The following is a 548,903-nucleotide window of genomic DNA, read 5'->3' on the forward strand; positions in this document are numbered from 1 at the left end:
TCAAGTGGTAGAGAGATAGCTTTGAGCTGAAGAGCTCAGGGACAGCGCCCAGGCCCAGAGTTCAGGCCTCACAACCGACAAAGACAGACAGACAGACAGACAGACAGCAAGAAAGCAAGAAAGCAAGAAAAAAAAGAAAGAAAGAAAGAAAGACAGAAAGAAAGAAAGAAAGAAAGAAAGAAAGACAGAAAGAAAGACAGAAAGAAAGACAGAAAGAAAGACAGAAAGAAAGACAGAAAGAAAGACAGAAAGAAAGACAGAAAGAAAGACAGAAAGAAAGACAGAAAGAAAGACAGAAAGAAAGAAAGAAAGAAAGAAAGAAAGAAAGAAAGAAAGAAAGAAAGAAAGAAAGAAAGAAAGACTTGGGGGGGGAAGCTATTTGTGTCTGTACAGAACATGGACAGACGTTTTTCTCAGCTATTCTCGAAGAAATGCAGCAAACAACTATTCACGTCTGTTTGTTTGTATTCTGGGTTATAAGTAATGTATAGATAATTGAAGTGGATGTGCACAGGTATGTACAAATATGATGTCATTTTTTAGAGGAGGCACTTGAGCATCTGTAGATTGGCTATGTATGAGGGATCCTGGAACCAATTCCCCATGGATACCAAAGAACATTTGTACTCATTTAATTTATTCTCCCATCCCTACATTTTCACATATTCCCCCAACTATCATCCCAGTAGACAACTCTTTTTTTTCTTTTTTATTTTATTGTGAAAATACCGTACAGAGGGGTTACAATTACATGGGCAAGGTAATGAGTACATTTCTTATCAAGCATTGTTGCCTCCTCCTTTGTTTCCCCTTCCCATTCCTTCCCATCTCCCACCTCCCCCCACCCCCTACCCACCCACCCCCGGCCAAAGTTGTAAAGTTCGACATAACGACTTGTACATCTCATTGTTGCAATGGGTCCACCTGTATCCCTACTTAAACGATTTGTTTTTTCCCTTCCCCTCCACAAATTATACCAACATCAAATACAATGGGGAAGGGACATACAAAGCAACAAAGAAATCATCTTATAAATATGTTAGAAACAATCACAAGAAAGAAAAAACATTTGAATACTTATAGATGTTCAAAACACATGTTTTATGTAGTTGTGTCCCATTAATGGGTAAGTACTGATAAAGTTGATTATTTCCCATTCTCTTGTGTCCTTCTTGACTTCATTTCCTAGGCTGTGAGCATGTAGGGTCCATGTGGGATCAAATTCTACCCTTTTGTAGAAACCTAAAGATTATACATCTGATGTGTTTATAGTGTGATTCAAAATTATTCAATTGGGCCTGCTAATGCTATTTGAGAATGCATTAACCAAGCTCTGTTCAAACAGGCTATTCAGAGCTGATACAGTCTGAGAAAGATTTCACTGGTAGCAGTTGTGTTTCTTATTGTACATGCTGCCACTTGATTTTTATTTTATTTTATTTTATTTTGGTCTGCTTGTGGGGCCTGAACTCTGGGCCTGGGCACTGTCCCTCAGCTCTTCAGCTCAAGGCTAGCGCTCTACCACTTGAGCCACAGCGCCACTTCCGGCTTTTTTCTTTCTGCTTATGTGGTGCTGAGGAATCGTACCCAGGGCCTCATGCTTGCAAGGCAAGCACTCTACTACTGAGCCACCTTCCCAGCCCATGTCACTTGATTTTTGTTGTGGTCATTGATCGAGACCTTGTTCCACATTAAGCTATGATTTCACAGCCACAGTCAAGTCCCATTACCAAATTTTTAGCTTTCTTAAGTTTTCAAAGTGCCAAGGCTTTTAGGGGATTGAGAAGAAGCCAGGGCAGAATTGATTGTAAAAAAAAAAATTGCATGGAACCAAACTGGAATATTCAAGAAAAAGTTATTAGGCCCAGAGATAGCTCTAGAATTTAGCTACATTTTTCAACTCCTATCATCTCAAGGTCACACTGAATGAATGCATGGGGAGGAGAGGAGGTCTGTGGACCTGAGGCTCTGTCAATACACACTGATACTGCCTGGCAGGTGGACCTGAGGCTCTGTCAATACACACTGATACTGCCTGGCAGGTGGCGAAATGCAAGAAAGCTTCCATACTAGTTGATATTCTCCAGCTCCTTCCAGCCTCAAGTTGGTAGCCTCTAGTTCCCTATCTTCTTAAAGGGTCTTCATAGCTTTCAGACCATTGTAGAACACAACTGCAAGGAGGACCTGAAACTGTATGTGATTCGAGACCTGCTCAATAAGCAGTTCTCTCACTTCTGTTCTAGGTCATCACACCTGTACTGAGCAGAGGGTCGGCAGTTATAGACAGATGTGTATGTGGGGGGAGGGGCGACCCTGTCTCCTTCTTTCCCTCTGCTTCATTCCACAAGGGTCCAGTCTCTTCTCTCTCATGCTTGACTTATTACTTTCTTAATTTTATTTTACTGTAAAGATGCTGTACAGAGGGGTTACAGTTACATCAGTAAGGTAATGAGTACATTTCTTGTCAAACATTGTTACCTCCTCCTTTGCTTTTCTCCCACTATCTCCACCTCCCCCTTCCTCCCCCAGCCCTGAGGTTGTAAAGTTCATTTCCAACATAGTGTCTTGTGGGCATCATTGTTGCAATGGGTCATCTTGTGTTCTTATTTCAGCATTTTTTATTCCTCTTTCCCTCTCTAAATTAGATAAATGTATATACCAGTTGCAGGGTACCAAAATCAAATATCAAATATATCATAGGGGGAAGAACATACAGAAGAAACAAAAAAATACATTAAAAACAACAACAACAAAGAAAAACCTCTTGTGTCCATAACTTGGGGTTCATTTCATTTAGCATCATCTTATATGGTCATATGTACATAGCTTTTGGGATGTGGCTCAAAAAGAACTCTACCGCACTGTTGGTGGGAGTGTAAACTTGTTCAACCACTCTAGAAAGCAGCATAGAGGTTGGTTACTCAAAAGACTACACATAGAGCTCTCCTATGACCCAGCAATCCCACTGCTGGGCATTTTCCCAAACAATCACAAACAAGGTCACGCTAAAGCTACCAGCACAACTATGTTCATTACAGAATTATTTATCATGCTTAGATATGGAACCAGCCCAGATGCCCCTCAGTAGATAAATGGATCAAGAAAATGTGTGTGTGTATATATATATATGTCTATATATCTGTGTATATAGACATATATATATATATATATATATATATACAATGGAATTCTATGCTTCCATCAGAAAGAATGACATTGCCCCATGCATAAGGAAATGGAAGGACTTGAAAAAAATCATATTAAGTGAAGTAAACCAGATCCAAAGAAATATAAGTCCCATGGTTTCCCTTATTTTCAATAATTAGTATAGGACATTCTCAGTTTTTAAAACATCCATGAATAAGACCATGATAACATAACTACTCCCGCCACACAATTCATCTATCTTTTCCTTCTTTCTTCCTTTCTCTTTCTTTCTTTCTTTCTTTCTTCCTTTCTTTCTTTCTTTCTTTCTTTCTTTCTTTCTTTCTTCTTTCCTTCCTTCCTTTCTTCCTTCTTTCCTCCCTTCCTTCTTTCTTTCCTTCCTTCCTACCTTCTTTTCTTTTCTTCCTTTCTTCTTCCTACTTAGTTACCGACTTTTGTGGCAGTATAGGGGGTTGAGCTCAGTGCTTTATGCTTTCCAGGCAGGCACTCTACTACTTGAGCCTCAGCCCCAGTTTTGCTCTGTTTATTTTTTAGATCAAGTCTTGGTTTTTGCTCAAGTTGGCTTGTACCATGATCCTGTTTACACTTCCTCCCATAGGAAATTACAGTATGCTTCACCACACCCAATGTTTTCTGTTGAGATTGGGTCTTATGTACCTTTCGGGCCTAGTTCTCCTGGAACCATAATTCTCCCTAATGCACCTACCTGGGTAGCTCAGCTTGTATTTCTGCTAATTTCAAATTCCTCCTGACTGCAACCTCATTAACTCAGTTTAATTTCTATTCAAAACCACATGTTCAGCACCTGGCTACCTTGATCTAGCCATCAATGTGGCAGGGTTGTGGAAGGGTTGATGGTTTGGGTTTCCTTAGAAGGATGAAGCTGTCTTTGATTTGCAAACAAACAAACAAACAAATAAGTTGTAGGAACTTTTTCTAAAGGACCTGGAATATTCTGGAAAGTCTTCTGAATGAGACTTTATAATAGATCAGAAGTTACTCTAAGTAAGTTCCATCACCCACTGCAGGCAACACTGAGCTTAGGGACCTTATGGGTTTCTATATCTTACACTGGAAAGCTGAATCAGATGTCTACTATATGACACTGGTGTAAAACTGAAAGAAATGCTAGGCATGGCTCATTGATAGAGAACTTTCCTAGGAAACACAAAGTTCTGAATTCAAATCTAAGTACTGACAACTGAGGAGTGGGGAAATCACTCAACAACTTGTATCTAATATTCCCTCAAAATTAGAATTGGGGTTGTGGAAAAACCAAGACCACTCACAGAATCTGCAGCTAACTCCTGAATAAGCAGGAGAAAACTCTCAGTTGAAAAAATTTATTCTAGAACAAAAATTGAAGACCTGTGGCCAAAAAGGAATACTACTACACTGTTGGCAAGAATGTAAACTGGCTCAACCACTCTGGAAAGCAGCATAGAGGTTCTCAAGAAACTAAACATAGAACTACCCTATGATCCAGCAATCCAACACCTGGGCATTTTTCCAGTCACAAACAAGGTCACACTAAAGCTACCAGCACAACTATGTTCATTACAGCATTACTTACCATAGCTAAGATATGAAACCTACCCAGATGTCCCTCAGTAGATGAATAGATCAAGAAAATGTAGAATATATATATACAATGGAGGAGTTCCGGGAAGATGGCGGAGGAGAAGCTGGAATCTGAACAAGCTCTCGCATAGAAAGTAGTTTTAGAGTTCCAGTGAACAGTCCTAAGCCAGAGAATCACACCAAGTGTGCCATCACAGGACAGAGAGTTAGACAAGAGAGGGGAAGCCAAGGAAACGCATCAGCTGCCGCTCCGGCGGCGGGGTCGCGGCGGCAACCACCGCCGCGAAGTCATACCTGAGACACAGAGAGTCCGGGACGAAGGAGCCAGACCCAGCGGACGAGCGGATTCTACTCAACACCAACAAGAACCGACAAGGAGCGAACATCTTCATCCTGCTGTTTGCAGACCAGAGACGACCCAGGATCCAAGACTCAGCGTGAGTACAAGCCCGACATCCTCACTCCTCAGGGAGCAGAGGAGGGAAGGCCACCCCTCCCCCCCCAGCACCGGTGATCTCCATCTTGGATACCGACAAAGCTCGGAGTTGCTGCTAGCTCCAGCTCAGGCCTTGGAATTAAATGAGTCATTTAGCAGGTCACAAGAACTTAACGGCGAAGTGACCTGCCAGACTCAGCTCCATCCAGGGAAAAGTCACCCAGCTCAGGTGCCAGCCATCGGAGTGCCTTGCCTCACTGGGTAACCAGAGCCAGAGGCTGCCCCTCCCTCTAGCAGCCACCACAATCAATTGAAAAACAGAAACCCTGAGAATGGCTCCAGGCTGGGCGCTGTGAGCTTTATCACAAAATAGCCCCAGGGAAAAGCTACTGTTTGTTGAAAGGCCTCAACTCTACCCAGAACCTAGCCTCATCACCACATCCCCCTCTTTTGTGACTCTCAAAGCAGACCACCCTCCCAGAAAACTAACCTGGGAGGGGGATCTCAAAATCTTGGGTAAAGCAGAGCATTTTTCTGCCTCTTCCAACCAACCGACTTAAGAAACCAATCAAGCCACAGGACCTCAAGCTGACCAGAGACTCCAACAAGAGACTGGATGCAGACAAAAGGGAGATGCAGGATTCTTCCCACTCCTCCCCCCCCCAAAAAAAAAATCAAAAGACTTTTTTTTCTTTTTTTTTTCTTCTTCTTCTTTTCTTTTTTTTGCTTGTTTTTTGTTTTTTGTTACCTTATATATATATATATATATATATAAATTTTTTTCCCTTCTAAAACTTTTATTAATCTTTAATTTTTGTCTCTTCTGAAAAAATAATTGTTTTCCAGTAACTTTTTTTTCTCATCTTATAATTTTTATTTTAGGAATACGTGAATGAGAGTTTTCCTTTCTTTTCTTGTCTTCTTTCTCTTTTTCTTTCTTTCTTAATTATCTTTTTGTTTTTTATCTAGCTCTACTGAACTTCTGATCTTTTCTTCTCCCTTTCCCATCCTTAAAGATTTTCACATCTCCTCTATGTCCCTCCCCTTCTCTGAACATATTCACATTCCTCTCTAAATAGACGGTCTTTTAACCTCTATAATAACATTAATTTTTATGTCTCTATTCTTTTTCTGGTCTCTCTTTATTCCCCTTTCCGTCTCTTCTTTTTCTCTCTCTCTCTACTTGCATCCTACCCAACCCATTTCCTGCACTGTGATTAGGACATAGTTAACTCTCCCTGTGCCTCCCCACACCAATCTATTCCTATTTTTTACCCACATCTCTCCCTAATCCTAATAATTTCTGGTTTTCCAAATTCTTTTCTGCGGTTCGAAGTCCTTTAACATATAGTCGTTTGATGTTGAATAGATGTATCTGTTGAACTAGATTGTATCTGTAGACTATTGACTGTACAAATGCAAACTTTGGTTGATGGTTGCCTTAAGATAGTGTTCTAGCACAAAACTGGTGCAATCTTTATCTCAAATGGGCCGAGTAAGCCGGAAAAACACAAGAAAAATGGCAAATTCGGGTATCTCAATTCCCAACCTTGATAATCAGGGATTAGAACAGATAAAGAATAATCCAGAGGAGAGTTCCCAAATAGCTCTACAAACACTAATAGCAAACATGATAAATGAGAAGTTTGACAATGTACAAAGGACTCTGTATGAGCGTGATAGGGAGAGAGAGGAGGCATCCCAGAAGTTTATACAGGAATATCATAAGCGTGAGGAAGCTTCTCAAAAACTGATACAGGATTTGCGTGAACAACTTGAGAATACTCAAAGAGAAAGGGAGGAATGGCGTGAGCAGGCTGAGAACACTCAAAGAGAACTGCAGGAATCCCACAGAAGGGAGGAAACTAATCAAAGAGTAATTCACGAATTAAGAGACCAGGTAGAGAATACACAAAGATCACTAAAGACATTCATGGAATCCATTAACAAAGAGCTGAAGGAAGTCAGGGAGACCACAAAGGGAATGCTGAATGGAACCCAACAGAAGGAATGGGAGTCCAAAGAAACCATAACCAATCAACTAAGTGATTTGAGAACAAACACTGAACACCAAATTAAGGAAGTAAAGAAATTCATACAAGACCTAAAACAGAGCTTCAACAAAGAACTTGAAGCCATCAAAGCTGACCAATTAGAAGGAAAAGAGATAAAAAACAAAGTAGAGAGTCTTGACAGCAGGTTAGACCATGCAGAAGATCGAATCTCAGGGATTGAAGACAGCCTAGATATTATAGAGAAAGAACATACAACCATCCAAGACAAGTCCAAGAAATATGATAGGTCTATCCAACACCTGGAAGACACCATCAGAAGGCCCAATCTAAGGATAATGGGTGTAGAGGAGCACCTAGAAACAGAAGTTAATGGTCTAGGAAATTTGTTTAACAGGATCCTAGCAGAGAACTTCCCAAACATACAAAAAGATAGGCTTATTCAGATACAAGAAGCTTTTAGAACCCCAAATAGACCAGACCAGAATAGGACATCCCACCGTCACATTATAATCCACACAGGATCAACCCAGACCAAGGAAATGATCCTTAAAGCTGTCAAGGAGAAAAGGTTAATCACCTATAAAAGGAAACCAATTAGAATTACCTCAGATTTCTCAGCAGAGACAATCAAAGCAAGAAGAGCCTGGAATGACGTATGCCATGCCCTAAAAACAAACAACTATCAACCAAGAATACTGTACCCAGCTAAACTCTCCTTCATAACTGAAGGCCAAATAAAAACCTTCCATAGCAAAGAAAAATTGAAACAATACATCTCCACCAAACCAGCCCTAGAAAAGATTCTTAAAGATGTCCTACACATAGAAAACCAACAAGAACGCAACAAAGGCCAAGAAACTGCACCCAAACTGAGAATCCAAGAACCTTAGGAAGAACCCAGTTTTCACAGCCCCCAAGAAGGTGGATAACATGGCAGGAACTCCCAAATACCTCTCAGTCCTATCTCTTAACGTTAACGGACTGAACTCTCCAATTAAGCGACATAGACTGTCTAGTTGGATTAAAAAACAAGACCCTTCTATCTGCTCCCTGCAGGAGTCACACCTTGCCCGTAAAAACAAACACATTTTCAATGTTAAAGGCTGGAACAAAATCTACCAAGCAAACGGCCCTCATAAACAGGCGGGAGTTGCAATCCTAATATCAGATAAAATAGACTTCAAATTAAAATTCGTGAGAAGAGATAAAGAAGGTCGCTACATACTAATTAAAGGATCTCTCCTTCAGGAGGATATTACAATTCTAAATATCTATTCGCCAAACAATGGAGCACCCAAATTTATCAAAGAAACACTACTTTCCCTCAAATCCCATATAGATCCAAAGACATTAATTGTTGGGGATTTTAACACACCACTCTCCCCACTAGATAGATCAACTCGGCAAAAACTCAACAGAGAAACCGCAGATCTAAACAGCTGCATAGATCAACTAGACTTAACAGACATTTACCGAACATTTCACCCAGCAGCATCAGAATACACGTTCTTCTCAGCAGCACATGGAACGTTTTCTAAAATAGACCACATTTTAGGCCACAAAGCAAACTTGTCTAAAATCAGAAACATTGAAGTTACACCTTGCATTCTCTCTGACCACAAGGGAATAAAATTAGAACTCAACACCAAAAGCCACCAAAGAAAGTCCGGTATCACATGGAGGCTGAACAACACACTGCTGAATCATGAGTGGGTCATGGAAGAGATTAGAAAGGAAATTCAAATGTTCATGCTATTCAACAAAAATGAACACACAAATTACCAGCTCCTCTGGGACACAGCAAAGGCAGTACTCAGAGGCAAGTTTATAGCTCTGAGCTCCTACATCAACAAATTGGAGAGATCGGAAACTAACAATTTAATGACACATCTAAACCTCCTTGAAAAAGAGCAGCAAGATAAACCCCAATCCAGTAGACGGAAAGAAATAATCAAAATTAAATCAGAATTAAATGAATTAGAATCCAAAAAAACTATAGAAAGAATCAACAAAACAAAGAGTTGGTTCTTCGAAAAACTTAACAAAATTGACAGACCCTTAGCAAACCTTATCAGAAAAAGGAGAGAACACACCCAAATTAATAAACTCAGAGATGAGAATGGAAACATCACCACGGAAACAACCAAGATTCAGAACATTATAAGGGAATACTTCTCAAAACTTTATGCTAATAAGTTTGAGAACTTGACAGAAATGGACCTTTTCCTAGCAAATATTGACATGCCAAAACTAAACCAAGATGAGTTAAACCAGCTTAACAGGCCCATATCAAGCATTGAAATAGAAACAGCAATAAGAGACCTCCCAGCTAAGAAAAGTCCAGGACCAGATGGTTTTACAGTGGAATTTTACAAGGCCTTCAAAGCAGAGCTCACACCAATACTCCTCCAACTCTTCAATGAAATTGAAAGAGAAAGCTCACTACCGAACACATTCTATGAAGCCATCATAACCCTCATCCCAAAACCAGGCAGGGACTCATCAAAGAAAGAGAACTATAGACCCATTTCTTTGATGAACATTGATGCAAAACTCCTCAACAAAATTTTGGCCAATCGACTTCAACAATTCATCCAAAAAATCATACACCATGATCAAACAGGATTCATTTCAGGGATGCAAAGCTGGTTCAATATACGCAAATCAATTAATATTATTCATCACATCAACAGGAGCAAGAATAAGAACCGCATGGTTATCTCAATAGATGCAGAAAAAGCATTTGACAAGATCCAACACCCCTTTATGATGAAGGTTCTGGAAAAATTAGGAATCCATGGAACATTCCTCAATACAATAAAGGCTGTATATGACAAACCTACAGCCAGCATTATACTCAATGGTGAAAAACTAAAGCCATTTCCTCTTAACTCAGGAACAAGACAAGGATGCCCACTCTCTCCATTTCTCTTCAATCTAGTATTAGAATGCCTAGCTACAGCAATAAGACAAGATGCAGACATAAAGGGGATCCAAATAGGGAAAGAAGAAATAAAACTCTCCCTCTTTGCAGATGACATGATCTTGTATTTAAAGAATCCCATAGACTCCACCCCCAAATTGCTCAAGCTGATTCAAAACTTTGGCAAAGTAGCAGGTTATAAAATTAACCCCCAAAAATCAATGGCTTTTCTATATGCCAACAATGAGAAAAGTGTGGCTGAAATTAGGAAAGCAACTCCATTTGTAATAGCCCCACAAAAAATAAAATACCTAGGAATTAACTTAACCAAAGAAGTGAAGGACCTCTATGATGAAAACTTTAAAATCTTGAAAAAGGAAATCAACACAGAACTTAAAAAATGGCAAAACCTCCCATGCTCCTGGATTGGCAAGATTAACATAGTGAAAATGGCAATACTTCCCAAGGCTATCTACAAATTCAACACGATACCTATCAAAATTCCACCCTCATTCTTCAAGGAAATAGAGGAGGCAATCCAAAAATTCATATGGAACAATAAAAGACCCCGAATAGCAAAAACGCTCCTCAATGGAAAGAACACTGCTGGAGGAATATCAATACCAAATTTCAAACTCTACTATAAAGCCATAGTAATCAAAACAGCTTGGTATTGGCATAAGAACAGACCTCAGGACCAATGGAATAGACTTGAAAACCCAGAAATGAACCTACAGACCTATAGCCATCTAATCTTCGATAAGGAAGCTAAAACAATAGAATGGAAGAAAGACAGCCTCTTCAGTAAATGGTGCTGGCAAAATTGGTTAACTACATGTAGAAAACTAAAGCTAGATCCTTATATATCACCCTGCACCAGAATCAACTCCAAATGGATCAAAGACCTTGAACTCAAAGCAGACACTCTGAAAACATTACAAAATGGAATAGGAGAAACCCTAGGTCTCCTTGGCTCAGGTCGAAATTTTCTGAATAGAGACCCGGAAGCACAACAAATCAAAGAAAGGTTGGACAAATGGGATTGCATAAGATTGCAGAGCTTCTGCAGGGCAAATGACATAGCTGGCAAGATCAATAGAAAGCCCACCGATTGGGAGAAGATCTTTACTAGCCATACAACGGACAAGGGTCTCATATCTAAAATATACTTGGAACTCAAAAAATTAAACCACCCAACAACAAATCCTCAAAGAAACAACTGCCCAATAAATAAGTGGGCGAAAGACTTAAAGAGAAGCTTCTCTGAAGAAGAAAGAAGGATGGCCAATAGACACATGAAGAAATGTTCAACATCCCTAGCCATAAAAGAAATGCAAATCAAAACAACTTTGAGATATCACCTCACTCCAGTTAGAACAGCAAAAATCAAGAACTCTAACAACAACAGATGCTGGAGGGGATGTGGACAGAAAGGAACCTTACTTCATTGTTGGTGGGAATGTAAACTTGTTCAACCACTTTGGAAAGCAGTATGGAGGTTCCTCAAAAGACTCCAGCAATCCCACTTTTGGGCATTTACCCAAATGTTTACAAACAAGACCACACTAAAGCTACCAGCACAACTATGTTTATTGCAGCATTATTTACCATAGCTAAGATATGGAACCAACCCAGATGGCCCTCAGTAGATGAATGGATCAAGAAAATGTGGTATATATACACAATGGAATTCTATGCCTCCATCAGAAAGAATGACATTTCCCCATTTGTTAGGAAATGGAAAGGTTTGGAAAAAATTATATTAAGTGAAGTAAGCCAGGCCCAAAGAAGCATAGGTCCCATGGTTTCCCTTATTTGCAATATCTAGTATAGGTATGAGTCAAGCGGAAAAGGTCAGATAATGTGATGTTAGGAAAATGAACCCTTAAATATGTATTTTAATGTTTTCCTTTCTTTCATGCATGTGTTTCTAACGCATTTATAAGATTATTTCTTTGTTGCTTTGTATGTCCCTCCCCCACAGTGTAACCCCCGCTTTCACTATATTTGATGTCAGTATAACATGTGGAGGAGATGGGGACAAACAAGTCGTTTAAGGTTTCAGGTGGACCTGTTGCAACAATGAGAAGTACAAAATGTCATGTCAAAACCAGCTTTACAATGTCGGTGTGGGGGGGGGAGGGGGGTATAATTGGGTGGGGGGAGGGGGGTAAAATTGGGTGGGGGGAGGGGGGAGGCGGGGAAGGGAAGTGAAGGGTAAACAAAGGAGGAGGCTGCAATGCTTGGTAAGAAATGTATGCATTATCCTGCCCATGTAATTGTAGCCCCTCTGTACAGTATGTTCTCAAATAAAATAAAATACAATTTAAAAAAATTGAAAAAAAAAAGAGTCTCATAAATCAGCCTCCAGTGGGAAAAAAAAAAAAGAATATATATATACAATGGAATTCTATGCCTCCATCAGAAAGAATGACTGCCCCCTTCATAAGGAAATGGAAAGATTTGGAAAAAATCATATTAAGTGAAGTAAGCAAGACCCAAAGAAACATAGGCTCTATGGTTTCCCTCATTCATAATAATTAATATATGCCTAGGATAGTCCTAGCAGAGGTTCATAAAAGCCTAATAGCTATGTACATATGACCACATAAAATGATGCTAATCCAAACAATCTCCATGATATGGAAAAAAACAGCATTTTTTGTGGTTGTTCTCTTTCTCTTTTTTTCCTCCTTTATTTAGTGTTCTGTTTGCAGTTATTTCTTGTGTCTTTCATTTTTCTCCTCTTGTTTATTCCTCATGGTCACTGTTTCTGATTTGGGGACCCTTTGTATATGTTTATCTAACTTGGGGAAGGAAAGGGAAATAACAGAAGTACTGACAACTTCATCCCACAGAAACAGTGGGACAAAGGGTCAACCAATGCAACAGTGATACTCACTAGACACTGTGTTGGAAATGAATTTACAGTTTATGGAGAGGGGAATTGGATGAGGAGGGAAAACAAGAAAAAAACAGAGAGGAGGTAATATTGCTTGAAAAGAAATGTAGTCATTACCTTATTTATGTAACTGTAACCCCTCTGAACATCTTTACAATAAAAAAAATTGAAGACCTAGGTTCCTGTCTAGTCTTAATATTCATATGAAAAAGCATTTGATTGACTATGCTTTAGTTACCCTGTAGACTAAACATTTGTAAACTAAATATTTGTGTACCCCAAATTTTTGCATTGAAAATGAATTCCTTGTGTTATGGTATTGGGAGATATAGGCCTTTGCTAAATGATCAAGTCTTGAGAGTAGAAACTTAGTGAATGGAATTACCACTCTTAAAAGAGTGGCTCATGCCTGTAATCCTAGCTACCTAGAAGGCTGAGATATGAAGATCACAGTTCAAAGTCAGCCTGGGCAGGAAAGTCAATGTGACGCTTAACTCCAATTAACCACCAGAAAACTGGAAGTGGCACTGTGGCTCAAAGTGGTAGAGCACTGGCCTTGAATAATAAAGCTCAAGGACAGCACCAAGGCTTTGAGTTCAAATCCCATGGCTGATAAAAAAAGAAAAGAGAGAAAAAAGGAAAGAAAATAGCTCTATCATGTGACAAACAAAGATATAGATACATAATGGATAGAAAGATAAGCATATATTCAGTCTTGAAAAGGAAAGAAGAGAGAACATGGGACCATAGTGAAGAAGGTAAGTTTGTTCCAAATATACCAAGTGCATTTATGCAATTATCACAATAAAGCCACTTGTGTTAGTAATGTATCTGAATTAAAAATAAAGTTTTAAAAAATAAATTACCCTTTGATATTAACAAAAGTTATTTATAGCATTCCAAATTAACGCAGATGCTCTCTCCCCTAAACCAATCAGTCATAGCCTAGAAATATTTGCCCTGAGGAGAAGGTTAAAGAACCTCAGTATGGGGCTGGGAAGGTGGCTCGGTGGTACAGTGCTTGCCTTGCATGCATGAGGCCCTGGATTCTATTCCTCAGTACCACATAAGGAGAAAAAACCAGACGTGGCATTGTGGCTCAAGTGGTAGAGAGCTAGCCCTGAGCTGAAGAGCTGAAGGACAGTGCCCAAGCCCAGAGTTCAGGCCCCATGACTGACAAAAATAAAAAAGAACCTCATTATGACTACACTGCAGGTAAACCATAAATGACATGAAACACTTAGCAAACTATCAGAACAAAATGGTCATGCATGTAGTATTACTGTATGACAGTTTGACAAGTATAAAGAACTCATGTTCTTCCATGTCTGCTAGCTTGCTAGCCTTGTTCTGCATTCCATGGGGGAAGAAACTATCTTGGCTTCAGAGAACTTGCGCTATCAATGAGCGCAAGGACAAGACATAATTAAGGACTTGATTTTATGATACAGAGGACAAGAATAATACCAACAAAATGGAACTCCTTAAAAGAGGCAAAGAAGAAAGAAAATTCCAACAGACAAATAGAAATGTCGTAAAAAAATAATTTGGAAAAAATTGATTTTTGAGGCTAGACGGGAAAGTGATTTTCTATTCCATTTCCTGAACAGTCTGAAACCCATAGCAAAAATAGACTTATTTATATCACTGTTGATTGCCTGCTGTATAGAACTAAGAATATAAACTAGAAAGGGAGTACATTCTGTTTTGACAAATGTAGGAATTATGAGGAAAATACACTTATCATCCATCCACTGCCCCTCTGGATCTTTTCTGTTCTCTCTGACTCCCTGCCTTGCCAAATAATTTGGTTTTATCCCCACAAATAAAGCAATTTACATGACTTGAGTTGGGCTTTGTTTGCATATTACTGAGAAATGTCCTATGCTTCTACCATCAATTATCTTGAACAACATTGTCAGGATTTATTTGAAAATAAATTTAAGAACAATGTATCACACAGTGACACCAAATAAGAAGCTAAAGTAAGATTCTCATTAATACCATTCAGGATAGGAACAGCTCTTGATAAAATGGAAAGGCTGCATTCTGGATTTTTTCCAGAGCTCTATCCTTTTATCCTCTTACCTTCAGTTTATGCCCTTTCTTACACAAGTAGTTCAATATTAAGGCATCCTGATTTCCTGCAGCAGGAGACGATTTCATAACTAATAGGCCTGCAGTGCAGCAAGACCAGGGATAGATTGGATGTGACCAAAAGGAAGTGCTTGTTCTATAGAACAAGCTTGGCAACTAGAGGTGTGTGTGTGTGTGTGTGAGAGAGAGAGAGAGAGAGAGAGAGAGAGAGAGAGACAGAGAGAGACAGAGAGAGACAGAGAGAGACAGAGAGAGAGAGAGAACCAAGTTTATTTAAACCTTCTCCTTTAAAGAGCTAGGTGGTTCAAAAAGAATAATTCTGTCCTTAATTTTCTCTAATTGCACCAGAAAAAAAATGAAATTCCATGTTGGTTCTAGGTATTTTGTACCTACTAGTAATCATTAAGCCCTCAAAACAAATTAATTAAAGTATATGAAATTACAATTACTATCTTATAAATGAATAAATTAAAGCATACAGAGATTTGAAAACTGGCTGAGATCAAAGAGCTGGCAAGGTCTGGAGACAAGATTTAAACCAAGTGAATTGAATGCTGAGTTCACACTTTTAATCTTTTCACATTGCCTGCAGACATGTTGATGATTTTACGTACACACCAGACCCTAGAAGATTATTCTAGAAAGACCCATGTGAATTGTAGTCAGAAACAAAACTACTCAGAACCCTGTCTTGAGACAAACTGGCTACACAACTTGTTCTGGAATGTTATCCCTACCCTCTCCTTGGCTCCCTGCCCCATGTTCTGTTTATAAATTTCCCACAGTTTTCTGCAGAAGAGACCTGCCCCAGAGTGTTGTGGCTTCTTTGGGGTGCTATGATTGTTACTGATATGTTATGACTGTATCTTGTGAGGCACATGGAATGTCACAGGCTCTATTCTAAGCCCTTTACATACATTGTATTATTTAAACTAGCCACAATTCCCTAAGAGTTACATTGCTCCATATTCTCAATCACAGTTCTTGTATACAAAGCCTACCACATATTTCACCTAGGATAACATCCACTAGTTTCACCCATGTTATACCTAAGTCAGGAGTTACTTTTCATCTTAAGATTGTACAGTATTCCACGGTGTATATTTTGTGTGTGTATGTGAGTGTGTATATGTGTGTACATTTTCTTTATGCATTGATCCACTGATGAATATTTAAGTTGCTTCTATATCTTGGCTACTGAGAAAATGCTGCAATGAATGTGGAAGTGATACCTCAATAATTATTTTAAAATAAATAAAATAATGTCTATTGCTCATGGCTTCATCCATATTGAGTACCAAAAATACCAGCTGGTGTCACTATTGTATTTATTATTATTGTGTTTTCTGTCATTGCTTTATGTAGCTCATAGGGGAGCAACACAGATTAGAACCTGAACACATGTGCCACCAGAACCTGTGGCTTTATCACTGCCACAAAAATCTATGTCTAGAAACCAGCAACTGAGATAGGGAGAAAACTGAGAGCCAAAACATGGAAAGAGGGATTAACACACAAGGCATGTTCAGCAGAGGGAAGATGAGTGCAGATAAACATCAGGCAAGAAAAGATTGTATTCTGCATATCTTCTTGACATACGAGGGCATATGATAGCATATTTTGTTGAGAGTTCAACAACCTCCTGGTCAATAATGGAATGGTACTTGCTATACAGAAATTTGTGTCTCTGTTCCTGGAAATACTAAAGCAGAATATATACATTTATCTTCCAGAGGCTGTGGAACAGCTGATTTCAGATGAAATGCTGATTCATGAGGAGCCTTGTCCCAGCCCAGTCTCCAAGGTGTAAGCATGTTTCTGTTTACATTGCATTCTGCCATTTTCCACTTTGGAAACCTCACATCTTACCTGATAAAAAGTAAAGCTTTCATGTATCTGCTTTGCTAAATCAGTATGTCACTTCTTTTACTCAGCTTTCTAAATGACCAACAATTTAAAACATGCAAATATTAAAGAAAATTATAAAAATCTAAGAAAAATAAAAATCATCTTTAATCACTATTTATATGTTGATGCATATTTCTCCAGACCTTTTATTTTAATTTTTCAATTTAAAAAGTGAATTCCAAAACACAGACACAAATCCAGCAATAAGCACAGTGACAGGCTGGAAATTCACAAAATATTAAGCAAGTAACCAAACACTGTGTAAATTACTAACTAGCAAGACACAACCGTACAACCTAATAAGCCAATTCCTCTTCTCTTAAGATGAGCTCTGATACAAGATCACACATGAATGGTCTAATAAAAAGATGCAGTCATGAAAACTGCTGTAAAGACAAGCAGAAAAAGCTGGAAGTGGTGCTGTGGGGCTCAAGTGGTAGAGTGCCAACCTTGGCAAAAGAAACTAAGAGATAGCGCTCAGGCCCTGAGTTCAAGGACCAGGAAAAAATGGAAGGGGATTGGCACTCTACCACTGGAAGCATTTTCATTCGAATCGTGATTTCAGAAAGAATCAAAGACATGTCAGAGAAATATTGGGACTTGAGAAACAACCAAATACATATTGAAATTATATTTCTGACTCTGACTAGCCATGTGGTCCTAAGGTGGCCACTTACTCTACTCTACTTTGCTATCCAGTTTAGAAATAATGTGCCTGAAATATCTCAGGTTCTCTCAAGATTATTTCTTATTAACACTCAGAAGAAGTCAGTCTAAGGCCATACATGTAATGCACAGAGCAAAAACTTCTAACCTAAGTTGGAATCTAACCCTCTGCCCCTTACTACAGAGTTACAGTGTGCAGTCAATTATTTATTGTGGACTACAAATATTATTCAAATGGAACAAGCACTGCTTGTATCTGATATATTTGTATAGATAGAGATAGAGACAAAGATAAATGTATTCTACATAGACTACCCTGACTTGGTCAAGACAAAAGTTATTTGGTATTTTTCCAATTGAAATATTATTATACTTTCCATTTTTGCTGGTCCTGAGGCTTGAACTCAGATCCTGGACCATGTCCCAGAGCTTTTATGCTTAAGGCAAGTGTTCTACCACCCGAATCACAGCTCCACTTCTGATTTTCTAGAGGTTAATTGGAAATAAGAGTCTCACAGACTTTCCTGCCTGAGCTGACTTTGAACTGAGATACTCAGATCTCAGGCTCCTGAGTAGCTACGATTACAGGCATAAGCCACCAACATCCAGCTTCTGCTGTTTGCAGTGGAATATTAACTGGGGACCAAGATATTTGTTTTCTTTCCTGAATGTCATTTTACCCTGACACATGAACCCTTTTAGATCTTTCCCTATTTTATGTAATAAGAAGTATATAGCCCATCGATCAAGGATTAGTTCACATGACAAATCATTCCTAAAATTTACCTTTATGAGGTTTTCTCCTCCATCTCCAGGCTATTGGTTTTCATTATCAGAGTAAAATGCTACAGGATCCCCATTCACCATAAACTCCCCAAACTGTGTCTAAATTAAAAAGAGAAGAAAGCAAAAGAAGAGTACATGGGAGAAGGAACGGCACATTGCCCTGGGAAAGGACCCACTTTAGGTTAGTAGTCATGACTATGAAGTGAAACTAAACAGCATGGCCCTGTGTTTTCCCTACAGCAGTGTTTACTGAGCAAGTGTGCAGAGGAAAATGGCAGAGATTTGAATTTGGCCAGAATAGTGCTCTATCTCTGACAGTTCACTTCCTTCCACTTTCCTCTTTCTATGGATAGTAAATGAAGATTACATATAACAATGCACTCCCCTACGCATGAGCAGCAATAGGACTGGCTCCATTGATGTAGTTGATTTATATGATAAATTATAAGCTTTATGCCAGTTATGACCTGTTTGTATTATACAAGGTTAAACCTCCAATGCATAACATAAAGATAGCATGTAATCAGTTTGATGTAGTAGCTGAATAAATGAGTCATCAAAGAATAACTATGGATAGTTATTTCTGGCCATTGTATTAAATTCATTCTTTTCATCATCATTAAGTCCTGCTTGGTACTACCTCTGTCCTTGGTGCTGAAATACGGGCTTTCCTCGCATCTCTTGTTTCACCTCTATCCTCCACTTTCTAAAAATAGATTTACGTGTTTATATAAAATTTCATGTCACTCAGTATTTGCACAAATGAGCTAATAAAATTTTGTTCAGAAAATTGTGGCAGCAAAGTGCCATCTCCCTAGCTTAGTACTAGAGGCCATATGCTTCATTGGTGAGGTAGAAATAATACATGGCAGTAATTATGCTGAAGGAGCTGAGGCAGAAAAGGGAGCACTGGGTGCAGAATGTATAAACACAATAACTGAAGGATTCCTCCAGCCTCCAGTGAGCAAAGGACACTGCGGGCATCCAAGAGATGGACTCAGTTCTGTTACTTGAAGATGTGTTATTGCCAGATATCTTCTGTTTTGGGTTTTTTACTTGTTTTAAGTTACTGTCTTACTGAGTGAAAGAGGGCCTAGGAATGTGGTAGAATGCTTGCCTAGCATGCATGAAGCCCTGAGTTCAATTCCTCATCACGACATAAACAGAAAAGCTGGAAGTAGTGCTGTGGCTCAAATGTAGAGTGCTGGTCTTGAGCAAAAGAAGCTCAGGAAGGGCTGGGAAGGTGGCTCAGTGGTAGAGCACTTGCCTTGCATGCCTGAGGCCCTGGATTCGATTCCTCAGCACCACTATGAGCAAAAAGATAAAAGCCAGATGTGGCGCTGTAGCTCAAGTGGTAGAGCACTAGCCTTGAGCTGAAGAGCTGAGGGACAGTGCCCAGGCCCAGAGTTCAGGCCCCATGACCAGACCAAAAAACAAAAAAAAAGAAGCTCAGGAACAGTGCCCATACCCTGAGTTCAAATGTCAGACTGGCCAAAAAAAATAGGGTGAAAGAAAAAATTTAAGCTATGGTCATACCTAAAATCTCCCTACTAGGATATTTTCTCCACAGGGAATAATAGCCTTGGTTCTATTAACTCTTGGATAACCTAAATGTATAAAAATTCATAAAGCTTAAAAAGTTTATATGAGACAATTTTTTTCAGATCTTTCTTTTTCTCTGGATATTTTTCATCTGATTCATGACCTTACTTGAAACTTACTAACCACTTAAGCAGTGCTGTAAAATTCTGTAGTAATTCAATTAATTCCTTTGATTGTTTAATATGTCCAAAATGCCGTATTGTCTCATTTCACTAGAGATATAATCCTAGGAGGTAGATATTGTTTTGTCTCTATTTTGTATTAAGGATTCAAATTAGTGTGGATTTCAAACTTCAATCCCAGAAGTTCTAATTCTTAAGTTCTATAACTATGATACCACCACACTTACATGGCTATCTTATACTCAAGGTTTCAGGTTCTCAGAATCAATTCCCAAGTTTGCCCTATTCTCTGAGGGTCTGTAGGAAATTATACAACTTCTATGAGAATATTCCCAACATATTAAATTACATCTAGATTGATCTCTGTATGGATGGGTTTTCTAATTCCTTTTTCTTCTATAAAATTTACTTACAATGGTATAGACTTTGTGGAATTCTATAGTCCACTGCTTAACTTTCCCCTTATAGATAAAGGTAATGGAGCCCAAAGAGTGTTTGCTTTGTGACTTACCCTGGGCTACAGAACTAGTGATAACTACTCACAGGCCAGATTTCAAGTATTTTGCCTAAATTCAGGGGTATTTATGCTGCACATTATTTCATCCACAATGAAAACCTTTTTGTTCCACCCTGATAGCAGAAATAAACAAATTCAAAGGCAATAGAAAAAAGTGGTCCTCAAACATCACTACAGATACTTATAAACATATTTAGTTATTAAGTAGTTATACTCACTCTAGTCTTTTAATTCATCCCATGAAGGTTGACCTGAGTGAAATGATACCAGAGAAAAGAGACCCATAAGGAAAACATGGGATTAAAGGTTGCCTTTTTATCAGAAACATCCTAAAATGCTGCATAAAACATTCTCTGTCTAGAATAGCATGAAGAAATTGAATAGTCAATCTCTGAAATTAGACAAATCCTAGCTCTGAGTTAAGTAAGCTCTTGATGGTGAAATTCCTACTAGCCAGTGTTGGCAAGTGGGTTAGATAGGCATGTAAGACTGGGAAAACAATGAAGTCCATGAGTTTAACAACCATGAGTTCTAGTTCATAGTACCATTTGTCACCTGTGTAACTGAGCAAAATACTTCACTTTGCAAACCTCATCATCCTCATCTCCAAAATGTAAGTGATGATGATGATGATGATGATGATAATGATGATGATAATGACAATATCCACATCCAACAACTTGTATGAATATTCTCCCAGTGCATATACATGTAAAGAAATTGATTAGTTGCCTGCAGTAATTTTGATGTTTAATAAATGTTAAATGTAAGTATAATAAATTATACCTTTCAGAATAGCATTGCCTCTGAGTTGCTCTGTATATAACTTTATCAAATATGTATGTATTCCGTGACAACTATATGCCAGGTTTTACACCATATTTTGCACAGCACATTTAAAAGATCATACATAGTACTCAAAAGAAACCCATAGAACTGAGGAAATGGAAGTATTTCAAATATTTGAAGAACTATCAACAGAGAAGATTCAGCTCTCAGAATGAGGACTAAAACCTGAGGGCTGAGTAATGAAAAATTCCTAGACAGAATATTTTTCCACTTTTATAACAGTTACTTGACAACAGGTTAGCTAGTCTTGAAAGGTAATGAGCTTTCTATTATTCCCATTATTGGAAATAATGTAGTTTCATTGTCTTTCATCCCCTGGTAGGTAGAGATGCCACTCCAGCCTCACTGTGACATTTCAAGTTGTAGTGATTCCATGCAAGCTGTTCTCTCTGCCTGGAAACATCACCACCATGCTCACATGGCTATCTACTAGTCAAGGTTTGGGCTCTCAGAATCAGTCCCCAGATGTACCCTATTCTCTGAGGCCCTGTGGGAAATTATACAACTTCTGTGAGAATATTTCCATCATTTTAGATTGTATAACACAGCCATCCTCATCTGACTACTGGTGGGATCAGGACCATCTTTCTCAATGCTGTGCCTATTGTAGAGTGTCATTCTACTTGAAGCTATGATCCTGCGTTGATCAATTCTGAGTGACAACTGGTGAAGTGCTATTTCCTGACAAAATCCAACAATTGCTCTAAATCTTATTAGTTCATTTCTACATCTGGTCTGTGTCCATCAGGAAATACTGGCTCTGTGATGAGAACCAAACAAGCCAAAGTCTTAGCAGTTAACCTCTAAAAGCTGATTGCTGTCCCCATGCTCATAGAGATCCAGAAGTCTGGCCACTCTCCAAGGTGCCTGTTCTCTGTGCTATGATCTGAAGATGAAGACTGCTTTCTGTCATGACACCATCATTCCAAAGCAAGGCCTTCATAGCAGCAAAAGAGAAGTGCAAACATGGAAAGTCCCTGCCCCCCCCACCTCATTCAACAGTGACACCCTTGCACACAAATTTCTACCAGACCCAGTTCTAAGCCCCATTCAACATCAAAGACAGCCAGGAAACTATGGTGCTCCATGAACAGAAGGAAATGAAGAACAAACAGAAACTGATGAATTCATAAGTATCACATTTGCCAGAGTACACAGAGAGTGAGGCTGAAACAGACTTTATAGTTTCAGTACTGTCTGCCATTGTATTACAATTATGTCATTGACCCATTTAGAAAGATGTACTGAATTTTATGTGAACTGCAGCATTCCATATACCTAAATATTATATAGTAACTTCAAATTAATTAGACAAAATGTTTACAAAATATTAATGCATTAATGTTATCACGTATTTAGCACTTCAGTTTTTCTAAAAAGCAGTATGTGCACATATGTGCGTAAACAGACTGGGAAGATAGGCACCAATGTATTGTCGAGTTATTTTTGAAGCTATTACTACATATGTTTTTATTTTCTCTCTTGTGCTTTTAGTATTTTCTATTTTTTCCAAGTAAAAATTATTACTTTTTGTCATCAGAAAAGAGGGAATTGTTCTTAAATTACCAAAATAATGGAATTGCCAAACTAAGAAACTATTAAATCACTCAAGAGTGGAATTATCTTTGAACTCTTTTCATTCTGGATATACCCAAAGGTTCATGAAATCTGCCCAAGGAAGCAAGGCCTCTTGACTTCTCCAACAATGATAGGCCTAAAAATAGCACCTTGCCGATTTCAGATTTCCCATGTGAGAAACACCAACCCCAAACTTCAGCAGCAAAATTGGTGAATGGTGGGAATGTTTCAGGCACAGGCTGGGCCAGGTGTTGGGTGATGGGAGAAGGGACCAGCAGAGACAGTAAAAAAAAAAATGGAGAGGCCATCAACCCCATCCAGGAAGACACAATAAAGGTGGTGCAAACAAAAGGTCAGGAGCTCAGGTGCATTTCAAGGCATGGTGAAAGAAGAAGAGAAGTAAAAAGAAAAAAGAGGGAGAGAAGCAAGGAAAGGGTCAGAAGAATAAATAACAGGATATTAGGGGAGGGTGTGAAAGGGAAGAAACATGGAAGGAGACAATAAGGAGGGGAGAGATCTTAATAGGCATGTTTTATATATATATTTATGACAACATATATATGTCATATGAGGTCATATATGTCAGTGAGGTCACTATGTTGAATTGTACTTAAACAGCTATGTGCTTCTAAACTGAAATACTTCTTCAATGCAACAAATTCAGATTTCTTTTCTTGCCTACTGACATTCCCGTGTAGCTCACCTCTCAGTGCTAGATGAGAAAGCTAACTGGGAGCACTTTGACTTTGAGTGTGTGCTTGTCTTGCACAAGGCTTCCTAGGCTACCGCAAATGTTTACATTACTCAGAAAGTCCTTGATCCTTGAAATACACCCCTTCCCATTGGGCCCTTCAGGAGCTTAGTGAAATTGTGGATTAGCATAGAAAAAGTTATATATTTCATTTTGTTTCTCTTGGGCTTAGTCTTGCCTAGTTTGGGTTGTTTAATTTTTCTTTAGTCATCCTTTGTTACTGTGTATTTTTTTCTCTTCTGAGTTTACAAATACTACTCCACTAAAAACCGTAATTTGACATTCATAAGTATGTTTCCTAGAATTTGTCTTGTTTCTGGTGAAACCATCTTTCATGCATTTCTTTAGTAACACAATGTAAGTGACATTTTACCATCTAATAGTTATGTACACACAAATTATTTTAAGCACTATTAAAGTACTATGCATAATTTACCTAAAGACACATATCTTATGAGCCAGAAAGTATTCTTAGGTCCATGATCACATACCCACTTAGTCAGGAAATTCAATGCTTATCCCACAAACTTAAGAAAAGAGAGGGAAGAGGTAGGGTTGGGAGGGATGGGAGAGAATGATAAAAGGGTTGACATCGATAAAGATCAGCTGCATCCATACACGAATCTGTTGAATGGTAACTCCTTTGAACAAACATAAAATACAAACATAAAAAGTCTAATTTAAAACACAAAACAAAAACAGAGAAAATCTATTTTAAAAAGAGTTTAAAAGATTTAAATGAATTTCCATCTAGGGATGTGCTAGTTGTATACTCCAAGAAGCAATCTTAGGACAAAGCAGGAACTATTTTTACAATAAAAACACATTTAAAAAAATTGGGCTGGGAAGGTGGCTCAGTGGTAGAGCGCTTGCCTTGCATGCCTGAGGCCCTGGGTTCGATTCCTCAGCACCACATAAGCAAAAAGAAAAAAAGCCGGAAGTGGTGCTGTGGCTCAAGTGGTAGAGAGCTAGCCTTGAGCTGAAGAGCTGAGGGACAGCGCTCAGGCCCAGAGTTCAGGCCCCACTACTGGACCCAAAAACAAAAAAACAAAAAAATGGCAGGAGTTTATTGAAAGTAGTACCAAGGAAATATGAAAGCAATAGGATGCATAATTGATCTGGAAGAATCTAAAGCTCATGATGTACATCTAATAGTCAGAGCCTGTCCAATGGGAAGGCTTAGAACAAAAATTGCCCACTACTGGTGTCACATATTAGGCAGGAATTTGCTAGTACTAGTGCCCCTACTCCCCACTGCCCTGATCAGTCATTTGTTTGGACTACTAGAACAATGTAGTGGCTTTGACTCAAGAACTGAGATCTAACCTAATGGTGGAGGCAGCTATTACATTAGAGAATATAGATGTATGTGGGATTGACAAATTCTGTCTGATTCCATGCCTGCAGACGGAACCAGATCCAAAGCAAATATACTCCCCAAAGAAAAGTTAATCCTGAACTATGCATGCTTTTTCTTAAATCCTTATCATTATTCCCTTAGCAATTCAGTATTATAACTAGAACCTGGGGTTTAGCAGGGAGAATCTCTCCTGTGGTTTCTTAAGTGGATACTCTGAGTCAAATCCCTAGATACTACTTTCTATCAAAATAAAGTGTGGGAGCCAGAGAGAGGAAAATAATCTCCCCGTCCATGCCTGGGGAATAAAGGTCCCCCTGCAAAAGGAAGTTTGCGTAGGCATTAGTATCATGATGGCCTCCACCATCATCCTTGAAATGAAGTATGATTCACCAGTCTGGACTTGACGAATAGTCAGATTGACAGAGTAAGAGGAACTGTGCTTTTCCTCCAGGACTACAGAAAAATAAAGCCCTTAGTAAGAGCCACAGAAAAGTGTATTACATTCCAAGATATTTTTCTTTCCTGCTCAAATGCTTAGAGAAAATTAAAAAATAAGACAAATTGCATTTCATTGCTTGTTTTATGTATGAGAACCAAAAAGTTCTGGGAAGATTCAATTTTTAAAGCCCATAAAGTTTCTGGGAGAATTATCATAATCTGAGGCTCCCCAGTATAGAGTCACAGTTTGAGGGGGAAGGGTAGCACAGAAAGTTTGCAGAATTACTAACTAAACAAGTCAGCTCAAGTAGGATCATCAAGTCTAGGGGCTAGAGAAGGTGCATGAGAAACCATTGTGTCATCTTCAGGCTCAAGCATTAAACCAGAAAAAAATCTTTATATGTTCTGTTCCATAAACTTTCAGAAAATAAAAGAATTTTCATAGATATTGTTTGTTAGCATTATAGTCAGGAAATCAATGAGTCAGTATTCATTGAGCATTTATTTAGTACTCAGTTCAATATTAATTCAAGAGAAAACTATTGTTGGCCTCACTTGGACATCAGCTTAAAAGGTTCTTGGAGCTCAGTCCTTGTATCTCTCTATTTTTGTTCATTCCTCACCAGGAAAATAGGGATAGCATATTACCAACTTTATACAATTAAGAAGATGATTACAGAAAGAAAGAAAGATATCATACCATTCAAAAATCCTAGCTACTCTAGAGGCTGAGATCTTGATCCATTCATCTACTGAGGGGCATCTGGGTTGGTTCCATATCTTAGCTGTGGTGAATAATGCTGCAATAAACATAGTTGTGCTGGTAGCTTTAGTATGGCCTTGTTTGTGATCATTTGGGTAAATGCCCAAAAGTGGGATTGCTGGGTCATAGGGGAGCTCTCTGTGTAGTCTGAGGAACCTCCATATTGCTTTCTAGAGTGGTTGAGCAAGTTCACACTCCCACCAACAATGTAGTAGAGTTCCCTTTTGACCACATCCCCTCCAGCATGCCTCCATCGGAAAGAAAGACATTGCCCCATTTGTTAGGAAATGGAAAAGACTTGGAAAAAATGATATTAAGTGAAGTAAGCCAGATCCAAAATTCCATGGTTTCCCTTATTTGCAATAACTAGTATACATCTAGGATAATCTTACCAGACAAGCAGAAAAGGTCAAAAGCTATATGCATATAACCATATAAGATGATGCTAAGCGAAATGAACCCCAAGATATAGACACAAGAGGGTTTTTTATCATTATTGTTTTTAATGTACTAGGTGATTTTTTTTGTTTCTTTTTTATGCTCTTTCCCCATGATACAACCCCTGTTGTCACTCACTGTATTTGAGTCTCGTGTCCTGCACCTTGTATAAACATTTTTCTAATTTGGGGAGGGGAAGGGAAATAACAAAATGCTGAAACAAGGATCCAGGTTGACCCATTGTAACAATGAGATGTACAAGATACTATGTTGAAACGAACTTTACAACTGGGGGGGGGGGAGGAGAGGAGTGGTAGAAGGAGTTGGGGAGGTAGGGAAGGGATGGTAGGGGAAAAGCAAAGGAGGGGGTAACAATGCTCGTTAGGAAATGTACTCATTACCTTACTCATCTAACTGTAGCACCTCTGTACAGTATCTTTACAATAAAAAGGTAAAATAAAAAAAGAAATAGAAAGACTTGGGAATAATTACATTAAATGAAGTAAGCCAGACCCAGAGAAACAAAAGTTTTGTAGTTTTCCTCATTTGTGGTTGCTAGAATGTTCCTATAAACCTACAAGTAAACGTACTAGGTGTTATATGCAAATGAATTATATACAAATGAATTAAATGAAATACAATAGATTTTATGGAGACTTCAAATAGTATAATTTTTTAGAAAGACTAGGTCAAAGCCCAACAAAATAAACAACAGGAAATGGGTACTTGCCAAAGGAAGGGAGTGATGGACCCAAGGGGAGAGGGGGAAACAAAGGAAGGAGGAGGGAGAATGCAGTCAAAAATTCATTATATATACCACAAAATTAAGTAATGGAAGGTGTGGGAAGAGGGGGGTGAGAACGTTGAATGGGGTGACACTGATCAAGATGCATTGTATTTATAAATTGCTTTGCTATGTGACACCTGCTTCGTATAATTATGTGAAGATAATACATTTCTCTCTTTAAAATTTTTGTTATAAAAGTGATGTACCAGAGGGGTTACAGTTACATAAGTCAGGTATTGAAAACACTTCTTCCTTCATTTTCTCCCATTTTCCCTCCACACCCCCTCTCCCACACATTTTCAACATAGCGTCTAGTGTCACTGCTGAATTAGTTCACCATTTGTTCCACCATTTCTGTTCTTCCCTTTACCCTCACCAATGCAGATAAACTTACATTCAAGACCAAAGGTATAGAAAATCAAAAACAGCAACAAAAGGGAAAAACCAGAAAAAAATAATGAACCACAAAAAGTAAAATAAAAAAATCTTAAAGCAAAATAAAAAGGAAACAAAATGGGTTTTGAAGTCATATAGCCTTGACCAGAATTTAGGACTTCACTTTTCCTTTTTGTTTACCATGTGATGTCAAATCTCTTAATACTTCTCAGATCATTTTTTTTCCAATGGAGAAAGATGGAAGACAAAAAAAATTCTATAATAAGCTGTTGCAAAAGTCAGACTGAACTTACACCAGTAATTTACACAATAAATAAGTTATGGTTATTCTGAAATTGTCTCATAAACGGATGTTCTGTATAAGTTGTAGGAATCCCTTCCTCAGTCCACAGCCTCTATTGGAATCCCATGTAGTTGGTGTATTGAACTATGTATTGGTTAAGGTGAGTATAAGCATAAATGGCCTTTACTCTTGTCTCACTACTGATTTTTCCTACATTCTTAGCTGTCCCCTCTAGGGCTGCCTCTCAAAGCCTCTTAAGATGGTGTCACCCTGTGTGGCTGCTCAAGCCTGGTGGGAATTTTATGAAACTCACATGGTTTTGGAGGCCAGGCCACTGAACCACCTACCCACTCTCTGGCTACTCTTTCCTCCTCTTTAGATCTGCCCAGATAGGCTCAGACCTTATCAGTAGGTACAGTTTAAAAACAAACCAAAGCAACATGGTATAAGGCAACATTCATACCATTTTTAATGCCGTCGAAGATGCCAAGAATTCCTTCTTCTCTATTTATAGAGTGGAAAGACAATGGAGATCACAGGAGTAGCTGGGGGAGCATATCCAGTTAACCTACAACTGAAGTCTAAAAAAGCTGTCTGACCCCAACTTCCCTTGGCTCTTTAGTGTGCTCTGTCTTTGTACTTTTATTGTACCACATTTGGATCTTAGCTGACAATCTACTCAGCATCCTATGATACTGATCTCACAATTAATTCTCTCAAGAAATGTTATATATGATATTGCAATGTCAGTAGTCCTATTGATATTCCACTTTATAAATGGGAAAGATGTGGAGTGGAATTCATCTAAGGATTCTTATAATGGCACTCTTATTATAAGGTGAGAATTACAAAGCAGTTTTCTTTGCTTCCAGCCAGATAATACACTCAGGGATAACATGTATTTGGTCCTAAGCCCACTCAGATCTTTGTTATTGTCTATTCTGTCTTTGATTGGGTTTGATATATGCTGAGAGACTAATTTTTACCAGTGAATATGCTACTTGGTTTTTCAAGTATTAGTTCACTTTCTCCTCACCATCACTCTGTGATGTAATCATTATAGTCTCATTCTTATGAACAACAATGCAAAGCCTCTGAGAAATTCCATAGCTAAGAGATCACAAACTTATTGTATGAAACAGAGCTTTTCTGATTCCGTTTGTTAATGCTCTTTTCACTCCCTGATAAACGACTGCCTTACTTATGTGCCTAGATTGTTCCTAGAAGCTGCTTTCTTGAGACAACAAAGCATAGGGCAAACATCTTAGAACTGCCTCTGAGAGTAGGGGAAGTCCTGCAGCAAATATCGTCTGCACCACCCACCAACTTCGCCACAGGAAGCCATTGATCTGTCTGACTCTATTTCTTCAATTTAAAAAGAATCAGGAGGATGTCTTTATTGAACATTGTAAATATTAAATAACATATTGCAGCTGAAAAGTGCTGTGTGACTAGCAAAGCACTGGAAGGAAACTCACGATTGAATATCTTCATCTTCCCCTATGATGTCTCATTGGTTGTTTCTACTTGCTGTTTGCTCCGTGGTGCACCTCTTCTTTGAGCTTAGTTCCCATCCTGCTTGTTAACTACAAGTCATCTTGTTTTCCCAGTAAACTATAATATCCTTGAAAGAAATCCATGATTTCTTTTCCTTCCTGCTCCTGTAAGATCCCTGGTATCATCACAGAGAATAAGCTTGCAACAAAGTATGACAAATGAAGGAATGGATGAGTCCTCATGAACTACTCTGGTGACTATAAATTGTATAATGGAACAAGACAGTTTAACACCACCTGTTGAAATCGAATGCCATATAGCTAATAATAAATAATTCCAATTCTAAGTGTACATGCCACATTATTGTCTACGTGTGTTCAGCAAAAATATACTTTGGGAGCAGATAGGCTATAAACCAAACATGAATCATACACCTACCTAAAATGGAAAGGATGGGGAAACTACAGAATGTTCAGGTAAAGGAAGATACCACAGTGGGGACAAGTGAACTAGGGATATATACAACCATATGAATAAAGCTCACGATTATAAAGAAACCAGGCACAAAGGAACACACCGTGTACAACCATTATTGTGAGCAGTGATGAGAGCATAGTGGTGCTGGCTTGTGCTCTGTTTCTTTGTCAGGGTACCATTTACATGGGTCACTTCAGCTTACAAACATTGACTGTGCTTTTCACTTTCTTACATGAATGCTTTTATTACCCAAAATGGTTAAGCAAGAATAAGTAGATTAATGAAGAAAAACAAAAAATAATGCAAGTAAGTTTTGATAGAGGAGTGTGTAAATACCCAGAACAAGCTGAGTGCTGGTAGCTCACACCTGTAATCCAAGCTACTCAGGAGGCTGAAATATGTGAACCACGTTTCACAGTCAACACAGGCAGGAAAGTCCATAAGACTCTTATCTTCAATTAATCACCAGAAAACTGTAAGTAGCACTGTAGCTCAAACTGGTAGAGTGTTAGCCTTGAGCAAAAGAGCTCAGAGACAACACCTATGCCCTGAGTTCATGGCTAACAAAAAAAAAAAAAGAAAGAAAACAATGTATATTAAGCTTTTTTTTATAATCTGGTCCCTCCCCCTTTTCTAGTCTCATTTTTATACTGCCCCCTTCACATTAATTCTAGATATGCATAATTACTCAGGGTGAGTTGAACAGGATTTTTTCTTTTACATTTTGTAAGTTTACTGCAAATTCCTTGGTTGCCTTGTATTTCCTGGCACTTTAGCACATGGGGGGATGGAGCCATCTACCCACCATAGTCTTGCCAAAGTAATAGGTCCAAAATCTTAGTTTAAACCTCTTTTTATCCTCCCAGGTCATTTGTATTTGCTTCTCTAATGAGTTTAAAAAAAAACACAGAGAAACTCGACTATCTAATACTTTATCTAAAGAAGCTCCATTTTAAACTAAAAAACTACATATATACAACAAAAGTATGAAACATACAGCACAGATATACTCCTACTTGTCATGGCTATTGATACCTTGACTATAATACCATGCTCAGGACATTACAGCCCAAGCTATTATGTCGATCATCTATTCCCTGAAGTGTACTATTGGAAGGCAATACAGAGCCAGGATGTGACAGCAAGATGTATTCACTCGTGTTCCCTGGTGTCATCATCCCTAACTAATGTCTTCATCTACATTTTTTGCAATACTTCTGTAAACAACAATGGTCTCACACAAAGTAATCCCTGGCCATGTGTGCCTCCGTCAGCTCACACGTATGAGCACATTTTCTTTCACTTGCTAGCCAGCAAGAAAAGAGTAATCTATCAGACAGCAAGAATAAAATGCTGTTTTGGCAGCTACCGTCTACAGAGTTGACAGAACTTATTACGAGGATTTGTAAGATTCCAACAGATAATGAATTTGAAGAAAATACCCTGGTATATGTGTTTCTTTGTTTTGCCTTTTTCTAACGATCCCCATTTCAATTTTTTTGAGCTGAGAACTATAGCCAGGTATCTAGATTTAAAGGTCAACTTACTAGGACCTGAAAGAAGATGACAACGATTTCCAGGAAAGTCCTGGCAGCATTTACAGGTTCTCATGAGTGGTATGCCATACAGACATGCTCTTCTGTTAGCCCCACAAGTCCTCATCTCATGTTCTCTAATCAGATCCTCAGCTGTTACTGAAGCTTTTCTCTATTTAAGGAGGTTTTCTCAGGCCACATCAAAGACTTCTAGGGGCTTTAGATTCATTCTGCTTCAGAAACTTAAAGATAACATTTGGAGGAAAGCCTATTTGCTCTGATTTTTAGTTACCCACCCACATGACTGCCTGTCCACATGAGACTCTCCACAGATGGCGAATAGTATCACTGTTATCTGTTTGCACATACATGCTAGAATTTCCCAAACTATCTGGTGAATTATCCTCTTCCTCACACAAAAAAAATTCTCACATTCTCATTAAGGAAAAATCACAATCTTTTGCAAAGTTAAAACATAGTTTGTGTTTCAATTTTTTTATCACTCTACCACAGAAACCAAATAGGCTGGGTTGATGCTATCGATTCTTCACGAAGTCCTGCTGTTTTTCACCACAAACCCTGTGTTCTTATGGCTGCTTAGACATTGATTTCTATAGAGATATTTGGCTGGTTGGTTGGCTTCACAGTATGATACACTGATGAATCCATAACACACCACTCTATCCTTTCTTCCTTTGATGAAAATGAATCTCAAATTGCTCCTTTCGTGCACTTGGCCACCTCCCCCAACCATCATGAATCATTTACAATCACTCATGATTATAATATCTTTGACCTTGAGTAAATTCAACCATAGCAATTAAAAACGCACTCTGTTTGATTAAAATGCAACTAAGATTCCCTCAAGTTTTATTCACATAAGAGTTAATAATGGAATTTTCTTTTTTTTTTCTTTTTTTATTGTGAAAATACCATACAGAGGGGCTACAATTACATGGGCAAGATAATGAGTACATTTCTTATCAAGCATTGTAGCCTCCTCCTTTGTTTCCCCTTCCCATCCCATCCTCCTCCCACCCCCCTACCCAACCCTCCTCCACCCCCACCAAAGTTGTAAAGTTTGTTTTCGACATAACGACTTGTACGTCTCATTATTGCAATGGGTCCACCTGTATCCCTAGTTAAACGATTTGTTTTTTCCTTTCCCCTCCACAAATTATAACAACATCAAATACTGTAAAAGCAGGGGTTATATTGTGGGGGAGGGACATACAAAGCAACAAAGAAATAATCTTATAAATGTGTCAGAAACAATCACATGAAAGAAAAAAACATTTGAATACATATCTTAGGGTTCATTTCCCTAACATCACCTTATCTGACTGTTTCTGCTTGACTCAGACTTATACTTACTAGTTATTGCAAATAAGGGAAACCATGGGACCTATGTTTCTTTGGGCCTCTCTTACTTCACTTAATATAATTTTTAATAATGGAATTTTCTTACATTCATAAAAGAAGATATTGATGAGTTCTCTTCATAATCTGTTTACAAAATTTTCACCTGATTCAAATTCTTGCCCACACCGAATTCTTGGGTGGGGGTTGAAAGTTGGTCAGTCAGTCGGACTTAGGTGTCTACAAACAGACCTCTGGGTACTCAAGCGCCACATCTCCCATTGCTTGCTTTGCTGTTTCGTTAGGTTATAAGTCATGAACCCATCATGGAGATGCCTTTTTGTCCCTATGGGATAATGCCCATCACAGACTTACATCTGCTACCACTTTGTCACTTGAGAGAGAAGCTCATTTCCCTGGTTCTCAGAGTCTGTGTTCTGATTTGGAATACCCTGGGGAAGGAGAGGGGAAGCCCAGAAGTGGTGGAACAAAGGGGTAACTTAATTCAGCGGTGATACTCACTACACTATGTAGGAAATGAACTAGATAGCTTGGGGGGAAGGGAGGGGAATCCAGAGGGAAAACACTGGGAGGAAATAAGGAGGGGTGACACTGTTCAAAAGATGCCCTCAATGCCTGACTTACATACCTGTAACTCCTCATACATCACCTTTACCATAAACAAATTTAATGCTTAAAAAGATAGAAATTCCCAACCCTTCTGCACACTCACTAAAGTAGCCCTGCCTCAGAGACTTTCATGGTGTTTTTCCAAAACAGCTTTTATTCAGTCACTTTCACTAGGATCGGACACGAGTGTCATAACTGGGTTACAAAAAGCTGAAGGGCAGATACGAGGTTCTATTTAGAATGACCCTGCAGTCCTGGCCCAAGCCATTGTCAGACAAAGTTTCTGGTCTACACTCTGTTTTCCCTCCAAATGACATCTCCCCTGCATGGAACTCTCAGCTCATCCCGACAACAGAAAGCGTATGTGCTTATTCAAACAGCCTTTAGATATGCCCAGGCACCACCACACCCTGTGAGGACTGTCATGTAGGGTAATGTGGAGACCCCTTTGCATTAGATAACAGAAAAAGACTACTATGCGATGTCATTCCATCCCAACCTATATTCTACCTTGTCCGTAGATTACACATGACATTTATTCGTTCCTGTTTCTTGTACTTCCATTATCAAGTCAACACAGCTAAATTGAGAAAGACACATCATATTCCAGGTATTGACAGTAATACAGGTGCAGAGAAAATGTGCATGAGAAATCATCTATTTTAGTGTTTTCTAGACTACTAGAAAGACAGAAGTGCTTACCATGCAGATTGATGGTTTTTGTGCTAGAGATTTGTTGTGGCGTGGACCTTAAATGTCCCTCAGAGATTATGTGTTGAAGACTTGGTTACCCAGACTGGAGCTAAAGAGAGGTGTGGACTTGCAGAAGGAAGCTACACCAATAAAGGGGTGCCCCAGGCAGGTATACACTTTTACTTCAGCTGCTTCCTCTCTGTCTTTGCTTTTCAGCTGCCATGAGATGATGTTTTACTCCAGTGCACTTCTGCCATGGTGTCCTACCTGGTCATAAGCCATGGGGCCAAATAACCATGAATCGAAACTTCCCAAAGCAGAAACCAAAATAAGCTTTTGTCCCTTTAGTTAACTTAGTTCAGGTACTTGGCCGCAGTGACAGAAATCTGACCGGCACTGGAACACATAGTAAAGGAATGTTTTCAGTTCTACCATGAAAGAAGATTTGGGAAAGGGACAAGGCTTCAGCTGAGTTTTGAAAGACAGATAGACCCCACTAGATGGGTCAGAATGGAAATGCCAAGGGCAGGGGGAATGTGGCCAAGACAAGATTCTGAGGAATGTAGTCCAAGGTGTTTCTGGGGAGTTTCAGGTCAGCTGGTTTTATCTTACCACTGGAAGGGCTCAGAGAAGAGAAGCACGGGTAAATGAACCAATTGATTGTAATGTGACTTATGACCATCCTTAGATGTATCTTACGTCCCATCTTTAGACCATAAGGTTTGCACTTTTCGTGTAGGATTTTCCCCAAAAAGGCATGACAGTACTACTTACCCCCAAAGTGAATTTCTTTCCATTCATAAAGCACTCGTGACACAGGATAATGAAACATTCAGCAGTGATACTGTCTTCTGTGGACTCTTCAGTGATTGGCAACACACCTCCAAAGCTCTTTACTTACCAGTTCTGTTGATAATTGGTAGGTCAGGATCTGTACCCCAATGTACTGCTAAAAATAAGGAACTCAGAGGCTGGTGGTAAGATGACAAGCAGAGCAATATATATATCTCTGATCAAGGTCATTCCAGAAACTTTCGTGTGTTGAAAGACACTGAATTGAACTTGAAATTTGAATTGAATTGATTGAATTGAAATTGAAAGACTACCACAGCAGTATCTGGCTATTTATTAGTTACATACATGGTATAATCATCCCTTGAAATAATATGAACAAGAGGCAATTGTAATATTGAATATATTAGACTATTAAATATACTGACTCAGCATGATAGCCAAAATCAGCTCAACTCAATGATTCAGTATACCAAGTTCCTCTTCATGCTCCCCACAGAGTCCAATAGGAGAGACAGGGAGACAGGGAGCTCAGTTCCACGCACTCACTCATATACCCAGAATGCATCCATCCTGCAGCACAGCTGCTTTCGCCAACTGGAGTTTATCGTTTCCACAAAAGCAGAAGGGAAGTCAGGGAGAATTCTGTGGAAAGAGAGGCCTTTGGCTCGAGTGATCTGCAGGACTTCTCTACATACTCTAATGTGCAGAACTCAGTCATGTTGCTTCAAAAACTGCAAGGAGAACTTGGAAATGTAAGTGTCTGTATGCTCCAGGAAAAAAAAAGGTGCCATTTAGGCTAAACACATGGCATTATTTCAACCACAATAAGGAAGACAGCCAAACTAGACTTGACCATTTTCTTTCACAATAGTGACCAGCAGCAAAAGAGAAGTTTAGAAAACATGGAGGTATTGTCCCACAATATCTTTGTGTGAACACTAGGTCATTTCCTTATGATAAAGTTAAGAGGGACGTGCCATGCTACTGAGCTCCGCAGAAGACAGTGACAGGCTTTTATACCATTATGCACGGTCACATAAGTGTGTGACAACTGAAGTGTGTGGAAAACTTGTAGCTACTGGAGAGTACCAGAGAACTAAGTATCTAACTAATAGAGGTCTGCAAGTTTTACTAATAAACTGTAGTCTGAGAAAAATCCCTTTAATATATCCCCAGGCTATACTCTTAAGTCTGGAAGCAATGATGAATATAAAAAGATGTCATGTTCGTCCCCCAGACATACATTGGCTATTGTTGCAAAAGGAACCAAATTAACTTTGGGAGGAAAAAAAATGTTTCCATCATACAGGAACAAATATTTGCCTAATAATAGGGCCCGTGTAACATTTACACTCAGATCTAAAGCATTAGCGTGTGAGGAGGAATGAGAGCAAACGGGGAAGGCTACTGCTCACATGAGGTCTGTACAAAGCTTCACAGACTCATGAGCTAATTTCCTTTTGGTTGAGCTTCAAGGCCCCTTTTTCACAATGGCCAGAAACTCACTGTCCAGCCTTGGCTGGCCTTGAACTCACGCACCCCTTGCCTCACTGTTTGGATTGCAAGGGTTACAGGTGTGCTGATTTACATGTTTAGGTTTATCTTCTCAGGTCCTGAGGGCTCTAGTAATTAGAACCCATCAAAGTAATTAAACTCATTAGAATCACATTTTTAATGCCTGTTTCACCGTGTTTGAGACATTCCAAGGGAATGTAAAACAAGTAGCTTGCAGAAAAGGCACGACACCTCCAGAAATACCTTTATAATGCTTGTCTGGAAGCGGTATTAAAACTCATCTCAACAACGGTTGTCCTTTTGTGTAGGAACTTTGAGAGTCCCAAGTGTTGTCACTTTCTCAGTTCCTCTTTCGGAATGATGGGTATTCATAGCTAGTAAGATTTGAATATTTATAATTTATAAACTTGGGTATTCATAGCCATTAACATTTGAATATTTATAAACTCGGATATCCATAGCCATTTTGACATGGAGGATAATCTAAATTATGTTCTACTGTTGGTGTAGCTATCAAACTGTGACCACCATCGAAATGATACAATGTTGCAGCTCTTATTAGCCCAGAGCCCCTCCCCCCTGCTTTTAAACGCCTCCCTCCACGGCTGCCCGTCCCTCTGCTCGGTTATCATGCAGTCCCAGGACTCTGATTGATACAGATTAGCTTAAAGATGAACAGAATGTACTAGCTTTCAAAACAAGAGCTGTGAAAGTAGACTTCAAGGAAAGCCAAACTGAAGTGCTCAAAAAATACTTTGTCTTCCTCCCTCCCTCTCTCTCTCTCTCTCTCTCTCTCTCTCTCTCTCTCTCTCTCTCTCTCTCTCTGTCTGTCTCTGTCTCTCTCTGTCTCTGTCTCTGTCTCTCTGTCTCTCTCTGTCTCTCTCTGTCTCTCTCTGTCTCTGTCTCTGTCTCTCTCTCTGTCTCTCTCTCTGTCTCTCTCTCTCTCTCTCTCTCTCTCTCTCTCTCTCTCTCTCTCTCTCTCTCTCTCTCTCTCTCTCCTCTCCCTCCATACCTACCATTGATCCATTGCTGCTTTTCTCCATTTCTAGACTGCTTCCTCCGTGGAGTGTGGAGGGCTCCTTTTTCCCAGTGGAAAAGGAAGATGATCAAGTCTCAGCTTACATCACCTCATCTTCTAGCTCCTCCAACAAGCAGTCCCTTTCCATCACAGTTACTTCTCTCTGGTTCTCCAGTAAGAACTCCCACTGATCCTTCTGGATGAATCACTGTACCCTAGGGGAAGGTGAACATTTGATTACCCAGCCTTAGTCATAGTCCTATTCACTCCCATGAGTTGGAGATCACAGACTGACTTTCCTAACAGAATTCCATAGACCAACACAGGGACAGCTTTCTAAAGGAAAGAGAGGGCAGGCACCAAGCAGCACGCCTGTACCTCTTCTTGATTGTAGACTGTGAGCCCCTGAGGATAAGCTATTATCACTTTGCCTCTTCGCAGGGAGCATGTTCTCTTTAATATAAGAAATATTGGTGAAATAAAATGATGCCTCATCTCATCATTGACTATAGGTATGTAGTACTCTCAATCAGAAAGAAAATTTCCTAAACGTGATAGTGTTGTTGGTATCATATGTTAGCTATTGAATCTATTGATATTGATATTGCCTGAGAATGATCTCAGAACCTTCCAGTTACTTAAGTTGTATAGAGAATGTTTAGGGAAATAAAATGAGAAGTTTACACTTTGTGTTGATTATCAGTGGAAGAAGAAATCAATGAGAGTAACAAACAGATTCCTCAAAACCTATCAGAGCCAGGAGACTCTGACTTCCAAATCAATAGTTCTGCTAGTGTGCAAATGACACCTCCACGTTAAATCCACTCGAGTTGAGTTCAGTTGAGGTAAGATACAGAAAGAAAATTTAAGAGATCCATTTGTAGACAGAAATGAGCAATTCTCAAAAACAGCTGAGGACAATATGTGTATAACATAACATAGGTTTTAGGGGTAGAATGAGAGTAATAGAGAAACATAGGTATACTACAAGATTGAGGTAGATATAATTAAAAATAAAAAGTAGTTAATGAGAATGAAACCCAGTAAGAGAAGAGAACCATGAGATGTTTCATTCTTACTGTACTAAAGCAGCAATTCTAAATATCTAGGAGGAGGGGGACATCACTTAGTATACAAATGGACAGACAACTACACGTCTCCTTTGTTTCTTGACATGACCTGTAACAAGTCTAGCTATATTAATAACTTTGTAAGGTTCAAGAATAATTTTATAAATAGCCATATGGACTTGGTATGTGATTATACTGCAGTAAAACTGTTGTGTTAAATAAAAAAGGTGCCATGTCCTTTTTATTAGTTCAAATCAACTTAAAAACATCACCCATTTATAAGAAAATTGTCTTTCTGATCCTGGATCAGACAACATGCTTTCCTCATTTATATTTGCTTAGAGGGATTAGTCAATGCCCTATTAATCAGGGTTTGAAATATGAAGAAATCACCAAATATCATAGTTTGTGTGCCTCTTTTGTAAATGCTCATAAATCTGTCGCTATGTTTTGTGTTCCACACTGCCTGGACAGATCATTTTCTACTACTTGAGAATGGATATGTGAACGCATTCTTCATTTCAAAGATAAACTCTTACTATGATGGCATAATGTACTTTCCTTATGCCTCCCAAAATCACGAGCCGTGTCTCTGGTTTCTGCTGTTTCTATTATTATGGTGTGCCCTGGAAAGTTTTTATTATTTGAGAGCTATTTCTACCAGGGATGTGATCACAAGAGAATAAAGTATCCAACTTCCACAAGAGAATAAAGAATCCAAATTCCACAAGAGAATAAAGAATCCAACTTCCACAAGAGAATAAAGAATCCAACTTCCACAAGAGAATAAAGAATCCAACTTCCACAAGAGAATAAAGAATCCAACTTCTAGGCTCTAGGCTTTCTGAGGAAACAGCTTTCCCCTTTACTCTATTGATGCTTCCTCTTACAACCCGTCCACCGTGCTCTGAGGAGGACAGGGCACACCAGGGGCCACGTGTAGGTGTCCAGCTGACAGTCTCAGCTGGACAGAGCTGTTGAGTCACATTTGTGAATGAAGACACCTCCAGATGACTCATCCCTTGGCTGGCTGAGTCACTTGAGTGGAAACCCCAGATGGAATAAAGAAACCATGTTCCATGCCTACGTTTTTAAACACAGGTAGCCAGTGTGCATAATCAAAAGGTTATCTTTTTCCCTCCCCGAGGCCCAGGTGTGTGCTCTCAGGGTGAGAGGAACTGGGACAGTCACGTGAGTGCATGAGCACCCGAGGCGTCAGGGAGGCATGCGGTCGGTCGAGTAAGTCAGTGCAGCGCACACAGTAAGGACAAAGTACAGAAGGTGAGATTCTGATTTCCTGGAAGATCCGCTCCTAGAAGAAAGCTAAGAAGCTGAAAGGGTCCAGGAGTATCCAGGACTTTAGAAATTATCAGAGAATTGACCAAATTATAAGAAGAAGGCCTGAGGTAACTTGTGGCAGATGTATTCAACCTACGTGTAGAAGGACAACAGAAGACACTTTTTTTTGTCAGACTTGTGGCAGATGTATTCAACCTACGTGTAGGAGGACAACAGAAGACACTGTTTTTTGTCAGTACCAGGACTTGAACTCAAGGCCTTGGCACTCCCAGATGGGGCTCTACCACTTGAGCTACACCTCTACTTAGGGCTTTATTGTTTTTTAGGTTAATTGAATAAGAGCTTCATGGACTTGCCTGCCCAGGCTGGCTTTTGAACAGAGATCCTCAGATCTCAGCCTCTTGAATAGCTAAGCTTATAAGCCTAAGCCAAAGATGCCTAGTAGAAAATGTTTTTAATTAGCAATTTTTATATTCTTCTCCAAGAGTAGCGTAGTTTGAACACTTGATTACCTTCCACAGGGTATTCTGTCTCTTCTGGTACCCTCACCTCCCAGCAGTTTGTTGGGAGAAAGTGCACAAGACAACTTGAATTGTCTCTCTTGTTCTCTGTAGAGAAGGAGATAGGAAGACAGTAGAGCTCTTTTGCTAATGGAATCATAACTGGAAAGGAAGTCGTAATATTGTCATTACCAGAGCACATGTTTGTCCTTCCAACACTAACCTCCTTGACACCAGCATGTGATGTATTATGTATTTTCTTATTCTGTTTACTATCTGCTGTCTCTCTCTCCTGTCACTAAAGTACAAGCCACCAGGACTCAGTATTTGATGAGAAAAGGATGGTTCCTAAAATGCGGAAAGATGAACTCACTAAACCTAGAACTCATGAAAGTTCTGCTAGTTCTTGATCGCACAAAGCTAAGCACAACAAGCACTTTAGAAGAAGAAGAAAAGCCACAGAAGGAAAACTAAATGACCTCTGCTCAGGACACAAGGCCCAGTTCCACACTGATTGTTCCATCGGGGCCTCTGGATTCCCTCCACATCCAGCTGCTCTCTTCTGCTGCTCTTGGTACAGTTGCTGACGGGCATCCAGGGGGAAAACACGAACTGTAACAATGATGGAAGATGAGGCACTGCTGGAAAACTAATGGGGCCGCAGGATAGAGGTAGAAACACATGATGGTAAGAAGAGTCACAGGGAAAGGGGGAAGGGAGAAGGTCATGAGGAGGAAAGAGTCATACATGTGGCCCGTGCCTTCATGAAATCAGAAAACCACCATGGAATTGGCAGGTAAGATGGATGGCTCCATGGCTCTCAGATCCTGCTGGAAAGGAACACAGATGTGTTGTGCATCCAGGCAGAGGAGGGGGCGCTCAGGGGTCTGTGAGTGTCAGCAGACATGCCCACTCTTGACTAGGGGAACAAATGGAAGATCTCAGGATTCAGCCTAGGGCTCAGGCCCAGGGCCCCAGCGCGCATGCCTCAATGCAATCACTGAAGGAATAGTGCCATCTAGTAGCCGGAGCTTGCAACTGCCCGACTTAACAGCAGTTTGGGGGAGAGAATTCAAGAACTATTCTCTACTAAGCTATATTGTCATAAAAGAGAATATTGAGGACTCCCATTTATGTATCAAGACACCATCTTGAAGTGAGGGCAAGGGGTGGGGGGGGGGAAATGAAAGGGAAACAACACAAAATCCAGGTCTCAAAGGCTTGCCATTCTGTAGATGGCTGTCACTCAACTGAAAAGGATCAAGAGAAAGCATGCACTGGGCAATCAATTGTGGTAAAGTATACGGGGCTATGTAACAAACCTCTTCCGGGTGGGAGGTGAAGGTTGGGGTCTGTGTGATTGGTTGGTCATATATAAGAAAATGTACAAGCTGTTGGACAACCAGCCACCTAATCCCAGCTCTGCCATTATCTCAGTGTGGTTCCTAAGACAAACTACCCCTTCTATCTGCATTTGTCACTTACACAACTTAAAAGGAGGAAGGATTGAGTTGGGCTCACAGCTTCAAAGGTCTCTGTGCACACTCTGCTGGTTCCATTGTTGCTGGGCCAGGACGACGTAGGCTTCACAGTGGAAGGGTTGTACCAGAGCAACACTGCTCATCTCATGGCACCCAGGAAGCAGAGAGAAGGAAGAAAGGGCTTGGGAACAACATAGACCCTTCAAACATAAGCTCCTGGGGACCCACCTCCTCCAGTCAGGCTTTTCCATCGATTATTCCCTTGTGATCTGATCGCCTTCAAATAACACCACCAGCTGAGGCCAAGCCTTCAGTGCTTGAATCTTTGAGAGCGATTTCTCTCTGACTCTCTGTGTGTCTCTCTGTGTGTCTCTGCCTACCTCTCTCTCTGTCTCTCTCTCTGTCTCTGTTTCTCTCTGTCTCTCTCTCCCACTCTCTGTCTCTGTCTGTCTCTGTCTGTCTCTCTGTCTCTGTCTCTGTCTCTGTCTCTGTCTCTGTCTCTGTCTCTGTCTCTGTCTCTGTCTCTGTCTCTCTCTCTCTCTCTCTCTCTCTCTCTCTCTCTCTCTCCTTAATACTGGAAGAAAGCACTGAGGTTTAGTACCTAGGTTTTGAATTCAGGGCTTCAGGTTTGCTTGTCTGTCTATCCACGGGTTATTTTGAGGATAGGGTCGTAACTTCCTACCTTGGAAAACACCTGGACTTCAATCCTCTTACCTCAGGCTTCCCAGAGTTGCTGGGATGCAGGTGCATGACCATGTGCAGCTTCCCTTCATGGAGATGGGGGCCTCCTGGACTTTTCCAGAAGCATGAGCCTTCCAGTCTTAGCCTTCCATGTTGCTTGGGATGGCAACTGCACCAGTTATGGAATGTAAAGGGGTCTTGCAAACTTTTCTAAACAGGCAGGGTTTGAACCACAATCCCCCGATCTCAGCTTTCTCAGTAGCTAGGATTTCCTGGCTTTGGGGTTGTGTGTGACATCACCAACATCGTACTCTCTGAGCTTTAGCTTCTTCTATGAAAATTGGATGAGGAAAATGATTACACCACAGATCACTTTCTATCTCTTCCCTAAGCAGTCTAACCCAGTTCCTAGAGTCTGCAAATATTCACTAGCTGTGGATTTCTGTTATCATAGACATTTCAGGGAAGGTTCCACCAGAAGCGTGAAGAGCTGAAGATCACGGCTTCTTCTATGAGGGTGTCGTTCAGGATGTGATTGGACCAGAACAGACAGAGGCAGTCTCCTCCCAACCACTCAGGTCATATGGAAGGTTGACAAGGTCAGGGAGTGATGGATGTCACAGGCAGGTCTCCCAGACATCCCAAAGAACAGCCAGGTGACTAGCTGTGGAGGAAGGATGGAGAGAAGTCCCTATTCCCTACCACCGGGTTCTGCAGAGCTGCATTCAGGGACCGGCCATCTTGGTGTAGTCTCGTGAGCTGCGCTTGACAACGGCAGATCTGATAGCTACTTGTGGAAGACAGCAAGAAGGGTCATTGTGGTCATTTGTGAGGCTGCCTTCTGCCCCTGATGGGTTGGGAGGGCTTTATCACTGGGAAAGATGGGGCTTATTCTCTTCTGAAAAAATACTGAAAAAATACTCAGAAATGCCTGTTTGCTTAGCTGGTGAGCAACACATGTTTAAATGTTTTGCAGCTCTAGCACTGGAATTTGCACGTTCTTCTAAGCTCTGATCCACAATCACAGCACCCCTTCATAGAGAGAAAAATAAATACCAATGGTGACAATGAAAAGCCACCTTTCCACAGGGCTAAAGAAGATGCTTCTGCCCATCTTCACACCTTGCCTGCAGCACCATCTTGTGCTGAGAAGCAGGTACTTCACCACACGAGCGATGTCTCTCCTTTAACAGCTGCACAGAATTAATTTCCCTTAAGTGAATCAACAAAAATAGAAAACAGCCCAGTAGCAGACATTGGAATATGTAAAAAGAAGCAGAGAGGCCACATAAAAACCCAAGATAGCTTTAATCCTATGAGAAGGGCAAGGAGAGACATCAGAGCACAGGAGCAAATTTGTGGCACATCAAAGTTAAATGTAATTGAATACAAAAATAACTGAGCAGGGTTTTGGTGGTCCAAGCCTATAATCCTAGCTTCTCAGGAGACTGAGATCCTAAGGATCACAGTTCAAAACCGCTCTGGGCAGAAAAGTCTAATAGACTTTATCTTCAAAATAACCTGCAATAGCCGGGCGCTGGTGGCTCACGCCTGTAATCCTAGCTACTCAGGAGGCTGAGATCTGAGGATCGCCGTTCAAAGCCAGCCCGGGCAGGAGAGACCGTGAGACTCCTATCTCCAATAAACCACCAGAAAACCGGAAGTGGCGCTGTAGCTCAAGTGGTAGAGCGCTCGCCTTGAGCTGAAGAGCCGAGGGACAGCGCTCAGGCCCAGAGTTCAAGCCCCACGACCGACAAAAAAACAAACAAACAAAATAACCTGCAATATAGAGCTAGAGGCAAGGCTCAAGTGGTAGAGTACCAGCCAAGGAAACAAGCTAAGCAAGAGCAAGGATCTGAGTTGAAGCTCCAGTACTGACCAAAAAAAAAAATAATTGAGTACCTACTATAAACCGAGAATTTCAAAAAGCTCCTGGGGCAGTAGTATGGAAGAGGGGATAATTTTCACCTTCAAAGAGCTCACTTTAAAACAAGAAATTAAAATGCAGAGAGGCTAAGTATAGGATCAAATCATAAGGAAGGTACGGCAGCTATGCCCCAAAGGCCTGAGAATGAGGTCAAGGGGCCTGAGGTGAGACGAGTCTTCAAAATGCCATCCAGGCAGAGACAGAAAGAGGAAAAGAAGAATTGTCCCCATGACGGGGCTCGTTGGATATATTCAAGCATGTCAGCCACATCTGGGGTCATCCGGGAGCTTCCTATTCAGTGCTGGGGCAGCGTCCCGGGCAGAATAGCACTCCACGACATTCCAACCTTCCCCCACTCACGCTGAGAACTCACAAGTGAGTCCAGGCCACCTCTGCATGGGAAGGGAGTTGTAAACCCTACCTTGGCGTAAGGCAGCCACCAGGTGCTGTGTAGATACAGACCTGGAATGCTAACGTCCACGGGAGGCAAATGTCACTCCTCGACCTTCACCACCTGCCCACAGCATCTGCCATTGAACCATCCCAATACAACCCTCCTAACCCCAGGAGATGGGCAGCTGTAGAGCAAAGGTGGGGCATTATCGTGGCTGAAGTCTTCACCACACACGGGGCCCAGAGGATGCAAAGCAATCCCCTGAGCTCAGGTTACTCACTGAACTTGGACGCAGACATTATTCAGAGCTAGGGTCAGCTAGGGAGGATGACTTTGGTCTTTGAGATGGCTGCGCTCAAGTCTACGTTAGAGACTTCCTAAGATGGTTTGGAGAAGCAAAATCATGCAGCAGCTTCTGGATTCCCTGGAATCATTGGTGAGCCCAGCCAAAACTTGTTCTCCTTCGTTTCTTTTCTGGCTGTCCTGGGTTTTGAACTCAGAACTTTGCACAGTTGTATCTGAGCTATGCATTCAGCCTTTCTTTTCCTACCTAAGTTCACTCCTCCTACCTCAACATTGTGCTTCTATGATAATGTAACACAGTCATCGTTGTGAACAGCTTGGCTTGGACGCATTAATCATAATCAGTAAACGTTGTTTCTTATGCACAGATAGTTTGTCTCATTTGACAGCAACATTACACACCCAAAGTTCTGTGCTCATATCAATCATTGAAAGATAAGAACATGGCAGGCAGTCCCCACGGATCTGACTTGACTCTTGACAGAGTCAAGTTATTGAACCAGCTCTGCTTCACTGTGTTCCAGGTAACCTATAACTATCAAGTCAAAGCTGCAATGGATAAGAGAGGTTCCACACGACGTGCTGAGTAAACAGCAGTGAAGGCCTTCCCTATCACGTGCCAGACATAAACAACAACAATGCTGAGGCTGCCCCGCCCACAATGTTTCTTGCTACCTATCAGCAGATCATGTCTCAGTGTGTCTGCCCTACTCTGATTGGTTTTCATGTCCAGAGCCTCCAATCGTGTCTCTGTCTCTGGGAGTTAGACTCACATATGCTAGAAATACCAAGTCTTTACCTCCCCCCAAAAATGGAGGCTTTAAAAATTAATGGGAAGGGATTCGTTTCTTAAGTTCCTTGTATCTATTGGATATTAGGCCTTTGTCTGAAATATTGCTGGTAGAGGTCTTTTTCCCAGTTGGTTGACTGCCTCTCTAATTTAGTAGCTGTATGCTTAGCTGTGCAGAAACACGTTCTTTTTGATAGGCAGAAGTTAGATCTAATATACACTGGGATATGACAAATTATACAGGATTCTAGATACTCAAACACAGTAAGACCAAAGGAAGATACTCTTAGGAGAGCAACATAAAGGCACAGTGCCTAAGTGTCTCTCCATATCTATATAAGACAATATACATACTGAAACAAACTCCAAGATGTGGGAACAAAAGACTTTTTTTTAGTTTTTAGTTTTTGATGATTCTGTCTTCTTTGTGTGTGGTGTATTCATGTATATATCATCAGGAGGGATGGGAAGGGCACAGAACTTAAGGGGAAAAGGGTGAAAAGATGTAGCAGTGGAGCTCAATGGATACTGATGAACGTGAGCTATACAACTTGTGGGTGGAAACAGCAGAGAGGGACTGGGAGGGAATAAGAGAGCCAAGACACTGTACTAAAGAAATGTACACATTGCTTGACTCATGTAAATGTACATCACCTGAATAATAATAATAATAAAGTAAATTTTTAAAATGAATGGGAAGAGGGGCTGGGAAGGTGGCTCAGTGGTAGATCACTTGCCTTGCATGCCTGAGGCCCTGGGTTCGATTCCCCAGCACCACATAAGCAAAAAGAAAAAAGCCGGAAGTGGCGCTGTGGCTCAAGTGGTAGAGCACTAGCCTTGAGCTGAAGAGCTGAGGGACAGCGCCCAGGCCCAGAGTTCAGGCCCCACGACCAGACCCCCAAAAAAAAAATGAATGGGAAGAATACAAAGTGGGAAAAAATGAATGGGAAGAAAATCTCAGGAGAATAAATACATATGGCTAACAAAACTATGTGAAGAAATGTTCAGCCTTAGATATAAAGAAAACCCAAATCAAAATTATATTCACATCAGGCCCCAGTGGCTCATGTCTGGTATCCTAGAGACTTAAGAGGCTGAGAACAAGAGCCTTGTAGTCCAAGGCCAGCATGGGCAACAAAGTTATAAGATGCCTTTTCACACCTATAGCTGAGCACAGTGACATGCACCTGTCATTCCAAGACACATGGAAGACTGAGATTGGGAAGATCACTGTGCCAGACCAGCCTGGGCAGGAAACCCCCAAGACTTCATCTCCACAGATGGGAAGTTGGACTTCTGGTATGTTCTCGAAACCCCAGTGGCAGTGGGAAGCCTGTAGTAATTGGATTATGGTTCGGCAACCACCAGAGAGGGAATGGAGATCCTGTCCTAAAAATAACCAGTAAATCAGGACTACCAGAGTGGGCTCAGTGGGACTGAGCCAGCCTAGCAAACTCAAGTCCCTGAGTTCAGACTCCTGCCAAAAAAAAGATCAAAACAAGATGCAAAATACAACACTCCACTTCCATACATCCCGCTCAGAATGACTATCATCAAGAAAACAAACAACAACTGATGATGCAGAGAAAGACACCTTCATACACTGTTGGTCGGAATGTAAACTGGTGCCACTGCTCTGGAAATTAGCATGAAGTTTCCTCAAAAAAACTAAAGCCAAGACCACCTTATGACCCTGCCATGCCACTCTTGGGCATATGTAAAAATAAGAGTAAATCTATATGCAGTAGAGACAGATACTTTCATGGTCCTGTTTATTGCAGCTCTATTCACCACAGCCAAGTGATGGAATCAGTTGAGGCAAACAACGATTGATGAATGAGTAAAGAAAAACAAAAGCAAGTCATTTGATTTGAGGAAAATGGATGAAACATTATATCATCATACTGAGCAAAATAACCCCAAAACTCAGAAAGCCAAATGCCACAATCTAGACCTCACATGATGAAATGATGATGACGGTGGCAAACATGAGTATAAAAAGGGAACTGTTGGGCTGGGAAGGTGGCTCAGTGGTAGAGTGCTTGCCTCACATGCATGAGGCCCTGGGTTCCATTCCTTAGCACCACATAAACAGAAAAGACCGGAGATGGCACTGTGGCTCAAGTGGTAGAGCACTAGCCAGGGACAGCGCCCAAGCCCAGAGTTCAAGCCCCACGACCAACAAAAAAAGTGGGGGGGACTGTCTTGGGGAGAGGGTAAGGAAAAGTTCCTGAGGGGTGAAGAGAAACAATATAGTTTGCATACATTTGTGAAGATAGCATAATGAAACCACTAAGCACTGTTTAGAAAGCAGGGAGACAAAAGGGCAGATGGGAATATAGGCAGGGGTGAAATGTCTGAAGTCCACGAGGCTCATGGATAGAAAGGAAACCCCCTTCCTATAGTCGATGTATGCTAATTCAGAAATGAAACAAAAATGGAAAAAGAACAAGCCTTTCCTCTTCTCAAATTGATTATCTCAGGTATATGTGACAGTACAAAAATAATCAGAGCAAAAAGGGCTAGAACATGGCTCAAGTTGTTGATCACCTACCTAGCCAGCCCAAAGCCTGAGTTCCAACCCTAGTAGCTAGAAAATGAAAAGACAAAGACAAAAACCCCTCTCATTGTTTAAGTGTGAAAGAATCTCAGAAGTCATGTGGTCTGTATCCTCCGTTCAGCCAGGGGAAAATGAAAGCAAAGAGTGTCAGGAGATTTTAGGACCCAGGGCCAAATTCCTGCATTTCATAAGTCACTTTCAGCCACTCATGCCAACACATCTAATCAAAGATGGCATAACTCCTACTGGTAAAGTATCTTCCTCAGCTTTGTATCCTTATATATCCTTTATATCAGCTTATATGCTTGGGGACCAGAAATGCATTAAGCATACAAGACAGCCAACAACATTAGGATCACATAGATAGATAGATAGAGAGAGAGAGAGAGAGAGAGAGAGAGAGAGAGAGAGAGAGAGAGAGAGAGAGAGAGAGAGAGAGAGAGAGAGAGATTCACAGCTATAAAGCCCATTTAAGAGACCTTTGGAAGCCCAGCACCAGTGGCTCACACCTGTAATCCTAGCTACACAGGAGGCTGAGCTCTGAGGATCGTGGTTCAAAACCAGCCTGGGCAGGAAAGTCTATGAGACTCTTCAATAAACTACTCAGAAAAAGCAGAAAGTGGTGCTGTGGTTCAAGTGGTAGAGTGCTAGCCTTGAGCACAAAGAGGCTCAGTGTTAGTGCCCAGGCCCTGAGTTCAATCCCCAGAACATGCCCCCCCCCAAAAAAAAATAAAGCCTTGACATAAACAGGCATTCAAAAAAGACTTTGGTTTGGTTAAGACTCAATTTCAAAAGAAGTTGAAAACTTAAAAGGATCAGCCATACACAGACAAACACTATGACAAAACTTACTAAGAGCCAAATATCCTTAACATATAGAATTAACACATCCCGCTACTAAATCTTGACTTTCAAAAATCCTACAGATAATCTTTGCAACTTGTGAAAAGGAAGGAATTCTGCAACTCTCCACATGAAAGCTGCGAGGCGTTGTGTTTATTTCTGGCTTCAGCGTGGTGAAAGTATTTACCAAGAAAGGAATATAGGAAGTAAGGAGACAGAGTCTGTGCCTTCCCTAGATAATTTGCCCTTGATTTCCCCTGATGATCTCCCTAGATGGTTTGCTTTTCTATTAGGTTTAAGTGCCCTCATCTGGTTTGCTTTGCTCACGTATGACACTTTTGTTGGGTTTGATTCCATACACCCTGTGTGGTTTGGCCCATATTAGCTTTGTGCTAGCTGCATTCAGGGCTGTTGGTCCTGAAGAGTCCATAGCCATCCTCCGGCTCTTCAGTAAAAACTCATAATTTGGCCTTTTAAGTAGTGGCTTCTCTGATTCCCCTGACTCAGTTTCCTCACCAGCATAGGAGCAAGCAAAGGTCGATTGCTACCTACTTAGGCAACAGGACCATGAAAACGTGGTGGGCAGGGAGGCAGAGGAGCATATAACTGCTGCTACTGTTTGCCCGGCATTGATAAGGGCTGGAGACAGAGCTTTGGGGAATTAGTGGGGATTTCTTTGGTTGTGAATCTCCCTTTGTGTGGGCCATATTGGCTGACTGTCTCAGTCTTGAGCCATGGCTCAAATTTGGAACCTGAGGAACACCCTGAGAGCTTTTCATATCAGCATTCTATCAGGCCCACCTGATAGGACTGACTCGCTTCCTCATGCCACCTGGGCTGTGTTGTAAACTTAGCTCACCCGCATTTCCTTGGGCTTTGGTACTGCTTGGGGGTGGGGCGCTCTGCCACATCCATAACAAATGCACTCTTGATAGACTGAAAACAGGTTGTCACTTGGCTGAGAACATTAACCTTGGGTAGGTTGTAATTATGGAGATTGCCTGTGAGGAGTTCCTACCCCTAGGTCCGGCAGACAGGGCTGAGGTGAGCTGGGACAGAGGAGGTGTTATTGACAGACTAGGTTTTCTCTCAGAGATCTTGTGAGCTCATCTTCCATTTTTAACTTCCCTTGGTAAATCCTCATCGCTCATGGCTAACTCCTACCCATGGAACTGCCTGTGATGTTCCTTTCATCTGGTATAATGTTTACTCAATAATAAAACCGATTTCTTTCTCTACTGTCTTTCTCTAGTAACTGGGGGTTTTGGTTTGTTTTTTGTCTTGTTTGTTTTTTGTCAGTCGTGGGGCTTGAACTCTGGGTTTGAGCGCTGTCCCTCAGCTCTTCAGCCCAAGGCAAGCGCTCTACCACTTGAGCCACAGCACCACTTCTGGTTTTTGGGTGGTGTATTGGAGATAAGATTCTCAGGGACTTTCCTGCCTGGGCTGGCTTTAAACTGTGGTCCTCAGATCTCCCTCCTGAGTAGCTAGGATTACAGGCATGAGCCACTGGCACCCAGTGCGAGACTCATTTTTATTCACAATGGATACTCTGATTGTCAGCCCCCCAGGTCTCAAATGATAGCCAGAATCAATTTCTAGTCAAAGGTGTATAGGAGTTAAATCTTTTCTATCCAAATGTTTGCTCAATAGAAGCATAGCCACCATCTTACAAAAAGCTATTTTAGTTAGTCCACATGCTGTTATACCAAATGTTTTACTAGGGGTTGCAGGCACGGTTCAAGTGGTAGAGCCCACTGAGCAAGAAATTATTTTTCTGACAAGTTCCTGCTTTGGCCAGGTGTCCTGATTTAGATTAATTGCTCAAATAAACTTTTAAACCTTATCAAACTAGCCAGTCATACAAGATGGTGAACCTAAGTTCTGACCAATCGAACACAGGGCAATGACACATTAGAGATAAAAACTAGGTGGACTACTCACCAGTACACTACTGGCTTCCTGTCAATAGCACGCCCTTCTGCAGAAGTAGACTATGCCTCGCCTAGTTCCTCAAGCTGGTGTCTTTTGATTTCTACACCTCAGTACGCAAGACATTCCAACAGGAGTGAGTCCTCACACGCTGACCCTTAACTCCAATCTGACCACAACTACAAGAGATACAGCGGGCATAGGTTGTATCTGAACCCAGTCAACCACAGAGCAATGAGAGGGGACAGAAAATTCTTCTAAGCCTCAAAGTATGTGGGTAGTTTGAATACAGCAAGTGATCAGCAACACAAATGACTTTTATTTCTTGCAACTAAGAATTCTGGTGTATATTACCTCTTCTCGCCTTCAAGATGATAAGTGTTCTGGAACACATAGATCCTTTTAATTTTAGAACCACCAATACTACCACTCCTTGCAACTGGTTTATTATTTTTTGGGGGGGGAGGTCCAGTTGTGGGGCCTGAACTCTGGGACTGGGCGCTGTCCCTCAGCTCTTCAGCTCAAGGCTAGCACTCTACCACTTGAGCCATAGTGCCACTTCCAGCTTTTTTTTCTGCTTATGTGGTGCTGAGGAATCGAACCCAGGGCCTCAAGCATGCAAGGCAAGTGCTCTACCACTGAGCCACCTTCCCAGACCTCAACTGGTTTTATTATTATTAATAATATTATTATTTTTCACAGAGCAGTTTCTATTTTCCTGCCTAAATTTCTTTTGGGACAGATTGGGATTTAAATAAAATAGAAACAAAATTGGATGCAATACATGTCTGTTGAACTGAACTGAATGTTTGTATCTAACAATTGCTTTTCAAAATCCTGTGCTTCTGCTTGTTTATACTCTGGCTGTAATTTCCCTAGAAAGCCAATACATGTGATGCTATGTTTACAAAATATCCTGGCTGCTGCATACTTTTCTCTTTTTTTTTTTCTTTTTTCTGGTTGCCTGTGGAGCTTGAACTCTGGGCCTGAGTGCTGTCCCTCAGCTCTTCAGCTCAAGGCTAGTGCTCTACCACTTGAGCTACAGTGTCACTTCTGGTTTTCTGGTGGTTTATTGGAGATAAGTTTCAAGGACTTTCCTTCCCAAGCTGGCTTTGAACCGTAATCCTCAGATCTCAGTCTCCTGAGTAGCTAGGATGACAGGCATGAGCCACCAGCACCTGGCTACATACTTTTCTAAACTCTCTCCTTGGCACAACTGGTATTTTGTTCTCACCATATGGGGTTTCTATGCCTACCTTCCCACATTTTAATGATAGGGAAAAACTCCATTTGTTAACTGGAAGAGTTTCCTTTCCTAAGCATACACACACAGCATTTAGTAAAGATTGAAACAAAATGATTAGCACCCTAGAAATGTCTTCTGTAGGGTTCCATTGTTCATTTCTCAGAAGCACCTGTCTGAGCTCATAACCATGATTGGATTATGTTTCTACAGATGCAAGCTGTCCCTGCTGATTTGACATTCCCATTTCCCTGAAAGATCACTGACTGGGAGATCTGAAAATGAAAGACCAGCATGATGAGGTCCTCAGGCTTGTTCCAACAATGGCAAATGGCATTTAGTTGTAATTTTAACTTGGGAAACTTAAAGCTACTTTCCTGTGTTGATCTGAATCCTTCCTGATAGGATTATACCCCCAACAGAGATGCTCAGGAAGCATCCCCTGACAGTACCAAATTCCTGCCCTCCTCCATATCTGCTTTTAAAAGCCTGCCCTGGCAGGAATCAGCAGCTTAGCTATTTACACAGGCAGGATTGTTATAGAGAAGTGTCAGGGAAAACAAATATCAGGGTATGATCTCAGCCACCACCTCAGGTCTGGCTTATGAAAACCCGACTTATTAGGTGTTCTGGAGTGCTTGGGATAATGAACTCATCACCAGAAGTTAAAAGGCACTGGAGCAATTTGAAAAAGTTGGGTGAAACTGAAATTGGAGAAAACTCACACACAATCATAGCAACCACATCTGAAAACCTTAGCATGAGAACCTTCCAGATGATGGCTGGGAGGCCTTGAATGGAAAGAATGTAGGTAAGCCTTGCAGCAGCACCGTGTGTGACCCCTGGGGAAGTGCTGAGTCAGTGTCACCACTGAGTATCGTCACGTCTAGGAAAACACTGGTATCAAAGGCATTCTGTGCTTGAACTGCACTCTATGCTTGAACTGCAAGATGTAAAAACAACATACAAGGGAAAAGAAGGAGCAAAAGAATGAGGAAGGAAAGGGCGGACAAGGAAGCGCAAGAAAAGGAAAAGCAGGAGACAACAGAAAAGGGAGAGGGAAAGGAAAGGAAAGTAGGATGAGTAGAATGAGGGAAGTTTTCAAATTAAAATTGAATAAAATAACCTTCAGGAATTGAAGTAGGGTGCCTAGGGAGTATAACCCAGAGCCTTCACAAGAACTGAGATGCACCATTGTTAAGGGAACAGACAATTCTATCAGTACTTACACATAGGATGCTTACCTCATGACCACCGTGCTATGAATCCAATATCATCCTTGTCCTCACAGACCTTAGAGAGCAGCGGAGTCAATAGCAATTTAAAGGGGGCTGCTGCTTTACAGGGTACTGCAGGATTATGACAGTGACACTGGGGACGGTTAGCTCAGAAATGAGCCTCTCAGTGGCTTTTGGGTGCCTGGAAGTGCTTCCATCTGCTTTGGTATCAAGAAATCACCTAAGTATCATGAGTCTTAGATGACAGTATCCACAGGTGTGTTGGGAGAAAGCTAACCAACAATCTGTGTCCCATGTCTACCTTATGGGAGAGCTCTGCGTTCTACATCTGCTTTCATTCAGAAGAAGAGGACACCGAGATTGCTGGGTCTTTCCAGTCTTTTCCTAAATGATTACCTAGTCCACATGGATAATGGCAAAGTTCTATTCTGTTCAACAGCATTTGTCTGACACCCACAACTCTGATAAAGTTAACAGAACCGCAGAAGAAACAAAGCTACCTGCAGGCAATTATCGTTTAGTGATACATGATTACAAGTATATGTAATTGCATATGATTATTAGGATGCGAAAGTCAGATTCCTTTTTTAAAAAACAGGCTCTAAAAGCAACTTTATTTTATATACGAGCAAATAAATGCACTGTTGTATGACATCACAGAACACACAACATGGGCCTTAATTCCCCATAGGGTACATAAAAGTTGTGAGAATAAAAGAGAATGTATATGTCAGATGTTTCAAAGTATTCCTGACTTAAATCATGCCATATTTTGATGTTAATTACTTTGCAACCAGTAATACAGTATTTTTTTATCATTTAAGACCCTCATCTGAAATGGACAGTTCTATTTAGATTTTATTATTGTCTTACTACTTGAGCCATGCCTACAGTGTGATTATTTGCTAATTATTTTGGAGATGAAGTCCCATGAACTTCTCTGCTCAGAATCATAATCTTCCAGGTGTCAGACTCCTGAGTAGCTAGGACTACAGGTTATAAAATTTGTGATAGGTACTTTATGAGAAGCCATGTCAGAAAGCTTAACTTGGAATGAATCTCCTTTTTTCTACCCAGTTGTCTAAAAAGAGTGACAAATGATTTGACAGAAATTCCAGTTTTGGTGGTACCCAAGAAAAATTAAACATAGAAACCAATATAAGTTATATATACTACATATAGTTTATATAGAGAGAGGTAATATAAAATATTCTGACTCGCTGAATTTCAACATTGACAAAAATTAGATTTCTACTCAATGAACAAATAGTGTGGCCTCCAAATATAATTCCCATTACATGTATTATACTGCCTGGACATGATGTACAGTTGACTAGGTAAATGCAGTGACCTTGTGTTGGCTTCTTTATAAGAAGAGATTAAAATATTTTCAATTTTATGAGGTATACTTACATTATATAAAGGAAGGTTTCTGTTAATAGGCTGATATTCTCAGTAAAATGTGGGGAATATAAAACTAATAGGTTGATATCAAATGGTATGCATTTGACCTGATTTTTGTCTTTCTAGCATCTAAATCCCCTTCTCTGAGGAATTGTTGGAGTTGAGATATTGAATGTCTCCCAAAACTTAAAAGGTGTGGAGCGATTTTTACAAAGTGGGGCTGGGGGAGGTCCTCAGTCTCTGCCCTTGAAAAAAATCATAGGACCCTTATCTCTTCTTATTTCTCTGTGTTTCTGGTCATGAGGTGGGTTATCTTCTCTACCACGTGTTCCCCACTATTGCCTTGAAATGAAAACTGCCTTTATTTTTTTTTTTTTTTTTTTTGGCGGTTGTGGGGCTTGAACTCTGGGCCTGGGCGCTGTCCCTCAGCTCTTCAGCTCAAGGCGAGCGCTCTACCACTTGAGCTACAGCGCCACTTCCGGTTTTCTGGTGGTTTATTGGAGATAGGAGTCTCACGGTCTCTCCTGCCCGGGCTGGCTTTGAACCGCGATCCTCAGATCTCAGCCTCCTGAGTAGCTAGGATTACAGGCGTGAGCCACCGGCGCCCGGCTTTGCCTTTATTTTTTACTTGTATGTATTTTTTAAGTTTATGAGTTAACTTTCTGTTGAGAATTAAAGCTTCAGTAGGTAGACTGACAGGGAGGAGGAAAAGTCTTAATTTATGAGGAGTGAGGTGAATTACACAAAACTGGTATTTTCTTATTCATACTATTCTATATTCTCCAGCTTCTCCATAATTGGTGTATCTGCCTTTTAATGCTTATCTTTTCCAGGAGACAGACTATCTTTTTCTCCAGCTGGAATCATTCGAGCCCTGAAAGATTGTCAATTAATCCCGTCAAACACAGCTTCTCACTACCCAACATTAGCATGACAGCAGTTGCTGAGTCCTTGATTTATGTGAGACTATTACTAAATTTATTAACCACAGGTCTTAAACATGGATTTGAAGACATGCTTTATTTTAAAGCCAATAGGACTTTGCTAAGAATAATATTTTGGAATAATAACATAGAAAAGCATAGGGGAAACACTTATTAAAAGATTGGCAGTTGAGTTAGAGGATTGTAATAGTGACTTGTTGAATAGCTAAATGCTAGTACTTGCTAGTTATATAAAATTCTACTGCCTTTCCTCCATGGCTCACAAGCAGTCCTATCTGCACAAATCTGGGATGCTTTTCTCTCTCCTTTTCCCACATGGCTCATTCTCCATGCTGGGTTTGTTTATCTGAGTCATCTAATGGTCCCTTATGTTCAAACTTCTGCAACCTACCAAGCTTGGCATTGGAAAGCACAGTAACTTTACTACAGCTTTGCACAATTAGTTCAAAAACAAGTTGAAATAAAAATGGGAGAATTTCATTTGCCAATTTTCATGAATTATTTGGGGCTTCCTCTAGACCCCTAATCCCTTCTTTAGGAGATTAAATTCTGTTTTTTTATTTTGCTGCCAAACCTCTACTCCCAGAGGCTTTTTAAAAAATCTCCTGACCTTGTTTCTTCTCCAGTTATTTGTGAACTACTCTAAGATGTAAAAAAAAAAAATGTACCCTCTGTTCTTACTAGTGATTATTAAACCATCAAATTCAAGTGAGTTGTTGGAGGCTTTTTCCTTATTGGAGGTTTCTGTAAATTAGGAAGATGTCTATCTTCTTTAATAAAATCAAACCCCCAAACCTGTGAGATTGACAGTTGGATGGAAAACCTTCACAGAAAGGGAAGCTGCACCTGGGAGCCCCCCAATTTCATGTTCCTCTGAAATTTTCCTTCCTTTTTTTTTTCAGAGTTCTGTTTGTTTCTCCTTGTCAAAAACCACTGCAAATCTGGCAGGATTGAGGATAGTGAAAGACAGGGAGATATTCACATGTCAGATTTAATAAGTAATTCTTTCCTTATCTTCTCATACTATCTCAGACAGAGCTCTTCATTTCTACTCTTGTAACTGGTTGATTTTCTTGTTGTATCTCCAGCTCACATTCTAGATGGAGAATGGATTGATGTAGGATGTGAGTCCAGTGTGCCTTTCTGGATGGAGGCGTTGGATTGCCTACAGACAGACTTTTGTTCAGTAGATGTCCTTCTCCGAGGTACCAAGTGGTCATTTGGAATAAATCATTTTAACAGGATCCCCCCTCCATAAGATAAACTAACCAATAATCCTAGTAAGGCACATCAGCTTGTGTTTAGTTTTATAGCAATTGATTTAAAAGTGATTTCAAATAAAAATATTATTCAAATACTTATGTATTTATTTCATGTATGAACAAAATTTGCACTTAGCAAATTATATTCTCCCCAGTCTGCAATACACAAATTTTAAGCACAAATAAAAATTTCTGCCATTTATAATTCAAGTACCTCAATTTTTTCTTATATTACTTATTTCATATTTGGTTATTAATTGCAAGCATGTGTTTACCACAGAGCTAGAATGCAGAGATAGAGTCAGAATCAAGCTTCTACGTCAGCACAATCCAGTGGCACTCATATATGTCAAGGCCCAACTCTCTCCTCCTCTCCTCCCCTCTCCATTTCTCAATACTCTGTTTCTCTCCATGATAGAGTATTGCTATGTCACCCAAACTGGCCTCAAAAGCCTGAGATAAATACAGCCTTGTGTCATCTGGGAATTCTTTGAAGTATCTTCCATATAGATTTTATTGTTTATTAAAGGTTAAGTAATAAATAGTAATTATTTATAATTTTTGAGAACTTTGTGCTAACACAGAAATTGATTGGAATTAGACTGAGGAGACTTTTTTCAGAGAGCATTCTATTCTTGACATTGTTTACAGTAGTCAGCACATGGTAATAACAAAGGACATATTTTAATTCTCTATATTGTTAATTCTCTATAAGGAAGATATGTTTTGATAGCCTGCATTGGAGATGGACCAGGCTCACTGCCCTGGTGAATAAATCTATGTATTCGAATTTCTTTTACTATACAATGCTTTCCATGTGCTTCACAGCACTTATAATTCATAATTATTTACTTGCTTGCATACTTGGTTACTATCCTCATAACTCTGCTTAGTTGCAGTCATCATTTTGAAGTGACAGTTGTATTTCAGCACTAAGCAGAATGCCTCCTGTGTAACAAGCACTCAGGATAGTTTTACGCTTTTTAATGAAAACATAAATGAAAATCATGTTTATTTAGCTGTGGTAATGGGGGTGAGATCATGTGATACTAGCTGGTATTTTGTGTAAAAATGGAGCCCAAATGTGCTATGCCTTGGTATGCCCTGACTAGCATATTCACAACAAATAAAAACATTACAGGCAAAAATACAGGATGAGATGTTGAGTTGATAAGCACAATGGTTAGGAAGGTTGAGTCTGCATACGTTGTACTAGAATGTCCTTTCTTTCAGTAAGATAAATGGGAAACCAGAACAGGATAGCTCAGTGAACCCAGAACTTGGATGAAGATAATTAAGTATGGTGCTTTAGATTTTTAACAGATAAATGACTTATTTGGAAATATTTCCTATTGGGATCAGAATGAAAACAAGAACTTACTGGAGTGATGCCTCATTTCATTAAGAAAATACATGAAAACCTCTTTATGCTTGGTGGGGGTGTCAGTGGGCACAGGAGAGTACAACCCATTTGAGCATTCCTCTCCACCTGTTTTTCTCCTTTTCCTTCTTTAGAGACTGAAGAGTCCTTTAACCAAAATAGCTCAGCACATTCTTCTCTAACGGTGACAAGAATAGAGTGCTGGAAGGAGACAGAAAGGAGGAAGCAGCCAGACTTGGAGGATGAAGGAGGAGGACAGACCATGTTCATTTTCTGGGTGCCACCCACTGCTCTGAAGCTTTGCCATCGAAAGGAAGAGCCACACTTCCAGCCAGTCAATGCTTGCAGTGATGAGAACATAGCTGTACATATAAGCAACGGAATGTCCTGAACTCTTCACAAACACCAGGAAACGACACTGTCATCTCCAGGGAATAATGTGTTCCCCAAGTTTAACTGAAGTGCCTCCCCCCAGGAATGTATACTGGATGACTAGTTCTCAAGAGGAAAACAATGTTAAAATTTTGTTTAACAATTTCTTTACAAGTCATCTGATTTCATCGTTCATAACTTGTTCTTCAAAAAAAATGTTAAGTGTTGTTAATACATTTCTAGAGTGGAATTATGATGATTTGTCAAAGAAAAACAGCTTGGTTGTAGTTCTGAGAGAACTGATCACATGTCTTAACAAACAAGTGAATACAAGACATATCTAAACCACACAGACTGTAGAAAGTCTTAGATGAGGACCTAGTGTTGGATACATCAAGAAGCAGTTCCAGGGTAACCTGTAACTAATTTATTTTAATCAATGGTGAAATAAGAGTTGTACTACTGTGCCTTGGAAAGTATTGATCTATAAAGAGTTTAGAAAACATTCTAAAGGAGATTTTCATGGAGCAGATGCTCAGAATTCTCCAGCTGCCTGGTGCACAGTGAAGATACAGTGGAATTGATTCCCTATCTGATTTATCCATTGCTCAAAGGTTTTGTAAACTTCTCTGGTTAGAGAAGATACAAATGAAGAGACTTTCCCAAAGGGAAAAGAAGTCGGCAAAGGATGGTTGATCAGAATGCTAGAGATAGATTGAGTTAGAGGAAAACTTCACTACACAAGAAGGCTGTTCACAGGTCTCACTACCTATTATCTGTCTCTGGAGGTAGATCAGAGTGAACAGTATGGAAATCAGTAGCTTTTTATCATCAGGTATATTCAGCAAGGAGGAAATGGGAGGATTTTTCTATTTGTAAAAATAATGCGATCAATCTATCTGAAATATGGGAAATGGCTCCAGTCCATTTGGGCTGTTATAGCAAAATACCATAGTCTGGGATGATTTATAAAAGAGAAGAATTGACTTCTTACAGTTCTGGAGACTGAAGAGTCCAGGATGAAGGCACCAGCATCCATGTTTGGGGAGAGCCGTCTGCTGCTTCCTCACATGACAAGAAGGGAATAAAGGGCAAAGGGCATGAATATGGTGCCCCCAAAAGTAGCAGAGCCTGTGGCTGAGGAAGTTGAAGTGAAAGAGGCCTGACTTTGTGTGCGTGTGTGTGTGTGTGTGTGTGTGTGTGTGTGTGTGTGTGTGTGTGTGTGTGTGTGTGTGTACAATGCACATGTGCATGCATGCCCATGTATGATCCTCCTGGGGCTTGAACTCAGGGTCTGAGCTCTACCACTTGAGCCACAACTCCACTTCTTTTGGTGGTTAATTGGAGATAAGAGTCTCATGAACTTTTCTGCCCAGGCTGCCTTTTAACCACAATCCTCAGCTCTCAGCCTCCTGAGTAGTTAGGATTACAGGCATGAGCCACCAGCGCCCAGCCACACTTCTTTTATCCTCAAGAAGACAGAAGTTTCATAATTACCTCTTAAAAATCCCTTTCTTAATCTTGTCAGCATAGTGATCATGTTTCATCATTTCAAGGACACATTCAAACCACAACAGAAACAAATAAACAAATTGGATGTACAGAATGTTTGGGTCTTTTTAATCTAGACCTTCTTCCTTGTGATCCCCCTTGGTGAGTCTACATGCCTTAGTCTGATGTTCCACAGGCTGCACCGCCAGCCCTGACTGATCCCCTCACCTGTAATCAGTAGACAAAGGATGTTAATCTCACTGAGTGGTAACAAGGTGTAGAGGAGATATTGTATAGATTAGCCTATCTTGGGAATTTTCAGCCAAGTTCCCAATAATCATAGTAACTATGCTCCATATCTACAGGTATGATGTCCTGAAGTTGGGTTTGTACTTTCCATAGCTAGTAAATTAATAACCACCTTGGTCCTGTAGTCTTGTAATCCCCTTCTCTGAAAGAATATAAAGAAACCACATGATTTATTTTCACCACTGGGCCTTAGTTTTCTGTATTTGATGTTGGTATAATTTGTGCACGGGAAGGGCAAAAACAAATTGTTTAAATAGGGATACAGGTGGACTCATTGCAACAATGAGATATACAAGTCGTTATGTCGACAAATGAACTTTACAACTTTGGGCGGGCGAGGGATGTGATGGGAAGGGATGGGAAGAGGAAACAAAGGAGGAGGCAACAATGCTTGATGAGAAATGTACTCATTACCTTGCCCATGTAATTGTAACCCCTCTGTATGGTATTTTCACAATAAAAACAACAACAACAAAAAACACCACTTGAATATTAGCAAGTGATTTTCTCCTTTAGATTCCTGTCACTGTTATGTGAATGACTCCATGCTGACCTGGTAGGGGATGAGATGCAGGTTATCTCATAGGCCCTTAACTTAAACTAGCCACCCCAAGTTGTAGCCATATTGGTGTGACCAAATTCAGTGAGTTCTGCTCCAGATCGTTAAAGACATCCAGGTGTTTTATAAGCTCACAAGAAACAATAAAGGGTTGTTGTTTTTTCAGAACTTTGTTTTTGTGATCTTTATTGTACAAAGAGTTACCATTGAACTGTTTATGCGTGTAATCCATCTTTATCTATGTCATCCGCTCTTTTCCCCTATTCCTCACAATCCTCTCCTCATGTTTTCTTAATGTCTTAGGATATGACTGCAACCTCTCCCACTTCCTTTCTTCATTCAATTTCCCCCTCACCCTTGACATTCCACCATTCAAATACCATTCAAGTATCAGCTAACTGGTATTCATTTTGTTGGATTGTGAGTTTGTTTTTCTAAGGAATTATATACCCTTTGAATTCTCCCCTGCAAATACATTTATGTACATTGGCATACAACACTGTGTGTGTTTATTTGTATACTTATTAATTAGGTCTAGCTTTTACTTATAAGAGAAGACAAATGTATTTTGTGTCTCTGAGCCTGACTTAATTCATTTAACATTTATTCCAGGTCCATCCATTTTTTTCTTTTGCAAATGATGTAGTATCATTCTTTCTAATGGATGTGTACAATTCCATTTTGTATATAGCCTATATTTTCTTAATCTTTCATCCACTGAGGGACATCTGGGCTGTTTTCCATATCTTAAGTCTCTGAGTCTTAAGGTATTTCTTTTAGTATCATTGTGGCAGAAAATGGATACACCATCTGTTTAGTGGCTACAGTCCATTCAAACATGACAGATGTCTTACTTAGAAGATGTCTATCATGTTCTCTTGGCAATTTAGAGCTATGACTAACAGAGAAATGTTAAACCTAGGATGTTGTTTTAATATAGTAGATCAAAAGATTTGAGAAGTATCATATGACCATCTTGGATGCACAGAAAGAGATGCAATGAGAGGCACTGAAAAACATATTACCCTCAGGGTTCTCCATGAACTCCCATTTTATAATCCCAACCTTTCTGGCTTTCTGAATTCCTATTCATAACCCTTGGGTCCTCAAAAAAGAATTCACTCTTTTTTAAGTGTGAGCTTTAACCAAACTCAAAATGATTTCTGATCAATGTAAATAAAAGATATCTTTAGGTATAGTTTAATTATCAGGTTATCTTATTTTCATAGGTACTTAATAAGCAATAATTCTAAGATCTGCCAATTCCATCAATTAGGTAAGTGTGCTCTCATCACATTTAGTCCAAGAAAACATTAGTCTTTTAATATATATTTCATATATAATATCATACATCATATGAATGAAATTGTAAAATGCCACCAATTAGAAACAAGAAACTCATCAAATGTACCCTTTACTTTAAAAACTAAGCAAAAAGAACATATTTTTCTATGAAATTACAGAGAACTTTCATATAAATAACACCATCTAAGATTTTTAGGACTTTCTTCTCATTTAGCACTTAACTATTCTTCTGAGTCACATGTCTATATGAACATGGTGACGTACTACTTTTCACAAATTTGAACTTGATTTCTATTGTAGCCTTTAACCTAATGGTCAAATTGTGAGACTCATCAAAGTTGACCAGTTTTAACTATATAGCAGCTCAAATTCAGAGCGTCACTGGTTGTTCTGCGTTTTGCTTTCTTGAATTTCTTATCACTGAAAGTAAAATTACTTATCTCAAAATCAGCTGGAAGCATTTGCAGATAGAACTCTGGGGGATGTTTATTGGTCCCTTCATGATTCATTCATGTCAACACTCCTAGCTTTGAAGCTGGTTTATTATCACTGTCTATTGCTTATTATTTAAATAGACCTATAATTTAGAGGAGCTTAGCATTTCTACAGCCTTTAGTTTCATGATATACACACACACACAGTAATTTTTTTTGTTTTATTGATATCCTGTATTATGGTTTTTAGATACTGATTTAAGCAACAAGTAATAATACAAATTTAGATTACAGTTTAACTTCTAGTGGTCCTACAAGGAAAATAACTGTTGGGAAAATTGCTTGGACCTTGGCTTGATTAAGCCTGAAAGTGACAACCACTTGTGTATGGAAACTCAAGCATTTTCTTCCATAGTTGAGAAGTTGGAATGCCAAGTACATCCTTATCCCACAACCATTTATATGAGAAAAGAAAATTGCATCTTAGAATTGAGCAAATGTGATCCTTTCTATGAGACAGTAGTCCTGCTGAGTTTTCTAAATTAGTCTCGAGTTCCTGCGCTCAAGCTGTCCTCCTGCTTCAGCCTCTCTAGTAGTTGGTATTATAGTTGTCTGCCATCATGCCAGCTAATTCTTGGTCTTTGAAGACAAATATTATATTTAGAAATATAAGATACAAGAGAATTATAGACAACTCAAAGTGCTATAAAATCACCCCCTTCTAGCTAATGAAAACAGTGTTATAGAACAATCAGAATTCCCTACCCTCCTTTTAGCCATCTGCTTGTGAGATTTTTCTTCCTTATTTCTGAATAGGTTTATGAGTCTTCTCTCCCATCTTACTAGATACAAATAGGATTTGGTTGTCATTGAGTTTCTTCTTTAAAAGTAAAAAGTGCTCTGGTTTGATTTCTAACTACTCAGTCACATTCATGATTTGACATAAATATGACTAATGGTGATAATATCTAATGACAACTCAACCTTGTATCAGGCAAATTGAATAGGCAACCCTCTATCTTGCTAGCTACATTAAAAACCAAAACCACTTAGTTTATGAGAAAGTACTTCTCATAGAAACAAGCATTACATATCTTACTGGATTGAATGTTTCAAATTCTATTCATATTTGTGTTAATAGTGGGCCCACACACTGTCTTTTAGCATTTTAGCTTAAAGTAGGGAACTGGCTTTTTTTCTTTCTTTCTTTTTTTTTTTTTTGTCAGCTGTGGGGGTTGAACCCAGGGCCTGTGCGCTGTCCCTGACTTTTTTCCCTCAAGGATAGTGCTCTACTACTTTGAGCCACAGTGCCACTTTGGGTTTTCTGGTGGCTATTTGGACATAAGAGTCTCAAGTACTTTTCTGCCAAGCTGGATTCAAACCACAATCCTCAGATCTCAGCCTCCTGAGTAGCTAGTGTTATAGGCATGAACCACCAGCACCTGGCTAACTTATATTTTTCTGAGAAAAGTGAACATAAATTTTAACAAAGTTCATTTCAAAACAATTGAAACTGGATGCAACTTCTTATTTCTATCTTTTTCCCAACTGAGAGGCTAGTAAACAATTATATGGTGATTGAAATTCAGCTTCAAGCCTGTAAAAGAAGAATCAATACAAAGCCTTCTGGGCATTCTTTAAGGAATTAGATACTGATGGAAAAACATGCTTTTCCTCTGGAGGACTTGACAATTCTTTTCTGCAAGACAAACTGGAATAGAGACAAGAATTCTTTGCACAGTCTGAATTTGCATTTCCTGTTGGGCCCATAATTTGCTCTTCAGTTGAATCTGTTTGTGTTTAATGAGTTTTGGGGCAGACAGACCTGAATTCAAATTGCAAAGACATTACTTACTAATGTGACTTTCAGCGATGTATTTAATTTCTTCAACCTTCAGTTTCTTCACATTAAAGCACCAAGGTTATTCATCTCATCAGAGGATTATATCAGAAAATGTGTGCTAAGAAATAGCACAGCAGGTATAGACAATGAAGGGGAGGAAAAGGGGTGAGTACAGTCAATAATTCATTGCACATACCACAAAATTAATAAAAGTAAGGGAAGGTCCTTAAGAATGTTGAAGGGGTAACACTCCTTTGTACAACTACTTAACATAATAAAAAAAAAAAGAAATAGCATAGTACATGTCACATGCAAAGACCTGGGTGGATTTTTACCTCCTGGCATTATTTTTTATACACTAATATTAGTTAGCTGCAGTTTGCAATAACTAATTAATAATGATCAAGGAGTACATAACTAACTACTCCCAAACTCAGGTGACTTAAAATAATCACAATTTCTTTCATGCGTGCTCCTGTGTGTAGGTAGTTTGGGCTGATTTCAGCTGGGTGTCTAGGCTGAGCTTGCTTCCTTGTCTCATTTTTGAATCTTGGGTTTGCTGGTTGGTTAACAGGGGCTGTGGAGGCCTCTGGGAGGTTTGGGATGACTAAGACCTCTCTTCTCCAACAGAGAGAACAACCTTCTTTACCCTTCCTAAATCTCTAACATATTGGTTAAAGCCAACCTACACTCAGCGGTGGTGAAAGATTCTTCCCACGCATTCATCTTTCTAAGCTTCAATTTCCTTGTGAAAGATCAACTACAAGAGTGTGCAAACAGAAAGGGAAGTATAATTCAGACTATTTCCTCAATTGATTATAAAGAGCTTCTTCTAGTTCCTTAATTGGAATCTCTGTGCTTCCTGTCTTTATGACCTTTCTGCTCATTTCTCCTCTCCTTCTCCACTTCATCCCTCCCCCTCTTTCTTGTTTTCCAGTCTTCCTTACATAATCACTAAGCACTTAATATGCTCCATGACAATAAATAAGATGTGATCCACCACATCATAAATGCAAAAGCCCTCACTCCCTTGCGTGTCACTAATGTTAAACAGAACATTTTCTTTCCACTTTCACAGCTCCACTCCACTCTGTGTTCAATGCTAAAGCAAGCTAGCATTTTAGTAAATAGCAATGAGAGATAATTCTTTCCTCTAATTGTTTCAAATGATAGTGTTTCTAAGGAAGGCTTTCCAGCTGTTTTGTCTGATTTAATCAAGAACTCCTAACCTTATTATCTCTGGATTTTGGTTCTTATGCATTTGCAATTTCTTTTATAAAGCGTAGATGACTGAGCCGTTAGGCTCGGGGCTGACCAGGAATTTGTCCCTGGTGCAGTGTCCTAGTTGGCATGGGAAAGGTTGAGTGATTACTCAGCTTATCCTTTTCATTTGTTTACCCAGGTGTCTCCAGCTACTCTGGCTAGCAGATGAGTGAGCAAATTGTTCTGGAATTTCGAGGTCTGTGGTCTCAATACAGAATGTAATCAGTAACAGGAATGGTCTTGTGTGGTATAAAAGACTGAATTAGAACCTCTCCATGCTTCAGTTTTTCTTGAAGGCAGAGGGGTACAGTCTTGGCTGCAAGACAGTAACAGAAACATCTGGCAAGATTTCAACCAGGCTCAGGCCCAGGTCACACTGCAGGCCAATTACAACCTGATAATCTCAGAGTGAGATCTTGGTGTTTGTGAAAGTTTCCTCAGTTCTAAAGTTCAGTCAAGTTTGAGAAGCAGTGCCACGAGAAGGCACACAGAAAGAACAACGCAACACAGAGGATTGGTTCTTCATCTTGAAACTGAGAAAACTTAAGTCCAGAGAGAACAAAGATCATCAAAAGACAAGTTAAAAATATACGGCAGGTTTCAAATCCCAATGTTTTAAGCCTAAACAAAGCTTTCTCTGCTTATGCAAATCGGAAGGGTATGACTCACTATTAAGAAATGGGTAGAGGGCTGGGAAGGTGGCTCAGTGGTAGAGTGCCTACCTTGCATGCATGAGGCCCTGGGTTTGATTCCTTAGCACCACGTAAACAGAAAAAGCCAGAAGTGGTGCTGTGGCCCAAGGGGTAGAGTGCTAGCCTTGAGCTGAAGAGTTGAGGGACAGCGCCGCCCAGGCCCAGAGTTCAGACCCCATGACAGACATCCCCCCTCCCCCCTCCCCCCCCCCCCCCCCCCCCCGCTGTAAAAAGAAAGAAAGAAAGAAAGAAATGGGTAGAGAAAATGGAGAGAAATCCCAAACTAAGAAAGGACAACTATCACTGATGTAGATATTTTGTGGTTAAAAAAGAGAACTGTATGCAATGAGAACATCAAATTGCCACATTATTATCTTTTGAGAACAAGCTTACGGAATATGTGAACAGCCTTACAGTTATTTCCTGTAAACTCTGAATTTGCTTGCAATTGCCTTTGGAAGCATTAAGATGTGTGCTAATTAAAAATGAATCATCTCAGTGAGAACTTGGAGCAAATACTGGTCTAAAGTGGGCACAGGGCTATTTCAAGCTTTCGGGGCTAAAAGCTAATACTCTAGTAAGATGTTGATAATGACCTTTCTAATATTATTTTGATCTTTTAATTATTTCCAGAGAAGGAATAAAACACCAAGGGACAAAGACTGCCTATTTTTAATGGCCTATATTTTGAAAAATGTACTAGTAAACATATAAAAGTATTCTCCTATTTAAGTGCTAATGAATGTTTTCTTCAAACCTGAGTTTCTTCAAACCTTAAGTTTTGAAGGCAGTACATTATTTCCTGAGGAGGGTTCTAGCAGCTCATCTCCAGTATACACACACACACACACACACACACACACACACACACACACACACACACACACACACACACACAAATGTTCACAGGCAGGTGCTCAGTAATGTAGCTTCTGATGGGATGCACAGATGCCAGTTCTCATGAGTCTTAAGAGAGGAGTATTGGTACAGAGCGGATGGGCAGGGAAAGGAGGGCCGAGGGGAGGGTAACTCTGCCTTTAGGTGAGATACTGAAAGATGTGGTGGCAGCAGAATCATCGCTTCCTAGTGGTAAGAAGTGAGGGGACCCACAAGCCAAACTGGAACCTGAGGGGACTCAAGGGGACAGCAGTGCTACCCAAATTCTACAGATATTAACTTGGAAAATGATATGTATTGTGAAACATTACTGTGATATTATTCCTGACTTTGTTCTGTCCTTCCCTTAAAATCTTTGGTTGCTGATTCTATTTTCTGGCAGCAATACAAAACCCAAAGACCAAGGTGATTTTTTTTTTAAAGCCAATCCAAACCAAACCATTCTGGGCCAGACTATTTCAAGGCTATTGGGATCTGCATCTTTTCCGAGTAATGAAAGTGGAGATGCTTGCCCCTGGGAACTGTGCCCGCATGTGGCTTCTGGGGCACTGTGCCCTCTGGGTCCCCTTTCTTTCTGAATGTACCTTTGCCTGGCTCCACCAACTTCCCCCAGAGGGCTCTTTCTGACATCCAGCTTCAGCTCTGTCCCTGTACCAAAGATTCACAAATCTCCCACCTTGAGAGGGCTAGCTTGGACTTGTAGCCCATCTTCAGGCTGATATACCTAGCTTCCTTCAAGTTCTTTTGGATATCTTCCTTGGATGACACCTCAAGCTCAATATGTCCAAAAAAAGCTCACATTCTTTTTTTCATGCCCTTTCCCAACTTAACTTCTGCTCTCCTGGCACAACGGCTTTCCTTGTTCCAACCTTGGAGTTACATAACTAGCAGATGCCTCTCTATTCCTTCCAAGCTAGCAACCAACAAATGCCAAGGATTATTTTTCTGCATCAAGATCCAACTCTTTCCTTTTCCACATCTATCTACTACCGAGACAGTCTGGAACTCTCTCTTCTGCATCAGTGTTGAAGTCTGCTTTAATTGGCTGCTTTATTTTTATGGTTTTTCTACCATGTGGTATACATTAATAATTAATATTACCCTGATCAGGAACAAAAATAATCTGTCAAAGGATGGATTCGAAGATTGAGTGTAAGTTTGTTTTGTAACTATAATTTTACTGTCTTGTTTTTATACCCTTGGAGAAATATAGTCATCACTTGGTATCTGCCAGATACCAAGGTAACAGGATTCCTCATTCAATAACAAAAATCTTTAGATCAAGTTTTAGGGAGAAAAGTGGAAACAGGAAAAATTTGAAGATGATAGCATATATAGTAGGGCATTGAAGCCTAAGGACCAATGAGCCTAGGATGTGTCTTTTTTAGCAAGAGACAATTTCCTATCTCTTGTACACACTCTCCTCTCATCAGCTTCTATGATTCACTCTAAATTCCCTTCCATCTCGCCTCTAATACTAATGAGGAGGCTGAGATCTGAGGAAAATCCACGAGTCTTAACCCCAATTAAACACCAAAAAGCTGGAAGTAGAGATGTGGCTCGAGAGCTAGCCTTGGGAAAAAAAAAATGAAGGGGTAGCTCCCAGGTCTCTTCAAGGCCCAGTGTTGGCACCCTTTCCGCCTTATCCCCAGCCTCTCCAAGGGCTGACCGGTTTTTTTGTTTTTTTTTGTTTTTGTTTTTGTTTTTTTACTAAAGTAAGATAAGAGCCCTTCATCTTCTTTAACCTCTCCCCTCAGAATAGAGAGGAGAAGATTCTGCCGAATCTCATTTCCGTAGGGTATAGGGTCTGAAATGTACACTTATAGATACATCATCCTGGCAAAGAGGGGCAGTAAGTTTAGCTCAGGACCCAGGAGACCCAGGTCATTGTGGCCCCCAAGGATCCCGAACCACTGTGAAATTGTGTCAGATCCCTGGGGCGTGTCTCTGTTTTGCTCCTCTGAGTTGTGCACAGCAAGGTGCTCGGGAGGGTACTCTGGCTCGGGCCTGCTGAGCTCGGTGACAAATAAACCCATCAAATATCCTGATCCGCTGAAGGGATCGGGCCCGCCCTCCCCGGGGATGGCCTCGGGCGGCACAGGATCGCTCTGAGTCACCCAAGGAGCGGGAGGAAAGGGACGTTTTCGGTCCCCGGGGGTGGGGGAGGGGCGCAGCCGCCGCCCGGGGGCCTCCGGGCGTCTCCCGGAGGTCACTCAGGTCACCCGCTCTGCAGGGACCGAAGCTCACAGCACCGCCCCGAGCCAGCACCTTTAATTGACCCTCGCAGCCCCAAGCCCACGTCTCAGTCCAAACGAAAGCCACACAAATGGCTTTTGATAAATTAAAGCAAAAAGCACAAAACACAGCACAACCCCCCCCCAGCGGGTGCGCAGGGGTCAGGCCCCCAGGCGTGGGTCCCGGTGGAACCGGTCATCCGACGGGAGCAGGGGGCGTGGGCGGACGTGGGCGACGCGCTGACGTCAGGGCGTGGCCACGCCCCCGGCGCGCGTTGTCCGGCTCGGAGCGCGGCGGGCTGTGGCGGCCGGCGCCGGCGGGGTTGCGTTGGCGGCGGGGACCTGCGCGGTCCGCTCGCTCGGCTCTTGACCACCCCCCTCCTTCCTTCCCCAGCCTGGGCCGGGTCTCCGCGGGCGGCCGGACGCCGGCGTCATGGTGCGGGCGGCGCGGCCCCGTTGAACCTCGGCGCGGCGGCGGCCAGCCCGGCTCGGGGTCACCATGCCTACCCGTGAGTGCGGCGGCGCCGGGCGGGCGGGCGGGCGGGCGGGCGGGCGGCCTGGCGGACGGGGGCGGCGGGAGGTGGCGGCCGCTCGGCCGGCCCGGGGCCCGGGGCCCCAGCTCACCCCGGCTCCGGGGCCGACGCTCTCGCCGCTCGCAGGCGGGGCCGCGGAGAGCCAGGAAGTGGCGCGGCCGCCCGGCCGGCCCGGGGAACTTTCGTTTCGGCTTCGCCGCTCCGGGGCGGCGGCGCGGGCGCGAGCCCCGCACACACCGGGGAAACCGAGGCCCGGGCGTCCGGCCCGGACCTGCCAGAGTCTGAAAAGTTGAGGTTCTTCCTCCAGCCCGCCGCGCAGCTCCGCGGGACCCGGGGTCCCCCGGTCACGGCCCCCGCAGCCCCGCCGGACCCGGGGTCCCCCGGTCACGGCCCCCGCAGCTCCGCGGGTCACGGGGTCCCCCGGTCACGGCTCCCGCAGCCCCGCCGGACCCGGGGTCCCCCGGTTACGGCCCCCGCAGCCCCGCCGGACCCGGGGTCCCCCGGTCACGGCCCCCGCAGCTCCGCGGGTCACGGGGTTCCCCGGTCACGGCTCCCGCAGCCCCGCCGGTCCCGGGGTTCCCCGGTCACGGCCTCCCGCTGCTCTTGCGCAGATGGGTCGCGCGGATCCCGGGACCTTGCCGCCGTCCTTCCCCTCCACACCGTCCCCCCTCCCATCCCTTCCCCTCCACACCGTCCCCCCTCCCATCCCCACTCCCCCCCCCCCCCGCGGCCGGGGATGGTGAACTTGGGCCTCCTTAGGCACCTTGTTACATCCAGGCGCCTCTCAGTGTGGTTTTGGAATCCGCTGCTTCACACCCATCAGGGGATTCCTGGGTGCTTTAGGGGTTCTCCCCACTCCCCCACCTTGCAAAAGAGATTCTGGAGCTTGTCCCCAGAATCTGCTCCTTCTCATAAGCTATGCATGGTTTGAGGATCTAAAATCCTGCAAATACTGGGTTTTGGTTTTTTTATGGATGTGATACTCCAGTGCCACTCTTGACCCATTTTAAAGTGACCCAAATAATGGCAGTGTGACTTGAAACCCACAAGCATCTGTGCAAACTAGAGTAGATCCTGATCTTGCCCTGGGAGGAAGCATGGCAGTGATTGGTTTGAGATTCTTTTCAAGTAAGTCTCTTTTCAGAAAATGTTCCAGGCTATTAAAATCTTTAAACACTTGGATTTCATAGCATCCATGAATATTTCTAATTGTGCATATTTCTGAACATGTACAGGATACTGAATTACCAGAGCCGTCTCCAGTGTTTTGGCTAATACTGAGTAAAGAGAAATTATGTATACTACTATGGCAGTTTTTCTTTTTTTAATTTTAATGTTACCTGTAAAAGTTACTTTTAGCTCCTCAAGCATGGAATTGATTTTTTTTTTTAGTATAGTACTTTATGGCCTTAACTCATTTGTTTTAGACTTGGTATCCAGGGCTTAGGTCAGTGTTTTACTCATCTAGGCTGGAGGTATATCATTTAGCATGATCTTCATTATCATTGTTGTCAGTTTATTATGTCTAAATCCATGCGCACATCATTCAGTAAATATGAGGTTGGCTTTGTGCTAGTCTTTTGCTTTCTGCAAAAAGCAGAGGGGAAGGAGATAACTGTTCTTGAAAGTTAAAGCTTCAGCTGGAGTTTATTGGTAAAATGTCAGTTGGCATACTATGAAATTAACAAGTTTTTAGTTCTGACTACAAAATTAACAAATCGACATGTTCTAACATGGTGTAGTTTCATCGAGAGGATATAGAAAAACTTGTGTCTTAAAAATGTTTGATTTACTCTGTTAGCAAGTGGTGGAGTTTGCCAAGTTAAAATATAGATTTCACTCCCCAGCGGAAATGCTGGAAGAAATATTTGTTTTACCTATCATTGTTAATATTTGCCACAGTAAACTTCTGTGACTGAATAGAAGTGTGCAAAAGATAGGGGCACCGATAAAAGTGAGTAGTTCTTGCCTTTTCTTTTCCTTGATGATCAGAGCTGTCATACTTGCTGGGATACAGTGAGCAGAATGCTTCTTAGAAATTGTGTGTAGATTAAACGTCCAATATGTGAAGTGTATAAGCAAGCTGAGAGCAAAAGTGTCAGTTTCTCTAGGAATACTTGTTAAGAAGAAAATTCAGTTCCAATAGCAAAGTTTTTTTTTTTTTTTTAATGTTGCTTCATGAAGAGTCTTATTTACCAGTTTGGCTAGTTAATCTTTTAAGAGGTTTAGCTAGATAATGTAAAACTGAAGGTTTGGCAATGTTTTTGGTCTTCTGGACTCTAGGATTCTGAGAGTATTCTTCTGTATTGTAGAATAAAAGCTTCTGTTGATGGTTTATTTTTTAATTGGAATATTGGTGGTCAGTCATTAAACTGGTATTGATTGGTAAAGTGTAGCTGAGTATGGTATACTAGCCAAGGAATAACGTAGGAATGCACAACTCGGAATATAAACTATTGCTTCATTGGAGTTGTTTTGCAGCAGACCGAAGAATTCTTGACAAGAATTCTTTGGTCATTTCATTTTATTTTCATCCAGGAGATTGAAACTAGCAGTAGGCACAGATTTCACGACTTACGTCACTGAATGACCTTTCAAATCTACAAACCTGTAATTTGATGCATTTTTCTAAGGGCCTTTATTCCATTCCCTCCCTATTCAAAGAACTGTTAACATTTTGCTTTCAAACTGAATCATCCTTTGAAGGAAACTTAGATTAATTAATCAACTTATTTGGTTAGTTTTGCAAGTCTGAGCACTGAGATTCTGAATTTTGATGACTTCTTGAGGTCACAAATGGAGTAGAACTGGCACACAGATCTGGCCCTTACACTCAAGTGACTACATTGAACATGCATGTTGAGCCTAGATAACATCTATTTTTCCCTAACACAAAGTCGGTAACTAAACCAAACCTCTTGAGTTACATTGAGAGAAATGTAAGCTTATTCAGAACTACATCAGAATTTCTTTGCATTTACAGGGAAGTTTAACATTTGCCTTGGCTCCCATTTCAATAGCAGGAATTTGTGGGAAGAAGGCTATGGATTTCAATGGGGTGTTAAGTAGTTGCTTGGTTATACAGGCACAGAACAGCTTTTTAGTAAGCTAAGGAGGAGACTCTTTAGTTCATAGATCACATACCTGGAAACAAACGTGTCTTATGTATAAAGAGTTGTTATGCTTTTATTATTTTTTTGCTGGTACTGAATTTGAACTTAAGACCTTATTCTTGCTCTGCTGGAAGCCTGGATCTTTTGCTGGTTATTTTGGAGGAGTCTGGACAGACTTTCTGGTCAGGCTGGCTTCTTGACTGCGAGTAGCTAGGATTGCAGGAGTTAAATTTTTATATTGGTTAAGGGAATCCATACTCTGAACCCTAGTTTTCTGTTAAATTATTATTTAATTATGTATGGGTAGTGTTTTTTTTTTTTTCTTTTACTTTTTTATTTTGTGCCCATCCTAGGGCTTGAACTCAGTTTTTGGGCACTGATCCTGAGCTTTTCTGCTCAAGGCTAGTGCTCTACCACTTGAGCCACAGGTCCACTTATGGTTTTTTTGGTAGTTAATTGGAAATAAGAGTCTCACAGACTTTCCTCTGTGGGCTGGCTTCAAACCATGATCCTCTGATCTCAGCCACTTCACTATCTAGTATTGCAGGCTTCAGACACCATCGGGCAAGTTAATGCCTTCTTTTTTCACTAGATTCTGGCATTGTCATCTGGGTTGATTTGTTAGATGACAGTAATTTGGTCACTGTTTTTTTCTCAGATGAGACTAATATGCTTTCAATCTATTCTTGGTAAGAATGTACAGAGTGAAGGACGGCTGCTATTTGAAGTATTTTCTTTTTAAAATGCATTGTATGCTGTGTTACTTTATATGTCCCTATAACAAAATACATGAGAAAAACAACATTAAGGAAGGACATATTTGTCTTGGGTCATGTTTAAGATAATTGGGTCCATAGTCCTCTCACTTCATTGCTTTTAGGCCTATAGCTAGGAGCAAATCTATTTAATGGCTATCAGGAAACAGAGACAGAGAGGGAGGGTCCCGGGACAAGACACTCCCTTTAAAGTTAAGTCCTCAGTGACTGACTTCAAATAGCCCTCAGTTCCAACCAGTTCACTTAGTTATGAATTCATGAGTGGCTTAATAACAGCCCTTGTAATCCAGTCACATATCAAAAAGAGTCCATTAGGATGCAACCAGACCATTAACATTTTTGCCTTTTAGAGAGATGTTTCATATCTAAACCAGAACACATGCAAATTCACATTTTTTTTTTTTTTTGTCGGTCATGGGGCTTGAACTCTGGGCTTGGGCGCTGTCCTTGTACTCTTCAGCTCAAGGTGAGCGCTCGACTGCTTGGGCCACAGCGCCATTTCTGGTTTTAGAGTGGTTTATTGGAGATGAGTCTCACGGATTTTCCTGCCCGGGCTGGCTTTGAACTGCAATCCTCAGATCTCAGCCTTCTGAGTAGCTAGGATTACAGGCATGAGTCACCGACGCCCAGTAATTCACAGATTCTTTTTTTTTTTTTTTTTTAATATTTTTTATTGTGAAAATACTGTACAGAGGGATTACAATTACATGGGCAAGATAATGAATACATTTCTTATCAAGCATTAGCCTCCTCCTTTGTTTCCACTTCCCATCCCTTCCCATCCTCCCCCGCCCCCCCAATCCTCCCCACGCCCCCCACCAAAGTTGTAAAGTTAGTTTTCGACATAGACTTGTAATTTTCATTGTTGGAATGGGTCTACCTGTATCCCTATTTAAACGACTTGTTTTTCCCCTTCCCCTCCACAAAATATAATTCACAGATTCTTATACTGACTTTTGAGCTTTTTTAAATTAAATTTACTCGTATTCATTCATTTTTTATCTTTTCCTCCTCCTCCCTTCTCTCCTTTCTTTCCATTCTTTCCTCTTCCTGTCTTTCCTCCTTTTCCTTTTTCCACCCAGGACATTTGTATCTTTCCTGAGTTGTAGCCTAAGATTTTTCTCTTTTTTTCCACTGTGACTATTTGAATTGTTGGTACTTTGGTGTGACCTTATCTTTCAGTCTGTTCCACAAATAGGGACACGAGGCTACCTGGAAGGTGTGTAGATAGTGAGATAAGATTGGAAGAGTTGAAGAGGAGATGCTTTAGATGTTATGCAAGAAGCAATTAACTTGACCTGAAAGTGCATTCAAACTGTCACAATCACAGGAGAGTGGCTGCCCTCTGCATACTAGAAGTTTCCAGATTATTACTTTATAAAGATACCCTTTGCTATTAGAGTTAGGTATTAAGTTTTGAATGCTGACTGTATGCTTTGCAGTATATGTTGTTCTTTTTTTATATTTTTATTGTAAAAATACTGTACAGAGGTACAGTAAGGTAACGAGTACATTTCTTATCGAGCGTTGTCACCTCCTCCTTTGTTTTTCCCCTTCCATCCCTTTCTCCCCACCTGTCCTGTATGTCCCATCGTTGCAATGGGTCAGCCTATATCCTTATTTCAGCATTTTGTTATTTCCCTTCCCCTCCCCAAACTAGAAAAATGTATATATAAGAGTCAGGCTGTTGTTTTTAATGACTTATAATGTACCATGTGATTTTCTTTTTTTTTGGTTTTGTATGTTCCTTCCCCATGCTATAACCCTGTTTTCAGTTTATTTGATTCTGGTGCCAGAATCTTGTATATGTTCTTTACAGGAATTACCTTGTTTAACCTTCCTCTTTTGAGTGATGCGTGATTCCACCTGCCCCAGAGATGGAGAGATAGAGGTTCAGGGAAGTTAAGTTGCAGAAGCTGGGATTGGAACTGTCTTGTCTGACTGCTTCAGTTCTTCTCTTGTATCCTCCTGCTCTGAGCCAAGGCAGAGGTGAATCAGATTGTCCCCTCTTCCTTAGACACTCTCATGTTTTGCTTTTTAGCACTGTGCTCGGTTACATAGTAAGGATTTAGTAAATGTTGAGTAAATGAATGATTGAATTCTAAGTGGAGTTAGAGAAATTGTTCTTTAGATACCATGCCAAACCTGAGATTTTTTTTTTTCATAAAACAGTGTTGTAAGTTTTATCAGTTTATGGGTATGCAGACATGCCTGCAACATTATCTGAGTTCTTGAGACAAATGCAGATGGAGGCCTGCATTATAGTCTCAATGAGGGTTTTTAAACTTGGACATCTTGTACCATATTTTTGCTGGGGTGGGAAAAGGTTGGTGTCATGGCATTCTAGCATGTTTGTTTATTCCCCCTTCCTCCCAGCCATCATGACTGCCTCCAAGTTTTGAGAATAAAAAATGTATCTAGATACTAACAGATGTCCCTGGGGTACAAAATTGTACCTGGTTGAGAACTTTGGATCCAATTATTTAAATGTTACAGGTCAAGCTGTGCCCAAGCGTGGCCTACTTTCTCATTTAGGTTCCTTAGCCCTCAGCCACCTCCACTCGGAGGCCCAAGCAGCTTTAGTGGTCACTAGTGATCTTATGGGCAATGCAGGGTCTTTCCTGACTCTGAGATGTGATTACCCTGTTAGGTTCCACTAGTTTCTTCTTCATCTCAGGATTTGCCAAATCATACCATCTTAGTAATTGGGAAGAGGAAGCCAGTTTACTGGGGAACTCAATATGCCTGGCCTCCTACATTGGATAATTTGGAACTGGCATATTTAAACAAAACTGCTGTAGCCTTGCTTCTCTGGTTTTCTGGGACAATGATTTCTAGTAGAAGCACTTTGCCCTTGCCCATCCACAGACCCCATAAAAGCAAAGGAAATTCTTTGTGCTTTGGGAGGCAGAGCCCTTTATGGTGAAATGAAGGTGCTAGTTTTTAGGATACAGCCACATTGTAGCCATTATATAAGTCTTGTTTGCTTTGGAATGAGCCCAGCTGTCATGCATGGTGCACCTGTAGCACCAAGGTGGGCTGCAATGAACAAAGCAGATTCTCCTCTGGCTGTTGTATTTTTCTTTTTCCTATGTACTGCTTTCTCCCTTCAGATGCTAGGTAGCATGATTCAGACTTTGATTAAAGACAGAAGCATTGCTCAGGCATTTTTATCACATCTCTGAATCATACAATGTTTCTTCTTGAACATCAGTTCCAACACAGGCTCCAGTTTTATATGGAGCCCAGTTTTACCTGGACACCCCCCTTTACCCCATGTGGTGGTAGAAAAGCTTCATACCATTGTTGGAAAGCAGTCTCAGACATTTTCTGAAATGGAGAGGACATGGAAAATATAAACCTAATCACTTCAGGGAGTTTAATGCCAATGAGAGAAATTGAACTGTTTGGTTAGGCTAAGGATCTTAAATATTTTTGCTAAGTGAGCCTTGTTGAGAATATGCTGAAAGCCATGATAATTATTCCCCAGAAACATGAAGATTCTCACCCAAAGTTTTACTATATATTTTGAAGGGATTTAAAGGCACATTGAGAATCCTCTGGTGTTATAATTTGAGTATGAAATGTCTCCACAGGCTCATATGTTAGAAACTTGGTCTCCAGCTGATGGTGCTTTGCTTCAGAGTTCTAGAAACTTCAAGAGGCAGTGCCTTAGTAGAGGATATAGGTCACTGGGTGGATGGGTGGGTAGTCCACTGTGTCCCTGGCCCCATTCTAGGTCTTTGCTTCCTGTGCCATCAGGGGAAAAGGTTTCATCATATGCTTCGACTACCTTATTCTGGCAAAGTACATGATGTCAAGCAACTATGGACTGAACCTTCTGAAAGCAGCAGTTAAAATTAACCTTTTCTCCAGTTATTTTCTTAGTATTTTGCTCATGGCTATACAAAAGTAACATATACCTGGAGAAAAAAGCAGAGCACCCTAGTGGGAGTTAAGAATATCACTATTTGCCAGATATATCATGGTATTCAAAGTACTTCTGTTGTCATTTATTTTTCTCCTAATTTTATATACATATTTTTTCTTAACTTTCTTTGTTAGCCTACTGCAATCTTTTATTATGTAGATGATTATTCAGTATGCTTTCCTAAAATTGATACCTATGATTATGTAAGAATTGTAGCATCACCAGAGAAAGGAATTAAGAGGGAAAGCAAAAATAGAATTTTGAAGCTAAAGGGGAAATTTAATCACCAAGGGAAAATGAAACTGAACAGCAAGTGTGCTATTGAGGTGGGTCATGGTGTGGTGCTGGCACCCAGGTTATCTATTACTGGGTGTGCTCATTATTTCATACTTTTTCATGGGTGAGTGACAGGAGTATATTCAAGGGAAGTATGGTAAAAAATCACAGCTAACAGCCTGTAATCCTAGCTATCAGGAGGCTGAGATCTGAGGATCGCGGTTCAAAGCCAGCCCAGGCAGGAAAGTCCCTGAGACTCTTACTTCCAATAAACCACTAGAAAATCGGAAGTGGTGCTGTAGTTCAAGCCCCACGACTGACCCCCTTCCCCTCCCCAAAAATCACAGCTAATGAATGACTTGAAATATTTAAAAATACCCAATAGAAAATTGTTACAGCATTTATACGATCTGAAGACAGAGCATCGCCAATCCTATGATGTTAAGGGTATATACTAGTACTTATTATATATGACAGGATAACAACTGATAAGTGGCTTTGGAAAAAAACTACAGTTTCCTTAATAAAGAATGTTCATTAAAAGCTAAAATCACCTTTCTGTCAGATTATTGATCTGTAACAATACCATGCAAAGGTAGTAAGACTCAGTACATAACACATATGCACATTGATCATTGGTTTTGGGAAGCAGTTTAGTGTATCTTTTCAATGATTACCCACTAACCCCATAACTTCATCTACTGGGATTATTAAGAAATGGTTCAAAACAGAGGGCATCAAGATTTCTGCATCAACATACCTGTTATAGTAATATACTTGCAAAATAGTGTGAACCCAGGAACTTATATTCAGTAATGGACCATTTCTGAAAATGGATTATAGAACATGTTTACAACAAAATATAATGAGCTAGTTAACAATGGACTTCCAAAACCAAGAATGGTTGTACTTAGAATTCTGGCACCTGGGAGCCTTAAATGGGAAGATGGTGAATGAAGGGCGAGACTCAGTCTCAAAGTTACAAAGAGACAAACAAAACGCACAAACAAACTTAATGAAGGTGCTCGGAGCTTTTATTCTCTAGTTGTTCTTTTATTCTCTAATTGTTTTCATATTTTCTGCCATTAACATTCTATAATCATAATTACAGATTTCACAATTTTTTTCAAAAACCTGAAATAAAGCATTAAAATACACTGAAGAATTCAGAACAGCCAGTCACATAGTGTGACGTTCTTTACATTAGCTTCGGAAAAGGGTGCATTATTGACTTAATTGCTATCATGTGCTCATGATTATAAAATTGGGAGAATGACCTGAGAAGTGAGTGTTTGATGGGGAGTATAATTCATCTTAATATTAAAACAATGGTTTTTTTTCTTACCATTTTGTATATTAAAAAAGAGGAGGAAATAATGTTTGCTTTATTAAGTGGTGGTTTCAGTCATGAAAGCCTGAAAGGTTTAGATGAATCATTATGTGGGAGTTCAGTTTTGGGGAGTCTGTAGGTTTTATGTTAACCATTTTTGGAATGATTATGTGTTGTAGAGTGAATACAATGCTAGACAAGTATGATCACAGAATGAGTGTTGGCAATTTCTCCTGTGATTAATATGTCAGACCTGTCAAAATTCTGTCATTATGTGTGCTAGGTTCATTGAGTTCTTAAAAGTGAGGTAGTGCTCATCTGTTCTGAAGCAGAAAAGCTAATTGTTTTTTCTCTTTCCATGCAGGATATATTCTTTCTTCACACAATTGTCCATTGCTCTTTAATTTTAGATGTTATTAGATAGAATAAGTCTAATTTTTACTGAAGAAATAATCACTACTCAGGATTTTTTCATCATACCTCTGAATCAAGTTTGCCTCTTTAAAAATTTGGCATTATAAACCTTTTGGCTCTACATCTTTCAAGTAAAGTTCTATCTGCTGTTACTTTTGGTTTTATTTTTAGTTAGCAAGTGGTTCCGCTGTATCTTTCATTTTATATTTACCCAAACTCCAGGATGTCTGTTGCAGTAGTTTCTTGAATAATGCTAAGTATTCCTCACACCCCTGCTACTTAATTGGCTTTTTTCCCCCTTGAACAGTTGTCTTGGCAATTTGCTACCAGGTTCTCTGTGATTTGGTTGCAGTTAACTTTAAAGGTTCTCACTCCAGCCGAGCAGACAAATGAAATAATAGCTGTCCAAGTTTGTTGTTCTTACTTCCTGGGGTCTCAGTAACTTTGCAGAAAGCACTGCTCTGGCTAACTGACTGGCCTGGAAGCTGAGGGTAGTGGCTCATTTATGGGTATCTGAAATCAATTTATTTTGGGGACTTAGTTAAAAGTATTTCTACTAAGCTGGGCATTGGTGGCTTACGCCTGTAATCCTAGCTATTCAGGAAGCTGTGATCTGAGGATTGAGGTTCAAAGCCAGCCCAGGCAGGAAAGTCCATGAGACTCTTATCTCCAATAAACTACTTAAAAAAGGTCAGAAGGAGTGCTGTGGCACAATGTGGTAGAGCACCAGCCTTGAGCACAAAGAGGTACAGGAACAGTGCCCAGGCCCTGAGTTCAAGCCCCAGGACTGGCAAAAAGAAAAAAAAAGCGTTTCTACTAGCTATTTGACTTATTAAATGGATGAGAACATCTAAAAATATTTAGGTGCAATGGGGATTTATGTAATTTTCAAGGTAGGAAGTGCCTTTGAATGTGTTATTAGCTTCACATCAGCATGTTGATAGGAAAAGACATCACTTCTGGCCTCATCAACCCACCACTTGCAGCTGCTGTTTTCTAGAAGAGCATCTGCAGCAGGAGGGTGTTCTGGGCATATATATATACACAGGAACCAAGTTCTAGGTCTCAGTCTCTGTGGTGGTTTCTTTCTAGCTGGGCTGGATTGTATAGCTTTCAGAGGTCCAACAGTTCTCAATCCAGGTTAGAAACTAATTTACTTGTTTCCTTCTTACCACCTTTTCTCTAGGCTCTTTGCATGGATTTTAAAGGACCAGCTTTGTGAAATCAAATACTTCTGAGACCCAGAACGTGATGTCAGAAAGACAAGTCCTATTTATAGTGTCTTTACAAAAGTTTCTTGTAGATCCTTGTTGGCTCTTGAGGATTCCATGTTGCTCTTAACCCACCTTAACAGATGGCGCCAGGGAAGCTGGTTCTCCTAAGTGATTTTTCAAAGTGCCTTCCATGGATATACATTAAAGACTTGTGAAGAAAGATGGTGAAGAAATTGAGCAGGTGACTCGTGTCTACCCTACCCCGCTTCAGCTGGGGCAGAACTCTGGTTTGAATTTGTTTATTTAGGAGAACATTCAATGTCAGTGGAGAAGTAATTTTGACTGCTTTTAAAAAGTAGCTAGAAACTGAGATGCTTTGGAATGAAGAACTCGGAAAACCTGAGACAAAACTCAAAGCCATTTAGTTGAAGGTGTCTCACCTGCTTAAATCTAATGTTTTCCAGGATTAGGGATTTTATAATCTTTGTTTGTCATAGGCAATTTGAATATGCTAATCTCTTTCAACTTTTTAAATTTCCCTACTGAGTTTCTCTTTAGGGACTCATTCATTTAGTATTTTTATGCATACATTTGCAAGACACTGCTAAGTGGAAGATAAAGAGTTGAATAAAAGAGACTTAGCTTCAAAAGATGTCCTGCTGTGTATGTGTGCTTGTGTGTGCATATGACTGTGAGAAGTTGTCATTTGTTCACATCTTTGTGGTACAATTTACTATGTGTTAATGTTATGTTAGACACTGAGAACACAGTGATTCTTTCACATTGGCCATATGAACATCATCATAGGCATTGTTTTTGCTTATGACGCTTTGGTGGAGAGTGAGAATACCAAGCTGACAGGGAGTTTGGTAAGGATCCGTAGCTATCTATTGGTTTATGCATAGCTTTTGTTAGACTGCCTCATGATACACAGTCAGTGTATATTTGAATAGTGAATCAAGAATACAAGGGAGACCAGGTGAGGTGGCTCATTCCTATAATCCCAGCTACTCCAGAAGCAGAGAATTGAGGAATCCACCCTACTAAGCAAGCTTGGCATGCCTGTAATCCTAGCTCTGCTGGAGGCAGTAGGTAGGAGGATTGATCAATCAGTCTGAGGTCAGGCCTTGGAGAAGAGTGTGGGACTTTAACCTGAAAATACTTAAAGGGGAAAAGTTGGGGAGCATGACCCAAGTAGTAAGGCACCTGTCTAGCAAGTATTAGAGAAGCATGGGTTGTCATGGGAACATGGGAGCAAAATTGGAGGGGGGAGATAAATGGAGGTTATAAAAATATTGTTGATTGAGGGGTGGACTTTGTACTGGAAGGTGGTGGTGGGCTGGGTTGCCCTGGAAAAATCTGAACACTAGAGGAAATAAAACTGAAATGGTTAATTAGAAGACAGGACTCACTTTGGTTTCTAGTTTTATCATCTGGTGAATTTCTTTGCTCTCAGAAAGGGACTTTCTGGAGGAGGGACAGTTGGTGGACTGGAGATGGAAAATGAGTCCATTTTTGGATATGATGAATGTGTGGTTTCTTAAGGATGTTCAGAGTATATTTGTAGGGATAACTGCATAAAATTACTAAAGGGTAGCTTGTAAGAAGAGAGAGTGAGGAGATCAAAGGCAGGTCTTCCTGGAACATTCTTATCTAAGGAAGGAGTGAGGCTGAAGATCCAAAGAAGGAGCCAGTAAGGCGTTTTCAAAGCAAATAAATGGCAGTAGAAGTTTACATGAACAGAGAATGCAGGACTCAAATGACGGCCCATTTTCTTGTAGTAGCATTTGAATATTCCAACATAAAAAGAAAAAGGCAGAAAAAGTGGTCAGTCTCTTACAGTTTAAGTTGATACTCTGAAAAGAAATTTATTAGAGGACTGTATTTAGACTTCAAAGTAGTTGTCATACTTCACAGTTATGGTGCGTGCTATCCTGTACTTATATCTTAGCTGTTTTTTATCACTTCTTGCATGCTGGGAGATGAGATTTTCAGGTTATAATTATTAGGTGCAATTTTCATGGAATGATTAGGACAGCTCTATATATATGTAGTCCAAGATAAGCCATACAAACCCAAACTGTTATTGATTTCTTATTTCATTGTTGTCTTGTTTGAGTCTCATTATGTGAGAAGAACCAAATTGTTTGCTGGAGCAGATATAATGCTGAAGTCAAGTTACTAGGACTTGAATTACAATCAGAGTATCAATCAGATTTTTTTCCATTTACACTGCTAATCTGCCCTTTCCTTATCCTGTTAATTCCTGCTCTTTTCTTCCATTCTCTTTTTTTGGTGGGGGGGGGGGCACTTACTTGGCATAACACAAGAAAGGCCCTATTCTCTTTCAGCCTCACAGAAATACCTGCCGCTCCGACTGTGGAGCCTGCCCAGATAGGGTATTGGCAACATGCTGATTAAAGGTGATTGAGAGAATCTTAGGGAGCATTGCATGTAGTCAGTAAGTATGGTTTAGCTGCAGTTCTTTTCTAAAATGGCAATCAATTCAACCGGTTTTTTGATATTTGAGCCTTTTGGAGTGATGAATTTCAGAAATCTGCATAAAGATGTTTTTGTTGATCCTTTACATTCTCAAACAAGTTAATTTTTATAGGTGCAATAATGAGTGAATACTACAAAAACATACCTTAGTAATTTTATTAAAATCACAGATGTTTAAGATTTTAGTTTATGATCCATTGAAAGGTGAAAGATATTCACTAGCATACCTTCTGATTAACATAAAAACCAATCCTTTTTATATACTATGACCAAAATGTGTTTTAGTCATAAGTTGTTATAAGAATGTTAAAATTTTAAGAAATCTTAGGCTTTAATTTTATATTACCCTAGATCTCATGACTGGGTGAGCATGAACTTTCTAGAGGGTGGAAGATTGTAACTTGTAGCTTATTTTTGTAGAGTTTCTTTTTGTTTTTGTTTTTTGGGTCGGTCGTGGGGCTTGAACTCTGGGCTTGGGTGCTGTCCCTGAGCTCTTCAGCTCAAGGTGACCGCTCTACCACTTGAGCCACAGCGCCACTTCCGGGTTTCTAGTGGTTTATTGGAGATGAGTCTCACGGACTTTCCTGCCTGGGCTGGCTTTGAACCGTGATCCTCAGCTCTCAGCCTCCTGAGTAGCTAGGATTACAGGTGTGAGCCACCTTCACCCGGCTTTTGTAGAGCTTTTATATATCATTGTCAAAGACCTAGGTTTGGTCTCCAGCTTGGCTAAATAAATAAATAAAATGCAGCATTTTAGTTAGAAGTTTAGGGAAATACAGCAAGCACTGAGTCTTGAAGGTTTAAATTAGTATTTTTTTCATTAAACTTTCACTTTGGATAGAGGAATTACTTTCTTTAAATACATAATTAGTATGTTACTTTTCTTTTTAGCGGAAAGTCATCTCACATCCAATGAAGAGCTTTTACCATATGGCATTGATGCTGTGGGTGTATAAGAAGAATGGATGTTGTTGGTATATTAAATGTATTTCTTCTAAAAATAATTTTGGAAGCTACAAACACTCCCACAGACTTAACGCTTTTGTCACTTTATGACTGAGGAAACAAAACATTTGTTAAGATTTAAATAGGTGGGGAATTTTTTTCATTGGCCCAAAATATCTCATAGACTGCTTGTGAAACAGACAATGTTAATTAGCAATAACTCTTCATCCTAGTTATATGAGAATGATGCTAGTCATTGTTGTTAAGGATTCTTTATGTTCATTATGATGTCATCTTTTAATTTATTAAACTGTGATCTTGGTATTACAATAGAATAATAAAGTCACAGTGGGTCACATTCTTGAGATACAGACATGCAATTATTTGAGCAATTAGAAATGTCTAGATTTTCCACTTTTCCTCCTTCTAGATTTTGACTCAGTAGGACTTGTGCGTATGAAATTCAAAAAAATGAAAGATTGTGAAAGTGCTTTTAATTTTTTTTTTGGGGGGGGGGTAGTCGTGGGGCTTGAACTCTGGGCCTGAGTGTTGTCCCTCAGCTCTTCAGCTCAAGGCTAGAGCTCTATCACTTGAGCCACAGTGCCACTTCTGGTTTATTGGAGATAAGAGTTTCAAGGACTTTTCCTGCTCAGACTGGCTTTGAAATGCAATCCTCAGATCTCAGCCTCCTGAGTAGCTAGGATTACAGGCATGAGCCACTGGAGCCCAGCTGCCTTTAATTCTTAATTGCAAAAGAGATAATTTTATTATGGACTTAAAAACATGTAGAATATATATATATATATATATATATATATATATATATATATATATACATATATAAATTTTTTTTTTTTTTTGTCACCGATGGGGCCTGAACTTTGGACCTGGGCACTGTCTCTCAGCTCTTCAGCTCATGGCTAGTGCTCTACTACTTGAACCATAGCACCACTTCTGGCTTTTTCTTCTTATGGGGTGCTGAGGAATTGAACCCAGGGCCTCATGCATGCAAGGCAAGCGCTCTACCACTGAACTACCTTTCCAGCCCCTATGTAGAATATTTTTAAGTTAAAAAAGCAAACCTGAAAGCATCCAGTATTAGGTTACTATATTACAAATATTTTTTTGTATATTGAAGGGAAGAATTAAAAGTAATCTTTGCATCAAGTTGTAACAAATCAGAGGATTCTCACCTTATTGCTACAAAATAAAGGATAGGCTTATTGCCAGATTTTGCTTAGATTCATAAAAATTCTTTCATTATTTTCCATGTTTTGGGAAACGTACTGTGACGTATTGTTGTGCCAAGCTGAAACTTGCTTTGCACTATGAGTACCAGAACTTGACGACATCCTAAGCTCTGGCTGGCAGCAGGCGTTTGATGAGTCTGTCTAGTGATGAAGCTCTGTCCCAGGCTTCCCAGGAGGGGTGTGTGGCAAGGACAGTGACGCACTTCACTTCCACTGTGCTCTCTCTTGTCTCACACTGGGAGCTACCTGGTTCTTCTTGTGGAAGCAGTTTAACAACAAAGGCCTCTCATTTGTATTTTCTTTTTCCATGACAAAATCTCATTGTGTACCTCAGGCTGATGTTGAACTCCGATTCTCCTTCCTCTCCTTCCTGAGTCATTTTTTTGTTGTTCACACATGTTTTTATGTTCATATGGACATTGGAGAACTCTGAGTAACTTAAAGTAGGAAAATAAAATAGTTTCTAGATGTGGTAAGTTTAGTAATGGGACATGTTCTCTGGTAAGTTGTCAGTTTTCCATTCCCTGCCACCTGACCTAGTTTTATACCTCTGGAGAGAGTAATGGTAATAATTATCTAACTTTTGCAGGTGCATATTATTTTCAGGATGGTTCTTTAGTCTCCAACTTGGATTTTTTTTCTTTTTTTTAAAGCCAACTTGTGAAGGCAGATAGAAGAGAGAGAGAGAGAGAGAGAGAGTATTATTGGGGTTTGAACCAGTAAGAACTTTAGTACTTGAGATACCTTGGGTCCTTTTTGCATTGGATTCTTCTTCAGATAAAGTCTAATTTGTTTTGCCTGGACTAGTTTCAAACCACAATCCCCATGCCTATGCCTGTAAACCCAGAGTACCCAGCATGCCCAATTTGTTTATTACAATGGTGTCTCACTAACTTTTTGCCTGGACTGGCCTCACACTGTAATACTTAAGATCTCTGCTTCCTGTGTAGCTGCAATTGTAGGCATGAATCCACCAGATCCTGCTCTAGAACGCGGAACGCGGACTCCTAATGATCCACTGCTTCTCCTGAGCTCTTATTAAAATTTTATAAGTTAGAAAACACTGTCAAGTTTTAACACTTTTGACCTTGCATAAACTACTTTTACTTTTTAAAATCCTTGTTTGGCGAAGTATATGACCATTTGGAGGTTTAAGTGAGATAAAAATCTGTAATCCACTGGACCTGCATTTGTTGAGTGTATTTTGAGAATGAGGCTAGCAGAAGAGGGATAGACAGGAGCAGTATTCTTAGGGTAGATTAGGCCCTGGAGCAATTTAGGACTACAAGTCCTAAATTAGGACTACAAGTCATTTTGCATAGTATCCATGAGACCAGAGTCAGTTACTTGTGGTAAACTTGAAAATGTATTATTTGATGTATTTGTTTTCCAGGGTTACTACGACAAAATACTGCAAGTCTCATGGTTTAAACTGCATGTATTTGTTGGCTAGAGGTATGTGGGGGCTAAAAGTCTAAAGATACGGAAGGTTTGGTTTTGTGAAGACTGAGGGGAAGAACGATTCCAGGCTTCTCCCGGCTTGGGGATAGGCGTATATTTGGAGTTCTCTCTGTATGTATATCTCTTGAGTTTCCAACTTTTATGTTTTTGTCAGTCGTAGGGGCTGAATTCTGGGCCTGGGTGCTTTCCAAACTCAGTTCTTTAGCTCAAGGCTAGTGCTCTACCACTTGAGCCACAGCTCCATTTCTGCTTCTCTGGTGGTTTATTAGAGAAAAGAATCTCGCAGACTCAAAGCCTGCCTAGGTTAACTTTGAATCACAATCCTCAGATCTTAGCCTTTTCTGCTTAAGTGGTGCTGAGGAGTCGAACTCAGGGCCTCATGCATGCAAGGCAAGCACTGTACCATTGAGCCACCTTCCCAGCCCAAGTTTCCAAGTTTTATAAGGATGGATATCATATTTTATAACAATTGGATTAGAGACTTGCATAATGACCTCATCCCAATGCTGTTACATTTGTAAATGCCTTGTCTCCAACTTACAGCACTTTGTATGAGGCACAAAAGTTAGAAGTTCAGCAAGGGAGTTTTGAGAGTGATATAGTCCAACTCATAGCCGGCATAACATTGAAACGTTTTTAAATTTATAGTATTCTCATTTTAATATCATGTTTATTAAACTTTGATGTGAATTGATGGTACAGTCACTTTGCTAAGGTTAAATTTGTCTTACCTAAACTTAAGTATGTCTATCACTTGAAAAAAACATGACTTAATTGTGTAAAAACTCTTTATTTCCTTGTCTTAGTTGCTTTGTGTGCTACTATTGGGATGGGAAAGGAGTTTAAGTTTGAGTATCAAGGAGTGAAGTACTTTCTCTGGAGGCTGACATATAATATCTTTTTTTGGTCCTTGAATTAATTTAAAGAATGGTCTGTGTCTATAAAGTTGAGAAGTCAGTAGAGAATTTATGTATTTGTACATTATATGAAGTCTTATTTGTGTTAATTTCCTAAATACCTTCCATAACAGACACCACACACTACGTGGCCTGAGACACAGAATGATTTTCTCTTACACTTCTGGAGTGGGCAAGATCTTGTCCCATCAGCCGGCTTTGGTACCTTTTGCTGTTACTGGCCCCCACATCTTTGTGGATGCTGTTATTGAACCAAGGCTTACTCTGCTTATTAGGTTGTTTCTCATTAAAACTAAGTAGAGGTTCTTCATTACCAAAGACAGTTTGTTAGCATTTTAAACCGTAAGAAGCATTTCTACATATCACTCATAGTAACTTCATATTCTTAGAAATAGCATTAATAAACATTCATTTGAACAGGTTTAAATTACTTAAATAGAAATTTGAAAAATCTGATTCTAATTTCAATTTTTTTATACTTTTTATATTAGTTGAAACATTTGAAATGCTTTTTGGTATAATTCTTTTTTGTTGTTGTTGTTGTGTGGGGCTTGAACTCTGGGCCTGGGTGCTGTCCCTGAGCTCTTCCTCTCAAAGCTACCGCTCTACCACTGAGTCACAGTGCCACTTCCGGTTTTCGGAATGTTTTATTGGAGATAGGAGTCTCACGGGCTTTCCTGCCCAGGCTGGCTTTGAACTATGATTCTCAGATCTCAGCCTCCTGAGTAGCTAGGATCACAGGTGTGAGCCACTGGCACTCGGCTGGTATAATTGTCTTAAACCAGGTTCTAATCAGGTCTTACTTTGTCCTTGGTTCAGCATTTTTCTTCAAAGCTGCTAATGTTTTAATATCATAATGTTATTTTAATTCTTTGGTATTTATGTTGTAATGACATTATTTCATAATTGTGCCACCTACTTGGAAATTTGTGTTGTTCCCTTTGCCTACAGAGTTAATTTCAAATTTACCCATGAGTATAATAAGTTCTTTGAAAGTTTGAGGAGAGACAAATATATGTTAGGAAATTCGTTTGTATAGTTATGGCATTTTTCCTTTTTTGGTTCATTTTCTTCTAGCTCTGAAGTTAAGTTTATTAGGCTAGTCATAGTGGTATGTCACAACAGTCCTTGTTTTCTTTTTTCTTCAGCCTTTTTGGAATACCCTGTTCTTTCCATTTCTGTTCTTTAAAATCTAGCTAAAAGCTGAGCTCTTTAAAGTGAAAAAAACTTTTCCTAATCAGTTCAGCTCATTAAAAGTACTTTTTCCAGATATGAGAAAATGGTCTGTTCTATTAGTTTTGTACCTCTCTTATTACTTTGCATAGTACTTTGTACATAATTCCTATTTGTTTTTGCTTGTTTGTATTCAGTTTCAGTCTTGACAGCAACTGGTATTGATTCTGTTGGAAGGAGTAAGGAAATTGTCACTAGTTGACTACTTCTATTCTTAATAAAAATAAGTTATATGATACAGCTTGTGGATCAAATTTAGATAATTGAAATGCAAGAAAGAATACAATTAATTTTGGAAAGACGAAGAAAAAAAGAGAAGGTGACCAGTTCGTTAGGATGCTTATCAATTGAATGCTTGTTCACTTGGGGTAAGGCAATTAGGGCCTAGAGTAAAAAGAGAAGATCAGGAAGAAAAATTTCACTGCAATAAAATTTTCTATCAGCTCTTAAACACTGGTGAACCATGTTTTGAGGATCATCATAATATACATATCCCAGTTCAGAATCTCCTGGAGTATGCATGTGGTATGTAAGTAAAGTACTTAATTAAAATTATTTGGACCAGGGCTGGGAAGGTGGCTCAGTGGTAGAGCGCTTGCCTTGCATGCCTGAGGCCCTGGGTTCGATTCCTCAGCACCACATAAGCAAAAAGAAAAAAGCCGGAAGTGGCAGTGTGGCTCAAGTGGTAGAGCGCTAGCCTTGAGCTGAAGAGCTGAGGGAACAGCGCCCAGGCCCAGAGTTCAGGCTCCATAACCGGACCCAAAAAAAAAAAAAAAAAGAACAAACAACAAAAAAAAATTATTTGGACCAGATGTTTCAAGTTTCAGAGTTTTTAGATTTTGAAATGTTTGTATAAACTTTTCCAATTGACATTGCCAGACCTCATCATCTGAAATCAGAAATGCTCAAAATCTGAACATGTTGAACATGATATTGCTACTCAGAAAGCTCCAGACTTCAAATTTTCAGGTTATGGATGCTTAAACTATCATATCTAAGTAATACTGGTTATTTTAGCATTTACTATGTGAAACATTCTACCCTCAGCATTTTCTTAACTAAAAAGCTGAAGAATGTTATGGCAATTATAAAATGTTTGATAGCTTTGGAGTAAACAACAGTTCATCTATAGTTACTTGCATGTGGAAGTTGTTCATTCTTAAAGCAACCCTCAAGTACTACAGAATTGCCGTTGAATTAATCTAAGCTATCAATTTAGGTCTTGCAAGGGGATAATGACTTATTCCTCTCCCCAGTTTCTGGTCAGTATTATAAAGAAGATCTAGAGTCTTTGAAAATAATGATTTCATAGAAATATTTAGATTTTTATCTTCAGAGGACATTAAATCTTAAAGTATAACAATGATATGAATATGCCTGCTTATGGGGAAGTTTTCAAGAACCAGTAATTTGGCCTGTTGATGTAGCTCATTGGTAGAGCAAATGCTCATAGGCCTGTGTTCAATCCTTACCTGCCACTCTCCTTCCAAAAAAAATGAAGGAAAGGATTACTTTGCCTACTATATCAGAAGATAATAAGTAATTTAAAAAAATTCCTCCACTCCTCAAATTTTGCTAAGGTATAAAACTGGACAGCAATTATATGGCACCTACATAGGTACATGAAAATCAATAGCATTACTTGGATATAAGGTTGTTTTGTTTTGTTTTGCTTTATGCTTGTCATGGGGCCTGAACTCTGGGCCTAGGCACTGACCCTCAGTTCTTCAGCTCAAGGCTAGCGCTCTACCACTTGAGCCACAGCACTACTTCTGGCTTTTTCTGCTTATATGGTCCTGAGGAATAGAACCCAGGGCCTCATGCATGCAAAGCATGCACTCTATCACTGAGCCACCTTCCCAGCTCATGGTTATAAGGTTGTTATAAATATACTCATTCAATGTATACAGTAGTGAATACACTTGACTATTTATTCACCATGACTGAGTAATTTTAATTGCTTATGAGTTTTATAATAAATGCAAAAATGTTAATTACACTTTCAATAAAGCCAGTGTCAATTAATAAAACACATAAAATCTAAGAGACACACATAATTATTAGTTTGCTTATATGATTAGGCACTAATTAAGATTGGAAAGGAAAGTGGTAGAATGAACAGTATTAGCTCCATATTTTTTGGAGTTAAGAATCATTCAGGGCTGGGAAGGTGGCTCAGTGGTAGAGCACTTGCCTTGCACGCATGAGGCCCTGGGTTCGATTCCTCAGCACCACAGAAGCAAAAAGAAAAAAGCCTGAAGTGGCGCTGTGGCTCAAGTGGTAGAACATTAGCCTTGAGCTGAAGAGCTGAGGGACAGCGCCCAGGCCCAGAGTTCAGGCCCCACGACCAAACCCCTCCCCCCCCCAAAAAAAGAGTCATTCAGTTACTAAAATAGTACTGATGGATGTTTCAAATGCTTAGTTTATTATTCTTAGAATCAATGCAACATAAAATCGCGTTGCTAAATAACTTTAGTCATGTAATAGTGTTGACTTTGAGGCCATTCCTCTTTATTTCTTTAAATATGTATGATATATAGACAAACATAAATATATATAAGATCAGTGGCTAGCAGATTGCTGTTTTGTGTATCAAAAGTAGCACAGTTTAAGCATAATCACATTAAAATAACATTCCAGAAAGAAAATATGTTATCATTGAAAGCATAATCTTAGGCTTTGTTCTACAGTAATGATGCAAAATGAAGGTGAATGATACATGTCATGCCAAATACTATTTCAGGATATTATCTACTAACTGCCAAATTTTACTTTATAGATTAAATGATGTGACTAAAATTTTATTCTATTAACTTTAAACATGCATTTTTATTTAACTATTTTTATTGTTATGATAAAAGTGAGATACAGAAGGGTTACAGTTTTATAAGTCAGGTAAAGAGTCCATTTCCTTTATTTTTTTTGTTCATAGGTTTTGAACAGACAGGGCCAGGACACTGTCCCTGAGATCTTTCACTTAAGGTTAGTGCTCTACCAGTTTGAGCTACAGCTCCACTTACATTTTTCTGGTAGTTAATTTTTTTTTCCTGCTCTGACTGGCTTTGAACCGCGATCCTCAGATCTCAGCCTCCTGAATAGCTGGGATTACAGGTGTGAGCTATTGGCACCCAGCTAAGAGTACATTTCATTTTGGACAGTGTCACCCCTTCTCTCTTTCTATCCTAGTTTTTCCATCCCATTCCTACCCACAAGTTGTGTAGTTCATTTTCAACATAGTATCTTAGTGAGTACCATTGCTGCATTTGTTTATCCTTTGTCCCTCCATTTCTATGCCCCATTGCCCTTTCAAAGACACATAAATGAACAAATAAGACAAAAAAGAAATGAAAAGAAAAACAACAACAAAGGAAAAAAACCTTTTGTTTCCATTTCCTAAAGTTCAATTTTGGTAAATATCATATGATCAGATGCACATAAGCATTGCACATTAAACTTAATGCATTTTAAGTTTGAGAGTTAAATAGTCCTAGAAGTTTAGTCTCTTTTGACTTTAACAGATAGAAGCTAAAAAAACGACTAAGTCTGATATATCAATGAGGAATCCACATTTCCAGGGTTGCATTCTTTCACATAAAGGAAAAATGTACCGAAGTATAGCTATTTCTAGATCCTTACAAAACCTTTCCTTCTCAAGTCTCTCAAAAATCCATAGTCCTGCCCTTGAGGAATTTATTGAGCTCTGGAAGAAATAGATAAGTATATTATTTAAACAGATGGTGGTGTCTGTGGTGGCAGAGAAGAGCCAAGCTTTGCCCATCTTCAGTTGGTAATCAAGGTCAGCCTGTTTAAGGAATAATGATCCATTGAGGCTGGGTGGTGGTGAAGGAACAGAAGCTCCTCTAGTCTTCATGTGTGTGAGTTTGCCAGTGCCGTTTTTAGTAACGTGATGTTGAGAATATTGCTTGAGTACTCTGTGTCCAAGCTTGGAAGTGTTAAGACGGAAGAACAAAATTCAGAGCTTTGTGGGCAGTAACTAGAAAAGATATCTTTCCTGTCTCCCAAGCTTGAGAACTATTGACAGTATTTTCACAACCTGCCTACATTGAAACACACGTACTGTATGAAAATTAAATACTAATGCTTAGTGATTACTTGATATTAGTATGTATGATGTTAGGTAAAAATGTAAACATGAGCAACAAACTTAGCGTGTTAGTACTTGTTATAAACTGTTACAAATTCTGAGTCAGATGAAAAAGGATTTTTTTGTCAATCCATTCTCTTACAAACAAGACTGCGTTTAATAAGCCATATATGATTGATCATTTATGTCATTATTAATGGCTTACCATTTGCTCATTCCTTACACACAAGGAAAGTAAACCTACTAAAGGATAATATAGCTCTATTCTTATGACGCTGTGGGGGACGAGTTAAAGAACAAATGCAAGCACTGTGTGGTAGTACTCACTTGTAATTTCAGATTTTCAGGGATGTCAACAGGAAATTGGAGTTCATCGCTAGCTTTTTCATTTCTAGCTGGTATTCTACCATTTGAACCACATCTCTAGTCTGACATTTTGCTCGTTAAAGATAGTCTGAGCTCTTTATGTTGAAACTGTCTGAACCTCCATCCTCAGATCTCAGCCTTCTGAGTAGCTACAGTTATAGATAAAAGATAAAAGCTATGGATGAAAAGCTGCAGCCATTATCCTAAAATGAAATTTGGCGACTAGAATTTTTTTTTTTTTGTTGGTCATGGGGCCTGAACTCTGGGCCTGGGCACTGTCCCTCAGCTCTTCAGCTCAAGGCTAGCATTCTACGACTTCAGCCACAGTGCCACTTCCGGTTTTTCTGAATTTTTTGTTGGAGATAAGAGTCTCACAGACTTTCGTGCCGGGGCTGGCTTTGAACCACGATCCTCAGATCTCAGCCTCTTGAGTAGCTAGGATTACAGGCATGAGCCACTGGAGCCTGGTGGCCATTACAAATTTTAAATTTTATCATTCTTCAACATTTAGAACTTTTTTTTTTCTGGTAGTAGGGCTTGAACTCTGCGCCTGGGCACTGTCTCTCAGCTTTTCAGCTCAAGGCTAGTGCTCTACCACTTGAGCCACAGTACTACTTCCCGTTTGGAACTTCTTAGACACATAGTCTTCATTTTTTCTTTTTTTGCCAATCCTGGGGCTTCAACTCTAGGCCTGAGTGTTGTCTCTTGAGCTTTTGTGCTCAAGGCTAGAGCTCTGCCACTTGAGCCACAGCTCCACTTCCTGCTTTTTGTGGTTAATTGGAGGTAAGAGTCTTCTGGACTTTTCTGCCTGGGCTGGCTTTTAACCATGGCACTCAGATCTCAGCCTCCTGAGTGTCACTGGCACCCAGCTAGGACACATAAATCTTAATTCTTGCTTGTAGTATTTCATAAATCTATTTTGAGTTATTGGCTAGTCATGAAATAGTTAAAAATCTTCCTTGAATGTCTATCTTTGAAGAGTTTCCCCCTGTGGAAATTCTGCTACTCTTGTTATTAAAATAAGGCCAGTGCACAGCCTGGGTCTTGTTGGAAGAATTCTCTGCATTTGTCATAGGTTCAGCTTCAAAGCCAAATGAAGGATAAGGTTTCTGCAGACTTTTTAAGATTCCCCCCACCTTTTAGGTATGTATGTAGTAGGATTTTCTTTTTGCTGTTGTTATTCTTTTGTTTACTGATAAATTATCCTTCCACATTGACATAGTTATAAAATATAACTGTAAATTTTGTATTTTAGGTAGAAGACTTATCTTACTAAAAGCTGATTAAAGGAATAATATATTAGTAAGTTCTTATAAGGGCTACACATACTCATCTCTTTTAATAAGAAGCTATAATCCTAAAGACTGTATGATGAGTTTCTTTTTTTTCTACATCAGCTATAGAGGCTGCAGGACAGGGATTTTCCAGTGTAGGTATTTTGAAATTGCTACTGTTGTATTTTTAGCCAAAGTATTTCAACTTGACATTTAAAATTGTACTACTATAAAGCCAAATTGTCATGTTTCTTGAATTTTAAAATGCTCTTGAGTTCTCTTTCTGCTGATTTTTCATTTCTGGCACATTTTTAAGGTTCTATATTTTTTATCTATGTAGACAGTACATGATCTGAAAAAAAAGCCACAACTCTTTCTGTCCTTTTATAATTTGGTTTGTTTCTTCAGCTGTCTTCTTTTACACTTCTCTTCTTCTGATCATCCTAAATGCCCACCCTCCCAGTAGTCTCTAATTCTCTACTACTCTTGTCTCACAGCAACCTGCTTGTTACATCTGTTATTGTAGAAGTACTGCCTCTGCATGTGATTTCTCCCTACCAGATTATGAACTCCTAAAGGAGCCATAAGGCCAAGGAGTGTCCTCAGGGGATTGTAGACTTCACTAAATGCTTGTTAAAAAAGTTAAAGAGATTGTTTATAAGCATTTTAACCAATGATGTATTTACTGAGGCACATGTATTTGTTTAGGTTTCAAGAGTGGCTTTTCTACCCTTGTCCCCTCCTGAGTTTGAGCTATAGAATTATACATATTAAAGTTAGTCATATACAAGCCCTGAATATCAGCTTTCTAACAGAATTGTAAATGTGTACACTGTCAAGCTTTCTACTATGTCCCTTACCCCAGTCCAAACATTTCACACGTGTAAGTAAGGGATGTTCCAGTTAGCACAGTAAACACCCAGAATTTTGCAAGGAAGCACACTGATTTAGACTACCGTGAACTCTATAGTGGTTACTTGCAGAGAAAGGGGTCCAGACTCTATGTTTATTACACAGAAGCAGGAAGAGTGAGTGAGTTCCAGCACATTGTTTCTGGTAATAGATTATCATGATAGCATCTCCAAGGAAATAGGTTCTTAATATCACAGCATTTTTCATTTCCATCCCTCATTGGGTATCCTCTGCAGTGCTTTTTATATAATTCACTTTTTGTAGTATGTAAGATGAGCTTATAGTTGTAGTCTGTGTCATAACTTTTAAAATGGCTCCTCATTTGCATAAATACAATAACTCAAATACCTGAAGGACAACAGTTAGAAAATGTCACATACTGAATGTTCTGTGTGTTTGTGTTTCTCTCTGTCCTTGTCTCTGTCTCTTTCTCTGCTGGCATTTGGGCTTGAATTCACCGCTTGAGGTACTGACCTTTAGCTTTTTTTTATTTTTTGGTCGGTTGTGGGGCTTGAACTCTGGGCCTAAGCGCTGTCCCTCAGCTCTTCACGCTGTCTCTCAGCTCTTCAGCTCAAGGCTAGCGCTCTACCATTTGAGCAACGGCGCCACTTCTGGTTTTCTGGTGGTTTATTGGAGGTAAGAGTTTCATGGACTTTCCTGCCCGGGCTGGCTTTGAACCAGGATCCTCAGATCTCAGCCTTCTGAGTAGCTAGGATTGCAGGCATGAGCCACTAGCGCCCGGCTTGACCCTTAGCTTTTTAACTGAAGGTTGGCACTCTGCCACTTAAGCCACAGCTCTCCTTCCAGTCTTTTGCTGGTTAATTGGAGATAAGCCTCTCAGACATTTCTACCTTGGCTGGCTTCAAGTCATGGTCCTCATATCTCAATCTCTTGAGTAGCACACGTTAAGGTGTGAGCCACTGCCATCTGGATTAGCTGGAGTTTCTAATTTCCTCTAGCTTGTTTTTTTTTTTTTTTCTTTCTTTCTTTTTTTTTTTTTTAAGGTTTCCTCTGCCCTGGCTGAATTGTTGTTTCCCTTATTTTTTTAGCTGTAACTAAAAATTTTACGTTATTAGATGAGTATAGAAACATGCAAGACCTAATCCTGAATTTTGCTTTGTGTAGGATGCCATAGTTGGTGCCCTTGGCTCTCACATCATTATTAGTAACTCTTCAGTCCCTCCCAACAGGCCAGATGTAAATACTTTGGGACTTTGAAGCTTAACACTCAAAAAATTGGTCATTTGTAAGTTTCCTTCATTCTCTTCAGTAGGGGCCCAACTCTACTTGTTGAATTAATGTTAAGGATTTACCATATTTTGAATTTAAAGGGAGCATTTTGTAGACTCTTACTTTTGAGTCTCCTCTAACAAGTTGCACTACTAACGTCTTCATTTTTGATGAGAATATTTGTTTTATATATATTTGTTTTAGTGTCGTAATTTTGGAACCTTTGGTGTTATGCAGAAACTATTGTGCTTTCGCAAATGGTATTCAAATGGGTGAAAATTCCCAAACCATTCGGTCCTGTCCAAGCATCCATATTAAAAAAATAAAAATAAGGGGCTGGGAAGGTGGCTCAGTGGTAGAGCGCCTGCCTTGCATGCATGAGGCCCTGGGTTCGATTCCTCAGCACCACATAAGCAAAAAGAAAAAAGTCAGAAGTGGCGCTGTGGCTCAAGTGGTAGAGTGCTAGCCTTGAGCTGAAGAGCTGAGGGACAGCGCCCAGGCCCAGAGTTCAGGCCCCACGACTGGACCCCCAAAAAATAAATAAATAAAAATAAAAATAAAACTCTTAACAATATTTGCATGTTCCACACAAATTTTCTTAGGGGTTTAATAGCCCCTATAGGAAATAATCCACTTGTTATCAGGCTAACTACAGGGAATGTAGTGAGTTCAATTTCTTTTGTATTGTTTCAAAAGAAAGAAAAAGATTCAGTCTTTGTATTCATACTTTAATTTTTAAAGTGAAAAATTGTTATCTCTTTGGGTTTCTCTTTTTTTTTTTTGCCTACTTACAAGACTTATTCTGATTAATTAAAAGTTAACTTGAATAGAAAGCTCCAAAGGTATTAATTGTTTGAAGTGCACTCCAGAGATGGAAACTGTTTAATGACCTTTTCAACTTACCCTATCTGGACATTAAATTTTCTTTGAAAGGGATTTTTTTGTTTTAATCTATTGCTATTAATATTTTTATGCCAAAATACATTAATGTTTAGTTTCTTAGTTCCATTATAAAAATTGATGTAGCCATCTGCTTTTTCTTTATTTTCCATCCTTTAAATAATAGTTTCTAACCTTTATCTTAGATTATGTACTTACATAATTGCCCCACTCCATCTGAAATAAATTCTGCAAAGTAGACGTCAGTATGATTATTTAGAGAGAAAAATCTTGGCTTACATACTGTATAACTAACACTTGCACATGAAGAAAATACTAATTCTTGTATTACAGCAGTCCTACTGACATTTTCTTAAAGGACATTTGTATTTCATGTAGTAATAAGTGGAATCAATACTATTTTAATTTTCAGTTCGGCCTCATCTAGGCACTTACCTCTGGAGATGAGGACACAGGAGTGCTATGCTCCCCTTGCCATGGCTCATTTGAAGATAGTCTGTGGCATTTCAGGGTCCTGTGACATGGTCCTGGAAATAGGGATGAGATACGTGCTGTGTCCTTCAGCGCAGATGTGGGAATGTTTTTCTTCCCCGAATGTAGCTCTAGTCTCTGTGTCACGCATCAGGCCACTTCTTGTTTGCAGACTAAGCTAGCATCAAATGAAATGAATAGGGATTATATTTTCTGATTTTAGTACTTGCATTAACTTTTTTCTAAATGATGATTCCAGTAGCTTTTCAAATGAGGCTTTTTCCAAATGATACTTTCTGAAAGCCATGATTATTCTTTTTTCGCCTTTGCCATTGGGAAACTCTGCTGAGTATTATTTATTTTTATTTTAGATAGATATGGTAGTATGATATAAATTTGTAACATAATTTAGTCTGTAAGTTCTTTTAAATAGAGTTGTAGCTAATACTTTGTTATTAAAAATCACAGAAGTGGGGAAAATCAGTTGGGGAATATATACCAATCACTAGTTGATTTTAGAGGGAAAATGAAAACTATTTTCTTTTTAGATACAGTAGTATCTCAAAATAATAGTTGGGAAAGTGTGTCAGATATGCTGTTATGCCCGTTGAGCAAAGAATTGCGTTGCAAGAAAAAAGAGAAAAAAATGCATTGTAGACAAAATTGGAGCTTTAATTCACTTTTGCTTTGTTGTCTTTCTCATATTTAATTGTCTAGAATTAAAAAAAGAATAAGTAGTGAAATTGAGAATGGGAAGAAAGATGGTATAGAGTGACAAGTGGAAACAACCACGTAATAAAATACTCCTCTAATGGATTAAAATCTTTTTAAAAGGAATACGTTCCTGAAGATAAGGTTCACTTTCTTTCCTCTTACTTTGACCCTCATATCTAATAGATCTCCGAAATTTTTCCATGCTTCCCTTATGGCCTTCTCCATGTATTTTGAAAGCTCTGGGCCTCTAGAATATTTGGGCTTTTCTCTGGCCATCCTTCTTGGGGTGCTGTCATTGTTCCATTTGGTTGTAGTGTGTAGCACCATCTACCCTTGTAGATGAGAGCCCAAGGCACTGTAATCCCAGTTTCCTGCCCTCAGTGGAACCTCTGCCACTGAGCTGCATGCTTTCTCTCTGCTTGAGCTATTGCAGCTGCTTCTGGGCCTCATTTGATATTAAATATCTCTTGCACTTAAATGCTCAAATGTCTTAAAACTTAATCTTTAAACCTGTGTCTGTTACCTTTTCAAACTTCTGTAGTACAATATTATGTCAAAATACAGGAACAATTTCCATTTGATAGTGTGTTTGTATGGTGTTCTGTTACTTCCAAAAGGTATGTGTAAGGAAGACTTTGACTCTATGATGCAGATACCTTGTTTTGACACTTAATTGAATTCATTTTAACCTTGAAGGGAATGTGAGTAAGGCATCACAGATAGAGCTCTGAAAGGGATGAATTTTTAAAATCTTCTAACAGTCTGTCCCATTTTTTCCTTGACTTTTGAGTGGGCCTTTGCTCGGCCTAAAAATAAAATAGGAATTGTTAAATAATGATTCAGTTGACCTTGTCATCTGTTTGTTGGTGGAATCACACTGTTCTGGTGTTTATGTCATACTTCCTGGTAACTAATGTATTATGATTTGATTCGATTTTATAGGCTATATGGATGAGCAGACATTATATTCATTGATAGGTCAGTGAACTTTCCTTTAGTGAGGAAACATTTTTGTCCATATCTGCTCTATGCCAAGCATTGATGAAAGTTAATCAGAACTTTTGTTCTGGTGATACATACTTCATATAAATAAGGTAAATAAGTTGTTTAGGGACTATTATTGAAGTACTGAGGGACCAAAACTTAGTAATCATAAACATTTTCATTGAAAGTGTGGAATGTAGTGGCAAAGAATTCAATGAGATAGTAAGGTCAGTACTTAGGTGGCATAGATACTGTTTACTTTCTGCTTCTTTAGAGATCATGAAACAACCGTAGTTCAAGTTGTTAGAGCTTCCATAATGTGTTGAAGTAGAGTTCAAAGTATTGCATGTTCGTTTTAGAGGACATCTTTATTCCAAGTACCCAGTAACATGGCTGAAAGTGAAAGATGCTTTTTTTTGGGAAGGTCTTTATAAAGTATCCTACTTTCCAAGCTTCCAGATTTGCAAGGGAAAGCAAGTGTTTCCAGGGATGTAAGTACTTCCTTGTAGCCCATCCCCGCAAAATATTGATAGGTTCTATTTTGCAAAATTCTCCCAGCACCTCTGTGGGCCCTTGTGCTGATTCATCCTTTATTTCAGCCGTGACATTGTCTGTGCAGCTGCTCACATTCTCCTGCGACTGATCAGCTTTTGGATTTTGGAATAGCTGGCAAGTTCATAGGTTCATTCCTGGGTGAGGGCTTGGAAACATTGTCAAATCCACCTGAGAATGATGTTAGAAGACGTTTTTTTGGTTTGACTTTGAGAAGAAATGGTTACTTTAGAAGTGTGTAAAATTCACTGATGAAAGAGTATAAGTTTTTCTAATGTTGACATTCCAGGCACGTTTTCCATTGTTTTAGTTTTGTTAACCATGAGAGGTGGGTTATAAGGTATTCTTATTTACTCACAAGGCTCAGATTTCAGATTGTCCCTGACCCTAACTGCACTCTATATGGTAGTGTTCGGGGCTATAGTTTTCTCTCTCCAGCTTTGAAACAAGTTCCATTTCCTTAAGTGTAGTTGACCTGCTTAAGTTTTCCATCTTTCTAGTTATTCTTCCTGGTGTAACAAGTAGCTAAATTCCACATGCTATTAGAGGGGAATGATAATGCTTACGTTCTCTTATTTTATGTGTGTAAAAATTAAATTGAAAGGAATTCACATCTTAGACTTCCCAGTTCTTAAGGCTTTTTATGATATGCTTAGCTCCATTTTCCTATGATGAAGAAAATTTTGGAAGAAGTTGAAAATGTAATGAGGTTTTAGTACTTGAATGAGTTTACTGGAAAGTGGCAGAAGCTGGGGTAAGAGGTGTAGGGATGGCTTTAAGGGGAAATGTACAAGTAGCTTGTTTTCTTTTTTCAGCTCTGAAAACCTACTTTACTAGCAAGACAAGTACTTTAATAGTCTCTTATTTAAGCTAATTGGCCTTGTTAGCAGAATTTGATAGGGATATTATCAAGTTCTTGATAGCTTTATATTTGATGTCAGCAAGAAGTTAGATAACCTACCTACGTCAGTGCCCTCTGCTAATTAATTAGAAGTAAAATGAACTAGGCAACTCCGGAACAGTAGGTAAAAGGATCCAGAAGCAGGAAGATCTACTCAAAAATAGTGCCACGCAACATGAAGGATTACATGCAAGTACCTGCAGCTGACCTTGAAAAGCCTTATGAATATACCTCACCAAGAGAGTCTACCCCGCTCCTGTGTCTGAGTAGGTCCCAATGCTTCTATATGGTTTTGTGATGCTTATAAGTATGGTACTGTCTTACTTAAAAGTGCCATTTTTTATGATAATTGCCTCAGTCATTTTTATATTGTCTTTGATACAATTTATAGAAATCTGAATAATTGGTAATTTTAACCTAATTTCATGTGTCTTTATAGTGATTAGCTTTTCCTTTACTTTTTATTATAAGTGGTGAAGAATGTTTCCATTCTATTTGGAGTCTTCTTGAGAAATTCACTGTGATCATTTTCGTATATGGCAGTCCATTCTTCATCTATTTGGTGCACATGGCTAAAGTCAGATTTATTGGTCATGATTGGTAGAAAGCTATAGAGTTTACTGGTGCTTGGATTTAGTGTGGCTATTGCTTTACAGCCATCAAATCTGGGTATGAATTGTGGTTCCTTACCAGTTATGTGGTATGGAGCAAATTGGCTTCTTTGAGCCTATTTCTATCTTGGAGACTTGCCTAGAAATGCGGGAGACATGTGTAGTGCCATACATGCATTCTGAAAATGGTGGTTACCCCTCCTAGTGCTATTCTTGGAAGATACTGTGAACCGTAAGTGTAATTTATTTGGGATTTCTTAGCATTTTAATTACCTGAGTTTTGATAATTTATTATGAAGTTATAAATGATTATGAACCCATCCACACTTGAAAATACTATCTAAAGGGCTTTCCATTTGTTTTAATTAATTGTAAAACTGATTTTTTACTTCATTACTAATAGTGGTTGCCCAATTTCTGAATGATTACTCAATGAAAACTTTTTTTTTTTTTGTCGGTCGTGGGGCTTGAACTCTGTGCTTAGGCGCTGTCCTTGTGCTCTTCAGCTTAAGGCGAGTGCTCTACTGCTTGAGCCACAGTGCCACTTCCGGTTTTCTAGTGATTTATTGGAGATAAGAGTCTTACAGACTTTTGTGCCCAGGCTGGCTTTGAACCGTGATTCTCAGATCTCAGCCTACTGAGTTGCTAGGATTACAGGTGTGAGCCACCGGTACCCGGCTTCAATGAAAACTTAATATACAATTTTATCCTTTTTTTTTTTTTTTTCCAGTCCTGAGGCCTGAACTTTGGGCCTGAGCGCTGTCCCTCAGCTTTTCACCTCAAGGCTAACACTCTGCCACTTGAGCCATAGCGCCACTTTCAGCTTTTTCTGCTTATGTGGTGCTGAGGAATTGAACTCAGGGCTTCATGCATACAAGGCAAGCAATCTACCACTGAGCCACCTTCCAGCCCACAAGTTCATCCTTTTCAATAATAAGGCATTATTTGATCGATAAGGAGACTTTGGTGTAGTTAGACAAAGAATGCTGCCAGCCTGGCTGGATGGTATGAAGGCTTGGAGATTTTCCTTCATCGTCTGACTCCTGAGCACATGCTTTATAGGTTTGAAGCCTGTGAGGCACTTTGTCTTTTGCTCATCTGCCTCCTCCACGGGAGGCTTAGGCTTCTTAGAATTGGGAACTGAGGTTATTGCATTCTAAATTTATAGTTACCATTTTGTTGGCATAAGTTATTTGTATAGAGGGGTTTTATTGTGATGTTTCTATTCATTTTTTTTCTATTCAGTTGTTATAATGTATTTTAACCAAATTCATCCCTCCTATTACTGTTTCTTAATCCCTCTTCCTTAGGGTTTTTTGTTTGTTTCTTGTGGTGGTGGTGGTGTGTGTTTATTTGCTATTTTGGTATACATTATATGTGATGTACTTCATATGCACACTATCACACTATTTTCTCCTTCCCTCTCCAATCTTTCTTCTCAGACAGCCCCTCTTTTGCCACCAAGGTTCACATTTACTCTTCAGGATCCCTTAAACTGAAAGTGACACATAATAACAGAAAGTGACAGTGTATGTCAAACTTAATAGCTTACTATTAAGAGTCTTCTCACTGTAAATTGACAGAAAATCTTAAGCATTAGGACTTCACTTTTTAGCCCCATTGCCAGCCTTTTTGCTATGACAGTTTGAATTTTCTATATTTGGCCTTCCACTAGTGCTACCAAGTATTCATCTTAATCTTCCTATCAGATTATAAGCTTGGCATCATTGCAATGCCTCAGCATTTGCATAACTACTCATTACATGTTTGCTTTTAATTTAGTCTAGTAATAGTATCAGACATATTTTTGTCTTAGATATAGTAGACATAGATTTTTTGCTCATTTGTCTTAATTTAGTTGTGATTCCCTACCTTACCAAGTAAAGAAACCTGCACCTATCTATATATTCCTTTTTTTTTTTTTTTGTGGCCATACTAGGGCTTAAACTCAAGGCCTGAGCACTGTCCCTGAGTTTCTTGTGCTTTGCCACTTGAACCACAGCTCCACATCTGGCTTTTTGTTAGTTTATTGAAGATAAGTGTCTAATGGACCATCCTGCCCAGGCTGGCTTCAAACCATGATCCTCAGATCTCACTCAGCCTCCTGAGTAGCTAGGATTACAGGCATGAGCTACTGGCATCCAAGTGTGCCTTGCTTTTGAGTCTAAAATGAATTCAGGAATTTTGGTGTTGATCTGAATACTAATTTGTATTTTTTTCCTATTAGAAACCAGGCAACTTTTTATTACTAGCATATAATTTTTATTACTAGTACATATTCCTGAATTATTCACTATTTTATAACATTTTATAAGTTCCTCAAGCAAAGATACTATTCTTTTATACACTCTTCTATGTATGTTGAGGGCTGGAGATGTGGCTCAGCAATTATCACCTGCCTGTCAAGTTGGAAACTTAGAGTTCAAACCTGCAAAAAATAAAAATACTCCCAGAGATTTTTATTTTAGACACTCATTCTCACCCAGTCATTATTGTTGAGTATGTTGCATGATTGGTTTTGCTGAAATTGTTATTTCTTTAGCATGATAATAAACCTTTGGTTGTTGCAAATGTTAAATAATCTGTCTTCAGTACTTTTCGATCAGGAAAGATGATGTACAGATCTTGATTCTTGACTTGCTTTCATCGCTAGTTTAGTGGTTCCACTCTATTGCTTATCTTCATTCAATCTCATTTTGATCTGTTCCGAGCATTCAGTCAATAGTTGATAAATGAATGCATAAATACATGATGCACACCTCATAAGTAGCATGAGATCTGGATAAAATAGTCTCTTGTATAGTGTTATTTCATAAGACGGCAGAGGTCTTTCTATAACCAAGTTTCTTAACTCCTGTTTCAGGTGATCTTTCATATCATGTTTTGGTGCATACTTGTACATATGCACTCCGATTTAATGAACCATGGGAGCCATTTTGTTATATCTCAAGACTACTATTCCTACTAACTTGCTGTTTTGTGGGACAGAATGGCTGATCCCTCTCATTCTTGTGTGATGTGCCTTGCCCGAGTCAAGTAGCCACACCTTTTTCTGTTTATTCCTGTTTGTTTATTTATTGGTCTTGTTTATACAAAATTTTGGAAGTTAGACACATATACTTTATCAAATACTCATACTTTGTTGCAATTTTTTTAGTCTTCATTTACATTTTAATTTTAGCTTTTAAGATTATTTTTCTCTGTGATATGTTTCACAGGCTATAATACATTGATTTAAAAATTAAGCTGTTTTGGCATATTAGAAGTTTGTGGCATAGAAAGAGTGGCTAGCAACAGAACAGTCACATGTTTACAAGAATAATCTGAGCTAGCAGGTCATTTGTATATAATCAGGTTACTGACGAACTATTGAATATGTTAGAGAAATACTAAAAACCATCCACAGGGTTTGTCTGGGGAACCAGTTAGTGAGCTCTGGGAAGAAGTTAGGGGTAAGTGAACTAGGTTATAAAAACAGAAAGATGTCCACCACTGGTGGCTCATGCCTGTAATCCTAGGTACTCAGAAGGCTGAGATCTAAGGATCACAGTTCGAAGCCAGCTCAGGCAGGAAAGTCTATGAGACTCTTACCTCCAATTAACTACTCAGAAAAAGCCCAGAAGTGGTGCTGTGGCTTAAGCAGCAGAGTGCTAACCTTGAGCACAAAGAGGCTCAGGAACAGTATCCAGGCCCTGAGTTCAAGCCCAAGACTAGCAAAAAAAAAAAAAAGGAAAGAACATCAGTGAAGGCATTGCTGAAGCTGATTGAACACAAATACGTTCATTCATACATGCACACAATAGTTCAACAAATACTTGGGTTCCTAATACAGCACAGGTGCTTCCACAATTGATTAAGATTAACCTGTGAGCTAAGCAGCATCTGTCATCTGAGCTTGTGTCCTTGCGAGGGGAGACCTTAGGTAATCAATAAACACTTCAATATGCAGAATGATAAGCACTGCAGGAAGAACAAATTAGAGAAAGGTAAGGATGGTGAGGCTTCAACCACTCTGGAAGGCAATATGGAGGTTTCTCAAAAGACTAAACTCCCCTTTGACCCAGCAATCCCACTTCTGGGCATCTATCTAAATGTCCTCAAGCTAGGTCACACTAAAGCACCAGCACAACTATGTTCATTACAGTGCATTATTTACGATAGCTAATATATAGAACCAATCCATATACCCCTCAGTAGATGAATGGATCAAGAAAATGTGGTATACATGCACAATAGAATTTTATCCTTCACCTCTTTCATGAGGAAATGGAAAGACTTGGAAAAAATCATATTAATTGAAGTAAGCCATACCCAAAGAAACATAGGCTCTATGGTTTCCCTCATTTATAACAATTAGTATATGCCTAGGATAGTCCTGGCAGAGAATCATAATAGCTTAAGAGCTATGTACATCTGACCATACACAATGATGCTAATTGAAATGAACTCCAAGATATGGAGTTATCAACCTTTTTTTTCCCCCAGTTGTCAACCTTGATGTTACCAATGTACTGTATCTTAGTTCTTTCTTATTTTACTTCATTTTTCTTTTTCATTGGTTTATCATTGGCAATCTCTGTTGTTGATTCTGGTACTTGTATATACATTTATCTGATTCGGAACAGGGAAGGAAAATAACAAAATGATGAAAGAAGAACAAAGGATGACCTGTTGCAACAACGATACAAGACACTAGGGCAGAAATGAACTTTATAACTTGGGGGAGGGAGTGGAGAGAGGGAAGGGGTAGTGTTAGAACAACAATGGAGTAGGTAACAATGTTCAAGAAGAAATGTGCTTTACTCATGTAACTGTAACCCCTCTGTACAGCTTCTTTACAATAAAATATAATTTTAAAAAAATGAAGGAGATGACAGTCTAATACCTGGATTTTTCTAGGCAAGTGAGAGTTGGAAAATACCTGACTTGTTAGCATTATAGGAGACCATATGATTAGGGTGAGGTAGTTTGGGATATGCATATTAGATTGGAGTTTGTTGGGAAAGTTAGGTGAGGACAGAGGAGATAAATATATATGTGTGTTAATGTAAAATCTTAGCTGATGCTGGTTTTGGGGGAGAGATGAAATTTATCCTTTCGTAACCATTTATTGAATTTATGTGCCTTTTCTGTTTATAGTAGTTTGAATATTTTCTCTGAAAATGCCTTCTTAGTATTTCTATGTTGGTTTAGAGTATTAATCTCTATCCCTTCTATTTTTTGTCTTTTGTTTTCTTAAAACAGGAGTATGTTGCTGCTGCTCTGCTTTGCGTCCTCGCTACAAACGCCTGGTGGACAACATATTCCCTGAAGACCCAAAAGTAATTTGATCTACATCTACTGATCCTTCTCTTTGCTGACCCATTCTGCCCCCTGCTGACCTCCCTAAGGTTTCCCTAATTTCATTTCTCTACTTTTATCCCTATGTCTCCTCATGTACACTACTACTTTTATACTTCTGTAATTCTTAAGGGATCCTTGCTTGCTTGTCTAGTTTTCAGATCTTTTATCAGGTTCAGCACAAATCTGGAATGAAAGATTCAGTACTTTGTTCTTCTGTAGGCTAGATAGGACTTAATTTAAGTAACACTAATCAAAAACTTAAGAGTTAGTACTAGACAATTTACACTAAGTGCTCAGGATACAATTGTGAACAAAAATACAGCTTTCTACTCCCACCCTTTGCTATACAATATTGTTGTAATAGATACATGAAGTACAAGATGTTGCTTGATAGATTGAAGCACAATGACTTGTACTTTTAAGAAAGACCTTAAGAAAATGAAGGAGCCAAAGAACAAGTAGGCATTTGCTACACAGTGTTTAGATAATAAAGGAAATGGAGGACTGTTGTAGATGGTGCTTGAAATATTTTTTACTTAAATATTATTTTAATTTTTTTTTTTTTTTTTTTTTTTTTTGGGTCCGGTCGTGGGGCCTGAACTCTGGGCCTGGGCGCTGTCCCTCAGCTCTTCAGCTCAAGGCTAGCACTCTACCACTTGAGCCACAGTGCCACTTCTGGCTTTTTTCTTTTTGCTTATGTGGTGCTGAGGAATCGAACCCAGGGCTTCATGCATGCAAGGCAAGTGCTCTACCACCGAGCCACCTTCCCAGCCCTTATTTTAATTTTTTATAAAGAATATTGAAGTAATACAAGATTACTGGTTTCAAAGTAGCTGGGCTTGTATGTTTTTGCTTGACACTGCCCTAAACTTTCTAAATGCCAGTAGTCTTCCATTAAATGAATATGAACACAAATTGTTACATGTGTTTGACTCCTAGAAATTGCTGTATTTTAAAAAGCATGCAAAACCTTTCAGTAATGTTAACATTAACTTGAAATTGATATCAAATCTTTTTAAACACTTATCTATATATGAGAAGTTATGTATAAATACCATTGGGATTGTCAATATCCTGGATAATTTGTGGCATAAATAAACCCTAAGATATTGTGCCTGCCTTGAGGGAACTGACATAAAACAAAAGCTTATTAAACACTAAGGCACAGAGTGAAATCAATAAGCAACATGCAAAGTGAATCAGGTGGTAAAAATGTTATCTCTAAAGCAAGGCAGTATCTCTGTGGCTTAGTAATCTCTAGGAAACATTCTCAGAGGAATTAAAGGATATGTGCCATCTGGAGAGGTACAGAAGAGTATCCCTTTACTGCAAGGAAGGGAAAGAAAAGGTATGGGAAAGTAAGAGACACATTCAAGGTTAGGAGCAAGCTGATCTATTAAAACTCCAAATGAAGGTTCCTGAAACCTAATGGTAAAGTGTGTTTGGTGGTAATGGTGCTGACCGTGATTTCTTATTTGAAATTTCAAATGTATTAGTTAAAAGACAGAATATTCAAATAATTGTTTTCCTGAGAAGTCCGGGACATAGTTACTAAAGAAGGAGGTAGAGAACAGAATATGGAGGACAAGCAAGGCATTATCTTCAATCACTTTCACTTGTACTCGTGTGTGAGAGCTAATAAAATAGAAGTGGTTACAAAATGATTATCTTGTCAAGGGCTCAGCTAATGTTCATTTCAATAGCTGTCTGAAAAAGAAGCTAAAAGAAAATTGTCAACTGTACATACATGTAGTTATTACTTAGTTGCTATATTTCTTATTTTTAATTAACACATCCACAAATCTGGGAGTGTATTCAAACATGTCAGACAGTAGTGTAGCTGCAGAGTCCCTCCCTTCAAAGAGCCTTCTGATTTCTCATCCAGTGATGGAAGTTATAAATGGGCTGTCCCATGAAGTTTTCATAAGGACCCAGCTGATAACAATTCTTTGCCAACTGTTACTTCTCTGGTGCCTGGCACATAATTGGCATTTGATTAATATTTATTTAATGAAGGAAGAGACAGTATTATAAAATAAAACAGTGAGCTGGGCACTGGTGGCGTACGCCTGTAATCCTAGCTACTCAGAAAACTGAGATCTGAGGCTTGTTCAAAGCCAGCCCCAGGCAGGAAAGTCTGTGAGAATCTTATCTCCAATTAACTGCCAGAAAACTGGAAGTACTAGCCTTGAGCAAAAGAGCTCAGGGACCGTGCTCACACCTTGAGTTCAAGCCCTACAACCAACAACAACAACAACAACAAATAAATATAAAATTTAGCAGTGAAGATAAACACTAAACACCAGCTAAAAGAACATCCTATAAGCAACCTCACCAGAAGGCTTGGAGTGGGTTAATGAAAGTGATTTGGAGGAATCTGAGACTTGGCAGCTTACCAGTAGGAGTTACCTGGGAGAAGCAGGAAAGGATTTTCAAGGCAGATAGGTGGGCTAAGTCAAAGAAGTTATGCACAAAATTGTTGGAGTCTTCTGATTTTATTGTAAAGTAGCAACTTTAAGGAAAATGTCATAGGTCCAGATATCAGAGAGCAACTCCACTTGGGAAACAGAAAACTAACCAGAGAATGCCAACAGGTCAATTGAGGTTGAAAGCATAAGTTCATGAAATTTTAGTTTTGTAACATATTTTTCTAACCCCCTTTCCCACCTACTCTAGTAATCCTAAACAGCATTTAGTAAAGTAGCTCTGCCTGACCAAAGTATTTAGGGTTATGATTATGTAATTATGATTACATGGTTACATGAGGTTGGGGGAAATAATTAGACAAATATTGTATCTTTAGAGGTTGGAGACAGCAAACAGTTTTATAATTCCATATTGGGAACTCCTGTTGATGTAACTTAAAAAAATACAGACTAAACATAGATTAATACAGTTCTGGATACTTTTTATTCATTAGTTATAACAAAACTTTATAGTGATACCAAGTTCTGAATCATTACATAACAGCAGTATGTTGTGTATGTAAAAGGTTTATTGTGGTATAAGTGAAGGATTATAGGTATAGTAAACATTTAAGAATTTTAAATTGAAACAAATTTGTCTGTAATCTTTTCACTAAAATTCATTTCATTACCTATATACTACTGTTAGTTGAGCTATTTCTCTAGAAAGGAAAATGTTAGAATCCATTCATTGTTTATGAAGTACCATTTCAGTGGTTTCCTTACTGAGTTATTTAACTTTTTGAAAATTGCATATAATCTAGAATGGTTATTAGTAGCAGTAAGGAGGTTATACTTAAAATCAAACCAAAAGGAGAAATATGAAGCAAGCAGCACTTAAAACAAAGACCCACCCCCAAACCAAACAGTCCAAAAACCCCAGGAGGCTAAAGCCAGGTGGATGATGAGTTCAAAATGGGCTATATTGCCAGACCCTGTCTAACAAAAACAAACCTAATCCAAAGCAATAGAGACAGCAAAGGATAACCAAATAATTGAAGCATAGAAATATATATGACCTTTTTATTCTGTCATTGTTTATAGGATGGGCTCGTTAAAGCTGATATGGAGAAATTGACCTTTTATGCTGTGTCTGCTCCAGAGAAGCTGGATCGCATAGGTGCCTATCTAGCAGAAAGGCTGAGCAGGGATGTTGTCAGACATCGTTCTGGGTAAGGAAGCTAATTGCTACTCATGTCTATCTTCCTAGTCTTAGTCATCTTATTCTAAATTACCTTGCCATTTAGTCAGGCATAAAACATTGCAATAATAGGATAAAATATTGCAATAATATACAAAGAAATGTGTAAAATAGATTTTACAGCTCATGTTTTTTTAGATTTGAGGTATATACTCAAGTTATCAGTTACCTTTAGCTTTAGCATCCATTAAGTTTTGAACTCCTCTGATGATAATTCATTGAGAATTGACTTTCTTAATGTGTGATACTATAATTTACAAATCAACCTATAAATTGAAGCAGACAGAACTATCCTGTTAACTAAGTGATTCTTGACACAGTTTCAGTTTGACCTCTTGGAGTAAAAAATAACTTTGTTTGGCTTTGCTATCGAGGTCCAGTGGATATGAGCACACTAATTTGGAATTGAATTAAATATACTTTTGCCTTTAAATAGAGACCTAACCAGCCTGATCCATCCTCAGTGCTCTTGAACAAGAGTGACCTTGCCACTCGAATTTTAACTATTGCCTGTGTTGTCATTTAATTACCTAGTTTCTTGGGGTAATCCACTTCCAGGTGATGCATTAGCTTCTGGCTTTTATGCTGTTACCATTTAGAACATGTCGGTAGGTTCTGGCAAAGGTGGTTTTTATAAGTGGTTATTAAAGGAAAATTATCTAAAAACTGAATTTTAATTTAAAGACTGAAGACTTTGTTAAATATTTCCTTGTAATCTAATTTTAAAAATCACTTAGAGAGTTGAGATCTAGAAACGAATTGACATTACTTTTCTCTTGCATTTAGGTATGTTTTAATTGCTATGGAGGCTTTGGACCAACTTCTTATGGCCTGCCACTCTCAAAGCATCAAGCCATTTGTAGAAAGCTTTCTTCATATGGTAGCAAAGCTACTGGAATCAGGGGAACCAAAGCTTCAAGTTCTTGGAACAAATTCTGTGAGCAAAACTGTTCTCTCCTAATTTCAAGTTTAACTCGCGTATGTAGAATTAATTATAATTACTGGCAGGTGTAGCTTGTTAGAAAAGTATATAAGTAAAATCATCATACAAAAACTATATGATTTTGTCCCTTTATTTTAGTGGGAAATACTGGGTATTTCCAGATATAGTAGATGATAAGATAAACTTAATTTCCTGAACGATAGTTCCTTAAGACTTATCTATTTCTTTTACAGTTAGGTCAGGAAAGTTTATGGGAAATAGCTCCATAGCTGGAGAGCATGGGGTAGTGTGTGTTTCCAGAAGTTTCTTCCAGCCAACAGTGCTGTTAGGATTAATTTAATGAGTCATTTGGGCAGAAGACCAAAATCCCCAATTGTCTACTTTCAAGTAAATGTGTCTTGACCAACACAATGTATCTAACTCTGGAAGTCTAATTTTAGTTTCTTTGTAGTGCTGAGTGCATTATATCGTCAAGCATAATGGTTTTTGTTTGTTTTTTTTTTTTTACCAGTCCTGGGGCTTGAACTCAGGGCCTGGGCACTATCCCTGAACTTCATTTGCTCCAAGCTAGCATTCTACCTCTTGAGCTACAGTGTCGCTTCTGGCTTTTTCTGTTTATGTGGTACTGAGGAATCGAACCCAGAGCTTCTAGGCCACATTCCCATCCCCAACATGAATGGTATTTTATATTTATTAAAGGACTTTGTATGCTTAATTTGTTGAAATGGCCACTTTTTGTTGATGCCAACCCAGTATGACTTAATACATGTAATTATTTAGGTTCTCTTGTTTCAGGCATTTGGCTAGGTATTTTTTAATTTTGTGTTTTTGTTTTGTAAACTTTCAAATATAGAAGAGTAGGAGATGACATAGAGTATACTTATGTATATTCTGAATCAAGCAAGAACAATGTTAAGCAACAATACTATTGATAAATAATAACATGTACTACTTGAGTATCCCTAATAGCAAATTATAAATGCTCCACATTTATCTTGTTGGTCGTGGGACTTGAACTCTGGGCCTGGGCACTGCCCCTCAGCTCTTTAGCTCAAGGCTAGCACTCTACCACTTGAGCCATAGCACCACTTCCAGTTTTCTAGTGGTTTATTGGAGATAAGAGTCTCACGGACTTTTCCTGCCCGGGCTGGCTTTGAACTGCGATCCTCAGATCTCAGCCTCCTGAGTACCTAGGATTACAGGCATGAACCACCAGTGCCCAGCTAATGCTCCACATTTTTGAGCACTGTGGATCAGATTTTCAGATTACAGATATTCAGCTAGCAAAGTGAAGAAAATGTTCTATGCAAATAAGTTCTCAATGAAATCTGAAATACTTTTAGTTTTGAGCATTTTAAATAATATTCAACCTGAACTAATTTTTGTTATAAAAATAATCCATTATGGTTATGAATGTTAACTTTATACAACTTTGGCTCAAGGTCTGTAGAGATATAATATAGTATGTGGTAAGCCCTGCATATATTATGTAACTTAATTCTCATGAAACTTTCTATACCCAGAATTCAAATCCACTATCTAACAGCCAGTCTGCAATCTCTTCATACTGTGTCTCCTCAATATGCCTTCTCTTTCCTTACATATGATAAATCTGTAATGATAATACCTTTATTTTACTGATTTATTTTATCATAGACCTTATATAGTTAGAATTTAATGCTAAAAAGCTTCCACGTTAGGGGAGTCAAAATGTACTCATAGACTGGGAAGGAAGATGAGCTCCATCCAGTTCTCTGAGACAGCAGCCACTCAAATTTTATCTGTTTCTTTATGTTCAAGTGCAGTTAGTAGGAGCTGCTTCTATTTTTTTTCTTTTACTTTTATTTATTGTGAAAATACCATACAGAGCGGTTACAATTACATGGGCAAGGTAATGAGTACATTTCTTATCAAGCATTATTGACTCCTCCTTTGTCTCACCTTACCATCCCTTCCTATCTTCCCGCCCCCCCCCCCCACCAAAGTTGTAAAGTTTGTTTTTCAACATAATGTCTTGTACATCTCATTGTTGCAGTGGGTCCACCTATATCCCTATTTAAAACAAGAAGGATGGTCAATAGACACATGAAGAAATGCTCAACCTCCCTAGCCATAAAAGAAATGCAAATCAAAACAACATTGAGATACTACCTCACCCCAGTTAGAATGGCTATAATCAAGGTCTCTAATAACAACAGATGCTGGAGGGGATGTGGACAGAAGGGAACCTTACTGCATTGTTGGTGGGAGTGTAAACTTGTTCAACCACTTTAGAAAGTAGTATGGAGGTTCCTCAAAAGACTCCACATAGAGCTCCCCTATGACCCAGCAATCCCACTTCTGGACATTTACCTGAATAAACACAACAAGACCATACTAAAGCTACCAGCACAACCATGTTTATTGCAACATTATTTACCGTAGCTAAGATATGGAACCAACCCAGATGGCCCTCAGTAGATGAATGGATTAAGAAACTGTGGTATATATACACAATGGAATTCTATGTCTCCATCAGAAAGAATGACATTGTCACATTTGTTAGGAAATGGAAAGACTTGGAAAAAATTATATTAAGTGAAGTAAGCCAGGCCCAAAGAAACATAAGTCTCATGGTTTCCCTTATTTGCAATAACTAGTATATGTCTGAGACAAGCAGAAACGGTCAGGTAAGTTGATGTTAGGTGAAATGAACCCCAAGATAAGGACTCAAATGTTTTTCCTTTCTTACCATTGTTTCTAACATATTTATAAGATATTCATTTGTTGCTTTGTATGTTCCTCCCCCATAGTATAAGCTGTTTTCACTGTATTTGACATAGGAGCTACTTCTATTAATAATTACCAGAGCTTGCTAGTACTGTGATTTTTCAATAAATGACAAGAGAACAAATCTTTCCTTCTAAAAATTCTCTACAACACTGAACTTTTTTGCTTCTAATACCTTTTTCTGTTTTAAAAGTAAGGTTTTATAACAAATTTGGAAAATGCTAAAAATTATAAAAGAGTAAAGTGAATGCAAAGTCAATTCCAAAATTTAGAAGTAATTCTTCAATGGTTATTTTCTTACATTTAGTAGTAATTGCATATACAGATCATATGTGTTTTAGCACTCCCTTTTCCCTTTGTGGAGTTTTCTACTCATGTAGTTTGTATATAATGCAGCACTCTCGAGAATTGTGGTCAAATCCCTGTGCTGTCATGGCAGTTCAATGTTCACTAAGTAGGTCAATTTAAAAAAAATGACTAAACCTCTGACATGCAGTATTTCTAGCTATAGAGTGAATGGAATTCTTTGTAAGTTGTTGGACCACTTAGAGAAGACTCTGGTGATGAAACCAATATATAATACAAAATAGGTAATGGTTCTGTGTTCTGTCTGAACTTAGTACCCTTTTCTAGATAATATAAATCATGTAAAACAGCTTAGCCCTAGTCAGAGTAACTTAATATCTTTTTGTAATCTTATTTTTTCCAAATTTACTCTGTGCTCATTTCAGTTTTGTTTTCAGGCAAAGATTAATAACTCATGATTTTGGTTGAATAATCTTTTTGGATAGAGATTTAAAAATCTGTCAGTCTCTATATACTCCTGGTTGAAGTATATGCATGTATTTCTGTATTTACAGGTAAATCAGGCAATTTAGTATATAGAAGTAGTAAATTACCAGGTGAATGAAAAAGCTAGCAAGAAAAAAATATGTATTAAGGAGTTTTAGGGACTGAATCTGACACATGTAGAGTTTTGAAAATCTAGACATAATGGAATTCTTTTTTTTTCTCAATTGTGGGGCCTGAGCTCTGGACCTGGGAGCTGTCCCTCAGCTATTCAGCTCAAAGCTAGCACTCTACTACTTGAGCCACAGGCCACTTCTGGATTTTTCTGCTTGCTTATGTGGTGCTGAGGAGTTAAACCCAGCGCCTCATGCATGCAAGACAAGCACTCTACCTCTGAGCCACCTTCCCAGCTTGTAATGGATTATTATTATTTTTTTTTTTTTTGTCGGTTGTGGGGCTTGAACTCTGGGCCTAAGCGCTGTCCCTTAGCTCTTCGGCTCAAAGCGAGCACTCTACCACTTGAGCTACAGCGCCACTTCCCTGTAATGGATATTTTTCTCTTTTTTTTTTTTTGTTGGTCGGTCGTGGGGCTTGAACTCTGGGCCTGGGCGCTGTCCCTCAGCTCTTCAGCTCAAGACGAGCGCTCTACCACTTGAGCTACAGCGCCACTTCCTGTAATGGATATTTTTAATGATTACAAAGGAGGTAAAACAAGCCAGGCATGGTGGCTTGTACTATCATCCTAGTACTCAGAGCACTGAAGTAGAAGGATCATGAATTCAAGGCCAGCCTGGATTACATAGTGAGATCCTGTCTAAAAAAATAAAAGGAAGTAGAATAAATTTTTATCCTTTTAAGTATTTTCATTTACTATTGAGTGATCATGTTTCCTACCAGATATTTTGTTCTCCCATCTTGTATAAATTTTGTTCATTTGAATACTTTCACTTGTCATGTAGTAGCTGATAAAAACATTTTCTATTCACAGTTAAGAAACACAATTTGAGCCAGGCATAGTAGTACATGATTTTTGTAAACCTAGCACTGGAGAAAGACAATGAGGCAAGAACATTGTGATTATAAAGATTCAACAGGGTGTGTACAATATGACCCAGTCTCAGCAAACCCAAAAACCCCAAAGATACCATTTTGTAGAGATTATAGCCTAAATATGCCCATTACTGAAAGAAACACTGTCAGAATCTAAGAAATGGAAACAAGCTTTATAGAGTATGAACTTTCCTTCTACATAGTACGCTGCACCCACATTATAGATTGTGCTTAATATTTAGACTATTAGGTCCATGATATTAGAAGAGTTCACTATTAAAAAATTTGTTCTGCCAGATACCAGTGGTGTTGCGAGGCTGAGAATGGGAGGATCACAGTTTGAGGCTAGACTAGGCAGATAAGTTTGCAAAGACCCCTTGACACATGACAAGCTTAAAACTGGCAGATAGCTGTCCCAGTGCTCACGTGGGCTCAGTGAGTTCAGTTAGCAGAAGAGTATCTACAGAGCGAATTGCAATAGGACTGGAGGTGTGTGGCAAGTAGAAGGCTCCAACACCACAAAAGGAAAAAATTCTTTTGTGTATATGCAGTACTTTTTGGCATTTGATGTTTTATATATTTTATTGGCTTCTTGTGCAGATAGTGGAGATAAATGAGTTTGGTAAATATTGTCCATATTGTTGCTTTTGTTTTTCAGTTTGTCAAATTTGCAAATATTGAAGAAGATACACCATCCTATCACAGACGCTATGACTTCTTTGTATCTCGATTCAGTGCCATGTGTCATTCCTGTCACAGTGACCCCGAAATACGAACAGAGTATGTGTTAACTTAAAGATGAATATTGTGTTCATATATTAGATCATGATTTTCAAAGGAATTGAGAATATGAGTGAACCAGCTTGCACTGTTAGGAGCTCGGACAACCACTGTAGCTGCAGAGTGGTTTCCCAAGTTCCTCTCTGAAGTGCAGCCTGGGCTGTAGCCTAGAATGGCCTTTCATGTTCTCTGCCTGTCCTGAACCTCCTGTCATCTGCTCCTGCTCTCTCCAAACCAACTGAACATGTGGGTAGACTTCTCTTGAGGGCCTTTGAGCACCTTGATTTCTCTGCTTATCACAACTCCCAGGCTGTCCTCAAGGCTTGTTACCTCAGTCTGGTCCAGTGTTTCCTCAAATGTCTCTTTACCTAGAGATTTCTCCCTTAGACTTCGTTTATTAAACATCAGTCCTCCTCTCGCACTCCTAGTTCTTTTTGGTCTTCCTGTTTATTATATCTTTGTCTCCTCCTCACTCATCTGTAGTATAAACTCCAGTGAGACAAAGGCTTTGTTTTGAGGACTGCTGTTTCAGTAAGCACTCTGCATTGTGCTTTATTCAGAGTAAACTCACAATTAGTACTTTTTGAATAAATAGATTAATTGAATGAAGAAAAGAATGTATTCTGTTGAATGAGTCATTGTTAGACTATGATTGTCATGAACATTGACTTTGCATCTTCTTCTTGCTTCTGGATATTTCCTAATAAAAATCTGGTGTTTATATGAATACAAAACATAAATTGATATCTATATATAAATGAGAAACATTGACCTTAAAGCCAACAAATAGCTATACTAACTATAGAAAATATTTTAAGCATTACTGTATGCTATTCATCTAAAAAAAAGAAACAACCTGAATTTAGAGTTATTGTGGGAAGTTGGGAATCAAGATTTAACCTTCTTTATAAATTTTAGTTTCTTTTAAAATAAAGTAGTACTTAGAGACTTAACTAGCTTAGAATTTGCAAGCTGTGGTGTTGTTTTAACTAAATGAAGCCTCTCCTGAAAGTTATTGTAATTTGAAAAAAGGGGAAGATGTAATAAGCATTTTTCAGATATGACTTTTCTATTACTATAATTTTTCCTCAGAATAATAATAGGCCTTTTACAGTCCTTTTTTTTTTTTTAATTGATCATACATGGGTTTCACCTCTAGCTCTGGAGCTTGCTAGATATGCCCTAGGCTGTTAATTCTTTGTTATATAATTCGTTCCCTTAGAAGATGGCAAGGAATAGTTTCTTTTCTTTTTTTTTTTCTTTTTTTGTTGGTTGTGGGGCTTGAACTCTGGGCTTGGGTGCTCTCCCTTTGCTCTTCTGCTCAAGGCGAATGCTTTACCTCTTGAGCCACAGCGCCACTTTTGGTTTATTGGAGATAAGAGTCTCACGGATTTTCCTGTCTGTGTTGGCTTTGAACTGTAATCCTCAGATCTCAGCCTCCTGAGTAGCTAGGATGACAGGCCTGAGCCACCGGTGCCTGGTGAATAGTTTCTTGTCTATTCCATTCACCACTAAAATTCTTTTGTTCTTCCTAAAGGTCAGTTTTTAAATGTTTCATAAAACTTTCATGTTTCTAGTCATAGTATTTCTAAAAGGATGCATTTAATAAATATTAAGTAAAATTATAGACATGTTGTATAAGCTTACCTTATTTCTAGGCACTTATCACCCCCTAGTGAAATATCCTGTCTTTTGAACAAATTTCTACCCTTTTAGAGATTACAAAATGAATTTGAAATGTTCTGTATACAAAAAAAGGCTTATATAAAGTTCTTTTTCCTAATCATAGATCTTTCTGATATTTTATATTTGAACTTCCCAAATGCAAAGATTTCATTTGTATCATTGTGAAGCAAATGAGTAAATTAAATGCTTTAGGACAGAGGATTTTTTTTTGCTTGCTTAACTTTAATTAATAGCTCATTTAGTTTCCTCAGCTGCATTTATATTCCCTTTCATATTCTAACTTAGATACATATTTTCATCAGAACCCTGTCTTACAGAAGCCAAGGAGTGACAGTAGGGGTGAGGCTGGTAACTAGTAAGGTTTTCGTAAAACATTTCCATGGTTCTCACTAGTAACCTTCCTATATCACAAGCTTAAGCTCTGAGCTCCCGAAGGCCTTTCTGCTGTAGTGGAGTCATCCTCACCACGGCTGGGGCAGGAGTTGTTTAGGCCCTTTATGTGAATCGACTCACTGAAGTCTTTTTTCTTTTTTTTAATAAAGTTTATGAGTTCTATGAGCTTTGACAATACAGTTAATTTCTTCCACATCAGGTGATGTGTACATTCCTTTCCTTTTGCATAGTGTCAGCTGTCACTGAAGTCTTTAGAGCATTCCTAGGCTATAGACTCTGATGAGGAACTTAACATTCCTTTGGGGGCCATGGCTAGAAGGTAGTTAGCCAGATTTCAATCTGGATTGGATGCTAGCGTGCTAGCTCTTGGAAGGTAGCACTAGCACACCCCACTCCTCAGTAAGGCCCAACATCTGCTGTTCCACTAGTCTTCTGTGCTGGGTTCTCTGCGACCTTGTTCTTGTCACCCATGGGATAGCAGCGGCAGGCTTGTAAATCAGACTACTTGTAGTCATGTTAGGCTTGTCCACCTCCTGATGTGTTTCTGTTTTTGAAAACTGCCTCTGTAGCCAGAGCTTAGGGATAGGCAACATTTGCCCGTGATATCCAGCTTGATTTTTCATCTGTCACCTAGCACTGCTGTTTCCCATTCTCCCTTTCTGCTCTGAAATGCCTGCACTGTTTCTCTATGCTTTGTAAAGCACCGCTGCTTCCTTCTCCATGCTGCTTCCTTCTAATCCATGCTCCATATCTGTTTATAGTATCTGAAAGACAATGTAGATAAGCTAGTACGCCTCTAAATGGTGAATATTTTAGGTAGTAGGAAATAGAAGAAAAATGGAAGCAGTTTGGACAGGAGGAATATATTTTAGGGTCTCCATTTGCCTTGCCCTTTACAGCTTTTAAAAGCTGTGTTTAATCAATTTTCTCCTTGAAGCTTCTGCCCAAACACCTCCACCAGTAAAAGTAAGGAAGTGCAGTATGCCAGTGCCTCACACCTGTAATCTTACCTACTCAGGAGGCTCACATCTGAGGATCATGGTTCAAAGCCACCCGGGCAGAAAAGTCCATGAGGTCTTACCTCCAATAAACTACTCCAAAAAAGCCGGAAGTGGCACTGTGGCTCCAGTGGTAGAGTGCTAGCCTTGAGCACAGAGACTCAGGGATAATGCCCAGGAGCTGAGTTGAAGCACCAGGACTGGCAAAAAAAAAAAAAAAGGCTTGAGGAAGTTGGAGACTGTGAACTGGGGTGGGAAGATGGGACAGCACTAATAAATTATGTATTGATAGATTATAAGTCACTTGTGCAAGTGATGTATGTATGTACTAAATAGAGTCATGCTTTTTTAAGAAGCAGCATCTTTTGACATGTTCAATTGTAACCCCTTTGTACAAGTACTTAAAGATAATAAAAATAGAATAATAATAAAAAAAAGAACATCTCATCCTAAGAGGTGAGGGCCCCTGGGGAGGAACAGTAAGAGAGGTTTGGAGAAGCTGCTCAGAAACCATGAAATCCTCCTCAGTCAGCCTTTAGACTGTAGACAAGAAATGGAGAGCATCTCCTTCACATTAGTTCGAATTATCATCTTAGGAAAACCTGTTGTTTTGGTTTGGTTTAGTTTTGGTTTTGTTTCTTTTTGTTTTGGGGTTTTTTTTTTTTTTGGAGGTGTGAGTCTCCAGCATTGAACAAGAAGACCTGTTTTGTTTTGTTTTGTTTGTTTTTAACCAGCAAATGATATGTCCTGGGTGTTTCTGTATTTAAACTTTCAATGCTGATTTTTCAAAAGGTTGTATTCACAGTCAGTCTTTCTTGGACATATCTTGGTGTCCACCCTAGATTTTTATTTATTTATTTATTTTTATTGTGAAAATACTATACAGAGGGATTATAATTACATGGGCAAGATAATGAGTACATTTCTTATCAAGCATTGTTACCTCCTCCTTTGTTTAGATTTTTATTTCTTAGACTTTTACTTTAGTATATTTAATTGTTAAGGCAATTTTCTTAATATTCACTCTTTAGGTAAGCAAGTACATTCATTAAAATAACTTCTCATGGTTCATTTTTTTTACCTCATCATCACAGAATCCGAATCGCTGGAATAAGAGGAATTCAAGGTGTGGTTCGCAAAACAGTTAACGATGAGCTTCGCGCTACCATTTGGGAACCTCAGCATATGGACAAGATTGTTCCATCCCTCCTGTTTAACATGCAGAAGACTGAGGAAGTTGACAGGTACGGGATAAAGATGATGGAGTTGGGTTGCTCTTGTACTTGCCTGGGATAAAGGCGTTTTGTCTTAAGGATTATATAACAGTTAAGTGGATTTAAAAGTATGTGCCTTTCAGGAAAAAATACTGCAGGAATGACATCAAACATACTAGCCACTAATTTTTATTCATACACTGGAGTCTTATTCTCTTTCAGAATGTTTATACTATTGACATCTAGGTTGCACTTTTAATTAATACTACTTAAAGATGAAACTGAGAAATAAAAATTGTAGCTGAACTCCTATTATTCCTTTGAGACCTAGCATGTTCTTTCTTAGAAAGTTAAAACTAATAATAATATAATAAAAATTAATAATAATAATTGCAATAATAATGAGTTTCCATAGATTTTTTTCAACAAAACGTTAAGGCACTGTTCCTTTTTTTTTCCCCTAAGGTATTTTGGAGTAATATACTGATTTTGGATATATGTTGGCTTTGTTTTCCTCCATAGTGTTCACATATTTATGTCCCCTCTTCAGTGCCAGAAGCACATAGTCTGTTGTTGGAGATACTGTGTGATTCAGCTAAAAAAACAGATTTTCTAATTTGCTTACAATCCTGATCTGAAATTTAAAGAGGAAAATCTGGAGCAGACTTAATTCTATAGTTAATTCTTTAAAAACAATTATCATCATAATGATATATACAGCATCCAGATAAAAGTCGTTTAGAATTGGCTATTCAATAACTGTTCATTTCAGTTTATTCTAACTACAAAAAGGATTTATGCTTATTTCCTTAGATGTGATGATTTCCAACTTTAGAATCCTTTCTTAAAAATGTGAAATTTGATAAATTTTTTCACCTGCTTTTTCTTGTTTTGGTGCTATAGCTAAAGCTGTTTTACTTAAAATATTTACTATGTAAAAATTAGTGAATTGGGAGCCCATTTTTCATACTTCCAGCTCTTCAAGTCCAGTTTTAAAATGTAAGATTCAAGAAACAAACTAGATTGTAAAATCTGAAGAAATTGTGTTTTCTCATGTGTACAGTGCCAGAGATATGCTTGTTGTTATTATTATTGCATGTTTTGTCTAAACCAATGTTTTAAAACATGAACAAAACAAATTCTGTGTATTAAAGACATGTGTATATACAAGTGTGCAACTTACTTTTATCCCGTTGTAGTTAAAATGAGGACGCGGTCTTTGTGGTCCTTTGGACACTTTTCTTACTAAGACTTTGCTGTAATGTAGAGATATATGGAAGTACAAGAGAAGCAAGCTGCTGAATTTTACTTATGAAAAGACATTCTGTTAGAATAGGTTACCAGCTGAGTTTAGTCCTCCCTATTGAAAGATTATGTGATTAGCTTTGGTGTTAGTAAATTCATGAGGTCAGAATAAAGCTTTAAAGTTACTTAGGGATAAAAGAAAATGTCTCTGTAACATTTTTGGGAAATGAAGTCTATTCTGTTTCACTGGTAAAACTAATTTTAGACTTCTTCTTTCAGTCTTTATTTTTCTCTTTTTTTTTTTTTAGTCGCCTAGGCCCTCCTTCTTCTCCTTCCGCAGCTGATAAAGAAGAGAATCCTGCTGTGTTGGCTGAGAACTGCTTTAGAGAACTGCTGGGGCGAGCAACTTTTGGGAACATGAATAATGCTGTTAGACCAGTTTTTGCGTAAGGACTTAGTGTTTTCCTGGTTATCTGTGACTTGGCTATATTATATGTTAATTAAGAAGACAAATACTTTTTTACTTGCATGGCTGAGCTTTTATTGGAAACTGAAACATTGTAGAAGTAATGTAGGATTTAGACTGAATACATACCTATTAAGTCAGATTATAGACACATACATACATTCAATCTGAATGTATGTTTAAGTACTCAAATTCAGCAACTAAACTAGTGTTTCCCTTGTAAATAGAAGCCATACTAACATATTTAACATCATGTACATCAGACAACTTGAATTATCTATTTATAGACCTTGAGATGCATTTTGCAGTGACATATTTAAATACAATATTCAAGTCTGAAAGACCTTGTTATACTAACTCCTATGTATTCAGCTCTTCCTATTCCCTTAGCCTTCTTTTTACCAAGTGTGGCTCCTTTAGGTCTTTCTCACTTCTCAAGTAAGATTCATCTTTCATTCAGAAACTCAGAGCAAAAATGTTAAGTATCTCCTTGGTCCTTACATCCTACACTCCAGGTAAAATACAGTTTTGAGCTTTGAGTTTTTCCACGTAAACATTCTCTCAAGCCTTTTGTTTTCCAACTGACCCATCAAATGAAAATGTTCTATACTACATAATTGTTGAACTGTTCAGTTAATCTTTCTTTTGTTAAAGTTTTCCATGTGCTTTTCTTCATCAAAACATGATAATGGGATTAGCATATAAAGAATATTCTGAATGTAGCATTTGGAATTCTTTAGGATATAGGTTTTTGTCATAGGGTTCAAAACTGACCTTTAAGTTACAAGAATCTATAAACTGTGAAATTATCTTAGAAATCAGATAAACATTTTTGAAAACTTCTGTGATCTTTCATCTGTTAGGTCAACTGTTTAAAGGCTGTGGGCTTATGAAAATGTTACTAAAAATACCAGAATTAAGTTAACAATATTAAAGGAAGGTTTTTTTTTTAATGTCTGTATACTGACTTAATGTTAGAATTCAAGATGGCTAGACTAGAAGCAAGATTATGAAATTAACTTGAGTAGCTTGAATTAGCTACATTCTTTTCTACAAATCCTTAAACTTAAATCCTGATTGTATGTTACTCAAACCAACTGTTAATTAAATAACATGTAGTTATTTGTTAGCTATTTAATTAATTAAATGTGAAAGGCCATGAACAAGTAAGGAACCAGATATTTGGGGAATATATAATGAACATACTTGATGGATGATTAACATACATGATAATGATAAAATATGGACTGAACAAAAGTAAAAAGTGATTTAGCATTTCACTATAAAGAATTCATGCCTACTTTGAGAATTTCAGAGATGGTAAGTTGCTGTGGATATTTTACTGAATGTTTTAGTTTAATACTGAAGTAGGATTTTTTAAAATTTGCATTGCTACTTGTTTCTATGGGGAATATATGAATGATTCAGCAAGAATTTTGAGTAACATGTTTTAACTCAATAGTGAGCACAAGACACTGATACCATTCACTGGAATACTAGATAAGTTAAGTGCTAATGTGAGTTAAGAAAGTATAGGCTACACTGTAGAGACCATAATATTTTATATTTGTACCTGTAATTATTGGGTGATTTTAGCTTAAAATTGTGAGATTGTCAGAACTTTTTCTTTGCAATGTTAAAGAAGCTATGCAGGAAAGATTTTAACCAGGGAATTGTTAAAGCAATTTTTAATTGTTACTTTACAGGCATTTAGATCATCACAAATTATGGGATCCTAATGAATTTGCAGTTCATTGCTTTAAAATCATAATGTATTCTATTCAGGTAAGATTTGGTTAACTATTCTTTATATAAGTAATTTGTATGGATAAACACATCATTGAGCAGCTATTGAAAACTAGCATAAAAAGGGTTTTTAATTTAGCAATTTGTCTCATTTTTCTCATTTGCTAAGATGGAAAATATCTTATAAAAATCCTTTATGGTGGCACTCTTTATTTTTCATGTGCTTAATATATGAATTATGTATTTATATTAACTGATGAACTGGTATTTGAATTCACTTATACCAGCAGTTATTTTAGCTGCTGTAACAACTAACATTCATTTACTGATTACTATTGAGACGTACTTTTATTAACCAGTCTTTGTTGTTGTTGTTGTTGTTGTTGCTCATGGGGCTTGAACTCCTGGCCTGGGTGCTGTTCCTCAGCTCTTCAGCTCAAGGCGAGTGCTCTACCACTTGAGCTACAGCGCCACTTCCGGTTTTCTAGTGGTTCATTGGAGATAGGAGGCTCACAGTCTTTCCTGCCTGGGCTGGCTTTGAACTGCGATCCTCAGATCTCAGCCTCCTGAGTAGCTAGGATGACAGGCGTGAGCTACCGGTACCCAGCTTATTAACCAGTCTTAATAGAACCTTATGATTAAATACCTAACTGCAAAGGAAAAAACTTGTTTTGGTTGTTGGGTTGTTGTTTTTTACCCCTCAAAATGTGAAAAGAACTGGTTAGCTCTTAATTCAAACAGGATTTGAAGTCTTTTAGACACCATTTACTTTTTTTGTGAGGCAACTCAGGGCCTTTTGTGTGCTGGGTCAGTGGGGTAAGTGCAGCATAGAGCTCGGTTCTTAATCATACTTTGGTCAGAGTAGACTTTACTTTTATATATTCTTAGAGTTTGTCTGTAACTTTTGGCAAGTTACTATTTGACCTATTTGCACTGAATTGCATGTTATAATTGAATTGAACTTTTCTCATAATGCTTTTGTGCATGAAATAAAGTACCATCATGTAAAGTATTTATAATGTGTCTGATACCTGGTTACTTTTGAAAATAAAGTGCATTTTTTCCCCATTTCTGATATGTTCAATGCTATAGGAAGGCACATAATAGCCCCCAAGTCACCAATTGAAGAGTAATAATGCTATCTAATACTCAGTACTTTACTGGCTCTAATGTATCCTGGTTGGGCATTAAATCAAATGGCTACCTTCATATTAAGATAGACTCTAATTACATGGGGTTCCCACATCAGGTGATTCAGCTTTCTAAATTGTTATGAAGGTATTTATGTTACTAAAGAAAAGTCAGAAATACCTGGATGTGAATTCTCCACTTTTTTTGCTGTCAACTTCCTTTAGGCTCAGTATTCTCACCATGTCATCCAGGAGATTCTTGGACACCTTGATGCTCGTAAGAAAGACTCTCCACGGGTTCGTGCAGGTATCATTCAGGTTCTGTTAGAAGCTGTTGCCATTGCTGCTAAAGGTTCCATAGGTAAGTGCCTGTCAGAACAACAAAATCAAGGAATGCATTACTGTGTTTCAGGGTCTATTTCTCCAGTAGGCATAGCAGTGTGTGAAGTACTGCTCTGACTATGTATACATAGTTTTGCATGTGCTATGATTTCTCTTGAGATTTTGGGTTTGTGTCATTATTCTCAGGGTTATTTAGTGCATAGATAAGCATTTTTCTCAATCAGTATCTTTTCCTTCTATTTGGACAGCGGTTTTTAAATATAATTTATCTACTGAGCATTGGCAGAAGACAGAGTTAAAAGTAGTACTGATTAAACATTCCTAATCCAAAAATCTGTAGTCTGAAATGCTTCCGAACCTGAAACTAGTTTTAGTGCTGACATGATGCCACAAGTAAAATTCTGCAACCAACACCATGTGATATTATAGTCAAAATTTATGTAGGAGCATTTAAAAGCTAATGTAAATTTCTCTTCAGCCTATGGGTAACATGTATATGTGAAGGACAAACGAATTTTATGTTCAGACTATGGACACAACCCTAAAATAGCTCATTATATGGATTATGTAGATATGTCTGTGTACATTCAAACCACACATACACACACACCTATAAGCATCCCTACCCACATGCACATATTCCAAAATCTAAAACACTTCTGGTGACAGGTTTACTGAACCTGTAGTTTACTTGTACTTAACTCTACCTACTATAAAGCAGACTTGATCACATATCATGAGAAAACCAGGGCTCCAAGAAGGGAAATAAAATGGATAGCATCATCAAAATCAATCTTATATGACCTATTTGTAGATTGTGTAGTGTTGGAAAGAAGTCAGAGAAATGGTATGAAGTTAAAATTGCAAATGTATTTTCGACCAAGTCCTATAATTTATTGACCATCTTAAAGACGTAAGTCTTATCAGAGATGCATTATAGCTGATGCCAATGGCTCACACCTGTAATCTTTGCTACTTAGGAGAGTAAAGCCTGAGGATTGCAGTTTGAAATGAGCCCAGGCAGGAAACCACCAAAAAGCTAGAAGTGGGTACTGCTGCTCAAGTGATAGATTACTACCTTTGAGCTAAAAAGCTCAAGGACAGTATCTGAGTTCAAGCCCCAGGACCAGCATCAGAAAGATAGAGGGAAGGGAGAAGGGAGGGAGGAAAGGAGGAAGGGCAAGGAGGAGAGAGAAGAGAGATACATTATAACCCCACTGTCTGTACAAGGGAAAGACCTTGTGCTCCTTTAGTAGGACTTGAGAACTGTATAGTCAGGAATGAAGAGAACATGTTAAGAGCCAAGATGTTTCATCTGTATATTATTTCTTTAGAAAGGTCTGTAATAGCAATATTGAAGTATTTTTGTTTAAAATCAAAATGAAAAGAGATATTCTAATGCTCTTCAGTGTTAAATAATGATGGGCACTTGTCTACAGACATTTCATTATCATAATTTATCTTTAAAAATAAAAGTAAGCTATTGATTGGCAAGTTATTTGAAATCTGAAGTGATAATGTTTTGAAGTCCCATACTTAATGTCTGTTGTGTGTTAGGCATTGTGTGCTAGGCTCTGTACATTTGAAAAAGTACTTAACCATGGCTCCTTTCCTTGGGACGTTTCTAATTGAGAATAAAGGCCAGAAATGAAACCCCTAGATGCAGTAATAGAAACATGTGAAGATTACTTATAGTCAAAAGGCAGAGAATAAATCAGTTGTTGTGAAGTGAATCTGATAGGCTGATTAGTTTCTGTCCCATCACTAAGAGAATTCTTCATTTAATTTAGTAAGTTATACAGTATTTTTTTGTGTGTAACTGTGAGATACTATAATTTGTATGGATTCTGATCCAACAATCAAATTAAATATAATCTCAGTATACATTGTTTTGATTTTTACAGATTAGATAGGTAAATGTGCGCATACACATTTTTATATGTTTATAGCATAATCAGACAGGGAATTGCTTATAGATACCTAGTAAATGTTTGCTGGTATAATTAAAGTACCTTGTTGATTAAATACTTCACATTACAAAATAAATTTCAAAAATTACTATGCATTTTTGATACTTAGAAAATAATGAAAAAAGCCGTTGGGAAGTCAGATTGCTTTCATATATGCTCATTATTGGGAAAGTGTATCTGCTCACAGCCAATCCTTGACAGGGCCCACAGTGCTGGAAGTCTTCAATACCTTACTCAAACACCTGCGTCTTAGTGTTGAATTTGAAGCCAGTGATTCACACAGGGGATCTGTAGGCAGTGTCACCTTAAGTTCCAAAGACAATGATGAGAAGATTGTGCAGAATGCTATCATCCAAACAATAGGTGAGTATTTCACCATTCACACTTATCATAGTCAACAGTGATGAAAAAGTTCTCACATAAAGTACCATTGCCAAACAGGGATGATAGCTTGGACTTGTAAAAATTGTATACTTGAACAAAGAATACCCTGTTCTTTACCTAGTTTAATAATGACATACCATCTTACACAACTTCTTTTTTTTTTTTATTTGCCCTTCTCTCTTTCTGGTTCCTCTCTTTGTACATACACCTGTGCATGAGTATTTATGTTGTGCAAATAGTAGCAATATATATGTATACTACTCAAGCTGTATTTTTAGCAGTCTTTACATATTTCAATTTTGGAAGCTGATCCAATATTGGTGAACCCGCTTCTGTGTTGATTCTTACATTTACTTCATTTTATATGAATTTTTTGTGATATTTTGCATATCAAATCAGCTAATCTTATTTTCACAGAATTAAATTGCTTCAGTGACTTCTAATCAACACAATATTATGGTATCACTTTAGGACATTTCATTTATTGTTTAAATATCTTACTATGAAATGTGTATATATAGCACACTCAAGTAATATTTTTATAATTTAACACATTCAGAGTAACATGATAATTAAAACATGAGAGCAAATAAATGCAGTAAGATTTCACCAAGTAAGATTTCAGCGTTTGTTTTTGGTGATACCGCTATTTGAACTCAGTATAATTACTGACCACTGAACAAGAATTTAGACTCACAATATAAAGGAAAGGTTTCATAAGAATACTAATAATATACCTAGGTTTTTATCTACAGTACATATCTTGTACCTGATTTTTGAACAGGAGAAAATTATGGCACCTTTAGTATTATATACAATGTGAACAGGATCATTGTTTAATAGCATTTTAAAATTTTGGTTCAAAATATAAATTAAGATTTATCTTAATATTTTTGTAGGATTTTTTGGAAGTAACCTACCAGATTATCAGAGGTCAGAAATCATGATGTTCATTATGGGCAAAGTACCTGTATTTGGAACATCTACTCATACTTTGGATATCAGCCAACTAGGGTATGTTTTTAGATATAAATGTGAATTTACTCTTAGATTAAAGTTAATATTAAATTAGTTAAATGTTGAGTTTTATTTAATCTTAGTTATAAAAGCTCAGTGAAAATCAATAATATTTACATGGTGTGAAAGATATTGCTAAGTAATTGAACCAACATTTGCATTCTTTTAGAAACATTTTTCAGCTTATCATAAATTCTCAAAAGTTTTATGCCTTTATCAATCAAGTAAAGATTTGTTCAGCCTGGACATTATGTGTATGCATATATAAAGAACTAAGCTTCAAGTTTCCGTAAAATTTTTAGAAATTGTCAGAATATCATGAATGCTATTTTATTACTATAATTATAGAAACAAAAGTAATTGTGAAGGTTATCTGTTCTTTCCCCAGTGTGTGTGTGTATAATTTTTTTTTTTTTTTTTGGTCGGTGTGGGGCTTGGACTCTGGGCCTGAGCACTGTCCCTGAGCTCTTCAAGAGCTTATAGCTAGTGCTCTACCACTTGTGCCCTAACATTACTTCTAGTTTTCTGGTGGTTAGTCAGAGGTAAGAATCTCATGGACTTTGCTGCCTGGGCTGGCTTTCAACTGAGATCCTCAAATATCAGTCTCCTGAGTATCTAGGATTACAGGCGGGTGAGCCACTGGTACCCAGCTTCCCCTATATTTTATAGATTTGATTTGGTGTGACATGCTTAAGATTTATTTATGACATTTGTTTTGCTAATTTATTAAGAAATATACAATTATTATGTGCTCATAATATTTGTTAAATATTTGAGATGGAAATGCTAACTACCTTAATTTGATTGTTACACATTGTGTACATGTATTAAATTTTTACACAGTGCCAAATAGATATGTACAATTAAAGTAATAATTTAAATATTAATAATTTAATATGTATAATATTAATAATTGGAAAAAATACTGTAATTGTAGTGGATGAATAGTTCTTTAACATGTATCATTAAATAGGTAAGAGCAGATGGTTCAAAGAATGGGAAAGGGTTATTAGTGGTAAAAAGAATAAATAAAACAACAAAGTACAATTTTGCTTTAAAATTATGTAATTTGAATTATGAAGTAGAGGGTAATCATGCATTACCTGTATATGGTATGCCATGATCAGCCACAGTACTTAACATTTTTATCTCCTTGGACTTTTATAAAAGTGTTTTGATTAACATCAAATAGTTGTACATACTTAGGCTGTATATAGTAAAATACTTCAGTACCAATTTTGGTTGCTTAATTTTATACTCGTATGGTTTAATTTTCATTTCATCATTATCTATATTGTCTGATGTCTTTGAGACAATAACTTAATTTTTTTGTTCAGACTTGTTTCTTTTACATTTAACTGTTTTAAGTCTTTTTTTTTTTTTTTTTTTGTCGGTCATGGGGCCTGAACTCTGGGCCTGGGCGCTGTCCCTGAGCCCTTCAGCTCAAGGCTAGCGCCCTACCACTTGAGCCACAGAACCACATCTGTTTTTTTTTTTCTGCTTATGTGATGCTGAGGAATGGAACCCAGGGCCTCATGAATGGGAGGCAAGCACTCTATCACTGAGCCACCTTCCCAGCCCAATTTCACCTTATTTTTTAAAGTAAGCCATCACTTATAAAATCTATTTAGCCAATAATAAACTTTCAAAATCAAGAAAAATATTTTAAGTAAAGTTCTGTGAATGTTCATTGCTATTAATATTACTACTGTTTTTTACTGTTTTTAGAGATTTGGGAACTAGGAGGATCCAAATAATGTTGCTGAGATCTTTGCTTATGGTAAGGACTTTAATGCAGGTGAAGCAGACAAGAATCTTTAAATATATTGAAAAAATTAAAAGAATAACTTCACATTGTCAGCTTGCTATCTTATTCAGTTAAGAAATTATAGCTAGTTGTTTTTCCAGTGTATATACTCAACTCTTAATGATTTTTTTTGTTATGCTGTATGTTTTCCTATTTGTTCCTTAACTTACCTACATGTACTTCATTATGATGAAATGTTCAGAAAACAGAAATTTTATTTTAGAATTGGAAATATGAGGGCTCAGAAACAGTAAATAGGAGTTGAGGGGGTTCACTAGAATCATGGAGCTAAAGAATAGAACTCAGACTAATTTTTCTACATATTATGTCGTGCTCTTTTACATACTGTTCAAATAATGCCTTGTTAGGAAAGTATTTCATAAAAATGAAAATTTACCACTGTAATTTTGGCTATAGAAAGCTACAAAGGAAAGAAAGACATACCCAAACCGAAAGGAAAGGCATACCAGATACTGAGCCTTGATTGGTTCATGGTTATTATGTTCATCTTCAATTTACCTACCTGGCATAATGTTAAAGAAAAGTAAGGGTGAGTTGTGTGAAATGTGTGCTCTTTCAGAATTAATAACTTTCAGATTTATTCTAGAGCTCTTCCTTGTATTTGATCTCATTTTTTAAAAACAGTATCTTATACTTGAGTATAAGTGCAGAGAAATAGCCTTTTTGGTTTCATTTTTAGAGTTTCTGCTACTCGTCATGTGGTAGTTGTGAACTTAATACACAAAGATTTGTACAGCCTTTCCCAGGTGTTAGGTGCCTTTTCATTTGTGTCATGTTTGTGAACTCATTACCTACCTGCTCTGAGAATATCAACATCATGTTTTAAATTTCCTTTAAATTTTCTCAAAAATTAGACTTTCCCATATTTAGAACTTCACTTTGAAGTTAATTTTGTATGTAGTATGAGGCATGAATATTTTTCCCCCCTGGGTAACAATTGTTCTACGCATTTTTCTGCTTAAAAAAAAATCACCTCTACCTCACAGGTTGTCCAAATGTGCTTTACAATCCTGAAAACAAGTTGAAATTCCTCACCCAAAATGCTCTAAATCTTGACTTCCTTTAAACAGATTTCATATGTGAATTGTGCCTCACATCCTGACTAGACTATAGTATGATGTCTGTATATACCATTTAAAATGATAAATAGCTTTCCTGAAAAGCTTTTTAAATTCAGATGAAACGGAGGCAGTCATGCTATCAAATCAAGTAACTAATACACTACAGTTTTCCAAAATGAAAATATATTGCTGTTAAACTACTACATACCTGAGAATGATAGTTTTCAAATTAAAATTTATCACTTGCAAGATTGACCAATATCTTTTGCCACATAATCTCTTTATATCTTCTTCCTCCTGGCTGCTTATCACATGTATTCTTAACCTATCTGAGCCTCAGTTTCTCTTTATAAAATCGGGGTAAACTAGTAGCTTCCTTATAGGTCTGTGGTGAAGACAAAGTAGATACTTAGTACTTAGAATTCTGTGTAGCTCATAATAAATGGGAACTATTTTCATTCTTGGATTTTTTTGTTTTTGAAAATTCAATAAAGTCATCACCCTACAAATTTCCTTTATATTTTTCCTCTGGCTGATGTCCATTCTTTCTTTTGATTTAAATGTATAGACATAAAATAATGTGAGGATTTTACCAAGGACTCTATGCAACTTTTTAAATTTTTTTTATTTCCCTCCCTGTATCCAGGTAACCTCTGGATACAAAGCCAAGACAATTGTGACTGCACTGCCAGGGTCTTTTCTGGACCCTCTGTTATCCCCGTCTCTCATGGAAGATTATGAACTGCGGCAGTTAGTCTTGGAAGTAATGCACAACCTCATGGACCGCCATGACAACAGGGCAAAGCTCCGAGGCATCAGGTAGCACGTCATCGTGAAATGGGCTTCATGATAACCTTCTCAGGTTAAGTCAGGGTGTTTAAGTATTGTGAGGTTTTCAGTCTGGGGTTTTTAGGTTTTATTTATTTGATATTGAAGCAGTGCATTAAAAGTAAAAAATATTGGACTGTCAATGTACTCTGCTGAGAGCTTATCTACCTAGTAATAATTATTATGTGGATTTTTAGTTTTAGTTTTGCTTTAAACTTTAGAATGGCTCTGAGAGTCAAGATCATGTAGTTTTTATTAAAGGTGATAATTCAGTAGTTCATAGAAGCATATTAAGAATGTTCATAAAAATAAGAGAGAAGCAATTTTAAAAGGCAAGGTATTTGAATAAAATGTGCCGTTGATTAAAAATGATATATTGATTGTTTCTAGAATAATACCAGATGTAGCTGATCTGAAAATAAAAAGAGAAAAAATTTGTAGGCAAGACACAAGTTTCATGAAAAAGGTAAGGGCATATCCTAAGAAACAAATGTATGATGTGGGCGATAGTCACTTGAATGTTAGTTGTTATACTCATGGGCGATCCTAAAGTGATTCTATAGGACTTAGAATTGGAAGATCTTGTGCTGCCAGCTTTACCTTCTCTACCCTCCCACAGTGGTCCTGACAGTGGCCTGAGCCTGTGTTTAACTTGGACCCTAGCCTGCTGCATGCTATAGCCCCAGAATTCTTCTTTTAAGTAAAATGTCTTCCTGAAATTCCTACAGTGGAATTGGTGCTATCAGTTTGTCACCAATTACTCTTCTCTTGTAGACAAATATTTGCACTGTTTCCTGAACATAGTGGCATGTGTATTATGCTGTGTCTTTCCATTCCCCTGAGTCCATGTAAAAGTAATTTCAAGTAATAGAAGATACGTTCTTTAAATTCACTACTTCATGAAATCATTACACACTATTGTTGTAGCACATATTGCCAAATTTTATTTTTATTTACCTGGTAGAGTGGGTATGTGAATTACTTAGGGGACCTGAACTCTAAACTCATAACAATTGTTGTAATGTTTGTTAATGATGATCAGTAGCCTATAGGCCTTCTTAGGCTTGAAAGGACCTGACATATAAGACCTTTCTTTCCTACCAAAGTATAGAACTGTTTGAAAGACAGACAAAACTGGATTCAGAAAGGTAGATACCTGAATACTAAATTCAGACATGAAGTGCTCTGATAGAAGAGCATAGCTTCATATCTGGAGCCAAAACAACAACAAACAAGAACCAAATGTTCACTACATGGTATCAGAATTACGAGAAGTGTGGTTGTCGCATATAGTCGGTCACTAAGGCCCCACTGGAGGTCATTACTACACAGTGACTCAAGATAGCAAATATGTTCTTATTTCTGTTAGCTCTCATTTGGAATGCTTTGGTGAGGCTTTTACATGCATTACGAGTTAATATTCATTAGCTAATACTCCATTACATAGCATGTGTAGGCCTGCTGAGGGGCGGACCTTCTTGAAAGTCCCTGTGGGAGTAGAAGGACCTATGACCTCATCCATTGAATAAGCTTGAGACCTGCCTTTGAAACTTCAGAAGTGTTGTAGCGCCTGCCCATGCTCTTCCTGACATGCTCCCAAACAGCAGTGCAGGATTATTCCCAGATAAGAAAATCACATGTCCCCATCAAAAAAGTATTTTTCATTATTGTCAACACTGTGTTTTAGAACTGTCTCTCAGGATTCTACTATCCAATTTATTTTTTTCCCTCAGACCAATCCACAGTCTTGCTTTTGTTTTCTCAAATTATAATAAAACATTCTTATTATTTACACTGGAAATATTGTGTATATACTATTTTTCTTGTTTTAACTCTACTCATACTCTATTTTAACTCTACTCTTATAACTCTACTCTTAGTTTGTAGGCTAGCCTATTTGTTGATGTTAATAATGAAATACAATTTGACAGTCAGATTATTATCTTAAGTTTCTCTTTCATGATACATTATGAAGTAACATAACTACTTTTTAGAAAGTTGTGAAATATACCCTTATTGCATTTTAAGCAGAGTTAATTTTTTGTCTATTCAGAATGGCCAACAGCTATATCGGCACATATATTTGGGGTGTAAAGAAGAAGACAATGTTCAAAAAAACTATGAACTACTATATACTTCTCTTGCTCTTATAACTATTGAATTAGCTAATGAAGAGGTAGTTATTGACCTTATCCGATTGGCCATTGCTTTACAGGTATGTTTTTATAACCTTTTTATTCTTTCCTTTTAATGAAGCATACTTACTTTCTAAAGAATTGTTGCATTTATTTAAGAACAAGAATTTCAGTTTGAGATCTAGTTGTACTCAAGATGCTGGTCACATTCATGTTGATAAGTGCATATTGTGTACTAAATATCATTCAAGGTTAATAATTGTAGGTCTGAAAATAAGCCTCAAGTGAAAGAGTACCTGCCTGTCAAACTCAAGGCAGAATTTGAAGCCCAGTACTGAAAAAAAAAAGAAAAGGGAAAAATATTCTATATGTCACATGGCTAGTTGTATTGCATGTTACAGAATAAAAAGAGAACATAGGATGGCATTTTCTATCGCTGTCAATATCTCTGTGTTGTGATGTGTTTTTGTGTATGAGAGACAGTGAACAGGAATGGCTTTCCTAAGAAAGAGCCATTTAAGTTCTGTGATTCAACTATGGTTGATGAGCATTGATTCTTCTAAAGATTAACTTCTGAAGCCAGGCGCCAGTGACTCATGCCTGTAATCCTAGCTACTCAGGAGGCTGAGATCTGAGGATCATGGTTCAAAGCCAGCCCAGGCAGGAAAGTCCTTGAGACTCTTATCTCCAATAAACCACCAGAAAACCAGAAGTGGTGCTGTAGCTCAAGTGGTGGGGTGCTAGCCTTGAGCTGAAGACCTGAGGGACAGCACCCAGGCCCAGAGTTCAAGCCCCATGACCAACAAACAAAAAAAAAAAATGAAGAAATCTGAATCTATTGGGTATGTGTTTCTTTTTTATTAAAGGACAGTGCGATTATCAATGAGGATAATTTGCCCATGTTCCATCGGTGTGGAATTATGGCACTGGTTGCCGCTTATCTCAACTTTGTAAGTCAGATGATAGCTGTTCCTGCATTTTGCCAGCACATTAGCAAGGTAATGCGTTACAAAAAATCCTTAAAATTTGTTTCAAAAAATGGCTAATTTTCCAGAATGATTATTTTTAATTTTGATAATTATATGTCAAATTATAAGTACAATTCCATAAAAATATGAGGTGACTAAATTGAGATTGTAGCTGTTAGTATCTTAAAGATCATTAGGATATGTTTTGTTCTTCTATATCATTTCTTCTTTACTTTTGTCCATTGAGCCATTATTATAATCTTATTATCTAAATTTCCATAAGTTGTGCTACTTTTTATTATTTTGTAATAGTAGATCTGAGGTAGATCTCAAAGTTGGACTAGTGTGTCTCTTAGAATATTGTCATCTTTTAATTTCATTTTTTTTCAACAATAACTCATCCACTTGCATGATTTTATGTTTCAGAATACCTAACTTACTTGGCAGCACAAGGCCTCTATTAAACACATTTGTCAAAAATAATCATTTTTATGAAACTAAAAGCACGTATTCAGTCTTTATTAAAATACAGAATCTTAAGTACATTCGGGGAAATAAAATTCATCAAAGAAGCATTTGAGAAAATAGGCAGTGCCTATATAGTCAGAGACACAAATATGTGCAGAGTGCCTCTGTTTAAAATTTTTTTAAGTATATCTGCTTTTTAATACTTGACATTTTAAAATAATGTAAAAACAAATGAACTATACATCTGGGCTCTTAACTTGAATCCTAAAATAAACGGTGATGGTATTGCATATATGTTTAAAGATTGTTTTTTGGTTTCTTCAATTGATTATTGCAGGGTCCTAATAGTTTTTGATTTCTCTTTTATTTGATGTTTGTATTTTTTTCAGGTTATTGAAATTAGAACTATGGAAGCTCCTTATTTTCTCCCAGAGCATATTTTCAGAGATAAGTGCATGTAAGTTAATTCTTCACATTTTAAGGCTGCCTAGAGAAAACAGCAATGATTATAGAAAACAAATTATTGTTGTATATATACACATACAATGATACTTTGTCGTAATCATTTTCTCATTTTTCTGTCATTCTTTTTCCCTTAATAAAGAAGGGAGATGTATAACAAGTATTTTGTATATTATAAATGTAGACTCCTATATACAAGGAGGCACTATCGAAAACAAATGAAAAAAAATCTCATTTTTAAAATATGAATATCTCTTTAGTGTTTTTTTTGTCTGTTCACAGTGAGCACTCCATTTCAAAAATAAAATATCCCATTAAAAACTTTCAGTAATAGCTGGATGCCAGTGGCTCATGCCTATAATCCTAGCTACTCAGGAGGCTGAGATCTGAGGATCACAGTTCAAAGCCAGTCCAGGCAGGAAAGTCTGTGAGAGTCTTTTTTTTTTTTTTTGTCGGTTGTGGGGCTTGAACTCTGGGCCTGATGTCCCTCAGCTCTTCAGCTCAAGGCTAGTACTCTACCACTTGAGCTACAGCGCCACTTCTGGTTTTCTGGTGGTTTATTGGACATATGAGTCTCACGTACTTTGCTGCTCGGGCTGGCTTTGAACTGCGATCCTCATATCTCAGCCTCCTGAGTAGTTAGGATGACAGGCATGAGCCACCGGCACCCGGCTCTGTGAGACTCTTATCTCCAATAAACCACTAGAAAACTGGAAGTGGCGCTGTGGCTCAAGCGGTAGAGCTCTCGCCTTGAACTGAAGAGCCACAGGGACAGTGCCCAAGCCAGAGCTCAAGCCCCATGACCAACAAAAAAAACAAAACAAAACAAAAAAAACTTTCAGTAATAGAGAGTAATACTCATAAAACTGAGTGACAAAGATAAAGGAAAGAAAATTGATATATTATACTTTATATTCTTCCTTGCTTTCCAAAAAGCAATTGTATGAATAATAGTACTCCCATATTTAACTCAAACTTTTGGCTCTGGAAACAATGCCATGCTGAGTCCAGCAGCATTACATAGGAAGGGTGAGCCTGCTGTGGCCGAATAAGCGCTCTGAAGCTTACTGGTTGATGGGCTTTTCGTGAACGATCAGTCAACTGCAATTTTGCTTTTCCCTCTCAGTAGATTTTTACTTAGCACAAAAATTAAGACTGAACTTTATTTGTTCATCCTTTAATATTTATATATCATTATTTATATTTATATATTTATATTATATATATAATATATATATATTATATATATATAATATATATATAATATATAATATATTATAATATATATAATATATAATATATATATAATATATAATATATATATTATATATATTATATATATTATATTATTATATATTTATATTATTAATATTTATATATCATTATTAATATTTATATATCATTATATATATATAATATTTATATATACATATATATATGTATATATTTATATATATACAAGGTTGAATTAATTAGTAAAATATTGCTGGGAGAAAAATCATAGCATATTTAATACATAGGACAATAGCCATATGTTTTTTAAAGAACTCAGATTACTCCCTTAAAATACACTGCTTTTTGCATTAACTACAGTTTATGTTTGTGTTTAGGATATCGAGATTCTGAACCTAGAATTTTTTGCTTACTTGTTTTTGCTTAGGAATTAATATTAGATGACTGTTGTTTTTATCAACCCAACAGGCTTCCAAAGTCTTTAGAAAAGCATGACAAAAATTTGTACTTTCTGACCAACAAGATTGCAGAGTCCCTAGGTGGAAGTGGATATAGTGTTGAGAAACTCTCAGTACCCTATGTGCCGCAAGTAACAGGTAAGAGGAAGAGTTGCAGCTCTGACATTTGTGACTGATTTAGATTTAGTTCCAAATTCACTATCTTACATGGTAGTGAAAATTGAGTATGTATCATTACTATAGCAAAGCCTTTTTAAACTGTTTTAAACAATATGAATTCTTAAGTTTTTGCTTTTGAAAACCTTGTTTCTAAGTGTAAGCAAAAAATGTTCTTACAGGTTTTTATTTAGTATTTCAGTCATGTTATTATGCCTATTACTGTCTTTTAAACAGAGAAGAAAAATTAAATCTTTTTTCATTAAACCATAGTATCCTTATAGAAGCTCTTTACTAAGTAATGTATAGAAATTGTTTAATAAATGGCTTGTGATTATTGAGTTTAAATTAGGAAACTTTTCTCATTTGAAAGAATTTATTAAAAACGAGATATATTCATGATAGGAATACTTTTTTTTCTGCTAACTATTTCTATTCTTTCCATTGACTAAAAATAGTTCTGTTGAGTTAGAATGTAACTCTACATGGTATCTTAGATTCAGTTTTTTTGTATTGTCAGTTCATGATTATATTAAATGTGCTAGAAAAACTAGATTTTCCTTTGGGGTACATCTGTGCTGTAATGGAACTGTTGGATTCCAGTTAATTTAGACTACTCAAAAAAGTAGTATACTTTTTGCAAGTAGTGGTCTTTCGATGACATAGATCCAAAACATACAGATTCTTACATTATTTGCATTATAGTCTATCAGATGGCCACAGATACTTTTGCATTTTCCTTAAAATGTTATAACAAATCCTGTTCTCACAAATTCTTTCAAAATAAAATGAGTAGGCCAAGTGTGGTGATCCACATCCATAGTCCAGCAGGAGAATCACAGGTTTGGGGCCAGCATGAACTACATAACAAGTCTGTGGTCGCCCCGCACTGCTGCCTACGGCGACCTGTATCCAAAACATAAAACGTAAAATAAATTAGTACCACTTTTTAATTAAAGGTTGTTTTTAAGACTTTACATTTTCTTATACTTTGGATTTAGCTCTTTTTCCTTCAGGCAAAAAGCCTCATAAGCGCAGGCACAAGTACAAAGGTAAATTGAGCCATTAGTGTAGATGACCTTTTCCCTTGCCTTGCTTCAGTAAATGTGCTTTTTAGAAAATGGAGCCCGTGGCTGTATATTTTATATAGTTGTAAATTTAGTTTAGTTATTAATTTGCTGTTCCTTCCTTTTAGCTGTATTTCCTTTTTCCCTCTTGCATTAGTTCCTCATTTGTAATGAATGTTTGTAGATATTTTTTAAAACAAGTGGTTTTTACTTCTCAGTTCCTTCCACTCTAGAAAAGACATTATTCTCTTTCCTAATGCTTCTATCTTTTTCAGTACTATAGAGGGAGGAGATATATTAGTAAAAAAGATTGAAAGTTACCCTAAGATTAAGGTTAAGGTTAAAAAAGATCAAGATTTTGAATAGTTGCACACTCTTTCAAAGAAAGTGTGTAAATAAAGATGGTTTATTAGAAAATGTTAGAATTGGCATTAGGATATGCCAAAGAGAATTGACGAATTGAAATCAGACAGAGAAAAAGAAACGCTGGATTTCCACTGGTCAGTCTTCCATGTGTCTGTAGATTACATCCAAGGTGCCAGCTGCAACTCTGAGACCAAAGATGTGATTTAGGTAACTTTAGATTTCTTTTAGGGATGATCACTGGTTGTTTGGCAGAACTGAGATTTAAACTCAGGGCTTGTGTGTTAGGCAGGTGGACAGACCACTTCCAGCCTTCTTTTAGGGATGGAGGAGGAAACATGAGCTCTGCAGTTCTGAGAGGGCAGTGGAAAGCAGGAGACAAGTGAACGTAGGAGAGGAGGCATTATTATTATCTTCCAGAACTGGTGTTAGCATCTGAATGAACAGACACACCTGACTTGAAGCTTCCTAGATCCTTCTTTAGAAGTAGCCATTTCTAAATGCCAGTAGACACTTGAAAATGTCAGTCAGCCTTTAATCTACTGTATTTTTGGGATGTACAGGATAGCTTTCTTTCTGATGTAATTAGGATTGGTAGGCGGTCTCAGCATCTTTTCTTTATCACACTTTACTATTTGTATAATTGTGCTTATTTTCTGTCTTCCTGCTTTACTAAACTGTCTGATGTTGTGGACTGATGCTCCCGAGTTGGTCCTGTCAGTGTAACACCTAACAGTCTCTGATCACTTAATGTGGGTCTGTTGAATATGGCATACTGAAGTAGAAAAGGATAGTAAAGAAAGTATGCAGAGATATTTGTAAAGCGCAAATCACATTTTCATGGTGTGGTTAAGCAGAAAGTGGGTTAGGATGCTAGAGTGATTAGGAAGAGAGAAAGGAAGTTGGGGTGGGATTATCTCCTTCAAAGGGTTCAGACTGGGCCAACAAGTTTGTAAAAACAGAGCGCTTCAGGTGATCAAATTACAAAGGAAAAAACAAAACAAAAAAATGCAACAAAAAAACATTGGAGAGAATGACCTAAATTGTAGAGAATTAATTATTTACCAAACCAGCAGATTCTTTTAATTCACAAATTCACTGTAAACACTGGTTCTCAAACAACGATTCTATAACAGCTACTGTTTTGTAAAAAAAAAAAACAAAAAACTAGATGTAAGCCAATTCTGTGAATTTTCAATTAAGCTAAGCATATTTAGTTCTGATTATGTATCCTTTTTGTGTTATGTTATCATGAACCCAAACATTTCTCTCTCCATATACTATATGTGTGTGTCTATATGTGTCTATCTATCTATCTATATATATATATATATAATGATTACCTTTTTTCAAGTGTGAAAACAAGTGCTTGATATCACCTGTTAACTTTCTGAAATTTTTTTAGGGTCCGAAATAAGAGTATAAATGAAAATCAGTGTAACATTTGACTAACAAATAATGGAGAAAACCTTTTTTATTTTAGATGAAGATCGTCTTTCTAGAAGGAAAAGTATTGTGGATACTGTATCAATTCAAGTGGATATTTTATCTAACAGCATTCCTTCTGATGATGTGGTAAGTTCTGGAAGTTTAGGCTGCACTACTGTCCTAAGATTGACATCCCTTAAAAGAAACTTTTGCCCTCTTCACTAACAAACAGGGACAACTACAGCTCTACTTTTGTTATGTTTAATCCCCAAATCAACTGCATTGTTAGAAGATACCAAATCTAACTAGGTATAATGGAACTCATTTCAGCAGTCTGGAAAGATACATAAATTTAATACTGTATATTCTTAGGTTTTTACGTTTTATTTCAATATAATAAAAGTTTTTCATAAGTAATGCCATACAAGGCCTGTTAGTAAACTGCTAAACTCTCTAGAGCCTTTATTTTTAATTCAAGAAGCATAAATTAACAGTAGTATGTGGAACTATATTCCTTGTGTGGAATCAAATATCTACTCCCTTTAGAAAGCATCAAACTTTCCCTGTACAGACCGATTTATCCTCTTGAGTAGTAGATATGATGGATGTATCTCAGGCTGTACTAGAGAACTATTAAAGAGCTCTGACTGTCAGCAACAACCTATATGTGTAGTGTTTTCCTATGTAGTAGAGCACCAAAGTTAATTTTCAAAGTTACAAATGAGAAAAGCAACAGGCAATCAGGTTTTATCCCACACAAATCACCACTGAATTTTTTGATAACCAAATAAAAGTGCTGAAATGCTAGTCTGTAAGTTAGCCTTCTCCTGTGAATTATCCATTGTTTGCCTTCTGTATACTTCATTATTTCTCTTTGGAAAAAGCCACATTAAAGAAAGGAAAGGAAGTTGGCTGAACACATCTTCTCTCAACCTTCGTTCACCCCACCCCTCCCAAACCCTACCAATTCTTTCATTTTCAGAAATTAAGATTATTCAGTGGTCAAGAAACAACCATCTAACTTCTATCTTCTATACCATTCAACTTCCCGTTAATAATTTCTGTTAAGATATTTTGAGCAGTGGGAATAGTTAAGTATTAACTAGTTTAGCTAGAAGGTTAACATTAGGTAGTTAAGAATTCATTTTAAAAATTAGGACATTAAGTCTGGTTAAAGTTTTTTTTTTTCGGTCCAGTCATGGGGCCTGAACTCTGGGTCTGGGCACTGTCCCTCAGCTCTTCAGCTCAAGGCTAGCGCTCAACCACTTGAGCTACAGCGCCACTTCTGGCTGTTTTCTTTTTGCTTATGTGGTACTAGGAATCGAACTCAGGGCCTCATGCATGCAAGGCAAGCGCTCTACCACTGAGCCACCTTCCCAGTCCCCTCTGGTTAAAGTTTTTTGTCTACTTAATCTTAATTCACCTCTTTCTTCAAAGCCACTTTAATTTTAGTTCTTGCTAACAAAGAGGTTATTTGCTAGTTCTCTCACAAAATGATTAAGAAATTGCTATTACCTTTTGAATGAAGAAATTTATTTAAAGCTTCCATTTATAGACTTTTCTATAGTGCTCTATTACACTGGTATTTTTCCATTTTCCTTTTGCTAACTGTTTTTATGCCTTCCAAAAATTTGTACCTATCATTTGAGCCCATTGCATAAAATGAACCAAAAAAGGATTTATATGGCTTAATATAAGGGTTAGATGGGTGTTTAAAATTTTTATTTTGTGAGATGTGAATTTCATGTTAAAATCCATTAGTGATACATTTATTAGCTCTCCAAAGATTTTGTTTCCCATTTGCTATCAATCTTAACTAAAATATATCTCACATTGAACATCTGAAAAATATAGTATATTGTCACATTTATTCAAGCATGTTTGAGTTTCAAACTCAGTAGCTATTGTTAAATATGCTTTTTTTATTTCAGAGATGATTGTTCAAATTCCAGACAGTAGAACAAAATTACTCTCTAGGTGAAAACTAATTTTATTGCATGGGCAGGAGCAATTTACATCAGGTAGTTATTGACCAGTTACTAGTAAGTACTTAGAAGTTAAAGTTAATGGAATTAAGAGTATGGCTTCCTAACTTTTCCCATGTTCTTTCTCCTTTACTACAGTTATTTTTTAAAAGTCCAAAGCTATTAGCCAAGTCTGAGAACAAGTTTTCTCATTAAAATGTTAGATTGTTTCTAGGTATAAGTAAGTGACCAGCCAGAACCTAATCTTATAATGTCTGCTCCAAATATCTAGAACAAAGCAACTGAAGATTCCCAAGTTTAATCTGACCTCAACTAGAATGTGAACCTTCAGTAGAAAAACTGAGGTCGTGGAACACTTGCTGCTGATTTCCAGCCATAAAGCCTTTGTATTACAGAGAGGCTAAGTGCAGAGCATGAAGTCTTTTGCTTTCATAGTGTTGCTGCCTTAGACTTAGCAAAAAAAGCTTATGAGCTAAAATTAGGGATGACCAAAGTCTCAGGCATGTGCTCTCATGTATTGTTTCTTAAATTTTAGTCAGAGATACTATAGTGACTAGATATATTATTTTTTCTAAAAATGTTCTGGTGCCACAGAAGGTATTATTGTCTTTTATCACAAAAAGTATCATTAGCTGTTTTTAAAATCTTAAAAAATAAAGCAGCTGATTTTAATATCTTTTACATATCTCAAAGTAAGAGATATTTGAGCCAGGTGCGGTTGGATTACACTTGTAAACCTAGCTCCTTGGGAGGCTGAGGTTGTTGAGAGTTAGTGAAGAGCAGGACACAGAGGCACACACTTCTTATCCTAACTACAGTAGGAAGACTAGCATATAGTGCCAGAATGGCAGAAAGCAAGACATTATCTCAAAAATAACACAGAAAATAAGGTTGTAGCTATTGCTCAGCAATTGCTTGCTGTGTAGCAAGCGTAAGAACCAAAGTTCAAAACACAGTACCCAGGGGTGAGAAGAAAAAGATACTGAGAAATAAAATTAAAGGGTATTTACAGAAAATAAAAACCTTAGGAGATGGAATGTGCTTATTTTAACAATGGACACCTCTGATTTCTTACTTTGAAACCTTTAAAAATCTTAGATATTTTGTGTTTGATTAGAAAGCTAAATGTTGTATGAAAATCATAAAGGCTATAGAATATTAGCTAGATTGGATTGTGTAATAATCTCAGCTTTTGTTGTTTCGAAGCATTGTGTACCTATGTAGTACTATTCAGTGAGTGGGCTTCAAATCTCATTGCATGTAGCCATACTGTAGTATGTTCTGTCTCTAAAAGTAAGTTGAGTTTTGCGGCTAGGCTGATTCCACCACTGTAAGGATATGTCCATGCACTTGTTTTGGGAACATTGCAGTAGGCCATGGTTGACAGCCTAACAAAAAGCAGAGAGTATTTATTGTTTGGAGTATAATCACAAAGATGATGAAAGTAATTGTGAAAATTCTTAGCTATAACTAGGTAAAGGTATTGACATTTCTTAGCTACTTTGTTTAAAATTATTTATGCTTAAAATTATTTTCTCTAGGTTAGTAACACAGAAGAAATCACCTTTGAGGCACTGAAGAAAGCGATTGGTGAGACATGCTTTCTCTTCTTTCTCCTAAGGTGTACCTCTTCCTTAATTTTCCTTACCAAGGCATATATAGAAAACCGTATATCATTTATTTTTAATGTGTTGAAGTCGTCCTGTCTCATCATTCCTGTTCTTAAGATAGTTTGGCAGAGTTATGCCAAAAAGATACAGTTGTAATTTTAAATAATTTCACAAATTTTCTTAGGATCTGAAGTAAAAAAAAAAAAAAAAATCTGTCTTAAAGTTGTAGAAGAAGCTAGACAGTATGGTTCCAAATGAACCCATTCAATTTTAGTTACTCCACTCAAGATTCAGGTAAGAAAATATTTAGTGTTTTCTATGTGCAGGATGATGTAGAACCATTCTTAAGAAAAGACCTAACAGTTGTGTAAAGTCTAGGAAGTTGCTGCTCTCTCCTATTATATCTTGACAAAAGTATTCAATGAAAGAGGATCTTAGGCTGTGACATTTTTCTATTTTCACATGTGGGGGATAAGTATCTTGTCTTTTGTGTTTTTTCCTTATAAAGTTAGACCTTTAAATCTTACATATTTTCTGTTTATAAAATTTTATTTTAAACTGGGTTTAAAGTGAACTGTGATCCTCAGATCTCAGCCTCCTGAGTAGCTAGGATTACAGGTCTGAGCCACCGGTGCCCGGCTAAAAAAATATTTTATAAAATTATATATATAATAAGAGCTTTAATGTTGGGGCTGGGAAGGTGGCTCAGTGGTAGAGTGCTTGCCTTGCATGCATGAGGCCCTGGGTTCGATTCCTAAGCACCACATAAGTGAAAAGAAAAAAGCCGGAAGTGGCGCTGCGGCTCAAGTGGTAGACCGCTAATCTTGAGCTGAAGAGCTAAGGGACAGCGCCCAGGCCCCACGACCGGACCCCCCAAAAAGAAAAGAAAAAAGATTTTTAATGTTTATATAACATTCACTCTTACGGTCATTTTGTTTCATGAAATTTTTAATGGGTCTTTGTAAACACTTATGTAGACACCAATGGAATGGAAGAACAGGAAAAGGAAAAGAGACGACTTGTAATAGAGAAGTTCCAGAAAGCACCATTTGAAGAAATAGCAGCACAGTGTGAATCCAAAGTAAGTGAGCAGAGGGAGAGGAGGCGGAAGGGGCTGGATTCTGTGGGACTCCTCGTGGTCTGTTACAAGCCTGGGGAGTACAGGGAAGTGTATCAGACCAGGACTGGACATAGAAGGCACAGAATAAAGCCAAAATAATTCTTGATTTGGCAGGGCTGATGGGAATGGCAGATCAAAGATTAGATATTTGTAACGGTTGTGGCTTTGATACTTTTTTTTTCCTGTAGTTTTTAGTAGTGAGATAAGAAAAGGGAACAAATAAAAGAGGAATCCTACATTAAATTACAATAGGGACAGATCAAACCAAAACATTAAAGCAGCAGTAAAGCATTAGCTTAATAGTTAAGTAGTATGTGTTTCTTAGGTATTTTGAAGATAATAAAAGGTTTCTTAACCTTTTTTCAACTTCACAGGCAAATTTGCTTCATGATAGACTTGCTCAGATCTTGGAACTCACCATACGGTAAGGATTTTGTTACCAGAATAGTAATACCACAACTGCACCAAAATAGAAACGTGTAGACCTCTATGAAGGTGGCTGGTTGTGTTGGAATAACTGCTTTTCATTGAGGTTGAACTCAATGCTAGGTGAGCCTTAGTCTTCGTAGTCATTCTGTTTAACAGGTGGAGCCTGATGGTGCTTCTTGTCCAGTTCTCTCCTAGCTTTTCTAGTTTCCTCTGAGACATTCATTCCCTTATGCTGGTACTCAGAGGACTTCTGAGTGACCAGGAAGACACCCATTCTAGTACCTTTCACCAGGAAGCTGTTTGCTTTGAATCACTGCAGTTTGCTGTGATTCTTTCCAGGGCAGTCACAATGCACCTTGTGCAGATAGCACACTCGAATCATTGACTTCCCTTAAGCACTCCTACATCATGGCCATATGAGTCCTTTGTGAGTTACTAGGCTCTAGAACATAATGGTGTCATATTTTATATTTTAATGCAGCCCATAAAAAAGGCATTTTCTAGATTCACTGCAGAGAAAAAGCTTCCACATGATCTTAGGTTAATCAGTGAAGTCTGTGTTGCTTCTGCCTTTTGTCTTACAATTCAGAATGTTGGTGACTGTTCTAGTCTGCTTGGCTTTTGTCTTTTTGAGACGGGTCTCATTGTCATCCATTCTGGCCTGGACTTGAGACCCTGCTTTAGTGGGACTCAGACATGTGTCACCTGCCTGACGCATTTGATTTTTTTATGTCACCTTTTTTCTCTTTCCGTATGTAAGTTGCATTAGTGATACATTTTAATCTAATAGTGGTAATTTCCCACTATTCCTATCACTCTTACTAAGAAGAGAATTACTTAAGTTCAGAACTCATTTACTACATTCCCAGAATTTCAGAGAATTGGACTAATTTTTTTTTCAGAGTAAGTTGCTAAACAAGGGTTTTATTTCTGAGTTGTATTTTAATTGTAATATCAAATATCGGCTGCATACTTGTTCTTACATTGCATGCTTTATATCACCTATTTCCTTTTTTTTTTTTTTTGTCGGTTGTGGGGCTTGAACTCTCGGCCTGAGCACTGTCCCTAAGCTCTTCGCTCAAGGCTAACACTCTACCACTTGAGCTACAGCACCACTTCCAGTTTTCTGGTGGTTTATTGGAGATAAGAGTTTCACGAACTTTTCTGCCTGGGCTTGCTTTGAACAACGATCCTCAGATCTCAGCCTCCTGAATAGCAAGGATTACAGGCGTGAGCCACTGGCGCCCGGCTATATCACTTATATCTGCTGGTTCTCATCACATCCCTGAAAGCTAGGGAGATGCTCTTCTTTCTTATCCAGGAGTAAACCCCAGAGTTTAGAGAATTAAAGTAACAGCTTTAGTTGTACAGCTACTGCGTGGCCAAATCAAATTTTAAATCCATGACCCATGTTGTTCCCTGTTCATTTTCCACTGTATTCACTGTTATTTTGTTTCAGAGAGTAATTGTACAGACAAATTTTTACATTCTTTCTGTGCAAATATCAAAACATAACTCAAGTAAACCAAAATTCAGAAATGATAAGGGAGATTTTGTATACTGTAAGTCAACTTGAGTGGCTATTCATAGAGTACAGAAAGTTTTCTTGTGACCCTAACCAGCTTTTCCCCACTGGAGCACACTCATGCATGCATCTGTGTGCAGCTCACAGGGTCTTCTCCCCGTTACTGAAGGTTAATGACGCTGGCTCCTGAACATCTTTGGATAATGAAAGTATTCAGAGTCTTTGTTGTGATCTGACTAACTTGTATGCACACATCTGTCAATGCATGTTAAACAGTGCAGCTAAGATTTCTCTATTTTGCTCAGTGAAACCTATCCCCAACATTAAATATTGAAATAATTGTTAACAGAACTTAACGTGTCAGGAAAATACAGCAGAACTAGCTAAATAACTTGAGAAGTTTATAATTAAAATAATTACAGTTATTTTCATATTAATAAAATTGTAACAATAAAATATTAACAAGTAAAAAAACCTATGTAGGACTTACAGAGTAACTATGAATCTCTTCATTTATACTTTAGAATATTTATGTAAATGAAAACTTATACCTACTTCTAGAAAGTAATACAGTACAGGTGTCAATTCTCTGCAGATGGAACTGTAGCTTTAGTCAGTGTTCACACAGTACTTATTTCTTTGTATTTGAACAAATGGTACGGAGGGCAGTGTAGAAGAATCCACATGCAAGAGCAGCAAGGAGAGTGCTCTGCATATTAGAAAACCGTGGTAGATGTTTGTCCTTTGAACAAATAAGTAGAATAGAGGAAAATTCAGATAGCAGGAAGAGCAGGTTCTCAAAAGAGCAAATGTTCAGTTACTGTTATTCAGACAGCTGCTAAAAATGACTTTCCATCTTTTACCAAAATAGAAAAATTAATCTTTGTTTAGAAAAACAGAAATCCTAGAGAATATTCAGGAAATTTGTGTGTATTTTGGGGTGGTGGCAGGAAGATAACACAGTAGTTTATTTGTAGTAGTAACTCGAAACTAAAAACAAAAATATGAATGAAATTCCTTTTTGCCTGCCAGATGGGCAAAGATACAAAAACAAAGATACAAAGGTTGACTATACCCAGTGTTTAAAACGATGTAGGAGAATAAATACACTCCACAGCTGGACTTAACATTGTCAGCATTCCAGCTATGTTATATCAGGGTCAAAATTGTGAATCTGCTTTGACTCAGAACTTCTGCTTGAAGACAGGCATGATAAGATTATATACACAAAGGGTACACTTGTGTACATTATTTATAATGTGAAAATGATCTTACATTTTAATTGGATTAAACAAATGATATGCCTCTTTGTTGAAATATCACACTGTCATCAATAAGAATAATCTACATGTATATAAAAGATTTATTTAGGACACAGTAACATAAGAACTCACAGAGTATAATCTCATTACAAAAATTGTATATATATATTATGCATAAACACGCACACACTGGTGTACATCCATGTTTGTTTTTAACTGGATACACTATTGTCTGTTCTCTATATATCAATGTACCTGACCAGCACCTACATTGTTTTGATCTCTGCAGCTAAGGAGTCTTAACTTGGCTGTTTGCAGGTACTACATTGAATAGTGTGAAATGACAGCTTTTAACTCCACCTGGTGACAATGCTGTGTTCTTCTTTTACAGTCCTCCTCCCAGTCCATCAGGAACACTGACCATTACTTCAGGGCATGCCCAGTACCAGTCTGTTCCAGTCTATGAGATGAAGTTTCCAGACCTCTGTGTGTACTGAGTGAAGACCTCAGCATAGGATTTTAAAGCCTAAAACTTAAGGCCCAGCTGAATTTTTAGGGTTTACTTAATGCTTGTAATCATACTTCTGGAAAATGACAGTGGAATTTATCTGTAACCGAATGTTTGGCATACTGTAGTAGAAGTTTGGGAACCATATATTATTTAGAGTAGCTTTGAAGATACATTAACACCATGTGAATTTGTCTCGAGGTTCCTGTTAGCTTCTAAAGCTGAACATGTATTGGTCTCACATAATTCCATTGTTAAACAGTATATTTTCAACTTTTCACAAACGTATTTTTTTTAAAAAAAGAGAAGAATTGAAGATGTATAATGTGTCTATTATTTCTTAAACCACTGCACAACTGCTTAGAAGTAGAATTGCTTTGTTTCTGGTTATCTGCAAAAGTAAGTATACTCCTCCCGCACCGGAGGTTGCCTGCCAAACGGTTCCCGTGCGGCTTCCTGTCCTCATGCTTTCGAGACACGTGGGCTGGGCACACCTGCAGCCACTTGCTGTAACCACGTGCAATAGGTATTCCTCAGCAGCTGTGTGGTGGTAACACATCTATTGAATACTAGTGCTAGGTTATGACCCTGAAAATCGCCATATTTTAAAATTGTCTGGTTCTTGTAGCACTGTGTTTTCTGTCAAGTTCAACCGCTTAGAGCTTACTTTTTGGAGTACCGCACTGTGCAATATTTTTTACATCATAAGATATACGTTTACAGGCTGTGTTTTGAACCTATAGTCGTATTTTGCCCTGGCTTTATTGAGTGAAACATATATTTAGAATAGAAAAGAAAGACTTAAAATAGCTACTAGTTCACCTGTGAGGAGTCTGTACATTTCAGTTTCTAAGAGCACATAATTTACATTTTTATATTGTGCATTCCTTTTACTCTTTATAGTCAGAAATTTCCCAGAGTGGATCTTAATTTGTGAAATTTGAACAGAAACTTGGGCACATCTCTGTTTAGGGTTAATTGCATTATTTCCTAACAGTTGCTGTGTCTCAGCAGTCAAATGCTGAGGTGTGTCAGTGTGAGCTGCTCCCAAACACAGGGCCAGCTGCATTCTTAACACTTCAGTGGATTCTTCACAGGGTAAAAATGAACAGCTTTCTTTGCAGTTCTCAGAAAGTTCTCTTAGGATGTTTTTATAAAATCACCTTAGTTTTACCTTCTCAGGTTCTTTTTTTTTTTTTTTTTAAATTTTTTAACGCATTTAAAGTTGTTGTTCGAAAAATTCAATTTTGTCTTTTGTTTTTGTTTGAAAAATTGCAGCAAAAATGAGATTTTTTTTAAGTTGTGTTTATGGTTTTGGGCACTGTTAGTAAAATAGAAAATAAATAAGGACGTGATAATGCTAAATATCCACAAAAATTTTTGAATCTTGAAATTGAAGTATAACATCTTGAAAGAGTCTAGTCGTTTAAATGGGCAACAGAGATACTGAAAGGTCTGGTGCTGCTGGTTAAGTGCAGATAAACCAGACCTGACTTTGCAAGTGACAGGCAGGCATTCCTGGAGTACTGCATGGCCCTGCACAGGCCCTGCATGGCCCTGTCACGTGACTCCCCCTCCTAACAGGTAAAGCGTGTCACCATTTACTCAGTGAAGTCTTACATTTTTTAAATTTCTTTTCTTTACATTTATAAGTTAGAATATTAATTTTTGACTGCATTTAAAATATGAGCAGGGGGACATGCAAAAACAATCATCATCCACTTGGATGTCATTTTATAAATTAACACTGTGTGGTTTTGTATGGAAGAAATATATATATATATATAATTTAATAGTGTAAGAAAAATATATATTCATTTGCACTCATGTGAAACCAAACTACTCTACAAAATTTTGTGTTTCCCAGTGATACTAAAAATGCATGTGTTGCATGTAAAGGAAAACCATCTCAATTATTGTTGGCCATAGTTCTCTCTTGGGTTTTGTAAACTGTTACTATGTATTTTGTTGGGGAGGTTTAATTGTTGTTATTTTTAAATCACTGTAGACTTCTATATAACCTAGGTCTAGTAGCCTGAACTGGCCTTGTTGACAAGGATTCCCAAGAAATAGCTCTTCTCTCTGGCGGACCTCCCATGTCTCAGGAGGCATTGCAGGGAGCCGGTGTGTAAGCTGCAAGGTAGCTGGTTCAGATACTGCAACTTCGGGATTTGTTGAAGTTCTTGTGTGGCTATACTTTGGTAGATTATAGAACGAATTAAAATAGTTCTTCATTCATTCTCTGCTTTTCATAGTCACATACTATTCTTTTGCATGACCTTGAACCATTCATGTGTGTTCTTACTGGGCTTGTGTTGTCTGTAGCTGCTCAGAGTTCAATTGTATTTTACATGAATATATTCACACTTCCTTCCTTCATATTTTTTAACCAGCAGATAACTTCCACCCTCCCCAAAAGGTTTCTTTTCCTCATCCTTGAGAATATTACTTATTTGTCTGATTCATGCTGATATATGTGTTAATGTAATGAAGTAAGTTTTTTAATGTAAAAATTCACTGTGCAATCATATGTAAGCAATAAAATGAAACTGAGTTACTTGTATATAAGTACAGCTTATAATAGCCAGTATTTTTGTTCAATTAAACTTATTCCATTTTTGCGTTAATTGAAAACAGAGTGCTTTGGGTAAAAGTCAAGTTGCCAAGTGGATTTATCCATACATATATTGGCAGGAAGTAGGGAAATGAATCCATTAGAACAATAACTGCCAGTCATAGCAAGGGAGAGCAAGGGGAAACCTGTGCATGTGCAGCGTTGCCCTCTGCACTAGTCTCTTCACAAGACAGTTGAAAATGAACTTTACAACTTGGTGGGGGCAGGGCCAGGGAGGGGTGTGAAGGGGGGATGGTAGGGGAAATAAGACTCATTACACACATAACTGTAACCCCTGTACAGTATCTTTACAATAGACTATAAAGAACAAAAAATATCCAACCTCCTCTATTAATTACAGGAAGCATCTCTTTAAAATGTAGCTACTCTGAAGTACCCTATGCCACTGGACATCAAAGATCCACTGTATTAAACAGTATAGCATAGAAGTGGGAGCTTGGGCTCTGGTTCAAATCCAGCTTCATGACTTCTATCTGAGGGTCTGAATAGAAGTTCACTGTATTATGCCTACATGGCACCATAAGTTCAGATTAGGTAAACATTAATCACAATCCTTGAGTTGACAGGACTAGCACGTAGGAAGCTGGGTCTGTCTGAGCTCTGTAGGGCACTGTGTGCACATGTCTGAATCTGTTTTGTAGCCCTCTGGAAAGCTGTCCTGCAGGCTTGCTTTCCATCTGACAAATGGTGGCCTCTGGTACTGCATGTGAATTAATGAGAAAAGCAGAGCCAAGGTAGAGATCAAACTCTGCCTCTGACTTCTTCAACACCCAGCCTTTAACTCAACACTTAAAGACAGAGGCCGACTAAGCAAAGCAGTGCTATAGTCTGGGATTCCCCAAAGCAGAGCTTAGGGCAAGGCTTTATATGTAGATAGTGCCTTTGGAAGTGATGCCAAGAAACAATCTCTGCCTAAAGATTCCACCTACGAAAAACGCCACAGAGCCTCAGGAAGTAACCTCAGGCCTGTTTACGGGAAGTATTTGCCCTTTGATCTCTGTTCACAGCCAGCTGTGGCTCCATGGGCTTTATTATCTCCATGTTACATCCTAAATATTGGGCTTTATGGAAAGATGCTTCTCACATGGGTCTGTAAAGGCAGGGAAATAATATCAGCTTAATGTCTTGGCACCAAGACTTTTTTATGAGACTTGAGAATCAAAGACATGATGTGACAGAATGTATGTCCCTATTAGATACTAATGGGAGTTCTGGTAGACTGTGTGCTTGGTTTGCAATCAAGTCTTTTTGACTATTGCATGATGAATGGGATGGATGAATGGTTGGATGGATGCGATTTCAGACTTGAAAATCACCAGAATACTAAATTGTCAGAGTGGGCCATTGTATCCCCCAAACTTGGCCACAGGATTAATCCTTCTGTAAGAAGAAAAAAAGTAAGACCTAGGACATAGTGTTGAGTGATTTCTCATGGAGGTAACTGGCACCAAGCTATTACTCAGTGAGGTTGGGAAATCTATTTGTGGTCCTTCCCAGAAGAGCCATTCTCTCAGCCCTTGGCATCCTGCTAGGCTACTGGTAACCCTTAGGTGATTGATTAAATGTTCTCTTCAGTAGTTTAGCTTAAACCTATGTTCTGTTTTTCCTCCACATGTTCGTCATCTCACCTTTACAGCTCACTGTGCAATAGTGTCTGCAACTAAATTCATAAAAACAAACCACATGGATTGGAGTATTTATTGAGCTCCAGTCATGCACTACAGGAAATAACAGAAGTGTTGGTCCCTTGCCCACTCCCAGAGCACATCTGTGATCTGACATGTCAGAAGGCCTAGGGACACAGGTGTGGTTTCCTCTGTTCCCTTTGAACCTCCACTAAGGCTCCAATGAACTGAGAGGCCTAGGGGCCAGAGAGCTAAGGCAGAAGCAGGAGCAGAACTATACAATGTGCTTGCCATGCTGCGTAGAATCTATCTCCCAGGGAGTAGCCTGGATTCCAGGGGACCAAGCATCTTCCCCAGAAACCTTCTGCTTCTTCTAAGGCCCCCTGTGTGGGGTGGAGCCTCTTCGCTGTTCTCCTCAGAGCTGGAGCCCGTAGACGAGGCTGAGTGCCCTCCCAGTGTCAGCCCATCCTGGCATGCCACCTGCACGCCCTGGCACTCTTGTCTACCTGGTGATTTGAGGCTTTGATTGAAGGAGGCCGAGGCCATGCACTCAGCAGCTGTCTGGTCACAGGCACAAAGCAGCTTCTCACAGAGGCTCTGTCCTACGCCTTGACAGACAAGAGCAGGGTGCAACGTCAGAGAGGGTGGCATTTGCCTGTTCTTAATCCCTTCCCCACCTCTCTCTCTTTTTCATTCTCATATCTGTGTGAGTGTGTGTGTCTCCCTCTCTTCCCCCACCCCCCTCCCATTAGGAGGCCAGTGACTGTGGACTGAAGTCTGAATCGAGGAGCCCAAAATGAGCACTTCCTCCTGTAAATTGGCTTTCTCTAGTATTTGGACACACTGAGGAAACACTACTAGCATTACTTTTCTGTTCTTGATGTTAGTTTTGTTTTTGTTTGGATAAGTTGATATTTTGAGTGAGTAGATTATTGAATGTATAAATGAATAAGAGTGGGTAAATGACTGAAAAATGGTGAGTGGATGAATGAATGGGTGAGTGACAGGTGAGCACACAGCCATAAATGATCGTGCAAGGCAAGATGACATTGGACCATGCAGCATACGGAGGAAGTGTAATGGTAGGAAGGAAGAAGAAGAACATGACCAGGGTTTCCTCAGACAAAAGTGAAGATGAGACCAACCCCCTCTTAGGATTCTTGTGAAATTCTGAACATTTCCTTTTAAGCTGCAAAGCGCAAGGGAACTGCATCATGGCCATGTTCATGAAAGTTTAGAAAATGTACACACACAGATGCAACTAGTTTGCAGTTTGCAGACTGTCTCTGCTGGAGACCTTGAACAGCCACAAAGGACCTCAGTTTCCCTTCATCAGAAGCTTCCCTCCGTCCCTGTTGGATGCCTTAGAATATCTCATTAGCAGCAAGGACTGCTTAGAAGATAATGCTTTGAACCCACTGGGTAAGTGATGATTCTATATCCTGATCCTACGACTCCCTTCTGCCTGTGTATGCGGCCCCTTGGTAACTCTGCTGTATGTGGGAAGGAACAGGACTGCCCGCCTGGGATTGATGGGGTGAACTGGGTTTTTTGTTTTTTGCCCATCCTGGGGCCTGAACTCTGGGCCTGGACGCTGTCCCTCACCTCTTCTGCTCAAGGCTAGCACTCTACCTTTTGAGCCACAGCTCCACTTCCAGCTTTTTCTGCTTATGTGGTGCTGAGGAATTGAACCCAGGGCCTTATGCATGCAAGACAAGCACTCTACCACTGAGCCACATTCCCAGCCCCACAGGGTGAGAGCTTAGCCCAGCACATAGCATGCATGCAGGAAGCATGGGCTAGCAAACCACTCCTGATGCTCTTAACTAGCTTCATCTCTTAAGGCAACTGACTCAAGCTTTTGAACTTGAGCCTCTTCATCGGTGGAACGGGCATAATGATGTGCATCTCAAAGTGGAAGAGGAGAGGAGGAGACCATGTTACAGATGAAGATACACTTGGAGAAGTGGCCATAGCCTGAAGGCTGACCTGGGGGTCTTGAGATCCGTGGATGACAGCACTTACACTTGGGTCTGTGGTCCACACACACCGTCTCCAACCCAGGATGCCTCTCGTGTAGGCAGCCCAGCCCCCTCATCTGCTCTAGGCAGCAGCGATGGGACAAACAGCACCTAAAACCAAAGAAACGCTTTACTGCCCAGAGCTCCCCACTGGCCGACGGCTCTCCTGAAGGGAGGCTGCCTTGCTCTCTACGTCTTGTGAGATGAGCGAAGCCGCTATGTCCTTCCCCGACTCTTGCAGAAGCTGTTGTAGGTGTTACTTCACTGAGAGGCCACATGCAGGATAGCATCAGCCACATTGTACATACCTTGACATTAAGTATTTTCTTCTTATGTTTATTATAACTTGGTTGATGGCAAGTACGGGTGACTTTATTTATTATAGCAATTTTCCAACAGATGGAAAGACGAAGTCTTCAGTCACCATTTTTTCTTGCACAAAGGTTGACTTTGGGTAGCAGTGACCCACTCCAACAACCTTACACATAGTAGAGTTTAAGTCCATGCCCACAGGGGATACAACCCCCTCCCACCCAATGCTTAGACTAAAAGCAAAATAGCCATCAGGAAATGCATCTAGAACAGGGCCCATCATTGAGCAGAACTTCAGTAAGCGCTCCGGGATGGATCTGTGTCTTCCTTTTACCCTGTCCACCTGCCCGCACTGCCTTATGGTGTCTCCACTCTCCCCTCACACCAGACTTGTGATGGCTCCAGACAACAGGAAACTGAAATGACTCCCCAAATCTTTCCTCCTTCACCTGCCCCCTGCCCTTTCGTAGCAGTCATTACATCTTAGAGACCACAGCCCAAGCAAGAGTGAGTCACAGCCTTGAAGTCGACCTTCCTTGTGCTCATCCATGTGTCAGTATTACAGACATGGGAAGCACCCACCTCGGATGCCCACGTTACCCAGGGGCTGCAGCTCAGTGCCTGCACATTGGGCTGTTTCTGTCTGGTATGTGCTTTTGACAAAGTGGACAGTTAATGTAATAGTCATAATCTAAAGTCAATATGGATCAGAAGTCATAGACTTGTACATCATTCATTTTGCTCCCAGTGAACAGAATACATGGTTTTGAAAAGACATCATGAGAGAACCAGTTTGACTAACTGCTCCAAAGGCCTTCACATGGCATTCAAGTTTGCAGTCTTCATATGTCAGGAAGCCGTCATACTTGGATGAATTGTGGTCACTCACCACAACACAGGCTGCTCCCCCTCCCTCTTTTTAAGCACATTGTGTGTTAGGGACCCAGGAATCTGGACACTATTTTTGTGTTCTCCATCTTGTAGAATGGAAGGTATGCTAGGGAATCTAATGTGAACATGTGTATGAGTCCATAATGTGGCTTGTATTTCGCTACAGTCTAAATATCATTCAGATCACCTGGTAGGAGAGATACATTTTGAAGGTTTGCTCTGGTTCCCCTCAGTAAGTCTGTTCATGTTGGGTAACGAGGCCAGCAAGACTTGAGTAGGAAGTACTGGAGCTGAGCAGGAAGATTGGTGAATAATCAAGTAGTCCTTCCCTCCAGACTTGGTGTGCCCTGTCCTTTGCATGAACTGTGATTAGCTTTGTTCTGGTTTATTTCCAGTTTATTTCGTTGTTGCTTTAGCTATATCAACCACACACCCAAAAAAGGTGTCAAACTTTGGAATGCAGATTTCTCCATTAGCCACAGACAACCCCCAAATGAAATTAGTCTTTATGCCTTACTATCTCTACTTTCAAAATATTCATGACACGCAGCTTGAATTTCCCATAGTGTCTTCTGTTTCTTTTTACTACATATATTCTGTGTTCTTTTTGCTTCCTTGTACATCTCCTCTATGCAGGTTTCTGTTGGGCATGGGAGCTTTTTCTGCTTTGTTTAGCTACAATTTTTGTATCCTCATCACCTAGCATAGTGCCTGGCGCACAGGAAAACCACAAGAACATGGCATGAATTGTGTGTATACATGAATAAATAATGCATGTATGAGATCAGCATGGTGGATAGAAGTTTTAGCACTTGAAATTGATGAAGCTAATTCCAGTATTGCTTTCTTGGGATGAAACATGTGGAGACCCCAATTCTCCATATTGGAGATGAGGTCAATTTGGGGTTTTCTGAAGAGTGCTGGCAGATGAGCCCTCCTGGGTCAGCCAGGAAATCCTTGTGATTGTGGTTGAAGGTCCCTAGATTTGGCTTATGTGGGCTTGGCCCTTTCCTAGCTGATTGGCCTCAGACAAGTTGGCCTCTGAGCCTCAGATTCTCATGGGGAAATAGCCCATCACACCATGGAGCTGCCCTGAGTAAGAGCGAGTGTGCTGAGCAAGCTTTGGGAAACGTAAAGTGATGGCTCTTACCTCCTGAATTCGGGCAGCACCTGCACCACACCTGGGTCACCCTCTTCCCATCCGTACCTGTCCAGGGTGTCCCTGGGCTCTCCTCTTCCTGTGTGCCCACAGTAACAGCCATAGGACTCAAATTCCTCTGGGCAGCGGGACGTCAGACAAAAGAGCATCTCTCCAAGCTGCTGCATGGCCTCCCTGCTGTCCTCATCCCCCGTGCGCAGGAAGCTGAGCCTGTCACAGGCTGATTAGAAACAGGGACTCAGGGAGGCCAGACGTGCCCAAGGGAGGAGGGCAGTGCCCCAGGTTGGACAGACACAACCCCAAGTCCTCTGTCTACCTTCTTCCCATATGTTTTTCCCCCTGTGGGACCTGGTGGTGGTTAGCCCTCTCTTTAGGATGCATGCTATCTGAGGGTCTCTGTGCCCTAACGATGAGGACTTGCAGGAGCAACAATGCTACCACATTGAGCCTACCACGTTGTACCACCAAGAGAAACCCAGAATTTGGGGCTTACCTTCCAGGCCCCAGGAGGTCAGCACCCGGGGTGGGCGTGCCTCTTAGGCCCCTTGGTTTTTGTGGCTTCTATCTCCCCCCCCCACATTTTGTTCTCTCCTCCCCCTCCCCCTCTGCCTATAACTTTCAACTTCAACTCTGTCCACCCCACTGAATGATATGGAGGGCTTGCCCAGATATTAACACAGTCTTCCTCCAGGTCCAGCTATTTGTGCCTTCTCTCAGCTGCATCAGAGAGAGGAGAGACCAGGGGAAAAGGGACTAAAACCCAAATGCATCATTTTTCCTGGAAACTACAGTGTGGTGTGGTGCCAAGCGCCTCCTACCGGTAGGAGCAGAATGGAGAGAGGGCTGTCTCCTGGAACAGCTGCAGGGAGCTGGGCGGGTCACGTGACCTTACGTGTTCCTATGCTCACTAGTAAAGGGGATGATGTTTTCTAGTCACGGCACCACGAGAGGGCCACCATCAGATAAGGTGGCCACGGTGCTTGGCTAACGTATGACTAAAGGACCTGAACAGTGGTGAGCACGCATAGTCCTCTGCTGACTCCCGCTTACCTTTCCTAGTTGTCTCCTCAGGACCACCGTCAATGGATGACACCACCAGCCCTGAAGATTCTACGCCAGTTGGGACAAGGGTGATATGTTTAGCTGTAGCAATAATCTCTGCAGATCCTGACAATGAAACCGTGATGGTTCAGGTTCAGAGAGGGCTCAGGGAGAGGCTGGCAGATAGATGGGATCAAGGTCAAGTGGAGACAGTTCTCTTAGAACATGGAAGCGTTGGGAAAAGTGATGTTGGCTGACATTGTGGTAAGTGTTCAGAGATTCATGAACTCTGTAAGGATAGCTATGACATTTCTATGACAGCCTTACCCCTGCCAGGAGCCTGTGCTAGACCACCTGGATGGCTCATCGATGAGAACCAGGGCGGCTGCTCAGGCCTGTGATCTTGCAATGTTCATGTCTGCACCCTTGGTATGCGCTAAGCATCAGAGTGAAGCGGTGAAGGGAATAATGGACAGAGTGTGAAGCCTTGTGGTACACAAACTGGCAAGCAAAAGTCCTCCTTAACTTATTTTCTCATTGAAATGTGCCAGCTTCTCGGGCTGTTCAGTGTTAAAAGCACAGTCCATCCCAAAGTCTGCAAGGATCCTGGTTACTCCTTTTGCCCAGTAATTCTACATTTTATCTTAAAAGATTAGTCAGAGATGCAGGAGATTAAAGAAAGCATATTTGTACCATTTATAATGAAATGTTAGAAACGGTTATGTTTCCAGATATGAAATGGTTCTACAGCTACCACAAACTCAGTTTACCAAAATAATAAGTTTAGGGAAATAGCATCACATGGTACTCATGACACAGTTCATACTGCAAAGCTAGGTTTATCATGTGCTCTTAAGTTCCTTTTATTTATGTTCATAGATAAGTTTGGAGGGAGGACATCACAAAAAGTATCCTCAAATACTGTTTCAACAGCGTTTGTGGCGGGGGGGGGGGAAGATGGGAAGGGATGGGAAAAAACAGTGTTTATACTTATGGGATGGCAACTTATTGAAATGGGAAACGATACAATTTTCTATATTTTGCTAGGTGCATCTCTTACTAGAGGACTTTATTTCTTCCAGCTAAGGTATCTATCTATGTCCTGATGCCATTTGATGCTTTCTATGGAGGGGTCATGTGATGAGTGAATAGGCTTCAATGATTTCTTCCACTCCAGGTTTGGCCCATAGGCTCATTTGGAATGCACTGATTCATAAGTGTATGGAAGACCGTGATGTATAGAAAGGCAGGAGGAGGCGAGGGCCCTTACCTGTTGGGAGTGTGGGCCTAGCCGTGTCAGCTTCTGGATCTTGGCCTAGTTCTGCCCGCAAGAGAAGGGAGACAAGGTTAAGTACCAGCTCCAGCCGTTAGCATCATAGCCTCCAGATTACTTTTGCTATGCCGTGGCTATTCCATCTGCTTGTTGTGACATGAGATCTCTGGTGTCATTGTGGAGATAGAGGCCATTCAGGCCTGGTGCAGACACTTTCCTATCTCTTGGCTACATTTCCACCCAGTATCTGTGTTACCTAGGTAACTGGTAACCCTGGAAGCAGTCACCTCCCCCTCCTGCTAGGCCACATCCTGGGCAGCCCCTGGTTCCAGACCCTGAGGTCACATCTGGATCCAGTGTAGACACCCCCCCCACCTCTTCCCATCCCTGCCTAGATAAGGCCTGCCCAGGGGTGGGTCACCTCCTTTCAGCCATGCCTCTCCACCAGGCATGGTGGGGCAGCAGTTCAGTAAATAAACTTCTTATCCTGCCTGGATACTACGTGGTATTCTCTTCATCGTCTACCCAGTGAAATCTACTTGTTTAATATACCTTATAGTTAACTTGGTTTGAGGACTGTTCCTTCTCCAGAAATTGGAGGGAGAACAGAAACCACAGCAACAATGATAATTTTGGACAGAGTGGCATACCGTACAGAGGTAAGTAGACTGGGGTGCTGCTAGGTGACCCAGGAAGGTGACTGAGCCCCAGTTCTGGGAATTGTGAGCTGTTATCAAGCTCTGACCTCCCACCACATAGCATGACAAGACTCCTGTTTTAATTCAGTAACAATCCCATGAGTTTGCAGTACCTGCTCGCCCTCATTGAAAGATGAGATGGAGTCCCTAACTCAAGTTCTACAACAGAGCTATGCAGTGACAAGATTTAAGCCTAGACCTCCCGGCTGAAGCTGGCACTCTTAAACACTAAGCCAGAGCAAACTTGTACTTCTGGTTGAATCACAAGGAGCTAGAGATGATGATTAAAGAATCCTGTGGCAAGGGGGGAACTGCCTTCTATTTAATATATTCACAAATCAGGGCCTGATGGTAGTGTGTGATGATCTGGCTTGGAAGGTCACTGGTACAAGCACAGATGACCGTGTGGGGAGGGAGGGAGGGACTGGACCATTCTTACAGCAAACATGTTATGATCTTCACACACAAGATGTACCAACTCAGAACATGGACGACTAAGCCAGGTCACCCCGGTGAATGACAAAAGCCTCCTTCACAGGGGGACACAGCAATGACATGCTCAGAATGTACATGAAGAGCTTCAGATCAAGTCAGCGTGTGTGTGTGTGTGTGTGTGTGTGTGTGTGTGTGTGTGCACGCATGCACGCATGCACACGTGCATGTGCTAGTACTGGACTTGAACTCAGGGTCTAGACACTGTCCCTGAGATTTTTTTTCTCAAAGTTAGTTCTCTACCATCTGAGCTATAACTTCACTTCGGACTTTTTGGTGGTTAATTAGAGGGAAGAATCTCACAGACTTTCTTGCCCCAGCTGGTGTTGAACCATGATCCTCAGATCTCAGTGTCCTGAGTTGCTAAGATTACAGTCATGCACCATAGTACCATTATTAAGCAAGCAACCTGCTTACTTATCCATCCTTTTTAACTATCAAATTGTACTGATGAAATTTTGTCCTAGATAACTTTAGAGAAGCGTGTAAGTTACTATTGTACAGGGTAAAAACAAGAACAAACAAAACAACAGTTTTACAGCGTGAATTCCGGACTTCTACTCCATGCAGGCCACCAAATGACTTGTCCAGTAACTTAGCACTTGCCACTCCCTGAGCCTCAGTGCCCTGTGTGTTCTGTGAATGGGGTGTAATAATGTTTCCTTGAGTCTTATGTACAAGTGGACACTAGTGACAGACAGTGGCATTTCTGGAGTCCCTGCTGCTTACTTGTCCTGGAGAGCGTGGTCCGTCTGTCAGCTCTGGTGTCACCAGTGACTGTGAAAATAAACCAACCAGCTTCATGACAAACCTGTGAGGGGCCAAAGCCTAACCACCCATAGTGCTCCAGCAGCTCCACCACACCAAGCAGGGCAGATGAGGGAGGCACCTGACCTACATCAGGCAGAAAGACCAACAAGCACCATCTTTGGAAGTAAAGAGCTGTCATTTCCCTCGTGGGCCAGACAGATCCTGTGGGCTGCCAGCGGCAGCGGGTGTTTGGTCAGAAGCAAGGAGGGTCCGGCAACCCCAGCCTGCCCCTCAGCTGCGAGTCTCCGTCCATCTCTGCGTCTCAATTCTGTCTTCAAATACAGTTGTAGTCTTTATTGTGTAGGGTTGTATGAACACTAAATGAGATTCTGTATTCTAAACAAGTTGTCTACTGTTCCGTGAGACTTGTGGGAAGTATTATGATTATGATTATGATTATTATTATTATTAGTAGTAGTAGTATTGCAGCCACTCCAGACTTCCTGGAAGATGCCAGCCCACACTTTCCTGGGCTTTTGTTAAATCCTCATTCATCTGAAGCTCTCATTTACTCCTTAGGCCACCCTCGAGGCTGGAGGAATCATGGCTTTTCAGGAGTTGGTGAACTAAGGGCCCTTACACAATACTTTCCTGGCCTACAGCCACACCCACTGCTTTGCTGTTACCAGTGGCTACCCTGGTGCTGTACTCACAGATAACCCCAGGCAGAGCTGCCTGACTCACAGTAGAAGATGGGCAATCCGTGGCTTATACAGATGATGACACTGAAGTTTACAGAGGTCAAATCCCTTCAGAAGTCACACAGTGACTTGGGAAAGCCAAGGCCTAACTCCAAATCTACCTGGTTCTGAAATCTGTGTTATCGCATGGTGGTACACACAAGGACAAACCCTGTGTCGTCTTCTCACAGACCCTCCCCCAACCTGCACTCAGGAGTCTGCTTTGTGAACTCACAAACCAAGCGTCCTCTTGCTGACAATGGGCCCTTGGTGTCCTGCCCAAGTCCCAGGAGTGAGTGTTTCTAGCTATGAGGGTGATCGATCGTGGATATGCATCTGCCTTCTGCTGAGCTCCTTCAGGTTCCTGGAGGAAGCTGATTTCCTTTGCATCCCAGGCCACTTTCCCTTCCAGGAAGAAAGAATCCTAAAACCCCCGAGATCCCATTCCTGGACCTGCAATGGACGTACGGAACCTTGTGCTTACCTTCTCCTGAAATGGCCGCCAGGCTGATGTCCGTGGGCTTTGCAGGAACCTCTGGAGAAAGAGAGGCCCCACTAGCAACGGTGGCCAGATCAACCAATGGCGTCAAAACCAGGGCTGGGAATTGCTAAGCGGAGGGAGGAAGGGGCCAAGAAGGGAGTTGCCAGGGAAGCCTGCCTGTCCCGTCTGAGGATGCCCTGTCTCCCTCACTCCTGGGGCATGGGTTGCTCAGCATGGCCCTCATGGGCCCCGTAGGAAGCCACCTGCCTGGGGCCTTACCTGCAGGCAGCAGTGTGGTCAGCCCGCTCCTGCTGGTCACCTCTGGAAGGGAGAACACGTTGGGAAGTGGGCAGCACAGTCGAGGATATTTGAAGGGATGGCTCTTGACATGTTTAGACACCCAGCCACTGTGGGCCCTCAGCCAGATCCCGCCCAGATCACCACCCCAAGGGGATGCAGGCCAATCTCTCCCTACCTGGCGTCTGCACTAGGCACGAGGAGATGTCCAGAAGATTGAGGGAAGAGTTGATGCCAGAGCGAGCCAAGCACTCGATGGCCGCCTTGTCGCAGGCACACAGCTGCTGCTCACAAGGGTCCTTGGATTCTGCACAGAGAAGGCCAGTGCAGGGGTCATCGCGCTCATCTGGAATCCCAAGGGCTAATGCAGGCTCCAAGGTGGAACTCTTGGCCTGCTCCTTGGGTCTTTTCCCTCCCATCCAGGTCACTGTTTCCTCTTCTGCTGGGTGGACCCAGCCTCGGGACCCACCTGCTCTGTGTCTCATCGCACATCCAACCCACCCAGAAATGCCTGCTGGCGTCACGTTCAACTGCATTAGACGCTGGCCACGTCTCTGCACCCCACTCTACCACTCCAGGTCAAGCCACCATTGACTCCTCCTTGGAGTGTGTGGATCTCCAATGGACCTCAGCCTCCTGAGTAGCTAGGATGACAGGCATGAGCCACAGGCACCTGGCTTCAAAGCATGTCTTCATTCATTCAGAGCCCTTCAGTAACGTTTCAGGGCAGGCTGGAAAAATGTCACACAATCACCCCTCTTCCTCTTTAAACCCAGGCAGCCCTCCCCTCCCTCCCCTCGCTTGCTTTCCTCCACAGCTCTCCTCGTCATCTGACATATCACTTGCTGGGTATTTTCAGCCTCTGACCAGGCTGAGGACAGTGCATCGAGGTCAGCAGGTTCCACGTGGTGGTGACTGGAGTTGGTGTAGACAGGCAGCATGCGTGTGTGGAGTGAACAGTGGTTGTTGTTTCCTGTGCTCACTGGGTACCTCCCATCCTCGGGTTCTTCTCTGTCCTTCCCCACTGCTCCAGCAAGGCTGGTTCCCTAACTGAGGCCGCAATCCTGAAGGGCTCTGCCACTCCAGGGAGGTATTTAATTTCTTTGACCTTCCCTTCCCTGGCCTGAAAACTGTAAACAATGGGTCCTGCCACGCAGGGTTGTTAGGAAGGAAGCTCAGAGCTGCTCGGTGTAAAGACCATGGTGTAAAATAGGCATGCATTGGAGATTCGCTCTGCCCCATTACTCTCAGCCCGCTGTGCTCCCTCTTCCTTCCACACCTTCTCCTATGCAATGTCTTCTGCCAAGATTGCCCAGACACACCAAGTAGACTTCCAAGTAGAAAGCTACGGTTGAGGACTTACGAATCTGATTTTTACAGTCAACGTAAGCCACAGTCATCTTGCACTATTTCTACCTCCAGGCTTCTCAGTCACTGCGGTAACCATTGGACAAGCACTGCTTTGTTTCCCAAGCATCTCTCTCCAGTTGGTTTTCTCTTCCCTATTTTGAGGCTCAGATCAGTTTTTTTTTTTAAATGCCCCCATTGTAACACAGTGTATAGGTCGCAAATTTCTGGCCCTTCACAAATGCCTAGCTTTGCTACAGTATTCATCATAGATCAGGCAATCTAACTTACACTGGATCAACCCCATTACTTTAAAACATTCTTGCATGTGTGCCTGTGCAGTATGTACTGCATGAAAGGCACAGATCCACAGGCTCCCAGTGACAGACACCAACGGTGGGGATGATGTAGGCGGACCCAAGAACCTTCTGCTGACCCACGATTGAGTCTCTGGCACCCTTGGGCCCTGCCCTGAGGCAGCCAGGCCAGGAGATGCTCACCACATGTGATCTTCTTGCTGATGCAATCGACCTCTGCACTGAGCTTGGCGGGGTCCTGGAGACAGTCCATTTCTGCGGCCTCCTCATAGCACCTGCGGTGCTGGAAACAGCAGCTGCGGGGGTGGGGAGGGAAGGGGAAATCGTGGGAGGGAGAGGTGGGCAGGATCAGGGTTAGAGCAGGAAAAACAGGCAGTCCAGCACAGCGCCACAGCCACAACAGCTTGGATCATCCGTGACAATGATACTGATCATGAAGGAAAGTTCTAGAAGGTCAGGTGGGTCTTTGCAGTACAGACAGGAGGACAGTGGAGGATGTTGTAAAGAAGGACTACGGTACAGACAGGTGTGGACACTCAAAAAGCTACGTTTTTTCATACTGCCTACCAATTAAGCATTCCTTAGAAATTTCTAGAAGCCCAATTCTCTGACTCTTACCACATGATAGGCACTCAACAAATAGTAGAGCAGCTGAGTGTGCAGGTTCAAGATGGAAATAAGCTATCCTCCAAGATTTCAGAAATCTCTCCCATCAACTGAACTGTTCAAAGTTCCTGGACATAGGTGTGGGCCGACATTCTGTCACTTTGAAGTCCCTGGTGCTTTGATCACCCTCTGATCACCATTGTAGGATACAATGATGAATTTCTTTGACAAGGATTAGGTCTACCTGGCATTAAACAGTTAAAGAAAGTGTTAAGGGAAGGCCTGAAAGAAAAAGAAAAACAGGCCCTCAGAAATAGCCCTGGCCTCATATCCCCTGCAGAAAGATCCAGAAAGATCTAGTCCCTTCCCATCCCAGTTCCAGCCATCTACTCAAGGCGTGGGGTCTGCTTCCGGTCCTTCACATGGAAGATTGTCATTTGGGTCCATTGGAAACTTAGACACTGTCCTCTAATTTTGGTGACAGGACAGATTTGTGGCTCAATTCAAATTAGTATTCCTTTGAACTCAACCACAGATTCATGGCTCAATTCGGGTAGCATGCAACTGTCTTTGGTGCCTAGGGATGTAGACAGTCGAGGGGACTGTCCATGAGCAGCAGCACACATTCCATCACACTGGATTTGGAGCTAGGGCTAATTCCAGTGCAGTGGGGCTGTGATCCACTTCCACTTCCTATTTCCACATACTTTCTGTTACTGCTGGTACCATGTTTGTGGTGACAGTTGTTATTACCAGTACTTTACTTAGTGTGGCTACTCTGGGTTGCTGCTGCTGCTACTCATGTAGTGTTACTACTGTAGCTACAACCTTGTTTCTGCTGTTACCATGGCTACCAATCTCTAATACACTCGCTCACGTACTTCAGAGGCAAAGCAATTCTCTCATTTGATGCTAGGTAATACGAGAAGGTAGACATTACCATCACCTCTGCTTTGGAGATACAGAAAGTGGAGCACAAGTAAATTAAGACCACAAAGCCAAATAGAGGTTGAAAATGGGAATTACTGGGTCCCAGGTAATATGCCTTAACGTTTTAACAGAGCATCTAACATTGGGAACTAGCCAAAATCCCAATTGACCCTTCTTCTCCCTGTCTGTGTGTGGCCATGCCTTGGCTGACACTCTGTGCTTTTAGGTTTTAAATTTCATCGACAGCTTTTCCATCACGTCTGGCAGGTGCCTTGCTTGCGTGTCGAGCTGGAGTGCATCTTTCCTGGCTCTGTGCTTCCTTCCATTTCCCACTCAGAACTCACCTCTTCAAAGCTAGGGTGGCAATCTCTGTCCCTCTTCAGCCCAAGACTCCCATATATTGGTATTTTATAGTTCCCTTTATTCTGGTGGCCAGAACTGCTCCACATACACAATAATTCAAAAGCTTTATTAGGCACCAACGTTCTTTGGGGAGCTTGTTGAACATGGAGGGCTCTGGACTCCATCAAAAGGCATCCCGAGTTACCTAGTACCCAGGGATTCTGAGGCAGGTGGGAAAAGTCTGCAGGGCACTTTTGTACATCTGTCATAACACAGGCTCTGCAGAACTGCCTGTAGAAGTGCGGATCCTAGCTGACACTGCAACGCAGAGAGGAGGAAGCGAAGGCCCCTGCCAGTAGCCGAGAGAGGGAGAGCCCTCCTGAGTCTCTGGTCCAGGGCGCTTGCAGTATTTGGGCCCACCATAGGTTCACTCACCTGTCCGACTCATCGAGTGGCAGCCCTTCCATCTCAAATCGGCAGGCACAGCCGTAGTCCTCCAAGTCTCGAGGACAGAGGTCCGCCACGCACCACAGCCCATTCACGAATTGGAGCAGCAGAGGGAAGTTGGTGAACACAGCCTGCAGCCAGGTGAAGTGGGAGCCCAGGCAGTCTGCAGGAAGAGGGCAGGCAAGTGTGGGCCCGGGAAAGCCCAATGGAGGACAGAGCCCCATGCCCTGCCCGGGAAAGCCCAATGGAGGACAGAGCCCCATGCCCTGCACTTCTCACCTCTTGGCTGGATCGTGTGTCATTCAATAAGAACCTACTGTGGATTTGAGACAGTTGAAGAGAATGGGGTTTATAAGCCATGGTTACTGCTGACCCACTTTGCTTCTACTTCCTTACTAAGATGCTGGTCGCGTGTAGGAAGAAGGGGTGTCTCCCCCCTATATTCCTGGGGATGCTTCATGGTCAATCTCGCTGGTCATGGCAAAGCCAGACTTTCGGTGACTGACCCAAACCTAGCCAAGAAAGGCCTGAGAAGAAGTCTGCTGAAGGCTCCTGAGCTGGGTACCGATCCCAACGCATGCCTGTAATCTAGCTACTCAGAAAGCTGAGCTCGGGAAGCCTGAGGTTTGAAGCGATCCTGAGCCTGAAAGTTTTCAAAACTTCATCTCAACAGAGCGAGCAGGGTCTGTCAGTGCATGTCCCTTATCCTAAGTACAGTGGGAAGCCTCACGTAGGCAGATCTCATCCAGGTGTGCACCCAGGCAGGAAGAGGGACCCTAGCTCAAAAATCCCCAGCAGAAAGGATGGAGGCATGGCTTAGTGGCAAGATCACCTGCACAGCAAGGCTCAGAGTTCAAACACCAGTACTACCACAAAAAAAGAAAAGAAAAAGTAAAAAAAATACTTGTTTATTTGTTTGTAATGCAAGATAAAGACACATAAGAAGATAATTTAGATCTCAACCTTCTTCCTTCCTTGAATATGGATAAGAATGTGCTGGCTAGGACTAGAGCAACCACATTGTAATCGCAAAGCTCCCAAACCTGAAGTTAAAGCTCCAGTGTATTCAGGGTACAGAGGAACATACAGAAAACCTGCTGTGCCTGTGATACCCAGGTCAACGATTGCACAAATGCTGCAGCCTTCAGACCATGTGTTACGTGTGAAAACAAAATGTCTATGATTTGAAGCCCTGTTAGTCTCCTGAATGATGGGGCTGACTATAAAATTATCAGTCAGTGTGCGAAGGAGAGGGAAATAGACATAATTTTTGAGACAGTATTGAAGCTGCCTAGAGTAGTTTTAAAACCACCATTGATACAATCCATAGAAGGCACAACGCATCGGGTAATTATTTTCTACAAATCCCTCCAGGTAGATACTCTCTTTTGTTGTCCCTGTGTCGTGGGTAAGGACATCAAAAGTAAGGGATCTAAAGTATGCACCAAAATTGTCAAGGAAATAATATTGACTTTCTTACTAAACCTCATGCCAGCCTTCCCCTCCCTTCAGCTTTCTAATACCAATTGACAATGCACTGGGTCACACCTGGGAACTCAGATGGATTGAAAAGCAGCTTGTGAGGCAGGACCAGATCTGCTGATGATCTAGGTTGCTTCCTGACCCATCCTGTGTTCCTCTTCCATGCTTTGTTTCCACAAAGCCTTCCCAGAAAATACAAGAAATGATTCAATGGTTGATAGAAAAATACCTGTCTAAGGCTGCTTGGGTATGTTGATGTAAATCTTCACTCAAAGCCTTAGAGGCACCTGTGCTTAGAAATTGATAACCTGCCCAGCTCCAACCCAACGGCAGCTCCCAGGATTCTTGTCCAGGCTAATCATGGTGTAACCTTATTTTAGGCTACGGCTACATTCCGTGAGGAGAGCCATCATGGGTCTCCAGTAGTTGCATGCAAGATCTGGAACTGACAAGTGGAATGTTTGACCACTTTTGAAATTCTTCAGCTTTGTGTATATTTACTAGTTGGGGCAAGAGAAATAAAATTACTGGGTTATAGCTGAGTAAGTTCTGGACTCTGCTAGCTGTGTGGCCTTAGGCAAATCACCTAACTCCCATACACTCAGTTTTCTCACCTATCAAATGGGGATAGCATTCCCTTCTTGTTGAGTTTGTAGTCAGAACAGTGAGATTAATGAAAGCCAGAAAAACAAAGATTATGAAAACCCATGGCGACTCATCTGAAGCAAGCAGCATGGAATCCAATTAAACTGTTGGTAGCCAGCTTTGGGGATCCAGGGCGCTCAGAAGCAAAGTTCACAGATTTTCCACATACATTCCATCTTTGACAATTGAGGAATAAAAGTAATTTTACATTGAACTTACCAAAAATTTCAGCCACAGTTTCCACATTTTTAAACACCCCATTGAAGATGGTAATATCTACAGGGAAGGACGGGAAAAGGAAAAGAGAACACACCTAAGAGTCTTGATTTCTCTCATCCCTCCCGTTGTGAAGGAAGAAAAATCTTTTATCTAGAGATAAATCTGACATTAGGCTAACTTTCCACAGACATGCAACCCTGATAAAGATGAAATGCAGTGCTGCTCAGGGGTAAAATGACTCCTAGATGGCAAAGTCTAGGTTTGGAGGAATTATTCACTATAAATGCTTAGAGAGAGCCATTATCTTGGATTCCTGCCATTCCTTTCTAGATATCCTACATATTGTATCTATGGGTTGCTATTAGAGGTACTGGCTCAGGTAGAGAATGAGGTTCTGAGACAACCGGTGTGTGGCTCTTCTGTGTGAGTTCCATTGCCCTGGAATCTCCCCAGATCTCCTGGACTGTTACATGCTCTGTAGATTGGGTGAGGGCCTTTCTTGATGAAAAGACCTGGCTGACCCAGCCAGTTGGCAAGCTGTATCTCCCACTCTTTGTCCATGAATCTCCAAACCCTACTTGAAAAAGACTTAGGTGGAATTTGTACTCGTCATGAGCATCACACCCTCTGGAGAGAGGTCATTTGCCATTTGGGTCTGAGTGGACCCCTTGCTTTGTTTGTATTGGCTCATGGCCAAATAATTTTTGATTGCCTCTCCTCTCTGAAATGATGGGTGTGAACTCTGCTCAGGATTACCTCCACCAACGGCTGGTCTCCTAGGCCTCATGTCAGTGACATCAGTGACGTAGGCCTCATGTCAGTGACGTCAGTGACATCCATACAAGAACCTGAAAGATCTTTATAATCCAGCAAGGCGCAAGTATCAAACCTCCTTTCCTATAAGCAAAGCATGAAGTGCATCACCCACCCCTTCTTTTTGGCCTACTGGGAAGCTCCGGTGCAAACAACCCATTTGCTCCTTTCCTGGTTTTCCTTTCAGCTGACCTCTGTCTCAAAGAGAAATGACTGGTGGCTCAGCCACAGGGGGCGTCTGCATAGAGATTGTGTCTCACTGGAATCATCGCTCCTGTCACCACCATAGCGATGACATTCTCTACCAAGAAGGGGTCCTTTCCTCTGCTAGCATGCCAGACGGCTTTCCACCCCGCTTCTGAGGAAAGCTCAGCACATCCTTACTGATATTTTTGGAGAGTCCTGGAGGCAACTTCAGTGGGAGATGTGGGGTGTCCAGAGCATGGCCCCCTACAAAATGGAAGGGAGAGAGCACGGTTAGCACACATCGCCACCACCCCTCGCTGAGCTAAGCTTCAAAAGACAGTAAAGATGTCCCCCAAATCAAGCCAGGATCCAAAATGTGCTGGATCTATGTGGGGCTCAGAAGATAAAGGGGTGTCGGGGGTCTCTCTGGGGTCTCACAGTGGCCGGCCTTGGTAGAGGCATCCTGGCTGGGGATACAGGGAATCGAGGATGGATTTGACGCTGTCATCACATATGAAGTTGACGGTCTTACCAATACTCCGTTTGTTTAATGGTATCTCGAGTCAGAGTCCTGGTAGTAAAAGGACAGGGGCTCAGTGCCAAGGAGTTTGGAATGAGGATGGCATCACCCATTCTTGGATGCAGGCCCAGTAACCCTCCTGAGCCCTGAGTGCGCACTCATTCGGGTCTGATCAAGCCAGTCTAGTTCAGTAACTGGCACTTTTAATTTTTGTGTGTGGTATTGTGGTAGGCGCTCAGAGTTTTGTGCTTTTGAGGCAAGCGTTCTACTGCCAAGCCATGCTTCCAGCCCCTCTCTGCACCGGTTACTTTGAGACAGTCTTTCTTATTGGCTGAGGTACCTACTCGGTCTGCCACCCACCTAGTTCATGCTTCTCCCCATAGTCCACACGGCAGGCGGGCACCCCACCCCCACCTTCTTCCATCCGGGAGGACTCTCATGGACTTTTCTGCTTCCATGGGCCTGGAACCTCAATCCTTCCAATCCCACCCTCTCCAGGAGCTGGGATTATTGGTGTGAGTCACTGCATCCCAAGCATTAGAAACAAACATGGGCAACAAACATCTTTGGAGCTGATATGCTAGAACCTTCCTCCTGTAGTGCTAGTGTGGGGGAGGGGAGTCCCACGTTCATGCTGGAAATGCATTCATCCCCTCTGCCAGCCTTCATCATGATGGGGCCTACAGCTATATCTGGGCCCGTGGCGACACACAGATGGGAGCCCGCCACCTCCCACGTGACCATTTAGCCACCGACACATTCGCTAAGGAGCCATGCTGGTGTATCCGCAGTGATAAAAAGCACACGGGTCATCTGAAACTGTCACACGAGTTTTGTCCATTTCCATCAAGCTGACAGTGGTGCAGCCATGCCTGCCCGTTTGTCAGTGTTTGAGAACCTTGTCAATCTGGAAGCCACAAGAGCCAGACTTCATGGAGGCCTGGGCAGCGCCCTCTGCTCAGGGAGATGCCCCAGGGGATGTCCAGCCTGGCCCTGCTTGGCTGGTCCGTCTCACATGATGGACACTGGGGCTTGGAAAGTGTCCTGCTTTGAGGAATTGGCTTGTATATTGGGTAGCTAGCATCGCCCCCATCTCTCTGTCCCCTAGATGCCAGTGGATGTGTGTGCATATGTGGGCATGTGTTTCCACATGTGTGGACATGTCCGCACACATGTGAGTGTGCACAAGTATGTGCGCATGTAATCATGGGTACTAGCACAACCAGTTCAGCTCCACCAGCTGAAGACAAATGATCTGTGCAGGATGAAGGCTCCTGACGGACACAGCTCCTGGACAGCTGTGTGGATGCTCAACTCCTATCCTCTCTCACGCTGAGGATGGAATCCCAAGACTTACACCTGCTAGCCATGTACTCTACCACTGCCCAGTTTTATGCCCAGCCTTTTCTATTTTTTTTCATTTTGCTAAAGTGTCCACCATCCAGCTAAGGCTGGGGATGCCAGCCTCTGCACGATGATACACCCTAGAGCACCTCTGTGCTCTGCCTGCCTTCATCCTGACCACACACCTGCATCAGTGACACAAAAGCCAGCGGGAATGTTAAATGGCCTATCTCAGAGGACTGATTTAGAGCCTGCACACAGTCTGGCCAGAGAGATGGAGAGATGGCCAGAGTCTGGAGTAGAGATGGAGAGGGAAGTCTCAGATAGATTAGTCAATGGAAGGACAGAATATGGGGACCTAGAAGTACGTAGGAGCTATGAGTGGATTCGGGAAGTATGACTGGATAGTGTGTGTGGAGAAAGCCCCATGCCAGCGGAAAATGGTTGGCTTGTTTGCTCTGGCCTGTGTTGGAACAAAGATACCAAGACAAGCCAAGACAAGCGCTTGTTCTTTGCTGAGCCTAATTTCTACTACAGCCTGATGTTCTGTTATCTTCCTTGGGATGTGACCTTTGCTCTGTGAACCAAACTACTCCAAGCTAGCATGTACTCTCAGACCCATTAAAAAGAGGATGAAGAAAGTTCTAGAGCATTCCTTTATCTCTCTTGGCCATGCCTATATGTCTATTGGAATCCTCTTTGTGCCATCGTGGTCTGAAGCAGCAATGAAAGTCAGCAGAATTCAATTGACTTGGCTCAGTAGGCTTGCTACTCCACACAAGAGGGTGGTAGGGTTGTACTGTGCTGGGGCCACTGCCACATTTTGACCCCAGTGCCTATCCGAATTGCTTCCCCAGGCTGCAAGGCACAGACGGTCCTTACTGTTTACAGACAACAAAACAGCCTCAGTCCTGTGAGTAACACATCAGGCTTTTCCCATTGGTTCTAGCAGTCTCTGCCCCACTCTACCTGACCTTGAACTTGACACCTGGCTGTGCTAAGTGGCTTCTTTGGGCCTTCTAGACACAAAGTATTTGCCACCTGCCCTTGCTTGTGCTATGCCCAAGGCCTGGGGTTTGTGCCTGCTGCCCTGGTTTTACAGACTGAAGAAGATGACGTGAGGTGGTTGGCCATGATGGTTTAAATATTGATAAAACCAATCACATCACGGTCCACTCAAGGGAACAGAATCACCTCTGGTGTAGCTCCTGAAGCCTGCAGAAAATGACAGCCCCAGTCTGACCATAAAATGGGAAGCTGAAGAAATAAAAAAATTCAGCTTTTCACATTTTTGTCCAGAATTATAATTGGAAATTGATCAGATGGAGTTAACGTTTTGGTAAGGGCTGAGATGGTCTGGTACTGGGGCCCAGATCATGACAAAAATGTTTCAATCAGAAAGGAGGAGGTGGGGGGGGGGACAGGGGGAGAATTGGAAGGGATGGGAAGGGGAAACAAAGGAGAAGGCTACAATGCTTGATAAGAAATGTACTCATTATCTTGCCCATGTAATTGTAACCCCTCTGTACAGTATTTTCACAATAAAAAAAGAAAAAAATTTCTGTCTTTTAGAAAGAAAGATAGAAAGGAAGGAAGAAAGGAAGGAGGGAAAGAAGGGAGGGAGGAAGGGAAGAAGGAGAGAAGGAAGGAAGGAAGGAAGGAAGGAAGGAAGGAAGATGGGAAGGTGGGAAGGAGGGAAGGAGGGAAGGAGGGGAAGAAGAAAGGAAGGAAGGAGGGAAGGAAGGTGGGAAGGAGGGAAGGAGGGAGGGAAGGAGGGAAGGAGGGAAGGTGGGAAGGAGGGAAGGAGGGAAGGAAGGAGGGAAAGTGGGAAGAAGGGAAGGAAGGAAGGAGGGAAGGTAGGAAGGTGGGAAGGAGGGAAGGAGGAAGAAGGGAGGGAGGGAAGAAGGGAGGGAGTGAGGAAGGAAGGTAAGAGGGTGAGAGGGAAGAATGGAGGGAATGAAGAAGGAAGGAAGGAAGGAAGGAGGGAGGGAGGGAGGGAGGGAGGAAAGGAAGGAAGAAAGGAGGGAGGGAGAGGAGAGAAGGAAGGAAGGAAGAAAGGAGGGAGGGAGGGAAGGAGGGAGTGAGTAAGGAAGGAGGGAGGGAGTGAAGAAGGAGGAAGGGGGAAGGAGGGAGGAAGGGAGAAGGAGGGAGGGACAGAAAAGAAGACAGAGCCTCAAAGGCATTGAAGCCAAGCTTCAAAGGCATTAACACTATCACCTGGGCTGCCAGGGAGCTTGGGTGCCTGGGGTTTGGGGGTGTGGGACTCACTTTGGCAGGAGAATGAAGGTGTTTGCCCTTGACATTGCACACACATTCCAAGAAGAAAAGGTGCAGTGTGTGATGGGAAGACCAATGTGCTCCAAAGAAATCAGCCAATCAGTAGTGAAAGTGGGAAAAGTACATCGTCAGGAGAAGGGAGGTTTGTGACCATCCCTCTCCCACTCTGCTCCCATTTCCCCCTTCCTTTACTGCACAGGGTACTCAACAACGAAGAGCTGGATTAACCCTATAGCTTATCAAAAAGTTAGATTTCCATCTCATTAGGCAGAGGAATGATGCAGAACTAATCAGTGAATCTGATGAAATTTGACCCTCCCTCTCAGGATTCAAGTGCAGTGATTTGTTCTGGAATTAGATGCTGTCACAGAAGTTACTCACCGGCATAGCCGACCAGCAGCATGGGCACAAGGAGGAGCACAATCATAGCCAGAGAGTGGAGAGCAGGCACCAACTGCAGCAGCCTCCTGGGAGAGAAGCCAGCGGTGTGACCAGGGTGCCCCCAGGAACCCCAGGGAAGAGCCAGCAGGGGCTCCACACCTCCTTTGTGCCACCAGGTGTGTGGCGAGAGGAAGGCACCCTGGGAAACTTTACGTCCCAGCTTGGCCTCCAAACGAAGAACACGTTCCTGCTTTGAGACACGGGCTAGCCATTAGTGAAATGCAATCTTAACCCTGCACTTGTTGAGGCCACAGCTGCGATCTCACTTATGCATTCCTTTATTTCGTGGTCACTTCTTAGTGGGCTCACCCCAGCAAGGTGGCAGGAATTCAGAATACAGAGTGAGGAGAACTCTATGCCATGAGCTGGCTTTGAACCTTCCCATCAACAGCACTCCACCTAGCAATAAAGTCAACAACCGCGTGGTGGCGCTGCCTGACAACAAACCATTTTTCTGGGGCTGGGTTTCCCTCTCCTTTCCTGGCGATGCTGGAATAGATGAACCTCAAAACCGGCTCTGGGGACAAGGCGAGGATGGATGAGGGCAGAGCCCAGGGACCTGGCAGCATTTCACCTGAAGCTACCCCGTGCGCAGGCCACCGAATAGTTCACTTCCATAAGCATTCTAAAGCCTACCAGCCATCTATTTAACAAGGAAGGATCAAAACAAAAAGAGCAGAAGTATTTAAATAAGTTCTACTCTCTGGGATGATAACTATAAAGAGTGAAATATGGTTCGTTGACTTGTGAAAGTTCTCTAGATCACGCTGTTTAGGACAAAGTCTGAGTGATCTCAGAACATGCTACCCTAGCAATGCACAGCTGTGATTCCACAGGTAACACGCACATCTGGGGATGCTCACAGCCCCTCCCAAGACCTCGTGTTCTGGCATTGATAACAGTAAGAGTTGGACACAGGGAGTGGCCAGTGGTGACTGAATTCCCAAGGTCAGGTCAGCCTCGGTCATTTGGATGTGACCTCAGAGCCATCCCAGAGCTCTCCAGTGTGGCCTGGAGCTCCCAGGGCAAGGCCTCTGGAGACTCACCTTCAGCCTGAAGAGGAATCATCTAGAACTTAACATCAGAGAGTTAACTGCTGGTGAGATTTGTGTGATTAAAGAAGGTCACACGCAGAGCTTTATCCCCAAAGACAACCAGCCTGTGACTGCATTACTACAGAGCTGCAGAGCTGAGCAAGGAACTCAAAGAACTTTCACTCTACCCTTGCTCATTCATTCATTCATCCATTCATCAGTCACTGTGAAGACACTAGCGGCTAGGTTAGGACTAGAGAAGGGTTGATAGCATAGCGACCTCTGTCCTACAGTGTTCTTAACTCTTTGCATGCCTTTTACAATACCAAGCACTACTCAGAATTGGGGTGAACCACCATGCCAGGGAATGGGGTAGTCTTGACCCCGTGAAGGGAGCGTTACTTCCTCCAGATTGATGTAACCCTGCAGAGACAAGTTTGGAAACTTGTGTTCTGGCTCTATTTTTGGTACCATAGTTCAGCCCACGGCATGTTAAGGCTCTCTGACAGAGACAGCAATGCTCCAGATCCTTCTTAGATGTGTTTATTGGAATAAAAATGATCAACAGTCATCTGACTACATAGGCAACATGGACTCTGTTATAGATTGTTTTACTTTCCTTTTTTTTTTGTCGGTCATGGGGCTTGAACTCTGGGCTTGGGCACTGTCCTTGTGCTCTTCAGCTCAAGGCGAGTGCTTTACTGCTTGAGCCACAGCGCCACTTCTGGTTTTCTGGTGGTTTATTGGAGATAAGAGTCTCACGGACTTTACTGCCCAGGCTGGCTTTGAACTGTGATCCTCAGATCTCAGCTTCCTGAGTAGCTAGGATGACAGGCGTGAACCACCGGCTAGATTGTTTTATTTTCTTTTTAGTAAGTTTTGTAGAGAGGGGATAGGGCAGAATTATTTTCTGATAGGGAAGATCAAAAATTCTTTCTAGGCAGCAGCCAAGGAGAGAGAGAGAGAGAGAGAGAGAGAGAGAGAGAGAGAGAGAGAGAGAGAGAGAGAGAGAGAGAGAGAGAGAGAGAGAGAGAGAGAGAGAGAGAGAACGAGAGCGTGCGCACACTAGGTCTCAGTGTCTGGGCAGAAGCGGTCAGCTGGGGAAAGTTGGGCTCTGTGGCTTACTGCTTCCCTCAGCCAAGTGCTGAGGCTGTCTGGATTTTTTACCCTGAATATACATATAGTACTGGGGTTTCCCCTCCAATCAGGACCTGGTAAGGCCTCAATGGACGAGCAGGTCCTGTGAGGCAGGGCTGTGAGCTGTGTGCCTGGAAAGCTAATGAGAACCCAGCAGCAGCAGCATCCTCGACACATCAGCTGCCCTGGGAATGGCTGTTGGCCCATACAGCTTCGTAGGAACCTTGCCAATGTGGCCTGGGTTCTGCTCCCCCTGGGAGAAGCAGCGGGTGCTCTCTGAATGGCATTGTGTCTCCTCGAACAAGAGCTCAGAGCATCTCTGTCTGGGTTTTTAGGTCCATCCAGGCAGACAGACATCCAGAACTCAGACAGCATCGAGAGCATCCTCATCTTCAACTACCTCCTCTTCCTCCCTCCATCCTCTCTCTCCTCCCATTATTTCCTCTCTCCCTATCCTCCTTTTTCTTCTTCTTTCTCTTCATCTACTTTTCCTTCCAGGTCTTCCTCCCTCCCCTCCCCTCCAGCCCTCCCATTCCTCCCTGGGCTCCTCCCTCAGGACAAGTAAGTACCTACCCCTGAAGGTCCAAAGGTCCCACGCCAGGTCACAGGAGGAGCTGTGTGGTGCGTGGCCTGGTGTGGCTGCAGACAGAGCCCTTTATACCCCAAGGAAAGACCCCTGGTCACATGCACGCCCTCCCCCACTCACATGGAGAAGCTGCTTTCCCTGCACGTGGGCAGGTGGGCTGCCCCTGAGGGAGGAGGCGCTTGAATGCTATGGCTTGGCACGGGCCAAGGCCCCATATTAAGAGGCCATTTCATCTCCCCAGGAGACGCAGGCTGTAATTAGAGAACAATGGTTGTGCTGTTCCACACCCCGGCCTCACCTCAGAGATTGAGTGGCTCAGTGGTTATGGCTCAGTGGTTATGTCTCTGTCATGAAGGCAGCTGGGGGGTGGGGTGGGGGATGAAAGATGATGAAAGCCACCGGCTCTCCTGCAAGGAGAAGGGCTGCCTTTGTCTGGTCTCGTTATTTCTTCAACAAAAGACCCTCTGGGGGTGATTCTTCTTATAGCTCTCTGGACTGGGACCTGGGAATCCAATACCTCATTTCATTGAGGGTATTTTTTTCCCTGCTCAAGCAGTGGTGCAGAGTGAAGTGGGCTTTATAATCAGATATTGGAGGTTCCACTCCTGCCATGGACTCACAGCGTGATCTTGAACTTCTCTCTGCTCAGGCTCGGCTTCCACATCCATCCACTGGCAATAATGCCCCTCGATTGTAAGGGGGAAGTGGGCCAGGAGCCGTGTATGGTCTAGGGGTTCTCAGGAGTCTAGGTCCTCTCCCTTTTCCTCTAAGATCTCCCTAGCCCTTTGTGTGGTGCTTTTATTATTGGATTCACCCAGAAAACTGGTATTTACTGAGCACTTGCTTTGTGCCACAAATGGTCGGCAAGATTCTGCTCTTATCACCTCCACAACAGCCATGCTATCCTGCTTTTCAAACTGTAGCAGAGAAGAACAGAGCAGTAGCTCCTGCTTATAGGCAGTCACCATGGCGTCCTACAGACAGAAGCAATCCTCCAAGCTTGTGCTTGGTTGCAGGTAAACGCTCAGCAGCTGGCTCCCTGCACGTGGCGGGAGATGCGGGACATGCCACACAATGAAAGCTGTGCTTGGTGGAGCCTTCGCTGAGCAGGCTCTGCTACAGCTTCTGTGTGCCCATGTTGGCTGATGTCCGACCACGGCTTTGCACTGGGGCAGAGGTGACATCGGCCGATCTGGCCCTTCCTCACCACCTCCAAAGCCGCCAGGTCAGTGGGGTCATGTGGCTTAGGGAAGCCAGACCCATGTTCTGAGCGTCCCCAAGCGTAACTACCGGATGATGCAGAGACCATAAAAACCTGCCTGTGGGAGTCGTTCTAGACATTTCCAAGGGATTGGATGCTTTCTCTCCAAAGCCTACAATGGAGTATGATGGTAATGGATAGCTTACTGGCTTTTGGGGAGAAATCACTCTCTTTTGTGGGTTTTGTCCTGGGCAAACATCATCCCGGGTGTTGGCTGTTTGCCAAAATGCCAAATATTCCCCGGACACGGGGCGGGGGCGCACAGAAGCAAATCACCTGTGACTGAAAACCACTGGGCTCCCATGGTTGGAGCCTTAGATTTTGTCGTGTTGGTGGTGGTGGTTGTCGTTCTTCTGTATAACACGCAAGAGCTAAAGTTTCACAAGAGCCAAGATGAAAGGCTATGAAATAAAGGGCTAAGTGGAGCTGTGGCTCATGCAGTGGAAAGCCAGCCTTAAATAGAAAAGCCCAGTGAGAGTGCAAGGCCTGAGTTCAAGCCCAGGTGTCTGTGCTCACACGTGTGTATGTGTACACACACACACACACACACACACACACACACACACACAGAAGAATACGCTTTTCTTGCAATCATAAACTGACTATTGACTTGAAGCCCCCCTGTACAACTGCTTACATGTAATTTTTTTTAAAGAAGCAAAGGGATATTCCCAATGAAGTTTTAAAATGACAGACTTATTATGAGAGCAACTGAAATCCTTTCTCCCAGAAGCCTGAAACACAATGTGCCACACAGAAACACAGAGAACACATACTCCAAAGGGGTGTGTGTGTGTGTGTGTGTGTGTGTGTGTGTGTGTGTGTGTGTGTCACAGAGACACACACACGCAAGGCCAAGCTGCACAAATGTGCTCCTGTCTCTTCCTCCCCTCCCAATCCTCCCTGTCCTTCTCCTTCCCACTCATCCCTCTTTCCTTCCCTACCCCTCTATCCCATGCCAAAAGAAGCTTGTATTAGGGGCATAAGGGAAATAGAAATGTATCTGTACTTGGCTGCCAGCAAGGACACAGTGTAATGATGCTACAAGTGGAGGTGTAGATTCTCCTCAACCCTCCATCCTCCATCCTCTTTTATCTAATCAGCTAAGCACTGGGGGCCACATACACATAAACAGATGCTTCTCTGGTTCTGTGGCAGCCCAGGACCTTTGTTGCTCAAGCCATCACCTCAGCTTAGACTCCAGGAGATCAGAGGATGCCAGCACAGGGCAGCACCATCTTGAGCCTGGAGATATTTTGTGTTGTCCTGTCTCAGTGGGGGTGGCGTGGGGATGGGGAGTGGATTCTTCAGTGCCCAGGACAACATCCACAAAAGAGAATGATTTGGCCCGAAGTCTCTACAATGCTAAGATGAAGATACAGCCAGCGTTCTTCCTGATGTTGCTGCTGTTGTGACCAATGGTGTGATTGGCTCCTGGTTCTCGGAGCTCTTGTCCTCCATGCTAGGAGAAATCCTGCACATGCCTCACAGGGACCTCACCTTGAGTGCTTTCAAGAGTATTGTCATGCTCTGTTATTACCCTCTAAGAACAGGATGGCCTATCCCATGTGGGCATACCCTACCCTAGGCAAGAAATCCTTCCTTGGGCTTAATTCTTGGGCCAGCCAACACCTTCCCTATGGTGAGTAATTCTTTGGAGGACTGTGATGATTCTTTCATGCTAAAAATCCTTAGTCAGTACCCAGAAGGTAGGGTGACCTCCACGTAGGACAAAGGATTATCTCCTTGATTCTGGCCCAAGTAGAAGTCCCTTTGCCCCTAGGAAATTTGCTGAGTCCCTGTCCAACTCATCTTTGCAAACCCAAAGGCAATTTGGGGCACCTTAAGTCAGGACAATAGGTATTTGCACAACTTTTGAGGGTCTCTCACATGTTCTGGAGATTAGGAAGGAATCTTTCAGTATGACCAGATAGAAGGACATAGGACTGTTTCCCTGCCTGAAGTTCCACTACTGCATCTCCATGGTCCTTCCTGCCAGGGCATCTACTTGTCTTCTGCTGCAGAACTGTCTTATACTTGAATTATGAATGAAAGTTACTGTGCCCTACAGGCCACCATAGATCACAGTGAGGTGGGAAACTGATGATCAGGGAGTCTTAAGGTGAGAGGGCTCAGGAGGAGCACCGGGTAGGCCAGGAGGAAAGCTGTCCTGGGCAATGAGGAATGAAGGGGCCCACGGAGGGGATCAGAGAGCACGAACCTGCTTAGAAATGCTCTGCACAGGGCCAGGCGCACACAGGGCAACTGGGGCACCTGTAGAGCTGATCAAAAGGGGCTTGATAACCTGGTACAGCATTGATAGCGCCCTCAGTGTGCAGTGACCCAAAGTATTCAAACACTGTGCCTCCCCCAGAAAAGGTCTTTCCCATGACCAGCTCCTGAAGGATCACCTTTGAATCTGTGAAATGTCCCAGGTAGTTTATGTAAACATGCCTTCTGGTGGGAGTCTTGGGCCAAGCAATATTAATTTAACTCACAGAGGGACTGGGAGTTGTTCCCAGTTCAGCTATTTGGAAACGCCATGCCTGTGTAACTGACTTCAAGACAATCTCCAGACACCAAAGCTCAGGAATTTTCCTGATTTATGATAGGTGTTGTCACACATTGTCACTGAGTGCTCAATGTACTATCTCATGTAGAGAGATACAATCCCATGTAGAGAGCGAACTGGAAATTCAACATCTGAGCAATCTTGAGCGCTTTGCTAGGTGCCTTTTACTGTTGATGAACTTTATTTGTCTTCTTTTGCTGTACTAAATAGTGCGTCCATCGTTCTGAGTCTGGTGGTCTTGCTACTGTAGCATTAAAGCATTAAGCCCAAAGGTGCTCTTTAAACCCCAGAAGAGAAATCACAATAAAGTGTCAATAAAAACAGATCTCTGCTCCTCATCTGGGCTAAAAGTCTTCATCATCTGACTTAGGATCTTGGAAGAAAATCTACAAACAACAGCATGACAAGTCTGATGGGTGTGTAGCCATATTTTGGTCAACAATATAGAAAATATTCCATGTAAATCTTTCCCGAGTATAGGCTCTGCCCTTCGCACGTGACCCTCTTGGTGTCTTCCTCAAGTCCTTTGAGTGTTGTGTTAGAGTTTCTAGGCTCAGACTAGTGTGTTCCCTCCTCTCTCGGAATTCTTCAGTGATGAGGATTGCTGCAGGGACCAGTCGTGTCTTGAGCAGAGGTTGAAGCCTCCTGTGAGTTTGGGGGAGCCTGGCGTTACTATGTTAACTACGAGGCCTCTACCTTCAATCCCTCTCACAGATTCTAGGAGAGAAAAGTGCTACTTCGGAGAAAAACAAAACAAAACAAGGAACACTTAAGAGTTTATGGATGGTCTCACGGGAGCCACGGTGACTTCTGCAAACAGAGCCAAGCTGGCTGGATAGCCAGAGGGGAGCGGCTACCAGGTTCTCATACAGACTTGCAGACATTCTCAAGGCATTTCTGCTTCAAGGCTGAAAGACCAAGAAGGCACAGAGGTGGGAACAGTACAGAGACAGAAATTAAACTCTGACAGCACCAGTGACATGTCAGTGTCTTCGGAGGGCAAGCGGGCAGGTGCACAGGATGGAGGCTCAGCTGGAGTGAGCCGGAGAGGGCAGAGCTCCGCCAGACTTTCTTGCTAGTTAGCAGCACACTAGAGAAAGGAGCAGCTGTAGTTTCCACCCAGTCTGATGCTCCTGTCCCGATACTCAGCCGTATCTAACTTATCTCCCAGACTGCATGATGCTGATTTCAGTTCAGTAATATACTGCTCACAAAACATAACATGTTGTGTGTGTGTGGGGTGGGGGTTAACATGGAAGGACAGAAGACTTACTAGATCATGAGGTCCCCTCTCGCCACACCAAGAAAAGAGATCCTTCTCCCTGACTTGTGCCCTCCATCTCCCAACGCCTGCCCCCAGCAGAAGGAAGGTGTTGGTAGAAGAATAACAGAAAAAGTTGAAGGGTAGATTTTTCTCTGAGACACAAAGGACCCATAATTGAGGGAGAAGAAAGAAGTGAAGGAGAGGGATGCCAAAGAAGAAGAGGACATGTGTGGAAACAAAGAAGAGCCAGAGCTTGATTTTAAGGGACACCGTGGGATAGAGCTTGTGATGAGAGAGGCAACGAAGGACGAAAGGAACAGGAATAAAGTCTATGAAGTGTAGGCCTGGGTGCGGAAGATCCCATCTGATCTAAGAGCTGCAGGAAGGATTTGGTGGCTGTGTTTTTCTTTTTGTTGCTGTTGTTTGTTTAAGGTAATACATTATCAGATAGGGCCCCGTACCATCCAGTACATATGTAGGTCACATTAAGAAGGGATTTTTGAAAGAATTCAATACAGCTCCATGATTTCTAGGAGGCCAGAGCCCCTAATTATTATTCTAAATAATAACTTAAACTTTTTTTTTTGTTTAGACCTAATGGTGACTGGATGAGCTCAGTACTCCTGTGGCCCCTGCTAAAGCCAGACCTCCTCTCATGGTCCATCAGCAGAACAGACCGTTGGCTTTGGGACCAGCAGATCAGCCAGCAGAGATGATATCAGGTGTTTCTGCCGGTGATAAGGCTTTTCTAGCCTCAGGACTAGGATACAGGGGCCATAAGCCCTTTCTAGGACTTCATGCTTCCCCTGTCCCTTGAATTCATTGCGTACATTTTCTCTTGTTTTGTAATTTAAGGGTTTACATTGAGTTTATCTTTGATTGTACTATTTTCTTTTTAACTTTCCTGATGACTCAGCTCTCACAGTATGTAAGAGTGTATAGTTGAGTTGATGCTGAGTATTTATACCCTATTGCAAGCATCAAGTGAGTGGCTGGAGAATCCGAACTGGCCTAGACTTCTTCCGTTTTGTCCTGGTGGTGATTAGCTGAGCTTCTGGCCCCTGGTAATGCCACACACCCTTTCAGAGTCCCACAACCTTCTGTAGGACACATTCACTGTGAAGCTACAGCATCGCCAAGTTTAGTACTTACTGTGTGAGTGCGAGACTCTCTTCACCCTCCCACAGATCAACGTTGCATTCTTTAGAAACCAAGAGTAGAATTCTAGACAGTACCTAAAGGTTCAAATCAGAGCCAGAAACAGTCACTGTCCTGTGTTGGCACCAAGAAGACAGAGAATCAGAAGAGTAATGACATGCTAGGTGTGGGGCTGTACACCTGTAATCTCAGCAGAACTCAGCACAGCTCTGTCCATTCAGTTTAACTCATCAGCTCAATTCAGCCCAGCCCCTCTCAGCTCCATTCAGTCATTCCAACTCAATTCAACTCAGCAAAGCTCAAACCAACTAACTTCCGTTCAGCTCAGTTCAACCCAACTCAACTCAGCACCATTCAACCGAGCTCAGCTCAGCTCAGTTCATCTCAGCTCAACTCGATCCAGTTCAGTTGTTCAAGCTCAACTCAGCACAATTCAGCCCAACTCAGCTCAGCCAATCACTCCAGCTCGACTTGACTCAACTCACCTCCACTCATACAGAATCAAGTCAGCACAGCTCAGTTTATCTGAGATCCATTCAACTCAGCTCCATTCACCTGACTCAATGCAACATCGCTCAATTAATGCCAGACCAACTCAACACAGTTCAATTCAGCTCAGCTTCATTCATCTAAACTAACCTCGAGAGTGCAATAAACATCCTGGCCATGAACATCCTGGTCGTGAAATGACAATTTAGTAGAGGACTCGCTTGAAAATTCGTTCCTTACACTATTTCCCATCACCTGTCTGTAAATTACTTGATGTCTGACTATCTCATTGCTGGCTAGGTGCATCCCCTATAATAACCCTACTTATTTGGCAAATAGAGATAAGGGGAATCAAGGCTTAAGGATCACACAGCTGAAAATTATAGAGACCTGGTCTCAACACACAATCCATATGTGGTGGTGCATATCTACAATACCACTATTATAGAAGGATCCTCATCTGGAGCTTGCTTGCCTTGGAAAAATGTGAGACTCCGAAATAGAATCCAAAAGTGCAAAGGGTTAGTCATGCTCCAGTGATAGAGTGTCTGCCTCTTGAGCACAAGGCCCTGCATTCAAACCCTAGTACTGCCTAAACAATTTTTCTTTTAAACAAAAGCCTATGAATATGGGGTGTGGAAAGGCCCTGCCGGCCCAACTGACCTCATGGTCTCTGAGCTGGAATCCCTCATCTGGCTCACGCAGAGGCATTGCTGGAAGTAGCGGCACAGCTCCATCAAGCACGGGTTAAGCTTCCTGATGACCATGGGAAGAGGAGCAGCTGTTATGGATCCCTCTTTGAGGGGCAACCGAGGACACCCTGGAAGATGCAATCTCAGGCAAGTCAAATCAAGCCATTCGCTGACCTCTTTCCCTTTGTTTAGTCCTAGGCCAGGTGAATATGGTTTGGTTGAGACAGACAGGACACACAGTGGTAAGCATCAGGAGACTAGGTGATGATCAAGCTAGAGAGCAGAAATGGGTTGGCTTAGACAAGGATCTAGAACGCTGCAGGGAAATGAATCATGTTGGGACAACCTGGTATGGCTTTCAGAGTCCCTGATGACTTGGTTTCCTGCAGGAAGACCTCAAGGGGGGGCACAGATGCTCATGCCTGTAATCCTAGCTACTCAGGAGACTGAAATCTGAGGACTGTGGTTCAAAGCCATCCGGAACAGGAAAGTTTGTGAGACTCTTATCTCCAATTAAGCAGTAAACAGAAGTGAAGCTGTGGCTCAACTGGTAGAGTAACAGCCTTGAGCAAAAAGGCTAAAGGAAATGCCCAGGCTCTGAGTTCAACCCCAGTACCAGCAAAAATGGAAGAAAAAAATTCACTAACAGGATCACTCGAGATTTCCTTTGACTGGATCTGTTATCCTCTGTTCTTCACAAATCTCCATTGAGCCAGTGTTGGCATTTTTCTGGTATGGCATCTTTGAAACATTAGAAGGCACTCATCATATATTTTAAAGAATTTATTTAGGTTTTCAAAAAGTATAATTAACAATGTATTTATAAAGTAAAAAAGAACTCATAATGTTAAGAAAGATTTTACAAAAATATATAGAAAGGAGCAGGCATTAATGGCTCATGCCTAGCTGCTCAGGAGGTTGACATTTGAGGATCATGAGTAGAAGCCAGCTTGGGCAGAAAGAGTCACTGAAACTCTTATCTACAATTAATCATCCCCCCCCCAAAATTGGAAGTGAATCAGTGGCTCAAGTAGTATGTATATCTCTCTCACTTTTTCCTGAGTTAACTATAACATTCAGCCCTATAGACCAATATCCACACCCATGTGTCAGGACTTTATTCACTGACACTCAAGCACCTCAGTAAGATCTTTACATATCTTATTTAATCCCCATAGGACCTTGTGAGGCAGATATTGTCAGCTCGTTTCTAGACTGTGATCTGACAGCCACCTCTCTTCACCACCACTGTGTTTCTGTGTAACTCCTGCTAGAGAGGGCGTATGATCTCCTTAGGACTCACCCTCATGTCTTTGCTTCTGAAAGGCCCCTTCACCATTCACGTGGGCTGTGATGGTTGACGCAGACCTTGCAGATCACTAGACAGTGACTGTGTAGACTCCAGCAATGTAATAATGTGATAATTTGCTAATGCCAGGTAAACATGTGACTGAACGGCCCCGGAACACTTGGGGGGGGGGCGCTAGAAAAGCTAGAAGTGGGAGTGGGAGAGGGAAATCTCTTTGTATCCATTTCTTACTTATGGAACTGTCATAACAGAATAAAAGAGACTGAGAGCTCTAAAAGCTGGGGGAAATGCAGCAATCCTCCAAAGAAGATACAAAAATGACCTCATCTCTGAAATTCTGGACCACAGCCACAGGCCCAGGAATGAGCTTTCCCGCCACAAGAATGGGGTATGCAGGGGTGTGTGTGTGTGTGTGTGTGTGTGTGTGTGTGTGTGTGTGTGTGTGTGTGTGTGTGTGTATGTGTGTGTACAGGGATGGGGCAGGTAGGGGTTTTTGAAAACAGCCACAGGAAACCACAAGTAAAGAGAGAGGCTTGGGTTTTGGAGTCCTCTTTTCCCCCTCTCACTGTCTACAACCATGCGTGTCCTGAGAGAAACTTCCATTTGCGTAGTCCCCAGCACTCTATATAGATGCTGAGCGTTATTACACAGAGCCTTATAATCCCACATCACCTTTATGAACATCACTGTATGTAATACAAAAGTACAGAGAAACGACAACAGAGACATTTCTAGCCCTCACAACCACTGTGATATGCCTTGCTTTAGGTTGAGGAGACTGGAACCCTTCTGAATGTCCAGAAACCACCTCACAGCAAGGACTGAGCTGGGATCTGCACCCCAGCAGTCTGAGTCTTGTATTGTCAAGCAAATCTCTCCTTATTAGATCAGGAAGCGTCCTTCACAATAAATACAAGAAGAGCAGTGAAATGCTGCTACTCACTTGATACGCGGTGGGGTGCAGGAATCAAAGCTGCCTCTTCTCCAGGGGTGAGTGGCCATCTTGCAGGGACATCATCTACAAAGGACAAGAACAGAATTTAAAACAAAACTTCAGAATGAAATGGCATTGGGTTGTACGCAGAACCAGAGAATCAGAAAAACCTTAAGGATAAAGTGTGCTTAAACATAGTGTCTTGTACATCTCATTGTTACAATGGGTCAGCCTGTACCCTTATGTCAGCATTTTATTATTTCCCTTCCCCTCCCCAGATTAGAAAAATATATATACAAGATGCAGGACACTGGAATCAAATACAGTGACAACAGGGGTTATACCATGGAGGAAGAACATACAAAGAAACAAAAAAAAGTCACATAATACATTATAAGTACATTAAAAAGAACAGCAAGAAAGGTAAAATCTCTTGGGTGGGGAAGAGAGAAGTTGGGGAGGTGGGGAGGAAAGGGATGGTAGGGGAGAAACATAGGATGGGGTAACCATGCTGAATAGGAAATGCACTCATTACTTTGCTCATGTAACTGTAACCCCTCTGTAAGTATCTTTACAATAATAAATATGTATATATTAAAAATAAAAATAAAAAAGAGTGCTTGAATTGGTAAGGGACTTGTAGCCAAGTGGAAATGGTTTATCAAAGATCACAGGCCGGGTTAGCACCACAGTAAAGTTCACAAACCAGTTCTGTATCTCTCCTTGTAAAACCCAGCAAAATGTAAAAGCTGGCTTCCTCCCTGTACCGGAGCCCATGATGCAGGTGCACCTCATCTCGCCCTATCTATGCTTTATCTTATGGTGCTGGGTTTCTTTCTCCAGTGGTGCCATCTTACCCATCTGGGGATCTCTCGGGGCTGGTGCCTTGGTTGGACTTGGAGTTCGTGTACCAGGGGTGGCTGAGCCTGAGAGGATGAGAGAGAGACATAAGCAATTATCTTTTTCAGTGGGTCCCCACCTAGAGAAGATGCCCCCTGCCACCCGGCCTGCCCTTTAGCCAAACCAGCAACGAGCTATTTCCCCTTAGCCGAGCTAAGGGGAAATAGATCTCACAATGGAGGTGTTTCAGCTATAGGCAAGGATGCTAGGCGAGGCTAAGAGGGACACTGAGCCTGGGCTCAGCTTCACACAGATATCAAACTGCTCCCCACCTATCACGCTCCTCTGCCTGGAGTATCATAGTGTGTCCTTTATCAGTGCTGCCTCTCTGTGGAGCTGTGTGAGTGCGGAAGTGAGCACTGGGCCCATCCACACTGACCTGTGCATGCAGGAGGTCCGTGTCAATAGGGCACTCCTGTTGTTTTCTTAGCAAGGTAGCTTTTCCTTTGCATTTCTCTTGGAGCATTGTGTTGTATGCCCCCAACTCTGTCGGTGAATGCTTGTTGCCTAGATGTGTTTCTATGTAAAAAAGGGACCAGTCTAAGGGACACAAGTTCAGAGTTGCTTATCTTTGAGGTCCATTTGCAGTTAGACTGGAGGACTTCAGAGGCCTGAGGTGAGGGACCCAGGGCCTGAGTCTCTCACAGCTGGCCACAATGTGCCACCGTGGGTTGGGGAGGGCAGGCAAGCAGACTGGCCCTGAGTTGCATGAGGACAGCCAGGGCACAGACATCACTGAAGCTAACCATGACAGCAACTCTGAAAACGCACATTTCAGAGGTGAGCAAATGGGATTTGGGGAGGCGCAGGACATGGCGGTGTGACTGAAAGGATATGGCCAAGATTCCAACCCAGCTGGGTCTCAAACAGCTTGCAGCACACAGCCTGAGGCCTCCACTGTCCTGAGGACCCAACCAAAGCACATTAGCTTTCATTTTCATTTTCATTTGAGCATAGATACTCAAGCCTGGGAAACTTGTGCCAGGTGTTCATATAGATAAAGCCAATAAAATACCCTTCCAAGGCCTGATTGTCCAACTGAGATTTTTGAGTTCAAGATGTTGCATTTATGTCTGTCAAAATCCATTTAGTCCTCCCAATAATATTCCCTAAGAAATTGTTAAGAATTTTTTTTTGATGTTGTTGTTGATCATGGGGCTTGAACTCTGGGCCTGAGCACTGTCCCTCAGCTCTTCAGCTCAAGGCTAGTGCTCTACTACTTGAGCTACAGCGCCACTTCCAGTTTTCTGGTGGTTAATTGGAGATAAGAGTTTCATGGACTTTCCTGCCCAGGCTGGCTTTGAACCACAATCCTCAGATCCAAGCCTCCTGAGTAGCTAGGATTACAGGCGTGAGCCACTGGCACCCGGCTTGTTAAGAATTCTTAATGAATGATATACACGTGTACATATGTATGTATAAATGTATGTGTGTATATAAAAATATCAATAATGATTAATAGCAATAATAAAACATACATATCAGCACATGCCCAGAAAACCATAATGATTAATAGTAATCATAATACATATTAACACTATACCCGAAAACAGTTTTGGTCTGGAATAAACTAGGTTGATGTCCACTGGTCCCTTGTTTAACAGTGATATGAATGAAAGAAAACTTGGAAAGTGATTGTACATAAGAGAAGAGGAGGTGAGGGATTCCTACAAGGAAGAATCATTCATTCATTCATTCATTTATTCACAGAGGAGACAAAAGGAGGTGGGATAAAAAGAAGACTTCACTTTATGATGGTTAACAATGGGTTAATTTTGTTTCTCACTCATGTACTACTAGTCTTTTTGTCTATTGGTTGTTTGAAAATCTAGAAAGGCGTTCAAACAGGAGGACTGGGGTAAATGTCCCCTCTTACCTGAATCTGGACTGGGCCGGGCCACTTTGCTGGGCACGGCCCATATCTCAGCAAAATCGATGGCCTCCTGGGCCTCTGGGGGAGATGTGAATGTGGGGGTGTGGGTTTTCCAGGGAGGACCTCCAGGTGTCTTCTCATTCGTGGTCTGAGCCCTGGGCACTGATAATGTAGAAGCCCATGTCTGTCTGCTGGCTGTCACCCATGGTGTTCTGGTCACCTTCCCTGAAGCTGTGTGTTCAAAGTGACAGCCATAAGGCTCTGATACGTTTGAGCACTTTGATTCTTATATAAAATTGCAGATCCATAGAAATGGCATTAGTGGACCAATAGAACACATATGCCTGCAGATAATTCATGGGTTTAAGCTTTATTCTGAACTAGAATAAATAGAGCAAGCTGCAATTTGCCTGTGTACCAGACACATCCTTCAAACCCCTTGAAGACTAAACCAGTTAGGAACTGTGTTCAGGGGCCAGTGGACCCTGCGTCAAATTTAAGTAATGCTTTGTAATCATATGACATAATGGGGGGATTGTAGAGATGGAGGTGCAGAGGCCTGGAGACACGAGCTGTGCCCCTTTACCACCTGTGAGGTGTTTTGTTGTTGCTGCTGCTGTTGTTTTGTTCTGTTTTCAAGCTGGTCCTGGGGCTTGAACTCAGGGCCTTATCCCTGCTGCCCCTGAGCTTCTGTGCTCAAGGCCAGCACTCTAACACTTGAGCCACAGCTCCACTACTGGCTTCTTGGTGGTGAACTGTAGGTAAGAGCTTATGGACTTCCCTGCATGGGCTGGTTTCAAATGGCGATCTTCAGATCTCAGCCTCCTGAGTAGCTAGGATTACAGGCATGAGCCACCGGTGCCTGGCTCACCTTGTAAATTTTGAGTGACTTATATAATTACTTTTAGGCCTATCATTAAAGTAGGTGATACTAATAATTCCTTATTTATGCTAAATCTTCCTTAATTGGTTTTTAAGAAATTGTTTCTCACAGTAGAAAATTTTCCTCAAGTTCTGCAAAATTGATCTCAGTGGTGGTTTTAGTAGCTGTGAGTAAAAGTTGGGGACACAACTGTTTAAAACACTGATTTCTCCACTAAAACATGGTATTTAAATAATCATGTATTTAAATATTCCTTTATTAATTTCATTAAAGCTTGGTAGTCTTTCTTACCAAACTTTCCCATTTTGGTCACAACTACAGGTGTCTTGTAACTTTCCTTGTCTCTAAAAATCACATCTATTTTCATATCACACAGTGAAGTTTTCTAATTCCATTTACTTATCGTGTCGGCAGGGATCTCTCTTTTCTTGTATAGAAATTTAAAATGTTTTGTAGTTAATGAGGTTAAATGTTATTCTTTCTACTCTGTCCTCATTGTTTCGTTGTCTGCTGAGTCTTGCTAATTCTGTCTTCTCCTTTCTTCACTTTTTTTTTCTGTCATTAGTAGGAATGCTACCCCTTTGAGCCACAGCTCCGCTTCTGGTTCTTAACTGGTTAGAGATGAGTCTCATAGACTTTCCTGTCCAGGATGGCTTTGAACTGTGATCCTCAGATCTCAGCCTTCTGAGTAGCTAGGATTATAAGTGTGAGCCACCAATACCTGGCAAGTCTTATCTTTTCTATGTTGAGTGGGAGATCCTCTCACTGGCTCTCCTCATACAATAGCTCTTTAAAGGCTGGTGGGTGACTGTTTCCTTGCCTATGTCTTTCACTTGATAATGATCTCAGGAGAGAAGGGAGACATTTACAGGCCTGTGCTTTCAACAGCTTTAGTAGCTGAAAGTAAATGTATGTTGTATGTTATAGTGAGTGAATCAATAAATTAATTGATGCTTAATGAAAGAAAAAACCCCTCAGTTTTGTATTATTTCCAAGTAGGGAGTCACAGGTGTCTGTGAGTATTCAATGGCAGCATGGCTGATCATGTGTGCTAGGTTGTGGGAACTGGAGGGATCCTTGGTAAGCCACTGGTAGCATCTTTTCATGCTGGTGTGAATCCATGAACATGTTCACAATATGGTTAACCTCTTAACCTAACCATGCCATGAATGTTGACTCCATCATTTCCTGCCACTTCTCAGGGGGATCACTAACTACTTTGTTGAAACAAAATTACCTTGTGCCACAGTGTATGAGGATTTGGAGACATGAGCATTATCCAGGAGCAACCCTTGATCATATTCTTTTAATTTCTTTTGAGTTTTAAACGGTTTTAAAGTAAAATGTCACAAACACAGATAAATGCTTGGAGTACATTGTGCCCATGACATTTGCTGCTTGACCTACTAGAAGCTATCCTGGCTCATAGGCTTCGCCCCTGAGCAGATCTCCCAGTGGTGGAGAGCAATAATAGCAAGCATTTTACTTATTTATTTGAGTTTAGGGTGATCTGAGGGGCTCAGTGAAGGAAGAGAAAACGTGGAGACTGTCTTACCAGAAGTTGAGCGGGTGTGAGAGGGATCCCTCTGTGTGGCTGTAGAAGGAATCAGCCTCACCGTGTTCCCCTCAACCTCTCTCTCAGAAGGAGAACTTGTCTCCGCCCATAGGAAGGTCCTCGGAGCAGACTCCCAGTGTGAGCTCTGGGTCCAGTTGGGGGGGCTTGCTTCTGGTAGTGTCTGCTGGCTTTGGGTTGTTAGCCTGGAGGTCTCTGTGGCTTTTCTGGTAGCTGCACCTTCAGGGAGACAGTCAGGGAGCGCTTTAGACTGTTTGATGCGATCAAGTCACCGGAAGACGATGGGAGAGCAAGTATACAAAAAGCTGAGATTTCAACTTTCCTCCAGACAGAACCAAATGTCACCAAAAGACAGGTTCCTTCTTGAATAACAAATGAAGCTAAAATGTCAATCTCACTAAAAGCTGCGTGATGAGTCACTGTCAGCAGAATGTGAAGGTGACAGACATAGAAGTGCCAGACATGTAATGTCTCTCCTGATCAGACCCAAGTGCAGCCAGAATCCTCTCTCTACTTCATTGTCCTCAGCCACCAACAGGCTCTGGATTGACAATTGGGAGAGGTGATAGGCTTGCTCTTTTGCCCTGTGGGAACCTCCAGGAATCAGTGGTAGAATTTACGGGATTGGCTGCTTGAGAGAAGAGTCACTGTACAGGCAGATTGGTAGATGTTTTCAAAGAAATCTATCCAGTGCCCCAGGAGGCTCATGTGTTAAATTGAATTCATGCCTTCCCTAGGGAAGGATTAAATGGAGGAGGATGAGAGCCTCTTACTAACCTATAGGCTTTCTTCCTCTGTCTTTTGCTAGGTTTCCATTCCCATTTGTCCCTTTGACAGACAACTTTGGGTAGGGTCCAATCGATGCACTGGCAGGCGGTGGCTCTGCAGCCTTCTGCCCTCCCACAGACCTTTTACACCACCTACCATCCCTAGACTGAGCCTGGCTCCCAGGCCGGTTAGACTTGGGGCTAAGAGCATCCTGATCTGTCATCTAAAACAGGGTCCAAGTTTCAAATACCCATGAAAGCCAGATAATGAATACAAGCAATAATGCGTGAATCAGGAGCCAGTGGGAAGTACAGAGCAAGATATTTGTGCTAATGTGAGAACAGAAACAGAAGCTGCTTTTCCAGAAGGAGAAAGGATCTGGAGTGCCCAGATCATCTTTTGAAGAGACTGTAGAAATATATGCGCACACACACATGTACATCTACATATATATAAAACTACATATGTATGAATATATTAATATATATTTAAATATGTATTTGTAAGGTTTGAATATTTATACATAAGTTATATATATTTAAAATATTTTATATATTTATGGTTATACACATGTGTATTTAAAATAGTGAAATTTTTTGCTTTTTTTTTTTTTTAACAAAAAACACATTATAGAGGGGTAAATAAAATGTCCGAGGTCAGCACTCAGTCTCCTGTCTGCCCCAGGTTTGGGAGCCCCCGGACTCTTTGGTAGGAAGCTGGGGCTTGACACTCACCCAGGACACCACAAACCCCCGGACTCTTTGGTAGGAAGCTGGGGCTTGACACTCACCCAGGACACCAGCCACAGCCACACTACTGGTGAAAGTGTAATTGAGCACGGGGGATCGTTCTGCCATCTCCCAGAAGTCAGAGAGATTCCTTCCTGCAAAATCACACCACTGGGATGAAACCTGGAGTTCATCAGTCATACTGAAGGCTCCTGGGGGATCTCCAGAGCTGCTGCTGCTCACCTGACCTCCCCGCCATCACGCAGATGAAGATGCAGTCGGAATCATTGGTCTGGCTCACTGTAAGAAGAACCCGCAGACCACGACTTAGACATGAGGCTGCAAGTCTTATTTGGGATGAAAATTAGACTGCAAGTACCTGCTCAGGATGATGGAGGAGAGGAGACCCACTCCCTATTCTTGAGAAACCACTTGCTGTGTGATCTCTTTCTTTGCATTGGAAGGGGTAAAGGAGGAGAGGCATGGGGCAGTCTAACATACAGGCCGATGGTACAGCCTGTATGCAGTCCACTTCTGGTTATGACATCAACTCTGTTCTAGCTATGCACTATGCAAACCTGAGTCCTGCTTGACTCCTCTTGGACTCAGTTTACCCATCTCCATCTTCAAATTGGTAAAAACTCAACCCCTTCATTTGCAATGCTTAACAGCTTAAATCCCTAGGTCTCCACATTGCTGATTGCCTAAATAGAGCTTATCTGCAGATACCAGGCAGCCTGGCCTATGGCAGGGCCTGGTATGGGGAAATCTGCTAGTTCTGATAATACTCCACAATGAATGCCAGATCACACACTTGGGAGGCACTTTCAACATGAACGCACCTGAGAGGATGGAGGTGGACTTAAAGATCTCTGTGAGGTAGCTGGTAGAATTTCCAATGATATCCACCAGCAAGGCTGTGAAATCTGCAAGACAGATCGGGGAAGTTGGAATTTCTGATTTGGAGACTTAAGGGGAAACATATTATGTGTGGATATTTTCCAATAGATTTTACAATTTATGGGTCCATGAATTGAGGAATGGTAATCATAGGTGAATTTCTGATAAGCAGAAAACCTTAGGATCCCCTATAGTTTTCTTATCCCCTTTCTCCTCCACTGCCCAATTCCCATCCCAACTCTGCTCATGCCACAGAGCTATGCAGGGCTGTGGCAGTGAGTGGTGGCTTTTCTGGAACCCCCCCCCCATCCTTTCTGGCACTTCACTCAATTATTTCAGAACACCATATCCATTGGAGGGTAATCAGGCGCACACATATGTAAGGTAAACTTACAGCGCTGGAATTTGACAATGCAAAGGGTTATAAACTTCAGACTATCAAAAGAGAAAAGGCCCTTGATACATGCTCAGACAGGACCTCTTCTTTTGTTTAGAGGGCTGTAAAGGAAGCTTGGAAGGAATTTTCAGCATTAAGGTTTACGGGATCTTGCACAATTTTCTCTCTCAGCAACATTTGAATAGGACCTTTGCTTGACATGGTAAGCACCACACACCACTAAGATTTCCTAATATACTTCTGTGTGTATGTCTCTGTGTGTGTGTGTTCATAAGCGTGCACGTGCATGAGTGCCAGTTCTTGGCTTGAACTCAGGGACTTGGTATTGTCCTTGAACTTTTTTTCTCAAGGTTAGCACTCTACCACTTGAGCTGCAGCCCTGACTTTTTGATGGTTAATTGAAGATAAGAGTCTCAATGGACTTTCCTGCCTGGGCTGGCTTTGAACCATAATCCTCAAATCTCAGTCTCCTGTGTAGTTAGGAGTTACTGGCACCCAGCCTGATACACTTCTTGACAAGGGGCTTCCACCTACATTTCTGTCCATCTACGGGTCTTTGGGATAAAAAAAAATCTTGGATTCTCCATCAGAAAGAGGGTCCTGCTGGCAGGAGCCATTTTTAAGCAGGTTTTTTTTTCAGAATAAAAAAGTATTGGGGATCACTGATGATTACCCATTTTGCTTGGTATAAATGCTTTTTTAGCAATTAATCAGATTATGAGTTTAGACAAAAGCAAGCTGGCCTGAAAACCCAGAACCAAGATCTTCAGGAATATATACTATGATAATCACTGGTTTGTGCAGTATGCCTAGAGTACCAGAAGGTAAGTATTGCTATCTGTGAGTCTGAGCCATGGTGTGTTTTTGCTATGTCTGCATGGACACGTGATTAATTTCCTGGATAGAGAAACAGTAGTGCACCATGTGGCTGTAGACTCCCATCTGTGCCGAAAGTTGGCAACTGTGGGCATCTTCCTTCTACATCCATCTTGGAGAAATGGAAGACGGGCAGTGTCTCGTTACATATTCCACCTATTTCCATCTACTTCTCAAATTTCTCCTTTGTTTATTAATTCATTTACCTAATAAATATTCATTGAGTATTTGCTGTGTGCCAGACATCTGCTAGGTTCTGGGGAGTTGGGAAAACATACAGAAGAAGCTACATTAATGGAAAATCAAGACTCATTAACAGGCTAATAAAATGCAAGGCTTGAATGCACTCTTCAGATTGCATAGAAAATATGAGAAAGGCTGTGGAGCTAGACACCAAGAACTCGGTCCAGGTTCTGCCCCTCGAGATTCAGAGAGTCCTATAGGGTGGTAGAATGTATATGTAAGCCAAAGCATCCTCTCTTCCCAATGTTCCTACAGCCATTCCTTCACCATGTTGCTTACCAATCCCTCCTCCACTTTGTGAACCTGCTTTTCAGATCTGTCTAATAGGCTAGGAAGAAATCAAGTGATCATTATTTCAAAGGTATTCTTTTTTTGATGGCAATTTCATGATCTAATTTACTATTAGTACCCATAGATGAATTATTTCTGTATACCTTTAGATATAAGGTAGGAAAATGATTTTCGACTGTCTTCTTAATACCCAGTTTTCGCAAGGGTGTGGACAGATGCATTCAAACATTGTTAATAAAGGTGTAAACATATGCAAGATTTCTAGAAGAAATTTTAGTGATTTGAATCACCACAAGATTATTTCCTTGTCTGCCAACAATTCTGTTTCAAGGGCTTTATCCTACTGAGATAATTGGACAAGCACTCCTACTGATTTTGTACAGGTGTTCCTCACAGCATTGTTTATAGTTGTAAAAGTACCCTGAATAAACTACATTTCCATCAAGAGGAGACAAATTAAATAAACCATGGTACCATCTTTCCATGAATACCATCTATTCATATAATAGATGAGGCATACTTGGTTTGCACATACTCTCCCAAAATCCTTTAGTAAAAGAACATCAGATTTTAGTTGCAGGCAGAGTGATTTAACATAACTTTGGTATATTTGCCTAAGTGGGTGTGGCCATGTTGCTAAATTTCAAACAATGTAAAAGAGAGAAATACAAACATCTCTATGCTATAAGTTTGTAACAAATGAGAATTTTTCCCAGTCCTTTTGCCCTTTTCTCATGACCAGATGTAGATATGGTGAGAAACATTATTCACACCAAAAACAAAAGGAAACCTATTGTGAAAGGCAGAGCAACAAGCTAGAAGGATCCTGGGCCCCCAGAGCATCAAATGTTCCAAGGGGCCTTGGTATATCTGCGTACACTGTCACACATAAACACATAGTGGTTACTTATTATTGTAGCCCAGCTCATAGTTGCAGTAATGTAGAGAATAGTTCTGTGTGTGGAGTAGGATAGACAGCTACATGGGTAGATAGTGGAGTAAATGGGTACTTTAGATGACAGGCAGGATGGATTGATGGGTTATAGATAATGTTGATCAAGATGTGAATAATAGCTGGGCACTGGTGCCCCATGCCTGTAATCCTAGCTACTCAGGTGGCTAGGATCAGGGAATTGCAGTTTGGAGTTAGCTCAGGCAGAAAGGTCTGTGAGACTCTTATCTCCAGTTAACCAGCAAAAATCCAGAATGGAGGTGTGAGTCAAATGATAGAGCACCAGCACTGAATGAAAGCCAAGGGAGAGCACAAGGTTGTGACTCCAGTACCAGAACCAAAAGTATATTTTTTAATGTGACTAATGATAACCTATGAACATTGTGATAGCAGGTGTTTCTGGCTCTTTTATTATATTTTTCCATGTTCTCTCCTGACTCCAGTACCAGAACCAAAAGTATATTTTTAATGCAACTAATGATAACCTATGAATATTGTGATAGCAGGTGTTTCTGGCTCCTTTATTATATTTTTCCATGTTCTCTGGAAATTTGCTATCACAGTATATTGTGTTTTAAGTTATTTTTTTTAGGGAAAATATATGTGAAAATAAGCTTTCAAGGGAAGGTTATATATTAGAGTTGATAATACTTAGAAGAAAAGAATCCAGATCTGATCATTTAATTATAACCAAAACGTCTTTCCCAAAGTTCTGATCAATGGAAAAATATAGACCCAAATATTATTGAATGAGTGGTCAGTAATGAGTGGGTCAGTAATAGTAATTTTCACTTCTATTACTGAGAATTATCTACATATAAGGAGCAAATGCTTCTAAGTTTTCATTACATAAGTAACATATGAATACAATGACATTGAAAAATATCCAGATATTATAAGGCCATATTAATAAATAAATGCTCTCCAGTTTCTAAGGACACACTCCAGTCTTCTTTTCACAAGTAGTAGCCTATATGGTGTCCAGTTTTGTGTAGTTTCATCAAAGACATATTCTGAGTATTATTTTAAAACAATTTTCCTGAATAAAATTTTTGGGGAATTTTTCCATACATAGGAAAAAGTGTGGCCATACTCAATGCGCATTGTCTGTAGCTCTTTTCCAAAGTTTGACAATATAGTTGACTGTTTCCATGATGACAGATACATTTAAGTTCTTTCCTAATCTTGCAGTTAAAATAACGGTGCAGGGACATAAGGTTCTGTGTGTGCTCAGCTATTTCTCTACAGTAAAACAGAAAAGGAATTATGTGGGACAATGAATGTTCCCCCTCTTAAATGCAATAGGTGTTTCCTATCTTATTGTGGGGAAAAATATATCTAAACGAGTAGAAGCAAGATTGGAAAAACTACAAAGTTGAAGCTCAGCTCCACCCACCTGACAAGTCATTGGTGCGGTTGTTTAAGCAGTAGCAGTACCTGGTGGGAAACGTGGCAGGGTCCACTGTCTTGGGATTGGAGACTGTGAAAAGAAATGACTCATTCAGTGATCCTGACCCTAAGGCCGCCCCCCCCCCTCACCCGATTCCCCACAGGCAGTCAGGGAGAACTCACTGTTGTAGATAGCGATGGAAACCTTGTGAAAGGCGAAGGAACTGTAGGATGTAACTGTTAGCAAGGAGAAGAACTTCTTGCTCTCTGCAGAAAGAGAAGGAGATGAAGAACAGCCAAATGTCTGCCAGAATAGTAATAAAGAAACAGTGCCATCAACAAACATAGTAGCAATCAATAGTGTAATCAGCCAAGATTTAAAAACACACACAAATAATAACACAACAAAAACAAAACCAATAACCAAAGGAAAGCACACGAATCTGCCCCAGCAGTGGATGTCACCTGGCTCTGTGACCTGCTGAGAGGCTCTGAACCTCTAGGGACAAGAGTCCTGGGTATATTCGTTTCCTGGGCCTGCTGTAATACCATTTCACATACTTGGTGGATTAAACAACAGGAACAGATGTTCTCACAGCTCTAGAGGCAAGAAGTCTTTGGAGGCAGGTATGCCCAGGATTCTGAATTCTTTTATCAGGTGTGTCAAGTTCCTTTCATTTGTATAAATTTGTGAACCTCTGGGATAGTGGCTGGAATGAATGATCCCAGATGCTTGGTGCATGTATGTCAGTCTGCAGTGGACCCACACGACCCTAGCTCCCTAGGGAGCCATACATGGAGGAAAGCCCCCGATCTGGATTTTACAAGGTCCTTTGGAGAATGGAGGGTATGCCCCAACACTTCAGTACCCCAAGGCTCAGTTTTCTCCAGCCTTTCTGATCAGAAGAGTCACCAGTGGCACTTGATAAGGGCACATTTGGGCCCAACTAAGATCAACGGGAACAATCTCTAGGTGTCGAGTCTGGGGCTGGGTAGATAATAAGTGTACCACAGGACTCTTGTCCCATAGACAGTTTCAAAGTCTCTGGGCTACATCTCAGGCATTGAGTTCCAACAAATGAGCCATGGGCGCGCCTTCGCAGCTCCCTGTGTGACATGGGAGTGAGGCCCTGCCAGGATTTGTGAAGCATTGAGAGCAGAGCATCTTGGAGGCACAATCCGAAGCTTTCGGATCTGTCATATTTGGCAGAACCCAACAAAGACCCCTGCAGAGGGCAGGATAGAATTGGAGAGAACTCAGGAGTGCAACCCACCCCGCTCTGATGCCTCAGTTTCCCCAGAGTTCCCACCGAAACTCCAGCATGCCAGGTTATCACAGACCTCCCCAGACTCTCCCATCAAGGGTAACTCTCAAGTGAACAAGGTGAGGGTAGAGGGCATAGCTCTGTGCCCACAGCTTCAAATGTGGAGACTGAGCTGGGTTAAGGCCTCAGATGCCACTCCATGCAGAAGAGACAGAGTAGGTTTAAAGCCAAAGTGCCCATTGTGCAATTATGGTTAAGGAGTCTATTCACAGAGCCCGCAGTATAGTTCAGTTTAGAATCAGAATTCTCTACTTACCTTATTCTGCACAGCACTTATCAGATCTACTTTGCTTGGGATTTCCTTCCTTTCCTCCCACTAGAATGTGATTGCCCTGGGACAAGGATATTTTGCCAGCATTGTCCACTGTTTTACCCCCAATACTTACAAGTGTGAGTGCCTGGCACATGGTAGTTGTTCTATAAATATCTGCTGACTAACGTGGAATATAAGTAGCCAAGGAAGAAAGGAATTCAATGAGGGATTTGCTTTGCTCTTATTTGGGAATTGTTCTACCCCCCTGAACTTCAATCTTCTGATTTTGGTTATTATTGATTCATAATTGCCCAGTCATAAAGTACAAGCTATCTGTAAATTATTTTGCTAGAACCTAAAGTACATATATAATTTATTACAATCATTTCTAGAAAGAAACAATAGAAATACTATTGGAATAGTTGTTGGGATAATATTGTAAGCATTCAGCACACCCCAAGGCAATGATGAAGGTGCACACACATAGAATGTGTGGAGCGCAGTCAGCTTCTAGGAGACTCACAGACCTTCTCCTTCATGGTGGGACAATGGATCCTTTCCTATGAACATGGGCTCATGGAGATGCAGAGGAGCAATGTGTTTCTCCCAGGCCATAGATAGTCCAGAAGGGAAACTGGCACAGGAGAAGAATGATAGTGATACAAGTGGTTACCTTTCAAAGCTCGACTCAGCATCCCATTCACAAGCTCCGTCAGGTTGAGCGCAGACAGATCCACAGACTTGGCAGGGAGCTCTAAAGAACATACAAAGACAATGGCCCTGGTGTGCTTTTCTCTGCAACAGACATAGTTGCTCATTTCTGAATTTTGAGCAGATAATCTATCTCTTGAGACATATATACTGAATTTCAGAGCAAATGGCATTTTCTTCAAGAAGTGTATCTTTGATAGCCTGGATACAAATAATCCTGTGGGAAATGTCCCCTCCATCCTGCAAATCCCAAAGACCTCACAGGTATTCTCAACATCCCTGAAGTGCATTATGCAATAGATGTCATTGGTATCTACTGGGAAGGTTTTGTTGTTGTTGTTGGAACCAGAGGCTCCTGCTTGCTAGACACATGCTCTTATCACATAGCCATAGCCAGCTCTTTTTTTATTGCACTGGTTATTTTGGGGACAGGATTTTGCTTTCCATCCAGACATGGGCTGGATTATGATCCTCCTGTCTTATACCACCATTCTGTAGCCTAGATGACTGGCATATGCCACCACGCCCAGCTTCTTCCACCGAGATGGAATCTCACAGACTTTTCTGCCCAGGCTGGCATGGAATGTAACTCTCCCCATCTCAGCCTGTTAAGCATTCAGGATGACAGGTGTGCACCACTAATATGTGGCTAAGGTTTCTTGTTGTTTATCTTTTTGGTGTCAATACTGGAGGTTGACTCAGGGCCTTACTTGGCTCATTTGCTCATGGCTGGTGCGAGTCTTCCAGTTCGAGCCTTTTGCTGGTTAATTGGAGATTTGTCTTTCTGCTCTGGCTTCAAACCATAATCCTAAAATCTCAGCCTCTTGAATAGCTAGGATTATAGATGTAAGTCCCCAGTGCCAGCTGAAGATTGTATTTAAAAATTTGTATTTCTGATCCTCAGACACTCAGATTTGATAGGCCCTGGATAGGACCCAGATGTCAGGGAAAAAGCCCCAAGATGTTGGTGTGCAGGCAGGTGGAGAGACGCAGTGTTAAAAGCCCTCTTCTCCGAAGCATTCCTTGAGAACTTGGGAACAGCAGTTGACCACATGGAAATACTGGTCAATAATTGTTTTTTCCAACTCTTACTGGATGTTCAGACAATAATTACAGAGATGTCATCATGCATATTGTAAGGACTAGAAACAGAAGTCTAAGAAAGTGAGAAACTTTTCTGAGCTTCTCAGACTCCCATAGCATTAGGGAAATAAGTAAGAGACTCACCTGTGGTAGCAAGAAATGTCATTGCCTCTTCCTTCTTCTCTTCCTTAAGGACAGACACTGGGGAAGATAAGTTTTTATTAAGCATACAAGAGTCTCCAGTCCCATTCCCAGGAAGCTGGAGAAGCTTGGAGTTCTGCTGTAGCAACTCTTAGGCTCATCGGCATGGGGCCAGTTAGAGACACTGATGGATACAGACCCCAGGATCTCCCACCTCCGGATTCTCATCTTCTTAGGCTTGGTATCGCTTAGAAGTCTGTGTGCTAATAAATAATTGTAGCATGGACAGGCTAGGGTATCCAACTCCTTAGCTAGGTCAAGAAACTGAGGCTCAAAGAGGAGAAGTAACTCGCCTCACTTGGCACCACTGAACAGTAATAGCAAAAGGCTCAAACCTGCTTCCTCTGAATTGTACAGGAATGCAGAGTAGCAGCCCTTTGAAAGCATAGGGACACTGGACTTCCAGTATCTAGATCTGTTGAACTTCGAGTCTATTATCTTCGGCTTGAAGAGGAGAAAGGGGAGGGGGAGGAGGAGGAAGAGAAGGAGAAGGAGGAGGGGGAGGAGGAGAAGGAGGAGGGGGAAGAAGAGGAGGAGGAGGGAGAAGAAGAGGAGGAAGAAGTTTGTCTGTAATGACACGTGAGGAGTGTTCTGAGCACCTTTACAAGGACACTCACCTGGTCCAGCGGGATGGACCTTGTGGAGGTGCCAGACTGGAGGATCCATGATTTGAATTAGAGGATGTCAAAACCACACTGTAGTTGGTTTTGGTTTTGTTTGCATGGACTATCTTTCATATACATTGGGTGAGAAGATACCTTTTTATTTTTTACATTGTTATTATAAAGCTGATGTGCAGAGGGGTTACAGTTACATAAGTCAGATAATCTGTACATTTCTTTTTGGACAATGTCACCCCAGTTTTTCCCTCCCATCTCCACCCACAAGTTGTATAGTTTGTTTTCAACATAGTGGCTAATGAGTACCATTGCTTCATCTGTTCCCCCTGGATCCCTCCACTGGAAGCTGTCTGATGTCCATTTGATAGATGGGAAAACGAAGATACAGAGAGTGTAAGAAACATACCTGAGTAAGTCGGGATTTGGGGGCTGGCCTCCTTACCTGTTTCTCCAAGGACAGCTCCATCACTTCCCTTTTTAAAACCTTTATTTCCAGACACTAAAATAAAAGATCCCACCAGTGAAATAGTGTCCTGGAAGTACAACCTCACATGCTCAACAGCATCCTTAAAAATCTTCTTGTCCTATACATCCTCTGAAGAATGAGGAAAGTCAGACCTAGGAGCTCAGGAAAGGGCCTCAATTCCACAGCCAGGAGAGAAAGTAAGATAAAACAAAAACTCAGCTCTCTGACCAGGTCATTTTATTTCATTTCCCTGTGTAAGAATATAGTGCCTGGTTCGTTTCATTAAATACAAGGTCTACCAGTGTCACGCATATGTTTATAGAGAGTTATTCTATTTTTACTGAACATATTGGTACAATTAGTGTTCTTTGGGAAAGAAAAACAGCTGATTTGGGAGACTATTTTAACTATATTTTTGTATTGTTTGTTATTTCAATTAGGTAAATACTCTAGCAAATTAAAACTAAATGTTAGGAAATAAAAGAGTAATTTCCATCTCCCCCGCCCAAGAAAAAAAGCACAAAAGAATAGAAAACAATAATACTGTTTGTTCATCAAAAACATTTAGGAAGAGGAATGTCATCCCTGTCTCTTCTCTTTTAGGTTGCAAGTTTTCAACATCTCACTGAAGAGCCAATTCTACACCATCAGAAAAAAAGAAAGGCTAAGACAGACAAAAGTATCATGAAGGCTGTGATGACAGGTAAAAATACTTCTCTGTGATAAATCATATCACTGACAGAACTTCACAGCCTCTGTGGATTCTATATCATTCTGAGAATTCAAGCATGCAACGAACCATAAAGAATGAACAGCTCAACTAGGTGTTGGTGGCTCACACCTATAATCCCAGCTACTCAGGAGGCTGAGATCTGAGGATTGTGGTTCACAGCCAGCCTGGACAGAAAAGTCCATGAGACTCTTATCTCCAATAAATTACTCTGAAAAAGCTGGAAGTGGTGCTGTGGCTCAAGTGTTAGAGCACTAGCCTTGAGCAAAAGGAGCTCAGGGACAGAGCCTAGGCCTAGTTTAAGCACCAGGACCAGAAAAATAAAGGTTAAACAAAAGAATAAAAAGTTCATGAGACCATTACTACATCAGGGCATCAGATGAAGAGCTGGTCTTCCTTTGTGGTTGAAAAGGGAAGAAACTTGACCTGGCAAACAGAGAAGAAACTTGACCTGTCTGTTCACCTGCTGCAGGTAGGAAAGTCATTCCCTTTTCTTGCTTGTCTTCTCCTCTAGGACCAGACACTAAAGTGAAAACAAACAAACAAACAAACAAACACATTTCATCAGAGAAATTCTAACCCAAATTTTCCATCAGACAGAATTTAGTCCAAATAACCCAATTTATAGAGGAGAAAATTATGATCTTGAATTTTGATGTGATTTGCTTAAAAATCCCATATGTAGTTTGTTCATTCATTCATAAAATAGTCATAAAATAGTTACTGAAGAAATATGATAATACTAGTTGTAAGGTCTGCACAGGGACACCTCCCTACTCTTGGCTAAGTTTCTGCCCAGTATCTGTTACCTAGGTAACCTTCCCCTCCTGTTAGGACATATCCTGGGTCACCTTTGGTCACATGCCTCCCATCTGACCCTAGGAGGGTCCCAGACTCTGAGGTCGTGTCTGGATCCAGTGTGGCCACAGTTTTCCCCACATGGCCACACCTCTTCCTGTCCCTGGCCTAGATCAGTCCTGGCCGGGAGTGGGTCACCCCTTTCCTTTTTAGCCATGCCTCTCCACCATGCACGGCAGGGGGCAGCAGTTCAGTAAATAAACTTCTCCTGCCTGAATAGGGTGTGGTATTCTCTTCATCTGCTACCTAATGAAACCTACCTATTTAATATACCTGACACTAGTGATGGATAATGTTGACACCAGAGCTAGTGAGATATTGTATGTAAAGAGAAGGCAGACACGAACTCAAGACCATGCTTACAAATATTCCTTAATACTTGGAGGGGAGTTGCTAGGATGGGTGACAAGAAGCCTTGTATCAGTGATCCGGAAGCCTTTCCCGAGGAAGATCTGGGATCTGAGGGTGGATAATGCTTGTGTAGGATTTAGATGGCTGAAGGAGGGGTATTTGCTGAGTAGGGGCCAGCATGTGTTCAAGACCTGTAGTGAGTTCAAGCATCTCTTGGAAGAGCTGACTGAAGGCCAAGGTGATGGAGCACTGAGGAGGAGGTGAGCTATTGCAGGGCCAGGTAGAGGTGAGGTGAGTGAGCTCCTGTGGAGCAGATACTCCAGGATACTATCTGAAGAGAAGGATATCATTGAATAAATATGACACCATATGGAAGAAGAATCATAGAGGAATGCAAGGATGTGTGTAATGAGGTTTACAAAAGATCACTCATGTTGATGGTGAAGAGTGAATCATGAGGAGATAAGAGGAGAGGAAGGGAGATGGGCTATTAAGTTTCCTCAGTGGTTCAGGAAGGAGAAGATGGTGGTCTGTGTAGGATGGTGAAGTGAAGGTGAACAGCCTTCTGTTGCATGAATGGGACTCAAGCACAGAATGCCTAAGGGAAAGAACTCCAGTAGTGGTATTTATGATTACAATTTTAATCAGACTAACTTTGGGTTGTGGCTTGAAATGTTGGCCACCATGATTCTCAAAGCCCAGTGGAGATCCAAATTTACATAGAGAGCAGACTTCTGTAGAACTGACAGCCCCACCTGCACTTGAGAGGGTCAGGACACACGCGAGGCCCACAAACAACCTCACCGGAGGACCATGCACCGGCAAACGTAGCATGTTGCGATATTCTGGCGACCTGGAAGCAAACAAGCCAATGTTGGAACCAGCCCCGTTATTAGTATAGTAATATATTCCGCACATTGGTGCATCAATTTGAGGACAATGTATGGGGATTCATTAGAATTAGTGAATCCTTTAATTCTTTAGAGTTAATGGCTTTGTACTTGTGAAGATAGGTAAAGTTACATGGTGATAAGAAGTTAACCCCATAATTTCTCTGGCTGAATTCAGCAACAATGAAGGTTTCCTCTTTATAGTCCATTCTTTTAAGTTTAAACAATTTGATAGAGCTCACTTCACGCAGTCAGTAGATGTTCTAGTTAGTTCTAGTAGTTACTTTTTAGTTCTCCACCTGGAAGCCTAGTAGCTGAAGTCCCCTTATCCACTGATTCATTATGGTGGTGGAAAGAGAAGAGTTGGAGGGGCTTACAGCAATTCTTGAGTACTTTTACACTAGCCTGTGCCAGACAAGATGGCAGGAAACCTGAGAATGTGGCAGAGGGCAGCATTTAGAGAACACGGAAATCCTTGGGTTTTCTACTCTTCCATGTCTTTTCTGGCAGGACTGGGAGTTGAATTTACACTTCCTGTATAAGCACTTAAACACTCGATCTTTGTTCCTAGTTCTTCTGCTTCAATTATATTTCCAGATAAGGCCTTGCATTTTGATCAGAGCCAGCCTGGGACCATGATTCTACTACCTATGGCCTTCCATGCACTCAGCTGGCTACTTTGTTGAGATGACCCTGCTAACTTTTTGTCTGTGCTAAAGCCAAATTGTGATTTTCCCAACCTCTATATCTCACACAGCTGAGATTACAGATGCGAACTATCATGCTCAAACTCTTTCTTGAATTTTCTGAGTGGATGAGAAATATCCTCCAAATACCATCTCTACACATAAAGAGGGAAATGGCTATTACCAATTGTGAGTGGTTTTTCACCACCTTTTTCAACCTCTGCAGTGCCAGCTATCCCCTTAGGAATTTGTCATTAAAAAACCAGCAATGCTAGTTAAACATGCAAAGCTGAGACTAAGAGAATAATGATGAATACTTACTGAGTTCTTTTTGTATATTCCATGCCACACAGAATGCTCTTAATACATATTACTGCATGATAACAATGCAATCTCTGTGTGAAAATATTAATGCAACTTCCACTCAACATGCCAGGTACACACACTTGAGATGAAAAATGTAGAAATTTCCTATTAGAAGATTATGAGGGCAAAAAATATTCCAAGAATTTACCATCTTCATGGAAAATTGCATTTGAAAGATTTGCCCTATTAGGAAAGGAAAATCCCTGTGAAAATTTCTCTTTATGCATCCCAACAAATATTGGTGTTTTTTTTTTTTTTTTTGGTCGGTTGTGGGGCTTGAACTCTGGGCCTGGGCACTGTCCCTCAGTTCTTCAGCTCAAGGCGAGCGCTCTACCACTTGAGCTACAGCGCCACTTCCGGTTTTCTGGTGGTTTATTGGAGATAGGAGTCTCACGGTCTTTCCTGCCCGGGCTGGCTTTGAACCGTGATCCTCAGATCTCAGCCTCCTGAGTAGCTAGGATTACAGGCGTGAGCCACCAGCGCCCGGCTTCCAACAAATATTGAATTGCTTTTTAGTTATTGGTAGGCATCTCACTGGTGTTTCTTCCCCATGATTCCCTAGACAAAGACACATCTTATGAGAAAGAAGAGATTGGGCTTTCTTGGAGTTTCATTTTTTTAAATTTCTTACTTTTGGAACGTCAGTTTTTATCATCTCTAAAATGGAGATCAGTGAATCTTGCTAGCAGAGTTTGGTGAGGATTTAAGACAGTGTATCGGAAGCATTCCATCTACTATATGGTGACATTCAGTACAAATAGCTCGTGTCTTAGTTTTGTGCTGCTGTAAAAGACTATATCAACTGGGTAATTCATGAACAATGTACATTTATTTCTCACAGTTAGTATCTGTTGTGGCCTTTTTCCTTTATCCTCATGTTATGGAAGGCAGAAAGGCAAGAGAGAGTGAGCCCATTCCCAGGATCGATCTCCTTTTATAGTGGCAGGAATCCATTGATGATGGCTGAGCCCTCCCAACCGGAACACATTCCCAAGGCCCCTACTCACAACATTGCTGTTTCTGATGCATGACTTTTTGGTAAATTGTCTTTAAGTAGTTGGACAAAGGAGTTGCATTTAGCATCATGATTGATCTCACCCCTTTCAGCATCCCCAACCCTATCCTTCTCTTCAATTATTTTTCTAATTTGGTAGGATATGCCTATGTTTTATGACTGTATTCTCCCCCTGCTTCTCTCCTCCTTTGTCCGCCTACCTCTCCTTGACCTTTTCCCTCATCTTTCAAATACCTGTATTCATTTTGTTGGACCATAAGTTAACCTAAGGAATTACACTGTTTGAATCATTGCCTGAAAAAAATCCATATTTTGTTCAATGAATTTGTGTGCACTTGCATAGCATTCAAACTCTAGCACCAGGAACTGTGACAAAGGGATTTGCTTTATCATAGCCTTTTCCCTCCAATAGCTACTCACATGTAAATCCCAGGGTGCTAAGTTCCCCTCAAAGATATTCAAAGCAGTGGAGGGGGGGGGATAAAGAGTTGGGAAGGAGGGAAGGAGGCTGGCACATCTAAGGTTGGTTTTCTCCAGCATAAGGCTACTAGCTATGGAAGTGAGCAAACAATATGGACAATAAATGAGCATGCTTTCATGTAGTGCCTGATTGCTATAGCAACATTACCTTTCTGAGCCTTGTAGATAAAATGAGCTGTCATTGCTACCTTGAAGATATTTTAAATGAAACCGTGAAATCTAGTGCTGAGTCTGATCACTCCAATAGATAAACCTTGCTATCTTAATTCCTTTTTTCAATCTCTTATCTTTTTTGTTCCTCTTCCTTCCCTACTTCTTTCTGTGTTGGTCCTGGGCTCAGTTTTGTAGCAGAGACACTTGCTGTGAACCTGTATTTAGTGGGAGTATAGAAAGCAGTTATCTGCATCTGTATTCTACACACACATTTCTTTCTTTGTTGATACCTGATTCATTACATTGACCAGAATCTCCCACTTATTACAAGAAATCATGCTAAACTTTATTATTATTTTATGACTACAGTTTCTGTGGATCTCCTTCATGGTGGAAAAAGCAATTTTCCTTCAGTTTGGGCTTGCATTGTTCTCAATCAATGGTGTGTTTGGAAGATGGTTGGCAGATTTAGCAAATCAAAACATAGGTCCTGGAGTTCAAATTGAATGTATATTGGCCAATATTTGAGATAACCCTGGTTTGGAGAGGAGACTGGTTTTGTTAAAGCATGTGAAAGTTCATATATACAGAGCAGCAGAATAGAATACTTCCAGCATTTCTAGCCTTGCAAACCTGGGCCTGTGTAGGACAGCATGAGACAGGGCAAGGAGCATGGGTTCAAAGTCTTGCAGACTTGGTTTGAATCCTGAGTTGGTCATTGGCTCAAACTGGACATTCACTCACTTGAAAGCCATACATGGCACTATTAAATTCAGTCATTGCAAATATGGGTTCTGGGGTCAGACTTGTTGGGTTTGCTTCCTAGTGCACTGCCATTGTTACTAAAACTCTCTGTCACTCTTGGCTGGAGAGACACTGATAACTCAAGCTACACAAGAGAAAGATGTCACATGCATAAAACACAATGGACAACTCCTGGCACAGAGCAAAGGCCATCTGGCTGTTTAACATACACTTAAAATATGGCACTTAACACAAGAACTCAGCATTCCAACAAGCCATCCAGAAAGTGGTTTCCATGTGATAGACTTATAATCCTCAAAGTTATATCTTTGAAAGATTAGCCGTCCAAAATTTTACAAAAGCCAAATGACCCTTATTGCATTGTATTCCTTATGGCTATTATTGGATAAAGCCTTGTTTCTTTAAAAACACTGCCTGAGCAACAAAGTATGTGCCTGTTACAATGGAAATGTACTGGAGAGGCTCTGAATAAATCACCCAGAAACATGCTGCTTTGGCACATGGATTATTTTGAGCTCTGAAGGCTTCTTAGGAATTGACAATAGAAAAAGAATCCCTCAAAGATAGAGGTTCCTCTGTCTAAGTCAATAACTTCCTAAGAAATGAAGACTGTCATAAATCCCACCTTCTGGAGAGGTTTCATTGCCATAAAAATTTAGTGTTGCTGAGCTGGACCCTTATAGAGGCAAATCCTACTAAAGTGATCTTTACTTTCTGTGATTTTCCTATATACTTCACTTCCCACTACCTATAAGGGCTTCAAACTTTGCTCCTTGTCATACTACTTCTCTACAAATTTATTGGCCTTTCATCTGCTTGGTATATAAACATCCAAGTCTGGCCTCTTTGGAGGACTTCCTTCCACTTCTGTTAGGCCTGCAATGAACATTTGAAACAAATAGTCTATTCCAGCTCATCTATCTTTGGTCAGTTCAGTTTCCATGGGGCCTCAGGCCACTCAATGGGGAGAGGAAATAGATTTTACTTTTTTCCACCTCAACAGAACAATTTACTGAGCTTCCCCCTTTTTGGGCATGATCTCTATTACTTTCCTTTCTCCAACATCTTGTTAGAGAGAGACAATGATAAACTGTGCTACACGAGAGAAAGAGCTAGGGATCAGAATAGAGCCTCCAGCTCATAGCCATATAACTCTTGAATGATAGATCTGGGATGTGAACCAAGTCTGTGTCCATTTTTACCTTATTCTAATCTCTCCTTCCTGCAAAATACCATCTAATAGTGTTGCAGGAAAGACTCCATACTGCAAACAACACAGCTGACTGCAAAGTCTCTTGTTGATTAGGGGAAGAGATCTAATGACACTGCCAGGGTAAGGAAAGCCCTGTCCTGACTGACAAGCTTAGAATCTGCCCAAGAGTCCTGTGGAATTAATTCAACATCTGTCCTTGTTTTATCATCAACAACCCTGGAGCTGGGGATAAGAATGATAAGGACAAATCTTCAGGAGTCTTAATTAAACATCAAATTACTTGCAATTATAAAGGCTCCAAAAACATCTAACATTTAGCTTAACCTGACAAGAAAACCTGACTTTCTCACTTAACTTTGGGATAAAGATGCCTAGACAGAAGCAGAATAATCAAGGAGTGGGGAAGAGAAAGTTCCACCAATATACCACCCACCTCTAAGCACTGCACACTCTGAACTCATCATTCCAGAAGTTTCATTACCTTTCAAAGTGGCATCAGTTCCTGGGAAGGGAAGTACAGTGTGGATTCTAGGCTGCTTGAGGCCGTTAAGCTGGTGATAGCAACCCTAGATTATAAACTGAGGCAATCAGCTCCACTGGCCTATTAGAAATGCAAAAATGGAAGGGGCTGCTAATTGATGGACATCCAATAAAGAACTAGAAGCCAAGAGGCTGCTGTTGTTGGCCAGGACAGTAGATATTGTCTACCTCTGAAGCCCATGATGGACTCTGAGTTGACCCCTAAGAAAGTAGAACTACTGGGCTGGGAAGGTGGCTCAATGGTAGAGCGCTTGCCTTGCATGCTCGAGGCCCTGGGTTCAATTCCTCAGCACCACATAAGCAAAAAGAAAAAAGCCGGAGGTGGTGCTATGGCTCAAATGGTAGAGTGCTAGCCTTGAGCTGAAGAGGTGAGGGACAGCACCCAGGCCCAGAGTTCAGGTCCCACGACCGGACCCAAAAAAAAAAAAAAAAAAAAAAAGAAAGTAGAACTACTATCTTTTGTGATTAGCGTGCTGCCAGCTATGTCTTCTCAGTCTAGTCTTTGGATTAAAGATTCTGTTTCCTTTATCACAGAAGCGAGGACAAGCTATCTGCCCAGTGATGAGTGCATTAAGAGCCTAATCAATCACTTATAGGGGAAAATGGGGAAAATGTAGACTGGTCAAGGACGGGGTCTTGGGTCAGTACAAGTAGACACTGAATGGCTGAAACCACTTTCCTATCATTCAGCATCCAGGATAAAAAAGGCCAGGAGTTAGCTCAGATATGGTCCTTTGCTGACTCCATCTTTTGGGAAGGAGGGGGGAACTAATAAAGGGCTTAAAGTATCTACACTCTATGACTTACCTGTCTCCTGAGCAGCATGAATGACTTCAAAGAACTTAAACAGCCAGAAGGATTAGTAGCAAAGTCCCAGCCATGGGATTTATATGAGTTCTTAGTGAAAGACACAGGGGGTGGGAGAAGCCTTGATAACTTTGCTTTAAATCCCCCAGAAAAAAATGGAATAATAATCCTACCCAAAACTGGGCATTGAAAGGCGATCGGCTCTGTTGGAGAAAAATGCCTGTGTGATAAACTGAAAAGCATCCGTGAGCAGAATGACAATGGTGCAATTCAGCCAGGGATGGGAAAACTTGCCTGATGGTAATTACAGTATTGAAAGAGCAGTGCCCAGTTAGCAGGTGATGATTCTCCCTTCCTGCCCTGGAGATCTGTGTGCCCAGCATCACCTGGAGCATGGCCAGTGGAAATCTTCTGAAGTGGCTGAGACTGAGGTCAATGTTGGCAAGTGCCTAGAACAGAAGGGCCAAGATCACCTCTGCCTGTGTGTATGGCCTGAGAACCTAGGGGTTTTTTAAGAGTTTAAATAGTGCACTGAGCTCAGGGGAGAACATTTTGGTGACATCAAGACATTATATAAATGAATACTAGCAGCCCATCAATACAATTTCATGGGAACGTTATCTGATCACCATTTCAAAGCTGAATTCGGGCTACAGAAGCAGAACTGAGAGCGGTGGCAGAGACCAGATGCCCTATAAAACTCTAAAAGATTTGCTATCTGGCACTTACCAGAAAACATTTGCCAATTGGTAGCCTAGAAGAGCCCGTATCTTCCAAGTTTCTTCTACTTCAAGAGCTCAAGTTCACGATAACCGTTCCACATCTTGACTTCAGGAATTGCCTGCTAGTTTCTCATTCTGTATCTACTTTTGTAGCTCAGAATCCACTGCTCTTGCATCTTCCATAACGATGCATTTTTAAGCAACTTTATGGAGCTACAGTTGACATACTGTTAAATCCATCCATTCTAAGCGTACAGTTTAATGATGTTAGTGTGCACCCAAAGATACATACTCAGGAATACCGTCTAGCTTTAGAACTTTTCTGTCTCCCAATCAGGTACTTCCTGCTGACTCACAGATGATCCACATCTTCCAGTGCCTGGAAAACTCTTATTTACCTTTCATCTCTGCAGGTTTGAGTATTTCATGTAAATAGAGTCATGGAATAGGTGGCTAGAGAAATCTTTCTAAAGTATGAATCAGATCATAGAGCAACTGTATATTTAGAATAAAATTCCAATTCTTTACCTTAGCCCTCAAGGCTAAGACCACACTGTGGTCTTTCTGAATATCTAACTACATTTCTGTGTTTACTCTTGCTGATAGCTTTTTAGTAACAGCCCCAGGACTTTTGTACTGGCTGTTTACTTATGATTGGAATTCTCTTTCCCAAATTTCTCAGATGGCTAATTTATTTCTATCTTTGTTATCCATGTGAATGTCAATTAAAATAGAAGTCTCCCTAAAAAATGCTCTGTTAATTACTCTGTATACAATATTATATCATAAACTATATTATGTTTGTTTTCCTATGATCTATCTTACTGCCAGTGCTTTCAGACCTATGAGATTAGAGCTCTTATCTACTATATCTGTTGGCCACCATTCCCTGGAATCTGCTGCAATACCTGATATTTTATTGAATGAATGGGTGAATAAACAATTATTAGCCATATGAGCTTTCAGTACAAACTAACTCCTTTCCCTTGTTTAACCCAGTTCTAGGACCATCCAATAGGATTGTAATGCAAGCTACACATACAATTTTAAAGCTTCTTGCAGTCAGGTCTACAATTTTATCATTTCAGCATGAAAGTAATATTAAAGAGTATTAATGAGTTATTTTCCTCTTTTGTCCTAAGCCTCCCAAAGCTAGGAGTCCCTTTTCCTGTCTGTGCTGTGTCACTCAGTGATAGCATTCTGTCTCATGGTTTTAAAAGTTATGGATAAAAGCCAGACACTGGTGGCCCACAGCTACTCAGCAGGCTGAGCTCTGAGGATCATTGTTCCAAGTTAGGCTGGGCAGGGAAGTCTATGCGACTCTTATTGACAATAAACTTCCAAAGAGAAGCTAGAAGTAGAGCTGTGACCTAAGTTGTAGAGCACTGGCCTTGAGCAAGTTTCAGGGAGAGTGACTGGGCCCTGAGTTCAAGACAGCACATGTACACACAGAGCTATGTATAAGAACCTAATTTATAGCTGCTGATATAAGCAGACATAGTGATGACTATTTGGCTCTGAGCATTCCTCTGAGTTCTACGTTCACCTTCCTCCTGGGAATTTCCAGCACAAGTCTCACTTGCATTTCAAATTTAACGAGTTTAAAAAAAAAAGCAAGTTCATATTCTTAGTGCGAAATCTGCCCTTTTCCTGATTTATCCTGTCATTTCACAGCACCTATCCCCTCCAGGTGCTCACATAAAAACCTCTGCAATCAACCTAGATTCTTCTCCTCACACACTTCACGTGCGCTTCATCAGGACGCTGTCATTCTGCTCTTAGAGCGTATCCTGATTCCAAACAGCTCCATCACACCTGCCGTGGCGGCTCGGCTCCCAGCCACTCTGGCTCCTCATTTCAGTCGCTGCCAACGCCCTGCTGCTCCTGACTGATCTCCCCGTTTCTGTTCTTAGTCTACTCTCTGGCTCTCTGTGTGTATCATCAGTACCGCGGCCGCCCCTCTACTCAAAACCCCTGCAGTGCTTTCCCTTCTGCCATGAACAAAAACAAACAATGGCTCCTGATTTTCATGCCTCCCTTCAGTTACTTCTCCATTTTCATCTCCTGCTCGCTTTCCTTCTCCTAACTCCCTTTTGCCCAGTACTAGTCAGAGGCTGGTCTGCTCAGAAGTGGAGGGCAGATGGTTGGGAGCATTTCTAACGGGGTGGACAGGTAGGATACAGGGTGACTGGGCTTCTCTCAGGGGAGACACCTTACCCACCCTCAGTGTGTGCAGGCCACATGGTTCTAGGACAAGTGGATGCCTACAGTCATTGTTGGGAGCCCACATTATTGGGAACAAAAGCTTGTTCCCAGGAGTATCTGGCATATGAGGGTATGAATGAGCTTTGCTCCATTCATGTCAGTGGAAAGAGGTTTTCTCAGGGATATAGTGTTTTGGTTCTTCTATTATGCAGTGGCGTAAGAACAGGAGTGGTTGGTTTGGGGACGGAGTGGTAGGAAACTTTGGCTGCTCGGTAGGTGGGTAGCCAGGACTGCAAAGCTGGTCACAAGTCTTGGGGTGATATGGGGACCTTCTTACAGAGGAGCAGCAGCTGGCAACCTTGCCAAGAGGCATTCATCTGTAATGAATTGTGTCCGTGGGTGTCATGACCAGCTTTTCCCACTGCTGAGCAACTCTGGTCTTTAGTTCACACAGAGGTTTGGGTTTGTAGGATTCTGAAGTGCTCTTGAGTTCATGTGTGTTTGTGGTGGAATTCTCAGCAGGCTGACAGCACTCCACCACCATTGACCCTGACTCCTGTTTCTCCCCGTGGAGGCTTTAGCATTGTTGGGGGAAGAGATGGGTCTGTATTCATTCAATGTAAGTCTGTTCACTCCTCATCTTTTAGGCTTCCTTGGTATTCTACGTTGGGAGGTTGTATTGGTTAGAAACTAAGTAGGAGGAAGTAGACAGCTAACTCTTGAAGACTAATATAGATGGTTAACTGTGGATATTTACACAATGGATAATAAAAGGTCTTGATGAATTAGATGCCAATTCCAAGCTCTGGAATCAGACTTCTTGAGTTTGAATTCTGGCTTTACTATTTATTGCCAAACTGTCTTTGGGAAAGTGACCAAGCTTCTCTAATTCTCAGTGTTTCAATCTACAAAATGAGACTGATAAGCTTTCCAAACTTGAGGTTTTTTTTTATTTTATTTTTTTTTGTGAAGACTAAATGGGTCAATTCATGGAAAATGCTTAGCCAAGATGCCTTCTCTATGTGAATGCTCAATGAATATGAGCTGTTGTTGTTGTTATTATTATCTCCAGTAGAACTGATTCTGGAAGAGGCCTACACAGTCTAGACAAGAAAGGAAGCAGCAGCATTAGAAGACAAGTCCATGCTGACTGAGAGAATTTAATTACCTGGTGGGGCATGTATACTCTAAGACGATTGTGATGTTCACAGCTCCTGACATTCAGGTCTTTATGTAATCCCCGTCTCATGAACACAGCATGGATGTTTTATTTATTTTTAAGCAAGACAGTAAGGCGGTAAGATAAGGTGTTAATTCTATAATATTACTTCAAGGTGTTAAGGTGCTAAGATGTTAATTCCATGATATTACTTCAAATGGCAACTTCCTTTTCCCCCACTGAGTCTCCCCCTACTTGGTTTGATGAGACCAGCCATTAGGCTGAAGTAGCTCTGTGAACCCATATGGCAAGAAACTCAGGGCAGATTGTTTCCAACCATGGAAATTCGAGGTGCTCTGCCAATAACTCTCGAGGAACCAAGTTATCCTCATGGGTTTGGAAGTGCATTCTTGTCCTGTTGAGTTTGGCCCATAGCACTGGCTGACAACTTCATTATAACCTTGTGAGATCTAGGAGAAGATGACTTGAAGCATCTGAACTTGGAATGCTGGTCCAGAAACTGGTATAATAAATGTGTCTGTTTATTTTTTAATCTGCTACATACATATGTAGTGAGATTGTTGTGTGCTGCAGATAACAAGTTCATATGAAATGTGGCCCCATTCAGTCTGTGTCTCATTCGCCAGCCATTGACACTGTGCTTGATTCTGAAAGTACAGAGGAGTAACAATTTTCTTTTACCTTTAAGCAACCTCCAGACTATGTGGAGTGGTGGGAAGCAGACAGATACTGGAGCCAAGGAGAACATCCTGGAAACAGAGATGTTGGATTTGGAGGATGAGGGACTGAGGAATCATTTCACCAAGGGACTGAGGAATCATTTCACCAAGTACTGACTCTTAGCCGTGTCTTAGTGTTGCCCTGGTAAAAGGAACTGTTGACCAAGAGGGAGTCTGACCAGTGAACAATGTAGTGAGTCTGTGGAGTTGTAAGGCTTCATGGGAGTGGAAGAACATAGAGGGAGTGTAGTAGAGTGAGGCTGAGTGGGAAGGTGGGGAATTATAACTCCTGGCTGGACAGACAACAATAGGGTGGGGCATGGCTGGTTCTCCTGTATTATGTGTTCCAAAGAACAATTTTAAAGAATTTAAACTGTAGGTAGGGTAGAAGAGCCACTGAAAAGTTGAAGCAGTGAAACGACATGATTGCGCTTACATTTCTTAAAGACTATTACAGTCTTTAAGAGATGGATTAGAGTGACAAGCTAGAGGCAGAGAGAGTAATTGGGAGACCAGGAAGGGAGCAAGTGTGGCAAGAAGATTGCTGAGAGAGCAAGGTAGACACCTCGGTGGACGCTGAGTCCTCTGGCTGGGGGCCTGGAAGGGTTGTGCAGGTTGAACTTGGAGGATAGTGGGCTGATTCTTGGATGACCGTATTTGTTAACTCCATCAGTGGGAGGAACAACGACCAGAAGACTGGGAGAATCTTGCCAGTTTCTAGATAGGAAGGGAATTGTTCCCCTGGAGGGAAGTCTCCATTGACACATACTGAAGATGGTAGTAGAAAGGGAGACAGAGGTGGGAGGAGGGTACAGATTCAAATCATGAGAAGCGATTTCCTTCTTGCCATGTGATCTAAAGAACAGCAAATTCCAAAAACACTAATGAACTTGCAAGATCTGGTCTCCTCCTCCCCTTCTGAGTTTCTAAAGACATAGGCAGGCTGCCTTGCGGACCCTGACATAGTACCTGCTTCCCAAGGGCTAGAAATGCTATAAACACCTTTGACTGGTTTGCCACAGGCAGTAGTTATTATGACAACAAGGATCTAAAATGGCAGCTTTAAGAACTGACTTTGTCTCATCCCCCTAAGGTCTTGCACATCCTGTTGCCAAGCTTTGGTCCTCTACTCCTTCATTGTGGCTTTGCCAAATCACCCTACATATTCCATTCAGTCCTCATTTTCTCCTAGAAACCACCTCCCCTGGTATCTCTAATATGAGCCAGAGCCTCTCTTCCTGTTCCCTCTGTGCCCTCTATTCTCATACTCTACAGAACTGAAACGATGTTAGGACACTAGATTTCCAACTTTTTTCTTTTAGATTTCCAGTAGTAAGTTGGGACATAGCACACCTCCAGTGCTTAGCATATGGAACAAAGTCCATTAATATTTCCTTTTATTGTTGTTGATGGTGGTCATGGGGCTTGAACTCAAGGCCTGGGCATTGTCCCTGAGGTTTTTTTTTTTTTTTCCTCAAGGCTAGTGTTCTCCCATTTGAGCTACAGCTCCACTTCTGGTTTCCTGGTAGTTAATTGGAGATAAGAATCTCTCAGACTTTTCTGTCTGGGCTGGCTTTGAACTGTGATCTTCAGATCTCTGACTCCTGAGTAGCTAGGATTACAGATGTAAGCCACCCGTCCCTGGCTCAGTTAATATTTCTTAAGCTAAACATTTTTTTTTTTTGGTCAATTGTGGAGCTTGAACTCTGGGCCTGGGCGCTGTCCCTCAGCTCTTCAGCTCAAGGCGAGAGCTCTACCTCTTGAGCCACAGTGCTACTTCCAGTTTTTGGAGTGGTTCATTGGAGATAAGTCTCATGGACTTTCCTGCCTGGGCTGGCCTTGAACCACAATCCTCAGATCTCAGCCTCCTGAGTAGCTAGGATTATAAGCGTGAGTCACTGGCACGTGGCTAAACAAATTTTTCTTGAGTGGAACTGAATACTTTTGGAAGGAAAAACCAAGCATTCTAACAAGTATCCAAATATATGGTTGAAAATGCAGCGACTCAAAGGAAAACTTTCTAACTTTCTTGTTTTATTCTCTGGCCAATAACACTTTCTTTCTTATATCTTGTCAACACTCAATACTATATAACAAGTGAATTCTGTAGAATCAATCATAATATCCCTTTGGTGATTGAAGTTATATATCCAACACATTTCTTCATGTATGAAGACTACATTTCTCAGGATCCCTTATGCCTGAATCAATGCCATATGGTGGAGTTTGGCCAACAAGAATATGAGTAAAATACTGAGTCACTTTGAGTCCACCACAGTTAGAAGCTCATAGAGTTTTTCCATTTTCCCCTCTCTTGGCCTGGCTATGAAACTAAAATTGAAGGATTGCAGCATGGCAGAGCTCATAATGGAAGGAGTTCAATACCTTACCTTGCTCAGGCACTGAAGCAAATTACATTGATTTGACTTGTGTGAGAAATAAATGTTGTTGTATATATTTATATATATTTTAAAAATTATTAGTTTTTGTGCCAGTTTTGAAGCTTTAACTCAGGGCCTGAGCACTGTCTCTGAGTGTCTTTGCTCAAGGATAGCTCTCTACCACTTAAGCCATAGCTCTACTTCTGATTTTTTGGTGGTTAACTGGAGATAAAAGTCTCATGAGCTTTCCTGCCCAGGCTGGCTTTGAACTGCGATCCTCAGATCTCAGCCTCCTAAGTAGCTAGGATTATAGGCATGAACCACCAGAGCTAAACATGTATCTCTTTAACAAAAAATGTTTATCTTTTAAATAAAATTTTGTAAATATTTGTGTATGTTTTGTGTATATATGTTTATGTATATTTGCATATATTTATTGTACATATATGTATATATGTATTTATATCACAGCAACCAGTGTTACTTACCCTAAATAAGACAATATCACGTAGCTGTTTTGAAAGAAATAACAGTCTTCTACATAATCACTGAAACATCTATTAATAAGTGGTGCAGTATTTATTTATTTTAAGATAGAACATAAAAAATCAGGTAAGAATTGTTTGCATAATATATATGGAAATCAACCCATTAAAGTTGTTCAAATATTGGACAGAGCCAGAATATAAATTACACATAGAGTTTAAAAATTACAGGAAATCATATTATAAAGAGCACTAAAGGCCACTTGTGGAAGAGTTGAGTTCCCGTGTAAGCCAGAAATGTGAAGAAAGCCTACTTGTATAGCAGAAAGACAAATCCAGGGAGCAAGGCACCAGAATTCTATGCCGTAAAAAGGGGTTAAAAGAAAAGACAACCCCAAATCAAATACAATGGGTTCACATCATTGGAAACCTTAGTTTGTTCTTCAGTGACTGGTATTGCCATCACAGATACATCAGAAAGAGGAAAACATAGTCACATCCCATCTGAAACAAGGGAGAGATCACTTTTCTCTTCAAAACAGGAAGAAGAGACCCATCTAAGGAAGCGCATCCATTCCTTCCGAGGTGATTTATCTGAACAGGACGAAGTCTGCTTTACCTATTAAACAGCACAATGTCTGATGCCCCCAGAGCTTGGACCTTTGCCCACCACCTGGCCTCTTGACCCTCAGGGATGGGTCTGAGGTCTCTATTCTCAGAAATGTAATCGGTGGAAGTAAATAGCAGCTCAATTATGGATCCGGTTGGCTTCCATGCAGAACCTTGATCCTTCAATATTGGGAGAGACACAACTGTTCTGAGTTTTTGGCCTTCTAGAGAAGGTGTTTTTGTTTTTAAATACTATTTCTGCAAGATTTTAAAGCCTGAAATAAAGGTATAGTCAAGAGATTGAAGACCAGAGTTAGCACAGGCTGGGAGACATTTGAACTTGCTTGGTTAAAAACAATGACAGAGGATGCTTGGGGACAGAGAGCAAAGGGTGCTGTGGGACTATCTGCAGCTACCACACTCCAAGAGCTAACGTGAGCCAGATGAATAATTTATGTGGAATCGCTTTCCGACATGGATGGCTGGATTGTCAAAGCATTCAGAAGACCTGCTGAACAGCCACGGCAGAGCAGCCCAGTCTGGCCTTCCCCTCCTCCCCAGGGAAACGGTGGGCCTGGGATCATGTTGCTGTAAAGCTAGCTGGACAGAGCAAAGAAGGGATTTGGGAGAAACACAAGGCATGAATTGGAAGCATTTGTTCTGACCTAGGTTAGGGAAAAATAATGAGTTTTTAAAGTCAGTGGGCTGTGGTTAAATCTCAGCTCTTCCTTTTGTGATACATGGCCTGTGAAGGGCACTTTCCTCTGCTTCAGTATCCTCATCTGTAACATGTGATGACGTTGGTACAGGCAAGACAGGGCTATTTCATCTCATGCCATCCATAAAGAGAGTTTAGGATAAGTTTCTCTCCTCTCCTATGACTTTAGGTTTATGGGAAGAGGAAGGGAGTTGGACATTAAAATTAAAACATGCTCTCATTTTTCATAATACTTAGGTTTGCAAATTATAGCCCATGTGACAAGTATAAGAAGGATTTCAATACTTTTCTAAGCACTAGGCCTAGTTTTTGACTGATTAGTTGTAAGCCATTCTCAGATTATATAGACCCTAATTTATGTGTCTAAAAAAAACATGGCTTTCCTCTGAAACTTGTTTAAATCCCAGAAGTGAGCTTCTTAGAGGAAGAAGATTTAGAATGACAAGATATAAAAATTACTCAGGTAACTTTTGCCATCAAAGAATCATTTTTTGCTTTTGTTTTTACTTTCAGGAACTTCTGATCCAGCCTAAATCAGGAGAGCTAGACATCCATCGCTAGGTTTGACAAGGACTGTGAGGGAGTTCTGTCCAATTCAATTATAGAAAATCTATTCTAAGCACAACAGAAATAGTATGTGGGCTTGCTTAAGTAATACCCTAGTCCCCAATGTAGGATGTCTTCAGTTAAATACTATTATCTTCCTTTTAGGTTATAATGCCATAGAGATTATGACCTGGTCATTATGGGAATTCTCTGGGACAAAGGAAAAGATGGAGAAATCTCAGCACAATGGGACATATTTTTTGGTAGAACTGGCAATTGAGGTTAATACAGACCATGAAATAATACCACATTTCCTTAAATCATACCCATAAAGAAAACCCATTCAGTAGGTTCACAGATGTAAATTCAACCTGAGGTGTGATTAGGTGTATTGGAATCTAAAGGGAAGGCCAAGGAAGTGAACCACCAGCCAATCTTGGAAGGAAAAGGAGGAGACTAAGAAGGGGCAAGCAGGAGAACCAGTGGAAAGTTGTCCTTCATCTCCTTTCTCAACTGTTCCCAGCAGCAGGAGATTTACTGGGCCTTTGGAAGATAGCCAGAGTTTGGAAAAAAAAAAAACCAACCAACCAACAACAACCACAACAACCATTATTACCTTTCAAGACATTAGCGCACCAACTCTATTCTAGAGATGGGAGGAATGATCAAAAAGTGTGTTTGTTTCTGCAGTTTCTCCAGTGAGCCAGAAAATTTTCATTCGATTTTTTTTTTTTAGCTCTGCAGCAATACTTCTTAATCTCCACTATCTAGATAAGGATTCAGGAAACCTAGATTCTAGACCCACTTGATCTACTTTGTTGCTTATGTTACCACATAAAGACCCGGTAGAATCCTCTGGATTCTGAGCTTGTGCTTTCTGAGGTAAGAGATGGATTTTTCTGAATGATTTCATACTCACTGCCAGTGATCATAGCTCTAAGCATTTCCGAATCTATGGAATTATATCTCTTTATATCTGTGAGAATACATCAAAATTCTGGAAACACAATTTTCCTAAAGAGATGCTAAATTTGAGGTGGTTAAAAATCCTCAAATCCCAAGAAAGGATTTGAGCAGGCTTTTAATTCCTTCTCCTGGAAGATAAGTCATTCACACCAAGGGAGTTGTCTGATAGGAGTCATAACACAATTGACTTTTCTTAAATCATTATTTTTGGCTTTACCTCATAAAAATCATCTTTTGAGAGAATGATGCTACCCTTGGTACTCTACATCTAAAAGTAATTTTTATTTAGTAGTAGCCATGTCTATATTTAAAGAACAATTTTGCAACTGTCTGATTTTGTCATGAAATGACAAATTACATCTTCACCAGCCTTTTCTCTCAAAAAGATATTCTGTATATCTAGAGTTCATAATTAATATCAAAGACCAAGGTGAGTATGAATTAGGAACGATAGTCCATAGTATGATTCAGTTGCTGTGCTAAGGGCTTATAAATAAACTTGATTGTCTCATTTGGAAATTAAAACAGTAGAGTTAAATACTTCTGAGTGTTCCCAGACACAACTTTTTGTCCAGATGATCTCTAGATTTGTTGTTTCTCGGTGATATGACCATTGCTGTGTTCCAAAATCATGAACGCTAGGCAGATGGCCCATCCCCTAACATGTCCTAAGCTGGGCATCATTGAGATGCTGTCTGATACCTAATTTTGGTGGAAATCGCCAGCTGGCTCAATTTTGAATGGTGTAGTATCAGTCATACAAGGATGCTGGGTTTATTTGCATGCAAAGAACGGACTTACACTTAAAAACTTCATCCTGAAGTAAGCAAACCAGGGACAGATGAAGACCAAGTCCTAAAGATGCCCTTGCTTCAGAAAGAAAAGAAAATCATGACAGTCTTAGATGCTTTGGAAACATTCATGAAAACCAAAGAGCAGCTTTGTGGCATCTTCGGAGGAAGCAGGGATGAGAGGCAATCCGGGGTGGCCGGCAGCATTGTTAGACGTACAGTTGCCTTCAGAGGACCTCCAGCAAATTTCTCTTGCTCCCAAAGAATTTCACCTGCAAGTTCCCACAGGCAGAGCAATGTCCTCTTCAAATAAATATTGTGCTGTGCCCTGTTCAGTAGTTGGGCATGATGAGATAAAAGTAGCTCAGCTCCTTGACTGCTCTCCATCTTGCCTGGCCTCCAGCCTGGGATTTAGTGAGGAGGTAAATGCTGGTTTCTCCAAGACTTTTTCAGAGATCACCTTCTTGCATAGCTTATCTGGATCTATAAAGTCTTAAGCAATAAACCAAACTCAAAGTGCCTGCGCAACACACTCAGCCATCAGTAGGAGTGATGGGATCACTGTCACTTTGATGTGATTTTTGTTGTTGTTCTGTTTTCTTCTGTATTGACCCTGTGGTTGTTTCCAAGTAGGAAGCATTTCTGTTGGTGAAGCATTGTCTGTGCTGATGAAATTAGGTATTTTCCATTCTCCGTAGGAAGATTTCCAAGGGATTACTTGGAAGAGGCTACTTATAGCAGAAACTGGGGTCTTTAATCTCCAGATTTCTGTTGCTCAGTTCTTGGCATATAGTGGAGTTTAATAAACCCTTTCGAATAAGTAAGTATATAAAATGTCCTTTATTATGCTCCCACTCAGTAGCACAGAATAATGAGAATGAGTTTGGCAAATTATGAGTAGACTCTTGTTATATTGTGTTTTTCTGCGGATACTCTCTCAACTCACAGTGTCTACAAATCAGAAAAATAGGCATAGGATGTGTAATTGTTGGTTAACTAGTTTGTTTTGACCTTATCATGTGGATGTTTTTTGCTTACATTTTCATGGAAATTAGGGCTTTGTAATATCAGTGTCATGTCAAGCCTGAATTTTCTATTGCAAGTACAAGAACAGGATGGAAAAATGACTCTCAATTTGGTGGGCTTTTAAAATCCCACCTTTTTTTTTCTTCTCCATTTCTGTTTTTCTTAACTTTTAGGTGTTTGTGTGTGTTGTAGTATTTGATCGTCAAAACTCACACTTGATCTCAAGTACTTTTTTCCTGATCCAAGTACCAAATAGTAGAACCTTTCATCTAATATTTATTAAGATTTACCTTATTAGTTTTGATCTTGCTAAAGAATGACCTCTATTTTTTTGTAGTACTGGGGATCAAACCCAAGGCTTCATATATGCTAAACAAGCACTCTACTACTGAACTACTGCTTTGACCCCATCGTTAAAATTTTATGTACCATAACACAGAGAAGGCAAATACACATAATGGGATCAAACTGAACCTGAGAAAACCATTTCTAGCTTTTGTGATGGAATTAATTTGTCACTATTTCAAAGGACCCTGCCCAAACTGCTGTGATTCCCCAGGTAAACCACAGAACTACTGGTATAGTGTGGGGTCTTGGTCCCATTTGCTAATCAATTCCATTGACATGTTCTAATCTAATTTGTCCCTCTGTCTGACAGAAAGATCACTGTGGAAGCACACACTGTTTCTACCTACCACTCATGTGGAAATCCAGACCCTGAGCTTCTGCTTCCTTAGTGCTTGTCATGTGGTTGATAGTATTCTCTGTGAGCACACAACCTGAGCAGATTTCACTTGCTTCTCTAGAATACGGTGTAAAGGAAAAATCAAAAAAGGATCATACCAGGACCCTTGAGTGTGGTTGTTTATCTAGAAGAGAAATGATGCCTCTTAACTTCTTATCATCCATTCATGGCATAAGCCTTTAGTTTGCGTCTACCTTGAGCAGGTCAACCTGGTTGTGATCCACGAACATCAGCTTCTGCTGTGTGATCCAGCAGGGAGCAAAACTGCCCACCTGTGGTTTGGCAACTGATAGGAGCTCCAATTTTCCAAAAGAGGAAACTGAGGCACAGTACCGAGCAATGACAGACCAACGAAAGGTTCCTTTAGGAGCTTTAAAATGATTTCACTGACATTTCCTTAACAAAAAATACCTTTAAAAATTTCTGGCTTTGGAGATTGAATGTGGATCTTGTTTTTGTTTGTTTGCTTTGTTTCTCATGTTGCTCAGTTGTCAGCCCCACTTGGATGCAATGTGTTTTTGGTTGAGAAAGTTATTTCTTTGCTTTCAAAAACACTTAAATGCTGGATGATTTTCACAAAGGGGCAATGATCCTAAACTATGCTTTCTGCTTACCAAACTAAATCAGTTTGTCTTTACATCTATGGTAAATATTTTGACCTTGTGGATAAGAATCTCCCTCTTTTGGCTAAGAACTCTATTAAATTCCTGGGAAAATGCATCAATTTTTAATATACTGATGCTCTTAGGTTCTGCAAAAAATGTTAAAAAGTTAGAGGAGATAATCGGAGCGTTTGATACATTCTCCATCTTTTTTTGCTTTCCAATAATTCACACACACACACACACACACACACACACACACACACACACACACACACACACACACACACATCAGTATAGTAATGTGGTATATGGTAGATGGTAGATGGCAGAGTCATTTTTGGTAAAGCATGCCCGGAAGAGCAGAACCAAGATCCAAACCCCTATAAAGGGACATCAAGTTTTTTTTTAGGTATACCATAAGTGACATTATTGAAACCATATTGCAGGGAGTGGACAAAGAGGACCAAATGGTCCCTATCTTTTGTCTTTCAGATTGCCAGAAGGACAAATCAAAACCAGAGTGGAATGGTTTCATGTCTGACTTTTGTGATTATTCTTATGTTTATGTCCTGTCAAAGTCAATATCTGTTTGTGGGACCCATGTAAAATCCTTACTACTATTCACAATTCCTGCCTTTATTCATAGATTTCACGGTTTGGCTTTAATGTTCCATAATCAGGGGCCAAGATCTCATCATTAACATGTTCTTAGTCTGTTGTACAGGACCCGTTGATACATGGGTTTGAGAGGAGCCAATCTCTCTCCCAAGTACAGAGCAGAACACCTGCATAAGGTATTGACAAGACAACCAGAAAGCCTTCTGCCTTAGCAACAACTGCTATTGAGAAGACTGAGGAAGAATATTAGGGCTGAATCATGTAGACATTTACACAGCATATTTTGAGGGTTACATAGCAACCATGCACAACCAGTGCTCAGCTGTGTTTGGGACCGCAGTACTGTGGTATGGTCATTTGGTTAGTGCATCCCAAGCCTCACAACCTCTTCGTTTTCCATCTCCTAAGGGATCACTGGCTGGCTTGTGCTTAATATTACCACTTCTTTACTAAGGCAGTGTTCTCCAAGCTGTTTGCTTATACTTCATGGTGTGGTTCTAGTATTTTCACCAAAAATATCCAGGGGAGTGAAACTGGATGGCTCTAGGAATTTTGCCTATTTGCATATCAATAGCTATAGTTTACTTTTTTTAAAATTCTGGATCCCAGATGCAATTCATCAAGCTAGCCTGGTTTCCAGTAGAGGTAGACATCCCCTCCTACCATGGAAGCTAGCAGGAATTGCTTAACACTGACATATAGTACTGGTTTCTGGGCATGATTTCCGGCCTATCATGCAAATTACAGAGTGAAGAGACCAGGATAGTGAGAGAGTAAGCAGGTGAGTCTTTAAGTCACAACTCACCAGAGTAGAACAGACTGCCCTGGACAGGTGACTTTACCTGAGCCCAAAATGTCTCAGTTTTGAATAGAAATAATCAGAAAAGAACATTTCGGCATAGCCTCTTAACTCTCATTTCTGCTTTAGATGGTTATGCTATACTCTAATATCACAGGGACAAGTACAAGTTGGAACCACAGTTTGATGACACTGAACTTAGATTCTGCACAAAGGAGGATCCTACTCCTAGGACATTTCATTCATCTTTGGTTACATGAATTAGAAATTGTTTTAATTTGAGTGTTTGTAGTGTGTGTGTGTGTGTGTGTGTGTGTGTGTGTGTGTGTGTGTGTGTGTATAGTGAGACTCTCTTAGCCAATTCATAACACACTGGAGATGCTATACTTGAGATTAACTATATCTTTTCCAAATGAGGAAACTGAGGCACAGTATTGAACAATGACAGACCAATGACAGATCCCTTTAGGAACTTTAAAATGATTTCACCAGCATTTCCTTAACCAAAAATATGTTTCAAAAAGATTTTGGCCTTGGAGATTGAATATGGATCTTGTTTTATGTGCTGTTGTTGTTCGTTCTCATGTTGCTCAGTTTTCAGCCCCACTTGAATGCAATGTGTTTTTGGTTGAGGAAGTTATTTCCTTGCTTTCGAAAACACTGAATTACTGGATCACTTTCACCAAGGGGCAATGATCCTAGAAATAAGTTAAACTATGCCTTCTGCTTACCAAACCCAAACCCAAACCAGTGAACCAAACAAACAAATAGCACGGCTCGTCAATAATTTCTCCCTGTACTGGTCCAATCGTGATTAAAAGTAAGAACAGCAGATAAATGTGAATCCTAGAAGAGACTAGTGCTGCCATTTATATAGTGTCCAGTCATGCAAACCATGCTGAAAAAGGAAGTGGCTTCGTTGCGGTGACATGGGGAAGAAGAAGGCCATGAGAAGCCCCTGCCTGTGGGGACCACCACGCACATGCATGCTCTTGACATAGCCACGTGAGTCCCCGCTGTAAGCGCTGGGTGTGAGAGTAAGTGAGCTATACAAGGTCTGTCTACATGACAGGAAGAGCCAGTCAGTGACCCCTTCTAAGTGGGCTTATTCGAAGGGGTCCATATGGAATCCGAAATGCCATCCCCAGTGGACGACAGAGGCATGGAGCCGCTGGGCGTGAAGGGGTCTGTATCTGTGTCTGTCTCCCCCTCGGCGAGGTACCGCTTCTCCCTCATCCAACTCGACCCTCCACTGGGGCCAAACATATAATCATCTCTGTCCTGGGAGATGCTGAAGCCACTTGGAGACCTCTCCAGCTCCTCATGATTGACCGACATGAGGGACAGAGGCGTGTCGCTGTCCCGGGTGATGCTGCGTCTCTGCCTGGGAGAGATGTGGTCAGAGGAGGGGCCATGCGCTTCTCCCTGGGAGTGGTGGCCCACACGAGAGTCGAGAAGCGTCAAGATGGGCAGAACGGTGGGCCTCTCCGCGTGCGTGCTGGCCGAGGAAGGAAGGGTGGCCTGAGTCTTTGTGGTATTGGGTCCCCCTTGGGACAGGTTCACCGGGTCATGTGCAAAAAAACCATAGTGGCCAACTCTGTCAATGGGCACCTGGTGGAAGCTGTATGGGGGCTCAGGGGGTCCTGTCTCAGAGTAGTTGCAGATGATGGTTTTCAAATCAGAATACCTGTTGTCCTCTTTCTTGTCCCCTTCTGCTGGCGAGGACGGGCCTTTAGTCGGGTGATACTCAGTGACATGTAGCCGCTCCATGTGCTGCATGTGCATGTCCACCAGGAAATCCAGCTTCTTCCCCATGTCTTGCACCTGCCAAACACAAGTGGTAGGCCATTACCATTCCCCCCTGGGAGATGGCGGCCATTGCTACTCTGGGGGAGGAATCATGGTTTTCACTTTCAGACAGCAACAGAAGCCTTGCAAGCTAATCACAGAAACTGCTAATTTCATTCACACCTCCAAGAAGCAAACCCTGCATATAAATGTCAGTAGAGAAACAACCAAGGCAAGGGTATTTTAGTAAGCCAAGGCTGGATGCTGAGAGATGGTGTGAGAATAAGAGTCAGGGGCTTTCCTTGTCCCCCTGTGGGGAAGGTGGTCATTCTGATTTCACTCTGCTCAAGGGGTGGGAGTTCTTGATTTGCGAACAGTTCCTTATGTAGATGTATGTAGATTGTTAGTGCATATTTTTCTTCTGGGTGACCCAGGACTCAGAAATGCAAGTAGTTAGCAAGGATAGTGCTTCTCAGAATCAAAGACTGTACTTGATACCCTAATGTGACAGAGAAAGCTGCCTGTGCCCTTGCATCCTAAATCAGGCACTGGCTTAAATGTTGTGAGTTCATATACATAGTGTGTGTGCAAACATGTGGATGCTGATCTCTCACAATAGTGTGTGTGTGATGTTCCTTCTGACAATTCACATTTATTCATGTATACTCTGTGTGTGTGTGTGTGTGTGTGTGCGCGCGCGTGTGTGTGTGTGTGTGTCCTTCTCTGACAACTGACCGAGAAACACTGTGATCAGGAAAGTGCATCCCTCCTTTGACAGAGAGAGATCTGCAGCACAGGACTTGATTGTGGCTGGCTGCTCCCGAGGCATGGTAAGAACTAATACCTAGAGAACAGCTACTAAGAAGAATTCTTTTTTATGTACTTTGCTGATCCCATTTGATTTTCACAGCAGTCTTACCAGATAAAAACTGTTGTGTTTTATATTTCACAGATAAGGAAATAACAGCACAGACCACTGAAGTAACTTGTCCCAGGTTAGACAGCTAGTAAATAGAACTAAGAATATAAATATAAAAATGATCAATGAGATCGTTGATATGCCAAGGTAGAATAAGCATTCAAATGTTCAATTATCTCTCTCTGGAATGGATCTAATTTAGAACTGAATAAAATAAAAGGATTGATGTGAATCCTAGGGAAATCACAGTGTCCTTTATTGAATATGAATTTTGGCAAATTATGGGAGAAAGGTACAACATAAAGCACTTTCCTGTAGGTGTACAGGGTGCATTATAGAGGATTTCATTGAATGTTTTTCACTCAAAACATTCATCCCTCTAGGCTACACATACAGGCCACACAAGGACAGGAAATTAAGACAGAAGAAGGACTGGGGACTCATGAAATAGCAGAGAACTAGTATTTTTTAAGGGATCATTCTGTAGCACATGGTCATGGTAGTGATCAGTTGTTGGCTGTTCACTGCTAATAATCTAGATTAACTCTCACTAAAACTTTTTAAGGTATTAAAATCCCTCTAATTAGACAAAGACACCTGAGGCTCAGGACAACTAATAAACTTATATGTGATCAACTAGACATTAAAGGCTGAATCATAGAATTCATTTCTAGATCCGTTGTTGGGTGGTACATGGGATTACTTAAGTATTTTATCTGCCTGGGGTGGGAAGTAGGGAGGGTAGGAAGAGGGAGATGGCATTTGCCAATAAACCCTATACATCTGCTTTCTAATGAGGGAAAGGCCAGACCCACCTGTCTTTCCACTTTCACAAACTTCCCCATCATGCTTTGGTCTTCGGTTTCTGCCGTGGATGCTCTGGCTGCATATGGTTCATTCCTAAGAAGAAACCAATAGCTCCATAGATTGCATGCATGCTTTCTCCGTGCAAGTCCACCTCAGCTCAGCAAGCCCTTGCCCCCAAGCCATGGTGCTCATGTTCACACTTGGAAGCCAGGGAAAGATTATATTTATCACGTGTGAGTCAAGAGAAGCCAGCATTTTCTGAGTCTCAACATGACTGATTTCACATAGGAAAACTTGGAAGCCAAATGTGAAGCCGCTAATAAGAAGGCTTCACTTTGTATTGTTAATAAAGAAGCTACGAGTGTAGTGTATTTAAATCCTTGTAATTAAATCCCTTTGCCTTTCCATCTCTGAGACCTTTCACTGTGTGTGTGTGTGTGTGTGTGTGTGTGTGTGTGTGTGTAAGACAGTGGTGGAGGGGTTGTGTAATCGCTAAAGCTCTAAGGAATGGGTAAAATATTTCATTAGGTCCACTTTGGGAAGAATGGGAAACAAATGCTAATCCAAAATGGGATTGATGTGAAGGGGATCAAGATGTGGGGTACATAATATGTGGTTAATATTCAATATTTATATATATTATAAAAACGCAAAGTTTCAGAGAGACTCAGTACTACTCAAAGCCATTCATGGGCTGGGAGTGTGGCTTAGTGGTAGAGTGCTTGCCTAGCATGCATGAAGCCCTGGGTTTGATTCCTCAGGACCACATAAACAGAAAAAGCTGGAAGTGGCACTGTGGCTCAGGTGGTAGAGTGCTAGCCTTGAGCAAAAGAAGCTCAGGGACAGAAGCCAGGCCTTGAGTTCAAACCCCAGGAGTAGCAAAAAAAAAGCCATTCATGTTTCATGAGGTGCTGCCCCTGCTAAGTCCCCAACTTTACCTGAATGGTCTTGAATTAAAGCAGATGTCATAAGTTAGTGGCCTGTGCTCTACTGGTTTGTGCTTGTCCATTGTGTGTGTGTGTGTGTGTGTGTGTGTGTGTGTGTGTGTGTGTGTGTGTGTGTGTGTGTGTGTGTGTGTGTGTGTGTGTGTGTGTTTTGCTTAAGTGTTTTTTTTTTGGTCCTGTGAAAGTTTTAAAAAACTTCAAAATGACATCTCAGAAGGTCCGCATATTCAGCTTTCCTGGACATACTGGAATACCTTGGAAAGAGGATTCTCATTGTTCTTATTAGAAACAACGAAACAGAATAATGCTTAGGTTTCTTAGATGGGACCATGGGGCTTCCATCCCACAGTCCCTACATGCCCTGCCCTGCTCTAGCCACTACTCTTCTGAGGAGTAGATGCTTCTTACCACCATGCTTATGTTCTTGCTTCTTCTATATAAAGAAGGTGCATCAGGTTCCTTCACTTATTTGTGTTGCTTTCCTCAAAGACATTTGGGAATCAAGCAGTGGAATTTCTAAAGGAAATTTACCAAAAATGTTTTGGAAGGCAGAGAGCTGTGTGGATATAATTTTGCCAGGAACCTGCTGTCTGGTTGCATTGACTGGTTTTGTCTTGGGAAGGGTTTCAGTCAATCCCAGGGGAGATTGTCCATGACGAACCAAACCAGCTAACCTAACCCATGGATATTGATAACAGGAAGTATTCTGCGCACTCCAATGGAAGTTATAAGTCACCTCTTGCTTTGTAGCTAGGAAAGTGGTATGATTATTTCATGTTCAAAACCCAAAGACTGCATGGAATGGAAAGAGAGGCAGGAAGTGTTGTGTTCACACTTGTTTTAAGTGGCCACAAACTGAAACAGCCTTCAAACTCTCTTCATCCACATAAAGGACCCATGCTGAGATCTGGAGAGAGGCATCTTCCACAGGCCTTGCCACCTTCCCCCCCCCCCCGCCCCCATTTCCTCCCTCCCCCATCCATGCCCACCCCAAACCCCACCTGGGAGATTGCTGGGATGGATATGTGAATGCTGCTCCTTTCTGAGACTTCTTGTGTTTGGGAGTAGATGGAGGTCCAGGGGTGAAAATCATATCTATTCTGAAAGAAACAAACAAAAGAGAAGTTACATAATACAATGTTTTGTTTTTCAGAAAGACGTATCATTCTATTTTTTCCTAATTCAGATGAGGGTTTGGAATAAGCAAGAGAAAGGAAGGGAGACAGACAAACAGATTCTGTGAGGAAAAAAAAAGAAAACAGAGAAGCTTGTCGCCTCAGTATATTGTTATGGTAATTTTCCCCCTGGAGGTACTGAGAACATTTTATTTTTCATTCCAGGGTGAAGGGAGGCAGGTAGTCCACTGAGATAACCGCATATATCTCTGGGTGCTCCAACCCAGCTCCTGCACCCAGCTTCCATTTCTTCAGGAGATGGTAACTTGTGATGGAGAGAAATGTTCTCCTCTATACTATTGTACAGTTGGGGCATGGCAGCATGACCATTAAGACTATACATCCAGACTTGTCCTGGATCACTGTCTCCCCTTTGGGAACTGCATCTCATGCTGACAGGCTGTGCATCATTTTAAATCCGTCCTCCCCTCTCTCTCCTCCATTGCAATATCGGCAGGGCTGAGGAGATGCAATTTGTCATCTAGACAAGGAACTTCCGGCCACAATTCCCAGAAACACATTTTCCTGATAAATATAAAAAAAAACCCATGACAGTGGAACAGTCCATTCTATGCTCATTAAAATTGGAAAATATTCTTGGAGCCTGGCATGTCTTAGACATCATGTTCTCTTCCTCCATTGCTCAGAGAGCCATCCTTGCATAAATAGTACCATGTAAAGCTGAGAATCCATTCACATATCCATTTCTTCAGTGGGAATTAAGTATTGCTGACTCTGTGCTTGCCACTATGGGAGGCAATAAAAGCGGATGTCCCAGCTAGGTACAAAGTAAGATTATGAATAAGCCTACCTCCACGCAGGCAGCATCATGACCTTTCAGCCCCTTCAGCGTGATGCTGTATTAACATAGCAAGATAGTCCAATGGGGAATTGTTATTTGGATGAAGAGACTAAAATCTGGAGGGACTCGTGTCATCTTGAATTATGTCATTTTCTCTCTAAGCCCCCTGTATGCGGGAATGTGTATGCATTTTTATAATCATATCACAACATATACAGTATGCCACTTATTTATGCTTTTTGTAGCATTAGAAATTGCACCCCAGGCTTTGCACTTCAGCTAGGCATTTATTGAACCACGTCAGCTATGCCTGCGGCCATTTTTGTTTTTAGTTTTGTGTGTGTGTGTGTGTGTGTGTGTGTGTGTGTTTTAATTTGGTTTGGTTTTTAAAAGAGGGTCTACTAACTTTGTTCTGACTGGTCTCAATTTCAAGATCCTCCTGCCTCTGCCTCCTGAGTAGCTGGGATTATAGGCAAGCAACACCGTAATCAGCTGTTTATTAGTAAATATCATCAGAGAATCTAGGCAGAGCATATTTACTGGATTATGTATACAGAAACATACATAAATCTGTGGTAATTTGCTCTTCAGTTTACTAGCAGAGTAATTTTGTGTTAGTCCTTTGTCCCTTTAGCTTTGTTTTTTTCATAAGAAATGTGACACCTGTTACGTCATAAGCATCTAATTGCATTCTAAGGCCCTTGATATGAATCTGTAGAACATTCCTGTGCTCCATATAATAGAGGCACACAAAAAAGGAAACTGATGCTGTTTCTATTTTTTCACTATTCTTAGTAGTACTTTTTTAAATGTTAAAAAATTACATTTAGAATTAGCCACTTGGATACAGTTTACATGACCCCAGTTTTGATGTCAACATCCAAAGCATTGTTGTCAGGAGCCATCTGGACACAGACCTTTCTCCTCTCCAACAGGCCTGGTCAAGGTGCTGCCCTTGGCTATGACAATGGCCTAGAACTTCTCTGCCTGATACTTGTTGGCTCTGCCATTCACAGTGCTTGTTGAGCATTTGCTCCCTTGAACTTTCTCTCCCGCACCTTGGATTACTTCTGAATGCCTTTCATCTTAATCTCCAGGGTTCCCATGTCTTTGACTCCCAAATGGTTGGGAATATACAGGCCCTCTGGATAGATGGTCCTACCTTGTCTGAAGGTATTTTATTCTGGAAAGCATGTCCAGATGTCCTGCGGAATACTGCTCAATCACATCCTTCACATCATAAGGCCTCAATGTCTCCTTGAATTTCTTTTTATAGAGACGGAATTGTAGAATTCTGCAAGGCAAAGTAGAGGCATTTGTATATCATGGGTATAAAGTGAAAAAATATAAAATGAAGCAAGAAAACTTAGGGACATAAGGAGAGAAGGAAGAGAATCCACTTGATGGGGCAAAATTTCAGCTTTCGTTTCTGGAGCTAGTCCCTTTGAACCACACTTAATTCACTGGTTAGTACCTCTCTTTTAATCATTTGAATAAAAAGAAAATTATAGTACCAATGAGAGCTAACATTTTCCGAGCATTCATTGCATGGTGGACAAAACATTATGACTATTGTGTTCATAGAGTAATTTATATATGATGCAACTGTGGCTCAGAGAATTCTGATGTCTCCAAGGACATGTTGGATATGATATCAGAGCTGGTCTTTATACTCAGGCCTGTGTCCTGATAGGCTTGTACACTTAGTCACTGACACACTACATTCTCTTTGAGGACAATTGGTATATCTTTTCTTCAGTCAGTAGCTTCTTTCTCTCACTTTTGCTTTGATTGCTTAATTTCTGTCCCCTAACTTGTCTCCTCACACACAGACAAAACCTCTGTAATTCATTATCTTGTTAAAAAATGCTGATTAAAAAGAACTGTATGGAGGAAGAGAAACAGAAGAAAAGTCAGGTGAGGAACAAAGCAGACAAAACGTGTCAATATACCCTGGCAGTATCTTCACCAAGACATCCCTCAGAAGGAATGCTGGTTCAAGCCAGTGAGCTGGTTGGAAGACAGTCCTCTTTAATAGGGAAGCAGGACTCACTCATGACATGATGACCATTTTTTTTTCCTGGAGACTGTATCCTCTATAGAGGATTTCATAAACATGGGACTTGACTCAAGGTGATTAGAGGAACATCTAGCCCCGTCCCAAAGCCCAAAGGTTCTTTGCAAGCCATGTCCTATAGAACTTGAACTACGGCCTGGGGAGGCTCCCAGTTGGGGTGGGGTGGGCAGGATCATCACCTGACAGCTCGGATGGCAGCCTTCAGGGTGGGGATCATGTCTTCGATGAGGAAGTCATTCCCATAGCCCCTGTCTTCTGCCATGGGATCACCTGTCCCAGCATCTGCAAGGGAAGCACATGGATGCAGGTGGTGGCATGTGGAGAGACTCAGAGACTCACTGTTGAGTCAACATTGCCAACCCTCTTTTGTGGAACCACTCTCCTTCCTACTTGTGGCATTGTTCACCCTTCCTTGGCATCCCAATTGCCCTGTGCATTCATCTCTCCTTTACTTTCCAGAGATGTGAGCAGCTGAGGGCTACCTGTGGGGGAGAAGCCTAGCAGGTGAGCCAGGTGAGGTCTACAAATGCGGAGTTGCTCTGAAGGCAGCAACAAGCAGCACTGAGCACAGGTCAGACATACCTGAATCAGAATTCTTGATGCGTTCATCTCTACCCTGACATCTTTGGGAGATCACTGAGCTTTATAAGGGCTCCAGCAGTCTGAGGAAGGTCAAGGGCTGGGTGGCTGGAGGCACTGAAGATGCTCTTGTGCTTTCTCTCCCACCCGATTTAATAAGTAAAAGAAGCTCACCGGGGCCATTGTTCTTATAGCCCCTTGGCTTATGAATTCATTTCTGCCCTATCTACTCCTTATCTGGGGAGATAATGTGTCGATCTCCACCTGGCTCTCTATTTCACCTCTCTCCATCTTCCCAGTTGACCCCTATGACAAATATTTCACCATGGCCTCTACTAGAAGTCATCATCACCTATGGTAAGGGTCCAAGGAAAGGTTTAAGCTAGAGAAAGGAGGTGATTCTGGCCTAGGAGCACATAGAATTAGGATTCTCCCTCCCCCATAAGTCTCGCATTACAGACCAAAGGACAGGAAAAAAATGAAGCAAGAAGTTGTTTCAGGGCAGAATGGGACAGGCTATCTTGTGGTAAGAGGGAGAGGTAAGGGAGTTGGAGGGGCTTGGAGGGGAAGAAGCTGAGGACACAGCTAAGAAAGAAGAAGGACATTACCTTCAGAACTCTGCCAGAAAGCGTAGGCTTTCATGCGGAAGGCCGTACGGAAGCGTTCTTTATTGTTTAAGCCAACAGGCTTTGGTTCTTTAGAAGGACTTTCTTCTATGGCATCTACATTCAGAGGGGTAAATAGCTTTCCTTTAGTATTGCTACCACGAGGATTAGAAAGGCGAACCCGATCCAAGAGACCCAGCTTTTGGCTACAAAATAAGCAAAAGTGAACAATTTTCCTCCTTCAGTGTAGGCTCTTGTAATTTCCCATCCCTCCATAAAGACCCTCACATTCTCCTCCAGGGGTTGGAGGGACCTGTGTACCCACAATGTCCTGTGCACTCACAGTGCTAAAGAGCAGATTTAGCATCTTAGAATAGGATGGGGAAAGACTGCAGTCCTAGCCCAGCCATTTACTACTGATTAGATCATGGGCAAATTCCCTAATTTCACTTTCTCCATGTGCTTACGTGGAATGGAGCTTAAATGGGACACAGGGAACATTATGATTCTCCCTTACCAACATTGCCACAGTTTCAGGGACCTGTCTGAAAATAATACTATAATACAGTGAGCAGTTAAGATATTTTGAGAGGAGATGGTGGGGAAGGGAAAAGAATAGCCACATAACTTCTATTGGAGTATATTGTTGCATTTCTTCGTTATTGTGGTTCACTCTCACCATGTCTAATTTGCAAATGAAATCTCTCATTGGTATGTCTGTGTGTGGAAAAGAGCAGTAAATGATGCATTTAGGATTTTTCAGTTGGGTGGGTCTGAGAACACATCCCTTGTGGATAAAAAGGAGTTGCTATAAAGTGCCTTTCCGCAAAGATTTGTCCTGTTAGATGTCCTTCTACTCTGTATTAATTATTTTTATCATTTCATGGTGTCTGAATAGTGACTAACATGGAAGAATCCTTACTGAATGCCCTCTCTAAGGAGCGGAATGATGCGAATGACACAAAGCAGGTACCTTGAACCCGCTGCCCCCAGACAGACCCCGTGGACAGACTCCAGGGTGGAAACAACTGTGCCAGTTTTGCATTCAGTTATAAGTATAGGTAACAAACCACCCAATGCTTATGACTGTTCACAGCAGGAACCCCAGGTAAATTTTATTCATTATCTCAAGGTATTGGTTTTGCTCACCACAGCTTCAAGGGGACAAGGGTATTCAACCTGGCATTAGATCCTTCACTAAGGTGGTCACTTGCTTGATGATAGCTCAAAGTTTTCAATGTATTGATAACTGTGTCAATATGATCCATTTCTTTTACAACTGCATATTACATTTTATTCATGGATCCTGAATTATTATTCTAAGAAGGAATCCATGTTCATTGCCATAAAAAAGAGGTCTACACACACACACACACACACACACACACACACACACAGAGAAACCCATGTTTTTGTTGGTATGTCCTTTTTTAGGCAATCTCATTCCTCTGTGCCTTTCAAAATTATGGCTAAACATTTCTTCTTGGAAATTTGGCATACTCCAAAGAGGACATGGTATTTTTCTGTCCCAGAATTTAACAATACACTATGAAGTTTACATTTCTATATATGCTTGTCTCGTGGGATTATGTAGCCTGGTGAGAAAGTGACTCTGCTCGCTTATCTTTAGACCCTGCAAACCTCCCTGCTCAGCATCTCTGGCTACTCCACATAGCACTTCAGGTTGTGGGCTCTGGGGCAAACCCACTTCAGTGGAGACATCCTGACAAAGCATGTGGCCTAGGACATGTAATTTGTGCTCTCTGTTCCCCAGATTGCTCACATGCAAGATGATAATCACACACTACACATCACGTATCGATTATGAGTTTAATGAGGCAATGTACATAAATTGCTTGGCCTACTGTCTAGGGTACAGGAAATACTCAGTAAATGCTGGCTGTCATCGTTATCTTGGTAAATAATCCTCTTCCCACAGAAGCAGTGGAAGTCTGATGGCATCTGTGAAAAGGAGGGATCCAATTTCCTTGCTTTTTAAAAAGCTGAGCTGAGCTGGGTTTAGGGATTTGTATATTATCTTATAATACTTCTTAATGTAAGTCTCCAAACTCAATATTGTCATTGTAGTCCACCTCAAGAGGAGATTTGTAAGGAGCTGAATTCCAAATAAACTAAGCATGACAAAAGTTAATAGCAGCTACTTATTTCTGCCTTGAAATTTCAGTTTAATTGTTGAATATCAGAAAGATAATGAGAAGACTCTCTCATTCCCTATGTGCTTGGATTTAGAATTTGGTGTCTTTGGCATTTCAGTGTTTCACTGCTTCACTGCAACCTCTAAGAGTCTAAATTGCTTTAGCCATATTCATTTAATACCCCACTGGTCACAAATGACACTTTAGACCTTGTTAGGAATCTATACATGTCAGCAGAAGTCAGAAACCTCAGCTCTGAGTAGCCCGCAGCTATCACCCCTAAGAGGCTTAAGGATTCTTCCTCTAGCAAAATGGATCTCAGCTTCTTAATCATGTTGCTTGAAATCTAAGTCCTCCAAGGATAATCAAATGTGGGGCAAAGTTTACCTCTGAAATTTAAAACCCATTTCCATTCCTCCCTATGGATTTCTAGTGTATAACTCAGACCTTGTTCTAGGAAGGTCCTGCAGATCTTGCAAGAAAAACCCTCCTCAGAGCAGACATTTGATTTCCTAAGAAAATCAGAGTCCCTGATTTGCTAAGTACAGATGAACAACCTCTAAGCATGAATTTGTAAAACTAAACACGGATGGTGACAGAAAAGTAAAGTTAAGGTTACTCTACCCTGGCTTCTACAGATCTGGTCCTTGGCTCCTACCTCAGGTCACAGTGCTCAGTATTTAGGGAAGAAAGGAGGGAGGGAAGGAAGAAAGAAAAGAAGAAAGGAAGGGAGGAATAGGAGAGACAGAAGGAGGAAGGGAAGGAGGAAGGAAAAGAAAATAGAGGAAAGAAGAAAGGAAGAAAAATGAAGAAGAAAGAAAAAACAGAAGACAGGAAGAAGATAGGAAAGGAAGGAAGGAGGGAAGGAGGAGGAAGGAAGGGAGGCAGGAGGATGGAAAGGAAGGAGTAGGTAAAGAAGAAAGGAGGGAAGGAGGAAAAGAAGGAAGGTTACAACAAAGCCAAAATTCAAAGCTATTTCCATTAGTTCCTGAGCCAGTCCTATGTCATATGAAATGACCCTGGACCCAGAAAATCTAGAAATGTGGATGCCAATCCAACAACAATAACAAAGGCAAGTCGAGTATTTACCAATGGTCCAGCTGGATTCTAAGTGAACAGTCTTTCAATAGTCCTAAGAGGTAGGTGTTTTTTTTTTTTTTAAACTATACCCTTCATATCCAGAAGGAAACAGGCAGATTCAGGAATCTGCCCAAAATGACACAGCTGAACTAGTTCAAAATGAATTTTAACCTACAGTGTCTTATGCGTGAAAATCACCTGGCTCCAGTTCTGCTAGTTAGGCCCCAAGGTCAAGGCACACAGGACCTCAGGTGCTTGGGAATCACGGCCCAATGGCTGCCATCTAGTGGTGAGGGAACTCGGCCCAGGTAACAAGAGGCTCCTAAATGAATGGCGAGGCTAGGCTGGGAGGAAGATGGGTGGTTCCAGCAGGAACTAGCAGAATCATCACTGGCTCTTAGGTTAGAAACACACACACACACATCACAGTTTTGAAAGAGCCCAATGTGTTAATCTAGTTCTTCCTCATGTGGACAGGTTTGTGAAGTCAGCTCTGCTTAGCCCAGTGGTCTGTATGGTTTGACCCAGTGAGTCTGGAAATCTATGAGCATTATCCAGTGTAGGGGGCACAATGAAACCCAACCCTTTCAAAACAGTCCTTCTCAAAACTACAGGTCTTAGAATCTGCAGAGACAGCTCCCTACCATATGCAAACCCATCACACTTGCCTTTCTAGATGGCAGAGGGTTGAATGGGATCCCCTTAGAACAAGTTCAAACCCTAGACCATGCTTATAAAGGTTGTGAACACAACCTTTATAGATATACCCAAGTTAAGATGAATTCATAGGGGAATTAGATGTGCATTTAATCCTTTGACTGGTTTCTATAAGAAAAAAAGGGAGATTTGATAGAGACAGACAGAGTTAGAAGAAAGCAAGCCATGTGATGATGGAGACAGGGATTGGAGTGATGTGTCTACAAGCCAAGGAATGTGAATGAAAGATTTCCACTAGAAACCACCCCCCACCCTCCCCAATGGTTCTGCAAAGAGTACTGCCTAGACAACTTGTTTTCTTAATTCCAGTGTCTTTTGAGAGAGAATAAATCTTTGTTGTTGTAAGTCAATCGGGTATAATTCTAAGACATCCAAGTACAGTCATACTTGATACAGTTGTACCTAGATAAGTATAGGTGTGCCATTATACCTGTTTGGAGTCATGTTTGTGGTAATATAGCCACCAATGACCAGTAGGTAGATAACAAGGTATAGGCATTGTTTTCAGTCTTTAGGAACCAAGTAAGGAGGCTGTGACAGTACTTATGTCTTAGGAATGAAGTTTTTAATGGGTAGAGAAAGACCACATGAAATGTAACCTTTCATGAAGTGTGCAATCAGTTCCCATATTTTAAAAATGGAATAAAAATAAAACAAAGGTGTAAACAATGGAATTTCTATATTCTGAGAGTAACTGGGTAAATTCCCCCAGCCCTCTACTGGATGACAGCCCTGCCCCCAGACAGAAATTAAATTATCTTATGTGTTATGCTGAACATATGCATTCGCCTTTGGCCAGACTTCCTTGACTGGGCAGGTTCCATACTAATGTCCAGTGTTCACATGTGCTCTTCCTCTCACAAATCTCTCTGCTCCACGGGACTGGCCAGGCCCTGGATTGACCCATACTGTTGACTTAGAGAGCATCAGCTCTGTCCCTGTCCTCCTTCTAGGCCAGAATTGGTTGGGAATATTATGAAACTGTCACCCTAGAGCCAACAATGTTTTACCAAATAAATGTAACCCATATTTTCATCCCTCTCTGAGAAAACCACATCTCTTAATTCAAAGGTAAAGAGATGTGAAATAAATAGGCATGCTGTCCACAACTATTCCTAAAGGCAAACGGTGACATGCCTTCCGTTACATGTCAGGCATTAGGAAAAATAAAATTGGTCCAAATCTCACCTCTCCATCTCAGCTACTGAATTCTTTGATCCACTAAGTTCGACAGCTTTGTAATCAGAAGGTAAGAGTAAGGAAGGTTCCTGAGACATTTTTTTTTCTCCTTTTGAAGACAGATGCACAGAAGAAACCTGAAGGCCGTTGTTCAGATTGAATTGTTTGCAAATATAAATTGAACAAGTGGGCTCAAACAAGCAGGTGTTGTCAACACAGATACCTGCCTTGAGAATATCACAGCCTAGACTCCCCTTTATGCCGTGAAGACTGCATGTTCTGAACCTAGCCCAGAGGACTCATTCATCAAGAGGCTGTGGCTGTGATTTCTATGCAGTTGCCCTTGAGTAAATCTAGTTGCAGCATACGTGGTCAGCAAGGAGAATGACCCCAAAGATCTATGCATGACAGTGAGGAGAGGAGGAAGATTCACAGTTAGAAACTTACCTGGCTGCTGCTTCTAGCTGTTCTTTCCTGTAAGGAGAAGAGAGAGAGAAGAAAAGAGAGCATGTTATGTGCAACAGTGGAACCCCTCTCCAAAGTTTTCCCCAAAGTTTCCCTTTGAAAGTAAAGAGAGGGCACTCTAGGACAGATGGGGATGGTGGAGAGAAAGTAACAAAAATATTTTCCCAGCCAGACTTCTTCTGCAGCAACCATTTGGCTCCAGGTGTTCAAGATCTTCTCAGCTGCTCATTCATTCTTTCATTCATTCATTCAGAAAATAGTTGGTAAGTACCGACTCTACTTCAAGCCTTGTTTTGGGTTTAGGGGTGTTTAATAGTGGAGACAGATCAGCGAGCCATGAGTGTCATGGTGCAGCTGCTCCACATCCCACTCTGCCACCACCATTATCATCAGAGTCAATAATGTCTGGCCTGTGAACCTTCACTGAGCAAACGATTTCATCCCTTGGTCCTCTATCATCAGATAATAGCTAAAGTGCCATTTATGTATTACCTCTTTCAATCCTCACAAAACCTTGTGATATGAGTACTATTAACATCTCATTTTCCTGATGAGAAAACAGAGGCGTTGAGAAATCAAATGAAGGTCTCATGAAGCAGCTGAGTCAGGATTTGAACCTAGACCATGTGAGTGCTCCAGCACACGTGCTTTGCACACAGTTAGGATGCTGAGCTATTATTCAGGCTCTGCTTAGAGTCCCCTTCCTCTTCCCTTCATGGAATATGAAGAGGACTCATCCATTCAGTCTACCTTTTGGGGGCCCATTCCAGATACCGTGCTTGAACCCTGTGCCCAAGACTAAAATTAAGACACATAGTGTCTTCCTTCCTTCTTCACTTTCTCTGTGCTAAAGAATCCATCTATCTATATCCTTCCTGTCTAGTATAGACTAAATACCTGCAATAGGCCAGGCTCTTTGTAATTCAAATAAGTGGTAATCAAGAAAAAATTAAAACCAAGTAGTATCATCTATCATTACTATACCAAAACACATAACTGAAAATTAGATTCCTATACTGAGAAGAAAGTTTTATATGGCCGCATTACTGAGCTGGGCTACACAATCCCATCTTTCAAACCTTGGCAGGAGTGTAAAATGGTCTAGTGACTGTGGAGCACAGTTCAATAATTCCTCAAAATGTGAGACAAAGGTTAACCAATTTTACTCAAAAGTATCTCTCCCAAAAAGTTGAAAATGTGTCCACAGAGTGACATGTTCTTAGGAGCATTATTCATACAAGCTCAAAAATGGAAACAGCTCAAATATTTATCAAGTTTATCAACTAAAAGTAAATAGAATGTAAAACCAAAGAGTTACTGCTAATGAGTATGGGCGTTCTTTCTGGTGTAATAAAGTCATTCTAGAATTACAGAGTGGTGACAGATACCCAAATTTTTGTGAATATTCTTGAAATTACCAAATGTTCTACTTAAAGAGTGTACGTTGCATGGGTAGGGGAACATATGTCAATATAATGGTTATTAAAAATTAACAAAGGCAGGTGACATACCAGCATATTATCACTTATTTCTTTACCCTTATCACATGGCCTGAGTTGGAATTCAGGGACATTCTTTTCCCAAGGAATTGCCTTGTTGTAGAATGGTTGCTAAGTGAATGTCTCTAGTGACTTTGTACTTTTGTCCTTGGGGGAAAAAAGAGAAAGAAATGTTCTCTCTTCCTTTAAAAGCCATTCCCGTATCACAGCAGCTGTCTGGCAGCACAATGTAGCCCTCGGAGTCTCTGACAGCCAGGACAATACCTTATTTATAATAAATCAACCCAAAAGAATAGGCCCATTGCCAAGGCCTTGAGATACATAGCAAATGAAAATCATCTTGGTTCCGCATCCAACGTGGGTGTACATATTTTGTTTTTGAGCTCAAGGTCATTGTGTTCTCTTAAGATTAAACCACCTGCCCATCCTAGGAAGACTTTGCTGTATGCTACCCTAAGTCTTAGAAATGATAGCAAAACTAGAATTATAGAAAGGAAGGGAACTATATAGATTATATTCTGAGCAATTAAGATTAATTATAATTCCTAAGACTCGGTAATGTACCCTCATCCAAATTTAGCATTCATTTTTTCAAAAACTTGATTCCTCTTTTCTCCACAGCTCTCTCTCAAATCATCCATCCATTGTGAGCTGGTCCAGGCCCTAATTTCTTTCTTTTTTTAGTTAAATTTTTGTTATTATTAAGTAGTTGTACAAAGGGGTTTCAATTCCACGTATCATTTTATGAGTATAATGTACCTTGATCAATGTCACCACTTGCGTCAGTATCCCTTCCCTTCCCCTCAGTTTTCCTGGTTCCACATTGAACATTATGAAGCTTCCCCCTCCCCTTGGCCTCACCCACTCTTGACAAAACAGGTCCTAACTTCCTGATACTCATTTTGTTAAACTGCAAGGTAGTAGTCTAATTTCCTCCTACCCTGAGCCCTGCCTGAAAACATATGCAACCTGATCGCTTTGTCTTGAATCTTAAGTCCATCTCATCCATTTTCCACCCCAAACCCTGCCAGCTTCCTGGAACACAGACTTGATTGTATTATTCTCTGGCTCCTATAGCTTCTCATTACCTTCAGGACCAAAGCTTCGTTAGCCAAAGCTTTGGCTTTAGTTTCACCCAGTGCTCAGCATATACACTGGGTTCAAAAATACTGACAGTCTGAAGACTTCTAATTGAAAGAGGCTCATTGCCCCAGATCCCCTTGAGAAGTGAAAACACACTGGTAGATTAGATGAGAAATGTGTGTAGGGCCTGATTTTTAGGTCCTGAAGTTCAGGGTAAAGTTTGAACTTTCCATTTGTCATGTTTGCCCACTGGAAGTTTTTGTTCATGTTTTATAACAGGGAAATGAGTTAATCAAATATAATTTTCTGCTAGTTCTTTAAATTGTTTAGTACAATCTGGAAATGATCATGGAAAGATAAACAAGGTAATGTCCAGAGATCAACAGATCCTACACTGTGTGTATGATGGAGTAGAAGGCAATAAAAGGAGTCACTTCTCTACTATGGGGTCATACTACGGCCCTTCAAAATGCTAGTGTGACAGGAACAAGCTGTCTGTCTATGTCAAAGATGATTGTAGGAGTCCAGCATCTACCCAGAGACTTAAAATTCTGAGCTCAGGACAATAGTATCAAAATCCCAGGAAGGAGCAGCCTGTTTAGACGCCCTGTTGGGGAGAAGGCCATAGGCACTAGCAGCCTCTAGATGTGGTTAACACACTGGTCAAAATGCCCCACATTTCTGGTCGAAACAATGAGTGGAGTGTGGTACCATCAACCATTCAGCATGCCGTCTGGTGTGACTCTGAAACAGCATGAGACCTGATGCTGAGAGTCTCCTTCAGGAAGCGCATGCGACCACCCTTCCGTCAGAGCTGCTGGAGGTGGATGATTGGCTCTGCCTTTTCAAAATACCCCCTCAGTTCTGACACATCTTTACTTTTGAGAACCTCTGATTTAGCTCAGAGGAGCTCTGTGAGAACCAAATGAAATATGAACTTGGAACACATCCAACACCCAATGTATGCTAATTTATTCTTCCTTTTTTCTATATGCTGGTCATGGGAACAGGTTATCTACCGCCTCCCTTGAGCACTTTAATTCCATTTTCTGAGAACACAAAGTGGCATCGCTGGGTCCCCAGAGGACTCCTTTGCCCTTCCCTTTCCTCTTCCTTTCTCTGAAGCCCACAGTGGTCTGGGGATGCAGAACACAGCCAGGTAAAGGGCATTCCAGGATGGCTGCGGTGTCTGATTGTACTGACTCCCATTTCCTCTGCCCTCTGACCCTCCTCCCACATAGATCAGATCTTATCTTGTTATCTGCTACTTCAAGCTGTCCAACTGGTCACCTCCAGCAACAAACTGGATTCTTCCAGAATGCTTTAAAAATACTGATGCCCAAGGCTCAGTCTTGAAGCATCAGGATTCGGTGATAATATTAACTTAATTAGCCTGGGATATAGCATGGGCACTAGGGCTTTATAAGCTCCTAGGTGATACTAAGGCATAGTCCACGTTGATCATTCCCTGTAGCCTTGAAAGATGACTCCACAGGGAAACTTTGAGACCACAGCACAAATAGATTCCACAGCAGGGATGGCCAGCCACACCCTGAGTGTGCAGACCAGCGAGCACTTGCCTGAAGAATGGAAAGGAGACAACTGACTCATAGAATCTCCAGGTCGCCACAAGGTCCAACCTGTTGGGGTTGGTAGCATAATACCTCCAGGCAGCCTGCAGAGGGGAAAAGAGGGACAGGATGAAACTTCCACACAGAATTGCATGACATGATCACAACTTTTGGTCACCTGACCACTAAGATTTTAAATGTGCAATTAAGCCACCAGAACAACTGAGACAGTTCGGTTTATTCTAGCTCCTTCAGGAAGAAAACCTTTCTTGACTATCTTGGAGTTATAATTGTTATTATGGTTGGTGAGAACATGCACGACTCCTTCTAGAATGTTCTCTCAGACGGCTCAGTCAATGGACTAGGAAGAGTTTCTGAGTGCAAGAGAGAGCCTGGGAAAAGAGGTTTTGATCTTTAGATGGTAGAACTTCCGGAGTGTTCTGATGGCTCAGGGCTTGGGGGATAATGGGGACTAATCTTAAAACTGCAGCATGTGGAATGCCATCAGGTACCATGCTGGAGCAGAGCTAAACACAACGCTAACACTGGACACACATTCACACACGGGTGAGTGTGCCTTGAGCGATCAGGTAGCTATGACTGGGATAATTCATTTTCCTTGTTCCCAACAAACTACACACTCACGAGGCAAGAAGTCCCAGGGACGTGTAAGAGGGAGGACCTCTGTCTGTCGTAACCTCTGTCACTACTCTGCACCAGCCCTTGGCTGGGGAGGCAATGGTGAAAGAGGACAGGCAGGCTCTGAAAGCTACTGGCCCATGATTGTGTATCTGGCAGAACAACTCTGTGAAGCATGCAGTATTCTTCACATGAAAGGCAAGTTTTTTCTTTCTTGTCTTATGGTTCTCTATCATTAGCAGACAAGAGGAGACTCTAGTGCTCCTTTAGCTCACTGCCTAGCACCTAGACTGTAAATGCCTCTTCTCTGTGGGTTCCTAGGTGAAGCTTGGGGTGTGAAATAGAATGCAAAATAAGCTAAGTAGTGCCACATATCTAAGACAAATTCTCTATTCCAGCATTACCGGTGTAAAAGTTGCTGGTTTTACTCCTGAGTCCTGCATCTGTTTCTGGCATGCTTTAGAAGTTGGGTGGGAAAGTGACAAGACTGTCATTTGCAGAACATTCAGAGGTCATATAGATAACTATATAACGTTTCTAATAAAACATGTGAACTTGGGACATATAATGGTTAGCCATATAACCTCATGGCTGTCTGTAAGAGAGCACGTACAAGCTGGCCCACTCCTGCCTGGACATGTGAACACACACACACACACACACACACACACACACACACACACACACACACACACACACACACACACACACACACACACACACACACACACACACACACACACACACACACACACACACACACACACACACCATCCTGGGCTCCATTCCAGTTTATCCCCCTGAAAACAGACCTGGATGAGCTCAGCAGCTGGCTTCCTCCTTTTCTCAAAGTGCTTCTGACGGTGCTGCTCCTGCACCTTGAGAGCCAGCCCTGATCCCAGAATGCCCTGCAGGGGGAAGTCACAATATCCGTTGGCCTCACCAGACTCACGGCACATTAAACCCTATTGGTGCCCAGTGGCACTCTGGGAGCTTCACCAGGAAAAGAAAAGGAAGACGTGGATCAAGATGCACTGTACTTGTAAACTGACATGTTGAATTTGTACAGATCCTTAGAGATAACAAAAATAAGTTAAAAAGTTGTTAAAGTGAAGGGAGGATGAGCAGCAAACTTAAGTAGCAATGAAGGATGGCTACTTATGAATGCTCTTCTCAAGCTCTGTGTCAAAATAGCCATTCTTTAGAACTGGTCAGACTAGTGAGATTCTGGTCTCCACAACCCAGCTACATTTACTAATCTAATTAAGCCTTTGTTTTCCCATCTGGAAAAATGGAGAAAATATGGCACCAAATTCACAGTGTTGGCATGAAGACCAAGTCAAACGATATAGCTAAAGCATTTAGCACTATTTTGATATACAGTAAGTTCAGTTAGTGCCTTTTTCCCCTCTTACTCTCATTATTACATTTCTGGTCATTTTCAATATATTATGTCAAGCATTTTGCCTGAGAAAAATGAATAATTAGTAAATGACAGGGCAAATATCTAGTAAGTGACAGGACAAAGGTAGACAGAGTTCTGCGATATATGAAGACAGAAATCCAGTCTCCCAGGAGGAGGTAGAGATGGAAATGCACAACCCCAGCACAGTCATAGTGCCTTTCCAGATTTATGCCCAGAACAGGGAGTGAGTACCTCAGTGTGAAGAAGGCAATACTCACACTGGGTCTCGGATAAGAAAAGGATGTTTGAAAGAATCACTCCTAGCCCGGAGCAGCATAACCAGCCATGGAAAAAAGACAGGGCCACCACATGTAAGGAGAGAGCTGGAGAAGTGGTGAGGTGTAGAATTTCAGGCATAAAAGATGAGGAAATGTGAGCTGGGGCCAGGCAGTGAAAGGAGCCCTGTGTCACACATCAAAGGTACTTACTGCTGGAAGGGCAAAAAAGGAGACACCAATTAAGGAAAAAGTGGCAGCAATCAGACGGCCTTCCCAGGTCTTGGGTGTCTTGTCTCCATAGCCAATGGTGGCCAGTGTGATCTGAAGAGAGAAGAGTTCAGATGGGGGCTGCCCACCGAGGGAATGTCATTGACACATCCACTGAGCTCCATCTCTAAGCCTCTACACCTGCTGGGGTGTTGTTCCCATTTATCACTAAATTTCCATGGGATAAAAGCCACCTGGAACTAAATAATTTAAATGGAAGCCTTGTGACCATAGCCTGTTTCTTTAAGTCAAGGATGTGCTACTTCTCAGTCAACAAATAGTGAAATAATGACAAGTATGTATGAGTGCACTCATGTGTGAACGCACAGTTGGCCTTGTGGACATGGGAATTCTACATATTTGGATTCAACCAACTGGATCAAAAACATGAGACAAATCAATATAACATAATACAACAAAACAATGGGGGAAGGGGAGAAGAATTCAGTCAAGAATTCATTGTATATACCACACAAGAAGAAGGGGGGAAGGGGTGGTGGAAGGGGGGTGAATCTGTTGAAGGGGTAACATCGATCAAGACTCATTGCATTCATAAACTACTTTGTTAAAGGGCAACAAAATTTGATACATATCCTACAAAAATGAGGGAAGGGGTGGGCTGGGGGGAGAATATTGAAAGGGGTGACATTGATCAAGACGCACTATGTTCATAAACTGCTTATGTGAATGGTAACTCCTTTGTAAATAGTCAAAGATAATAAAAATATATAAACCTATAATATAACAATGCTTTATATAGCATGCAAAGGTTATAAGAAAGCTAGAGATGATTTAAGTATATAGTCAGACAAACGTGTATAGGCTATGTGACCATTTTAAATGAGAGACTTGAGCGTCTTCAGATTCTGATAACTTCCAGGGATAGGGTGAGATGGATCCCTTGAACCAATCGCTTGTGAGTAGGGATGAATGACTATACTTGTGAATGCGTGACTTTATGCTTAACTGTGTTTATAAACTGTGATTCCAAGTGGATTTGTGTATATTTTGCATATGTGTGTCATACATTCCAGTGTAAGATTCCACATTTATGTTATTGGTACATACACATGTGTTCACGTGTGCCCACTTTTGGAGAACAGGATACAAATGAGGAAACACTATGGCCTCTGGAGTCCTCCTGTCCACTTTCAAATCTCAAGCTAAATCTGCTAGTGGATGAGAGATCTTAAGTAAGCTAGTTATTTAAAAAAAATCTCCTCCTAGGCTGCAATGCTTGGTAAGAAATGTATGCATTATCCTGCCCATGTAATTGTAACCCCTCTGTACAGTATGTTCTCAAATAAAAAAAAATCTCCTCCTGCCTCAGTTTCCTCATTTTGCAAAAGAGGGTAATAACAGAGGTTTGAGTTTCAGGTATACTAGAAAGGAAAACATGCTCATAATGATAGTCCAGAGCAAAATAAGAATTCAAGAAACGCTGCTTTAATACAGAGCAGGTTGGCGCTGTGCATCCTCAGGTCTGAGCTCACTTGTGTGTATCTGTCACCATGAATGCTTTTGTGCAGTTTTGCTACAAACATCCTGTGACTGAGGTCAGGTCTTTAAATGACTGGTTCAAGGTCCATTCCGTGGGCATGCCCCATTGGCGAGACTTACTTCTAGATTTAGAGATGGAACACATGTAAGTCTCACCTTTGACTATAGACTGCACCCATGCCATGCCCTCCACCCCTGCGTCTCTGACTGAGTGCAGAGCAGACCCCATGTCGTGGGTCTTCAGGGAGCTACTTACCAAACCCCACCACAGAGCATCTGCATAGGTCTCAAACTCTTCTTTCATCTCCTCTCCTTGTGCATCCACCTCAGGCACATCTTTTTCCACCAGGTAGACAAGGAATGAAGATAGAATGAGTGTCAGGAACCCGATGTACCAGGCAGTGATGAGTTCCTGGAAGAATGGACAGTGGGGGAGGGAAGGCATCACTGGGAAGACCTTGGGGTGGATTTGTGAGCCAGACACACTAGAGGTGGAGTCCAGGTTTACCAGCCCTGTGACTATTAACCTTCTGACCTCTACATCCCACCACTGCAAATTAAGATCAGGAACATGGACATTATTGCCATAATTAATTGATTGAATTGCATATGGCTCTAGGAGATGCAGCCTCTGGTCAGGGGGATTCTGATATCTCAGCTCAGGAGATGTCATGGGAAGATGAGAGGTCACAAGGAACTGGACAGTAACCCCCAAATGAAGGCTCACAGCTGTGCAGGCTGGAGAGTTTCTCTGACTATACTGAGCAAAAACAATGCTCAGAACCATGGAAAAACTGATATCTAGGGACAGATGGGCAGAGACTCAACCCTGCCACCATCTTTCTGTAGAATCCAAGGCAAATTATCCCGTCTGTCCCATGCTTAGCATTGCCATTTGCAGATTGAAGGGACTGGCCCACTGGGATTCTACAAGTGTCACAGCATCACATGTGGGATTCAGAATAAACAACTTTCATGTGAATCCATTTGTATTGACTTAGATCATGTGAAAAGGAAATGGCACACGGCGTCTCAATATTATCGTACAACAGACAAGGCAAAAGAGTAGGTTGACAAGACTAAGTGGATTTCAAGGAAAATGCTAAGGATACTATGGGCAGGAAATAAAGTCGTAAATTAATAATACTGCAAAAGCCCTGCTGGAGACAGTCTGCTCCTTCTGGCTTGAGCTTCCTTGGTTTCTCTCCTCTTCCTCCAATGTCAAGGTTTAACATGGTAAGTTGGATGGAAAGAAAGCCAAGGTGGAGAGGAAGCCTGCTGTGCTTTCTCCTGAGGCAGTTCAGAGAATGAAGTGGATGGAATCATTGTCCCATGGCTGCACACCTGCAGTCATCCAGCTGACTAAAGGCAGAATCCCACTGACATGGTTGCCTCCTGCCTCTCCACGTGGTGCCTTGGCTCACATGGACTCCGCTACCCCATCTTCCCTAACCTGTCGATGGGGCCAATTCAAGAATCTGAAGATATCTTCAGGCTCATGGCATCTCCATTCTGAAACCTGCTGAGATGTTTGCTCCACTAGTTAGTGAGAACTAACCACAGCTCCCATATAGCATTTCCTGTTTCCTAAATGATCCACATTGCTTGATGTTTGATTATGATCCTTTGTTCATAGATCTGGCCTTTCGCACAGTGCCACAAGCACTGTAGCTGTCTTCATGTGGGCTCACACAGCAATAGCAAGTGAGGTTATAGAGGATTCTGATGACCCAGCTGCCATTTCCCCTCAGCTAGGATCTGGCTGTGGGAAGTTTGAGAAGGGTGAATTTCTCCCCAGTGCTATCTGAACATGAGCTTCTTGCTTTATAGAATCAGTTCCGGCCCTGTGTTTTCTCATAGACCCCCTGGCCTCCAAATGCAAGTCAGAAGTTTCATCTGGTGCTCAACTAAAGAAACAGCTGCTGTTCGTGTGCTCACAGATAAACTGGCTGTGCTGGGTTATTAAGACATGGTGTAATGGTTGTCAATGGGGAGTGAAAATAGGTCCCAATTCTGCACTTTGCAGTCATTACACACACTTTTTAAGGAAATTCTGACTTAACACAACTTTTTGCCAGCAGCTCTGTGGCAGAATCTGTTTCTCCTATATCTGGGGCTAGGGGACTGGTATCTAGCCAATATGGGGGAAGTGGTGGGAGCCATCCTTTTCCATCCCTTTAAGTCACTCCATTGAATATACTAGACCTTCTTCCCCTGCTCACTGACTCAGTTTCCAAATGGATGTGGCCCACACGGCAAACGTCAGACACTGTAGGAACTGGACATGAATGCTGTTGTGCTAGGTGGCAGAAACCCCAGGCTTTATTTGTTCTGGGAGTTGAACCTATGCTGATCCTAACTAGTTAAGCATCAGTATTAAAAAAAATCTAGCCCTGTGTAACACAGGACTAGATCAAGTACAAAACCCAACCTGGAGTGGAATGAACAAACGAAGTGAATTTGTGCATGCTTGTTCTCCAAGACCTTCAGCATCCTGCGGAAGAACTTCTTGTTGGTTCTGACAGGCCGACACATCATGAGTTCTCCTAATCTACACCGTGGAGCGTGGTGAGAGCTGGACGAACCTGGATGTGACTGAGAGCTGCCCCAGAGCTTCCCTCACTCTGACGGAGACTTCCTGACTACAGGATGACCCTGTCTGTCCTCTGGAATAACCTGACACACACAGGTCCCCTGCCCACCATTACATAGCAAACTGCCAGCAAACCCTAGGAGTCATTTTAAGGCTCCAGGAAAGCAAGACAAGAATCCTAAGAATCCTAAGCCAAGGATTTGGGGGCTTCTATTTCAAACCGAGCTTACTGTCAGCTCAACCCCATGGACTCAAGATAATGGCTGAACCCAGGGGAGAGGAAAGAGACATTGTGAACATGTTCTCTGACAAAAGAGCGGATGTCAGGAGGAAGAAGGAACTCTGCACAGGAAGTCCTAACCTTGCTTTTCTTGCAGCCAGAGGCAGCAGGTTTGAGAAGTAAGGCATTCATGAAAAGAAATGGCCTCCTGAGGTGAAAGATTCGCAGGCATTTTTATCTATTTCTTAATTTCCTTGATGTAGCCACCAGCTGCATAATGATGCTGCATTCCCCAGGGACTGAATGTATGACGGCGATTCCAGACACTTATCAGACCTCCTGATCTCATTACCATCTTGGAAGTACAGGCTGAAATGTTTGCACAGTGACAGAGCATCTAAGGACACCTTCTTCCGAGCATACAGCCCTGATTAAGTGGAGCCTATAGGACTGCATGTATACCCATACGATCTGTGAAGAAGAACATATTCAGAATTATACAGAGTGACATAACTGAAGTCTTAGAGTTGGAAGATGATGGAGCTGAATTCTGAACCAAGTTGCCCTGAGATTCCCATTAGTGTGCCTTCATTGTGCTGTAGATGTGGTCTCAGAGGAATCCCCCTCCTGTCTAGCTCGTAGGTATCCGGAATATGGGAGCCAGGAGCTAGCTGTGTGGCCGTGCACTGGGGCTATCTGGTTGCAAGTGGTACTGACAGCAGTGTTCCTAGAAGCATCAACCAGGATTGGCACAAGAAGAGACACTCTTAGTGAGGGAAGCAGCCTTGACTTATACCCACGAAGATCAGCTGTCCATGTGTCCCTCCCTCCTCTTCCCTCTCCTTCACTAGCATCCACGGAAGGGCATGGATGGATGAGAAGTTCACGGGGTCCCGTGATTTCCCCACGACACTTACTTTGCTGTGGGCGCAGATGGCTGAGCCCAGGAGCTTCCAAGTGCCTCCTCTCCGGTCCATCCGCAGCATGCGCAGGATCTGCAGGAAGCGGAGGCTTCGCAAGGAGGTAGCCAGGACATTGCCCTGGTTTCCCACAGCAACTACTGGTACCGAGGCAATCAGCACGAAGATGTCTAACAGAGAGGTCAGAGAGAGCATCGGAGAACAGGGAGAAGGTCAGGTCAGGTAATTTCATCCTTATAGGTGCTATCATTTATCAGGGGACTGTGCACGCAAGAGGGGCCAATCTAAGCATTGTTGCGTTCAACGTTGACATCAGTCACAGCTGATTCTTCTGTGACTTATGAGAAGACAGAAGCTCTGAGCACGAATGCCTTCCCAGAGCCACACAGCCAGAGATGTCTGAGTTGGGGATGGATACAAGCCTAGCAGATTCCAATACTGTTTCTAGACACTAGAGCAGTGATTTCCTAAGTTCCTCCCACGTGCTACCTGCGCCTCACTGTCAGAAGAATCAGGAAAAGGAGATCAGGGACTGCTCAAGCCACAGAGGCAAAGCCTGGCACTCAGATACTGTGTGTTAATGTGGGGTTCCCTCAAACCCATTATCCGACACAGGAATTCTACTGCAGATAATGTATTAATAGAAGACCCTGGAATGTGCATGATAGAAGAGGGAGACAGAGAAGTTAAACAAGAACCAGCAGGTGAGGAGGAGTTAGCAATGCCACTGGGTAGAAGTCACCAGCGTGGAGGACGGGGGATTGGAATATCAGTCTTTAGACCCTGGTTCCCTGAAGACTGAGGTTAATTCCTGGAGTCACTGATGGCCCCATAATCCTCACACACACTGGCGTACTCAGCTCCCGGATATGTCCAGAAGGCCCCAGGATGAACCATGTAAAGATGGGGGGGTCCACAAGGTGGGATTCTTGTGTCAGTTGGTGATGTAGAAGTATCTACCACAGCCATGGCTGCAATTAGAGACCAAAGGAATGAAACACCTCCAGCAGGGATGACTGATTCATGGAGTCCCAAGGCTGAGTGTGGAGAAGAGGAAACGTGATCACTTCTCTGTTCCCTTTAGTGGTACCTAACTGCCCATCATCAATGCTCTTCCCACTGCCCTGCAGAAAGCACCCCATAGTAAGGCAAATTTACGGCTGGCACCACTAAACAGGAGCCATTGCTGCTGCAGCTCTTCTTGACGTCTTCGTTATGTTAATATGCACTGTGAAGTTCAATTACACACATGTATAACCTTTCCCTAAAGATTCCTTTTATAAAACTTTTTTTTTCTCATTAAATTTTGCTTTAATGGATCTCAAAATTCTGTGACATATTTGGGGTTAAGTGCTTTCTGTTTAGAAGTACTGATTTTAAAAAGGAGTAATTTAAAACTGGCCCCTGACCCAAACAAACCAAAATATAAAACATTATCCTGAAAGTTTCCTTGAGTATTGTTTTGTTTTGTTTTGTTTTTGCCAGTCCTGGGACTTGAACTCCAGGCCTGAGCACTGTCCCTGAGCTTCTTTTGCTCAAGGCTAGCACTCTATCATTTGAGCCACAGTGCCACTTCTGGCTTTTTCTGTTTATGTGGCACTGGGGAATCAAACCCAGGGCTTCATGCATGCTAGGCAAGCACTCTACCACTAAGCCACAGTACTGTTTTTGTTAACTAGGCTTTTGCTTTTAAACTGAAACATCTCTGAGACTCCTCTTCCATTGTCGATGGAAGACTGGGTGGCAGGTATTGGGGATAATACATACTTGGGCTCCTGAGCTTTTTGGGTGAAGCTGGGGATGCCATCATCTCCTTCAGCCTCTTGTCTTCTGTTTTGACTGACCTCCCACCAAACCCCAGCAACAGTGTGCCTTGTGTCATGAGCAGACAGTCACCTGGGTAGTGAAGCCAACTACTTCTATTTGTGGATCATTTTTCTGTCGCTGGTAACACAGTCATGATGGACATGTTTGACAGATATGTTCATACCTATAGGCAGAGTTCTGTACTAATCAATATGTCTGATGATGACAGCTGTGCCTGTTAAGTGCTGGCTTTGATTTAAGGGTGGTTTTTGTGATGCTTATTATTTACATCTATCTATCTATCTATCTATCTATCTATCTATCTATCTATCTATCTATCTATCTATCTATCTATCTATCTATCTATTTATATTTATTAGCAAACAGAGGAGGGGAAAAGAAAGCTTCTGAAAGATTTTGACCCCAGAACACCAGCATCCAAAGGGATATTAAACAAAGTATTTTCCCTGGAGACCCTAAGAAACTTCTGGAAGCAATGCATTTTTCTAAGCACACTGTACAGTGCTCTCATATGTCCACCTGTCTGTATGGCCTTGTCTTAGCTTGGAACACATGTCTTCATTTAGCCCTGTTTGTCAAAAATGGATCATGTCTTTTCTAAGGTGCTCCAGAATTTCCCTAGGTGGATGGGGTGCTGGGAGGCAGGAACTACTATGCTTCTCAAGTTGAGGTTTCCACCATCAACCCATCTTCCCTGTATGTGGAGAGAAGGAGACAGCAAAGGAATATAGTCATGCTCTCTCCAGTGCAAGTGAGGGCTTAGGGAATACCACCCTGGAGACCTTGTGCAGCTGAGATCCAACAGCTAGGCGCTGAGAAGTCTGCAGCAGTTATCTGCAAGTTTGCACACTTGAATGTTCATACTGCAAAACCCAGATTCATTCGCCTCAGATTCTGTGGTCTATGACACTCTGTGAGGACGGCAGGTTTGGTCCAGATGGAGGCTGCCTTGAATACAAAGGTCATGATAACTGTTCTCATGTCAAGCACATGCAGAGAAGCAGTATTTTCTGCCAAGACCATGCAGGGGAAGGAGCCAAGATGGATAGGGTCAGAAATGTAGTGACGCTAGAAAAGAAGGCCGAAGAACAATGTGGTCCTGGGACAAGACTCCTCCCTGCAGGGAAGGTGGGGGAGAAGGGAGACCTGGAGCCCTATTACAGCTAGTGGACAGGGCTCTGTGGGAACACACCTGTCCCGAAGGGGTCTAACCTGGAATACCAGGAAGGTGTTTCAGCTGGAGCACAATCCATCACAAAATCATCCATCCAACCCACACATATACACACAGCTTGATGTCCACATCAGAGAAGAAGGTGGGGGAGGAGGGAGGTGGGGAGGGAAGGGATGGTAGGGGAAAAACAAAGGAGGAGGCAACAATGCTCCACAGGAAATGTACTCATTACCTTACTCATGTAACTGTAACCCCTCTGTACAGTAGCTTTACAATAAAAATATATGTATAACTAATTTTTAAAAAATGAAGCCTGAAGAATAGTGTTACCCCCATCAGGAAGGAATTAAAGAGGAAGGAAAAGAAAGTGAGCAACAGACAAGGAAAGGGTGGAGAAAGAACTGAGAATAAAATGTCCTGACATGCGCACACACGCACACTTTTCATAACGTAAGTGCCAGCTGTGGTTCCTTCACAACCCAAATGGAAGCCATGAGCCCTGATTCCCAACAGTTAAGGAGCGTGTCCGCTCTGTGGCTAGGACAGCCACAGAAGCTGGAACTGCAGCACCTGGAACTGTTCTTTCGAACCCGTTCACAGCAGCCCAGAGGCTGGGTGGGCCTCCACAGGGCCACGTGAGTTCCCACAATCGCTGCTTAAAATTTCCTCAGCGAAATGGTGCATCTCACCGGCTGAGGCCATCCTTGGACTCAAAGAGTCAGAGCTTACCCAACATGCACAGGGGCTTCCTGGCAAACTTCAGCCGTCCCCGCCAGCCTTTGTATCGGCAGCAACATCCGGCGGCCCAGATCCGCAAAGCAAACTCAGCTCCAAAGATGAAAATAGCAAATGTCTCCTGCGTGCAAAAGCATATGGAGAGGATTGATTAGCTGGGGCCATTTGTCAGCGCTACAGAGCTGCTCTGAAGGTCTGAGGAGCTGTGTTCCTGCTTCTGCAGCTGCTGCTGCTGTGGTGGCTGGGGAGTCTGGAGGTCACATCTTCATGCTGATGTACTATTGGTTCTGAATACTGTTAGGCCTTTCAAAGTGACTGTCTGTTTTTTCTAAGTGTTCGGTCCAAGGGATTGTTTCTGTCTTTCTGGAAGTTCTGAGTGTTGAACTCAGGGCATTAGCCTGGCAGGTAGCTACTCTACCACTTGGGTCATGACACATCCCTTTTTTTTTCACTGTTATTGTTCTTTTGAACCAAGTCTCATTTTTCATTCGGGTGGGCCTGGACAGCAATCCACCTATTTATACTTCATGCTTGGCTGTGATAATAGACAAAGGCCATTGCACTCAGCCTTTTTGTTGTTGTTGTTGTTGTTGTTCAAATTGGGGCAGAGAGGTGGAAGAGGATTGTCCTAACTATTTTGTCCAGGCTGGCCTAGAGCTATAATTTCCCAATTTCAGTCTCCCAAGTCACTAGGATTAGAAGAAATAAGAGTCACCGTGCCTGGCTACTCTGTTTGGTTTCAAAGTTCTCTGAAGGAGCCTTGAACAAGTAAAGTTAGTTGGAAAGAAATTTGTACAATCTACTAATTTTGGACAGTGCCTGGTCCCTGGTATTGCTAATTATGATCAATAGTTAATCAGCTCAGCTCCTGGGTTGGGCAGTGACCCCAAATTTCAAAAGATTGTATTTAAATATTGTTATAGAAGTTACCAGTTTATATTTTGAGAAACCAAATCCTAAGGGCAGCTATCAGGATGCAGGGTGCTTTTGCGTGAATGTTCGGAGGACTGGGTAGCTAGCTGTACTTGGTAATAAATGTGATGGTGTTTACCTGGACTTGTATATTTGCCTTTATCTTTAATCAGTATAGCACACTCTTATCGGCAATTCCACCTGAGCCCCGGGTGACATCACCAAGTATGGAAAGCATGGCTCTTTTTCAGGCCTAAATTGGGCTGGCCAAAGTGTTAGGCAGAAATACACCCAGGGACAATGGCCTTTTCTCATCACATGGCTGTCAGCCTAAGCCGGCCAGCAAAGCTCACCAGCAGCAGGAGCCAGTCTCCAGATACCGTCTCGTACTCCTTGAACGTGGTCAGCACAGCCAGAATCAAGCAGCCCAGGACAATCAGGAACCTAGAGAGGGGAAAGGTGAGGAAGTATGTTTCAGTCGAGGCAAAGATCAGGAGAGCACCAGAACGAGCCTGCATCTACTACTGGACGCGGTTATGTGTTTTCTATGCCATCCTAATCAATCATCATGACAACCTGTAAGTCAGGCAGGAATTTATAGTCCTAGTTAAAGAAAACATGGTTGAGAGAGGCTAAGGAAGGAGAGTGCTTTTATTTCACCAGCTAGTTAGCAGAATAGGTCTCTTAGAAGTCAGACTGGACCTCTGGGCCCCAACCAGGGGAGGAGGGCAAGGGTGTAGAGTCTTGAATGGCCAAGAGCTTACCATAGATTTTTGGACAAACAATGAGAATATGAATACATTCCAGAACTGCAACTTAAGATGTGCTGAATATGAAGAAATCAGTAGCTACTAAAGGAAACAACTTCTTTATGTTGGGGTTATTCAGAATTGTTTTTGAAATGCTAGGAGGAAGAGGAAGCCCAGATAGCAGGGTGCCAGACACTGGCCTTCTAACATTCACTGAGGTTGTCTGGTCCTTCCTCTGTGCCAGTATGAACCAAACTGAAAACAATTCTGAGAGGGGGGGAGGGGGAAGAGATTTTTTTCAGCCAATAAAATTGGTTTTTGTGCTAGGTGCCAGTGGCTGAGGCTTGTAATCCAGGCTACTCAGGAGGCTGAGATTTGAGGATCATGGTTCAAACCCTTGCTTTCACTGTATTTGATGCTGGTATAATTTGTGGAGGGAAAGGGAAAAAACAAATCGTTTAAGTAGGGATACAGGAGGACCCATTGCAACAATGAGATGTACAAGTCATTATGTCGAAAAATGAACTTTACAACTTTGGCCAGGGGCTGGGGGGGGCGGGGGGAGTGGATGGGGTGGGAGATGGGAAGGGATGGGAAGGGGAAACAAAGGAGGAGGCAACAATGCTTGATAAGAAATGTACTCATTATCTTGCCCATGTAATTGTAACCCCCCTATACGGTATTTTCACAATTAAAAAAAAAAGTTTCAGTGGCTTAAAAAAAAAAAGCTGGGCAGTAAAGCCAGTGAGACCCCGATCTCCAATTAACTACCAAAAAAAGCAAAAAATGGCTCAAGTGGTAGAGTGCTAGCCTTGAGCACCAAAGTTCAGGACAGCACACAGGTACAGAGTTCAAGCCCCAGGGTCTGTGTGTGCGCTCATGTGTGCATGCGTGTACACACACACACACACACACACACACACACACACACACACACAGAGTTTTGCTTCTGATGAAGTATCTGGTTCAGTAGTAGTGTCAGGACCCCTAGATGTTTGAGGGACTGGACTAGCCAGCATCTATGGGTGAGGGCTTAGTGGCACTCCAAGCCTTCCTATTGCAGGTAACAACTCTGTGCTAATAGTTTTCAATCCATGCTTCTTTCGTGTTTTCTAATTCTAAGTATCTATGTGTATATGTTCTACTAAATTATATTTAATCACATTATAGATACTATAATACACATATTATTTATACATATCTGTGGCAGACACAGAGACTGGAGCTGGAATTCAGTGATGGCTGACCGCACAAGTCTGACCCAGCAGAAAGCTGCCTCACAGCGCAAGGCCAGGGCTGGGCCGTAGGGAAATCCTGCTCCTGGTCTTGTCTGGGACCCAAGTCCTGGCCTGGATTCTTGGTAATCGTGAGCACATTTTTATGATCAACAAACCTGCAGACTTGCAGGCCTGAAGATCTAAGTTTTTAACCTTGCTTAGGAATTTAACCAAGATCTCCTTTGTTTGAACATTTTATTCAGATTGAGAGACTCTGATCCATGCCTGGAATCTGCCTAATCTGGGTCTCTGGTTCTCTTCTCAAGCTAGGGTGGTGCTAATGATGAGGGTAACAGCAGATATGGTAGTGGTGGTAGGGATGATAATGAGGTGATGATGTGGGTAATGATGGTGGTGATGATGATAATCATTATAATGCTGATAATGATGATGGTGATAATGGTAATGGTTGTGGTGGAAATGATAATGGTGGTGGCAATGATGATAAAATGAAGGTGCTGATGATGGTGTGACTGATGGTAATGATGTGATAATGATCATGGTGCTGGCAATGATGCTAACTGTGATGGCTGTGAGGATGGTGTTGTGATGGTGTTGAATATAATGGTGATGGGGTTGGTGGTGATGGTGATGGTGATGATGATAATGGTATGATGACAGACAGAACATCGATCCCACCATTACCACAGTCAGCACCAACTACCTGTTATTTCATATTTACCATCTCCTCAGCCTCATGACAACCTCCAAGGTAGATATGATCATTCACACACTAAAAGACGTTTAAGAACCATATGAACTAAAATGCCACGGTCTTGATTTCACAATGCAAGCCACAGACCTCAGCCAGGTGAGAGGTGCTGCAACTGGCTGACATAAAACTAGAAATGGGGACCAGGGCTAGGTCAACGTACAAGGAGGCAGGAAGCTTGGGGTAAACTTATTGAGCATGAATAGGAGCCTTTAGCCAGCCTCTGAGCTCTTCCCTTGCTCGTGTGTGCGTGTGCGTGTGTGTGTGTGTGTGTGCGCGCGCGCACGCGTGCAACGCTCAGAGAGACTCTACAAGGCACACATGGCAGGCATATTCAGTATAGCCTGGAGTCATGCTTCAGGGCAACCCCACCCATGAGCACAAGCAGACCCTATGACTTACTTCTGACAACAGAACAGTGCAAACATGGTAGCCCTAACTCCTTTACTTAGTTTGTTGTATGGCAAAGACCACGGGATGGCCACACGTGTGACAGTGACACATCATCCACTGTCTTGGAGAGGGCTACCCTGCCATGAGGGGGCTGCAGGGGTTCATGTCAAGGGGCTGCAGCAGCTTCTGGGACCAGGGAGCTCTCCAGCGGTTGGCAGCACGAAAGTAGGGCCCTTCCTACAACTGCAAGGAGCGGCCGTCATGAGAGCTTGGAGGATGATTTCAAGGAAAGAACGCAGGCCAGCCAGCACCTCACCTCTGTGAGGCCCAACGCATGAGATCTAGTCATGATGCTCACAAAGTGGGAGATAAAGAAGTCTATGTCGTTGCCTGCCATCCAGTGACCACTTGCTGTGCAGTGATGGGAAGCTCACATGGAGTGGACTAGGAGCCATGTGTCCAGTCCTCACAAAGGAAGGGTAACCATGTGATGCAGGGGCTATAACTATAGCACCTGGTTGGTGAAACTTGATCCAGGAGAGAAGATGCTAGGTCAATTTTTCTCTGTTTCCAGAGACTAGCTCAGGCAAGTCACAGGAAGCCATAGTGTTTAATGAATGGATAAAAGCCATTTCAGCCCTCATGTTACAACTCATGCCTGGGATCCTAGTTACCTTGGAGGTGAAGATCAGGAGGATCACAGTTCGAGGTCAGCATAGGCAGAATTCCACAACATCATCCTAAAGAACAAAACTAAGTGTGGTATGTATACCTGTAATCCCAGCTATACAGAAACATAGGTAGGAGGATGGTAGTTTCAGGCCAGCCAAACAAGACCTTATCTGGAAAGATAACCCTAAAGCAAAAAGGGCTGTAGACAAGGCCTCAAAAGCACAGAGCCCTGTGTTCAAACTCCAATACCACCAAAAGGAAAATGAAGCGATTTTACAAGTCAGTCATTGTCCCATTATTGGAACTGAAGGCATATAAGATAGGGGAAATGTAGGACAATTTCCTTGGGAAATGAAGAGTTCACATCTAGTGCTGCAATTCCTAAGTTTGGAATCATTTTATTGTCATTATTATTTATTTCTGTGACTCAATTGCCACTTAACCTTTATGTCAGACACTCAGTATGTCTAGATGCTTTCTACCACTTGAGGAATTCACAGATCCTTTTGGAGTGTATCACACAGACAGTAAGTTCCTATGATCCATGTCTTCATCTTCAGTTCTATCTGCATCCATCTAACAAAGACAGCTCTCCAAAGGCAGTGGTCAGGGGCTGTTGTTATGAGTTGACGAGAGAGGAAGATGATGGACTGAAGCCATGACCAAGATCCCATATGCCTTCATCAGCCACAGAGCAGCAGGGAGGACGCAGTAACAGGATATAGCCAGGAGGGGGCAGCAAACACCCATCATAGCTCTGTGTTCCCTTTCCCTTGCAGCATAGATCTACTTTTAGAGACCAGTCATTCAGCTATAAAGCTCAGATCTAGGAAGCTACCCTTACCCTGAGAGGAGAAACACACCTTAGTTTCTTGCAAATATCAGTGTATCCTTAAAATAGGAATTGATTCCAGATATACTATTTGTCAGTCCCCTCAACAGAACCCAGATGTGTGGCTGAACCTGATGTGCTGTTCGACAGGTCTTCCTCCTTCTCCCCCTCTTCCTTCTCTTCCTCCTCTGTCTTGATTCTCTTCCTTTCCATGCATTACCAACTTCCTTCTCTTCCTTACCTTGTCATTTGTCACTTCGGTTTCCATGTCTACTTGATCACTTCCTTCCCTCTGTCTCATGCCACCTACTCCCTGGCCAGTTCTACTTTTCCCCTCCCTTTCCATTCTCCACTTTTTCTTTGCCCTCCTCTCTCATTTCTCTGCTCCGTGTCCACCTTTTCTCCCTCACTTCTGCAGCCTATCTGTTTGAGGAAGGGTGTGCATGTCCAGCTCACTTGGGAAAAGCCAACTCAGCGCTCTGTCCACAGCACCCTGGCTGTGTTTGCAGTCAGGGCCCACAGTCTCTCACATGCCCTTAAATCGCTGTTTACTGTCCACTCAGCACTCTTCCCTCTTCCTGTGCCAGCTTCCAAACACACCAGGCTGGGGTGCAGAGAGGGTGGGAGGGAAACCCAGGAAAGCTGCTTCGAGCCGCACATGGCTAGATGCAGAGGTAAGGACAAGACCCAAAGTGTCCTGCCTTACACCACGTGGTACCATCCCTCTGCCAGGCAGCAGGGAAAGGGGGAAGTCGTGGATGTGACTGAGGAACCATCTTGGCATCAGGAAGTGCCCACAACCCTGTCTTACCCATGCTAGGTATCTCTCTACAGGCAACAGGACTGGGCTCACTGGAAATGAAGGAAACACCATACCAGACATCCCTTCCCAGGCTGCATCCACAGCAAGACAAAATCTACCATCTCTGTAGTCCCTCCTCCCTCTTGTTCCTGGGAGCCACTAAGAGGCAGAGACCTCCATCACTTTGTTGGTCTATTCGTTGTACAGCTTAGGAATGAGTCTCCACCTTTAGAGTGACCAAGGCAGGAATCCCCTGTGCTAAGGTTTCAAGACTCAGCTCAAAAGGAAATCCACAGGTAAGTTGGTGCAGTTAGAGACAGGAGGAGAGTGAAGAAATCACCTGGTCACCCTCAGTTCACCTGGGAGAGGACAAGTTCTTCCCTTCCCCTCTAGACTACCAGCTCACAGGGGATTCCGGATCTAGGTAGCTCCCAGTGACCTTTGGATCAGCATCCCCAAAATAATATTTAAGTCACTCAGAACAAGGTTGGCAAATCATGTTCATTTTACAAACCTACTAGTAGAGTCTGGTCCAGGCTGCCCAGAGTGTGTATTGGAAGGGATTCAGTTTGATGTCAAGTTAACCAGGGGGAAATGCCATTATCAGTTGATGACATCTGCCACAGCTACAGGGAAGGACGCTACAGGGAAGGACCAAGAATTGCTATCTTGGACCACAAGCATGAGGACACGTGTCAGAGCTAAAATGACTTCCCTGGCTTCCTTTGCTTGACTTGGCTCCTGTCAAGCTCACTCTGAAATTCCATTAACCACAACTTTTAAGGGACCTTAAGAAAGGCCTGGTCTTATTCCTTAGTCTTGTGCAAAGGAGGTTTGCCAGTGGTCCCTTAATAATTCCTCTCAGAGTGAGGTATAACCAGGTCTCCCAGCTCTCAGTCTGTTTCATCTTCCTCAGTACCACTCCCTGCTTGGTAGTGTGTAAACTGATAGACCTTTCTGCTATTGTATATGTTGAGCTGATTACAGTCTGCTACCTTCTACTGAACCTCAGCAGCACAGGGTAAAGGTGAACTACTGTCCACCAGTATTATTCAGAGAATTTTTGTTTTGTTTTTTATTTTTTTTTTCTTTTGGTGGTTGTGAGGCTTGAACTCTGGGACTGTGCGCTGGCCCTCAGCTCTTCAGCTCAAGGCTAGCGCACTACCATTTGAGCCACAGCGCCACTTCCAGCTTTTTCTGCTTATGTGGTTCTGAGGAATTGAGCCCAGGGCCCCATGCATGCAAGGCTAGCACTCTACCACTTTCTAGCCCCTTGTTTTTTTTTTTTTTTTTTTAATGAGGTGTTCAGTGCCTCTTTTTGAGAAGTGACTGATGTTTTCCTTTTCCCTCATTTAACATTTGTCCATTTTCTGCAAACAAATATGCTATTTATGTGTGAGGTGAATAATGATAACTACTTCATCAGGAAGTCAGAATTAAACAATACCCCCACACAAAAGTACAAGTACAAGGAATCACTTATAAACCCTTCGCAGCGATTGATTCAATCGCTTTATCTTTGCTGAAATTTCAGAAGCCTCAACTGGAAGTGCCTGGCAGGCAGGGAAACACTCTGAGGAAGGAGGCAGCATTTTAAGGGTAGAAAAGTGCCACATACTGAGCCTAGTCAGGCAGACATCTGAGTGGCCTGGCGCCTTTTCATCTTCTAGGCTGGAGAGACGCAATGCCCAATGAGAGCCACGGTGGAGAGAAGAGCCCAGCTGAGGGGGAGTGGGGCGCGTGCCAGGGGCTGTCCTTATCACTTTCTGTCCTACCTGCATCCCATACCTACATGCCTTTCTGTGTCACTTTCTTCAGTCCACGTCAACCTTAAGTTTAAAGCCATAGGGAGAAGTCCCAAGTCGTTTGCCAGGCAAACTTTTCCCCCACATCAGATCTTGCCTAGAAGACTGGAGGAGACGCCTGATCCCACTGATTGCTGCCTACGTAAGACTCAGTTTAGAGCCCAAGACACAAACAGGCTCCTAGCGAAAAGTCAGAAAACACTATTCCATGCAGAGGGTAGCCAAAATAGAGCTGTCTCAAATTTCAAAATAGGAGTGAAGACCAAAATTGTGACCAGAGTCAAAAGAGGCATGGCAGATTAATAAGACAATCCATAAAGAAGATACAGCATTTATAAATATATGCACGTCAAACAACAGAGCTCCAAAACACATCAAAATTCTTTCCTACGCTCACATTTGTTCACACTAAACTTAGGATTTAATCAAAACATGGCAGCCCTTCAATTCTCTTCCCTTCCCTTATCAGCTCTCTTCATTCATTTAATCACATCACATTTCCTATTTGAGGCCCAGCTTAAATGTCACCTCCTTATTATTTCTTCCTCCCTCTATTTCCCCTTCCTTCTCTCCCCACTTCTTGTTTACCTCCCTCTTTTCCTCCCTCCCTGTCACCCTTTCTTTTCCTCTACCCTCCCCTCCTTCTTCTCTTCTTCTTCCTTCCCTTCCCTTTCTCCCTTTTCCTGCTTTCCCTCCCTCCCTCCCTCCCTCCCTCCCTCCCTTCTTCCTTCCTCCCTCCCTCCCTCCTTCCTTCCTTCCTTCCTCCCTCCCTCCCTCCTTCCTTCCTTCCTCCCTCCCTCCCTCCTTCCTTCCTTCCTTCCTCCCTCCCTTGTTCCTTCCTTCCTTCCTTCCTTCCTTCCTCTTTGCTCCCTTGCTCTCTTTTCTGCTTTCCTTCCTCCCTGGCCAGACACTGTGTTTCCCTTAAGTGGGCATGTGCCACCATGCTATGCATTAATAGAGAGGAAATATGTTGAACATGCCTAGTCTGATTTGAACCATCTTCCCTTGATCTCTGCCTTCCAAGTAAGTATAAGCTTGAGCTACTGTGCCCTGCAGGAGAATTTTCAACACATTCATGATACACTAGAAAACAGAACATTTAAAATGACTAGAGAAATAAAACATGGGTATATTCAGGCTTTGTGAAGGTCTCTTTAAAGGAATTAATATAAATTACAGATAAAGATTAGAACAGGGCCTGCAATTTAAATTTCTTTAGTATTATGGAAGATCTGCTTCTGGAAACATTTGAGTTTTGAAAAATACAAACATGCAATCGTTCTCCAGTGTGATGTCCTCTTTTTAGTTGAATAGCCTCTGTTTAACAACAGCCCAACAGCTATGTGTGGATTCACTGCTGACCTCCAGCTAAAAGGTACTGAGTGCCATGATAAACTATGGTGCAAACTTTTTCAGGACCCCAGCAAGCATGGTGGGAGCTTCTGTTAAGGAAAGGCCTGAACACTGGAGCTGGACACACTGGGTCTCAAGTCCAGCCTCATCCTGGCTGTAGATTCTCCTCCAAAGAGGCAATGGAACACCTCCTTTTTAAGAGGACTTGGGAGATAATGGATAGAAAACCCTTCCTGGCAGGCAGTAGTGCTCAGTAAATAGCACTTTCCTTCCAGCTTGCTGACAAAGGCCTGCCGACCTACAAATTATTTATAATTGGGAGCATAAATTTGGGAGGCAATCAGGGAATGAGTTTCAATTCTGAATGCACTATTTATTGTTGAGTGAGTGGTAAGTACCTTAACTTACTTGGTCCTCCAGTCCCTCATACTTACTATGGGGATAATTTTTTTTTTTTTGCAATCATGGAGTTGTGAGGAGTAAATGTATCTCAGTTTCTCCATTGGTAAGGAAGGGAAAAGAGGAAGTTTTGGCTAATTCTTTATGTTAAACAATGAACAGAATTTTTATTTGTATTATTATGTAAAGTGATGCCTAGTGGATATGTGAATTCTTAATAACTGGAAACCACTGTTATTATTATAAGACATTTGGATTTTCACATAAGTATCACTTCTGAATCAGGGGACTCTTCCAAGAGACACTGTAATTCTATTTCCCTGTCTTTCACACACCATCTACTGTAAGACACATCATAACTGTATAAACTCCTAAGAACAGAAGGAGCTAATACAATTATGGTAGTTTTTGATTGTATTTCACATATTCAAGAGATGTTAAGTGGGGGCTATATACGTATCTCTGTCTCTGTCTGTCTGTCTATCTATACTGAAACAGAGTTAGATATGAGTGCCTTGAAACCAAATCCTTTAGGACAAATACTTTGGACAAGACAAGGTTTGAAGAAGTGACTCCAAGTATATCCCCCCTGGTATGAGGGCTGGCAGTGCGTCTCATATCTCAAGCATCATGATAATGATAGTTTATTTGGTCTAAGCCCTTTTATTTCTTCTTTCACTCCCACATCAAAGCTGTGCATCATATTCTGACCCAGCACACCTAGCCTGTTATGTCTATTTTTCCTTTGAAATAATGTTTTACAGATAGTCTGTGTCTCCCATCTCTACAACTGATGGCTTCATTAAACTACCACCATTCCTGAGCTGTGTCACTTCAGCAGGCTCGTAACTGATCTCCTATATCCCTATACAATTTCCCCTCCAGTCCATCTGCCAAACTTCTCTTTCTCCAGCCTCTTTCCTGTTGTTTATCATCTTCTGGGCAGAGGTTACCAAATGTTTGGTCTCTGTCCTCATTAAAGCCTTTGTTTTTCTCAGCTCCTTTCTGCCATTAATAGAGAAGAGATCTGTTAACATGCCCAGTCTGGCTTTGAACCATCTTCCCTTGATCTCTGCCTTCCAAGTAACTAGAATTATAAGCTTGGGCCATTGTGCTTTGCAGCAGAATTTTCAAACACTCATGATACACTAGAGAGCACAACAGAAACTCCCAAGAACAGAAGGTGCTAATTCAATTATGGTAGTTTTTGGCTGTATTTCACATATCCCAGAGATGTTAATTAAGGGCTATATATGTACATCTATCTACCCCCGCCCTCTCTATCTATCTTGAAACAGAGTTAGATACGAGTGCCTTGAAACTAAATCCTTTAGGACAAATACTTCAGGCAAGACCAGGTTTTAAGAAGTGCCTCCAGACCTCTCAGACCTCTGCTTGCTACTTGGCAACCCTGTATTCTGTACTGTTCCAATCAATCTCCCCACCATCTTCTACCCTTTATGCACACAGCTGCTTATAGTTTGGGTCATTTGATTTCTTAGAAAGAAGACGCTCTTGGGAGCCAGGCAGATCTGAGTTCAAATTCTTGCTCATGTTTCCAGTCATGTACACTTAGTCATAACTGTCCCAAGAGCCTGCACCATATTATAAGGTAGAGAAAAGGTGACATAATTAAAAATCCCTAATCCTCAAAATCAATACCCTGTGAATTTTGTTAAAAATGCTTTGCTTCACACTGTAGGTGAGAGTCCTCACATTGTGGGTGAGTCTTCACACTGTGGGTGAGAGTCTTTAATGTCTGAATCCATCCTTCTCTGGACACGCACTTTGTCATAAGAATGATATCAAGCTAGAAGAGAACACTTAACAAACATTGCACCTACCATGGACATTTATAAAAAGCTAACCATAAGGCAGCTAAAGGCCTGGACTCTATTGGAAAGAGTATGGACTCCAGAATTAGGGACTACATGATTGTATTTGGTCCCAGCCTTTCCTTTTCAAATTTTTGTGACGTAGTCTAGAGGACTTAATTTCTTATCCTTGACTTCTGTAGTTCTATAGTGATGGAGCAATGCCCGCTCCATGAGACTGTGGTAGAGATTTGTGATAAAGGATGTAAAGTCCCTAGCAGTGGTAGGAGACGCTCAGTATATTGATTTAATGGTAGTAGATGAACACCTGGTAGGAGACATTCAGTACTGATTGAATGGCAAGACTGGTTGTGGTTGTGGGCATTGAGCATGCCACCTTTTGTTCATAAAGCCAAGAAGCCTTATTTACAGATGTCCAAGGTGGCAGCCACATCTCTCTCAGGAGAGCTCCCCTGGCTCTGGAGGAAAAGGCTGAGATATATGAGGGTGAAAGTTAAGTCAGTGGTTGGGGAATGACAGCAAAAACAGCTTCTAGAAAAAGGCTTATCCTGCATATACACTTCTCTAATTCGGGGAGGGGAAGGGAAAAAAACAAAATGCTTAAATAAGGATAGAGGTTGACCCATTGTAACAATGAGATGTACAAAATACTATGTTGAAAATGAACTTTACAACCTGGGGGAGGGGGTTACTTGTGGAGGTGGGAGGGAAGGGATTGTAGGGGGAAAACAAAGGAGAAGGCAACAATGCTCAATATGAAATGTACTCATTACCTTGCTCATGTAACAGTAACGCCTCAGTACAATATTTTTACAATAAAAATGTACAAAAATAGTATAAAAAAAGAAAAAGGCTTATCAGGCTTAAGGTGGATACCAGCGCTTGCCAATGTCTCTCCTGTCCAGCTAGTGAAGAGTCTGGTCCAGAACACCTGTCCAGATTCAACTGTTCTCCCTCCTCCATTACGCTTGTTCCAGTGGCCTCCCAGACCTCTGTTTGTTACTTGGCAACCTTGTATTCTGCACTCTCACTCCAGATCCAAACAGTCCTAAGCACTGACTGGCATCTGGCCACTTTGCCTGTCTAGAGCTGGATTCTTTGACCTGATGCACTTCTGAATCTCTGGGTTTAAAAGACTCAATTCACAAGGCAACTTCTGAAGCAAATGATGAAAACGAAAATACAAAAAGCACCATCTTGAATTCTAAACTTAATAAATCAACTCATTCTCCTCTGCCCTTTTCCAACCTTAAGACAACAGCCATATACAATTTTTGCAAATTTGCATTGTCACAATATTGCATTCTTCATTTTATCTTATGAAAGAATAAATATTCTTGAGCTTAGCTATGAAATATTCAAAACTATCATGTTTAATGAAAGAGCAGTGCTCTATAACATCAAGGCCCTAAAATATACATAACCATTCCCTCATTGGCAGATATTTAGGTTCAAGTTGTTTATCATTGTGTGTTATTATACCCAGTGCAAGGACAAATCATTGTGATCTCCTTGGTTTAGGACTACCCCTTGTAATAAATCCCTGGAATACCTTTAAACATCTGCATGGATTCTTGTTGCATTCTGCCCGACTGTTTCTCTAAAGGACTGAATAGCTGTCCACTATTCCCTGTCCCCTTGAGTGGAGGACAGTCTCTAAAGGACTGAATAGCTGTCCACTGTTCCTCTATTGAGGCCTTCCCTTGCATCACAATTCCCTAGCATTGGCTATTCCCATTTGCTAATTGCCTTACTGCTATAATAGATTGAAAATGGTCCCTGGAATTTGCATTTTAATAGGAAAATAGTCTTGCACCAAAGGATTAAGCACATCTTAGGGACCTCCAGTTGTGGAACAGAGGTTCTAGGAGAAAAAATTTCTTGTCTTCCCAGTAGCTCTGAAATTATGCCACCTCACTATTTACCTACAGCAGGCAAATCAGACTAGCTTTGGCAGCTATTTTCAGACCCAAGACAGTGGGAAAATGCCAAGGCATCATTGGTATATTACTTACTTTTCTTCCAATGCTCTGGAGACTGTTCTTATTCAAACATAAAAATTGGTCCTCTCAGACCCAAATGGAAAGATGTAAAGATCTTACATTTCCTTGTGCCATTAATGCTTTCCTACAATTGGCTGTGCTGTTTTTTCTTAATCTTGGAGCACCCTTGAATGTATTTTATTGAGATTAATCTGATAACACTTCCATTGGAATCAGGCAGATTAATGGATTTCTTTTTACTAGGCCTCAGTCTTTTTGTTCTTAATTCTGTTAGCTAGGCTGTTTCTTTTGAGAGCCCAACACCTGGATACAAAGTAAGCTTTAAGTCTGATGCTATTTTACCCCAGCATGACATAAGCAAGGGTTATTCTAGGTGGTTTTCTTTTCTTTTCTTTTTTTAAATCTCATTAGAATGGAAACATTTAGTGGCTTCAAGTTCCCAAAATGAGGAAGATTTTTTTTTCAAAAAAAATCAAGCATGTGTACCATGCCAGTATTAGCTGGGGAAGAGGACATCTGGTTGCCCAGCTGTGCCTTTAGAAACAATGGCCATCACCATGGATTGTTTTAGCAATTTCCTTCTCTCTCTGGGTTGAGTTCCTCTCTAAATGTGCCTGGATTTCATATTTACATACCCAGTCCTTCATTCAGTACATGTTCACTGAGCAATTACTCAATACCAAGCCCAGTTGTCAAGGGACAAGATACAGTTCTGTTCTCAAGATGTCTAGTCTTGTAAGGAAACCACATCTTACAGTAGAGAGTGCCCAGGCTAAACAGGACATGTCCCATGCCATTGGGCCTGAACGATGACTGAACACTCTATTAAAAAAGTCTTGATGGTTTCAAGCACACAGATATCATATCAAAATGCACAGGAATATGGGGTTCATAGCCTTTACCTCTTACCTACTATTTCTCTTTCTCTCTCTCCCCCTCTTTTTCTCTCTATCTCTTTGTCAGTCATGGGGCTTGAACTCTGGGCCTAGGCTCTGTCTCTCAGCTCTTCAGCTCAAGGCTACCACTTGAGCCACAGTGCTACTTCCGGTTTCTGGGTTTATTGGGGGTAAGAATCTCACAGACTTTCCTGCCCAGGCTGGCTTTGAGCTATGATCCTCAGATTCTTAGCTTCCTTAGTAGCTAGGATTACAGGCAGTGCTTGGCTTCACCTACTATTTCTAAGACAAAGTCATGTAGGAAAAAAAAATGCAAGAAGGTCACCAGCTAGTCTCTAGTGATTCTGTTTTTGTTTGCCCTAGAATCCTCAGTGTCAAACTTGTGAAATAAAACAGTCTTCACTTGAAGATGAGGGGACAGTTTGCCTACATTTTATATTCAGAAGGACAGGGTTTTAGGAAACAGGCATCAGGAAAGAGGATTTCAAGTCTTTGTCACTAACTACTTGGGTGATGGTGGGCAAATTGAATCTGAGCCTTAATTTTCTTATCTGAAAAAAAATGAGTATGACTACATGGCTTCCTAGAGCAATTGTAAATGTAATCAACAAAGTGGATACATGCAAAACTCTTGTATAGTGTCTGGCACATAGTAGGCTTTCTCTGGCGTATTCCATGCCTCTTTCTCCTAAGATACCTTCCTCATGTAGAACAAACAGTCTGGCGACTCTTATTTGTATCTGCAAGGAGCACTCTTAACTTTAGGCTATTGGCCAAGAGTCAAACAAGACCGAGTCAGGCACAAAAAGGACTCTAGGGGTTCAATTACCAGGGAATGTGATGAGTGGGAAGCAGACAGGCTTTTTCTCAGGGACCATTTACCTGCACAGGAAGGAAGGGAAATGGGCTACTTGTGGGTTTTTTAGCATCAGGACACACTGGGAGAAACCCTATGAACTCCTAGCATCTCTGTGGATAATGGGCAGCTGGGTTTCACATGCACCGGCTTCCACTGGTCTCATTCTTCAGAGTCTCTGCCCTTTCTCTAAGGCCGAACCTTTTCTTGCTCTCTAACCTGTTCAAGCTCTCTGTGTTTTTCCCATTTCGTTTCCCTCTCTTCCTTCTCACTCTATTTCTCACAACATTTACCAGAGTACCTGGGCAGAAAGCTAGGGCTCACTATGCACATACCAAACCACAGCTGTGCTTTCCTTGGACAAGAAGAGCTGAGTGCAGGCAATGATGTCTGGTTGGGCTTAAGCTATTCTATCACTATCATTGTCTCTGAACTATTTAGCCATTTTTTATTGCAATGCAGGTAACAGATAGGCATACAAATTCCATCCTGACTTGGATTTTCTGGTTTATCATCATGTCCTAGGAGGAAGGCTTGCAAAGGTAACTTCAACTTTAAGTTACCAAGGGGCAGTAAGGACTAGTCTCAATCCACCTACCTTCTGGTGTACTTGCATTGGTTGAGGGCAATGCTGGTGTAGTTTTAACCTCTCCTCATGCAGTAACTGTGCAGTCAGGGTTGAAGGCAAATTCCAAAATGGCAGGCTACCAGCTCATATTATGGGCTCTGGCATCTGTAGGATTTGAACCATGTCTAGGTGCGGTCAACAGCATCTATGAGGCTGTGGTGAGTAATTGAATGGCCGGGCTGGTCTCTGCCACCAGAAACAATGGTGTTTGTATTTTGACTCCAACACATTTCAGTGAGGAGCATTACAGATAAATCTTCATAGCTCGATCCTGTTTGTATACTTTTTCTATGCTGTGCACTAACTGATCTCACACTTGGTAGCTTAAAAAAAGCCACTCAGTTAATAGTTTCATGTGTCCTGGGTGGGAAATCTAAATCAGCTCACCTCCATCCCCAACTTAATGATCAACTAGAAAAGAACCTGTTTTCAAGTTCCCTCAAGGGATTGGTAGCATTTATCCTTATAACTGTGATCCTTCAAAGTCAGTGACAGAAAAAGAAGCTCTCCAGAGATGGAGCTATCCTTTGATGTACACCTAGATATCAGGAGAGATGATGATGAAGCCACCTCCAAGTCTACCCACCATATTGTCATCTAGAAGAGGGGGAGAGGAGTGCAGTGAAAAGCAAACGTGACACTACTCACAAAGGTTGAAGCATGAGTACTTGGAGGATGTGGAAACTAGTGAAGCCATGCAGAGAAGCCAACGTCCTTCAGCCTCTGACGCAGAAATCATGGCGGGCGTCTTCCTCGGCCTCACAGCTCTGCACAGGAACCCATTCCTGTTGGCATCTGCATCTACCAGCCATGCTGGCTGGCACTCCCTGCCATCCTGCCCCTGCATCTGCCTAGCTTTGATAAAAATGCAAAGCATGCATCATGTTTGGAATCTTCACAGCAAACTCTTGACATGCAATTATTGCCATTTTAAGATAGGGAAAAATAATTAGACTCTGAAATGTTCAAAAGAAAATTCAACTTTGGTGGAAAACTATGCATTGTTTAGGCTACCCTTTTCCTGGTTATACAACTTTAGTCTTTTCCTCACTTTGAGCTTTTTTTACAACCTAAACTGTAAATAACTGCCAGCAACACAAAACTATATCTTGTGTTTTAACGTGAGAATTCTGTCCTGCCTAGTAAAGGTTTAATTGAATTCTTTTCCCTCTAATGTGAAAAAAAATCAAAAACAAAACTACAAAAGTAAGGATTCCTTTTGTTTCTATTCATTTCAATGTTCCTTATCTATGAATGTGCTTGTTTATCAGGTTACCTTTTTGAGTCTTTTATAACATCTCTTTGATCCCTCAATGATTAACATTAAAGAAGATCTTTAGCATGTATCAACTTACTTCTGTATGAAGAGTCATAATTTTAATGCTTCTTCAGAAATGACCATTGGGGCAGATACGGTAGATCACACCTGTAAACTAACTCCTTACTCAGGAGTTAGAGATGGGAGAATTACAGTCTAAGGCCACCTAGGTGAAAGTGCAACATCCTATCTGAAAAACAAACTAAAGGCAAAAAGACTAGGGGCCTGGCTCAAATGGCCACGTACCAAGTACAGAAATTTTGTAAATGATCATTTAATAAAGATCTCATATGTTTACATACAACTACATGGTAGAACCTACATTCAAATCTACCTAGATTTATTTGGCTTCAGGACTAATATTTTTTTTAAAAAATTTTTACATTTTTTATTATATTTTATTTTATTTTATTTGAGAACCTACTGTACAGAGGGGTTACAATTACATGGGCAGGATAATGCATACATTTCTTACCAAGCATTGCAGCCTCCGCCTTTGTTTACCCTTCACCTCCCTTCCCAGCCTCCCCCCTCCCCCCACCCAATCATACAGGACTAATATTTTTGAAAATAAAATATCTCCCCCAGTATCCATAGGGATTAATTTCAGGATTGATGTGGATACTATAACCCAAGTCCTCTCCATAAAATAATGTAGTCTTTGTGTATAACCTACCTATATTTTCTTATCTACTTCAAACCATTTCCCTAGTAACACTGAAAGCAATGTGCATGCCGTATCAATAGCTATTATGCTGAATTGTTTAGGAAGTAATGAAGAAAAAAGACTTCTATGATTGGTACAGATGCAATTTCTTTTTCTAAATACTTGCAGTTTTTGGTTGGTTGAATCCCTAGGCACAGAACTCATGATACAGAGCTGATTGTACAAACGTAGTGCTGCACACAGATAAGTGCCAAGGAGCCTTCTGTGGGTCTTGAGATCTGACTTTGACTGTCCTTGACTCCTCACATGTAGAAGCTAGGGTTCTGTGCTCACTCAAGTTCCAGGAGGTCCAACTTCCTGTGACTTCAGAGTAAGGCTCTCTCTACTAGCCTCTACCCCAGGGACTTTCTCGTGTCCTCTTGAGAATGGGACATGAATCAAATTTCACCCACTGTTCTTGCTATTCCCCACTCCCAAGCATTCACAATATCACCTTGCTTCCATGAAGTGATCCTCCGAGCACTGGAAGGCAGCCAGCTCTTTTTTTCCCCCCATCTTTTAAACTATGCTCAGTAAACCCAGCTCCCCTGTGCAGATTTTTAAGTGTCTACCATCTTATTCCAAGCCTTCAATATGCTTGCTGTGTATTGAACCCATGATCCCAAAGCACACTACACTCATCCGGCCCACAGAACATGGAAAGCTTCTCTATTGCCTGTGGCTTAAAGAGAATCCTGGGTGCAGACTTAGGGACTTGCTCTGCTATATTCCTCCCTGCCATTCCTGAGTTTCCTGCCTCCCTCGTCTTCTTTGCCTCCAGTGATATCATCATCATCTCCCTTGGCAGTGACGCTGGCTACTCCTCACACAGGCATCAACAATTTGAGGTCACACCTTCCAGGTTGGAGATGCCACTGAGCTCTCCACACATAGCCCCATCACCACCCCAAAGCTGCCATAATTCTGCCTGGAGTCACTAATAGGAGATATGTACTCCTCTCCTCAGACCACAAGTCCACCCAGATAACCACTGCAGTTTAGACCGTTCACATGACATTGTTGACTTTGCAAACTTATAGAGCCCTGGAACCCAGCCTGGTCATTTTTTTTACATTTATTATTATGGAACTCTGGTCATTTATCAGTGGTATGTAATTGACTTCTTCTGGGACCTAAGCCCAGGCCTTCACATTTATCTTTTCTCAGTTCCTCTTTCTGAGACCAGCCTACATTTCCAGCTGCTACATTTGTTAGGAAACTGTTTTCCCAGTGAGTTCTGTCCTTTATACTTTAATATCTGAATGCTGATGGTCCCACAGGGGGCTCTGTTTCACTGGCCAGGATGTCACTCCCACCCCTGCTTTTCAGGGGTTTCTTCCCCCAAACTCTCCTAGTGAAAATAAAGATTAATGCTGGCTTAAGCTTTTCACTCCCTCTGTTCCCAGCTTTTTTACTTTGTATGTATGAGATCAGCTTTTGAAAAGATAGATGTCAGAACCAGCCCAACAAGTTGATCCAAGACCAGGTACAGTCAGCTCCTGCACTTTCCCTACGCAAAGGCCACAGTCTCTGAGAATGTGAAGTGAGAGCATTTTGTGAGTAGCCCTCTGAAAGCCACCACTGTCTTGGTAGGATTTTGAAATCTCTGACTTGAAATTCACTGTTACTAGAGGGTCCAAGACCCAGATCCATTTGTGGAGGTCCCTTTGACCTCATGGGCTCTAATGGGGACTAAGCAATCAATGCTTCCCAAGGCTGAGTGTGGGGCTGTGTGGGAACTATGTCATGAGTGCAGCATTTCAAATCAGGGTTTATTTTTCTCTTTCTTTAGAGATGAGGACACTAAGTTTTCTCCTTGAAATGAGGACAAGGGGAAAAAAAACACACACACAAGGAAAACACACAGAATGACTCAGAACTGATGTAGCAAGAAAATGTACTGTGCAAATGTTCACTTGTCTTCAGCATAAAGATTAAACAAGAGATAGAAGGAAGGGTCCTGAACAGACAACCCAGGTGCCATAGCCAAGAGACCTGGTGTCTAGTCCTGTCTACTCTCTGAATGGCCAAGGCCAAATCGTTTCCCCTCTCTGAGCCAGCTTCCTCTTAGTAACTGGATGCTGTTGATAGGTACCAAAATCAAATGCTAACACTTAGATCACAATTAAGCAATAGATGTGTCAAGAAAACAAGTGAACAAAATTTTTGCTCCCACACTGAAGTTGATTTTATATATATATATATATATATATATATATATATATATATATATATATATGTATTAAGCTATTGTTTATTACTTTTTTTTTTAGGTAATTGTTAGCTTTGGCATTGCTGTGATCAAAATACCCGACAGCAGCTGAAAGAGATGAATTCTTTCTTTATTTTGAGGGATGAACTCTTTATTTTGTCTCACAACTTCAGATATTTTAGTCTGAAGTTCTTGACTCCACTGATTCTGGGTCATGGTGAGGCACAACAATATGGTGGCAGGAATACACTGAGGTGGGGCTGTTCTCTTCAATCAGGCAGAGAGACAAGGACAGAGACTGACACTCAAGGACACAGCCTTAGTGATCTACTTCCTCCAGACAGGCTCTACTTCCAAAACTTCCCAAATAGCACCAGCAGCTGGGGACTAAGAGTTTAATCCCATGAGCCAATGGCAGGGGCATTTCACATTCACAACATAAGTTTCCTTCTTCAAGGAATAAACTCCTTTCTTTAAAAGTAAATCCAAGTCAGGCACAGATGGCTCATGCTGATAATCCTGGTTACTCAGGAGGCTGAGGTCTGAGGATCAAAGTTTGAAGACAGCCCAGGTAGGAAAGTCGATGAGATTCTTATCTCAAATTTCCCACCAAAAAGCCCCACGTGGAGTTAGATCACAAGTGAGAGAGTCCCAGACTTCAACAAGAAAGATAAGACACAGTGCTCAGGCTGTGGGACAAAAACAAAACAAAACAACAGCCCCAAAATACACTGTAAATCTGATCCACAAATTTCATACATTTGGCAGAAAAATGGTGGTAGTTTCATGAATGGTGGGGTGTTAGGAATCGCTGCATCTTGAGTCTTTCCTTCTCCCTTTTTTCTTCTCCCTCTTTCCCTTTCTTCATTCCCTCCATACTCAAAGGCAGTTGACACTGGGAGAGTTACTGTTTTGATGAGCAGAATTCCTGGAGAGAGGAACAACAGCAACTGATAGGCTCAAGAAGAACTTTCGGTCACCCTGTCTCTATTACCACCTCTCTATCAGTCTTCCAGGCTGGACAATATGCTCTTTCCATGGGTTTTGAGTCTTAGGCTAGGGTAGATTAGATGAGTCACATCTATTTTTATTCCTGCAGTCTCATGGGTTCCTGAGAATTGTACCTATGAAGTGGCAGGTGACTACAGAAACTGTTAGGGAATGAATAGTGAAAATTATGGACCCTTCTCGACTCTGCTAAGGCAATGCTCCAGGTTCTCTGGCCTGTGTTTGTCCACAAGAACAGAGGATCTAATTCATGCCATCTATAGCATTTCTGGATACCACCTAGACACTTATACTGCCCGACAGGATTCTATAAGGTGGAGCATGCCTGTGTCTTTCCTAGCTGCAGAAGGCAGATTCAATGTCTCACTATGGCAACAAATCACTGCAGCACCATTTCCCATGACTGAGACTTAGGGAAGTCTCAAGCTTTTCAAATGGTAAGTTGAAAATTTTAGGCTACTAGTAATGCTTATTTCATGTGATTTTTTAAAAAAATGTGGATTCCATGAAACTGTCCATGCAAAAGAAGTATGGAGTTAATTCTAACCATATGATGGGAGCCAAAAATATTGAAAATAAAGTTAAACATAGATATTCAAAATAGAAGCAATAGTGGCATACTGTTCTAAGGGCAGTACCAACATTCAGAGTAAAGACAGATCAGTCTCTATCCTGTTTCCTTCCCTTCCAAGATATGATTAAGTGAAAGAAAGAAAGCTATTTCCAAGTCTAGAGTGGTTAGTAGTTCCAGTTTGTCATGAAGACTTCAGTAAATACTGTTCATATTCCAGCCAGATTCTCAGAGCAAAGATGGCTTACTGTTTCTTGAGCTTCTGCCTTCAATGGGCCTGAATTTTGCTCCTCTTCTTTGGAGAAGGTAGCTCATAAGCTATTGCAATTGCCATAACTGTGGTCAAGAGTGGAGAGCTGAATGGATTTAGCAGAGATTGGTGAGTGAGATTTATGAAGGGGGGGCAAAGGTCAGGATTCTATGGCTCTGGTCAGCACAGCTCTGAGGGATAAGCATTCCTCTGTGGGACCAGGCCAACAATGCCTCCATGGAATACTTGGTTGAAATTATCCTCTTCTGTGTGAGCTATTATCCTTCATTTCTGCCTTCCTCTTTGCATGAATTTCCTCAGCTTACCATGAGCCATGAGTCTATGATTCCTACTAATCATAAATGAGGCCAAGACTATGCCGAAAAGCAGAAGAGCTATATCTCTCCCTGAATAATAAGCTCTCTTTATAAGACATCAAGAACTGTTGCATTTCTTGGAAGGATTGCAGCATGTCTTAAAGGTTTAATGAGCCACATAGGAACACTGAACAATAACAGAGGCAGCAAAGTATAACCCTGATGTCACATGCAACTGTGATGCTAGATTTACAATTGCCTTGTGAGCATGATATTCTGAGACATAAGGGAAAGTTGTGCCTGAGTCTTGGATAAGATAAGAATCAATAAGGAAGCAACAAACCATTCACAGAATAATCATGCAGGTCTCAGAGCCCATTGGATGTCTGGGTTGGAGGGAAGTAGCCTTCTACCAGTGTGTGGTGTAAGGCATGGTGACCCATTCTATTTATGTCATGAGGGACAGGGAAGATCAGCTGAGAGCCATGTTTCAATTTTGATCACATAGACTCCAATGGAAAGAGAGTACACAAATCACTCTTAAAACACACAGGAGAAAATGAAAAGTGCACAAAATGAGTGTGAATGGGGTATTGGAGAGACTCCATGGCATGGGAAAACATACCCCACCAATACCATGGATCCTTTGCATCTTAGAAAGTGCTCATTTTCTCAGTGTCCTTTCAGACAGCACGGCAAAGGCAGAGTGAGAACCTGACAGCAATGGTGCATATACATATGCCGAACACGGAAGAAACTGTAGTGTGCTGGAGAAAATCCAGGCTCTGGTGTGCTGAAGCCAATTCACACGACTATTAAGAGTGGATTGTTAAATTCTCAAAGAAACAACTGCACAGTAAATAAGTGGGCTAAAGACTTAAAGAGAAACTTCTCTGAAGAGGAAAGAAGGATGGCCAATAGATACATGAAGAAATGCTCAACCTCTCTAGCCATAAAAGAAATGCAAATCAAAACAACATTGAGATACCACCTCACACCAGTTAGAATGGCTATAATCAAGAACTCTAATAACAACAGATGCTGGAGGGGATGTGGACAGAAGGGAACCCTACTGCATTGTTGGTGGAAGTGTAAACTTGTTCAACCATTTTGAAAAGTAGTATGGAGGTTCCTCAAAAGACTCCACATAGAGCTCCCCTATGACCCACCAATCCCACTTTTGGGCATTTACCCAAATGACCACAAACAAGACCACACTAAAGCTACCAGCACAACTATGTTTATTGCAGCATTATTTACTATAGCTAAGATATGGAACTAATCCAGATGCCCCTCAGTAGATGAATGGATCAAGAAAATATGGTATATATACACAATGGAATTCTATGCCTCCGTCAGAAAGAATGACATTGCCCCATTTGTTAGGAAATGGAAAGACTTGGAAAAAATTATATTAAGTGAAGTAAGCCAGGCCCAAAGAAACATAGGTCTCACGGTTTCCCTTATTTGCAATAACTAGTATATGTCTGAGTCAAGCAGAAAGGATCAGACAAGTTGATGTTAGGTGAAATGAACCCCAAGATAAGGACTCAAATATTTTTACTCTCTTGCGATTGTTTCTAACATATTTATAAGATGATTTCTTTGTTGTTTTGTATGTCCCTCCCCCACAGTATAACCCCTATTTTCACTGTATTTGATGTTGGTACAATTTGTGGAGGGGAAGGGAAAAAACAAATTGTTTAAACAGGGATAAAGATGGACCCATGCAACAATGAGATGTACAAGACTTTATGTCAAAAAAGGAACTTTACAACTTTGGCAAGGGGGTGGGGAGTGGAGAAGATGGGAAGGGATGGGAAAGGGAAACAAAGGAGGAGGCTATAATGCTTGATAAGAAATGTACTCATTACCTTGCCCATGTAATTGTAATCCCTCTGTATGGTATTTACACAATTAAAAAAAAAAGAGTGGATTGTTACATGCTCAGGATTTTCACTAAACTGGTAGTTAAACACAGCTGTTATTAAAGACTAAATTATATAAATTTACAGCTAAATAAATTATATTTAAAACAAAGGTATTACATGTTCAAAATTCATCATTATTCTCTTACCCATGCTCTTAAAAATTAGTGACATCCTTTGCAACTGAACAGTGGACTACTATATCATGGTATGTTCTTTTTGTACAGCTCAGTGCTGTCACTTGGTAGCTTGAAATTTGACCTGACAGGAGTACTTACACCAAAGAAACTGGGAAACACCACAAATCAGAATGCTGCCCTCACCCTGTTTAGAACCAGTTAAACCTCTATAAAGTTACTACTGGAGAAGAGTCCTGAAAAACTGCTAGAGTTCAGAGAAATGTTCGAGACATGTGAATATTAAGCACCTACTATGTGTACTTTGCAGTCATAATTTTTTTTTTGTTACTGGCTGGGAAAAGGCATGCTGAAAGCTGATTAATGGAGTCACTACCTAATAGGGCTGAAAGAATCCTCAGAGTCTGAACATCATTCAATAATTGCATTTTGAGAACTTCCCATCTTCTGGGCACCAGCTCCAACTGAGAACTCCCAAATGCTGCCAAGGAACAGTCTAGCCTGGTTAGGCCTGCTCCAATAAATAGATAAGGCTCTCTTAAAGGAAGTCCATTAAGTATGTGCATGTAAATGGTCCTGCCAGGTTCCTTGAGGACCACATTGTTCTCAAGGAGAACAATCTTTTATATGTTATTAATTTGCTTAGCCAAGTGTATGGCTGTGGGTATATTTTTAATAGAGGATGCAAAGACCTTGCAAAATGAACCTAATCCCTGAAATCTAAACCTAAGAGAAGAATGAATGCCACCAAACTGGTCACAAACTTGGCCTGTACTACACCAAACATAAATCTATCCCCTCTATACAGCCCGGAACAGTGTACAATCCACAGGAGAATGAATAAGCCCCGGGCATCTTGCATCTCTAGTGCTTCAGACAATGTCTGATCCAAATGTGTCAGATGGAAGAGGACATCTACCAGGCTAAACACCATTCCTACTACCCACAACAGTGCATATGGCGGGCCTACTGGAAACTTCAATGAATACCCCTGTACTGTGATTCCTAACCATGGTTTTGAGCACAGGGGACTTCTAAAAATAATGATAGACAAAAGTTAAAATAAGAAGGAAAACACAACTGTGGAAAAAATAAAAATAGTTATAAAATATTTAAAATATGAAATAATAGGTATTTATAAAATTATTTAAGCAATTTTCATACCATACCCAATTTAACCCACAGAGATCTGGAAAATTTTATTCTTCTCATCTTACTGGTGAGAAAAACTGAGGTTATGCCATAAACCTAAAACTGCACAGGAAAGAAATGCCCAGAGGTTCAAAAAACTGTAACTCAACATCTATGTTCTTTCCTTGTCCTACAAAATGGTGGCAAATATTTAAAAAGAAAAAGCTTATCCTGCCTCCCAAAATATATGGTGATTTCTCATACTAAAGAAAAGAGAAAACAAGAAACTGAAAATGAAGACCAGAGCCATAATGAAATCTCAGGAACCTCTCCTCCCTTCTTTCCTTCTTGACCACTGGGGAATGGAGGTTGTGTGTTTGTGTGTTTGTGTCTGTGTGCATGCATGTGCTCATACTGTTTGCCCTTATTGTTTTAAACCTTGGCTATTTTTGTTTTGGTTTTGGTTTTGTTTTTTTTTGTTGGATATGGGGCTTGAACTCTGGGCCTGAGCGCTGTCCCTCAGCTCTTCAGCTCAAGGCTAGTGCTCTACCACTTAAGCTACAGCGCCACTTCCGGTTTTCTGGTGTTTTATTGGAGATAAGCATTTCACGGACTTTCCTGCCCGGGCTGGCTTTGAACCGCGATCCTCAGATCTCAGCCTCCTGAGTAGCTAGGATTACAGGCATGAGCCACTGGTGCCCGGCTGAACATTGACTTTTGAGTAGGCTGGTCACTGAGCTCTTTCCACAGCACTAATCTCATTCAGACTTCTGCCAGGCAAACTATTTAGCCTCTGTGATGTAGATGAGGCAATCCAGGAAGGGATTGACCAGGGTCATTACTAACAAATGGAACATCTGTGAATCTAGTAAAATGTTCTCTGTCTTGAATATTTTTTCATCAACAGTATCTCGAGCTCCCTCTGTCCCAGCTTCTCTCTGGGACCTGGCTAATTCAGATTCAGCAGGTCCTTGTTGGGCCTGACATGCTCCCTGGTGGTATCATGCTGTGCATCTGAGACCAATCTGAATGGACCAGATGCTGTACACACACACAGTCAGGTTCATGTCTGCCTTGAGGCTTAGTTCATCCTTGTGTGATCACATGTCAGTTCATCTTCTCCTTGTTTTGACAAAGTGTCCAGATGATAACTACACTGGTGACTTAGCATGGAAAGGTGGGCTGCCACCTGCCTCTGGGAGCCTGGCCAGCTTCCTCCCTCTGTGTCCTGGGGATGCAGCGCTGTTCATGCTCACATCTCTCCAACCTCCCTGCTCTTCCCTCTTGGTCTGGCTGTAGGCAGCCATATCTATACATGATGTCAGAATCTGCAGCCAGGCCCTCTTTACTCCATATTCCATCAAGTAGGTACTGGGAGCAACTGGCCTGTAAACAAGATGGTGTCACTTCAGTTCTTAAGACTCTTTCCCTTCCTCCAAATCCTCATTAGCTGGAGAATCGTCATTTTTATCTGTTGTGGACACTGTGTTTCAACATGAAATTTAATTAAAAAAGAAAAATATATTGCTGATAAAGAAAATTAGGAATCAATCTCACCAATATAATCAATTCCTTCTATTTGACAGTGTATAGGTACCACAGAGATAAAACCCATTCCTGAGGTCCTCTAGGTAGGTAACTGGAGCCAGCATGAATCCCAAAGCCTTGTGGGTTCTCTCTCCACTGTAGCATGTTCCACCTCACTGGCCACTCCCTCTCCTCCCCCCTTCCCCCCCCTGCCCCCCTTGTTTATTTCACCTGCTCAGCCATTTAAGATTCACCTGGTAAAGTCGCTTTGGGGCTGAAAGCCAAGGACTCTAGTCCACACATCTATCTAAATCTTCCCACTACAATTCTAAGCATGAAGCAGAGTAGAAGCGTGCAGACTCTAGGCTTGGGTTCATAAACAGTCACCACAGTCTAAGCTGATTGGCCATGAGACCCTGAGTTTGAAGGAAGTTAAGGATAATATTGGCAAAATAACACTGGAAATAGCCACCCTGACCACCTTACCACCTCTAAAAAAAAACACCATGGTGGACATTAGCTGGTACTCCTGAGATGACAGAATGGATGAAACACTGGCTAGCGCTCATTCTGTGAGCCTGAGCTGGTGGACTTGTTTCCTAAAGTATTCTTCTTTTGAAAAGTATCATTGGTTACAACTTATTCCCATTTGGTGGTTAGGTGAATCCTTCTATAAATCAGTTTTCTGCAAGCAATTAAGAATACCTAAAAAGTGGTGAATTTCCACATCAGCCCATTGGTCTCAAAATATGTAAGACCAAGCTGAGTGCTGATGTCTTACACCTGTAATCCTAGCTACTCAGGAAGCTGAGATCTGAGGATCATAGTTTGAAGCCAGCCTGAGCAGCAAAGTCCATTAGATTCTTATCTCCAATTAATCACAGAAAAAGCCACAAGTGGTGGGGTAGAGTGCTAGCCTTGACCAAAAAGAGCTTAGGGACAATGCCCAGGCCCAGAGTTCAAAACACAGGAACAGCAACAAATAAAAAATAAATAAGCAAGACCAGTGGCCAGAAAACATAGTTATCATAAGTTAATAAATAAGCTTTGAGTGCACATACATATATGGCAATCTATTGTCCTCAGAGGAAGCAACAGAAATTTGGTACATAATTCTTATTGAATTGCATGGCCAAGCAAGATCGAGAGAGGGAACATCCAAGGCAAGAGAGAGAACATCCAAGGCAAGAGAGAAAGAAGAAAGATATGCTGAGTGAGTAGGCTTCCCTTTGGTGGAAAAGAGAATAGTCCAGGAACATCTCAAAGGAAGCAAAGCCTGGAGGCATGGAGAGATGTGTTCATGTGTCAGGAACAGAAAGTGAAACATCAGGCTGGAGGAGGAAGCAAGTACAGATGTGAAAGAATTTATAATCTGAGCATTCTAATGTCTTCTGCGGCCAGCCTCAAGCTGGTGATGGCCTAAGTCTTTCATGCAGGGTGGAAAGGGCACATGAATGAGAAATCAAAGGAGTACCCCCTAGTGTATAGATGCTGTGTTTTACATAGACTTGAAACATTATTACTTAGTACTCCACAGCCAGTGAGTTTACTTAGAAAAACATTAAATCAATAGTACTATGGATGTAATAAAAGTCACTAAAGTGGAGCAGAAATAATTGGAAACTGACCAGTGCTTGGTGAAAGCTATGATATGTTGATTATTATTGATTGTCATCTCAAAGGGTATACTACTTTTATATGAAGGTGGTTTTTCATTCATTTGTTCATGCCTTCCAAATGTATGCATTCATACATTCAGCCAAACACACTAAATATGATAGTGTAGGTTGATAGTGCAGATATTAACAACTCCCTACTTCTCACTGTGGAAAGAAAGGAAAACAGGGAATGAGATCATATTTCAAACATGGACTTGGGAATGGGGTGGATTTGAGGCCATGAAAAGCACACATTTGAACTATTACTGCCATTCTTCCTAAAATGAGTGACATTAGACCTCAGACATTAAAAGAACAAATTGTAGAATGTACTTCACAATTGTACATTTTGAGACTCTTCCATGCAGCACCTGATACTGTATGCCCGGAGTATGTTGGACTACTTGGATCATTCACACACTCCAGGGGATCAAAGGCTGTAGGATCAAAAGGCTGCTTAGACCTAAGACAGGGATCTTACTAACCTTTGATTATTCTTATGGGACACTGCCTGGAACATAGTAGGTACTGAATAAATATTTGGCAAACATGAATGTTGAAAAGAGTTACATTGATCAAGATGCATTGTATTCATAAACTGGTTTATTAAAATGGAACATCCTTTGCACAACTACTTAAAGATAATAATGAAAAGTAAAAAAACAACAACCCTATCTGAGAGTGTGGCTGTAGTTCAGTGTTGGAGTACTTCCCTAACATTTGTGAGAACCAGGGTTCAATCCCCAGCACTGACAAAGAGTAAGTTATTAAAATCTAATAACAAAGTTAAGCTCCAGATAAAATTTCATTTGGACTTAAGATTTAAACTTTACATTTTCATTCCTCCAAATAGTAACAGAAATAGCTCATAATTAAAATTCAGGCAAGACAAATTGCTCTTTAAATTTTAATTTTATTGACTGATTATCTTAGTCTCATTTTGATGGCTTATGGGCCTTTGTTCTGGGGTAGGGTCTCTGGGGGTAGAGATATATCTTTGAATGGGAGGAACTATTCTGAAGAACATTCTACTCACGTCTCCCTAGTTCTGACTGCCTCTCTACTAATTGGTCTACTAATTAGTAGAGTCTGATGCACCTCTTGTCAATCAGCAAGAATATATTCTACCCTCAAGGACCAAACCCGAAGCATGCTTTCTCATCTTGCTATACTCTCTATCCCTGAAAAGTGTTGAAATTAGATTCATTATGGATAATTGAGTCAAAGAGAACAGGACAATCCTTTTTCCAAGTGGCTGCAAAATAAGCCAATTCCTTAGTTCTTACTAAATGCAAATAATCTTGATTTGGTGTTCTTTGAGTTTGCAACAATGCTCTGGCCTAACTTGCCATTCTACTCATTGAAATCAGTTATACATAGCATCAGTTACATAATGGAAATTCAACTAAATAGAGGAAGCAAGCAAGAAAGGACGGAACAAAGGAAAGCAGGAACAAAGGAAGGAAAGGAAGAGGGAAAGATAGAGTTAGGAGGAGAGAATGAAAGGTCAGAACTCCTTAGTAGATAGAGGATCTTTCGCTTTATGCTTATAATTTACAAGAGGAGGCTATATTAACTGAACATTTATTGCTAAGGCTCAGACAGAATGGTTGCACCAGCTTGTCTCATTTTCCAAATCAGGAAGAGATTTGGAAGTAATACACAATGAGACTTGTTGTATATGAATCCCAAGAGGAAAAGCTGTACTTTGTTGACAGCAACAGTGGAAGAAATATTGTTTCCAAATGAGATGAGATGAACTTTTAAAATAATCTCATAGTTCTAAGGGGGAGTGTGATGAAATCAGTACCAAAGGAGTGAGTGCTAAGTAGCTGTGTCGAGGAGGAGAACACTGAGCTCTTAGAGTTGAAAGCATTCAAGGGGAAGTCCATGTAGAAAAAAAAAAATCTCTGAAATCTTTTTTTTTCAGGGAAAGAGAGGAAGATAAGGGCTGGGAAGCTCCAAGTTCTTCTAAGAACTCATCAGAAGCAAATGGGATCAGTTATGTAGTAGGATATAGAAGACAAGATAAACAAGTATGTGGGATCCAGAAACAGGCCTAGAGTGTTACAGGCCTACACCACCATGTGCATTAGTCAGCTTTTCATTACTGTAATGAAATACCCAAGGCAGGCTCTCTATGAAGAGAGAGTTAGTTTTGGCTCACAGTTTTGGAGGGTGGAGTCTAGAAGGCTGTTTCTGGGGAGGACCTCTTCAGCTGCATCATGTCATGGTGGAAGTACGTGTTGACTTTGCTCTGTGCAGCCTTGCTTAGTCACCGACTCTATTCACTACCTCTAAACACCATAGTTAAACTAACTTTTCAGCTTCTCCATACCATTAGCATACAACCTTGGGGATTAACTTGCATGAATCTGGGAAGAAAAGCCACATTTAAACTATAACATCCCATCCTGCTGATATTATATATATATATATAATATATATGTATATTATATATATATATATATATAATATACATATATATATTATATATAAGACCGCAGTGAAGAAGCCAGGGATGAGAACCTTCTGGAAGTGACATTTAGTCACTTTAGGTTGAGAGCATTTACACAAACAAAAGCGGCAGATGCAAGAAATCTGAACTCATGGAGAGAAGTTATAAAATATTCACGGACAAATCTCTGTGGATAGAGTCCAGACTAACAGCCAAAAGATGCTGCATGCAACCAGGGATCCAGCCACAGCTGTATCTGAGTAGCCACAACTTTGGTGATGTGGATGTGATGTACTGTCCCTCACCTGTGCTGAGTAAGTGGCTCCCAGGGACAGATGGAGAATGACACAATTCCCTTTAAGTCTACTCCTTACCTTAGGAGTCTGCATTTCTAGACTACAATTACTTATGTAAATGGCTGATGAAAACATACCTATGGAAATATCACATTGTAGAGTAGTTTTCATAGGTCCCTGGTTAAAAAAAAAGATGTGGGGGGGAGGGGCAAGTAAGAGGAATCAAGGTTCTGAGATATATCGAAAACAAATTAAAGAGATGATAATTGGGCAAGGCTAAATTGGAGTACCTTCCAAAAAATAAAGAGTCTGAGTATCATAAACTTGCATGATAAGTAAGGAGTTGCCTCTCACTATGGCTGAGGTGGCACCGGGCAGGGAGATCCCTTAGCTGGCCTAGATTACTACTGTACAGGTTTGGCCTGAGATCTTTTTTGGTTGCTGGAGATAGGGGAAAGACAGAAAAGGCATCTAAGGAAAGGATCCTCAAAACCATGGAGAAACATACATTGGACCACAGAGATTCCAGTCCTCAGAGGGACTCTTCCCAGAGTCCATCAAGTTGTGTGAATTCACTATGACTTCAGATAATGAGATGCCTGGTATCAGGATCATGGTTAATGAGAAGAGATGGTTCTTCTCCATTGAGTACTATGTACTAGAATGCCTGAGAATTGCAGTTCTGTGAAGTTGGTACAATTAGACCAACTTTTCAGATAAATCTCACATCTCAAGTCCAAGGAATTAAAATAAACAAAACCAGAAAACTCCAACATGACTGTATGTATTTGTTGTTGTTGTTGGTCATGGGGTTTGAACTCTGAGCCTGGGCACTGTCCCTCAGCTCTTCAGCTCAAGGCTAGCACTGTACCACTTGAGCCACAGCACCTCTTCTGGTGGTTTATTAGAGATAAGAGTCTCATGGTCTTTCCTGGTGGGCTGGCTTTGAACATGATCCTCGGAACTCAGCCTCCTGAGTAGCTAGGATTACACGTGTGAGCCACCGGTGCCGGCTAACTGTGTGTAGATTTTTAACCATAAATGATTTGTTTCCAGATAAAGTTGTTTGCTCATACAAAATTCAAAACTGTTGTGATTGGTGAGAGAAAGCTTAGCATCCCAAGTCAGGTGTTCAGCTGGGAAGTTTTACCTTTCAGCAGACTTGTAACTCTAGTCATCCATCTAGCTACTCATTCATTTATTAAGACATTATATACATATAATAATGGGGAAAACAGGGGAAAAACAGGGGAAAAGAGAGAAGATAAGAGTATAGGAAGAAAGGAGAGAGAAAAAAGGAAGATAGAGAAAAACAAGATTAGAGAGATAAATATCAAGCATATAGGATATGTAGGTATTTGCATATGAGGCAGTCTTAGTTTCCAAGGAGTTCACAACTTGGAAACTACCAGTTGTATTTGTTTTGAGTTTTACATTAACTACTATATGGAAACACTTGGAAAAAATGACCAGATCAGGGGGAAGACTCAAAAAGTGAAGGTCTTACTTTTATTGTTACCATATTTTCAGTCCCTTGTGGTCCAATGTCAGCAGGTAGGCTGACATTGGAGGGGGGGGAGTAGGGGAAAGTGTCTAGCCCGCCCTAAGTACCTGAGGTCTTCCCTCCAGAGGTGCCCTCTCAGCTAGCTCTTGAAAGAAAGGGAAAAAAGCCTGGTGAAGAAGAGGGGAAAGAACTCTGATAGATGGAACCAAGGAGCAGGAGGCTGAGTCTTAAAGAACTCACATAACACTAACATTCAATTGAGAGGTTCACTGAAAGCTTTTATACAGGAGGAGAAGATGCCACCATGATCACATTTATGCTTTAAAGGCCTTTCTGGATGTGAGGTAGAGCATGACATGCTGCTACTGCTAGTGATTGTTTATCCCAGGAGAATGTGGATCAGTGACTCAACCAAATCGGTGAAACAGTCAGCCACAGGCGGAGGCAGACTGAAAATGCACAAGGACTTAAAGTCATCTTGACTTTTGGACTCCATTAGAGAGGATCGAGACATAAAGTTGATAGGATTTGGGATGGTGTGACTCCCCGGTGCTCCTCACTGCTTTTTGATATATACATACATTTGGAAGAAAGCTAATGAGTTTAACTTCAAATGCTACTTTCCTCACTGTCTGTAGTAGGGTTCTCAGTGAAGACTTCTAGTCTACAAACACAAGCTAGAACAGACTCTGACCAGACCTAGAAATTTGGAAGTCCTGAGGTAAGTGGTCAATTAAACTATAGGTCTATACAGTATTGTGAAGGGCTTTCAAAGCAAGCGAAGCCCCTTGTATCTTCTTAGAGACCTGCTCTTGTCACTAAGTACACTAAGCAGGAGATAAGCTCCTTGCCAACTTAGGGCAAATCCTAACTGGTAGGAAGAAGCCCTAGGCCAAATGCATTCAAACTATATATTCCACAGTCTCCTACAAGAAGATTTGGGGTATGTGGAGACTTGGGGTATGGGTGCATTTGCTCATATAACTGGCATCTTCCAAGAAGCTCCAAGTTCAGAGGACTGTTGGCTCTGGGAAGGAAGGGTAAGATGGGGTTTTACTGTTCAGCTTTTCAAAGCTGGCATTAGCACCCGCACATCTAAGAGGCCAATTCTGAATGAACTTTGCCTCAAGGTCATGTTGGATCTGGCCCATCTGTTTCCAGGTGACAGAACCAAACACCACATCCTATCATCTTCCTAAGGAGGTCTCCCCAGGTCCCTGGTAGGAAGTGCCCCTGAAGGCAGAAAGTCCTTATTTGCAAACTGACAGTCAACTTGTTCACTTTTCTTGGCTAGAATAAAACCAACTCCTTACCTTCCAAGACAATGCTTTTCTAGAGAAAAGAGAACTCACACCTCACCCAAACCCAGATCAATTTTCTCAGTCTATCACTGCTCTGCAAGTCTGCTGCTGATAGGGGGGAGGGAAAAAGAGACGGAGACAGAGAGAGACCGAGGGAACAGGCCAGGACTGTTACCATACTAAGTCATATAAGTTTCTGTATAGTATGTGTCCTTCCCACTCAGGAAGGAGAGCCTCTGTGATGTTATTTGCTTCTGTAAAGATCAGGAAGATGACTTTATTCTCCGCTACAGTCAACTGAGCAATGAGAAGATACCCTCAGGACTTGAGAATTTGACATTGTTTGGAGACAGGGTCTTTTTAGAAGTTATTGAGTAAAAGAGGAGCCGCCAGAGTGGGGCTCATAAATTGAAACTGGTGGCATTATAGACAGGAGGAATTGGGGCAGAATGTAGATAAGCAGAGAGAGAAAATGTAGAGACACAGAGAAGGTGACCGTGTGACAAGAATCATGCATCAGTGGACAAGGATTGCAAAGGATGTTAACTCACACCAAAGCTGGAAGAGCCCAGAGAGGAGTCTCCCAGGGAGCAGTCAGGGAGCGTGAGGTCCTGCCCACAATTTCTGGCTTCCTGTAATGGGAACTGTGGGAGGAAATAAGGTTTCTGTTGTTTTCAGCTGCTCAGTCTGGGATGTTGTGTTGCAGTGGTCCTTGGAAACGAATCCACTGAGATGGGTAGATTTCTACATAGATGCCTTTTAGAGAAGGACTGAATCGTTTCCTGTCTTGGACCTAACCTCACAGTGTAAGTGTATTTGGCAAACTGTTAGGAAGGAAATTAACATTAAATGAAATCATAAGGGGGAAACCCTAATCCTGAAAGTCTGGTTTCTAAATAAAGAAATGAAAACACTTCTCGGTCTCTTCTGTCTCTGTCTGTCTGTCTGTGTCTGTGTCATTCTCAGTGCAACCAGAGATTACTCTCTCCCTGCACCCACAGAGAAAAGATCCCATGAGAGCACAAGCCAGACACCAAATATGCTCACACCTCAACCACTGCTTTTCAGATCCTATACCATGAGAAAATAAATGTGTGTTGTTAAAGCCACCAGTGTGTGGTGTTTTGTTATGGCACCCTGAACTGACTAATATGCACTCTAATGCTTTGCCACACTTTGGATCACATTCATGCTTTGTGTGATTATACTTGCTCGTCCCTTCATCAAACTCTTAGAGACAATGACCCTGATCCTAATAGGTATATACCAGCTCTACCTTTGAATATGCTCAGAAATTTGCCATGTCTGAACTCCCATAAAATACCAAAAATATGCTCAGCACCTTGGATTAGCTCATTTCTTACAGCTTTCCTGTGGGAAATAGCACCTAAACTCCCATAAATTCCTGGAAGTAGTAACCAACTGTCAAAGATGAAGTAGCTGGCCAAAGTCATCCAACTAAAGAATAGAGATAATTGGATATAAATAAATGAAACATGATTCTTTGGAATCTGTCCATTCCTCTTCTTAATCATGGATGTACACAGATTCCTAAGGGAGTTTATTAAATGGCAGATTCTGATTCAGCAGGTGTTCTATCTGGGGGTGTGCTTTGAGAAGGTGATGGTATATTCAAATGTTCTCAGATAATGCTGAGGCTAGAGGTCTATACTCCATTTTTTTGTGTGGTTCAGATCTGCACCACTGAACTCAATAGCCAAACATTTCGTGATTTCTCTTACTTGTCACATGTGAGAGCCCATCACACACATTCACGGGCTGTTCTTAGCACTATGTGAGATAGTATGGACAAAAAAAATGATACAATTGATTTTAGGTTCCTTAAGGCAACTGGGTGCTGTTTTGACTTTTCTTGTGAACAATCAACATGGTGCATCTTTAACTTGCAAAGTAATGCTTTCAAATAATAAAATCAGGACTGAAACAGATCTCTAAGGCAGTTGTTCTTACTCAACTATTACCATCTATTCTCCCCTTCCTTCCTTTCTTTTAATGAAGACCTAGATTTTTAAAGAATATGATCAAATACTCTCTCTCCTAACATCCCTTACAGATTGGGATGGCCATTTGACAGTATACTAACTAATGAAATAGAAAGAGTCTTTGAGTTTTCCTTATTAAAGGGTTCCTGTGTCTTCACTTGGATTTAATGTGCTTTTGTGATTATGACACATCAAACAGGAAGATAAACCAGTATAATCGTGTAAACCTTCACCTTGACATTATTGAGTTGCTAAACAAGAGTTAGCAGTTGCTGGCTTCTGATATCTTATTTGAGAAAAATGACTTATCTGTAAAGACATTTTTTTTTGTTGACCAGTCCATGCAGTCCAAAGGGATCCCAGCTAATAGTATTCTCTCCCAGGCTGAGCCATTTCACATATGTACCACTAGCTAAAGCAAAACTACGTTAGACATGAAAAGTCTTGTTTCCAAACATCAGTTTCTGCTAGACAGCAATGAGAAACATGTCCTGTGACTTGCTCTGGATCCTCTTAGAAGAAATTTTCTACTCTGCTTCATTTCCCCTTGCTTTCCAATCTAGATTCTATTAGTTCATTTCACAAAAATTACTTCAACTCAGGCTGAGTTGAATTTAGAGAAAATGCTAAATTCCAGGTCATCTGCCAGCTTAACCTTGGTATTCTGCCAGCATATGTGGAAAGCCTAGTATATTAAGGCTGCATTTTGAGTTATCTTAGAGCAACAGGCTCAACATTAGCATGTAGTCAGAGCTGACAAATCACCTGGACAGCCTACTACTCTAAAAACATGAATGGAGGTTTGGCTTATCCCTGGAAAATTGATGCCAATAGGAGGAAAAAGCAGAGACGTATCCTGTCGCTTTCTATTCTTCCTTCACACAAACATACCATTCTTATTCTCTCCCTAAGACACACCAGCCTAAATTGGTACACTCATTTTCTAATGTCTAGCAACAGGATATAAAATAAAAGTTTCCTTTTATTACTATCTTACAGAAACCTGATATAGACAAATAATATAAATGAGATAATTATGTCTGTATAATGGAATTTCATCTTCTATTCAACTTAGATTTTTGAAGGTGGCAAAAATTCTTTAATTATAATAATTTAAAAATCACTTTTCAAGGTCTCTAAAATGCTTGTACATTGTCAAGGCCCCAGACTTTTGGTATTTCAGTAAGGAAAATGTTGCCTGAAAAAACTGAAAAATTAAATCATTCATTGTTTGAACTGGACCCTTTGGACCAATGGAGCAATTCATGATTGTACTGTAATAGTAGGTATAAACTAGAAGAGATCTAGATAGACCAGAACACGTAGTTATCCGATAAATAAGAGCTGTGTATATTGGGAAAATGTACCAAGATGGTGCTATTTTGAATATGCAGATAAGAAATGACACAATAACTATCTTAGTATAATTTCCTTTGACTTCCATGGCACTGTAGACCTAAGTCTTGCTTAATCTTTGTTTCCTAACAAGGAAAGAGTATATAAGGAATTTGACTCATGAAGACCACGGCACATGGTGATTGTAATGTTAACATTGTGTATGACTCTTTCTGTAACATGAAATTCTCTGTGGCAGGTGGAAGAGTCTTCCAAAGAAGCCATTCTAGATTTGGGAAATAGGTTCAGGGAAAGCTTGAATGTAATTCTTAGCCAACCCCCAAACAGGACTGCCTTCTGTGGTAGTGGAGGAAGCAGGCAAGGAAATAAGAAAATAAGCTAGAAAATCTCAGCCTAGAGGAGCAAAGATCCTTATAGAGTCTGCAGTGAAGTGTGGCATGGTGACTGACATGGTAAAATGGGGCCCATTCAATTTTCACAGCAAACAAATTCAGTGGGTATTTATGCTCATTTTTCAGATTGAGAAACTTAGGCTCAGACTAATCTCAGGACTTGCTCATGGTTAGGTAGCTCTGAAGGGATGGATCCAAAGCTGATGGTCCATTCCTATAGCTTGTGTTCTTGTCTTCACATTAGATTGCCCAATCTGGAAAAACAGACACCTCGGGACTATCCATTTCTCTCCAGTATGCTGCTCCCCAGGCCCTCCCCCACTTTATCCTACCTGGGCTGTGTCAGGCCTTGGTGGCCTGGATTTACACAGTCAGTCCTCCACCACGCTATCGTTTAAAACACGAGTCGGATTTAGTGGCAATGGTAGTCAGCCTGTGTGTCAATGAACAGTACATGTGAAAACGGTGCATTCCATAATGAACTGTATCTTTTCAATGATGTGGAGCATCCTCAGTGCAACAAGTTATAAAATCCTACAAGATGAAGATTAGGTACCACCATGCTTCTATGCAACCTTCTCCATGGGCTCCCCAGAGCCCTCCCCCCAACCAAGTGCAGTGCATCAAGACCAGCACTTCGCCTCCTGGAGTGGCCCCATCCAACTTTCCATCACCTTGACCAGTTCCTGTTTCACTCACCTGGCAACAGTTATTTCTTGAGCATCCTACATAGATTCCCAGTTCATGAAGTCTACATTGGCTTGACACTGGGCCTAGAATGTTCTGCATGTTGTTGCAGGGCAGAGGCTGGCTCCTTTGTATCCTGCACACCTCAGCCAATGCATCATCTCCTGACCAAGCAGAGCAAGCTAGAACCTCTTAGGACCACTTCCAATGCCATCATCTTGTTTGTGTCATGATTGCGCTTAACTCTGCCTGAAGTCATGGGATGTGTGGGTAGATGTCGTCGCTAGCCTGCCCTGCTCAGTGTATTCTCTTGGCATGAGCAATGTCCTGCTTGGCTTCCACACACTTCAATGATCAGAGTCAGGCCTGGCAGGGAACAGTGGGAGAAAAGGACTCGTCTCTGGATAAGTCCATCAGCAGAGCCCGTTCCTCCTACACACCATGACTCATACCAACATGGCAAAGGACTAGGTAGCTCTAGAGAGTGTAGAGTTATCTAATGAGCTCTCTTGACCTCCACTGCTAGTGGAAAGGTGCTCCTGGGCCCATTTCTCAAATTGCAACTGCTAAGCACAAGCTGTTGTCATCTGGAAAACATCTGAGTCTCCCAAAGAGAAAAAGCTTTGAAAACCCTTTTTTAACACACCATTTTTTCTGCTGCACTCACAGTAGCAGCTTAGTGATGACCTCCATTCAATCATTCAATTCCAATGTGCAAAGCAACCAACAAATCCTTGAGGCTTTCATGGACTCAAGAGTCTTTACCTGTAAGTATAAAACCCGGGGTGAGGGGAGAAGAAGGGGGTGGAAGAATGATACTGAGGAAGAGAGAGGCCTTATTAGGAACAACTGAAATTAATATTAATAGATCAACTAAATAACTATGAGCATCATTCAAGGAATACCCGCTTATGTTGAATCCTATGCTGAATGTTTCCCAAATTATTTCTTCATAACCCTTAGCAGCAGACAGAATTATAAGGAGACTCTCAAATTCTTTGCTCCTGAATGATTCCAAATACTATGGATAGGATTGGATTCACCCCTGTAACAGGACTTTAAGACAGGGGGATCATGTCAGGGGGCAGCTTGAGCTCATTATAAACCCTTTAACACGTAGAATCTGGAAATCACACAAAGTGGTAAGAGACTTGAAACACTAGATGGATTCCACACAAGTGATGCTTCTCTACTGCTGGATCTGGGGTGGCATGGTCATGTGACAGGGAATGCAGGTGGCCCTCAATAGCTGAGAATGCCTGCTGGCTGAGAGTAGAGAAACAGACATCTCAGTCAGCTGAGCACAGGTACTACATTCTACCAACCACCCGAATCAACATGGAAGAGGCTTCAGGACAGAGGGCAGTCCTGCGATGCCTGAACACAGAGCCCAGCAATGCTACTGCTCCCATGTCTGACGTATGCAACAGTGAGCTTAACAGAAGTCTCTTTAAAACTCATTAAGTTTGTGGTAGTTAGTTTCATCAATAAAAAACAAAGTCTTCAACCATCAAGCAACCAAATATCATTAGTCTACCCGCAAATGGAGAGTGAGTAGTGGTGCTATGGTAGTGATGATGGTTATGATGATGATGTTGGTGTTGATAAAAAATCATGATGAGAGTGATGATGATGATAGTGATCCAGCAAGCTTCTATGGAGTACTCTCTGTATAGCAGCATGTCCTCATAGCAAACTTGATGGGAAAGAATCTAGTCTTTTTAGCCAAGCAAATGTATGATCCAACATCTTGATTGTATCACTGGCTTGAAGCTCTGTGGTTGATGAGAGCTCAGCCAGGTTTCCTGGTTAGAGTCTATGTGACCCAAGTCGTGTGCACAGTGCACAGCACCACTTCCTGTACCCTGCACTGGGCACAGACAAGGCTGCCCAGAAGAGGAAGAGCTTGAGTGGCACGTAGGAGTTTAGCCTACAGGGACAGCATTGCCCCAGGCCTGGAAGCTGAAGATGGTGTTAAGTATGTGAGAAATTTGAAATGAGTGGTTTGTTGGGGTTTTGTGCATTAATAGTTGTGATTGCCTGATTGCAGATAACAAACAACTGACATCCACCTAAGGAATAGGGGAAATTCATTATGAAAATGGAAACAGAGCTAGTGGGTCGGTGGTGTCCCTGTGTCTAGCTGTGTCTAAGATATTGAGAGAATCAGGATCAAACTTGGCTTCTTCTGTTTCTTGCTGTACTCATTCTCTCTTTTCTGTTTCTTTCTCTCTCTGGTACATTCTTCCTGGTACCATGGACTCTTTGGGTACCATGGTTGTCAATGCTTTTTCCAAAAATGTCACACTCTCAGAGAATGACAGATGATTGTATTTCTCTGATCCAAGGTCTAGTTCTCAGGGAAACAATTTTATGGACTCAGCTTGCAGCTGTGTTCCTGAGGTCATGAAGTCCTAACCTAGAAGCTCATACTGTAGCCATATGAATGGCAAAAGAAAGGGGAAAATGTGTAAAAACAGGTTGATGGCAAGATCATCAAGTGTAAGGGTCGATGGGTTGGATGGGTAGCAGCTCTGGAGGGACAGACAGGGGGAGGGTTCATCAAATGCTTGATGGATGGCAATATAATGATTATTTATTGACTACAAAGAAAGCCCTGAGCCCTTTACATCATACTGCACTGAGGTGCAGATTGACCTCCGTAGTTAACTCTAACCTGGAGACAGAGGCTGACTTTGGGCATGCTGGTGAAATGAGTCTGCTCACGTTGTATTTTAGCCCTTCCACAGACAGATAGCTCCCACAAACACCCCTGCTCCTTTCTTGAAAGTTGTTAAAACCACAAAGATATATAATCAACTAGGTCCTAAGGCATGAATAAATAAAAGCTGAGCGAGGCATTGAGGGAATTTAGCACCTCTGTAAGTACCTCTCAGGTTATTGCTTGGAGAATTAAAGTGCATTTCGTGAGAGGCACTGATTTAAGAGGCCAGTGATGTAGGGGAAGACAAAATGAGAAAGTAATTTGAAAGAGGAGGAGGCTGGAGGGAGATGGCTAGCTCTCCAGGAACCCTTAGACTTTAGCACTGAAACTGACAGATTGCAAAATCTGGAAGACCTTGCATGGTGCTGCAGCTTGTCTGTGCCCAGGGTAATCTTCGCAACACTATCCGGTAAGGTGTGACATTTAAAGTCTCAAATGATAGTACCTCACAAACGGCCAGTTATGGATCAAGTGTAGGAAAACCCCAAGTTAAAGATGATAAATTGACTCCCGATTTGAATCTCAGCTCACCTCTACGAGAGTTGAGTGCTTCTGGATAAGTCTCATTTCAACTCTAAGCCTCAGTTTCTCTGTGGGTGAAATGATACCTAGATGGTAGTGACTGTTTTGAGGTGTTCTGTAATAACACAAAGTAATGATGAAATCTGCACCAACATTTCCATCTCCCATTTTAATTTCAAGCATGATCTTTGAGGCACTCTGGAAGTATTTAATCCCTGTCTTTGTTGTTTATTTTACCACCCTGACAGTGTTCTAACTCTAAAGGAGATTTTTTTCAGTGTGAGTCTAATGTGTCACTTTCTGTGGGTTGGGAAGCTGTCTTCCTCATTACCAACTCATCATGCTTCTCCACAGGAACACCTGGATGGACAGAAAGGTCATACTCGGTAGCCACATGCTGTGATTTTAAATGCCAGCCATGCCATTCTCTCCCATGCTCACCTCACTTGTGTACCCCCAAATGGGGCAGATTTTCCTCCAGACAAGAACCAATGCCCACTCCAATGCCAAAAAACAAATCACAGGAAGCCCAACGCCATGACCAGCAAGAGTGGCCCTGGTACCAGTGCTTGGTACATAACAGGTGCTCAGTAAAAACTTGTAGAACAAATGGGAGGCAGTCCACTTGGTAGCAGGAATGGTATCTGGTAATTTCCATGTGCTCTCTCCTTCAATACTCATAACAACCCTAGGAATTGATTACAATTGTTTATAACCATTTTACTGACGAGAAAAAGATTCAGTGATGTGAAATAACTTGCCCCAAGTCACACAGCTAGAAAATTGCTGCCACCATTTCCCATCACTCTGCTTATCTGCTTGTGAGTACAATGCAAAATTCTTCTTCCTTCAGAAAGACATCATGCAAGAGAATAATTCTAAATAATAATTTTGCTCTCATTATTATTATCAATCACCTCCCTTTGTGCTTAGCAAAGCACCTGAGTGGCAGAGGGAGAAAAGGTTATTTTCACTCTTCTCAGAAGTAGGAAATGGAAAGATGAATTAGAATAACTTCTCAAGACTGCATCAAGCATTTTGTGGTCAAGGGCATCTGGGCAGATCAAGGAGACTTTAATTTGCTTAGGAACTTATTCCTCTCTGTACAACCACTTAACAGCCACCAAAATTTCTTGTGGGGTAGGAAGTAAACTCAGCTAATACCTTTTGCATGCATTAGTGGGAAAGAAGTATCTATTTGAGTCATACCATGCTTCATAGATGGGTTAGCCACAGTTGCTGGTTTGCGAGGTGGTTAATGTACTTGCTTGCTTTTGTCCAAACCTTTTTACTAGTCAGTCAACATACCCCTGTATAATATCTACTGTGTGCAAGGCAGTGTCCAAGGAATTATGGGGGTGGGATTCATGGTAGGTGCTTGCAACCTTGTAGAGATGGAGAGAGGTACACACATCCAGGAATGGCCTGGGCTGTGCTGGCCATTTGCATTCTGCCTCCTAGATCTTCAGGACAGTCTCAGAAAATGTACTCTTCATGCTTAGTGATGTCAAAAGACCTTCTCTAGGCCACATAGCCATTAGAGTTGAAACTTGAACCTAGAAGTCTCTGATTCCATAGCACCATCATTATCATTTAGTGTTAGAAAAACTTGTCCCTTCATTTGTTACTCTGACTACATTAAACACACACACACACACACACACACACACACACACACACACACACACACACACACACACACACACACACACTGAAATTTATAGACCGATTAAAATGTAAATTCAATTGCATTTCGATTCACTGTCCTATCTCAAGTACCTAGGACAAGCCAGATAAAGCACATATTTGTACCAAAAGAGAATCTATTGAATAAACAAATAGTCAAGTCAATTTTCACATGAGAATCTCCAAGGCTTACCATAACTCCTGGAATTGCATGTCCTTGAGAAACAGAACAATGTTTATATTTGGTTTTAAGTACTTTGTTTACTTAAGTCCTGTGGAGAGGGCTTCACTTTTCTTTTCATATAGGTAAGAACAGAAATCTCAGGCATTAGGAGCTAGCTGTGGGTTAACGATACTTTAAAAGAGGCTGAAACTCCACCTCTGTTCCTCCATCTGTTCTACCAGACAATAGTATGGTCTCTGGATGTTTTGTGAAGAAAGGTAAGACAATCGAATCCCTGTTGCATGAGGAATTCTGGCAGCAGTAGGAAAAAGTTATCAGTATGGGCAACAGCACACAAGAGAGCGAGAAGAGCCCCAGGGTTATTGTGCTATCCGATTCTGAAAAGTGCCTGGAGGCTTAGCATTCACCACACTTGGCCACTCTACACAGAAGCCATCTGAAGCTCAGATGTCAAACAGCTAGCCAATAGTTGTGAAGCTAGTAAGAAAGAGGCCTGCCAGATTTGAATTTCTACATGTTAGATCTGATGTGACCTCCCAGGCCTGACAATGAGGTACTAGGAGACTCTCCAGAAGCAGGGTCGGACATGCACCCTGGCTTCCTGGAGGTGACAGACATGCAGAAGGCAAAGTAAGTGAAGAGGGTGAATACTAGGCAGAGGCATTGATAAGTTTTGGGGGCCAAAGAGCAGACATGTGGAGCTCACTTTGGCTAGAAGAGAGTAAAAAGTGCACAATTAAGTCAGTGTCTTCCTCATCTCTTTGTGGAGGTTGCATTGGAATCCTTGTCTAGGATGGCAAGAGGGCTGAGTAGGAGGAACAGAGTTTTGAGGTCCATTCCTGATGCCTACCCCAACGGCTGGGTGCCCGTGTGTAAATGACAGGTTCCTCCAACTTCAGTTCCATGGAAAGATAGCGGACTCAAAGTGCTTAGACTCTGTGAGGTCCCTTTATCCTGTGCCCTCATTAATGAACACTAGGAATAGGAACACCTAGCAAATGGCCTCACATCCAGATCCTAAGTTTGCTTTAAAAAAATTGTCTTGAAGTAGTTGTACAACCCAAATGCCATTTTGCAAAGTAGTTCATCAAATAATATATCTTGGTCAATGTTATCCATTTCCATGTTCTCACTCATCCCTCCCCTACACCCACCCCTTCCTCACTCTTCTTAATGCTGCAGGATATAGACTGGATTCCTAGTCTTCATTTTCCTCCTCTTCAAATGTCATCGTCTACCCTTGTCCCTTGGACCCCAACCCACCCCCTTTCCCACTTCCTGGTGTTTTATTTTGCTGAACTTTGATTTTGGCTTCCTAAGGAATGACCCATTGGAGATCGCCCTTGAGTCTATCATGTTTCAGTTATTACATTTGCAGACTCTAAGCATTTAAAAACAGTTCTGGCTTCATGATGAAGGCACCATGGTTACTGAGCTGGGCTGATGTGATCTCCGTGCTGACACAGCCACCTACTACAGGCAAGGGACTGAGCAGGAAATGAGCGCCTTGGGCTTCCTACAATACCTGCAGTCTCAGAACTAGTCGGACCACAGAGAGCAGATGCTGCTGTGCTTTCAGACTTCCTGGTGATTTCTCCCTATCTATTCACCACCCCACCAACAAGAGCTTGTCCTATTTGAGTTGTTTTAACATAAAATACATTGTGTCATTTATTTTTAAAAGGAAACTTTGTGCTATGACCTATCATTAACAGAAGGAAACTAAACAGTAGTACAGTGATTGAACCTCAACTAAATTATAATCAGATACAGCCGTCTCTGATGCTCTAAGTCCAACACTTGCTTTTATTTTGTTCAAGGAAGAAACAGGTTAAGAGAGGAAGGAGGGAAAGAAGGAAGGAAGGAAGGAAGGAAGGAAGGAAGGAAGGAAGGAAGGAAGGAAGGAAAGAAGGAAAGAAGGAAGGAAGGAAGGAAGGAAGGAAGGAAAGAAGGAAAGAAGGAAGGAATAGAGGGATGGAAGGAAGGAGGGAAAGAGGGAGAAAGGAAAAGGTGAGAGAGGAAGGAAAGGAAGGAAAGAAGGAAAGGGAGAGATGAAGTATGTAGGTAGGCTGTTTGGGAGAGAAAGGGAGGGAGAAAGGGTGGAAGGTAAGTACTAAATTATAGAGGTATTGAAAATGAACAGTCCCTAAAATAAGACTGCCATTTTAGCTAGAAGGTCAAAAGGAAGAGGAAGTGGAGACTCTGATACTATGTGATTGGATGTTATCTACTATCTCTTTATTCGTAGAAACCATCTGATGGACAAAACCTACATCTGGAAAGCCAGGGGCTTCTTGCCTCATTTTGTACATGGAAGCATGAGGTCAGGCCTGTGCATAAAAATGAGCTCTGTCTTCTCTGCCTATTTTTTCAAGGACTGCGCAAGCCCAGAAATACAGTACATCTCTCCTTTCTGCCTGTGTCATCCCATAATTATTTATCAGCAACTCTGGAACCTTGTGGTAAACACCTTTTCATTATTTATGGAAGTGCTGTTTTTATTACAAAAGTAATCTAACCACAGCCCCCAACTTAACCCATGTCAGGGAAAGATGGAAAAGCTGCCAACAATGGCACTTCCTTCTTATACTGAGAGCTAGCTTGTCCCATTTCTTTTATGCATTTATTTATAAACATAATTGCAAACATGATTGTATACTTTTGTAAAGCACAATCTTGTCCTCTCTCCTCAGGGACGTAAATTTGAATTCGTGACTCTCTACAGCAAGTCTTGGGGAAAGAGTTGCATTTCCTCTATGATTATTTTCATGTGACTGACCCTTGGTGTCCACATTTGCAAAGTGAGGATAATCACGTTGTACTTGTTTATTTAAGGATTCAAAGACAAATGTGTGTGAAAATCAGAACAGGCTGTTCAGTAACCTCACTCTAGAAAACACTTAAGAACATATCAGGACTCTGCTCATATGCACACTCTTTTAGGAAAACTTCCTTTCTCTCTCACATACTCCTCCTTTCATATCATGTCTGCAACTATATATGCAACCAATGCTGTATTTAGCAAGTAGGCACCAGCTACGCAAGAACTGTGTTTAGTTAAAAGATTCCCAGATAGATGAGCACTTGGTGGCTCACACCTGTAATCCTAACTACTTAGGTGGCTGACGTCTGAGGATCACAGTTCAAAGGCAGCCCGGGCAGGAAAGACCATGAGACTCTTACCTCCAATGAACCACCAGAAAATGGGAAGTGAAGTTGTGACTCAAAATAGTAGAGCATGGGTCTTGAGCAGAAAAAGCTTAATGAAAACACTCAGGTTGAGTGCAAGCCCCATGACACACACGCCCGCGTGAGTGTGCACACGTTTGTGCACACACACATACACACACACACAAATTACAGATAAAGTTAAAACCTTCTAGCATTTCACAATGGTTTCCTACTCCCACTAAGAAAATTATCAGGTTGCTTCCACTATTATCTTTCAAGTTAACCATCAAGTTGACTTAGTTCCCATAAGCCTCTTGTATAACTACATCAACCTGCTATATTCATTTCTTACTCAGTGCATATATCTCAGGAATTATATCTTCTTAGAACACACATGTGACTCCTGTTGTTTCCAACTATTGCAATCTTGTCACAATTTATGAAGCTATTCCTCATATGTGTGCTATCAAGTATGTCCTCTTGGGCCGTTATCATCTTTTTGCTTGTCTACAAATTAGACTGAGATATCTTTATAATAGAATCTAAATCAAACTTATCGTCATAATCTAAAATGTCTGCTACTGATAATATGGTGAATTAGTTGGTGAATGAGTGAATGAATAAATGAATAAATGAATTAGAGGGGGAAAAACCAATGGATCTCACCAGGATCCAGGTACAGTACTAAATATCTGTTCTTGAGTTTTCTTCTCAATTCATTGTGCCATTTTCCCACACAGGGCATGGACACGGGCCCTCAGTTATTGTAGCTGCTTACGAAAATCACACTGCCGGCTTCATTTCTCGATTCATTTACAAATGCCCACAGCCCTTTGGGTAGAGGCAATTGGGATTTAAATAAGTCTAGGGTATAAATAAATAATTGTCTCAAAATAACCAAATAGGATATTTCCAACAAACCACTTTTTGACAGGAAAGAAGAAAGAAGAAGGGACGTGGCAAGAAAATGCCCACAGCAGCAAGTTTATGAAGAGGCTGCTTCTTTGACAGAAATAGAGCTTTTTGCAGAGATCCCTGCTGCCTTAGCATCCAAGCATAGGGTCTTGCTGGGGTGCTTGATTCTTTTTATGAGGCAGTTTTCAAGCTGGAAATATAAACAACACTTTAAATCATTATTTAGTGAGAGGGGAACAATTTCTTTGCTTAGGCAAGCTGGATGACTGCCCTGATATTTCTCCTTATTCATTTGTTCTCTCTCTCCATCTCTCTCTCTTCCTCTCTGTCCAAGAAGCTGAAAATACTTGATAGATCGCTCCTGTCTGTGCATTTCCCATGGTTCTCCACTGCATCCATTGTTTACTGAATGGGGTGTTCCGCTTCAGGATAGATTGCTCCTGTCTGTGCATTTCCCATGGTTCTCCACTGTGTCTATTGTTTACTGAATGGGGTGCTCCGCTTCAGGATGGAGGGATCCCCCAGTTGACTGCCCTACCTTCATTCAGCCTGTCCCTTCCACCTGGAATGCCTGCCTGGACCTCTGTCTCTGCCAACTAGCTCTACTGACCCCTCAGCTTGCAACCCCAGTATCATGTCTTCTAGAAAGCCCTCTGCTCTTGGAGATGTGTACCATGCGGCTGTGAGCACTGGGTTCCATATGTGTGAGACTCTCAGTTGTGCAAACTCTGTCACACTCTTGGAGTCTCATTTTTATGTTTCATAGAATAGGGAGGGCTGGAGGCCTGGCCCAGCAGGAAGCACTTGTTACTAAGCAAGTAAGAGGCCTGGACTTCAAGTCCCAGTACTTCAAAAAGAGAGATTTACACTATAAAAGGTGATTCCTATTAGCAGTAAAAGCTTTGTCTGCCAGGTAAGGTTGCTCAAACTACCTACTTGTGAGGTGGAGGTCAGGTGGTCACAGTTCAAAGCCAACGCACACAGGAAAGTACAGGAGACTTCATTCATCTCAACCAATGGCTGGAAGCACTGGCACACATTTGTCATCACAGTGACTTAGGAAAGCACAATTATGATGACCACAGTTCAGTTTACCCCGGCATAAGGCAAGACCTTGACTCAAAAATAACCATCACAAAAAGGGACTGGCAGAATGGTACAAGTGGTAGAGTGCCTGAGTTCCAACCCCAGTTGCACCAACAAAATGAGGGGAAATAATATTAGCATCTACTTCATAAAGCTCACATAAAAATAATATTCTAATAAAGTACTTGTCAATAGCCAACCACACCCAAAAAATTATGGAATACCAATACTTGTAAATTGAATTTTTTTCTTTTTTTGGTCAGTCGTGGGGCTTGAACTCTGGGCCTGGGCGCTGTCCTTCAGCTCTTCAGCTCAAGACTAGTGCTCTACCACTTAAGCCACAGCACCACTTCCGGTTTTCGGATGATTAATTGAAGATAAGAGTCTCATGGGATTTTCTTGCCCGGGCTGGATTTGAACCATGATCCTCAGATGTCAGCCTCCTGAGTAACTAGGATTATAGGCGTGAGCCGACGGCACCAAGCTACTTGATGTTTTAATCCAACCATCCTTACAGAATCTTGTGGTTACCTCACTGTGGCCCCTTTCCGATGCCCTGTGGACATCTATCTTCCTCCAGTTCATTTCTCTGTGACCCCCTAGGAGACACAGCTCCTCCAGACTGTCCATGAACATCAATTGAGCTCTGGCTTCCATTAATGTCCATATGTTTCCTCTTCTTTATGTTACTTCATCTGCACTCCCAACTGATCAATCTTTCTCAAACAGAGGAGAAAATGAAACCCAAAGAAAAGCAGGGTGACTTCACCAGACCCCCGGGTATAACAAGGTCTTGATTAAGGCGCTTTCATCATATCATGATCTTGTCCTCTGTTAAATCAACTTAGTCATCTTAAGTCTTAGTTTGATTTTTTTAAAGCAGCAGAAAAAAATGCAGCTGGACGATGCTCCATTCTATCTAATAATTTAGAAAAGCAAAAGAAATGAAGATAATAGTAGCAAGCACTGATGGGCTACTACTATGCCAAGAACTTAGTGAAGACACAGGTCAGTCTCTTCTCTCTCCTTATACTGTTCAGTTTTGGTTGCCTGTAGTTGTGACCTGAAAATATGAAATAGAACATTCCAGAAAGAATTCCTTCCTAAGGTTGAACTACACATTATGCTGAATACTGTGATGAAATCTCAGCCTTGGATGTGAACCTCCCTCTAGCTAGCACATGGGGTCAACTTTGTTTTGTAGTTCCTGTACCCAGGGAACCCTTGCTTAACTTAGTAGTGGTCCCAGCCTGCTGCAAGTAGCGATGGAGAGGAGGTGGCAGCATGCAAAACACCGAAGGGCTGATGAGCTCAGGGGCTCTTTGGAGCACCTGGGGGAAATGTGGTAGACACACAGCTCTGCACCGCTCAGTTTCAGGCATCTGACAATGTCTACCTTGTACTGGAGAAGAACTGTTGTATTAACTCACTCTGTTCTAACCAAATCCATTGAAGTTAGTACCATTACTATGCTTCTGACTCAGAGATGAAAACAAAAACATTAAACATGCCTTTGAAGTCAGACAGCCTGTAAGAAGCAGAGCTGGGATGTAAGCCTATGTGTTTGGTTCCACAGCCGTGTAGCATTACAGCTGTATGACATGTACATAGGGACAGTACATCGTGCAGGCAAAATTAGTGCTTTCTATCTCTCCTTTCACTCCTGGGAAAGTATAGCAACTCTTTTAGAAAGAGTATTGAAGTTTTAACAGTTACGGGGGGACTAAAGAACCCTTGCACACTGTTGGTGGGAATGTAAATGAATGCAAACACCAGGAAATCAGTATGGAAAATCTAAAGAATAGAACTATTATATGATGCAGTGATCTCACACTTGGGCATATATCTAAAGAAATACAAGTCTAGACACAATACAGCCATGAGCATCTCTGTTCACTGCACCATTATTCACAAGAGCCATGTTATGGAAACAGGTTTGGTGGCCTACAACTGATGAATGGATCTGCTGGCACATAGACACAGTGGAGTATTGATCAATCATGAGGAAGAATAAAGTTATGTCATTTTCATGGAAATGGAGAACATCATGTTAAGCAAAGTAGACAAGGTTCAGAAGGAAAAAATAAAGTGCTCTCTCATATGTGTATGCTGGACCCAAAAGATAAACTTGTATGACATATACATAAGCATACACATGTGATCATATGTATATATATGTAATATATAAATATATATTATGCTTGTAATTATGGGATCAGTTTTTGTGGGAGGTTGAGAGAATGTTAAAGGATGAGCAAGGCTAAAAACATTGCACTTTAGCTAAAATGAAACTCACAGAAAGCTGTTGAATACTAAGGGGTAATGGAATGGGGAAAGCAAAGATAAACAAGGGGTCAGGCTGATTCATTTGCTGTATATACACGTGTGACTGATGAAACTCCTTTAGACAAATTAGCATGCACTAGATACATGAACAACAAGAATATAAAACAGGCCCTTGAAGGGGTGGTACTAGGAGGAGATGGTGAAAGAGTGAGTAGAACAGAAGGGGTGAAGGATGGTAAACTTGGTCAAAGTACTTTATGGATGAAAATGGAACAATGAAACTTATTGAGAATGGTTTGGGAAGCAGAGAGGGTGGGGATGCGAGAGTGTGACAGAAGGGGAAAGTCTGATCAAAGTACGATGTGTGCACATACGTGCATGTCAAAATGAAATCCCCTTGAAGAACTAGTTGGTGCTAATTTAAAAGTGTTTAGAACAGTCAGTAGATATTTCTCTATTTTCCAGTACTGCACTCAATGTTTGTAGTTTCCAAAAGCTGATTCTCAGGCCTCATCTGGTCTATAAATTTCCATATATTAATATATACATAACGGGTATGACAGTGTTCTACTTCCAAATAAATACTCAAATAACTACGTGAATACCATGGCCTATTAATGGTAGCTCCTATCCAAGTAGAGCAAGTGTTCTGATTCTTTCTTTTGTGGCCTGTAGGGGGAGCTCAAGATCCTCTTTTGGCCAAATCCTGGCAAAAGAAAGGCAGATCCTAAAAGATTTCTTGATCCAATTCTTCTCATATCAGCACCCAATACATTTTACTTTCTTGTTTTTCCACTCCCACTCAGAAATCACAAGATTCCTGACAATTTGAGCATCTGAGCTCAGTCTGGTCTGAAAGTTCCTCAGCAATTCTTCAACAACAAAGAGAAAAGTTCTCTCTCTCTCTCTCTCCCTCTCTCCCCCTCTCTCTCACCACTCACCATTTAAGTGGGGGGGGGGGGGTTGAGTAAAACACACGGTCAATAGTCTGCAATAGTCTGTGGTTATCTGTGAATGCCTAATGTATTTGAAATATTTCACAAAGTCTCAAATTTATAAAGAAAAACACCATTTCACCTACCTTAAAACATAGCCAGAATTTTGGAAGCCTCAGTGTTATAGATGAACATGAACAGATTATAAAAACAATTGCCACCGAGACTTATGGTCCATCTCTGGGCCATTTCTCCAAGAGGACTGGGTGGCGCTTTGCTCCTCCCTCCATTTAGGTTCCTATTTGGGTTTTACCTTCTGCTTGACTCTTATGGTCAATGTTATGTATCAGACTGCAACAGGCCCTTTCTGGAGTGAGGGCTCACTTCAAATAAGTAGGAGAACTCCCATAGATGGCAGGGAGGAAGCCACCATAACCATCACATTTCAGTGACCGTCAGCAGCCTACCATCTTCTGGAGAGGAATGAGCAGAGTTGGAGTTGCCACCAAGCTCATTTCTAAGATAGCGGCTGAAAGTTAGTCGGTCTGTCAGTTCCTTGTAAAAACTTACTTACAAAGGTTGCCTTCATTTGACCCAACCAAGAATATGCACAGGAACAGACTTTACCCAACAAGGGTGCGTTGACAGTAATCACTGGGAGTTACTGAGCACGGTGGCTTGCCTGATGTAGAAATAAGAGCTGGAAACAAAAATGTAAAAGGAAAATATGTGCTACAGGGTCTGTGGTGTGTTCTGAGGGTCTAGGTACATACACGTGAAGAAATACCCAAGAAAGGCCTAAGCCCTCACTTCTTCATGATTTTGAGACTGTGTAATATAGGAAGTGAAGATGAAGACAGAGTAATAAACTGAATACCTGAGTATTACAGTCATGTGCCTCCCCCATCCTCCCAGTAAAGATGGGAGACATTCTGGTCCCAGGAATTTAATGGAACCCTTAAGCTCACCGCACTCTGATTTAGCAGAGACTTAAAATGTCATGATAAAGAATGTAGGCCTTGCAGAATTAATTCAGGAAATTGAATAAACAAATATTACCATCAATAAACCTGAAGGGGAAGTCTGACTCCTAGATTTGTCACCTTTTAATTTATAAATCTCCAGCTTCAAAAACATGATTAAAGTAAAGAAACAAGGTACTACTCATATACAATTATCAATGTATTCACTTGGAAGCCTAGACATTAAGACCTACAAGCCAAAGATTTGTCTGCTTTTTAAAATATATTAAAAAAAATTAACAAAAATGATCTAGATAACAACTGAGGAAATATTAAAGCAATGTTTTATAAAACAGAGGATATTTATAAAGATAGTTTATATGTAAACAACACAGCTGACCAGCAAAGGACAGTCAGTATGCAGAATGAAACCTTATCGAACTCAATATCATGTTGATGTAGAAGAAAGAGACACATCTTGAATATACAATCACAAAATTTATCAGTCAGAATAACAGAAAAAAAGAGTGAAGAAAAATATACAACATCTGAGAATTGCAGGATGCCATCAGGTACACTAACATATGCATGATGGGAGCATCACGGAGAGCAGTGAGAGAAAGGGGAAGCATTTCTGAAGAACTATGGCTGAAAGCACCACAGATTTAATAGAAAAAATATTAACTAAAGCTTGAAGAAGCTCAAAAAGCCCAAAGGGATCAACTCAGCAAGTCACAACTAGAGAACTCAAAATCAGACTTTCAATAGTCAAAGTAAACAAGAAAGGGCAGGTGGGGAGAGAAGGGATGGTAGGGGAAAAACCAAGGAGGGAGTAACCATGCTTGATAGGAAATGTACTCATTACCTTACTCATGTAACTGTCACCCCTCAGTACAGTATCTTTACAATAAAAAAAATCTTAAAAAAAGAAAGCAGCAAGAGAGAAGTAACTCATTCTATATAAGCAATCCTCAATAAGATTTATTAGAAACTGTGTAATCCAGAATAGAATGGGATACAAATCTATAAGTAAACAGGTGGGCAGTATCTGAGTAGTCACAAATGAATTAACCGAAGTACAATAGATTCTATGGAGAGTTCAAATAGTATAAACTTTTAGAAAGACCAAGACAAAGCCCAACAAAAGCAACACCAGGAAATGGGTACATCCAAAGTTGGTGGGGTGAGAGGGAAAGGGGTAAATGAAGGAGGAAGATGTAGTCAAGAATTCATTGTAACTGGGTGCAGGTAGCTCAAGCCTATTATCCTAGCTACTCAAGAAGCTGAGATTTGAGGATTGCAGTTCAAAGTCATCCTGGGCAGGAAAATCCATGAGGCTCTTATCCCCCAATAAACTACTCAGAAAAGCCAGAAGTTTCACTCTGGCTCAGGTGGTAGAGGTAGAGTGCTAGCCTTAAGCACAAAATGGTTCAAGGACAGTGCTCAAGCCCTGAGTTCAAGCTCTAAGACTGGCAAAAAAAAAAGATTCATTGAATATACCATAAAATTAAGAAAAGTAAGAGAAGGGACAGTCCAAAGTGGGGTGAAGGGGCAGACTCTGTAAGATGCATAAATTGCTTGTTATGTGGCACCACTTTTGTACAACTACTTAAAGATAATTTTAAAAGAAGTAAAAAGTGGTAAAAGAAAATTTTGTCAACCAAGAATATTGCATTCAGCAAAACTATCTTTTGGAACTAGAAGTGAAACGTGTCATACCCAGATTTAAAAAACAAAACCAAAAACAAAGAACAAGAGGACATATTGCTCGGAAATCTGTCTGTAAAAAAATACTGAAAAGATCCCTGCAGGTTAAAAGGGATAGACACTAGCAATTAACTTAAAACAAAGACACAAGGACACCGATAAAGATAACCAAAAAAGAAATCATAAATGGAGTATATGAAAGAAAACCACATAAGGCAGTGGCTATAAACCTATGTTTCTAGACCTATAATGTACAAAGATATAATTTATATGACAATAGTTGTACAAAGGATAAGAAAGGAAGCTTCATAGCAACGTAAGTTGTGTTTGCAAACTAGTTAAATTAAATTGGTAGTATACTGAGCTACAAATATTATAAATGAAGAAATAAATTGTACCTCCCTCCCCAAAATAGCTCAATGTATAAAGAAACAAGGGGATTAAAGAAGTGCAGTGGAGGGCTGGGAAGGTGGTAGAGTGGTAGAGTGGTAGAGTGCTTACCTTGCAGGCATGAGGCCCTGGGTTCGATTCCTCAGCACTACATAAGCAGAAAAAGCCAGAAGTGGTGCTGTGGCTCAAGTGGTAGAGCACTAGCCTTGAGCTGAAGAGCTGAGGGACAGCGCCCAGGCCCAGAGTTCAAACCCCACAACCGACAAAAAAAAGAGAAGAGACATACAATACAAAAATTATAATCATATATGTAACTATTAACAGTTCCCTAAAATATACAAGGTACTCAAGATAAAACTGAAGAGAGATACACAATACAGTAAAAAAGTGGAATTTTACATACACTAAATAATTGCTACCTCAACTAGTCATAAGATCAACAAGGAACTAGAAGACTTATGTAACAGTATAAACCAACTAGACCTAACAGACATCTACAGAACACTGCATCTGACAACAGCAGAAGACACAGTCTTCTCGAGTACACATGGAATATTTCCCAGGATACACCATATGCTGGGCTGTAAAACAAGTTTAGAAATTGTAGAAGACTGAAATCATACACAATATGTTCTTCAAACACAATGCTATACTAGTAGTAATCGGTAATATAAAGGAATTTTGGAAATTCATAAATATATAGAAATTAAACAATATAATCCAAATCAAGAGGGTAAGGGATGAAGCTATTGGAGAAATTACAAGTGTTTGGGAAGACATAAAAACCAAAACACAGCCATACCAAAGGATATGGCATAGAAGCAAAGCAGAAACCTAAACAGGAAGTGTATTTATAAATGTCTAAATTAAAAGAAAGAAAGATCTCAACCTAAACTTCCACCAGAAGAAACTACAAAAACAATATCAAGTAAATTCTAAAGTAGACATAGAGAAATCCAATCATTGCAAGAGCAGAATCAATGAAAAAGAACAAGAAAAAAACAATAAAATCAACAAGACCCAAAATTTGTTCTTTGAAAGTTTTACAAAATTGACAAATTTGTAACTGAAATAAGGAAACATGGCTCAATTTAGTAAAATCAGGAATGAAAGACAGGATATCATTACTGGTCTTCAATGAGAATTATCAGAAAATTAGTAGGAATCTGTATATGAAGAAAAAATTCAGCAAGTTGAACTAAATGGACACATTCCTAGAATGACACAAACTACCGCAACTGATTCAATATGAGAAAGAAAATCGTAGTAGACTGACAAATAGTAGACTGAATTAAGGAAAATAAAACATCCCCCTACACAGAAATATTGTGGCTGAATGACTTGGCTGATGCTTTCTAGCAAACACATAAAGAATTAATATAAATGCTTCAAAAACAAGATGGAAGAGAAAAACATGTTCCAATTAATATTAGTAGACCAGTATTATCCCAATAACAAAACTAGATGAAGAGAACCCATGAAGAGAAAATTGCAGATCAATATCCATTATGAACATAGATGTAAAATGCCTTGAGAAAATACTGCCACACTGAGTCTAGTAACACATGAAATGGACTGTACACTATGGCCAACTAAGATTTTTTTTTCAGAAATGATACAATATATGAATCTAAGAAAGGAATCTACCATAGTAATAAAATGAAAGGTGAAAATCACACACGATTATCTCAACAGCTACAGAAAATGCATTGACAAAATCTACCACTTTTTGGGAGAAAATTCAATGATGTAGAAATAGAAGGGCATTTCCTCACTCTAATAAAATCATTCAATAAAAGGTCCTAGCTCATGTCATACTTAATGATGACTTCATCCATCAGACAGACACACTAATTTATAAGCAAATATGCAATGAGTAAGAGCCCCCACATACCTGAAACAGGACTGAGTAATTCAACAAAAATTGCTGGCCAGATGCCAGTGGCTCACACCTATCATCACAGCTACTCAGAAGACTGAGAGCTGAGGTTTGAAGCCAGCCCAAGCAGACAGAACTGAGAAACGTATCTCTAATTAGCCAGCAAAGAGATGGAGTGTGTCTGCAGTTAGTAGAGCACTTGCCATGACTTGAGTGAGAGCATGAGGCTCACAGTTCAAGTTCCAATACCACAATATTCGCACAAAAATGCTGTCTATTCCAAAACTCCACAATTAAGTATTGTTAGAACAACTTATAAGGGGAGCCATTATGAGTCAGATGACATAAGACAGCACAAACCAATTAGATGGACAATATGTGCTCCTGCCATTTCTATTCAACCTTGTGGTAGTAGGGATAGTAGGCAAGAAAAAGGAAATAAAAGGCATTTGAAATAGAATTAAACTAACTCTATTTGCAGATGAGACAATCATAGATAGAGACAATCCCACTAAAAAAATCTATTAGAACTAATAAATTAGTTGAGCAAAGTTATAGGCTGCAAGGCCACTATTAAAAATCAGTTACATTTCTAAACACTAGTAAGGGACATCCTGATAATTGCATAAAGAATACAATTTCATGGGAAATGGCATCAAAAGAGACAAAATAGGTAGAAATGAATTTAATATAATCAAGTACCTGGGATTATTCACTGGAAATTACAAAGAATCTCTGGCTGCAGAACTGCCCGGATTCAATTGACTGGTAGCCCTTGTTTTCCCTCCCATTGAACAGCTGAGTTGCAGATATAATGAGTAGATTACAATAATGCGAATATCTTCCTGTTTTCCTCTGCTTAACGTTGGGACTAGAAGGCTGCTTTTATCCCTTTCCACATGCATTCAAGCTATCCATTCACTTAACAGTTATACATACACTATGTATCAAACACTGTCCAACGAACTGGGAAAGAAGCCATTAAAAAAGGAGGGAGAAAATCCCTTCTCTTATGGAGCTCACATTCCAGTGGGAGTAGCGGAGGGGATTAGCCATGAAAATGACCAATACAGTATGTCAGGTTTTGATGCATTTTATAAATTAAAAATATAGGGAGGGGTGGGAAGGTGGCTCAGTGGTAGAGTGCTTGCCTCACATGCATGAGGTCCTGGGTTTGATTCCTCAGCACCACATAAACAGAAAAAGCCGGAAGTGATGCTGTGGCCCAAGTGGTAGAGGGCTGGCCCTGAGCTGAAGAGCTGAGGGACAGTGCCCAGGTCCTGAGTTCAGGGCCCATAACTGACTATATATATATACACATACATGGAATAACATATCAGATGAATGCTATAGAGAATAACAGAACAAGGAGCAAATGTCTGGTAGATGTGGACATGAGCATACTTGGACATGGGTGACAAGGATGAGCATTATCTGGGGAATTGTTTCTAATTACTCCAAAATACTTTAAATTGTGGTTTTTCCTTACTCCAGCACAGAATCCTCATCTATCTACTCCTATTCTTGGTGAGGAAAAAGCAGCTAAAATTGCATGTTAAATGTCTGGAATCTCCATAACTTTTACTGACTCATTTCTACTTTGATCCATCTAACCCTTCACTTTACTATCTTTCCATCCATCATCCACCCATCCATGTATCCATCCACTCATCCATCCATCCATCCATATGTACATACATACATGCATGCATACACTCTCTCACCCCTTAATCCATCTATCTCTTAGACCATTCAACTCTTTCATCCAATCAAACATGTACTCTCTCACCCGTTCCTTTTCCTGAAATATATAGAGTTTAATGATTTTGAGTATAGGCATAAAATTGGCCAAGCATGGCCTGTATCTTTTCCATCACTCCAAAAGGAACCTTGTAGCAATTCCCCATTCCTATCATCCCTAAAACTAAAGACTCTACTATGAAGGTAGAAGACAGATCTGAGCTGGGTTAGTCAAATGACTCAGTTCTCCATCTACAGTGAGTGGAAAACACTGGAGGGTGGGGTGGGTTATCTGGAAACCATCCATCAGCTCCTATGGCTTGGTTTTTCTCCCTGAAGATGGCGGAGTTGCCTCCTCCTTTTCGTTACCATGCATCCTGGAGCAGCCATAGGTCTTCCCTCCTACCGCAGCAGGGGCTGGCTGATGTTCCCCCGCAGGGCTGCGTTCTGCTAAATGGACCTTCAGGATATGCTCAACTGCCCCACTCTCTGAGCCTGTGCAGCCCAGGCCCTGCAGGGATCCTTTTGTTCCCTGACTGGTTCCCTTCTTCATCTTCTGCTCTGCAGCAGGCCTTCCAAATGCTGGCGGATGTTTTGGTGCTTAGAAGAGAAAGGCAATGTGCAGGTTTCCTTTGCTTGCTGCAGGAAATAGGTGGGTGGCAGTCTATGTAGGAAGCAGGCGCGGCAGGGCCCAAGCTGGCAGGAGCAGATGCACCGAGGAGAGTAAGGAAGAGCCGCCACAGAGATGGCTCAGAGGCTTTAACTGTACTACCCCCTCGCGGGGCAGATCCCGTCTGCAGCCTCTACCTGCTCAGTTAAATCATTGTTTGGGATAAGCTATTGTTTGACATTCAGGTCATGAAATAAAATTCTTTCTGGGTAGTTAACAGGACTGGAATGAAGGTAGGTGAATGAAAAACTCACCTTGGGCACAGAATTGAAGGAAATATTTGTACATGGATGATTGCTCATAGTAGCATTAGTCAGTAAAAAAAAAAGTTCATGTGGGCATAACCCAAACATCTATCACCTAATGAATGGAATGTTACCTGGCAACGAAAAGGAATAAAATTCTATAATATGGATAAACTTCCCAGACACAAGAGGGCAAGAATTGATCAAATATTGTATGATTCCATTGAAACAACTGTCCAACGGTAGGTATGTTTATGGGGACAGATAATAAGTTAGTGATACCTGAGCTGGAGAGCAGGAGGCCATTTCATACTAAAAGGGTATGGAATTTCCTTTTTGGAGTAAAAGAAGTTTCTAAGTTGGATTTGAGTGAAATGTGTACTATGGTGAGCAGGTAGAGACAAACAGGCTTTATTTGGGGGCTGAGACTTCCAGTAACCTCATACCATACTAGTTCTGGGAAGTAGAGACATAAGCCAAGGAGATGGAGAGAAACAATACTAAGTGATCTGTGTCCATCACTTCCATGCAAATGCTTTACCACGAGACAGGAGAAGAAAAACACCTCTGTTTTATCATTCAGTCTTCTGATCCACGGGCTAAAGCTCAACCCAACTGACAACTGAGACACAGTTATTGAGTGCTCATTGCCGAATTAAGACCTACAGTGAACTCCTTACAGATGATCTGTAGTAATGAACTTCCAACATACTTTACCAATGACTCCTTGACACTCCATTGTCCACAAGTAGTTGCGGGAAATTTGAGGAATTAAGTGGCACAAGATTCCACAGTTGCGAGGAGGTGACCTGGGATTTCGTCTCAATGCGTATCTGCCTACTGTTCTCTGTCTTTGTTTCCAACTTAACAAGATGAAGTACATTGTGTCTTCTGTCCTGATGGGCGAATGCTGACCTCCATGTAGTTTTGATGGTGACATCATGTCTGGTTGCAGGATGACCCTTTGCCCTGTCTGCTCTAGCTTTCACAGTTTAGTACAAGGCATGAGCCTGGGAACCCACCAACTCTAGGAAGAAATCTCAGACCTAATGTGCTCTCTCTGGGGCCTCTTGAAAGCTAGCTTCTTCAGGCTAGAGTTTTGTTATCTCTGGGCCTTAGGCTCTGGTTCCCATCAACAGAACTATCAGCTGCTGATTGTTCCACCTCCCTTCAGCCACGGCAGGCAATATCTCGAGTGAAGAAGCCCTGCAAGCTGTTGTCCATGTGCTTCCTGGGATAAGGGTTGGCTGAACCCAAATGGCCAGAGCAGATGATATCAGAACCCACCTAAGAAACGGCAGAGAGTCCAATGTACCTCAGAGCCATGGGAAACATCGTAATGAATCCAAAAGAGACAAGTGGCAGCACAGACGAAGAATGGGGAAAGCAAAGTCTGAAAGAAGGAAAGTGGGCTAGTTGGATGTCCTCTGCAGGAGGGCGCCATGGAGCCTGGGGCTGAGGCTCTGTGTGGCTCAGGGTGGCTCATCAGCGCTCTGCCATCAATGAGGACATTTTTGTCTTCATCATGAACTCCTTGCTTTGCCTGTGCCCCACCCCTAGGGCCTTCTGTTTTCTCCAAGATGGAAGATGTCCAGCAGGAAGAGTTGCCCTTAGTCACCTCGTGTCCCACCCTGCTGCCTCTAGCTCCTTTGCTTCACTGCGTGGTTGCATCACCAGACCTAGCACCTTGACCCTATGGGTTAAAAAAGATCATCCCAGCCTGAGAATTAAGGCGTGGAGAAGTAACACGAGTTGCTTCAGTTGCCCCAGTCAATGTTAAACCTGGGATTCACCTCGAAAATTTACGCTACTGACCATTTTGATGTACTTGAGATTCCATCTTTGAATCCTTGCTGCCCCATCAGACACTGAATGAAACACCTAGCTCCTGCCCAGAGGCACCTGTCCCCAGGTGTTCAAATGGCAAGGCAGGAAAGACACCAGGCAACTTCTCACCATTGAGACATACGAGGAAATGCTGGAGCTCCTTAACCCTCTATTTCCTCAGCCCTTAGGACTGACCTGCTACTGGACTCATCTCTTCCCAACCATCCTGGTCAGCTGTTGCTGTGAAATAATCGAACTCACTAAGGCAAGTGTACAGGAAGCTAAACGACCAGGCCCAACACAGGCTTATTTGTTTGAAGGGCTGAAAGGAAGTAATGGAGCTATCAGACTCATGGTAGATAGTGTGCCTCGCTGGATTGTATCAGAACCTCCTGTAGAACTCTGTAAAACACTTCATGTGCTGGGAATCTCACCCCAGAAATGCAGAGGCCATAAGGGACTAGAGTAGGAACAGTTCAGGGGATGGGCCTTTGGCCCCTTCTGTCTGGGTTCATGTAGTAGCAGGGTAAGTAATAGGTAAATAATCTCAATTCTACATGCCCAGGTTCTTCGTCTAGATCTCACAGTATGGAATTAAGAGCTTTTGTGAATGTTAAAGGAGCTTGGAATACAGCCCTGCCCTCGGTAAGTGTATCATGGTGGTCTGTTATAACCACTTACTATCACTTACAGAAGCTCCATAAGTCAGAGTTGAGAATTACGGATTATGCAAAAGGTTCTCATCTGGTAGAATGAACCCAGACCAAGACTAAAACAGACATGTCAATTGTGTGACACTCGGTAAGCTATTAACCTCTCTGAGCCACACTTGTGAAATGAGAATAGCTACCTTGCATGGGTTTTGAATAGACTGGCAGTAAGCAAAACACAAACCTGGCATAGTGCCCAACACATAGTAGGTACTCAACAAAGCACAGAAAGCTACTGCAAAGGCTTTCTAGAATAGGACTTGGCTCATTTCCACTGGTTCTGGAGGTGTAGCAGATGAATACCCTTGCTCTATCTTTGTCTAGACGCAAAAGTTCCTCTGTACTTCAAAACAGGAAATTCCTATTTTCTGAAATGAGCAATGTTACCACTGTCAACCTATGTCCTTGGAACCTTGAGAGGGGAGGGTTATTGGTGGAACTTCAATGGACTCCTTGGCAGTGTGTCCATCCTCCCCTCTTTTTTTTATTTTGCCGGTTATGGTGCCCGAACTCTAGGCCTGGGCGCTGTCCCTCAGCTCTTCAGCTCAAGGCTAGCGGTCTACCACTTGAGCCACAGAGCCACTTCCAGCTTCTTATGCTTATGTGGTGCTGAGGAATTGAACCCAGGGCCTCATGCATGCAAGGCAAGCACTCTACCACTGAGCCACCTTCCCAGCACCCCCTTCCTCTTTTGTTGGTTGTAGGGCTTGAACTCAGGGCCTGGGAACTGTCCCTGAGCTCTTTTGCTCAAAGCTAGCACTCTACCACTTTGAGCCATAGTGCCATTTTGAGTGATTAATTGGAGATAAGAGTCTCATGGGGACTTTTCTTTCTGGACTTGTTTCAAACGGCAATCCTCAAATCTCAGCCTCCTGAGTGTGAGCTCCTGGCTATCTCTAACAAAATTTCTCAGGGCACCAAATTGCAAGAGAAAGTGAAGGAAGAATTTCATTTCTCCCAAAAATCACTGCTTTTATGGAGTCTGTCATCCCTGCTCGCATCTCTGTCTGCCTCCTTAACCTCTGAACAATGTCTGGGATACACAGCCAATCACCATGGAGATAGAGGCTTTCCCCACTGAGGCAGCCAGCCAGTTCTCCTTCAAACAGGCTCGTGTGTCACACAACCTGCATCAGTAAGGCAGATGTGAGCAGTAAAGTAACACAAACGTTTGTCCACAGCTTGGAAATAATCAATAAACCCCTCCCTCTCAATAAGCCAGAGTCCCTGACCTACAGCACTAGAAATCAGCCACGTCTCTTCCTCTTGATTCCTGTTGCCTGTATCTCAGCTCAGGAGCAAATATCAGGACTAACGTGCATTTGCCCACTTCACCTGTGCCAAGCGCTGTGGAAGCTCTTGCATGTGCAATAGCACTTGATCCTGGGTGCGCACAAGGGCTTTCTGCTCTCAGATGGCAGATTAATCTTCTCAAAGCAACACTTTGATCTTGTCATTCCCCAATCAAAACCTTCAGGGCCTCTTCACAGCCTACAGAGCAAAGTCTAAGCTCCTCAGCATGATTTTAAAGTCTCTCCAAAATCTCATACATAACTTCCTGTCAGTTCTTAAACTCTGATTACAGTCTGCATCAGTGACTCTCAAACGTTAGTGCATATCAGAACTGGAAAGACAGATAGTTGAAAATCAGATTCCCAGGCTTCACACCAGTCTCCTTCATGAAAATAGCTGGCGATGGAGCCTGCAAAGCTGTGCTTTCAATAAACGTATCTTTTAGAGCAGATTTTGGTTCACAGCAAATATGAGCAAAATGGAGATTTTTTTCCCCATAGACCTTCTAACCCCCACCCCATGCATAACCTTTCCAACTATCAACCTCCTCCAGATGAATGACATATTTGTCACAATTGATGAACCTACACTGACACATTGTTATCACTCAGCATTCATGGTTTACAGTAGCATCCCTTGGTGCTATGCCTTGTGGGTCTGGACAAATGCAAAATGGCAGGCACCCACAAGGACAGAATCACCCACCCATTACTTAACCTAAAAGTCCTCTGTGCCCTGGTTATCCATCTCCCCCTCTATGCTAACTCATGGCAATAGCTACCTGCAGCTTTCCCCACTATTTTACCTTTTTACATAAGCGCTGTAATTTTACCTTTTCTATAGTGTCATATGATGGGAACTGCATGGTCGGTAGCCTTTTATGATTAGCTTCTTATACTCAGAAATACAAGTTTGTTTCTTCTATATATTTTTATGACTTTATACCTCATTTCTTTTAAGGATTAAGGAATATTCCATAGTTTGGAGTTACAATAGTTCCAATAAAGGACATCTTGATTGCTTACAAATGTTGGCAATCATGAATAAAGCTTATATCCATGTGCAAGACTGTATGTGGACATGAGCCTTTTTTAATTTGAAAATACCGTACAGAGGGGTTACAATTACATGGGCAAGGTAATGAGTACATTTCTTATCAAGCATTGTTGCCTCCTCTTTGTTTCCCCTTCCCATCCCTTCCCATCCCTTCCCATCTCCCACCCCCTCACCCACCCTCCCCATCCCCTCAACTCCCACCCCCCTTCCCCGCCAAAGTTGTAAAGTTTGTTTTTTGACATAATGACTTGTACATCTCATTGTTGCAATGGATACACCTGTACCCCTATTTAAACGATTTGTTTTTGCCCTTCCCCTCCACAAACTATACCAACATCAAATACAGTGAAAGGCAGGGGTTATACTGTGGGGGAGGGACATACAAAGCAACAAAGAAATCATCTCATAAATATGTTAGAAACAATCACAAGAATAAAAAACATTTGAATCCTTATCATTTGACCTAACATCAACTTATCTGACCTTTTCTGCTTGTCTCAGACATATGTTAGTAATTGCAAATAAGGGAAACCATGGGACCTATGTTTCTTTGGGCCTGCCTTACTTCACTTAATATAATTTTTTCCAAGTCTTTCCATTTCCTAACAAATGGGCTGGTGTCATTCTTTCTGATGGAGGCATAGAATTCCATTGTGTATATATACCACATTTTCTTGATCCATTCATCTACTGAGGGGCATCTGGGTTGGTTCCAGATCTTAGCTGCAATAAACATAGTTGTGCTGGTAGCTTTAGTGTGGTCTTGTTTGTGATCATTTAGGTAAATGCCAAAGAGTGGGACTGCTGGGTCATAGGGGAGCTCTATGTGGAGTCTTTTGAGGAACCTCCATACTGCTTTCCAAAGTGGTTGAACAAGTTTACACTCCCACCAACAATGCAGTAGGGTTCCCTTCTGTCCACATCTCCTCCAGCATCTGTTGTTATTAGAATTCTTGATTATAGCCATTCTAAATGGGGTGAGGAGGTATCTCAATGTTGTTTTGATTTGCATTTCTTTTATGGCTAGGGAGGTTGAGCATTTCTTCATGTGTCTATTGGCCATCCTTCTTTCTCTTCAGAGAAGTTTCTCTTTAAGTCTTTAGCCCACTTATTTATTGGGCAGTTGTTTCTTTGAGGATTTGTTGTTGGGGGACTGGACATAAGCTTTTAACTCCACTGGGCAAATACCAAGGTATCAGCCTATTACCATTGGCAAGAATGTGTTTATTTTTCTAAGAGACAACAAAACTGTCTTCCAAAGTGGCTGCTCCATTCTCATTCTCACCGGCAATGAAGGAGAGTTCCTGTTGCTCCATGTCTCACCAGCATTTGATAATGTCACTGCTCTAAATTGGGGCCTTTCTAATAGATGTGTAATGGTCCATTTGCATTCCATGATATAATGTGCACACACAGACAATGTGGAACACCACATACACTGATTTCCTGTGTATCTCCAGTAGATCAGTGTCTGTTCAGATCTGGGCTCAGGTTTTATAACAGAATGTGTTCATACTTTTCAGCCGTAAGAGATCTTCGTATATTTTGGATAGTATTCCTTATCCTCTTTATGCTTTGCAATAGTCACTCCCAGTCTATGTCACCCTTCCATTCTCTTGGCAGCCTCTGTGATAAAGCAAGCATTATAATTTTAGTGAGGCCTTTTTTTTCATGAGTCATGAATCATGTCTAAAAACTCATCTTTGTCTATAAGGGCACCCAGATTTCCTCCTATTTTTCTCCCAGGATTTTTTTTTCTGGTTTCATGTTTTGCATTTGAGTTTCTGATCCATTTTGAGGTAATTTTTTTTGTGACATGTGTATATAGCTGTGGCACCGTTTTGGATACTGTGTCCAATCCCTTTGACCAGTTCTGGCTTCATTCCCAGCTGTAATCTAGAATTCTTCATCATGGGAGTTTTCTACTGGCTTTATGCTTCAAGCTCTGGCTTTGAGGTTGTCCCTGAGCCCATGCAAAGTACTGGGTGTCTCCCCAGTACTGGAAGTACTGGGTGTCTACATCCCTAAGACAGCTGAAGGTAAAAGAGAACAGGAGGACCCGCTAACTTTATCCTACTAGGACAAACAAAGGATGCATTGTACCAATTCCCAGCGTCTCCTTGGAAGGTGCCACTTGTCAGAGCCCGGACACTGGCCTGCCCTCAACCTTGTCATCCTCCAGCCCATCGGTTCTGCTTTCTGTCACCACCTTTCAAATGTGCCCCCTTCCCTGCCAAGCCTTTGTCTTAGGTCTGCCTTGAAGAGCCCAAACTTGCATATAGCTTTACCACTTCCTGGCTGGGGAGCAGGACACAGTGAAGCTCTGATTATCCTCATCTTTCTCAGAGGATTTTTGGTCTCTCTAAATTGAGATCGTGCATTAAAGTGAGTTGTATATGGGACAAGGTGATCACCACGCTGTGATTTATGATTAGTAGTATGATAGTGGTAACAGGTCTTTCAAATATTCCTGTTTTGAGTTTTCAGAAAAGCAGAAATAGAAAGCAGAAGAAGGAGCTAAGGCTAATCAAAGGCTCGATAAATACTTGTCAAAATAAGCTGCTTGCCTTCCACCAGTATCAACCTGGGTGGGAATTAGGAAAGAGAATAAAGCCCCATCAGACCATGCCTCTCCTGATACAACATGCAATACCCTGACTCTCTCTATAGTCTTTAATTTTGTCCAGTAGTTTCCCATTGACCTGTTTTCTGTGAGAACTGCTTTCTCTAAGCATCCCACTTTCTAAATAAACACCTGCAGCTTCCCTAAGATTTCAAAGCTTTATGATTTTTCTGAGAAAAAAATAAGCAGACTTTCTTATTCAGCTTTGCTGAAACAAGCAAAGAAAACTTTACACTCTCCCATTATAGTTCTGGCAATGAGCTTGGCCACTGCCAGATTGGAAACAGGTGGTTGGGAAAAGGCCATTTTTCTAAAAATACCGAGTTAAGAATTCTCCAGTTTCCAACTCTGCAAAAAAGAGAATCTCCATATGTAGGGAGGGAGTCCTAGTCACAGGCATTCTATTGCACATTTTGTTTTCCAAACATGCTTGTCTGAGGCTGTCCTTCCAAGAGCTGCAAGCAACAGAAGGCAAAGTCCGCCCCATCTCCTTTTAACTCTTACATGGGGAAGACGTTGAGCCTCTTGATGGCTCAATACCTTCATTTACAAAATAAGGAGATATGGACATGGGAGACTGGAAACTACAGACTACTGGGAAAGTCCAGTCTATTGCCTGTTTTATGGATAAAGTTTTATTGGAACTCAGACATGCCCATTCCCTTACACATTGTCTACATCTGCTATTATTGCATCTACTGTAGGAAGGTAGACAGAGCAGCTGCCTCAGAGAGCAAACAAGCCTGAAATTTCTACTGTACGTTACAGAAATACTTGCTAGCATGTTTTTAAGGAAGAATACTTTTACATAATTTCCTTGCAGAAATTAGTTGCCAGCCCCATGTGCTGCACGGGTTTAATTTTAAAGAAAGAAGAGAGAATTTACACATTTGTTTATTCATTCATGGTATATTTGAATATCTGGGGTGGGTCCCTAGATCTATTCTTTTCAGCAAGTTCGCCAAAAGATTTGTCTGCAGTCTTCACATTCACTTTTGAGAAGTGCTCATCTGTTGTAGAGACTTAGGAACTACTTTGTGATCAAGTAGAGACAAGGAGTAGCTTCATTCTAGATTTCAAGACCTATGGCTCCTTGCTTTCTGCAACAGCTAGTTTCTCTGACATCCACAGCCATGAGGAGTTTCCCTGCTAGGAATTTCCCGTGGTCTATCCTGAGCTCAGCCATCTCCCACCCTTCACTCTACCCCGAACTCCTCTACCAATTAATGTTCTTTTACTGGCTTGTGATCTTTTAAAGTAAAACTGGAAAATGTACCATAGTTACAACAATTAAAATAGGCTGGAGGTGTAAACATTGCCATGGTCTCTCCACACTTCAGAGTTCTCCACCTGGGGATACTGATTCGAGGTCCCATTTTCAGATGCAGAAAGAAAGCTGAGGGATTCACTGCACCTGCTGAGGCAAAGATGAAAACAGGCAAAACCCAACTGCAATGTCTTTCGCTAACAAGATGTGTCTAGAACGGTCTCTTGAGCTTTGTTATGGCGGCTGACCTGATGTATCTCTGGCTAGGTCTGGGGACCATAGTGGACCCTTGGTGAATCTCCCTGAGCCTCAGCATTTTAAATAGCTGTAAAATTCCTATGTAGTTTCTGTCATGGAATGGATTCCTGGGAATTGATAAGTCCCCAGCCCTTCCCTGCCTCTGTCATTGGCAATGTTGGTTGGGAGATCTTGAGATTCAGAGAAAAATCACTTCCTGTGGAGGAATGTGAGACCCAGACTGTGATCAGCTGATACCTAACTGACCCATACATCCAGGTGACAAGTCTGTCACCATCCTGTTGTCACTGTTGAGCCAGAAAACAAACAGCAAAAACAAGAGTGAAGATACCCGGACTCTGTTTCTGTTAAGGTAGGAAACATGTCCTCTGAAAGTCTCCTCTTGTGCTAAATAAGAATAGCCCTGATAGAACAGTTCAATGATGAGTTATCTACCCCCCACCACTCTTTCTGAATATAGTGCTCATTCCCTGTGCCTCCACCATTGTGAGAACCTTTTTCATCCTCCTTGTGTTTCATTTCATCTGTCCACCTAATTCTGCACACTCTGTTCTAGGCATGGGATGTGTGTGTCTCCAGGGAACTTGACCTCCAGTGGCAGAGAGAATTTTAAGAAGTTCAAACTGTGAGATGATCAGTGGGAGCTGGGAGGTGGTTGACTGCTTGAGGAAGAGGCAACACTGGGTGCAAGGAGCCAGCAATACAGAGTGTGGACGGATAGTGGTGGTGAGGGGATCGCGAGAAGCATGAGGTCCAGGACAGTAAAGGAAAGCAGAGACACACATTCAGCTGGAATGAAGGGGCTGAAGGAAGGAAGAGCAGGAAGCAGGGGTAAGAGGAGGCTGAGCCCACCCCATTTAGGAGGCTGTCTGTCAAGGTATAGGGTATGGGTTAATCTGAAGCAAAATGGGGGCATGGATCACTGGAGAGGTATAAGAAGAGTTAGAGCAGAAGTCACTTTCATTTTAGTAACTTTAGAATACTATTTGTCAGGGGGGACCAAGATGGCGACGGGGCAGTAGGGAAACGCCACAGCTCTCTCCAACCAAAAAGAGAGTTCGAGTTCCAACGCTTAATCTCCCCAAGAGACCGACAACAACAAAAAGACGAACACTCAGAGAAAAACCAGAGGCGGAGAATAACAAAAAAAGAAAGAGAGGAAAAGAATTTCAAAACAGAGAAAAGCGAAGACCCCTCCCCCAACCTTTACTGGCCGCGCGGCAGTGCGCCAAGCCGCCGGCCAGCCGGCCCGGCGGGGGCTGTGGGAGCCCCAGAGAAACAGCAGAGACACAGGGGGCCACTTTCAGAACATCAGGTACTGGTTTGCAGAACAGCAGATCGCCAGGAACAGAGAAACCTACCAGCCGGGAATCTCCACGAGGATCCCACCCCCACCCCTCACTCTCCACCCGAGCAGAGAGGCTCCATCCCGCCAAAGCCGCTTGGCATCAGCAGAGTGACAAAAGGACCTGTCGGCAGACCACCCAGCCCGCCTGATCGCGATCGCAACGATCCAGCACTCTCCACCCGAGCAGAGAGGTTCCATCCCGCCAAAGCCGCTCGGCGCGACAAAGGGTCCTGTCTGCAGACCACCCGCCCGCCCGATCACGATCACAACAACCCGGCGGGGTCACTTGGGCCCCAGAGGTACCGAGAAGAAGCTGCCTGAGCGTGGACACTCTTGACCCAACAGCTTCGACAGAGGCAGAGACAGAAAAGAATCACACAGAGCCACCACCGCCCAACCCAGCGCGGATTGCAACAACAACTGACGACCTACACCACACAGAAACAACCAGCTCCAGGGTGAGTACCCCACAGGGGAAGTGTATCCCTCAAGGGAGACCAGAGCTGGAGGGAATCCCCAGACCCTGACCTAGACTCCCTACCCCAGCACCCGGACCACAGGACCCACTAAAACTGGGAACTGTTTGAGAGCTCCACCAGCCCGTGGAGCACACTCAGCTGGCCAGGCTAGAGCAAGAGCACCCCTGGAAGGGAGCTTAAATGCCCAAGCCAGGAACAGCGCCCCTGGGTCAAGACTACCAACAGTAGAAGAAATTTGAACTGTGTCCCCCAGGCTGTATAACCTAGGTGGTATACACATCAGCACAGGCCTAACGAGTGCGCTCCAGGCTGCATAACCTAGGTGGTATACACATCAGCACAGGCCTAACAAGCGCGCTCCAGGCTGGGGCCGGAACCAGGCCCGGGGATCCGGCGCCTGAACAACACAACCAACTCCTCCCAATTGAAGTAAAAAGCTGAGCATACGCCTCAACAGAGGGGAGAAAACCAGGAAACAACACTCCCCCGGGAAGCACGCCTGTGACAACAAAAGACCTGGAGGCCCAGGACAAGAGAAGCCCAAACCCCACCAAAACTCCACCCATATACCCTAGACTGGGAATTGGGCAACACAGGCTGCCAGCACCTGATAGTAAGCAGGAGCTCAGACTGTTAAGGCAGCTCAGCAATAGAGTGATAGTCTTGGATGTATGAGGCCCTGCATCTGATTCCTCAGCATCACAAAAGCAAAAAGGGTCAGAAGTGGTGCTGTGGCTCAAACGGTAGGGTGCCAGCCTTGAGCTGAAAAGCTGAGGGACAGCACCCAAACCTAGAGTTCAAGCCCACAACCAGCCCAAAACAAATAAACAAAAACACATCAGGAGCCCATAGCAGACTCCAGCATTTGGGAGAGTGCATCCAGAGCATCTGTTCTTCACAAGAGCACCCGTAGGAGCAAACACAAGCAGTCTAGGCTGCTCAACCCTTCCAAAGGCGGGAACTGCCAGCAATCTACAGCAGAGAGCTGAGAATCCTAAGTAAGTCAGAATAGCAGCTGGAAATAGGCTCCCAACAGAACCCAGATCAGGCACAGACTCTCTCTACCAATACAGAATCAGCAACCAAGCAAAGACAGACACACCAAAACAAAATTGAAGAGCAGTCTCCTGAACCTCCATGCGAAAATCACAGAGAAAAATCACAAGGTTTACTACCACCCAGGACAGCAAACTCACCTCAAAAGCCAGCAGCCACACAGGGGAGAGCCCCAGTGGGAGCAAAGCAGGAATGGAAGACAAAGGCTACTTCCAAGGGTTGCTGGAGGCAATGACTCAAGAAATAAAGCGAGAAATTGATCAGAAATTGAAAGAGCACAAGGATGAACTATCCAAAGAGATACAGGGTATCAAACAAGAGATGCATGCAAAAATAGAAGCTGCACAAACCTCAGTAAGAAGTGAGATAAACGCCAAATTAGAGGTAATGCATACCTCATTGAGAGGTGAGATCAGTACTCTGAGAACCAACATTGAATCCATAAAGGGATCCATTTCCTCCATGCAAACCACAATAGAAGCCACTGTCAACAGAGTGAATGAAATGGAAGGTCGAGTGTCAGATACAGAAGACAGAATACACCAACTGGACCAAAAAGTGACAGATATGGAAAAATTACTCAAATTAAACCAAAGGGATATTCAAGAGCAAGCAGATAATGCTAAAAAATTTAACCTTCGCATAATTGGAGTGGACGAAGGTGAGGAATTCCAGAGCAAGGGAATGCACCACCTATTTAACAATATAATCAATGAAAATTTTCCCCACCTCAAAAACGACCATCTTAACTACATCACAAAAGCTTATCGAACACCCAACAAGCAAGACCCCAGGAGAAACACTTCTAGACACATTATAGTAAAAATGATAGATCTGAATAATAAGGAAACAATCCTGCATGCAGCAAAAATGAAGAAGGAGCTATACTACAATGGGAAAAAAATAAGAATTACTGCAGATCTCTCCACACAAACAATGAATGCAAGAAAAGCCTGGGAAAGCACCATACGAGCCCTGAGAGCCAATAACTGCCAACCCAGACTGATCTACCCGGCAAAGCTAGCATTCACATTTGATGGAGAACTGAAAACTTTTAATAGCAAAGAAAAACTAAATGAATACATAAACATTAAGCCAGCATTACAAAGAATTCTAAGAGGGGGGACACAACCTGAAGAAAGCAGCCAGGAACTGGGGCCTGCCCCAAACAGGCGTTACTCAAAGTCTAACTGAGCAAGCACAGGAGGAAAGGAAAAAAGAAAAACTTAGGAAAACGGAATGGCAGGGACAACAATGCATCTCTCTATACTTTCTCTTAATATAAATGGGCTGAATTCGCCAATTAAAAGAAAACGAACTGAGGACTGGATAAGAAAACAAGACCCATCCATCTGTTGCCTTCAGGAGACCCACCTCTCAGCCAAACATACAAACAAACTCAGAGTGAAGGGGTGGAAAAGGATCTACCAATCAAACGCCCCCAGTAAGAAAGCAGGTGTAGCTATCCTGATATCTGACAAAATAAACTTTTCATTAAAATCAGTACAGAAAGACAAGGACGGACACTACATATTAATAAAGGGAACAATCCAAGAGGAGGATATAACCATCATCAACTTATATGCCCCAAATATTGGTGCACCCAGATATGTCAAACAAATGCTCTCAAACTTACAGAATAAAATAGATCCCAATACGATAATACTAGGAGACTTTAACACACCACTCTCACCAAAGGACAGGTCTACCAACCAGAGGATTGGCAAAGAAGCTACCGAATTAAGAGAGGCCATACTGCAAGCGGAATTAACTGACATCTACCGAGTATTTCACCCTAAAACAACACAGTACACATTCTTCTCAGCAGCTCACGGAACTTTCTCCAAAATAGACCATATCATAGTTCATGCAAGGAACTTAAGCAAATACAAAGGGATCGACATAATCCCCTGTATCCTATCTGACCACAGTGGAATCAAGCTAGCTCTCAATAACAAAGCATACCGCAGAAATTTCTCCAATACATGGAAATTGAACAGCACACTCCTTAACAATGCCTGGATAACAGAAGAGATCAGAGAAGAAATAAAGCATTTCCTACAACTCAATGAAAATGAAAACACCTCACAAAGAAACTTGTGGGACACAGCAAAAGCAGTCCTGAGGGGCAAATTTATTGCCCTCAGTGCCCACATCAAGAGAATGGAGACAGACCAAGTAAATAATCTCATGTTGCAATTAAAACAGCTAGAAAAACAGGAAAAAATGGGACCTAAAGCTACTAGAAGAAGCCAGATAACCAAATTAAAAGCAGAGATTAACCAATTAGAAAATCAGAAAACCATAACCAAAATAAACCAAACAAAAAGCTGGTTCTTTGAAAAAATAAACAAAATTGATGGCCCATTGGCTAGATTAATTAAAAAAAGAAGAGAGGAAACCCATATTAATAGGATTAGGGATGCCACGGGAAACATCACCACACGTACCCAAGATATCCAAACAATTCTAACAGACTACTTTCAAAAGCTATACTCTCTAAAGGAAGAAAATCGGGCAGAAATGGATGCATTTTTAGAGAAATACAAGTTGCCCAAACTGAGCAAAGAAGAAGTTAACCAATTAAATAAGCCAATATCCTATAATGAGATACAGGAAGCTATCAAAAGTCTTCCAACAAAAAAAAAGCCCAGGACCAGATGGATTCACAGCAGAATTCTATAAGACCTTCAAACAAGAACTAATACCCATACTCCTCAAGCTCTTCAGAGAAACAGAGAAGGAAGGAGCTATCCCAAACTCATTCTACGAAGCCAATATCACACTCATCCCCAAACCAGGCAAAGACCCAACCAAAAAGGAGAATTACAGGCCAATATCCTTGATGAACACAGATGCAAAGATCCTTAACAAGATTCTAGCTAACAGAATCCAGAAACACATAAAAAAAATAATTCACTATGACCAGGTAGGCTTCATCCCAGAGACACAGGGATGGTTTAACATACGTAAGTCAATAAATGTAATCCAACATATCAACAGAGCCAAGGTCAATCACATGATTATTGCTACAGATGCAGAAAAGGTCTTTGACAAAATTCAACATTCATTCATGCTAAAAGCTCTGGAGAAAATAGGAATAGAAGGAACATTTCTAAAAACAATAAAAGCCATTTATGACAGACCAATAGCCAATATTATACTTAATGGGGAAAAGCTACAACCAATTCTCCTAAAATCAGGAACAAGGCAAGGATGCCCACTGTCTCCACTCCTCTTCAATATAGTCCTAGAACCCTTAGCCAGGGCAATAAGGCAAGAAAAAGACATTAAAGGGATCCGCATAGGAAAAGAAGAAGTTAAACTATCCCTTTTTGCAGACGACATGATACTATACCTCCAAGATCCCAAAAACTCCATCCCCAAACTCTTAGAAATCATAAATCACTTTGGCAAAATAGCAGGATACAAAATAAACCCACAAAAATCAGTTGCCTTCCTATACACTGATAATGTACAGGAAGAGAGGGAAATAAAGGGAGCAACCCCATTCACAATAACCTCCCGAAAAATAAAATATTTAGGAATTAACCTAACCAAAGATGTAAAAGAACTATTTAATGAGAACTATAAAAAGTTAAAGAAAGAAATTGCAGAAGACACTAGGAAATGGAAAGACCTCCCATGCTCCTGGATAGGCCGACTTAATATAGTAAAGATGGTAATACTTCCAAAACTAATATACAAATTCAACGCAATTCCTATTAAAATCCCAATGACGTACATCTCTGAAATACAGAAAACAGTCCAAAAATTCATATGGAACAACAAAAGACCTAGAATAGCCAAAACAATTCTAGGGGATAAAGACAATATGGGAGGGCTATCCATGCCGAACTTCAAACTCTACTACAGAGCTATAATAACAAAGACAGCATGGTACTGGCACAAAAACAGACCCGAAGACCAATGGAACAGAATAGAAGATCCAGAAATAAATCCACAGGCCTACAGCCAGCTGATATTCGACAAAGGAGCCAAAGACATACAATGGAAGAAACACAGCCTCTTCAACCGCTGGTGCTGGGAAAACTGGGTAGCCACATGCAGAAAACTAAAAGTGGACCCCAGCCTATCACCATGCACCAACATCAACTCAAAATGGATTAAAGACCTTAACATTAAACCTGAATCTCTGAAACTACTGCAGGACAGAGTAGGAGAGACACTTGAACTAATAGGCACAGGAAGGAACTTCCTGAACAGAGTCCCAGGGTCACAACAAATTGGAGAGAGACTCGACAAATGGGACTACCTTAAAATAAAAAGCTTCTGCACAGATAAAGCTATCGCAACCAAGCTAGAAAGACAACCAACTAATTGGGAAAAAATATTTACCAGCAATATATCAGACAAGGGGTTAACATCCTGTATATACAGGGAACTCAAGAAACTAATCCCTCCCAAACCCAACAAACCAATTACTAAATGGGCAAGGGAACTAAAGAGGGACTTCTCAAATGAAGAAATAAAAATGGCAAAGAAACACATGAGGAAATGTTCATCATCCCTGGTGGTGAAGGAAATGCAAATAAAGACAACCCTGAGATACCACCTTACCCCAGTCAGAATGTCCCACATCCACAAATCAGCCAACGACAAATGCTGGAGGGGATGTGGAGAACGAGGAACGCTATTACACTGCTGGTGGGAATGTACACTCATACAACCACTTTGGAAAGCAGTCTGGAGGGTCCTTAGAAAGCTAAAGATTGACCTCCCTTACGACCCAGTCATACCACTTCTAGGCATCTACCCTGAACAACAGGAACCAATATACAAAGACACATGCACCTCCATGTTTATTGCAGCACTGTTCGCAATAGCTAGGATATGGAAACAACCTAGATGCCCCACCACAGATGAATGGATCCAAAAATTGTGGTATCTATACACAATGGAATATTATGCAGCCATTAGAAATGACAAAATAATGGCATTTGCAGGGAAATGGATGGAGCTAGAAGGAATCATGTTGAGCGAGGTAAGCCAAGAACGAAGAGACAAACAGTACATGGTCTCCCTGATAAGTGGATGATGAATCCAAAATGTTAGGTGATATGACAAAACTAACAGGACTTAAGAAACAAAGAACTCGCACTCATCTGGTTGAACCACTACTAAATATCCCCATGCTGCTGATCACATATATGGTATATAACATATGAGCACCGTTATATATTACAGACTGTGATAGACAATTTGCTCCAGGAAAGTTAGAATGAACTTGTGACTTTAAATGAGCATCATTATTCCACAATACTGTGAATTTCCGGAAATTAAGTAATCACTTAATCACGATCAAAAAAAAAAAAAAAAGAACCTTGGGGAAGGGAGGGAGGGAGGGGATGGTAGGGGGAAAACAATGGAGGGGGTAACAATGTTCAAGAGGAAGTGGAAGTGTACTCATTACCTCACTCATGTAACTGTAACCCTCTGTATAGTATCTCTACAATAAAAAAATTAAAAAAAAAAAAAAGAATACTATTTGTCAAGGGCAGGGTACATTTCTAATTTTCCTGTTCCTCCCCAGTGTGTGCAAATGTCCAACACATAGTAATCATTCAGTAAGCATCTATGGAATGAGTGAACAGTGACAAGAAAATAGCACATATGGGAAAATGTGGGACAGTGCTTTCTACATGGCAAAGCATTATTAACATGAATAAGTGATTAGTATTATTTAAATATTATTTGTATGTACCTTCAAAACAAATAGAAGCCTCTCGTTGAATTCAATGTGTGCTTCCTGGTGTGGGAGGCTATGAAGTGACACTGGAGGAGTCCCAGTCCCAGCTGGTTTTCCCCATCAGCCCTCAGTAGTCATCTCTTCTCCACTGAGGCAGCACATTCTAAATCTACCCAGGGATGGCAATTCCAAACTGTGTCCTCATGCTGACGAACACATCTCCTCTCATTCCCTCAAGCATGTTCATCTCACTCAGCCTTTAGATTGCATTTGTATGATGAAACATCAGAACAAGCCTCTACAGTCAGTACCACCAACCCCAAGCCTGTGCCTGGGAACCCCCAATGTTCCCATAAATACATTCAGACCTAGTAGGCTCTGGGAGTCCCTGGCTTATGGATTCAACAGGGAAAACTGATATAGATAATACCATCATTCAGGCAGTGCTATAGAGCTATGCTACGTACAGCAGTGCTATGAGACCAGGATGTTAATATGGACACAATGCATGGGCAGATTCATAAAACATCTTCAGCTTTCCGACTCCCTTGAATGCACTCACCATGTTAGTGAGAGATAGAAATAATGATTGAAGAAAACATAACACCACGAGCTTGAAGGTGCCATAAAGATTAAAGAATTATTTTATCTATTCAAAAAATTATTTTCTCAGTCATGGGGCTTGAACTCTGGGCCTGGGCACTGTCCCTGAGCTTTTCAGCTCAAGGCTAGCCCTCTACCACTTGAGCCACAACGCCATTTCTAGTTTTCTGCTGGTTAATTGGAGATAGGAGTCTCATGGACTTTCCTGCCCAGGCTGGCTTTGAACCACGATTCACAAATCTCAGCCTCCTGAGTAGCTAAGATTACAATTGTGAGCAACTGATGCCCAGCTACTTTATGCAAAAAAATTTGTGCAAACTTATGATGTGATAGGCAAGATGATTACTACTTTGGGAGTATTTTTTATTTTTTTTTTTACTTTTAATTGACCATAGTATTTGTAAATCATTGTAAGCATGGAATAACATTGCACATATATGTATAAATAAATATGTATTGATATATGTACATGTATACATATACATATATATACATGGATGTATAGTTATGTTTGTGTGTGTGTGTATATATATATATATATATATATATATATAATGTCCAAATCAGGACAGTTAGCATTTCCATCTCCTCAAGCAGTTATTATTTCTGTGTTGGAAACCTCTGAACCCTCCTCTCATAGATGTGTTTAAATAAGTGATACCAAGTTGTGGACTCTAGGAACCAACTGTGCTGGCAAGCACCACAGCCAATCTCACTTTGTTACCCATTATCCAACTTCTATGTCCCCTCTTCCTGTCCTCTAGAGAGCATAGTTTACTCTAATTTTATGAGATCCACATTCCTACTTCCACATAAGAGTGAGAACACTACATTTGTACTCCCTACTCTTAGTTTACAACGTATAAGAGATACAATCATCTAATCACCGTTGCTTTACAGATAAAAGCAACTAGGGCTCAGAGATGTCAAGCAACTCACAAAAAGTTACATCGCTTTCAAGCAGCAGATTCAAACTCAGGAATCTTAAGGCAGAAATCTATTTCGCTTCCCACTCCCCCAATCTTCTTTTATTGGGTCAAACCAAGGTTAACCAGTGTTTTCACAGCCCAGGAACAGACAGAAATCCTGCTGAGTGTTACAGATTCATGTGACATCTGGAAACCCCAGGTCTGTAGAGAAAATCCTAAAGGGTCTCAGAGGAAGCCAAGAAGCATGAGGATACTAGGCCCATCTGGGAAGGACTGAGGAGAGAAGGAACGGGAAGACCAGCTGGGGAGACAGATTTTTGAGCGGCTTTTCCCAAAGTCTAAAAATTACTAACCTTCTACATGTCAAAAGATATTTTTTTGTCGGCACATGCAAGAACACTCATCAGAGAAGGAGGCCAAGAGCAGATGGGAAGGCTGGAGAAGTCCCTGCTGATTTTCTCCAGGCCTGGCCCAGACTCCCAGCCCACCTGGCCCCTGCTCTGAGCCAGGCTGGGTTAGGCCTCACTCCTGGAGCACAGAGGCTACAGGCCTGGAACTGCACCTTACTCTTAGGAAGCCAGAGCTAGGGAAGGATTTTACTTGCGCTTCTTAACGTGATGTCCTGACTCTGGGACTTCTTTCTGCTTTTCCTTTGCTATTCCATAGCCACCTCCTTGTCACTCCTGCAGAATGAGAGGTGACATCCTTCTCTGACAGTTAGGGAGCTGTTTAAGGCCTCTTGTTTGAAACAAGTCAGGAGATTCAGTAACACTGAATCAGTCTGTCCTTGAAGACCAGGAGAGTTCCTCGACAGCACATGTGGAAAATTCCCATCTGTACTCCAGAAGTCCACAGCTAAGAGATGTCAAATAGAACGGCAAGGCCGAAGAAAATGATTACACAAAAGTAGAGACATATATCCTATTATAATTCCTAATTCAGGCTCCAATTTGGTTCTATGCTTCCTGGGGCCAAAGCAAAACATAGAGAGTTAGAGAAGAAACAGACAGACACAGAGAGACAGAAGGAAAGAGACAGAATAAGAGGTTTCAGATCTGTGACTATGACTTTGACATACTACACAGCACCTATAAGTGAGCTTATAGATGAGATTTACATTTAAATGGTAGATTTTTGAGTAAAGGAAGTTGTCCTCCATTAAGTGGGTGGGTCTTACACAATTAGTTGAAGGTGTGAATAGAAGTAAAAGCTGAGCCCTGAGCAAGAAGAATTCTGTAGTTGGCAGTCCTAGGATTTCACCTGCAACAGCTTGCCAGCCCACCCTGCACACCTGAACTTTCCTTCCCCTATAATTACATGAGCTAATTGTTCAAAATCAATTTCTTAGCAATATACCAGCAGCTCAGGCCTATAATCCCAGCTAGTCAGATGGGGAGATGGAAGGTTTATGCTTTTGAGTCCAGCTCAGTAAAAAGTTCACGAGAACCCATCTCAACCAATAGCAAAGCATGGTGGCATACGCTTGTCAACCTTGTGTGTGAGAGGCTGAGATCAGAAAAGTCATTAGTCCAGACAAACTTGAGCAAAAGAGTTGAGTCTGGATAAAACAATGGGTTCCATCAGAGACATCGGGGTACAGGAAATGATTTTCACTGGCCATTGGGCTAAATTCTTCCTCTCATTCTGCTTAAGTAAAATTATGACATTTTATTGGGACATAGCCACACCCATTCACTTATATTTTACCTATGGCTATTTCTTGCTACTAGAGCAGAACTGAGAATTTGAACAAAGGATGTAGGATCTGCACATCTGAAAAATCAGCAATTCCTATCTAGCTATGGAGTGTGTGAGACAATGACCCACAGTTGAAGTACAGCTTGGTCTTTGTCCCTGTCTCCTAATGAAAAGCTGTTCTACCTCATGGAGTTTCACGAGCAATGGACACAGAAGAAGTATCTTTTGTTCCAGTGCTCTGGTTCTGATATAGACCTTCCAATTCCTTAGATTTTTCTTGGCAATTCGAATGTCTCCTTTTGATGAGGAGACTTTTGATGGGCTCTTGTCAATGATTGGAGCTTGGAACTTTGAGCCTTATCCCTGTTCTCTGGGAAGAGGAGAAGAGCTGGATCTTGAGTTAACAAATGATCGTGCTTATATGATGGAGTCAACATAAAGATCTCTGAACCAGCTACTCTGGACTTGGAAATTCCTATCTCAGTTTGAGCACAGACCAGGAAAAGTTAGAGACTCCTATCTCAATAAATAACTTGGGCTTGGTGGCATGTGGCAGAATTCCAGCAAAAATAGGAAGTATAAATAGGAGGATGGCAGTCCAGGCTCTACCCCTGGCAAAAAGATAAAGGACCAGGAATATGGTAGAGGAAATCTTGAGTTCAAACCCACTGCCACCAGCTTGTCCTTAAGCTTTGGTTTGCAGAGCTTCTAGGTCGGTGAATGATAGCAAGGTTCTTCTTGGGTTTGGTGAATTGTTTTGGAAATATAGAGGCCAGAATGGAGGTCTTAGCAACTTCAGGTGTATTGCCAATTTGGACAAAACTATGAGCAGCCTTGGACCTTCTACTTGAGATTGGTGCCTGAAGTGGAGGCTAGCGCTGTGCAGCTGAGCCCTTTATCTGTAGAGTCTGATGCTATCTCCTGGTAAGACGTGTCAGAACTGAGGTAAAATGCAGGACATACAGCTGGTGTGGGAGATGAGCCAAAGGAGGCCACAGAAGTGTCAAGTATTGAGAATAGAGTAAAAGTATAGTTTGCTTTTCCCCTAGACATACAGAAATAGTTCATTGACTTCTGCTCTAATCGAACTTTATCATTTCCTTCAATTATAAATGTAAGCACATCACTGTGGTATTAATAGTGTCTAGCTTTGTCAGCAATGGAAGTCACAGATATTTTAATATCACAGCACAGTACTAGCAGATATCTTGAAATAACTTTTACACTCTTCACTACTCTGCAATTATGATCGTTATTAGGCCTGTTGCCAGATCTTGTTATTTAATGTGTTAATAAAGATGTACATATATTAATATACAATTTAAAATTTTGTAATTGTATTTCTGTAATTAGCTTCCTCTGAAGTTCTGTCAACTTTACTTTTTGATTATTTTAAAACATTTTTATTTCTGAGAATTCTGTAGATGGATTACCAAAAAGAACCCATCAGACAGATAACAGATATAATAGATAAGAATCCAGACCTAAGAGAACTTTCCTCATTCACACTTGGCGATGTGTTTGCCTGGAGTGTTTAGCCACCTCTCCAACACTTGGAAAGATGATTTAGAGAGGTGTGAACTTAGAATTGATGAATTACATTAGGATGGAGAGCCAGCCATCACTGTCCTTCCATCAATGTCAAGGACACAGGTTGCTGTCCTCACAATATCCTGGGCCATCATCAGGAATGGAATTTTGCAGGTGGAGAAATGGGTTTCCCATTTTCTTCTTGGCCCCCAATCATTGCTGACATGGGTTCCAACTACAGCAACTCTGGTTTCAGGGTTTGGATTTTGCTGTAAGAAGCAACAGGGATCTTTATTATTTCTTTTCAACAATTGGAAGGGAACGAAATAGAGTAGATATGGACCTCTTCAACCTAAGTCTAGATGCTACAATTGCAAGGTCAAGACACTATTACCTGCTCTGGTGTCAATGAGACATAGAAGTTCATACATATACACCATATGTGTATACATTTATATAAATATATACATGTGTGACTATATCTGTATACATACATGTATGTTCAAGGTTTATATACATATAATTGTGAGCATGAGCATGCATATATGTATGTAGATTGATAATAGACAAATAGATGTAATTGATGAGGTTAAAAAAAAGACTAGATCTGAGAAAAGTTGACAAATTCCTTGAGGAATGAGGTAAGGCAGGGTATTGATAGCTATTCATTTGCTTATTAAACACAATTTGCTAAACACCCAACGTAGGTCAGTCCCAGGTCAAGGTGTTAGGCTACAGTAGAGCAGAAGATAAACCAGATCATTGGCCCCATGGAACTCACACTACAGGGGAAATATAAGACATGAATGACAAACATATGCTCACAATAATTTCCTGGAGAGAATGGGATAAGAAGACATCAGAAGGACCCTTGGCTGAGGGGCATGAATTACTTTAACTTAGAGAGGTGGGGGTTCCAAGAAGATCTTTTAGTGGGTGGTCTGGGAGTCAGCAACAAGGACAGCAACAAGTGTGCTCAGGTAGCAAGAATGATTATAATGAAGATCTAAAGTGCACAGGAGACACTCAGGTTCATGGAGAAGGAGATTTGGTTTTCTCCTTTTCTGCTTGTTTGCAGTATGGCTGAGTGTTATTAGCAGGGGACACAGGTAGAAATTCACAGAGAGCTGGGCTAGGGCTTGGCACTAGGGCTAAGAGCCACAGGCTTTTGAACAAAGGAGAGAAAATGATACAATTCCTTCACCTGTTGGAAAAACTTTGAGTTCTGGAAGACTTGAAGGAAGCCAGCACCAAGGACAGTTGTTTGGTTTTGGTGGGGGGTGGAGAGAAAGCTAGAAGATGGGAAACTTCACATTTATTAGGCATTGATTGTATTCAGTGGCAGACACATATGGCTTCATTTATTTGTCCACATCAATCTTGTAGTTGATATGCAATTCATTTATAGGGCACATTTGAAAGCAGAGACTGAGGCTAAGTCCTTTGTCTGCCATTATCCCACAGATAACATGTACCTTTCCATTGGAACCACCATGGTCTAGGTAAGTGAGATGCTTAAAGTCAAACTTCTGTCAGTAGCAGCACTCGCAGGGTATGTGGGCCTCAGGAGGTGATCCAGGGCCCTGTGACACAGCCATCCGTCTTCCTTGGCTACCTTGCTCCAAGGAGGCAACACTGACATCCATGGTAAAGTCATAACATTATGGAACATTCATCATTCCATTCCATCTTCATTTTGGTCTAAATTTTGAGGTAGACAATCACAGAACTTTCCTCCTTGGTCCATATATTCAATCCTAACTTTATAGACTATTCATGACGGTCTGGGAGCACTTTACAAAAGCAGGTTCATGTACATATCTCCAGGCTCAAGATTCTACAGAGGCTCCTCACCGCCCGTAGAGTGAAGCTCAAGCTCCTTCCATGGCTCACAGGCTCTTGGAACTCACCCCACTCTTCTCCTGTGAGTCCTCCAGCTGATGACCCGCAGCTCTGAGAACTTCAACTTGACCTCTCTCCCCTGGGGCCTCATACATAGTCTTCCTAATTCCTCATTGACCTTCCTCTAGTCTCACTCCAACTTCCTTGCAGTGAAGTTGGCCCCCAATGCACCTGCATCTTGGATCTGGAGGCTTTTGCTGATCCTACATTTTCACCACATGCCCCAAAGTCACTTGTAGAGTCTCAACAGCGACTCCCACGTTGTCTGCACTAGGAGGGCTGCGATTGTTGTATCTGTCTCCTCAGGCTCCAGCAGAATTCCAAAACAACATCTGTCTAAATGTATTGAAGTGTGACTTCCTAAAGAACACAGCATGGGAAGGCTCCCTGAGCGTTCGTCTTCCAGCTCTGTGTCCTATTTTCTCATAGGCTGAGAAGACCATATCCTCCTCCTGAATTTCAAAAGGATGAGAACTCTCGGCCCTACCTTCCTTGATGAGGAGGGGAGCTACAGGGAGACAAAGCCAGCCAGCCTGTTTCCAGTCCCATATGTCCTCCTTGACAAGCTTTAGGGAATGATCACAATTTTGTTGCTGGCATGCACTCTGCCAAGTCCAGCATCCCTTTATCTCTTATTCTGGGCCACAGTATTTATTTCTCCTCCTTGCCCCTTCCTTGTGCCTCATAACCACCTTCTGTTTGCATCTCTCCTCCCCCCCCTTATTTCTCCATGAGAAAAATCCCAATTCTAAGACTCATGCTTTGCCAGAGCTGCTTGGCACGGGGCTGTCTTCTCCCAGAGACGCATGCCAGATCAACTCGGGCACAAAGCAGGCGCCACCAGCCCTCCCTTTTCTCAGCATCAGATGTCAAGGGATCTGCTGGCCTGAAGCTTCCAAAATAGAATTATGCTGTGACCTCCACTTAGCAGGTTGCCCTCCTGATGGGCAAACTGGTCAGCTACGTGCCAGCAGCTCGGCCCTAGGACTGCTAGGCTGCTCAGAGGCCTCAGGGCTGGCAGAGCTGGTGGCAGGAAGGCTGCCGAGCTGGCAGCAGGCAGGCAGGACGGTAATGAGGGAAGGACTGATCTCAGGGAGCCTGAGGGGGCCCACCAAGTGAAGAAGGACAGCCAGATAGTCCTGCTCCAGTGATTTGGAGGTAACCGTATTTCATAGTGTAAGTTATACCTCCAAAATCAATTTTCAAAATCAAGACACTTCCAGATTTACTTTGATTCAACAGTAACAACAATTTATTAACACCTCGAGTGTGTCACTGGCTATCTAGGGTGGTGAGCTGGGCATGAGAGTGCTGTATTTGAGCTCAGGTCTGTTTATAACGCTTTATAGAAAATTGCCTCCCATTCTCTTTTGAGATAGAATCCCATCGAGATGTGGAAAGGGAGCAATGTCAGCCTCGTGTGGAGAAAATTTCCCAGTTTTATAAATGTTGTCCTATGCAAATAAGTTCAGGGGCATATGAATGAGCTATGGAGTATACACAAGATGTTTTTGTAGGTTATTTTGTTTGTTTGGTAGTACTGGGGTTTGAAGTAAGGTCCACACTAACAGACTTTTTCCTTTATTTTTCAAGATTCCGAATTATGCATGGAGTAGTTTGAACTATAATCCTTCAATTTGCTTTTCCCATGTATCTAGAATGACAGGGAAAGCACCACTATGCTTAACATTTTATTAGTTGTGATCATATACAGAAACCCCCACCCCCAAGTTGGCCTTGATCTACTGATCTCTCCGATAGCTAGGATTACAGGTATGAGTCACTGTCCCCAGCCATACAATATTCTGATGGTGAAGTATTTTAAACATAATCCCCCATTTGTTTCTGAACAACTTTCCATGGCTAAGATTAGCCATGCCCCTAAATGGGATTCTTGAAGGGGCTGTAGGAACTCTATGTGGGTATGTGAAGGTGCTGCATCTGAAATCAGAGGGAGTGGTTGGAACTGAAGCCATATAAGGCATACAGGCCCAACTAAAGACATTCAATTTCAATTATTTTTAATTGACAGCTCAGCATTTTACTCCTGAGTATCTATTCAAAATAATTAACAATGGTTATTTAAACAGAACTTGCATATGAATATTCCCAATGGCACTATTCACAATAACCAAAAAGTAAAAGCAACAAAGATACCCATGAAGAGATGAATGGATAAACAAAAGACGGCCTATCTATGTAATGGCATACTAATCAACTATAAAAATGAATGAAGTAACCAGATGTTAGTGGCTCATGCCTGTAATTCTAGTTACTTGGGAGGTTGAGATCTGAGATGGTAATTTAAAGCCAGACCAGGCAAGAAAGACCATGAAGCTCTTATCTCCAATAGCCTTGAGAGAAACAACAACAAATAAAAACAAAAAAAAAACCTAAGGAACAGTACTAGGGCCCTAATGTAAGCCTTTGGGTTGGTGCACATACACACAGACACAGACACAGACACAGACACAGACACAGACACACACACACACACACACACACACACACACACACACACACAGAGAATGAAGTACTGGTGCACACAATGACGAATTTTGAGAACACTGTACTAAGAGAGAGGTCTGGTTCATACATAGTATTCCATCAATCTGAGATACCTAGAATAGGTGAATGCTGATTGGTGGTTACAAGGACTGGGAGAATTTGGGGGCAGAGAGTACATATTTAGCGGGTAGAAGTTTCCATTCAGAGGGACAAAAACATCTTGAAATGATGATGGAGATGGAAAAATGTGGTCATCAGGAGGTATTACCAAATAGATCCAGAGGTCTTGCTGGTCAGTTGCGTATGGAGGATGAAGAAGTAGGAGTTTTTAACGGTGATTTGTAAGTTTCTGGTAGAGAATGGATAGATGTGCTAACCACTGAGGCAGAAATATTGGAAAAAAAAACCAGGTTTGGAAGAAAATATGAAGTAATTTAGCTGCTCATAACAAGAAGATAAATGTCTACATGAACAGGGAACAGATAACACTTATTGAGCCACCTGTATGTTTAAAAGAAATAGGGTTCTGGGAGTGCGATTTCTCAAGGACAATATTGTATAGGAGATGGACAGGCACTTCCAAGATGCAGAGAACCAGAGAGGAGGAAACTGGGTTTGATAGAGTGATAGGTGGAGTGAGAGATATCAACTGGACTGATTATTACCAAGAGTACAATAAAGACTGGGAAATGTTCACTTGCCTTTTGATGTTGAGGGTATGGGATTTGGGCAAGATTGTTTTGGAAGATGACAGTAAAATGATGACAGGCTGGGTTGAATAGAAGGGGAGCAAATGAAGACAACAAATTGAAATGATAGTCCTGAAGGTTTGTAGATACTGGTATTGAGTCTAAAGTAGTCAGCATGGTGCTAGCACCTAGCAGATAAAATATAAACTCATCTCTTTGCTTTCATATCTTAAATAGAACTTGTTTTTCCATTTTTCATACTGAGAGAGATTAATATAAATGTTTCTTTACGGCTTTAGGAAAACAACTATAAAATGACTTTTCGAAAACACACAATGGAGCACTTATTACTATGATCACTGTTTTTCATGATATTGTCAGTGTCAAGTCATCTAAATTTATATGACAATATAGGTGACAAGTTCACTGTGTATCTAAAGATAAATTAATTTTTTTATGTCTGCTAGAGTGTCTAACACATTTTTTCAGTGCCATGTAACCAAACTTTGTTCAGATATCATCCACCTTAATGTTAATGGGTGCTTTTGTATGTAGATTTATGCTCCCTATTTTACTTATTGAAAATCCACATGAAACTACATTTGGAGAAGACAAAGGCCTTCACTCCTTGTACAAAAGGAATTAATACATATACAATCAGAGGCAGAGATACTATTGAGATTCACTCAGGGAAAAGTCCGTAGAGCTAAGACTTACTAGTTGTTGAGGTGTCATTAATTCATATCAAGTTTCACTAATTGTCAGAGCCCAGAGAAGGACCTCAAGGAGACTGTGGTAATAACAAAAAAAATTAAATCTGTATTGGAATTAAAAAGATCATTAGGTCTCCTCATGTTAGAGACAGCAACAGAGATAAGAAAAGCAATATCCTTAGACTTGCAGGGTCCACATGATACAAAGTAAAGGCTTCTTCTTGGTGAGATTCTAAGTCCCCTTGTGATCACACCGCTCAGTCTCACCTTAGTCCTGTCCTTGTACTCAACATTGCTAATTATCCATAGTTATGAGTTCTACTTTCATGTGTTTTTCCCCTTTGGTTTATCCCCTGTTATCACTGTATTTGATTTTGGTACCCTATGTCTTGTATATACATTTATCTGATTTGGGGAAGGAAAGGGGAATCACAAAATGGTGAGACAAAGGACAAAGGGTGAACCAGTGCAACCGCAATACTCATAGGACACTATGTTGGAAATGAACTTTACAACTCGCAGGTTGTGGGGGGAGCAAAAGTGGGAGAAAATGATGGAGTGGGAAACACTGTCTGACAAGAAATGTACTCATTACCTTGATTATGTAACTATAACCCCTCTGCATATCACCTTTGCAATACAATAAAATACTTTCAAAAACAGAGTTCTAAAATGTCTTTTCCACACACCAAGTTATAATGCCCAAGTGATATGATTGACTGACATATTCCTACTATAAATGATAAATGCTGAAATAATAAATTACATAAAAGTCAAAAAAGTTTGAATCCCATTGGTTTGAAGACTCAGACTTACAGATGTTTTCCTCCAGGTGTCCTAATATTCTTGGTACCTATGACAGGTGATTAATAATGACTAGCATTGACAAAATGTTTAACTATATTTCAGAAATGACTCTTAAGACTTTTCTGGTGCAACCCATGAGGTCCTTAGAAACCAAGTCACATGATGGTAACACACAGAGCTGGAATTCAAATCCATATGGTCTTAGTCCAGTAATTTAATTACTAACTATATTACACATGTTTATGAGTAGGCTAGTGGATAAACAAATGAGAAAGAAGAAAAGAAGAACGTAAGCAAGTAAGGAAGAGAGGGAGGGAAGAAGGGAGAAAAAGAAAGAAAGAAAGAAAGAAAAAGAAAGAAAGAAAGAAAGAAAGAAAGAAAGAAAGAAGGAAGGAAAGAAAGAAGGAAGGAAGGAAAGAAAGAAGGAAGGAAAGAAGGAGAGCAAGGGGTAGCAGGGAGAGAATGAAGGAAGAAGTAAGAGAGAGAAGAAGGAAGGAAAGAAAAAATGAGAAAAAAGAAAGAAAGGAAGGAAGGAAGGAAAGAGGAAAAGAAGGAAGGAAGGAAAGAAAGAAAAGAAATACAATGGAAAATAGGAGGCAGGGAGGGAAAGGAGAGAGCAGGTTGGAAGGACAGGTTGATATACAGTTGAATAAATACATAAATGGGGAGAAAGTGATAGGAAGCAGTAAAGAAATGGATGGGAGGAAAGAGAGTTGGATATATGGATATTCACTTGTATCAGGCTCAGTAAAATCCACAAATTTCCAAGACAACTAGGAACAATGATTTAACACTGAATCTCATGTTATTTAATCTAGTCTCACAGGAGAGAATGATTCATCAGTTACTACATAGCTGCTCTTGTCATTACGTTATGCCCACACTGTAGAAAAGCAAATCTCCTCAATGGGGCTAGATGAGAGGTAAGGCCTTAGGCACAGGGGGACAGGTATTCCTTTGTAAGCCTTTATTATCCACAAGTCAAATGCATTATGTCTTAGATGATGCTCTTAAAACAGGATGGTAAATTACCATCTGGCAAATAGTAGTGACAAATGACTCAAGGCCAGGGTCTTGTTCCTTTTAGATCTCTTGAACTTGGTCCAGAGACAATGAGTTCTGGGATGGACCAGAACTCTTTCCTTAACAAATCATATTATTGAAATTAGATTTCTCACAGGCTCTGAGATTATTCTGTTAATATTCTCCCTTGGGGTTCAATATGGTATTTTACTTTTTGAAGGAGAGTTTTTTTCCAGTGATGTCAAAGTGAATGTGGATTAAGGTGGGACAGGAGGGTTAGGGTATTGCCTGTGACTGTTATAAGAATCACTACTGCCACAGAGCCAACATTGTATAGGAAGAGATAATGCACAAGAGAAGTAAAATCTGAAGCTTCACTCTATTTAGCAAGAAGAGAATCAAGGTTTCTTGTTTCTCCAGTGGGAAATTTTCATTCTAGCAGAAAACTTTGGCAATTCTCAGATTTGCTTCCTTAACCTATGAAACATGTCTCACAAGTGCTTGAAGAAGCTCTGACAGGTCAGTTACTTAGTCTTTCTACACTGGACACATGCATACTTATTCCTGGCTGCATCACCTCCTGCTGGCCACACTGGCACAACTCACTGAGCATATTCCTGACCTGCATCCCTGGGAATGTGGAGAGCATAAACCAGTGGTGAAAGGAATAACTATCATGGTAAGCAATTGTTCTAAGTCATGACTATCATGGTGAGCCACTGTTCTAGGTCAAGCCTTTCCATGCCCTAAATATATTGAGCCCACTGAATGTGGCTACAGTGGCTGAAGGGTAAATTGTAAATGTTGTCTCCCTAATTTTACTCAGTACCTACATGGCCCCATGTAACCATGGTACCAATATGGGTACCACACTGGGAAATGCAAAACAGAGTACTTCCCATGATGGCAGGAAATTCTCTTGGTGTGGGTTACCTTACCTTTCCAAGGAGGTCCCGTAAACCCTGTTTGGTAAGGAGATGAACTAAGGCTAAAATGTCCAATAATTTGCCTAACAAAACAAAATGCACACGTAGCAAAACAGAAATTCAATGTTGGTTTTTCTGACCTCCTAAGTCTCATTTTAGCTCACTATCCTATGCTACCAACAAGTTTTCATGGCTAATTTATTGATCAAGAAATCTCCTTGGGCTGGGAAGGTGGCTCAGTAGTAGAGGGCTTGCCTTGCATGCCTGAGGCCCTGGGTTCGATTCCTCAGCACCACATAAGCAAAAAAGAAAAAAGCCAGAAGTGAGGCTGTGGCTCAAGTGGTAGAGCGCTAGCCTTGAGCTGAAGAGCTGAGGGACAGTTCCCAGGCCCAGAGTTCAGGCCCCATGACCAGATCCTTCCCCCCTCCCCCCCAAAAAAGAAATCTCCTTGTCTAAGAAGGCTGAATGTGGTTACTTTTCCGAGACCTTTCCACTTAGTTACAAACTATTCTTCTGCCATAAATCCAACCTAAACTATTTTCAAAGTATATTAATGCATCAATGATGGATTGTTTATGTCACAACAGCACACTATCTCTAAAGCTCCACTGGATGAGTTTATCATGCTTTCTCTTCTGGCCCAGCCTCCCTGATATGCTGGTCCCCCAAAATGTCAACAAGGCTTGCTGACATGCTGATAGCACTCTTGCTCATTGGCATGAGCACATCATGTCTAAATCCAAGAGGATAGAGATCCATGGCAAAAGTGACAATGACTATTAATGTCTGAAAACCATTTATTCTCATCCCAGTTTTCTCCTTTTTGTCTTTTTTGTTCATTTACTTATTATTACTGTAAAGGTGATGTACAGAGAGGCTATGGTTACCTAAGCTAAAGACTACATCTCCTTTTTTTTTTTTTAACAACATTGCCTCTTCCCTCACCCTCCCAGTTTTCCCCTCCAGCCTCCCCGCCAAGTTGTATAGTTCATTTTCAACATAGTGTCTAGTGACTATCACTACTGCATATATTCACCCTTTGTCCCACCATTTCTGTGTCCCTCATTTACCTTCCTCCAACAGATAAAGAAATAAACAATAGAAAATTAAATGAAAACAAAAGCAGCAACAAACACAAAAACCTTTATTTCTACTTCCTAGAGTTTATTTTGATAAATATTATTTTATATTGTTAGATGCACATAGCTATTGTACCTATGTGTTTTTCTCCTAAGCATATTCTCCTTTGGTGTACCAGCTATGCACTATTCAAGGGCCTCATATCTAAAATATACTTAGAGTTCAAAAGTTAACCCTCCCCAATAAACTCTGAAAGAAACAATCACCCAGTTAATAAATGGATTAAAGACTTAAAGAGAGACTTCTCTAAAGAGGGAATAAGAATGGCCAATAGACACATGAAGAGATATTCAACATTGCTGGCCATAAAAGAAATGCAAATCAAAACAATATTGAGATTCCACCTCACCCCAGTTAGAATGCCTATAATCAAGAAATCTAATGACAACAGATGCTGGAGGGGATGTGGCCAAAGGGAATGCAACTACACTGTTGGTGGAAATGTAAACTTGTTCAGCCACTCTGGAAAGCAGTATGGAGGTTCCTTAAAAGGCTACACACAGAACTTCCCTATGACCCAGAAATTCCTCTCCTTTTCTTAATGATGTGTGTCAAGTTACATGATTGTTCAGGCTGCTCAGATTCTTAAATCATAGGCTCTGTATTTTATTGGACACCCAAGTGCAGAGCCAAAGAACACTGAAGTAATATAGTTCCTTTCCACAGGGACATGCTGAGGAGCAGAGATTTCAAAGAGAAACCAATCATCCCCATCTGCCCTGGACAGAGGACTTTCCAAGGAGGTGGGACTCTCAGATTTAAGAGTAGAACATTCCATGGAAAACTATGTCTTTATCCATGAGGTATGAGTTTGGGTGATCTCAACACAAACAAATAGACCAGCATAGTCCAACTGAGGTAATCACGATGGGAGAGTAGAGGATACTTTTGAAACAGAGAGATGGGCCTTTTAATGGGAAAGCAGTGATGGGTGCTATCAATTCAGTCAAGAGAAAAGACTCTAGAGCACAAAGGTGAATTAGGCAGTAGAAACTGTGCACCCAGAAGTGTGGAGCCAGAGAAAAAGGTCTCATTCAGAGAACTGAAACTGCGTATTTAACATAGCCGGGATATGGAATTTGAGTTGGAAGCACTATAACCCAGAAATTTAGAATGTATAGAATGAAAGGCTATTGTTTTGGGTAATTTATGAGTTTCTAATCTAATTTACTTTTCAATGGACATATGTCCACATGCCAGACTCTGGTAGGGCACAGAATGTTCTAATTTCTCTATTGTAGAGGCAATAGGTCCCTCTCCCACAGGTAAGCAATACTTCCAGTTTCTTTCACACTTTTCCAGATATTCTGTGTAGACTTAAGAAAATGTGAATGTTTCCCCCCCCCCCCCAAAAGGATTCCCTCCACAGATGTTACCAGATTCTTCTGCAGTTTGCATTCATCACCTAAAATAAAAATCTAACTTGGAAATCTGGAGCCTTATATACAGCCTTCATAGGAAAGCAAGATTGAGAGAGAGATTTTGAGAAACATCAAGGTTAAGGCCATGAGAAAGTTTATTGTTACCCATGGGTCCCCTGTACCTGGTGATTTTCATGGGAAATTCCAACTGGATGGGTCAAGGAAATGAATGAATAAATGAGTGAGATGGGAGAGGGAGAAAATATATGTTAAAAGGTGACAAGAATGGAAAAGAGGAAGGAAGGACCTGATTAATATTTAATCCCTATGAGGCATCTTGCTTCAAGACCTGAGAAATGGTATGTCCCTCTTTGGTACTGAAAAATAATCAGTGAGGTACTAGACTGCTTCAGCCTGCAAGATCCATTCTCAATGCCTCCTACTTAACCAGATGCAGAAGGTGCTGAGTTCCACCCCCTAGGTTGTTGTCACAGACACCTGTGCTCAGATACTGTGCTCACAGATAAGCACACTTGCCTGCATGGTAAAGCCAGGCCCATCACTGTGCAAGAAGGAGCACAAGCCTCCTAGAAGCACTGGATGTCAGAATGCTTTCTGCAGTTCTGCACTGAGCCAGTGTGGGCGTTGGAAATATGTCTCTCTCCTTCCCCCAAATGAAGGTTCTCTTGGCTGTTCTCGATGTTTCTGTTTCTGTTTTTGTTTTTATTTCTCTCTCTTCCAGCCTTGGTAACACTCTGACTTTCCATTAAGCTCTCACAGCGTGCCCTCAGGAATGGACATATATCTTGTTCTGCCTCTGCCAAAGACATCATTTACCCTCCTTTCAGATCTTTGGTCATCTGACTCTGGCTTCAACCTTGGAAAGTAACAGTTGGAAATAATGTCACAGAGACCTGATGAAACTTCAGAGAAGTTTGAGGAAGACCTCAAACAGGTCTTTCTATTAAAGACATGCAGCTGTTTCCCACCTGAGTGTGTATGGGTGTAACAAAGCTTAAACTATTCGAGTGTATCTCTATCCATAGCAAAGGTTGAATGCAATAGGCATCAATATGGCAAGAGTCCATATGCATTAGAAATATAAAAGGTAACTCTCATCCTGGATAGATGGATGGTAGGACAGCTAGATGAATGAAAGATGGGAGGCAGTAAGAGACTTAAAGGACTCTCTTATAAATTACAGCTCCTAGTTATGTACACAGATAGTGTTTGGGGGAGAGAAAACTATTCAGAATTCCTTCCCATAACAAAGACACAGATCCTTGTGTATCTTGAGCAGAGTCATGGTAGAATAATCTTCCTAGAGACTTTTGGGGGATCGCATATGGGGACAAACCAAGCAGAAACATAGTGACTCAAAAGCTGGGGGAGTTTTCATCAGAGACTGACTTACACATAGACTATAAAGAATCTATGGGAGATTGCTTCTAGCTGAGGCTGATTCAGCAACCCATCTGTGTAATTATCCTTTACCCATCACGAACACAGGTAAGTATGTAAATTAACAAAATGAAATCTTGCAGCCCTAGTTTGTGTTACTTCAGAACTAAGTACAAGGAGTCAATGGCACAGGTTAAATATCCAGCCACTGGACTACACTGGATCTGTGTTCAACACTGCCACCATGTGGAGGAGAGTAGTTACAACAAGAGTGGACTGAGGGAAGAAAACATTGAAAGCATGAGTGTTCCTTTTTGAACAACACAAGGCCCTGGAGGCTAACTTGGTAGGAAGCTACCAGTCTTCTTGCTGATGAGTGAAAAAACAGAATTAGAGTACAGCAATCTCACCCAGAAGTATGTGGCTTAGCTCTTGGGCAGTATCTGTAGTGTAAGACTTGGGCCAAATCATGTCATTTCCTTGGATTTAATGAGCTCATCTTTAAAATAGCCTTTCCAGATCTAAGACTCCCCTGAGAACCATAAGCTCTACCACAATACAGTCAGTTTCTGTTCACTGCTAAATCCCCAGAGTTCAGTGAATGGCAAAAACTTCTCACTTAATTGAACGAATGACTCTAAGCCTGAGCTATTCCTCAATAAGGTTAGCTCTGGCACAGGATGTGGGTCACCAGTGCTGAAAAAATGGAAGAGCGTTGATCAATGTTCAGTCCTTCAAGAGAGGATCAGAGATGTTAAGCAACTCAGGGGGGCCTTCACAGCCATCAAGCTCTCTATTTGTTCCCTGATGACAGAAACAAGACTGCCAGCTTCCTTTCTCCCTGGGCCAGCTGGCTCCTCTTATGAGAATCTGCCTTCCCTTCTAGCTCCCTGTGGACAGCAGCCCTTGCCTCTGGTCCCAGAAGCAAAACACTAAAGATTTCTGGAGCGTCCTGATCCTTTTCAGGGACAGTCCCAGGAGGGAGCCAGAGGCAGGAAGGATGCAAGGGACACTTCTAAGAGGCTCACCGCAGCAGTAGCCTAAGGATTGCTATGGAGTAAAAAAAAAAAAGATCCAGGCCTGGAGGTTCTACCAGGTTCTGAGTCTGGGTTCTTACTTTCCTCTGGGGTCTTCTTGGCTTCTGGGCTTGCTTCCCTGTAAGGATTTCCAACTGTAGCCCTACCATCTGGTGACTAGTCAGGTGGAGTAGGAGAGAAGATCAGGAGAGGTATAGGTACAAGCATCACTGGAGAGGGACAGACAGACCACCGGGAAGCCCTGGGAGGAGGCATGCAAGGGGCCTGGCTCTGAAGGGAAATGAACACTGAGAAGCTGAGAAGGTGTTCCTCTGGAAATCACCATTACAGGGAGGAAAGCTGTGTTCCCAAAGCTGCCCATGAGTGTTCTCAGAAGGAGCATAGGTAAGGCAGGTCACTGAGGGACCATGTACACGTGTTTTATAGTTATTATTAACATCAGTGAGAGGAATTATACCCCCAAGAAACCGTTATTGAGCTCTTTTAGCTGGGTACCCTGTGTGATTGACATTGTTTGCTCATACAATTCTCGTGGCAACCCCATGACATACAATGCAATCATCTCCAGCTTACAGATAGAGACATTGAGTCTCAGAAAGCTCACATAAATGTCCCATCATCCCACAGTCGATAAAGGTGCAATCAAGGTTCTAGATCAGGGCTCTGCCATGTCAGTGCCTAAGTTGTTAGCTATTATCATCTCCTGCTATTCGTTTATTCATTCCACCAATACTCATTAGGCAACTATTGTGTGCTGGGCAGTCTCCTAGCTTTTCTCGTTTGATATCCTAATGTTTGATTTAGAGGCAAATTTTAGGGGCAAAGCTACTGATAGAGCAGTCTACACGGTGAAAAGGTGGGTGAACAATGAGTGATTTGCTGCCCTTCAAGACGGCACCCCAAACACCTAGAGCTGTCAATAGGTGCACCTTGGACATAAAAGCCAGCCTCCAGAATCTTTATCAGCAAACATGAACAGCAAACATCAAGGGCGCATAGAAGAATTCCCAGTTAGACCATGGTCCAATGAAAGGAATGAACAGCTAAACGCCCAGGCAAGATATTGATACTATAAATTGCATTGAATAAGCATAAAAAGGAAGTAAAATCTGTCATCCAATTGATGTCTAAGTATTGAGAACAGGTGCCTGCTGTGGGAGATCAAATCCCAGATACTTCTTAGAGAACTCTGTGTTGTGAATGCTAAGTTTTGGAAGGTTGGAAGGGCCTAGAAGTCTGTATATCACTTCAAATGTTAAACCCACAACCAGTCAAAATCTTTGCTTTGTCAAGGCACTACTGTACTATTCATTATGCATTCTCTCTCTCTCTCTCTCTCTCTCTCTCTCTCTCTCTCTCTCTCTCTCTCTCTCTCTCTCTCACACACACACACACACACACACACACACACACACACACACACACACACACACACACAAATTCAATTTTATTTCCACTTGAAATCCAATTACAGCATAAGTAATGGAAAGTTTATACCATGACCTTCAATAGGAAAACTAGACCCTCCCTCCCCCATAAATGGGTCACTGCAAGAATGAATGTGCTGTGTCCAAGTTATTAAGTGAAAAGTAACTTTTAAATGAAGATGATAAATATGCCTGCCTCCCATGTGGAACGAAGAGTGGAAAGAGCCCTGCTTGAGTGTCCACTATCCTGCTGGACAGCCACATAGACTCCCTATACTTATTTGCCTGGGTTTTAGCCAGAAGGGAAAAGAGGTACTCACTGGGAAGTGACAAGGGTTCATGAGGTGCCAATCATGTCTGAGTCACCAATGTGTAACCTTAATTTTTAACCAGGTAATTCACCCGGTAGATTAAAGCTATCCGTTTACTCAAACATTTATTGAGCATCTGCAATAATCCAGGGAGTTTGATGAATGCACAACATATTCCATTCTGTTTCTCCATGTGACAAGATAGCAAACTCATACCACCTAATAATTTGGAAAATGAGGACTGAGACAACCCTGTGGGCTAGACAGCCCTGTGGCCATCTGTTAACTTTAAAAGGAAGCACACAGAATAGGAAGATAGATGCGCGCATTTCCTGTAAGAAGACAGAGCTGATACGATGATATCCAGGGAGCAATCCAGATCCACTCTCCTCCCACTCTTTACTCATGTGCCAGTGAAGTCCCAGGAAAAGGCCAAACTTCCCTAACTCAGAACTGTATGGAACACCAAAAGTAGCAAGTGAAGGACTGCTAAAAAGAGGAAGGCATTTCTTCTGTGTTTGGTTGGTGACCCTTGTGAAGGGCTGAGGACAATGTCTAGAATAAGAAAATATCAAAACATTATTTGCCTGCAGTGCAAGGAGCTGCAGTGAGAACATGAACCGCTGGCTTCAGCAGGTCCGGTTCCCCACAAGGCTGGCAGGTGCTGAGCAGGTGTGGTGGGTTAAGTGCCTGTGAGCTCAGAACCTTGCAATGGCACCTTCATCAAACAAGCTCTTGTCTAAAGTCATGCATTAGTTTTATTATAATAGCTACAAGATCTTAACATCAGCAAATCATGTAATTGTTTGTTTTAATAGAATGTTTGGTCAAAGTCACTATTTATTCTTTTTGATGGTGGTGGTATGGGAGATTTGAATTCAGGACCTTACACTCACTGAGCAAGCATTTTACTGCTTAAGCCATTCTTTCGGACCTTTGGCTTACGTTTGCTTTTTAGACAGGGCCTTGCATTCCATCCATCCAGCCTCAAACAGTGATCCTCCTACTGTTCCCTCCTGAACAATTTGGATTACAAGAATATACCACCATCCCCAACTTGTTTTGTCGAGATGGAGTTTTGCTCACTAACCTTTTACCCAAACTGACCTTAAGCCTAATGTCCACATCCCAAGTAGCTGGGATTACAGGTATGAGACACTGTGCCTAGCCAAGGTCATTAACCAAGCTTAAAAACAACTCCCAGACAATTAATAAATAAAAAAAACTGGAATGATATTTTGGTGATGAGAAAATATCTCTGAGCTATTAGATGGGAATCAATTACTTGTTGTGGAGAACATAAGGGTCTACACTATTGTGACAGCAATTTAGCATTGTCCATTCAAGAGCTATAGCCAGAAACAAAAAATAAAACCAGAAGTAAGGGTTTGGGTTTTTCAAAAGGGGAAATAAATGTGTCACTGCTTTTAGTAATCTATTGTCTGTCTGTCTCCAAGAACAGAGGAAACCTTTACTGGATTCTCAAGAGGTCTAGACATTACTGTATATCTTCCCTAAGTTCCCAGCTATCTCTAGAACTTTACCAAGGAAGTGCTTCACTCAGTATTCAATGAGCAGAGATGGGAGATGGAGAATGGAGAGTTCATGTTGCCCAGGACCTCAGAGAAGGAAGTACAGAGATCCTGGTTCCAAATAGGTTCCCCTCTTCCACCCAGTGGATGCACTTTAAAATGACAAAACAAAGAACAACCAGCCAAGCCACACTCGGCACCACAACTACACAAGGCAGGAGGTGAAGAGACTGCATACACATTACCAAAACCACACACTTGCTACATCAAACAATGAGGAAGGATTAATAAGTATAATAATCGCTCTTTAATTACCAAACAATGATTGCAGCAACCATAGGGGGAAGAAGATCATAACACAGAAACCTATAGGAAATCTCCAAGGACAAACATGTTCTTTGAAGATAATCAATTAAAGATTCTTGATCACTGTTCAACTACTTTACATAATTTTAATAATAATAATAATCCTATCAAAATCTAAATATTTGGGTAAAGACATGATTAAACTAATTGATTATAAGATGAACCACTAAGAATACACCAAAAAGTTCAGGATCACTAGGGCCTTGCTTAAAAGAAAAATGAGCATTGTTAAGTTTTATTGTTTTTGTTTTGTTTTGTTTTGTTTTGTTTGTTTTGTTTTTGTCAGTTGTGGGGCTTGAACTCTGGGCCTGGGCATTGTCCCTCAGCTCTTCAGCTCAATGAGAGCACTCTACCACTTGAGCCACAGTGCCACTTACAGTTTTCTGAGTTGTTAATTGGAGATAAGAGTCTCATAGACTTTCCTGCCAGGGCTGGCTTTGAACCATGATCCTCAGATCTCAGCCTCCTGAGTAGCTAGGATTACAGGCTTGTCAAGTATTTTTGATCAGAAAAACAATAAAAACAGTAAAATATAAGAACTGCTATCTGAACAAGAATTGTTGCCTAAAGACAATCAAGGAGAATGCAAGGAAAGAGATCTCAGTAAAATGACATTTCACTTCTCAAGTCCCAATGCAGTTAGCAACTGTGGTATTTCCCCTAATGTAACCACCAAAGTAATGCTGAAAGTCCTAACAAAGGCTATGATATTTTAGAGAAGTCTTAAAGTATGAGCAGGCTTATGTCAGATGAAAGTGTTAGAAAACATTTGTAGTCAGTGGAGATGATGAACATGTGCTATATACACATGACAGTACAAGTATACATTCTAGTATTCAAAAACAATCGCTATGGTGGTAGACAGGGGTCAGAAGGAGGAAAATCAGAAAGCTCCTCAGATTTAGTAATAGAACTTAGACTGCAGATGTGATGGAGAGTCAATTGCATGGGTTGAGAGTATGGACAAGCTCCTAGTTTAGGAAGATCAGTCTGCTGGGGACTTGGAGGAGCCATTGGAGAAATGGAAGATTGACTCTAAAAGTCGATGGGGTTACTTTGAGTCCCAGATTAAGCAAGGTGCCACGCTGGGCATGTATGTGAGAATGTAGAAAGGGGTAGGAAAGAACAGAGTTAAGAGATGCTAGGAGGAAGAACCTACTAGATTAAGGGATACCTGGGAAATAGGGGAGAGAGGGTACTGTACCACACAGCGGAAGGAGCAGAGCTGTGGGTATGTAATCAACTCACCATCAGAGGGAAAGGTCCAGCTCCCCAAGCTGATTTGTCCAGTGGGAAGCTAGGTTATTTTCCTTGGAGTCTTCAGGTGGGAATACAGCTAACATCCTAATACATACATACGAGAGTTATCTCATCTTATACCATCTCTGCTGTAAGTAGTTTCTTCATGTTTTCCCAACTTTCCTTGAGACAGAAGATAACTTAGTTCCCATGACAACTTAATTCTTCTTTTTTCCCCCATGCAAGGACAGTCTATGTCCTTTATTTTTCTTACATCTGAAATATTTCTATTCAATTAGCTAATTTCTCCCTGAAGTCATATCCTTCACTCTAATAAGAGGAAAATGAGACTGCTCCGTGTATTATTAAACTTCATTTCTGGCTGGAATTGAATTACAAACTACCAGAAGTTCCTCTCTCTATCACGTTACTGGTCTATGATTCATGCTTCTGACTGGCTTTCCATCTTTCGAGGCGGTAGCAGGGGCTGTCTTAAAATAGCCTCAGAGTAACTCAATGAATATTTTGGAGAAGTCTGTCATTTTGGAAATGTATAGAACTGCTTTTATTAACAATGACCCTGGAACAGGAAACCTATTTCAGCATTGACCATGTGACCTATTGTTTGTTTCTTTGCCTGCTTCTCTTTCTGAATGTGGTAGTAGGTTTAATACTGCACTGAGCCCCAAGCGAGGCTCCGTGATGAAAGAGGCCCCTTTATCCAAACTCTACCATTTCGGTGGCACATACTGTCACCCACGCTCTCCTCATTCTGCTCTGAAAGATGCTACTTCAAGACTCCGAGTCCTATATACTGTAAAGGTGATGGGGGTTACAATTACCTAAGTAAGGTAATGAGTACATTTCTTCTAAAGCGAAGAGAGCCAGAGCTCCTTCTTCACAGGCCATGGTGCCATTCCTGCCACCATCCTGGGTACCACACTGCAGTGCTCAGACCAGCTCAGTACGATCCAGCCTAGGATCATGTACTGCACTGTGACCTTGGGCAAGCCATTAGCCCTCTCAGAATGGAACTCATCACCCTGTCAAAATGCCAGAAAGAAAGGACTAGGTGTGATGTCTTCAGTCAGTGCACACATTTGCTGACTGCCATCTCCACGTGCAACACTGTGTGAGGCACAATGGCAGAGGCACCTAAAGTCAGGAATTCAGGGCCGTAAGTCTTCAGAGATAGCTAGCTTCCAAGACCTGGAGGAAGTTCCTTGGATTGACACGAGACCTTTAGGTGGTGAGGCTTAAATGACAACACAATGGAACTGTGACATCCCGTCCAACGGTGGAATCTGATGAGGGTAAACCAAGGCATTCCAGGGTAATGAGCTAGGGAGAAACATGGGCTAGGTTACATTTGGGGGAAAGAGGGTATCATGGGTGAGAGTGGCGGTGTTTCTCCACTGAACCCAGCATGAGGGAGTATTGTAGATGCTAGGTGCACTTGCCTGCCTCATTTGCAGTAGCTCCACAGTGCTAGGGAAAGCTGGAGTCCACAAAAGTCGGCTAGCTTGGTTGAGCTCACAATCTCATGACGCCAAAATGGGATCCTAGGTGTGTCTCATGTGTTGTCTGTTTTTCTGTCACTCTTCTTGCAAACGCTTTTCTTTTCCACCTTGGTAAATAAAGCAGAAGGACATCATAGCCCTTTGCCTTCCCTCAGTGGGAAGATTTCGGACATCCCAAAGCTGGAGGGGAAGGAAGCCTCCTCAGCACTGTGCTAACTGTGATGTCATGGGCAGCACCATGGCGCCCAGCCATTACAGGGTTCATTTTCACCCCGTGGAGCCTCACCTAAGGCGGGGATCACCGTCTCCAATGCTCAGCAGGCTCAGTACTTTCTGGAGAGATGAGTTGGAAGAATCAGTCAACACATAGGTACCTTAAAACTCCGCTTGCCTGGGATCAGAACAGAAAGCAAAGGTAGATTTCTCACTCACCTGAGATAGGCTATCTAGGAGTCTGGAGATGTCAAGGCTAATCTGGCCCTGCTCCAATGGCCTATAAATAGAATAATCTTTGAGCGCCCAACATGAAGTGGCTGCTCTGTTGGAGGTGACAGATGATAGCTCTAAGTCCCTCTGGACGCTGGCATTCTGTCTTGCCCATCTATAATCCTAGGATCACTGACACAGCATGATGTAATGGGCTTTCCTTTGCTCTAATTGTCTGTCCTGTCAGGGTGGATTTACCTCCTCGTATGCAGAGAAAGAAACCCCTTCAGGGTTCTGAAGACCTCCAGAGAAAGGGAAAGCTTACTAGGCCATCTCAGCCTCAGTTTCCCAGTTCAACAAACAAGAACCTTTCATCAACCCTGACAGCACCGATAGTAGCCCGCCTTGGAAAAAATATAGTTGGCCTGTTAAGCTAGAATGAATGTATGAATTGAAAAATAAGTACATGCCAGCTAAGAATTCCAGTTGACCTGCAGATATTACTTCCTATAAGTAAAGCTATTAATTTTGAAAGTGTAATAAGTACACATCTATATAATATATATTTATTAGATAGACAAGCAGATAGATAAGCATATAGATGAGGTGAATTTTAATCATCTCCCTTTTCCACAGAAATTTCACACATTTTGAGTGGTAATAAAATATCTTTCACATATATTATCTGATCAAGACTGTGGGCTCCAGAATCCAAATGTCAACATTGGGATCCACTGTGCTCTACTTGTTAGCCATGTAACTGTGGGTAGTGACTGAATTTCACACCTCAGTTTACTCATTAGTGAAATGGAGCTAATACAAGGTCTAATGACTGAGATCACAGAGGCAAATAGCAACACTGCCCTGGCCTCTGAACGCCAGACTTCTTCTATGGGGGGTGAGACATGCTACCTGCCTGCTTTACAACAGTAATGATATTACATGATTTTCCCAGTGTCACCAAAATCCAGGACATCTAGCTCACTACTATCTCCCAAACACAGCCAATCTTCCCTGTAGACAATTTTTAGCCCGGCTTTGCCATCTAAATTTACACTTCACCTTTTCAACTACTCCTTGTCCCCATTACATGTCTCTTAGGTAAGAACTGTCTGAAGAAAAGGGGAACAAACACAATTTAACATGAAGACTAACAATACTTACCACATGGAATTTCCTTTTTATTAAACAATAGTTTGAGTGCAAACTGCATGCTAAGTGCTGTGACATTTCCTTCCTTCCTTCCTTTCTTCCTTCCTTCCTTCCTTCCTTTCTTCCCTCCTACCTTCCCTCCTTCCTTCTCTCCTTCTTTTCTTCTTTTTCTTTTGTGCTGATCCTGGGGCTGGGTGCTGTCCCTAGGCTTTTGTGCTCAAGGCTAGCACTCTAACACTTAAGCCACAGCTCTACCTCTTGCTTTTTGCTGGTTAACTGGAGATAAGAGTTGCAAGGTTTTCCTGCTGAGACTGGCTTTGAATGATGATCCTCAGATCACAGCCTCCTGAGTAGCTAGGATTAAAAGCATGAGCCACCAATTCTAAGCTTGTGCCAGTTTCTTACACACATTAAACAACAGGTTATTGACCAATCCCTTATTGAGCGTCTGTGTTCCTGGTATCATTACAAATTAACCCTTGATTGAGGACCTACTACACAGCATGTATTATGTCAAGTTGTTTACATGCACATCAAGTTGTTTACACATAATCAGTTTAGCAGGACCATTTTTCTGGCATGAGGCTGGAGTGACCTTCCCTGGTTCTCCCAGCTAGAGGGACAGCACAGAAGGTGAGACCCAGCTCTGCCCACCCCAGAGCCCAGAATTGAATGAGCTACTTTCTTTTGTTTTCCTGCCATGGAGTTCCACCTACTATTTCACTGTTGGAGACACTGAAAAAAAAAAAACAGAAATAATTTTGCATCCACTGTCCCAGTTAATTTTTTTAAGCAAAAAAAACTAAATCAGGGCAGCGTGTTCCCTGGCCTCAATCCCACGGTTTCTAGAATGGCCATGTACCGCAGCTCAGTAGGAGCCCTGGAGAGGCAGAGCCAACACCCACACAGGGACAGGCTGGCTTTCTTCAGCCTTTTCCTAAGGTGCAGATGGGAAAAAAGTCGCCGAAGCAGCAAAGGAGAAGAAAACTGGCTAACAGTGCAGAGGGATTTCAGGAAATTGGCATCAGAGGGACACGGCCAGCCGTGTGCTGGAGGTCCTGACAGCTGGGTTTCTTCTAGGCTCCATCATTGACTTGAGACACCCTTCCCTATTCTGTTCTTCAGTTTCCACATCTGCAGACAGATGTGGATGGCTGGTGCTAGGGGCTGAATTGTGTCCCTCAAAAACTTACATTAAGTTCTCAATCCCTCGCTCTCAGAGCATGACAGCATGCAGAGATACAGCCTTGAAAGAGATGATTGAGGTAAAAATCAGAACATTAGGGCAACCTAGTCCTTATACCAAAAGGAGATTTGGACACAGACCTGGAGAGGGCTCACCTGAAGTCACTAAGAGAAGGCGGCCGTCTGCAGGTGAAGCACAGAAGACTCAGGAGAAAGCAGCCCTGTCACATGTTGGTCTCAGATTTCAGCCTCCAGATTTGAGAATAAATCAACTATTAAATCCCTCAGACTATGATTTTTGTTACAGCAGTTGGAGCTGACTAATGCATCTGGACAAGTTGCACATACATGATGTGCTTCAGGAGTGTCAACTCTGGGCTTCCCATCTGTAAGACCAGTGCCGCCCATGAAGTCCAGGGAGGTGGAAATGAATGGATCTGAAGCAGTGTGGATCAGAAAAGACAGAGGGCACCTGTCTTCATTTGCACAGACATGTCAAGTTCTTATGATGGCCCTGTTTGTTCATGCTCTATAAAAGCTCCTAGGATTATTTGCTATTTCCATGCTCATTTGTATATTATTTCTCTCCTTCTGTGAGAAATCCCATGAAGGATTTTTGTGTTTCAGGCTCACCTTTCTTTGCCTAGTACCCAGAAAATGGTTGGCACATAGCAGCGTCTCTACAAATATCTGATGATGTAGAGCTCAGGGCCTGAGTGGGCAGGAAGGGCAGGGAAGGCATTTGCAAGATGTCTCTGGCTCCAAGCTGAGGATGTTCTTGAAGGAAACAGGCGAAGGGGCCTCTGACTCAGAAGAGATGCTGTAGAAATGTGAGCAGAAGAGCTTTGGGGTGGCATCACTAAGATTCAACCCCAGATTCCTGAAGTGTGAAATTCATGCTCTCGACTCAGAGAATTGGGGTAAGACTCAAGACTCACCGGGAGTACCTTGGGGGAGGTGGCTGACTCAGTCTCCCCTTGAGATCCCAGAGGTACTTGCAGTACCTTCTAGAAGGCCACCCTCAGCCCTCTGGCCTAGAGGAAGCAGCCTCCAGCTGTTCACCTCTAGCCTCCTATTTATAGTAAGCAAATGAAGAAAATCCTGGGCAGCTTCTGCTGTTACCTACTCTTTTCCTCCTTCCTTCCTCTTTTCTCTTCTCTCAAAAAAAGGACTCACGAGCACCTTTTCTACTGAGGAAGACCACCTAATCTAGAAGACTGGAACCAAATACTCTTGTGCGTAGACAAGTGGATAGATAAGAATGTCACCTGATCTTAGAGCTCCCCACCTCACCCCACTCTACCTTTGCCTTTCCTCCTTTCTCTCCTGACATTTCTGTGTATTTTTGTCTGTTTGTCTCCCCTTCTTTATGCCTTTTATATACAACTGATTTTCTCCAATGTTTGCTTGGTGGATGGGGGAGGGGAAGGAAGATTAGAAAAAATACCAGAAGGGTGTGGCTACGATCAAAGTGTATAATTATCATGACGAAAGCCTCACATTGTACAACTAATAGGTGCTGTAAAAGACTTTTAAGTGTCTCTCTCAATAAAACTTTATATTCCCTGATTTAATTAAAATCTGATGAGTGCCATCATAGCAGCAAGTATAGAATTCATGTTTAAAACTGTTACTTGGAAAAAGCCTGGCAGGAAATCCTCCCAAGGCTGGTTGGATGGTTCCATGCCATTTACCTCCTCAGGCAATTCTGTACTGTGTAAGCAGACAGTCCCAAGGCTAGCCTTCTCTCCTAACCATTTTACAATGAATGAACTGCTCACAATTAGAATCTTTGAATTGTATGTATCTTTTTCTTTATAGAGAAACCCCTAATGAAATTAAACAGCTCATTTCTTTAGCATGAGTCATTGATTAGTTGCAATGGTCGGTAAAAAGAATAGATCTCCCCCATCTTGGACTTAAGTAGGCATAGGGGAATCAGGACTTTTAATCCTTTAAGCAAAAACAAGTCCAGTTTCAAAGGGTTACAAAATGAAAGAGCCAAGAGACAGAGCAAGAAAGGGATGGCACAGTGTCAGGAGATGCAGCCAGAGCCTGGGCAGGTGGATGGAGGTGTGGGGCCTTTTAATCTGGGTTCAATGTCTGCTCCACCCCCATTTAATCACCAATTTGCAGATTCTTTTCTTCCCTTCATTTACACTGTTTCCGCCTGGCTCTTTCTTGCTCTTCTCTTAGCCTCAGTTTATATGGTGGTGCCTGGGTTCGCTGCTCCATTTATCCTGATCAACAGAAGATCTGTGAAGGAGGGCTGCAACTGAGAGAGAGAGAGAGAGAGAGAGAGAGAGAGAGAGAGAGAGAGAGAGAGAGAGAGAGAGAGAGAGAGAGAGAGAGAGAGAGAGAGAGAGAGAGAGAGAGTAAGCTGGACATTCTCTGAGTCCAAGCAGATGGGGTAACCAGGCCAAGCCCTGAACTGTGAGGAAGGAGGTCAGCTTGCAGGAAAGAAACACTCCTGCGACACCTTCTGGTCTATGGCTGATGATCTGCCCCAGAGGACATGTCACATCCATCACTTGAAGGTCCAGATGTCTCAGCTGATCTGTAAGTTGTGGGGCATGCTGGACAAGGCCTTGTGGCTGGCAGTTGTAAGAGGACTTACTATCCTCACCTCCTGAGAGTCACACATTGGTTCATCCCGGCCCCCGAGGGTGATCTGGATGCAGTGACTCATTCCTAATGCATAACATACAGCAGCTGTGATGCATGTCACTTCTGATACTAGAATATAGAAAGGCGTTAGCGATGCTCTGTGCGACACTAAAGCCCCATTCATACCAAGATGGCCTGACAGCATTGACCCTGAATCAGTTGCCCCAGCTAAGCCACACCCAAACTTCTGGCTCTGAAAGACTGTAGAATAAGAATTGTTGATTTAAAGTTCTCCATCTGTGTGACAAAATCCCTGAGAAAATACAGTTGACAGAACAAAGTTATTTGGACTTAGGGTTGCAGATGTATCAATTCACGGTCTGTTGTTGACTCTGTTCTTTCTGGGCCTGTGATAATACAGAACATCATGGAAGGAAGCATACTCTGAAGCAAAGCCTCCAGGAAGCAAAGAGATGTGATGGGATCAAGACCCCAGTATCCCCTTCCAATAACCTAACTTCCTCCCACTAGCCTCTACCACCAAAAGATGCCACCACTTTCTGAAAAGACTGTAGGCTAATGATCAAGCCTTTACACATGACCCTTTGGTGGACACTCTAGATCCCAACACTAACACTGCTAAATCTTGATTTTGTTTGTTAAGCAGTGATAATTATGGATAACCAAGTGACTCAGAACAGCACTGACATCCCCACAGGCTTTAGGAAAAGTAGGGCCAGCCTCACACCTACCTTGGGGAAATCACTGATTTTTGCATGTCCATTATTCTGACTTCCTACCTCCTGCCCAGTTAATGTCTGGAAATATTTTTTTTATCAGCGTTAGGATTGGCCATTTCAGCACTTGGTCTTAGTGTCAGGATAGATGGTAGATGGGTGGTAGTTGAATGATGGATGGATGAATGGATGGATCCATCTCCAAAGAGAGACCTGGGTAACTTTTCATGGTTAAACACAGAGAAAGCTAACCAGTCACTTCTCTGAACCCTGTGGGAAAAAGTGTACTTACTCTACTGGCAAGAAAATAAGAGAGGAAGGGACAAGAGAGGAAAGGAGACAAGAGACAAAGGAGGGGGGCAGGAAAACAGATGCAGAAACAGAAAGAAAAGAAGGAGTAAGAGGAGGATAAAGCAGAGAGAGAGAATAGGACAGGAAGAACATATGAGAAAATGAGCCTGGGCGAAAACATTTCCATATTTCTGGGCCTTATAAATATTTCATGAATAAGATGCTGCCCCACATAAATGCAAACTCAAGAGAAAGGGTCTTGGGAAAGCCGCAAGTCAGCATTTAAAAGAGGCTATTTCCCTTTATAAACATAATACCTTCTCACTATAAATAATGTGGGAAACAGATAGGTAGAAGAAAGAAAACTGCGTACAATACCCAAAGTCTCATCACCTACAACTAACTACCTGTTCTTAGTAACTGGCATGTCTTCTACATGTAACTCTGTCTATGTGAGTATATTTATCCTATCATGCACCCAGATTTTCCTTTTTCACCCTAAATACAACAACATATGCTTTTCCCTATGTTATTTATTGTGAAGTTGTGTTTTTTCCCCCTTGAAAACAAATAGCCACAGCGACATGATCCCTCGAGATATCTCCCATCCAGTGGCTAAGACAGATGTAGAGATTTAAATGTTCTCATACTACTAAACATTTAGGCTTTGAAATTTCCTCATATTGAAATGATGTCACAGGTAATGTGAATGTCTCACAACAATTTCTTCCCTTAAGTAAGTTCCCGAGAGAATAACTATCCATGGAGGATGGCATCGTTGGCTCCTCGCATCTAGCTCCGGTTGCTTTCTCAAAGGACCCACGTGCACTTCTGGCAGTGGCCCAGATTACCTCTAGCACTGTCCATAGGATGGGGGCCAGGTTACAGTGCTTACAGATGTGCAAGCATTGGAAATACCTATTCTGGGCAGGTAGAACCCAAGAATCACTGGGGCAGTCGAGATCACTTGACCAGGCCAGATGACCTGCACTGTATCCTGAGGTTACTTATTCTTTAATCTGTTGCACCTCCTAGTGAGGTTCAGAGCTCCACGGTCTCTACCCCAGGTCATATAACAACCTCCACACTTCTGCCTCCACCTGTTGCGTTCACAACTCCCCTCTGCTCACTCCCTCCCCCCGCCATCTTCCAGCCATGTGATTTTCCCAAAGTTACAAACCCCAAACCAACTCATCTTACAGACTTTTCAATAGCTGCCTACTGCCTTGAACCTAACACTTGCCACTATGGCTCCAACTTTTCCCCAGTGTCCCTTTGTCTGCCTTTTTAACCCATCCCTCATTTCCTAATAAGCACTCCTTAGGCACCTCCAAAAGCCCAGAGAGGACTGATGGCAAGATGGGGTGGTAAGTCTCTGCTTTGGGGACCCTTAATCAGAGGAATCAAAGGATGACAGTGAAGTTGGCAGGCCGCAGTAGAGATGTGAGGAAGACAAGGCACCGATATCGTAGCTCTTTTCTTTTCATCTTAACTTCCAGCCCTCCCCCCACTGGAGACCAACCATTCCAAGAAAGATTCAAATCTAGACTCCAAGTGCAAAATCAGAGATGACCTATCTCTGGTGGTGTTTTTTAGATGTGTGTACAGCATGGGTGTCAGTTGTAAGGATAGGATTGCAGAGAGAAGTCGGGGGCAGGGGGAATCTGTTGCTCGCTCTATCTCATTTTTGTAAGTGCCCCCCCCAACCAGGGACCCTGTAGTCCCTGAAGGGCATCTGCCTGAGCCCGTGAAGCCTAGCCCAGTAAACTCTGAGAGGCCCTGGTGCTGAATCCTGGCTTGCTCTTCTCTGCGGCTCTAAGACCAGCTTGCAGAGATGACTCCGCCAACAAGGAGGTGTAGAAGGAACAAGGAAGGCAGGCCCCGCATCCCGGTCCATGTACCCAAGCCTCCTCTGTTCCCTCCTCTGCCTCACTGTGCCCTTCCTAATGCAGGGCTTGGAGCCAGGCATGGAAAAGCTACCAAACAAACCACCAGCCGGTGTCCAGATGCAGGTGATGGCAACTCCGCCTACAGCAACCACATGGCCCCCAGCTGCACTCCTATTCCCTCTGTAATGGTCACAAAAGTCACTGGGGAAAGTCCTCTACCTTCCAATATTGTCCAAGCCAGAGACTTGCCCTATCCTGATCTCTATTAAAAGACTCTTGATCATTTCTGGTCATCTTAGAGCTTCGAGTGGCCTTTGATAGAAAGTACCTGCCTGGCCAGGGAGAGGGATGGGCAAGCTGAAAGTTGGCAGTACCAATGTTTCACATAAAGAGCGGGTGGTGGTAATCAGTGACAGTGACACCACTGTCTGCTTCCTGACTACCTCCCCATTCCTGTAACGTCAAAGCATTCTCTCCTTTCATCTCATATCCACCCTGTGAGGCTAGCTCTCTTATCCTCCTTTAGAGATGAAAAACAGAGACAGTCACAATTAAGGAATACAGACACCGTTATACAACTCATAAGCCAAACAGCAGGGATCTGATGACAAGCAGATACCTCCTGGATCCATGTGCTCAAGGATTGTACCAGGCAACACCCCCCAGTCCCCGCTTGCCCCAGAACTGTCATACATTGCCTTCCAGCTATAGCTAATGGTGCTCAAGCTCTCTCCCTCTTCCTAATTATTCTCTGCATTGGCACCATTCATCTTGTCACTGGTGCCTACTAAGTCTTTATCACATCAAAAATGCTTCAACACAACTCATGACTCCCTTAACTCTAAAATGATGATATGTGCAAGGCAGTAATTTGCTAGGCTTCTTGCTGGTTGTTTAAGTTGTTCACTACCTAAGGTTACCTGTGCCCGAAATCTTCATACACCATTCAGCAAAGCTCTGAGCCTTGGAGAGGGAACCCAAGAGTAAGAGGGGCCTGTATGAAAAACATATTTGCACAGACAGAAAGAACACTCTTCGTGTGGTTTTCTTCTGAAAAACATGTAGAGTGAATGTTACTCATTTCAAATCTGGATTTGAGGCTATTGCACCTACATACAGTTGCAGGGGAGTGGGGACCTGAAAGATCAACCTGAAACAACCAGAGGCTACAATTCCTCCCCAGTGCAAGGCCCTCACTGTGGGCTCTACCTTATGATTGAAGGGCAGAGGCCACAAGTCAGGTACCGGTCATTCCTAAAGACTTGGAATTGTCCATGGAATACAAAGGTGTCTCAAAGTCCTTCCTATCTGCTGGCCTTGGGAATCAAATGTAGACGTCACTGATGATGAAGATATTCATGTCCAATGTGTAGATGAAAATCCATACTCCTAGGTCCATACCTAACACATAATGCTCACTTCATACCCCTCCAGCCTTTGTGGGGCTTGTTTAATGCTATAAGTCTGGACTTGGGAGCTAAACAGTGTAGAAATAAGCTTTGCACAGTCATCAGGAGCCAAACCTCATAAAATTCATGCTAGATCCTCATTCAACATTTGTTTTCAAATCAGCCCAACCTAGTGAGGATGGAAAGCACACCCGGGCTAAGTGGGGGGGGGGGGGAGGGGGTGCAGGGAGCTGGGTAAGGGGAGGAGCTATGCCAAGTCCTAGAGGGTCAGAGTTGAAGAAAGGCAGGGCTGCTCTAATTTCCCTTCTCAGACTGACTAAGGACAGGTAGGGTGCCAGGTACCATAGTTGGGGGGGGGTCTCCATTGTGTACAACATCCATTTAGAGTCTCACAACAGCCTTGTGAGAATGGGTGTCACCATGGTTGGGAGGACTTGGGGCTCAGGGAATCCCAGAGCCCACATTAGTGCACAAAGGTAGAAAGAACCAAGACTGGACCCCAAAGTCTAACATTACCCCCCTACCCCTATCCCCAAAATGGTGGTCCTCTTGCATGGCGAGCCCAGATGTAGACTGTCTGGGTGTAGCCCCTCCCTCCTTCTTCCCCCCCCCCCCCCCGCCTCCGCCCTGCTCCACTATTTCCTACCTGGACGGCCCCTGTTTCCTTGAGGGACATAAAGGAGGGTAACTCTGATACTGACTGCAGAATTCGCTGGGTAGATAGAAGAGTGGCCAACACTCTAGGCTGCTCACATGGGTGTAAGCGCTATGACTGTGTCCGTGGCTCTTTGAGGCTGGAGTTTGCCATGGTGTGGAGGGAAGTCCAGTGTGAGAACATCCACCCACCTCAGCCCCCAGGGATACCCCCCAGTCCAAGACTCCCATCTGTGCTCTTGGGAGCATGCCAGCTGGTGTCAGCAAATGCCCTTTCCCATTGTGGGGATGCTGACACAGAGAAAATTAAGTCGGAAATAGCCAGGTAGGGAATTGGCCTGGGGGGAGCAATGGTTTAGAGTGAGTGGTGGCTATGGGGATCTCAGAGCATTGTGGTGTGCAGGCTTTCCCTACAGCCCCCAGGATGACCTTCCCTTTCTTGAGGTGTACATAATATGAACAGGGAATGTGGGAGCCTTGCATGGTTCAAAGACTCTCTGGGGAAGTCAGAGTAGAAAATGAGAAGGGACCACAGAGCCAACCAAGTTTAAAAAACAAACATACAAAAAAAGTGTGTACTAAAAAAATCCCCTTGCATTGTAGAAATGCAAATAGAATCAGTGGAAATAGAATAAGAAGGGAAATGATATAAAAGACATCAGAATCAGAAGAGCACTGGCCCTACCATCAGTGAGCCTCAAAACCCAACTCTGAACAATGTGAAGGCTTGGCCAGGACCCAGAGCAAGTAAGGCTCTTGCAGATAAGAAATGATGCCTTCTGAACAAGAATAATAAGGTATGTGGTATTTTCTGTTTTCACTCCATCTCTTCATTCATCTACCTCCCTTAATCCATCAATCTCACCATTAAGATTTGGCTGTCTAGAGGAGCCCCATCCCTCTGAAAAACATAACTGAGACAAGATGGTCCTTTGCTGATCCCAAATGCCTGAGGATGCAAAGCATGCCCTCAGCCACGGAGAGCCCTCAGTTCTTGCTGGGTGTGGGCTGCCTTGTTCTGTAGCCCTATAGAGTGGATGATGGTCAGCTCCATCATTGGTTTCTTGGAATCTCACTCATATCAGACATTTTTTTCAGTGTAGATCCTTAAGACTGGGACAGAGATAAACAGGTGACAAGCACAGGGCCCAATCTCCTAGACCTCTTTCCCCTCTTCTTGGTGCTTTATCCTTCACCGACAAGTCCAAACTGTCCTGGAAGACTGCCTTCCCCCACCCAAAAGCCTGGGTGGGCCTCTACACCCTAGGCCTAAAGGTAGAGGAGTTTCTATTAGGAAATTTGTAAACGAAAGCTATGGAATCACCGGGGAGTATAAAGGTCTTCCCTGTTGTTTGGGAATTTGTTGTTGTTGTTGTTGTTGTTGTTATTTTGTCACTTTTCCAAGGAGTAATTGTAATATTAAACAATAAAACTCCCATTTCCTTCATTGCACTTACATTGAGCACTCACAATTAAGTTCTGGCACTAATATTACACAGTGCCAGAACTTGAGTTGAATGCTTCAAGCAATTCACCCATTCTATACCATTATGTACATTTGTTAATGACAGTGAAATCAAATTTAAAAATGTCTTCCTCAGTCATTGTAACCACAGCTCAAGTGCTGAGTAGTCATGCCCATCCAGTTGCTACTATATTATACAAGGCAGAGACAAGAATCTTATCATCTAAGAGAGATCTGTTTCATGGCTCTGTTTAGCAGGAACAAAAGAGGAAAGAGAAGGCTGTGTCATCACATGACATCAAATGTGAAAGAAGTTTGCTTTTGTTGTTTAGCAGGAACAAAAGAGGAAAGAGAAGGCTGTGTCATCACATGACATCAAATGTGAAAGAAGTTTGCTTTTGTGCTCAACATTAATGCTTGACCACTCTGTATAGGCAAAAAATCTCAATGAAAGAGGGGTTGAAGAGTTCTCATAGCTAGTCTTTGTTTCAACCTTAATGTGAACAAATGATTTTCTTCCGCTTCCATCCATCTTAAGAGGATCAGCTACTGCAACCTCCTTCCATATATCTGCCCCTCACCCTTCGATTCTGTCACTCCTTCCACAGCCATACTCTCCTTCCCTTAATCACAATCTTCTATGTATGTGTCTTAAGGTCTTATGTAAGAGGTCTTTCTTCAGTTCCTAGCATAGAAATCCAGTAAGTGAATGAATGCATGAATGAATTCCTCAATACAAGAAGAGTGAATAAATGAATGCACAAATAAATAAATGGAAAAAAATGACAATATGCTGAGTGGTCATCAACAATCCAGACCTTGTTTGTTGTGAAGCTACACCTGTGCCATTGAATTTGGAGAGTTTAAGGTTCTATGTCAGCTGCCCAGTTTCCATCCCTCTAATCTTACAATGTGGAAAAGAGACAACCAGGGTGTGTCTACCTCTAATCATCCTGGGAAATGCCTGTTCAGAGCTCTCAGGCAATCATGTACTTTTTTTCCTAATCAAAACTAACTCTCATTAGTCACGTTTCTTATAAATGTGATGAGTTTGCAAGCCACAGAAACATCCCAACTTTCCTGCACAGCTTCCTTTTCTTCTCATTTTTGTTTTTTTCTGTATCCTTTTTTTTCTGTATCTGTTTTTTTTCTGCTAGTTGATGCAAAGCTCTTTCTATTAATCCAAGATTCATTCAAAATAATGCCCTGCTTCCATAAGGTGTCCACCAGCAATCACTGTTCCTCTGGCACCCAGTTTCTTTTACTGTTGTCTATGGTCCATGGTTTAGAAAAGGAGGAAGAGATCTGATCATGTCTCTAACGCACCCTATGTGTGTATGATTGCTTCTAGCTCAAACCCAACCCATAATACTTTTTCTAATTTACCAATATGAAAACCATCTCTGTTTTCTATCCACTAATATTTTTCTTTTGGAAGGATCTTTGCCCTTGTTCTTACTCAAGCCACCATCTAATTACCCAAATTTCCTCTTTCTCCAAAGTGCAAAAAAAGAAAATAACTAGGCCAAGATAGCCACCAAGCAGCCCAAATACAAAATTTAAATTCTAAGTGTGTTTTATCTGGTTAACAAATCATTTTAGAAATGGGGCAAATTAATACAAAATCCAGATTCACCCCATCTTGTGCCCCATTAGATCTACTTACACTGGACTCATTCCCACCTGTAAGCAGTCAGTAGAAGCAGCAGTTGCTGCCTTTGGGAAGCTGGAATCTGCCAGTTCTCTGAAAGCCCCATTCCTCGCTGTTGTCTTACATTAGTCACACAAGTTGTTTACAACACTTGCCAGGCTCCTGTGGATATTTGGGTTTATAACTACCAGACTACATTTCAATCTCATAATAACTTTTTTCCCATGTGCTTGTTTTACAATAAAATGTCTCAGCAATTCTGAAAGTATCCTATAAATGTTCTAAATATCACTGAACAAATTGAGCATGTTTGATATGTAGTGCTTGCTCATGAGCTGTGGCTCTGTGGCTTTTTTTCCTTCATCACTTTCATCCCTCTGGCCAGAGTTTCTAGAACACCATAGTCCTTTCTCTAATCAACCATAGATATGTCAAGACTAGTTCTTACGCTGCACATGCTGGGTAGTGTTCATCTTAAAGAACTAGCCTTCAATACCACTGCCCAAGGGCACCAAAGCCACAGCAATGTGCATAAGACAACGTGCATAAGTCCTGCTGTCACACTGTACATGGCGTGACAACAAATGGGTTGATATCTTTGTGCTCTTGATACTCTATCCAATTGCTTGGTGGGTCATTGTGTTTGAAGGACTTGATTCTTCACTTCATTCATTCATGGTATCATCCATTCATTTGTTCATCAATGTGGTTTTCTTCATCAATATATTTTAAGAGTGCACTGCATTCCAGACTCTGTGTCCAATCCCTTCTTATATGGCACTACTCTGTTTCAGACTGGCAGTGAAGTTTGAAAACAGAAGCCCAGGTTGAATCAGCACCAAAGGAGGAAGAAATACACAGGAAAATACCACATCTGCTTAGAGAATTGGAGTGGGATTGTGGATCTAAATCTGGAAGAGGTGGGCTGTAAAGTCTGGGTCAACTCAGCAAGGCAAGAAGATCCCCACAAAAGAACTGCTGATAACTTCTACAGGAACCACCACCAGGAGGCTGATTTTCCAGCTACTCTTACACGGAAGAGATATTCCCTCCTGCTTCCCTTGTGAGAGTGCCACCTGGTATTCTGGTTAACTTTGTTTGTGGCTGACCCAACCTCTATAGCATGCACTCATCAGTTCCATATTGTCTTTGCTACCTTGCTTAGAAAAGCACATATCAACATAATCTGCTCAGCAAAAAGGACAAGACATGTAATGAAACTTGTGTCTAGGATACCATTCCTTTCTCCAGTCTGAAGATTGTGGCAAACCAAGGGAAAATACCCTAAAATGTCCCACAAGTTCTCTGTGTTTAATTCAGGATTGGAGTGTGAAAATGGGTGCTTTTTTGATAGAAATCAGGTTGCACTGGGGCCAGGATTTGAGTAAGTGAGCAAGTGTATTGTGGGGGATACCCAAGGCAGAAAAAACAAACAAAAATCAGATTTTCCCATGATGTTCCATAATGCCAACCTGTGACATCCAGATCACAAAGCAATCATTATTCAGAGTGGTGTTGGCTCAGTACCTATTTGTTAGTAATAGAAATCTATAACTAGTGCTTGTACCTACTAAACACTTAACAGCCTTACCAGTAATTTCATAAATGTGTCCTACTAGGTAACACTGTCAAAGCTAGATCCACGCACTGTGGGAAGCTGTCTACCAGTGCCATCTGAAGGCACTACCTGCCTTCCCTTCCTGTGGCTTCCATCACAGTACCGAGAGCCTAGTGGGACAAAACCCTAAGGGGGCTGTGAGCAAAGGGATCCTTACCAGTGAAGCTCATGGACCGCTAAAGGAGAAGTTGCTCTGAAGAAGTTGTAAACCCTATGAAGGAAAAATCCCATACTGATAATGGCAGTGGTGGAGATAATCATGGGATGATGGTGGTGATGGTGATGATGGTGATGATGATGGTGGTGGTGGTAGAGGACTATTAATAATATTGACGGTAACGGTGTTAGCGGGGAGGAGATGATGTTGATGATTGTGATGCTGCTGCTGACGGTAATGAGGTAGCAGCAGTGGTGGCATCAGGCATTCTGATGGCTGGCAGTGATGGTTGTGTCCAAGCATTACCATAACGGGTCCAACTTTGCCTGTCACCGAGGCCCCATGATCCACTCTGCAAGGGAGTCAGGAAGCTGAGGCCACAGAGGTACCCAAACGTGAAACAAGCACTCCGACACTGGCTTTCTCCAGTGACACTGCTTCTGGCCGCTTTTCAGGCAAGTGTCGTCTCACTGGGAGGAAAATGCCAGGCTTTGTGAGCCTGGGGAGGTGGAGGTGGAGCATTTTCAAAGGTCGGGATGACTCAGCCATCCTCTGCCAAGTCTCTGCCATGGGGAAGGTGGGGAGGGGGGAGTTTCCAGCTCAAGGAAAGAGCAGAGCTCTCTCCACCGACCTTCATAGGGACTGAAAGCTTGCCTCTCCATCCTGTTCTTCTGTTCTTCAAGTCCAAAGTGGGCACCTAGAGGCTTTCAGTATTTCAATGGCAGGCAATGGATGGGTCCACAGCTTTTGAGAGAGCTCCTCCTTCTTGGCTTCAGGGGCGGAGGATGGTCCCTAGCTGAAAGGCAAACTGGTACCCAAGCAACCATAGGTCTCCCCTCAGCCAGCCTTGCTTACCTGTAGGCCGGAACCTGGAGGGGAGACAGGAAGTCCTGCTGAGGAATAGGCTGAGGTAGAGCTTCACCTGGCACAAAAAGAGCTGCCTCCTGGAGAAGGGAAGCTGGGGAGGCTGAGGAGGCAGAAGCCAGCACCGACACAAACCTAAGTGAGCTAACGCAGAAGGCAGCACAGGGCATACCGCTCCGGCTTTGACAAGGTTGGGTGAATGTCTCCAAGAGTTGGGATGCTGAGTCTTGCCTCTACCATTTATTGTCCTGTGATGGCTGATGCACACATGGCTGGGTCCTGCCTGGCATCTGCAGATGCCTATGTTTGAGACCGTGGGGTGAGTGGTTTTAAGGAGCCCATCTGCCCCCTAGAGTCCAGAAACAAGTCTCAGAAACAAAATGTATTGAGAATCAACCAGCATGGGTGCTACTTTGCTACCAGCAAGCAGTGACAACCTTTCAGTCTCTGGCACACAACTAGCATCTTGCCAGTACCCGAGACAGTCCTTTTAGTCATCAAGTTCTCAAAGGCTGGCGCACCCTTCCTTGACTTCCCAGAATGCCTTACAGTACTGCAATCCTGAATTGGTTTGTTTTGCTTTTCACCAGTATAACAGTTAATGCTCCCATGCTGGGAATTCAATAGTGAACAACACAGCCCATATTCTTTTACCTTGTGGCAGTATCTGCTAGTGGAAGAGGAAGATAAATAAACACTTATTCTTCAAGAAAATAACAAATGGTGTCAAATGTAGAAAGGTTCAAGGACCAGTGCCAAAGGATAAAAAGTGGTAACTGCCTAATTTATTTAAATGACTACATCAAAAAAGGTCCTGGTTTAAAGGAATGATCTTTAAGAGGAGACAGGAAAGACGGGGTTAAGAGAAAGAAGAAAATCATGATTGCACTATTTCAAACAAGGGAGGAACCAATGACAATGTTCAAAAGCAAGGAAGAACTTGTCACTTCTCTGAGCCCATTACATTTCCTATACTGTAATTTATGTGAAAATACTACATTATAAAGACTGCTTTCTGTTCCTACAAGTTGGCTCTAATTCACACTCTGGGGAAGCAGATTATTATTTGCAGTTTCTAATCAGAACCAGTGCCCTGAGGATTATAAATCAGGCTATGAACTGCCCTAATTTGGGATCAACACCTCTAAAGGTGGTGACTTAGCACTTAAAATATCTCTGTGTAAATTTGCACCAGAGGATTTTCTGATTTACATAAGGGATGTTAGAAATCATGTTTTTATGGGTGAAAGAACTGGTATTTGCATGAAAATCTGTTAGGTCCTACAATCTGGGGTCTCCCTGCTGTGTAGAAATCTAGTTTTGTTCTGTCCAATGGAACTTCTGGATGGAAAATCATTCTATTTGTGTCTTCTACCATGGTGTTGCTAACTACAGAAAGTGGCTACAGAGAAATGTTGGCAAACTAAGTTTTTAACTGAATTCAATGTGGTCAATTTAAATGTAATCAATCACAAGTAGTTATTAACTACTGTCAACCATAGGTCCTGACTAATCTGATGTTCTTGCTCCTCTTGGTGGCTCCACCATCTGATTGGACCACAAAACTGGCCAATCATGCTTCCAGATATGATCTTGTCTGCCTCCCCTGACTTTTTCTATTCCTCCAAATAGTTTGTAATTGCTATTAACTTGTTTGCTTTTACTCTTTACAAGTATGAAAGCTGAGGTCTAGCACTGGAAGAATGTATTTTTAGACTTGTGTTCTCTGTAACATATGTTACATAGAACATACAAACAAGACATAGAGAATTGCCCTCTCTATACTGGGTCCAATCTACTGGTAGCTACATGAAGATATATATTGAAGATGGTGTTGAAACTCAGTGTTACAGCACATGCTTAGTATGAGTGAGACCCTGAGTTTGATCCATAGTACAAGAAGAAAGAGGAAGAGGAGGAGGAGGAGGGAAAAAGATCAATTTAATGTTAGAATCTGACATTTTCAGAAGAGCCAAATTGAGTTAGATCCACTTCCAACACCCTGTTTCCCCAACTTAAAAGCAAGAGGTTGGAGCCAGATGGTTGTTCCTGGGAGCCCTCCCATTTTCCTGACCTGAGAGCTGAACTTTGAGATGATGAGACTCAATCAGGAGAAACTAGGTCCTTTTGGATAGGTAGAGAATAAATCCAATAATGAGGCCACCCTACAATGCGCTAATTTCCACCATTGTATCACACTCAGAGACTGACAGTCAACCCCATAGCAAGCCTGAAACTCCTAGGCAGGGGTTAAATTCATACCAGAGACTCTAAAGGCACTCAAACTTCAGATCACCTGTTAGTTGGGACTGGTGCACAGCTCAGCTGCCCAGCTCAGGGCACATGGAGGGGGCACTTGGTCTTCTGGAGGCACTGTGATGCTGGGTGCCCGGAGGTGGTGACTGCCTGTGGCCTGAGCAACGCGATACCTTTGCAACCTGTCCTAGGCCTCAGCACCAGCCTCAGTCTCTCCTATTTATAATGTGTCAGAAAGTGCTTTGGATGTCAGCAGGAGGGGATTTAAGTCCTGGGTCTGCCAACAGACAGTGGGTCTGTGCCATCTACAATTGCAGGCTCCATTTCTGTCTGTGGTGAGGCAGGGCCATCATCAAACCAATGCTCATTCATTCTGAACAGACCAGCAGTTCATTTTCGGAACCAACTAATTTAATCCTCACCATCCCTCCACCAATGGCACTGCTTTCAACCCAAGATCAGACACAAAGCACCAGAGCAACTGTCCAGGACTCACACCTAAGCTGAGTCTACCAGTGGCTCACCTAGCTCAGAGTTGGTCAGAGACAGTGGGGCGAACTCACCTCCAGGCTTTTTGTTGTTGTTGTTGATGACAATAATTAGCAATGACAGAAAACATTTGGTTGTGCCAGTACTGGGGCTTGAACTCAGAGCCTGAGCACTGTCCCTTAGCAGGGGACAGTCAGGACTGTTACTCTCTTATTTGAGCCACAGCGCCACTTCTGGCTTTTTGGTGGTTTCTTGGAGATAAGAATCTCACAGACAACCTGGACTGGTTTTGACCCACAATCCTCAGATCGTAGGCAAGAAAACTATATTTGCCTGTCACAAGTGGGTGGAGGGACTTGTGGAGTTTAGAGGTCTCTGATATGTGTTCAATTTGTCCCTGGGCATTGTGAAGTTCAATAAGGGATTGGCTGTCCATTTCTGATTGCCAATATCAGGGTGGAAATTAGCACCAGATGCTGTTAAACATCTGATGTACACAGGGCAGTACAATGACAAAGGCCTTCCTGTCCTGAAATGCCAACAGACCATGTCTGGAAACCGGAAGCTAAGGAACATGGAGTAGAACCCCTAGAAAGATCACTGGGCAGGAATGCTGGGAGGCTGCAGTCAGATGCTGCCCGGGCACAGTGGCCTCGCAGTCTGAGAAGGATGGGGGCTGTCACTCAGCTCTCAGAGTGGCAGATCCAACCACAAGATGGCACACGTAAGTGACAACAACAGCTACACCAGTGTGCTCTTTTCTCAAATTTTATTTTTCGTTTTGATGGAGATTATGCTATTTTAGCACTGTGGCAGAAATACGCGATGACTCATGTGTCATCATGTGCATGGTTGATCTCATGGGGGTTTTGACAGTCCTGTGGTAGATCCAACAGTAAGGAATCATTTCCCCCTTCTGAGACTGTGGAGGCTCTGGGTGTGCTCTGCACCCACTTCCTGACCCTAGCTCCATCACTGGTTTCATATCTGATAAATGCTGAGCTGGACTCCTGGCAGATAACACAGGAAGTAGGATTCTGACCGGAAGATCTGGGAGTATACAGAAAGCAGGAAAAGGAAGGGCCAGGAAGAGAGGAGACAGGGAGGGGTGGAATTTCAGGTAGAAAGAACAGCAGGAAAATAAGTTGTTGACAACTGGGGCCCAGCCATGAGAACACGGGAAGGGTCAGAACCCGGGAGTTAGCCAGGCAAGTGTTAAAATCTTGACTCCTTCACTGAGGAGAGATTTGGAGCAGACCCAGTAAACACTCATCTTCTCAGGTGTAATTTGAACGAACGGTGTCTATTTTGACAAACTTTGGATTTCTGAATCAAAGAGATGAGGTTGTAAGAAAGAAGGCACCATGAGCTCAACAGAGCTGCAGGTGTAGGATGCTGGAGACTTGTGTCATGACCAGGTGTCCCTATTTGTCTACTGCTCCTGCTTTCTTGAGGATGAAGTCTCTGGTCAGTGCATACACCACAGTGAGATTCAGGAAGTCATCAGTTCTGTGAGGAAGTCATTCAGTTCTGTGAGATTCAGGAAGTCATCTGATCCATTTTCTTTTGATGACCAATTACTACTAGCCCTCCCATTATACAAAAGTCTGAAGCCTGTTCATAGGAGAGGTCAGCTGTCCTCACAGATTGCATTTTCAATTTTCAGGGCCTCCCCTTCCTACAGGTACAGTCATATTAGCACTACAGTGAGCACTTGGCCCAGGATGCAATATTTCCAGAGGCCAGTCTACCCTGCAGTCCCCCTGTAACTACAAGTCATCTTGATGAGCTAGGACTCCAAGCTGGAGAGACATTCATTGCCTGACTTGAGCGTTTCATGGTACCGAGCTACTAGACACTCTAACATTTGCATCTCCACTTCAAAGACACTGAGCTACTAAGACCAGACAGGTCCCTCTTCTTGGGTTAGCAGCCACAATCTGCACCTAGAGGGAGTTCCTGCCTGGCCTGCTTTTTAGACACATCCCATCTGTGCTCGTAAGTGGCCAACTCCAGATTTAGTGGGCACATTCTCCTCTCAGACATGTCCTACCATTTGAGAGAGACAGCAGCTGGGTCTTGCTCTGCTCTAAGAAGCATGAAGACCCTGGATCTCCTCCTTTGTAGGCAGATTCTGGTTGAATCTCTTCACATTTTCTCCGCTGCCAGATCATCAATGCCCTAATTCACTCCACTGGTGGCTTCAGCTCTCAGTATCCAGTCATCTGGCCTGGAGTTGTTTTATGGTGTAGCTTCAACATCCCCGAAGCTTTCCAGGAGATCACTACAGTACTGGCTCTGCCACCACCCCCTGGGTGTCCCCTCAGAGGGCAAGTCACAACAGCCTTGGTTCTAAAATAGTCCTCAGGGCAGCGGAAAGCATGGGTAAAGATAGAAGTGCACCTTGTTCTCGATGCTACTTAATTAAAAGCGGATCTATTTATGGAAATGTCACCCAGCACCTCTGGAAAGCAGATTGAGGTCAGGGTTTAGAATGTTTCCACTTCCCTCACTGCAGAGCTGCGGGCTCCAAGTGCATAAATCACCGCTATAAAAAGACCTCAGGCTATTTGTTACTCAGTGGTGAGTGAGGATCGCACATCGAGTGAGTGCTCTTTTCCCTTTTTCCAGTCGGGTCTGGGACACCGGCCAGGGCCTGTGTACACCCCCCTCAGCCCCCCAGCATAGCCAGCCTGAGGACAGACATCTCTTGGGGACGGTTCTCAAGGCATGGCACCACAGCAGAATGATGGTTTGGAAGTTGAGTGACTGAGTCTGGGTCCTGCTCCTCTATGGCAAGCCTTTACCATCATGTTCCACCTCAGGCCTCAGTTTACACACTTAGAGAAAAGAGGATTCGTTCAACAAGGATCTGGGGGGGGGGCTCTGCACTTTCAATATTTAGGGTCAGATAATTGCCTGTGGAAGGAGTCTGTTCTGTCCTGTGCATGGCAAGGCACTTAGCATCATCTCTGGTCACTAGATGCCAGGAATACCTCACTAGCAGGTTGCCCCGATGTCTCCACCCTTGTCCTCTGAGGCACAGAGCTGCCTCCAATTGAGAAGCCCTGGGATAAGCAGGGAAGGTCCCCAAAGGGCCCTCCAGGCCTAGCACTCTGGGTTCATCCGGTGCTCAAGCATCCACAGCTCAAAGATGGAATCACGTGACTGCCTGCTGTTGCTGTGTGTTGGGGTAAGTCTTGGACAGGCTCTGTTGTTCACTTTGCCCTCCATCGGACACAGCCTCTGAGAGGGGTGGGAGTAATGGAGGCTCAATCCTCTCTCTCTTTACAATTCCATAAGGCAAGGCCAGTTCCACTGTTTCCAGGGGACACCAACAGGGCCGGGCAGCAGTCAGAAAGAAGGCTGCCTTCCGCACCAAGCAGGATGATGCTTTCAGGCCGACACATGTAAGCAGGGTGGCAGTAAAGACCTAACGTTTCATTGACTTGGGAGGCAGAGAGATAGGAGAATCATGGTCCCAAGCTGACCCTAGCAAAAAGGTCCTATCTGAGACATACACTAAAGCAGAAGTATTGGGGTGTCACTCAAATGGTATGCCACTTGAATTAGCAAGCATGAGGTTCTGAATCCAATATCTAGTAGCCTTCCTCCTACCACAACTATCTCCCTGCTTTGGGAATCCATGTCCTCTGGCCATAAAACCACCAGGCAGATCCCTGTCCTCCAAAGAGCCAGCTAGATATGTGCCCAGTCTGTAGACCTGTCCTCCCTGTGGGAAAATTCCAGGCTGGACATTTGGAAAGGAAAATGTGATAAGCCTTTGAGCTTCCTAATTGAGCAAATCCCATCAGCAAATCTGAGGCATTATTATCAGCAACAGAGTTGGTAGATATCTGACCTGTGCCATTTCTTAATTGCTTTTCAACCCAAAGGGAAAAAGACTGTAATTAATGTCCCCTCTCAAAATCCCCAGCACCTGGCACTTAGTAAATGCTGAATAAATATTCATTGAGTTGATTTTGTTGAGGAGTGGCCCAGGAAGAGAATGGTTCTCTGGGAGGAAATGGTGTCCTCATCAGAAGAGATTAAACAAACACAAAATCAGTAGCAGCAACAACAAAAGCAACAACAAAACCCACAGAGGGTGATGGCCACATGACAGAATGCTTTGGAAGTGATTTAAGTTTGAGTCTTGGGTTTGGTGTCTTGAAAATATGGGCCAGCCGGGCACCAGTGGCTCATGCCTGTAATCCTAGCTACTCAGGAGGCTGAGATCTAAGGATCACGGTTCAAAGCCAGTCAGGGCAAGGAAAGTCCGTGAGACTCTTATCTCCAATAAAACTACCAGAAAATCAGAAATGGCGCTGTGGATGAAGTGATAGAGTGCTAGCCTCGAGCTGAAGAGCTGAGGGACAATGCCCAGGCCAAGTTCAAGCCCCATGACCAACAAATAAAAAGAAAAGAAAAGAAAGAAAATATGAGCCAGGCTTAAGCTTCCAGTGTCCTATAGACCGGGGAGAATAAATGAAATCTCAAAAATAACAATCTCATCAATGATAACAATCAAAGGCTCTGGAATTCATTGTGGAGTCCTTACAATCACAGGGTCCAGAACATTTTGAAAATCCTCCTTTTGAAGCAAGCCACAGAATACTGCCTTGCCCACGCAGAGCAAGGGCAGACACCTGCATATTTGATCCTTTGTCCTATGATGCTCCTTACACCCTCCAGGCACATGTGCAACCTATATACGCGCTAGTGTTCCTTAGGCCATGATGTTCATCCATACACCATTATGTTCATCACCGTCCAGGGTGTGGGCCATCTGGGATTTAGGATTCCCCTGTAAAGAGGCATGGATCTGTAGCTCAGAGCACTTCCTCACTGCTGCTCATGTCTACCTACCTGTCCATGCTGGTCACGCCTTCTTTGGACCGCCTTTGGTTGTCACCTGTGTTCCTACAGAGAACAGAACTCTGTTCAAGCCAACAATATGCAGGCTTACTCAGCCCCAGGAAGCTTTTGTTGTAATAGCTGCTGATACCTTGAGGAAGTAAACTAATAAAGTGTGTGCATTTGTCACCCAGCCTACAGATGCCTTTAATTTGTTAGAGCTCAAGAATCATAAGCCTCATCGTCTTTGACCAACCTGAGTATGACAGCCATAAGGGGCTTTCCACTGGGAAGAGGCAGTGATTTTGCCCCGTACCTGGAGTTATCCAAAACAAATAGATGGTCCAAGCCAGCCAAGTGTTGAGAAACTGAGGTGAAATTCTAATGCTGGGGCTGGACAAGCTTGGCTGTTCATTGAGAGGCTGTGGCTGTGTTTGAGGGATGGATTGGAATGTGGAGGTGATCTACGAATGGGTGTGAATGCACATTCTTAGTAAGGACTCATGATTCCAGTGTATTTGTGAGGGGGAGCTATGAGCCCCAAAGCTGTAGGACTGCTGAACTAAAAATGATAGTCCATAAGAAACATTCATCTAAAGCACATCATCTCAAGGTGCACAGCAATGAGCCTGGCAGCATGTCTTGGCATTAGAATCCTAACTCCAGTACTCTCATTAAGGGATTATCAGTGCTAATTAAAAAGCTTATTATCATTTGGCCTTTTGCCTCACCTTCGACCTTGACCTCTCCATTCTCCCATATCCTTATCTGCCAATAGGCAAGGCATAATACCATTGTGAGGGTCAAATACTTAGGTTAAGCCACATGCTGGCTTAATAGGATCAGCTGTTCAATCGAATTACCCATCATTAACAAAGCAGAAATCCTTACTTGTTAGTTTAAACGTAAGAGGGAGGATGTTTCATCTTTGGTTGAGATCAGGGATATCCTGCTGGCATTGATTTTATAACTAAACTCTCTCCAAACTGCAGAACTGCCTTTAGCTTGGTGTGTGGCTTTCTGCCTTTTATCCCTGGTGGTTGGTAGGATTATCACTCTTGGATCTCTGCCTGGGTTCTCACTGAGTCCTGCTGGACACGGAGGGGAAAGGGTCCATAGCCTCTCGGCCTCCTCAGCTTGTGGCAAGCCATCAACAGCACCTTTTCTGCCCAGCCTCAAGTTAGGGCACAGTGCCCATGGGAAGTATGCAGGGTCAGAGATCCGTGAGTGTTGGATGTCTGTGTCTGGGGTGGCCCAACAAGGAAATGTGGTTAGCCACACCAGAGAGAAACCCTTACACACATCCTCCTACTGCCACGTCAAGGTCCTCACCTCCCATCCACAGCAGCCCCAACCCATTCTCTGAGGACATGTGCAGATGTGGCCCCTGAGTCCCTCCTCCCGTGAGTCCCTCCTCTCTGTGCTCACACTTGCTTGGTGTCTGACTCGCATGCACATTGCTGCATCCCACTGCCTTTTGGTCTAATAGTGACTTTGATTCTCAGCCAGAACCTAGCACCTCCTGGTTTCATCCCTCCCTCTTGCCCCACCCCTCCACTAGCCCTCAATCTGCTTTGTGACACTTGTGCTCACTCCACCTTAACATTAATATTGTCTAATTTTCCTTCTTCTCCCACCAGGAAGCAGGGTCCATGAGCCTTGTCCACAGATACTGCCTGGCATAGGCACAGCACTCTGGTACACAGAGATAGTGGAGGACAATTATTGGAATGAATGAAGGGACACCCTTGAGACCTCACAGACACACTTGAACAAGACCCAGGACCAGCTTAGCTCTGGATACTACTCCTCAGGGGACTTCAGACTTGCTGAACAGCTGATGGCTGTGTCCAGCAGGAACCTTCTGCCTTCTAAAGACATTGTCTTGCTTCCACCCCTTCCTGCAGCTGTTACAGTCTCTACAATCCCCTGTGTGTGCCTTTATTTTCTCCTTGACTCTCTGCTTGGCTGTTTCAAGGTAAGAACTTGAAGATGATGAGTCCCTAGGTCCAGGCCAGTGCTGGACACCAAGTGGTCTTTTATCACAACGTTTAGGGGAGAGGAGAAGGCTGAACTGATGAGGACTTACAGCCAGCTTTCATATTTCCATGTTTAGGGTGACAATTTTATGGGACACTGCCATTTTCTTTGTGGCTTCCAGTCTACCCTCCACTTACAAAGTGACCAATACAAGCTCCATTATCTCAATCTTGGTTGGTTTCTCAGGCCTTTCTTAGCCAGGGGGACAGATCAGTTTAGCATCACCTCATGCTCTACCCTAGCAGACCCCTTGATGGCCAGGCCTCTGAATCCCAAGAACATCTCCATATTTTCTTACATACTTTCTTATAACCCGCCTGGATTAAATCATCTTTAAGACATAATACAATGTAAATGCTAAAAAAATGATAAGAAAAAAATACGCCCATGTTCAGTTTAGACATAATTTAAAAAAATTGTTTCTGGGGCTGGGAAGGTGGCTCAGTGGTAGAACACTTGCCTTGCATGCATGAGGCCCTGGGTTCCATTCCTCAGCACTACATAAGCAAAAAGAAAAAAGCTGGAAGTGGCGCTGTGGCTCAAGTGGTAGAGCGCTAGCCTTGAGCTGAAGAGCTGAGGGACAGTGCCCAGGCCCAGAGTTCAAGCCCCATGACCGGACCCCCCCCCAAAAAAAAATCGTTTCTATCCTTGATTGCTCAAATCTGCAAATGTGGCTTAATCCACATACTTGGAGGAATGACTGCCATTTTCTTTTTCTTGTAATCATATTTTTATTATCTTTAAGTGGTTATACAAAAGGGTTACCACCACTCATGCCAGTTTTATGAATACAATATACCTCCATCAGCCATTTTCCACCCATATGGTCCTCAAAAAAATAAAAAGATTACTATTACTTCAGGACCATCACAAAAATGTTAGATCACTTGTACGACATTATCGGCCAACAGATTGCTCAAGTTGCTGGAGAAAGAGTTGGCGCTGAAGACACATCTTACCAGCACTGGATTAGATTAGATTGCTTCTAGTAAGCTCCTATTGCTTTTGGGGTGCTTTTTCTGTCACTCCTTTAATTCTTATCACTAGCCTATACTCTACTTTACAGATCATGAATGTGAGGTTCAGGGCAATGAGATTCCTGTTCTAAGACAGCAGGTAACAATCTTGGTGTGCAGGGCTCCAGTAGTAACAAATGAAATGAAAATGCAGGAAATTTCCTTTTCCATCTGTAATGTCAGAACTGCTAAGAGGTCAGGTCAGGAAACTTGTGCTCTTTGAAAGGGGTGACCTTGATCAAGATGTATCGTGGTCATAAACTGCTATACTGAAGGGCAACTCCTTTGTATACCTACTTAAAGATAATAAAAATAAAGACAAGGAAAAAGAGCCAGGTCTCTGACTACTCTCCCACAGCATCTCCAATGCCAAGAAGAGATAACCCCTGGCCTACCATGATTTGATATGCACATTTTTACTTTACAATGGCACCAAAGAGATATATATGCAGCAGAAATCATACTTTTCCTAGAATTGCAATGTAGGCTACGGGTCTCCCTTGCAAGGATAGCAAAGAAGATGTACCCAGGAAGCCCTGTGATCGTGATGGGTAATAATCAACACTCCACGGTGTGCTGTGTGCTAAGCTGCAATCCTCTGTGGATCCAGTACACTTTCAGCGTACCACATTTCACTTGACAATGGGTTTACCCGGATGGGACCACATCCTAAGTTGAGGAAAACATGTAGCGGCCCCTGGGGAGCACTCTCCTCAAAGCATAGCTCTGCCTCAATGTCTGTTCATGCTGCAAAAATCCTCACCGTCCTCACACCTGGATTGCTCATTCAAACCATCCTCACTGGTCAGGTCTGGTGGTCTCAAAGAAGAGATCTTTCTATCTTCTATGTCCCTTTATGTATTCATCTTCCTTAAAGTCAGTAGAGCATCTTTCACCTTCTGAGTTTCTCCGGGGTGATGTAACACAAGGCATTCATCATGGTTTTAAAGGAGCTTTAGAATAGCAGTTCTGCTTATCAGGCCATGAGACATCTGTTTGTTGAAACTGACCTGCCATTAAAGTAAAGAAATCTGGAAAGACCACTCAAATTTACAAAAAAAAATTAAAAACAAAATACATATTTTACAAGGGTCAGCATGAACAGTAACCAATAAAGTGAAGTATATTTTCTTTTCTCATCTATAAATGAGAAAAGCTAAGAGATCTAGAAAATAGCACTCTCAATGATTGGGTAAGTAAGAGTACATCTGTATTTTAAACAAGACAAGCTATATTTAGTTCATTAAACTGTCCATACCTAAGTGTTAAAACCAAGTCAGAGCCAAAGACCCTAGAATAGCTCTCAGTGATGTTTACAATAATCTAATAGTAGAAAAGAAGATTAGATGATATCCAGAGAAAGGATATTTTAGTTCATTAACATTGCATTACTAACATTACATTGTTAGCAAAATTTAAATAATGACATTGTCAAATAATGATGTTTTATTGTATGAAATGAACAACAGTATTTGAGCAAGGACTAAACATGCATTGAACTCTTTCAAATGTTAAAGTATGTTATATTTTATGGGTGACTTGGATGATTATCAGTTTTTTCAGTGTTTTACAATATTTCAAAATGGAAAGGAGCACCTACTAACTTCATACTGAAAAAAAATGCAATTAAAAAAATTTCACAATGTACTTGTGAGCCACACAGATCTCTCTATATTTCAATCTCCTGATCTGCCAAAGGATTTCAAGCACAGCATTTGTTATTTTTTCAGAAGGTCATTTTTAAGCTATGGAAAACTTTTAATTTTGGTCACTCACTGATCTACATTCAAATCATGCCTTACAGCCTTGCCAGAACCCCACTTTGCCAAATCATTTGCCAATGTCTTTCAGCATCAACCAGCCAGTTCCAGTAGAAGCTGAAAGGAATACACAAAGGCTCTGCCTTTAATTTGGGGGAAATCAATGCTCACAACACAATACACAATGCACAACACAATACACAAACAGGAAATAGTGACACAGTGAGCAAACAACCCTTCATCTGTGTATCTGTGTCCTGTGCCTACTCTTGAGGAAGGTTCAGAAGGCTCTGCTGGAGGGAATGGCCATCAAGATAATCTGGATTCCAGAAAGTACAACACTTGAACTAGAGTATGGTAGAAACAAGGCATCAGTCAGGAGGAAAAAAGCATGAAAGAGAAAGAACAAATCCAGTGAGGGTCAAGGAGCACACATGGTCCTCAGGCGGAGGGCGGAGACCTAGCTGAACTAGAGTAGATACGTTGAGAAATGAAGAGAGGAGTTGAGGAGCTTATGACCATGTAAAATGAGACAACCCAGTGAAATTTGGCTTTTTGAGATGAAAGGTGAGACAAGAGGCAGAGAATCCGCTTGGGGAAAGAAGTGAATGGTGAAAGAGAAACTGTAACACTGGAACCAAAGGGCATCACAGAAGGATGCCTAGTGGCCTCCATGAGCCCAAGCCAGGCAAAGGTAGGCTGTGAGGGTAAGAGGCTAGGCTCTGAAACAAGCCATTCATTGGCCAAACCACCCATTTGCAAGAGAGAGAAGAAGATGTGTTGAGCATCTCTGAATACTAAGCACAAGTCCCTGGAAGGGGAACTCTCCTTCTGTAGACAAACTACAAAACACAAGGACAGTTCCACGGGAGAGGCTAGGTTAAAGAAGAGCCTGTGCCGATGGGTTTCTTATAGTCATTAAAAAGCTAATGTACAGTATAACTCTCCAAATGATGGCTAAGTGTTTCCCAGATTGGTCAGTAATTTTGTCTTTTTTCCCCCATAAATCATTAATGTCATTTGGAATGTCCTTTAGAAAATGCTATTAGGCCATGAGGTGAGATGTAGAGGGTAAGAAGAGCAGGTCTGGAACAGATATATATTCACAAGCAAAAGATCCAGGAGTGCCTATGAAATGCACCAAGGGCCAAGCCTCTGTGTTCCTAAAGTTCGTGGAGCAGAAGGCACCAGGCACCCACCCAGGTGACCCGATACACCAGGCACCCTCCTCACTGAATGGGTTTTTTCAGCCCCTGGATGTAGGCTCATGCCTAAAGAATGATTCCAGTGTGCTTACATCATCCACTGTTAATTTCCCCAACCAAGTTCCATGCCCTGACAGATCTGACCTTCCACCTCGCACAGGCTCTCATTTCCTGTGATTACTGTCCTTCCTTCCTACCCCACCCTCTCTGTACCTTCCAAGTGGTAACTTTACACTCAGGATAGGTGCATTCCAAGATTGGCTGCCCCACATTAGACCTAGCAGACCCTGTGTTAAAATCTTGGATCCCTCAAAGGATGTAAGCTCAGATGCAATTCGCCATTCCTTTAAAAAGGTCCATGTGCATCATTGAAGTGTGCGTATTACTCCAGGCTAGCAGCAACCTAAGTTTACCTCTTCATTGCGATCCTGATATTTGAGGAAAAATATTGTCCCCAAATGCCATTAGCTTCCATTCCTCAATCTGTCTTTTCTGACACTTAGTCAATGATGCTCTGCCTCTAATTCATCATAACAGACATAATACAAAAATTGAATTAAAACATCTCAGGGCAGGTAGAATACGGATTATTGCACAGGATGTGGTTAGCATTGTGAAAGGCAATGTTAGGGAGGATGAACTTTAAGCATTTAAGGGGAAATTACTTTAGGAAGGCAAGAAAGACCACCCCATTCCTGGGATCCAAGTATCGGAAATACAGATATGTTTCAGGTTATTTATGGCTCTGGGCTGAGAGTTTTTCATCATGTAACTGAAATGAATTGCCATTTTATCCACTGAACCTGGTATTTTTTTCCACTATGGAAAAGTTCCATATTAGAAGGAAACTTGAATCCTCTTTCTCATCCTGGAGGGTCCTAGGAGGAGACCTCTCCCAGGAGGGGAGATGGTGACAGCTCAGGCTGCTGGAGTCATCACTGTTTTTGTAAACTACAGAAAGGAAGATAGAGGTGTTTTTCCCCCATCATTGTATGGTCTGGACCTAAGACAGTTCCTGACCCACAGAAAGTGTATATTTAAGTATCTATTATACATCAGTGCCTGGATGGGTGGATGGATGGATGGATGGAGAAGTAGATGGACGGCTGAATGAGTGGGTAGATGAATAGGTGGGTGAATGGGTGGTTGATGGATGGATGCTTGGATCCATTTCTGCTATCAATGCTAGTATTTACTGTTGTTGTTGTTATGCTAACTATACAAAAATAAACATTGATACACTGCCCAAGGTCTTTTTTTGTGATTTAATTTGGGCCTGTCAACAATGCTGGGAAATAGGTACTATTATTACTTTTCTTCTTTTACAGAGGTCTGGGGGTGATAACTTGGTCCATTTCCCAGAGCTAGAAAATGATTGTCTCTTATTTTCCTCCTTTATTTGGTGATACAGAATACAAACAGGAAAGTGATCAAGTCTCCTCAAGTAGTTCTGATACTGATTTTGTTTTTTATTCTGTTTGGTTTATTATAATCTTTCACCTGTTCATTGTCTATTTATTTGTTTTACATCCAGAGTCAAGCATGAACAGCAGCACATGGAAAGGTCACAATAAATCACGAACACATTAAGGGGCAAATGTGAAAGAGTTCTGAAGATATTTTCCAGTGAGCTTCAGCCAAAGTATGAAGGAGCCTTCCCTGCACCCAGCATTGTAATAGACATCTAACATTGAGAACAAACTTAATTCTTATAATAACCATATGCATTCTTAACATTTTGCCCACAAGAAAAGACACTGAGAATACGTGCATGGTTTTCTATCACACTAAGTGTGAGAGCCTCTAATGTCTCTACAATAAAGACCATGGTTGAGGTGGGTATGTTTGGGGGGCATCCTCTGGAGGTGAAATACACTGAATTTTCCAGCTGCTGATGCCGGATTGAGAGTCTGAGCATCCTTGGGTAAGTTCTTCTGCCTCTGTGTGCCTCTTATCTCAGCTACAAAATGGCTGTAGTACTATCCTGATATATGTCGCATTGCTTGTTACGGGGTTAAATAAGAGAATGCTGGCAAAGAATGGAAACAAAAGTGCTCACAGCTCACTCTTATAATCCTAGAGTCAGGAGGCTGAGATCTAAGGACTATGATTCAAAGTCAAGTAGGGCAGAAAAGTCTGTGAGACTCTTATCTCCAAATAACCGGACAAAAATGGAGGCATACCTCAATCAGTGAGGCATCAGCTTTGGGTGAAAGGCCTAGCAAGAGCATTTGACCCTGAATTAGAACACATGCACACAAAAAAGAATGGAAACAGAATGTGGAGTACAGTCCAAACTAAAAATGTGAACTTGTCTAGTGTGATGAGTGCCACTAGGTTTATAGCAGGCTGATTTTATTAATTAGTATAGACAGAAATGACATCTTTATGATGTTTAGACTTAATTTAAAAGCCTGTCAGAACTTTTCTTGAATAGTCATTGCCTACCTTCAGAGTATTTTAAACTTTCCTTCATGAAGCTCTTGCATACATTTAGTTCAGTTTCTTCGTAGATGCTTTATATTGCATACTGCTGTAATAAATAGTTTGGTTGTTTTGTTATTTTGTATATAGATTTCTGCATGTTTTTGTCTTGACTCATAACTGAAACTTTTAGCTTAATTCAAAAATGTCAGGCATTAATCATGTTGCCTAATAATAGTTATAATTTTGTCTTTATTTCCTGATTCCCATGCCTTCAGTTCTTTCCTCTATGTAAAATCACATTGGCTAGTATCTTTAGCACAATGCTAAGTAACTGTGCTAATAGTCCATACTCTTGCCTCATTTTTCTTTACCTGAATACCTCCAGTGTGTTTTTCAGGAAGCAAGCACAATGCTAGACTTTGAATTAAAGTAAATGTATCTTACCAAGTATAATAGTATCTCTCAATGGCAATTTTACTCAAACAAATTTTAAGAAATAGATATTAAATATTGCTGAGTGCCATTTCAGCATTTATTCAGACGATCACAGGTTTGTTCTACTTGGATCAATTAACTCAGATGAAAAATGTTATACACTTATATCACAGAAAAATTCCATTTCATCATGGAATGTTCTTTTAACTTCAGGAAAGCACTCTGTTTGTTAATATTTTATTGAGGATGCTTGCCTCCTATTTACAAGTGAGATTGGACTCTAGTTTTCACTTGGGGCAGTCTTCATAGTGTTTAAGCATTACTCACTAGAAAGAGGTGAAGCCAGGTGCCAGGTACCTGAAATCCTAGCTGCTCAGGAGACTGAGATCTGATAATCAGAGTTCAAAGCCAGCTTAGATAGGAAAGTCCATAAGATTCTTATCTCCAACAAATAACATAAGAAGTAAGAAATGATGCTGTGACACAAGTGGTAGTGCACTAGCCAGGAGAAATAAAACTCAGGGATAGCACTCAGGCCCTGAGTTCAAGTCCTAGGACTGGCACTGAGATAGATAGATAGAAGGGAGAGTCTGCTACAACAAAGTCACAAAGTCACAAAGAAACAAATACCAGTATCCTGAGGCCATATCACTGAGGGCCTGAACAATTCCTCTCCTTCTCAATCGTTAATACCTATTTGAAGGTAGCCGCAAACAACTGGTTCTCTTGCATGTTGGCCCATAATGATTATCTATGTTAACACTATTTTTTTCTTTTTTGAAAAAATCATGAGACTTGATAGTTGGCACTGAGAAGTTCTTACACTAAATTCTAGCAGCAGACTGGTGTATAAAGAGCTAGACCAAGTCATTTCATTCATATATCAAGTCATTCACATATTTATCCTGGCACCCATCTGTCCAACATTAAGCCTGTTGGAAACACCTGAAAAAAATAAGATATCACCTCTGCTTTCAAGATTTTAGGCTAAAGCATAAAAGGAAAATAAAAAATGCAGACTGAATCTTCATAACAAATTAATCCATTAGGTGGACTTTTCTCTTCAATTGCAAAACCACTTCCCCTACAGATCTTTCTTAAACCTCTGGTGACTGCCAGTAAAAGCTCAAAGATAAAATCAGACAATGAGAAGCATTATGGTGTAAGCAGGAGGCAGCCGCACTTGCTGAGTTTTACAAGGACTTCTGGTAGACCTAAACTGCGAGGTCATCATGTACTTTCTGCTAATGCCTTTCTCCCCAGTCCCTTCTCAGAATGAAATGCACTCAGGTGTCACTGTGCTTTGTAGGAGATAACTTGGCTCCCTAGAGTTCTACCCATTCCAGAATATTTAAGACCCCAAACTCCCAGAAATATTAGAACATAGTGCTTGGTACGCAGTAGGCACCTACTTAAAAATCGCTCACTAGCTTATAATCTGACATTCAACTGCTTGAGTCTTGCAATTCCATAAGGAACATACTATATCGTATAATAGAGACAAGACCGGCTTCTCCAGAGGGGCCTCAGGAGACCACAGCCCCAGCTTCCATATGGAGACTTGAGAAAATCGAGTAAGGAAAACTAAGACTCCAATGTGAATGGGGGATTAACTCTATATACATACTGGATCTGGTATGTAATAATGTCACACTTCTTTTGCATAGCAAACTATTGATAATAGTGCTATCTAAATTTTGCAATAAAATTTTACTTCAGGATATAGGTTTGCAGAAAACTCACAATGGAAATCCAAAAGCTCTCACGTATCCACAACCACTTTCTCTTATGTCTTAACTAGTGAATTGACATGGACATGCTGTTCTTATCAATGAAATACTTTGGTCAGATTTTACCAGTCCATTACTCTCCTTTATTTTATTTTTGGCGGTCATGGGGCTCCAACTCTGGGTCTGTGCACTGTCCCTGAGCTCTTCAGCTCAAGGCAAGCGCTCTACCATGTGAGCCACGGCACCACTTCCAGTTTTCTGGTGGTTCATTGGAGATAAGAGTCTCATAGACTTTCCTGCCCGGGCTGGCTTTGAATGGTGATCCTCAGATCTCAACCTCTTGAGTAGCTAGGATGACAGGTGTGAGCCACCAGCACTTGGCTTCCTATCTACTTCTCATCAAGGTTTGGTAACTTTTCCATGATTACACGAAAAGCAAATAGAGTTAGGAATTTAAATCCACGCAGTCTGACCCTGGAAACAAATTATTGTAGGCCTACAGCACACATAAGGAGCTCTGTGCTCCCAGAGATTGTGAAGTGCAGTGTTTAGAAGGCAGAGTATAAGGTGGCTCTGGGTGAGCATCTCCTGCAGGCCCTGACATCCTTAGGCTCCCTCACCCTCAGCATGCTCCTGACTCCAGGCCTTACACAGCCTATTCTGTTCTCTCAATGGCAATGCCCTTGCCTCTACTCCTTGTGCTTGAATCCCAGTCATCTCTCAAGGCTCAGCTGACTCCCAGGCTACTCATGGTCTTCAATGACTCAGACCTCCAGTACACCAGTCCCCAAAAGGACGAGCCCCACAGGCAAGCACTACACAACTAAAGGAATGGATGAGTGAACAAATGCATTTGTATTTAACAACCCCTTGAGGTCCAGCCCCATGTTTGGGCAGAGCAGGTGCTTGATGAATGAGCGGATCAATAAATAAATTGGTGATTTAGTGGATCAGTGAATGAAAGGGTCTTCTTGCAAAAGCCTGACTCTGTGGTAGGGATGGATATCACTGGAGTAGCCTAGGACAGCCTCTGATGCCTGACCTGGGCAGCGTTCCTGGAGCCCCTAGTTTAGGGGAGTGGGGATGCTGTTTGTGAGCCCCTGACCTGTATCCCTGGCAGCCTTTCTGTTTGTGCCATTAGAGCCCTGTCTTTCTCTCTGGCCGCAAACAGCCCCAATCAATTTGGAGGAAGCAAACGAGGTACTGATGCTTCATTGGACCTCAGCAGTGGGGGAATCCATTTACACTGTAGAACCACCCACTCCAAGCCGGGAAGTTCCTGGGGAGCACAGCCCTTTGCCAGGAATGTTCTTCTTCCTAGTTCTACTGGAAATAATTACCACAATGACAAGAGGCAGAATTTCTCAGATGCTAACAATGTCCCAGGTGCTACATCAAGTATTTCTCAGGCCCGATGCAACCAACAAGTCACCATTTCAAGAAAGCCATCTCTGAACAGACCAAGACACTGAGGAATAGAGCACCGAAAGGAATTGTTAGGGCTTTAGCAGTTTGCTGAGCAGGAACCTGAGCTCCCAGTCCAACCTTTCAACAATTGCTCTTGGCTGCTCTGTACTTTCCATTTTGCAACTGCTCCACAGGATCCTGCATTTGCCTGGTACTTCCCCCCACTTAGTCCCCCACATCCCAGATACTACACACTTCAGCTGTGAATATTAAGGACAAAAAGCTCTATGCAGACAAGAATCATCCCCTGGTAATGATGTTGCAGCCAAGGCAAGTACCTAATAATTTGAGTAACTTATTCTCTCAGAAACGTAAATCCTTTGTCTGAACGGGCCTGACAGTCCACCTCCCGGGTTGTTCAATATACCCAACTATTTTCTGAGTGCTGACTCTGTGATGTGAAAAGCTGGTAGCCTGCAACAGGAGGCTGGCAGGTAAACCAAAGGCCTCTGTTAAGTATGGTCCACAGGGAGCGTTGGAATACAGGTGGGAGAACCCCCAGACATTCTGGGAAGACAGATGAGACTTCTCATTGGAAGAAGACCCCGAGTTGAGCCATCAAGACTGAGATGAAAATGGCTAGGCTCATACCTAAGTATCACTTGTGGAATGAGATTTGCCAAACACTCCTAAGAGAATGCTCTGTTAAAAGCAGAAGACAGACACATTTCTAGAAAGAAAGAAGATGGCACTTGTCTTTGGCCAAGCTAGGAAAGCAGGCAAAAAAAAACAGCACTGTCCACCATGACAAAAATAAGACCCTATTCCTTTAAGGCTCAAGAAACATAGTCTGAATCCCCTGAGCTAATGGTTCTCATGTGAGCCAGAAATTCCAGTGTACATAGCACAGGACAAGGCTTGGCCAATCATCTATGTCCCCTCTGTCCATGGCAAACACACAAGGCCACAGCCCCAGATGACTTCCTTCCTTTGGCACTATACTGTGATCAAGTCTTGAATGCTATGCCAGAGGGATCTGTGGCAAAGACTTGTTAAGACTTGGACAAAGAGCAGGCAGCTTCCCAGGAGGATATAACCCCAGGCTTGCCATTACAGCACCTCCGTCATAGCACACACACGCCCTCCCTCTCCCAAGAGTCTTCTTACTGGGCCCTGAATTGCCCCTCCAACATGGCCGTCATTTGCTCTCGCATTTGAGAGCCAACAGTGCATGCAACCTGCAGAGCTGGCTCCTGGAAGTAAGTGCTCTGGGCTCATTACCTGTGGTAAGTAAAGAACAGAAGAGGGAGAATGGAATATGACAGAAGACACAGTGTTCCCCAAAGTTTCCATGGCTTAGGCCCAAAGAAACATAGGTCCCATGGTTTCCCTTATTTGCAATATCTAGTATATGTCTGAGACAAGCAGAAAAGGTCAGATAAGTTGATGTTAGGGAAATGAACCTTAAGATAAGTATTCAAATGTTTTTTTCTTTCATGTGATTGTTTCTAACACATTTATAAGATTATTTCTTTGTTGCTTTGTATGCCCCTCCCCCATGGTATAACCCCTGCTTTCACTGTATTTGATGTCCGTATAATTTGTGAAGGGGAAGGAAAAAAAAAAAAAACAAATCGTTTAAATAGGGATACAGGTGGACCCATTGCAACAATGAGATGTACAAGTCGTTATGTCGAAAAAGAAATTTGCAACTTTGGTGGGGGGGTGGGGAGGAGGATTGGGTGGGGGGGAGGGGCAGGATGGGAAGGGATGGGAAGGGGAAACAAAGGAGGAGGCTACAATGCTTGATAAGAAATGTACTCATTATCTTGCCCCATGTAATTGTAATCCCTCTGTACAGTATTTTCACAATAAAAAAAAAGAAAGGAAAGAAAAGAAGAAAGTGAAAAAAAAAGTTTCCATGGCTTTAGGCTCTGATCAGGGCTCCACATCGATTGGAGATATAAACAGCCAGATTTATTTTTCTAAATCCAAGTATGCGCTTAGCTGGTGTCCACACCCCCTCCCTAGGCTGGCTTCTTCTATCAGGGAGGGTGGCATGCAACAGAATGAGTCTAAGTCAGGCCAACATCTGGAGCATCCATCAATAGATGTGAGTACTGATAGGACAGTGTAGTTCATACCTACAGTCTGGAGATGCAGGGAGGTGGTAAGGAGATTTACATCTAGAACAACTCACAAACCCCTCCAGCTCCCCCTGGGCAAATATACTGAAATGCTGACATGCAACCTATTTTGATAATGGCAGATAAAGAAGGGTTTAAGATGCTGCCACATACAGAGGAGACTAAACTTCCTTTGTGTCTTGGTCTAGCTACGATACCATGACTGTGGCAATTTAAAAGAAAAGAAATGTATTCCTCACAGTTCTGGAAGCTTCCTAATATCCTGGTCTCCACAGAAGCCCTCATTATCACAGAGGTTTCCAGGTAAGACCCTGCATTTTCTCCTACCTTGAGCAAATGTGTCCTGTGTGTCCTACCCCAAGCAGACGTGTCCTGCTTCAATGACCTCTCTACCCCGTAATCCAGATACGCGCTAGCCTAAAACTCTTCACGTTTCCCAAACCCTCACCAAGCACTTGCTGCCTTTGAAGTCATTTTCCAGGCTAGGAACTGGTCTCCTTTATGAACCTTGGCCCCTTAAGGACAGGGTATCTTTACTCATCAGATTCTAGGCTCAGTTCATACCAGACCATGGAATGTCCTTCTTGATTGTGATTCCTAACCCATTTGAACTTGACTAGCATGCTAAATTTATTCCCTCTACATAACTTCCTCTGTCCAAATTCTCACTGTTATTACCCTCATTCTTCAATTCTAAGAGGATGGATTTCTTTCTCCCCATATTATTTATTTAAAAATTAGAATGTTGTAAGTGGATGTGTACCTTAAATGCTTCTAATCTCTCTCTTCTTGAAAAATTATATTAAATTGGTAGCCTATCTTGCAATCAGAAGTATTTCATATTATCGTGGGTATCACTTCCATATTACATGTATGAGTATGGAAATCCCAACTCCAACTGTGCTTTTAACCAAGTGCCTCTTCATACCCTTCACATGGTTCTCTCAATACTCCACCCAGCCTGAGACACTGGTCAATGGTCTCCTTAACTGGGATATTTTCTTTTGTCTGGGAGATAGGAGAGAAAGAATTCCATACAAGTAAGCCAACATGGTGATCTCTGAGAGCAGGTGTCTCACACACTGGGCCACTAGATGCAGAAAAGACATTACTTTTATGCATGTGACTATCCGCACACCTGAGAGGATGATCCCTGCTCATTTGTTTCTGATACAAACTGTAACTTCATTTGAATATCTCATGACATCAGAGCAACCGTATTTGTACTCATTTAGATGTCTGATCCTCCCTGTCAATCTATGTGACATTAGAGCAGTTATTTGTCTCCTTTTACTGAAAAGAGAAGCAGATTCTGGAACCCAAATAACACAGCCCCAAATCCAGGCTCATCATGAGGACTCTACCATGTAGCTGCTCCCAGTTGACAAATACTGGAAGCAGAGAGTGAAAGATGGAAATGGGGAAGAGGTTTTACTATTTAAATAAATAAGGGAGAAAGGGATGGAGACAGAAAAGAGAGTGTGTCAGTTCATTATATGTGCCAACTTAACTGGGCTAAGAGGTGCCCAGATAGTTAGTGAAATATTATTTCTGGATATGTCAGGTGTTTCTGGGAGATATGCACACTTGAACCGAGACATGGAGGAGAGAAGACCACAAAAACAGTGTATATCTGACGTAATATACTAAAACAGAGGCTGCCCTTCCCCTGATAGTTCTCCTCCAGCTTCTTGTCCCATAGAATAGCATTATTTGCAGTACAGAGGGACCATGTGATTCAAAGAAGATCCTCCTAGTCCAAGCAAATCTTCACCAAGCTAAGACAGGTCATAGTCACTCCATTCCTTTTGGTTTGTAAATGGATGAATAGGTACTGTGGTCCACTTTGGAAAATAAAGACATAAGGGATGAAGCGAGGAAGACATAAGAAGAGAGTAAAAGATGGTAATGATTTTGTTTGCAAAAAAACTCTATGGGAAAAATGTTTGCAAAGGGTATCTGTGAAATTCTGTCTGTGAGAAGAGAATGACTCATCTTTTGGTTTCTAAGTGCAGCTTCACAAGGATGTGACATCTGGAACAGCAGCAGTCATTTTAACCATCTCAACAGCTCACAACTGGCTTCAAATAAAGCATCACTGAGTGTCAACGACATGATGACATTGAGTAGTCGAGTTCACCAAACCAGGATTCTACCTCTGAGGGGTAAGTCCCCTCATCTACAAGTCCTTTTCAGCTGGACTGCCTGTCCTTACTTCCTGCCAAGAGCATTCTAACAATAGAGGAGCCATTGGTAACCTGGTTCGTGTGTCTGCTTTTCATCTTCTAGGCTGTATATAGATGTCTCTCCACATCAATGATGATGAGGAGGATGATAATAATAATAATAATAATAATTCATATCTCCTATAGACTTAGTACTTCCAAGCACAGTCATACCCAGGACAACCCATAGGTTCCTAAATAGTTGTGGATTCAAGATCTCTCTAAAAATGGCTATAGTATTTGCATATAAGAGATACACGTCCCACTGCAATATTTTAAGTCATGCTGAGATTACTTGCACTGCCTAAATACTGTGTAAATGCTATGCAAATAGTTGCAATATTGTGTTGTTTAGAGGGTAATGAAGAGAAAATGTACATACATATACAGTACAGATGGCATTTTTTTCAAATATTTTCTATCTGTAATTGGTTGAATCTGGATGTGTGAAGCCCATCCATGCAGAGGAAGGACCTAGTATACTTCAGGAACACATCACATGGATCATTTCATTTTTAAATTCTCACAACAAGCCTATGTGGTCAAAATGATTAACCCTGTTTTGTTTGGTTTTTCTTTCCACATGAGAGCAAAATAAGAGCTTAGAATAAATGAAGAAAATGCAAAGGGTGACTTCAGGAATTCAGTTCAGTGCAAGTTGCATCTCCGTAGTCACAAGCCTTACGCTTCTCCCCATCACTAACAATATATCAGGCCCACCTTCGATGATGGCCCAAGGCAGCAAGATGAAGCCTTTCTCCCTCCTCCCCTTCCACGCTGCCTAGCTGGCCCTCTGTGTTTGACATCTCCTAATTACCCTGATTCCTAAATACGTGAAACAATAATATTCTCCAATTGCTTCCTCCTATAATTTCATGTAACAGGTCCCCTAGCTAGAAAGCCCTTAATTTTAATTGCATATTGTGTTCCCTTTCCGAGGGTAGACAGCCATTTATTCATCCAGCTAACTGTTCTGGAGACAAAAACATGGAATATATCACATCAAATTAAGTGTTTGCTAGTTGCTGTTACTGCTGGGTTGTGTTAAGTTCCCCTGATTTCTTTTCTTGGAACTCCTGAGGAAATCTTGGCATCTTTTTTTTTAAGTTATCTTTTGGCTTAGCTCTACCTATGATTATACAAAGGGTGGCAAATTCCTGCAGTTGTATTATTACTGGTGGTGGTAACATTAATTAAGACAATGTATAGATACACTAGCTTTCCTTTTAACCCAAAGAAAAGAGAAAAGGAGTTAGTAAAATGCTTATTCAACACCCACTGCATACCAGACATTGGGCTGGAATGGGAAAGTTGGCATGTTTGCCCTTTCTTGCTCAAATCCTCCTGCAGAGACTCTACCAGCCTGAGAGCTTGTGTTGGGTGGGTAGTGAAGGCAAGTATATATCTGCACCAAGCACTCAGCTGGGCTTCCGAAGAGGAGATAGTGCAGTCCCGAGTGCAGTCTTGTAGGAACATTGCAGAGAGACTATCCCCTCCCATCATCACACTGTGTACATGGTTATGAGATGCTTTCTGATTCCTGCTTCATATACATGGTAACCTTCACACAGGAAGTGATTTCCCAATATGAGCCAATCAACTTGTGCATCAGAAAGCACAGGAAGAGATTCAGCTCTCACACTGAATTGCCACTGAATCTATGATGCCACTTTGGCTGTTTCTTATGCCTTTCACTCACAGAGCCAGGGGTGGGTAACGCTGGACTCTGGCATGCACATCCCTTTGTTCACTCTCCTGCTTCCCTGATCCAACTCCACACTCATGTGCTACAGAAGCTTGGGCCATGCTTACCAAACTTAAAAGGAATGATTTTTTTCCTAGGGAATCAGTACTACAACTGAGTGAGATAAGATGTCAAAGATGGACCTCAGTTCACTTAGTTAATACTCACTGCCCCCATCACACTCCCCACTACCCTGCACTAGAAAGGTAAAGTGCAGACAGAGGTATGGCTGACACTGCTCTGCCTACCTTCCACCCCAGGACAGAGTTCAGCTCTTCTTAGCTTACCACAAGACTGGGCTATGAGGGACGGAGGGGATGGGGAAATAATAGAGGATTTGGGAGAGGAGAGGGCACCACACATCTGAATTGAAACAAGAGTCAGAGAACAGAAGACAGAGCAAATCAAAGAAAGGAAGTTACAGTGGTCAAAAAACAACTTGAAAACAAGTACCAAGTACCATGGGCACTGCACGCATCGCAGAATCCACTGGCCACTCCTATAAAGTCAAACCATCACTGCTGAATTTACAAATGTAGAGGCTGCACTGCTGAGCAGTGGCAGGGGCAAGATTCAAACCTAGATTGGCATGACACTGTATTGCCAATTGGTGTCAGACCATTCCCAACACAGACCTGGATCCCCATAATTGTACATAAGGGAGACAATACAGTCACGGAGCCTGAGCCACATGCATCCATCCATAGGTTCACCAGGCCTAGTTCTGGACTGGTTCATGGCCTTTCTAAAGAAGTGCTGGCCACAGCTGGCATCATATGTTGCCAAGGGATTTTAGGGCTCCCAGACTGCAGTACCCCACAATGTTAAGAAAGCCAAAGTTATTGTGCTGGTGGGAAGAGGCAGAGACTTTACAGCAGATGAAAAATTCCCTGGAGAAAGATGTCAGAATCAAAATAGAGTCACTTGTGCTAAACCATGACTAAAACAATATGAAATAAATAATGTTGGGAGGTTATGAAGGAGATATGCATGTACACATAACAGCAGAAACCACTGTAACAGAATGCTGGAACTGCAGTCTTGTATAAAGGCCACAGTGACATCACAGCTCCACATAAAACATCCTCCACAGAGATGCATGTTCAACCTTGGAGCATGCTGCCCTTGTGACTGGTCCTTGAAAATGCTTGTTATCCATTGTTATATCAAAGGACTATTCTTCAAAATGATTTACCAAGCCTCTGTATTTTGCCTTTCACTATTTTTTGCTACCCCATGCCCTTCAAATGCATCAATGGTTTCCATGCTGTGCTTATTCACGTTGTAATGCTCCCTGTTTATTCCCCCAATAAATATTATTGTTCTCTAAAGAGTCCTCCTGCTTGTTTTCACATGCTGACAATCAGTGGGACAATCAATGAATAAGCAAAAGTTGGCTTTGGGTGGTGACATTCCAGTGGTGGACCTAAAGAAGTAAAATGCCACCCGTGCCTGGAGTCTCAAACTTCAGACATGATTTTGCAGTCCAAGTCTACAAGGAGGCCTTCTTCTCTTGACTCAGCTTGAGTCTTAGAGGATTTTGCAGGCCTGAGTGGGCTTTGGAGGAGGTCAGGCTGAGACTCTTGACCCATTATAGCCTCTGTTTCCTGTGTTACCAAGGCAGAGAATGAGATTCTAGTCATACTAAAGAGCAATGCCAAAATATCTCCAGGGCAGGAAAGGAGTCAGGGCAAACTATATCGAATAGTTTGCAATGTCTGAAGGTGTTTTTCTTTAATAACAGTTCTGCTGAAATATAATTTTCACACTAGAAATTGTACAGGGTTTTGAAGAAACTCTATATGGGACCAGATTTTCTGGAGGAGAAATAGACAAGAGCCAAGACTCAGAGGAAAAAGAGGCAGCTTGTGAGCCTGGGTAGAGGACAGAAGGAAGGCAGGATCGCAGGCCAAACTTGGTAGTGGGATGCTAGGAAAGGACCTGGGCCAAAGACCTGCTGGGATCAATATCTTGATGATGACCCTGATCTCAGCTCAGACTTCTAGGTGAGTTACCAGCCTTCTCTGTACCTTAGTGTTTCTATTTTCTCATATGAATCTAAGAAAGAACAAGGGCAAGACAAGTACAAGACAGTATTAAATTGTATCCTTTCCACTAGGATGGGCAGCCCTTCTGTTAGACAGGAATAAAGTGTCAGTAGGCCTTTCTCCTTTCAGGACCATGGACAGCATCACCACTCCCAGAGTGGTTGGCTGGTATTGCATTCCTCCCCCCACCCCGCCCCCCCTCCCCCCACCCGCTCCCCCCCTCCAAAAAAAAACAAGGACATGATAAATTATACAAGTCTCCAGGCATTCACACACTGAGACCAAAAAGAAGATATTCTTAGGAGAGGAATACAAAGGTCCAATGGTCATGTACATCTGATCATATAAAATGATATTTTTTAAAATGAACTCCAGGGAATGGAAACAATAGGCTTTTTATTTGTTGCTGGTTTTTTTTTTAATCTTGTCTGTTTATCGGTGTCTTTGGGAGGGTAGAGGGGACACAGAAGTGGAGGGACAAAGGATGAACAAATGCTGCAGTGGTACTCACTAGATACTATGTTGAAAATGAACGATACAATTTGTGGGTGGGGACAGGAGGGAAAACTGGGAGAGAGTAAGAGAATGGACGACATCATTAAAAAAAAGAAATGTACTTTTATCTAACTTATATAACTATAACCCTTCTGTATATAACTTTATAGTAACAATTGCAAAATGCATGAAAGGAAGAAAACACAAAATCATCATGTCAGTTCAAGGGATCCACCTTAGAGTAAGAGAGAAGTGAATGTGCACTCACAGAGGTGAGAGATCCATAATATCAAAGAAACAAATAGGCAAAAAATAAGTTGTGCTTTCTTTTAAAGTTATCAAATAAACCAAAATATAACTTTAACAACTTGTTATACTTTAAAAACCCTTCTAAAACAATGTGACAAGGAAACAGTAAAAAGGGTTCTGGGATCAGCAACATAGCAAAGGGGAAAAATATGACTTGCAGGTTTTATATATGCTTTGAATAGACCCTCTAGGAATTTTGTAAAACTCACACCAGAAAAAAATTTCATAATATTGAATGTTGTTAAGATTAGACACTACTAATTTCATCTGAATATTTTAATATAACTTTCCTAAAGGTAGCTTAATAGAATTAAGAATATGGAAAGCATAAACTGAGAGTAAAATTTAGCTAATGCATGATGGTAAATGCCTATAATTCTAGCACTTGGGAGATATGAAGACTGTCTCATTTTTAAAATAGCAATGGTGATTTTGATGATGATAATGAAAAATAAGCCTAAGAACCATGTCAATATCAATAACTCCATTTTACTAGGACATTTGTATAATCACACACAAACATTTTAAATCTCAATCTTTTAAATTATCAATCATGGAGAATTGTATACTATTATCGTGTAACAAGAAAATGGATTCAAAAGAATATGTGAATCATAAAAATATTTTAAAATACTTAATAGAGAAGGATTATAATTAAAAATTACAAATTCTTTCTACACTATCAGGAAAAGATAACATATCATTCCTCAGATTCTAAGACAAATTGGAAATTCTCAAGATTGCTTTGGTTACTAAAGGCTTTTGTGCTTCAAATGATTTTTAGGGTGAATTCTTCTACTACTGGAAGGAATGACATTGGAATTTTGTGAGGAGCACATTGAATTGTGGTTTAATTTCACAAATATAGCCGTTTCCTCAACATTAATTCTGCTGGTCCATGACGATGGAAAGTCTTTCCGTCTTTTAGTACCTGCTTCAACTTTCTTCGCTATTTTTTAATTTATTGTAAAGGTGATGAACAGGGGGTTACAGTTACATAAGTAAGGTAATGAGTACCTTTCTTTTTAGACACTGATACCTTCTACCTCATTCAACTTTCTTCAGTAGTTTATGGTGTCCTTGTGGAAGCATTTCATCTTCTTAGGTTTATTCCTAGGTATACTTTTAGGCTCTTGTGAATAGGATTGTTTTCCTGATTTATTTTTCACTCAGTCTGTCCATTATTGGTATATAGAAAAGCTAATGCTGATTTCATGTTTCTTTTAAATCCTACTACTTTGTCAGAAGTGTTTAACAAATCTAATTTTCGGAGGGGTCTTTAAGATCCTTTAAGCATAGGATGATATTGTCTGCAAAAACAAATCTTTCTTTTTTCCCCCCTGAAAGCAAGTCATTGCTTTTATTTTTCCTTTCATGTATTTTATATTGTTTTATAATGATGATGGACAGGGGGTTGCCATTGCATAAATCAGATTAAAAGTGTGTTTCATTGTGTTTTTCATTTTGAACACTGTCACCACTTCCCTTGCTCTCTCCCACATTTTTTCCTTCCCTCCTCACCTCACCCATAGGTTGTATAGTTCATTTTCAACATAGTGTCTAGTCAGTACCACTGTTGTGTTTGTTTACCGTTTGTCCCACCATTCCTGTGCCCCTTACCCACCCAAAGATGGAGAAAGGAAACGAAAATAGCAACAAAGAACAAAACTCTTCTTTCCATTTCCTGCAATTCATTTCAATCAGTAGTGTTTTATATGATCATTGCTCATTTTAAAAAGAACAACAACTGATAGGTTCTACTAGTCTAGATAATTACACATTTCTTTCTGAGAGGATGTATTACTGAAGAAATGCATTATCATTTATTGTCAATCTTTTAGGTTATGTTAATAGAAGATAGGTGTAAAAATCATTAGAACATTAACTTTTCCTATTTATTGTTTTGAATAGAAAAAAGGGCATAGATACCCATGTACATAGGCTTATTCAGACCTCTGGGAAATTGGTACATATGTTTATTTTTATTCATGGACTAAGCATATATCTGTTGTTATAATATAAAATCATGATTATATAAAATATCATAGACATTTGTTATTATGAAACAATAAAATGCTGTATTGAAGTTATTTAATTGGTAAATTGATTTTCTTAATAAATGGTTATTTTTTGGGAAAAAAATCTTTCTTTTACATTTGTATACTTTTTTTCCTTCTCTTGTCTTATTGCTTTGGTTAAGAATCTTTGTTGAGTAAAAAGACAAGGATACCCTTGTCTCATTTCTGCCTTTGGAGGAAATAGTTCAAGTTTTTTTTTATTATTGAGGACAATGTTGGCTATATGCCTATTGGATCTCTCTTTTACCTTACATATGATCTTCCCTTTCCTAGTTTCTTTGAGACTTTTTATCATGTGTTAATGTTGAACATGGCCAATGGCTTTTTCCACAACTATTGAGGTAAAAGCGTGAGATTTTTTGTCCTTCATGCTGCTTATGGCTATGCTACATTAATGTATTTTCACATGTTGAACCAAACTTGCACCCCTGGAATAAAATCAACAGGATCACAGGGTATGATCATTTTAATGTGTTGTTGAATTTGGTTTCTAAATTCTTTGTTGAATATTTTTGAATCTATGTAGATAAGAGAAATTAGTCTATAAAAGAGCAATGCTGGAGGTATCCTAATACCTGACTTCAATTTATATTACAGCACCATAGTAACAAAAATAGCATGATACTAGCACAAGAATAGTTGGGTAGATCAATGGAACAGAAGACCCAGAAATAATCCTCCACAGTGAAAGCTTTGTAACTTTTGACAAAGACACCAAAGACCTTCATTGAAGATAATCTCTTCAACAAATGGTGTTAGAAAAACTGGCTATCTGTATAGAGAAGACTGAAAGTAGACCCAAAGCTCTCAGCCTGTGCAAAATCAATTCCCAATGGATCAAAGATCTTAATGTAAACCTAGAAACTTTGAAATCATTGGAGGATAACAACAAAAGGGAAACCCTTGAAGATATAGGCATAGGACATGCTTTTCTGAACAGAATCCCCAAAGACAGAATAAACACTGAAAAATGAGATTGCATCCAATTCAAAAGTTTCTGCAGAGCAAAAGAATCAAGCTCTGCAATCAAAAGTACACCTGAATCAAAAAAGAAAAGAAAATGAAAAGAGCTCCAAAGATTAAACACCCAAAGAATAAACAGTGCAATTATTAAATGGCAAATAAGGTGAATAGTTTTCCAAAGAAAAATACATGAAGAAATGCTCAGCATCATTAGCTATAAAGGATATGCAAATCAAATCAGTACTGAAATTCCATCGCGCCCAAGTCAGAATGGCAGTCATCAAAAAAAGGAGCCACCACAAATATTTGCAAGGATATGGGGGAGGGAGATGGAGGGAAGGGCCCTTAAACATCCTTGAAGGAATGTCAGGAACATTAATTAGAAGAGAGTACAACGTGAGAGTTTCTAATAGAAGTCTTCACATTAGTAAGAAAAACATCCACATAATTGCTATGAGAGGTAACCAACCAAGTGGAAACTGATTAAGGTCCATGTGTTCTTAATTTTTTTTAAGACTAGAAGACACTTTTTAAATAAAACAATATTTGAAATGGATAGAAATAGTCACTAATGGTAAAAAAAAAAAAAAAAAAAAAACCAACAACAAACCAGAGACCATTACACTAAAATGGTAAAGACTTTAAGCAGATACTCAAAGACAAAAGCACAAAAAGTAGACTTTGTACATAATGCACAAATATGACATTTTACAAAAGAAAGAATGAGGAGCTCTAACGGAAGTCACAAGTGTAGGCACTCATTTCACAAGGCACAAAAGCTCCCATCTGCACACCTGAACTTCAGAATGGCCTCCAGAGCCAGATCCTTCTCTGATCCTCAGTTAATTCTTCTGTGAAATGAGTATAGCGACATGCAAAGGGATATAGACATAAATAGCTATGAAGGGTTTAGAGATGTTTCTTTTTTTATTTTATTTTATTGTTTTTGTGAACACACTGTACAGAGGGGTTACAATTACATGGGCAGGATAATGCGTACATTTCTTAATGAGCATTGCAGCCTCCTCCTTTGTTTACCCTTCACATCCCTTCCCAGCCTCCCCCCTCATCCCCCCACCCAATCCTCCCCGCCTCCCCCCCCCCACGCCAACGTTGTAAAGCTCGTTTTCAACATGACAACTTGTACTTCTCATTGTTGCAACAGGTCCACCTGTATCCTTAAACAACTTGTTTTTCCCCATCTCCTCCACAAGTTATACTGACATCAAATATAGTGAAAGCAGGGGTTATACTGTTCGGAAGGGACATACAAAGCAACAAAGAGATAATCTTATAAATGCGTTAGAAACAAATGCATGAAAGAAAAAAACATTAAAATACATATCTAAGGGTTCATTTTCCTAACATCACATTATCTGACCTTTTCCGCTTGACTCATACATATACTAGATATTGCAAATAAGGGAAACCATGGGACCTATGAAAAGAGCAGCAAGATAAACCCCAATCCAGTAGACAGAAAGAAATAATTAAAATTAAATCAGAATTAAATGAATTAGAATCCAAAAAAACTATAGAAAGAATCAACAAAACATAGAGATGTTTCTTGACACATTTTAAGTGCCCAATAATCCCTAGGCTAGTGTATTCATCATGATTTTTTTAAAAAGAGCATTTTTTAAATGAGATAAAGTAAATAGACGAGAGCTAATATAATCCAAGCATTTAGAAGATGCTTAAGGACATTATTCTCATGCTATTGGGTTTCCACAATGTCAGAACAAACCAGGTTGCTCCTTGGTTGGGGAGAACCTTTTGCACTTAGAACTGGGACAGGATGGGCACAATTTCAGAAAACAGTCACATGTCATCCAGAAGCCCAGAAGCTGACAGTGTCTATGACCTGATGACTTGGAACACACCTTTTCTCTTTATGTGGCAAATTCCTTTGAGACAAAGCCCCAGTTCTTCTTGTCTTGATTCTGACGGTGTAGGTGGACTGAGGCTCTTTGTTCTGAATCTAAGAAGCCAGCCCTGAAGACTACCATATCTAAGGGCCAGACCCTAATTTTTTTTTTTTTTTTGTCGGTCATGGGGCTTGAACTCTGGGCCTGGGCGCTGTCCCTCAGCTCTTCAGCTCAAGGTGAGCACTCTATCACTTGAGCTACAGCGCCACTTCCAGTTTTCTTGTGGTTTATTGGAGATAGGAGTCTCACGGTCTTTCCTAACAGGGCTGGCTTTGAACCATGATCCTCAGATCTCAGCCTCCTGAGTAGCTAGGATTACAGGCGTGAACCACCAGTGCCCGACCAGACCCTAATTTATTAACCATCCTTTCCCTACCTGGCTGGCTTTAGTGAGCACATACTTCTACAGTCTCTGCATGTGGAGAGTCTGACACAGCACCTCTCACCATTCACCGTGTATGTTGGTGCAATGACAACCAGAAGACGGGCAGTGGGGAGGGTGCTGGTGGCTCATTCCTGAAATCCTAGCTACTCAGGAGGTTGAGATCTGAAGATGGTGGTATGAAGTCAGCCACGGTAGGAATGTCCCTGAGACTCTAATCTCCAAGTCATCACCAAAAAAAAAGTTGGAACTGGAGCTGAGGCTCAAGTGGTAGAGCACTAGCCTTGAGCAAAAATGCTCAAGGAGAGCACCTAGGCCGTGAGTTCAAGCCCCAGGACTGAGGTGCACGCGCGCGCGCGCGCACACACACACACACACACACACACACACACACAGAAAAAGAAAGAAGAAGGAGGAAGAAGAGGAGGAGAAGGGGGAGGAAGAAGAGGAGGAGATGAGGAAGAAGAAGAAGAGGAGGAGGAAGAGGAAGAGAAGGAGGAAGAGGAGAAGGAGGAACAGAAGGAGGAGGAGGAAGAGGAGGAAAAAGAGAAAGAGGAGGAAAAAAGAGAAAGAGGAGGAGGAGGAGGGGAGGGAAAGGAGGAGAGCAAACCTCCTTCCACACTACATGCACCCAGATAAAAAGTGCTCCATGCCCCTGTGCCAGCAGGTGTCTGGTAATGATACTGACAAAACACCTTCTGCAGGTGTATTGGCATCTCAGCAGCCAAGGAACCAAAACAAATATCCCCAAACCACGATGCTAGAATGCATTTGGGTACACAGTGCTCAACAGGAACGGCGCCCACAAAAATCTTTCTCCATTGGTCTACAGCCATCAGACAAGAGAAAACATCTCTTCCCATCATATGGCAGGAGTCTCAAAAACAGCTGTCTCCGTTCTCTTCTCTCTACCCCAATTTGGAGGGATTCCTGTTCAAATGCCAGCCAGTCTTCTGCACATGGCTGTTGCAATGGAGAGCAGCAGCGGCAGACCGAAGCCCATGGATGGCATTGCTTCCATCACAGGTATACTGAGTGCCTGGGCAGCTGCTGTCTGGGAAACTGCCTCCCACCTCTGCAGAGGGTGGGTGTGGACTCCGACTGTATTCTTCAGGCAGGAAAGTAAAGAACTGGTCCATTCTAAAGCCTCACCAAACATGCACTCTGACATTGGCATAGACCAGCAGGCATGTGTGTCTCTCTTGCCTATCTGAGGGTGTCACAAGCCATCGTGGATGGGAATTGCCCAGCAGCACCAAGTCTAAGCTTTTAATGCCATCAGCCACTGGCCTAACCCGTGGACAAACATCTCTGGTTATGATGTAATTCTTCATGGAGATAATTCCTTTTCCAGGAGAAAAGCCATGGACCTAGGTCCATTTTGCTGTCTTTCTCCAGTAGGTAACTTTGGAACTCATCTTTTATTCCTGCCTTGGTTTAAAAGACCAAACTTTCCAAAGGAGGATTCACTATCTCAGCTCTGACCTGAGAAATAAGAGTCAGGGCTGGGAAGGTGGCACAGTGGTAGAGCACTTGCCTCGCATGCATGAGGCCCTGGGTTCGATTCCTCAGCACCACATAAGCAGAAAAAAAGCCAGAAGTGGTGCTGTGGCTCAAATGGTAGGGTGCTAGCCTTGAGCTGAAGAGCTGAGGGACAGCACCCAGGCCCAGAGTTCAGCCCCTATGACTGACAAAAAAAAAAAAAAAAAAAAAAAAAAAAAGAGTCCTCCTAAGAGATGTTATGTCTCTCTGAAGAATAGAAACAAATAAAACTCCTGAAGACAGTAACTGACTCAAGACATTCTTCCAGGACCAGGAGCCAGGCTCTGGGCCCAGGTTGTGTCACACACTGACTCAAGCACAACGCCAGCTCATTCACTGTAGTCTCCTTGCTCCTGACCCCCTTCCCGAATCCCTCATCTGCCAGAGGAAGGCAACTCCTGTGTCTGTGTCCGAGACTATGTGAGGGCTAAACAAGATGGTCCAATAGCCCTAGCAGAATGTTGTCACCACCCTGATGTCTGACCCCAGCAGTCTGCTCTGGGTTCTGCATATAGTGTCATACCGATAATAGACACTTGAGTGTCCAGATTTCACTTCCATGGAATTGAATCACTTCCAGCTCTGTGCAGTGAGATTCAGCACTCCAGTATTTACCTTCAGAGAAACTAAATTTACCCAGAAGAAAATTTCCATTTTTACTGCACAGAAAGAAACAAAAAGGAAAGCCAGCTTTTGCAGAGGCACATAAATGATTGAAAACAAAACAATAACATAAAAGCTTCCCAGGGAATAACTCTGTTATTGTCTAATATTTCTTCTTCATTTTCAAAGTTGGAGTCAGATTTGTCCAACCCTGTTTCTTGCAAACACAAGATGCCCAACCTTGGGGAAATATGGAGACCAGGCCTAAGGTAGATCTACTGTACACACACCACTTGCCATGCTTGAGCAGATTCTACAGCTGTCATTTGAGATCCAAAAATCAGCTGACCATGCAGAGAACATTTGGATGGGTATGAGTTGATGGGTATGATTTGACCCCAGGAGACATTTACAAGAAGTCCCAGAAGAGGCCAGAGTAATGGCTTTAGATAGTCCAAGTGCTCCAAAGTAGTCAGTGGGATTTTTCTCATAGTAATCATGCTTGAAAGAAAAGGAACTGAAAAGAAAGGGGGGAAAGCAAATGTGTGTGAGAGAGAGATATAAAGAGAGATAGACAGAGGCAGCAAGAAATAGAGAAATGAGAGAGTCAGGCAGGGCATATCTGGAGGTACCAGTGATTTTTTTACCCAGTGGAGTTATATCTACATTCTTCATTAAAATCACTAAGATGCCATCTAGTAACAGCGACACAGGGCTGGAATGTCATGGACCAAGTTGCTACTCATAACCAGAGAAGCTGAGCTAGGCCACCAGGGCCACACAGACAGTTGCTGATGTGACTGTCACCTTCACTGAGTCCTGGACCTCAGCAGCCATTCAGTATAGCAAGCTAGGCCCCGGGGCTGGACATGGTCTTCTTGCTGGGCAAGAAGAGAGCCAGGACTTTAGAGCAAGGCACCACATGAACTCAGCACACTTCCTCCTTCCCTCCTAGTGGCACTTTGTTACCTGGCAAAACTGCTCAACCTCTCTTGGTCTTAGAGTCCACATGATGTAGGGATGTGCACCACATAAAATCTCATATAGGGCAGTGTGGAGCACAAAGTAGATGTCCCCAAATGCTGTTTCATGGTCACCATCCTTTAGGGACCAAGACTTTTGCTTTGAATTTAAGATAGGTTTCCAATAAACTGTACATGGCAAGAGGTTACCATGAGTAATAGATTATCTATGCTAGTTTGCTGGCTATTTAACTCAAAAGGGTCATTCCTGTCACTCACTGAGATTAATATGGAGTTAAAAAGTAAGTCCCAGAGAAAATGGTTCAAGGGTATGACAATTGTTAAAATTATTACCTTCCTCTTAACTTCAAGGATTTTTATTCTCTTCATATTCAGCTAAATTCCATCTCTCTCTCTCTCTCTCTCTCTCTCTCTCTCTCTTTCTCTGCTTGTCTGCCTGTCAATGTATCTCTCTCTAAGTTCTAGGATTTTCTGAAGGAAAAGCATGTTTACTGTGAAAAAGATATAATTTACATTTGTATCACACGGTGATATATTGATATCACATGTTGCTCTCTGTGTGTTTATGTGTATATGGGTGTGGTCACTTGGGAAGTAGGAGAGATGATGTCAAAAGCAAACACTTTGAGTTATAATTCTAGCAAATTCCACAAGAATTTAAGAGGTCACATTGCCTCTAGAGAAATCATGTCCCTAAAAGCACAACATCCAAGATCCAGTCTTCACTCTCTCAAACTGCTCTGGCTGAAACAAAACAGGCAAGAGGTTTCAGGACTCTGATGTACTTCCACTAGTTAGCTAAATTTATTTCCATTTCTCTGTGTGATATATTTCACCCAAATCTTATAGCTCCTTGATTTTTCTTTTTTTCTTTTGCATGTTTTGAATGTGTTAGAATCGAACAGAATGGTAAGAAACTTCCCGACTTATAACAGCTTTTATTTTTTAAATGGCATTTTGTGAAAATGATTTGCTCATCATTCACATTTCCTAAAATTTTCGATGTACTTTCCTGTGCCAGAAAAAAAGAGTCTCAAATGTCAGAATCTCATTTGGGGTGTCCCAAGATGTCAGCATTTATTAAAGGTTACTTGCATAAGCCTCTTCCCCATTAAAATGCTATTTTAATGTTTCTGACGATGCATAAACAGTATGAATCAGCTACAGGTTAAGTGGCTGGGTATGGAGAGGCAGGCAGAGATTGGAGGATGCAGAGAATGAAGGGGTGGCAGAGATGGGGGGCAGGGGAAGAAGAGATGCTGTGCAGATGTACCAGAAGCAAGGGAGACAAGGAAGGAATCAAGTAAACACACAATACCAAGTTCCTGATGGATTAAACAGCTTCTCACAGACCCTGCCTGGGAGATGCTGGTTTATGCCAAAGGTCAGGGAAGTTGAAATCCAGGGCATAGGCCTCAAACATCCTGAGCTACAGGCCACAATGACAAATTCAGATGTCTTTTTAGTTATTCTAAGGCAGCAGGACATTGACCTCCTTTGCAGCATGGGCCCTCGCTTTTGAAAGGTGTTGTTTCTTCCTAGTGCACTTGATCATAATTTGGCTCTCACAGGAAGAGGCAAGTAATCAGCTGTCTGGACCTTAGGAAGACATTCTCCAGCACCCAGTGTCATCTGTTTAATTCTTCCCACTCCCTTCCTTGCCATTCTAGACTTAGGAGGCATTTTTATGTCTGAGGATCTCAGAGATAGGAAAACAGAGAAAAATGAGGCGTCCAACATCCAACAACCCAAGTCTCAGGTATTGATCATTCTTTACATTGTCCAAAAGTCCAAGCACCAGGAACATATTCCTCCCAGTCAACTAGAAGGACCTGGTGGATGCCCCCATAAGAGAAACTACCACAAGCCCTGGTGGCATGTATGATGTGTTCTACACTGTGGTAAACATACTGGAAAGCAGGAATAGTTCCACATACTCCAGGTTTTTAGTGCTTACCTCACACTATAGTTTGGCAAAATTCTCTCTGAGCCTCAGTTTATCCAAGACTAGGCATGACCTCTAGATCTGCCCACCTATGTAAATGAGCTGCATGGCTGGAATCAGGCTTCCTAACCTTAGGCAAAAGCCTACTGGGAGCCTATTTTATGATTGGCTAATCCTGACCTTCCTTCCTCTTCTGAAGTCTCTTCTCAACCCATTTGCTAGTGACTCAAATTTACACAGAATCCATCTACTTTTCAAGGTTCTGTGGGAGCTTTTCAAGTTACCCCAAGAATCCAAGTGAAAGCATCATAAAGATGCCCCCAAGGTTGAGGCCACTTCAACTTCCTCCATCTCTGAACTCATTGCTAGCTTCCTGCTCTCATCATTTGGCCCATACCATCTTCATGGCTACCCCCAGAATACTCCAAGTCCCTCATAATCTATTCTCAATCTACTTCCCTATGGATTCCGGGTGGATGATGGGAAGGAACAAAAACTTGACAACCCATCCCTTTGGAGCATCTTGGCTCCTCCAGGGCCTCGCAAATCCACCCTAAGCCTCTGTGCCCTCACCTGTTATCTGGAAACACTCAAAGAAATGAACAAAAGAAGTTGTTACAGAAGTGTTACTGAGTGGTTCAATAACTACCATCCAATGACTATCTTAGCATGCCTAACTCGGTATTTAACTTGACCCACCCTGGCTTTGCTTCTCTGAACAGCCACTCCCCCTAATTCAAATCCTTCCCCTCTGTGTTTCCTTCCATGGTCTCACTGACTTTTTTACTGTGACCCTGAAAGACAAGTGTCTACAGTAGCACACTGAGAACCCACGGCCTAAAGAGGACTCAGGTGGCCATGTTCAATACAAGCCTTCCACTTTCCACGTGGCTCCATAAAATTCGAGCAGCAAGACTGGTGAGAGGGAGGGTCAGGTAGCATGAGGGAGACCAGAAGAACAATTCTGTCAGGGGGCAAATCTACATGTGAACATCTGTTTGAAGGCTCCCTTCTGGGAGGCAGAGCTTCAGCCCGAGACCTGGAGACCGGCTGAGAGACTCATCCAGCTGGCAGCTTCCAATGGAAGCGTGAAGAGAAGGCTTGATTTCATCAGAGAATGAGACAAGAAGACCCCACCACTAGAATGCATGTGTCCCTTTCATCCCCAGGAAAATGAATCTTGACAGTATCAACAAGTGGCTAGAAGAGAAAATTAAGTTATAACAACCGTATCTGTAACTGAAAATCTATCAAATAATGTCTTTGTGCACGCCTCCCTCTACCCAGCTAATCCTCCTTTGGAGGGGAGGCAAACCCAAAGGCTTATGGTTTATGTCACATACAATGCTTCCACCAGCGTTGCCCTGGGGTCGTAGAGTGACACTGACCTGCTAGATTTGACCACAAGGTCCTGAGAAAGGGAAGAGGGGAGGAGGGGAGGTGGAGAGGGAGAATTGAAAATCATCAACATACTGCAGGCTTCTGAGCAGGAGGGCCGGTCCAGGCAGTCCACAGTGATTAGAACTGAAACAAATCCCTAGGGAAGGAGCTGAGTGTTTTCGTTTCATCCTGGTGGGTCTCTACATGAAGGTGGCTCTGTGCTCGTGGGCTGGGGGAGCAGTCACAGCCACAGGCTTTGGGATTGCCACTGTGGAGATCACTTGGTTCAGCACCTTCCCCCACCTGGGGGTATGATCATGTACTCCTGGAAGGTGTGGGCTCTTCTGGCTGCCAGTGCCTCTGAGTGTCTGCTCTTCTGCTGGTGTAATGAGAGACCCAGCTGGAGACCAGGCCTCATGGCAAGGTCACTTCACAGAGCTCCTCATGTTCTCGGGAAAACAACTTGTTCGCTTCTGGCAGGCAACGAGACTGAGTACGTTCTCTTATTCACCTTCTTATCAAAGAAGACTCAACACTGAACATACATCTCCAACACATTTGAATTCAAAGAAACACTGGAGTCTGTTTTTATGGGGAACTATTCTTCATACATCTCCCAGCAGAGCCCAGAATGACATAATAAGTTGTTTACAAATGCTTTCCGGGGCTCATTTGAAGACCACACATGCTGTTTCAAAATCATTTCTAATCGACAGGGCACAGGGGGATGGTTCAGGGAGTGAAACTGTTTCATATGAAACTGTAGTAGTAGTAGATTCATAATACTGTTCAATTCCAAACCCACAGGACCAACTGTACAACACAGTGAGCCATGTGTAAACTATGATGTTGGGCAAATAATAATACATCAGCCATCATAACAAATGTGCCACACTAATGCAAGTTGTGAGTAGCAGGAAAAATTGTGGGTGAATGTGGAAGGCGATATATGGAAATCCTGTATTGTGTTCCATTTTTCCATAAACACAAAACTGCATTATAAAAAAATGTATTGATTTAATTGTTCTCCCTCCCCAAAGCAAGAAAATGTCCAAATGAAGACTTACTTCTGAGAGAGGTACACACCATTGCACTGCTCTGTGAGTCTCTGGAACCCCTCCCTCCCCAGCTGGCCAGTGGTTGCCCTGGACCACTCCTACCCTTGCAATGGACTGATCTCCTGTGGTCTTTCCAACATGAGGCAACCTAGCCTTCCATATGGAGACTCAAAGCTTTCCTGCCCTCCTGTGAACAAGCTACTGCACATGTCAGTCTGGAACAGCCACCAACAATAGTGGCTTTGGATTCATTAATGAATGTTTAGGGTGTCTGAGCAGCAGGCAGGCCTGGGCTGCGGGTGTGAGTCCTGTCTCTTCCCCATACTTCACAGGCACTGCCTTACAAGGCAGACAAATGATCTGCCCCAAATTGGGTGCTGGTAAACTAAAAAAGCAACAAGGAGAAAGGTATCCTTCTAAGAGACAGAATAGCACTGAGGAATTTTGATCCAGGATAAAGGAACTAACACCTAAGTATGCTCTGTAGGGGAGAGGACCAAATCTCTGAATCTCCAGGGGTGGCAGGCTTCTATGTCCTCTGTGTCCTAGTCAAGACCTGGTTGGTCTTAGGTGTCAGCTTGGCCAGGGACAATCTCCAATGGTTAACTAAACAGTAAGTATTTCCTATGCATGTTAAATTTTTATAGATGTAGTGGAAGTCTCTCATCAGTTGATCTCAAGAAAGATTACATCAGATAATCAGAAGGGGTCTAAGTCAGTAAATTGAAAGGCCTAGATGTCATGTAGACTCTATCAGAGTTAAGACTAAGAGACAGCTAAGATTAGAGACAGAGAGGAAGTTCTGCCTTCAGACAGGAGCTTCAGTCCACATCTAGCCCTTTAGAAGTCCTTCCTGATATCCATCCCCTCCCACCTGCCTCGCCAGCCCACAACCACCAAAGTCAGTTCCTTGCAACAAATCCCTTCATGTGTATCTCCCCTTGGGTCTGCTTCTCTCTGGAACATCTGGGTAGATGACACAAGGAATGAAGTCTGAATTTATTGAGTGTTTTATAAAAGCACCTGAAACTTCTTATTCGAAAAGCACTGATCTTTGTCTTCATAAACCATGGTCCTGATTCTCCAGCTGGGGAGACCATTCAGGGACCAAAGTGGCGTGAGTCCACATGTCTAAGAATGCAAAGCCCCCCTTTCCAGCCACTCAGAGCCTGAGACACGTGAGGGAGGAACACATGCCCTTGGGGAATTTTCCATTCTTCAAAAGTGTGCCGCCCATCAAGCTGCTCCTAGACAGAATTTCAAACAGTGAACAGAAAGCAGCCACTGACTAGTGCTGAATGGGCACAAAGAGAAAGGAAAAAGAGGCAGGCTCCCGTGAACTGCTAGTCCTCATGACTCAGGGAGCTACTGCAGCTGTGGGATTACCAGATCCACAAAAGGCTCTGAGAAAGGCACCCTGAGTCCTAAGGCCCTCCTCTCACTTACCTCTAGCACTAGCACCCCAGGCCTGAAGAATACAGCTCACTTCTAAGACTCCCAGTTGTATATTTCATCCCAGGGTGGGAGAGCTTTAGAGCGGGTGAATTGGCAAATCCTCCACTCCGTCCCAGAATCGTGGCCCAGCACAGACTCGGTGCCTGGGGTTACACTGGGGAAACAGGGTAGGTTGTAAGGATGAGAAGGGGCTGTTTCTGACTCCAGGAGTCTCTAGCTGATGGTGGAGTTAAAACAGTAAAAATAACACAACACCCTCTGACGGGGTTAAGATCAGCTAATGCTATCAGGCCCCAAAGCTTTCTTCACATCATCAACATTTCTTGATGCAGGAAGCCCTGCAGGTTCGGTTAGTGGAGTACTAAATGTGTGTTCACTGTATGCAGAGATGTGACATCCCCACTCAGATGGAGGGCAGGGTTCCAGGTGACCCAGAGCCAATGGGGTGAGGGAGCATTAGTTCCTGCTCTGAAAACTTCACTTCCCTGCAGCCCATGGGCTGGGAAAAGCACCTCAACTCAAACTAACAGCCAGCCATAGAGTACGACCAGGCAGGCACACCCCAGGTGGGTGGCTGTGTGGGGCTGACTTCAATTCTCCATGCATTTGCAAACTGAGAGTGAGGATGCCAACTTTCTCAACTTTACAGGGCTATGGTAAACTTTCAACCTTCTAACAGAAAGAAAGGTCCTGTTTCAAACATTTAACCCCAGGAATATCCTGGATAGTTGTCAGTGAGAACAAATGGTGGGGGTAGCAACCTTGCTCAATTACATGGAGCTTAGGATTCAGTATGTGAAATGAAAGAAAAGGTAAAAAAATGATTTAACATCGTGGGAAGATAATTTAATAACATATTCACCTGGGAAGAAGAAATTCATTCTTCCCCCATCCTGTTAAAAATGAATTATATTCGCAGAGTGTGGTGATACACAGCTGTAACCCCAGCATTTAGGGGACTGAGGGAAGAGGATGAAGAATTCAAAGCCAATCTGGACCAGGTAGTGGTGGCTCATGCCTGTAATCCTAGTTTCCTGGGAGGTCGTGATTGGGAGTCAGCCAGGACAGACACACGTGACTACTTCTCAACCAATAGCTGGGCCTCAAGGTGAATTACTGTCTTCTCAGCCACAGGACAGGCTGGCCTGACCAGATGAAAAAGTTCACAAGACTTCATCTCAAAGGAAAGAAGCTTGGAAATGACCAGGAAGGCCCAGCTGCTACTTATTGTGTATATTTAAAGTATACAATATGATGTTGCATGACACACATATAGAATAAATGGATGACGTCAATGGGAAAAAAAGTTATCCAATGTCCCTCTTGTGGTAAAAGCAAAAAAGCATTCAAGCGAATCACTATTGTCGACTCTGGTCCTCATGATGCACATTTGATCCCTTACGAGCTAGCCAGGCCTCTGTGCTCTGAGATGCCCACCTTTGCTTCCAACCTTTCAAAGCAAGTCCATTGATCTTTCTCTATACCCTGGCAAGAGGGGCCTGAGAGCCAAACTAAAACGGATTCCACCAAGGTTAAACTTAATTCACAACAAATGATGTGCAGAGCATTTACTGAGCATAAAAACTTTCAGTTCCATCCCCCAGTGGAGGCAACACAGTACTCATTGTACTTTTAGCTGCTGGCCATTCTTGTCTCCGTCTCCTCTCTGGTCCTGTCTGGGGACGCTCCCTCTTCTGAACCCCGTGGGTGCCCTTTTCTGGCTTCGCCTTTCTCCCAGCTCAGCAGTGGACATCCATGAACAGTGCCCTCCAGCCGCTGACTGACTCTCACCATCGCTTCTTGGCTAGCTGCTCTCAAACTTCAACTACCTGGAAAGATCTGGTGCCCCTTCCAGTCTAATTTGGAGATTTGGGCATTCTACCTGCTCCCCTTTAGCTCAAGCAGCCCCTGGACTGCAGTTCTCTGAGCTCTGATGAAGGTAGATGAGGGCAAGGGCTCTAGCTAATCTCTCATTCTACCTCAGGGTCCGGGAAGGATAGGAAGGAAGCTCCAAAACCAGATGCTGGTAGTTGGCTACTAGAATTTGCTGGGTGAGTAGTTTAAGAAATGAGTGGGGTAAGTGTGTAAAGTTCTAATAATGAGCTCATTACTCACCCACCCACCCATCCTCTTAATTAATAATTTAGCTACAGACCAAAGGGCTATAAAAAGTATTGCACAGACTCATAAATCCAGAGTAGTATCTTTTCATTGCTTCTATTTGCTTCTTTATTCTGGTTTGTTTATTCTAATCACTAGCAACTAAATCCAAAGGCCTGCTTCCCAAATTCAGGATGTAGAGTAGTACTGTTGTTTTCAAATATTTCCCTAGAACGCTATGGTATCTCCCTACAAGAGATAATGTTCAAGAAGCCAACAATGTCTCAAGCCAAATATTGATGCACAGAATGAGCCTTCTGTCTCCACCACTTGGAGTGCATTTCTGGGTCCACCTCACATCCAGACATCCTCTTTAACTTTTAATCCAAGGGGCATCTGGCCCTGCCCCCTGGATCTGGGGAACACAAGGATGAGTTAAGATATGTGCATACTTCTAAGACAGCCCCAAAAGTTCTCTATTCCTACTGTGTGTGTGTGTGTATGTGCATGCACGTGCATGTGCGTGCCAAGAACAAAGTCCTCGAGTGATCAGGACATGTGAATCTGATGGGCTAGATCTCCTTTCCTGACAGAAGAGATTTTTCAGATATAATTAAAGTCCCTGTTGTCCTTGGGTTAATCAACAGGAAGGTGATTTGGGTGGGCCTGCCTAGTCTGGTATGGTTAGAGAATCTAAGCAAGGCAGGAACAATTGCTATGACCTAGAAAGAGGATTCGGTGGCAACAAGTAGCCTTCAATATCAGGAGGGGAAAATGAACCCTGGTTTCCCACCAGCAAGAGAAGAGCTTCAGTCCTATAACCACTGGAAACTCAACTCCTCCAACAACCAGTGAGCTGGGAAGGCGGCCTTGGACCTCAGGAGAGAAGCAGCCTATGGAGCACCCAAATCCCTGCCTCATGAGACTCTAGTAGCTACCACAGAGCCAGAATCTTAACTTACAGAACCTGAAAACAGGTGTTTTAAACTGCTCAATTTTAGTGATTTGTTATGTAGCTATAAAGAAAAAATTCTCTGAATCTCTTTCCCTAAATTCGTAGGTACCTAGAGATGCGAACATAAGCAAACCATCACTATGTGATGATGTTTCCAAGGAAACAGCACCGCATAGCTCTATCACTTTTCAAAATTGAGCCCAACTTGTCTACCTTCTGAAAGTTTTCCCTACTTAGTTCTAGCCCACTCAATCTATTTGATCTGCAAACTTGTGGGAGAGCCCTGGTTCTGTGTCTAACACTGGGCTAGACCCCAGAAGCTCAAGGAGACCCAAATACAGTTCCTGGTTCTTTCATCTTGGTCCACAATGTCTTTCTCAATCTTCTGCAGCCCACCAATGCTCCAAACCTAGGACAAATACCACCACTCATCCATCCAAGTTTGTAGGCTTCCCATCAAAACAAACAGTTCCATCCTCAGCTTGCCACAGGAATCTTATGGGTCTCAGTGTAGCAAGATTCGGGCCTGTTGCCCATTTCTATCCACTCCAATTGTGTGTGTGTGTGTGTGTGTGTGTGTGCATGTGATTGTGAGCTATTTGGGGACACTAACACTGGCTCATTCTCCTCCCTCACAACCCAGTGTCTGAGAGACGGAAGATGATTAGGAATGATCAGGAACCATCAATTGAATAATGAACATTTGCATCTTCCTATTGACTAATTCTGGGTTCTCCTATTTAAAGATCGGTCCATATGGAAATGGAGGAAGAGCACTTCAAGGTGGACACTGAAGGAGCTAGCAATTCAGCCTATTTTAAAGACTGGGCTAGCCTGATACCCATGATCCACTAGGTTCCTTGGAATAAGCATCTCTTGCCATGATTAGAGGGGCCCCTTGCCAACACAGAACATCAGGTTCACAAGTGGTTTTTATCTTATTCTTTTGTTTTACTGTGTTTTTCCTGGAGCTTGATCTCAGGGCCTGGGACTGTCCCTGAGCTCCTTTTGCTCAAGGCTAACATTCTACCTTTTGAGGCACAGATATACTTCTGACTTTTTGGGGGTGTTGGGGGGAGAAAGGTAGTTTACTGGAAATAAGAGTCTCATGGGCTCTTCTGCTTGGGCTGGCTTTTAATTACAATCTTCAGATCTCAGCCTCCTGAGCAGCTAGGATTACAGGCGTGACCTACCGCTCCTGCAATTCCTAGTAGTCAAATCATACTTTTAAAATGAAGACGCACTTTCAAAAAACAATTTCAAACCACTATTAATTTGAAAAACAAATAGCAGACGTGACAGGGAACTAATGGTTTCTCTTCAATGATTGGGAAGGAGGAGAAAGAGGCTGGGTGTCTGCCAGAAGATAGCCTCTCGGTTTCTTCAAAATTAGGACAAAGAAAGAAGAACACTGGGCTCCTAGCTGCTGTTCTGGGTAGAAAGAAACACACCTGTCCACCTCAACAGACAAGCCTGCCCTTGTGGCTCAATGACCTGGGCTGATAGGTGAGTTCCACGGGAAAGGTGTACTGTGCTTGCCACAGTGCTGTGTGCATACGAAGGACCTGGTAATTGCTAGTCACGAGCAGAAGACTTGTCGTGTTCATCTCATGTATGTTGTCAAGGAGAGCTCGGGGCAGGAAACATAACCTCTAACCAGAGCTCTGCAGAGTCACAGTCCTACTTTCCCAGCAAGAACGTGGGCTACAATGAGTTCCCCAAATGCCAAGGTCATGTCACTCCATGGCAACTCGGCAGAGATATTTTTGGAGACTGCTTAGCTAATTTATAGACAGTGTGACAGATGGTAAAATGGGACTCTTCTGCCTCCGTTTCAGCCAGGCCCTCATATAACTGCAACCATCCCAGCTCCGCCCCCTTCACAGGGAGGTGCACCCCAGAGCACCCCAGGGGTGTTGGGCCAGTCAAACTGATCTTTCCAGAGCTGGCTGCTGAACAGTGGTGGTGAGACTCAAACCTACCAGCTACTGTAAATCAGCATGAGGACTTCACTGGTGAGGATGAAAATGCAACAGCCTATTGTTTGTTTGGGGTGGTTTTTTGTTTCTTTTGTTTTTGTCTTTTTAACAATTCTTGGCTTTTTGTCATTCCAGGCTCTGGGGGAGATGAGGAGGTTGTCACCTCAGATGTAGTGAGAAGAACCTCAAAGACCATGCCAGATTTTGGTCAGGTAAGATGAGAAAGGCCTTGGGGAGGGGCTGGTAGGTTACAAAGTCACTGTGCTCCCACAGCTGTGGTCCAGAAAGATTGGTTCCCAGGGCTGATCAGGGGACTACGGGGGTAGAAGCCACCCACCAGCGGTGCTGATGGAGCTTCTGCCAGCAGAACAGGCTCTCTGGGCAGATGGAGGCGGAGGGGCCCTGCATCTAAACACTAAGAAGACAACACCGGAGACGCAAGGCTGGAGGTGAAGCAGCTCCCAGGAACCTATGAAAGAACTTGGAAGGAACAGAAATCTGAATGTGTGCCATGACTAGAGGAAAATAAGTTATCATGTCAACCATCATCCTCATCCTCATCACCACCTTCTTCATGATCAACTCACCTAACAGCATCATTACATTTCAGCCAGCAGTATCACCACCATCACCACCATCACCACAACCATCACCATCATAATCGTCATCCCCTCTGTCATCACTATCATTTATCATCACCATCACTAGCACCACCACCATCATCATTTAGCCACACTTGGGGCCTCCTTCCCCACCTACCTTCCTTTCTCTCCATGTGCCCCTCTGTGGGAACCATGGGCTCTGCTTCCTACACTAATGTCATTCCTGGAACACAAAGTAACTGCAAAGCAGGGGGTGCAGTTCATTGCTCAAGCAGTAGGGCATCTGCCTAGAAAGCACAAAGCCCTGAGTTCAAACTCCAATTACCACCCCTCCACCTCCACACACACATGCACACACATACAACCTTGCAGACATGATATTCTCTGAGAACACAGACAAGCTGTGGGCTGAAGGGTTGACTTCAAGGGAAGGAGACCAGCTGTGGGGGAAATTGTAGCTGCTGCTTCTGCCCCAGGTTCCCATACTGTTCAATGAAGCACTTCTATCCCTTGCTTGATTCAGGCCCAGCTGCCTCGTGGGCCTCAGGCCACAAGCGTGGTGACCCCCAGCCTCTCCCCAGTTTCCCTCCTTTCTGAAAATGCCACAGAAAAATTCACCCCTTGGGTCCTTCCAGAGCTGAAGTGAGAAGGAAGCGCAAGTGCCCCGTACACAACAGTGTTCGGCCTTTAGCTGAGCACCTCTCTGAGCACTGGCTCTGGAAATGTTTGCAATCATCGCTGCACCTGAGTCGTGAGAATGTAAAAGATGTGGGCACACGTGTATATCCCGCACAGGGGCCCTCTTCTTGTTGGAGGCAGCAGTCATGATAAAAGGCATGGCAAGCTCACAGGCCAGGCGGGAGGCCAGGCGATGGCCTCCAGCCCCAGGACGGCAGGTAGATGGCTGTCAATCACTGTCTAGCAACACATGCGGAGCCATGTGCCATATCTATAGATGGACCCCAGCTGCAAAACACAGTTCTTCTCTCATCCCAATCAGACTCAGAACTTAGCTCTGTCTACCTCATCCACAGGAAGCCAAACCCGAGCTGAGAGGTAGCCTTGACTACCCAACCCCATCTCTTAACACTTCTCAGCTCTGTGGCTGTCCCTCCTCCCAGACACCTCACACTGCAGGATCCCCAAGTGCGCAAGGAATACTTGTCCAAGTAGACGGATGAGCGGACGAACTAATGAATATGGGAGTGAATGAATGAGTGTGCAAACCTTATCTCCTAGTTTTCCATTTCTTCTTCCTCCCACCCATTCTACAGTGCTGGAGCACTCTTGCCACAGCACAGAAGATTCAAGTTCCACTCCTGCCCAGGGGCCTCCCGTGCCTCCCACTGGAGACAATGTGCAAATTGTGCAGCGCCACGTGTAAAACTTTAAGCGTGCCAGGACCTCCTCCACCCAGTTCCTGCCTGTTCTTCAGACATCTATCCACTAACAGTTTTCAGAAAACCTTATGCTGTCTTGAGATTCCCCCCTCCAAAAAAAAAATCCTGTTCAATCTAGGTTATTTCAGGGAGACAATCCAAATGTCAGCTTAATTATCACCTTCTTCAGGAGGCCTTCCCTAAGAGCCTCAGGCAGGCTGAGGAGAGCACCTTTCCATCAGCAATCTTGATAAAATTCCTTCCCTTGGTCAGCTGAGCTCCATCCCCCCCACACCCCTCCTTTCGTGTTTCTGAAACATTCTCTATCCATCTCTCCGTGTGTCTCTGTTCTCTCATGCCTCCCTGCAGAACGCTGTAGGAGTGACATCCACGTGGAAGGAATGATTCCATTGCTCCTGTGATTCCTTGGAGACAAGGTGTTCCCCCAATGGTTAAGATGTTGTCAGGGACATGGTAAGATGGAAAACACCCTCCCCTCCCCCGGCCCTTTCCTTCCCTAGCAGAACAAAGCGCTTGCCCCATATGGTGCCCGCAGCAGATCTGCAGCCTCCATTGGCAAACGCTGCTGAGGTTCCCACCCATCTCCTCCTCCAAGAAGCGGGGCTTCCTCCTCGGCAGGGCGGGAGGCCTGCCGGTGGGTCCCTCTGTCTCTGGGACACGTGACTGGGGAATCCCATCTGCTCGTGCTCACGCCCACCCGTGACAGATGAATTCATCTGCAGTGCCTGCCAGGAACAGCCTCGCCAGAGGGGGGGGTGAAGAGACTGATGAATTATTCATGTGAGCTGAGCCTCCCCCAGCCTTGCAGCTCAGGCAGCCTGCAGAAGCAACCCCACCGCTGCCAGGTGGGGTCCCTGCGAGAGGAAGGTGGTGATGAATCAGGGGAGATCCAGGGTACCCACCTGCCCAGCCTGCATCCTGTGCCATTCGACTGCATTTCCACAACAGCCCCTTGGGCTACAAGAGCCCTAGACCCCATTTATAGACAAGGGGTTAGCAATGTAAAAGGGGGGAGGGGGAAGCCTGGCCTCCTGGGTTTCTCTGGTCTCCTGGGCGGTGCTTTCCCTGGCACAGAAGAGAAAGGCAAGCCCAGGGATCCCCTCAGGCAGAGCTGGGAAATGCCTGGCCTCCCCTCACCCCCACTGGATTTAGCCTTCGAAGCAGAATGCAGACTGATGACTCTGGCTGAGCCCTCCCAGCCCCAGTGTGTCAAATAGAGCTGCTATTTCCAGCAGCCTCTCTACCAGAGGAGTCCTGTCGCATTCGATACAGCCAAATCGATGATACTGGATGGAGGGCTTGTGCATTAGGTTTGGCTGTAAGGAGAGTGGGAGGGATAGCAGGATGCTGGGGAGAAGGAGGAGGAGCTTCTCCTGGAGTCTTGCCTGGTGACACTATCACCTAATGTCCAACCCCTAGGATCAATCACCGAGAAAGACAAAGGGACAATGGAGATGATCTTTTTATGCAAGGATTAAAAACAAAAATGGGTGTGAAACAAAGGATCTCAGAGGGAGCACACAGTCCTGGGGCTGGCTCAGAATTTGTGACCCTCTTTGCTCTCTAGGGGATCTGGATTCACCTACACCACATTGGTTCTCACTGTCACGGAACAGGTTAACAAGAAACAGAAGAGGCAAATAGCAAAGAGCAGCAAGTCTGAAAGAGGAGGGACCATGAAGGGCCAAGTCAGGGACACAAGCCTCAAACTACCCCCTAAGGACTGGAGGATACGCTTCAGGCAGACATGAGTGGTAAAGACACTTGGTCAAAATCTGGGTATCAGTGGTTTATGTCTGTAATCCTCGATACTCAAGAGGCTGAAATCTGAAGATCATGGTTCAAAGCCAGCTAGGCAGTAAAGTCTGTCAGACTATTATCTCCAATTAACTACCAAAAAGCCAGAAGTAGAGGTGTTGTTCAAAGTGGTAGAGCAGCAGCCTTGAGCACAAAAGCTCAGGGATGGTGCCTAAGCCCTGTGTTTAAGCCCCAGGACCAGCACAAAAAATAAAAGAAAAGACACTTGGTCAAGTTGCAGTGTCATTCTGGTGCTCGTTGACTAGACTGTATCACTCGGTACAAGAAAAGATAAAATAAAATAAAAGCCACCAATACTAGACCTGCTCGTGAAATCTACAGGTGGAGAGTCTCAGACCACGGCTAAGTCATCCCTCCTTTCCATTCATGGCCCCACCCCGACACCACTTCCTGTGTGTACATCCTTTCCAACCCTATCCAGCAGCCTGAGTTTCCTTCCAGCTCTGCTCCTTAGCTGGATGTCTGTGTCAGCCTGGGCGTGGCCAGTAGGAGATTCAGCAGCCTTCACTCCAGCCTAGCTCAGAGAAGAGACAGCAAAGGAGTGTCTGTCTGTCCCAGGCTTACCTCCAATAAAGTTAGGAAGTCAGGTCTGGCCAGGGCCATATTGGCCACATGGTGGATGGTAGGGTCTGGCATCTTGTCTTCATGCTGGGGGAAGGAAATACCCCCACCTCCCAGATTCCTGGAGGCAGGGACAGGCACTTGGCTGATAGGTTACTGAATCTGTCAGTCCAGTGCCTGGGACTGGGAATTTCCTGTGGACCTGCCCCCTGCTCAGACCCTATTTAAGCCTGGACCAGCCCATACACCATTATACCATGCCACATGCGTTTCCATGATCATGTCCTGTGTCCAGTCCTCTGGCTGGTCTCCAGTCATCATGGCGTCCCAATTGAGCTCTCCATCGGAGCTGAATTGGTTAGTTGGTGTTGTTTTGTTCTTGCTTTCTTCCCTAGATTGTTTCCTAGCTGTGTTGTGTGTATTTGGGGTCTGCAGGCCTTTGTGACAACGGCTGCTTGCAGACTGCCAGTGTGAAATAAAGACACCAATATTCAACCTTCTAAAAATATGGCTTCTGGGATGACTCACCTTACAACACCAACATGGCACTTAGCATACTGGCCCCTGTTGCTTTCCTTCTGTCCCCCTAAGGTGGGGAATTCCCTTCCCAGGTGAGGGGAGGCCAAAAGCAGAGCATCCCCACTTCACAAATCAAGAGACTATTTCACTACTGAGTCCCCATCACTTCTAGAGCCTTCCTAAAAGCACCTAGACCAGAGACGGCAGCTATGGCAAGCAAAGCTGGCTGCTGTGGTTTTTCTGCGTAAGCAGGTTATTACCCACATGAGTGACCCACAGGAAATGAGGAGGAAACAATTACTTTGAGGCCTGAGGACAAGATAAATATAAGCTCAGATCACAGGTTTCTGAAGAGGACTGGCATGAACTGGCAGCCGGGAGAAGGGATCTGTGATGGAGCCCAGGGACATCTGGAGCTTGTGAGTACATAATGAGCAAGCTGGGGGAGGGGGGCAGATAAAACAGGGTCCGTGGTTGCCATGGTCACCTGTAAGACTGGCCCATGGATTTGCCTCTGCCTGGGAGGGCTCCAAAATCCTTCTGAACTCCCTGACTCATGACCATCATACAGTACTAATACAGCTAGCTGGGCGCAGGTGGCTCATGCCTATAATCCCAGCAACTGAGGAGGCTGAGATCTGAGAATGGAGACCAGGCAGACCAGCCTCAGCTCCACTACTGGCACCAAAAAAAAAAAAGGATAAATGCTCCACAGGCTAAATAAGCATCACATCTTGACACTTGCTCAGCAAAATAAAACTCACCTTAATGCCGCATGCATCTATATAGCACCACTTAGCTCTCCTTAAGTAAACTTTCAAGGGACCTCTAATTAACATCTTGTGTTTGTGCACTGCATATCATTAATATCATTATGACAGAATGCATTGTGGGAATTGACATGCACAATCGGAGAAAGTGTTGTTTAACAATCACCTGCTACTCAAAATTGTCTGTCACCAAGATGAAAGGTCCCTATTGTGAGAGGAACCTCTTACACACATCCCCCCTCCCCGCAGCCTAAGCCAGCCTGAAATTATCCCAGGCACCTTTACTTGGAATCTTGGACCTCTCTTGCTGAGACCTGCTCCTACACGCTGGACCATGTTACCCCTTTGCTCTCTCCTTTCATACCAACAAAACCCACACTTCCCTCTTGTGTGTGCTTCGCTCAATTCTTTGTTGGAGACACCAAGAACTTGGAAAGGCACCTGAGATTCTTAACCAAGTCTACTGCATAGAATAAGAGAACTTGGGACAGCATAATAAATAAATAAATATATATGTATATATATATATAATAAAATATAATAAAACTCCTTTAATGGCACATGTACATGTGTAGCACTGAATTTAGCTGTCCTTAAGGAAACTCTTGGACCGCTAACTAAGGTCTGCATTCATTGGTTTTTCTGGGGTTTGGCTCCCTCATTTGCCACACCAATAAATACATACATACACACATACATACATAAATACATAAATAAATAAGGCACAAAGAAAGGTGTGAAAAGGTGACAGCCTTAAGATCCCATCCCATCCCAAATGACCTTAAGGTGGCAGTGTTCCTAAGGCGAGTCAGTCTTCAAGCCTGCTTTCTCCCTTCAGTGACAGGAGTGGCACAGCACTTCCATGAGGAACTACAGTGAGTGCGAAAGATAAAGGCAGAGAGTGAATCCCAGCACATGGCAGAAAGCCCAGGCAGATAGCTTGCATCACTGAGTGGCGGCTGATCTAGAAAGGTCTGTTAAGATGCTTCCTGGCCAAAACCTGCTGAGGAGCAGGGTATGGGTGCTCTCTGAAGCAGGAAGGAACCTGGACTCCTCCCGGCTCTTTGCTGGGCAGCAGGACACTCTTATCTTTTGTCCTTTACCAGCCATACAATTATGGGTGTGTGTCTGGATTTCTAAGTTCACCTGTCAGTCAGAGTTAAACATTGCCATATGTTATACCAGTGCCATTTCACTGTTGCCAAAGGCTACACAGAAACTCAAGCATCTTGAACCCTGGGACCAGATAGAGCCCTTCACAGCCTCCAGCAGATGCAGGAAAACCATCATGGAGGCCACAGGATAGGTAGCTCATGACCACACCTTCCTCCTGCATCGACTGCCACCTGTGCCCCCAGAGAGAGGTTCCCAGAGAACTGTTTCCAAGAGACTAATACATTCAAGGGATTATTCTAGGTGTTTACCCGGTGTTACTGTGAGTCTTCAGAACAAGTCTGTGATAGTCAATATCATTAACCCATTTGAGGGATGAGGAAATAGAGGTCCATAAACCTCTCACTAGCGTGTCAGCAGCCCACAATGAGCATACCTGTCACCGCAGCTGCAGAGACGGGCTCAGGACTGCCTACCGGGAGAACCTGTGTTCTCTCAGGCATGTCGCTCTCTCCCCAGAATGAACACAGAGCTCTCACAGGAGGACTCGTGCCTCTGCCTCAGTCCGCTGGGCTCTCCTGTGATTTGAAGGTGTCCCCTGATGTCCCTCAAGGGGTGCCTCAGGTATTCAGAGACTTCATCTCCAAAATTCATTTGTGGATGGTATCTGAAGATGAGGCCGCTGGAAAATAATTGGGGTTAGATGTTTTGAGGGGGTGGAGCCCCCGTGTTCTAGGAGGAGAGAGACGTGAGCTAGCCCATTTGCTCTTCCCATGCAGTTCCCTGTCATATTATGATGCAGTATGGCCTCAACAGCTGTCACGCCTGTACTCTTGGGCTGACTCCAGAACTGTAAGCTAAATCACCCGGGCTCTTTGTAAGTTACCTTATATCAGGCATTTTGTGATTGCAACAAGAAAATAAGACTGTGCAAAGTACTATAGCAAAGTACCATGGTCTGGGTGGAGGGCTGCAGACTATTCCAACATGATAGAAAGAGCGCTCTCTGGGGTGTTTCATTCAGAAGAACTAGTCTCATTCACAAAGGCTCCATCAACCCCCACCTATTCAACCCCCAATGTCCACATTTTGTTCACAACCGGTGCTCACTCCAGGGGAGAAACTAATCTGGTTAAGTCCTGATGTATCTAAGAGAACGTCATACACACAGATGGCACCCATCAGCCCTCTAAGCTGCCACACCCAGGAGACCAGCCCAGGGACATCTGCAGCAGAAACATGGAGCACCAGGACTAGATGTCCCTTGCTGACACTCAGACATACGTGGGCTGTGTTCCTTATTCAGGACAAGATGGAGATGAGGCAGAGCCCAGTAGCACGTACAGGGGACAAGGAGGCCAGAACAGACTCAGGAGGAAAGACCTTCTGGACAAAAGATCTGGGCAAGCCATACATATTTCCTTACACTCTCTGCCTGAGTGAATAACTAATGTGTACAAAGCCTTTGTATAGAGCGGTGTTACTCTAGCAGGCTCATGGTTCTGAGCTTGTAGTATGTGCTGTGTCCCCTGGGTGAGCCAGAATAGCTTTTGCTTCCCTGCTGAGACTTCAGGTGCAGGCAGGAACCACGCAGAACACTCCTGCATTTCTGCAGGTTGAGCACTACCCACGATTTATCTATCACCCCAACTAGCACATAGTAGGTGCACAAAAGCATGTAGGCTGGGCTGACACTTCATTTTTTTTTAATGTAATGATCATTGTGTGTGACCGATTGAAAAAAAAAATAAAGGAGATGCCAGGCTGATAGATACCAGTGGGAGGGCAGAGGGGAAGGTTTAAATGCTTGTATTAGCAACATGTCTATGAAGAAGGGCTTGGCTATGCTTTTTATTCTTCTGATGAGATCTATGTGTTGATATGACACACATAGTCTTAGCCTACAGTTATCGGTAGCTAAGATAGAGGTATTTGGAGAAGAAAGAGATTCATGCGCATGACCCACAGAAGCCCTCCACAAAGGGATAGCTTCATGAACAGCTGTAAGGAAATGAAATTCCCACAATCTAGTCACAAATCATTCCATAAGCAGTCTCAAGAAACCAATGTTGGGAAATGGGAAATGATAACAGAAAATGCAGGATAGATTTTTTTAACAGTGTTTCAGATCAACACAAGACACACAAAGAAGAGATATTAAAATCTAAAGAGTGGCCGAAACAGGACATATGACCAAAATGGCAGTCCCTAAGCTGCATGGTTAGGACACAGCTGGGTTTAGCCTGGGGCTGAGGTCAGACTTAGCACATGCTGGCAAGTCTGTCTCTAGGAAAAGGATGTTTTCCAAGCAGGAAAATGAGAACCAAACCTCAGTACTCAACAATGGATGAAAACACAGGAAAGATGCCACTGCCATTTGAAAACTGGCTCGAAGAGACCCTTCACCTAGATCCGATTGATGAACCACCAATGGAATTCAGTTTTTGCAAGAGTTATGATGTGTCGATCCTGAAAATGGTTACGTGCGGGCCCCATTTCCCAAAGGGAAGCAAGGACGGCCCCCGTCTTGAATCACCCTGCTGGTTTCTATGTTCCTTTCTATGTTCCTTCTGCTTTATCAGGCCCAGGGCCAAAGACTGTGCCATCAGCATTGAGGGGAAAGTAAGGTTATAGACTCCACTCAGAGCTGCTACCTCTGCCACCTGCTCCTCCTTGGAGCCTCTGCCAGCTGACCCAGAAGATGATGGAGGAGGATGAAATGACTCCGAGGCCCACAGCACACCAGACAGCTTCCCCCAACTGGCTTTCCCCTCATCCCTCCTCAATGGATGGTACCACCCTCTGGCCCAGTCGTTCCAATCAGAAACCCACAAGACATCCTTAACCCTCCCCTTCCTTCACCTTCACGGCTACCCCCAATCATCACCTCCCACCTGCATCACTCCAATGGCCTTCCACCACACCCGTGCACAGTGTAGCAGCCCTAGAAATCAACTCAGAGCCTCTATTGGGCATTTATGTTTTCTTCCAAGTGTTCCATCGTTCACCTGGGCTGCTCTCCCACTGTGAAGGACCCTTCTGTACTTCCTGGGGCCCATGACACTGGGCGTGCATTGGTGTCCTAGGACTTAAGTCCCAGTCCATCCTACAATGGCATTTCCTGTTACCTCTCTCCCCTCTGATCTCACAGTAGGAAAGATTCCATTACCAAATGGTGTTATCCACTACTGAACATTTGTCAAGGAAGGAAAGGAGTGACAAAAGTTGAAAGTAGGAACTCCAGCCAGACTCCTGCTCGAACTAATCAAGAGCCATGAGACATGACCTTAGGACAGTTCTGTAACCTCGGTGATTATATGTGGGCCCCACTCTGTCCAGTGAGCAGATCCATGAGCAACGAAGGTACATGGATCCCATTTTGCAGTGGCGCAGGTTAAGGCTCAGAGAGGCAAGCAATAACAGTCACTCCGACACCAGAGCTGCTCTTACGACAACTCCAGATTCCTGTCCTGTGGGCCATACCCACTGCTCATTTTCCCATGGAGCCCAGCCCTGAACCACTTCATTCAGCCAGCCAACATGGAGACATGAGCAGAGAAGTTGCTGTGAAATAGCTTGGGACATGGGGAAAAAAACATTTTATACTTTGGCCTGGTTAGCTCGAATAGCATGACCAAAACTAGGTCAAAAGAATTATTTCTGGGATTAGAAGAAACCTGCATGACTACCCTAAATGTGCCCCCATCATTTGCAGCCAGCCTCACATGAAGGCTTTGCTATTATTCTCCATCTTGTGCACCATGTCAAATGGCTGTCTGTGACTAGAATGAGCAATCTCCATTAGCAGGCTGCACAGTCCCATGTAACTGTCCCCAGGCACTGGGAAGGAAGGAAGGGCTGGGGTTAGCTCCTGATACCCAAGGGTGCTCACGCTGGGCCACGCTGCCTCAACAGCACCCCCAGGAAGCAGGCCTCACCCCTACACCTCACCTCTTCCTCCCAGGGTTCCACTGCCCTCCAGCCTCCCCCACCCTCCTTGATGGTTCTAGTCTTCACAGATTCCCTGATCCTAACCTCCATCTCAAGTGAGCGTATGCTGCTATTTCAAACTCTCATGCCTTTAAACTTCTCTTCATTTTATAGATGAGAAAAACTGGAGCCCAGAGACCAAACTGGACTATTCCAAGTCCCACAGCTGGTTAGTGACAGACCGGGGACACCGTCTGGGTGGGTTTCCTGGCATTTCAGCTGATCTCCACGCTGCCCTATGTTGGAGGAGGCTCTTGGAATATTCTGGTACAGAAGCCTCCTAAAACAGAACGAGGTGGGCATTGGTAGCTCATGCCTGCGATCCCAGCTACTTAAAAGGCTGAGATCTGAGGATCATGGTTTGTAGCCAGCTTGAGCAGAAAAGTCTATGAGACTCTTATCCCCAATTAACAACCAAGATGCCAGAAGTGGAGCTGTGACTCAAACATCAGTGTTCTAACTCCATTTCTTTTGGTTATATATCCAGATGGGATTGATAGGTCATATAATAATTTTATGTCCAATTGTTTAAGAATATTCATTTTGTTTTCCACAATAGCTGTAGTGATTTGCATCTCCACTCACAGTGAACAAGAATCTTCTTTGTTCCACATTTGCATAACACTCTCTTCTTTACAGTAATAGCCAGTCCTAAAGGTGTGAGGTGATACTCATTGTGACTATAACAGGCTACAGCACAGCATGTGACCATAGGTCATAATAAAATATAAAAATAATATGAAGAATATTAAAATAACATAAATATAAATTATTAAAATTATACAAAATCAGTTGACTATTACTAAAATATAATAATAATAAAATAGGCATGATTGAAATGTTAACACAGCAGAAAAAGACAAGGATTTTAGTGGGGGGAATGTGTTAATTAGCTTGATTTGATTGTTCCACGTGTACACATATAGAGAAATGACACATTGTGTGCTGCAAGTATATAGAATTATTAGCTGTCAGTTACAAATAAAAACTTAAAAATGGTAATAATAATGTCTGCTTTGAGAGATCCGCACAAAGGTGAAAAATAAAATATCTAGGAAATTGCGACCACAACGGCAAACACAGACACAGAATAAACGTGATCACCATCATCATCATTGCCACTGTCATTACCACGGCTCTCTTTATTCAATGTTTACATTGGAGTTTCTAATAAAAGTTAGTGCTCTCTATCTTTACACATCAGTTGTGACTCCAAAGCCTGCATAAAGGGCACAGAGTAGTTATACACCTGGAAGGTTATTGTAATTGCATGCAGAAAGTTCGTTGTTTAAAGGAATCCCTGAGGGACTCCATGTGCGAGGGTTAGCATCCTCGGCAGTGAATATTAATCAGCTCAGGTATCTGCTGCACTCATTAGCATTCATGGTTGTGTTCTAGTTATCAAGTGGAGCACAACTCCAGTTGCCTCAATGAATTGGTGTTTTCTAGTCTCCATTGTATTCAACCCCATTGACAGGTTGTCTCATTCTCTGATTCTTAGACAAAGCCTGAATTAATTCAGAATGTTTTGCTTCTCTCAAGCAACTCAATGTGACAACATATGGAAACACTGAGAAGGAAATGAATCCTACCCTTAAACAATGCCCAGGTGCAATGAAATACACACACAGACTCAGCAAGGAGTGTGGCGGACCAGCGAGAAAGAGCCACGGAGTGGATTCTTCTCCAGCTTTGTCAGGAGCCTTTGGGCTGGAATAGGAAAGACAAAGACAGGGGCTGTGGAATCAAGAGGCCTGGGTTCAAAGTTCAGCTCTGCCTGTGCCAGCTGAGGTCAGTGTCATGAGCTGTCTTGTCATCAGCAGTCTAACAGAACCCACCCCAACCCCCATCCAGAGATCAGAGATAAGATCCCTTCCACTGGCATCATCAGGATGAGCATAGTCCTGCATACCCCTGAATATAGATCTCTTGTCAAAGAGCTTTGAAAACAAGCCAGTCACACCCAGTAGGAGCCCAGGACACCCCACTCTCTGATACTGCAGAGTCTGCGTCCTATGGCCCTGCTGTTTACTCAGATGTGAACGTAGGCGCCTGTGAACTTGTGTGGTCCACAAGTGTGTCCTCCTCCCAGCGTAAACCTGGCCAAATACTGAATAATGGTTTCCTCATTTTCCACAGAACAACTGATGGAAGGACAGCCACAGTCAGCAGCCCTGAGGGTGACATAGCTGCAACCACTAGTTGTATGACCTTACGGCGACTGTGCTGTTCCCTTCCCCCAGCCTCCCCCACCTCCATCATCCTGCACCCCTAAAATGTTATCTAGATTGATGTCCATACTTCCTGAAGCCAGCTGAAATTCTCCTGGCCTTTTTGTGAGAGAGGGAGAGAGGGAGGCAGGGAGGGAGACAGGGAGGGAGGGGGAAGGATGGAAAGAAGGAAGGAAGGAAGGTAGGAAGGAAGGAAAGAAGGAAGGAAGGGAAGGAGGAAGGGAGGGAAAAAATACCCTCCTCCCTCTAACTCTCAGATTGCTAAGGAACAGAGGAAAGAAAACTCTCCAGCAGCAGAGATTGTATCCCAGATCTGGACCTCTGTCCATTTCCATGACAGCTTTATCTTTCTCTTTGCAATAAACTTCTCTGCTGCTCGAGTTTTGTTGGGTTTTTTGTATGTTTGTTTGTTTTGTGCTGTTTCTGGCTTCATTTCTATACTGTCCAGAGAACAAAAACCAACTTGCTCACATTGCTCATGTATCACAGTGAAACCTTCCTTGGCATGAACCAAGGCAGATTTCTGTAAGTCTAAGTACAGGCACTCCCCCAACAATAAACACAGGTATACAGAAATAAAGAACCACTGAGCCTGAACCATGAGTCACCTCTCACTCGGTTCCTTCACACATAAACAACACTTGGGTTCCTGAGTAGGGGTGAGCTACATTCCTTCTAACTCTCACGTATGCGTTGTTACTAGACAGACAACAGGAAGCACAGGGCAAAAGCATGAAGCTACCAACAGGAGAGATGAGCGCACGCCAACAGAAGATAGCAGTGAACCAGAAAAGCAGAGGCTTCCTCCCACATTCAGAATCAAAACGGCTGCTGGTGCTCCCCAAGCACTGCTGTGGGAGTGTCAAGTAGCGGTGGTTACTGATGCTTTGGGGAGTGGTTTGTCCTCCCCAAAAGTCACCTGTTAGGAGCTTAGTCTTCAGTGTGGTGATATCCAGTGATGACAGAGTCTTTAAAAGGTACCAGTGGCTCACGCCTGTAATCCTAGCTACTCAGAAGGCTGAGATATAAGGATCGCTGTTCAAAGCCAGCCTGGGCAGGAAACTCTGTGAGACCCTTATCTCCAATAAACCACTAGAAAACCGGGAGTGGTGCTGTGGCTCAAGTGGTACAGTGCTCACCTTGAGCTAAGAGCCCAGGAAAGCACCCAGGCCCAGAGTTCAAGCCCCACAACCGGCCAAAAAAAAAAAAAAAGTGGGGTCTACTGCAAAATAATTAGGATATAGGTATGTTGTGTCCAGATAAGAGTAACAAAGTCTGGAGAGCAAGTGGTTAGAGAAGAAAGCCTGCTGCTGAATTTCCCTGATTTCCTTTCTCATCACGTGATCTCTTCCTTGCCAATATGATCCTTGCTTGGAGCCAAAAGGGCCCCACAGAATGCTGACAACATGCTCTTAGAATCTCAAGAAGTGTGAACCAAGCAAGCCCCAGGCTTTTTACTTTTTCTAAAGTACCCAGCCTCAAGTTCTTTGCTATAGCAACAGGAAACAGACTAATACAGGTGCTTATGATTGGCTGGTGGGGTCTATAGAAGGCAGGGCATGAGGCAAGCCAGCGGCGGAGGGCATACTTTTCTCCTTCCGTCAACAAGCCAAGGGAAGCACCACAGGTGTGCACCGCACATCCGGCCCTCAGGCTCCAGTCATCTCTCACTCAGGGTCTTTGTCTCTCAGTCTCTCAGGAGATTTCTGCAATCTCATCTGCTGCGCTCTCTTTCTTAAGATTCTTAACTTATTATACCAACATGATAAGTAAATAGGATGGGGCTACCCACCTCTCAGGGGGCATCAGGAAAAAGAAGAAAAACATCCCGACTACCCTCTCAGCTGTTTGTATTTTTTGCTGTGCTAACCTTAAAATCCTAGGAGCTCTGACTCTAAAGGGATTCTCAGGGGTTGCTTGCTCCAAGCTGTATTTGTTCTCTGCAACAGCAATTTAAAATGTAAAAATAACACCCTTTGTTCCAGGAAAGCTGGGGATCTGAGAAGCAAAAACCAAAGAATCCAAGGCCTGTGCTCCCTCCAGAATCCCCACAAAGCTACATGCCCATCGCCAAACAGCCGCTGAAACAGCCTGAGCAGAGAGGACGTCAGACCAGCTTGGTCTCTCTTCACCAAAGAGCCCAGATCTCTTTCCAATAAAATGGCCTTTCATTGCTTTGAAGATTTTATTAAAAATTCCCCACAGACCAATTATAGGCAATGCTTCTAGCCACAAACTAGTCAGTAGGCATGGCCACGCCTTCTGTCTCATGCCTTAGTCTGCAGATGCTCCCTGGGCCTGCCCTACCGTCTCTCCTGGTCTCTCAGGGGCTTGTCCCTGTGTTTCCAATTGTGTGTGTGTGTGTGTGTGTGTGTGTGTGTCCCATCTCGAGGGTCTCTGCCTCTCTATCTCCTGATCTCTGCATCTCTGCTCTTTCAATGCATATCTGTCTTCTTGTTTAATGTTTCCACCTTCACTTCCTCACTCCATCTCTCTCTTCTATTTCCCTTCCTCCTTGCCTCTGCTTTGCCACTCTCCTTCCTCTTTCTAAGTCAGGGTCCTCCCACTGTCCAGGTTCTGTTTCCATTCTTTCTGCCTCTAGAGAAGTCTTTTCCCACTTGGAATGATACCTGTGGCTAGTCAAAGATTCCTTGAGCACACACCCTCTGAGCTAGTTTTGCATAAGATAACTTATTTACAAAACATTTATATCCTAATTAACATACACAATTTAAAATAGTAATCACAGCCTCTGGTCCCTGGAAGCTAGCACATGGAAATTAGTCAGCATTTACTCCTTGCCTGCCCCATCCCAGGGAAACACACACACACACAAACGTGCACACACACACATGCATGTGTACACATGACCACTTGCATGCAGGAACACATGTGCACATGCATACACACCTGCTCACACACATGCTCATACATATACACATACTCATACATACATACACCTTAGCTTTCCATTCTATGTTTCAGTACAATGTTTGTGATTTCTTTCAGTACATCTCAAGAATGAAAGGCACAGAAAAGCAAACCATTTTGAATTATATATACCTTATTTTATGAGAATCTTGACATATCTTTCACCAGGAGCATTACCAAGATACCTTTTGGAACACCTTTCCTAGTGGCACAATAATATATGAATTTAGTGAAACAAGTAGATATCAAGCACCCTTTGTGTTCTGAGAACTGATATCAGAAGAAAAGACCATCTTTTTCCTTCCACATAGGTACACAGTGATGAAAGAAAGAGGCATTCAGACAGGGCATCAGTCCATGTGTGAGAAAGGCAGTGTCAGAGGTCACACTGGGGGAGGTCAGGAGGACCTGCCTTGTGGTTTCAAAGCTTAGTTCTTGAGCGACAGGTTAACCACGGCAGGTCTTCTGCTAGGAGAAATGCTGGCGTTTGGATTATTGCTTTATGGTCCTCAACATGATTGAAAAGCACTCTCCTAGGATCCATCTATCTGGATGCTCACAAGCACAAAGCCAGGTAGTCTGTAGGCACCAAATGCACCACGGTCTATAGCCATGAAGGAGAGGATAGTGCAGACACCTCTGGGCAAGAAGGCATCTCTTCTTGCTGGCAGCTCCACAGCCTCAGAGCCTGACCCACCCCGGCTCCTGGCAGATGTCTGGCACATGTGCACTGAGTCATCATCTGAGAGAGAAAGGAAGTAGAGGCATCTGAATAATTTGAAACCAGCACAAAAACAAAACACAATCCCATAGCTTTGATCCTCCAGCCAATTAGGAGAGCTATTGGGAGCCATTCTACTTTGATTACTTGTGGTTATGATGCTCGAACTCAGTGCGTTGTGCACTCCACACAGATACTCTACTGCTGAACAACATCTGCAGCCCACAAATTTCTACTGTGAGATTCCATCTGTCTGACCCGTGCCCAGTCTCTTAAGCACCACTGTTTTTCTATTACTCCAAATCCATCCTTAAAGGTTTGTCTCAGTGTCATCTTGTAAAATAAAAGTAGGGAGAGTCCTAAGAATGGAAACTTCCCAGTGACCCTGCCCAGTCTTTCTCAGCTCACATTATACATTAATTCCTGGATCAAGTGATCCAGTGCATACGCAAATTCATTCATTCACCAAGCACTTATGCAGGCTTGAAGACCAATCCGCTATTCCTCCAGGCCCCCAAGTGGGCACAGGGTCAGGACCTGCTTTGTCCTGAGTAGTGAGTAACTGACTGCCATTCCGAGACCATCTCTACCACAGAGCCCGCTTGCTTGTTCTGTGATCTATTTCCTCATAGAAACCATGTTCCCTGTGTACTTCGGCTCTATTTTTCCCTCCAGATCATCCTCTATATACATCATTTAGAAGGAGTGTAGCTGACCCAGTGTTTATCTATCAGCTGTAGGAACACGTGAGAATTACCCCATTACCCAGAAAGACAAAAACAACACCAATCTGAGGCTTAGTCTCAGATTGTGAACCAGGAGTCAATGTCCTTGGCCCTTGCCCAGGATGTTCAGCCATCTTGTAATCACAGGGTAACGTGTTTGCTTCCTTTGGGGCTGGTAACCTCCCACGTGGAGATCTACCAGGGTGGGTCCTACCATTTTAGTCTGAGACCTTAATGAATCTCAAACCCAGCTAAGAAATCTCTCTGTTCCAGATGAGAATCTGTAGCACTGAGCAAGCTTAACAGAGAAATCAACCGTCACCATCTCCTCCCCACACATTCAAAACAGTGAGTCAGTTTTGGAAAGCATTTGTCTTGCCCATCACAGTGCTCCTCTACCCGCAGCCTAGATTTTTCCCGTTTAAATTCTCAAACGCTAACAATGTAATGCATACCTCTCAGTGTTGGCCCCAGTTGCCCTTTCCTCCTCACCATCCCCAGCTTAGCAGCAGAGGCTCACAAACTTCTCTCCAGCTCATCCTACTTCCCTTGAAATCCCAAGTACCACACATCAGGATTCTCCTACTCTGTCAGCACCCACAAAACCTACTTCCCCTGGGAGATTCTTGTCCTTGTCCCCAGGAAGGACCATCTTGGGCATCACTTGTGTAAGGGAGGTACCTCCATCTGTGTCTAGAAACACCTTATCCCAGGATCTGAAGAGACTTAAAACAGAAAGGATCACACTTCTAGATCCAAAGCTCCTCCCACTATGACTTCTTGCACAACATGCAGCCAGGTTCTACCTCATCAGGGCTGAGGACACACAGTCTTCCCTGGTAAGCTCTGAACTCTGGAGAAGTTGCCATCATCTTGTAGGTCCTGGTCCAGGTCCTCTCCGAATGCAACAGGAGAAGCCTGCTCAACAAGGCAGCATGACATCTGGACTTTTTGGTCTCACAAGATGGATGGAGTCTGGCTCATCTGAGAGAAGATAAGATCTCCATGTGTGTGTATATGATGGCCTCAGCTACATGCTCTTCTCTTCACTGGCTCCACAGCCCCAGACTGAGACAAGAGAGAAACAATCAATGCTTTCAGGGATGGATACTTTATTTCCATGGCCCTAGTAAAAAAAAATACTTCCAGCACTCCTCTTAGGGCTAGGCAATAACCAGCCTGCCTAGAGCCTCGCCTTTTACACAGACCCAAGAAGGGATGATGGGAGGCTAGTCCTTTGTCATAAGGTGGGACAGGCACAAGGCCCTTGTCCTCTGTCACCTTCAACGAGATCTAGGACCTGAATTCAGGCAGTGCTTGTCTTTCCATCACTAACTGCCAGTTTGGGCAAATGTTGAGTTGGAAACTGAGGGGCCAGTTTCTGGGGGAGGGAGGAACCCAATTAGGAGACCAGCAAAGACCTTATTGAAATCACATTGGAAGGAAGTTGGGCATGCCACTAGTGTTCTGTTTTAATGTGGTTTTTTTTTACATTCTTGATTGATTTAAGTTTGGACTTGAAAGCAACATATCCCATGTTTTGACAGCTTATGTTGTGTTATGTCCCTGGATTCTGTCCTATTCAATTTCTGCCTTAGGCCCTAGATGTCTTCTCTGGTCAAGTCTCTACCACTGGGAGTCCAGTTGCCATGGATTCTCTCCTTGGCCCTGATTAATTCAATTCCACTCCACTCCACAAACATGAAGTCAGGGCCTGCCAAGTGTCTTCCCCATCCCAAGCATTGCGGATGTAATCATGAGTGTGGTGTTATCTCCTGGGAGTGTGAATTTCCATTCTAAGTCAGCAGAAAATGAACAGGAAAACTTTGGCTATACATATAGTGAAATAAAGCCAATGCTTTTACCTGCATTTCCTAGTGACTTCTCAATAACCCCATGAGGTAGGCATCAATATTGCTTCAGGAAAAGCAAATGTGATGTCTAAACGGGAAGGGGGGGGGTCCCCTTTTCCTCCTATTGGAGTGGATCCAGAACTCCAGGCTCTCTGGTCTGTGAACTCTGGGATTTATACCAGCAACCTCCTGGATTCTCAGGCTTTCTGGCTCAGGATAGCTAGGAATTTGCATCACGACTTGGACTGAGGCACATACTATTTTTCCCAGACCTCCTTCCTACAGATAGCCAGTTGTGGGATTTCTCAGTCTCCATAATTACATGAACCAAGTCCCTAACAAATCTTTCATACATCTGTGCCTATATCTTTATTAGCTTGTCTGTCTATCCCCGTTGTTCTCTCTGAAAAATGCAAATTCAGTCCCTTCCCTTGTCTGCTTGAATGTTTCCCCTTCTGTTCGTCTGACTCAGAACTCTATGCACCACCTAAGCTCCACCTGCCTCTCCCATCTCCCATCCTGTCTCTGTTGTCCATTCTAGACACACAGTTGCTTCTTTAAAATGTCTGTCTTCCTCACTAGACTGAAAGTCCCTTGGGGACAGGAGTTAAGGGGTATTGCTCGTCCCCAAAGTGGCTTTCATGGGGCCAGGGACAGGAAAGTAGCTCAGGGATTATTGAACAAATAGGCCTAGTTCATTCTGAGAATAATTCTCCACCACTTGAAAAGAGGTAGGACAACTACCAAACCTAAAATTTGGGACTAGATTAAGAAAATAAAAAAAAACCAACATAGTCTTTTTGACATGTCAAATGAAATGTCCTCATTTTTGGTTACAAAAAAGTAAATAGCTTTTGTAAGGCCCAAGGTCTAGTGCTGCAACACAGACCATTTCACTCCACAACTTGCCATATACCCAACCTTGGTCACATAGAATTATATTGCCTTGTTATATCATGGCTGTGTTGGTTCGTGTGAATACACTCGGTGATGGTTATGACAAATCATCGAGCACATTTCTCAGACCATATCCCCACTGTTTCCTGATATGCCACTGTAATATGGTAATAGTGCAAGAGCATGTGAACAAGCTCTTGGAATTCTCCAGGAGCTTATCTGAGACTTCCCCGTGACTGTGTAATCTGGAGATGACCTGGAGTCAAGCCCCATTCATCTAGACCATTAGCCCCTACTGACTTCCGATACAATGAGAAGCCATCATCAACCATTCCATCTGTGGAAAACCACCCCCCGCCTGAGTAGTATGTGAGATTGCTCTGACTGCTGAGAGGAACAGGGCGCAGTCAGATGCCTCTCCATTTCCTTCTTGTCTGCTTTCTTTTCCAGCCTGCAAGTGTGTTCTCCTCTCCACCCAGAAACACAGCATTCTGATTTCTGAAGATTACAGGGGAGATAGCAAGGTTGATGCGGATGGGGCTGGATACTGCCTGTGGGGGATGGCCGTTGGGGGTGCGGAGTGTTGAGGTGACTGACTTGTTTTTGTGCAAATACTATTTCTCAAACAATAAACTAGTATTTGCATAGAATCTTAAAGATACTCATTGTGCCGCATGGAAAGATACTAGATTTGAAGACTTTATTTCTTACTTATTTCGCAGTAGTTCATTTAGAACTAGAAAAAGTCCAGTCATCACAAACGATGGGAAAGAGAGCAAAAAAGATCTGTGTTTGAGTCTCAGTTTCGCTGTTGAACCACATAATTTGTTATCTTAATTTCTCAGTTTCTTGATGTATAAATCAAGGATGAAAATGTCAGAAAAAAAAGAAGATACTAATTGTTGTCACTCTCTCCATCATGTTGGCTTGGCTCTGTTTTTCCCCACAGTTCTTATCACTGCTTAACATACTAGACAATGGAGACTTAGTAAAGTTAAATTATTTATTGAGACTATTCCCTTCCAACTCAGATGTGACTTACTCTAAATCATCTAGATTTAAAAGCCGAAGCAAGATGAGATGGACGCAGGAAGCTGCCAAAAGCTAGCTCCTAGAAGGTCAAGGGGCTGTAGGAATGCTCAGACTGAGTCACCTGCAAGGAAAGACTGTGAACTGTCAATATCAAAACTGTCAGCAGTAAATGCTGGGAGGGCTGTGAGAAACTTGGAATGCTGGGCCATACAGACCACAGGAGGCTTCTGAAGGAGGTGCCCCAGGAACCAAATGATAGCAGATAGAAGTCAGGATTTCATGGGACCAGTCTACACCTATATATGTTGTTTTAAATATGAAAAATTTGGGGTCCCCAAATTCATCCCTCCGGAACCATGGCCTCTCATGTAGGGAATTCATTCATTCCATCAGCACGTACTGAGCCCCCAGCAAGTACCAGGCCTACTGTCTCAGGACTGGGTATTCAAAGCTAGACCAGCATGGACTGAGTGAGGGACCCAGCACTGCAAACTCCCCTCCAGCCCATAATGAAGAACAGGTGTTTGAAGATCAAGAAACATACATGGAAGGAAAAAAAAGAAACATACACGGGGCATTCCAGGCAGATCACAGATCCACTATTCAAATGTTATTCTGTTTAATTTCTTTTAATTTGATTGAATATATGATTCTTTCATATATGAGACATATGATATATGTCTCAAATATTCTATGGACTAATGCGGTAAGTAAACAAATGATGTCATGAGTGTGTGTGAGGTTCTCGGAGGAAGGAATGGTACTCGTGCTCAGTCAGTTGACTCGGAGCCTCACAGGCAGTCAGAGGTGACTCTTCTTTCAGATAACATTCCAGTTCAGGAAGCTTAAAAAACCACCATGTAAGCACAGAAGGTCGCCTGCTGATTGGAGTCAGTGATACTCAGACCTCTCTCAGGATCTCCAAAATCTCTGCTTTAGTGATCATGCAACTACTCACAGCAAATGAAATTTGTCTCAAGGACACTGTGGCTCACATCTATAATTCTAACTATATAGAAGTCTGAGATTCAGAGGAGCATAGTTCAAAGCCAGACCAGTCAGAACAGTCCATGAGCACCCATCTCCAAACTAACTAGGCAAAAAAGGGCTGGAGACATGACTCAAATGGTAGAGCAGGAGCTCTGAGCAAACAAGCTAAGTGAGAACCCAAGGAGCTGAGTTCAAGCCCTGGTAATCACACACACATACACACACCTGGTTCACACACACACACACACACACACACACACACACACACACACACACACACACACACACACACACACACACACACACACACACCTGGTTTGAAATCCTGAGGAAGTTAGCTCAAGGAAATGAAGAAAGAACAAATTCAGTCTATCTTTCTGTGACTCTCCATGGAAAAGCTCCCTACACCTTACTTTGTTCTCACCAAGGGGTTTTACAGATCCATAGCTTCACCCATGTCACAGCTCTGGAAGTGGAGCAGAGTTACAATTAAATTAGTTTATTAATTCATAATTATTATGTATTCTTCCATGAAATATTTTTCCATCATTCTGGCAGAAGCATTAATTATATTCCATAATGAGTAATGGTCATATGAGATGTACTCCATTGACAAAATGCCAAGTAAGAGAGCTCTTTGAGTCAGTGTTCTAGTTGCTCAGACAGTTGTGAATTCGCTTGACTTTAGAGATGCTTTGCTCTGCTGAGATGGTACTGGTGCAAAGGCTGACCACGTAGACCTGGAAATGAGCCCTGGTTTTCAAACTGCTCCACTCAAGCACTGTGTGGAGGCTAGAATGCTAAACACTGATCACAGAAGGAATTAAAAGAGTAATGTAATTGGGTCACATAGCTCCATCACTAATGACCACTTTCAACGTATCTGAAACCATATCTAGATCTATATTTTGTTTTCCATCAAAACTTAATATTGGTGCTTATAAATTAAATAGATAACAGAACTTCACTTGGATTTCTAAAACCTTTCTTCCAAGGAGACTCTCTCTTCGTCAATCATGAAAGAAAAAGCAGCCTCTGAAGACATTAGTTGGAGGATTATTTCTACATGAATCTTCTTCAAGCCTTGTTTATGTGTCTCCATTTCCTGATATTTTTATGGCATATCGGTTTACTGCATACACCACAGGCAGGTTTTCCTTTGGTTTCTCTCAAGGTTTTCTTTCTCTAAAATATTTTAAAATACTTTACTATAATTTACAAAATGGAAATACCAAACTTGAATTTGGGGGGGAAGGTGAGCTAGTCTTTTTTTGTTGTTGTTGATTACAGGCCTGAACTCTGGGTCTGGGCGCTGTCTCTCAGCTCTTCAGCTCAAGGCTACCACTCTACCACTTAAGCCACAGGGCCACTTCCGACTTTTTTCTGCTTATGTGGTGCTGAGAAATCAAACCCAGGGCCTCATGCATGCAAGGCAAGCACTCTACCACTGAGATACCTTCCCAGCCCTGAGCTAGTCTTTTATTAAGATGAAAGACCATTAGAAGTTCATACTAAGTAACAGTGTAGTTAGTACAGATTTAAGTTCTATCTCATTTTCCTTTTACTTTGGCTTTCTAAAATGTTCACTAGATTGCCATGTAAGAACAGATAAAGACAAGGAGAAAGAGGTTCCAGACTCATCTAGGGCCAGTGGCCACCAACGCTTTCGAGAAAGACATCTTTCAAAGATATCACAGTTAGACAATTTGTCTCATGGCCCCATTCCAGTTCAGGATGTTTACATGGTAATCATTAATTCTATTCAAATTTCACTTTCATGTGATTAGTCATGTCAGTTTAACTTTCATTTGTAAAAGTAGATCTATTACACAACTCTGTGTGTGTGCATGCACACAAGGGTAGGGTGTGTGTGTGTGTGTGTGTGTGTGTGTGTGTGTGTGTGTGTGTGTGTGTGTGTGTGTGTGTGTGTGTGTAACTAACTCCATTAAATTACCTTTGTAAGTATCCAAAGCTAGCACTGGCAATATGTTAATCATTGATTGTCCTTGAAAATAAACACTGATATATTGTCCTATCATGCAAATTCTGTGAAAGACTTGCTTTCCTTAGATACACTGAAGTCTCTTCCTATTACTTGGACCAAGTTCTCTTCATCCTTGGAGCTGCTGCTTCCTAATGGGAGAGGAAGTAATAATGAGACTGAAGGCATCTGCAGCCAACCCAGTACCTAAGGAAGTGAGGGACTGCACTACTCCCTCAGCCATTTCCCAGATTTCGCTGTAGTCTTGCAGCCGGAGGTTAGCATCAGAGCTGTGTACAAACGAGAGGCACTTATCCATGGCTCCTCACCCAGGGTGTGGACCCTTCTGCTTGGTGGTGAACCAAGGGCTGTTCATGGAAGATGATGGTCAGCTAGTCACCCTGCTGGTGATCACCCTGGCTTGGGTGATCTGGCTGTTCTCTGGGAGAACAAAATACAGGGAACAAACAGGGCAACTGAGTTCAGAAAAGGAATATGGTTCAGTCCGTTTCTAAAGATAATTGTCTGATTTCCTCTCACTAGGAGGTTCAACAAAAAAAAATCTAGGCTACTACTTTGGGGGCCTTGGAGAAGAGTCAGCATTGTGTGTAGAGCTCTGGAGATGACCTGAGAACTGTTCCAGCCAGACACGGGGTGGTGTTCAGCCACTTCCGGCCGCGCGGAGCCCATGCAATGTAGGGCAGCCCTCATCCACACTGGGAGGGAGGCTAAATTAAGCTTCCCTTTATTCCTCCTGTTTTAGACTTGGACTTCACAAATACCTGTCTCCTCGTCCAGCTCCCTGACACTCCCCATAGTCCATGACAAGCTTTCCTCTGAACCCATTTTTGCATCTAGGTTTAAATTCCCACATTCCTAACCTACTTGGGCAAAGCCAAAATTCACCCACCCTGAAATATTACTTTCCAGACTGCATACCAAAGCATGATCTGGATAAACTAGACTTGGAAAATTCAGTTCACTTTAATATATTTTTTTCCTATAACCAGGATTCAAACTCACTATGTGATGCTTTAGCTCATTTTACTTAGGTGTTCTACCACCTGAACCATGGCTCCAACCCCTTTAATATGCATTTTAAGCTATCTGCACAATCACAAGTTTCTATTCCCATTTTAAAGATGGAATAATGCAGCTGGGCATCAGTGGCTCACACCTATAACCCTAGCTACACAGGAGGCTGAGATCTTAGGATCATGGTTCAAAGCTACCCAGGGCAGAAAAGTCTGTGAGATTCCTATCTCCAGTTAACTACCAAAAAACTAGAAATGGAGCTGTGACTCAAAATGACAGAGTGCTAGCCTTGAGCACAAAAGCTCAAGCACTCAGACCCTAAGTTCAAGCCACCCCAAAACAAACAAACAAACAAAAAAAGATGGAATAATGCATCTGAAGGAATAAAATGAACAGCCAAAGCTACACAGCAGGTTAAGCAGTAGAGCTGGATCAACCCTTATGAATAGATTAATGTAGCTTCTTAGAGATTGGGTTATTTGGGGAGCAGGTTGTTATTAGGCAAGGTTACTTCTCCTATCCTCTCTTGCTTTCTCTCTCACCATGTGAACACATATTTTTAAATACACTTGCTTCTTCTATTCTGCTGTGGGCTGAAGCCATATACGGTCTTCACCAGAATTCCAACAGATGTTGGCTGGTCCCAGGTACTGGGACTCCTGCAACTTCGAAGAAAAGTAACCTTTTTGTTCTATGAACTACCCAGCCTCAGTTATTTCATTATTGCAACAACAATAACAAAAAGTGGGGAGGGGAGGTGGCAGATCATGACAGTGGCAAAGGAAGCCAAAGAAAGAATGAAGAATATTAATCATCTGACCTGAAAACCAAGAGATCACCCTGGATTACCTAAATGGGCCAATGAGAAGCCTTCAACGTAGAAGACAGAAGAGGAAGGCAGAGTCAAGGAGAGATCTGATGTTGTGTCGTTGGTATCACATGTGAAGGAAGGGGCCACAAGCCAAGGAACATGGCCACCTCTTGAAGGAAGAAAGGAAAAGGAGAGAGAGAGAGAAAGAAAGAAAGAAAGAAAGAAAGAAAGAAAGAAAGAAAGAAAGAAAGAAAGAAAGAAAGAAGGAAGGAAGGAAGGAAGGAAGGAAGGAAGGAAGGAAGGAAGGAAGGAAGGAAGGAAGGAAGGAAAGAAAGAAAGAAAGAAAGAAAGAAAGAAAGAAAGGAAGGAAGGAAGAAAGAAAGGCAAAGCTTCTCCCTCAAAGCCCCCAGAAAGGCCAAAAGCCTGCCAATATCTGGTTTGGCCCAGTGAGACCCATTATCAGTCTCAATTATCTAAAGATGTTGTTTATGGTAATTTGTTAAGGTAATATTAATATGTACAGGGCCCACAGTTTACTCATTCAAGTTTCTGCTCAGTCACCTTAAAAACAGAATTTGCCCTAAGTGTAAATAAACAGCTCCCCCAAGGCCGTGGACTCCTGCCACCCCGGGTGTCTTTCTTTGTAAATTATCACCTACTGATAGGCAATGTAATTCCTCATTTCTTTACTTATGTCTTCCTTCTAGAATGTAGCTCTAAGAAGTGGCCTTCGGTGCCTTACTCCCTTTTGTCACCAGGCCTAGAACTTAGCCAGGCTCAGAGAGACATACCATATATAGCAAATGTTGTACAGCCAGAAAACAGAGAAGCCACATTTTGAGAGGTCAAACTGGGAGTCTTAGAAAGCCAATGACCACAGGCGGACTCTTGTCACAAAGACCTGCAGCCCCACGAATACACTTAACTCTGTCAGAAAACTGAGCCATGAGAGCAGGAGAGGAAAGAAAGAGCAGAAAAGCAATACCCACAAACCACATCAGCTCCACTGGAGGGCTGAAGTGGGACACCATGGTGACCAGAGGAGGGCCAGGAGATATACACAAGCAGAGAGGAGACACGTGGTATGGTATTCCTGGGCCTGAGCTGGTCCAGGCCTAAATAAGGTCAGGTCAGGGGTCAGGGTCACAGGGAACTTGAGAGTTCATAACCCAACACTGGCAGGTCCAGTAACCTATTGTCTAAGTCCCCACCCCTGCCTCTAGGAATTCAGGCATGCCCATCACCTGGGAGAGGGGACTTCCCTGCCTCCATCCACCATGAAGACAAGATGGCTCCAGTTAAGCCCAATATCCTATCATCCACCAGGTGGCCAAGATGGCACCAGTTAAATCCAGCATCCCTACTTAACAAACACATGAACATACTGCTCACTACCCACTCAGTGAGGGTCAGGGATACTTCTCCCCTTATTCATTGAAAGTGGCAGCTCAGGGAGGTTATGTGACCTTTTCCTACACCTGGGACAGAGGAGGGTGAGGGGAAAGTGCATTTGATTCAGGATGTCCCAGTCTAGATCTGCACTGACCTCTGCACGTTCTACCTGCCCAGATCTGGGGGGGCTGCTCTTGCCCTTGGTGTCAGCTTCTTCCTCAGCGACCTGGAGGGTCCCACCCTCAAAAAGGGTCCAAGCCCATGGTGACAATCGGAAAGTTGTATAAACTGTATCATCCAGACTTTGAAAGTCCTAAATCAAAGCTGATCAGAGACATTTTACTTAAAAGGATCCCAAGCCACCATGAAGAAATCAGGATGGTGCCTCTCATCTGATGTTAAGATTTGTGGCCTGCAAGACACCTGCCTGGTCATTCCTAGCATAGTCGGCGAGAAGCAGGTCTGGCTAGTCCCAACATGCAGACCTCTGAGGGGTTCTGAGGGGGAGCTGACTGGTCCAGACCCTAACTAGGGTGCATCACAGGTCCAACAGGCATCATGGAGCTCCTCAGAACCCCTCTTCTCACCCCAATACCCAATGACCTCGGAAGCACACCAGGGCTTAGTTCCAAGGTGTAGGAGGCTGTATCCCTGTGGCACCTGAAGTGTTTATGATGTAGGTGATTTTTCCATTCATTTCATAGTTTCTTGCGTAACACCTGCCTTCTCCCTGGGCTATCAAGAGTGGAGTCAGGACCAGCCCTTGGGTTCCTCATGGGCTCTGTGGTGCTGAGCACCAAGCCTGGCACACAGTGAGCCATGGTGTATTTGTGTCATCCATTAGTGGCTGCAGAGACTGGGTGTCTGAACCAAACTGCACCGATGATGGCTTCAACCAAGATGAGTCCCGATTCCCCCTCTAGTTTTCACATCAGCTACCAGGCAGGCTGCTCTGCATCCTGCTGGAGGAGCAGGTGTGGGTTTGGAAAGGTTGCTGATCTCCAGCTGACCGGGGGAATCAAAGCACTCAGGGCAGCAAGCCCACCCCACTGGCACTGAAAGTATTTCACCCCTTCAAACACTTTCCTGCTTCCTATTTTATTCACAACCAGGCAGCCCATAGCTTTAACAGGATACATTTTTTTTTACTCATCTAGATTTAGAGAAAAAAGTGAGATATTTTTAACTGAGAACACCCAACCCCTTCCCCCATCCAACACCTCCCCCAAAGGAATCTGCTCAGAGGTTCCAGTTCTGCTGGAGAAACAGGCTCTAGCCTAGGAGGCTGGAGAGCCAGGGTCATAAATCCTCTTTGGGGACTGGCTATCTTCACAGAGGGGAATGACAAATGCTCCATTTAGCCCAAGTTCCGAGGAAATTAGAATTATAAATTGGAGCTTTGCTGAAGTCCCAGCTTGAGCTTAACCTTTGGTGAGGTGGGCAGGGCCTGGGAGGTGGGGCCTTTGACTGTCCTTACTCATTATCAGGATGAGCTTCCATACAAATCCAGGTGGGCAGGACTCTTCCCTCCCCTCCCCTGCTGTCCCCTGCCCCTCTTCTCCCCTTCTAGCAGTACTGATTAGACCCCTAGCCTAAGTATGGCTAGAGCTTTGTTTCTTACTAAAAGCACCGCCAAACCAGGTAAGCAATTGCTTCCACTGCAAGTACCAAAAATTGGTTCTTTAACTGGGTAGATTCTACAGCTGAGAATAATTTAATTGGAACGGAGCACTGATGAGAATCAGAGGGATTTGAAAAGGGAGTGGTATAGAGATCAACATGTCAGAAAGGAGAGCCCCCAGATCTCATGGAGAAAAGGTCTGTGTCAAAAATCTTCCACCTCCACTAGCCATGTTTCTCCCCCATTTTCCCCCTTCCCAAATTCCACACTCCAACGTTCCCATACACCTGACTCCCACCCCGCCACATCCCATAGCCCAACTTGAGTCTTACTGTGAAATCATCGCATCATCTCCAAATATGCTGAGAACCAGTGGAGAGAAGGTAGTTGGTGCTGCAGTCCATTTTGTGTTCTTAATTCTGGAGCAAGTACTGAGATCTAAGAAAATAGTGTCGATTAATACAAGGTAGGGGCCCAGAGTTCTGGGTTCTGGATCTGCCCATCCCTGCTGTGACACCAAGGGAATCAGCAGCCCTTTGAGATTCTTCCATAGCTAACTGGCATTGCTCAGTGAATTAATCCTCATTCAGAGCCTAGGATGCTACCACAATGTGAGTTCGATTTACCTCAGATCAGAAGCCTGGAAGGCACACAGAGACTGGGAATGCTGTCCTAAGTGCCATAGCAAGGCACTCATGATCAATCTACTGAAGCCCATCTCTGATAAGCCCATCTCTGATATCGAAGAGTAGCTGACTGTACACTGTCATCCCTGCTTCCCAGGGAGGCCTTCAGAGAGCTCAGAGGGCGTAGGACAAGCGCCAAGCCCATATCTGTGCACTTGGCTCATCCCATGCACCCCTGCTCTCTCCACCCTCCTGGCTCAGTCATTATCACCACCAGCTCTGCATAAAGCACCATTTCTTCACTGTGTATGAGAACCAGGTCTTTGCTTCCTGCTCCAACCAGAATCAGGTGTCCAACCCCTGAAGAACCTCTACCGGATGTATCAGGATCAGTCAGGTTATTCCAACAGGTGAATAGAGACCAAACTCTATGGGATGCCCAGCAGCAATGGAGTTGGGATTACTACAGGAAAGCAATGGGTGTTGGGCGTTAGCTAACAGAGTGGCATCACTGCTGCAAGTGTGGCACAGCTGGAAAGGGGCCTCCTTGCTCTACAGGGTGGCAGGAGACAGAGGGTGTGGGGCCAGAAAGCATCCTTGGACCTGGACAGCATCACACATGGATGTTGGTGACAGTGTTTGCAAATAACCATATAACTTAGTAGAGGGTAAGAGATGCTAAGAGAAATCCTGTGGTTCAAACTGTGAGAATGTCTTCTCGTTCTATGCTGAACAATCAACCATAAGCCCATTTCCCAGGAAAGCCAAAACTGATCAAGGCACAGAGACTCACTGGTATCATGGGAAGAAGTAGAATGAGATTTGGACTTAAATCCCCAAACCTCCAAGTGCTGGCTTTACACTGCCATGTTCCTGTCACTGTTACTTCATAAAGCAGCACACAAAGACCTGATCTTTCAGAAAGGAACCGAGTTGTACCCAATATCAAGACTAGAAGTGAGGCAGCCATTAGCAAAGGCTTGTGGGGAAAAGACAGAGCCGAGCAGGGCAGGACCAGTCTCCAGGCAAGGCAGAGGCTTCCACCTGTCCCCACTGTCCACAGCAAGGTGGCCTGTCACTCTCTTGTCACTCCCACCAACTTATGGTGGGCAGAGACCCATTTAATTTTTTTTCTATCACAGGTCAAGCCCCAGGCCCAACTTAAGTATTCAGGGATGAAAATGAATACATGAATGAATGAATGGAGTCAATGAATGAGGTCACTGCATCATGACACAATAATCATGGGAAGAAGGAACAAGAAAGAGGCCCCGATAAACAAGAAAGTCGGAAAGGCATCAGCTCCAGCCCTCCAATCCAAATAAAAAGTTCCCTTCTCGGGGCCTCTTAACATTACCATTAGTCAGAAAGAAAAAAAAATAGTAATGAAAATCGTTACTATCAACATCATTTGTTGAGCTCTTTCTGTATGCAATGCATTTCCTACACTAAATCGCCCCTCAAATTTCACCACTATCCCAGTGTAAGATGAGAAAATGCAGATTCTCAGAGCTTACAGAACTGACCTAAGGTCATACAGTTACCAAAAGCCTGATTTAATCCTAAGGCTGTTTCTACATTTCTTCTAAGACATTGCAGGATTTCACAGGAGGAATTCCTGTGCCTTAGTTCCCTGCACAGTGCTAGGCACAAAGCAAGTGTGTACCAGAGCCACCAACTGGGAGAGCTACGTTTAACCACCTGTATCTCCTGAACACTAAAGCTCCTGCCAGGGGAGAGGACAGTGGAGTCACCAGCTCCCTTTACAAGCTAGAAACGCACTGGTGATTTTCCAGCATATGTTTAGTCCTGAGAACTCTTTAGCAGATCCTTCTCGGCATCAAACCTACCAGGTTTAAGCTCCTGTCAAGCCAAGGCTTCCACTGCAGCCTATGAGATTAAAGCCTAAATTATTAGATTAATTAATGACTAATTTGGAAACTACTGTGTCAAATTGCTTGGCAAATTGCACCATGCCATACATTGGCCTGACCTCAGGGCACCCTGCCCAGAAGGAGAGCAAAAAGGCCAAAAAGAATTTCCAGTCTCTGGCCTCCTCTGTCACCAGCAAGCTGTGTGTCCTTAGGCATGCCCCTTCCTCTCTTCGGGCTGGGCTTCTTTATTCTTGGAACTGAAGATCAAAGCTGGATTGGGAAGTCTCTTGGGGGGACCTTACTTCGACATGATGAAAGCCACAAGCCACACCAGGAGGAGCTTACATGTCATCAGAAATTCCCAGGGCCGCAGAATCACTGGCACTTAACCAACCCATAGTTAACTCCAGGTAATTTCCACAGGATTTACTGCAGCCCTGAAAGCTATTTGTGAGTGAAGTGATGTATATTTAATATGGAGTTCTCTCTCCATAAGCACATAAATTATCCTGGGTGTCCCATGGACAAAACTAACTACTGAAGGCTTGTTACATACAAGCTGCCCGTGCTGCTCCGTGTGTGTGTGTGTGTGTGTGTGTGTGTGTGTGTGTGTGTGTGTGTGTGTGTGTGTATACACCTGGCCTCAGGTTAATGGCCCAGATGATCCATGCTGACTAGTGACTTTTTGTTTGATCCTACTCAACAAACATTTCCCTTTCAAGTGTCAGACACCTGCCAGAGGGAAACAAGGCCTGCTTGTCAACAAGCTCATGAATGGGGTCCTCTCTCTCTCCTGATGTTCATCTTTCTCATCCCCAAAGCGGAACATCCCAAAACACACACCGTGAGGGTGAGTTGCTGGCTTCAAAGAGTAACATGTACAAAGAAGATGTTTAACAATTAATGACCCCGTGACTGTACACAACTTTAATACAAGGCTGGGGTCATCAAAAGAGACAACAGGAAAGATGCTAGCAGTTCTGGAAGAGGGACCAGGAGAAATGACAGAGAAAGAAAAACAGGAACATGGTAGCTGGATATGCATGGCAAAGGAGAGAAGGAAAGAGATCACAAGAAAGAGAAATGATTGAAGGATTCTAAGAAACCAGAGGCACCCAGCTGAAGTACTAGAGAAATAGAAGAAAGAGATCATAAACCAGAACAGAGACAAGGAAAACAGAAAATCAATCAAAACACTAAAGTTGATTTAGGAACCAGTCAAGAAAAGTAGGTCCCCGTGAATGGCTTAGGGTAGAACCACAGGGGCAAGCAGTAGTTTTTTACTTTAAACCTGCCTGTCCAGAGTAGGGACTGAATTTTTTAAAAATACTTATTGTAAAAGTGAACAGGGGGATTACAGTTACATAAGTAAGGTAATGAGTACATTTCTTTTTAAACACTGTTACCCCCCCATGTTCTCCTGCTTACCTCTTCCTCCTCCCCCATCCCAAGTTGTATAGTGTATTTCCAACGTACTGTCAAGTGAGTATCATTGTTGCACTAATTCATCCTTTGTCCTGCTGTTTCTATGATTACTTTTCCCTTCCACAGATCTGACAAACTTATATATGACAAAGGATACAGAAAGCTAAAACAGAAAGAAAAAAAGAAGTAACTGTCTACAGGACATAATAAGAACCTCTTGTTTCCAATTCTTGGAGTTCATGTTGATACACTTCATTATATATGTTCCTATACACTTAGCAATTGGGTTATTGAGATTCCCTGTTAAAAATGTCATTGATACATTCTTGTTATTACAAATGAGGGAACATGTGACCTACTTTTCTTTGAGCCTGGCTTACTTCACTTAATATAATTTTTTCCAGGTCTTTCCATTTCCTTACAAATTGGGCAATGCCATTCTTTCTGATGGAAGCATAGAACTCCATTTTGTGTGTGTGTGTGTGTGTGTGTGTCTGTGTCTGTGTGTGTGTGTGTGTGTGTATGTGTGTGTGTGTATCAATCACATCTTCTTGATCTATTCATCTACTGAGGGGTATGGAACCTGGGTTGGTTCCATATTTTAATTATGGTAAATTATGCTGCAATGAACATGGTTGTACTGGTAGCTTTACTATGGTTTTATTTGTCTTCATTTGGGTAAATGTCCAAGAGTGAGAGTACTAGGTCATAGGGGAGATCTATTTTAGTCTTTTGCAGAACCTCCAAACAGCTTTCCAGAGTGTCTGAAATAGTTTATACTCCCACCAATGATGTAGTAGTAGCCTTTTGGACACAGTGGAGATGGAATTATATGCATATATTCCTTTGATTAAAAAACCAAGACCATCAGCAATATTTTTACTGCTTAAAAGAAAAGTACACGCAAGCAAAGATGTGCACCACATCTAGTACATGTCATCCACTGTTCTGCTTTCTGTGGATCTGTACCCCAGCTGTGAGTGAAGGGGGGAGCATGAGAGAGCTAATGCAGGTGGTTGCAAGAGTGATGCTTGCTAATGTTAGATAATGTTAGATGCTGTGATTGACAAGTACTCCACCCTCTGCTGGGAGCTTCTTAGACCTGCTTTGCAGCAGCTGACATGCTGTCTCATGACGCTGACTGGTAAACGAGTCTAGCAGTGGGTACCCAAACCCAGCTAAGTCAGTACATCTTGAACATGAGAACTATAGGGAGGGGGCAGTCCCTCTCCTAGGATGGAGAGAAAGCTCACAGACTGAGTGGCCACAGTGTCCTCTGCACGGGAAGTGTCTGCGGAGACAAGCAGTGATCTCAGCTCATGTCTGGGCAGTCTTCCAGCTCCTCAGGTAACACTCCACCTCTCACCCCATCCTGCTCTTTGTCTCCTTTGGAGTCCATAAAGCAACCTCAGCCTGGGACTCAGCTGTTTCCAAAAGGGCTCCCATCACCACTCTCTAAAGGGTCAAGGGTGTTCAAAAGCCAATGTCTCCTCCCCCAACAGGGGAAAACAGGGTACTGGGCCTTGGTGTGGAAAGAAAAGATGCAAAAAGGAAATAAAAAAGGAGGGAGAATGTGCATTGAAGGGGATTCTGTATTTTCACCGCTGCTGTTTTATAGCTAGGGAAAAACTCAGCAAAAAAAGCAATCTCTGGTCACAGCTAGTGAACTATTCTTTGCATTTCCATCTTTCCAGCCCACGTTCTGTGCCATTTGGATTTCATGGTCTAAAAATATCTCTCCAAACTTCCAAGTCTGTTGGCATGGGGCTGGTGGACTTAGATTTTTTTTAATCCATTTGCAAATGTTTTTACCCAGCTCCTCTCCCCCACCCTCAAATCCCTATTTCTTGCTGAATCATTTCCATCATTCAGTCTGGCATTTCTTGTGAGCAGGAAAGGGGAATCATCTTGAACACAAATGTCAGCCCTGGCCCTCTCCTTAGAGGATGCAGAGGGAGGGAGAGGAGGGAGGCAGGGCCAGAGCTGGCTGACAGTGGAGTATGTCATCATGGTACAGGAGAAAAAGCATAGGCCCTCGTTGCTTATGGCTGTGGGACCCTCACCAAATTATTGGGCCTCTCTGAAAATTCTCCTGTGATGTGGGACTAATGGCAATCAGTACAGCCAAACATCTACAGGAACTCAGTGGGTTAGAACACCACTTGAATCCCCACCGGCAAGGCAGGAGCTTCCTAAGGGCCCGATTCTCAATGTGAGCTGCCATCTTGGAATGTGTAACAACCACCTGACTTCTTATACCCCATCCATCCCTTCTCCAGCCTGAGGAAAGTCGTCTTCAATAAACACACATCAGAGCAGGCTCCGCACAGCTGTGGGCCCAGGTGGCCTTCAGATCAGACTGGAATGTTCTCTGTGATCTACATAGTGAGCTCAGTTCTGTGTCTTCCTCTCCCAGCAGCCTCCCCCACCGCCTGCTCCAGGGCTCCCAGCGGGTGCTCCTGCTCTGATGTGATTTGGCTTCCATTTCAAGCCCTGTAAATCAGTTACCTCTCCCCTTCCTCTGGCCATTCCTCTGAGGGTTAGGTTTTTCTCTTCTCCAGTAACTCTGACCACTTCTCCTGTGCTAGCCCATCCCACACCTGAAAGTTCAGTTTCTCATCACAGAACGGGCCTTGGAGTTCCTAAGGGGAAGCTTGGTGCCCTCCTCACTTTCATCCAAGCTAGGCAGATTCAGCCTGTCTGAGATGACTGGGGCTTCAGGTCATCCACTGCCCGCCCTGCTCTCTCCTCAGGTTGTTCAGTCAACATACACATTGCAGGCTATGCTTGAGCTGGGAGCTTAGGACACCACAGTAAACTTGCCCTGGTCTTTGCCCTCCTGGAGATCACAGTTTAACACAGATAAATAGAATACACAATGGACAGCTTACAATAGTAACAGCACAAGGCATCTGCTCTGAAGGATAGGATAACAGGTAAGACCCATTTGGGCTAAGCTGATTGGGAAGGCCTCACCTGGGACCTGTGAGTGGAGGGTCCAGGCTTCCAGACAGCTGCTGAGAGGAGCAAAGGCCTGGAGGGGAGGCAGGACAAGTGATGGGCTGAGGAGAACATAGGGCTCAGGGGATGCTGGGAGACACCTGGTCCAAAGGAAGGAGGTGGGCAGGCAGAGACCAGGAGTGTGGTGTGTTCCAAGAGTAACAGACAATGCCGAAGAGCTTCCAGGATGGGAGCAGAAACAAACTCATTGGAAAGACAAGGCTGGCTCCTGAGTGGAGAGGGAATGGGGAACAGTGGGAACCAATGGGAACCAGCAAGTTCAGATGCTGAGGGAGTGGAGGCCTGAGATGCCGGGTGGCCTTCGGTCACTTCCGAAAACTCCCTGAAGCCATCTTGCACACCGGGGCCAGCTTGGTATGTCAGCTTTCCTACGACCAGACCTGGGCCCACCCTAGGGTTGCACAGCCCTGAAGTAGCCTTCACAGCCATGGTGTCCCCAACCTCAGGTCCAAGCCGGCAGCTGCTCCCTGCACTCCCCTCCACAGCAGGACTGTCAATTTATCCATCTGATTCCTGTATTCTTAGAACACATGCCCCTGACTCGCACACTGGACTAACATGCTCACATGCAAACTGGCTGATCGCTGCTGACCAGCACAGATGCCTGTGAGGACACGGCAGAGAGATGGTTCAGCCACTCAGAGGAAGGCATCTCCTCCTCCGGCGGCCAGGCTCCGGCCCAAACCTGTCGGTGCCATGCCCCACACTCAGCTTTCCAAGGCCCTCACCCAGAGCCGGGGCTCTGTTTGGAACTTGACTCAGACACTGCAAAGCCAAAGGAATTATTCTACAGGGTTTGTTCAATGCAGACCTCTGCCTGGAAGTATGCTGACACGGTGGGCCTGCGAGGGAAGCAGGATATGGTTGGGACACTCATGACGGTGCTGCCAAGACAGGCTCATGCAGGGGCAATTTGAATGCCAGATCCGCAGGAGCGCAGGGAGACAGAACCAGAAATAGATTGAGAAAGGAAGCACTGGCTGGTCCTCAGGCACATCTGCGTTCTGTGCCAGCAGCATCTGTGGCAGCTGTGTGCCCGTGGGCAAGTCACCCCACATCGCTGAGCATCAAGATCTTCTTTCCTACCCCAGGCCAGTAGCCTCCTTTGCCATGGGCCAGGCCTGTGCCCACACCTTTCTGGAAGTGAACTCATCACAGTCTCTGAGTACTCTATAAGGCGGGGAGCCTGAGACCCTCACCCCCATTTTACATGTGAAGAAGTAGAGATCCTCAGAAATGAAGGGATGGTCCATATACCCAGATAGCAAGGGATCATCTCAACACTGCTATACTGCCAGCCTTCTCGCTACTGCCTCTGCCAGAGGGCAGCAGGTGAAATGGCCTTGAGTAGCCAGAGAGATGTGGGTAGGAGCTGGGATGTGTTAATATGGCTTAGACACCCAGGCTCAGGACATAGTACTCACAATAGTGAAAAGATGGAAGCATCTTAAGGCTCTAGCAATGTGCTTTAAACACTGTAGACTAGTATACAGCCATAAAACGGAAGAGTCTTTTGACACCTTCTACAACACACTTAAGGACTTTATGCTAAGCCAGTTGCAAAGGGGCAAATGCTGATTCCACTCCTGGGCAGAACTTTGAGAAGAAGTTCAATGCTATCTGGAAGAAAGAAGGAGAAATAGGGATCATTTCTTAATGGGTACAGAGTTTCAGCTTTCCAAGGTGACAAAATTTTTGTGGATGGGTGATGCTGATGACTATACAACTGTGTAAGTGTACAGCTGCCTAAAAACAGTTTAAATGACCTATTTTAATATGTATATTTCGCTACAATTTGGTTTTATACACCATGAGACCAGAGGAGGATACTCTAAGGAGAGGAATACAAAGGTGCAATGCTTATGCACATCTGATAATCAGAAAATAATCATTTCAATAATACGTATTGAAGTGAATGCTAGGAAATGGAAACAAGGGATTTTCTTTGTTGTTTTGGTTTTATTTTCTTTTTGTCTGTCTTCTTTTTCTTTTGTCTTTGGGAGGGCTAGGGGGGGCACAGAAACAGAGGGACAAAAGGTGAACAAATGCAGCAGTGATAGTCACTAGACACTATGTTGAAAATGAACTACACAGCTTGTGGGTGGGGAAGGGGGGGAAAAGTGGGAGAGAGTGAGGGAAGGAGTGACATGGTCAAAAGGAAATGTCCTCTTCCCCTGGCTTGTGTAGCTGTAACCCCTTGGTACATCACCCTTATAATAACAATAAAAAATTTAAAAAATAATGAGCTGGGTGCTAGTGGCTCAAGCCAATAATCCAGCTACTCGAGAGGAACCAATCTAGGAAATGACAATTCAAGGCCAGCCTAGGCCAAACATTCGTGAGACTCGTCATAACCATGGGCTTCTTCTGTTGTCCTTCCCCTGTTATTCCAGTGCATGGATGGCTGAGATTGGAATAATAATTGTAAAAAAAACATTTCGTGAGACCCTCATTCTCATCAGAAAAGGCAGAGCAAAGCGTCAACTGCCTGTCATCCCAGCAGGAAGTAAAATGGGAAGTAAAGCAGCAAGTAAAATAGTTCCAATTGACCTAAGGGGGGAAAAAAAAGACCCTACCTGAAAAATAAAGGAGCAGAAAGGATCAGACACATGGCTCAGCAGTATAGCAAAATGCAAAGCCCTGCGCTTAAACCTTCAGGCTGCCAAGAAAGAAAAAGGGAGTTGAGGGAGGTGAGGAAGAAAGAGAGGGAGGGAAAGGGAGAGGAGGAAGGAGAAAGAAAGAAAGAAAGAAAAGTGTTCCTACCTCCAAATCCCTATTGTTAGTTATTTCTCTCTTCGCATGGTGTTCATCATAGATAAAGTTCTAGAAGCCATGATGATGATGACGATGATGATGATGATGATGATGATGATGATAAAAATTCTTTCTCCTGATTTCTTCTTCTTCCCCCTTCACCTCCTCCTCCTCCTTCCTCTCCCAGTGTTTTTGGATGTGAGTTCCTTACATCAACTTACAGCATTGTCATATTCACCCCTTGAATTGTATTCTACTATTATCTCCATTATGTAAACAAGGAAACTGAAATCCAGAGACATGAAGTAACCTGCCTGTGGTCACACAGCTGGAGTGCAAGAACAGACCACAGCCGCACCAAGACTGTGCAGCTGAAACATGTGCCACATTTATGCTCACATCCTCCCTTCCCCCTTCAGACAGCAATGCCCCAGCTCAGACACAAGGAATGCTAGGCCAAGGGAGGTCTGAGTGCCCAGATTCTTGGATGAGTGCGAGTCTCCTCCATTTACAACATCAGCTTTCCTCTGCTATAATTTTCAATAGAAGCAACAAGGTCCCAGCTTAATTTGTTTCATGCAGTGACACTAATTAATGTTCCCAACACCAGTACTTGGGGAATGAAGGTGTGTGTGTGTGTGTGTGTGTGTGTGTGTGTGTGTGTGTGTGTGTGTGTGTGTGTGTGTGTGTGTGTGTGTGTGTGTGTGTGTGCGCATGTGCTAATTCTGGGGCTTGAACCCAGTGGGCCCCTCCCCCCCCCCCCCGCTTCCTTTTTCATTCAAAGCTGGTACTCTACCACTTGGGCCACAGCTCCATTTTCAGCTTTTGGCTGGTTAACTACAGATAAGAGTCTCACAGACTTTTCTGCCTGAACTGGCTTTACATTGCAATCCTCAGATCTCAGCCTCTTCAGTAGTTAGGATTACAGGCTTGCACAATCAGTGTCTGGCTTCAATTGCATAAAGCCTGGGGTATATGTCTTATCACAGTTGGAAGCTGAGATTGCATCATCGGGCAGGAGTCCGGGATACCCAAAATCCCGCTGAGATTCTGACGCTCTGAACAAACAGAGACCTGATCGCTCTCCTTTCACATGCTGGAGCTGGACCCTGTACATAACATAACATCACCCAACCCTGGCCTTCACAGGTAATCCACTCAACTATGTTTTCATTCACTACCATGAATCTGAGGATGAACATCGGGCCATAGGGGCCTCTATGGCCTAGGTCTCTTCCTAGTTGTATTATATCAGCAACTGCACAGAGACAAACGAATCAGAAGCAAGGATAGCCAGAGGAGATAATCATCTTTGACAAAAGTAATCAGTTTTGCTTGAGATCTGCAGAATTGAAAACACAAATACCTTCAGAGACGAGGTGATTAAGATGAAATGCACATCATCCGGTCCCAAACCTCACTCATGCATGTGATCACCCACATCCTGCAGGATCCTCTCCGACATCAGCTCCTCTACAAGATGGGCCTTTAGGAAGACAGTCCACCATCCTCTGATCAGTTGTCTCACTGCTTAATCTAAGTTCTTTCTCCATCAGTGCCTTGCCTCTCAGACTGTTTTCTGGAGAGCAATGAGCAGAAAAATTTCCTGCCCAATGGGGAACAGCTCCATCCATCCCATTTATTGCTCCTCTGAAGATAAATGCTAAGAAGTATCTAATCACCTAACTTGTCATCAAAGAAGGAAATGTGCAAAGACTGGCCCAAGGTCACAAAGCAATTCTACTTAAGAAAGCCCTTCTGCTCCAGCTCCATCATCTGTCAGCCTCTCACCATCCAGCTACCCTACCCTCCCGCACCTACACAGAGCCTGGGCTGCAGCCACCGGGCTAGGGTTACTCTTTAACTGCCTCTCTGCCACCAACTCCTATCCTGATCTTCACTCTTCAATCTATCTCCACCTCCCAAGTGCTGCCTCCTCTGGGACACTTGCACAGCTGTCTCTCAGAACCAATCCAAAGTCCATGCAGAGTTTCATTTTTCAGCCCCTATGTCTGTCTGTCTGTCCTTGTATGAGACCTGGTCATTCCCATTCCCATTAACTGTGGCATGACCAATGCTTCACTGCCCCTCTGCTGTCCTGTGGCCTCTGGATTCTTCTGGAATGGGGGTTCTATCATCACAGCCGCCCATGACGATAGGAGGCTCAGGAAAGTGCAGCAGCTTGCTGGCGCTGGCATGGGTGGCGTCACCTCTGGGGCCAGAGCAGCACTGTAGCTGTGATGACTCCTCCCCCCATGTCTATCCCCACCAGCCTGCAGCCGACCTTCCAGCAATCACGACGAGGTGAGGCCTCCGGCCCCCTGGATCAGGCTCATTCACAGATCACCCTCGGCCCAGCATGGCCTCCCTCTGGTGCAGGATGAATCAAATGAAGCTCAGCTCCACAATGAGAAGTCTATGAAGGTTTCCCAACTCTCTCCCTCCTGTCCTCCCCATAACCAATGACAGTTCATTAGTCACAGTAGCCTCTAGGAGACAAAGAAGAAACTTCTGGTTGTCTCTTCCTAGCTCAACAGAAATGCTCTACTTAGACATTAAAATAGGCGAGTCTCATGAGGGCACTCAAAGGTCAAGAAACCATTCTGCATCCATCAAGTAATCAGGGTCGAAAGGCAGAGAGTGGATAACTCCAAAGCCCTCATGGAGAGGGATGGGCCCTATAGCCCATCCAGTCTGCTGGATTTCACAGCAGACACATAGCCACTGATCCACACTCCTCCATCTTTCTCCTCCTACCAAAACCCAGTTCTGACTTAGAATGGGCTGGAGTCAGAGTTCTAAGTCAATCAGGGTAGATTTCATGGATGTAACCAAGGTAGAGGGACTAGGGGACACAGATTTGGTCAAGGGTGCATACAGGAAAGCTCACTGATTCTTACTAATCTGGTCATAATAAGTGTGGTTCTAGTGGACTCAGCTGATGGCACACCAGTATACACTGGTGAGCATCACCTCTCAGGGAAACCATATTTCATGGATATCATTTTGTAACAGGGAAGGGCAGTGGAGAGATCGGGGCTGGCTTTGCAACTAAGTGGGCCTCAGTCTTAGATCTACCACTCTGTAAATGAGGGACACCTGTTCAGTAGGTTGGAGGACTTATATGTCGGCCTATTTCAGCTCACAACTAATTTATTTTAGCCATTCCAGGATCTGAACTCAAGCCTTTCTTGATCCAAGATTCCAGCATGGCTTTTTGCTAGAGGTAAGTTTTGGAAAGATTTTTTTTTAATCTATGTGAGTCTTGAACCATAAGCCTCTGGATCTCAGCTCCCTGAGTAGCTAGGATTGCATGAGCCACCAATGCACTGCGAAAAGTTATCTTTTCATATACCATCCTATCTCTATTCTTCGGGAGGAATCACTATGCTACCCACATGATTCTTTTCCTGCTGTGGGCAGAGAAACTAGTACAAAACTTGGAATTCTCCTTCACAAGAGATTTATCTGTCTTTCTCTTCCTATTTATCCACTCAACCATTTATTTGTGTCAGTGTGGACTAGGGAACATTTAGTTTATACTATGATCATACTCCAAACACTACTTTATCTTATTCCACAAACTGAGCCAGTTTTGGCCACTGGGAGTTCTTTCAGCTGGCTCTTGTGTCCCTTTGGCATCCCAACAATGTGGATTTTTTTAAGCATTCCTTTACATTCTGGCACTACAAGATGCCTTGGTCTCATATATTTCCTGTCTGTGTCTTAGAACAAGTCCTTCCTTCAAGATTCATATCTTCTGCACAAAGGCATCAGAATCCATGCCCTGCTCAGTATGTTCACACAGCCTCCTTAATCTCCTAGGCTCTCTCGGCTGACACTGCCAGGAAATGTTATCCCAGCCCACACATGCATACCGAGTTTGAATGGTTTTATACTAACCATTCATTTACAGGAAGCTTAACAGTGGTTTATATGCCTATATGCAAATCCAGCCAATTACTACATGGACATTCTAGACACCTTTCTTCATTGTAAACTCGGGCTCCAACAGTGGATAACCTAGCCTGGCCACCACCATGTTCTCTTAACTGTTCACTTCCAGTCACCACATGGCCTGTGTCAGGATTTCCAACCTCATTCTCACCGGAAGCCCTTTCGTCCATGGGAGTACAGTGTCCACCTGCCCTTCCTCCCACCTTCAGCCAGACTCCTCTCTGGCAATCACTCTGGATGCCCTTCCTCTCCCATTCCTCCTCCTTTCATTTACTTGTAATTCTGATGGATTCCTTTGTCACCACATAAACTCCCTTCTGGCCTCTGGATGCTGTACCTTTCACTGTGCCACACAGTTTAGTGTGGATGTATAACCATTTGTCCATTTACCTATTGAAAGAAATCTTAGTTGAATCACGATTGGAGATTATGAATAGAGCTACTATAAAAGTTCACAGAAGGATTTTGGTGTGGAGATACCGTTTTTGATCATTTGAGTGCATACTCAGGGTACTATGGTAACACCATGTTTAGCTTTGTCACAATCTGTCTTTCAGGGTAGTTATTCCCACCAATCATGACTTAAGAGTTCCTAATGCTCCATCTCATTGTTAACATTTGCCGCTGTTCTTGTTGGATTTCAGCCACACTAATTCTAGTAGATCATTTCATTAGGGAACTTACAGTTCTGAGCATCAAGTCTTTCATATGCCCATTGAACAAAATACTTCTTTAGCAAAATACTCTTCTTAGATCTTTTCTGTATTTTTTTTTGTCAGTCGTGGGACTTGAACTCTGGACCTGGGCTCTGTCCCTCAGCGATTCAGCTCAAGGCTAGTGCTCTATCACTTGAGCCACAGTGCCCCTTCTAGCTTTTTCTACTTTTTTTTTTTTTACTCTGCATAGTAGTTTTATTTTTTTTTCACATTTTATTTTATTTTTTTATTGTGAGAATACCGTACAGAGGAGTTACAATTACATGGGCAAGATAACAAGTATATTTCTTATCAAGCATTTTTGCCTCCTCTTTGTTTCCCCTTCCCATCCCTTCCCATACTACCCCTCCACCACCACCACCAAAGTTGTAAAGTTCATTTTCGACATAACGACTTGTACATCTCATTGTTGCAATGGGTCCACCTGTATCCCTAGTTAAACAATTTGTTTTTGCCTTTCCCTTTCACAAATTATACCAACATCAAATACAGTGAAAGCAGGGGTTATACCGTGGGGGAGGGACATACAAAGCAACATAGAAATCATCTTATAAATACGTTAGAAACAATTGCATGAAAATAAAAAAAATTGAATACTTATCTTGGGGTTCATTCCCCTAACATCAACTTATCTGACCTTTTCTGCTTGACTCAGACATATACTAGTTATTGCTTTTTCTACTTATGTGGTGCTGAGGAATCGAACCCAGGGCCTCATGAATGTGAGGCAAGCACTCTAACCACCTTCTCAGCCCATCTTTTGTGTATTTTTAATGGAGCTGTTTTCCTCACTATTGAATTTTGAGAGCTGTTTGCATGTTTAATATATGTCAATTTCAGATATTTTGCAAATACTTTTCTTCCCCAGCCAGTGCATTCTTTTTTTAACTCTCTTGACAATGTCTTTTACCCATTATATTTCATAGCTCCTCTTCTGCTGATAAGAAAAATGGGGGATTGAAGTGACTTTTTGATACTATCACTTTAGTTTTGACTAAAGCTATCAACTGTAAACTGTAAAAAATCCTCTAGCTATTGTGTGACCTTGGAAATATATTGAAAACCACTGAATTATTAACTTTAAAATGGTGGGTTTTTATGACATGTAATTATATTTCAATCATACATCAGTTTGCAAAATGAAAACCAGCAGCCCCCAAGTGATTGTGTTGAAGGAGAGTTCAGAATTGCTGAACACAGAACCATCACAACACTGAAAATATTTGAGCCCTAGACACAACAGGTCAACAAAAACTAGAAATGAAAACTATTACTATTACTATTATTATTATCTGAATATTGAAGATCTTTCTCCCTTCCTCTTTTTCTACACTCCTGTGTGCACACATATACATGAATATGTGCTTGGTTAACTCACAATTTTAGTATTCAGAGAAACAAACAAAAGAACCCACTAAGAACATTTTTCCAAATATTCACCCTCTGAAATAGTTGTTTAGAAAGATAAAAAATTGGTCCACATGACTGAAATTAATTTGGTAGTTTTCAAAAAGTTAGTTTGAAGTTCACACTAAAGCTACCAGTACATCTATATTCACTGCAGCATAGCTAAGCTATGGAACCAACCCAGATATTCCTCAGTAGATGAATGGATCAAGAAAACGTGGGGAAGTGGCCCTGTAGCTCAAGTGGTAGAGCGCTCGCCTTGAGCTGAAGAGCTGAGGGACAGCGCCCAGGCCCAGAGTTCAAGCCCCACGACCGACAAAAAAAAAAAAAAAGAAAGAAAGAAAACGTGGTGTATATACACAATGGAATTCCATCAAAAAGAATGACATTGCCCCATTCATAAGGAAATAGAGGGTCTAGAAAAAATTATATTAAGCTAAGTAAGCCAAACCCAAAGAAAAGTAGGTTCCATGGTTTCCCTCATTTGTAGTAATTATAATGTGCCTATAAATCTACAAGTAAATATAATGGATAGTAAAAGACAAAAAAATATACTTTACCATGATAAATTACACAGTGAGAACAAAGGAGGCTATTCCTAGGAGAGGATCACAAGGCTCAATAGCTATTATGATCATATAAAATGATGCTATTGAAATGAACTACAAGAAAGGAAAACAAGAGGGGTTTTTTGTTATTTTGCATTTTGGTTTTGATTTTTGCTTTTTATCTTTTGTCGCTGTTTTTGATTTCTGTACCTTTTGTTCTATATGCAAGTTTATCTGTTTGGGGGAGAATAAGGGGGAGGTCAGAAACAGTGGGACAAATGCAGCAGATACTCACTGGATGCTATGTTGGAAATGAACTATACAATTTGGGGGGGGGACTAGGAGAAGATGAGGGAAGGGGTGACACTGTTCCAAAAGAAATGTACTCATTACCTGACTTATGTAATGTAATCCCTCTGAATATCACCTTACAATAAAAATTAATTAATTAAAAATAAACTAGTCAGTGTGGCTACTCAGCAAACTCATTTTTGATATTTATTGAGCTGTTATTATGTGCCAGGCTCTGAGCTGAACAGCACCCGGTTCCTGTGGAGGATTAGAGGTAACACTGGGGAAATATATCAAAGAAAGAAGAAATTATTTTTTAAAAAATCATTTTGAATAAGAAAATGTAATCCAAGAGCACATAAGAAAATCCTAGAGGAAAAAAAAAGAGCCAATAAATGAAATGAATAAGGCTGTTGTACTGGTTGAGCTCAAATTTGTCCCACAGTCCTGACAGCCAAAGTAAAAAGAGAAACATGCTATATAATTCATTTTGTAGGAGATGATAAAATAATTCATTCAGGAAAGAAATGTATGTTATTCACTCAAGTTCAGCTAAAACCTTCTAGATACATCTTCGCCTTCTATGTGAGTAATCAGGCTGTAGAGTGAGTGTGTTTAAAAGTCAATATAATTATATAAACCTAGTCCTGGGCCACCTAGAGCTTGTGGCCTAGGCAAATGCTATCCTCAGCAGCATCATTTTCTTTAACAGACCAAGCCAGGCAGTAGAATCTTCTCTTTATATACCTCTTCTTCCTTCTCAATATAAATTCCTTCCTTACCCATAACGGTGCATAAGAATCCCAAATATTCTAACAAAACTTTATCCCTCTTTTTATTTAGGGGCAACATCTTAGGACAAGAAGACATGGTAGGAGTTCAACACTGACCCAATGAAATCATTCCTATCAAAATCGGAAAAGAATGGGAAGTGATGGCTGCTTATCAGATATCCCCCCTAAACCCAAACCAGGCTTCGGACTTCATTAGCCCATCACTCTCACCCTTGTTATGTGGACAAGGTGAGCTCAGTATGCAGGTGAGCTTACACATTTGGGAGGTACGGGGTTTACTGAAGGTTACACAGCTAAAACATGATTCAGGGAGGATTCCAAGCCAGTCTTTATCTATACCCACACCTGCTTCTGTCTTTGCATCTGCAAACTCTATGGAGCTGGCACAGTTGCCATTTATGCCTTAAACTCTGGACTGTGGCTATTGCATGCTTGCATGCATAAAACACATAACCAAAAGCCAAGTCTTCACTCTCTTTAAGTGGCTCAACCCAGAGTTCACTAGCTCTAGGTTTCTCTATCAGTTCTTATCCCTGCATCAAGTCCAGCCCCTTTCCTTTGGTCAGAAAAAGTTAGTCCTTTGTTTATAACCATACAACATAGCCATGGTCGAGTGAACATTAGAAAGTCGAGGAAGAAGAAGATGCTAAGAGGCTGCCCATATCACAACATCCATAGCTTTAGGCTGATGGAAACCTTCCCTGACCCATTCAAACAAGTTTACCAGTTCTAAATGAGCTTAGTACACATATGTATTATATATTTATCTCCTCTACCATGAGATCCATAGGACAGAATCAGACTTATCCAAGCCTGGATTTCCACTACTCCTTTTTTAAGTCTCCTGTCTACTAGACATGCATTCATTGCTGAGTGGTCATCCACATATCTCATGAGGAATATATCAAACCCAAAATATAAAATTCCTTCACAGCTAAATAAGGTGTTGAAGTCATGGCGCCAGATAGGAATTCAAGAAGAAAGCTCAACGTTTCCTTTAGCATGCCAGAATTGTGAAGTGGACTGTTAATTACTTCCCTGCAAACAAAAACTTAGACATGGGGCAGAAGTCACAGTAGAGTTCACAGCCAAGATCCTGCTATCTTTTCAACAAAAGATGTGTAAAAACAATCAGAATCTCTATTTCAATCTTGCTTTGAAAATGCTCAAGTTTCTCACATTATAAATTAGGAAGCTGATTTGGGCTTTGAAAGTATCACCAAGTATCACAATGCCACTCAGAGTCACAGTGCCAGCAAGCCTGGGTATCTGTGCCCTTATTTGCTGAACCTACTACAGTCTCAACAGGGACACAGTTTCTTACCCCAAAGGGCAGGACAGACAGTGGCTGAGTATCCAGGTACTTTTGAGAACTCAACAATTCAGTAAAATAGTAAGAGCTTCAAAGATTTGCTGTCATGGGATAACCAGATATTGTGCCCACGTATTTGCAGATACTTTGAATTCCAGTTTTTTTCCCCAAATGATGAATTTATATTTTGAAAAATCAATGGAAGTAAAAATCAGTGGGTGCAATCTTTAGGTCTCAAGACTTCCTTTAAGAATCATAAATGAGTTAGAGGTGTGGCTCAAGTGGTAGCAAGTCTGCCTGAGTTCAAACCCCAGTACTGCCAAAACAGAAAACAGATGCAGGTGTGGACCTTGAGTTGGAAGGCTTTCTATACTTAAGAAGCACAGCAGGTGTAGCAGTGGGCAACTTACCACCCCTCGGAGCACACTTCTAGCTCTAATAGCAGGTGGCTTTGTATAAACCCCATAGATATCTGGCACACTGTTCTGTGTAAAAGATTCCCTTGCTCCTGGGTGCACAGAAGCCACCACCAGTGGTGAAGTTGATGGATCATCCTGGGCTCTTGCACACCATCTATCAGAATTCCCAGCAAGACTGAGCCCCTGGGGAACCTGTTCATGCTCTTGCATAATTCAGTCTAACTTCTTCCTTTCTATCCTATTCCCCCACTTTCCTCAATGTTATTATTTTTCTCCACTTACTCTCTGGAAATCACTTTCCAAAGTGTATGTTCAGGGTAGGAATGGTGCTACCTCCGAGGATGCCAAGTTGATTCTTGGAAGATGGGATCAAGTAGAACAGAACATGCCTGACTCTGTAAGTATCAAGCCCTAGAACATGTACACTTTGTATAGACAGACATTGAACTATCAGTATGAAAAGTTAACGTGTAGGGAAGCTGAGAGCAGACACAATGGAGCAACACGGTGTTGAATGAGCCACCCGCACAGTGCTTTGACTCCGGTGAGGTTCTGGGAACACAAGCCAGGCACAGGTCAGCACTTAGCCACTCCTAAGTCCTATCACCACCGCCTCCCTGGATCCTGGCAGCAAGTTGGAGATAGGAGATTTGGGGTCCACTGCTCAGATAATGAAACTGAGGCTATTGAGCACAAAAAACAACTTATTGAAGAAAAGTTCAACAGAAGACTTTCCTAATAGCTGAACTAGCATTCTCTAGGCTCTCAGCCACACCCAAGAGAACCATCTATCACCCTCAACAAACCCCACCTACAAATATTATGGATGACTGATAAAGAAGGAACAGAAGATGGTGATGCTCCAGAGGTGACTTTAGGTCGACCCAAGTTATCGTAACATGAACATTCTGGGGCACTCAGTGGAGATCAGAGACTAATTTAGAGGACTGGACTGGGAGTGGAAAGAGAAAAGATCCCAGATCTAGAATTCCAGCAGGAAGAAAAATCTTTCTTGGCAAAAGGCCACCCATCAAGAATCCTTGTACTGACACCCAATCAGTGGGCTTGCAGCTACCTCATTCCTTCATTTCCAAAAGACCTATAAGAATCAAGAAGACAGTGTGGGCTCAAATGGTATCATCTGCCGCTTAATGGACTATGTGGGGGCGAATTGCCTTTCTGAAAAAAACCTAGTAACAATTGTAAATCCAGAGGTAAGAGCCTTGGGGAACACTGAGACACACAGGGGTTAATGGACAAGCAGCGGAGGTAGCTTTGTTGGAGGACTGACTCCTAAGTCCTTCCCTGTCAACAGTGTGTCAGCTTAACTACTCTGAGCCTCAGTTTCCTCCTCTATGCAGTCCCTTCCAAGTGTTTCTCTCCTGCCAGACCCCAAACTCCACATCCTCGTTTAAGTAGGTATCAGCTGGTTAGTTCAGATACTTGCTGAGTATTAAAATCTACCTGTTTCATTTTTCTAGACCAACATCACCAGAAAGAAAAGCATCCATAGCTGATAGGAGTTGAATGGAGCAAAGCAGAACTAGCAAAGCAGGAAGGAGCAAGGGAGAAAGTGATGCACGGTTTGGTAGCACTAAGTGGGCCAGAAGGCCAGGCTATATGTTGTGTTCTTCTAGTAGAGTATTTCCAAGTGTTATTGGTTAAGATCTCACCTCGGACACTGGAGAGGATATCCTGATGATCCCAGCTCTGCCATACAGTAGTTCCAACAGCACAAGACAATCACTTAGCGTCCCAGAGCCTCAGCTTTGTTTGTGAGAAGCTCTGTTCACCCTCCCAGACACTGCTGGTCACTTGATGGGGTCCCATCTCTTTTCCTTACCTGTGGAGTGACAGCCCCAGCACAGGACGTCCCTGTTGCCTAGAGATCTGATACACTGGGGCTGTGCATGCCAACCTTAGCTGCTCCCTCATTCTATTTGAGTGACTTGAAAACTGCAAAGTCGAGAGCAAGGAGATAGGCAGGGAAATCAGAAAATGCAGACAAAAGCAAAATGATATTATTACGACATGGGGTCTCATGACATGTACAAAAAGGTGGTTGATTAAGATGGGAGCAGCTGGGCACCAGTGGCTCACCCCTGTAATCCTAGCTACACAGGAGGCTGAGATCTGAGGATCACGGTTCAAAGCCAGCCAGGGCAGGAAAGTCCATGAGACTCTTATCTTCAATAAACCACCAGAAAACTGGAAGTGGTGCTGTAGTTCAAGTGGTAGAGCACTTGCCTTGAGCTGAAGAGCTGAGAGACAGCAACCAGGCCCAGAGTTCAAGTCCCACACCGACACACACACACACACACACACACACACACACACACGCATACACACACACAAAAGATGGGAGGCAAGCTGGGTACTGGGTACTAATGGCTCATATCAATAAGCTTAGCTACTCAGGAGGCTGACAGCTGAGAACCATGGTTCAAAGCCAGCCAGATCAGGAAAGTCCATTAGACTCTTCTCATCAAACCAGCAAGAAGCTAGTGGAGCTGTGGCTCAAGCAGTAGAGTGCCAGCCTTGGGTGGAAAGACCAGACAAGGGCGTGATACCCTAAGTTCAAGGCTCCGTACTGTCAATAAAAAGGTAAATTAAACTATTAAATTAAAAAGATTGGAAGTAAAAGAGAGAAATTACTTACCGAGGGCCTATAAGCACAAATCTAGGTGCTTGTATCCACCTTGTATGGCTTGTAAAACTCCCAGCCAGTCCCTCCAGCTGAAACTCTCAGCCAGTCCCTCCAGCTGCCAAGACAGCGTCTGGATCCTTGGGTTTCTCCACCCAATCTTGCCTGCCACCTGTCCCTGGAGCCAGCCCACCTTAGGAAGCAATCAGTGGGTATTTTTCAAGATCATTTCCCTCAGTTTGTCAAGAGGCAAATGAGTGATCCTATCCAGCTGGCTGCTAAAAGACTGGCCAGGGCAACAGGATGTCTGCATAGTGCCAAGCCAGCAACAGTGCCAAGATGAATCCAGCACCTCCCTGTGAACAGGCTAAGCAGGGGGAGTTCTCTGATTCCCTCAGGACAGCCACTGTACCAGGTGGGTAGCAGGGGGACTTTAAAGAGACCCTGATTCAGAATTCCTGAGGATCTGGGTTGATTGCATTCCTATCCACTATTTATGCCTAGAAAATGTTCATGGAGAGGGCAGTATTTTATCACCCCCAAGTTCCAGGTCATCACAACTTAGCTCTACAAAGTCACAGCAACCCAAGGCCAGATGTGAACTGCAAGTTCAGCACACCTTCTGTAACAGCAGAGCACCTTGCAGCCAGAGGATGAAAATGTGGAGCTGTCATCAACCTCCCCAGAGGTAAAGCAAGCACTCCTACCTTTTCTGACTCCCACAATCCAAGATTCCCTAGGACTCTGGCTCCTAATTAAAATCCTGCAATGCTGACTCGGCCTGCTTACTGCTGCAGGTGTTGCGATCATGGTAGGAGCTCTTACAGCAAAGTCTTGATTAACCAGAATCCTGAGAGAATTCGTTATGCCTCCACACAGCAAATGCTTACTTAGTACCTACCATGGGCTCTGGAGTCTCCCAGGGATTGAGAATGCTAAAATTGAACTACACCCCCCCCCCCCCCCCGCAAACCACGCAGGGCTCAATGGTGCACACAGGCAAACACATTGATCCACAAAGGAATGTGTAAACTTGTAAAACTGGGGGTGGGGGCGGAGGGGTGTCTCACTGAGGAAAGGAAATTCCAGTCCAGCCTTGGGGAGGCGAGGAAAGGCTTCCTGGAGGTAATGACACCCGAGTTAGGCCAAGGTGAAGGTACAAGGATGGACTTCTAAGGCCAGGAGCAGGGTGGAGGTTTGATTGATTTCCACCTTTCCTGTATTCTATCTTTAGAGAAGAGAAGAAAAAAAAATCTCATCTCTGGGTCTGGTTCATGTTAAAAGAAAGAAAAAAAGCATGCTCTAGTCTGTGTGACAATGGCCAGCTGAAGCACAGGCCCTCTCCTGCCACTAGCCACAGCCCAGAACAGGTTCACACAAGCTTCAAAGTCTGAATTTCAATGTCTCGAAAACTCCTGAATCACCAATGAAGGTTCAGCTATGTCTCACTGCCCGGGCTCCCTCCTGAGCCGCAGGAAGGAAGGATATGGGTTGCACTCACTTACCAAGCATACCTGAGCACTAGCAGTTCAAACACAGCTCACAAGATTTCTTGTACATCCTGAGTTAATCAGAATCTACAGTCCCATCCTCTCACCCACATTTTCCTAACACTGCTGTTCCCTGTGTTCCACCAGAATCTTCTGTGATCCCCCAAATTCCCATTTCCCATCACTTGACAAGGATATGCTAGAAAGGTAGAGGTATGACCACAGGGTCTTTCCCCAAGGGGAAAGGAGTGCTTAGCAATGCCCAGCCCAGTACCCGGTCTCTCACATCTTGCCTGAGAGTCGGACTAGGGATGGGGGCTCAACAACAAAGCTCAACCATTCCATTAAATGTGGGACCTAGGACTAGACATGGTGGTGCATTCCTGTAATCCCAGCTACCCAGGAGGCAGAGGTAGGGGCATCATAGTCTCAGGCCAGGTAAAAAATGGGTGACCCCATTTTTAAATAACCAAAGTAAAAAAGGGTGAAGAGTACGGTTCAAGTGTTAGAGCACCTTCCTATCAAGAGCAAGGCCCTGAATTCAAATCTCAGTACAGAAAAACAGGAAGAGAGGAGAGTTCCAAAGCATTAATTATGTGATCTTTGATGTTTTCTACCTTCACTCATAAAATGAAAATGGTAATTTTCATGAGAGAGAATCAAGCATGAGTGTTAAGTAAAATTTACATACATGCTTGTGCCTGACTGGGTGGCTAGCCTTCCTTTCCACAGGCTCAAACACTCCTGGAAACTGAGCTACAGGTTTCTGCCTTCTGAGATTGCTTCCAAGTGAAGAAATGATTAAACAGAAGGATGACACTGAGACTCTGCCAACCCTAGGCCCTGGCTGCCCCATCTTCAAACAAGACACAGCGCAGCTGCAAGTGCTGGCTAAGAAAAGCAGGAGGAAGGAACCCCATAGCTGCAGCGGAACCCCAGGTTTGAAAGGCAGCAAGTAAACACCGGACAACTGTGCAAAAAGAATGCCAGTGTGTGTATCTGAGTTCATCCAGATCATCGGTTGTGCCAGTTCTCCCTGCCCCCGCATTCCACCATTCACTTGGCTTCTGTTTCATTAAACGCAATGCTGGAGACAGAGATAAATGTAATATTTTAAGTCCTGCTTTGCCTTCAAAATAGAGCAAATGAGAGTAACCATTGCTAAGACATCTCCCAACACCGGCAAAGACACATACACACCGACGCCAAACGCTTGACAGCCCCAAATCCACATTCAGGACAGGATGCCCCCCCTTTTGCCCCCCTCTTGCTGGCCCCTTAGTTTCCAGGGAGGCACCCTCTCCAAGCTTTGGTCACCCCTGAAGAAACCTGTTGCAATATGTATGTAAGGTTTTGCGTGGACGCCCCCACCTGGTGGTCAAATCAGGAAAAGCACTTCTAACCAGGAAGGCTGGGAGATAATAGTTGGACCAAGTCCTAGGTCTAGGGAGCCCTTCCCATCTTATCAGTCAATGGGTCAAAGGGAGAAGGAAAATCCACTGCTAGGCCTAAGGAAGGATGGCTTCAAGGTCACCGCCAACTTCCTACCCAAACCCTGGCAGCCCTTCAGCTTCCTCAAAACCAGCCATCACATGGCTTAACCAAGGCTAGACAGCTGGCAGCTGGCAGCGCCCTCCAGCCCTGGCGTGTGCCCCCAGGAGCCAGGATTCTAGTTAGGGGTAAGGAACCTGGCCAGCATCCTCTTCCTCTCCCCAAAGGCGGGAGGATTTTTTCATCCCAACTCTCCGGTGCTGGGGGAGTTCCGTGCTCCAGCTGGCCACGTTGACCTGCAGACTAGGGGAGGTCTGGGGCAGCAAACCTTCTCCAGACTGACCTCTCATCTCTATGGGGATGGGGCGGTAGTGTGTGTGTGTGTTGGGGGGGGGGGGAAGATCAGACCCTACATCACGGGGATGCTTCAGACAAAATAATCCCCAACCCTCCCTGCCTCCTGGCAGTGTTAACCCCCAACCTCAGCCCCAGGCTTGGAAATCCCGCCCCATCGCCAAATCAGTTGCCCTAAATGCCCCAGAGTCGCGCATTTGGGCCGGTCCAAGCCTTCCTCCTGCCCCCTTCCCCCCACACTGCCCGCATCCCAGCAACACCAGGTTCTTCCTGGCAACGAGAAGGAGGGGTACACTTCGTGTAACACACACACACACACACACACACACACACACACACACACACACACGCAGCAGGGCGGTGAGCAGTGCGCCACTCCCCTCCCCAACTCCGGGGCTTGTACATCATCCAAACTCAGGGCTGATCCCCAGAGAAATGATCCCCCCCCCACACACACACACCCAGCGGTGGATCAGGACTCTAAGTAGATCCTGTCTCGTCCCGCTCAACCCCCTACATTAATTAAAAACAAAAATGACACTTTTTTTTTCTAAGCTTGCATATCAACACCCCGGAAGGTGCTATTGAACGCGCACCCGCGCGCACCCACGCCAGTCCGCTCTCCGAATTCGCTGGGGAGCCGCGCGTGGCTCTCCCCAGCCTCGGTTTCCAAGATCTTGGGAACGACTTGCACACGCACAGACACACACGACAGAGGAACACGCGCTGAGCCGCCGCCCCCCCCCAAACAAAACCACCCAGACTTCCTGGGAAGCGGGGAGCCCTCGGCCCGGGGGCGCCCCGAGCGGCGGGGTACTCACACCAGCGCGTGGTAGAGCAGCGCCCAGCCCCGCGGCCTCTCCAGGGCGTCGTAGATCAAAGTTTGGATGCGCCGGTACTTGGCGTTGTTCCTCTTGACCGGGCGGCTCAGGGGGGTCTTGGCCAGGAGGCCGATGCCCTGCGGGGTCCTCCGCAGCCCCTCTTCGCGGCCACCGCCCTCCAGCAGCAGGGTCCCGTCTTTGTCAGCTCCGGCCCCCAGCGCCAAGGTGACTTGCTCCACGTCGCCCGGCGCCAACCCCACTTTGCGCTCCTCGTCGCCCGCGGCCGCCGAGTCCCCTCCGGCTGGGTTAGCGGCCCCGCCGCCTCCGCCGCCCCCGCCGCCGCCGCCGCCGGCCCCCGCCGCCCTGCGCGCCTTGAGCCCCATCTGCCTCGCCCCCACCGGCCGCTTCGCCTTCTCCGCGGCTGCCCGGGGAAGAACCGGCGCTCGGGCTGCGTGGATGAGGCAGTGGCGGCGGCTGCAAGCCCGGGAACTCCAATGCCATGATCCGCGCGCCCCTCCCCACCCACCCCACCCCACCCCCCCAAAAGCAGGCAAAGGCGGGCCTCCCGGGGGCCAGGGGGGAGGCCGGGGGAGGGGGGGTCAGAGGTCACATCCCGAGCCGATCCGCCGCGCGGGACCCCGAGGGGGCGCGGGCAGAGGACTGCGGGGAGCCCGGCGAGGGCGCGCGAGCCTGGCGCGGCGAAGCTAGGGCGCGCGGCGGCGGGAGCCCGGCACTGGGGCTCCGGGGCGGCGGCGGCGGCGGCGGCACCCGGCCCGGCGAGCCCGAGACAGCATCGCAGTTTATTTACCAGCCCGGTGCCAGCCGCCCTCCCACCCGCTCTCCCGCCCGACACACGCGCCGCCGCCGCCGCCCCCTCCCTCCTCCGCGCTCCCGCCCGCGCCAGCCCGGGTCGCGCAGCGGCAGCGGCAGCAGAAGCGGCAGTGAGCGGGCTGAGCGCGCGCCGCCAATCTCCCTCCCTCCCTCCCTCGTCGGGGTGGAGCCCCATTGTCCCGCCCCGTCTTGGCAGGAGGCCCCTGCCGCGCCCCGCCGCCCCCTCAGCGTCTCCAGCCCTGCGCGCCCCCCCTCCGGGGGAGGGGGCGGAATAGGGAGCCCCAAAACCCTGCCCCGCCGCGGGCAGCACCTGTGCGCTTGGACCCTGGCACCTGACTCCCCAAGCTCCCGTGGACATTGGGGCTTCCCCAGAGCAGGGTGTGGAGGGGAGAGGAAAAAGGGTGGGGGGGGGTGGCGCATAGGGACTTCAGGTCTGCATTGGTCCTGTGGTTGTAGTTTGGGAGTGACTCCCTACCCCCTCCCTCTGCTTCTGTGGCCAAGTGCACTGTGAGCCCAACTGCAGGGCAGCTTCTCAGTTGGGGAGCCGGCTGCAGACCCCAGTGGGGCCCCAGTTGCTTGCATGGCTCCAGACAGTGTGCTGCAGAGGAGGCATTCTGTTCTCTCTGGCTGGATTCTGCACCTTCTAGGAAACCCCAAACCCACCCACACGAGTGAGCTTGTCTGGCTACAGTGCACCGCTCTCCAGGGTGCAGGTATCCGCACTTAGAATGAGGTCTAGTGAGAGGTGAAAGCCTTCAGAAGAATAAAAGCAAGCTTGTTCAGAATAATTCCCAATGCAGAACGGAAGCAGGAGTCTGGGCTTCCAGGATGAGTGGACAGAGCTGCCTTGCATGGGCTGGGCCTAGAAGGCCCCATGGAAGTGAAACCCGGGTGGCAAGCCCAGGCAATGATGCTCAGAGCCAGGGCCAGGAGAAGCCTGGCTTGAGCTTATGGAGAGCCAAGGAAGCCAGAGCCATCCTCAGGCAACAGCCTGGCTTGGTCAGCTCGTAGCAGAGGGCAGACCCTTGGTTTAATCCATCAAGGCCAAGGGTAGAGAAGTCCTGCGTTCCTGTTGCCCTAGTGAACCCGTGTCTCCTTTACTTCCTGCTCACTCCTCTCCCAGTCGTTGACTGAGATGGAGCGAGGGGCCGCCAGCATTGCCAAGGATCCAACCTAGTGAAGAGGGCTCAGAGGGATGCTGGAGTAAGCCCAGGGGAACAAAAGAGAAGGGCTGGGGAGGAGAGAGAAAAGCACAGAGTGAGAGGGGCCGGCCTGTGTGGAGACTGCAGAAGTCTCTGGATCAAGGAGGAAGGAGTTTTCCAGGAGGAAGTATATCATTAAATCATGTTTAAAAGTGTGTTATTGCAACAGTGATAAATCGCTTGTTGCAAGAGAATAGTATGGCCAGAAGCTGACTCCAGGGTGAGAACTTAATATAAAACAGGAAGAGCAGGCGGCCACACTCAGTAAGGAAGGCTGCTGGGGGTGGGGGGTGGGGGTGCGCTTGTGAGGGTATGTGGAACAGCCCAGGGAAGAAGATGCTCCCTGCCCTTGTTCGAAAGTGGATTAAGGGTCCACAGGAGGGTGAAGAGTAATAACCACAGACAGCACAAATTCTGGAAAGGAGAAAATGCCCAAGGAAAAGGTCTGGGCTGGACTAGGAAAGCTCCAGGTCTTGGGAGCTGAGCATAGCAGGGCTACTCCTGGCAGCCGCTTAGCTCTGCCACCCTCACACCACAAACACATTGCAAAGGTTTGGATAGGGGCTGCATCCCCTCTGGTCCTCACTGTGAGGTATGAGAGTTGGGGGATTGGATCGGCCCATGGTATTTAGAGGGTGGACCTTTGGGAGGCCATTAAGACTAGAACCCCATCAGAGCAGAGCCCCAAAGATAAAGATGGAAACCTTGTAGCCTGATGAAGAAGAGGGACAGCAATCACAATGCACACATGTGCCCTAGAGTAATACCCCGTGGCTCTTCAGGACTATGCCACGGGAAGATTATTACCAGGTTAAGGACCTTGTCTTTCAACTAAACCCATGAGCCACACAAACCTCCTTTCTTTATAAGTTAACAGCCTCCAGTATTCCATGATAGGAAGGGGAAACGGACTCACGCCCACACTGCAATTCTTATCCTTGTCTAATTCCAGCCACTTACAAAAGTTTCCTTTTACCCTCAATCCCTTCTGCTTTTATTTACTGGTATTTATGACTACTTAAATTATTATACTTATATTTACTTTACTTATTTTCTATTTTCTTGCTAAGCAAAGTCAAAGACTAAGTATGGTATACCGAAGCCTAGATGCGTGCCTGCCCTTTTAGGCTCTTCGGCTCTTGTCTTACCAGTATTGTGATTTGAACTCAGGACCTCACACTAGTTCCACTTCCATACTTGACTAAGGCGCTACCATTTCACCCACATCTCCAGCCTGGCTTTTCAGTGGTTATTTTGGAGATGAAATCTCATGGATCTTTCTGGCTGGACTGACTTTGAATCATGAGCCTCTAGGATTACAAGCATGAGCCATAGGCTCTAAGCTTCTAGTAAACTCTAAATACAGCATAAATAAATGATGGATACTTTAAAGAGGAATGTCAAGCTCCTAGCACAATACCTAACATGTAATTACATGTTCAACATGCTGCTTACCAAACTGAGGATGCCGGCTGTTTTTGCTTACTGTTGTAAAAGTCTTTATTCTTAGTTCTTAGTACTCCTTGTAACTTAAGAAGCATAGTAATAAAAAAGAAACATTTTGACAGTGCTTAAAATAATGTCTCACTAGATAAACATACAAAGTGAATCTAGGACTATAGAAAGAAGATGTAAGAATTTATTACTGAGCACTTCATCAAAAGTTCAGACTTGCTAAAATGACAGTTTGGACCCTCGGGTTCAAACTCAAAGCCACAGACTGTCCCTGTATTGATGTGCTAAGATAAAATGCAGGGACTATTTTCATGCCTCTCAAAAATGATGAGGCAAACTCAATATCAGATCCATAACACTGATCCAATTAAATCCAATGATAGAGGAACTGCCAGGTAGTTGAGTCTGGAAAATTGATATATTTCAATGGGTTTATAATCCAATGGATGTTTTGAAATACCACAAAAGGCACGTTTTCAAGTATGATTCAGTCTGTGACTAAAGCTCTCCCTACCACTCAGATTCCTACCTAAACTTAATCACATGTCTTGTGTCTCCTTGGAAGGAATCTTCTTTTGGCCTAAAGTTCTGAGTCTCAAGTGCCCTCTAGACATGCCAGCAGGACAGTCAAAGACAGAATACCCGCAAGGACTGCATTGCAAACAGGACAGACAGTCTATCTGCCTTTGAATCGCAACACAATGTGTGACACCAAATCCCCAAACACTTGCTAGTCCCCCAATTTGCAAGTGGCTGCCTTGCTCCATAGCTTTGTTTTTGCTAATCTGTTTTCTGTTGCTATTACTAACTACTTAAGACTGCATTCTTTGCAAAGAAAAGAGGTATATTTGGTCACAAAGAGGGTTTACCTATTGATTTATTCCCTGGCACAGGTTCTCGGCTGGTTCACATCATGATAACAGAGCCACAAGGACAGGCAAGGAAGGGTTTCTCATATTAGGACAAACCAACTCTTCCTTCCTCTTCCCCTGCTGGGAATGAATACGAGGCAAAAGGACAACCTTGCATGTGTCACTCAGCAAAGGACAGCTTAGGGGTGGCATTTAGATAGCTTGCACGCTGTGACTTTGGGTTTCTTGCCCATGAACAATTAGCCTGTTTCATACCCAGTGCAAAGGAGAGATGGCATGGCAGATGGGAAGACAGAGTGGGCGGGGCCTGTCTTGCTGTTTCACAGCAACCCTCTGGGGAAAACCCACCAGGGTTCCATAGGCGTGGCTCCAGTGGTCTGGTGACCTTCCAGTGGGCCCTACCTGTTAAAGCTTCCACCACCTCTTTAACATCACCACGCTGGGACCATGCTTCCCACACAGGAACCAAACTGTGCTATTTCTTCTTGTCCAAGTCTTAGCCTCAGTGTACAGATGAGACTCACAGATGAACTCTTTCTCCCTTGCTGTGGAGACACTTTCTAGAAATAAGCAATGAGACAGACAGAAGGGACTTGTGTGAGCTTCAGTTTCTACCTCTACAGGTGCTACTTACTTTCTAGGACCTTCATGAGAAGAGGGTGCTCTGGTGATGGTTGCTATGACTACATTCAAATAAGCAGGACAGAGGCTCTGGTTCACAAGCACTTGTAATGGTGGTCTTGGCTTCCCCTTTGCCCTGTTCCCAAAGTACAATACATTATTGATTCAGATTTTGTTTTTGAGGTTTTGTGGTTTGAGCTCAGAGCTTTGTACTTACTAGGCAGGTGCTCTAGTCACTAAGTCCTGTTTCCAGCCCTTCTCTGCATTGGTTATTTTGAGATACAGTCTTGCTTTTCTGATCATGTCTGACCTTTATCCACCTATTTCCTACCATGTATCGTAGCTGGGCTGACAGGCACATGCCCTACCATCCAACACTTTCCATTGAGATGGGATCTCGTGAACCTTTATTTTCTTTGTGCCTGTTTGCCTTGAACCATGATCCTCCTAATCTCAGTCTCTTGAGTTGCTAGGATTATAGGCATGAGTCCTCAATTTTTGGCTATTGCAGACCACTTTTAAATTTGCTTTTTTGGGGCACAAAAAAGCAAAGTCTTTGTATTATTGTAGATGAATTCCGAATAACAAATCAGCAAAAGGGCAATGATAGTCATTTGTCTTCTGTCTATTTTGGTGATAACTACTATCTCAACAGCTATAGCACCAACGAGTGGCAGGATCCAGCATGGAACCACAGTCTTGCTGAATAAGTAGGACTCCTCCCCCTGGAAGCCCAGCCAGCTCCTGGGGATGTTTATCCTGAACCTTCAGATGAGGGGTGCAGCTGGACGGCAGACACAACCCCTCTGTACAGATTGGCTATCTCTCCCATGATGCTTTAGCCAACACCACTATGTGCACATCAGAACGCCCACTCATCATCAAAGAAGCCCACCTAAAATGGATTGGGGTTCGCAAATGCTTACTCTGAACCTGGGCCTTCATCTTTGACCTCCAGGAGGTACCTGCAAGGCCACTGTATCCTTATAGCCAGGCGAACCCCGTTACTTGATTGTAGAAGACAGGGCAAGCGCTGATGTGTGGTCTAGTAATCTTGCCGTTCAGAAGAAAATGTATTTGGAAAAAAAGGATCTCAAGTCTCCTGATGTGTATTTTTTGTATTATTGAAAACCATACTGCCACGATAGGTGATCGCCTTGCCCTCCTCCAGGCCTTGCTGCCTCCTTCCCTGAGCTTCCTGTCTCTCTACAACAGGAGAGAGAACCCCAGGACCCCATGAGTGGCAGGTGAGGGTAAAGGAGATCCTGGTGCAGTCCCTCAGCAACTACTGAAGGACTCGGTATGGATTGCTCTCAAGTACCAGGGATCTATTCCTCTGCATTTCAATAGTGATATCAACTCTATACTTTAGTCTCCCATGTTTCTGACTGTTGCTTTTGTCATTTTCATTTAAAAAATTAGGTTGGGTGTAATATTCATCCCATCCATTGAATGAATGAATGGATGGATGCATGCATGCATCTTTCCAGTGAGCATATACTGTTCACACATCGTTCCCCATCTATGGAAAACAGAGGGAGATAAGTAAGCAAAAACAGTTGTTAAGTGATTAATTTCATGTTTTTACTATAAAGATGAGATACGCAAATGCAAAACATTTCAGTCATCTGTATTGCCACTGCTTTTCAATGACCTGGCTCCTGATAGACACTTGTGATCATAACACTGACTGAGTGCTTACTGTATACACCAGGCAATGGATGAGTGTCTGGAGTATCTCATTTAATCCTTGCAACTGTTCATGCTTGCTGCTCCCCCATATTAACCATGATGGAAATGACACAGAGAGGCTAAGTGCCCTGCCCAAGATTACATAGCTGGGGAGCGACAGTCCTGAAATTCCAGCATTCAACCTCAGGGTTTTCTGACTCCAGAATCTATGCTTTTAATTTATTTCCATTTTTTATGTCTGTGTGTGGTAGGCTGGTCTTGAACTCAGCCTCCCCAGGGCTGAGATTATAAGCATATACCACTGCACCAGCTAGAGTCTCTGCTTTTAAACACTACATGATACTTCTTGAGAATGTTGTGCCAGGTACATGGTTCTGCTAGGCAAAGTTTTAAAAACATCGTGGAGCCTGGGGTTTCCAGGGCTAATGGCTGAGCTGACTGGAGTCAAGCTAGAACAGAGCTGGAGCCTCCTAGGATGGGCTTATACAGCTACCAGGTTTTAAAGCATAGGGCCGTGACTTGCTTTAAGCACAGCCTGATGTGATCCCAGATACTTCCAGACCACGGAAGACAGCTTGGGAGTGGGAGGAACCAATGAGAACAATTCCAAAGCCAAGCCAAGCTGAGCAATACCAAGGGCCAGAAAGAAGGTGATGGGATCCTACAGAGGAAGGACTGGTCAAAAAGAAATGTTTAGAAAGGAGTTCCATCAAGAATTGAGGCGTGAGAAAAATTAGGGCATGTCAGGGTCAGAAACAAGCCTGTTCAATGCCAGTCCTCTCCCCCCACCCTCCCCGCTTCATCCTGATGAAGGCTCCCTGATAGGCTGAGAATATCTCCCCTGGCTCCCAATTGGCTCCTGGGAAGTCTGCTCCTTTCTGTTGCACCAAATTAAGCTCCTTCTCTTTGGGTCCTGATTGTGGAAGCACCTTGCTTAACCATGTCATTTACATATTCCAGTGATCCCTGCCATTTCCTGGCTAATGAGCCCATAGACCTGCTTTCAAGAGCATTCTGCCTAGGAGTCTCCCTGTGCAAGATGGCTGGACATAACAGGCGAAGACACTACTCAAGGTGTCTTCAAAAATGCAGTACTGGGGCCATTTGCCCCATCTCCTTTTACCGCTGCCTGGTCATGTCTCTGGAGGGCAGATCCATTATGCCTTGTGACCTGTCCCAGCCACAATGCTCTGTTTACCTTGGTGACAAGCAGAAAAGCTCCACATCAAGTGGAGAAGGGTTCTATGTTCCTATTGTGACCATAAAGAGACTGTCACATGCACAGATCCTATTAAATCCAAGGTCTTCTTCATTTTCTTCTTAGAATCCTTACTGAGGGAAATCTGATGGCTCCATGCTAGGTTACTGGATTGTAACTAGCTACATAATGACGCTGAATAGGCAGAACTCAGGCCTTTAAGACAGCCTGCTCTGAGCAGGAATAGTGTCTGTGAAAAATGCCAAGTGTTTGATCCTTGGCAGGTTAAATAACCAGCCTTCCTAGGAAATGAGAATACTATTCATTACCTTGAAGGGTTATAAATGTTCATATTGAAGGAGTTAGCTTCTGTCAAACTTGCATATGAGGAAGCCCTTAATACACATTAATTAGTATAGACATTACCAAAGTAATTATTACTATACCTCCAATTTAGAAGAGAACTCTTGGGTAGCAAGGACAATATTGATCCCCTCTTATGACAGTAACTCATGTTTTATGTCACAGCCCAGTGTGCACAATGCAATAAACATGTAACTAACCAAACTATCACTTTCTATTCCATCTTTCATAAAGGGCTGATTATAAAACTTTTTTTGCCAGAGTCATCATCAAAACTCACCCCAATCTGGGAGGTGTACGCAGCCGATGACTTAGCATCAGAAGCTTGAATTGTGAGATCAGACACACACCCGAGTCCTCCCCCAGCCTTCTCTCAGAGTACAACCTAGTAGCCTTGTGTGTGCCAATCTCAGCTTCTTATGAGGACACTTGTTATGTCAGATAAGGACCCAAAATGAGGTCTCATTTTGATTCAGTTATCTCTTTACCAGTCCTTTCTAGGATATAACCTTCTGAGTTTCTTGGGGAAAGCACTTCAGGGTACAAATCTGAGGTAAGAGACACAGTTCAGCCTATCACATGAATCCACAGCAACTTTTTCACCTTCCATTGAAGAGTCATGAATAGAACCTACGAAGTGCTAAAGTAGCCAAGACTCTTCTCTAATATCTTCACAACCACAATGCCTCTCCCAACTCCTATTGTTTAATAAAGAATTTGCATATTCACTGGTGGCCCTTTCTATGGCCAATGCCTGACTTTTAAGCATCTTCCCTGCTTTCCCTTTGCCAGGTGGAATAGAATCTTAGCACAAACACACAATTCAGGAATATGCCTAGACTTCCCAGGGTTCGAGAAGAATGGCTGAGCAGAGATTAAACCCAGGCTTTCTTCCAGAGCCCAGAATCCACTCTTGGATAATTCTCTACTTGAGGCAAGATTTTCTCCAGATGATGTGAAGATGACAGAGGGTGGGAAATTCTGGTGTTCAGCGAGAGGTCATAGGTGACACAGGTTCGCGCATTTGAATCCATCTCAGTCTTGGCACTTTGTCAGGCCCTGGGGCAGTTGTGTCAGCTCACTCTAAGTCTGGGAAAGGAAGACGTGTGTCATACCTGCTTAGTATAGGTTGTACAGTCCGTTCTATGGTCCTTAAGTGTTCAACCCTGCATGACCAGTTCCTGCAGCCACATTGCTGCTGCTGTGTGCCCATCATTAGTCTCTCTGAACCTTATTCCCCAGTCTTTTTCTATGTGTGATGTATTATCTAAACAGTAGCTATCTCATTGAGAAATTATTGGAAGATCATTTGATGCAGGTATGATCCTGAGTTATTCAGCACTTAGTTATGATTTTGCCCATATGATTCAAATTGATCAAGAAAAAAGGAAAAGCCTTCCTTCCTTCCTCAGAAGAAAAACAGTGAGGTCTCTTTTAACTTGACTTAGGGTTTCCTTTCAAGTAGCTGTTCATTTTCAAGTTTTCTGAGACCACTCCTACGAGTAGAAGTTCCTAGGCCAGAACTGTAAACCCCTGGGTCTCCAAAGACCAGGCCAGGACTTCTAAATGATATGTAAAGTGCTATGCCCAACACCTACCACAAGAGGGAGGAATTCCTAAATGGTCATTGGGGATTGAGATGAAGAAAAAGAGGAAGATAAAACAAGCATTCACAGAATTGGGCCCCCAGTTCTGGGGAAGCAGTCCAGCCTCAGTGCTCACCCAAGGCTACACTTGGCACAGCCCTGTTCCACAAGAGCTTCCCACCCTGACCCCACGCTTTCTCTGTAAGAAGTGTACATGTGGTAGACCGCAGACACCGGAACCGTCCTCTCCCATTCTTCTCCTTGCTCTCCCATGAATTCTTTGTGGCGGAAAAAAAGTTGCAAATATTTTATTAAAGTATCATATACTATTTATGATCATAGTGCCATACTAACATTATCCTTCCAATTTAGAATGTTTTCTTTAATTCTTTTAGTACCTGTTGTCTGAGGTCGGGGTGGGGTGGTGTTAGAACCCAGGACCAGACTATATAATTGGCAGGCTCTCTGTCAACCGAGCCACAGTTCAGCCTGTTTGGCTTCTTAGTTATTTTTTAGGTAATGTCTGATTTTTCTTGCTCATGTCAATCTAGACTGTGATCCTCCTGCTTTAAGTGCTCCCATAGCTGGGGTGACAAGTGTGTGAAGCAGTACACCAACCTTTGCTCATGGAGATAGGATTTCATTTGCTTTTTTGGAATGCTGGTCCTGGGGCTTGAACTCAGGACCTGGGTGCTGGCCCTGAGCTTTTTTGCTCTGCCACTTGAGACACAGCTCCACGTCTAGCTTTCTAGGGGGTTGATTGGAGATAAGAACTTTTGTGTCCAGGATGTTTTATAACCACGATCTCCTATCTCAGCCCCCTGAATAGCTAAGGTTACAGGCAGGAGCCACTGGCACCCAGCTTTCATTCACTTTTTGTGCCCTGGTTGGCTTCAGGCCTCAATCCTTCCAATCCCTGCATCCCAGGGATCTAGGATTTACAGGTATGAATCACTGTGCCCAGACACATAGTTTTCTTTCTTTCTTTCCTTTTATTATTTTGCTTGTCTGGTGCTTGAACTCAGAGTCTTGGTGCTGTCTCTGAGCCTCTTCATGCTCAAGGCTAGTGCTCTACTACTTGAGCCACCACACTACTTCTGGCTTTTTCTGAGTAGTTTGTTGGAGTTAAGAATCTCATGGGCTTTCCTGCTTGGGCTGACTTTGAACCATGATCCTCAGATCTCAGCCTCCTGAGTAGTTAGGATTCTAGGTATGAGCCACTGGCACATAGCTAAATTATCATTTACTTTTATTTTTATTTTTTTGCCAGTCCTGAGGCTTGAACTCTGGGTGCTACCCTTAGGCTACATAATTTCTTAAAAACATTTTCTGTCCATATTTTTTTTTTTGCTTCTAACACAACCTGATATGGACTGAGAATCAGGAGAAAAGTTACTGTTCAGCAAATATTTATTGTGTCTTTAAAAGAACCACACTTCCCAATAACAATAGACTGGTTTCCATAACTTGTTTTGGCTAATGGATTAAGTCAGAAGTGAAAATGCACCACCTAGCCACCAGTGGCTCATACCCGTAATCTCAGGAGACTGAGATCTGAGGATTACAGCTCAAAGCCAGCAAGGGCAGGAAAGTCTGTAAGCTTCTTACCTCCAATAAACTGCTCAGAAAAAACCAAAAGTGGCACTGTGGCTCAAGTGGTAGGGCACTAGCCTTCAAATGGTAGAGCACTAGGCTTGAGCAAAAGAAGCTCAGGAATAGCACCCAGGCCCTGAGTTCAAGCCCCAGGACTGGCACCAAATAAATAAATAAATAAACAAATAAATGAATACAGGACTTCTAAACCTGGAAACTAAGGGAATCGCATGTCGGGTTGCTTCCCAGGAGTCCTGACTCACACTATGAAAAAAACCCAGCCCCAGACAGAGACAGAAGAGAAGAGCTGTCCTCATACCCCACATACGACCTAAAGCAATGGCAAGTTTTGTTATTTCCTAGAAACTGGCAAATGGCATTATTTGGAGTTCTTCCAGTGAAGTACTAGAGTCCTTCTAGGAATGATCACACTCTACAGTGATGTCCATCTCTCTGATACTATTACACCGCATTGCAGGGGTAGATGGCAATCTGTAGAAAACGAAGAGCCAATAAGTGAATTTCATCCAGTAGAAACACAACGGATGTGTGTCTACAGAAAGATGCTGCTAAATGTTTTATTTTGTGACCTGCATTGCATCTTTTAGTAAAGATATTTCATCATTGCTACCTACTTCTTCCTGTCCTACAAAATCTCCCTTGAACTGACATTAATATGAATGAAAATCTGTCCCATATATTCATTCACACACAATTTTATATAGCCATGTCTATATCTATATCTCTCTCTGTCTCTGCCTCTGTCTGTCTCTGTCTCTGTATCTGTCTCTCTATCCACGAGGAGGAGGCTGTGGTCCACAGTAGATCATCTTTGACTGACCAGCCTATTTGGGCCTCAGTGTAGAATGAGATTTGAGCAGCTGGGTTTTTTTTGTTTGTTTGTTTGGTTCTGAAATTGCTCCTCTTGAGGTCTTACCAGCTAGGCAGGAGAGTTATAAACCCATTTCATCGATGACATAGAGAGGCTCAAGGATTTCTTCGAGCCACAGGACAATTCTGCCAAGCTATGAATTTACTATCTGTTATGCCACACACTGCTGGGACCTCTGATAGCACCAGGAAACTTGATGAGCTAAAGCTGAGGTTCTTGTTTCAAGAAATAAACACAGTGCATGCATATAGAGTATCCTGAATTGAATTTTTAGCCTTACTTATTAGTAGCTGTTTAACCATGTGGGAGAACTGCTTAATATTTCTAAGTCCAAGTTTCCTAATATATGATATAGAAATAAAAATGATTACCTTACAAAGTAGCCGTAAAAGGACAAAAGAAATGTCTCAACACAGCGACTGGCATGTCAGCAACTGACAGAGCACCTAGAACTTAATAGCCAGCCTGGAACGGCAACTTGGTCTTCTGTCACCTTGAGTAATGTCTAAAGAGTGCCTGATGAAGAGTTTAAAGCAGCCAAAAGTTCAAATCCTGGCTCTGCCATTACCTGTCTGTGGCTGTGATGAGGTTAGTGGGCATTCTGTATCTTCAGCCTACCATACCTGAAGCGGAGATGCTAAGATGCTAGTGCTGTGCTAAGGATTACATGGGACACTATCAGGATTGCAGAACTCAGGGCCACAATGTAGGTGCTAAAGCCATTGTTCTTACCACTCACCAGGCGGAGTGAAGATCACTAGAAGATCAAAAAGCACCTTGGTATGGAACTATGAACAGAATTCCACCTGCCTGGAAAAGCCAGAGGGATTTAGATCAATCCCTATAGACCGGAGGAGCTGAAAGGAGCAGAATTCTCTTTAACCAAGGAATTACGTGAATTCTAGTTTCTAAAAATATTAATGGGGAGTATTATGTATTCATAAGCAATTTTGAAAGATGTATGCCAGTCTTAATGACTGGAGATGCCATTAGAATTTTCCATCTGCCCTGCAATAGGTCTAATGTGATCATAAACAGGAAATTGACTGGGCCAAGGGACATGCAGTTCTGTTTTGTACCATAAAATATAGGAGGTTGCTGACTTTGCATATTAATTAGCTGATCCTCTCCTTTCCAAATTAAGAGCTCAGTTTTGTATTACTTGCACGGATGCAGAATTTGGCTCTGTGGTTTTGAATGCATGAGAAGTCATTCACTAAAATATTTTTGGAGTACCTCATGGGTTCCAGGCTTGGCAATGAATGAGATAAAGCATAACCAAGCCATGGAAAATCTCTCACTATCTAGGAAGATGATGGGGGTGGATAAGATTAAAAGTGATTGTAGTAGATCATTCTGGAAGTGTCAAAGCTTTCCTTAGATGTCCAGTATGATTTTTACCTTGCAGTTACTGGAAATCTTGTGAGTGTCATACTTCCCTCTTAGTTTATGGCTGGATTAATAGGTGGTCTTTTCTGCTCCCTTATTTCTGTATATGCTTCATAATTATTCATTCACAGATGCATTGTACAACTATTCTATATCAGGTACTCTTAAAGTATGTTCCCAAAACACAGCTATGAGAAAAACCAGCCTCTATTCAGGTAAGGAAGAGCAGTAGTAAACAGGATAGAAAGTGAATATGAACATGAAATTGGAGCCAGCACCATGCAACCAATTACTTGGTTGAAACTTATAGGGCCAAGGTAAAAGCTCTTTCATGACTATCATGGCTAATGAGCTCTGTATGTTTTATGTCTGCCTTGTAGTGTGTGGGCTCAGAGAGGTAATTCCATAGGGACCAGATCAGCAAGGAAGGGTTCAGGGATCCACTCCAAGCACCGATTCTACTGGGAATGGCTGAAAACAGATCCTAGCTGGGATTGTTGGCCAGAGAGCTTACACCTGGACTCTCCTGTGTGGTCATGTCAGGATGGTGGGCCTTTTTACATGATGGCCACATGCCCAGTGAAGCCCATCACCTCAGACATCACTGACCACCACTTACAATGGTCCCCATTGGTCCAGTGAGTCAGAGCTCACCATTACGCAGGAAGACACCTCAAGACCCAATGGAAATATTTGTGACTGTGTTTTAAAACCACTCCTAATTTAGGGTCAACTCATGGTCAAAGAGCAGATTTAGAGCTAGTCAGACCAGGAGGCAGATAGTGTAGCATGCAGGCATTCTTATATTTAGTGGATGCCTCTGGATGTCTATGTGTGGCATTCACCACGCTAAGTGCCAGAAGCTCTGTTTGAACCATAGGCAATGTCTCCTTTGCACAGAGTTCTCAGCTGAGTAGGAAAGTTAGCTGACTAACTCGATTCCAATGTGGATGATTAGTTCATTGATAGAACATATAATAAAGGCTGTGGAACCAGGAATTTACCCAGAGAAGATCTAAGACCTCTCTGGCCTTGTTTACATCTATATAAGGTTAACAAGACTGACTTTCCATATACAGGTTGAGGAAGCAACCCTCATCTGTCTCTTCACACCACATTCTTGGTTGATCTAAGTCTCTTACCACTATCTGGCTTCTCCTTGTTTGCTGGTAGGTTTGCTTGCTTACTCCTACTTGATGCTCCTCAGACTACAATGCAAGACAGGGAGCAGATTATCCTGGCTGCTGTACAGAGAATAAACTTTTCTGTATCTAGATAGCTCTACCCCTCAGACACCTCCGTGGCCAACTCCTTCACCTTTGACTAAACCTGCTGACATGTTGCCTCATCTTTCTATTTGAAATTGTATCCCATAGCCTCTTGATAACCCCAGACCTATTCTGTTCCAGCTTTCTGTTTCTATACGACTTTCACATTTGGTGAGTGTGTTGTCCTGCCCTGGTAGAAGGTGGTTCTTCGCTTCCACAGCTGCATTGTAAGTGTCTATAGCTGCCCTTCGCATAATGGGATGAATAGTTTCTTGGCAGTAGAGTTGGGCCTGGGGAAGGACAGCCAACTGTCCTTATAAACTGTATAAAAAGTTTGGCTTTTTGTCCCTTACTGCTTTAAGACAAGCATGACTAAATGTTTTATGGAAGATGGTCATGCACTGATTTATGTTTGTATGTGATTCTCATTGATAAAAGCTGATTTATGTTTATATATGACTCCTGTTGATATGAGCTGATTTATGTTTGTATAGTATCATTCTGGCTGTTATATAGAATGGAGAAGAGAGGTCAGGACTGGATGGAAGGAGATGCGATGGGTACCTCAAGATTCAGGAGAGATGTGAATAGTTACACCCAGTTAGTGATACTGGAGATGAGGAGAATGGAACAGAGTTGCAGAAAGACAGGAAGCTGGTCATACTGTCCACCTGCTTATGAGGAGGGACTGTGTAAGGAAGGAAACCAAGGACTACTGATTAGCTTGGATTCCAGTTATCAGGTTCACAGTAAAGCTATTTATCCACAGGTGTAAGGCTAAAGAAGAACAAAAGGGACAAGCATAGGGACTCAGCCTGTAATCCTAGCTACATGGAAGGTGCGAGTCAGAAGGATTGCAATTTGAGGCCAACCCAGGTAAAAATTCATGAGATTGCATCTCAACAGAGAAAGCTGGACATGGTGTTGTTGCTTCATTTGTCATTCTAGAGTGCATGTATCTATTCTCTGACTATAAATAGGAGGATCACAGTCCAGGAGGGTCCAGGGGGGAAAAAAAAGAGAGACCATAGAATTGCAAGAAATCCCAGAGTTATTTCAAAATGTAGGCTTTTGTTGGGGTAAAGAGAAATGAGGAGAAGAAAGCTGCAGAGGTGTTCAGGTGGGCTGGGAAACATGGTTCTATTAGTGGCAGAGAGCTGGTTTGGCTTACAGGTGAGAGAGACAGGTAGCAATCTCTGGTTTCCTGGGTGAGATGACTCACCCAGCCAACCCATAATTCAGCAAATGTGCACAAAGCGAAGGACTTTCCCAAGGGCAAGCCGTGCTTTTCTGAATTTCAGTTTATAGATTTCAGCAGAAGAGGCACAAAGGAACAGAGGAAGGGAAAATTTGATGTTAGGAGGGAAAAATCAATGAACCTTAGTTTTAAAAGTATCAACTGAATTTTTAATTGATTTCAAATGAAATGCGTTTTTTTTTGCTGTCTTTATGAAATGTATTAGATTGTGGAAAGCAGCTTGCACCAAATATTGGTGTCTAGGAATTCTGAACTAGGCTTCTGACAAAGTTTCATCTCCTATTTCTAATATTGCCTTGTGCTCTAGTCCACCCAAAACAATTTCCCCAAAGTGATAATGACAGTATGTCTCTCTCTCTCTCTCTCTCTCTCTCTCTCTCTCTCTCTCTCTCTCTCTCTCTCTCTCTCTCTCTCTCTCTCTCACACACACACACACACACACACACACACACACACACACACACACACACACGCCACCTTAGATATCTGCACTAAAACACTGGCATTGGCCATCATTTCCTTTGAGATAAGGAAGTTCCAGACCTGACACCTATCTATCCTGTCTGCTTCATCTCTTGCTATTCAGAACACCCTGTCCCCGCCCGTGCCTGTCCTTCCTCCTGGACTTTTGTTTCTCAACCTTCCACACTGAGGCCTATGCTTTGCCCTTGCCCTTGAACAGCTTCCCCTAACCTGGCTTTGCAGGCAGCAGCATCTACTCATCTTTCCAGATTCAGCTGAGCAATGTCTTATGAAGTCCTTTCTGACCTCTCCTGCCCTAGATGGATTTGCAGCCTACCTCTTCATAAAGATCACACTGGGCTCCATGCTTCGCTGCATTCATCTCTCCACGTCTCTGTCCCCCCACAGCTCCTGGGAGACAAAGCAAAGCGTGGCATTTGTTTTGGTATCCTCACTACCTAACTTGATACTGTCATTCATTCATTCATTTGATAGAAAAATGCTTAAATCTCTCTTAATGCCCTGCTTTGCTCTGTAATAAGCATGGAGAGACAGTGGAGTAGCCAAGACATGTTTTACTCATTTTTTGCAAGAGTTTCTTCTTCCATGATGGTAAATGTTTTCCTTTAGGTACATGGCACCTAGTGAGATATTCCCTTGCAGTTATTTCCCTGGTCTCTCTCTCTCTCTCTCTCTCTCTCTCTCTCTCTCTCTCTCTCTCTCTCTCTCTCTCTCTCTCTCTCTCTCTCTCTCTCTCTCTCTCTTTCTCTCTCTCTCTCTCACACACACACACACAATCTCAAGCACATGGAGTGTGAATGAAAGTGGTGTATGACTTCTGGGTTGTTGTTATTATACAGGGGAGGTGAGCCCTCCTCTTCTTGCCCTTTCTTTGGGTGCCTGGAGTGTAGGCACAATGGCAGGAGCTAGGGCAGCCATATTAGACCACTAGATGGAAGCTTCAGGTTCCAAGATGGCAGGATAAGTTAGAAGTCTGGAAATTTCTCTTCACCATCAAACCTCCAAATAATTTCGGAACTTTTACGCTTTCATGAGAAACAGCGATGAATAGGTCATTTGTTCAAAGCAATGCATTCAAGTCCTCTTTGTTACCACAGCTGATGCTATACCTTGCTCGTATAAATGGTGTTTGAAGCAGACACGTCACTTAACTGATTGCTAATCGTGGACACAGAACACATGGTTTTATAAACGAGTGAATAGTTCAACATCTAACCAGAACCAGCTAGGGAAAAAAAAGCACACAAGAAGAAATAAATCCCGATTTTGTGCAATAGGCAGAGAGCATCATTGCCATGAGGGTTAGGTTCACTTGGAATCGGTGCTTCCAACTTTGGGTTTAGGCACTACAGCATCCTCCCCTGTCTACCTGCCCCCATTGAGCCACCACGATCCTTTCATCCTCTCCCCATATGGTATCCTCATTTGTTCCCTCCTAGGCTTCCCCAAAGCCATGTCTCTAATTTGGATCCTCATTTCATGTTGCCTTAACAGTGGCACTAGAGAGTGAGCTGGCCTCTCCAATCTCCCCATCTCCCCTAGAGCTGTTTCCATGGCGATCTTCCCCTGGCACAGCCCTGATCAAAACCTTCAAGGGCTCCCCATTGCCTGCAGGTAAAAGGCCAGCCTCCTTAAATTAGCTCCTCCTTGCTGTGGCCCAGCTCACATCCCCATCCTCGCCTCTCCCTCGCTTACTTCTGCCTGTTAAAATCAAACCCTTTTTCAAAGTTGGTTTGTTAGGAGACTTTCCCTTTTCAAGTCTTATAGTCAGAAGGATTCTATTCCCTCTGTGGACATTTCTAGCCTTCTGCATTCTTAATATAGCATTTAGGACACTTGAGTTAGTATTGATGCATGGTAGAGTGGAAAGATAACATTAGCACTAATATCAACAATACTCACGTGGCTGAGTGCTGGTGAATTGCCAGGCCCCCTCCCTATGCATTGCCCACATTAAAGCATACCTGGCCTGCAGCAATCCTGTGGGTGTCTCTACTTTATAGTGAACGAAGGAAGTCATTGGCACAGAGAAGTCAAGTCATCTACCCAGTGTCACCTGCTGGGGTCTTCAGTCTCGACCATTTACTGAGCATGTAAATGTTGGCGTGCCATTTTATCCCACGAAGTGTTCACGTCCACATCTCCCAAGAGGTGCATGGAGACCATCCTTTGATGCAATATGTGGGTTACGGGGGGCCTGTTGCACGTATACTGTAGGTGTTCGACTCATGCCATGTCCTCAGCCACCAGATGGTATCTTATAAGTCTTATATTTCCCAGGACAGGTTGCCTACCTCCAAATGTGTGTTTCTGCTGAAGGTATTGTTATGTCCTGGTTTCTAAAGGCTTGTTCATTCTCTGTGCAGTACCTTTCAGTACCATGGATAGTAACACATAGCTGAGACGAGATTGCCTGGGGTCCACTGATGCTGCCTCGGCCACAGCCACCGCTGCCTCCTGCTGCTGCTGCTGCTGCTCCTCCTCCTCCTCCTCCTCCTCCTCCTCCTCCTCCTCCTCCTCCTCCTCTCCTCCTCCTCCTCTCCTCCTCCTCTCCTCCTCCTCTCCTCCTCCTCTCCTCCTCCTCCTCTCCTCCTCCTCTCCTCCTCCCCTCCTCCTCCTCTCCTCCTCCTCTCCTCCTCCTCTCCTCCTCCTCTCTTCCTCTTCTCCTCCTCCTCCTCCTCCTCTTCCTCCTCTTCTTCCCCTTCCTCCTCTTCTTCCCCTTCCTCCTCTCCTCCTCCTCCTCCTCCTCCTCTTCCTCTTCCTCCTCTTCTGCCCCTTCCTCCTCTTCTTCCCCTTCCTCCTCTTCTTCCCCTTCCTCCTCTCCTCCTCCTCTCCTCCTCCTCCTCCTCCTCTCCTCCTCCTCCTCCTCCTCTCCTCCTCCTCCTCCTCTCCTCCTCCTCCTCCTCCTCTCTTCCTCCTCCTCCTCCTCCTCCTCCTCCTCCTCTCCTCCTCCTCCTCTCCTCCTCCTCCTCCTCCTCCTCCTCCTCCTCCTCCTCCTCCTCCTCCTCCTCTTCCTCCTCCTCCTCCTCCTTTTCCTCCTCCTCCTCCTCCTCTTCCTCCTCCTCCTCCTCCTCCTCCTCCTCCTCCTCCTCCTTCTCCTTCCTTTGTGTTACTGGGAATTAAACTAGGGCCTTAAGCCACACCCTCAGTTATTTTGCATTTTAGTTTGTTTTTCAGACAGGATCTCTGGGATCTTGGCCCATTTTGTTCTCTTACCTGTGCCTTTCCAGTAACTGGGACCATATGCATGCCCTGACATATCCAAGGTATTATTATTATTTTTTTGGGTCCGGTCCTGGGTCCTGAACTCTGGGCCTGGGCACTGTCCCTCAGCTCTTCAGCTCAAGGCTAGCACTCTACCACTTGAGCCACAGCGCCACTTCCGGCTTTTTTTCTTTTTGCTTATGTGGTGCTGAGGAATCGAACCCAGGGCCTCATGCATGCAAGGCAGGCGCTCTACCACTGAGCCACCTTCCCAGCCCCTCCAAGGTATTATTAAGATAGGATCTCAGTGACTTTTTTGCTTGGGGCCTGCCTCTCACTATGATATTTTTAGCCTCACCCTCCACTGGGGTTACAGGTGTACATGACCATGCCCCACACTGATAGTCTCTTCTTTGCTATTATATTAGCTATGAAATAGATTTCAACCCATTCATGTGCCTCTGTCATTGCCAGACATGGCTACCAGGTTTCCCAGTGTTGTCCGAGGTTTGTGAGCTGAGGAAGTGGGTACCTGGTGTGGTTCTTTTCCTTTCCTTCTTTCCTAAAACTCTGGGTAAGGATGTGATAGTGGCTGATCAAGCCTGCAGGCACAGTGATGACTGATGAGCTTGTCTTTGATAGTTCATATGAAGACCACTGCATGATGAAGATGGACTTTGGATTCATTCCAAGCACTGCATATACGCCTGTATTTAAACTAGCCTTGTCAGGTGATCCCACCTGAGCAGAGCTGAATTGCTTGCTAGCTGAGCAACCTTGGAGAGAGCACAGCAGCCCAGTGCTCCCATCTGTAAAAGAAGATGGCAACAACGCTGCTAGCGTAAAGTTGACGTGAGGATAAATGAGATAATGTATATAAATTAAGGAGCTTGATACATTTTAGTAATTATCATTATTACCAGTTGACTGAAATGGCAGCCTTCCAGATACCTCTACCCCATGTGTCTAGCTGCGGTGCTTGATTCTGCTCCTGAAATAGCTGGTGCAATGATCTCATCCTCCCATGTTTACAGAAATCGCTGTACAAATGTGTTCCTTTCCAGTTCCTCCTACTGATGTCATCCTTGCCCTCCCTCCCATGGTGGCCTCTGCTAAAAGCTGGCACGGCTCATCGCATCCCATAAGGAGAGCACAGAGGACAGAGAGTCGCTCCCCACTGTCAGCACAACACACTTCTAAAGTGGCTGTTGCATCTGCAGGGTGCACAGTTTGCTCAAAGGACTAGAAGGAAGAGCACAGTTTTCACTGAGCTTCTCCTGGAACCAGCCAGGAGCTTCCCCTGAGCACTACCTGACACATGCAAACCTCATTTATCCTGTATTCATGGACACAATAGCCCGGATGGCTAAACAGAAGATAGGAAATGTGAACAGATGATGCCAGGTTTATGCAGCTGGACGATAAAGGGTGGAGGATAAGCAGCAGCAAGAAACTTTGAATTTTGCTCAGATTGGCTTGCCATCTGAGAGTGGTGCAGCATCAATGTGCATAATTACTTCATCTGGGACTTCTGGAGAGATCTCCTGGTGATGATTTCTAGCCTTTACCACTAGCTTCTTGGTGTTGAAGTCCCAAGATTCTCTACCCCCCAGTGGCTTCTCAATTCAGGTCACTTCCAGGAAGGTGGAGGTTATAAGGTCTCCAGCTGTTGCACGAGGCTGCTGCCTTTCTAAGTAGCAATGTCCTTGGTTCGCTGAGTTATTTTGCTCCCAGGTAACATTTGAATTTCAGTAAGACATTCCCCAGATCTTAACAATTATTTTCTCTTTAAAAATTTAAAGTTTGTATTATAAAGGTGATGTACAGAATGGCTACAGTTACATAAGTCAGGTAAAGAGTACATATTTTTTTGTGCAAGGTCAGCCCTTCCCTTGCTCTCTCCCACTTTTCCTCCCATCCTCACCCACAAGCTGTGTAGTTCATTTCCAACATAGTGTCCAGTGTGTGCCACCGCTGCATTTGCTTGCCCTTTGTCCCTCCATTTCTATGCCTCTCTTACCCTCCAAAGACAGATAAATAAGACAAAAGAAAACATCAGCAGCAACAACAAATAATAAACATCTTGTTTCCATTTCCTGGTTCATTTAAGAATATTTTCTTAAACAACAACTGAAAAAACAATGCTGTGTCAAATGATGCATGGGCCTATGGCTGGAACCTGTACTTTGAAAACCTAGGGAAGGCTCTCAAGCACACAGCTGGTGATTTAGGAAGAGTCAGTGAGGACACGTGGGTATACTAATCTCTTCTCATTCCTCCAACTTAGCAGCCACTGCACATCAATATCTATCTATCTATATGTATATGTATATATGTGTGTATATGTATATATATACATATATATATATATATATATATATATATATATATATATATAAGGAATCCACTTGAAAAACAGAACTCAGATGGTAGAAATAAGAGGTAGAAACACTTTAAAATCATACAAACATAGCTTGGTTCTAAGTCTTGCTCTTCATCATGAGAACAAAACAGAAAAACCAAGTCTGAGTTTGGAGAACATTTCTGAAAATTGAGATAATGAAGGATTGTTAATCTTTAGTAGTCCACACTGAGAAATCTTTGAGCGCCTTTCCATTCTTTCCTCTCTCCTGACAGATGTACTTCAAAGAAAGGAAAAATAACAGCTACTTATAAATCATACAATCCTGATGTATTTAAGCCAGAAAACTTCAGAATAATTCTTAATTGAAGAGTGTTTGTCAATAATGCAGATTTTGGAATGCAATCTAGAACTAATGAATGAAAACTTCACGGGTGAACTGAGCCCACATTTTAAGTGAATATCCTAGATAATTCTTTTTTTGGGGGGATCCGGTCTTGGGGCCTGAACTCTGGGCCTGGGTGCTGTCCCTCAGCTCTTCAGCTCAAGGCTAGCACGCTACCACTTGAGCCATAGCACCACTTCTGGCTTTTTTTTTCATGTTTATGTGGTGTTGAGGAATCGAACCCAGGGCCTCATGCATGCAAGGCAAGCACTCTACCATTGAGCCACCTTCTCAGCCCTTCCTAGGTAATTCTTAAGCATGCAGAAGAATGGAATTTCTGGCTTAGGTGATAAGAACGAGACACATCCTACTTATCCCTCAAATAACTACAACTAAAAGTACCTCCCATTGTCAGCAAGGACATGGAGTGACTAGAATTCCTGTGTGCACCTTGCAAGAGTTGAAAGCAGTATAATGACTTGAAGGGATGTGAAGGGTAAACAAAGGAGGAGGCTGCAATGCTTGGTAAGAAATGTACGCATTATCCTGCCCATGTAATTGTAACTCCTCTGTACAGTATGTTCACAAATAAAATAAAATTAAATTAAAAAATAAAAAACTGTTTGCAAACATGCACTAATGCAAAATATATAACTTTTCTCTGACCTGGAATTTCATTCCAGGAATACACTCACGAGCTAGTGAGCTGAGCATGTCTACAAAAGCACAGACAACAATGCTCCCAGATGCTTTATTGATAATAATTTCAAACTTCAAAGAAACCAAGTTTAGCAAAACCAGGTTTTTTTTTGCTAAACCAGGTTTAGCAAGCCAGTGAATAAAATGGAGGTATGTTCAGGTCATCAGGAAATAATTTCTGTTTTGGAAAAGTACCAAGTGGTCCCCAGTGACCCCTTAATGCACCTCTGGCCGAGGTCTCCAGAGCCTTTCAGGGTTATCTAAATGGGGGATCCACACCCTTCTTCTTAGTGACTCAGCACTGGACAGCTCTTGAGGAATAAACATGGTGAAGGAAAAGAGAGTGACGTCATCGTCTCATATTCAGAGCAGTGCAAACCAATTCTCTGAGACACAGATTCCAAATTCCAAAAGGTCAGCTTCTCACTGCAGCCTGTTACTTAGTGATTCTCCCATTCAATAATGAGCTGAATAAAAACTTTCATACATGAACAAACTTATATGGGAACCAAGGTTTTAATTTTGGAAAAGCAGAATCTGGACATTTAGGTTGATCAGATGGCTCAATAATAGAAGAGAGTAAACTATTGTGTACCCTAAAATATAAATGATACTCAAAGACATTAAGTTGGTTAAACAAGCTAAACACAAACTCACACATACTCTATAGCTCCATTTACATGAAGAACAAGAATAGACAAACTGACACGTGGGTTTGGCTCACAGTTGTATCAGGTCTGGTGGGTGGGTAGGAGTGACCACAGAACAGAAGGAAATCTGGGATGACAACCATGACCAGTATCTTGAGTTCTGTTGATGGTTCTGTGGGCTGTACCCTATTAAAACCACCAAGATATACATTACATTACATATACTTTCCTGTATACACGACCTCAACCTAAAAAAAATACAGAATGCTAACTGGTAACCAGGGATTCAAATCTATGATCCTTGCAAGTTGGGTGAAATTGGGAGCACTGAAATATAGGGCCAGCCTGGGCAGAAACATTGGCAAGACTCCATTCAACAGGGAGTATAGAATAGGAGGGCTGCATCTAGGCAGGAATCCAGATTCTATCTCAAAAATAATCCATGTCCCAAAGAGCTGGAGGTATGGCCCAGTCTTCTAGGCCCTGCCTCACAAGGCCCCAAGTTCAAACCCTACCTACCATAAAAAGCGTGTTTTATTTCGTGAAGATATGCAAGTATGATGCTTTTTAAAAAAAATTTTTTGGTCCGGTCGTGGGGCCTGAACTCTGGGCCTGGGTGCTGCCCCTCAGCTCTTCAGCTCAAAGCTAGAGCTCTACCACTTGAGCCACAGTGCCACTATGGCTTTTTTCTTTTTGCTTATATGGTGCTGAGGAATCGAACCCAGGGCCTCAGGCATGCAAGGCAAGCGCTCTACCACTAAGCCATCTTCCCAGCCCAAGCAAGTATGATGCTTTGTCCTCCTAGCATTGCCATTGTCATGAAACATTGCTGTACTTAAGCTGTCTCCACTCCTTTGGTCTTCCCAGAGTAAGGTCCAATGGGACACAAGAGAGTCAGGCATCCCTGTGCCCTGTGGCTGGTGGCTTTATCACAGGGCATCTGCTGAAAACGCACCGTGACCCTCATCTCCAGATGCTGTGGCTGGTAACACACTTTGTCATTTTAACAACTTCATTAAAGCCGCTGAGGGCAGCAATGACCCCGGGTCTGGATAGCTGGGAACAGATAGATGCTTCTCATTGTAAAGCTCAGCAAAAATGTGTTCTTAAGAGGCCTGAAGAGCTTTGCAAGGGAAATCTGTCAAGAATCATCACAGGCATCCATCTCTGAGATGGCCCCTTCAGCAACATCTTTTATACAAACTCAGATCAGCACAGAACCTTTGCCTATAAAAGAAAATGTTCAACAACCGCTTATGAGTCCCACACTTGTAGTCATTCATTCTACACTTCTTAGATGTCCAGCCTTCTTTAATGACAAGGGAACTTTTTATCTCCCAAAGCTTACAGGATGCTTTGTGCAACCACAGAACCATAAATGATGAGGAGCCAAATAAGACCGAGCCTTCTCCTGATGGCAGAGCTCTCTTAGGTTTTGTATACCCCCTGAAGACTGCATGGTAGCGGAGTTTTCAGCTCAGGGGAGATTTCTGAGGATGTATTTGGTGGTTAATAAAACTTACTGAAGACTTACACTACTGTATCCAGTCATCTCTACAGTTCAGCAAGGAAGGCACTGTCACCATTTTACTCACGAGGAAACTGAGGCTTAGACAAGTTCTCACCTGCCCAAGATCACCCAGGTGATAAGTTGCAGAGACATTTGCATCTTGCATTTATGCAAGATCTGACCTCACCCTGCCTCTGAGTTCCCCTTCCAGGGCAGGTCAGTTACACACAGGGATAATTCCGAAGTTCAGACTTATAATAAAGACAGCCTGCCTTTGATATCCTCTCTCCTCCTCTATCCAGTTCTGTTGCTTTTTGAACCACACAGAGATGGTGTTTGCATTTCCTTGTATTTGAGAACTTTACAATTCTGGACAATACTTTTCATTTCCCCTTGAGTTCTTCTCCTTTCCATAGAAAACATGGATCACTTTTTCCTCTCCAGGAATGGACTGCCTGGATTTACCAGGAATGGAAGACAATGGGGACAATACCAACCAGGTGAGCTGGCCCCGCTTCTCAGTGTACACTTAATAGTATCATTTGAGGTGGAGACTTTCTTTATGGGCTTATTCTCAGTGGTGACCACATCCATCCAAGCACTTGTGGCTAGGGCAGAAACTATCTAAACAGGCTGAAGCCCAAGAAGAAATTAAAAAGAATTTTTAAAAATGTATGGATCCATTTTTAATGTTAATTAGATGTATTTTTATTATCTTTAAGTAGTAGTATGAAGGGACTTAAATCCCATCACATAACTTTATGTGCACAATGCCTCTTGATCAATGTCACCCATCCATCATTCTCCCCTCCATCTATCCAACCCTACCCACCCATCCTCTCAAGCTATCTGGTTCCATTTTCACATCTGCATCTTGAGTGTTATAACTGTATTCACCCACCATTCCTCTCTCCATTTATTCCCCCTCTCACACTAAGTCCTCTCCCCCTCTCACAAAACATGTTTCAGCTTCCTGATATTTATTTTCTTAAATTGTCTTTCAATTGTTCAAATGAGTTATGCCATGAGACTCCTCCCCTACATGTATCACATTTTAATCAGTTTGTGAGTGCATATATATGTATATATATGACGCATATATATACATCTATGTATGTATATATACATGCATACCTATTGCTCTCTGTGTGTTTCACATATATTTATATTTTAGCTCTAACTTTGACTTGTTAGAGGAACATCATGAGACCTCTATAATATTTTCAAGTCAATGGATAGATCTAATTTTTAATTCATGGAATAAATGTTTATGGAATAAAAATAAACAAAAAATGAATTCCAGGTAAGTCCATGCCCAAACATAGATACCATTTCTCATTTTTAATCTTTTTGTTAATCAATTGTGGGGCTTGAACTCAGGGCCTGGCTGCTGTCCCTGAGCTCTTTTGCTCAAGACTAGTGCTCTACCACTTTGAGCCACAGCATCACCTCCAGTTTTCTGGTGGTTAATTGGAGATAAGAGTCTCACAGAGTTTTTGGTGTGGGCTGATTTGAACCTTGACTCTCAGATCTAAGCCTCCTGAGTGGCTAGGATTATAGGCGTGAGCCATCAGTACCCGGCTCCCTACTCTTGTTTTAACACTCCTCCTGCCAGTTTGTCTAGAGTGAATGTCTCTGTTTATAAAGGCCACTGCTTTCCAAAGGCATTTTCCAACAAATGCCACTGCTTGAATGACAGTTCCTCCTTGTGTCACCCATCATCCTGACGCACACTTAATGAGGGCAGCAGTCACTCTCCAGTTAACCTATTTATTGCATAGCTGTCTCCCCTTCACACTGTGAGTGCCTGAACATCAAGGTCTGCGTCTCATTTCCTTTCCTCTCACCTTGTCCTTTACATAGGACTTGGCATCTGTTGAATGAATAGCAGCTGTCTTATTTGTGGCAGAGCCTGCTCGGTGGCACACAGCACCACTCACGCCTCTTTATCTTGTTCCGGGTGGCAACGTGCCCAGCTAGGAAGCAATGTTTCCCAGCTGTCCATGCCACTAGGTGAGGCCCTGAGACTAAATTTGTAGCCAACAAGATTTGACTTAGAAGTCAAATTTCTTGGAAGGCCATTTCCAGGAGCTGAGCCAGAGAGGAGAACAGCAGATTTTCCTGCTGCTGGCTTGGATGAGAACTTGATGTTGGACCTCCATAGACTTTTCTAGTTGTGATTCATCTTGAGGATGGAAGCCATTCTGTAAAGATGGCAGCCAGATAAGCAGCTGGCTCTCCTAGAAGGAGATGTTGCTATTGTAGTTCTGGATTGCCTGCTCTCCAAATCTTCCATGTGAGAAACCAACTCTGCTGTTGGAATAGCTGTTGGCTTGTGTTTTTATTGTTAGTGTGTGTTATATACAGCTACCTTATTTTAGCTGGTAATCCATTATCCGGATGAAGAATGTTTGTCCTGATGGTTAAGTGGTGGGAATTCAGATAATCTTTCTACAAATTAGGTTTACACCTCCTGTAACTACATAACTGCTCCAGGTTTCTGGAGTCATAAAGAAGGAATATACTTTTTCAATCAAACCTTCAAGACAACAAGTGAAAGTAATATATTTCTAAAATCAAACCCTCAAGGCAAAATTAAAAGTGGGTGTTCTATTATGTGTCTTCTAAGACACCAGAACCTTTCTTGAAGAGAAGTGACCAGTACATGCTAGAAGGCTAATAGCAGACATGAATCCATATGACATACAAGAGGGCTTCTTCTTCTTCTTTTGGTCCCCAGTCCTGGGGCTTGAATTCAAGGCATGGACACAAACTAGCATTCTACCACTTCAGCCAAAGCGCTATTTCTGGCATTTTTTGAGGGGTGCTTAACTGGAGAAAAGAATCTCACCGATTGTCCTAGCTGGGCTGATTTTGAACTTGGATCCCCAGATATTGGCCTCTTGCATAGCCAGGATGGTAGGCATGAGCCACTGCTGCCCAATATCTTCTGTTCTTTTCCTTTCTTTCTTTTCTTTTTTTTTTTTTGGTTGCTTGTGGAGCTTGAACTCTGGCTCTGGGCGCTGCCCCTCAGCTCTTCATCTCAAGGCAAGTGCTCTACAGCTTGAGCCACAGTGTCACTTCTGATTTTCTGGTCTTTAATTGGAGGTAAGGGTCTCATGGACTTTCCTGCCCAGGCTGACTTTGAACCATGATCCTCAGATCTCAGCCCCCTGAGTAGCTAGGATTACAGTTGTGAGCCACTGGCCCCTGGCTCTTCTACTCTTTTAATATGAAGTCTCTTCCTTCCTAAAGCAGGCCTCGTGCTTGCTGGTTGGTATAAACTGGTCCTGGTTAACAGCCTGCAGGGAATGAAAGGGACAAATCTTGAAGAAAATTCATACCACTGGAGATATTCTTCAGGTGAGGTCTTTGTCCTGTCTCTTGCTTTAAGTAAGAAAAAGCATGCTCAAATCAAAACAACACTGAGATTCCACCTCCCCCCCAGTTAGAATGGCTATAATCAAGAACTCTAATAACAACAGATGCTGGAGGGGATGTGGCCAAAAGGAACCCTCCTGCTTTGTTGTTGGGAGGGTAGACTTGTTCAACCACTTTGGAAAGCAGTATGGAGGTTTCTCAAAAGACTCCACGTAGAACTCCCCTGTGATCCACCAATCCCACTTCTGGGCATTTACCCAAATAATCACAAACAAGGCCATACTAAAGCTACCAGCAAAACCATGTTTATTGCAGCATTATTTACCATAGCTAAGCTATGGAACCAACCCAGATGCCCCTCAGTAGATGAATGGATCAAGAAAATGTGGTATATATACACAATGGAATTCTATGCCTCCATCAGAATGACATCGCTCCATTTGTTAGGAAATGGAAAGACTTGAAAAAAATTATATTAAGTGAAATAAGGCAAGCCCAAAGAAACATAGGTCACATGGTTTTCCTTATTTGCAATAAGTCTAGGACAAGTAGAAAAGGTCAAAAGCTATGTGCATATGACCATATAAGATGATGTTAAGTGACATGAACAAGATAGGGACACAAGTGGTTTTTTTCTTTCTTGCTATTTTTTAACATATTTAAAATATATTATTTGATTTTTTTTGTTTCTTTGTATGTTCATCCCCCATGGTATAACCCCTGTTTTCACTGTATTTTATGTCAGTGCCCTGCATCTTGCATACACATTTTTCTAATTTGAGGAGGGGAAGGGAGATAACAAAATGTAGAAATAAGGATACAGGTTGACCCATTGTAACAATGAGATGTACAAAACACTATGTTGAAAACGAACTTTACAACTTTGGGTGGGGAGGAGTTCTGGAGGTGGGGAGGGAAGGGATGGTAGGGGAAAAACAAGGGAGGAGATGATTGACAGGTAATGTACTCATTACCTTACCCATGTAACTGAAACCCCTCTGTACAGTATGTTTACAATAAAAACATGTAACAAATAAATGAAAAAAGCATGCTCACAAAAATTTTGAGGATTACAATTTGTGTTGAAATTCTGGTTTCATTTGTTGTTTTGTTCTCTTTTTTTTTTTTTTTTGAGGCAAGGACTTGGTAGTGCAAACAGCCTTGAACTTGTGATTCCCCTACTCAAGCCTCCCAACTAGCTGGGATTATAGCTCTCTCTGGAACTATATTTTCAATAACTGGATTCTAGGTCTTGTTTTCACCACATTCTTCCTCAAGACTGTAGGAGATAATATTCCATCTAAAAATGTCCTGAAGATTATAGAAGGCTTACATTGACAATTAATTACCCTGCTCTTACTAGTCTCACTTATAAAGCCTCAGATACCATCAAAATGATTATGTTATTCTATTTTCATGCATTTATATAAAGTGCTTCAGTCATACTCACTGTCTTTTATCCCTTTCTGCCCTCTTTTCTTCTGCTGGTCCATACTCTTTTCCCAAGTTCCTTTTTAGATAGATACCCGTGACTCCTCAGGATGCTGAGAATTTAATCAAAGTACATATACACACATGTTACAATAAAAAAGAATTCCTTAAAAAAGTGATTACTTCACAATACACTTGTAGAAATGATCATTTTCTTTATACTTGTCCAATGCAGCTGCCATTCAATCTTTCAAGCATTTCATTCCACTTTATTGCAGTAAATAGTAAGTGGAATGTTGGTAATATTGATGTCATTGTGTGTGTATTATTGTTTCTTAGCAACAGAAAACAGTTTGTCTTGTCTTTAGACTTGTAGGAAATACAACCCCAAATCATATACCTGCTAGGCCTGTTTTCCTGGATCACTTCTGGAACTGATTACCTTAGCCTGGGTTCCCTAGAAAGCAGAGACTAAAGCTAAGCTTAATTGGGAGAGTATTATCCCAGGAGAGCCAGAGTCAGTCAGGGAAGAAACTAAAACAAATGCAAGCTGGCTCTATCTTCTCCAATTACACAGTTGCTGGCTTGATCATGAAAGATACCTGGGAAAGTTCTGGAATTAATGCATTGAAGGGAGGAAAGACAAGCAATATTTTTGGTAGACATCTGATATCATGTCTCCACATTCATCCTTTAAGGGAATTAATATATTTGAATATTTAACTGGTATTTAACGTGTTTGAATATTTAACTAGTTTTTTCCTCTCTCTTTCTCTGTCTCTGTCTATCTCTCTGTTTCTGTGTCTCTCTGTCTGTCTCTCTCTGTCTCTGTCTCTGTCTCTGTCTCTCTTTCTCTCTCTCCCCCCCTCAGCATCTACTAGGCAATATAGAATTAGGATGGATCTGCTAGGCTTGGAACTGGGTGGTCCAACAACAGGTTCAGTTCCATCTAGGATAGACTTGATGATTGAGATTGTTCTGAAAGAAGCTGAGATAGTGACAGTGTTAGAGGTTGACATAAGCCATAGGGGCATTATACCACAACAACGAAGTGCATTAGGATACTTCTAGGGAATAAAGGAGGGCATAGGAAACAGGAGCCCTCACGCATTGCACACTGCAGGCTAGCACGCCTGTATACGGATTGTTCTCCATTTCTTCTCCACCACACACGCAAAATTGCTTGCCTTTTCCTTTTCTTTTTGCTTTGTGAGTTGCAAGGCTAGCTCTGAGGACCATATCTTATCCTATTTGTCCTTCCCTGGTTTTTTTCTGCTTGCCTTCAGCCAAAGAGAAATACCAACAAGTGATTTAAAAATGTAGAAAAAAAATGTAGAAAGAGTTTGCAGAAAAAATTCTTTTCCTATATTCCCCTGACTGAGCTGTGATCCTGGCATAGATAAATCCTCCTGCCTATTGGATGGGCCTTCCTCCATGACCCTGTTCTGCTGGCTTTTCTACCTGCCCCTACAGACCCTTGGGTTACTAATAGTTTCCCACTGTCACCTTCTGAGTTGCTCCACATTCTTCAATGGTAACTGTAGCCCAGAGGAAGCTTCTTATTTATTTACTTCTATCTATCTTTCTATCTTTCTATCTATCTATCTATCTATCTATCTATCTATCTATCTATCTATCTATCTATCTATCTATCTATCTATCTATTTGTTGGCTGTGGGGCTTGTACTCTGGGCCTGGGCACTGTCCCTCAGCTCTTCAGTTCAAGGCAAATGCTCTACCACTTGAGCCACAGCACCACTTCTGGTTTTCTGGTGGCTTATTGGAGATAAGTCTCACGGACTTTTCCTGCTCAGACTGGCTTTGAAATGCACTCCTCAGATCTCAGCCTCCTGAGTAGCTAGGATTACAGGCATGAGCCACTGGTGCCCAGCCATTTTCCTTTTTTTTTTTTTTTTTAAATCAATTCTTAATTGAGCCTTTTCATATTAAGTAAATATTATTAATGAGTTATTCAACAGTATGAAACAATTATGTTATCTCTTTCTCTCCTATAAGTAATGTTTGCCCACAGGTTCCTTTGCTTGTTTCACTTCTGCATGCTGGATTTATTTCTAAAGTGCATTCATTTCTCCTGTACCATACTTGCTTAGTCACTGTGTCGTCCCTGGCATCTGTCCTGCATGGGCTGTGCCCTGCAGATATTCTATCCATCTCATCCTGTGGGGCTGATTTACTGGCCCTCCTCACAACCTATCTAAATCACTTATTTTCCATTTCAGGTACAGTGTGATGAATGAATGATTGGTCATCTCTCTATTTTTCAAAAACAGATGGAATATCTGAAATATGCACATCTGTGTAGATGTGCATATGCATATATATATACACAATGCATACTGTAGAGAGTCTCATTTCTGAGACTCTCTTCTCTGTCTTTCTTGTTCACACTCATTCTCTGTCTCTCTCTAGTATTTTGTGTTTGCTCTACCTTGTTAGGGAACATGACCTGCGTTTTGAAGGAGTATTCTTCTATTTTGAAAGTTGCCTCCAAATCACAGATGTGGAAGTACTCTGCCTCAGTGTTCTGATATGGGCATTTGCAACCATTCTAATTAGTTTTCTGGGTATTAGCTTCCCGCTGCTGCTGTAACAAATTACTACAAACTTCATGGCTTAAGCCAACGAAACAGAGTAGAATGTCTTCTGGATATTCTAGAAGATTACACGAAGGGTAATAGTTCCCCTTCCCCAGATTCATGCTTACTCAGAACAGCAAAATAGGGCCTTATTTGGAAATTGGGTGTCATCTGTAGTTTGTTAAGATGAGATCATAGTGGGTTGGGTAGGCCCCATACTCATTGGTTGGCATTTTCATAAGAGGAGCTGAGGCAGGGAAGTGAACAGAGAGAAAGTAGTTATATGAAGTTAAAGGGATATATGGAATTAGAGGGATGTGACTGCAAGGTGAGGGATGATGATGATTGCTGGACAGCACCAACAACTAGGAGAAGGTGAGGAAGGATACTTCTCTAGATCCCTTAGAAGGAGGAAGGGCCTCAATCACACCCTTGATTTTAGATTTCTACCGTCCTACGTGGTGAGAAGATAAAAATTAGTGTTACAAACTGCCTGAGTGGCAGTATGTTGTCACAAACCTAAGAAGAATCTGTTTCCTTGCCTTCCCCACCATGCCCTGGATGGTGGCCACACAGCATTTCAGTCTCCGCTCCCATTGTCGCATCTCTCCATGTCTCTGACCTCACAGGCCTCTTTTACTTTATTATTCATTGTAAAGTTGCTGAACAGGGGCTTACAGTTACAAAAGTGGGGTAATGAGTACTTTTCTTTTTAAACACTGTTACCCCCTCCCTCATTTTCTCCCATTTACCACTCCCCACTCCCCTCCCTCCAAAATTGTAATGTTCATTTCCAGTATAGTGTCTAGTGAGTATCATTGTTTCCATTAGTTCACCCTTTGTCCTGCTGTTTCTGTGATTTCCTTTCCCTTCCACAGATCAGATAAGCTTATATACAAGACAAAGGGTACAGAAAACAAAAAACAGAAAGAAAAAATTAGAAATAACTTTACTAAAGGCATAATAAACTCTAGCTTCCAATTCGTGGAGTTCATGTTGATATACTTCATTCCATATGGTCTATGCACTTAGCGATTGGGCTACTGTGATCCCTGCTAAGAATATCATAGACATATTCTAGGTATTACAAATGCAACCTATTTTCTTTGAGCTTGGCTTGAGTCACTTAATAAACGACCCCATCACATGACCCTTAGTTTTGTCACAACTGCAATGTTCTTCTCATCTTACAGAATGACATACACGCAGGTTTTAGAGGCTTGGGCATAGCATTTGAGGTGAGGGTGAGATAATGTTTCTGCCTACCTAATTCCAGTTGGCACCTTGAAACCTGAGATATACCAATACCTATAATAAAGTAGGGGAAACAGCAAAACAAAAAATAAAAAGGAGCAAGTCCTTGGCATTATAAGGAAAGAAGGCTCAGATAAGTGGGGTGATTGTAAATGCCCTACTATGTAAGCCCTGAGAGCACAAAGTCTGGCTTGTGGGTCCTAAGAGGGTGCCGCAGAGAGGGAGATGGTGAAGTGTCCATGGTAGCTGCCCTGTACAGAACAAGGTTGAGCATGTTGTCAAAGACCTGAGTTTGCTCACATCCTGGAGACCCTAACCACATGGCATGGCAGCGCTGAATCTCCAGGGTAGAAGCAAATGTATTGACCCCAGTGGCACAGCTGATGATCAGAGTGATCAGATCCACAGCAATCATGGGCTCTGTCTGAGATCATGGTGGTTTTATGGGAAGACAAACATATTGCTTAGTATGTACAATAATAAATAGCAAACCAGAGGTATTGCTTACTATTCACAATAATCAATGATTGAAAGCTGGCATGCAGAAAGCTGATGTCAGCCACCCCAATGAAAACCTGAGGTCTCCATCAGCTTTCCAAATTCAGTTATAGACGTAGGAACAATCTAATTGATTGAAGGGGAAATCAAGCTCCTTTGAGGACAGACCCCGAAAGGGCAACAGAAGCATATACTATACATATTCCATGATCTTTTCTCAAAAGGGCCAAAAGGTCACAGAGTAGAATGAATGCCCCCTGGGATAGGAGGAATACACTGACCTTTTTGGAGATGGTTGCACATAGAGGCGGGGCTGACACTGATAGCACTTAGGGTCCTTGTCACTTTGGTTAAAATGTCACTGTGGCTCATGCATTAGGATGAGTTTATACAGAGGAGTGGGAGTAATCAAATCCTTGGCTTGGATCAACACGATGGTCATGCCAGGCTTGAGGGACTGAGAGTTACCAGTGTGCTGCTTAGTACTCTAAGGACACGTTGCTTTCCTGATTCATGGAGAGTCATCACAACACTAAGGGCCAAGACACTGGGGATGTTTCCATCCTATGTAGGAACCCAGCAAATATAAACACCTTCACCTATTTATCTTAAGCCTTTGAAAACCTTGCTACTTTCTGGATGCAGTACAAGAGTCTGATAACTAGTCATTGTTTTGATGGACAAGGCTTAGACAAACACCCAATAGCCACTCATACCCTTGTCTCTCATCTTGTACTTCTAACAGAGTCTGAACAGTCAAAAGGCCAAGTTTTCAAAAGGTTAGCCATGTCACCTGACAGGTGATACAAAGATAGATACTCCTTCATGCCTTCCTAAAGAATGACACATGTCCTCTTCTCCCTTCGTCTTGCCTGAAATGCCTATTTGGCGCTAGAGATAAAGCAGTTACTGTGAATCTACAAAAATAAAAGGCCCGTGGTAAATGCTGAACAGTCACGGAAAGGAAACTGGTCCCTGGATGGCATCTGTGTTAATCATGTTTTATTGCTATAACAAAACATGTGAGAGTACAACTTAATGGAGAAAGGATTTATTTTTGTTTATGACTTCAGAGGTTCCCTCACGCTTGTGGTGCACAGGAAGCAGAGAGAGAAAGAGAGAGGGGGGAGAGAAAGAGGAATTGAGAAGAAGATAGAACTTTCACAGACATCCTTGTAGTTACTTACTTCCTCCAGCCAGGCCCTGCCTCCTAATAGAATAGTATTCTGTTCATCTATGAATTTGTCAAGAGATGAGTTCATTGATGAAGTTAGAGACCTCACAACCAGTCACCTCTCAAAAGCCCATCACCAGGGAACATGTCAAACCACAACAGCATCTTTGAGTACTGAACCTGTTTCTGAATGCAGAACAAGGTGAGAAGAATAAACTCTCTGTGGCGTATAAGTCTCTGTGGTTGGATTAGCTCACAGCTCACAGCTGAAAACAAACCTAACAGAAACAGTGGGGTTGTTTGTACTTGTTCTAAACTTACTTCTTCTAAATCTTGAGGGTATGTTTTCTTTTCTACTGAGTGAGAAACGGCTCAGTGATCAAGTTCATACTGTTCCCTGTAAGGACAAATCATATCCAAGGTACTTAAAATATTGCTCATCTTTCACTACTTTTATTTCTTTCATTATCAAGAGAAAGATGGAAAGCTCATATATTTGAGAAAGCAAGAACCAAAAGGCACACTTGTTTTTTTTCTCGCACATGGTAAATGAGCCACTCATTCCCACCGTGTCAGTGGGTGGAAACGTTTTAGGTACTAAGGTCCTCATCTTGAATATACCATTTGATACTCCAATTCTAAAGTCCCCCTTCCCCCGCTGTGCGTTAGGCAGAAACCACTGATGTGCACTTTGCCAGGTTGGTAAAATGAACAAAGGAAAGTGGGCCACGGCATCCACAAAGTTGCTGAGAAATAGCCCAGGGTCCTGACTCAGGAATCTTCTCCCCTGAAGGTTAGTGGCTGTGTCTCATTCCTCCATCATGACAGAGAATGGTATTGAATCTAGACCAGAGAACCTTGGAGTCTTGATGACTGAATAAAGTCTGTGCTGCAAGAGGAAGGTGTGTCAGCTCCTTGGATGGAGTCATTAGACCTTCAGAGGTCACTGGAGATCACCAACTGTACTTCTCAGCTAATTTACAGAGTAGTCTAGGGGACAGGAAATCTGCAGGAAGCTGGATCCCTGCTAGGCCTCTAACTGGATGTTGAGTGTGGCATGCATTCGTGCCCTGTGCCACATATCTATTGGAGCTCAGGTCAGATGGAGGGGCAGCCCCGCTGGGCAGGCCCCATGAAGCAGCTTAATGGTAGCCTTCCCAGTCTGAGCTCCTACTTTGTAAGCAGCTTCCTGTGCTAGATTACCAACTTTTTTCTGTAATTAGTTCAGGAAGTTCAGTCATCCTCCTCACAGGCAAGTGGGTAAATGTCCAGAGGCTCTCAAAGAACCAGAGGCTGCAAAGACAATGTGTCAGAGACCGGGGATTTGGAGCAGCTATAGTAGGGGGTACAGCAGGAAGGCAGAACACTCTGGAAATGCCACTTGTGTGTGGTCGCTGTGGTCAGAATTTCTCATTTGTGGTCCCCTTCATTATAGCCCTTCTGGTGGATCAGTATTACTGGTCCTGCTTTAAGAGCAGGAAACCAGAATCCAGATATCAGCTGTTCTGACCAAAGGTGAGCCAATAGTAAAGGATGCAGCCCAGGTAGACTTCAAAGTTGGGCTCTTGTGAATTAAAAAGTGGGTGCTGGTGTAAGCACAGGATGGGAGTCTCCTACCTTTGAAGGATTTTAGAAAATTGCCAGCGTCAGAGACCAGGGAACCTAATGGCAAAACTCATGTAAAATCAAGCCCTGATCTCTAGGTGCACACAGCTGGGAGCCCTCACCCCAGAGACAATGCCAGGGGCTCCTTCTGACTTCACATCTCATAGCACACCAAGCTGGGGAAATCCATGGGTTCAGGCAGGTAGAATGCTGCCTGCTTTAGGCTTCAATGAGCAGATGGAATCTGCATTTTGGAGCAATGGTTTTATCCCAGGCACCAGAAGAAGTGATCCAGTTAAGAGTGTTTGGGGAAGGCAAAAAACAAGGGCAGATGAGAGAGCAAGTCAGCTTTGCCTTGGCCTGCAGTGCTGTGTGGCCTCAGACGGCTTCCTTCCCATTTCTGGACCTCAACACCTTCTGATTTAATCATCGGTCTCTTGTTGCTGCAGCTGTGCCAAGAATAACACCAGCATCTGGTCATGGAAAGGGAAATTCAGTTAGGTAGCATTTGTGGCAGAGAACTGACAATAGTTTCAGATGTAGGCAGAGCCACCATTTCTTCCCTCCAAGATGATAGAATGTGGATCTGTACTTAGATTTGCCATTGATCATATTCTGAATCACTACCCAAATCCCCTTTCTAGACAGTTCTGATTAGCCAGCAGTGCCACTGTAAGAAACAATGAGAGTGCCTTGCGGGGGGGGGGGGGGGAGGAAGGGAAGGGGGGCAGGGGGGACTGACGTAGCACGGGTCTGCCCTCTCCTTCCCCTTGGCTGCTCATAACAATGGCATTGAGACATTTGCATTCGTGTCTCTGAATTGGACTCTTGATTTTTCTTGCTGCTCCATGCCTGCAATTTTTCTCCCGTCCGTCCCTGGCCACAGCAGGCCAAGGGGGAAAGCTGTAATTTGTGGGCTGCCCTTCTGCTGCACCGTGAGCAATACAAATGCCTTGATCCTCCCCTGCCCTGCGGGCTTTGCCTAGCAGCTGGGCTGCGGAGGGGCTGCGGGCCAGCCCCAGCGAGCGGGATTCTCTCCCATGCATTATTCACACCGTGCTTCCCTTTCTATTTTTAATGTTCAGCGTGTAGCAGTTCCCTCTGCCAGCTATTTTTAGCATCCTCGCTGCCAGCTGACAGCAGAGACAAAGACACCGAGGCACCTTGAGAATGACAAATGGCGATTTCAATGATGAAAATAGAAAGGCTATTTTTCTTCCTGGAAAGAAAAGGAAGAAAATGTCTATAGTTGCAAACTTACTGGGGCTTGCATAGAATTTATAATTTGGAACTCAGAGATTGTCATGCACATAAAAGGATTTCCTTACACACACACACACACACACACACACACACACACACACACACACACACACACACCCGTTTATTCCAGATCAAGTAAGCACTCCTTGGGTCCCTCTGCCCCCGCCACACCCCCAACCTTCTTTTCTTTAAGCCCATGCTTTTGTAAATGCCGCCCCCACTCTGAGAAGTCCTTGAGGGCTAATACAAAGAAATCAAACAGCCTCTCCCCACTGGAAGCTAGTCAGGCATAAAGAACCTTCCAGAACACCAGTACCAGGTAAGGCTAATCTGTAGCCATGAGAAGGTGAGATGACACAAGCACTTCCCAGCCGGCTGCCAGTGGCTCACACCTTTATTTCTAGCTACTCTGGAGACTGAGATCTGTAAGACTGTAGTTCGAAACCAGCCCTGGCAGAAAAGTCTATGAGACTTCATTTTCAAAATACCCATGAAAAAGCAGCTGGAGGTGTGGCTTAAGTGGTAGAGCATCAGCTCAGCAGCTAAATCGAACGAACACCACACCCTGAGTTCAAACCTTAGTCCTGCCCGAATAAAAGAAACACACACACACAAAGCAGACTAAAAACAAGATGATCATGAATCCCACAAAATACCAATGATATCCCTTCTCTGGCTAAAATTGCTGATTGCTACTTCTTTCCCAATACTAATTCTCTGTTTGGTTCTGACCTCCAGACAGAAAGGATTTGAGATACCCATAATACAATGCCTCTTCACTTTATGTCAAACCTCACTGGAAGTGAATCCCTACTTCTGTGTAGGGGCCTGCCAATCTCCAGTCAAAGCCTCAATCCCAGCAAAGGCCCTTCGTGGCCTCCTCTTCTGAGACCCTACATCCATTTCAATGTCATGAGTGAAGAGTCTAATATGCCCAACCACACGTGTGTTCCTGGTGGCCTTGGGCAAAAGAGAGTGGTCAGCATGAGCTCTCAACATGCCATCAATGTGCATGTGTGTTTGAAGAATATTGTGAATAACCAGAACCAGAGTCAGGACTACTGTGGCACAAGCAAGGACGGGACAAGGTCCTGCTGTTGTGAGCACCTCAGTGGAATCATTCCGTTCTGAATCTGGAGGAGCTGATGCCTTGCTCAATTCCTCCTGTTCTATGTGTATCAGAAATCGAACAGCACATTACTGCAGTCCTGCCTGGTACCTTTTATTATTGCCACCCATTTTGCTTAAGTAAATCTCTCAGATGGCTTAGGTCTTGAGGGGTACGAACGGGGCTGTGCCTGTTTGGGTTGTGTTCCTGCCTGTTACGGAATGTTGCATAGGTGCACAGGAAAAGTGCTGGAAATACACAAACCCAAGCATAGACTTTAAGCTCCTCAAAGTAATTTTGATCTGAGAGCTTTCCCTTACATGTGAGGGAGTGAGGAGAATGTCTGACGTGTGAATATTTATCTAAAGAACTCATTTTTGGTAGCACGTGAAGTGACTCAGGCCATTTCTGTAACTGCATCCTCGCCACTGGTGGTGACTCACTGAGACACAAATATTTGACCTAATTCTAGGGACTGAGACATGAGAATGGAACCTTCCCTGAGGCCTCTGGGAAATAGCTCACTCTCCCCTTAAAATGACCCCCTGGGTGAGCCAGTGTATACATATAATAAAAATACTGTTCAGAGGGGCTACAGATACATGAGTAAGGTGATGAGTACATATCCTATTCAGTATTGTTACCTCCTTCTTTGTTTTTCCCCTACCATCCCTTCCCTCCTCCCCCCCCAACTCCTCCCTCCCACCCCCCCAGTTGTCATTGCAAAGTTTGTTTTCAACATAGTGTCCTGTACATTTCATTGTCACAGTGCATCAACCTGCATCCCTGTAGCGACCGTCTACTCGACCAGCGAGAAAAAACGACCGCCACACCAGGAGTCTTCTCAGATCACGCTTTATTGGAGAGCCTTTTAATTGTAGGAGAGCTTGGGCGCGAGAGAGAGTGCACCCGAAACATGGCCACTTATATAGGGAATAGGAACACGGGTCTTTCTATTGTTGGTCGCCTGCCTTTCACCGTCACCAGGTGTCATGGGATTGGCTGGGGACTCTACCTGGCTCGCGCACGCGCACAGCCCAGGCGTCCCGCCAAGCACCGTCTGGGGTGGTTACCTCAAAGCTGCAAGGGAGTGGGCGGAGTCTCGCCCCGGCTCCCTACACATCCCTATTTAAGCATTCTGCTATATCCCTTCCCTTCCCCAAATTAAAAAATGTATATACAAGATGCAGAACACTGGAATCAAATCAGTGAAAACAGGGTTATACTGTGGGGAACGAACATGAAAAAGCAACAAAAGAATCACAGAGTGAGTTATAAATACATTAAAAGCAATAGCAAGCAAGAAAAAAACCACTTGTGTCCTTGTCTTGGGGTACATTTTGCTTGACATCATCTCATATGGTCATATGTACATAGCTTTTGACCTTCTCTGCTTGTCCTAGACATGTACTAGTCATTGCAAACAAGGGAACCCATGGAACCTATGTTTCTTTGGGCCTGGCTTACCTCACTTAATATAATTTTTCCAGGTCTTTCCATTTCCTAACAAATGGGGCAATGTCATTCTTTCTGACAGAGGCATAGAATTCCATATATATATATACATATATATACATATATGTATATATATGTATATATATATGTATGTATGTATGTATGTACCACATTTTCTTGATCCATTCAACTACTGAGGGGCAGTTGGTTCCATATAGCTATGGTAAATAATATAAGCCAGTTTTCTTTTACTTCTCTTCCATGTTGCTGGGATCCATAGCGTGGTTGAATCACAATCTCATTGTGAGGGACAACATTTTCCCTGTAACTTGGCCAGCTGACACTGAGATTTCTGTCACTTGCTAACATGGCCTTCTCATAACTCTAGCCTTGCTCTGAACAGCCTCCCTACCATAGTATCCATCTGATTCTCTTTCCCCTGCTTCTGTGATACTCCTCCACCACCCTCATCCTGGAATGTCCTGCTCATTTGATTACTTACCATTCTATTGCTGACTTCTTGCACAATACGCTTGCTTCTCTCAGGCCAGAGAAATGTCCCCATGCGTCACCTCTATGTCATTGCCATCTCAAAGTGAGCCTGGCACAGAAGGACACACAGAACTTCTGTGGAAGAGGTGAGCGAATGGAAAGGAGTTTAACAGTCAAAATCCAGTGGACCTGAGTACCTTCAGGCTCTGTTCTTCAGGTGCACATGTCGCTGTGTGGAAAGGCTGAGTGACCTGTTCAGTCACAAAGCCAGGGAGGAGGAACTATATGTCAAGACTGTGTTCTTAAGGATAATGAGGAGTGATGGTCAAAGTTTTATTTGCACCTACTATGAGCCACCCTTTGCCACTGGAATGGCAAATTGTGTGTCATATATTCATGTCATGTCAGCCTGTTTCTGGGACCCATTAGCCTTGGAGTTGTCACCTCTCTGCTTCTTAGTAGTCACATCAGAATCCTGGCTTGTGTTCATTCATGCCCCTTGGCAGTTCTTCTAAAGATGAATTCAACCTCTAGAGCCTTATACTCTTAACATTTTCTACCCAGTAGAACCTCTGTGTCCAATTTAGCCTGGTCCTAAATGTTGATGGATTGTGTGAATAACACTTTAGTGGGAACTGTCACATGAAAAAGAATGATGGTTGTCCTCAGTGATATTTTTGAAAGGAAACTTTCATTATCAGGAAGAAGAGTTTAAAGACATTATGGGCTTCTGTATAAAGAGATAAGCTGCCCAACTTGCAGCATATGCAAACAAAATGCAAAACTACACAGCAGATACAGTCTAGAGCACCAGCATGGAGTGTGTGTGTGTGTGTGTGTGTGTGTGTGTGTGTGTGTGTGTGTGTGTGTGTGTGTGTGTGTATGTGTGTATGAGGCTGGAAGTACATGCCAAAAGAAAGGAAAGCCTGTAAAGTCATTGCAGTCTTTAAATCCATAAGCTCCACCCCCTCGATATCTCTTGCCAATGTACATTGTTAAACATACATAAGTGCTATTCATAAGATAAAAACTAGTTTATTGGGGCACAGGGCTCAGAATGTAGAGTAGTTTCTTTTCTCAATCAATAGATTCCAACAATACAGCTAATGTTTTAAAGATTTGTAACTTGAAAGTACTAGGATTTGAACTCATTCTTAAAAGGTAGGAGCCTCATCCTTAAAAGGACAGGAGCCATGCCTCTTGGCTTTGTGTACTGGCTTCTTTATATAGGGGTCTGCTTTTTGTGCAGACTGGCTGGGTTGGGTTTATTGTTCTGTTAGTAGATTGGAGGTTCTCCATTGTCCAACAGTTAATGTTAATGTTGATGCTTGAGACCTAGTAAGCAGAATTCTTTTCCACTTGGAGTGAATAAACTTGACTACTACAGCTATTATAGGTGATAAGCTATTGCCTTGTGTTTGTGGTATTCTTTGAAGAAGACTGTTCACATTGGCTACCTTAATGTCTTTAGATGTGTATCTAAGCAGATATATCTCTCTGTGTTCAAGGAAGATCTAAGCTTACCATGGTGGTGACAGGGAAGAGATAATGGGGTTAATCCTATTGAATAATACAGTATACTTAAATATATAGGTAAGAAGATAATGTTGGCTATGCCTAAAAGAAAAGGTTAGTGAGAAAGTGGATTGAAGCAGTAGTGCAATCTAGCTAATATGGTGTTGGATCAGCGAGAAGAGAAACCAGATCAACAGAGTTAATAGGTAAATAGACACACACACACCCAAACAAACAAACAAAAATGAAAGAACAATGACAAAATAGAAAAAAGAGGAAGAGAAAGGAGAAGGGATGAGGAAGCAGAGGAGGAGGAGGAGGAGAAGGAAAGATACAACTACACGAAAACTCAAAACAACAAGAGACAAAAATTGCTTGGGTAATCTAGTTGCATGTTAAAAGTGTAGGAAAGAAAAAAGGCTTGATAATGGGGAATAACAGCTGAAGGAAATAGAGCATGAAAAAAAATTCTATTGTAGATAGGCCTACCTTTAATAATGTGGAAGGTCTATAAAAAGTAGACAAAAACACAGTTTAAAACTGAGAACTGCAAAGCAGGTGTTGTGAATAAGAAATGTTGGCTTTGGGGAAAAGTCTGAAGGGAGGGAGAGACAGAAGTAAAAATTAAATGTGTTAGACATGGATGGCTTATACGTACAATCCTAGCTACTCAGGAGGGTGAGATCTGGGGATCATGCTTTGAAGCTAGCCAAGGCAAAAAAGTCCATGAGACTCATAGTTCTAATTAACCACCAAAAAGCCAGAAGTGGAGGTGTGGTTCAAGATATAGTGTCAGCCTTGAGCAAAAGAAGCCAAGCCAAAGTATGAGACCTTGAGTTCAAGCCCCAGTACCAGCACAAAATAAAGTAACTGGGAGGAGATAAATGGAGAGACAAAGGACAGAGGTAACCTATACAACAGTGGTAGTCACAAGACAATATGTTGGAAATGATCTGTACAGTTTGGTGGGGATTGGGGGGAAGGGAAAGAGGGAGAAAACTGAGGGCGGGGGTAACAAGTTAGACAAGAAATGGACTCACTACCTTACTTATGTAACTGGAACCCCTCTGTACCTCACCTTGACGATAAAATTAAAATTAAAAAGTAAATAGCTTTTATCAGACATACAGAATAAATGCCATACATTTAAGGAAGTACAAAACCAAAATAATCAAACCAAGACAGTGATAAACACAGACTTACATTTATCATGATTTTTTCCATTGCTCTTCATATATACACTACTCCCTCTCTCTCTCCCTCCCTCCCCTCCCTTCCCTCTCCCCCCCCCCCCCCCGGGAGAGGTGTATCTCAAGTAGGAGCCTATTCACAAGTTGGTGCCAAGCACAAGGCTGGGTGTCCTTGCTCTTCTCTCTGCTTTGTAAGAAGATAAATCCTGTCCCACTGGGGAAGTCGGTGACCCGACAGATCCCTTCAGTAGAATTTGATGCTTGCAGGACATACAGAAGTTTTTCACAGCCACATCTAGCATCCTGTTGGAAAGATGGCCTCGCTTACCTTGTGGAGGAATTTCTTGGATTTCACAGCCCTGGCAGGGAGAGAAGGCTAGGGCTACAACTCATTTACTAGATTCCTTAGTTTTCCTTCCATTCCAGCACAATTTTCAGCTGCCCTGATCATCTCTAATAATTCTTGTGATTATTCTTCAGCTTTTCCTTTCTGAAGCCAGTGTCTCCTTTGTTTCTCAGAACATTTCATTCACAAAAGTCCAATGAAGAAAACACTCTGCCCTTTTGCTCTGCCTTTCCCCCCAAAGACATCGTAAAATCTGTGTTATCCTTGTTGACAGGAGGTGTATACCCATTGGTAACATAGTAAGAAAAGCCACCTTTGAAGGTCATACACAGAAACCAGAGGCAGACTCTGGCCATGTTGACTTGAAGACAGGATTTTTAAGATGGCCATAGGTAGTAGCAGACAAAGAAGGAGGAAATAAGATGTAGGACTCTGGTTGTCTCTGAACGTGAATGTGTGTGCTGGATGTCCTAAGGTCTTATAGTCTTGTAGAATCTGCCGTGGACTCAGATCAGAGTCAGTGTGAAGAAGCACACTGCCTGTGGAACCACATTTCTGTTTTGCCTGACTGGCTCTCTCCATGCATTGTAGGAAGCCAGAGACGTGGTTTGAGCAGAGGCGGGGTGAGCAGAGACACTTACTGAGGACGTATTTCATGTACAGCCCTGCGCTGGAGAAGTCTTTGTGTGACCTTAGGGATGATGGCCACAAAGATCCTCCTTGGGTCAGGCAGAGGTTATTTCATGACTCATCCTTTCACTTGGTGAATTCATTTTCCACCTAACCCCAGGAGGAGGTAAGCATTCTGGTGTGGGGGATGTAGAAAACAAGACTTAGAAAAATGAAGGATCAAATTTAAAAACAACTATGATAGAGGAAGACGCAAGCTCTACTAGGACAGAGAGAGGGGGGGGAAGGGGGGGAGAGGGAGGGAGAGGGAGGGAGATGTTTGGGGATGAGACAGCACTGGGAAGGCCTTTCAGCCTAGGGGAATCAGTTTTTCTTTCTTACTTTCTGTCTGACTTCTATTTCTGTGCTACATATGGCTCCCGTGTGCCACCTTTCCCTTGGGATTTTTGTCTTTGCGACGTCAACAATCTTGCAGCCCAGATACATACGCTTAGCACCTGAGCTTCGCACACCACCTCCTCCCCAGGCCTGGAGTTTCCCTGTTCATGTCACGGTGCCGAGGTTTCCACCCGCTGGCCCCACAAGCACGCTGTGCTCACACTCAAACTTACCTGGCCCCATCTGTTCCTGCTTGCCTCCGGGCTGTGTCCCCATTCAACCAAGCGAGGGATGTCTGGCTTTCCTCGGCTCCTCTTTTCCCTCTTCTGTCCTCTAATTCTGTGCAGCCTATGGACTCCTCTCTCCTTTGAGCACATTTCTTCCTCAGGTCCACCCATCCTGTTTGTGTTCTCTGGCCTCCAGGTATCCAGGGCAAGGTTATTTTATGACCAGTCTTTTGGTCGTGTATTTCCCACCTAACACAGTCAACTTAAGCTGGGTTCCCCTGAAGCAGATTCTGACCTAAGGATTCACAAACAGATGACTCTGAAGATGTGTTCCCTCCCAGGAGAACCACAGAAGGGAGCAGAGGAGAAGGGAAAGAAACTAAGAAGGGCAGTATCAGACAAATCTCCACCCTCGTCCTGTGGGAGACTCTGGATATAAAGGATGCCCGAGAGAGTTTGTTTCCCCTCACGTGAGGGAGCTGGGCTTCCAAATTCCCGGTGCTTAGCTAACAATCACTCTGGGAGACTGAACTCCCAGATACTTAGTGCTCACTGCCCAGCCCCCAAGGCAAAATATTACAGATTCATCTGATGAGGGTAGAAGCACAAAGCACCCACAAACCAGGGAGTAATTCAAAGCAGGACAGGGAATCCCAGGGAATCCTAGGGGAACTTGGTAGCACACCAAAATTTCTGCTAAAGGCATTGTTCCGTTTTCAAGACAAAAGAGAATGTAGTGGGTTTTTTGAATCCCATCAACATTCACTACCACTCTGAAAGTGGGTGTCATCTTCACAATAGTATTGGAATGGGACAAAAATAGCACACAGTGCCTCCAAAATTTCTCAGATGGAAGAGATACTCTTTAATAAAGTGATGGCGGTGGCCCAAAGAGCAAATGGAGGTTATGTAAGTCTATTCTGTTTAGATTCCAGTTGAAATGTGCTTGCCTGTTCATGAGAAAACAGAAATCAAGGACGAATGAGGAGGTAAGCCAGGCAGGTGTCAAAGGGCTGGACCCAGTACAGGTCGGGTTGCCAAAGTGAAGTAAATGTAGATTGATTTACCCAAAGCACCAGATAAAGTAAAAAGTCAGACTTGCTGATGATCTGTGAGAAACAAAGCCAAGATCAGGGCTAAGGAGAAGCAGTGCTTGCCTTAAGGTCAGCGGCGCTCAGAATGCCGAGCAACCCCATTTCTGAATGATTACCACACGGTTACAAGTGGCTTGTCCATCCCTCTGCCTTTTTCTCTCTGTTGAACAATGGCCCTGAGATTTCTCTTTATTGAATTGCTTAAGACAGTCCCTATTTAACCATTTTTCCTTCCTAGCTTCTCTTACACCCAGATCCTGTGAAAACAAGTCCCCATTTCCTCCTAAAGAGGTGTCCCGGTGTCTTTGGTGTGGGGTTTCCCTTATTGCATCAAGACAGTCGACTTCCCATGCATTCCTCCTGCCCCAGTGCCCACGGCTACGGCAGGTCTGTCTGGTATGTGGTGATTAGGGTCAGGCAGCACAGGGTGATTAGGGTCAGGTAGCCCTCCTGCGACACTTCCTGCCTATCTCCTGTGGGCTCCCACAGGCTCTGTGTGTGAGAGAGCTCTGTGAGTTCCACCCCAGGGGCACTACTGCGTGGCTGAGAGCAGTCTACAGCGAGGATCCCAGCGGCTCAGCAATGAGAGATTCCTGAGAGGCTGTGCTTCCACAGATATATGATCGTGGCTGCGGTGGGGTCAAACGCATCTTCTTAGCGAGCAGATCCTGCCTCTTCTCTCCCAATGTTCATTGGCTTTGCCTCCCTTTACACCCTCTCTCCCAGAGATTTGTTGCCTACATTTTCAGCTTCACCCCTCTACCTGCCCTATGAACCTAAAAAATTCACTTACCATACCAAAAGACTGGCCATAAAATAGCCTGGCCCTCGATACCCGAAGGCCAGGGAAAATGGATAGGAAGCGTGGATCTGAGTGCCAGAGAGAGTGAGGCATCCATAGACGAAATGCTAAGAGCATTGAGGAGGCCAGGAAGAAGCCAAGGAGAGCCCTGCTGGGAAGAATGGGAACACAGAGAGCCTGGAGGTAAAAGGGGAAGATGGGGGCAGTTTGGGTCTGAGCACATCACACTTGTGTGACAAGCAGGTGGAAATCCTAGTGACTTGAACAGGGAAACTCAATGGTAGCATTGTAACCTAGGCATTGCCTTTTGTGTGTGTGTGAGTTTGTTTCACCATCTAACCCAGGCTAGCCTTGAACTCATGATCCACCTGCCTTGCTCTGCTCCCTGAATGCTAGGATTATAGGCGTGTGTCACTATGCCAGGTTTGGGGTGTGTCTTTGTGGAGAATAAAAGAAATGCTCTGGTGGAGAAGTCAAGTGGAAAATATAAGCTTGACTGACCCAACAATTATCTCCTCTACTGGCATTTGGAGTTGGGTACTGACAAAGTGCTCCATCCTGTGCCAGCTAACAGAGCTGAAATTTTCTCCTTTTCCATTCTTGTTTCAGTGCCCCAGAGGACTGTGTCTTTGGTCACCGGATCCTATCTCTCTCTTTTGAAAAATGCTAGAATGCCAGACCAAATGATCACTTGCATCACTCTTTGTTTTTCAAGGTCATGTAGCTTCAATTTCCTGTGGTTGACACCCTCAAGATCTAGGAGTATAATACAGAGTTACTATAAAAACCTTTGTATTTGGGTGGTTAGATGTGGGGTGAGTTCACAAGTGGTAAGATGCTGCTTTGCTGTCAGGCTTACCTTTGATTTCGGCATGTCTGGCTTTGATAGGTGGACAGCTTTGGTCCTGAATCTTATAAAACTCAGCCTTGACCCTAAACTCTTGCTAATACTTTAACCTCAGCTGAGTAACTTAACCTCAGCTTACTGGTCAATAAAGTGAGGATAATACAAACTTGTGTGGAGAGTCAGGAGAGTGACCATATCTAACATTTACAAAGTGCCACCTTTTTGCCAGGCACCTAGAATTTACATAAAATCTTTCCTTCCTTATAAGTACTCTAGGTGGCCCTTCCCAGATTCCTGAAGGTAGTTTTGTTATTGTCTGTGGAAGATACAGAAACAGAGCCTCTGAGGACTTGAGGAGAAATCAAGGTATACAAGGTTACATATTTCCCTAGTTTCTACTAGGTAGTAGAACCCAGGTCATCTGGCTCAGGAAGCTGTGGTTTGTCCTCATTCCATTTCCTTGCTGACATCTGTCCTGAGTCTGCCACATTGTCCTTGGTTCTCCACAGTGGGCATTGGACACATGAATACAGAGCCCAGAGAATTGTGCCAGACTCACTCAGCTGCAAGTCACTGATAGAGAAGAACTGGAGCCTAGATCTATCCAAAATATTTGTCTACAATGGATCCGTTTGCAAAGACCCACAAACCAGGGCATGTGCTGGTATCCCCAAGGTAGACGAGGAGCTCAAGGTACAGAGACATCAAAGTAATTTGCCTGAAAGTATTTTTAAGAGATAAGGGGGTACATGGAGTAGTGTAGACCTGCCAGGCAGAGGAGAAAGACAGACAGAGACAGGCACCAGCTTCTAAGAATGGGAGACCAGGAGACATCTGCTAATGGTCTGCAGTGTGTGTTCGCATGCATCTGTGAATGCATGCATGTGTGTGCATACATGAGTGTATGTGTGTGTGGTTTGTAACTAGAAGAAGGTGAATAGAGCTCACACTCAAGTCTTATTACATTTCTAAGCACCTACATAAAATGTCTTCATTGCCCGAGGGGACAGGTTTGCTTACTTGCTTTCTGATCCCTGGTGGCCCTGTCAGCTTTGTGATAGCAGGGGCACTGTGAATTTATCCTTTTGATAGTTACTCTTCTGGAGATATCTACATTTAAAGGAAAGAAAAATAAAAGAGACACACTAATTTCAAGACCAATTTCTAATATCACTGTTTCTTAAATCTATGGCTGAACTGATCATGTAGAGAATTTGCTAAAATATACCTATTGAGATCAAATACTTAGGGAACCTGGGATAAAAGTAGCCTTGGAAAAGTTTTTCAGAAGCTCACTTTGGGAAGGAGAGGAGCACAAGCCCACCATAAGAGTGGACACTGTTCAGATGTTTCTTAACTGGTACACTCTGCCTCCACAAGTGTGACCTACGCCATCTTGAAAATAGCCTCTGCTCCTGTCAGACTAAATATGGGAGAGAATATAAGTCACAGGTCATGGATTAGTCCTGTCTTCCCAATCATCATGACAATTTATCAATGATGCCTACCTGATCTTCAAGTCCAACTTGACTGGTCAGTTGACTAGGTATGGTGATACGATGTTGCACCATTCAGCTAGGAGCTCCTAGACAAATCACCTGACCTCTCTGTACACTGAGCTCCTCAGCTAAGTTGGGAATCCTGTGTTGAATGAAGACCAGACCTCTTCTGTAGTATCACTCTTACACTAATTCCTTTACCATGAACTCTGCACCATTTGATTGCTCATATCCTATATTTAGTTGTTCATATCCCATCAGGATGTTAAAATATACAGGCATGAAATGTGAATACATAAAATGTTTGTCTAATCTCAGATTTTTATATGTATCCATAGTCTGAGTGTTCCCAGAAAAACCAGGAATTCATAATATTCATAGACCTGGATATTTAGTCTCCCTTGTGAACTTAGTTGTGAAACATGAAAGAAGCTAGTGAAATTGCTTTGTACATGAAGTCTGAGATGTTACCTATGTCAATGCACCAATAGTTTTAAAAGACACATTACCAATATTTAAATAGATATAGGGGTTAATGAGTTCACAAATGACAATAAGAATTAGACATAAAGTTCCTAATTTTAGACTTCCTTTTCTAAAATACTTTAAGAAATTCTTCTTTCTAAAATACCTTAAGAAATTCTTTTTTTATATATAGTTCTCTTTTTTTTTGGGGGGGGTTATGTTTGTTGGTTTGTTTTCTAGACAGAGTCTTCCATGTAGCCTAGGCTGGCCTTGAACTTCCTGTCATTGTGTCTCAACCTCCAGAACACTGAGATTACAAGGGTATACCACTAGGTCAAGCTGATAGTGCTCCTTAATAGTTAACATTTAATTTTCTCTTGACCTTCTTCAGATATATATTGATTTCAATTGCATATGTATATAAATATATATACACATACATATTTTTTCATATTATTTTATTTTATTTTTTTGTGAACATACTGTACAGAGGGGTTACAATTACATGGGCAAGATAATGAGTACATTTCTTATCAAGCATTGCAGCCTCCTCCTTTGTTTACCCTTCACACCCCTCCCAGCCTACCTCCCCCCAATCCTCTCTCCCTCCCCCCCCCGCACCAACTTTGTAAAGCAAAGCTCATTTTCGACATGACAACTTGTACTTCTCATTGTTGCAACAGGTCCACCTGTATCCTTAAAGGACTTGTTTTTTCCCATCTCCTCCACAAGTTATACTGACATCAAATATAGTGAAAGCAGGGGTTATTTTTGTGGGGGAGGGACATACAAAGCAACAAAGAAATAATCTTATAAATGTGTTAGAAACAAATGCATGAAAGAAAAAAAACATTAAAATACATATCTAAGGGTTCATTTTCCTAATATCACATTATCTGACCTTTTCTGCTTGACCCATACATATACTAGATATTGCAAATAAGGGAAACCATGGGACCTATGTTTCTTTGGGCCTGGCTTACTTCACTTAATATAATTTTTTTCCAAGTTTTTCCATTTCCTAACAAATGGGGCAATGTCATTCTTTCTGATGGAGGCATAGAATTCCATTGTGTATATATACCACATTTTCTTGATCCATTCATCTACTGAGGGGCATCTGGGTTGGTTTCATATCTTAGCTATGGTAAATAATGCTGCAATAAACATAGTTGTGCTGGTAGCTTTAGTGTGGTCATGTTTGTAAACATTTGGGTAAATGCCCAAAAGTAGGATTGCTGGGTCATAGGGGAGCTCTATGTGAAGTCTTCTGAGGAACCTCCATACTGCTTTCCAAAGTGGTTGAACAAGTTTACATTCCCACCAACAATGAAGTAAGTTTCCCTTCTGTCCACATCCCCTCCAGCATCTGTTGTTGTTAGAGTTCTTGATTTTTGCCATTCTAACTGGAGTGAGGTGGTATCTCAATGTTGTTTTGATTTGCATTTCTTTTATGGCTAGGGATGTTGAGCATTTCTTCATGTGTTTATTGGCCATCCTTCTTTCTTCTTCAGAGAAGTTTCTCTTTAAGTCTTTCGCCCACTTATTTATTGGGCAGTTGTTTCTTTGAGGATTTGTTGTTGGGGGGTTTAATTATTTGAGTTCCAAGTATATTTTAGATATGAGACCATTGTCTGTTGTATGGCTAGTGAAGATCTTCTCCCAATCCGTGGGCTTTCTATTGATCTTGCTAGCTATGTCCTTTGCCATGCAGAAGCTCTGCAACTTCATGCAATCCCATTTGTCCAACCTTTCTTTGATTTGTTGTGTTTCCGGGTCTCTATTCAGAAAATTTTGGCCTAAGCCAAGGAGACCTAGGGTTTCTCCTATTCCATCTTGTAATGTTTTCAGAGTGTCTGCTTTGACTTTGAGGTCTTTGATCCATTTGGAGTTGATTCTGGTGCAGGGTGATATATAAGGATCTAGCTTTAGTTTTCTACAAGTGGTTAACCAATTTTGCCAGCACCATTTGCTGAAGAGGCCGTCTTTCTTCCATTCTATTCTTTTAGCTCCCTTATCGAAGATTAGATGGCTATAGGTCTGGAGGTTCATTTCTGGGATTTCAATTCTATTCCATTGGTCCTGAGGTCTGTTCTTATGCCAATACCAAGCTGTTTTGATTACTATGGCTTTATAGTAGAGTTTGAAATTTGGTATTGATATTCCTCCAGCAGTGTTCTTTCCGTTGAGGAGCGTTTTTGCTATTTGGGGTCTTTTATTGTTCCATATGAATTTTTGGATTGCCTCTTCTATTTCCTTGAAGAATGAGGTTGGAATTTTGATAGGTATTGCGTTGAATTTGTAGATAGCCTTGGGAAGTATTGTCATTTTCACGACGTTAATCTTTCCAATCCAAGAGCATGGGAGGTTTTGCCATTTTTAAAGTTCTATTTTGATTTCCTTTTTCAAGATTTTAAGGTTTTCATCATAGAGGTCCTTCACTTCTTTGGTTAATTCCTAGGTATTTTATTTTTTGTGGGGCTATTACAAATGGAGTTGCTTTCCTAATTTCAGCCACACTTTTCTCATTGTTGGCATACAGAAAAGCCATTGATTTTGGGGGGTTAATTTTATACCCTGCTACTTTGCCAAAGTTTTGAATCAGCTTCAGTAATTTGGGAGTGGAGTCTATGGGATTCTTTAAATACAAGATCATGTCATCTGCAAAGAGGGAGAGTTTTATTTCTTCTTTCCCTATTTGGATCCCCTTTATGTCTGCATCTTGTCTTATTGCTGTAGCTAGGCATTCTAATACTAGATTGAAGAGAAGTGGAGAGAGTGGACATCCTTGTCTTGTTCCTGAGTTAAGAGGAAATGGCTTTAGTTTTTCACCATTAAATATAATGCTGGCTGTAGGTTTGTCATATATAGCCTTTATTGTATTGAGGAATGTTCCATGGATTCCTAATTTTTCCAAAACCTTCATTCTAAAGGGGTGTTGGATCTTGTCGAATGCTTTTTCTGCATCTATTGAGATAACCATGTGGTTCTTATTCTTGCTCCTGTTGATGTGATGAATAATATTAATTGATTTGCGTATATTGAACCAGCTTTGCATCCCTGAAATGAATCCTGTTTGATCGTGGTGTATGATTTTTTGGATGAATTGTTGAAGTCGATTGGCCAAAATTTTGTTGAGAAGTTTTGCATCAATGTTCATCAAAGATATGGGTCTATAGTTCTCTTTCTTTGATGAGTCCCTGCCTGGTTTTGGGATGAGGGTTATGATGGCTTCATAGAATGTGTTCGGTAGTGAACTTTCTCTTTCAAATTCATTGAAGAGTTGGAGGAGTATTGGTGCGAGCTCTGCTTTGAAGGCCTTGTAAAATTCCGCTGTAAAACCATCTGGTCCTGGACTTTTCTTAGCTGGGAGGTCTCTTACTGCTGTTTCTATTTCAATGCTTGATATGGGCCTGTTAAGCTGGTTTAACTCATCTTGGTTTAGTTTTGGCATGTCAATATTTGCTAGGAAAAGGTCCATTTCTGTCAAGTTCTCAAACTTATTAGCATAAAGTTTTGAGAAGTATTCCCTTATAATGTTCTGAATCTTGGTTGTTTCTGTGGTGATGTTTCCATTCTCATCTCTGAGTTTATTTACTTGGGTGTGTTCTCTTCTTTTTCTGATAAGATTTGCTAAGGGTCTGTCAATTTTGTTAATTTTTTTGAAGAACCAACTCTTTGTTTTGTTGATTCTTTCTATAGTTTTTTTTGGATTCTAATTCATTTAATTCTGATTTAATTTTCATTATTTCTTTCCGTCTACTGGATTGGGGTTTATCTTGCTGCTCTTTTTCAAGGAGGTTTAGATGTGTCATTAAATTGTTGGTTTCAGATCTCTCCAATTTGTTGATGTAGGAGCTCAGAGCTATAAACTTGCCTCTGAGTATTGCCTTTGCTGTGTCCCAGAGGAGCTGGTAATTTGTGTGTTCATTTTTGTTGAATAGCATGAACATTTGAATTTCCTTTCTAATCTCTTCCATGACCCACTCATGATTCAGCAGTGTGTTGTTCAGCCTCCATGTGTTACCGGACTTTCTTTGGTGGCTTTTGGTGTTGAGTTCTAATTTTATTCCCTTGTGGTCAGAGAGAATGCAAGGTATAACTTCAATGTTTCTGAATTTAGACAAGTTTGCTTTGTGGCCTAAAATGTGGTCTATTTTAGAAAATGTTCCATGTGCTGCTGAGAAAAACATGTATTCTGATGCTGCTGGGTGAAATGTTCAGTAGATGTCTGTTAAATCTAGTTGATCTATGCAGCTGTTTAGATCTGTGGTTTCTCTGTTGAGTTTTTGCCCAGTTGATCTATCTAGTGGGGAGAGTGGTGTGTTAAAATCCCCAACAATTAATGTCTTTGGATCTATGTGAGATTTGAGGGAAAGTAGTGTTTCTTGGATAAATATGGGTGCTCCATTGTTTGGCGAATAGATATTTAGAACTGTAATATCCTCCTGAAGGAGAGATCCGTTAATTAGTATGTAGCGACCTTCTTTATCTCTTCTCACAAATTTTAATTTGAAGTCTATTTTATCTGATATTAGGATTGCAACTCCCGCCTGTTTATGGGGGCCGTTTGCTTGGTAGATTTTGTTCCAGCCTTTAACATTGAAAATGTGTTTGTTTTTATGGGCAAGATGTGACTCCTGAAGGCAGCAGATAGAAGGATCTTATTTTTTAATCCAACTAGACAGTCTATGTTGCTTAATTGGAGAATTAAGTCCGTTAACGTTAAGAGATAGGACTGAGAGGTATTTGAGAGTTCCTGCCATGTTATCCACCTTCTTGGGGGCTGCGAAAACTGGGTTCTTCCTATGGTTCTTGGATTATCAGTTTGGGTGCAGTTTTTTGGCCTTTATTGTGGTCTTGTTGGTTTTCTATGTGTAGGACATCTTTAAGAATCTTTTGTAGGGCTGGTTTGGTGAAGATGTATTGTTTCAATTTTTCTTTGCTATGTAAGGTTTTTATTTGGCCTTCAGTTATGAAGGAGAGTTTAGCTGTGTACAGTATTCTTGGTTGATAGTTGTTTGATTTTAGGGCATGGCATATATCATTCCAGGCTCTTCTTGCTTTGATTGTCTCTGCTGAGAAATCTGACATGATTGTAATTGGTTTCCCTTTATAAGTGATTAATCTTTTCTCTTTGACAGCTTTAAGGATCTTTTCCTTGGTCTGAGTTGATCCTGTGTGGATTATAATGTGACAATGGGATGTCCTATTCTGGTCTGGTCTATTTGGGGTTCTAAAAGCTTCTTTTTTTTTAACCGAGTAAGAACTACACCAGCACTCATGTAATATTCAGGTAAGGGGTAGGTTTATTCAGTAGACCTGCTGGGACCAGGCAAGGTTGGCACTCCACGTGGCTGGTAAAAGAGAGAAAAGAGCTAGAAAAGAGCAGAGAGAGCAAGAAAAGAACAGAGAGAGCTAGAAACGAACAGAGAGAGAGCTAACAGAGAGAGCTAGAATAGAACAGTGAGAGAGCTAGAATAGAACAGAGTGAGCTAGAATAGAACAGAGAGCCCTAAAACTTCTTGTATCTGAATAGGCCTATCTTTTTGCATGTTTGGGAAGTTATCTGCTAGGATCCTGTTAAACAAATTTCCTAGACCTTTAACTTCTGTTTCTAGGTGCACACATACATATTTTAATTGCAACATATTTCTTAAAACCCTGCCACATAAAGGCATAATTTAACTTTGTCCATTCTATTCACTGAACAATTGCTTATTAAACTCTAAACTCATGCTCAAGACTCTGTGCTTGGCCCAAAGAGTAATGCAAAGATAAATAAAAGCTTCTACTTTCAGAAAACAGTTTAGAGAAGGACGAAGATTAAGACCCCCACACAAATAGCAACAATCTAATATTGAAAGTAATCTAGAGAGACATGGGAAAGAAAGTCAGATAATTCAGAAAAAGGGAGCAATTACATTCCATGAGTCAGGCAATTACACTGAATCTTCTTCAGCTTCTCTGCATCAGTACTGTGTGGGCTCCATGGCATGAAAAAGAATCAAAGAGAGGGCCCCAGGCTGTTCTTGTTGCCTTGGATATTTTATCTGGTCTTTCTTAGATCAGCTGGCTTCCTACTTCCCAAGCATTTCCTAGATCTACACTGTGTGGCTACTTTGACCCAGCTAACCTCCTCCAGAAAACTCCTTCTGCAGTATCTCTTTCAGTCGTGTGCCTTCTGCACGGAATCCCTACGTTGTAATCATGACTCCATGGGCAGGAAATCTTTCCTGCTCAGAAGAAAGAACTCTCCAAGATTCCCCAAACAGTGCTTTACCCATTTATTTTTCTACAGAAATAATGTCAAAAGAGTTTGTAATGCACTACCTATAGTAGAATGAGACTAAGGGCACTGAATGAAGTATAGATGACTTCCTTATAATGAAAAAACAGAATATAGACTTTACTATTCTTTTCTCACTAAAGCTGGGGGATGTATGGGAATGGATTCTAAAGACAATTGACCAAGGACTCAGAACATAGAACTGAATGCAGCAGATTCACTCCTATGTACCCTTCTTTAAAACAGATTTTAACTTTGTGCCAAGTCCCCAGGAGATGGGATAAATGCAGTATCCAAGAAAGAACAAGCACCACCTGTGCCAGAAACATTGCAATGCTCATTACATGGCAGGTGGTGGAGAAAGGGGAAGCAAGCCTCAGAAAGTGGGCATGTGGGCTAGATACCCCAGGGCCACATAGGAAGAACCACCAGATAACTGACAGGAAGTCTCAGAAGACACAACTTTTATCAAGAGACTGTTCTGCTGACAGGCACCATGGTGGCTCTTGTCTGCAGTCCAAGACTGAGATAGGAGAGGCCTATAAAGAACTGAGCTCTAACATAGTTTGCTTGACAGCATCCTAAAGAAATAGAGGTCAGGTGGCAGCACATAACTAATAGAATATTAGGAAGGCAAATGTCATGGAAGGAGACCTTTCTGTGTAGAAAGTAGATGATGGAGATGATTAATGGAGTATAGTATCCTTAAAGGGAAAATAATGGTAACCAATACCTCATATAAACAGAAGAAATTGGGAACGAATAATGTGACAGTCTCTGTGACAAAATATCTGACCAAACAACGTATAGGAGGAGAGACTGCATTTCAGCTCACAGTTTCAGAGATTTCAGTGGCTGGCTATGTGGCCGCATCCACGTAGTTACAGCACCATGGCCCCTGGAATGTGTGGAGGAGCTTCTTTATCTCATGGTAGCCAGGAAGCAGGAAGGAAAAGACAGGAAGGGGTAAGGGAATCAGCTATCCCAGTGATCTGTCTCCAATTAGGTCCTACCCATCTCTTCCAACTTCCAGCATCTCTCAAAATAGTACCACCAGATGGGGACCAAACCTTCTGTTGGGGACACATCATATAAACCCCAACAAGTGACCATCGAGATTGTGGTTTAAATGAAGTCATGTGTATTCCTAAGTTTTCTGCTTTTGGCTCCTCTTAGGAAGAAAAAAATGCCCACCAGAAACCTGGAAAACAAAACTTTCAAGCAGGGCTGGGGTGGACTGTGAAAGTATGGAGCTGAGACCCTGTCCTTAGGAAACACATAGCCAGTTGTAGAGCTGGGCTCAGCATGCAGTCTCTGCACTATACCTCTTCAGGGTTTGACTAAGCCGCTTCATGCAGGATTGTGCTAGGGTAGCTAATCACCAGGTAAGGTGGTAACAACTCCATCATTACTTGTCATGGCTCTTCTGCTTCTATATCTTGATAAAAATCTCTCTTAGAAACTACAATATTTTGAGAGTGCTTCAGCTCCAGTTGATGCTATACAAACATAGACTGGCATAGTTTTGAGAGGTTTATAAATAGATGATTCAGGGCTTGCCCCATTTAAGATCCTGCTTTATGTAGCAGGTCAGTGTTAAAAGCAGTGAAGCCTGGTTACAAATATAAACACGGGCTTGTCATATGTATTTTGCTCTGAGGTTCCTAAGACTTTTTTCATGTGCTATCATCAGTTCATACCTGGGGTGCTTTGTTCTCAACCCTGTCTATCTTGGATGTTACCCACTCAGTGACTGTGGCTCTGACTGGTGGCCATCAATCAGCCTGGAGACACTCAACACCATAGATCTCGCCAGGCTCAAGAAAGCATTTGTTCTCTGGGGGCTTCCAAAAATATTGACAGTTCTTGGATGAGATTCAGCACTAATTTGGGGGAGTTTCTCTTTTTCTTTTCCATGGTGACAGCTTTCCTGACAGCATGAGTCTAAGCATTTCTGCCGTTAAAATGGTGACTTTTTTTTCAAAACAGAATGATGATCTCATCTCTGAGGCTCAGTCTGGGAAGCAAGAGTAGCAGAAACGGCTCATACACAAGCCTGTTGTGAGCTCTTGAGAAGGTGATGGCTCATCAAAGTGCTTGAACCACTCTGTTCCTGTGGGCAGGATACTTCTGCCCCCAGGGTAATCATGTTCTTGCGTATAGGAATATTTGCTTCTAAAGGAATGGCACAGCTAGTATTTTTCTTGGCCAACTGACTATTAGAAGACCCCCTGATAGAAATTCAGTGTCTTCTTCCCCAGGCCTGATAGTTATGCCACTCCCCAGGTATGCCTTTTGCTGCACGGTCCTGACCTCTGCTCCTTCCTCCACCTCGAATGCCTGCTCCCCCATTTCCACATATCCAATTCCTGTTTCTCTTACAATTGCCCTCATCCCACTGGAATCTTCCCCAAATTCCTCACGATGGACTTCCTGTTTCCCTGAGCTGAACATTCATTGCATTGTGCTTCTCTGATAACTTAGAATACTTGTGTCATGCAGCATTTTAAAATGCACTATATACACATTATTCAGTCCTTAATACTTAAGGTATTATCCCATGAATGTATTGAAAAACCTAACCATATTGATACTGCTCAACTGATATCCCCAGTTCCCTCAGCATATTATAATAGCATACTTCACTGTGGCCATGAATTAAGTTGTAGCCACATGACATGCATTGGCCAATCGTGATATGTCATTTTGATCAAGGCCTTGAAAACCTGTGTGCGGTTGTCTTCTTTCTCCTCACCATGAGGATGGACCAGTGTCTGCAGCTGTGACTTCTCCGGCAGCCAGGACTCCCTGCTGGGTGATGGGCAAGAGTTAGGCCAGCCTGCAGGTGCTTACAGCCAGTGCAAGATTGCTAGTGTTGGTGCAAGCACATTACTAGTGTATTGACAACTACGTGGACATGAAGTAAGTGTTATAATGGAAATAGTTTCAAAATGTGACATGTAGAAGAAAGATGATAAATTTGCCTTGCAAGATTCCTGGAAAGGGTTGTCTTTGAATGGATACTTGACAGATGAATAACATTAACAAGGTCAAGAAGGTAGGGGTCACAGAGGTGAGAAGCCATGCAAGGGTGAAGAGACAGAGGGAGAAAAAAAGAGCCAGAGTGAAAGAGGGCCTCCCCAAAAGATATGGTGGAGGATGAACTACTTGTCTTCACTATTCTATGGTACCAAGTGGGTACTGAGTGTGTAGGCTTGCAATAACTATTTTCCTTTACTCTCGAGGCAATGCTGAGGGTTTGAACACAGGACTTGTTTTCTGTATTCCCTGGTTCTTTTTGGCTGAGTTCCACTTATTGTACATGGAAAACTAGGCCAAGTGAGCAGCAGGCCCTGCATGACTAACCTCAGAGAGAAAAGCATGAGATAACCCTATGTTTGTTCTAGTTTTGTGCAAGGGGTTCTTTTTTAGCATTAGTAGAAAGAAAAGAAACACAGAGCACAGTGCTCTGGTGAGCTGGAGAGAAAGGGAACTGGAGAATCACACATAGCATCCATTTAAATCTTGGAGTGAATTTAACATGTGCACAACAAGAATGAGCTTCCCTGAGCCCACAAGACATGAAGCGTTGAGTGACAACTCTGGAGGTTGCACATAGCTTAGGGACCTAGGACTTCTAAGTAGCTGGAGGGACACCAAGGAACACTAGCCACTCAGTTGACATCCTATATGGAGTGTCTGTAGTAATCTGCTGCCCCTTGCTGGAGTTGAGAGAAAGCTAATATGCTTTTATAGCTCTTATCTCAGTTTGGAAAGGACTATGCACAATAAGTAGGTGAACCCCAATTTGCAGCCAGGACTAGTTCAGGGTGAGGCACTGAGCCTCACACTGAGACTGTTCCAGTGTGGGACTAAGGAGGTCTTAGGATGAAGGATCTTGTCTGTGGAGAAATAATTTCTGAGAAGACGACAGACCGTAATAAAGAGAACCACAGATTCTTTAACATTCTTCCTGTTGGACGACTCACGTCTCCACAAACAGGCACTGACAGACCCTACCTTGGGTGACCTGAGGACCTGCGTTTTGAGGACTCCATGAGGACTCGGTTTCTTTTTTCTGCTCTCTGGCACTAGTTCTTAGAAACATTTCTGTTGATCTTTTTGCTTGGTTTCAAGAAGGGGAAATGTCTACACTTCTTCCCTGGCTGATGAGGCTGGATAGGATGAGAGTGGCGGAATGTACCGACTTTATGCCTTCCCTGTGTTTTCAGAGCCAGTCTCCTGCTGTCTCAGGAAGACCCTTACTTGTGTGGGGGGGCATGGTGGTAGTTAGTGGTCAGTGCTGTTCCATTGAAATGTTGCATGATTCAGCTCAGCCAATCCATGACTCATTAGAATGGAAGCCTCCTTTCCTTTGCCTTCCATTGTGTGCTTAGTTTTCTATTTCAGGGAAAGAAACCAAGGTCTCATTGAACCCTTAATATGCTGTCTCCACATGTAACAATTTTTCTCCATATCCTGTTAGTTACCAATTGATTTTAAAAATCATTGCATTATAGATTAAAACTGCACAAAATGCAACCTTGCATTCTGTTTTGAAGGCTAACATTTTAGTAGAAACATTTCCAATGACATCAAACTCTAAAAATGTTTTTGATGTCTATAATTTACCTAATCATTTCTCCATTAGATGGCAGATGACTTAGAAGATGCTGGTATTCTAAGTAAAAGTAGGAGGATTATTCTTGGGTGGGAGATGCTTTCCTGTGATTCTGATGACTTCCTAAGGTTAGGTCATCAGACTTAGAACTTTGAGGCCATGGGTCATAAACAAATTTACTGCACCTTAAAATTTTTTCCAAAATTACTGTGCCGTTTCCACTGCATCTGGCAACAGGTATGAAGAGTTTGGGTAGGATGGATTTGAAGGGGAAAACCAAAGGCACAGGGGCTTTCCCTGTCTTCCGAAAATGACATCATTTCTTGGCATCCCTGCTAAAAACAAGTCTGCTGGGTGGACTGTGAAGCGTGACTGCTTTTGCAAGCCAAGGAAAGGCTGTCTGAAAACGGGATTTTACTTTTTTTTCAAGTGAGTGGGAGGCCAGCTGGCTCTCCATCCGAGTTTAGACAGAGGAAAATCGAACTGAGCTGTAATTTCTTTTTTTCTTGTAAATCAGAGATTCACATGAGGATTTTCATTTCCAATCAAAAAACTTCACCATGTCTAGTGGACACATGCATGCATGTATGCATGCACACACACACACACACACACACACACACACACACACACAAAGATGGTTTCTAAACTAGGTTTAAGTCTAGGCTCATTAGCTGGATGAGCTTGAGTATTGTACTTCACCTCTGCACGTGGATTTTCCATACTGTGTGGTAAGGTTTGTAACATTAGCTCTGAGGGTAGGAAATATTGTCTTCTACCCAGTTCCCTGCTGTGAATTCGAGTCCAGGTCCCCTCCCAGTACCTCTCCTGGCTCCTCCCATAGGCAGTTGAAATTTGCCTAAGGCCAACCTTCTCATCTTCCACTGTCCCAGAAGATGGTCCCCGCACTTGTCTCCACCTGATCTATGCAAATGACTCTTCCTTTTATTTCTCACCCAGTCACCTTGATCTTTCTCTCCCTCTCTTTTCTCCTCCCTTCCTTCCTTCCTTCTTCCCTTCATACCCCCTCCATCGCTCTCTATCTTCTTTCCCACTTATTTCTCTTTACAGCTCACACAACATATAGTTTTATTTACTCACTTGTTTCTTTATTTCCTGTCTCCTCATTAGGATATCAACTCCATAAGAACAAAGACCTGGGCCTTTTATATTGAGTGTTGTACCGCACCCAGCTGGCAGCACAGTAAGTATTCAATCAACATCTGATTAAACAAAATAAAGGGCACAAGGTAAAGACCTCCTAAGTGCTAGCAATCATTATTGTGCATTTTACAACATTATTTTAGCTTTGCTGTACCTAATGTGTCATGAAACAATGCATTGGTGAGATTAACTTTCTACTTTACCAAGATAAAAGGATATATCTAAAATAGTACTTTTAACAACAACTCTGCAGCAATTCCGTGCTTAGCAAGCACCCTAGACCACCGAGTGGCTTTCATTGCATCTAACAACAGAGCTGAGCAGCTCTGAAGGCCCCTGTCAGAGAGCATCAGCTAGTTCCTTTTCCTCTCCAAGCTCTTGGCAGAGTCCTACAGAGGATGGGAGGCTTGGAGGAACAGGCCAGGTGAATCCCGTTCACTTGCTTTTCTGAGGACCCTCATTTCTCCTCTTGGGTGCAGGGGGACACCTTCACTCCAGAGCTCTGATAGCTGAGTCTCTCTAGATGTTCTCACTTGCAGCCAGTGCATGGCTGAGGGTCCAGACCAATGTTTACACCCTAGGCTTTCTATTTGCTGGGTGATATAGCAATGTCTTTATTTCTAAAATAAGGACTTCAGCAGCTCATGAGATTGCTCCACAAGTTAAAGGTGAAGTCCAAGTCCTGCCAGCTGATGCCAAGGGCATATCTGGCCTTCTGGGGCCAGAACTTACCTTTTGCTCTCTGAGGGAGACTCAGGCTGGGAAGTCATACACATGCTGCACTTATCTTCTACCTCTGATCAGTAGAGTTACACAGAGATCATTATGGGCCTGTAAACAGACCTACCAAACAGGCCCAGTCCCAGGGGACAGAGCCGACAGCTTTCCTGCCCAGGCCTGTGCCAGATTCACCTAGCAGCCAGGCAGATAACACATGGCCCTTTTGCAGGGCAAGGAGACACTCCTTTGTAGGAAATGTTGCATGTCCACAAAGGTGCTAATAAAAATGCTGGTAAAACTTCTAGGGCCAGACAAGTTGGCTCCAAATTTTAATTACCAGGCAGATAATAAGGCAAAGTAGAGCCCATCTCCACAGAATGTTTCCATGGATCAGAACAATGGCCCTGCAATGAGCTTTTGGTCCCCTGGGGCCCAGGACCCTGGTTGGAGAGAAGCATGCTCACACACATCCTAAGAAACCTGAGCCCAATCCAGAGGCACACCAGTTATATAAGCCCCGTCTGTCAATCAACCTGGACATGGGTTCACAGCAAAGCAGAACTCTCACTCGCCTGCCTTTTTTGCTTCCCACACTGAAGGTAGAAAAGTGTAGATGTCAGGCTACAGAAGTCTATCTGAGCCCATCTATACATCTCGTGCTGGGTACACTTTTCTAGTCTTCATCGCTACCTGTCTGTGTTCTGCTTCTCTCTTTCATTCTTTGGGATGACCTAAAATCTAGACTCTGATGAAACACTACATTCTCCCCCAGCTCTCCCTGTATGTCCACAGGTGCACTCCGGCTCACTGTCTGCCCAGCCTTCCCCTATGCACTTTTAGGACACTCCTTTTCTTTCAATAACCCTTTTCTATAATGTTCATTATGCTTCACATCTTGCATGTGAAGAAAAACACCAGTCAACTGGTTCAGGCTGGCTAGCCTCCCTGCTCCCCCTTCACCTCCTGGGATGGTCTTGTGTCTTGCCATAATCCAGGCCAGTCCTTGTATAAGACCCAAAGGAGGGTCTTGCTTGTTCCAAACAAACCAATCACCATCTGACAAATTGCCAAGCGGGAGGAGGAAAAGGTGGAAAGGGACAATACAAATGGCTAGCTCCTGATTACACAGTGGCCAACCAGATTCTGGGCCCCATTGCTCACTCTCCTGAGTGGACTTTACTCTTTCTTTACTAAATAAACTCTTCACAACTATGTTCATCATTCCCGGTTTTATTTCTATGCTACTGGAGAGCAAGAACCCACCATGCTCTTGCAGCACATGGATTCTTTCTTGTTGAACTCAAAGACTGAAGTTAATAATGGTGCGGAGTTCAGTAACAGATGGACAGGACAGAGGGGAAGAAAGGAGGAAGCAGGTACACTTATTTGTGCTTTTAAGACACCTTAGTAGTAGTGAACTACTACTAAGATATGCCAAACAGGGCTTCAAAGCCCATCCAATGAAGTGAGCTCTTGGGAAGGCTCAAGTCAGTCATGCTGTTCTAGATGAATGTCTGTGTTATCATTTATGTTTGGGTCCTGCAGACACCTGTTAAGTATAGATTTTTGTGTACACAACAGTATTCGTTTTAGAAAACATACACACACCATGCACATTTTCCTCCTGTTGTTTCCTAATTCCTC

The 548,903-nt window shown here is 42.3% G+C and overlaps 4 protein-coding genes across 5 annotated transcripts; 1 reads left to right on the forward strand and 3 right to left on the reverse strand.

Moving 5' to 3' along the window:
• Window positions 1-70,836: 70,836 nt before the first annotated feature.
• Window positions 70,837-154,838, forward strand: Efr3a (EFR3 homolog A). Of its 2 annotated transcripts, none has more exons than XM_069991419.1 (23): window positions 70,837-71,039; window positions 108,690-108,766; window positions 112,298-112,425; window positions 113,241-113,391; window positions 118,664-118,785; window positions 122,957-123,106; window positions 124,630-124,767; window positions 126,494-126,572; window positions 127,889-128,024; window positions 130,177-130,338; window positions 131,259-131,373; window positions 133,105-133,156; window positions 134,912-135,084; window positions 135,484-135,559; window positions 137,147-137,308; window positions 138,095-138,226; window positions 139,054-139,121; window positions 140,828-140,955; window positions 143,887-143,978; window positions 147,358-147,406; window positions 148,404-148,507; window positions 148,921-148,970; window positions 152,154-154,838. In XM_069991419.1, the coding sequence occupies exons 1-23, from the start codon at window positions 71,030-71,032 to the stop codon at window positions 152,257-152,259; spliced, it is 2,460 nt and encodes an 819-aa protein (XP_069847520.1). In that variant the 5' UTR covers window positions 70,837-71,029; the 3' UTR covers window positions 152,260-154,838. The 2 variants fall into 2 exon arrangements, with proteins under 2 accessions (XP_069847520.1, XP_069847521.1); XM_069991420.1 differs by having other exon boundaries at window positions 71,021-71,039; window positions 108,690-108,835.
• A 1,998-nt stretch (window positions 154,839-156,836) lies between these two features.
• On the reverse strand, window positions 156,837-178,587 carry Oc90 (otoconin 90). The gene is made up of 14 exons (XM_069991711.1): window positions 178,542-178,587; window positions 174,218-174,283; window positions 173,021-173,077; window positions 170,663-170,837; window positions 168,533-168,645; window positions 166,864-166,992; window positions 166,668-166,709; window positions 166,392-166,442; window positions 165,147-165,311; window positions 163,225-163,275; window positions 161,964-162,080; window positions 160,962-161,133; window positions 158,556-158,662; window positions 156,837-157,138 (listed from the first exon to the last, which is right to left on the reverse strand). The coding sequence occupies exons 1-14, from the start codon at window positions 178,585-178,587 to the stop codon at window positions 156,837-156,839; spliced, it is 1,593 nt and encodes a 530-aa protein (XP_069847812.1).
• Window positions 178,588-186,055: 7,468 nt separating this feature from the next.
• On the reverse strand, window positions 186,056-210,242 carry Hhla1 (HHLA1 neighbor of OC90). Its single transcript, XM_069991712.1, has 16 exons — window positions 210,164-210,242; window positions 208,663-208,722; window positions 206,327-206,383; window positions 205,062-205,142; window positions 202,994-203,077; window positions 202,818-202,901; window positions 198,605-198,688; window positions 198,006-198,062; window positions 197,825-197,917; window positions 196,249-196,485; window positions 193,814-194,041; window positions 191,895-191,963; window positions 191,047-191,121; window positions 188,766-188,922; window positions 187,608-187,690; window positions 186,056-186,099 (listed from the first exon to the last, which is right to left on the reverse strand). Exons 1-16 carry the CDS (start codon window positions 210,240-210,242, stop codon window positions 186,056-186,058), a joined length of 1,572 nt encoding a protein of 523 aa, XP_069847813.1.
• Window positions 210,243-224,108: 13,866 nt separating this feature from the next.
• On the reverse strand, window positions 224,109-484,196 carry Kcnq3 (potassium voltage-gated channel subfamily Q member 3). The gene is made up of 15 exons (XM_069991421.1): window positions 483,702-484,196; window positions 263,708-263,798; window positions 262,437-262,563; window positions 258,704-258,876; window positions 255,230-255,385; window positions 253,417-253,527; window positions 252,336-252,431; window positions 250,894-250,988; window positions 246,714-246,740; window positions 241,138-241,340; window positions 240,130-240,232; window positions 239,036-239,167; window positions 236,898-236,996; window positions 234,961-235,045; window positions 224,109-233,262 (listed from the first exon to the last, which is right to left on the reverse strand). Exons 1-15 carry the CDS (start codon window positions 484,082-484,084, stop codon window positions 232,534-232,536), a joined length of 2,610 nt encoding a protein of 869 aa, XP_069847522.1. The 5' UTR covers window positions 484,085-484,196; the 3' UTR covers window positions 224,109-232,533.
• Window positions 484,197-548,903: the final 64,707 nt, after the last annotated feature.

This window comes from Dipodomys merriami, unplaced genomic scaffold (assembly GCF_024711535.1).
Source record: "Dipodomys merriami isolate MVZ:Mamm:240054 unplaced genomic scaffold, mDipMer1.0.p SCAF_4, whole genome shotgun sequence".
NCBI lineage: Eukaryota > Metazoa > Chordata > Mammalia > Rodentia > Heteromyidae > Dipodomys > Dipodomys merriami.

Coding starts and splice junctions, on each gene's coding strand:
- Efr3a (XM_069991419.1), top strand. Junction 123,107..124,629: donor AAGACTGAGGAAGTTGACAG/GTACGGGATAAA, acceptor TTTTTTTTTTAG/TCGCCTAGGCCCTCCTTCTT. Junction 138,227..139,053: donor TTTGCCAGCACATTAGCAAG/GTAATGCGTTAC, acceptor TATTTTTTTCAG/GTTATTGAAATTAGAACTAT.
- Oc90 (XM_069991711.1), bottom strand. CDS start 178,587: ATGATTGTGCTCCTCCTTGTGCCCATGCTGCTGGTCGGCTATGCCG. Junction 165,312..166,391: donor GGCGGCCATTTCAGGAGAAG/GTAAGCACAAGG, acceptor TGCCTGATGTAG/GTCAGGTGCCTCCCTCATCT. Junction 162,081..163,224: donor TAGGCCCACACTCCCAACAG/GTAAGGGCCCTC, acceptor TTTCATTGTCAG/GATCTGCAGAGATTATTGCT.
- Hhla1 (XM_069991712.1), bottom strand. CDS start 210,242: ATGCTACGTTTGCCGGTGCATGGTCCTCCGGTGAGGTTGTTTGTGGGC. Junction 205,143..206,326: donor GACATTTCTTGCTACCACAG/GTGAGTCTCTTA, acceptor TATGTTCTTTAG/AGCTCCCTGCCAAGTCTGTG. Junction 191,964..193,813: donor CCGGCCCAGTCCAGATTCAG/GTAAGAGGGGAC, acceptor TCATCCTCTCAG/GCTCAGCCACCCCTGGTACA.
- Kcnq3 (XM_069991421.1), bottom strand. CDS start 484,084: ATGGGGCTCAAGGCGCGCAGGGCGGCGGGGGCCGGCGGCGGCGGCGGC. Junction 253,528..255,229: donor ATGCTCTGTGGTGGGGTTTG/GTAAGTAGCTCC, acceptor TTCTCTCTTCAG/ATCACACTGGCCACCATTGG. Junction 239,168..240,129: donor GCTGCCATCCGAGCTGTCAG/GTGATGATCCTG, acceptor TTTGCCTTGCAG/AATTCTACAATTCCGTCTCT.